This window comes from Erinaceus europaeus, chromosome 5 (genome assembly GCF_950295315.1).
Source record: "Erinaceus europaeus chromosome 5, mEriEur2.1, whole genome shotgun sequence".
Classification (NCBI taxonomy): Eukaryota; Metazoa; Chordata; class Mammalia; order Eulipotyphla; family Erinaceidae; genus Erinaceus; species Erinaceus europaeus.
Genome location: NC_080166.1, coordinates 25265671 through 25842386, shown reverse-complemented (window position 1 = coordinate 25842386; position 576716 = coordinate 25265671). Strand labels below are relative to the sequence as shown.

General features: G+C 38.7%; 2 protein-coding genes, 1 long non-coding RNA gene and 1 pseudogene across 5 annotated transcripts in view; 3 read left to right on the top strand and 1 right to left on the bottom strand.

Moving 5' to 3' along the window:
* Positions 1-60267, top strand: part of CDH10 (cadherin 10) — a 194966-nt gene extending 134699 nt beyond the window's left edge. For both annotated transcript variants that reach the window (XM_007534531.3, XM_060191186.1), the window contains exons 3-12: positions 6447-6741; positions 8201-8320; positions 8729-8896; positions 31346-31533; positions 33513-33766; positions 37969-38105; positions 45727-45848; positions 48668-48776; positions 54182-54433; positions 59206-60267. In XM_007534531.3, the coding sequence (XP_007534593.1) occupies positions 6447-6741; positions 8201-8320; positions 8729-8896; positions 31346-31533; positions 33513-33766; positions 37969-38105; positions 45727-45848; positions 48668-48776; positions 54182-54433; positions 59206-59696 (2136 nt within the window). In that variant the 3' untranslated portion in view covers positions 59697-60267. The remainder of the gene's footprint in view (positions 1-6446; positions 6742-8200; positions 8321-8728; positions 8897-31345; positions 31534-33512; positions 33767-37968; positions 38106-45726; positions 45849-48667; positions 48777-54181; positions 54434-59205) is intronic.
* An 83882-nt stretch (positions 60268-144149) lies between these two features.
* LOC132538596 (uncharacterized) lies at positions 144150-431963 on the top strand. 2 transcript variants are annotated; one of them, XR_009549937.1, is made up of 2 exons: positions 144150-144226; positions 431867-431963. It is a non-coding gene; the product is annotated as an uncharacterized LOC132538596 (long non-coding RNA). The 2 variants fall into 2 exon arrangements; XR_009549936.1 differs by lacking the exon at positions 144150-144226 and adding an exon at positions 344168-344218.
* LOC132538684 (ubiquitin-conjugating enzyme E2 C-like) lies at positions 152479-153515 on the bottom strand (annotated as a pseudogene).
* Positions 417001-417249, top strand: LOC132538740 (protein kish-A-like). Its single transcript, XM_060191906.1, has one exon. It carries the CDS (start codon positions 417001-417003, stop codon positions 417247-417249), a length of 249 nt encoding a protein of 82 aa, XP_060047889.1.
* Positions 431964-576716: the final 144753 nt, after the last annotated feature.

Here is a 576716-nt window from a genome sequence, read left to right as displayed (position 1 = left end):
GAATCCCTATAACCACGTTCAATTTTCTAATCCATAAGAAACTGCCATAGTGTAGGGTCCAATTATATGATTTAATTTTCATTATCGGTTATATATGTAGTAGTAGAAATCCTACTGTGATGTATATTCTAAACTAACTTTTTGAAACAGTAAAATCTCACCTAACTACCAAATGTTTGCATGTTTAATTGATTAGAAAAGCAGACTTGGCCTTCATGATTTTTAACTTGTCTTCTATTCTTATACATCCCAGATTTTTAGAAAATATTCATCCAGTGTTACTTATGAGATATAAATTTTATAAAACAAAAAAAAAATCAGACTTATAACCCTACTTGTAATGTTACTGGATAGTTTACATGTTCTATGTAAACTCATTCCTATGGGGACTTTAGAAGCTATCTTGTGAATTTCCATGACACATAATGCTTGAACTTTCCAAAACACTAGAGCGGAATCACTGATTTACTTTTAAAAATAGTTGTCTCTAGGGGCTGAGCGGTAGCGCAGCGAGTTAAGCACATATGGAGCAAAGCATAGGGACTGGAATAAGGTTCCTGGTTTGAGCCCCCAGTTCCCCACCTGCAGGGGGTCGCTTCACAAGTAGTGAAGTAGGTCTGTAGGTGTCTTTCTCTCCCCCTCTCTGTCTTCCACTCCTCTCTTGATTTCTCTCTATCCTATCCAACAACAATAAAAAATATGACAACAATAACAACTACTAGGGCAACAAAATGGGAGAAGAGGCATCCACGAGCAGTGGATTCGTAGTGCAGGCACCGAGCCCAGGCGAAAGCGCTGGAAGCAGAAAAAAAAAAAGTTTCTTATGCAAGTAAGCAAAAATTACTCTATTAAAAAAGGTTGGATGAATAGAAAATACATTTCATAGCCACTTATTAGAAAAAGGTGTCTGTTCAAATAACTGATATTATCACTAATGCAACAGTATGGATTATTTTAATTCCAAGATCAAGGATTATGGAATTCTTAAATCTACCATTTGGAAAATTGAAACTATGTTGTACCTTCATACAGTTGACAAGTTTTTGTTTATTATTTTTTTAAATAAATGCTTCATTTCCAGTTACTAAAAAGCACCAGTGTTATGAAGTTTTGAAATGTTACTATCTGGAACAACAATGAAGTTATTTTTGAGAGATTTTTTCATTAAAAGCAGATATTTCTTGAGTCTCTAAATCTTATTTTGCCATTTATAGTTATCTGAAAAATGGAGTAACAAGCTATTTGTTGAGGACTCTATTTCTTTCTTCCAACGTACATATTCATCTATTTTTTCTTTACCCATGATATCTATAATATTGAGTTAATTTCCAGAATTCAGAAAAAATTGTGTAGATCCAAATTTGATGACTAGATAATCATTATTAGAAATTATTAACCAACAAAAGTACAAACTACATTTTCAGAGCTAGAAATAGTCAATAATACAATATATTAGAAATATGAGTACTAGAAATATATTCAATATATTACATATCTATATATGGTCTTTATATATGTATTAGAAATATAAGTATTAAATAAGTACTTATTTAAGGCCAAAATAGCTTACATGGATAGTGCACTGCTTTGCCAAGTACATGACCCTGGTATGAGTCCAACCCCCACCATACTGTAGGAAGCTTTGGTGCTGTGATCTGTCTCTTTCTCCCTTTCTGTTCCTAGCTGAAAAAAATTAACTAAAATATTTCATTTAAATATGATTTCTTTTCATATAAAATGTATTCCAGATCATGTAACATAAGCTCCTAGAGACAAAAAAAAAAATCTACGTTATGTAGAAACTATCAGTTTACTATTAGTAGGTTTAAGTAGATGAAAATTATTTCATGGCCAAAATATTAAAAAGAATGGGCATGTGTGGGAAATTCTTCAAACTAATTTGCCTTTTTAATAGCAAGTATGCTCAATGGTAAGAAACTGAAAACATTGGCCAGGTACAAGACCAGGTTGCCAATTTTCACTATTATTCAACATTATATTTGAAGTTCTAACTATAGCATTTAAGCAAGGAAAAAAAAAGAATCAAAGGGAATAATACTAGAAAAGAAGCAGTTAAATTGTCACTACTTGCAGATAATGAATTTGTACATATGTAAAACCCTAAAGAATCCAACCCAGAAAACTCCTGGAAATTACTGAACAATATAGTAAAATGCCAGGCTATTAAATCAATATACAAAAATCATTGGCATCTATCTATGTAAGCACTAGACTAGAAGGAGAATCCAGAAATCAATCTCTTACTTTAGTAGCAAAAGCAATAAAATATTTAGGAATAAAGTTAACAAAGAAAAGTAAGTGAAAGACTTGTACACTGAAAACTATGAGTCATTCTTCAGAAGTACAAAGAAATACAAAGAAATGGAAAGATAATCTAGGCTTGTGGATAAGAAGTATTAATGTTGTCTAAATGACCATCCTACGAAGAGCCTTGTGTAGATTTAATGCCATTCCCATCAAGATACCATCACAATTTTTTAAAAGGAAAAAGTCACAAAAATTTATCTGGAAGCAAAAAGGTCCTAGGATTGCCAAAGCAATCTTGAAAAAAGAAAGAAAGAAAGAAAGAAAGGAAGGAAGGAAGGAAGAAAGAAAGAAAGAAAGAAAGAAAGAAAGAAAGAAAGAAAGAAAGAAAGAAAGAAATGACTGGAGACATCACACTTCTTAACCTCACAACTACATTGAAGAACTTCTGTAATTAAAATTACCTGATACTGGAACCAAAATAGATACACAAAGAAGTGGAATAGAGGGAGTCAGGCTGTAGTGCAGCAGGTTAAGCACACGTGTCACAAAGCGCAAGGACCCGCATAAGAATCCTGGTTCAAGCCCCTGGCTCCCCACCTTCAGGGCAGGCACTTCACAGGCGGTGAAGCAAGTCTGCAGGTATCTTTCTCTCCCCCTCTCTGCTTTCCCCTCCTCTCTCTATTTCTCTCTGTCCTAACCAACAATGACAACATCATCAACAACAACCGTAACTACAATAACAATAAAAAACAGGACAACAAAAGGGAAAATAAATTAGTAAAATGTATATATATATATAAAAGAAGTGAAATAGAATTGAAAGCCCAGAAATAAGCTCCTGTACATATGGACAACTCATTTTTGACAAGGAGGCATAAATCATTAAATGGAGAGTCCCTCCAGTAAGTGCTGTTGGAAAGGTTGGATTGAAACATGCAAACAAATGAAATTAGACTACCACATATCACTATATACAAAAGCCACCTCCAAGTGGATCAAAGACATGGCCATCAGACCAGGAACTCTCAAATCCATAGAAGAAAACATTGGCAGAACACTTCATGACCCATGCTTCAGAAATATCTTCAAAGATTCAAATCCAACAGCAAAGAAAACAAAACTAATCAATGGCACTACATTAAACTAAGAAGCTTCTGCACAACACAGGAAACTACCATCCTAACATAAATATGCCCTACAATGTGGGAGAAGATCTTTATACAACTTACTTCAGATAAAGGGCTAATAACCAAAATACATAAAGAGTTTAATAGAGTTAGCACCAAAAAAAAAAAAAAAAAAAAAACAAGCAGAACGAATGCTCATTAGAAAATGGGGTGAAGGCATGTGTTTGGAACAAGATAGAAAATACCCTAGAAATAAATATATACAGAAAATGTCTTTAAGCATACAATTATATAATTGGACAGTTATAAAGTTTATAAGCCTAAACTTTGGTTGTGTTCTGCATTTTGGATTTGCGGGCAAATTTCCTGGATGCAGTCTCTGAGGCAAGCTCCACACAGCATTATGTTTGTGAGTTTTTCTTTTTACTTCAAGTTCTTGTCTGAACCTGAAGTCCCACAGACATGAATAGAAACACCAAAGAAGAGACCAAGAGGGTTAACAGTCACTTGAGGAAGAGTTCAAAGTCACTGATCATCAGGAAATGCACATAAAGACAATAATAAGATGCCAATTTACACTAGTGTTAATATCATAAAAAGGCCAGTAACAACAAATGTTGAAGAGGATGTGGATAAAAATGGAAATCACTGCATTACTGGTAAGAGAATAAATTAGTTTAACCCTTGTGAACAAGAATCAAGCCAAGACATTTCTAAGAACATTAGAAATGGACCTACCCTATCATCCAGCAATTTCCTAGGGATTTACCCAAAGAAAGAAAAACACCTATCATAAGAGATCTTTGTATACCTATATTTATAACAACAACATTTGCAATAGACAAAATTGGAATGAAACTCAAATGTCAAATAATAGGTGAGGGTCTAACAAACTGTGATATATATATATATATATATATATATATATATATATATATATATATATATATATGATAGAATACCATCAGATGTTGAAAATGATGAAGTATGATGTGTATGATACTAGTCTGATTCACTGATATACATCAACTTGCAAAAAAAGGAAAAAACAGCTTCTAAAATTTGTGAAAGCTATAGTAGTCACCTTTGGGAAGGGGAAGGGTGAGGGAGAGGACACAGAAATATGGTGGTGGGTGTGGTGTGAAATTATAACCTGTACTCCTATAAAGTAAGAAAGAAAATGTAACTTCAAAGAAGAAAAAAAAAAAAGGATGAAGTCATCTCCTTTGCACCATCTTGGATAGAACTTGATGACATCATGTTAAGCAAGATAAGCCAGAAAAAAAAGGACAGATACCAAATGATCTCACTTATATGCTGGACTCAATAAATAAGGACAGGGAGGAAGAACACAAAGTGAAATTTGCACTAGGCATAGTGTATTGCATCAAAGTAAAGGACTTTGGGGAAGAATAAAATGGATGGGTGGAGGAGAATTTTGGGGGTCCTGCTCCATAATGAAATTATACCCATATGTCTGTGATTGCACTGTAAGCATTAACTCCGTCAATAAAAGTGATTAAAAAAAGAAAAGATTTATTTTTGCTAAGGTAAAGAGCAAAAAAGCAAACATATTTAGATAAATATGTTTTATAGATTTTGCATAACTGAAAAATATTGTACAGAAATTTTAATACTCTAGGCTACAGACTATTTTGCCTGTTCTGATTTATGATTACATGTTATATGAGTGCTAAAAGGGAAACATTTGTGATGATGTTTAGATCATTATAAACATTATAGTAATTTATATAATCCATATATTGATCTTATGCTTTATCAACTAAAAACAGTATTTAATGAGAATGTGTAATTGAATGAATAATAAAACCGTCATCCTAAAGTTACAAATGTTTGTTGGTTGGATGACATAATGAAAGAAATATGTATAATTCTAATCTTTGTGTTTTGTAAAAACAATTTTTTGCTCCCCTGAGAGTTAAGGCAATTCCTTTAGAGTTTGGACTTTCTTGAGAGTCATGGGATATTAACATCTGGAATTGACATATCCATTTATAGTCTAGGCACAAGGTCTTGGTTTGCTCTACCAAACATCCTCTACAGGCTTGTATGCTTACTTCTACAGGCTCCAGAAGTTTTCTCCTTCATGTCAGTAGCCTGAATACCAGTTTAACTAATGTCAAATGTACTTCTAAATGTGAGGATTGACTACCTGGTAAAAGCAGTATAGAGAGAATTTACTTGTGGTGCACTGGTTACATTTGCACTAAAATGGAGTTACGTGTTGGCCTGAGCCATTCATATGAATACATGAGAAACCTTTGACACATGACGTGATACTTGAATCTCCTTGCGGGGCACCTATAAGGGAATCAGAAATAGACTTGCCCTAAATTGTCCAGTTTCTTTGCAGAGTTTGCTGAGGTTTTTTAAAAAGATATATATTATCAGATAAGTAATTAAATAGAGCATTTGGGGGTATTTATATATAAGCATGTGTTATATTGATTGATATGTACTCTGAATGAGAGACCCATAATTACCTGGGGGTCAGTTGAACTCATTTATGAACCAAAGAATGGCACATCATGTGTCTAATATGAGCTGTGTCTCATACAATTTTGCATGTTATGTAGTTCTTCAATAATATTGTAACTACAATAACCAGTAAGCTTATAAGATACATGTTCTGCATATTACCTTAAGAGAATTGTACATTCACAGAAAGAGATAAGAAAAAGCAATATTTACATCACCAGCATATATGAACTGAAGACTTTTGTCTTCAAAAATAGTTACTTATGTAGATGGCTATTTAACAAGAAAAGCAAAGAAGAAAGCTGTGTTTGATTTATTTTTATAATTTTGTTTCAGGAGAATAAAATCACACTGATATATACAAGGCTAGTTGTATTGTTTCAATTCTGTGGATGAGTTGGATCATACTTATTCAACTCTCACTTTCAGAACAGAAATAACTGACCCCATTATTCAGTGATGGGACTGGTGAAGCCCTCTTTGAATATTTTCGGTACTATGTAACTTTAGACATTTTCATGGATATACACTTTTTTTTTTTGTATCCCCTAGCTTCACTCAGACCAAGATAAAGGAGATGGATCGCTGAAATACATTTTATCTGGAGATGGAGCTGGTACACTTTTCATTATTGATGAAAAAACAGGTGACATTCATGCCACGAGGAGAATTGATAGGGAAGAAAAGGCCTTTTATACTCTACGTGCACAAGCTATTAACAGAAGAACTTTGAGACCAGTAGAACCAGAGTCTGAGTTTGTGATCAAAATCCATGATATCAATGACAATGAACCAACATTCCCAGAAGAAATTTATACGGCTAGTGTTCCTGAAATGTCTGTCGTAGGTAAATTCATTTTTGACACTTGTGGTGGTATTCAAAAAGTACAAAAAGCAATTTTCAAGATTATTATTTTTTTTTACCATTTAGATCAATTAATTGGAATCACCTTTGATTCTCTGTTGAGCAGTTTAATTTTGTCATTTAGGAAAAGAGCCAAACGAAGATGAATGCAGTGTTACTATGAATTTTTATTTTTATCACATAAATACATAGGTACTTTCTTCTAAATTTAAGGAAATGCCATAGAATTTCATTACAAAATTATTTTAAAATGTAAGTTTTTTGTCGTGTAGAATTGAATAAATATTGATTTCAAATCTAAGTACATTTAGAATACCATACTTAAAATGTCTTTGAATATTTAGTCTACTCATAAGTAGCCTAAATCATTTTGGGGGTTATGTAAATAACATAAATGTTATAAATAACTAGATAATCGAAGTCTTATTAAATTTTGTGTAATGTTCTTTCATATCACCATCATATATATTATCCCATTGACATAAATCTCACTCAGATAAATCAGTGAAAATCCAACTAATCACATACTCAGAGACTTTCAAACTTAGTTTCTGAAAAAAGTTAAGAAAAAAGCTAGAAATATAATGCTAAAATAACTGAATTTCTCTTCCTCTGCAGATTAAAAACTTCTATTTACAATAAAAGATAGGGATTATTTTTATTAACTAGAATGTGACAGAAATTTAAAACACTAAGAAAGAATGATAACTTTTTTCAAATTTATTTACATTTAGCAGAATCATCTTATTTCTCAAATGTACAGAGATATTGAATGAAATGATGAAACGATTCTGATACATTTTCTTCTTAAATCAGTTCTAATGCCAAACATTTAACTGCATGTCTCAAAAGCATTGTTCTAGGATTATTTTTTAATATTTACTTCACTAAATCCCAAGGACTTCTGGCAATCGCCTTAGTATAAAGCCCTTTTAAATATCTTGAACTTTATTAAACAGCTTTTAATAGTTCATGGAACTTGGGATCATCTTGGATTGTTTCTAAAATTAGAATTTAATCTATTCATAAAATTGTATTCTAGAGCAGATGTTAATTATTTTTATAGTTAATTAGTGGAGAAGGGAAAAGAAGAGCACACTGACTCCTTTGTGATTAGATATGCCCTTTATATGAAACAAATCTATTATGTGAAAATGAATTTAAATATCAAACCTGAACATGGATAAAATGACTGCATTTAGTATAACCTGATGTCCTATGGAGATATATATATGGCATGTATAGAAATGAATGTGGTAATTAAATCAAGCTTTTACCTATAACAATTTTTCTGTATATGGTTATTACCAAGACCATGTGTAAATTTTTCTTTAAGAGGTCATTATTAAAGCCAAAATTCATTCAAGTCTTCCATGAAAACTAGTGCTTTTGCTCCTCCTTCTGGTACTGTGCAGAACTAAGCTGAATTTGGATACTTCAGGTACTTCTGTGGTGCAAGTCACAGCTACAGATGCCGATGATCCTTCCTATGGGAACAGTGCCAGAATCATTTACAGCATACTTCAAGGACAGCCATATTTCTCTGTGGAGCCAGAAACAGGTCAGGAATCATGAATTGCTGTTTATTAATTCAGTAGTCTGTTAGATCCTTATAAGTGGAAAAACTATGCAAAAGTAAGAACACTACCTTAGCATTAACACTGACAAAAGAGCAATGAAGCCACCCCAGTGGTTTCAGAACTCAGAAGAATAAGTGAACTAGTGAAAATACACCCACTTCTATGTTTTTACATAAATATATATTTCATTTTATAGCATAAATTCTTCATGAAAAAGAAAAACAGATAAGCTGCAAAGTATTTACAGTGAAATGCTGTTATGTCATAATTAATAGATGTATTGTTATCTTTTACAACATACAGTTTGAGATATTAGAATTGTTGTCAATGAATAATTGAGATACTAACAAGGATCCTTTTAATTTTTCTCTTTGTCTGCTTTCTTTAAGGCATCATCAGAACTGCTTTACCAAACATGAACAGAGAAAACAGGGAGCAATATCAGGTGGTAATCCAGGCCAAAGATATGGGTGGCCAGATGGGAGGCTTATCTGGGACCACCACCGTGAATATCACGCTGACAGATGTCAATGACAATCCACCTCGCTTCCCCCAGAGTAAGCAGCCTTTAATAGCTTTCTGTAGGACCAAAGCTTTATAATGAAAAGCAAGTGGGGGGGGGTTAGTGATCATTCTATTCAAAACATATAGGAAAAGTGTTATCAAAGTAAAAACAAAATTATATATATACATCAATTTTAAATATTTATTTATTCCCTTTTGTTACCCTTATTGTTTTATTGTTGTCGTCGTTGTTGGATAGGATAGAGAAATGTAGAGAAGTGGTGAAGAGAAAGATAGACACCTGCAGACCTGCTTCACTGCCTGTGAAGAGACTCCTTAACAGGTGGGGAGCCAGGGGGTCGGAACCGGCATCCTTATGCTGGTCCTTGCACTTTGCCGCCACGTGTGCTTAACCCGCTGTACTACAGCCCGACTCCCATATGTATCAATTTTATTGGACACTGATAAAGTTCTCTACAGGTCTGTTTTCTCTGATCATATCAACTAATCTGGCTCAATATTATGATTTTCATTATAAAAGTGAAGATGAAAGTTTAGAGACTTTCAGCTTAACTGCACAAAATGATAGAGGTAGATTGTGACCTCTGTCAAATTTCAGTTATATATATTCATGATACACTGAGAGAAATTCTAGGGTATCCTATATCTCATCTCACAATTTTTAATTATAGATGAAATCCTGATTTGTGATTTTTTTAATTTTCTCAATTATTTCTCTGCTATGAATATTTACAACCATAGTGTACTATTGAGAACACTCATTCATGGCAATTAGAATGTTACTGAGACATCTAACAATATAAAACCAAAATTTAATATCTAATGTCATTTTATTAAGTAGTTTGGAAAGAGTTCCACAGTTTGTGAATAACCTTTTATATATGTAGCATATAGAAAGCCCCTAACCAGGGACAGGCTGGTTAAGCACTGGGTTAAGCACACATAGTGCAAAGCTCTAGGACCCAGGCTAGGATCCGTGTTCAAGCCTCTGGCTCCCTACCTGCACAGAGGTCGCCTCGCAAGTAGTGAAACAGATCTGCAGATGTCCTTCTATCTCCCTCTCATCTCTCAACTTCTCTCTGTCCTATACGATTAAAAAAAAAAAAAAAGGCTTACAGGAGCTGGTACTGAGCCTCAGAGGTAACCCTGATGGCAAAAACAAACAACAACAACAAAAAGCGACTTATTATGAGCACTAGTCTCCCCATTATTAGTTTATGTTCTATATACATATACATTTTAAGTAACAGAATTTCAAGATAGAAATGAGGGGGCAGGCAGTGGTGCACCCAAAAGAGCACACTCATTCAGAGCACAAGGACCTATGTTTAAGCCCCAGGTCCCCATCTGCAAGGTGGAAGCTTCACAAACAGTGAAACTGCCGCAGGTGCCTCCCACTCTTCCTCCCTCTCTCCATCTCACCCTTTTTTCTCAATTTCTCTCTTCCATCCAATGTAATGAAAACAGAATATATATATATATAATTACTCCAAAGAGAAATGTAAAAACAATACGCCAAATATAGTTTGTTGAAACTATAATGTGAAAAAAAATGTATGTAATTTAAATATTTGTTCAGTTACTATATAAAGTAGATATATAGCGAGTCAGGCGGTAGCACAGTGGGTTAAGCACATATGGCGCCAAGCGCAAAGACCAGAGTAAGGATCTTTCGAGCTCCTGGCTCCCTGCCTGCAATGGGGTCGCTTCACGGGTGGTAAAGCAGGTCTGCAGGTGTCTGTCTTTCTCTCCCTTTCTCTGTCTTCCCCTCCTCTCTCCATTTCTCTCTGTCTTATGCAACAACAACGACATCAATAACAACAGTAACAACAACAAGGGCAACAGAAATGGGGGAAAAATGGGCTCCAGGAGCAGTGGATTTGCAGTGCAAGCACCAAGCTCCAGCAATAACCCTAGAGGCAAAAAAAGAAAGTAGATATATAGACTTTGCCATAAGCATCACTAATGTCCTCATGGCTATTCCTTTTATTTTATTTGTTTTATTTTATCGCCACCAGGGTTATGATTTAGGCTAGGTGCCCGCACTAACAATTGACCACACCAACTGGTCTTTTTTTTTTCTTTTGCTTTCAATTTTATTTAATTGGAAACAGAGAGATTGAGAAGGGAGGAGAGAAAAAAGGAGAGATAAAAATAGACACCTGCAGACCTGCTTCACAGCTTCTACAACTTCCCTCCTGCAGGTGGGGAGCAGAGGCTCAAGCCCCAGATCCTTAAACTCAACTGGGTGCTCTACCGCCCAGCCCTCCTCCCAACCCTCATGTCCATTCTTTAAAGCAGAGACAGTAGACAATATAAAAATAAAATAAAATATACACATATAAGGTGCTTTCTCAGTCCTGGATTTAAAAAAAAAAAAGAAAAAAGGAACTTGTGTTTTTAGATACACATACCTTTGATATGAGGGAAGGTCTCAAGAGATGGTCTTTCATCAGAATATGACAGGATAGAATCACACCAGTCAGACACAGAGGTGAGAAAATCTCCCAAGCAAGGGAAATGACATGTGAAAAACTCTGAGGCTAGAAACTGAATCCAAAGTGAGCTGGTGACCAATGTGGCTGAATTCTACCAAATTCGGGTGGTTAAAGAGATTAGATTAGAACAGATCAGATTAGGTTAGAGAGTTCTCAGTACAGAGGAACACTGAAAAATAAATGTCACCTGGTATGAGCACAGACAAGCGTCTGCAAGTGTGTTCTGTTTAAGTTATTATCCACATGGCATTTTGGTTTTAAATGCATATAAATGTGTGAAAAATATGAAAGAGAGGCAGTGGATTAGGAGACTACAGTGGAAGGGAAAACTTAGCTCCCAAACTATTTTCTGTTCTTTTGCTCTAGATAATAAATTGTGCTTCTTCACTTTCAAAATAATATCCCACTGAAATTGCTTTAGAATCCCAGGTTATTTCAAGTGATTTGATTTAATTAAAAACAATTAGTGGGGGGTTGGGCAGTAGCGCAGCAGGTTAAGCACACATGGCACAAGGACCGGTTTAAAGATCCCAGTTCAAGCCCCGGGTTCCCCACCTACAGGGCTTCGCTTCACAAGTGGTGAAGCAGGACTGTAGGTGTCTTTCTCTCCCCCTCTCCGTCTTCCCCTCCTCTCTCGACTTCTCTCTGTCCTATCCAACAATAAAACAATAACAACAACAATGATAAACAATAAGGGCAACAAAAGGGGAAACAAATAGCCTCCAGGAGCAGTGGATTCATGGTGCCAGCATTGAGCCCCATCGATAACCCTGGAGGCAAAAGAGAGACACCTGCAGCACTGCTTCACTGCTTAAGAATCTTTCCCCATGCAGGTGGGTAGTGGGGGCTTGAACCCAGGCTCTTGTATATTGTAGCAAGTTCTCTCTACCAGATGCACCACCAGCGGGCCTCGCTTCTCTCTCTGAAAAAAATCATTCTCAGCAATGAAACCTCAAGTGGAAAAAAAAAGAAAAACAATAAGTGAAGAAATCAAGCCTAGGCTCACCCTCCTGTGATAGGCACTGTACTTAAAACTAGACTCATAGAGATAAGTTTTCTCTTTTTTTTTAAGTTTTACTTTATTTATCTCAAGAGATACAGGTGCTAGAGGAGCACCCTGGTCTGTGTTAGAGGCTATGCTACTTAACGACCTTCTGCTTATTGCAAATTTACAGCTCTGCCACACATGAGTCATGATTCCTGATTACAAGAGTTTTATTTTCTAGTAGGAGAAATAATAATGCAATATTAAGTGATAAAGATGATGATGGAACTATGCAGTAATGTGTGTAGTGGGTTTATAGATATACAGAATACAGCCAACAGTGGGAGGTGAGAAAATGAGTACAATTTCTGTGATGAAAGTTTTTTTTGAAAAATCTGCCACTCAGTCTAAATCCTTTACTCAAACTACTTGAGGGACTGGATGGTGGGTCATTCTCTTGCATGAGGACCATTTTTTTTTGGGGGGGATGAGGTTGGGTGGGTATTTTCTGACTTTTTTTTTCTTACCATCACCAAAGGTTGTGTCCCCATCCCCATAGATAACCACTATAGTTCTCCCAGTCTCAGATATACGTTGACTTTTTTCACATTCATATGTTCAAGTCTCTATATCCAGCATATGAGTGAAACCATTCTATAGTTGTTCTTTACCTCCTTACTTGCTTCACTAAGTATAATATTCTCTAATTATATCCATTCTGTCCCAAAGGACATGACACCATCTTTTTTTTTTTTTTTTTTTTTTTTTGCTGAGTAGTACTCCATTGACTATGTGTCCCATAACTTTTTTTATCCAGTCATCTGTCAAAGAGTATTTTGGTTGTTGCCAAGTTTTTGCTATTGTGAATAAAGCCTCTATGAACATGGAGGTGTATATATCCGTTCAAATCAGTGTTATTATATCTTTTGTGCAAACGCCTAGGAATGAATTGTTGGATCATAAGGTATTTCCATCTGTTAACTGTTTTAGGATTCTCCATAGTGCCTGCACCAATTTGCACTTCTGTCTGTGGTGGAGTAGAGTTCCTCTCTCCCCACATCCTGTTCAACACTTGTCTTCTCTTGTCTTATCGCTAGAGGCCATTCTCACAGGTGTGAGGTGGATACAGACCTGGGTTTTAGCCTGTCTCTACATTCAGGAGGGAAGTGGTACAGCAGTACTTCCTGTGTCTCTCCTTCTCTCTGCCTCTTTCCCATTATAGTCTTCTGTTTTTTTTTCTCACAATAAAAAAAGAATGAATCCCCTCAAAATTAATTATTACAGAATAAAGAATTTTAATAAATAATAATGATGAATTTATAGGAGCAGTGAAGTAGTGCTGAGCCCCAGCAATAACCCTGGTGGCAATAAATAAATAAATCTTTCACTTGAAAAATAAAAACCCTGTCAGCTTTATGAATAAGAAAAAGAACAATTAATGACATGAGAAGTTGCAACCTACTAGGTGACAAACTAGATAAAAATTTGTATTTGAAAGCATGAGGTCTCAAGTTTAATCCCCGACATTCTATATGCCAAAGTGATGTTCTAGTTCTCTACCGCCACATAAGTAAGCAAATAATACAAATAATAATAAACAAATAATAATACAAGTAACTAAACAAATAATACTATGGTCACATTAAAAAACAAAGAAATGAATGGTCAACTGATATATAAAGGGGTATATCCTGTGCAGGAAAATGAAAATGGTAAAAGACATATTCCAAAGTAATAGTAGGGATTGTACTTAGTGGTGACATAATAGGTGGTTTTAAGAATTAATTTTCTGGGGGCTGGGCAGTATCACAGTGGGTTAAGGACCCGTACAATGATCTGGGTTCGACCCCCCAGCTCCCCACCTATAGGGAGGTTGCTTCGCAGGCGGTGAAGCAGGTCTGCAGGTGTCTTTCTATCCCCCTCTCTATCTCCCCTCCTCTTTCGATTTCTCTCTGTCCTATCCAGCAACAATAACAAGAACAACAAGGGCAACAAATTGAGAGAAATAGCCTCCAGAAACAATGAATTGTAGTGCTGGCACTGAGCCCCAGTGATAACCCTAGAGGCAAAAAAAAAAGAGAATTAATTTTCTGTGTCTTATATTATTTCACATATTTATGACTTGATAGTGCCCCAAATAACAAATTAACAAGGGATAGAAAGGATGCAGTGATAATTGCTTCATAGTCAAATAAAATTGATTACAGCATAACAATTACTGAGATGTATTTGATGGTAATGAAATTATGGACAGTCTTCCCCATAGAAATAGTAGGAAACATCTTGGTAGAAGTTGAGGGATTTGAACAGGTGTGAAATTAAACTTCTGTAACAGATATAGTACTCTAAACCAACATTACCTCAAAAAAGAAAAAGAAAAAGAAATTAGTAAAAGAGAGATGCTTGTCCAAAAACAGAGGACATAAAAAAAGGCAGAAAAAATTGAAAAATAATTCTTGTCCACTAAACATATTTTTAAAAATTAAATTAAAATATATAATAATTGGGAAAAATCCTAGGTTAAGGATTAAGGACAAGTCTGTACATAATTTTCTAGACTCTCCTATATCCCTTATTTTTACCAGCAATTAATTTATAGTTAAAATATAGACAACAGGGGGCCAAGTAGTGGCACACCTGGTTAAGTGCACACATTACAGTACACAAGGATTCAGGTCCAAAACCCTGGTCCCCACCTGCAGAAGGAAAGCTTTGCAAGTGGTGAAGCAGGGCTAAGGTGTCTCTCTGTCTCTCTCCCTCTTTATCTCCCTCTCCCCTCTCAATTTCTCTCCCGTCTCTATTCAATAATAAATAAATAAAAACATGTGAAAATGTAGACAACAAAGTGATCACCACATGAATATATAATAGATATTCTCATGGGATAAATGCTATGAAAATGACAGAGACTCTATTTAAGAAAGGAATAAGCAGAGGAGGCTTCTCTAAGGAGGTCTGGACATTTCAAAAATCAGTAATCTATAGATTCGGGCAGTTTCAGGAGTCGGGATGGTAACGCAGCGCAGGTGGCACAAAGCACAAGGACCAGGATAAGGATCCTGGTTCGAGCCCCCGGCTCCCCACCTGCAGGGGAGTCTCTTCATAGGCAGTGAAGCAGGTCTTCAGGTGTCTATCTTTCTCTCCCCTTCTCTGTCTTCCCCTCCTCTCTCCATTTCTCTCTGTCCTATCCAACAACAATGACATCAATAAAAACAATAATTACAACCATAAAATGAAAAAAAAGAAAAAAAAATTTTTTTAAATCAGGCAATTTCATTTCTCTAGACTCTGTTGTCTATGTTCAAATGTATATGTAATACTTACCATCTTCTGGTTAAGAAATAAGGTCACATATTTAAAACAGCTTCATTGATAAACTCAACATGTAAGGGGTACACACAGATTTCTTCCCCTTGGCTTTTTCTTAGCAAGGAGTGAGTTCTGTTGTGGCCAGCCAGACATTATGTAAAAATACCTAAATATGGAAAGATTAATAGCCTTAGCAATTGTGATGAGTGTACTTAAAAAATAGATAATAAATGAGTGTACTTAAGCACTTATAAATGAAAAAGTTCATGTATGAGAACAACATCAATTTTCCTACTCTTCCAACATTTCAGCATGCTTTAGTCTTTGAATTTTGTTGTTTTATTTTGTTAACATAGAAGAACATTTTATACTTTCTTGTCTTAAATCTGACCAGTTAATAGCCCTGCTTATATATATTTAATCTTACTGATTTAATTACTCTTTCTTCTTTCTATAACATCCATAAAAAACAAATAAACTTCATAGAAAAAAAAAGGTCTATGAAAAGGTTAAAACTACCAAAACCTGTACCCTCTAGGACCTGGCAAAACTAACAAGGGAAATAAGATTTCTGCCCAAACTTTTTTTTTTTTTTAAGATTCTCTGAGAAAAAATTATGTACTGATTTCCATCCAGATCAGATTCAGGGACTAAGCACTGACTAGTCTGCAGAGGTTAAGCTAGTCTAGGGACCTTTGTGTTAATATAGTCAAGAGTAGTATAATATGTTAAGACTTGGATAATCATTCAATAGTAGTAGTAAACATAAAGGAAGGTCAAGGATTGCTTAGAGAAAAGGTTTTACAACATGTTATATATTACTCAGGTTCTGAGCCAAACAGCTGTGTCCAGGATCTGGCTCAGTTTTTTGGATGGGTCAGTGTTTCACCAGCACTCAAGAAAGAAGAAACCAACTATTGGGGACTCAGTCAAAATATTCCAGTACACAAAGATACCAACTCCAGAAAGTAGTTTAAATCCTAGTTTATGTTCGTAAGTGTTTTCACACACACACACACACACACACACACACACACACACACACACACACACACACACAGATTGAGAGAGAGAGAGATTTTATTCTTTTTAACTCATGGTCTGGGATTCAGGAAAAAAAAACAACAGTTCTCACACAGTTTGATTTACTTAGTACTGAGTCACAAACATATTTGAACACTGTTTAGGTGGACAAGTGGCAGCCAGAGACCAAGAACAAGCACATTTATGTCAACATAATATAATGCCAAAGCTGAGAATTTATGAGAACAAAAACTTCATAGGGAGGGGCAACAAGCAGAATAGAATGATCAAATGGTCTTTTTTTTTTCTTTTATCTTTAAAGCAAGAGTTAGTATATTTTATCTATAGTAATCAATACTGATGTTATGGTAATTTCATTATACTATGTAACCTTCCTGAACTATGCCAGATATACTCCAAAAAGTGGATATATTGCTATTTATTTTGTCACAAATTATTAAAATTAGAGATGAGATCATTTTTTTCACCATTTAATTATTAGTGTCAAAATCATTCATAATTTCTCACCATAGCAAAGATTTTTTTATATTTATTTATTCATTCCCTTTTTGTTGTCCTTGTTGTTTTTTATTGTTGTAGTTATTGTTGCCGTCACTGTTGGATAGGACAGAGAGAAATGGAGAGAGGAGGGGAAGACAGAGAGGGGGAGAGAAAGGTAGACCTGTGAAGCGCCTGTGAAGCGACTCCCCTGCAGGTGGGAGCCTGGGGCTTAAACCGGGATCCTCATGCTGGTCCTTGTGTTTTGTGCCACGTGTGCTTAACCTGCTGTGCTACCGCCCGGCTCCCAACAAAGATTTTTTATGATGAATTTATGGTGATAGAACACTTTGTGTGTAAAAAATTTAATGAGGTTCTAATTTCCTGAGTATTTCAATACTATATCTTAATATTTCCCTTCAAATTATTGCTAATCATTATTCAAAGGTACAGCTAATTCACAAGTAGTATTAAGCACTTCCAGAGTCATTTCTTATGGATGGTGGTTGGTTTTATCTGAATGATCTTTGACTGAATCCAAAACTGACTGACCATTTCGCTAGGACCTTTCTATTGCCTAAGCAAATAAACTAAGAAGGTTTTGTATGAGATACTTTTTTTTTTTTTGAGGCAATATCTATATGGCATACGTAGGGATTTCAAACATGTACATTCAGTGAGCTGAGTGAGCTGTGAGACTTACCATAATCCTTGTCTGGTACAAGGGATATTTGATTTAATAAGTGCTGATTTTCTCTTTGTAAATAGAACCAACCTGTCTTCTACTGGGGACTCCAAGGTAATGTAGGCCCTAGGTTGATCTGCATATTTTAAAATTACCAAGAGCATGCAAATATAGTGATAGGTATATCCTAAGTAAGTTGCTTCAGGATGAGAAAGCAGGGAAGAAATTTAAACTATCTCACCCCCCTTTTTTTTATCTTGAGAATAGGAATACACTTATATTCAAAAGCACTGTTGTACAATTTATACTGATCAGAGATGACTGTGATTTTACTGTGACTGCTAAAATCCCTTGTGATATTTGTAGAATTCTCTCTCCCCATGTTGGCCTCAGTGTCTATAGTCTGTAAGAATTACAAAGAAATAATGTTCTTAAAGAGTTTCTTGGTTTATTAAACACTGACTGAAGCCATGTGCTGGGACAGGATCTTTACAAAGAAATTATAGTAAATGAATGGTCTTAATGTGAGAAATAAAGTACAGGTTTGTGTTTTGAAAGGTTATAGACACTCTCTTGTATTTGCCTCACAAACATCTTTTTACTTAGCCCTGTCATGGTTTCTCTCACATTCTTTTACACTTGCTTTTCTATGCAGATACAGATTGTGTGATTTTATATGTATAAAATGTTACTATACACATATCTTCACAGTGTACTATGTACATGCTTATATTTGGAAAATGACAATGCCATTCCTGCTATGCCAATTAATGTCCTAATTATAAAATTATAAACTCGTCAGGTGTAAGGGGATAAGAAAAAAAAAAAGAAAGAAAGAAAATTTTGTCTGGTACCGAAAGGAGTTTTTGAGCAAGAAAGTATAATAGTTTTCCCAGTAGGAAAGCATTTTAGTTAGGGAAGACAGAATAACACAGGTGTAACTCAAGATAATGTGTGTGATTTTGTGCAGCTGAGCTTAACTTTTTAAGCAGGAATTGAGAGCAGAGGGAATGGAAACACAGGTAGTGTTAGCATTGTGAAATGGAGTGGCTGCAAAAAGAAGTTGTCACATATATTATCTAAGGACACACTTTTTAGGCAAGCACCAGGCATAGTTTTTCATTTGGACTAATTATTCTGTCAGTAATGAAGCTCCCTGCTTGGGTGAGAAGAACAAAAGTTCATGAGCGTCTGAAGAGAGGAGGGATTTGAGATATAGTTAGTGATGCATAGGATTTAGAAGTAATTAGGTTGACGAAAGGTTTAAGGAAGGGAGAAGCATAAAAGGTACTTTCTAATTCTCGGGTAAAATTTGTTTCCAGAGACAGGGATTTTAGTTTTTTCTGAACAGTTTGAAGTGAGATGCCTGAAGAAAGATAATTGAGGGTGCCGGACAGTGGTGCATCAGGTTAAGCACACATAGTAGGAAGCACAAGGTTCGAGCCCCTAGCTTCCCACCTGCAGCAGGGTACACTTCACAAGCGAAAGAGGCTTGCAGGTAACAATCTTTATCTCTCCCTCTATCTTCCCTTCCCTTCTTAATTTCTCTCTGTCCTATCCAATAAAAATAATAATTAAAAAAAAAAAGGCCTCCAGGAGTGGTGGATTCGTAGTGCTGGCACCGAGCCCCAGCAATAACCCTGGAGACAAAAAAAAAAAAAGTAAGAAAGATAATTGATTTCAAATATGTCATAGATAGTGAAAATAGATCTGAGACGTGCTCTTGGTAGGTAGGGCGGAACTAACATATATGATCTTAACTAGGCTGTTTACAGTGACATAATTGAGGAATTTCCAGTCTCCAAGTGTGATTAACTATATAATTGAGGGAAATAATATGCAAAGAAATCATATGAAAAAAATCTACTTTGAACTTTCTGTTTCCACACTTCTACATATCCCTGTGCAGCAGAAAAGTACTTCTTCTTCTAGCGTTTGCCAGAAAAGTACTGATTTAGACTGAACAGGCGATTTATTTTATGAGATTCAAAATCCTTCTGTATTATATTACAGGACAAACTTAGCTGTTCTGGGTGGGTACACATACAGACTGATAGACACATATAATGCTTGTTGTGACAATGTTTGGACTTTGATAGGCTGTTGTTAAGGCTTTTAAAGCACACCTGCTATTTCAGGGGAATCACATTGCAATGGGATAAGGTATCTGGAACAATTCGATATGCTTGTGAATAACAAATCCAAAACTCTCTTAACCTCTCCCAAACCTATTACTACTATATACTATTTTTACGTTTCCATACTTTGCAGATGCATGTGTCTTGACAATTTGGAGACAATGACAAAGATGTGTAACAAGTTATATTTCCCTCTCTGGAGATCAGTGGTTGTTTGGCTAAAAGCTTCGTCCTGTTGCTTATTTAAATAACAGGAACAGGAAACTGAGACTTCTGGCGACATCCTGTTTTGCTCTAATTTAACTTAAATGCCTGAAGCTAAGTTGTTGATTATGTCTCCAGTGCTCACAAATTTAGGTTCCTGCCTTTCCTCTGGTGAGAGTCTTCAATTCCAAAGCCTCAATTCTCTGTCAGTCTCTGGTGTGACTTTCACTTCTCCTCTCCTTTCTCCTAAATGCCCATTTAGCATTGCATAATTTCCTTAACTACTCCGCAGTTTCCTCCAAGGAGCTCTAGCTTGTTTTTAATTTCTTCCTGTTAAGCTCATTAAAAACCATCTTTTAAACATTATACAATGGAATCATTTATAAACATGCATAATTGTGTTGTTTTTCTTAAAGCAAGTATTGTTTGAGATTAGTGTGCAGCATAGAGATGTTGCAATAAGATTACAGACAAAGCAAATACAAAAATAAACTGTGTTAAAGAATTTTATTGGTTCATATATGCCCTGCTTTTTTTTTTTAAATCTTAACTCTTGGAAAATATAGAGTTCTTCTGAGAATGTTAATAGAAGTAAGGGCAGGGAACAAAGGGAAAGAAGACCCATTATATTTCTTTGTTTTCATCAACAAAACGAAAGAGCAGTTATTTGTTGCCAGTCTCAAAAAACCTGAGCTTGCTCTTGTTGTTTTCCCAATTATTTCTTGGCACCTCTTTTGTCATTCCTAGGGAAGTCACCCTGTCACCACTCTTCTGTTACCAGTTATGTCTTTCTGCCAAAGTCTCTTAGTGGAAGCTGGCAATTATTTCTAATTCTATTACCCAGATCTTGCAGTCTATAATATTTGAATGCAAAGGTCCTGCTGGTCAAATACAGGTAGAACAAGTAACCTGAGATAGTCAGTAGTGAGTCTTAAAATGTTCAGAAATGCATACAATTTTTTTTTAATCTTTAATAATGAAAATCCAGGTTTGGGTGAAGTTGTCAATGACATTCTTGTAGGGCACTTATTTAAGGAATGTGTGTTGTGGAGACCTTAGAATGCTTTGCTTTATCACCTTTTAGATTTTTATGTTTAAATACAGTTTCCTGTATGTGATACAGAAATAGCAATTACTTCACTTCTCTCTGTCTTTTTTTTTCCTAACCTTTACATCTTTGTGCTTCAGTTGATAACCAAACTGAGAACATACTCACCAGGAAGAAATGTTTATCTGCCCTAAACATTAAAAGAGAAACAGATGATTCAACCTGACACCTGGGAAGGAATTTAAAACAACTATAAATTGGAATTGATAGGAGCTGCTACTCCATAATTAAAGTTCCATCAACTGTGAGATAAAAAAAAGAAAAGAGGAACATGCAAATGATGTCTTTAAAGAAAAAAAGAAACTAAGATAGGTGACAGGTCTGCTTTGCCTTTGTCAAAGTATGCATAACAATCTATGTGTCCTGCTGCTTCCCCAACATGGTAAACACCCTTGCAGGTTCTTAATTAATTTCAATGGTATACTTGGATATTTGTGTCAACAGACTAGCCTAGGAAAGTTTTTTTTCTTTTAAGTATGAGGAATAACTTGTGAATTTAAAATATAGAAATGCGTTTCTAAATTATGACAGAGACATGATTCGATTTGTCCTTGAAGTAGTCTCTGAGCATAAACTTGAACTCCAGAGAAAGCATAGTCAAAAGAATATATATATATATATATATATATATATATATATATATATGGCACTGAATAAATACCTCACATAAACACGAATGTGTAAAATGTGTGTGCGATGTGTATTTGTGTGTGTGTCCATACATTTTCATTTTATGTTTTCAGACAAACTAAATTAGGGTGTTCCCTAGTCATTAATTTCACATCTGCAAATTCAGCAAACTGTTTTTAGGTCCATGTAGATAGACTGTCTCTAATGAACATTTATAGATCTGTCCCTTGTCATTCTATCTGAGATAATACAGCACAACATTCATATATATTCTCTTTGCATTAGGTATTGTAAGTAATCAAATATCAATGTTCAAGACAAAATCGAAGTAGGAGGATGTGGCAAGTTCCCAGGGAGGTTGATGGTGCCTGAGTGAAAAGAATTCGGCAAAGCAAAGTCAGGAAAAAAAAATCCAAGTTTTATTAAGGACACTGTCAAGAGAGACAATTGGGAGGGGTTGAGAATAGCTGTCTCCTCCAAGACCAGGGGCTGAGGAATTTTTTATAGTCAGTTGAGTATAAAAGGATTTTTTTGGGGGGGTCTTCCATCCCTCATCTGTTGCCATAAAAGAATGATGGTTGTTTGGTTTACTGATTCCGTATCTTCTCTGAGCTGAATGTTTAGATGATTTTTCTTTTCAAAAGTAAGCTGAAAGGAATATATCCTTGAGGTGGGTTGGTTTTGCACAACAGTGTCCTTTAAAACTCACTCCAGTAGGCTGAATGTGAAAATTATGGTACACTGTGTGAAACACTTAAAACATCCATAGATTGTGGTTTCTGTAGGGGTCATGTAATCTAGCTGATTCCTCAGGTGTCCAAGAAGGGCATTCGTGTTTTGATGGATGAATTCAATCTAGTCATGGCTTTTCTAGAATGTATGGAATAATTTAAAAATTCTTTTATTAGTGTTTGCGAGAAAACAGAAGCTATAAATGGTTTGTATATCTCTCTCACACAACTCACTGTGCATGTGTGTGCATACCTGTGTGCAGGTGTGTGGATGTATGTGTGCCTTTTACTCTGGAAGAGATCTGGTAAGCAGACAGTGAACAGACTGACAGCTGCATAGTAAGTTGGCTATCTAGCTAGCTATCAAATTTAGGTTCAGTATAGTATGAACCAATGGAGCACAATCACTTTCCTGTTTATTTCTCAGAAAAGCCTAAAAATTAGCATGCATTAAAACTCCAAGCAGTAGTGCATCAAGGAGAGCACACAAGATACCATGCATAAGGAGGTGGTTCAAGCCTCTAGTTCCCCACCTGTGGAAGGAGGGATAGAACTTCATAAGCAATGAAAAAAAGCTCTCTCTCTCTCTCTCCCTCACTCCCTCCCCTCACTGTGCCTTTCTATCCCTGTTTGAAACAAGATGGGGGGCAGGAAGAAAGAGAAGGAAGGAAGGAAGGAAGGAAGGAAGGAAGGAAGGAAGGAAGGAAGGAAAGAAGGGAAAGAAAGAAAGAAAGAAAGAAAAGAAAGAAAAGAAAGAAAGAAAGAAAGAAAGAAAGAAAGAAAGAAAGGAAGGAAGGAAGGAAGGAAGGAAGGGGGCAAGCCTTGGGAGCAGTGGATTCTTCCTGCAGACAGCATGCTTCAGTTCCAGTTAGCAGGAAAAGAAAAAAAAAAAAAGACATGGATAATGGTTAATTTAATTAGCTATCTAGTAGAGATAATATTAGTATTAACCAAGAAATAAAATGAAGTGATTAAATAATTCTGGCTCTATGACCAGAATTACAATGACAAGTTAAAAGCAGACAAATTATCAGAATCAGAGTATTTGCCTAAAATACATGAAATCTCAAAGGAGGTTAATTTAAAATAAAAGTGAGAAAACAAATTCCCAAAGACAATAATCACAGTGCGACAGTGAAAGTTATGAGACAAACATGTTTGTTATTTTGCCCCCTCACGCTCTCACTCTCTTTTAAAGATCAATGATGTGGAAACTTTGTACCATACCTCTGATAATCTCTAGTATCATCAAGAGGATTTTCTATTCAATTGAAATTTAATTTTCATCAAAGTATTAAATCCACAAATATTAAAAAAAAAAAAATCCAGTCCGTCCATTCTCCCTCTACTAAAGCTTTAGTCAGAATGAAAAACAACTTTAAACTATCACTTTCCCCAAAGCCATGCCAATCAGATGCAAAAGACCCAGGGAAGTATTATTTATCTACTTAAGTATTTATTTTATATTCTGAATTTTTTGTTCTTGTTGTTACTGTTGTTAATGTGATTCTTTTATGGAAATTGTTTTTGTTTTGGGGTATTTTGGGTTGTTTTATTTTGTTTTCTTGCTTAAACTCACATGTCTTTATGTTAATAATCAAGATCATAAGACCAATCATTATTAAAATAATGATCAGGAGAAAGACCATGAAAATAGCTCAACGTGTTAGGGCATAAATTTCTGTGCCTTAAGTACTGAGACTGAAGATTGATCTAGGCACTACTTCATGCCAGAGCTGGGTACTGCAGTGGTCTCTCTTTTTTTCTCACTCCTTTCAATCTTTCATAATAAATACATATTGAGAGAGAGAGAGAGAGTGTGTGTGTGTGTGTGTGTAGTTGACTCAGCTGAGAGAACACAGCACTTATATGCTCGGGCCTCCTGGTTCAATCCCTGGTATCAGATGAACTCTGAGATTGTCTTTTTTTCTCTCTTCTCTTCATGAAATACAGAAAACAAATCTGAAATTAAAAAAAGAAAGATAATATGGCAAGTAAATATCACTATTTCTTTAAAATTTTAATGAAAATCTAAAGTTAAAAGAAATTAGTTAACAGTATGATGATATTACTGTTCTTACTGAACAAACTTATATAAAGAATTATGAGCTTAAATTTTTAATGAACTTACTAAATGTTTAAGAAGTAATAAGATTTGAATTTTAATCTATACCACACAGTCATAAACTTTGTCCTATTTTACACAGAGCTCTCCTGATAAATAGGATTATATCAATCTGATATATTGAGTTAGAAAACAAGCCATAATTATATATAATGTAATTAACAAATATATATATTGTATAATAGTTTTAGTGCCATTTTGAATTTTTTATAACTGCTTTCCTTTTCATATTTTATGTGAATCTCAAAGTCTTTTTTCTATCTAAATTATTTTTTTTTTGGCAAATACAAAGTATTTTCTAATTTCTTGTTTAATGCTCTACTTGTTAATTTTAATTTGTCTTTGTATATAAGCATACCTAGTTGAAAACTGCATTTTTTTAGAGTCATTTACTCTGTACCACATGATCAAGTTTTTTACTAACTTTTCAAAGTTTATTCCCCATGTATATACTTGGAACTTGAGTTACATAGAATTTTGTGCTTGCTTTCTTTGTCACATTTTCATGATTATAATTATTTCAGAGGTGGTGTCACTTTTGTGCTAAGTTCTTCCTTAACTATAGCATGACCAGATGGTTGTAAAGACTACTTTCTCTATTTCATTCATAGTTGGCTGACAAAATAACTCACTTGGTTTGTATGCTCCTTTGCCATATGTTTGACCCACACTTGAGCCCAGCATTAGGGCTGGCCAAAAAAAAAAAAAAAAGATACCATACATTGTGTGTCTTAAGTAACAGAAATTTAGTTTCTCATGATTCTGGAAGTTAGAAGTTCAGATTCAAGTCTTTACAAGTATTAGATTCACTTATTTATTTATTTGAAAGAGATAGAAGTTAAGATGGAAGGAAGAGTTAGAGATGTAGAGGGAAAGACACCAGGAGCACTGTTTCACCACCTAAGAAGCTTCCTCTCTGCAGGAGAGCAGGGGTCTGAACCCAGGTCCTTGCTCATGGTAATATTTGTACTCAACCAGATATTCTAATGCCTGGCCTCTGTTTAGATCCTTCCACATTATAACTCCTTGGTTTCCAGGTGGCCATCTTATCCCAGTGCTTATAGCTGTTCTTCTATTTTTGCCTGTATTTTGTTTTAAATTTTTACATAAAATTGTATTAACTGCCAGGCTAGCTTTGCAGGCGGGAGAGAGCCAACCAGGGACTCATGGCTGAGCTGGGACGCAATTCAATCTTTATTGATGAGGACTGCAGTGCAAGCTAGCTATCTCTAATCACAATCTTGTCCTATATATCTCCTGAGGTGGAAGTGTCAGGTCAGAAGAGGATATAGGGGGTGGGGAGAAGGAAAAAGCATGAGAACCAGTGGGGATTAAACCAGTGCAGGCAAAACAGTGATTATGTAAATAGACCACAGCAGCAAGCAATGCAACAGAAGGGGTCTTAGAAGCAGAATTTAGAAGCAGACCAACAATTAACTTCTCACTAGTTTAGAATAATATATAACTTTCAGGAATACCCTTTCAAAACTACGCCCATAAGTCTCACAATGTAAAGCACCAAAGATTTACTTCCAACCTCGTTATCAGATTAATCCTCTTTTCTTGACTTCGCCACCATCCTTCTTTCTTTGATAGCCACCATGTTCTTCTCTGAGTTGGAGTGATTTTACACGAAGCTTGTTCTTTTTTTTTCTTTCATAAATAAGACAAACCAATGATATTTTCACATTCTGACTCACTTTGCTTAGTATGACCACATCAAATTGCATCCATGTTGTTGCAGATAGCAAATTTTAAGTTTTACATAGCTCAGTACTATTCCTTAAGAATATACACTACAACTTTATTATCCAGTCACCTGTCAATGGTCGACGGGCATTTAGTTGGTTTCTATGTTTTGGCTATTGAACTAAAGCTGTCAAAAACAAAGGAGAGTAAATAACTTTGGGGGAGTGAGTCGGGCAGTAGCACAGTAGGATATGCACATGGACCTGAGTAAGGATCCAGGTTCGAGCCGCTGGCTCCCCACCTGCAGGGGAGTCACTTCACAGGTGGTGAAGCAAGTGTGCAGGTGTCTGTCTTTCCTCCTCTCTGTCTTCCCCTCCTCTCTCCATTTCTCTCTGTTCTATCCAACAGTGACGACATCAATAACAATAATAACTACAACAATTAAAAAAAGGGCAACAAAAGGGAAAATAAATAAATAATAATAACTTTGGGGGAAGATGTGAAACTAAGCTCACACACACACACAAAATAATTATCCTGTAAGACATTTTTTAATATTTAAAATAAAAACACTCTATGATAATGGTGATAACATTTCAAGTTGATGAATAAGGAAACGTTAATTCCAAATCACTTTTTCTTATAAGGCCATCAGTCAGATTGGATTAGGCTCTATTCCACTCTCTTCCCTTAACTACTACTACCTATTTAAGTACTTATTTCCAAATATATTTATAACTTGATGTGAGGAATTGTGAGGCTGAGGTTGAACATGGTGTGGGCCACCGATGGAAAAATGGTGCCTGAAAGTACAGCCACCTCATCAGTCTCTCCCACCTTGGGGTTGAACAAGGAGGGCCTTGGCTTACCAGGTTTAGTCCCTGTCAATCTCCCCCACCTCCAGGTTGAGCAGGGGAGGGCCTTGGCTTAACAGGTTTAGTGCCCCTGTCAATCTCCCCTCACCCACATGGACCCCACATCCTCTCTATGTTATCACAACAGTTCACTTCCTTGTTCTCAAAACAGTTGGTCCACTTACCCAACTGTTACTGGAAAGACCCTCACCATTTCCTGTTTCCTGTTCTCCTGACCATATATGGTGTAAACAAGAAACTGTCTCTGAAGACCCCCAGTCGCATCCTCCTCCCTTAATATTCCTGACCATATAAGGCTAGGCCATAGCTGCCCTGTTCTTCCCCCTACCACAACCTATAAAAACCCTTGCTTGCCATACAATAAATGCACTATTCATAGGCAAATAGTGTCCTGGAGTGATCAATGGCTTCCTCTCTTGCTGCGACCCACAGGGACAGACCCCCAGCTTGTACACACCCTTGATACCCTTGGTCTGACCCCTTCAGCCCCCTCCTCTGGTGCGCAACAGAGTGGGTCAGCTGACTTGGTCGGATTGAGAAATGGGGTCCTTATCAGGACTCCCAACAATTTGAGTTACTGGAAGCAGGATGCAGTTGAAATCTCAACATATGTATTTGAGGAAACACACTATAATAGTGCTATTTCTTCTTGTTTCCTGATTATATGAGAATTACAGTAATGATTCTTAATAAAGAGATTTCTTATAGACTATTAAGAGATAAAATGCATGAAGACATTTTATCAACCTTAAAATTACATGTTATATGCTTATTTTCTATTATGCTTATTAATAAGCATAATAAAGTAATAATAAAGAGAAAACCTAAACTTTGTGGAGTTTTGGTCTGTGAAAATATTAAATGCTAAGTACCAACCTCTAGTCATGTTAAGAAATCTGTATTTAAAACCAACCATGTTGTCATTTCTGCATTTGCCCAAATATGTAGGTAAGTGATTAATGTGCAGATAAGAACATCTGTTTTTACAATTAATTCACAGAGTGAACATAAAATGTTTGAATTTAATTACCTTTTCTTTGTTGTCTTTAGCTATTTACCACTCTTAGTTTATTTCAGTTGCAGAGCTGAACATTACAACATTCCCCAAGTCAGTGATAATAGATAGGCAGCCTTTTTCTATTTGTAACGGGGGAAAAAAAAAAAGGCACAAAACAGAAGATAGTCTGTGGAAAAAAATACAAAGATGCCCTTCAGACTGTCAGCATCACAGCACTAAATTCTGACAAACTCCCCTCCATTTCAGAGCAAAACAAGAATTTATTTAAGGCCCTGGTGCACCTGGATATGTTTGCAGCATGAACAACCTCTACTGCTAATGAGATTTATGGTTTAGCACCTGATCATAAACTACATAACACTGACAGATTAATCGACTTGAAGCTTGCTTCTAGTTATAGCACCTTCTTGCTCATAAACCTTAAGTAATTCTTTTTATTGATAATATACATGATAAAATCCAGACCTCTTAGCCAGTCATGCTCTTGTCTGAGTATATCTCCCCCAATGTCTTTTACCTTTAGTCACTACCTTGAAAGATTTTGCATTGAATAGAACTTCTGAAATATTTGTCTGGTAAAGTGTCATTTTTTATGTTTTTTTCTTCTCATGCTATTTCATTCAACTTAAGTGATTTACACACAATCTACATATAATCCAGATGAAATATACTAAATCCAAGAAAATAACATTTTTATGACCTGAATCTCCGTTCCCTCAAGTTTAGATGTTGACATCCCAACCACCTTCTGCCCCCAGCAACCGAAACTATGACTGCATTTAAAGATAAATCTGGGCAGGGATAGATAGCATAATAGTTATATGAAAAGACTCTCATGCCTGAGGCTCCAGGGTATCAAGTTCAATTCCCTGCACCACCATAAGCCAGAGTTGAGTGTGCTCTGGTTAAAAATAAAGACATAAAGAAATAAATAAACTCTAAAGATAAATCCTTAAAGAAGTAGTTGTGTCTGTTTGGGAATCTCAGGACTCCCTGAATAGGGCCCCAGCTTATGGGGTGGCCTGATAGTAACTAAAGAGTCATCATTAAAGTATGCCTTGCCCTTATTCAGTCTCATGCCCATATTCAGCTTTTGCAGTCCTTGCCTTGATAAGGTTAGCTTTGGAATGAGTGAGAAAAGTGTAATATGAAGTAGGTGAGGAGGGTATCAAAGTCAGTATGAACTTCATACTGACTCACTGTAGACTATTGAGTACCTTTGCTTTCAGGTATATATTTTGCCTTAATTTATGGATACATGTGAACCTATGCTCTATGTCAGGGGATCTGGTCTATATCTATGTTTTGCGACTTGATGTCCTGGAGCTCCTATTCCCCAGAGCCCTGCCCCACTAGGGAAAGAGAGAGACAGGCTGGGAATATGGATCGACCAGTCAACACCCATGTTCTGTGGGGAAGCAATTACAGAAGCCAGGCCTTCCACCTTCTGCATCCCACAATGACCTTGGGTCCATACTGCCAGAGGGTTAAAGAATAGGAAAGCTATCAAGGGATGGGATGGGATACGGAATTCTGGTGGTGGAAATTGTGTGGAGTTGGTTTTGTCAGAGTTTCCTTTTTATAAAAAAAAAAAAAAAAAAAAAAAGTGTTATGGTCAAGTGAGGATATTAGCTTGGGACCTAATCCAATTCATTTACATGTTTTTTGTCTTCTAATATTAATCTTATTTTGTACATTCAAATTCTTATGAGTCAACATATAACATTTAGCTTTTAAATTATTTTAATAAAAAAATTATTTATTTGTTTGTTCCATAGAGACAAAGAGAAACTGAGAAGGGAGGGGAAGCCTGTAGCCCTGTTTCACCACTTATTAAGCTTTCCCCCTACAGATGGAGACCAGGGGCTTGAACCCAGGTTCTTATGCACTGCAATGTGTGCACTTAGCCAGGTGTACCACCACCTGGCCCCTAAATTATTTTTACATATGAGAGTTAGTTTCACATGAGACATCAGATAGGGAAAAAAAAAAAAAAAACAGCATTACTAGATTCATGTGATGCTAGAGATAGAACAGGAAACCTCTCGAATATGCCAGTTCAACATTCTACCAGTTGAACCACTTCTTCAAGCATTTGTACTATCTAGTGTATTTTTTGTTTTTTTGCCACCAGGGCTATTGATGGGGTTTAATGTTTACATGACAAATCCACTACTTCCAGCATTCAGTCCCATGCTCCTTTTTTTTTTCTTCCCCTCCAGGGTTATTGCTGCAGCTTGGTGCCTGCACAATGAATCCACTGTTCCTGGAGGCTGTTTTTTTCCCTTTTTGTTGCCCTGGTTGTTTATCGTTGCTATTATTATTGTTGTTGTTATTGCTGTCACTGTTGTTGGATAAAGCAGAGAGAAATCGAGAGAGGAGGGGGAAAGAAAGATAGACACCTGCAGACCTGCCTCATGGCTTGTGAAGTGACCCCCCTGCAGGTGGGGAGCCAGGGACTCGAACTCCCTATGCCTGTCCATGTGCTTTGCGGTCACGTGCCCTTAATCCACTGCGCTATCACCCATCGCCCCCCATTTTAAATAAAGATAGAGAAATTGAGAGGGAAGGGAAAATATAGAGGGACAAAGAGAGGTGCCTGCAGCATTATTTCAGCATTCATGAAACTTCCCCCTGCAGACAGGGGGACCAGGGGACTTGAACTTTGGCCCTTACACATGGTAATGTGTACATTTCACTGGATATGCCACTCTTTTTGTTTTGTTCTGTTTTATTTTGTTTTGCCAGAGCACTGCTCAGCTCTGGCTTATGGTGGTGCATGTGCCTGACACTGGAGCCCCAGGCATGAAATTCTTTTGCTATTGCCCTAGCTGTACCATCTAGTTTTAAGAATGATAATGTTCTCTAACAAAATTTTACCATTGAATGATCTATTGAGATATCTCTTCATAAACTTCTTTATCTCTACCCCCCTCTATCTCATGCTTGTCTTTATTCTTTGCAGACACTATTCATCTTCGTGTTCTTGAATCCTCCCCTGTTGGAACATCCATTGGCAGTGTAAAAGCAACTGATGCTGACACAGGGAGAAATGCTGAAGTCGAATACCGAATCATTGATGGTGATGGAACTGATATGTTTGACATCTTAACAGAGAAGGGCACACAAGAAGGCATCATAACTGTGAAAAAGGTGCACAGCATCAATCTAACTAAGAATTTGCCTATTTAAAGAGTTTCTACTTCTTTATGCTTTACTGAATAATAGCACTAGTGTATTCAAATGTAATTTACATTTGTGTGAGGAACATGGAGTCAAAGGTCTCTGTGGTCATTTTGATCTGGTGCTACTCTTGATTGAAACATGGAATCTGAAATTTTACAAAATGTAAAGGCAAGTTAGTATATCTGTGATTATAATTCTGAGTCCTATTAGGAAAAACCTCACATAATAGCATTTTTTTTCTTTTTTCCTTTTTTAAAAAAGTTTATAGCTACTAATGGCAATATATCATGACAGTTGTAGGCATAAAATGTTGTGTGCCATGTATCCGGTTGTAGGAAGCAATAATTAGTGTTGCTAATAAAAAGAGACAGCATGGATTGGAAGATAATTGTTCACATTTTCCCTTCTGCTACATGAATTAAACTTTTCTACTAGCATATGCTCAATGATAGTTTATAGGTAACTAGAATTTTCTTTGCAGAGTGAGAACCATTAGTATAAGGGGAAAGATATATAAGCATAGTAAAATATAGGCACAATTGAAATGTCCTGATTAACTTGAGCATAATTTCCTAAAGTCCTGGTACACAGCAAGCTATTTATTATTAAATAGTGACTAACAACGAAGAGTACGTTTTCTTGTACTTTGTGACTGGAAAGTTGTACTTCTATGATATAGTGGCTGAGGGAATAAATTAGTAATGCAGTTTTAACAAAACTAGCATTTTAGAGACGTGGACAGGTGAGGGTTTTATTTGATCTTTGTGACAATGAAGACATACGTAGTTTATATTCATGTGTTTTTGTTTCATAAAATAATATAATTGCCAATTTGAATAAAATATTTACCTTTCCTCTTATTTTTCTTTCCTTCTCTCACTCTTTCTGTTTTTTGTTATTGTTTTGCCTTCAGGGTTATTGCTGGGGTTCAGTGCCTGCACTATGAATCCACTGCTCCCGGTTTCCATCACCACTCCCCCATTTAAAAATTGATAGGGCAGAGAGAAATTAAGAAAGGAAAGACAGAGAGGGAGAGAGAAAGATATACACTTGCAGGCCTGCTTTGCTGTTTGTGAAACATCCTCCTTGCAGGTGGGAAGCAGGGACTTGAACCCAGTCCTTGCATGGTTCCTTGCTCATAGTACTATGTGTACCACTGCCCTGCCCCCTATTTATCTTCAGTGTTTTATATAGACTTTAAAGTTGTATATTAGTCATCAAAATGTCAAAATTTACATAGTGTCATTAGTCCATTCAACTTAATAGAAATATAACAACAAGGGGCAGAGTGGGTAACGCATTGGGTTAAGTGCACATAGTACCAAGCGCAAAGACCCAAGTAAGGATCCCTGTCCCAGCCCCCGGATCCCCACCTTTAGGGAAGTGGCTTCACAAGCAGTAAAACATACCTGCAGGTATATTTTTCTCACCCCTCTATCTTCCTGTCCCCTCTCAATTCTCAGTTTCTCTCTACCCTGTCCAATAAAATGGAAAAAATGTGGCCCCCCAAAGAGTAATGGATTTTGAGCAGTAGATTCATAGTGCTGGCACCGAGCCCCAGTTATAAAAAAGAAAGGAGATAAAACAACACATTTTAAAATATAGTTTAATTTTATTTCTAATAAACATTAACAGAAATATATATACATATGTATTATTCACACGCAAGCAATTCGTCAGTCCATTATTATTCTAATATAGTTTTTAATATCCATATATCTTATGTTTTGAAATACTATTTATTGAGAAAGGAAAATCTGAACTAATGTGTAAAGAGTTTTTATTCCTTTTAATTATTTAAAGATAATGAACAATGTAGGCAGTCTATAAAAACGATACATGGATTAAACTTTTCTATTAACATATGCTCAATGATAGTTTAACTTGGACAGTACATATAACCAAAATTCCCTCAATTTAAGAGAACTATTTGTTTCTCTCTATAGCCAATTGACTATGAGAGCCGAAGACTTTACACTCTGAAGGTTGAAGCAGAAAATACCCATGTAGATCCACGTTTTTATTACCTGGGACCATTTAAAGATACAACAATTGTGAAAATTTCCATAGAAGATGTGGATGAACCGCCAGTTTTTAGCAGATCCTCCTACCTCTTTGAGGTTCATGAAGATATTGAAGTAGGCACAATCATTGGCACTGTAATGGCAAGGGACCCTGATTCTGCTTCAAGCCCCATTAGGTAACTATGTTATGCTTAAGATTTGGATAAGGAGAAAAAAAAAATTGAAATTGAAAAATAGACATCAGGAAATTCTGCTTGGTGCATTTAAAATTTCTAAGACTTTCTCCGTAAATTATGTATGCAATTTGTGAATAAAAATGTTTATAAACATTGTCTTTGGATGTTTTAAAGGAGGACCTGTGAATGCTTTATAGTTTGCTTCAGTTGCAGTCATGTCCTTTGGCCTGAAACCTGACATGATAAGGTAGCTAAGGTATCTGGTGTCTTAACACCTATTATCAAGGATACTACTAAAATTATGCTTTTAAGTACAGCTAAATCACTTTATGTTTGCTTTAAGATTAGTATATAATATATGAGTTGAAATGAGATTTATGAGTTAAAAACAACATTGGGACAGGGACCTTTAGAGCCTACCACTAGAGAAATCCAAGTTCGAGTCCCACGTGAAAGCATAATTCACAACAGATGCTGTGGTCTCTCCTGTTTCTCTCTATCTTATATTAAAAGGAAGAAAGGAAAGAAAGAAAGAAAGAAAGAAAGAAAGAAAGAAAGAAAGAAAGAAAGAAAGAAAGAAAGAAAAGTTAGTAAGATAGTTCCCATGGATACTGTCCTGCTTTGTTATGTATATGATTCAAGTCTAAGTACTGCCTTTACAGCTCTGGAGGAAGTTTGGGTACAATGGTTGATTTCCTCTGCTCTCCACCTCTGCTTCTCTCTTTCTATATGAGATAAGTCAGTTTGGAGTAATGAATGGAAAAAAAAAAAAAAAAAGGAATCAAAAAGTTTGACTAGAAAAGTGAAATTACTCAGGTGCAACTAAAAAAAAAAAAAAAAGTTACAAAGAATATAACAATGTTAAGTAGTTATATTAAAACATTACAAACTCTGTGCAAAGAAAGGGAAGGGGGCCAGGCAATGACGTTCACATGCTGACTGAGCTCACATGTTACCATGCTCAAGAATCTGGCCTCAAGTTTCTGGTTACCACTTTCAGGGGCAGGAAGTGGGGTGATGGGAGAACTTCATAAGCAGTGAAGTAATGCTACAACTGTTTCCCTTTCTCCCACCCTACCCCTCCCTCTCTCAATTTTTCTCTGTTCCATCAAATAAAAAAAGAAAGAAAATGTCCATGGAGCACTGGATTCATTGTGCTATGGAACCAAGTTCTAGTAATAACCCTGGTGACTGAAATAAAATAAAATATAAAATAAGAGAGGAAGGAAAGTTGGACTGTGAGTGTTGTAAAGCACTCTGGGGGAGGAGAGGAGTGGAGAGGGTTGAGACCATGTTGGAGTCCTGATGTACATTGATGGAAAAGGGCCTCTATTGGGGGTAAGAGTGGTTTGCAGACACATATCACAGGGAGATGAAATAGTGCCTATGTGTCCATTACTGCATTGTAAATTATGACTCACCAATATGATAATTTAAAAGAAAAGGAAATCCCTTGTGTACTTTTCATCAAAGAAGATATATATATATATATATATATATATATACACACACATATATATATACACACATATATATATGTATATATTTTGTGTATATCTATATATAGTTTGTTGTTGAAAATATAAGAGCATTCCAGATAGATTAATTTATCTTCTCCTATTTTTTTATGGGACATATTTGATAAACTCTATGGAAATGAAAAAAGTATTAACGTTGTCAATAAAAAACTAAAACTCTTCTCCATGTAATATCTGATGTCAGTATGACTGTGAGCTGGTTCATCATGTCATGAGTTCTGGATGTCATTTCAGGCTCACTTTGCTGGCAAGTTGTTCCTGGACCACTCAAGTAGCTGAAATGGTTGTTGAAGACAGTCCACATGCACCTTAACTGTACTTAAAGTTAAAAGTTCAGTAGATCATACTATATGTCCCAGTGAAGAATTACCTTAAATGTATGTTAAGGGGCTTGATGATAGCACACTCAGTAGAGTGAGAATATTATAGTGAACAAGGACCCCATTCACCCTCTGCTCACCACCTGCAGAAAGGAAGTTTCAGGAGTGTTGAACAGTTCTGCCAGTCTCTTTCTGTATCTCTATCCCTCTATTCCCTCTCAGTTGCTTCGTCTTTATTAAAAAAAAAAAAAAGTAATCAACAGCAGTGAATTCACTGCATAGGCACCAAACCCAAGAAATAACCCTCACAGCAATAAAAAATACAAAGCATTAAAACATAAAAAATACAAAACATTAAAACATACATATTGAAATTACTACTTGATACACATGATCTTATTACATATTTTCTTCTATCCACACACAACATTCCAGGTTACATATTGGCAGCAGAAACCCATACATGATGACCATAATATAGTCAAAAGATGATATTGCTTATTCATGGACAGAATCGGTGGACTCAAGTGGTATGTGTGTGTGTGCGTTTATTTTTGGTTTTGTCACAGCTAGGCTTTTACCACGCTGGGCCACATTTTCAGATAGAGAGGAAGGGGAGAAACTCCACAGCACCAAAACTTCCTTTAGTGCTTTAATGATTCCATGTGGTGCAACAGGGACTCAGAATGGGTAGCAAACAACAAAGCAGGCACCCTACAAGAAGAGTTATTTTGTTAGCTCCTATGTAAATGGTTTTATGTAAATTTGATTTTAAAAAATACAAATGAGTATCACTGGCTGCTATTTTTGACAAATTATGTGTGTGTGTGTGTGTGTGTGTGTGTGTGTGTGTGTGTGTGTGTGTGTGTGTGTGTGTCCAGGGATGGATAAGTCATGTAGGCAGCAAGGCCCAGTGATAACCTTAATGGCAAAAGCCAACCAACCAACCAACAAATAACAACAACAACAAAAAAACCACAGACTCTGTCTCCTCATTTCTTCCCCCATCTAGACCCATACATTGTTCTATAAGCCACATACACTGAGGGCATACACTGAGCACAAACATCACTCACCTTAGCACCCCATACCCACATACAACTTCTGCCCCCTCGTAAGTGCTTACTGAGCTGTAGGACTCTGGCCAGTTTATGGAAGACCCTATCTTCATTGCCACTCACTAGCTCCATTTTATACTATACCAACATGACTGATAGGTCTGGTGTTAGGTTTTAAAATGACACCTCTAACAGTTTTTTTTCTTTTATTTTATCAGTGTTTGCCTTAGTGACTTTTTTTTTTTGTATATACACCAATAGTTTCATTTGGTACAAATATAAAAAAGCATTTACCCAATTTTTTTTTTATTTTTAAGAATATCTTTTGTCAGAATGTACACTTTTTATGATGATATATATGGTTAAGAGATTTAATCTCATGACTATTTTATCATGAATCTACTAAACATCACCATAATATGATGGCTTACAACTCAGAGAAAATCATTATCTACAATTTTCCCAAAATGGAAGCAAATACTTTCTGGATAGGGGCTGGGAGGTGGCATAACTGATTGAGCACACATGTTGCAATCCCCGGTCCCCACCTACAGGGAGGAATCTTCACGAGCAGTGAAGCAGTGTTGCAAGTGTCTCTGTTTATCTCCCTCTCTATCTCCCCCTCCCAACTCAATTTATTTGTCCCATCAAATAAATAAATAAATAAATAAATAAATAAAATTTATAGAAATAACTACTTATAATAAATACCCTTGGGAAGTGTTCTTTTGCGTTGGATGCTTGGAGTAATTCATGACAAAAATTTTAACAACCAGGTAAAGTCAGTTGGTAATATCACAACCTGTAATGCTAACAGTTATTTTGAAGACATCAAGTTCTGCTGAATATATATATGTCAATCGATATTGAAATAGTAACAGAAGAAGGTATGTGATTGTAGAACAATGTTTCAATTTGGGAAGGGGTGTGTGTGTGTGTGTGTGTGTGTGTGTGTGTGTGTGTGTGTGTATGTGTGTGTGTGTAATCAATAAAACAGTCTGGGGCAGGGGAGATAGTATGATGGTTATACCTGAGACTGTATATGGTTTCATACCTGAGACTCTCAAATCCCAGGTTCTATCCCCTGCATCACCATAAGCCAAAGCTGAGCAATGCTCTGATAATAAATAGTCTACATGTGAGATCAATATTATATGTCTTCTTGAAGTTATTGGTGACATATATGCATTTCATTTCACTGTTACCTTTTGCACACCATCAGTAATACGTCCATGTGCTTATCTTTGTCATTTATGTTCAGATTTATCTTTGTCATTTATGTTCAGATTCTCCTTGGATCGTCATACTGACTTGGACAGGATCTTTAACATACATTCTGGAAATGGATCTCTCTATATATCAAAGCCACTTGACCGTGAACTATCTCAATGGCACAATCTTACTGTGATAGCTGCTGAAATCAGTAAGATGATCTTTGCATGTTTAGTATATACTTATAGGCTTTATTTTATTTATATTATAATAATTCTCATTGTAAGTGAACAGTAATTTTAATTAAAATTGATGTTAATTGTTACTGTATGTAGTGAGGACTAACTGTGCTAACTACTAATGTTAGTGTATAAAATCATCTAAAATTCAGAACTAGCTGAAAAGATAGTTTGCTGTACAGACATTATGAATTAGAATGTTTGTTAATTTCTGAATATATATATGTATATATAATTTAATTTTAACAACAAACATGTAAGTAGTTCTTACTACTTAATTTCTGCATATAAGGAAGCCAATATGTTGAAAGTAATAGCTAACATTAAGCACTCCATGCAAAGTATTAACCTAAGAATTTTAAAAGGATTTTATCCTACAAATATTCTTATGATCCTCATTTAACATAGAATGATGTCATATTCTCAGGGTTTTAATAAATTGCCCCAACTCGCAATGACAGCAGAAATCAATCTGGAATTTGAAAGCAGTGAGTTTATCTCCATGTCCAATATTAAATTCATTACTCAATTTACAAAATTTAATCCAACTGGAAAGAGTCAGTGTAAGTATTCAAAAACTCACCTGTCACTGAAACATTTTGCAACCCAGAGAGAGACAACTGGTTACAGAGTTTGTGGAACCCTTTGTAAAATGAAAATACCCAACTTCTTATTAAGATGCTATTAAAGAAATTTAACATGGGAAAAACATGTTACATTTACTCCTTTGCAGCTGTAAAAAAAAAAACCAAGTATGTTTTTTTTTTTAAGTGTGAACTCCTATGTGACTGCATATGCCTTTTAAAATAGCCCTGTACACACACACACACACACACACACACCTGTTGATGGTTTCATATTCCTATACTGTGGTCTATTTGGAGTAGAGCAATAGAATTAATTAGGGATTAAATTATGGGGCTAACTAAACTCATCAATCTCAGACCTGAAATACTAAACTGAACTCATATATATGTAGCAAGATCAAATAGTTGAAAGTAACAATCCTTGGATTTGGCAGGCCCACCACTAAGGCTAGTTCAGGAAAGGGTTTCTGAAGGATAGAACTAAACTAGACAGATTATCAAGTAATGAGCCCAAACCTTCAATATGAAAGAATAATATAGGTTTTCTCTTAAAAGTGACTCTGAAGCCTACCTTAAGTTCACCATTGCTTCCTGATATATTTGTGGATGTGCTTTAAAAAGCTAAATGAAGGTTTGGCATAATAGCTCGCTTAAACAGTGTGCTGCTTTGCCATGTGTGTGATCGAGTTCAAGCCCAGTCACCACCACAATGAAGGGAGTTTTGATGTTCCAGTTACTTTCACTCTGCCTTTATCTAAAAAGGAAAAAAGCTAAGCGAACATTTTGTTGTTTGTTTTATTTTGCTTTCATTTCTTCCAAGGAATATTTTATCTTCATATCACATGTTTAGATATAGGCAAGAGCATCCAGTTTTAGGACTCCAGAATCACGCTTACACTCTCTGCCGGATTCAAGTTTCTTTTCGAGTCAGATGAACTAAGAATTGCATTTTCCATTTCAGCTACTCTGAGAAATACTTGAATGTCTAAAGCTAGTTGAAGTAATTACGGTTCTGTTAAAAGCTAAGCCAATTATGTCCTTTTTAAGAACTTAACCTCTTTGTGTGTGCATTCGTGTGTGTGTGTGTGTGTGTGTGTGCGTGTGCGTGTGCGCACACGCACACGCACACGCACACACACACACACACACACACACACACACACACACACTTAAATAAAATCAATCTGTATAACTAAAGGAAATAACTACCTGCCAAACCACAAATAGTCAGGGGCCCATTATGCTGTTCTGGGTTTTCAGAGGGGTTAGAATTAAAGGCAAACAGTATATAAGGATTTGTTTTTACTAGATTTTGAACACTAAGTCTGAGGTATACATGTCATAAACCATGCCTGCAGCAAGGCAAAATGACATATAATGTACTTCTTAGCAGTGTCTCTAGGCCACATCTCTAACAATTTAGTCCAGCATTCCTCAGTAGTGAATCACATCAAATGACAGGTTCTACTCCAAGTAATTATTTAGCATTGTTGTATCAGGAAAAAAAAGTCTCGGTTTCTTCAAAATATTGTGTTATTTGGAGAATAAAGTACATAACATTAACGTCACTTAATGTTTAAAGTCACTTAAAATGAGTTGGAAAAAACAATGTGGTCCTCTAATCCTATCTGAAAACTTAACTCTAACCATTATAACAGATTATAAACAGGGTAGAAACTTTATTGTTAAAAGTTTCTATTTTCTATAACTACCTCTTCATAAATGGAAATTCTTACGATAATTAAGTACAAGAGACAGTTCTTTCTTAAGCCTGGGGTTTCTAGATAATGATTTTAATCTTTCTTCCTGTAGAAATGGAAAAACCTGTGGATACTTCGGAATGGTTTTACCTTAGCACAGGCACTTTCTGAGACGCTAGTGCTGATAGATTCTTTTCACAGGAATGTTTCCCTGGGTGATTGTGAGCAAGACTCAGGTGGTGAATACATGCTGGTTACTATTTAGTAGGATGTGTCCTATGAATGCTTTATATTTTTATTCATACACAGGCTGCAGCATCTGCCAGTAGGAAGATTAGTGTAAGCTTTGTGTTTTTGAATAAGTGTATCCAGGCCCGATGCTTTGCAAAGTGCTTTATCCCTGTGGATTTTGCTTTTGATTTGAAGAGGCCTCAGGCTATTTGTAAAGAGACTGGTGAATCTTCATATTGTGTTTAGGAAAGGACTGACAGTGCAATTTTTTTTTTTTTAAGATATGAAAGTTTTCTGTCTCTCTTGGCTTCTGTGGCATAGGTAGAAACTGAATTGCTGCTAATAAAACAACTATTTTCATGTCAACAACTAATATTGATAGAAAGTATTTTGCTTATGCCCACTAACAGTACTAGTAAGCTAAAGAACAAATTCTAGGAAATATGCCAAAATCATACTAGTCCCTCTTCTCCACAGCAAAGAAACTAGGTAGTTGAGATCTCATTTGAAACAGGACACTAGAAAATGGTTAGGGTGGTCCGGGTGGTGGCACAGTGAATAATGCACTGGACTCTTAACCATAAGGTCCCAAGTTCAACCCCTGGCAGCACATGTACCAGAGTGATGTTTGGTTCTTTCTCTCTCCTTCTGCCTTTCTCATGAATAAATATAAATTCTTATTAAAAAAAAAAGAAAGGAAGGAAGAAAATGGCTTAGGAACAAGGAAGGCGGGAAAACACAAAATAACCATTTTCTCCTTTCTCTACCTCCAGATTTACTGTTCTTCAGACACAAATGTAGGAAAACAAGTTGACACGTTTCTATCATGCTTGTAAAGACAGCATAAGCTCTTAAGTTTGAATATGAATGGTGATGAAAGTGCTAGCAGAGATCCTAATAATAATAGTCAAAACTCAGAGTGCATTCTCACAAAGTGAGAATTTGATAAGATTTTTTTTCATGCAATAACTCACCTAATTTTTCAAATAAGTTGTTGAGATCGAAAGTTCTTTTTTTATTGTCGTAATTATTATTGTTGTTTTAATTGATGTCATCATTGTTGGATAGGACAGAGAGAAATGGAGAGAGGAGGGGAAGACAAAGATGGGGAGAGAAAGATAGACATCTGCAGACCTGCTTCACCACCTGTGAAGCAACTCCCCTGCAGGTGGGGAGCCAAGGGCTCAAAGGGGATCCTTAGGCGGGTCCTTGAGCTTTGCACCATGTGTGCTTAACCTGCTGCTCTACTGCCGGACTCCCTGAGATTGAAAGTTCTATTCTAATAGTTATGCAGCAAACTGAGGCATTAGAGAAGGCAGAGAAATTAGTCAGAAAATAAATGGATGGGGACCAGGTGGTGGTGCACCTGGTTGAGCCCACATGTTACAGTGCACAAGGACTCGGGTTCGAGCCCTTGGTCCCCACTTGCAAGGGGAAAATATTGTGAGTGGTAAAGCAGGGCTGCAGGTGTCTCTCTGTCTCTCTTCATTCCTATCAGCCCCTTCCCTCTCAATTTCTGGCTGTCTTTATTCAATAAATAAATAAAGTTAAAAAAATCTTTAAAGAAAAGAAATGAATGTGATGCCAAAGAAGGACCTAGAGAGGCTTGTGTTGTTATATGGAAAACTGGGGAATATTACACATGTACAAACGATTGTATTTTACTGTCAACTATAAACCATTAATCCCTCAATAAAGAATTTAAGAAAGAAAGAAAGAAAGAAAGAAAGAAAGAAAGAAAGAAAGAAAGAAAAGAAAAGAAATGGTTGGATGAGGAGCTAAGAATCAAAACTGCTCTGTTTGACTCCAGGGTTAGAATGTTCAACCACCTGAACAATGCACAGAAGTGAACACACGTGATGTAAGAGGTGACATGCAGCAATACATTGGCATATATGTAGTCACACTTGAGAACTGAAGACATGAGTCAAGTGCAAGAGCTGCTGTAAAAGGGTTATGTTTACAATGTTGAAAATAGCAAGAAAGAATAAATGCAGGCATGCAATGCTGAATACCAGAGAAACCTGAGAGGTGTTGTCTGGTGAATTTTAGAGAATGTATTTATACACATCTGGGTAGCATTGTCTACTACTGTGGTTGTAGGTGAACATTCTCTTCATGTTGTTTGAACATGTTGTCCATCCACTAGGGTCGCAGATGCACATCACTGCTATATAAGTGGTTATCATTGACTGAAACTTTGTTATACAAAGCATAGCTGAATGTCTCCCAAAATTCAGACTTCTGTCTGCTTCCCTTCAGCCTACTTCATTCAGCCTTGTAGATGTCCCTGCTGAGTAATCAGTTACTACACAATATTTCACATACACACACACACACACACACACACACACACACACAATTCCGTTTCATTACTGTAGTAACCCTATTAATTATGGGAAGAGAAAGGAAGAGAGATAAATTATTTTCTGTAGTGATACACTCCCTGTTTATGAGAATCCTTCCCTATCTGAGAATGATTTAGAGAGAATTAGAAAGTCAAATCAAATTTATAAGGGCAAAAGATTTTACTCATAAACCTTCCAGATACAGGGCATCTGAAAAGATTGCTGCTAACAAGGTGTGTGCGCGCGCGTGAGAGAGAGAGAGAGAGAGAGAGAGAATGAGAGACAGAGAGAGAGTGGTCATGTAGAAAGTGTGTTTGCTTTGGCATGTGCCTGGCCTAGGTTCCAGCCCAGCCCCCACCACACTACTTGAAACTTCACTGCTATGTTTCTCTCTGTCTCTTTCTCTCTGGAAGGTCAACATGAAACGATGAAGCCGTGATGACAATAGTAACAAGAAACAGTTATTACTACTGCTTCCGGTTCACCCACCCCAATGTTTTATTTTATTGTTTAATTTTTTTTCTTTTTTTAAATTTTGCCAATAGGATTTTAACTGTGATTTTTTTTAAAAAAATTTATTTATTTATTTATTTATTAGAGACAGAAATCGAAAGGAAAGGGAGGGATAGTGAGGGTGAGAGACAGAGAGACACCTGCAACACTGCTTCAACACTTGCAAAGCTTTCCCCCTGCAGGTGGGGACTGGGGGCTCGAACCTAGGTCCTTATGCACTGTATGTAATATGTGCTCTCAACCAGGTGCACCACCACCCGGCCCCAACTTTGATTTTCAAGCAATTATCATCTTTCTTCTTTTTATATAAGATTTTTTCTCAACTGAATTTAAATTTTCAAAGATACACACACACATATATATATATGTGTGTGTATATATATACGCATATATATTATACTTTTTTTCCTTTAAAAATATTTTTATAGCCTCCAAGAATATCACTGGGCTTGCCTCCTACACAACAAATCCTGGCAGCTATATATTTTTTTCTCTCTCTCTATCTTTATAGTGAAAGAAAGAAATTGACAAGAGTGGTTCTCACCTTTACTGTTGGGGACCTTGAGCTTGAATCCAGGTTCCTGGGCCACAGTGACTTGTGCATTGTATTGGGTGTACCATCCTCTGATCCCTCTTTTACTTGACTTTGTCAGTTATTTCAGAATTTCAGAAAGACAACAGAAGTCGGACTATACCTTAAGGATGATATTTTGATATGTCAAAGACTGATGATATTATCTAAATATGGAGGGTTGATGAAGTGGTTAGTGGTTATGCAAAAAGACTTTCATGCCTGAGGCATCAAAGGTCTCAGGTTCAATCCCCAGCACCACTATAAGCCAGAGCTGAGCAGTGCTCTGATAATATATAAATGATTCTAAATAAATTTGAAGCCTGGGTGGTGGCACACCTGGCTGAGAGCACACATTACAGTGCTCTAGGACTTGGGTTTAACGCCCCATCCCCACCTACGGGGTTGGGGGGCTTCATTAGTCCTGAAGCAGTGCTCCTGATGTCTCTCTTCCTCTCCATACTTTCCCCTTCCCTTTCAATTTCTCCCTGTCTTATCAAAAATTAAAAAAGTAGTCTTGAACAAAATGACTTTAAAAATATTACCTAATCTCAAAATACTAGAATATTTTCAATTATCAATGCGTTTAGAAAAAAAAAAAGCGTGGATATGATACAGTGATGACTGCTACAAGGTTGCGAGCTAAAATTAATATAAATTGGCATTTGTATTTTAAATTCTGTTTACATTTGATTTTTTTTCCACATGGGTTATCACTGGGGCTCTGTGCTTACATGACTCCACTGATCTTGGTGGCCATTTTTTTTTCTTTCCTCCAGATAGAAAGTAAGAGACAGATGGGGAGAGAAATACAGAGAGAGAAACAGCACTGAATCACTCCACCTCTCATGAAATTTCCCCTCTGCACTCTCAAATAGAGGCCTGGAGGGTGGAGTGCGGGGCTCAAATTCAGGTCCTTTCACATGGTGATGTGTATTATTTAGTGGGTGAGCCACATGTCAACCCCTACATTCAATATTTAGATGCATAATTGTTGTGGAAACTTCAATGCTCTTGATTTGGCAAGTGAAGCAAAAAAAAAAAAAAAAAAGATTAATATCCACTGTTAACTATCAATATCATTTTGTTATGTAAGATGCCCTAGATTGTTGTAATGAACTCAGTAACACTGAAATCAAGAAAGTATATGAACCTATGTATTTCATTGGAAATTTCCATACAGTTTGTAAACTTGGTAGCCAGGAGGATAAGTTGTAATACAACAACTACTGCTTTGGAGCTAATGACCTTGATCAATCTACTATGTTTAAATCAATTTTTCTTCACCTCAAGAAATCAAGGAAGATTAAATGATGTATGAAACAAAAATTTTAATAAATGTTGTCCTTGTTCTCATTTTCTATATTTGTACCGTCAGGACACAGATATAGTATGGACTCAATTTCACTGTGTTTTGCTTTTAAAAATAATAATAGTTCTCTTGAGCCCAATAGTGATGGAATTGATGACAACTTAATTAGGCTCTATAATGATTTTCCTTATTGTATTTGCTCATTATGTGCAGAGAATGAACACAGTGTTTATTTGAATGTGAGCATTAATATCCACAAGATGCTTATGTAAATTAAATCTGTTACGACTTTTGTCTTCCTATACAATTTTTTTTTCTTATCCTCTTCTAGATAATCCCAAAGAGATGACTCGAGTAGCTGTTTATGTTAGAATTTTAGATGTTAATGACAATGCCCCACAATTTGCTGTGTTCTATGACACTTTTGTGTGTGAAAATGCCAGACCTGGACAGGTAAGCCTTTGTAGGATTCAAAAAAAAGTACAGTTAAAACATTAATGCCATATTAGTTTCTTCTCCTATTCTTGAAAGGAATAAATCAATAAAATCTCACATATAGTTGCAATGCTATAAATCACAACAACAACGAAAACAAATCCCAACATTATTAAGGTTGAAAATGTTTTAAATGGCAGTATAAGGAGTTTCCTATTTCCTTGCAATTATTTCATGTAAAGCTAAGATCTCCTTGTTGCTTTGTCTTTTCATTTTGTCTACACACCAAATAAATAGAATGATCTTCCATGTTGTTCTAAGTGCAACACTACAGGGGCACTACAGGGGGATTAAAATATTCTATAAATAACCAAAGCACACCCTGAAGTCCTAACAAGTTTCTACTTCCCTAAAGAGGGAGACGGTGTTAAATGATTCCAAGATAGACTCAAAGACATTACCAAAAAGTTAAGGTGATAAAAAAAAATAAGTTTAATTTTCCAGTGTTCAAAAACTAAAACAAACGATAATTTAAATAAATAAAAAAAGAGAACTCCTGCTGTTGTGTTAGATAAATATTGATGACTGCTAGAGGGGAAATGAAAGTTGGGAAAACCACATAGACAAATACTTAGCATCAGGAAACTTTCAGTCATTATTCCAATGTATGCAAATACAATTTCAATGCGGAGCCTCAAAATGTGTTCCTTAGACTTATATTTTGCATTTCATCATTATAGCAACACATAAAGTGCTTAATGACTTCATTTTTATCCTTTAAAGCATTTTCCCTACATCAACTTTGTTTATAACTCTTTAAGTCTTTTCCTCGGTGGACTCATTTCATTGTTTGAAAAGCTCTAGCGTATATGGCTGAAAGAAATGCTCTTAATTGGTTTGAGTGCTATCTTCACAGAAGGAAGCTGCATGTTATAAATAATAATTGGGAATCAAATGTGTTTTATTAGAGGAACCATCGCAGAACTGTATTGTGTTTTGACATCATTTGATGCTTTTTATAAACATCAATGTCATTGTTATATTTTTATGCAAATTGCACTGTGGTATAACTCACATTCTTCCTTCTGAAGATTCTAACAGGAATTCAATAGCCTGTCTATTATTTGAAATGGTAAAATTACTGCCATTGGATTCACTTTTTTATGTGAAAATGTTATGGAAATGTTTAATTTGGAATATTTAAATGACCTAGCTACTTCAGGCCTACTTTTTAATGAAACAATGTGTGCCCTAAAAATACCATTCCAAATAGTCTTCTGGTTGGCAGGCCCAGCATGATATAAGTTGAAGTTTTTTCTGTAAGAGGTAAATTACCCACTTTATGAGGGCTGCATACATCGCTCCCTCTATGTTTATTCTACTTGATTTTCAAGAGATATCTTTTTAGAGCATTTGAGTCATTATAAACACAGATTTTCAAATGCATTCAAATGCAGTAAGGGATTGTGTTTGTTTATTTCCCTTCTGCTTTTTGCCTTGTTTAAAACTGTAACTGTATCTGGCTCAAATTTATTTTTTTTTAAGTTTTAATAAAAAAATTGTCATCCTACATTTGTATATTGGATTAGATGATCAATACTTTTGTCTGCTTTGCAATTGTGTCCTATATTCATTTTTAATGATTTGTTTATTAGTTATTATTTGAGCTCATAGACTGAAAAAAATAGTTATATACACTAAATTGTTATATACTTTATAATGGAATTAATTCTAAGTCACTTCATACAAGCAGGCAAAACCAAGGTAGCTAGTTGGTAAAAACCCTTCTCTGAGTCTTTCTCTAAATTCATTTAATACCCTCTCTTAGGAAAGCAGGTAGGAGCTTCTTGAGACTTCTGGGTGTGCTTTGGTTATTTATAGATTATTTCACTCCACTCAACACTACTCCAAATTAAGTGTTCTGTAAAAGCAGCATCTGGAACATCAACATGGAAAGTAACTATTCATTTAATGTGTGTAGACAAAATGCGAAGACACAAATGAAGTTAGTTACCTGTCGCCCCCCCCCCCCAAGTCCTTTCTGTTCCTGGTTTGCCTATTCCCTAAATTTTTTCCCTAAAAGTAGGAAAAAATTTCCACTGTGAAAGACTGCAACTTTACAGTTGATGTAATGTTAATATTTCCCTCTTGTGCTTGAGACAGGCTGTTAAACACCCTGTCTTTTTCATATCATAGAGTTAGGGGACTTTGGAAAAGGCCCCAAATGACTGGTTTTCTTTTCTTCCATCTTGTTCATGCCCCATTTCTTCAGTCAATAAAAAATATTTAAATATTTTTGTCCCCAGGATAGAAAAGAATTTTCAATCTCAAAGAGATTTTCTACAAGGAGGTACATTGCTCAGATTTTCTCATCAGTAATGTCTCAACTTCAGGTCCTTATCAAATCAGAAATACCTATTTCATATTTTCCATAGCACAGCATGTATTTACTTCCCAACAACTGAAAAGGTCACTTTTTACAAGAGCTATCGGTTCTTTCTCCTTTCTTTATTTTTCTTTCTATCCGTGTTGTTGTTGATGGAAACTTAGTTTCCCCACTGTAAAAGCTGTTAAGAATATAACATCACAATTTTAAAGGGATGTGTTAATATCTAGGAGGAAAAATTGAGATGGACAGAGAGTAAGGAATTTTGTTCAAATGAAAGTAATATTAAAAATGATGTATGAGTAAAAGGAAGATACATAAGGAATTAAATCAATTGTCTTATAAAATGTAAACACAAATGAATACTAACATTCTATATTATAATGAAGATTACATCCATAGAATTACAATAATACATAGGTGCATATATATTTGCTTCTATTTTCTGCAGCTAATACAGACAATAAGTGCAGTAGACAAAGACGATCCTTTAGGTGGACAGAAATTTTTCTTCAGTTTAGCTGCTGTCAACCCAAACTTCACAGTACAAGATAATGAAGGTAATTGGACCATATGTACTATGGCTAAGGGTCACGTTAGTAAGAAATATCACCTAAAATAACCATTACCATATAATATAGTTCATGTCTTACTTTTATTCATCTATGTTGAAAATTTTAGTTTCCAACAAATATTTAAGGAGACACTGGGGTAAAGTATTATTTGAAAATGTATATACTTTTTTTTTAAGATTTCTAATTTACTTATTATTTTATTATTATTATTATTATGAGGAGGAGGATGACAATGAATACTGCTATTATTTCACTGCTCTGGGTCCTCATGCATGCACAAATTCACAATTCCTGGATTAGTGTTTTAATATTGTTAAATTTAAATGAGAGTAGGCAGGCAGAGAAAGGGAAAGGGTAAGAGGGAGAGAGGGAGAGGGAGAGGCAAGAGGAGGGGAAAGGGTCCACAGGAGGGAATGGGCCAAGAAGGAGGAGGAGGAGGGAGATTGCAAGGGGAGGGAGAAATATCATAGTACTGCTCCTCCATCTGTGGGATTGTTGGTGCTCAAACTCAGGGATTCATGCACAATAAAGCATTTATAAATTATTAGATGAATTATTTGCCAACCTTTATACTCTTGAATTTGAGAAGAGTAAAGATGAACCTGAGTTCATCATCATTGATGAGTGCCCATGTTACTATGTGCAAGGACTGGGATTCAAACCCCTATCCCCCACCTGCAGGGGGAAAAGCTTTGATAGTGGTTAATCAATGCTGCAGGTGTCTGTCTCCCTCTCTGTTTCCCCCTTTCCTCTTGATTTCTGTCTCTTCACATTAATTAATAATCTTTGAAAAAATAGCAAAATAATATGATAAAGTTTTCAATATGAATACTAGAGATAAGACCGAGTCTTGATATTATCAATTCTTAGAAAGGGTAAACTTTTGAGGGGTTCCAAGTGGAAGAAGATTTAGGCTGGGGGAGCAAGTATTTTGCAGATATCTATTATGAAGAGCTGAGAGGTCCCATCTATATGACAACTGAAATGTAAATAATTAACTCACAAATAAAGAAAAAAATATATATATCTATATCATGGGAGTACAGAGAAGAATTACTTTAACACTTTTGTATGAACTTCAAGGTCATCTTACAATATCAGATTGACCAAAGTAAAAAAGCTAAAGGAGAAGAATATAGAGAAGTAACTCAATTATCCTTTGGGTGGGGGTGTTAAATGCAAAAGCATAATTACAAAGGCAAAGTATACTATTGCCCTTTGTAAAATATGAATTTGATAATGTCACTGAGATTTAAAAAAAAATACTGAAATTATACTTCTGACATTCTCAACAAAATTTTTTTGTAGTGGAAAACATATAAAAGTACTATTTTAAAAAAATCGAGCAGCTTTATTCTTTGGAAAATATGGTAATTATTCAAGTCTAAACAAAGTTTGTAATTATAGCTTTCTACCTTACGCATTTATGTTCAACTAATTTTGTCAGCTGAATTTTGTTTAAAAGAAGTGCTTATTTTAGAGTGTTGCAGAGATAGTTCTTTTTAAAATAATCTACTAAATACACTGGAGAATTTACAATGCCTCAAAGATTGTGTATGTGCGTATTCTGACAATCTGGCTACTCTATAACCTCTAGGTATCTTTCAGAATATTTATGGAAGCCTTACAATAATGAGTACTTTTACATTGCATCAACTACTACTTAAGTTAGTTGATACATTGGAAATAACACATATCAACTGAAAGGAAATCATTCATTATAGAATTACATTATATCTCATTACAATTACATTTTAATTTATGGTATGTTTCTGTTAAGTTGGGTTCTGAATGCCAACAATCTAACTCTCAATTTTAATTGATAAAACAAACTTCAAATAGTATTGTTGAATCACAGTTACCTAAAAACGAACTTAAAGCTAATCTTGATTTTTGACAAGTACTGTTACTTTCCCATTATATGGCAAGCCCCTGCTCCCATATAAGTTCACAATGGAAAGAGTTCAAGCCATGGGAGCCGGCGGTAGCGCAGCGGGTTAAACACAGCAGGTTAAGCGCACGTGGCGTGAAGCACAAGGAGTAGGGATCCCGGTTCGAGCCCCCTGCCCCCCACCTGCAGGGGAGTCCCGTCACAGGCAGTGAAGCAGGTCTGCAGGTGTCTGTCTTTTTCTCCCCCTCTCTGTCTTCCCCTCCTCTCTCCATATCTCTCTGTCCTAACAACAACGATGACATCAAAAACAACTGCAACAACATTTTTTTAAAAAAGGCAACAAAAGGGAAAATAAATAAATATTAAAAAAAACAAAGTTCAAACCATGTAAATATAAACCTAGACATGTCAAAAGATACAACTAAGGCTTAACAGAATATTTGTTATAATCCTATGTAAACTCATTATGTGATATTCTTGGGTAGATTTTTAAAAGTATTCCAGTGATACAAACACGATCTTATCATTGATCACTTTGAGAAAAATGCCTTGTAGATAACTACAACATCATATAAAATATTTAGTCTTGTGGGAAAGTGGTGACATACTTGGTTGAGCACATGTGCTACATATACAAGAACCTGGGCACTGTCTCCACACAGATGGGGAAAGCTTCACAGGCAGTGAAGCAGGGCTGCAGATGTTTCTCTTTCTCTCTCTCTCTCTCTCTCTCTCTCTCTCTGTCTCTCTCCCCTATATCTGCTCTTCTTAGTTTCTCTCTGTCCCTATCAAATAAGTATATAAATGAGATATATATTTTTTAGTTGTGTGTTTTTTTTAGAGTCAGAAAGAGACTTAGAGGGTGGTCTAGGGAGAGAGAGAGAGAGAGAGATGAGATCTGTAGCACTGCTTCATCATCTGTGAAGCTTCCCCCTCAGCAGGTGAAGATGAGTAGCTTGAATCTGGGTCCTTATGCATAGCTGCGTGCTCTAAAAGGGAGTCGGGAAGTAGCTCAGCGGGTTAAGTGCAGGTGATGCAAAACGCAAGGACTGGCATAAGGATCCCGGTTTGAGCCCCTTGCTCACCACCTGCAAGGAGTCACTTCACAGGTGGTGAAGCAGGTCTGCAGGTGTCTCTTTCTCTCCCCGTCTCTGGTCTCTGTCTTCCTCTTCTCTCTCCATTTCTCTCTCCTATCCAACAATGACGACAACAAAAATAACTACAACAATAAAACAAGGGCAATAAAAGGGAATAATTTTTTTTAATTCAGCCTTTATGAAAGCACTCATGGAGGTTTTCATTAAGATTCTCTCACTTGCAACCAGGCAGTGGCATACCTGGCTAAGCTCACATGTTATCTATCATGTGAAAGAAAGAACCTGGTTGGAGATCCAGTTCCCCACCTGCAGGGAGGAAGCTTAACAATCAGCAAAACAAATATTGCAGGTGTCTTTCTCTCTCCCTCTCTATCGTCCCCTCCTCTCTCAGTTTCTCTCTGTCCTATCAAGTGGCAGTAATGGCACACTCAGTTAATTGCACATATTACCAAACTCAAGGGTCCAAGGTTTGAGCCTCAGCTCCCTAACTGCAGGGGGTCTGCTTCATGTGCGATGAAGCAGGCTATGCAGGTGTCTGTCTTTCTCTGCATCTATCTTCCCATCTTCTCTCAATTTCTCTCTATCTTATCTAATAAAAAATTAGAAGGAAATGAAAAAATTAGAAGGAAATTCACCTGAAGTGGTGAATTCATAGCGCTAGCACCAAGCCCCAGCCATAACCCTGGTGGTGAGAAAGAAAGAAAGAAAGAAAGAAAGAAAGAAAGAAAGAAAGAGAGAGAAAGAAAGGAAATACAAACATTCTTTCATTTTCCACTAATATACAAGTTAGTGAAAAGTCAAAGGCATTGTGAAGTGTGTTTTTTTTAATTAATGTAATAATCTGACTATTTAGGGGCATGACTTCATCTAATTGTTCACTATAGCAAAGCTATGGTAAACAAATGTAATTTTAAGATTTGAAAACTTACAAAAAGTTGAAAATATTTTGCAGACATATCACAGTGTGATGAGAAATTTTACCCATGTGTCAACTTTACTTGCTGTAAACCATTAATCTGCCCAATAAATAGGAACAGCATGCATCCAAAACAAAGTTAAAATAGAATGAACCAAGAAGATTCTAAAATTGCATAACTAAATATATTTATTTATATATTTTTTTTGATAAATAGATTGAAAAACAACAAACAAAATAATATATTGTCTTCCAAGTACATTGCATTCATTTATTACTAAATACTTGGTATTTAGGACTAGTAATTTTTTTTTTCAACTAAACGGATAATCTCTACTGAGGATACTGACCTAGCTATCATGTCAGAAATATTCAATAGAGAGATTGCTCACTGGGTAGCAGGTGTGTTTGCATCACCACACACGGCTAACTTCATGTCCTTGGCAGCACCTGGAAGGTATTATGACATTGCATGATACACCAAATAAGTGCTGAGATGTCTTTCCTCCTCTCATTTCTCCGTCTGAATGAAAGAGTAGCCTAGCCTGATCTCTGAGGTCCTGGAGCTGCAAAAATAAACACATAAATCAAAATAAATAGAAAAATATATTTAGGAGGACTAGGTTAGGACATAGGACACTAGCCTTCATTAATCCATGCTTGCTTATGTGTGAATATTAGCACCCACGTCAGTGTTTTCCTACCAATACTTTGAGCTATAATTTATATTTAAAGTTCACAAACATTAAGAGAATTCTTCACATGGTTGTTCATGCACTTTGGCTCTTCCAGGCTTTCATTGCTTATTGATTTTAAAAATGCAGCTGTGCCAGGTGGCTGGGTGGTGGTGCATCTTGTTGAGCTATGTGTTGTCATGCACAAGGACCAGGGGGTTCAAGGTGCCTGTCCCAGGCTGCAAGTGGGGAGCTTCATGAATGGGGCAGCAGTGTTATAGATGTCTGCCTCTCTCTCTCTGTAATCCCTCCACCTCTCAATTTATCCCAGTCCTATAAAATAAATAAGGAAATATTTTAAAAATATAAAAAACAAAAGTGCAGTTCTGCTTAAATTTTACCTAATTTTTATTTCCTATTATATGAATGACTGCTTATAGTTTTAAAGAGAAAATAAATTACAATAATAATTTTTCTTGTTGTGAACAATTTTTTATGTTTCCTTACAGCTCTGAGGAACAATACATTATCATCTATATAGTCTTAATAAATGATTCAATTACACAGTTTTATCATTTTGGAATTACTATTTGAGCACTAAAAAAAAAAAAACACTTTGTAAGCAATCATTCTATTAGATTTAAGTTACCTGATTTATTTAATTTCTATTTTGATTGAATTCCAAAAACAATTATAATACTATCCATTTTACATTTCAGTAAGTATACTTTAATTCCTATACCAAACTAGTTATGAGAATAAGGCTAATTTGCAGCCCCAATTCATACTGTAATACCTTTAATTTATTGTAGATAATACTGCACGAATTCTTACCAGAAAAAACGGCTTCAACAGACATGAAATAAGCACCTATCTCTTGCCTGTGGTGATATCAGACAACGACTACCCGATTCAGAGCAGCACAGGCACGCTGACCATCCGCGTGTGTGCTTGTGACAGCCAGGGCAACATGCAATCTTGCAGCGCAGAAGCCCTGCTTCTCCCTGCTGGCCTCAGCACCGGGGCCCTGATCGCAATACTTCTCTGCATCATTATTCTATTGGGTAAGATTCCTTTCTGAAAGAAAAACATCATCACTGGGTTTCTGGAAGTAAGAAATGCTGCTAGAGGGGGTACAACAGGTAGAGAAAAGGATTTGCATCAGTGATTTTGGACTGTGTGCATCTCAGAGAAAGAAGGAAGAATGAGAGAGAAAGAAAGAAAGGGAAGGAAGGAAGAAAGAAGGGAGAAAGGAAAGAAAAGAAGGAAGGAAAGAAAGAAAGAAAAGAAAAGAAGAAAGATGAGTGGGAGGAAAAAGGAACAAAGAGAGAAAGTTACTGTTAACATTTCCTCCTCCCACATTAATTCTAGTGATGAAGACAGACCTACAGTAACTCTGGAACATTATTAAGGTTCAAAGATTTTATCTCCTCAGGGAAAAAAAAACTACTCTGAATTAAAACAAGAAAAATAATTAACATCATATAATTTCCAACATCACATAATTTCTGAGTGGCTGAGCCAGCCACAAGGTACCTTGCTGTAAGCTTCTCACATATATCTAATTTTTTAGTAGATCTAAAGTTGATTTTCACTTTTTTCTTATCATCTGTGAAGGGAGGCTTCACTATCTCACCTTTTTCATTGAAATGTTAAAAATAGTCTATTACCTGATTCATTTATCCCCCCAAGTCGAGAACTGATTATAATCCAAAGCAAGTTGCTCAACTAATTTTTGGATGAAAAAACAATTTACCTTCTAGTTGAATTATTTTTTAAGATTATAGTGAGTATTCCTGAGACTCTAATAGCACATCTGACATTTCAAGGAACAGTGAAATGAACTTGGACTTTGGAGGCAATCCCATTACGTTTTATTGCCCTTGTTATTAGAACTCTTTTTTTTTTTCCCACTAAGCAAAATCATTTGTTAAATATTAAAGAATTTTAGTTTTAGAATACTTATATCGTAAGTACATGGGTTTAGGGAAAAGAAGATTTTATGTTACATGGTTTTTTAATTTGAAAAATTAAAAAATGTTTATTTTTTACTAGTGGCCTATATTGTAATCACTTAATTTTAAAACATTTGCAATGGATTAAAATTTTACTTTTTGTTGCATTAAAAATTGCTTGTTCTCTCAACTGTCTGGAAGACAAATTGTCTTTTTAATATTTTTTATTATTTCATTTATTTTCTGAATAGAGGAGAGAAATCAAGAAGGAAGGGGGCGATAAGGAGATACGGAGGGAAGGAGGGGGAGAGAGAGAAAGATAGAGAAAGAGAAAGAGAGAGACACCTGAAGCACAGTTCCACTGCTCATGAAACTTCCTGTCTGCAGGTTGAGACCCGGGATTGAACCCTGGTCCTTGTGTGTTCCATAGCCTGCACTCTACATGGTGTGCCACCACCCAGTTCCCTAAAGGCAAGTAGTCTTACAACACAGGAAGGAAGGAAGGAAGGAAGGAAGGAAGGAAGGAAGGAAGGAAGGAAGGAAGGAAGGAAGGAAGGAAGGAGAGAAAGAGAAAGAAAGGAAGGGAGTGAAGGAAGACACAGCTAAATACCATTTCCTATAAAAACTTAATTGTCTTCCTTCAAGCTGTTATAAAAGGAAATACTATGCATTGGGAATTCAAATCTCAGAGGTTTATTTTCAGAGTTCTTGAGGTTGAGAGTCCAAGATCAAGGTGCTGGTAGATTGTTTGTTAGTGAGGGCAGATCATGAGAATGCAGAACTCTGTCTTTTGCTACATACTCACACAGTAGAGGTCAGAGTGTGCAGTCAACCCACTTTTCCTTTTCTTATAGTCAAATATACATATATATATTACAGTATATATTAAAAGAGCCTATTTTTAATTTCTTTATTGCGGGACTAATGGTTTATAGTAAAATATAATAGTTTGTATTGATGGCAGAGGACCTATGGGGTTGTATTGTTATATGGAAAACAGAAATGTAATGCATATACAAACTACTGTATTTATTGTCAACTGTAAAACATTGATCCCTCAATAAAGGAAAAAATACAATAGTTTGTACATGCATAACATTTCCCAGTTTTCCACATAACAATACATATAAGGACCTATTAATGAAGATTCCACTCACACACTCCAACTACCTCCCTAGAGCACAACCTCCAAGTTTCATCACAATGACACACAAGTGTGACTTTTGAGTAGACACACTGAGTTCATAGCAACTTAAAAAAATTCCATGTTCTTTCAATACTTGTTCTAAGAAGCTAAATTTCACAAAGACTCCTATCATTTACATACGCACATCAAGATGTTTGCCTTCTAATTTAAACTCATATCTGTTTCTCCACATCATTCTTTGTAATGCTAATGACCATAAGGTGTGGGGGATGAGGGTGGAAAAGTAATGCAACTAGAGGCAAATTGATATTAACTGTGCCCTATTTTATACTATTAATATTGTAATGATTATTTGTTTTCTCAGCAAAGTAAAGAAAGATCCTTTCTGAATGATACAAATTTCTACTTATAGATCTATAGTTATTTAAGGTACACCTATAAAATATTTATGCATAAGTTTTGCAATTAAGTATAATAATGGCAAAATCCTCTCATTACCATGATGTGATCACTAATTAGTTTAGAAAATACGTTGACTCTCCTTTCAGCCACCAGGTTCTAGATGCTACCATGATGCCAACCTGACTTCCCTGGACAGACAACCCCACCAATGTGTCCTGGAGCCCTGCTTACCCAGAGCCCCGCCCCACAAGGGAAAGAGAGAGACAGGCTGGGAATATGGATAAACCCTTCAAAGCCCATGTTCTGCGGGGAAGCAGTTACAGAAGCCAGACCTTCCACCTTCTGCACCCCATAATGTCCCTTGGTCCATTCTCCCAGAGGGATAAAGAATAGGAAAGCTATCAAAGGGGGAGATGGGATATGGAGTTCTGGTGGTGGAAATTATGTGGAGTTGTACCCCTCTTATCCTATGGTTTTTGTTAGTGTTTCCTTTTTATAAATAACAATCATATATAAAAAGAAAATTGTGATGCTTCACATAGAAATATATACTATGCAAGATACCAATTTAAAAAAATCTGAACAAATCAGTGTTTTAAAAATATGTCCTTCTCCCAGAATGATGTCTTCCTTTAACAATCCAAGAAATGTCTTCTTAAATGAATCAGGAAAGCAACTTAACAGAAACAGATATGCCTTATTCTGTAAAGTATGCTGACTTTGTAATGTTGTGCAGGGATGAAATAATATGGGCCTATTTTTTTTACCTTCCTCAGTTGTTTTTTATTTGAGCTCAATTCAATTTGCTTATATTTTTACGTATCTTCTTATTTCACTATTTAATGCAAAAGATAACGTCTGAACATAAAGAGCCACCTTTAAAGAGTAGAGTGGGGGGGCGATAATAAAATGTAGAGTTCTTAGAAAAAAAACAGACAAGTCACTGTATTTGCGAAATAAACTGCAATGTTATTAAAAGAAGTTAGAAAGCACACATTTCAACTGAACCCACCCAGGTTAATTCTTCAACACTCTCCTTGGCCAAGTAAGGAAATTGCAAAATTAATCTTACATACAAATATTAGCCATGGAAAACCAAAATAACTTCAACTCTGTAATTCTTTTTTTTTTAATATTTATTTTATTTATTTATTCCCTTTTGTTGCCCTTGTTGTTTTATTGTTGTAGTTATTATTGTTGTTGTCGTTGTTGGATAGGACAGAGAGAAATGGAGAGAGGAGGGGAAGACAGAGAGGAGGAGAGAAAGACAGACACCTGCAGACCTGCTTCACCGCCTGTGAAGCGACTCCCCTGCAGGTGGGGAGCCGGGGTTCGAACCGGGTTCCTTATGCCGGTCCTTGTGCTTTGCGCCACCTGCGCTTAACCCGCTGCGTTACAGCCCGACTCCCAACTCTGTAATTCTTACACAAGTTTTGCGTGTAGTGTTCCAGAAGTGCTTTTTTTAAAATTTTTTTTATTCCCTTTTCTTGCCCTTGTTTTATTGTTGTGGTTATGATTGATGTCGTCGTTGTTGGATAGGACAGAGAGAAATTGAGAGAGGAGGGGAAGACAGAGAGGGGGAGAGAAAGAGAGACACTTGCAGACCTGCTTCACCACTTGTGAAGTGACTCCCCTGTAGGTGGGGAGCCGGGGGCTTGCGCCACCTGCGCTTAACCCGCTGCGCTACCGCTGGACTCCCAGAGCTTTTTTTTTTTAAGAATATGTTTTTTTTTTCAATTTTTATTTATAAAATGGAAACACTGACAAAACCAAAGGATAAGAGGGATACAACTCTACACAATTCCCACCAGCAGAACTCCATATCCCATCACCCTCCCTTTGATAGCTTTTCTATTCTTTAACCCTCTGGGAGTATGGACCCAAGGTCACTGTGGGGTACAAAAGGTGGAAAGTCTGGCTTCTGTAATTGCTTCCCAGCTGAACATGGGCACTGACAAGTCGATCCATACTCCCAGCCTTTCTCTTTTCCTAGTGAGACACAGCTCTGGGGAAGTGGGGCTGCAGGACACATTGGTTGGGTCATCTGCCCAGGGAAGTCTGGTTGACATCATGGTAGCATCTGGAACCTGGTGGCTGAAAAACAAGATTTAACATATAAAGCCAAGCAAATTGCTGACTAATTATGAATTTAAAGGGTAGAATACTACAGCTGAAGTTTTGGGGCCTCCGTTTTGAAGATAGCTAATAAGCCTATTTTAATTATATTCCAAAGGACCCATGACTATACTAGTTTTTTCCTGAGCCTGAGGTCCAGTAGGACTTTTAATGTGCCTTCTTTTCTTTCTCTCTCTCTCTCTCTTTTTCTTTCTAGTGATAGTAGTGCTATTTGCAGCTCTGAAAAGACAACGGAAAAAAGAGCCTCTGATCTTGTCTAAGGAAGATATCAGAGACAACATCGTGAGCTATAATGACGAGGGTGGCGGCGAGGAAGACACCCAGGCCTTTGACATTGGCACCCTGAGGAACCCTGCAGCCATCGAGGAGAAAAAGCTCAGGCGGGATATTATGCCGGAAACCTTATTTATCCCCCGGAGGACGCCTACAGCCCCCGATAACACTGATGTCCGGGATTTCATTAATGAAAGGCTAAAGGAGCATGACCTGGATCCCACCGCACCTCCCTATGACTCCCTGGCCACCTATGCCTACGAGGGGAATGACTCCATCGCGGAATCTCTGAGTTCCTTAGAATCAGGGACCACCGAAGGAGACCAAAATTACGATTACCTCCGAGAGTGGGGCCCTCGGTTCAATAAGTTGGCAGAGATGTACGGGGGCGGGGAGAGTGACAAAGACTCTTAACCTCGTTCTGGCCTCCAGCAAGAGGAAATATCTTTCCCCACACCACCTCCACTTCACAATATTTGAACCCAGGATGATGCTCCTGCCACTCAGCACAATTTTTTTTTCCCCACTGCCTTTTTAGTTTGTTCATTAATTACATTAATTCTTTCCTGTAGGATGTCTCATGGAATATATACGACGTTTTATTTAATCACTTCCAAGAGCCAAAGCTATGGAAATTCAGTGTTGACCATTTTAGGAAATAAAAGATAATTTCAGAAACATGAACAGGAGATTCTGCCCCTTACGCAACCTCACCAACAAGCAGCTTCTGTTAGATACATGCCCTGTCCTTGCAAATGAAGCTTTTCAAACAAACTAAAAACGGTGAAAACAACATTTAAAGTGTATCCTGTTCTGTACATTAAATTAAAATTAAAAATAATTTACATGTGGTGTTAGTAGGTGTGATATGCAACCTGGTATACAAACGTTTGTGCAATTTCATTTCAGCAAATTCTATCTGCTAATGTTTTATATTTATATTTTTGTATTTATTTTTAAAAAAATAAACCGGTTTTTACAACTACCTTTTCTCTCGCCAGCTTCTCTTTTTTGTTCTACAGAAAATAAAAGTTTCTTCATGACTGAAATATCCCAATATTTTTAAAAAATGCATTGAATGAAGTTAAGAAAGCAAAGTCCTTTTAGTTACTACTGAGAATCATTATCGAGAGCACACTAACCAAATTAATATAATTTAGGTAGGAATTACACTTCCAATGAATCTAAGTGGTGAAATGTGAAAACACTTTACCTTGAAAGAAAGTGCCCTTTACAGACAACAAGTTTAAAACATGCCATTCTTACATTTTTAATATGCCCAAATGTCATCAATGCAGTCATTTCATTATCCTCCGATTCACAGGAATCCTATCTGAAAGAATAAAGACCTAAAAAAAATTATCTGTATGGTATATATGCAGTTGGAGTTTATAGGCAATAATTGTTCAGGCAGGTTTCAGAGTAAAATAAATCTAATGGGATGTGTACTTAATTCGTATGGTGACTCTGAAAATGCGTAGTAATGACAGCAGTGATGCTGAGCAATTCACTATGACACAGCATTGAAATCATGTCAAGTTCTCAAAAAAAATGCTCTCATGCTTATTTGTTTGCAGCCTGTTTTGCTGTCAGTGGATGATTCAGTTGAAAGTAAAAATAAATAAATAAACAGTTGGCAGTTAATTATGTAGAGATCCTGAGATTCATTGAGGCCAACTGCTGCAGACTGATCCCTCTCTTCTCAAGCTCCAAACATGATTTATTTATAAAGTGAGCATTTTGTTGGGTCTAAACTAGAAAGTCATATTCCCTGCTGAGTACATCGTAAACAATAGCAAAGATGTGTGTGTTCTCCAGTTAGTGGAAATGCTATGCTTTTGGAGTGAATTACAGTGCAATATTCACATATCTTTAAATGAAGAATTAGTTCAATCTTCTTGAGTGATTTTTCTCCCAATTTGCAGCCTAAAAAGTGACATCTCCATACTCACAGATATTTAATTTTTTCATAGTAACTTGATTAGTGGCACAGTAGATGAAACATTAGACTCTCAGGCATGAGGTCCTGAGGTCAATCCCTGGCAGCACATGTACCAGAGTGATATATCTGATTCTTTCTCTCTCTCCTCCTGTCTTTCTCATTAATAAATAAATAAAATCTGGGGGGAAAAAAAGTCTAGTGAAAACAGAATACTTACACATTTCAATTTTCCATGCACTGTATTTTGACTCTCAAAATTACAAAGTCTAAGGAGACAAAATGGCTTGATTAGGGCTGCAGAAGTGAAGAGAAAAACTTCAAAGGGAGCAGGTGGTGGTGCACCTGGTCAAGCACACATGTTAGAATACACAAGCACCTGGGTTCAAGCCCCTAGTCCTCACGTGCAGGGGGAAAGCTTTGTGAGAAGTGAAGCAGTGTTGCAAGTATCTCTCTCTGTCTCTATTTCTCCCTTCCCTCTCGACTTCTGGCTGTCTCTATGCAATAAATAAATAAAGTTAATAAGAAAATTTAAAAAAAATACTTGGCTTTCTCCCAGTAGAGTGTTGCTAAGGATTAAAAAAAAAAATCATAAATCATCACCTAGAATTTAACCTGGGACATTTGAACATTACATATGACTGTCTTTTTGCATAATCATTATCCTGTCACTGTGCCCCTAAAAAGTTCTTTTTAAAATTATTTTGTTTATAAAAAGGAAACATTGACAAAACCATAGGATAAGAGGGGTACAGCTTCGCACAATTCCTACCACCAGACCTCTGTATACCAACCCCTCCCCTGATAGCTTTCCTACTCTTTAACCCTCTGGGAGTATGGACCCAAGATCATTGCAGGATGCAGAAGGTTGAAGGTCTGGCTTCTGTAATTGCTTCCCCGCTGAACATGGGCGTTGACAGGTCGATCCATACTCCCAGCCTATCTCTCTCTTTCCCTAGTGGGGAAGGGCTTTGGGGAAGCGGAGCTCCAAGGCACATTGGTGGGGTTGTCTGTCCAGGGAAGTCTGGTCGCATCCTGTTAGCATCTGGAACCTGGTGGCTGAAAAGAGAGTTAATATACAAAGCCAAACAAACTGTTGGACAATTATGTACCTAAAGGCTGGAATAGTGCAGGTGAAGCGTTGGGAGGTCCTCCACTTTGTAGATAGCTAGTAGGGATATTTTAGTTATATTTCAAAGGTTTTGTAGCTATACTAGTGTTTTTTGTTTTGTTTTGTTTTGTTTTGTTTTTGCCTGAGTCTGAAATATGATATGCAGGTGAATCCTAATTATTGTCTGGGGAGATGATATCATGGCTGGGAAAAGGACCAGAAAGCTGGATCAGGGAAGAGAGTAGCTCCCTAATAAGGGAAAGGGGCATAAATACTACTGTAAACCCCATCAATTTGATGTGATCTGGTGCCCATACTTAGCTTAGGAGCCTGTGTGAACTCTACATCCCCTAAAAAGTTCTTATTTAACTACAAGATTTTTCTGGCATTGTAAGAACTGCTGTATGAAGATAAAATTTCAGATTACTAAAATAGTACTCAGTAACAGGTATCCTAATATTCCCTGAAATGGTGGTGATATTATTATTAGCTACTTGAAGATCTGGAGTGATTTTTTTTTTTTTTTTTTTTTTACCAGAGCACTGCTCAGCGCTGGTTTATGGTGGTACAGGGAACTGAACCTGGGACTTCAGAACCTCAGGCATAAGTCTCTTTGCATACCCTTATGGTATTTACCCCCAGCCGGGAGATCTGCAAATGTTAACTGTGTGTCCATAATTTATAAGTAGTCTTCCTTGCACTGTGCTGGCCTATATACCAAATAAACAGAATATTCACTAAAAAATTATTTGAAATACTAAGTGAAAAAAGTGTCATTATCATACTTTTGCCTTCATCAGAAAAGTTTGTTTTGCCTTATTTACTAATTATCTTTGTATTTATTTATTTATTTTCTTTTCCTCCAGGGTTATTGCTGGGCTCGGTGCCTGCACCATGAATCCACCACTCCTGGAGGCCATTTTTTCCTCCTTTTGTTGCCCTTGTTGTTGTAGCCTCGTTGTGGTTATTATTATTACTATTGTAGATGTTGTTCGTTGTTGGTTAGGACAGAGAGAAATGGAGAGAGGAGGGGAAGACAGAGAGGGGGAGAGAAAGATAGACACCTGCAGACCTGCTTCACCTTGTGAAGCGACTCCCCCGCAGGTGGGGAGCCAGGAGCTCCAACCCGGATCCTTACTCTGGTCCTTGCACTTTGAGCCACGTGCGCTTAACCCAGTGCGCCACCGCCCAACCCCCTGTATTTATTTTTTAATAAAGACAGAGAAGCAGAGAGAGATTTAAAGAGGCCTCAGCACCAAAGTATTCTTCAATGCCTTAGGGGAGACATGGAGTTGCATACATGGAAAATAGCAGTGAGTTATTTCACCAGCCCTTATCAAATATCTTATACAGAATAAAATAATAGAAAAAAATATTCCTAAAAGAATAGAAAAATGGGAAAAGGACTGCACTCACTAATAATAATAATAGTTATTATTTTTATAAATTATTATCATTATTATCAGTAGTAGTAGTATATGATCCCTAGGCTTCACACTTCCTAGTCACCAACTTTTTGAGATGAGGAGAGAGAGAGAAAGAGAGAGAGAGAGAGAGAGAAACAGTGTTAAAATAGTAGGCACCAGACTCAAAGCACGTACACAATCTATGTTATTTAGCTTGCAGGCCCAATTTTTAATTTTTTTAAATTTTTAGTTGTTTTTTTAGTATTTATTTATTTTTCCCTTTTTGTTGCCCTTGTTTTTCATTGTTGTTGTAGTTATTATTGTTGTTGTCGTCGTTGTTGGATAGGACAGAGAGAAATGGAGAGAGGAGGGGAAGACAGAGGGGGGAGAGAAAGATAGACACCTGCAGACCTCCTTCACCGCCTGTGAAAAGACTCCTCTGCAGGTGGGGAGCCAGGGACTCAAACCAGGATCCTTGCTTGGGTCCTTGTGCTTTGCGCCACATGCACTTAACCTGCTGCACTACCGCCCCGACTCCCAAAAGTTTTTTGTTTTTTTTTTGATGGAACTAACAGCTATGCAACAACAAAAAAAATACCAAAATTTAGACTCTGCCTTTAAGAACTTCATGTTTAGCAAATATTATGTAAAGTTTAAAAATTATAAACTGTCATACAAATGGAAAGTTAAAAAATAAAACTAAACATTTCTTGAATTTATTTAATTTGAGGATAAAACCCAGCTCGTTCTCTCTCTCCACCATTTCTTCAGTTCGTAGTACCAGGGATATAGTGTCTAAATAATTTCATTAAATTCAACAACATTTCTTTCTTTCATTTTTTTTTTGCCTCCAGTGTTATAGCTGGGCGCCTGCTATATGAATCCACTGCTCCTAGAGGCTATTTTTCCCATCGTTATTGCTGCCATTGCTGTTGTTGTTGGATAGGACAGGAATTGATAGAGGAGGGTAAAACAGAGGGATGGGGAAAGAAAAATAGATACCTACAGACCTGCTTTACCACCTAGGAAGTGACTCCCTTACAGGCGGGGAGCTGAGTACTCAAACTGGAAATCTTATGGGGGTACTTAGGCCAAACTCCATGTGCTGTGCTTCACCCTCTTAGTGCTTAACCCAGCCTCAACAACATTTTTAAATATTACCTTTCTTCATTCCATAACTGTTTCATCACCAGTTATGATCACTCAAGGCAATATTGAAATCTTACTTAAACAAATCTATCATCTTCCTTAACTGCTATTATCAAACTTCTTTTAAGGTAACTTTTCCCAATGTAATTATGTTCTAACTTGGAATAATCTTTTCTTTGAAGTTTTTCCTACTTAACAGCATTCAGCCCCACTGTTAGTGTTCTTCTATGCAGAATAAAGAAATTATCTTTAATCATGATCATAGTTCTTCTACACATTTATGTGATTATGAGATTTGCAGAGTAGTAATTCGACTTGCTAAATACTGCTTATACGGGGTATACAATCCCTTATATATTTGTTTTGTCCTGTTTTGTTCTGTTTTCTATTGCTAGGGTGTCATAACTCTGGGTCAACTTCTGTTTGAAAGACATAACACCAATGCTTCCTCCAATGCAATTACTTAAACCTGAGTGTTGGACATAACAAAGCGGGTCGGCTATCAAGATGAGACTTTTCTGGCCCAGTCCCTTAGAACTTGAACAGCTACAGATGCAATTGTTTCCAATCATCTCTAACTTACCCACATATGCTTTATTTCCTAGCCTATCACTTCAAAACAAATGAAGTAGTGATCCTTCTGAAGCAGGACATTTCCCTTGTTCTGTTCATCATAGATTTCAATGAAGCCTCTTATCTTTAAAGTTTGATCTGGAGTCCTGTTAAGGGTTCAAACACATTCTCCCACCTTTCCCCAGCCCAGTAGACCAAAGCACACATTTTTAAAAATTTTTTTAATTTCTTGTTTTACATTTGACAGTAAATACAATAGTCTGTACATGCATAACATTTCCCAGTTTTCCATTTAACAATACAACCCCCACTAGGTCCTCTGTCATCCTTCTTGGATCTGTATTCTCCCCACCGAAGCACCCCAGAGTCTTTTACTTTGGTGCAATACGCTAATTCCAGTTCAGGTTCTACTTGTGTTTTCTTTTCTAATCTTGTTTTTCAATTTCTGCCTGAGAGTGAGATCATCCCATATTCACCCTTCTGTTTCTTACTTATTTCACTTAACATGAATTTTTCAAGGTTCATCCAAGATCAACTGAAAACGGTGAAGTCACCATTTTTTTTAGCTGAGTAGTATTCCATTGTGTATATATACCACAACTTGCTCAGCCACTCATCTGTTGTTGGACACCTGGGTTGCCTCCAGGTTTTGGCTATTAGAAATTGTGCTGCCAAGAACATATGTGTACACAGATATTTTTGGATAGGTGTGTTAGGTTCCTTAGGATATATCGCCAGGAGAGGAATTGCAGGATCATAGGGTAGGTCCATTTCTAGCCTTCTGAGAGTTCTCCAGACTGTTCTCCACAGAGGCTGGACCAATTGACATTCCCATCAGCAGTGCAGGAGGGTTCTTTGACCCCACAACCTCTCCAGCATTTGCTTCTGTTATCTTTTCTAATGTATGACATTCTCACAGGAGTGAAGTGATATCTCATTGTTGTCTTTATTTGCATTTCTCTGACAATCAGAGACTTGGAGCATTTTTTCATGTGTTTCTCGGCCTTTTGGATCTCTTCTGTGCTGAATATTCTGTCCATGTTCTCCCCCCATTTTTGGATGAGGTTATTTGTTTTCTTGTTGTTGAGATTTGCAAGTTCTTTATATATTCTATTAGCCTCTTGTCTGATGTATGGCATGTAAAGATCTTCTCCCATTCTGTGAGTGGTCTCTTGGTTTGGGTAGTAGTGTTTTGTAGCTGTGCAGAAGCTTTTTAATTTGATGTAGTCCCATAGGTTTATGCTTGCCCTAGTCTTCTTGTAATTTAATTCTTTTCATTGAAGATATCTTTAAAATGTATGTGGAAAAAAGTTCTGCCAATATTCTCCTCTAAGTATCTGATAGTTTGTGGTCTAACATCCAAGTCCTTGATCCACTTGGAATTTACTTTTGTATTTGGTGAAATATAGTGGTTCAGTTTCATTCTTCTGCATGTTTCAACCCATTTTTTTTTCCAACACCATCTGTTTAAGAGACTCTGCTCTCCCCATTTAGTAGTCTGAGCACCTTTGCCAAAGATTAGATCTCCATAGGTGTGGGGGCTTACTTCTGGGCTCTCAATTCTATTCCACTGGTCAGAGCACACATTGTGTGTGTGTGTGTGTGTGTGTGTGTGTGTGTTTCTAATTTTGTGGAGGATTTTAATGATCACTTAAAATCTCATAATAATTTCAGCTATTATGAAAGTCTGGATTATTCCCCCAATTCTAAGATGTCACTGATCAGAACATCTTATGTCTAACATACCCAGAGGAGTGTTGAAGATTTCCCTAGGAACATCACACTAAATCTACATTATTTCTTCCTTTCTTCCTCTCTATTTGACAACACTTTCTTCTGCAACAAGATGCTCAGTAACAAGATTTATTTATTCATCCATTCATTTACTGTCATGGTTTTCACTGTGTCATAATTTCACTAATTCTGGTGCAGGTCTAGTTTTTTATTTGTTTGCTTTTGTCATCACTTGATGATTCATCATTCCAAGCTGACTTTTTTCCAGACAGAAATAGAGAGAAGAGAGAAAGGCACCACAGCACCAAAACTTCTTTCAGTTCCGTGGAGGCTGGGTTTGAACATGGGTTGTGCTTATGACAAAACTAGCTTACTATCCCTGTGAGTTTTTTTGCTGGCTTTGGACTCTACATTTTGTTTTTTTTTAAGATAGAGAGTGAGAGAAAGAGAAGGGAGACAGAACGAGAAGGACAACACCATCGCACTGCTCTGCTGCTAATGAAGCTTCAATTAAAATCAAACACTAGCTGAGTAAGATATCTCTTGAATAGTGTGATTAATTTGTTATGGGTATGATCCAGGCTCAGTCAGGGATCTCACCACACAGAAGGAACTTCCCATACTGTGGTGTCTGTTTCTGTCCTTTCTTTTCTCCTTCTCTTTTTCCTTCTCCTCCTCCTTCTTCTTCTTCTTCCTCTTCTTCTCCTTCTCCTCCTTCTTCTTTTCTTCCTCTTCTCCTTCTCCTTCTCCTCCTCCTCCTCCTTCTTCTTCTTCTCTTTCTCCTCCTCCTCCTCCCCCCCTCCTCCTCCTCCTCCTCCCCCCCCCCCTCCTCCTCCTCCTCCTCCTTCTTATTCTTCTTTTTTCCAACTGGAGTTCTTCCATGACTAGAGTTGCATAACCCATCCCCTCCACTGGAAGTTTCCCTATTCTTTATCCCCCGAGGAGTATAGACCAAAGATATTAATGGGGAGCAGAAAGTGGGAGGTGTGACTTCTGTAATTGCTTTCCTGAGGGATACGGGTGTTGAAAAGTTGATTCAAATGCTCAGTCTGTTTCTATCTTTCCCTAGTGGGGCTGGGCTTTGGGAAACAGGGGTTCTAGGACACATTGGAGAGGTTATTTGCCCAAGGATATCAGGTTGGCTCATGGTAGCATCTGAAACTTGGTAGCTGAACATGTAAAGCAGAAAATTTTGTTTAATAATCAAGGACCTAAAGGTAAAAGTATAGTAGATGAAATTTGGGGTTGTCATGTTAGAAAAAGCTAGAAAGTCTATTTTATGTATTTTCCAAGGGGCCCGTGACTACTACTTTTTGATTGAGCCCAACAGCCAACATGCAGGTGGGCTAGAAGTATTGTCTGGGAAAATGGTGTCATAATTGAGACTAGGACTAGAAAGCTGGACAAGGGCAGAGAGAAGCTCCCTAATATGGGTAAAATATATGAATACTATTAATTGTAAAACCTATCGATCTGATTTAGGGCCCATGTTTATTCATATTTAGAACAGGAATCTGTATAACCTCTCTATCCATGTCAGTCTGAGCTCACGTTCTATGGCTATATCTAGGAACATTCTAGGCTGCATTCATTTCAGGACCAGTCTTCCTCAAGTAACAGAGTATGGTGACCCAAAGAGAGGGGCAATTTCTACCATTGTTGTCCTACATTGAGGGCAATGTCCTGTAGAGGCCCACAAGAGGGTTTATGATGTTGTTCCATGACCAGTGACAGTGGATAGAAGGAACTGTTAGAGGTCTAGGCCCATATTATCTATTTGGTAACCCCAAGATTCCCTGACTAGGGCTGATGGGGTAGCCTGATAGCGACTAAAAGGACCATCACTATAGTGTGCCAGCCTCTTGCCCCTCCTTATCCAGCTTTCCTAGTCCTTACTTTATCTGACATGCTTGGACTTAGAGTGAGAGAAATGAAATAGGGAGTAGGTAAAGAGGGTATCTAGTTCTAAGCAGAAAATATTTGACTAAGTACCTTATGGTGTCTTTTAGTTTTTTCTACTTGCTTGCTGATCTTATTGAGTTCCCTGCCTTTTTTTTCACTCTGAAAAAGTTGACATGGCATAGAGAAATGAAGCTCCAGTAACAACTGAAAAAACAAACTGAAGTTTATCTTTTATTTTATTTATATATTTATATTTTTACCAAAGCATTCCATGGCTCTGGCTAATGGTCATGCAAAATATTGTACCTGGGACCATAGCTTCAGACAAGAGAATATTTTTGCATAACCATTATGCTATCTTTCCCACATATTAGATGTTACTTTAAGTGACCCTATATTGTAAATGTGCATGGAACATCTCTGATGTGTCAAAGATTAGTATAGTGGAAACTGATGCTATAATAGCCCAAAAATGGAAATAACCAAAATATCCAACAACAGATGACTGGCTAAGAGAGTTGTGGCCAATATAGACGATGAAATATTATACAGCTACTAATAATGATGGATTCACTTTCTTCACCTCATCTTGGATGAAGCTTGAAGGCACATTATTAAATGAGATAAATCAGAAAGTACAGGGTCAATATGTGATGACCTCATTTATGGGCATAATTTAAGAAACAAGAACAGAAAGGGGAAGCACAAGACGAAGCTTAGACAATTTTGGTATATTGTCCCCAAGCAAAGGGGAATGAAGAAGGAGGGCAGGGGGAACCCGGGGGCTTGGGGATTATGAGGTCCTGGTGCATGTTAGTAGAAAAGGACACCCATCATAGGGAGATGGAAAATTGTACCCACGTGCTACTGTATGTGTCGTACTATAAGCGATTAGCCTCCTAATAAAAAAGACCATTTCAACAACAACTACAACAAAAAGTAATCAAATAATAAGTGCAGAGTCAAAGAGTGGCAACCTTCTAATGTTCCAGTTTAGTTACAATGGTGAGAGTGAACAAAGATATTTGGAGCTCAGGGTCATTAGTGGTTAAACAATTTTATTTATGTCTGTGTAAATGATCTAAACTTCCCTTCAAAAACCCCAGACAGGGCTTGAGGCCTTCCTACTCATGACCACAGAATGTGAGCTCAGATCTACAGGGATGCAGAGGTTACATAGATTCCTGAGCTGAATATGGGCCCCAGATCACATCAAATTGATGGGGTTTACAGTCAACAATACCTATAAAACTTTCCCATGTTTGGGAGCTCCTCTCTTCCCTGACACAGCTTTCTGTTCCTTTTTCCAGCCATGACATCATCTCCCCAGACAGTAACTTGGATCCACCTGCATATCAAATTTCAGGCTCAAAAAACAACAACAACAACAAAAAACTAGTATAGCCACAGGCCCTTTGGAATATAACTAAAATATGCCTACTAGCTATCTACAAAATGGAGACACCCCCCACCCCAACTCTTCATCTGTACTATTCCAGCCTTTAGGTTCATGATTAGTCAACAACTTGTTTGGCTTTGTATATTAACTCTCTTTTCAGCAACCAGGTTCCAGATGCTAGCAGGATGCCGACCAGACTTCTCTGGACAGACGACCCCACCATTGTGTCCTGGAGCTCAGCTTCCCCAGATGTTGTTTTCGCTGGGCTGGCTTCATGGCCGGGTAACAGACGACCAGGGACTCATGGTTGAGCTGTAGGCAGTATCTCTTTATTCATGCAGGACACAGCACAATCTATACCAAGCTAAGCTAAACTAAAAACTACAAACAATCTTGTCCTTATAAGTATACTAGCCCAGTAGGGTGGGAACAGAATGAGATGCAGAGAGGGTGGAGAGAAAGTGACTGGTGAAAATCAGGGTATGACAAGGAGAGAGGGCGGAGCAGGCAAGAATTCTACCACTGAACCACCAATGCCCTGGAGGGAGGTGGTGCTTGTTAACAGTGGTTATGTAAATAGAATGAAGTGGTTATGTAAATAGAATAGTGTTAAGCAGGGGGGATTAAACTAATGAAACAGAAGGGGTTTTTAAAAGCATACAAATAATTCCCCCTTTCTTTTTAACTAATGACCATAGTATCGGGATTGCGGGGTGAACAGAAACCTATAATGTACAGGCGTTTTCAAAAGAACTGGCATAAGACATGGAAAACAAAATAGGCGAGCAGCAATAACCAGTGTGATGCCAAGGGGAATGTTTCTTGCATCAAAGGGCAAGGCCTAGGAGGCGAAAGGGCATTTCTTGCCTCTGGGAGCGCTTCATGCCTCTGGGGGCATCTCTTGCCTCAAAGGGCATTTCCTGCCTCTGTGGGCATAACCTAATAAGGAGGGGGAGTTTTCTGTCTTTGGGGAAAGAGCCTGAAGGCGAGGGGACATGACCTATAAAGTCTCAAGGCAATTGGCTGAAGTTAGTCTTTGAGAAATACAGCAGCATGTACCAGTAAGTCTGATGGAGGTGTCAGTTCAAAGTAGCTGACCACAGAAGAAAATGCTAAGGGATGAAATGCTGCATGTCTGTCTTGATGGGGAATGTCAGCCACCAGAATTCTGCTTTTCTGTAGAGAGTGATCTTTGGAGTCTGTGAATCTGTTTCTTCAGGTCGTGCCAGGTCACATCATTAGTTACCAGGGGTGTGTTGTAGTCATTCCATCTTGTGGGTGATGTCAGAGAACAGGATCCAAATGGATTTCCAGGAATTCCATTTGAGTAGCAGATTTAGAAGTTTACTATAATTGATAACTCCATTATAATTGGAAGTCCTTTCTAGTATGATTTTAAGGTTGTTTAAACAGTTTAAACTCAATAAAATGTGGAAAGGTAAACAGGAGAACCACGGTAGAAGCCTCAGGCATGAGAATAATTAACATAATCATTGCACTATCTTCCCCATCCATAACTCATACTGTTTCAGGATTAAACGTTTCAGATTTATGCCAAAACGTAAAAAAGAAATCAAAGGAGGGAAAAAAACAACTTTTGGGATTGTTTCTGGGTGTCTCTAGAAATCATGGCTGCGTCCAGCATTTTTTTTTTTTAAGTCAATGTCATACAAACATTCAGTCATTCAAATCACTCTCTTATGAAACAGATCTCACCATGTAGGATTAAGAGTCCCCGGAGGGCGTCCTAGTCCAAAAAGCTCCTTGAAATTCCATTTAGGGTGCTTCTGACTGTTCCTGCTGTATTGCTTCAGACATCTACTTTTAAAAGTGTCTTCCCATTGAAGAAAGAATCCAATCAGGAGAGTAGAACTAACCATGTGTCTCCATTCTTGGGGACTGCCAGGGTACTGGAGAACGCTCCTCAAATTAAAGTAGTCCTTCTCATTGGGAAACATGCGAGAAGAAGTCCAGAAAGTCCCAGGGGAAATCTCCGTACATATCCCAAGGTCTACGATCACGGTCATAAAGAACCAAACTGTGGCCCAGAGCAAAATGTAGTCCTTTTCCTCAGGAAACATGGGAGAGGGAATCCAGAATGTCCAAGGAGCAATCTCCATGCATCTCCCAAACTCTATGATTAGGGTCACAAGAAACCAAAGTTCCTGTTCAGGGAAACAAAGTGTGGCCCAGAGCAAAATGTTCCAGAGACAGAGTAACTGTCTCATGATGAAACAGTAGAGGCTTTGGCAAACCTCTTCATAAGTAGAAGAGAAGACCATAGTGCATAGGTAGGCAAAGTCTTCACTTATCTGGGAGTTGTGCAGGTCCGGTACCACGTTGTAGGCGCCATATATTGTTTTCGCCAGGCTGGCTTCATGGCCGGGTAACAGACGACCAGGGACTCATGGTTGAGCTGTAGGCAGTATCTCTTTATTCATGCAGGACGCAGCACAATCTATACCAAGCTAAGCTAAACTAAAAACTACAAACAATCTTGTCCTTATAAGTATACTAGCCCAGTAGGGTGGGAACAGAATGAGATGCAGAGAGGGTGGAGAGAAAGTGACTGGTGAAAATCAGGGTATGACAAGGAGAGGGGGCAGAGCGGGCAAGAATTCTACTACTGAACCACCAATGCCCTGGAGGGAGGTGGTGCTTGTTAACAGTGGTTATGTAAATAGAATGAAGTGGTTATGTAAATAGAATAGTGTTAAGCAGGGGGGATTAAACTAATGAAACAGAAGGGGTTTTTAGAAGCATACCAACACCCAGAGGCCCACCCTGCTAGGGAAAGAGAGAGACAGGATGGGAGTATGGATCAACTTGTCAATGCCTATGTTCAGCGGGGAAGCAATTACAGAAGCCAGACCTTCCACCTTCTAGATCCCACAATGACCTTGGGTCCATACTCCCAGAGGGTTAAAGAATAGGAAATCTATCAGGGGAGGGGATGGGATACAGAGATCTGGTGGTAGGAATTGTGTGGAGTTGTACCCCTCTTATCCTATGGTTCTGTCAATGTTTCCTTTTTATAAATAATAATAAAAAAACCAAACATAATGTGTATATCCATTATGCATATCATTTTTGTACATTCAAATATATCTTAATTTAGCCTATATTCTATAATTTGCATCTATCTGATTTAGCTGATGCTCCTTTGTTATCTCTGTGAGCCTTCAAATGAGGCTTTTGCTTTTTTGTTAAACTAATAGTATTTCACTTCGAGATACAGAAACAACACAAGCAAGGAAGAGGGGGAAATACACTTTATTTATTTATTTATTTATTTATTTATTTATTTTTCTGAAAGAAACGGAAAGACCAGAGTACCATCCAGTAATGACATATGTGGTGCTTGGATGTCGAGCAATTCCTGTGCTCCAGTTCTGAGACCTCCTTTCTCTGAAAAGATACTTTTCACATTTTAATAAATACAGAGAAACAAAAAGACAAAGATAATTTTTCCAGACTATTTTTCTACTGTTATTATAAATGCGATTTTTTTGAATATGCATAAAATATCCCAAATGCATTCTATTCATTTAATTAAGTGATTTATGTACAAAATATATTAATGATTAACAAGAGCACAGTAGAAGACTGGTAGACAATTTGTGAAAAAATTTTTCCAGCTGTGGAATTTTCCTGAATTTGGAACATGACATTTACAACTCCACAGGAAAGAGAGCACAGCAGCTCTGTTCCCAAATTTATCTGGCAAACCACCTACACAGTGTGAAATATTTAGAAGCACTCCTGAGAATCTTGCCATGGTCTTTTTTTCTCTCTCTATTCAGGATAGAGAGGGTTTTAAATGAGTTATTTTACCAACGTATGAAACTAACGCCTTTGTATTAATGTTTTCTTGTATATCTATGATCCTCTTTAGTAATATTCTCTATAGTACATTTCTCCAAGGTGATGTAGCTAATGTCGATATAGTGTTGGGAAGAAAGTTAGCTAAATGTATTGACTGATCTACTTCTGCCATATTTTACGTTTCTTTTAGTAATGTTAAACTTTAGTGTTGCAAAGTTAGTTTGAAGTGATCAGTTATTTATTTTTTCTAGCTTTACTGAGATATAAATGGCATAAAACACTGATTAAGGTGTGCAGCACAATGCTTTGATATACTTATATATTTTTAACAGCATAAAGTTCATATTTCTATTTCTTCAAAGAGTTACATTTTACTCAAAGCAGAATTTTATCGGTACTTGCAATAGCTCTGAGCATAGAAATTATTCATTCAAAAGGGTCTAGGTAGGTTAGTAGTTCAAAAATGTGGAACATTCTCTTGGCAGATCCCTACATTTTAGATTAAAGCAACTTCTTAATTCTGAGGTTACATTTGGTTAAACAGTATAAGCTGAGAAAACACTAGTTGTAAGTAGTGCATTGGACACCTAAGTAGGTATTACATAAATACTTGTTGAGTGATTGATTAATCTTGGCATTCTAATAGTTTGTTTTCTAATTTTGGCGCAGTGGAAAATGTCAGGTTCCATGCCTTCCCTACTCTCCACCAAAAAGGCAACATGTTTCATTCATATTGAAAAAGCATATTCTAGAAATGTCACTGTAACCTTTTAAGATGACAGTCTCTGCCTAGGAATTCTTGACAGCAGCTATGCACAATTATGCCAACTATATATTAAAACTTTCTTACATCATCTTCTCAACAGTGATAACCTGAATAGACAGAAGTTAGATGACTGGGGGATGGAAATCCAAACTTGATGTACTTTTTTAATAAACTTTTTGAGAAAGGAATAGTAAAAATGAAATTCAGTTTCTGCTCTATTTACTGGCTAAGTGACTAATTTAAGTTATTTAAAGGTAACCTTATTATGTTTCATTTTCTCTGTGAAACTAACATTTCAGTGCATTATTGATATTAGAAGTATTGAATAAAACTATTTTTCACCTGGATACAGTTATTGATACATGCTGTTCAGTTTTGTGGAAAGTGTGATAAAATGCAAACACAAGGGTTATTCTCCAAATGACTTAAATCTCTCTCTCTCTCTCTCTCTCTCTCCCTTCCCCTTTTCCTTTCCCTCTCTCTCTCACACATATAATGGCAAAATCAAGTACATAAAACAAACAAATATTTTTAATGTACGTACTTGAAAATTACACAAAGCACTGAAAGACCGTGTGTAATTTAAAACTATAATGGTAATGATTAGGCTGATAGAGATAGTGATGATGATAATGATAATGACTGAAACTAACATAATATGCCTATTATATACCAGGGATTGCTCCAAATGCCATATATAATCTGAGACATTTAATTATCATAATAGTGTTTTTATGTAAGTACTATTATAAATTTAATTTTACATGTGAGAAAAATTGCAATAAGAATAAAATAAAATTACTTAATGTCCTACTTTTTTATTTATGATCAGTATATTTTGACAAAAGATGTCTATAATAGTCAATGAAAGACAAGAACAGTCTTCATTTCATATATTTTTTAAAATTTTTATCATGCTACTAGGGGTTAGTGATTTACAATACAGTCTTCCAACTTTGGTCTTTTTCCACTCACATGCACCAAAGCCTCCAAAACCTTTCCCCTCCTTCTTCAGAGACTTTTGCTTTGATTATTTCACTTTGTGTTTTCCCTTTCTTTCATTGTTCAACTTAAAAGTATAAGCGAGATCAGCTGGGATTTGTCCTCTTTATGGCTTATTTAACATGATTACTTCAAGTTCCATCCAAGATGAGGTAAAGAGATGACTTTATCAGTTTTAACTGCTGCATAGCAGTTCATTTTGCATCTATAGGACATCTTTCTTAGCCACTCAATTGTCATTGGACACCTGGCTTGCTTCCAAGTTTGGGATTGTTACAAATTGTGCTGCTGTGAACATAACAGTGTATAGGCCTATTCAAAGAAGTATCTATCTTTCCGTTTTATATGTCCCCAGAAGAGAAACGGCAGGGTCTATTTCTAGCATTCTGACAAGTCTCCAGAATATATTCCACAAGGCTTGGACGAATTTACATTTGCATCAGTGGTGTACAAAAGTTCACTTCCTTGTGTCCCATAGCCTCTCTGACACTTGCTCCTTCTGTCTTATGTATGATATTCTCATGGGTGTAAAGTTACTTTTATTTTGTTTTTATTTGCATTTTCCCTGATCATCAATGACTCTGAACATTTTTCATTGGCATGTCGACCCTTTAGATCTCTTCCTTGGGGAAGATTCTGTCCATGAATTCTCCCCATTTTTCAGTGGGATTGTTTGCTTTTGTTGTTGTTGCTGAGTTCCCCATATATTTTTGCCACGAGACTTTTGTCTGATGTATGTCATGTAAGCCTCTTTTACGATTCTCCAGGAAGTCTCTGTTTTAGTGATGGTTCCTTTTGCTGTGCTGAAGATTTTCAGTCTGATATAGTCCCACTATTTGTTATTATTGTTTTGCTTTGTTTGTTGCTTTTCTTGCAGATGAACTTGTGTACTCAAACATGTTTTTAAAACTTATATCAAATTGAGTTCTGTCAATGTATTCCTCTAAGTATTTGGTAGTTAATGGTCTGACACCCATACTCCCAGAGGGGTAAAAAAATAGGAAAGCTATCAGGGGAGGGGATGGGATACAGGGTGGTGAGGATTGTGCTGAGTTGTACCCTTATTATTCTATGGTTTTTGTCAGTGTTTCCTTTTTATAAATAAAAATAAAAAAAAACTTTGATGCCTCTGAAGTTTATTTTGGTATGTAGTGAAATGTGGTGTTCCATTCTCATTCTTCTGCATACTTAAACACAAATTTCCCAACACCGTATGTTGGAAGAGATTCTCCTTTCTCCATTATTTTTGGAAGAGATTCTCCTTTCTCCATTATTTTTTGGGCCCCCTTGACAACAATTAGATGTCTCTAAGTGTGGGGTGAAATTTTACTCTTAGTGCACATGAAGTGGGTGTCTCATTTCCAAGGTAAAGCTTTTAAAATCAGTTTTAGTACTGGTAAGGCTAAACTAATCATTCTTGACATCTTAGCATAGGAAAAAATTGAATATTGTTATGAAGACTATTATTGACCTGGGAGGTGGTGCAATGGATGGAGTCTTGGGATCTCAAGCATGAAGTCTCCAATTTAATCTGTGCCAATGCTTAAACCAAAGTCATGGTTTGGTTCTCTCTCTCTTCTTCTTTTTTTTTTTTAATATATGTATGTATATATATTCTTGGAGAGAGAAAAAATTTGAGAGGGAGGAGATAGAGAGGAAAGAGACAGAGACATCTGTAGCCCTGCTTCACCACTTATGAAGCTTTATCACTGAAGGTGGGGACCAGGGGCTTTAATCTGGGTCCTCGCATACTGTAATGTGTGTACTTAACCAAGTGTGTGACCACACAGCCCTTCTTCCTCTTCTTAAAAGGATGGCAGGACTTTACAAACACTGTAGCTATCTGACCTTAAAGTGGCCAACAGGGTCCACATACTTAGAATTAAGAAACACACTGAACATCAAATGGGGGACTTAATATTCTTTCCTTTGGGTGTTAGTAAGTGGAAAACACATTTGTGGAACTCATATTAAATTGAAGGAGCCATGATCTGAATTTCAGGAAGACTTTGGCTATTCATATTTAGAGTTTGTATTTATTCAGAAGAGTGAAATCAACAACAACAGCAGCAACAACAACAATGGACAACTGAATGCCAGCACATTAGAGTCCTCCTTGATAAAATCATCCTTTTGGGAGAGTCAGTCAGTAAGCCACTAGCAATCTAAAAGACATTTTAGTGTATACACTGATACAATGCAAGCTTGATTTAACCCCTCGTCTGTGAAGTCAACTATGTGAATTTGCTAAATTAATATTTGTTATGTACAGTTGTAGGTTGTGTACTGACTAACCAGTGTGTCCTACAGCAAAAGTGAGATAGAGAAATTTATTGCTCACAGCATCTGGAGGAGATCTAGACCCTCTCCAGTGCCCATGCTTGGCCAGGGCAAAATGTAGGCAGTGTGAATGGAGCAGAACTTGAGGCATACACCACGATTAGGCTTTGCAGAAGGAAGATTTAGGGTCCCAAGGGTAAGATCAGCTTGGTCAATTCAAATAACAAGGAGATGGGACTTGATGGATTTTACAGGGGTCTTGTTTAAAGAGTAAACAAGGAGATGGCCCTTGGAGATGCGGGAAGAATGTTTATCACAGTTAATCCACAACCACAATAGGATGACTCATATCAGCAACTTAAACACACTTAAGTCTGGGGTGCTGGGACATAAGCCAAATGCTTATGGGAGGTGTTAATATCACTTCAAATAGCAGTAAAAATTGCTTCTTGTGTGGGAATATGTGTGTTTTGGGTATAGAAATGTTTTGCATATACAACAATCCCACACTGAAATATATTGATTCATATTTTCGCTTGTTTATCATAACTCTCTATAGAATTTTTGACATATTTATAACTTCGCCAATTTCAGAGTTTATTCTAAATTTTTATTGCCATAGTTGTAAATCACTATATGGACACATATTCATTTATGTATTTTAATTTATATGTTTATTTATTGGGTAGAAAGTGAGAAACCCTGAGAGGGAAGGGGGAGATAGAATGGGAGAGAGAGAAAGACAATTTCACAGCTTGTGAAATTTCTCCCCTGCCAGTGGGAAACAAGATCATGAAGCCTGTCCTTGTGCATTTTAATGGGTTTGCTCTACTGGGTGTGTCACTGCCCTGCCCCCTGTCTAGAGACTTTAAGTTGCAAATTTTGATTAGCTTCCAGTTTACTAGCTCAGGTCTGAAAGAAGTTTCCCTGAGCTAAAATCATGGCACCCACCAGGCTGAGTACCTTTCTAGAAACTAAGAGCGTATTTACTTGCCTTTCAGTAATTGTAGACTAATCACTACGGATTCCTCAGTGACAGTTTCCTTTCTATATAACAATTCTCAACTGAGTTTTAAGTCTTCATATCATATCAGTATAATTTTTTCTCTGCTTATTCTATTGTTAAGTCTGATTACATTGGAGCCAATTAAATAAGTATTCAGAATAAATATGATTTTAAAGTCAGCTGACTGTCCACCCCATCTACACTTTTATTTATCTTTCTTTGCAAACTAAAACATTCAAAATATTTTCAAGGATTAGCATATTTATATTATTAGGGGATATTCTTTCTTTCTTTCTTTCTTTCTTTCTTTCTTTCTTTCTTTCTTTCTTTCTTTTTTTTTCCATAGAATTTATCAGCTCTGGTTTATGGTGGTAGAGGGAATTGAACCTGAGATTTTGGAGCCTCAGGCCTGAAAGTCTCCTTGCGTAACCATTATGTTAACTGCCCTCACCCTAAGGCTATTATTCTATTTCTACTCTTTCCAGCTTTAACAGCAACCATTCAGTTTTCTGACCACAAAGCAGATTAAAAAATAGTCCAAAACTTCAAAAACCTATCCAATGTGGTGATATTTTCCAAGCTCGACATGAAATACTTTCTTCAGTCTTTTTTTTTTTTTTGCTGGATTGGATATAAAGGAGTTTACTTTGTTGTATGATCTAGTTGTTTGATCCTTTTGATGCATTGAACATAAACAAAGTATTTGTTTCCCTTGTATAGAAAAGAAACTGGAAGCATCAAACTTAGGAAAAAAGTAAAATAAAAAGATTACTCTGTCAGTTTAGTGAGGTTTATACTACGCAAGTGGTGACCTTGAAGATGCTGAATGTGGTTGGTACAGGTGAGGCTAGAGTGAGTTTTATTTCTATTTTACTTCTGTATTATACTTACCACTAGCCCCCCACCCTCGCTGCCTTTTCTTTTTTACTCCTTCTAATTTATATTCTCCAGAGAAGTGTTTCTGTACAACTAATACTTTGTAGCCTTCTCCTTTTCAGTCTACCTTCCCATAGCTGCTGCTGTGACTTATAACATCCAGATATGTGTTCAGTATTTTATTATTTAGTTCTGAAATTTTCTAACTGAAGGTAATAAGGCAAGTTAGCTTCATGATTTCTTGTGGTTCTTTTTTTCCATCCACTGTTTCAAGGAGTGTTTTAAGTCTCTGCTCCCCTTATATGTATCTTGCAGAATGGAATATTGTATTTATCAATAAAACAAATGAGCAAAAAAAAACAACTGGTGTTTCTATCTCTTTATGAAGTGTATTTCTCTTCATGGATACCTAGAAGGTAGGCTGTGTGTGTCTATGTGTTTCAACACTTATTGACTCTTCTTTTTGGGAAAGAGAATATAGGAGCAAATCAAGTGCAGGCAAGCAGTGTTATTATTCAGAGTCAGAATTAACTTTTTCTTATCTATTATTCTTTCCAACTAAAGAGCTAATAAGCAAATACTCTTTTGGATGACTTAAAGATGCCATGGAACTCATCACTTCACAGTAATAAATACTAGTAAAGAAGGATTTTAATGTTTGGCAAGTAATAAAATTTATAAAATAGTTACCATTTAGTTATTTTTTTCTTTTCTTTTTCTCTTAACTTTTTGTACATGTGGAAATATGGCTGAAAATGAAACAAAGGGTTAAAGTATTTAGGAAAGTAAATACTTTTCTTCTTCTTTTTTTTGTAAATACTTTTCTATAGATTTTAATGAAATTTCTACCATTAGAATATATTGGAAATAGGCAAAAGAAAATGTCATATGCAAATTTACATTTCAATATAGTGGTCAAATAATCATACAGAGACACAAATTAATTATTTTCTATCTCAGTTTCCAGTCTCAGTTCTCTTTGAATAAGAGAGCTTTGAACTAGATGCTCCCTGTTTCAACACTTGCAGTTCTATACATAACGTTTTTATTTGCTTCCTATTTCAAAAATTGCTTTTTGTTCCTGTTTTATGTATCCAATATACTTTTTTCCTTTTTGACACACACACACACACACACTAGTTCCACTTCACTTTTATTGTTGCTTTATATTCCTTGTGGCCTGTAATTGCGACTATCTTTTCATAGATAATGTGCTCATTTTTAATGCTAATAATTTTTGTTTTACTCTAGCAATTAATATCTGAAGAGAACTGGGGAAAAGGTAAAATCTCATCCCTTCTGTCATGTTCTTTTAGCTAAAGTAATCCTATTTTGAAATGCTTGCTTTATTGGGAAAATATTTTTTATAATGTACTTTATAAAATTGTACAGTGTTGTTCTTAATTAAGTAATGTTGAGTGACTACCAAATACCAAGTGCTAGTACAATATGTCTAAGTAGTAGAACTCATGTCAGCAACATAGCTCAGCTGGTAGAGAACAGGATTTATGGGGGGGAGATAGCATAACAATTATGCAAAAAGACTCTCATGCCTGAGACTCTGATGTCCCAGGTTCAATCCCCTACACCACCGTAAACCAGAGCTGAGCAATGCTCTGATTTAAAACAAAAAAAAAAAAAGAAAAAGAAAAAAGAGAACAGGATTTATAAGTTTCAGAACTGAGCAAAACATCAATATCTATTTTTTTCTGCGAAGTTAACATTTTACACAAGACTACATATGCTGGGAAATTGTGCAGATGCAGTCACATCTGCCATGTTGTCCCCTAGGGCTATTGCTAGTTCCTGCGAGAGTTGGGACATTCTCGGAGCGCCTGTTCTGCCATGTTGTGCCCTCAGGGCATTGTCTGTTCCCCTCGATATTTGGAGTGCTTTGGTTACTCCTCCCCCTTCCCATTCTCGCACGAGCTACTCCCATAAAAGCCCTTCTTCTTCTGCACCTCTCTCTCTTGCCAGCTTCTTCACTTCAGTGTTTAGACACAGGAAAGGTTACTGTGTGAGGCGGCCATTTTTGCTACCTCCATGTGGGCAACCTGCTTCTCTCTCACCCAACTCTGAGTTACCAGCACAAATAAAAATTTGTGTTCCCTCTTCGCTCCAGATCTCCTCTCTCTCTTCTCCGTGGCGCAGCACGACATACATATACATACATATATATGTGCCAGGCTAGCGTGAGGGTGTTTCTTTCCTGGCAAGTGCTCTCTGGCTTGGAGAGAACTAGACCTGAGCCAGCCTGGGCTGCTGCTTACTCAGTGAAGTGGGAGAGAGACCAGGAACTCATGGAGAATGCAATGTGTCTTTATTGATCAGAAACAACGCTTTTATCTCTTAGAACCGGACGTGGCAAGTCGGAAAAGGAAATGGCTAGGAAAGGGGGTGGAGAAAAGGAAAGAGCTGGCTAATGGTGGAAAGCTTCCATAGCTATGGTTACTAGGGTTTTAACTGGAGGGATTAATGTACTCTGCAGGCAGGGCGGGTTTCTAGGTAGAAAGAAGACAGATCCAAGGTGAGGATCTTTCAGGCAAGATAACAATTATGTAAATAGACCATAGTGTCAGCAATGGAGGATGGAGCAGGGGGACTGCCCGACATATATGTGTCTTTATATGTATAAGTGTTTACGTATATTAGGAAAGTTTAACTTGCTAATGCTTTATAAGAAAAAAAAGTGTAAGCACTCATTGTCATCCATGTGACACACTTTGATGTGTCAGTTCACCTTCTTTTGATTTAGACGTGCTCATCATGGTAACCGTTTGTGTCTGCTATAGTAGACTTTTAGTGGGAGAGGAAGGAGTTGATCTCTCTTGGTTTTCTTCCACTGGCTCTCCCATACCCCAAAACAATTGCTTTTTTTTTTTTTCAGTTCAAGATACAAAACATCCTTTAGCTTAAAGGCATCTGGAGGATGGATGGGGTACAGTTGAAATGACTTAAGAGAACATAGTGACCTACCTTCTTTCCACACAGTTTAGTTATCCACTTCAACTCCAGTGCTGGTTCAGTTGTTGTTACAGAGCATTAACTGAGTTTTCATATCTTCAAGGAACCAACAAGCAGAATAAGCGAACTCTCGATCAATTTGTTAAAAAAAAAAAAAAAAGGACAAATAGCAGCACTTATCCAGTATGTGCTCTATAAGTGGTGCTCTTTTACCCTCCAGTGCAGTGGTTTTAACAATACTGGCTTCCGCTGATGGCACATGAACTCCCATGCAGTCCCACACATTTTCAGAATTCACTGATAGTGATCTAATACCACTCACTCTCTTGTGGGTTCAACTGAATCTGGGAGTTGATATGCTCCTCTGCTCCTCAGTAGGTAAAATCTGAAATGTTTTCTTGAGTCTTTCTTAATTGTAATATCTTATTTACTTAGTGGCATCAGAACCACATTTTTTTTTTCCCACTTGGGTTATCTCTGCATTTCTGTGCCTGCATGACAAATCCACTGCTCCCTGAGACATTTTACCTTCATTTATTTATTTATTTATTTATTTATTTATTAATGGAGACAGACATGTTGAGATAGAAAAGGGACAGAGAGGGAGAGAAAGAGGAAATCCTGAAGCACTGCTTACTGCCTGTGAAGGGTCAACTTTTTTTTTTCATTTAGGTAATGGATGAGAGAAAGAGAGAAAGATAGAGAGATCAAATATTCCTTCAAGTGATGTAGTTCTCTAATGGTAGAGCATGTGGAGTATCTTTTAATATGTAGTCCACTGAATTTCTTTAGAGAATTATCTCTTCAGAGCTTTATAAAGACCACCTTTTTACTGTGTTGCTTCTTTTTTTGAGTTGTATCATTTCATTACAATTTTTTTGTATCAATCCTTTGTCAGATGTGTGATGTAATAAATAATAAATAACTTCTCTTTGTTGGCTATTTGCCCCGGCCAGCGGGGCGGTGAACAGGGGCTAGGAACCTAAAGACCTGGAATGACAGGGACAAGAGACACGAAAGAACGACAGCAAGACAGGACTCTGATCAAGCTGCAAAATTTTATTGTGTTCACAGGCATTTTAAGGCTTTGGGGAAGGGGGAGCATAGGGGGAAGGGGGAGGCAGGGATCGTGGTGGAGGGTCCCTTGCAACTATTTCTGTTAAACTATAACTATATGGTATGTCACTGTAACTATATGGTATGTCACTTAGTTTGTGGCAAACATCCTTCCTACGGGAATTAGAAACTTATCTCGAGGGCTTTTGTTGTTTCAAGGCTTAGCTTCTAAGAAATGGCTTCTGGCAGCTATTTATCTTTGTAAAAATTCCTTCTGATGTATAGAAATATATTAACATGTCAATAGATTTTTCATTTTTTTGTTGATTTTATTCATGGGGGCTGAGTTTCCAAATAGTTTATCATTTTACATATTGACAAAAGTCAACTTGAAATTATAAAAAAAAAATGCCAAGGGGAATATGAATTAATGTTTGTTTTGGCAAACAAAGACTAATAAAACCAAAGGTTTACACTTATCATTCAAGGTTTATTTAAGTTAGTTACAATTAAAACTATAATTATCAAATACATTTTAAGACTGTGTAAAACAAAAAAAAGCATCACTGAATTATTTTATCACAAAAAGGAAAAATAAAACTGCTGTTAAAAATTATACTATGGTAAAATGATAAGGAAAATTTGTATCTTTAAATTTATATGCATAAACAAATTTAGGGGCTGGGTGGTGGCGCACCTGGTTGAACACACGTGACAATGTGCAAGGACTCAGGTTCAAGCCCCAGCCTCCACTGCCGTGGGAAAGCTTTGTAAGTGGTGAAGAAGTTACTACAGGTATCTCTGTCTTTCCATCTCCTTTTTCCTCTCAATTTCTGGCTGTCTCTACCCAATAAATTAAAAAAATAAAAAATAAAAACAAATTCATTAACAAATCTTTATAAATGCTTTAGATATTCAATTAGCTAAAGCTGATCTGGTTCTGTAGGAATATTCAAATATGTATTTAAATATATAGTTCAGTACTTAAGTGTGTAAAAATGTGCCAGCTGCAGTTGAATATATATTTTTCAACATATGGTTGAATAATTGAGACCATCTTGGCTTTAATATGTATTTAAGTGTGATCATTATTAGATAAATGCAAATTAAAATCACATTGAGATTCCACCTCACACCTGTGAGGATGGCCTACATCAACACAACAGGAAATGACATATTTAGTTAGAATGTGGAGAAAAAGAAACTTTGTTACACTGTTGGCAGAAAAGCAGACTGGAGCAGCCCTTATGGAAAACGGTATAGAGAATCCTTAAAAAATAAAAAATGGAAATACTTTCTGATCTAGCCATACCACTCTCAAGCATATACCCAAGGGCCATGAAAACACTAATTTGAAGGGACAACGGTTTATAGTTCTATTGTTCACTATAGTCAAGAAGTAGAAACAACAAAAATATCTATAAACAGGTTTCTGGATAAAGGACTTAAGGCATAGGGCCCGGCGGTAAAGCACCAAGTAGAGTGTGCATATTATTATGGTCTCTTTTACTTAGCAGGTATCCTGAGTTCAAGTCTCTGGCCCCCACTTGCAAGAAGGAATCTTCATAAATGGTAAAGCAGTGCTGCAAATATCCCCCTTTCACTCTCAATTTCCATCAAAAAGAGAGAGAAGAAAAAAAAAAGGAGCACCTGATTTGTCATTCAGACACCAAGCCCCAGCAATAACCCTCAGGGCAATAAAAATATGAATCAAATAACAAATTAATCAATTATGAATTTATGGATACATACTCACTGGAATACTATTGTGCAAGTAAAAAAAGATGGTTTTGTATCTTTTAGGAGAAAATGAATTGAACTAGTGGTGACAATGCTTCATGATGTAAGTGAGGAAGTTTTTCTTATACATGGAATAAAAATAATTAAAATACATGAACTTGCAAAATAAATAAACATCAAAAATATTTTTAATTAATTAATTAATTAATTAGATAGAGACTCCTAGAAATCAAGAAAGTAGAGGACATCGAGAGGGAGAGAGAGAGAAACACTTGAAATACTGCTTGACCACTGGCAAAGCTTGCCCCGCTGCTGGTGGAGACTGGGGCTAGAACCCTGGTCCTTGCACATTGTAACATGTGTGCTGAACCAGCTGCACTACCATCTGAACTATTTTACACCACCACAAAACCTATTTCTAAGACTTTGAGAATAATAGAGTTTTTTTTTTTTTTTTTTGTGAGGAGTGGAGTGAGGGTGAGCACAGAACTTTGGTGGTGAGCTGATAATTCTATAAGCCAAATCGCTAATAATTTTTTTAAAGTATTCACCTGTTGAGGATAAAGCTCAGCATGTGTATGTTATCTTACCCAGAATACTTCTTTGTAGCAGTAACATATAAAGCTAATTATTTTATTATGTGATGAACTAATTTGTTAAAGTTGCAGTTTTAACAATCATTTGAGACAATCGTCAGATTTGTGCAATGTATAACCTTGTGACAATTAATCTATAGATATTTCCATCACTGCTCTATGCTACTCCTGTCCTCTAGTTAATCTGAGACAAGTGCAAATTATTATTTCCATTATCATAGATTATGCTTACCTGTATAGATCTTCACATAAATGGAATATGATATGCTGGGAAATTGTGCAGTCACATCTGCCAAGTTGTCCCCTCGGGCTATTGCTAGTTCCCGAGAGTTGGGACATTCTCTGAGCGCCTGTTCCACCATGTTGTGCCCTCAGGGCATTGTCTATTTCCCCGCCATAGTTGAAGTGCTTTGGTTACTCCTCCCCCTTCCCATTCTCACGAGAGGTATTATCCTATCCTGGAGTGCTATGGTTACTCCTCCCCCTTCCCATTCTTGCGAAAGCTACTCCTATAAAAGCCCTTCTTCTTCTGCACCTCGTTCTCTTGCCAGCACTCCACTTCGGTGTTCAAGACACAGGAAAGGTTACTGCATGAAGCGGCCATTTTCGCTACCTCCATGTGGCCCAACCTGTTTCTCTAGCACCCAACTCTGAGGTGCCAGCGCAAATAAAGATTTGTGTTCCCTCTTCGCTCCAGACCTTCTCTCTCTCTTCTCCTCAGCCTGCACACAACAACATCAATGTACTTACTGTCTTATAGCTGGTCTCTCTCACTTAGCAGGGAGTTTCAACATTCATCCATATCAATTCACGTGTTTGTCCTGCTGGTTTCCGGCTGGGGGTTTATGAATACTCATTACTTTATCCTTTCATAAAGATGTCTAATAGACTAGAATTGATGAATCATTGTACAGTATTTTTAAAAATTTTATAAGAAACTGACAAACTATATTCTGAAGTGATTGCAGCATCTTATATTGCCAACAGAAATGTGAAATCTAATTGTTCCACATATGAGCAACATACTTGTGAACATTTTATATTACCTAATTTTAATGTTGCTCATTAAAGTGTTAAGTGACACATCCTGGTGTTTTAAATTTACTTTTTCTTATAATTAATACTGTGTGCATTTTTTCATGGTATTCAGAAGTCTTTTGTCCATTTCATAAGCTACATTATCCATTAATTAATGCATTCATTGCAGAGCTGGGTACTTGCACATGTGTGTTTCACCTCAGTGTGTTCTTTTTCTATTCAAATACTGAGACACTATAGGACTTGGGATTCCTCCAATGCTGAAGAAACTTCCCTGTGGTTCTGGGACTTCAGTCTGTGTCACACACATGGGAAGGCACATGATCTATTAAATAAGCTATTTCTCTGGTTTCTTATTCTTATTACTAAATTGTAAAACTGAACACAAACACACAGATTTTTGGACACAATTGTTTTAATATCCTTACAGCCATTATACGTTTCCTACCATCCTGTGATTTATTGAGATTTGAGTAGTAAAAATATAAAATCTTGAGAAGTACAAGTGTAAAATTCTGAGGAAGTCTGACTTACTGAATCTGATTTTCTGAATAAATCTTCCTCTTTTTACTATCTTTACTGGATAGAGACAGCTAGAATTCAAGAGGGAAGGAGGTGATAGAGAGGAAAAGAGACAGAGAGACACCTGTGACACTGCCTCACCACATGCAAAGCTTTCCTACTGCTGGTGGAGACCAAGGGCTTGAACCTGGATTCTTGTACATTGTAAAGTGTGCTCAGTGTGCCACCACCAAGCCTTGGGCCTAATTAATAAATGTGTTTTTCTACATTAAATGATTTTAACATGATATGTAAGAAAAAGTTTCCTACTCAGAGACAAGTCTAAAAATTCTTCTAAAATTTTATAGCACTGAATTTTACATCAGTTGGTTATTAGGAATCATTTGAAATCTAGTTCGGTAGTAGAGTACATACTTCACATATATAAAAACCTGGGTTTGCAATCACAGGTAGTGGCATTTCTGGTTGAGCATACATGTTACAATGCACAACATCCCCAATTCAAGCCCTTGGCCCCCATCTGTTGGTGATGGTAAAACAGTGCTTCAAATGTCTTTCTCTATCTGTCTCTATCCCCTACCCCTTTCAATTTCCCTCTGTTTCTATAAATAATATAATATCAGAAATAAATAAATTAAATAAACTGAAAGAAAAAACGGGTTTGATCAGTAGCATTACAAAAAGGAATTAAATCAAATAGTTTTTTTTTTTTGCTTGTTTGTTTTTGCCTCCAGGATTCTTGCTGGGGCTCACTGCCTGCATCATGAATCCACTGCTCCTGGAGACCATTTTTCCCACCTTTTGTTGCCTTTGTTGTTGTAGCATTGTTCTTCATGTCGCTCATTGTTGGATAGGACAGAGAGAAATCGAGAGGAGGGGAAGACATAGAGGGGGAGAGAAAGACACCTGCAGACCTGTTTGACCTCCTGTGAAGCAACTCCCCTGCAGGTGGGGAGCCAGGGTCTCAAACCCGGATCCTTATGCTGGTCCTTGCTTTGTGCCACATGCACTTAACCTGCTGCGCCACCGCCCAACCCCCAAATAGTGGGTTTTAAAAAAATATTTATTTGTTCCCTTTTGTTGTCCTTGTTGTCTTATTGTAGTTATTTGACAGGACAGAGAGAAATGAAGAGAGGAGGGGGAAGAGAGAGAAAGAGAGAGAAAGACACCTGCAAACCTGCTTCATCACTTGTGAAGCAACTCCCCTGCAGGTGGGGAGCCTGAGGATCGAAATGGGATCCTTGCACTGATCGTTAGCACTTCATGCCCTGTGCTTTTATCCCGCTGCTCTACCACCTGACCCCCACAAATAGTGGTTTTAGTAGTTTCGTATAAATACACTTTGTGTAATTTATTCTTGCTGAATAGAGTTCCGTTGTCTTTCTAAATGTATTTATCAGATTTTATAGTTTTTTTCTAGTTTAATTGGCATTTTATATAAAAGCAGTCATATTTTTGGCAGAAAAAGGACAATTTTCTAGGCAGCCTTTTTGCAGAAACATTTCTTATTCCATCTCTATTTGAAATTAAAAAAAACTGGCAAGGTATCAAGTAATGAACCCAGGATATCATTCATACATGGATGGCATGGACTGTTTTGCATTTTTTATTCTGTTTTTTAGAAGGAAAGAGAAAGAGGTGGAGGGTAGGAGGGAAGAGAAGGGAAAGAGAGAGGGAAATACACCAAGGGCCTGGAAAGTATGCATTCTACTCTCTGAGACAACTCAGACTTGCCCAAGAGATGAATATTCCTTTCCTTTTTTGCATTGGCTAAGGAATTCAGCACAACAGTCAATAAAAAAAGTATTTAGAGAAGCCACCCTTGCCTTGTCCATTTCTGGGACAAATTGATGACCAGTCACACAAAGTATTCTGTTTGTTATAGGTTTTCTACTAATTTTTTAAATGATTTATTTTATGAGAATGAGAGCAGAACACAACTCCAGTGTATGAAAAACCAGAAAACAAATCGAGAGCCTCACTCAAGCCAGTCTTTGGCTCCACCTGCTAAACAGCCTTCCCGGTTTACATATACATACATCTTACAGTGATCACTGTTGTGCATAGGTCATTGCAGCTGTTTATCATGATTGAGTTTTGACTTTCATCAAACTTATTAGGATGATATTATCAATTCTGCATTCTGTTAGTGTCGTGAATTCTACTGATTGATTTTGAATGTGAGATTATTCTAGGTCATTTAAAGATGTTATATTATTCAATTTCCATCACATCTCAGTGAGAGAAGTGCTATTAATTTGTGCAAGGTCATGCAGGAAATAATTTGTCAAAGTCAGATTTGACATTGTAAGTTTAACACCTGAATCTAAGTTTCTTCTTTTTTTTAAATTTTTACTATTTATTTATTGGATAGAGACTGTCAGAAATCAAGAGGGAAAAAGGAACAATCAAGAGGGTGACAGAAAGGGAGAGAGACAGACACCTGCAACACTGCCTTGCCACTCCTGAAGTTTTCCTCCTACAGGGGACTGGGGACTGGGGACTGGAACCCGGTCTTTGCACATTGTAACATGTGTGTTCAACCAGTTGTATCACCACCTGGTCTCTGAGTCTAAATTTCTAACCACTACTATATTTTATATATTTTTTTTCTTCTATTATGTGACACTGGGTGATTACAAATGCACAATTCCAATGTTTCCTCTTTTTCTCATTTTAAAAAAAAATTTTAGAGCTGTAGACAGAAAGAGCCTTTAGCATTTCTTTTAAAATATATTTTAATATTTATTTTTTCTTTTTTGTTACCCTTGTTGTTTTATTGTTATAGTTATTATTGTTGTTGATGATGCTGTCATTGTTGGATAGGACAGAGAGAAATGGAGAGAGGAGGGGAAGACAGAGCGGGATAGGGAAAGACGGACACCTCAGATCTGCTTCACCCCTTGTGAAGCAACTCTCCTGCAGGTGGGGAGGGGGTGGCTTGAAAGGGAGTGTATGTGCTGGAACCAGGATCCTAACTCTGGTACTTGGCTTTGAGCCACGTGCGCTTAACCCGCTGTGCCAGCTTAACCCACTGCGCTACCACCTAACTCCCAGCTGTTAGCATTTCTGTTATCATTTGTGGAGTCCCCTCTGTTGCTGTGATGCTCTTGTGTAGTATTTTGGTTCAATCCTTTAGACACTAATCCAAGTGCCCTACTAGGTGAGTTATTTCTGACCCACAACGATCTTTTGTAGTCAGTCATACGAATGCAATGATTTATTGCTCTCATTTAAAACATGCACACTAGCAATCAATGTCAAATTCTGTTATATTAACATTTGGAAGTTTCAGATCATGTATAAATTCCAAACTCCTTTGGCGTATTGCACCAAAGTAAAGGACTCTGGGGTGGGTGGGTGGGGGAGAATACAGGTCCATGAAGGATAATAAATGACATAGTGGGGGTTGTATTGTTAAATGGGAAACTGGGGAATGTTATGCATGTACAAACTATTGTATTTACTGTTGAATGTAAAATATTAATTCCCCAATAAAGAAATAAATTTAAAAAAATTCCAAACTCTTTTAGGAAACTTCTGTAAGTGTGACTATTTGGGAAACTAAAGTCTCTAGTCTCTATTACTTACTTAAGTAAGAAATAACAAATGTTTCTTCTTGGGAAGAACATTCACATCTGTCAAGTTTACATGGTTTAATAATAAGAAAAGCAATACTTAAAGACTCACTGAGGGGGGGCAGCTGGTGGCATATCTGATTAAACATGCATTTTACAGTGCACAAGGACCCGGGGTTCAAGCCTCTGTCCCCTCCTGCAGAGGAAAAGCTTCACGAGTGTTAAACAGGGTTGCAGATGTCTCTCTGTTTCTCTCCCTCTTCATCTCTTCCTCTCCTCTCAATTTCTCTGTTTCTATCCAATAATAAATAAATAGAAGTATATAAAAAAAATAGTTACCGGGGTCAGGAGGTGGCACAGCTGGTTAAGCACTCGTATCATAGTGTGCAAGGACCCAGGTTCGAGCCCTTGGTCCCCACCTGCAGGGGGAAAGCTTCACTAGTGGTGAAGCAGGGCTGCTAGTGTCTCTCCATCACTAGCTCCCCATCCCTCTCAATTTCTCTCTGTCTCTAATAATAAATAAATAAATAAATAAATAAATAAGTTACCACTAGTTTGAAAGTATTGACAGATTTGAACACATTTAACCATCAAATCTAATGACTACTTTTCCAATGTAGAAAATTAGACTTTATAATGGGCTATCCCACTTTAGGAATTTTGCTGGGTTCCTGAGGCCAGTTTTCTACAGCAATAAGCTCACATATTTTTCCTTTATAATAAATGTTAAAAATATCAGTTTATGGGGGTCGGGCAGTAGTGCAGCAGGTTAAGCGCACATGGTGCAAAGTGCAAGGATTGGCTCAAGGATCCCAGTTCGAGCACCCGGCTCCCCACTAGAAGAGGTGTTGCTTCATAGGTGGTGAAGCAGGTCTGTAGGTGTCTGTCTTTCTCCCCCCTCTCTGTCTTCCCCTCATCTCTCGATTTCTCTCTGTCATATCCAACAACAACATCAGTGGCAACAATAACAATAATGACAGCAACAAAATGAGAAAAAATGGCCTCCAGGACCAGTGGATTCCTGGAGCAGGCACTGAGCCTGCTCTGTGAGCCTGCAGGCACTGTAACCCTGGAGGCAATAAATCAAGAAATAAATAAAGGAAACAAGTTATTAGTAGTATTATAAAATTGAATTGAATGACTATATTTGTGTTTGTACACTAAATAAAATTATTTTTAGGTGTTTTGCACCTAACCTCACTCAATTAGGAAAAGTAACTAAAATAAATTCAACTATTCTACATAACATACTGTGAAGCATGGACTGGGTTTGGTACCTTGCACCAAAGCAATGGACTCTGATGTAGGGCAATTGATGAGATGATGGGTGTGTTTGATTCAGTTCCAGGACTGGAATTGCTGGGTCATAGGGTAGGTCCAATTTTAACTGTCTGAGAGTTCACCAGACTGCCCTCCACAGGGATTGGACCAATTTACATTCTCACAGCAGTACGACAACTTGGAACATTTTTTCCTATGTCTGTTGGCCTTTTGGATCTCTTCTTTTGTGAATATTCATGACTGAAGTTTTTTATAGGATTATTGGGGGTAACATCATTGGCCTTTCTTGTGATTAAAAAGAAGAATCAAAGAAAAACTATATTTTCTAATAAAAATTACATTCTTTAGTAAAGCAACACATTTTTCAAAAATAGAAAACACTGCTCAGTATTTTATATATAAACATGAATTTCTAAGATATGCAACCACAAGGTGAAAATTGTTCAAATATTGTAACACAATTATAAATGGAACTAATTTACATTTTTGTGCTTGTCCCTTGAATAGATCAACAATGTATTTCACAAATCAGCTTTTGCTGGATATATATACTTTGGGAAGCCCCAAAATTTAGAAAGTAGATATACTTAGATCTTATACCTTGAAACAAACAAACAAACAAACAAAAACACTCCCAAGAACAAAAACCCTCAGAAAGCACAGATAATTGTTGCAAAAGTAGGGATAAATTCAGGAAGTGCAAAGTTGAGTCAATGAACATAAGCTGCAACAATGAACTTGGAAACATTGTTGTCAAGGTGACTAATGGGGGAAATAGACATGGAACAGTGAGTCCACTTGAATTCTTCCCATTTCTGCTCTGAACTAGCAGTAGTGGCACTTGAGTTGGAGCAGTGTCAGCCCTGAGACTGAAGAAACAGAAATGTTCCTAGCTGTTAATTATACCCAGGAAGCAAGGAACAGCTCACATCCAGAATAAATGGCCCTGGCATGTACCTCTCAGTGGTGTTAGTACATTTTGTCTTGTTCATATAACATTTGAGAACAGATGACAGCAAATTAGAACTGGAATACTATTTCTCTTTTTAAAATTTATTTATTGGTGGATTAATGGTTTATAGTTGACAGTAAAATACAATAGTTTTTCACATGCATAACATTTCCCAGTGTTCCATATAATAATCCAACACCCAATGCCAGCATGTTCCAGGACCTGAACCATCACCCCAACCAGAGTCTTTTACTTTGGTGAAATGTACCAGCTCCAGTCTAAGTTCTACTTAATGTTTTCCCTTCTGATCTTGTTTTTCAACTTCTGCCTATGAGTAAGATCATTCCATATTCATCCATTTGTTTCTGACTTATGGAATAATATTTCATCATGATCATAATCATAACAATAGCAATAATAAAAAAAGAAGGAAGAGTGAATTAAAAGTCACCAGGTATTGAATAATTTTTTTTTTAAAAGGCTGCTTTTAAAGCAGCAGACTAAGCCAACTGAATTATACAGAGAAAGGATGAATAGTCCTCGAGGAGACTTTAGAATGAGCATGAAAAGAGGGCCAGGCGGTGGCAAACCCAGTTAAGCACACATCTTACCAAGAGCCAAGACCAGGTTCAAGCCCCTGCTCTCCACCTGCACAAGGTCTGCTGTGAAGCAGGTCTGCAGGTTATCTATCTTTCTCTCTCCCTGTCTCCCCACACTCTCTCAACTTCTCTCTGTCCTATCTAGTAAATTAGAAAGAAAAAATATAGCACCTGGGAACAATGAATTCCTAGTGCCAGCACCAAGCCCTGACAATAACTCTGGAGGCAGTAAAACAAAACAAAAAGAATGAACACAGGGGGCCACGTGGTGGTGTGCCTGGTTAAGTGCGCACATTATAATGCTAAAGGACCCAGGTTTGAATCCTTGGTCCCCTCTTGCAGGAGGAAAGTTTTATGAACAGTGAAGCAGGGCTGCAGGTGTCTCTGTCTCCCTATCTTGCTCTCCCCTCTCAATTTCTCTCTGTCTCTATCCAATAATAAATAAAAATAAAGAAAAAAAAAGTGGAAAAAAAAAAAGAATGAACATAACATGTCTTCAGAGAGATGATTTTGCATGTTCCATATGTTAAGGATAATTAAATTCAGCTAACAAAAACATTTCATTCTTCTTTCTTGACCCATTCTTTCCACATATGTGTAGATATCAGAAAAGTTTCTTTTTCTTTTCTTTTTCCCCCCTTAAATTATAGGAGATTGCCTGACACCTAGTGGGCACTCACTAATTGCTTGCTGCATGTTAGTTTGAAAACCAAATGGAAATGAGGGCGATGTCAGTGAGGTATGTAAAGCATCTTAAAATGTCTAAACCTGTATCTCTGGCTTAATGAGATGAACCAGCATCTCAGAAGCTTCCTGGAGGAACTACTGCAGAACATTCTTCCAGTAGGCTGTGAGCTTCTAAATTTTTAAAACTAAGAGGAGATTCAAAATAAACCATGTTAACCCCAACGGGTGCATATACTTAGAGAATAAGATGAAATAAACATATAGTTAGGAGGGAAAGAGTAAAATAACACTTGTAATTTGTAATTTACCTACATACTTCAATGATTTAGTATAGTAAAGGAAAGGTGAGTCACTGGTCAGATTAGAGTATGTGTGTTAGTTCATAGACTGATATTGAGCTAGCAAGGATATATGTTCATCAGGAGGTTTTTAGGTCAAGAATACTTAGGTTAGGGGCTGGGCTGTAGTGCAGCGGGTTAAGCGCACATGGCGCAAAGCACAGGGACAGGCTCAGAGATCCTGGTTCGAGCCCCCAGTTCCCCAGCTGAAGTGGAGCAGGGAGAGTCACTTTGCAAGTGGTGAAGCAGGTCTACAGGTGTCTAGTTTTTTCTCCTCCTCTCTGTCTCCCCTCCTCTCTCGATTTCTCTCTGTCCTGTCGATCAGCAACAACAGCTATAACACTGGTAGCAACCACAACAGGAGCAACAGGATAAGAGGGGATGGCCTCCAGAAGCAGTGGATTCGTGTGGCTGGCACCAAGCCCCAGTGATAATCCTGGAGGCAAAAATAAAAATAAAATAATAATAAAAAATAATACTCAGGTTACACAGGAATTGGTAGGGTGCTGGGTGGTGGCACATCATGTTAAGCACACATATTTCCATGCACAAGGATCCAGGTTGGAAACCCCTTTCCCCATCTGCAGGGAGTATGCTTCATGAGCGATAAAGCATGTCTGCAGGTATCTCTCTTTCTCTTCCCCTCCTTATCTTTCTTTACTCTTTCAATTTCTTTCTGTCTTGTCTCATGAAATAGTAAGAAAAAAGAAAAAATGGACACCAGAAGTGGTGAATTCATCACGCAGGCACTGAGTCCAAGTGATAACCTTGGTGGCAATTAAAAAATACATACAGGACCAGGCAGTGGCGCACCTGGTTAAACACACACATTACAGTGCACAAGGTCCCAGGTTAAAGTTCCTGGTTCCCACCTGCAGGGGAAAAGCTTCACGAGTGGTGAATCAGGGCTGCAGGAGTTTCTCTCTCTCTCTCCCTATCTCCCCCTTCGTCTTAAGTTCTCTCTGTCTCTATCCAATAATAAATAAAATAAAAATATTTTTAAAAATACATACATATTTCACCAGCAACAGATTTGGCTAAACTTGAGTAGCTAGGTCAATAAAATGTTTGACAATAGGATATTCTGAATACTAGTTTCTTTTGCTTTTGGAATGCTATTGTAAATACCAAGAATACTTTTATTAAATAGTTTGTATGTTTTCATTTATTATTATTAGATTATTATTATTAGTAGTAGTAGTAGTAGCAGCAAGCAGAGCATCTTATGAAGGGGATGTTGATCTCTGTCCTTAATATCCTGTAGGACTGAAGCTTACCTAATTCAGAATTCTTTATCCACCACAATTCTGTTTTCAGAATTTCTTTACTCACAAAGGGTAACACTTTATGGGTGGTAAAACAGGTCTATAGGTCTCTCTCTTTTTCTCTCTCTATCTCAAATTCCCCATTCCCTCTTAATTTCTCTCTGTCTCTATCCAAAAATAACTAAGTGAAAATTAAAAGGAGTCTCTCTATTATATACTTAATCATTCAGGGTAAACTATAGGGAAAAAAATGTCTCCTCTTCTTCTCTTTCATATGTAGAAATAATCCTTATTTGGCTACTTTTATCTCCACATTTGATTTGACTAGGAGAAGGTATAGCATATGGATGATACATTCCAAGTCAGATAGACAGGTGATCAGATGCCAAGTTCATCTTCCACTTACCTTCAAAACATGTCACATCTCAGCAATTAAGCATACAAAATCATGATTCCATTTGCACTGATGTGATAAGTAATATAATGTGTCAGTTTTTCTTGACTCCAATACTCAAATTTTCAGTCAAACATTAGTCTAGATCAACCTGTGAAATGAGTTTTTTTCAGATGTGATGTGATTAGTGTTTACAACTGATTTTAAAATACTTTATTCCCTTATGAATGAGAGAGATATCCACAGTATCACTCTGTGCAACCACATTTTGTGTAAGCTCCTTATCCTTTATAATGTGAACATAATCAATTTAAAATCATAGAAGTAAAACAAACTAAAAAAAAAAAAAAAGGAGGGGGTTTCTTAAAGGCGAAGGAACTCTGTCACAATAGAACTTCTCGTTTTTGCTGTTTTCACTGTTTGCTTGTTGTTGCACAGCCAGGGCCTTGATATATGATCACTCTGTTTATATATTTATTTTTTAAATTTTTATTTATAAAAAGGGAACACTGACAAAAACTATAGGATAAGAGGAGTACAACTCCACACGTTTCCCACAACCAGATCTTCATATCCCATGTGTGCCTTAAGATACATAGGTGGATGTGTGTTCATTATACATTTAATATTCTTTTTCCTATCTGGTATTTAGGGCAAGTTCTTTCAAACACTGTAAGTCTCTATTAAAGAATTTGAAGGGGTGTCTGGAGGTAGCTCAGTGGGTTAAGCACATGTGGTTCGAAGTGCAAGGACCAGAGTAAGGATCCCCATTGCAGGGGGCCCGCTTCACAGGTAGGGAAGCAGGTCTGCAGGTGTCTTTCTCTCCCCCTCTCTGTTTTCCCCTCCTCTCTCCATTTCCCTTTTCCTATCTAACAATGATGATATCAATAACAACAACAATAATGACTACAACAGTAAAACAAGGGAAATAAAAGGGGAAAAATAAAATTAAAAAAGTAATTAAAGAAAAAGAAATATGAGAGAGTGGAAGAAATCTCCCTATAGTTAATTCCATCTGAAGATAGAATATGTCCTACTCTTCTAAGTTATCATGGTAACACACTTGTTGGTTACAACTCTTAGATTCTCCTTTGCTTATTTTTGTGTGCTCCTTTAAAATCTGTTATATGCAAAGTCAAAACATGGACATGTCTTATTTATTCTTCTAGTCAATCATCTATAAATATAACTGACAGAAAGAATAAATATCTGACACACACATGCATGGATTAACTGATTTTGGGAAACCAATGGTGTAAACTAAACATATCTTGCTTTTTAAAAGTTCAACAATACAGCTGATTCAAATACAGTTTCAATTACTTTAATATAGTGACTAGGAATGTTGATACTAAGAACTAACATAGGCAAAGCCAACTAAAATGGCTTCATCATGTAGTTCTGGAGTTGGCTCCGTGGATAAAATGTTGGATTCTGAAGCACGAAGCCCTGAGTCACTAACTGTGCATACTGCATAGTGATGCTCTTGCTATCTGTCATCTCTCTTTTTTCATCCAGCTCTCACTCACTAATGAGTAAATAAACTAAAAGTGTCTCAGTCAAACTATCTATCAGGCCTTATATTTTTTCTGAATTTACTGACTTTTGAAAAACATCTATTTAACTACTGAAATTGATTAGACAGTCTCAGAATTTGAAATTCAGAGGATAATTATACAACTTTCTTCTTAAGTTTCTGTTTTTTCATCCAGACATAAAAAAGGTAAATTAACTTAATTTCTATCTTAAGGCAAAAATAAACAATGCACTAATTAATTACTGTGAGATAATTTTGTTATATAGACATGAAATCCCAATACTAATAAATTATGTTATGTATTCTAATCATTCCAAAGAATTAAAATGAACTTTTGCCAATACATGGACTCTATTAAAGTTGTAAAAGGAAGTGGGAAAATAAAGGTTTTTATCAGAAAGAACACCATCATGTAAAATAAGATGACTTTTTTTTTCTCATGGCATACCAATTTGCATGTGGAAAACACAGAATAGTTTTAGTCTGAATAAGCATAGTGATTTAAGATTGTACAAGACAATAAACTGGAGAGTCAGGCAGTGGGGCAGCTGGTTGGGCACACATGGCGCAAGGCGCAAGGACAGGAATAAGGATTCCGGTTGGAGCCCCGGCTCCCACCTGCAGGGGAATTCCTTCACAGGCGGTGAAGCAGGTCTGCAGGTATCTGTCTTTCTCTCCCCCTCTCTGTCTTCCCCTTCTCTCTCCATTTCTCTCTGTCATATCCAACGGCAACATCAATAACCACAGTAGTGTTAAACAAGGGCAACAAGATGGAAAAAAAAAATTTAAAAAAAGACAACAAACTGTTAATTTCCTTCTAATGTCAATTGTCAAGTGAAATTATAAATTCAAGGGACAGTTAATAATAAAGAAAAACTCCATGGGCTATTGCCAGATGTACTCTTCTTTATGTTTGAATAAGCACGTTGTAAATTCAGTCTGAATCTGTCCTGCAGCATATCTAATTTATAGACATACATGTTCTTAGTATGCTTAGGTTTTTAAAGTCTTTAATATTAAGGGTAGGAATAATTCTTTTCATACGTCATGGTTGACATGAATATCAAACATATTACTCTTTGAAAGTGTTCTGGAAATAGCAAAATACCATGTTTAGATTGATAATGCCATTAACGTTTATTTCTGTTATTTTTTTCCCTTTTGTTGCCCTTGTTGTTGTAATTATTGTTATTATTGATGTAGTTCATTGTTGGATAGGACAGAGAGAAATGGAGAGAGGAGGGGACGACAGAGAGGGGAGAGAAAGACACCTGCAGACCTGCTTCACTGCATGTGAAATGACTCTCCTGCAGGTGGGGAGCAGAAGGGCTTGAAATGGGATCCTTAACTCCAGTCCGTGAGCTTTGCGCCAAGTGTGCTTAACCTGCTGTGCTACCACCCAACCCCCCCCCATTTCTGTGATTTTTATAGAATATTCTTTCAGAGTTCCGAGTAAAAAAAAAATAGGTGAGAAAGGACTTCCAAAAATATAGTTAATGAATGTCCCCAGAAAATGCATTTTTTCACCTCTGGATAGCTAGATAGCTAGAACCTTATTGATGAAATGTATGCCTGCAACAGTGACATCTTTTTGGAAGGAGACTAAAGTTCAAATTCACTGAATTAATTCAAACACTTGTTACTATGATGATGATGATGATGATGATGATGGTGCCTCAGGGTTTTTGCTGCAGCTCGGTGCCTGAGCTACACTGCTCCTGGTGGCCATTCACTTTTCCTGTTTCATTGGATAGGGCAGAGAAATTGAGAGAGGAGGTGAAGATAGAGAGGGAGAGAAAGACAGGCATCTACAGACCTGCTTCACCGCTTGTGAAGCTACCCCTGTGCAGGTGGGGTGCCAGGGGCTTGAACCGGTATTCTTGTGGGAGTCCTTGCACTTCATATTGTATGTGCTTTACCTGGTGTGCCACCGCCTGGCCCCTTGGAAAGAATTTTGCATAAATGCTTAATGTTGTTGTTGTTGTTCGTACCTAACATGTGCGACTTTGTCAATCCTGGGCCTTTTTTTTTTTCTTTTATCACTCAGAGCTAGAGAAATAATTGGAGAGATAATACAGCAATAGACCTTCCACTAGTGCTATGTTACTTTCAGATGTCCTTGGGCTTAATCTGTGTCACAAGCATAGCAAAGCATACAGCCTACATAGTGAGACATTTCTCCTACCCTGATTGATTCTTTCAACCAACTCATTTTAAAGTTTTTACTATGACCAATCATATTCAGTTGAGGACACACATTACCATGTACAAGGGATGCATTGGATCGACCTTCCCGTGGTGCATCCTGTGAGTACCCATTCATTGGGGAAACTAACAATCCTTCCTAGCCGACTGAATCCACATGGATCCCAGTCACTTTCAAAGCCAGCAACAAGCAGCTCCTGACAGCTTTCAAGCTGTTGGTCCTGCTCTTCGAGTCCTCCAACATAATGTTGAGAGGCTGTCCTTTGCCAAACGCGTTCTTATTGGTCAGTTGGCGATACAGCATCAGGCAGATGTCATTTGCCTACAAGAAACACATCATTTCCCACATCTACGCTCGACTGGACCTGCCAATATACGCGGATATCTTCGCCCACCCTGTTCAACGCTTGACGTCTCGTCACCCAATCTGGTCCCCTATGCCTACACTGAACTTCTCTGTTCCAGACTCTTGGAAACAGAATTGGCAGTCAGCTGAGGTAAAGAACAAACACCTCATCACAGACCCCTGCAAGCGTCAACCCGGCTTTGACCTAGCACGTTATGATTGGGCTCTCCTCAATCGCTATCGAACAGGCCATGGCCGGTGCGCCGCTATGTTCCATCGCTGCCCCTGAGGCTACAGACAGACTATGACCCACATAGTCAACGACTGCCACCTCTCCAGATTCAAAGGAGGTCTCGAAACTTTACATCAGGCTCAACCTGATGCTGTTGACTGGCTACGGAAGAAGGGCAAAGAAGAAGAAGAACCATGTACAAGAACCTGCAGTCAACCCCCCTGGCTCCTACCTGCAGAGGAAAAGTTTCGGTAGTGGTGAATAGTGCTACAAGTGTTTCTCTCTATTTACTTTCCCCTCCCCTCTAATATTCTCTCTGTCTTATCAAATAGAATAAAGGAGAGAGAAAGAAAGAAAGAAAGAAAGAAAGAAAGAAAGAAAGAAAGAAAGAAAGAAAAGAGAAAGGCAGGAAGGAGGGAGAAAAGGAAGGAAGGAAGGAAGGAAGGAAGGAAGGAAGGAAGGAAGGAAGGAAGGAAGGAGAATGATGACTGGGAGAAGTGGATTTGCTATGCAGGCACCAAACCCGAGCAATAACCCAGTTGTAGATTAAAAAATTAATCAATAAGTCAATAAAAATAGAGTTATGGGGATAGAAGCAGTACCTAAATATGACATATAGCAAAAGGAAAGTCACTTTCATTTGATACTCATGGTAAAAATTTTGCTGACTCATATAAATATCAGAAGCACCATACCTTACTTGCACATAGTCACACACAATTAGGATGTACGTAATTAAATTATGGCTGTATTTTTAACAGCAACAAAACTGTGTCTAATAAAAGATGAGTGCTTAGGACAATGATAGCATATGTACAAAACGGAATATTATGCTGCAGGAAGAAACAACAAAATCTCTTGATATAACATAAATAGAACTGGAGGGAACTGAAAAAAAAAAGAAAAAAAAAGAAAGCTTAAAGTTATTTTACTATTTCAGTTTAATCACAATTTATTTTTTTGAAGCTTCATTTAGTGCATATGAAAGGAGAGATTGGATAGACTTAAATAAAAGCAATACTAAGCTCTTAATTGTGTTGTAGAGACATAGATATATACTTTATTCTAATAGTAGCAAATATTATTGCAAGGGGGTAATATGGTGAGAATAAAAGTGAATTCTTCTGTCCTCAGGAATCATTCTATATGTCCCTTCTGATTTTCTCCTCTTTTTTCAATCTTCCTTCCTTTCTTTCTTTTTTTTTTTTTTTTTTTTTTTTACAATTTTTTACATGCTAGCACTGGAGATAGATCTCAGTGGAAGAGTTAATTCCTGGTGTGGGTGAGACTCTGGGTTCATCCACAGTACTATATAAACAAAAATAAAAACAAACAGCAATACAAACAAAAACAGAAAACTTACTACATGGCCCTATAGTACCATTAACATGTGGCTCACTGTAATTTTTGGCAATTATTGTCTGCTCTCCACTGTAGTATTAGCTGGAAGAAGGAAAACTCTTATCTCAATTTCTCAGATGGTATGTGTGCTTACTAAGTAGCCTATTGTCCGACACACTGGAAAATAGGTAGTTGATATTTTTAAATTGATTGTCAATGAAGAATAAGCAATCACGCAACAATAGTATGGGAGAAAGAAGAAGAAAGTTAAGATTCAAAAAATCATTTTAAAATAGAATGACGGACTAATTTGTTGAGCAGTTTCATTTACTGTATTGTCTTTGACTTATCTAAATTAGCATTTTTGTTCTGTGTAGAGGAAAACTGCTAAGAAATCTGTTGCAAAATTTTAACTGTTATTGATGAATCATACTGAAAAAGCAGAAAGTAAAAGATAAGTTAATATACTACAAACTTATGCAGATAACAGAGTGATTTAACAATATGGAAGTCAATCCATCAAAAAAAATCAATATTTTCAGAACTTGGAATGCAAAATACTCTTGTATTCAACTCTCCTGATGAATGTCAAGAAAGCAGAAAACAAGACAAAGATCTTTAACTAACAAGAATGAGAAGCATATTGGAGTAACAGGAGTGATGAATGAATTTGTAAAAAGTTATTATTAGTTGTTTAATAATGATTAATAAGATTGTAAGATAACAGAGGTACAATTTCATACAATTCTCACCGTCAGAGTTCCATATCCCATACCCTTCATTGGAAGCTTCCTTATTCTTTATCCTTCTGGGAGTATGGAGCAAAATTCTTTATGAGGTGCAGAACATGGAAAGTCTGGCTTCTGTAGTTGCTTCTCTGCTGAACATGGATATTGATAAGTTGATACATATCCCCAGTCTGTTTCTATGTTTCTGTAGTGACGCAGAGCTCTGGAAAGATGAGATTTCAGGACACACTGGTGAGGTCATCTGCCCCGGATAGTCAGGATAGCCTCATAGTAGCATCTGCAACTTGGTGCCTGAAAGGAAATAAGATATTAAGCAGGTCAAATTGTTTCAGGAACCCCAAAGTACGAATGAGCAGATGAAATTAGGAGTCTTCTTGTGGTGAGAAGCTAGGAAGTCTATTTAGGTATGTCCCAAGGGCCCCATGAAATATGATAATTGCTATTTAAAGGCAAACACATTATTAGTGATAAATGTTTAAATGGATGTAATTCTCCATCAGAATATTTTAAAAATACAAAGAAAAAAATATTTTGGTTAAAAGGGAGAGAGTAAAGAAAGTAGAGGAGGAGAAGGGGAAGAAGAAGAAGGAGGAAGAGGAGGAGGAGGACGAGGGGGAGGGGGAGAAGTAGAAAGAAAGGAAGAAGAAGAGTAAAATCTGTTCAAAAATGGTGTTTACAAATCGGAGAAGCATGAAACCAGAGGAACTTACAAATAGTTATGAGCTGCCTGTGAAGTCCTGCTTGATTGGACCAAAGGATTTGTTTCACTTTGGGTCTGTACTATTAGGTAATGGGAAATTCTGTTTGAGATATTGTACACTGTGCCAATTCCAATACACCAAGAGCACAATGGCTGTAAATTTCAGGAAATCTATTCTGGCGCACCATGGGGGAAAGTTACAATAAGGCTGATGAAGGTTAAACAGACCATATATTTTAGTTGAGGCTACAAATCTATAGCAAACTCAAGCCAATAAACACAAGTAACATCTCAAACTGAGAAAGAGAAAGCAAAGTCTGCTTAGGATTTCTGCAGTGAAGAAATTTCCTTTGGAAAGAGATGGAAGCTGTCACTTATTAAATTGTTTTCATACCTGAATCTCTTTTATTCTGTACATATTTTAATACTTTTACAATTGTTACTGTGTTTTCATTTTAGGAAAAATAAAGAGCATTAAAAAACAGGGTTAATATTTCTATAGTTAATATTTCTATAGATTGTAGCATCCATAGAATTAGCTTAGATGTGACAGCCACAAAATATCTCACTGGAATCTATTGTAAACAGTATGATTTAAATAGAAAAGTAATACAGCATGGGCTGGTGAAATAGCTTGCTTGGATAGTGTGCTGTTTTGCCATGTGTGTGACTCAGGTTCCAGTCCAGGCTCCCCCCATTCTCTGTCTTGTTCCTTCTATGTACAGGAAGAAAAAAAAAAAAGTAAAGTAGCTTGGGGCACTAAGCATTTGTACACCACATTTCTGTGTGCAAGGACCTACTCCCCAGTGTGACTTCTGGAGGTGGAGCTCAGAGTCAGACATGTTTGCACTCACTGGTGATTTGGTGGGTTCCGGAAGTTGTTCTACTCCTGTCTCCTTGCAGTCCCAGGTGGTCTCCTTTGGTATTCCTAGTTGATCCGGGAGAGGAGAGGTGAGAAACACAGCTGCTGCTGCTCTGTAGCTCCAGATGAATATACTTGAAGATGCTGTGATACAATACCATTCTTCTTCTTCCTATCCTTCTTCTTCACCTCCTCTTCCTCTTCCTCCTCCTCCCCCCCTCCCCCTCCCCTCCCCCTCCCCGCCTCTCCTCCTCCCCTCCCCCTCCCCTTCCCCTCCCCCTCCCCTCCCCTCCCCCTCCCCTCCCCCTCCCCTCCCCTTCCCCTCCTCCTCCCCCTCCCCTCCCCCTCCCCTTCCCCTCCCCCTCCCCTTCCCCTCCTCCTCCCCCTCCCCTTCCCCTCCTCCTCCCCCTCCCTTTCCCCTCCCCCTCCCCTTCCCCTCCTCCTCCCCCTCCCCTTCCCCTCCTCCTCCCCCTCCCCTTCCCCTCCCCTCCCCTCCTCCCCCTCCCTTCCCCTCCTCCTCCCCCTCCCCTTCCCCTCCTCCTCCCCCTCCCCTTCCCCTCCTCCTCCCCCTCCCCTTCCCCTCTCCTCCTCCTCCTCCTCCTCCTCCTCCTCCTCCTCCTCCTCCTCCTCCTTTCCCTTTGGCTCTTTTGAGTACTTCAATTTATTTCACCACCTTAAATGTATTCCCTTCCTCTCTAACTCAAATGTGGTAGTTGTCAGACTTTGGGTTTGATTTACATTTACACCAACCTCTTTCATCTCAAAAGACATACATCTCACCTGTGACTGCTTATCACTGAGAAGACTGAAAGCAATCTCATTAAGCATTAAGTGCCTAACCCAATATATCTATTGATACATCCATCCATAGAAGTTCAGTGGCATATATATCTATATCTATATCTATATCTATATCTATATCTATATCTATATCTATATCTATATCTATATCTATATCTATATCTATATCTATATCTATATCTATATCTATATCTATATCTATATCTATATCTATATCTATATATATATCACCAAACTCCATGCTTCTGTGATTCTGTCTATGAAGAATATAAGTCTCATAAGACATTCTCACACTTGGCATTTGTCTTGAATAACTGTATTAACTTAACTCTGCTCACTTTCCCTCAGAAGACTGGATGAAGAAATTATACTCAAGTGTCAGAAACTGAAGACCTGGGAAAAGGGTAGTGAGATATTGAATATTTTTAATATGGAGGAAAGCCACTGTGCACTACACTTCCTAAGAAAAAATAATGTTTTAGTAGAGTTTATTCCTTTCACTTGCCCACTAAGCACCTTTCCTGTTCTTCAACTGCAGCAGATCCAATATAATTTATATGTTTAATTTTTATCTGTGAAAATAAAAGGCAGAAAAAAAATGAACAAGCGATAAAAGGACCAAGACTGTCTTAGAATAGAAATCAGTTTCAATTTGTGAAAATAGTTTTCACCTGGCAGAGGGTAGATAGCATAATGGTTATGCAAAGAGACTTTCATGCCTGAGGCTCCAAAGTCCCAGGTTCAGTCCCCCACACCACCATAAGCCAGAACTGAACAGTGCTCTGGTGAAAAAAATAGTTTTCACCTAAGCAATATTATAAATTAATATTATCACAGCAATTGGGGAACATTGTTGTCTAAGGTAGCCATATCAAGTTGAAAGTTGTCAGATTCTTCCCATTACACGTATATTTCTATCATCTGACACTCTCAGTGCTTTGTGAAATAATTATAGATTCTGACTCTAACTAAAAATGAGTTGTTTAAATAATGTATCTGTTTTCCTCAAGTAATACTAATAATCTGCTATGATCAGTTTTCTAAATAGCATTAACTAGAATCCCTGTATTTATGAAATATTCCTATCTAAGTTAGTTATCAAGCTCCAGCAAAAATACCTCAGTCATAGGTACCTAGGACATAACTAAAATAAACTTCCTAGCTTCTTTCCATCCTAAAAGTCCTATTTCCATGTGTTTGATTCCTACTTTATGTTTCCTGTTTATTAAACATTTTTTCCTGCTTTATATTTTACTGTATTTCAGCCATCAAGTTACAGATGCTACTATGATTTCATCTTGAACTCCCTAGGCTGATGACCTCACCACTGGATCCCAGAACTTCACCTCTTCAGAGCCCAACCACACTAGGGAAGGACAGAAACAGGCTGGGGGTATTGATCAGCCTACCATCACTCATGTCCAGCAGAGAAGCAATTAATAAGCCAGACCTTCCACCTTCTGCACTCCATAAGGAATTTGGTTCTTATTCCTAGACTGGTAAATGTTAGGGGGAAGATGTACAGAGAACTGGGAACTCCAATTCCATCAGGACCTGGAGAGAGAAGAGAAAAAAAATAAACAAAGACAGAAAAATAATGAAAAAGAAGTAGTAGGTGTGTTTTAGAAAAGAAGAAAAGGCAGGGCCATAGGAAAAAAAAAAAGGACAAATATATATAAATATTGATAGTTATAGAAGTAGTAGTTAACCACATCTATGATCTTGGGAGAACTCCTGCAGTTTCCAATGGAGGGAATGAGGACACAGAACTCTGGTGGTGGAAAAAGTGTGGGAGTATAACCCTGTTATTTTATCATTGCATAAATCAATATTAAATCTGTAATAAAAATTAAAAAAGAATATTCTTATCATTTCTCATTTTATTTAATAAGAAATGAATTAGATTAATATCCACTGAACAGACCCACTACCAACTAATTTCAAATTTGGAGAGTAAATTTAGTCTTTTAAAGTTATTTAGATATGGCTGAATTATGTATAAATCTACATCACTAGATCTTTTCAGAAATGGCTCTAAGTAATGTGGCATTTACCACTATGTTACATGTTCTACTACTTCCAAACATGACCAATTACTAAACTGTCATTAATCTATATCCTGACTCTGATATCCTTGAGAAATAGAAGAATACTTTATTTCTTACTTGCAAGACAGCTGGTCTGGACAAACTGGCGGTGACGCAAAGTGTAACAGGACATTGGTGGCTCTGAGGCTGGCTATTTACTTAGGAGTGTTTCTGGTATGTGCTCCAGAAAAAGATCAATAAACCTCCCTCTTCAAGAAACCCCTTCATCTTCTGTTCTAGAGCAGAGCTGCCTCCTTGGACTCCAGAAAGGCTAAAGGTCAAATCTTTTGCCCCATGTGGGGAGTTAATTTATGTGCAGTGAACTCACTGCTTTCTTCCAACCTAGCAGTGCCACAGCAGCGTTTTCATCAGAGACAATAGTCTCAGGACTCTATCCTATTACCATTCCTACTTCTTAGTCTTCAGCTAGTTTGCTTACAAACACCCTAAGAAGAATAGGGACTAGTTTCTTTGTCTCTTTATTAAGGCTTAGTCATTTACAACATATTTGGTTTGTGAGTGCCTCTGCTCATGGTATATTCCCAGATGCAAAGTCATAAAAGATGGGACAAATACACATATAAGGGGGGTGGAACAGTATCAGCAAGAGTGAAAAATGGACAATAACCATGATACAAGGCAGTGTATGGACTTAATCACTACTATGAAGGGTGATGCATTCAACACTGGAGGTGTCCTTCAGGTATGTGCTAGAGTCAATTTGTGAGCAGAGATAGGTTTGAGCTAGCATTATAGGGAGAGGGAAGAGTAAAGCAAATATTTGAGTGAGAAAATGTGTGGCACATTGTAGGGTGAACAAATAATTCGGCTTAAGTGATGTCCAGTCTACTCTAAGATACACTAGCGTCCAGAGTAGAAGTTACTGATTGTCCAACATAAATAACCAAAATGGTATCCCATGCTTAGGAGGGGAGCATTGCAGGCATTTTGAGATGAATAATAATTTTAGTCATCATGCTAGTAATTAACATTTAGAGGAAGGAAATCATTGCTGGAGTTCAGGTGAAAAAGAAGAGTCATCTGAACACAAAATTGGATATAAATGTGGGGAAAGAGTGCTTTGAGAAGACTCTGACTTTTTAAATAAATATACTGACTTTTAAAAATATTTTATTTATTTTCCTTTCTGTAGACTTTGTTGTTTTTATCATTTTTGTGGTTATTGTTGTTATAAATGTTGTTGCCAGGTAGGACAGAGAGAAATGGAGAAAGGAGGGAAAGACAGAGATGGGGAGATAAAGATAGACACCTGCCCATCCCCTTGCAGGTGGGGAGCCAGAGGCTTGAACCAGGATCTTTATCCTGGTCCTCGAGTTTCACACCATGTGCTCTTAGCCAGCTGCACTACTGCACGACCCCTAGACATTAACTTTTTTATAAAGAGGTGTTGGTATGCTTCTAGTTCTGCTTCTGGGATCCCTTCTGTTACATTGCTTGACGTTGTTGTCTATTTACATGGTCATTCTGTTACATTGGTTTGGTCTCATTCCCCCTGCCTCCAGGAGATTTTGGTTGAGTCCTTGCCTTTCCGAGGTTCTTGCTTCTCCCCACCCCCTATCCTACGTACTTCCTGGGTTCCTGATGCTGCTGCCGGAGGAGAAAGATGCAGGACAAAATGGGGTTGTGATTAGATTAGTTTTTCGAACCGTTTGCTCGTGAATAAAGAAATATTGCTTCTCCGCTCAGCCGTGTGTCCCTGGTCATCTGTCTCCCGCAGCGAAGCTAGCCTGGCATACTGGTGCCATGAACTTTGACTGACAAAGAAGAGTGATAGATCCCTAGGTTGAGCATGGGCCTTGCCTTATCTTGCATGTAATCCTGGTTTGAATGCCAGCACCAAGTGGAAGGTGCCATGTACCAGGGGAAGCCCTAGTGCTGTAGTGTCACATCTTCTGTCTATAAAAGCAGTCTGGAAGCAGTGAAATTGCACATATAAGGAATCTTGGCTCTGAATCAATAAATAAAGATACAAATCAACATTTAAATATAAACTATCCACCAGAAATATGTATATATTTTAAGTCTATGTGCATATCATAATACTTCAGAAATTTATAAATTGGTAACTGCTATATTGATAAGGAAAAATGACCGTACCCACCTGTAGAATGATAGGGAGACTAGCAAGGGAATATATTTCAGTATAGCACACAGAGAATCAAGACAACCTTTGAGGAGTCATTGTCCTTTGTGTGTGTTGGGTAATTGGTCTTACACATAGGAAAAGTAAACTTTCTTTTGTGCTTATTATAGGTGGCATTTTTTTTTTAAATTGCCACCAGTGTTATCTGCAGGGCTTGGTGCCTGCACTACAAATCTTTTTTTTTTTTTTAATTTTTTTTTCCTATTTCACAAGATAGAAATTAAGGGTGGAGGGAGAGAGAAAGACACCCCGCAGATCTGCTTCATTGGTCCTGAAGTGCTCACCTGCCTATGGAGTCTAAGAGCTAGAACCTGAGTCCTTTCTCATTGTAACATATGTGTGCTTAACCAGACTCACCACTGCCAGACCTTAGTTAGACTCCTCCTCTAACTAGAGACTGGGAGGCTGAGACAGGGTTGTCCTTTTTGACTACATTAACAGAAAGAGAGCTCCCAGATCCTTAGAAAGGCAGTCTTTACTAGCAAAACTGACAAGAGGCTATAACAATTTACATCTCAAAGGAGTAGATTACCACTTATACTGACATGTCTAATGTGAGAAATTACAGAGAGAGAGAGAGAGAGAGAAAGAGAAAGAGAGAGGGGTAGGCAGATAACTAGGCCATTTGGATTCTGTGTCTATGGTGAGAAGTAGCTAAGGGGCATAGAGGCAGGAAATCACAAATATAAAATTTTGTCCAGATAAGGGGAATGTCAAGATCATCTAGTTCACATCCCAAGACTCTACACTCCTATTCCTGTTCCTGTCCTTCCACCAAAAGAATATCTTGCAGGTCTATACCTAGAGCTTTCCTCTCAGTGGACTCAAAGTAGCATTAACCCAATATTACAAACATCCATCTTATGAAATAAACTACAGCTGTGGCTCACTGCAAAGAATGACTACCAAGCAGTGAGAGTATCAGAGAACTTGTTGGCACGTAATACTTTTGTTGGCATAAAAACTTTCTCCAGGCTTGAAAAATTCATGTTAAGTGAAGTAAGTCAGAAACAGAAGGATGAATATGGGATGATCTCACTCTCAGGCAGAAGTTGAAAAACAAGATCAGAAGAGAAAACACTAGTAGGACCTGAACTGGAATTGGGGTATTGCACCAAAATAAAAAACTCTGGGGTCGTGGGGTGGGGGAGAGAATACAGGTCCAAAAAGGATGACAGAGGACCTAGTGGGGGTTGTATTGTTATATGGAAAACTGGGAAATGTTATGCATGTACAAACTATTGTGTTTACTGTTGAATGTAAAACATTAATTCCTTGATAAATAAATTAAAAAAAAAAACTTGCTCCAGGTCTGATAGTTATTTTCCCCATGGTTGAGATTGGTGAACATAAGGCATTGGACTACAGTTCCCATGGGTCCCTGCACAAGGGTCCTTTTATCTGAGAACAAGAAAAAGTCATTAGGACCCTTATGACTATAGTCACTCCTGTTTTTTTTTATCTAGTCAACTGCAATGGGTTTTTCTTTTCCCTTTTTTTTTTTTTTTGGTCTTCTTCATTCTTATCATCCAAATGGACACACACTCCCTGAAAACAGTATCCTCTTATAGTTTTTGTGGGATTTAAATAAAATTAATTTTAAATATTATGCATGCCATAAAACATAGATATCACACACAGCTCAACTTTTTGTTTGTTTGTTTGTTTTTTGCCTCCAAGGTTATTGCTGGGGCTTGGTGCCTGCACCACAAATCCACTGCTCCTGGAGGTTATTTCTTCTTCCCTTTTGTTGCCTGGTTGTTTTATCGTTTTTGTAGTTATTATTATTGTTGTTATTTATGTCATTGCTGTTGGATAGGACAGAAAGAAATTGAGAGATGAGGGGAAGACAGAGAAGGGAGAGATAGATAGACACCTGCAGACCTGCTTCACTGCTTGTGAAGCAACCCCCCTTCAGGTGGGGAGCCGGGAGCTAGAACCGGGATCCTTACTCATTACCTTGTGCTTTGTGCCATGTGCGCTTAACCCGCTGGGCTACTGCCTGACCCCCACAGCTCAACCTTTTATTGATTACATACTACTGCGAGTAAGAGACACGAAAAATTCTAAGTTCTTAATATTCGTATTACTTCACAGATTTTATTTTTAGGTACTTCATTTAACCCCACCATGGCATTAATAAGACTTACTAGGACTCTGAAAACCTTTAGTCAATCATTGGTAGGTCTTCAATTATTTTAATATATTAGACATGAATAATTAATTTTTCAGTTCTCATTTTAATATTTTTCATTATTCACTTTATTTAGCCTGCAGACGTTTTCCACTCATACCCATCTCTCTCTCTCTCTCTCTCTCTCTCAATCTCTTTCTCTCTCTCTCTCTCTCTCACACACACACACACAGGAACATAACCATTTCCATCTTGCTTTATTTTATTTCTCACTGATTTATGCACTGTTAAGGAAATTTCGAAAAGGAACTCATTTTACTTGGGAACAATAACATGTCTGTAACTGGGCTAGGGATTTCACCGGTGTCATCTCACTTAGTCTGCCTCCCCCACAACACCCAAAACAGTGTGTGGTTGTTATCATCTGTATTTGAAAGAAAAACAAACTAAATTCAAGAGAGAAAGAAAACCTGACTTAGATTCTCAATGAGAAAACTATAGATTCAGGAATTAAATTTAGGTCTGTCTGACTACAAAGGTTATGTCTCTTCATTTGAAGACAAATCTCCTTTTCCATTGCACTATTAAAGTTGTTTTCAATGAATGTATATGAGCTTAGCAAGTATATACTGACTTCACATGTTTATATGTTTTATTAGCATTAAAATGAGCTAATGGTTCTTGCTATATTACTGAGATATATGTTGCTTGCTTGTAATGGTTATTGCAATATTAAGAAGATATGAAAGAGAATTTTGTAGTGGCAATTGCCATTTTAGGAAGATGTATGAAGAAGTTTATAGGCCACATAAGAAATAAATAAGAAGGAAGACATTGTCATAAGATGTGCCCTAGGACTAGCATTGCATGAATTATTATGGATTAAAAAATTAATTTCAGTAGAATTTTTTAACGCTCTGCTATATTTCCAGTTAAAATAATATGGAGAAGGTATATGCACTCAAATGCTCTGCCTGCCTATAGGTTTCCACTATTTCACTTCACCTACAAGAATTTCAGTCTTTCTCAGATATACTGTTGAAGGCACTAAATTAGCATTCCAGTTTCTACTAGTTTAATTTCCTTCACTAGGGACAGGAACATAAACCCTGTTTTTGTGGCCTGGTAGAAGCTGGTTTTGATTCAACTTTTATTTAAATGTCTCCTTCCTGGTCCCACTCTGTTTCCTTTTTTGAATAAATTTGATTCAATCCGTGTGCCTATCCCATAGCCCCACATTAACTCCTGTCTTAAGTTGTCAGTGTCTGCCTACACATGAAGAAACGGTTGACTCAGAGGGGGATGTGGCTTAGTGTGAGAGAGAGCATGTCTGACACCCTAGGTTCTATCCCTGGTGCCATCACCTCCTGCTCAAACTATACAACTTGTTAACACCCAGTTCCTAATTTTATCTCACTGATAAGCTTATGTTAGTAATACTTTTCCAAGCATTATTTGCAAATGTAGTATTTGCAGAGCACATTTTTAACTGCATAGGGCTGATTTGTAGCAATGCTCTGATTTTCCTATAATGGAGGCACAGGGCTTTTTTTTTTTTTCCTCCAGGGTTATTGCTGGGCTCAGTGCCTGCACCATGAATCCACCACTCCTGGAGGCCAGTTTTTCCTCCTTTTGTTGCCCTTGTTGTAGCCTCATTGTGGTTATTATTATTACCATTGTTGATGTTGTTCGTTGTTGGGTAGGACAGAGAGAAATGGAGAGAGGAGGGGAAGACAGAGAGGAGGAGAGAAAGTTAGACACCTGCAGACCTGCTTCACTGCCTGTGAAGCGAAGCCCCTGCAGGTGGGGAGCCAGGGGCTCGAACCAGGATACTTATGCCGGTCCTTGTGCTTTGTACCACGTGCGCTTAACCCACTGCACCACTGCCTGACCCCCCTTTTTTTTTTTCCAACTGTAAAAAAAAATACTGTATCAGAATATAGACTATACTGCCTGTAACAAAATAAGATCTGAGTATTTCTTTCTAATTCTTAGGTGTATTATCAAGATATGATGCAAGCTTGTATCAGAGTACTTGAGAGAGTTCCTTGGCACAGAGCAGGGAATCTCTAATTACACCACCATCAAATCCAGGACAGTATGAACAGATGTGATGAGAAAAAGCATCCGAAGAGTGTTGCTGATTATCCTAAAAAAGGAAAACTTAGACATAGTCCCCTGCTCCCCGCCTGTGGTGGGGGGTACTCTTCACAAGTGGTGAAGCAGGTCTTCCAGTGTCTTACCTTTCTCTTCCTACCGCCTCCTCCTTCAATTTCTTTCTGTCTTATTGAATAAAATAGAAAAAAGAAAGAAACAATGGCTGCCGGGAAGGGTGGATTCTAGTGACAGCACGGAGTCCTAGCAACAGTTCTGGAGGGGAAAAGAAAGGAAGGAAGGAAGAAAGAAAGAAAAAAAGAACGAAAGATTAGGCTTTGCACATGATTTTTGTTAGTTATGAACTTTCATTTTTCAGTATTTATATTGTATTTTATAGATTATTATTATTACTATTATACATCATATTTATTGTAGTGGCTCTGCACCCTCATGATTCCACTGCTCCAGGCATTTTCTCCCTCTCTCTCTCTCTGTAGGAAACAGAGAGACAGTGAGGAATAAAGAGTAAGAGAGAAAGACACCATTGTTGGGTAGTATGCCAGCTCCCCAGGCTTAAAGTTTCTGTCTCTAATCCTGCCTAACTAAGCACCAGCATGCCTGCAGCACATTTGTTTGATCCCACTCAAAGCTGTGGTCTATTTACATAAACCACTGTTAACTAAGCACCACCTTCCCTCCAGGGTATTGATTTAATCCCCACTGGTTCATGATGTCTTTTTGCTCCGCCCCCTCTCCTATTACACCCTGATTTCCACCACTGTCTTTTTTTGCTCCAACCTCTCTATGTCACACCCTGTTTCCACCCTACTTGGCTAGTATATATATAAGCTGCTTTTCTGAGTAAAAACACTTGGAATTGCTTTCCAGCTCCAAGAGTTCCAGAGTGTATCTCCTGTGACGGTAGCTCAGCAAGAGTTCCTGATCATTCTCCCACACAGCAGCCTAGATTGGCTCCAGTTGAGTTCTCTCCAACCCAGAGAGCACTTGCTCGGAAAGAAGCACCCTCAGGCTATCCGGGCACACATAACTCTGCTGCATCTCTTACAAACTTTACCCCTATGCAGGTGCTCCCATGTGGGGGCAGGTGGCTCAAATCCAGGTAAAATGTGGTCTCTGCTGGATGAGCTATCTCCCCACCCCCTTAAGATACTTTAATTGAAACTCCCTCTGCATTTTATTCATGTGTTTTCAACATTTTGAGATGGATCATTTTTCCTGGTGAGCTGATGATGTGGTTCTTTAAATTCCTTGGGTGTTGATCATGTGGCATTTCTGAAGTAAACACAATAAAATCGTTTTGAAAACTATTGCTACCCACCTGCAGGGGGTTCACTTCACAGGTGGTGAAGCAGGTCTGCAGGTGTCTCTCTTTCTCTCCCTCTGTCTTCCCCTCCTCTCTCCATTTCTCTCTGTCCTATCCAACAATGACGACATCAATAATAACTACAATAATAAAACAACATGGGCAACAAAAAGGAAATAAATTAATTAATTAAAAAAAGAAAACTATTGCTAGTGTAAGCTTTTTTTTTTAATTGTCATTCCTAAGTGAGGTTGGACATTAATTTCCTTTTTCAATTTATGCTGCTCATACAATATCCTGCTAAGTCTCATTCAAATAATCAAACAAGAAGGCCACTAACTTGTAAAGATTTTTTAAAAAAATATTTTATTTATTTATTTTCCTTTTTGTTGCCCTTTTTATCATTGTTGTGGTTATTATTATTGTTGTTAATGAGTTGTTGTTGCCGCCGGATAGGACAGAGAGAAATGGTGAAAGGAGGGGAAGACAGAGAGGGGGAGAGAAAGACACCTGCAGACCTACTTCACCACTTGTGAAGCGACCCCCACCCCGCCCGCAGGTGGGGAGCCCGAGCTCGAACCGGTATCCTTATGCTGGTCCTCGTTTCGTGCTATGTGCACTTAACCGGCTGCACTACAGCCCGACCTCTGCTTGTAAAGATTTTCATGACTTGGTGGTCCATGTTAAGCACTGAAACCTAAGCAGGGAAAAATACAATGGGATCTGAGAAAAACAGACTTAAGAATAACAAATCACTGTGACTACAGCCAACTAGACTTTCCAAATAAAGCAACTGCTTAAGCTCTAGCCAATTACATAATTGCTTTGCTTTGCCTCCCTGATAGTCTATAATAATCTTTCCCCAGCTTCTGTCTATAGGACACTCTTGATCAATATTGGTTGAGTTTCACCCAATTAGACTTGATATTTTCACAAGTTAACTCATATATATGCTAATGCATGATTTATCTTTTAATATATATGCATTATAAATAACTGTTCATAGGGGCCAGGTGGTGGCACACCTGGTTGAGTGTACAAGTTGCAGTGTACAGGGACTCAGGTTTGAGCCCCTGGTCCCCACCTGCAGGGGGAAAGCTTTGCAAGTGATGAAGCAGTGCTGCAGGTGTCTCTCTCCTTCCCCCTTTCCCCTTGATTTCTGGCTGTCTCTAGCCAATAAATAAATAAAGATAATAAAAAAATAAATATTTGAGGGAGTCTGGCAGTAGCAATGGGTTAGCACGTGGGTTAAGTGCAAGTGGCGTTAAGCTCAAGGAGCTGTAAGGATCTGGGCTCCAGGCCCCGCCTTCCCACCTGCAGGAGAGTCACTTCACAGGTAGTGAAGCAGGTCTACAGGTGTCTTTCTCTCCCCCTCTCTGTCTTCCCCTCTTTTCTTCATTTCTCTCTGTCCTATCTAACAATGATGACATCAATAACAACAACAATAATAACTACAACAATAAAAAACAAAGGCAGCAAAAGGGAAGATAAATAAATTTTAAAAAAAAAGTTCATTTAGGGGTTGGGAGGCAGTTCAGCAGTGCTCATGCCTTGCATGTGTGAAGCTTTAAGTTCCATCTCCAGTATGGCAGGCCTTGGGTGTAATGGGGAGGGGGCACTTTCATGATGTATCATGCTGGTGGAGGAGGACCTAGTGGGGAGTAACAGGTCTTGCAGAAAACTGAGAAATTTTAAACATGTTCCAACAACTGTTGAACCATTAATTCAACCCCCACCCCCCAAAAAAATTTAAAAAGAGAAAAGTGCCCTAGTGGATAATCTGTTAGACTTTCAATCCTGAAGTCCTGAGTTCATTCTCAGTATCTGAGAATGTACACTAGTTGTATCTCTCACTAATGAATAATAAAATATATATTTTAACTTTTTTGTATTATCTTTATTTATTTATTGGCTAGAGAGGGCCAGAAAGCAAGGGAGGAGGGCAACAGAGAGGGAGAGAGACAGAGAGACATCTACAACACTGCTTCACCACTTGCAAAGTTTTCCCCTTGTAGGTGAGGACTGGGGGCTTGAACTGGGTTCCTTGTACATTGTAACATGTGTGCTCAACCAGGTGTGCCACCACTCAGCACCCAAGTAAAATCTTTTTTAAAACCCAAGACAGACAAAAGCAAAATAGACTATTTCAAATGATGGTTCAATGTTATTGTCTTTTTTCTCCCTATCTCTCACACAAAATAGAAACTAAATGAAAATAAAGAAGTTATATTTTCTGGTAAAGTTATCACAATACCCAAATTCCTTTAGTTGGATTTTTTTTTCTAGTAGATAATATTTTAAAACTTTTTCTGTGGTTGTGGGGTCAAAGGAACCCTCTTGCATTGCTGGTGGGAATGTAAATTGGTCCAACCCCCTGTGGAGAGCATTATTTCTCAAATACCAACACATTTATTGATTCTGACTTTTGCAATTCATTATTAACTTTTAAATTTTTATGAATTTTTGTGCATGAAAAATTTAAGTCTAGCTGTGATTTTCCATATGGGGAAAGTATTATTATACATCAACATTTGAATAAATAATATTTATCACACAGATGTGAAATTTCAAATTTAAAATATAACAAAACCTCCACATGGGTTAAAAAAAAAAAGAAGAAAAAAAAAAGGATAACTAGAACAAACTTTTGGTTCCCTGCCCAAAATGAGGATGTTTTAGAAAGTGAGAGGAGAGGGAACTACATGGATCTGGAAAACTGACATAAAAATCTTTGTGAAAATTCTTTATAAGTAGATGACATTTAAAGGAAAAGTATAATGTCATCTCAGGACACAAATTATGCATTTTGAACCATTAACAGAGGGAATGAATAGATAGTAAAAAATCTATTTGTGTGTGCACTAGAATGGGCTGTTTAAATTCTATTCTGTTCAAGTGCCCCATATCATTTGCAATCGACCATACATTCTGTTATATTAATGACATTTTCAAATGATATCTGTGATAACATTCAGAATAATCTGCTCAATTTCATGAAATAAGTGTGATTAAAAATATACACTATGTAGAATATTTTGGCCTTTACACAACACAACTAAAAATCCATTAAGGGTCTGGGATATAGTAAAGTGTTTATGCAAAAATACTCCATGGGGGGCACAGGTGATAGCGCACCTGGTTAAGTGCATGCACTACAAATGTGCAAAGACTGGGTTGGAGCCCCTGATGCCCACCTGCAGGGGGAAAACTTTGCAGGTGGTGAAGCTGTGCTGCAGGTGTCTCTCTGACTCTCTTCCTCCCTATCACCCCCTTTTGTCACAGTTTCTGGCTGTCTCTATCCAATAATTAATGTTAAAAAAAAAAAAAAGCCTTTCATGCCTGAGGCTCCAAGGTCCCAGGTTCAATCCCCAGTACCATAGTAAAGAAAAGCTAATCATTACTCTGTTTTAAAATAAAATAATGATTCAGGCGGTAGCGCAGCGGGTTAAGCGCAGGTGGTGCAAAGTGCAAGGACCAGCATAAGGGTCCTGATTAGACCCTCCCTCTCCCCACCTGCCCTGGAGTCACTTCACAAGCAGACAAGCAAGTCTGCAGCTGTCTTTCTCTCCCCATGTCTGTCTTCCCCTCCTCTCTCCATTTCTCTCTGTCATATCCAACAACGACAACATCAATAACAACAATAATAACTACAACAATAAAACAATAAGGGCAGCAAAAGAGAATAAATAAATATTTAAAAAATAAAATAACAATCCTGGAATAATTAATTCATTTCTTTTAAAATATGAATAAGATGTGTATAACATTTTTTTTAAAAAAGCATGCCATTATTTTTCATGATGAATCCTTGAATATTTTAAAGCAAAAATGTATGCCATGGACATGGTGTATTGTATCAAAGCAAGGAACTCTAAGGGGATACACAGGCTAAGACACAAGTGTTATCTGATGAATTATTTCTGGGTTTCTAGTTACGTTTTTATGTATTTTTAAAAAATATTTACATACAGGTTTTTTTTTCTTGACTATGATTAAATTTTCTCAGATACAACTTGACTGAATTTTATTGATCTACATTACAAATAATTGACAAAGATATATCTTGATTCTTTTTAATTATATTTAGTTGTTCAGTCTTAAAGATTTTTTAATTACTTCATAAAAATGAAAGATAAAATACAATCCTTAGATTTATGCTAAAATCTTATTTTATTTCCTTTCTCACATATTCATTTGATTTAAAATTTTAAAATTATACTTTGAGATATTATGAGAATTTGTTTGGACCAATTTTTGTGCTAGTATTTGAATTGTTTAAATGGTCATACATATCAATGGTATTAGTCAATAATTTTGTATGTTTTTTCATTTTATCTTGTATATACTACTAAATATTAATTATATCTGAGTTTACATGATCCTTGTAGATTCCATAATCATGCACAAGAGTTTACCTATTGGTGTCAAGTCTTTCTAATGTCATTGTTTTAATCATTTTGAATTTTTATTTTTCAGAATTCTCTTAGATATCTAACAATATATTATTTTTATTGATACTTATAAAAATGTTCTTTTACTGATCTTGAATAATAGGTAAATTCTCCAGTTATAGCATATTCAAACTTGAGGTTTTCTGAAAAAAAATTATCTGAAGCTTTTTCCCTCTCATATTCCAATCAGTTTTGTAATTAGCTAGTATACTACCTGTATATCCTTACTTTTAAATTTTGTTATTACAATAAAAAAGGTTTTAAAGAAATTGTTGGCATTGAGTGCTAATTAAAGCACCTATTTTCCATTTAAAACACCTTTGTTCTTTTAATTTACTTTTGTGATTTATTCCAGAAATTATTCAAAGTTTGTATGTATGCCTGGATTGTAATCTAGATCCAAGTTTAATGATTTTCCTAACTGAGTGTGTTAGAGAAAGTGAAGGATGGGCCAGGCGGTGGTGGATCTAGTTGAATGCACTCATTACAATATGCAAGGACCTGGTTTTAAGCACCCCACAAGCCCCACCTGCAGGAAGGAAGATTCACATGTGGTGAAACAATGTTGCAGATATCTATCCCTTCGTTTCAGTCTCTATCCAAAATACATAAATAAATAAATAAATAAACAAAATCTATAAATATAACTTTTAAAATAGTTGAAAATTCTAATAATAAGCAGATTATAAGCATGAACACCCAAATTAAGTTTATACAGGAATGGAAGAAGACAGAAAGAAAGGTTGATTGTTAAATTTATTGGTCTAGAAAAAAAGGGAATAAGTGAACAGGAATTCCTGAGGAGAGTTTAAAGTTTATCATTCAGAGACAGTAAGTTGGCTGGGTCAAGATAAGTTGGCAGAAACCAATTGTCTAGTCTAGGATTTGAAGCCTTCAGACAGTGGTACCAAACAGAGCAACAGGACTTGGGGGACCAAGAAATGTTGTCATATGAATTTACAAATAGTTTTCCTGGAGGATTCTCAGGTCTTACAGACATTAAATTGATTTTTTTCAAAACAAAATTTGCATCTTTCTTTACATCTATGTTCTTTCTCTGGACTGAGTGTACTGAAAAAAAAAAAGAGAATAATGATTATGTAGTTTTAATTGAATTTTTTCAGTTATAATGTTCATAAGTGTCCTGATTCCATTTTGCTGTTCCTTAAATTATTTTTAGTAAGGAAGAAAGCTTAGATGGACTTGTTCATAGAGGCTTATGTTATGCTATGGTGTCAGACTTAAACATTACATAAAGATTTTTCTAAATAAAAAATTTGAATAGAAGACCTGAAACCAATAATAATAATAATAATAATAATAATAATACTCAGAAGAAACTATTCTTATTAAACTCTGTTAAATTGACCCTCTAGAGATCTATTTGTGAACTTGACACCAACAGCCAGGGAAATAAAAGCAAAAATAAACAATGGGACTATATTAAAGTAAAAATCTTCATAGTAAAGAAAACATGTAAAAATGAAAAAAAAAAAGTCTGACTGAATTGAGAAGCTATTTGGACAACAAAATATTCCTAAAGTATATAAATAACTCTTTAACATTCAGTCACAACACAATTCAAACAAACAGCTTAAATAAGAAATGGACAGAAAGGCAGGGGTAGTAGATAACATAATGGTTACGCAAAGAGACTTTCATGTCTGAGGCTCCAAAGTCCCAGGTTCAGTCCTCTGCACCATCATAAACTGGAACTGAGTAGTGCTCTGGTCTAAAATAAGAAAAAGAAAAAGAAAGAAATGGACAAAGAATCTGACTTTGGCAAAGTCTTACAGATGTCAGCTATACCACCCTTAGGCTTATATCCAGAGGACATGAGAACACTGATTCAAAGTTATGCATGCAACTCCATGATCACAGATGCACTACTCCTACTAGCCAAGGAGTGGAAACAGCATAAATGCCTATAAACAGATGATGTGATTAAAATATTATGGATCCTATGCTCAATAGGATACTACTCTGCATTTAAAAGAAATGATAGTGTATCATTCAGAACAAAATGGTCAGGTCTTAAAGTGGTTATACTTAGCAAAGTAAGGAGGTGTAAAGACAACTACCAAATGATTTTTACCTGTTTCTAAGACTTGAGATCACACTGGTGGTTATTGTAGGGAAGGGGCACAGAACTCTAGTGGAGGACATGGAGTGGAACTATTCCCCTGAAATCATATATAAATCTTATAAATCACTATTTAGAAACAAAAAAATGTTAACAGCAACAAAAAAAGACATACAGATGACCAAATAGACACATAAAAAGATATTGATCACTCGATTTTAGGGAAATGCAAATCAAAACAATACCTTTGAGAATGAATGTTAGGGGGGTCAGATGGTGGTACATCTGACTAAGCACACAAATTACAGTGCACAAGGACCCGGGTTAAAGCCCCTGATACCCATCTGTAAGGGGGAAGCTTCGTGAGTTGTGAAGCAGGGCTGCAGGTGTCTCCCTTCCCTTGTTTTTATACTTATTTTCCCTTTTGTTTTCCTTGTTGTTTTCATTGTTGTAGTTATTATTGTTGTTGTTGATGTCGTCATTGTTAGGAAAAAGAGAAATGGAGAGAGGAGGGGAAGATAGGGCAAGAGAAAGATAGACACCTTCAGACCTGCTTCACCCCCTGTGAAGGGACTCCGCTGCAGGTGGGGAACCAGTGGCTTGAACTGGGGTCCTTATGCAGGTCCTTGCATTTTGAGCCACTCTCTTCCCTTTTTTTCTCCCCTCCTATCTCAATTTCTTTCCATCTCTATCCAATAATTCAGGTGCTCTTCTATCTTGGAACAAACAGTCTACACCTCTACTACACATATAGTCAAGTCAAAAAAGTCTAGGGTAGAATGTGCAGGGAAGGGAATACTTGTGAACCAGTGATGGGAATATGAAGTAATAGTCATTATGAAAACAGGAGGAAGATTTCTTTACAAATCAAAAACAAATTTCAAGCAATCTAGTTATTTCATTTCTGAATCTTTATCCCCAAAATATTAAATCACTTGTTCAAATAAATAGATGTACCCACATTTTTATTACAGAATTATCTAAAATAATAATAAAAAACTAGAAGCAATCCATGTGTCTACTAAAAAAACTGTATGTACATGCAATGAAATCAGTTATAAAAGGTGACATTTTGTTACTTACAATAAAATGAATGAAACTAGATAGGATTATACTTTTAATCAGTCAATAGGAGAAAGGCAGACATCACAGGATTTTACTCACATATGGTACGTAAGAAGACAAACTAAATAAAAATAAACAAACAAATAAATATACATTTGAAGTGCAAGACTAATGATTACCAGAAGAGGTAATGTACAAATAGGTAAAATGGGACAATTCCAAGTGAATCTATTACTGGACTTTAGAGAAGTTGATATATAAACATATACATGTTGAATTGAATAAGATCTACTTCACATGTATAATGTTATAATGCAGTGCTATTTAATAAAGTAGTTAGCACTATGGAAAATTACCCTGATGAATGCACAGGAAATAGTATCTTATATATACCAGCTTTACAAATAAAAACTATCTATATTGGCATGTATTAAGAACTTAAGGAGCTAGAAGATCTTTTGTAAATGCTTCTTTTAAGATTATATGTGCATTATTTATAAACAAAATCCTTCTGTCCTCCAATATTGTCAATTATATGTATATGTGGGACAGCTATATAGATGCATATGGTTACAAGCACATATATAGGAACACTACTTAACTGGGAAGACTCACGTATGCATGATATCACATATATGCCAGTTCTGAATTTCTTTTTTTTTAATTTATTATATTTTATCTATTTATTAGATGGAAACACCCAGAAACTGACAGGAAAGGGGAGATAGAGGAGGAGAGAGGCAAAGAGACACCTGCAGCACTACTTCGCCACTTGTGAAGCTTTCCCCCTACAGGTGGGGACGGGGCTTGAAGCTGGGTCCTTGTGCATTGTAACATGTGCTCTCAACCAGGTGTGCCACCAACCAGTCCCCTAGATTTCTTAATCTGTTTTGCCGATGGATGTCAATCTTCAGAAAAATTAAAATAGTGTACAGGCTGTGAAACAGTCTAAAGAAATTGCAGTTCATCAGATTTGATTGCTGGTCCATTTAAAGAACCATCACTTTGAGCAGTTTATTCTGCTAATTGTCCAGTTTGTTTATTTCAGTTTTCTCATTTGAATACGTAGAGGAATGTTTTTGAAAATCCTGCAAAATTTAAACCCAAGTTCTAATTACCAATGTGACAAGATAAAGGACATTTAGTTGTTTAAATGACAAACTGTTTCCAAAAGTGAAGTTCCATGGTACAGATCCTGAATTTGATCATTGAGAAATTATTTAAAAATAGCACAAACTTTAATAAACAAAATGTAAATGTGTTAAATCCTATAACCATAAAAATATAATTACATATATAGGTGAATATTTTAGAATAAAGCTGTTGTGTTTAATTAAAATTTTTCTGGTTCTTGTGTAAATTGAATGAGATAAATATACCTAGTACTTAATTATATTGCCTATCTTTGACAATTTGCAGGAAATATTTGACATGGTTTCTTTAAAGATAACAACATAAACAAGTGATAAGACATCATTCAGAATCTAGTGTGGATAAACATTTTTTTTTTCTCTTCTACACCACATCTGTTTATCCTACATTTCTCTCAAATATGTGATTCAAGAGTCCAAGAACTATACCCTGATTTTGGCTCAGAAACACAGGCTGTCAGGATGAAAGAGGATTCAGGTTTTAGCAAAACCAGCATTGTACTTGAAGATTAGCCATTAGCTTAAAATACATGCCAAGAGCAGCAGCTGGCCTTTAAAAGTCTCCTTTCATGTCTGATCATTAATTTATCTAAAATGAGCAAGGAAAAATAAACAATAAGGAAAGAAGGACACAGACGTTTATATTGTTTTCATTGTGTTGGAGTCAAAAACTTTGATGACTTTTGTCATTGGAGGACTGGCAAACTTAAACATAATAGTGAATGCTTCGAGTTATTTCTCAAAAGCTTCTTATAAAACAGAATGCATGTATAACATACTACATCCATGTATGCATATGTGTATATGTGTGTTTATATATCTGCATATATGTGCATGTATATATCATAAGGCATCAAAATTAATTTGTAAAGTGTAGCTGTTAGATTCAATGCACAGTCCATGATAAATACCGAGATTATTTAATTTATGTAACCACATTACATAATCTGGAATAGATAATGATAGGCAACTGTGATAAGTACCTGTCAACATAATTTTAATGCCCTCTTTGCTTTTTTTTTTCAAGGCATTAAGAATTAAATATACCCACTCAGTCTGCTATCTTTCATATTTATAATACTTAACTCATCAAAACTTTCATTAGCCGCTTAGATGGCCAAAAGAAATGACTGGCAGTGAGTAAAGGTCCATTTATTTCATAAAAATGGAAATTTCTCAGCATATTAAAATAGAAATTATGAAATTAAATAGAATATGTAGGGCGGTGACACAGTGGGTTAAGTGCAAGTGGCACAAAGTGCAAGGACGGGCATAAGGATCCTAGTTCGAGCCCCTGGCTCTCCACCTGCAGGGGAGTCACTTCACAGGCAGTGAAGCAGGTCTGCAGGTGTCTATCTTTCTCTCCCCCTCTCTGTCTACCCCTCCTCTCTCCATTTCTCTATGTCCTACCCAACAAGGAAGAGCATCAACAATGCCAATAATGTTAACCACAGCGAGGCTGCAACAACAAGGGCAACAAAAGGGGGAAAAATGGCCTCCAGGAGCGGTGGATTCATGGTGCAGGCACCTAGCCCAGCAATAACCCTGGAGGAAGAAAAAAAGAAATTACTAGTCATTAGGATAAGAATTTTAGAAAAATCTGTCATTTCAAAGAGTTACAAAATAAATTGAAAATGTTTAGGCTGGAAAGTCAGTCTTATAGTTTTATCATTGATTCAAGTAATATATTTAGATGATAACCTATTGGAAATAGGTAGAATTTCATTTCCACAGAGGAGAAGACTTTGCAAGAGTTTGAGTTGACTCAAATTTTTAATAACCTCAACGATTTTCCCTATCTTCCTTTTCTTAGTGGTGTTTGACATTATACTTCCAAATTATGTAGTTTAATTTGCCACAAAAGGTACTCCAAATGGCAATGTGTTGTCTTAAGAGGCAAAAAAATATGGAAATTCAAGAAGATATCTGTGGTGTTTTTAACAAATCTGTGAGTTGAATAAATTTTGGAATAATTAAAAATAAAGTGAGAAAAGTTCCTCCTCTCACAGGATTTATCATTATGGGAACATCTGGCACTTGGATTACAGATATTAAAATAAAATTCATGAAATTTTACAATATTTTTCACAATGTATAATTGATCTCTTTTAGCAGATTTTTCCAAATAAGTCATTTTTGTTTTTCCTTCAAAACACTTATTTCCTATGACCCAAACATTTCCATATCACTTTAAATGGTATAATACTAATAAGAGAACCATACCATGTGTTTTTTTCAAATGAAATATAGCCTCATGATATAAGAGAATTATTTGAGGAAAGTAAAAATGTGTGTAGTACTTGCGGAAGGGAAATATAATAAAACATTTTCATGAGATAAAATCCTTTCTCTTCATTCTTGGAGAAACAGCTGTTCGGTTGTCATATAGACGTGCCTTTTTGAAAAACAAAATGTATAGAGGGGCATTAAGCTAGTAGGTTATTCTGTGCACAGGATATTCTTCTCCATGCCTTGTGTAAAGACTTCTTGACTAATGGTAAGAAAAGAAGTGATGTTACATTTTGAGAGCCATGAAGATCAGGCCCAGTCATAATTTAGAGTGGATTTCCTTCAAAGTTCTTAATTACAGGTCATTTAGGGGGTTCAACAGATGGTTGAATGGCAAAGTGAATAACTAGACACAGAGACAGGTGGCAGAGATGCTAAGGGGATTTTTTTTTTTTAAGCTAATGTCAGTCTTGGCACTTCAGTGACATTGGAACTCTCAGGACAAGATCATAGGTGGAATCAGAGCTGATTTCCTGAAATCACTTAAGGGTTGAAAACTGACTTAAGTTAAGCAATCTGCTCTGTTAATTATCACCTTGAGAGAAAAGGTTAAAAGTATACTGTGTTGTCATTTGTAAATAAAACTCTTCCTCCATGCGGTCTTTCAAAGTTCATGTGGGATAGGCACAATCTATTTTATATCAAGTGAGACCAAACTAGACAAATTAAAAATAGATTAGAGGGCATCAATTTGTATTATCCAGGAATTTTTTAATGCATCAACATGAATAAACACATAATTTAAAAGATGTACAGATAAGTATCTTGTGATCTTTTTTATTTTATGTTTTGATCATTTCATTGGGAGAGTTAATGGTTAGAGTACAGCTGTAGATGTATAAGTATAATTTCTCATCTCATCAAAAGAGGTGTCTGTAAAACATGTTCACCCCAATGTGGATCCTTTACCACAATACATCTCTAATACCATCACCCCTCTCAGAAGTGAATAGGGGAAGTAGAAGAAAAAAATGCCCTGCTAATCTTGAGGAAATAACAGATGACTTCTCTAGTGCATAGGCTATGAACCTTAGAAAGCTAGCACTGGATGAAATATCCTTAGAATAAAAACAGTGATTAGGAATAGCAGAAAAAAAAATACTCCTATTGGAACTATTCAGTAAACATCTATTATTTATTTATTTATTTATTTATTCCCTTTTGTTGCCCTTGTTGTTTTATTGTTGTAGTTATTACTGTTGTTGTTATTGATGTTGTCATTGTTGGATAGGACAGAGAGAAGTGGAGAGAGGAGGGGAAGACAGAATGGAAGAGAGAAAGAGAACTGCATACCTGCTTCACCTGCCTGTGAAGTGACTCCCCTGCAGGTGGGGAGCCGGGGGCTCAAACCAGGATCCTTATGCCGGCCCTTGAGCTTTGCGCCATGTGCGCTTAGCCCGCTGTGCTACCGCCCAACTCCCTATATCTCATACTTTTTAAAATCAACATTAAATCCATAAAAAAAGAAAGAAAGAAAGAAAGAAAGGAAGGAAGAAAGAAAGAAAGAGAAAGAAAGAAAGAAAAGAAGAGAAAAACATGTCTCACTTGAAGAGTATACTATTTTGCCAAGACTCAAGCCTAGCCCCTCATTGCATTGAAGACAAGTTTGGTGCTGTGGTCTCTTTCACTCCTTCACTACATCTGACTCCTTTGCCTCTATATTAAAAATGTTTTTATTTTATTTTTTAAAATTTATTTATTTAATTTATTCCCCTTTTGTTGCCCTTGTTTTTTTATTGTTATAGTTATTGTTGATGATGTCGTTGTTGTTGGATATGACAGAAATGGAGAGAGGAGGGGAAGACAGAGAGGGGGAGAGAAAGACACCTGCAGACCTGCTTCACCTGCCTTTGAAGTGACTCCCCTGCAGGTAGGGAGCTGGGGGCTCGAACCAGGATCCTTATTCCAGTCCTTGTGCTTTGGGCCATGTGTGCTTAACCCACTGCGCTACTGCCTTACTCCCTAAAAATTTTTTTTATGTAAAATGATGTGCTTGTAGAAATGGAAATTAAAATACATTTGCCTTTGTTGTCTAGTATAGACACAGGCTAAGACTGAATTGGTAAAGATTTGTTGTTTAATTGGGGAGTGGGCTATCTTGAATGGTTAGATAATTTTGAATACCTCTGATGAATTAACTGTTCTCATGAAATGGTAGGAATGTTTCAGCTTTGTTCTACTGAATTCCAGTGCACAACTAAGTGGTAATCAACTCCTAGACAGAAAGATAAGTGCCTCGATTGTGAATACCTTCATCCTGTGATCAGCTTGGAGCATGGTTGTCTTGATCCTACAAGGAAGACTTCTACTTAAGTGGGTTCATGAAGTCATTTCATGCTTTATGAAATGAAACCTCTGAGTCCACTTGGATCTCTATGAAGACAGGGATAAACAGTGTATTTTAGAGTTTAAATTAGGGAAGTAGGACTTTCTACTAGTTGGAGAGTTTTCTCTTCTCTACCCAGAGAAAAATTCCAGTGCCAACAGAATTTCTCAGGCCTGCCTAAGTAGCTTATGTATACCTTCAAACTTGGACAAGTGTTTGAAATACCATAATTATAAAGCACTGCCTGCAGCATTTACCTTAATTTGCAAATGTTTCAGTGTATGTAGCCTTCTCACCTTGATAAGAAATGAATAACATCTCTGGATGGTATAGATGTTTAGTTGATTACTTAGCAAAAAAAAAAAAAAAAGTTGGCAGTCAAATGTATTGAAGTTTCCTTGACAAGTTGTTTTATGTTGGCTTTTTAAATAATAAGGTATATTAGGCCCATGGGTGTAATTGTAATCCCTGAAGAAAAATATGTTAACAAAGTCATTTTCAGAATGTGGAGTAATTTTAAAATGGGATCATGGCAGATATAATTAGTTAAGGGGTTGTATTGCAATGAGCTGGGCTTTTAACCCAGTGGAACTGATGTCACATAGGATAATGGCCTTGTGAAGACAGAGAAACATTGGGAGAATATTACACAATGATAAAAAATAGACTGGGCGTAAGCAGCTGTAATCCCAGAAACATCCACAGTCAACTATAAAAACAAAAGAGATAACGAAGGAGTTCCTCCAGATTTCAGAGGGATCATCATCTTGCTAACATGTTCATTTCAGATGCACAGTCCACAAAACTGTGAGACTAAACACTTACGCTGTTTTGTGTTACTTACTTTGTGTTACTTTGTTATGGCGACCTTATAAAAGAATGTTTCTGGCTAAGGAAAGATTCTCTAAATTAAAACCAGTGTTAAATGATGATATTGCAGGTGAGTTACAGTCCTGGAAAAAAATGTTTTTTTTTATTGGTTCTTGCTTCAAAATAATAAAAACATCTAAGCACAATATAGAGTACATGTTTGCCTTTTCCTATGATGCTTGCATTTTATTGCTGAATTTAAAATGTCTAACTTCTTGTTTCTAACAAGAAAAGAGATCACAAAAAATGAAACTTTCTCTAAAACCTTGCAGATCGTGATCTGACTTGCCAAGAAGCAATTTCTCCTACTGTAATCCTCGGAATGGTGAAAAGAGTAAATACATAACTCTACCTGGCACAAATTACTCACTAAAAACTTCTGTCAATAATCATCAACATTAATTCAATGCAAAAGTCAGAAAATAGCTCACCAGTAGGGGGCATGCCTTAGAGTCCTAAGAACATGTGAGAGCAACATAGATAACATTGTGGGGAGCCTCGGAGACAGTGGAACAGAGCTCTGGTGTTTTCCCTTTCTCCTTCACTGCCTTTTCTCTTCTCTCTCTCTTTTTCCCCTCTCTCTCTCTCCCTCTTCCTCTACCTTTCTCTCTCTCTCTCTATATATATATATGCATACATATATATATATATATATATATATATATATATATATATATATATATAATGAAAATAACTTGAAAACAGAGCAGGAGGGTGGCTCACCTGGTAAAGCACACATATTACCATGAAAGAGGACCCAGGTTAAAGCTCCCAGTACCTATATGCAGGGGTAGGGAGAGTTTTAAGAGTGTGGAAGTAGTGCAGGTACCTCTCCTCATTTATCCCTCTTTCCCCCTTTTCTCTAAATCTCTCACTCATCCACCATTAAAAAAAAATGGCCTCCAGGGATAGCAGAGTCACATAAACTGTGGGCCTCAGTGATAATGTTTGTGTCTCTCAAAGAAATAAAGTGGAGAAAGAATTTAAGAATGTCAAGAGGCCAAAAAAAAAAAAAAAAAAAAAAAGGACACCTAGGAGGACATCTGTTTTGCTATGTGAGTGACCTATGCTCAAGTCTCATGAATATCACAGGAGTGCTGTTGTATCTCTCCCAGTCTCCTAGTCTTTCTTATTTTATTATTTTTTTTCCTCCAGGGTTATTGCTGGGCACCATGAATCCACCGCTCCTGGAGGCCATTTTTTTCCCCTTTTGTTGCCCTTGTTGTTGTAGCCTCATTGTTGTTATTATTATTGCCATTGTTGATATTGTTCGTTTTTGGATAGGACAGAGAGAAATGGAGAGAGGAGGGGAAGACAGAGAAGAGGAGAGATAGACACCTGCAGACCTGCTCCACCGCCTATGAAGTGACTCCCCTGCAGGTGGGGAGCCGGGGACTCGAACCGGGATCCGTCCTTGCGCTTTACACCACATGCGCTTAACCCACTACGCCACTTCCGACCCCCCTCTCCTAGTCTTTCTATCTGGAAAATAAATTAGCCTAGTTGTGTAAGACTGTGGCCAAAATGAATAAATTAAATAAATAAATAAATAAAATAGAAACATTTCAAAATAGAAAATCAGCCTGGGAGTTCTAGAATCAAGATTAAGCAAGGTGCTGGCACTACACACACACAATAAGTTATTTGATGTAGTTTATTCTTTGAACTACCTTAATCAAGATAGTCATATATGTATATACTAATTACAACAGTACTGATTAGCACTGGCTTATGGTGGTGCTAGGGACTGAACCTGCACCTCTGGTGCCTCAAGGATAAGGGGGTATACTCCACACAATTCCCATCATCAGAACTCCATATCCAATCCTCTCCTCTAATAGCTTTCTTATTCTTTATCCATCTGGGAGTATGGACCTAGGGCCAGTATGGGGTGCAGAAGGCCTGGCTTCTGTAGTTGCTTCCCCACTGAACATGGGCATTGGCAGGTTAATCCACACTCCCAGCCTGTCTCTTTCCTTAGTGGGCCGGGGCTCTGGGGAAGCAAGGCTCTAGCCCACAGTGGTGGGGTCGTCTGCCCAGGGAAGTCTGTTTGGCATCATGGTAACATCTGGAACCTGGTGGCTGAAAAAGAGTTATTCCTTGATTTTCTTTTCTAAAGTGACCTATTAAGTCATATTAAATGTTTGTTGAATGTATGATTGAGTTCAAATTAAACATAAATAAGACAAAAAATAATGATAAGAGGTGCCAGGTTCAATCCCTAGCACCACCATAAGCCAGTGCTAAGCAGTGCTGTTGTAATTAATATATACATATGTAACTATCTTGATCAAGGCATTTAATTTATATAGGTACTACACAGATATTATAAAATATATATGGTTCATACATTTCATTAGTAGATGTAAACATAAGTTTGCAAACCAGAGTTGTAATAATCAAAACTTATTTTCATCACACTTTTAGGTCCAGCGGGACCTAATAACATGAAATGACATAGATAGCCATTTTTAAGAAGTTTCCAACTGATGAATCTGTCACTAGTGATCAAGAGCAGGTGACAGCTTCCATATTGCCTGGCATAGATTGACAACTTGTGTTCATGCACAAAATCATACTCTTGGGGGCCAGGTTGTGGTGCACCTGGTTGAGCGCACATGTTACAGTGCTCAAGGACCCAGGTCTCATCCCCCGGGTCCCCACCTGTAGGAGGAAAGCTTCACGAGTGATGAAGTAGGGCTGCAGGTATCTGTCTCTCTCCCTATCATCCCCTTCCCTCTCAGTTTCTGGCAGTGTCTATCCAATAAATAAATAAATAAAGATCATTAAAACAAAAGCTTTCTCTTTAAAATACAAAACATACTCTTAGCTATGTTGTTGCATATTGCAATTTTGATCCCTATTCTGCCCCTCCTCATATGTAATCTTGGAAGCTCATCTCAGAGTTTCAATCAACTACATTTCATATTCATTAATTTTAATTATAGATATGCATTTTATACCTTTGATATTTTATAAATATATTGGGTTTAGTTCACAAAGAATGGATTTGTGCTCGATTCACCATGTTGAAACAACCTCCAAAATGGTTGATTTCCAACATTTGATAAAACCTTGGACAAAGATCAATACATGTTAAAATTGGTTTTAATTTGGTTTTAATGCTGACTCTACATCTTGCCTCTAGTTCTATCTCTTGGATATATATATTCAGAAAGCCAACACAGAGATGGGCTTCAAAGTACAAAGTGAGGTTTCACTTGATCTCCATAGGTATACTCTGAAACCAGAGAGAAATTACTGATAGAAAATAATTTACTCTTTCTATGGCTAGTTGGCTTAATTATTGCCATGGATATTTATTGGGGTGTCTTGACTTTTTATGCTCAATTGAAAGCAAATATATTTTGTGCTTTTTAGCCAACAAGACAGGATCATTTCTGTATGTAATGAAATAAGATCGGTTTCTTTAATAGGTATTGAAATTAGAGGATATGCAAGCAATCAGGTCTGAAGAAAGTAATTTGCTGCTTAAATCAGAAAGTAGTGGTGGATCAGCTTTGAACAATACATTTTCTTCTTGAATTTCTGGGGACTAGCACTTTTATTAGTGAAAGTTCATGACAAATTCTACACAGATTATTACCTTCTCTGTTATTAAATATTGTTGAAGCTGTTTACTACAGATGAAAGTAGTCTTCTTTATTTACAGCTTTTGATTATCCTAAACAAAGAATGTAGGGAGAAAATTATAGATTTTTTAAGAGTGATGGTATAAAAACTAATATTAACTTATATGCATTGCAAATACTTTTAAAAACATCCGAGAACGAATCATTGAAATTTGTTGTAGGGAAATGACCCCAAACATCCTGAATGTGCAATTCATTAAGTCAGAAACAGCTGCTTTCAAATATTCTCAAGTATAAGTTGATACTAAGGTTTATTCATTTATTTATTTTTTAAAAGATTTTTATTTATTTATGTATTTATTTATTTATTTATTAATGAGAAACATAGGAGGAGAGAGAAAGAACCAGGCATCACCCTGGTATATGTGCTGCTGGGGATCAAACTCAGGACCTCATGTTTGAGAGTCCAATGCTTTATCCACTGCGCCACCTCCCAGACCTGAGGTTTATTCAATGCCGTGATACCCCTTGAATGATTAGTTAAATAGTGTGGCCCTATAACTTTCCATCCAAACTAGAACACTGAAATGAAGTAAGTATTTTTTAATTATTTAGGGAAAAAAAACTACTGTGGAAATGCCCATGTCAAGGTACACTCTAAAGTTATTCAACTTCATGAAATCCATCAATAGCAAGAAGGCACTTTTAAGTTTTGTGTTTCAGCAACCAGCATTACACTGACTTGAAGAAATACACCTCAGGGGGTCCGGGTGGTTGCGCACATAGTTGAGTGCTCATATTACAATGCACAAGGACCTGGGTTCAAGCCCCCAGTGCCCACCTGCAGGGGGAAAGCTTTGCTAGTGGTGAAGCAGTATTGCAGGTGTCTCTGTCTCTCTCCCTCTCTATCACCCCCTTCCCTCTTGATTTCTGGCTATCTCTCTATCCAATAAATAAAAAAGATTTAGATAGATAGATAGATAGATAGATAGATAGATAGATAGATAGATAGATAGATATGAAATACACCTCAGGTTAAGAATTTTAAGTCAAAGTTATTTGTCACAATGTGATCTTCTTAAAAACGGATTACCTAGGGCTAATTTGGACTCTCAGATATAAACTTAGGTTTTTTTTTTCCCCTGGGTCTGTTTATTTTGATTAGAAATTATAAAGTAAAATGTGCTCACAAATATATGTTAACTGGTAGAGCCATACACAATATAGTACAACGATTTTTTGTTTTTAGGTTTGTGTGTTCTGAAGCTACTTTTTAAAAAAAATTTATTTATTTATAAAATGGAAACACTGACAAAACCATAGGGTAAGAGGGGTACAATTCCCACCACCAGAGCTCCTTATCCCATCCATTCACCTGATAGCTTTCCTATTCTTTATCCCTCTGGGAGCATGGTCCCAGGGTAATTATGGGATGCAGAAAGTGGAAGGTCTGGCTTCTGTAATTGCTTCCCTGCTGAACATGGGAATTGACAGGTCGATCCATACTCCCAACCTGTCTCTCTCTTTCCCTGGTGGGGCAGGGCTCTGAGGAAGTGGGGCTCCAGGACACACTGTTGGGGTAATTTGCCCAGGGAGGTCTGGTTGGCATAATGGTAGCATCTGGAACCTGGTGGCTGAAAAAGAGTTAGCATAAAACCATACAAATTGTTGATTAACAATGAACCTAAAGGCTGGAATATTGCAGATGAAGATTTGGGGTCTATTTTAGGTGTATTCCAAAGCGCTTATGACTTTACTAGTTTTTGTCTGACCCTGACATCTGATATGCAGGTGAACCCAAGTTATTGTCTGCTGAGATGATGTCATGGCTGGGAAAATGGCTAGAAAGCTGGATCAGGGAAGAGAGTAGTTCCCAAATATGGGAAAAGTGTATCAATATTGTTGACTGTAAACCCCACTGATTTGAAGCTATTTTGACCAATAAGAAAACAAAACCTCAGATTTGGCACCACTTGCTTGTATGACAAACATACACAAAATCATTACATACACTGTCATGGTGTTATAATATTTACCACTATTTTAGGAAAGTAAACTGTCACAAATATAGTAGTGAATAATTTAAGGATAAGAAAGACTTATCTTTTAAACTTGATTTTATTGTAGCCTTATATTTAAGTGGCAATACATGATGAATACACTGTAAATATATATGTACACATTCTAGTATATGCAGGCCAAAATTATAAATGAATACTATCCTATGACCCATTATCAAGACATTTCTTGAATTTGCCCAAGACATGAGCTAGAATTCAATGTTTTATTTTATTTACTTTTTCACCACTCCTGTCACCAAAGGTCTGTGTCCCCCTCCCCACCCTTATAGATAACCATCATTCTCTCCCAGTCTTGAAAAATAAGTTGACATTTGTTTTTTTCCACATTTGTATATACAATTCTCTATATTCTGCATACGAATGAAACCATTCTGTAGTTGTCCTTCACCTCTTTACTTGCTTCCCTGAGCATAATATTCTCCAATTCCATCTGCTTTACCCCAAAGGACACAGTATCATCCCTTTTTATTGCTGCATACTACTCTGTTGAGTATATGTCCCATAACATTTTTATCAATCAATGATATTTTATACACATTAGGTTTCTCTGAATTATAGAGTCAGGATGCTAAATTTTAGATACTACTGAGGTATTTTTCATTGCTTTTAGCCTAAAATAATACTAATTTAATAGATTGATTTATATGAATGAGCCTACCTAAGAGTACCTTTAATTCCTTGTATAGTACAAAAATAACTGTTCCTATTCAGTGTACAACAGTCATGACAGTAAAGGGAAAGGTCAGCCTAATAGTTACTGACTTTATTTTTAATTATGTGTCTCACAATGTTTTGAATCTATACAATATGTTTAGCATATTTTGTAGTCCAACTTATTTTTCTCAATTGTCTTAATTAATTATGCAACAAAAATTCTTGGCATGAAATCAGTAACAATCTAGTGCAAATTAATCAACATTTCAGAGTAAAATTTATTTACTTTATAAGTTAAATGGGTATTTTGATGTGCAAATTTAGATGTCACTTAATCAAAATTTTTATCCTTTATTATTTTACTAGGACTCTCAGCTTATACTTAATACTTTCATAAGCTTAGGTATTTTGAAATTTAATTATGCATTTTCTCTTTTTATAGCATATATTATAGCCTAATTAAATTTGTTTAGAAAAGCTATAATATTTTATAAATACCAATGGTTTTAGTTTATCCTTTGCATTGCTATGTTAATTAAAAATGTTTATTTTTCTTGTTCTTTTCAACAATGTGGAAAATGCATTGAAATCAAGTACAAAATTAGAATAAGATAGATTACAGGCTGACATGGATTGTAAATCAACTTCTGTACTGTGAATATGTTATAGCAGCCATTTGCAAACTAAAAAATCTGACATTTATATAGCAATGCATGCATAATTTCTCTCTTACATGTCATTTCCCTTAGATGAAAGTAATTTTAAAAAATGCAAGGTCAAAGAAATGATTACCCCTAACAAATAATAATAGAAGTTAAGAACAAGTATCAGGAAGCAATTTGGCATTTGCCTATTCTGTAAGGCATTTAATATCTGGTGCACACCTTCAGATAACAGGAAAGCTGAAGTAGGAAATCCTTGCTGTAATATGTAGATAACTTCAATATAGAGAAATTGTTCCATTGATTTAATGGCTGTTATTGTTCCTGGCCAAAACACAGTTGGAAATATTCTTGAGGGAGTGCAGTATCTTCTATATCTGATAAATGGTATGATCAGGACAACCTCAGTCTCAGCAGGAAAGACACTGAACAAATTGTCAGCATGATTTACATACAAGTTGTCAACAGCATCTGGGTTGCTCTGTGAAAGAATGATGGGTAACAGATGTTTTGGGAAATGCTACCATCTGCCCTTTCTCAAAATACATCCCCTGTGAAACAATGCATTTGAATGGATGCCATGGAGATACCTTTCTGTTGAAGAATGTAACCATCTTCAGTATTTCAATGTTATTATAGACTCAAAAATAAGCAGTCCTAAGAGTGCAAATATGATTTGGGTAGGAAAGCAGACAGGTCCTTGAGAAGGTCTTTATGTTTAGTCAAACAGTTTGGAAAGGGAGTGTTTGATGACCCTCTGGAGAGTCTCCTGGTAAAGTTCCATTGGGAGGTCAAAAAACTCCAGTTGGACATAATCTATTGGGTTGGTTGTGCTAGTGTGACTTCATTTGTAAATCTGGGAAGAAATTGCCGAATTGAATCCTGGCAGATTAAAAGGAGAGGATTAGGAAATATTGTCCCTTTCTTTTAACCAAGACTTCAAAAACTACATATAAAGAATCAGGGAATTAGCCATCAATTTATGTTGTCATGATTTCATCTGATTTGGACCAGAAAAAAATGTTTATTTAGGAACCAGTGAATTTCACTATATGTTAAAGAAAATGCAATATCAAGATACAATTCTTGCCTATAGCTGAGAAGGCCATGAAACAAATCTTGTCTAGAAATTCAATATGGGTACTTTAAAAAATGAACTAATGTGAAATTAACATCAGTATGTTTGTATCAAGAACAGAATAAGAAAGTTCAAGATCATTTATTTTTCTAGAAGGAAAATAAATTTAGTCATCCTATTTTCTTCCAGTCTTAAAATTCAAGAGAGAAGAACAATAATAGTAATACAGAGGATACCCTGACCCAGTAGTGTTGGCTATTTTTTTTTTCTACTGTTGACTATCTGAAAACCAGAGGAGTCCCACCTGGTCACAGCTGGCCTTGCTGAAGCCATACCAATGTTACCTGGCAGCAGGACCAACCATGTAGAACCATGACAACACCTTTGGATTATGGAAATCCCACATGCCAAACACTCAGAATAATTCATGAACACTGACTGGTCTGTATCATCCAATCAGATTTGCAGGGGAGGTAAGGGGAAACTAGTATAAAAAGCACATTAAAAAAAAAAAAACTTTTCCTATTTCCAACTCTGACACCATCTCCCCAGACAATACCTTTAGCCCACCTGTATGTTAGCTGTCAGGCTCAAGTAAAAATGAATAAAGACATGGGTCTCTTAGAATATACCTAAAATAGACCTATTACCCTTTTCCGAAATGGAGACCCCAAATCTCATCTACTATAATCTTACCTTTAGATGGCTGATTATGAAACATTTGTTTTGCTTTATATATCAATGCTCTTTTTCAGCCACCAAATTGCAGATGCTACCATGATGTCAACCTGACTTCACTAGACAGATAACCTCATCAATGTATTGTGGAACCCCACTTCTCCATAGTCCTGCCCCACTAGGGAAAGAGAGAGACAGGTTGGGAGTATGAATCAACCTGCCAATGCCCATGTCCAGTGGAGAAACAATTACAGAAGCCAGACCTTCCACCTTCTGCATCCCATTATATCCTGGGTCCATACTCCCAGAGGGATAAGAATAGGAAAGCTTCCAGTAGAAGGGTTGGAATATGGAACTCTTGTGGTGGGAATTATGTGGAATTGCACCCCTCTTATCCTATGGTCTTATCAATAATTATTAAATCAATAAAAATAAATTAAAAAAACTTTTCTGGATGGAACTGTTGCAGTTCTCTTCTGCTTGCTTTCCTCTGTGGAAACTGTGCTACCTATAATTTCACTTACTCATTTTCTCATAAAGGAAAATTTTAAAGTATATGTTCCGTTTAAAATTTCCTGCTTACCTAGTCAGCTTCCTTTGCCTATTTTTTGTTTGTTTGTTTTGTTGGAGAATAGGTCCCCCCCCCAACCCCTTTCATTCTCTTCTTAGTAAGCACTGTTACTTACTCACTAGCTCTGTGTCCCTCTGAGCTTTCTCCCTGTGTAGGGAACACAGGGACTCCCTGCCCACAAAGAAGCCCTCATGGATAAGATGATCCATAGAAATGCAATGAAGTTCTCCCAAGATCAGCAGATGCTTGAGGTAGCCCAGTTGAAGTCAACCTAATTGCCCAGATGTGTCAGTTAAATGAATGTTTAATGATACCTGTCAAGGTTTTGTGATTGCTTTCTACATAATAAAATCACCACAAGAGATAATAATCACACAAAGTTGTAGTTTTTCTTTTTCTTTTTTCTTTTCTTTTCTTCCTTTCTTTCTTTTTTTTTTTTTTAACCAGAGCACTGTTAAGCTCTGGCTTATGGTGGTGCTGGGGGTTGAACCTGGGACTTTGGAGCCTCAGGCATGAGAGTCTGTTTGCATAACCATTATGCTATCTACCCTCTACCCAGTTGTAGCTTTTCTTTTCTGCTTTTTTATTTATTATTTGACCAACTTTTTTTTAAAAAATGCTCTTTGAATGAATGTCCTTAGAAAGGCATGAATTTCTCAGTAAATGAAAGAGGCAGTTACTACTCTTGCTTTATACCTGATCCAAACCACATATTAAAGTCATAAAAAACCAAACATTTACTTTTATAGCTCTTAATTTCTAAGGATTTTTCTAAAACTTTTATCTTTTAGGTATATTAAACCACTGAACAGCATACTTTGATTTTTCAAATCTAGTTTCCTATGTGAATTAAAAAGTCACTGGGTTATATGTCAAATACATATTTTAAGAATAAATACTCAAGTCCAGCTTGTGTTGGTAAGATTTAATGTAGAATTTGCCAACTTCGTCACTAATGTTATAGAGAAAACCCAAAGAATGAACAATATAACATTTCAAACAGTAATGCAACAGAACATGGACTCACACAATCTGGTGCCATAGAAAGTCAAACACAAGTTTCTATATGAATAAAATAAAGCTCTTTTAGTACCATTTAAAACTTCTGTAGAGAAAAAGAAGAGTCATTTGTCACATCAGCATCTCTGGCCCTCTAAAGACAATAGCACTTATACAGTAGAAGTGGTGGCAGATAAGGAAAACAAAAGAGACTAGGTGATATCTTACCTGGTTGAGTGTATAGTATACATTAACATGCATGAGGACAGGTTTAAGTCCCTAACCCTCTGCTGAGAATATTCATTTTGATGATATTAATTTTCGCAATCATTAAGCATGGGATGTCTTTCCATTTCTTGGTGTCATTTTCTATTTCTTTAAATAGAGACTCATAATTTTCAGTATACAAGTCTTTCACTTTTATGGTCAGGTTTATTCCTCGATATTTTATTGATTTTGCTGTGACTGTGAATGGGAGTGATTTCTGTATGTCCTCTTCTTCTAACTTAGGGTTAAAGAAATGCCACTGTTTTTTCTACAGATTGTGTAGCTTGACACCTTGCTATATTGCCTAGTAATTTTGAGTAGCTTTCTGCTGTATTCTGTGGGTCTTTCTATGTATATCATCATATCATCTGCAAATAGTGAGAGTTTGACTTCTTTGCTTCCAATCTGCATTCTTTTGAATTCTCTCTTGCCTGATTGCTATGGCAAAAATTTCTAGTACTATGTTGAAAAGTAATGGTAATAATGGACAGCCCTGTCTAGTCCCCGATCTGAGGGGGGATGCTGAATATGGGCCCCAGATCAAATTGATGGGGTTTACAGTCAATAATATTTATACACTTTTCCCATATTTGGGAGCTACTCTCTTCCCTGATCCAACTTTCTATCCTTTTTCCCAGTCATGACATCATCTCCCCAGACAATAACTTGCATATCAGATGTCAGGGTCAGACAAAAACTAGTAAATTCATAAGCGCTTTGGAATATACCTAAAATAGACCTACTAGCTATTTCCAAAATGGAGACCACAAATCTTCATCTGCAATATTCCAGCCTTTAGGTTCATGATTAATCAACAATTTGTATGGCTTTATGTGTTAATCCTTTTTACAGCCACCAGGGGATGCATTGGATTGACCTTCTCGTGGTGCATCCCGTGAGTACCCATTCATTGGGAAAACTAACAATCCTTCCTAGCCGACTGAATCCACATGGATCCCAGTCACTTTCAAAGCCAGCAACAAGCAGCTCCTGACAGCTTTCAACCTGACGCTGTAGACTGGCTACGGAAGAAGGGCAAACGCTAGAAGAAGAAGAAGAACAGCCACCAGGTTCCAGATGCTACCATGATGCCAACCGGACCTCCCTGGGCAGATAACCCCAACAATGTGTCCTGGAGCCCCACTTCCTCAGAGCCCTGCCTCACTAGGGAAAGAGACAGACAGTTTGGGAGTATGATTCAACCTGTCAGTGACCATGTTCAGTGGGGAAACAAGTACAGAAGCCAGACCTTCCACCTTCTGCACCCCATAATGATCCTGGGTCTATACTCCCAGAGGGATAAATAATAGGAAAGCTATCAGGAGAAGAGATGGGATATGGAGTTCTAGTGGTGGGAAATGTGTGGAGTTTTACCCCTCTTATCCTATGGTCTTGTCAGTGTTTCTCATTTTGTAAAAAACAAACAAACAAACAAAAAAAACCAACCCCCGCCTGTTGCAAGGAGATTTTGTAAGTGGAGGAGCAGAGCTGTAGGCCTCTCTCTCTCTTCTTTACTCTCTTTTTTCAAAAGAAAATATACAGTTGTAGGGAAATTTGGCATTATTGTGTAAGCTCTAAATTCTTTTAATAACCTTGATAAAAAGAGAAAATAAGAAAAAAAAGAAGGAAGAAAGGAAAGAAGGAGGAAGGGAGGAAGTATGGAAGGAAGGAGAAAGAAAAATAAAACAGAAAAATGAGAAGAACACAGTATTTACAAAAATAAAAATGAATTAAGGTTAATTTGCCCTTTTTTTTTTTTACTGACATGAGTTTTAGATATTTTTCTAATTTAATTGCAAAAGTTTCATGGAGAAATTCATTGATTAATGCTTTTTTACTTTTTTACATTCTTTGAGTTAGTCTTAGAAGTAGAATTTTTTTTTCCTTTCGAGATTATGGATAAAATATTGTCCTTCAAGATAACTAACTGTGGCATTATATTTTTACCAGTAGTAAATTACTAGCTGTATTCTATCTTTTGGACAAATAAGCTATTCAAAATATTAATATGCTGTTTACCTAGTGGTTGGAAAGCTGTTTGTTTCTTGTAAATTATTATTTTATAAATTGTCATTCACATAATTATAATGAATAACAATTTTGTTATTAGACTGTGTGTCTGGCTACCTAGTATTTGGGAAAGGAAAGTGAGATTTTAATGTATGACCAGTAAGGTAGGAGAAAGTGTTCAGGACTGTCTTCTTGTTCCTTTACATTTGAGAGTTTTTATTAGGAAGCCAGAGAGGAGTGGCGGAAGACCTTAGGTAGAGAGCGGTGTGCTTAGGCTTGGTAACATTTAGTTAGTTCAAGCCATCATTATTTAATGGGTTGGCCTTAAAGCTATCTTTCATGCAAAAGTTTGGGAGGTGGTATAAGGATAATGGCCTCTAGACAAACATGAAAAGAGCATAAGCACATCTAGAAACAATCTGAGGGAATAATAAAGAAGCATAATTCCGGGAACGATCTGTTAATTCCTGATTATTAGAGAAGCTGTAATTTAACATTTTTGCATAGAACTTGTGTTTAGCAAGTGTGTGGGTGGTTTCAAGTCTTCAAGAATTGTTTTTTCTCCTATTAATATATATATATACTAATATATATTAATATGTACTATATAGTCCATATGTATATGTTAATATATATATGGACTAGGGGCTTTGCCTATGTGTGATTCAAGCTCATTCTGAAAAGAAAATTAGGCAGAGAGAGAGAGAGACCAGGAGAATGGAAAGAGAAAAAAGCAGGGTTTGAGAGACATCATAATACTTCTTGTTATCCAAGGAGCTTCCTTTAAACAGGGGTGCTCCTATGTGGTGCCAGGTGATAGAATCTAGGTTCTCAGGCATGCATGTCAAGATTCTTTTTTTTTTTTAATCTGTCACTGGTGCTTTTATTTTGATCTTTCCACAGTTTCAGAGGCTGTTGGGATCACCTAGTAGAGCACATATTTTAGAATCCAGTTAGAACTCTAGCACCATGGCATCAGGGAGAGCATCACTGATAGTAGAGTGGTGTTGTGGAGTCTCTTCATCTCTCTCTACTTTGCTCTCCTCTATCTTATAAACCAAAGTAGTTAGGTGAGTTTACTGTGAAGTTTTCTGTTTGCAAACCAGGAAGTTCAAGGTTTCAAAAGCAATTGCTTTTAAGGTACTTGCAAGCTAGAGGATTCTTTATAGGCAAATGCTGGAGTTATTTGGCTTTTTTAGCTATATCTTTGCCTTGTGATCTTTTTTCTTTATTTAGATCAGAATAACTTAGGGGAACAAGAATGTTCAGAAATGGCATGAAAGAGTTTGAAGCATGGGGACTAGTTGCAGATCCTCTCCCTGGAACTCTCAAGAAGTGTTTAAATGCGGTGACCCCAGCAGGAGTTTGTGACTATTAGCATACAAAAGAAGTCACCCTGAGGAGGTGCTTCAGAGAAGGGAATGTATAAAAGCAAGGGACTTTGAGCATGTGGCTCTTTTTGGCTGAGGCTTCTTCACCTGGTCAGAAGAGGTGCTGTGGGCATCCATCCACCATGTCTACTTCTCCTGGGAACTGAACACGTGCGACTCTGCTAGCCAGTAAACTTTTATTTTATTTTATTTTAGAAAGGATTAATTAACAAAACCATAAGGTAGGAGGGGTATAACTCCACACAATTCCCACCACCCAATCTCCATAACCCACCCCATCCCCTGATAGCTTTCCCATTCTCTATCCCTCTGGGAGCATGGACCCAGGGTCATTGAGGGTTGCAGAAGGTAGAAGGTCTGGCTTCTTTAATTGCTTCCCCACTGAATATGGGCGTTGACTGGTCGGTCCATACTCCCAGTCTGCCTCTCTCTTTCCCTAGTAAGGTGTGTCTCTGGGGAAGCTGAGTTCCAGGACACATTGGTGGGATCTTCAATCCTGAGTGAAATATCTTCTGGTCCATTTTGTGTTTAATTTATTTTTTAAAAGATTTATGTATTTATTTTTATGAGAGAGAAAGTGAGAGCAGAGTCAATGATCAGAATATTACTTAACTCTGTCATAATATGGTATTGGGGATTGAACCTGTGGCTTTTGGACCCTTCTCATCATGCAATTTCTGTGAAGTTACAAGTATTTTCTCAGTACTCCTTTCATCTGATTAATAATTAAGAAGAGTTCCTTGAAGTATATATTACTGATACATATATATGTATGTGTGTGTGTGTGTGTGTGTGTGTGTATGTGTGTGTGTGTAAATATAGGTAAAATATACTAAATATTGTAACACCATGAATATTGGCTATTTCCAACACTATATGTCAAGATTCATAGGGAGTAGTTAGAATATATTCACAGATATTTGTAGACTGCATTCTCTTTCCTGGAAAGGGCATTTGGATTATATTTATGTGAAACTAATGCAATTTAACTCATGAATTCTGACCAGAATAAATAAGAGAAGAGAGGTACAGAGTTGAGGCAGTGTTAATCTCAACAGAAGTCTGGAAATCTTGACAAATAATTAAATTTTTTTTTCTGTCACATTACAGTTTTGTAACTCAAATGTCACAGCCTGATCACTATAAGAAAGGGTTAGTAAAATAGATATTTTTTCTAATCTATGAACAAAAATTCCTCTGAGGTTGTGAATGGGAGTTATGGGTTCATCTTCGATATTGTGGGTCCTTATCCATGCTGTGGAAAAAGAATGTCAAAGTATAGGCACTGTCAGCATATTAAGTGGAAGTTTATTAGAAAAAACAATAGAAATAATACACTCTTCAGAGAGGGTAGGAAGTTGGTCTGCCTTAGAGGTCATTCTAGTTCTCCAGTCACCATTGTTCATGATTAGCCAGTTCATATTTGATGAGTTGGCCCTGTCTTTTGTGAGTCTCTGTAAAGGTTTGTGGGAATCTTTGATTACCAGATATGGGTCATGGTGCCTACATCATCTCAAAGCCAGTTCAGTCATCTTTGAATTAAGTCCTTGGCTTGACTTTCAATGTCCTTTTTTTTTTTTCTCCTTGCCTCCAGGGTAATTGCTGGGGCTTGGTGCCAGCACTATGAACCACTACTTATGGTGGCCATTTTTCCCCCATTTTATTGAATAGGACAATGAGAAATTGAGGAAGGGGAGATAGAGAGGAAGAGAGTTTGCAAACTTGCTTCACACCTTACAAAGCTTCTCCCTTGAAGTTAGGGAGCCAGGGGCTTGAACTGGATCCTTGCTTGAGTCGCTGCTCTGAGTGTTACATGTGTTTAACTCAGTATGCCACCCCTGTCCCCTCAATGTCTTTTCAGTGCCCTTCAAGACTGTTTGTGTGTGACAGATAAGGAGTTTTATCTCCAAGTAGCCCCTAGTGGTAGTATTGCTTATAGTAATCAAGACTTCAACAGGTAAATAACAGATGGAGAAGAAAGCTACAGACGTCCTATAAATAATTCATGGGAAGTTATAGCTTTTGCGCCACTGAGGGCAATGAACCTGGTAACTTGGCATTACCCTTGCTCACGTGATTGTCACAAGCTACATTGGCTTTTAGCTCTTACAGAAGATTATATAAGATAATACAGTGCTGTGGGCAAAGGTGGTAGAAGGGATATCCAAAGAAAAAAAAAAATCATGAATACTGCAGTCATCATTCAGTGCTTTTCTATATGAACACAGATAGACTGATGACACAGACATTGTTCAAAGTTACAGATTCTCTGCTATATTCACACACACACACACACACACACACACACACACACACACACACACACTAGAAGACTTCTGACTTTGGCATCCAAAATCATACTAGCTAATATCATACAAACGGATGTGCATAAATAGAAGTAAGGGTGTGTGGAAAGATCTATCTGTTTTGAGAGACACAATGAGAATGGCTAGATTGATTCTTCATATAAAGAAGAAAGCAGAGAGGTGGATAAATAGTAGCATCAATTGTAATCTAAAGCACTGTAGATTTATTGACATTTAGATCACAACTATCAAATGAATCATGACCTTCCTTTAGCTGCTTAGAGCATTTGTCCTCTGAATTTAGACTACATTGAAAAACAAATGCATATTATAAAGAATCTTTGTGAGTGTATAATCAAGGGAGGAGTCTATCTTCATTCATACCTTTGAAGAGAATTGCTAGTAGTAACCACATAAATGACTAGGCGTATCTGTTAGGCTTTGGTTTTCCTATTTTTGACTCCCAGAGGGTAACTAAAATCCCATTATGTCTATGTTGGTGGGAGTTGAGGTTTATTGTGATCCACTGTAACAATAACAATAGCTTGATGAACATGTTATTTATCAGTTAGGTCAGGAACCAGCTGCCAGAATAGAAACCATGCTGCGTTTATCAGTTTTTCATTTTAGGAACATACAGCAAAATTATTCTCATCATTTTTTTTAAGAGCTGCAATAATGACACCATGACGATGCTGAGGAGTCCATCACTTTCTCTTCTAACAATAATATATGTGATTTTGCATATCACTACTTCTTTCATATCTGTTATATTGCAAATTATAAGAATTTTGCTAGCCTTACTCTTCAATACATTTTCTCCTTGTGTAGTGCTCTGATAATTATAAACTTTAAAATGAAGTGACTTTGAAAGACTTGAGAGAGAGAGAGAGGAATCTAAGTGTGGTGCATGTAATCTAGGGATTAAACCTGGAGTCCCACTCCTGTGTTGCCTAACCTTCACCCACTGAGACACCTCCTCAGCTCTGAAAGCCATAGTCTCTCAAAGTGCTAAATTAAGCATACATACATAGCTACATTCAAGGCACAGTGTTTTCTAACTCCATTCATAAAACATTAGTGGCTTCAATAGACAATTCTCTTTAAAATGTGCATTCCTATGAAAATACATGGCATAGTAACTTGAAAACACTGATTCAGAAACAATAAAATGGCCAAGAACCAATTTTGCCTTAGTATTATATCAGCCAGTTGTCTACTGGTATAATATACTCTTATGTTCCAAAGGGCTGCCACATTTAAAAAAAAAATTTCACTATTTTTTATCATTTAGATCTTTTTTTTATTTTCTGTGTTTAAACAAAATGGGCAAAACCACTTTTAGTGAAACAAATAGAACTACATATCAATTTATTATTTGTGGCACACAGAGAACAAATGATAATGGATTAATTTAACCATTTGATATTAACCAAAAAATAAAGAACTTATACTTGATCTTTGGCGTATTCACATCAACACTGCCAAATAAATCTGCTATTAAAACTTTTGGAATGGGTTTTAGACTAAGAGAGCTGTTCTGGATATTGTTCAAGTAAATTAAAATCATAAATAAATAATTCTTGCTTGGTGGCAGTCACAGACTTGAGTCACTATAGCGTAGCTTTTAGAACTATGCCCTGGGAGGTTGCAACAGCTTACTTTATTTCTAGAAATTGGAATAACAAAATCAAAAGTGAGGCAAATGCACCTTGGTTCACTTACTTTGTAACTGAACCAAAGAGTAGCCTTTACTAGTTGTGTGGAATTGAAGTTCTGCTTTCCCTCTATACAGAAAGTCAAAACTATCACTTCAGCTATGAATTGAAACCTGCTCTACTGTCCAGTCTGAAGCTAGAACTCAACTCAGAAAGTATTCTACAAAGTCCTCTTAAGTTATTTTTTAATAAAAGTAGCCAACTTTTATGTCGGTGGAAATAGGGGCAGGTGAGAAAGCCAGGAATTCGAATTAGGAGAATCAAGGAGGAGCCAAATGCCTTCAGATCTGCTTCTATCATCTATCAACTATTTTTCTGTCTAAATCTCTTGCCTCCATTTTCTCTAATAGACCATAGTTTCCCTTAAAACAGGGCTGGGAACCTGTTTCTTTTACCTTTCCCTCTCACCCTCTTTCCTTCCTTTCTCTCTCCCATTCTTTCTTTCTCTTTTTTTTTCTTTCTTCCCTTCCTTCCTTCTTTCCTTCCAACCATCTGGTCTTTTATTTTTTTCTCTTTCAAATCATTTTATTGGGGAGAAGAGATTAGTTTACAATGCAGTCATTGATACATACAATTTCTTATCTCCAGTAATAGGTGTCTGTGAAACCCTCTAACTTCCAAATTTACATCCTTTATCCTTTTCCATCATACACCAAAAAGACAATGCTCAAAGGAATTACTCTAAGTTAGACAAGCAAAAAAAAAAAAAAAAAAAAAAAAAAAACAAATACAGGATGATCACATATACAGGGTAGAATTTATGATAAAAAGAAGTCACAAGGTGAAACTTGATGTAATATATTGCACCAAAGCAAAAGACTCTGGGAGAAGAGGGGGTGGATCATTTGTTCTGCCAAAGATCATTTGGATATTTAAAGTATCATACACGGACTATAAAAAGTATTAATTTTGAGCCACCTGGTGGCCCACAAGTCAAAATACCCAAGGTCCTGGGTTCAAGCTCCCAGTCCCCACTTGCAGTGGGGAAAGCTTCATGGGTGGTGAATCCAATTCTCTCTGTCCTCTCATATAAATAAATAAATAACATATTAAAAATTCAATTTTAAATTTACTACTTGAAGTTGCTGTGAAAAAAAAATCTCCTAGATATTTTTGAATTCTAGTCCTGCCTACAGTTGCCTAAACAGGGTCAGAACAAAAGACTTCACAGGCCTTTATCAGTCAGCTGTTCCCATTCCTGTCCTAGAACAAAGTCATTTGTGGACTAATGGGTCTCAAGAACTTTTTATTGCTCAAGGGACACAGAAGAAGGTGGAGATTTGAGTCCCTGAGGCTGTATTATTTCCAAATTTGCAGTTGCAGAAATTTAAGTCTAACTTAATTCCTCAGTTCCTGCCTCCACCCCAACTACCCTTTGTTAATTCAAATCCACCTCCCCACCATGTTTCAAGACCCAGCAAACATGAAAGAAATTACTTTCTTCTCAGAACTTTGACAGACAGGCAGGCACTGTGATTATATCCATTGTCCATCCATATTAATACTTAAAGCTAAACATAAGTTCTTTGTCTCTTCAGTCAGCCAGTGGGTGTGTGCTTACTTATCCAGCAAATGACCTACAGGAGTTTCAGATTTGAGGTCAACACTGAGATTGTTGATTTCTTTGCTTCCCTCAAGGATGTAGTTGCCCCACAAAAATAATGAAGCAAGTCAGATTTCTCACTCATTAGCCTTCCTTCTAGCTGTCAGTGAATTTCCTTTTTCTCTGAATTAATGTGTACTGTTTCTTCTATCTGCTGGATTGTCTTTAAATCCCTTTTTCAAGACAAAAAACAAAGAACCAGCTAGCTAGCCTGTAATAATAAACTACATTAGAAAGTTTCCTTATATATTTCAGGGCCAGAATACAGATTGTTTGTGAATTTAATATGTAAATAACTGACCTGCATACCTGCAAATCATGGACTGTACTTACTATTTATTTATTTGACATGAGGGTTTTCACAGCGGCTTGATGCCCTTTGAATCCTTTGTCCCTGGCAGCCATTATTTCCTTTTTTTTCTTTCTATTTTTCCAAAAATAGGAATGATTGAAATTGAGAAGGAAGGATATAGAGAAGAGGAGAGAAAAATAGACACCTGCAGACCTGCTTTACCACTCATAAAGTGGTCCCCTGCAGGTAAGGAGGGGGGCCTTGGATGCTGGTCATTGCATATAGTGATATGTGAACTTAGCTGGGTCAGCCACTGCCTGGCCCCATAAACTGTACTTCTTAATTATGGTTTTCCTGTTACTAATAGCATATAAATTGTGACACTATGTCCACTAAATAATGCACATATAGGACTAGTTATTCAGCAAAAAAAATATTTGTACACAGCCTTCCACAACAACAATAAAACTTTTGGATTTCATATGTTTTTAACTTTAGAATTGCTAATAGGATATAAAGAAATGCATTATTTAAAAAGGAGATTTAAATTTTATTAAATTCTCTCCTATCTTCTTATTAAAAGTTATGTTTGATCATTCAAACTTAAGGTAAATATTCTCTGTAATCCAAATATATAGGCAATTTGAATTCCTTTATGACTTCTCTTTATATGCTTAGAAAAGAAAAAAAAGCCTTTGGTATCCAGACAAAGGTGTCAGGTTATTATTTTTTTTCTTCCACACTGAATAGGTCAAACTACTACTTTTGTTCTCCTTGTATATTGTCTCCAGTATATATATATATATAAAATTTTTTTTTTTACTTGAATTCAAAGTAAATTCATGCAACACAAAGCACAACAAGATTATCCAAGTACGTAGTGGTACATTGGATTATATCCTTTTCTTTTTCTTTAAATATTCTAAAATAATCAACAGATAAAATATATTGCCAAAAAAGAAGGTGATATTGAACTGAAGAACCAATATTTTGGCAAAGCATCATTACCCAAAGGAATCTCATTAATGCTTTGGCACCAAAATTAGGTAAACAACATGTGGTTTAGCAAATCTATTCTGCCCCCAGGGGAGGACTTTAGCATTGGGGAAACAATATGGAACATCAGCGTTTTACTGTGTTTCCCAAATGGTCATTGCTATTTTATGGAGATGAGGACACAGGTAGCATTACAGAGTTTCCCAGGCAATATAATTTCAAGTGTGCAGGCATTTGATCTTGGAGACTTCCAGATCGCCACCACTAACATTTTTCTCACAAACAGCAGCAGAGATACATGAAGCAATATGTTATAAAAACAGTTGCACATTAAAAAAAATTATATTTTCTTTCTCTGTGAATTTACTCTTGATTATAATTTCCTAGTTAAGACAGAATGTTTTTTTCTTTGCTGGTGGCAGTGCTGTATGTTAATGAGCACAAGTACTGCTAGCAGGTATTTGTTTCTGTTACAAGTAGACAAAGGTCTCTTCTATAGATGCTGGAATTAGGGCAAAGCTCCATCTTATACCGAACGCTAATTTTTGGCCTTCACTAACCTTCCTGGATAAAAATGCTACGAAAACTGTTTAAAACTTTGGGGGGGGGGGGTGGTGGTAGATAGCAGAATAGTCCTGCAGCTTTCTTATGCCTGAGGCTCTGAAGATTAACTCCCCCTCTCTCCTGCACCACCACCACCACAAGCCAGAGCTGATCAGTGCTCTGGTAAAAAAAAAAAAAAAAATGTTAAAGAGAAAAGAAACTGTTTAAAACTCTATGTATGCTCTAATGTTGTGACTGCAAATAATTAACCAAAAAATCAATCTAGGTGAGATTTATGAATGGCTTTTGAAAAGTGCTTGAGAGAAATAGCCTTATCATGTTTCCTTAAGCTTCACCAAACCTATAGTTTTTGTCTTTTTTTCCCCTTTATAATACCTTCCTTAAACTTGAAACAAATGAAATTAACCTGTTGGTAGGGTAGGGGAGAGGCTAATTGGGGCCTTCCTTATCTCCCTCTCACTTGGGTTCCTCATGGGGCCTCTTGAAAGAATTGCAAGATAACATTCCGTGATGGGTACACAGGTTCCAATCTTTATTAAGCTGGAGGGCAGTGGCCACCAGGTTAAGTGCACATAGTACAAAACACAAAAAAGGCAAAGATGCCATTGGAGCCCCCAGCTTTATATTCTAAAAAAAGAAAAAAAACAACTTTGGTATCTAGACAAAAGTCAGGTTATTTATTTCTTCCACACTAAATAGAATGGGTCAATTTACTAGTTCTTTTCTCTTTGTATATTTTTTTCCAAAATAATTTTTTGCTTAAATTCTAAGTAAATTCATGTAACAACAAGATCATCCAGGTATCTTGTGATTCATTGGACTATGTCCTTTTATTTTTCTTTAAATATTCTAACATAATCAACAGAAAATATTTTGCTAAGAAAGAAGGTGATATTGAACTGAAGAATCAATATTTTGGCAAAGCAATATTTTTTGGGGGGATTGCAGGTCGCAGGTCACAAGTGGTGAAGTAGGTCTGCAGGTGTTTATCTTCCTCCTTTCTTTCTTTATTCCCTGCAGCTTCCCTCTGCAGGTGTGGACCAAGGGCTTGAACCCAAGTCCTTGCAAACTGCTCTGTGTGCTTAACAAGGTGCACTGCCTGGCCCTGGGTTTTTTTTTTTTTTTTTTTTTTTTTTTTTTACAAAACACCTCAAATATATTAACAAATTAATCTCAAGGGCTTAACAAGAGATCTTTACACACACACACACACACACACACACACACACACACACACCATAGTTTAAGATAAAGTCCTCATCAAAGAAAAAAAATTTAAAGTCAATACACAGTGAAAGGCTGGACAATGCAGGTCAGGGTTCTTGACTGGAGACCTGCTTTGAGTAGATTTCTTGCAGGTACTTCTTAAAGGCTGTGGGGTTTTTCCACAGGTAAGCGGCATGTGTGTTCAAAGGGCTGTTGATGTTGGTTTCTCCTAGCAGGCTCTGGATGGAGAGCAGGTTAGTCCTGACATCATACAGGGCAGACCACTTTTCTTTCAAGATGTCCACTCGGATTTTACCCTGGGTGTACACGTTGGGGTGGTAGCAGGGTGTGAGGAACTTCACAGTGGGTGCGTTGAAGAAGTGGCCACTGGGGAACTCCAGGGAGAGCTGATACCTCAGGTCTTCATATGCCGTGCCAGCTGCTCCATGGACGGTCCCCACCCATTTGAAAAGGTTGTCTTATTCAGGGAAAGCAGAAATTCCTTTGTCACCAGACATCATGAGGTTCATCAGTTCCTGCTGTAGCCTCTTGCCCATGGGGCCTCACAGCTGCCCCTGCTGGGCTTGGCTCCTTAGGGAGAGGCGATGACTCAGAAGGCGGTTGAATCTGGGTTTTGGGAAGTCATCCCACAGAGACAGGAGAAAGACATGAACAACGTGAGAGCAATTGCCCTAATTTACTTTTTTAGAGTCTATTTATTTAATTATAGACAGGTTAAAAAGAGGCAAAGAACAAGAAATTCACTCTGGCACATGTGTTTGCTAGGGATTAATCCTGGGAATTCTTGCTTTCAAGTCCAATGATTTGATTTAATTTAATTTAATTTTATATGGTTTATAGTGTAGTCTTTCACACATAGGCACAACGTCTTATCTCCTCTTGACTGGTGTACAGGAGACACAACAGGATCCCAATGTCCTTTCATTCTTTTTTTTTTTTTTAATATTTATTTATTTATATGCCCTTTTGTTGTCCTTGTTGTTTTTTATTGTTGTTGTAGTTATTATTGTTGTTATTGATGTCGTCGTTGTTAGATAGGACAGAGAGAAATGGAGAGAGGAGGGGGAAGACAGAGAGGGGGAGAGAAAGATAGACACTTGCAGACCTACTTCTCCAAACGGGATCCTTCTGTCTGTCCTTGCGCTTTGTGCCTCTGTGCTACGGCCCCACTCCCTCCCAATGTCCTTTCATGCTGTTTCTTCACTTCCTTCCCCAGAGTCCTTTGCCTTAGTGCAATATGCTACCCAAAGTCCAAGTTTTCCCTTACTGTTCTTCTTAAGTTCCACCTATAAGTGACATCATTTGGTACTGGTCTTTCTCTTTCTGGCTTGTCTCATTCATCATGATGTCTTGCGGTTCTGACCATGCTATTTCAACAGAGATGGGCCTCATCGTTTTTAACAGCTGCATAGTGCTCTATTGTGTATACATACGACGACAACTTCCTTAACCATTCAGCTGTTGTTGGCCTTCTGGGTTGCTTGGAAATTTAAGCTGTTACAAACTATGTTGCCATAAACAATAATGTGCATAGGTCTTTTTGTTTTCTCTAGGTATATCTCAGGAGAGGGATTGCTGGGTCATAATGTAGGTTCATTTCTAGAGTTCTGTGAATTTCCACATTGTTTACTTTTTTTTTCTTTATAAAAAGTAAGCATTGACAAAACCATAGGATAAGAGGGGTACAACTCCACAAAATTCCTGCCAGCATATCTCCATATCCCATCCCCTCCCCTGATAGCTTTCTATTCTATAACCTTCTGGACCCAAGGTCATTATGGGATGCCAAAGGTGGAAGGTCTGGCTTCTGTAATTGCTTCCCCGCTGAACATGGGCATTGACTGGTCGATCCATACTCCCATCCTACCTCTCTCTTTCCCTATTAGGGTAGGGCTCTGGGGAAGCTGAGCTCCAGGACACAATGGTGGGGTTGTCTGTCCAGGGAAGTCTGCTCTGGTCGGCATAATGCTAGCATCTGGAACCTGGTGGCTGAAAAGAGAGTTAACATACAAAGCCAAACAAATTGTTGAACAATCATGAACCTAAAGGCTGAAATAGTGTAGATGAAGAGTTGGGGGGGGGGTCCTCCATTTTGTAGATAGCTAGTAGGCATATTTTGGTCATATTCCAAAGGGCCTGTGGCTATACTAGTTTTTTTTTTTTTCGAGCCTGAAATCTGATATGCAGATGAATCCAAGTTATTGTCTGGGGAGACGATGTCATGGCTGGAAAAGGACCAGAAAGCTGGATCAAGGAAGAGAGTAGCTCTGTAATATGGGAAATCTAGATAGTTTTCTACAGGGGTTTGTTCAACTTACGTTCCCATCAGCAATGTAGAAAAGTTGTATTCCCCCTACAGCCTAACAGTTGGTGTTTGTCTTTTCTAATGTGTGACATTTTCACAGGTATAAAATGGTATCTCACTGTTATTTTTATTTGCATTTCTCTAATCATCAGTCATCTGTTTAATGTTTAAGTTACTGTGCCACCTCTTAGACCAACAGAACTTCTGAGAAGGAGGTAATCTACACACTTGCTGGACCTAAAAAAAAAAATTTAGGATGTCAGGGTAACTATAGTTTCTTAAGACAATGAGGTGTCATTTATTCAAAGTACTTTAAACATTCTAAAAAAAACTCAAAAGTTGGTGCTAGAAATTAATCATTATCTAAGTTTGATTGTTTGAGAATTATATTTTTAATCATTTGAGACAAATGCCAAACCATGTGGTTAATGTCTAATCATGGCTGAGCCTGCATTTCCATCTGGTAGGGAAAAGGTGTAAAATGAAAAGAAAATGGTAAGTTTTATATGATTGCCAGTTGGCAGATTTTGGTGAATTTTCATTTTTCAGTAATCATGCAATTTAGTTCCTGCTTCCTTTGCCTAAATCAACTCTATCTGCCTCAGGACTGGGAGTTTGAACCCTCTAATCACAAAGGTGGTTTTCCTGCAACCAATCTCATCCTAGGACATCTTCTAAAAATGATCTCATTAGCACAAGAATCACATCTAATACTGTAGGCACTTGGGTTATCCTAAGGTCTCTGAATGCTGTGAGCCAGGAACTGTGAATAAAGACTAAGTGTCTGTCAAGTTAATAAATACATTTCCTATAAATCATAATATCTGTCCATCCAATTGAGAATAGAAGGTATTTACTGAGAGCTTGTTAAAGCAAAAGGCAGACCATCATTACTTGATTTTGCCAGAGGTTCAAAGGCACAATAGTGAGTGAGGAAACTCTGTAGAGTAAAATGGGAAGAGATTTATTAAACTCTAAATGAAAGGCATAGGGAACCGAAGAAGGGCTAATTGGAAACATGACATTGAGTGTGTGTATGTGTGATGGGTTTAGAAGACATATTTGAAAAAGAGGGCAGAAACTGATGGTCCTTAACTATATAATAATGGTTCTAGAGGAATTTTTTTCATAAATGGTTTGACTTCTAGGGGTGACTACCATGGAGGCTGTGTGTCAGAATTCTGTGGCTATATTTGGTGTGGCCACTGCTAAAATGCACATGTGGAAGTCCATCTGGATATTTGATACACAACAGTAGCTGCCTATAATAAATATTTCCCAAGGGATTTAGGCGCACAGCCTCTATATAACTCATAACTAATTTAAAATGTATTAATTATTCTATTCTAATTAGAGAGGGAAAGGGAGATATGGAGAGATAGAAGAAAAAACAGAGTGCTGCTGCTCAGCTGATTTATGGTGGTACTGGGGATTGAACCTGGGACCTGAAAGCCTCAGGTCTGCATAATTATTATGCACAAATGTCTCCCTGGCCACTTGAATACTTTTCTTTTTTTAAAAAATACATTATTTAAAAATATATTATTTTAAAGAATTGTATTTCGTAAATGATAGAATATTAGAGACCCAGAAGGTAAAATGGACAAGTAAATCACTTCAAAATTTTGGTTCTGATTACCTGAACCACATAGGAACACCATGGACTGTACAAAAGGAACTTCTTACATGGTAGAGTAGTGATTTACTCTCCCTCTCTTGCTCTCATTATTATTTTTTGTTTGTTTTTATTTTTCAAAAACATAGCAAAAAAATCAGAACAGAAATACAGGTCAGCATTACGGGACATGAGTAAGACCCTGGGTTCATTTCCTGACACTACATTAAAGATAGAATAAAAAATAGTTTTTATAGTATTTGAATTTATGTAACTTTTTACTTTGTAGATTTGGGATTCCTTTTCTCCAGGGACTCAAAAATATTCCTCAAAAGTCAATATTTTCTGAAAAGGAAGTTACATATCTATAAGAATTTCAGCTACGTCAACTACAGGATCCTATTTTTCCCCATTGCCACTATAAAGCAGTATAAAAAATTAGTCATCTCCCCAATATGTCTTAGTGAAAGACTATATCCTGGGGCATAACTAGATGAGGTACTCAGATTGGCTGGATTTCTTCTATGTGTACAAAAGGCACATATGATATTAATAAATGTCTTTACTTTTTCATTTTTGAATCTACTTCATGTTTGTTTGTTTCTGATTATTTGTCCAGAAAGACAATCTGTAGGAGTATTTTAGTGTGTGCTTAACCTAGTATGCCACTGCCTGGCCCACCTTTTTAAAATATTTTTTTCCATGTTTTTATTTACTTGTTAGAGATAGGAGAGAAATCTTTAGTAGTATTGTATGATATCTTTCCACCCCCACACTATGATAATATTATAGACCAAAAGTTTAAGTAAAAAAAAAACATGTTTACAGTTCTTTTAAAGTTACATAATTTACAATTTAAAAATGTGTTACCTCAGATGCCTTAATAAAGCATCATTCCATTTTAATCAAAGAGGGAGAGATGTAACAAAAACACATTAAGTTTTCATGCATGCAAAAAAATATAAATTAAAACATTATCTACATAAATAGCTTAGTGTCCTGCTTACTTATAGCGTATTCAGGTGTATGAGAAGTGAATCTCTACGAAACTAGGACAGGGTTGCACTGTTTATTTCTATTCATTAATCCTTACCACACAGTATGTTTTTTTGAAGGCTTTGTTTTTCAACATTTTTAAAAAATTTTAATTAATTTATTTATATTGGATAGAAACAGTGAAATTAAGAGGGAATGGGAAGATGGGGAGGGAGAAATACACCTGCAGCACTGTTTCACTGTTCATGGCTCATGAAGCTTCTTACCTAAAGGTGGGAACCTGGAGGCTTGAACCTGGGTCCTTGAGCACTATAATTTGTGTGCTCAGCCAGGTGCACCACCATCTGGACCTCCACATAAAATTATTTTTCACCATAAATGCTCAATGAATACATAGCAAGGACATGAGTATTAAAGAAAAATGTTTTCTTTACACTCAAAAATTGACATGTTGTAGGACTGCCAATACACACACACACACACACTCACACACACACACACACTTCTTGTATATTCACAACAGCATGAAGCCTTGAGTTTGAACCCTTGTATAACATGATAGAGTGATGCTCTGACTCTTGTTATTATTCAATAATTAATATGCAAAGTTTTTAAAAAGTTGATTAAAGGGGACAATTTGATAATCTTGCCTAAAGTTTATTCCTTCTTAATTTTACTTTTCCTGCTTATCAATTATTTCTTTTCTCTAATTTTCAAGGTACTGAGTTTTCAATGTGTCTTTATTATTGTTTGTTTGGTTGTTGTAACATTACTTTCTTTTATCATTTGAAAGTTTATTATGACTCAGACCCTATGTTTATTTGGTATAGGTATACAGAGTAACTACACAGGGATTTTTTCCATTTCATAATTAAAAAACATTTTAACTTAGGTATTATTTGATTAACAAAATATTACTTTTTCATGTCTATTTTGTTGCTGTTAGTAATGATACTGAAAATTATATTTTCTAATGGTTTTGTAGTATTGTATAAGAATGTAGATTATTTTCAATTTTTATTTATTAAAACCAGTCTTGATGAACCCTTGTTAACTATTTTTCTGTAATGAACTAATTTCTAGAATAATATTTTGCAGAATTACTAGTTATTAAACTTAAATAAGCATAGTTTATGTACTTATATAAAGAATTTGATTCTACAAAGATTAAATAGCTATACAATCACATGTTTGTTGGAATTGTATCTAGGTCAGAGTTAGTAATAACCATATATGTTTTATTGTAAATGTTGGAAGGCAAGATGAAAAATATTGGTTTACCAGAGAATCCTGAAATAACCCCCTCCAAAGGTAAAGTGCCCATTATGTTTTCCTGTCTTTATATTTCAACAAAAATAAAATGATATCATGTAGAAGAGGAAAAACAGACAGACATGGTTGACTTAAATGAAAATAAACAGATGTAAAATTGATTAGTATCCAGTAAAGTTAGAGAAACCCTCCATTAACAAGCTCATCAATGTATCCTGGAACCCCAGCTCTCCAGAATCCTACCCAACTAGGAAAAGACAGTAACAAGCTGGAGATATGGATCAACCTGTCAACACCCAACACTCAGCAGAAAAAGTAATTACAAAAGCCAGACCTGCCACCTTCTGCACCCCATAAAGATCTTTGGTCTATATTCCCAGAGAAATAAAGAATAGGGAAGCTTTCAGTGGAGGGGAGGACATATAGAACTCTAGTGGTGGGAATTTTACCCTTTATTCCACAATCTTGTCAATCTTTATTAAATCACTAATAAAAATTATTTTTTAAAAAGCCCTTCATTAAATTTCAAACTTTTAGTTTGAAATAGATGTCGGTTCATGGAAGAGTTAGAAGTGGTTTCAGAGGGAGTCTGGCGGTGGCTCAGTGGGTTAAGCACAGTTGGCGCAAAGCGCAAGGACCAGCATAAGGATTCCCACCTGCAGGGGAGTCACTTCACAAGCAGTGAAGCAGGTCTGCAGGTGTCTATCTTTCTCTCCCCCTCTCTGTCTTCCCCTCCTCTCTCCATTTCTCTCTGTCCTATCCAACAATGACAACATCAATAACTACAACAATAAAACAGCAAGGGCAACAAAAGGGAATAAATAATAAATATTTTAAGAAAGTACTTTCAGAATTCCTATTCATCTCTCATCCTGACATCCCTAAATTAATATCTTATGTTGCTGTGTACATTTTTAAAACTAAGAATTTTAAAAAATATTTATTTATTAATTCCCTTTTGTTGCCCTTGTATTATTATTGTACTTATGACTGTTGTCATTGTTGTTGGATCGGGCAGAGAGAAATGGAGAGAGGAGGGGGAATACAGAGAGGGGGAGAGAAAGACACCTGCAGACCTGCTTCACTGCTTGTGAAGCAACTCCCCTGCAGGTGAAGAGCCTGGGATCCTTACATCGGTCCTTGCACTTTCTGCCACCTGTGCTTAACCCACTGCACTACATACAGCACGACTCCCAAAACTTAAGAAATTAACTTTGATATAATAACATTAAGTAACCTAGAGACTTTAGTGATAGCTAACCAGTGTTTTTCCTCTTTATTAGGATATTAATGGTCTCAAATCCAGTTGTTGGCACATAGTTTCAATCTCTCAACTCCCCATAATAGCTCTCTGCAAAACACTCACCCAAATTAGACCTCTTTCACCATCAAGCATTAGGAGACTGCTAGAGCTCTTTATCTCCTCTGTTTCCCTCTTCCCCAGAGTCCTTTGGTGTTTTGGTGCAACATATCACACTCAGTCCATGTTTCACCTTGTGCTTTCCCTTACTGTCCTTGCTTCTCAGGTTCTGTCTTGGAGTGAGATCACTCAGTATTTGTATCTTCAGACTGTCTTCCACAGGGTTTGAATCAATTTACACTCCCACCAGCAGGGTTACCTTGCTCCTTTCCCCCTATGTCCTTACCAACATTTGTTGTTTCTATTCTTTCTGATATATGATATTGTCACATGTGCTAAGTGAATCTCATTGTTATCTTTTTTGCCATTTTTCTAATAATCAGTGACTTTGGACTTTTTTTTTTCATATGTTCTTTAGCCATCCAGATATCCTCTTTGGTAAAGATACTTTTCACATCTTTGCCCCATTTTTAATATTTTCTTGTTGTTGTTGCTCTTGCAAAGTTTTGTGATCTCTTTATATATTTTGGCTATTAGTCCTTTGATAATATGGCATGTACAGATATCCCATTCTGACGCTGAGGAATTATTCTGATGCAGTCTCCGCCTCCAGATTTTACCATGCCCCGCGAAATCCTAGCAGTGCCCCCTTCAACCAATCCTGGCCCCGCACGTCACCCCTGCTTGTCACCCAGTAAAAGCCCCCTCACCCCCCCTCGCTCTCTCTGGGCTCTCAGCTCCCCCTCTCTCTCAGCTCCTTCGGCTCTCTCTCTGATCTCTCTCCCTTCTCTTGCCCCGTGGTCAGGTAGTGGGGACGGCCATTGTCGGCTGACTCCACGTGGCCTGAGCCACCCCCCCATCCTATAATAAAGATTTGTGTACCCCACTTGCTCTGGACTTCCTCTCTCTTCTCCGCGGTGCAGCCCGACACCTGACCACAACAACATCTGGTGCCCAACATGTTCCGCACCCACGCCCCGCTGGGTGGCCCAGCTTGAGGTCCTCGAAAGCCACACACACACAGGTAAGTGGCATCTGCCCACTTCTGTGGCCCCGTGTTTCCCTCCACCATGGGAATTTTTTTGTTTTATGAGGAGGTGTCCCAATCATTATCTCCTTCTCTCCTGGGACAGATTCGCGCTCTCAGAGACGATTTAATTTTTGCTACACCATGGGTTCTCATAGCTATAATCGCGACTTACAAGATATGTACAACATGGTCTGCCTTGAGGATACGCGACCTTGAGGCGGAGATACATGAGTTAAATCATATGTGCTTAATATTTAGATGCCCTAAGCGATCAGCAGTTAGACCCAAAGCTCCCGTTCCCACCGACACGCACATGTGTTTGGAGGTTCCTCCTTTGACCCCGCCCCCAGCTGATTCTGTCAGCCCAGTTCTGGTATCCGGCTCTCTAAGCCCGCCTTCTGTTGATCCTGTGGTTCCGGTATCTGGCTCTCTAAGCCCGCCTTCTGTTGACCCCGTGGTTCCGGTATCCAGCTTTCTAAGCCCACCTTCTGTTGACCCCGTGGTTCCAGTCCCTGCTTCCCTAAATCCTCCCCCTGCTGATACGTCATCATTAAGAGAACTAATGGCTAAGATACGAGAGTTAAAGGATATTTTTTCAGCATTTAAGGACCTTAAACTATATGCAGTCCGCCCTGAGAGCTCCGTCCCTGTAGATACGTGTTCAGTTTCCCTTGAGGCCACTACAGCAGTTTCCACGGCACCTTCCACTTCTGTAGCTCCCTCTCCCATGCCATCGAACTAAATCCACACCTTACCAGTAAACGTGGCCCCCTCCAAACAAAACCCTCAGCCGTGGCAGCCATACACCTCTAAAGAGCTGGGACAACTCAGACAAGCGGTTAGGGAGGACAAAATTCACGCGCCATGGACTAAGTCCATTTTAAGGAGTTTTTACCAGTATCTTAATACCCCCCAGGACTGGAAAGACCTGGCTCGTGCTGCACTCCCAGACCCCCTCTATCTTCAGTGGAAAGCGTGCTTCTGCGATGAGTGCTCTAGACAATCACAGGAAAATAGTAACAAACAGGTAGAATGGAATTTTGATGCTTTGTTTGGAGCAGGAGCTTATGAATCTGGAGCTCAGCAGGCAGAAGCCAGGTTTCCAACCAGTTATTTTGAACAGGTACGCATCTGTGCAACACAAGCATGGGAAAGGGTGACCCCACCCGATGTAGATTCGTCAGTTCCCATTAACTCTCTTCGCCAAGGCACTGATGAATCATTAACAAGCTTCATCTCAAGGGTGAAGACAAGCTTAGAGAGAAAGGTTTATAATCCTGAGGTCCGCTCACTACTCCTGCGCTCTATTGTCTGGGAAGGCATGATACCACAATTCCGTCAGGCCTTAATCTTAAAGACCTACACCCAGATAATTGGATTTTAGTGACACAGGAACTTACATCAGGCATTTATGGGGCATCCGCTACGACACAGGTTTATGCAGTTACCCCACGTAATCAAAACGGGGCCTGCTTTCAGTGCTGTCGCCAAGGACATTGGCGTAACCAATGTCCTGATAAGCTGCGACCACGCCTTCAGTCAGGGAAGCCTCCGCCTCCATTTAGAGTGACCACACCTCCAGTCAGAGCAACCCCACTTTCAGTTAGGGAGCCAGAAGCCACGTACGGTGTGTCCTAGATGCCATAAAGGGTTTCACTTGAAGAGAGATTGTTAGTCAAATTTTCACAAAGATGGCACGCTCCTGAATGGTACAAATTCGGGGCCTGAGATTTTGTGGACCACTCCTGTTTTAGAATGAGGTCACCCTTTTATGACAGTAAAGATTGGCAATATTCCTTTTAAATTTTTGATTGACACAGGGGCAGCAAAGACGATTTTAAGGCAAGAAGAGGTTCCCCAAGATTGGGAACTTATCCCTGGACCCAGTATACATGGAGTAGGAGGGGTGACCCAATCATTTCACACACAAGACTCGCTCAAGTGGGAAGACCTGGAAGGTTCTACTGGACACTTCTGCCCTTTGCCCTTTGGTAGCTGATATTACCACCAACCTACTGGGCAGGGATATTCTGGAATGTCTTGATGTTAGGATATCCACAGATGCATCTGCAGAGTGTAACACTCACTCCCAAGAGACCAGATCTAATCAGCACCCCCAATACTAAATGCCACTGTTCGTAGCCAAACACCCCGCTTAAGCTGGCTTTCTAATGAGCCTGTCTCGGTGGAACAGTGGCCTTTACCTAGGGATAAACTACAAATTTTAAAAGAGCTTGTCCGAGAGAAGTTGTCCTTGGGACACATTCGTCATTCTCGAAGCCCATGGAATACTTCTGTCTTTGTGATTAAAAAGCGCTTGGGAAAATGGCACCTCCTTCAAGATCTCCATGCGGTAAATAAAACCATGCAGGTCTGGGGCTCCCCCTAAAGGGGTTTTCCTCTTGCTTCTGCAATTCCCACAGGAATTCCAATCATAGCTATTGATATACAAGATTGTTTTTTTCTCTATTCCCTTGCATCCGCAAGATTGTAAACGTTTTGCCTTCTCTGTTCCTTCTATTAATAACGCCAGCCCTGCTGACAGATTTGAATGGGTGGTGCTGCCCCAGGGTATGGCCAACAGTCCTACAATTTGTCAGGAGGCTGTTAAATCTGCCCTTGTCCCATATATTCATAAGGGCCTTAATGTTTTTCATTATACAGATGATATTTTAATATGGGGAAAATCAGATACAGATCTCTATTCCTTACGTGATTTTCTCATTCCTGCATTAAAGAAAAGCGGCCTTAATGTAGCTCCTGAGAAGATACAGCTAATTCCTCCAATATCCTTCTTAGGTTCAGAGATTTCTTTAATGCAAATTCATCCCTTAAAACCTAATGTCACCTTTCCTTCTAACCTTACTCTTGCTTCTTTACAAAGTTTTCTAGGAAATTTAAATTGGCTTAGGCAGTATCTCTATCTGCCTACAAGCTGCCTCCAACCACTGTTTGACCTGTTGAAAGGAAACAAACAGCCCTCCTCAAAATGTAAGTTAACTCCCGAGGCCTCCTCGGCACTGGAAAAGGTTAACCAGGCCCTCCAGGACATGCACCTTGTTTGATTCTCCCCCTCCTTGCCGGTAATCTTCTAATCTTCTAATCTTCAACTCCACTCCCACAGTAGTAGGGGCATTGTGGCAAGACCATGGGGTTCTCGAGTGGCTTCACACGCCAGTAGGAGGAGCTCCAAGACTCCTCACTGAGATAGATGTGTTAGCATTCATGGTTTGCCAAGGGAGAAATAGGTCTGTGCAGGTCTTAGGGAAAGAACCGGATTTAATTATTCTGCCCTTTTCTCTCACAGATACAGAGTGGCTTATACACCATCATTCCCGCTTTGCCATAAGCTTCATGGGGTTTCCAGGACAAATAGATAACCATTTTCCTTCTAATAAATTGATAGCTTCTTTACCTCTTCTGCCTCTACTAGCACCTAAACTTTTCTCTCGGGATCCCATTCCCTCTGCTCCTACAATCTTTACTGATGGCAGAAAAAAGGGAGCTCCCTTATATATTACCCAGACAAACAATCTCCTAAACCTCTCTTTAATGAGCTTCCTGAGAATTCCCCTCAGTACAAAGAACTTTATGCTGTTTTCCTTGCATTAAAAGCTGTACCAGAATCCTTCAACCTTTTTTCTGACAGTGTGTACACTGTTAACTTACTTCCATGGCTTGCTCGTTCTTATGTGAAAACTGATGACAACCCACTTTCCCCTCTCTTGATTCACCTCTATGTTCTGTTCTCGAACCCAACCACTGTATAGTCAACACCTTTGTTCCCACAACCCTCTTCCTGGTTCCCTGTCTGAAGGGAATGCCGCAGTTGACCGCCTTGCCTCCACAGGAACTTTCCCAGTCTCTGTCTCTGATCCTGCTAATTTTCATTCTCTAACTCATGTTAATCTTAAAGGCCTTCGAGCTCGATTTCCTGATGTTCCTGTACCACAGTTAAAACATATCCTCGCTACATGCTCTTCTTGTGCAAGTCTCATAAAGAAATCTGCTATCCAGACCCTTGGGGTTAACCCCCGAGGTTTAAAAGCTAATGCTATTTGGCAAATTGATGTCACCCACATACCAAATTTTGGAAAACAAAAATATGTGTATGTCTCAATTGATACCTTTTCTAAATTTATGTAGGCTACAGCTCAGACAGGAGAAAGCTATAAAAAGCTTAAAATCCATATGCTCTCCTGTTTTGCTGTGATGGGCTTACCTCTTCAACTGAAAACTAACCGTGGACTGGCGTTTACCAGCAAACAATTTAAAGATTTTTGTTCCCTCTGGAACATTACTCATACCACAGGCATTCCCTCTAATCCACAGGGACAAGGCATTGTTGAGAGGGCCCATCAAACCCTTAAGGCTCAATTAAATAAATTAAAGGAGGAATGTACCCCCCGAATATCCAGCTAGCAAAATCTCTTTAATATTTACAATAACTTGGACCTACCTCCTATCATTCTTCACTGGCAAACACCATCTACCCTCCCATCCATTAAGGTCAAATGGAGAGACCCACTCGATAAAATTTGGAAAGGGCCTGACCCACTATTGACCATGGGAAGGGGTTTCGCATGCATTTTCCCTCAAAATTTCTCTAAACCTTGTCTGGGTTCCTGCCCGCCATGTCGACAATACCCACAGGATGGCGCTGTTATCCCTGAAGAACAAGAAATACTACAAGAGGACCAGATGTAGGATACATCCCAGGACCCATAATACGACATGGCAGTACCTACAAAATCTAGCTCACAGAGACTTCTCTCCTACCCTTTCCCTGAATGTCTTATGTTATAACTGGCCAGTTGTGTTTTGTGAGTGAGTGTGTTGAATGACAATTTTTTTTTTTTTTTTATGACCCATCTGCTCGGAGTACTCTAAAAGGTAATTGGCTTTATATAAAAATGGTGGACGCAGCCAAAGTTTCTGGAGACGTCCAGAAACATTCCAAAATTTTTGTTTTTCTCCCTCTTTTGATTTTTATATATAGTTTTTGGTATATATGTAAATGTTTAGTTTTAAACTGTGTGACTAATGATATAAATTTGTTTTTAAAATGATATGTTTTTATAACAAAAGTTCTTTTTCCTCCAGTGTGTTATAACTAAATGTTTATGGGTATGTCTCAAGTTTGGTAACACTAACTTATGGTCAAAAGTGTAACCCTACAGCTACATTATTACCAGACAAGGTAAAAATTAATTTGCTAAGGTAACTATTTAAGGTAAAAGTCTAAATGTTTAACTTGACTATACATTCCTAAAACTAAAATATATAAATTTTATATACAGGACACCCTTGGAGGGCCCCCAAAGGTGCCCTGTAAACTATCTTGTGGAAATTAATCCACAGCAGATCTGGCATCAGTCTGGCACTGTAAATGTTAAAAATCATTGTCACAAAAATGTGTTAACTCTCTAAGCAATTTGAGTCTGTTTAAAATACATATTTTAGCTAAAATTGGTCTCAAGATCCTGTGGTAGAGAGTGCTACAGGAGGTCACATTAGAAGGACTTTAAATAAAATCATAAAGAGATTTAAACCAATTATAATCATCGAGGTATCAACTATAACAAACCTATAACTTGTTACAAGTTCAAATTAACCACTAGAAACAGATTGTTTGTGTTTCTTTCACAGGAATCCCGGAAAAACCATCTGAACCCCTGCACACCCAGACGTCACCCACTAGATGGCACAACTACAGTGGCACACCTCCCGAAACCCTAGATGTCACTTAACGCCATCTGAAGAACCTGATACACAGACTCCAAGGACAGAACTTTCTTAATGCCTGCTTGCCATTCCTGCTTCTGATTTGCCTGTCACGTGTTGGCGGTTGCAGCTGGCTATCTACAGAAAAGCAGAATTCCAGTGGCTGACCTCCCTCATGCAGCGTCTTATCCCTTGCCAATTCTTCCCCTAGCCATCTACTTTGGATTGAGACTTGTATCAGACTTTCTGGCACACCCTATAGACATTTTACACAATTTCAAAGCAGCTTATTTCCTTTCACGCTGCTGGTTTTTCATAGACTGATCCTGAGTAGTTCATAGACTTTACAGACTGTTGCCTTGAGGACTATAGAATGCCAAATAGCTCCTCTGTTTGGTGGGTCATGCCCTCCTGCCTCCCCCTCATTATGTACCCTTGCCCCTTCCCCCACCCAAGCAGGGAACGTTCCTTTACACACCAATCCTTCCCTTCACTTCACACTGGCTTTTACTACTCCCCTACTTGTCCCTCCCTGTTTTGTTATATCATTTAGTTTTATACCCAAAAGGTTTCTGCTCCATGATAGTCTTTTACAGACTTTTAACCATCTAATCTATTACTAGATAGAAAGATAGAAAAGATGCAGAGATATTGTGAAGAGATGGTTGAGCAGGCTGCTCTTAAACCTATGAGATGAGTCCCTCCAGGTAACTCTCTCTCTCTAAAGAGGGGTTGAGCACAGGAGAACGCATAAATCTCACAAGGTTGGCAGCCATTTAAGCCTTCCCTCCTCCACAGAAAGTCCTACATCTTCCCACCTGGGCACGACACTCTTTAATAACATTTAAGCCTGCTCCATTCCATTTTTCTTTACTGTGTCCACTTAGATATAAAGGGAAAGGAGGAGATGACGCTGAGGAATTATTCTGATACAGTCTCCGCCCCCAGGTTTTACCATGCCCCGCGAAATCCTAGCAGTGCCCCCTTCAACCAATCCTGGCCCCACACGTCACCTCTGGTTGTTGCCCAATAAAAGCCCCCTCACCCCCCCCACCTCGTTCTCTCTGGGCTCTCGGCTCCTCCTCTCCCTCTCTCTCTCTCGGCTCCTTCGGCTCTCTCTCTGATCTCTCTCCCTTCTCTCGCCCCGTGGTCATGTAGTGGGAACGGCCATTGTCAGCTGACTCCACGTGGCCTGAGCCACCCCCCCATCCTATAATAAAGATTTGTGTACCCCACTTGCTCTGGACTTCCTCTCTCTTCTCCGCGGTGCAACCCGACACCTGACCACAACAACAACACCATTCAATAAAGTATTTTTCAGTTTTGGTGATGATACCTTTCCTGTACAGAAGTTTATCAGTTAGATATAGTTCTGTTTGTTTCTATTTGCTTTTGTTTATCCTACTATTGGACTTGATTCTCTAAAAAGACATTCCCAAAACAAACATCAGGGAGTGTTCAGTGAATATTTCTTATATATATTTGGTAGTTTTTAGCCTAATGTTCATATCTTTGATGAATTTGCAGTTGACTTTTGTGCATGCATATGTGGTGATCCTGTTTCATTATTCCATGTGTTTTAAGTCAAATTTCCCAGCATCATTTGGTGGAAAGACCATCCTTTCTTAGAACAGAAAGGGGAACACAAAGCAGAATTTGACTGGGTTTGGGAACTGTAAAACACTCTGGGGGAGGGAGGGTAGATTTTAGGCTGTGTAGAGGAAGGGAGGTGGGGACAGAGACCCTTGGTGGAGGTTCCTGATTATTAATCAGTCTGTTCTGCTTTATCTTAATGCTTTTTCAGCCATCAAGTTGCAGATGCTACCATGGCACTAACTTGACTTCTCTGGGCAGATGACCTCACCAATATGTCCTGGACCCCACTTCCCTAGAGTCCTTCTCCACTAGGGAAATATAGAAATGGGCTGTGGGTATGGATCATTCTGTCAATACCCATGTACAGTGGAGAAGCAATTACAGAAGCCAGAACACCCACCTTCTCCACCCCATAAAGCTTTGGTTTAAACAAACAAACAAAAACAAAAGGACTTTGGTTTATACTCCCAGAGGGATAAAGAATAGGGAACCTTACAATGGAAAGGATGAGAGATACAGAACTCTGGTGGTGGGAATTGTATAGAATTGGGAATTGTACCCTTCTTGCTCTACAATCTTGTTGATCATTGTTAAATCACTAATAAAATCAAATTTAAAAAAAGGAAAAAAAGAATTATACCCCCATTATAGTGTAAAATGAAAGAGAGAGAGAGAGATAGAGATAGAGATAGAGATAGATAGATAGAGAGAGAGAGAAGGAGAAAGAGAGAGAGAGAGACTCTTTTTTCTCCATTTAATGTTGTGGGAATGAAGTAAATTTTCTAAAGGCAAGTAGCACTTGTGATTATTGGGTATACTTTTGAACTTCAAATTTCTCTATACTCATAAGTAGACAAATTAATAATAATAATTAAAACTATTACAACTTTGAGTACTCTGATTAGGAATAAAAAAGTGTAAGTAAATCTGAAATCCTATACATATGAGAAATTTTTTTTATTTTAATGAGAAGTTTTTTTTTATTTCATCTACAACCCAGGATGCCATTTACAAATATTATAAGGTTCTTTATAGAAGCATTAGTCAAAATGACAAAGAATTTCTATCTTAATTAAGTAATACCTTTGAATACCATTTCCCAAAAAAGTACCTCAGAAATGCCATGTATCTCCCTCCAGCTGAAGAGTTTAGCATTCAAAATGTGTTCTTGGCTGGAGGTAGCTCATTCAACTGTATTCAAATCAAAAAAAGTCATGGCCAGTATCATAGTTGGTGGAATAGTGCTATGGTATCTCTCTTTCTTTCTATGTGACTCCCTCTGTCCTCTCCTCGTCCTTCACTCTGGAAAATTGAAAGGATTTACTAGTTGATCCTGGGAGGTCACTTGGTGTTAATAAAACACATATGTGAATCCCTGGTCCCATATTAAAAAAAAATGTGTTCTTCATTATTGCTACACCAAGAAGCAAATACACCTAGAGAGCTTAAAATATGTTCTTCAGTGTTCTCTTCCAGAAGGTATTTCTGCTCTTTCACACTTTATAATAGTTTCCACACAAGATGGTTTAATGTGGGAAATAAGGTTAGTAGAGAATTAGACCATTCATAGCATATTTTTATAAGATCATCATCAGCATAAGCAACAATACTATATTGTCTTGGAACTATTAAACATATGATCAAACTGTAAAATGTAAGGAGAGTTTTAAAAAATTAAAACAGTGACTATATTAGAAAAAAAATTGAACAATGGAAACCAGAGAGAAGACAGAGTTTCTTTAATACTCTGCTTTAAAATTCATGCTATTAGGTCAGGATATTTATTTTGTTATAAATAATTCTAATGTAACTTACATTTCAATTTCATGCTTTCTACTTTATGGATAAAAAGTTTTATAATGAAAAGAAAAGAATATCCATAATGTGGATAATTTTAATTTTTTTGAAAAATAGACTTTCCTTCATGAGAAGAAATATACAGAGATGGTAGTTATGCCACATTAGGACATGAAATGAGTCATCAGTGGAACCCAATAAATTTCTTCTGTGCCGTAAATTTTTAATATCTTTTTCCTTCACTGTCTTTCCCTTCTTCTCCTGAGTTATTAAACATAGGAAATAGCATAAAATTAAACTTTATGTTACCCCTAAGTAATGGCAAATCAGTTCAGAGATTGATTTTGATAATTCAGAATAGTTGAGATTTGAAATATTTTATTCATGCCCTAAAAATTAGCTGGACTCAAGCTACATACATAAAAATGTGCAGCAATTCAAAGTAAAAGCCGAATCTGGCCTTCAGGAGAATCCAAAGAAAATTTTACTCCCAGTGGTTTCCCCTCTCGAACCTTTATTTCAGAGCCCCAGAGCACAAAACCTGGCCTCATGACTTATCAATAACTTCCTTCTAAGTAATCCACTTCCTTTCTTCTTATCCTATAAGCTATTTATGGATAATACTTTGGTGAAGTCAATCCCTGGCGACCTTCTGCTCCTTAGGGAAAATCGGTGTGTTAGTCTTCTGTGGCATACTGAAGTTAGATTTTGCACAGGCAATATCATCTTTGAGAGTATTTTCTGAGGTTTTAGAACTTACTGAAACCTGACTTGCATAATAAGGATCCCTTAACATGGAGGCAATGATAAGAATGTGTTTCATACTAGAACTTTTGTCAGAACAAAAAGCACATGATAGGAGTTTAAAGAAGGTTGCTATGGGGTTTTGCCTGTCACAAGAGTTGTCTGTCTCTGGAACTTATCCTATGACCCCAAGTGACTGTGTGAATGTGTGAAGTGAACACATCTCATTCAGGAAAATCAAAGAGACTGCTTCAGAAAGAGTTTTATTCTCTGCCCTGTGGAAATGAAGGATCTGTTTGTTTGTTTTTTGTAATTGGATCAATGGATATGACTACTAAGCTATCATTCTTGCTGGTATTTCAGAAATCAGCATACACTAGTTTCACAATAAAACTGAATTATTTACTAAGGATTTATTATTTTAATACTTTTATTTGTTATGGATAGAGAAAAATTGAGAAGGAAAGAGGAGATGAGAGAGATAGACACAAGGGCAGAGAGAGAGAGAAGGAGAGAGAGAGGGAGAGAGAGAGACTTGTAGCACTGTTTCAACACTAGTGAAGCTTCTCCCTGTTGGGTTGCATGTCATGGGAGAGAGAAGAGACCAGGAACTCATGGCGGTGTAGTAATACAATTCTTTATTGATGCAGATGCCCCAAAGTTGGGTGCGAGCACAGCAGGTTTAGGCCACATGGAGCTAGCAAAATGGCTGCCTCCCACTGTGTATACCAGTCCTTCCCCAGGTTGGGACACAGAAGAGAAGAGAGGGAGGGAGAGAGAGAGAGAGAGAGAGAGAGAGAGAGAGAGAGAATAGGAGTGACTTTTATAGGAGAACTCTGGAAGTGACAAGTCGGGACGGGATTGGCTAGAAAAGGGGATGGAGAGAGGCAAAAGGCATGCTGGGAAGGTGGAAGCATCCTTAGAAACTATTGCAATGGTTTTAACTGAATTAGCAATACCCTGAGGGGATAATGTGGTGGGGATATGTAAATAATACTTGCATGGAAATATAGTGGTTTGTGAGTCCTGCCTAACTCAACCACATTTGTATAATATCCCAACATCTCCCCAAAGGTTCTTCACCATGAGCTTGAACCCTGGGCCTTCAACACTGTAATGTGTGCACTCAACTAGGTTGGCCACAACTCAGCCTCCTAAGAAATTATTTTTAAGAAAGGTATAATGATAAAAAAGTTAGTATCACTAGTTCTCTAAGTACTTTTGCACCAAGTATATCTATATAACATAGCTGCCATTGTTACTGAAATTAGTTCTGTCTCATATTAAAAAAGCAACAAATGACTGTCTATACTTTTGAAACATGTAAAAGTTTGAAAATTAAAAGTATATAGATACAAACGTAGATACTCTCTTTTCTTTTATATATTTATTTATTTATTTGAGAAGGATAAATTAACAAAACCATAGGGTAGGAGGGGTACAACTCCACACAATTCCCACAACCCAATCTCCATATCCCACCCCCTCCTTTGATAGCTTCCCCATTCTCTATCCCTCTGGGAGCATGGACCCAGGGCCATTGTGGGTTGTAGAAGGTGGAAGGTCTGGTTTCTGTAATTGCTTCCCCTCTGAACATGGGCGTTGACTAGTCGGTCCATACTCCCAGTCTGCCTCTCTCTTTCCCTAGTAGGGTGGGTCTCTGGGGAAGCGGAGCTCCAGGACACATTGGTGGGGTCTTCAGTCCAGGGAAGCCTGACCGGCATCCTGATGGCATCTGGAACCTGGTGGCTGAAAAGAGAGTTAACACACAAAGCCAAACAAATTGTTGAGCAATCATGGATCCAAAGCTTGGAATAGTGGAGAGGAAGTGTTGGGGGGGGGGGACTCACTGCAAACACTAGTGTACTTCTGCTTTCAGGTATATATTTTGCAGTAGTTTATGGATATGTGTGAACATATGCTCTCTCTCACAGAAACTGGTGTATACCTAGGTTTTGGGACTTTGTATACTATGAAAGGAAAGGTCTCACCCAAGTAATGAAGCTGAAGGGCTGTCATTCCACACGTGAAGTCTCTGGACACAGTCTGAAGTGAGGCATGTTGAGGTGGCAATTGTTGTGTTGATTATGTTGTGATTGGCAGATGCAATATTATTTGGTATGGATTGGGAGAGGCATACAGGAAAGTGGGCCCTATCCAATGGTTCCAGGACTGGGGGAAGTAGAGGCTCTATAGTGGAGATGTGAGGTTCCTGCTGTCTTAGGGTTCAAAAAGACAATCGGTAGTTAATGTTATCATAACATTATTTGGTAATTGGGTTAACTTTGAAAAGTCCTTTTGTTATGGTTTGCTGTACAGTATCCAGTATCTTGTATATAGCTGTGCTATTGGTTGCTTCTGATCTACTTGGTCTAGGCTTTTGAGAGAGTCCGCATATCAAATACACAGCCTATATATTAAAAATAGTCTGTGTTTTAAAAAACTTCGAGACATACAATTAATTTTCCCCCTCATATTAATTAACTAGTGATATATATATATATATCACAGCTTTCTCAGCCACTCATCTGTTGTTGGGCACCTGGGTTGCTTCCAGGTTTTAGCTATTATGAATTGTGCTGCTATGAACATAGGAGTACACACCTCTTTTTGGTTGGGTGTTATGGAGTCCTTGGGGTATAATCCCAGGAGAGGAATTACTGGATCATATGGAAGGTCCATGTCTAGCATTGTGAGAGTTTTCCAGACTACTCTCCACAGAGGCTAGACCAATTTACATTCCCACCAGCAATGCAAAAGGGTTCCTCTGTGCCCACAGCCTCTCCAGCATTTGTTGCTGCTGTCCTTTTAGATGTATGCCATTCTTACAGGAGTGAGGTGGTATATTAGTGTTGTCTTAATTTGCATTTATCTGACAATCAGTGACCTAAAGCAGTTTTTCATATGTTTGTTATCCTTTTGGATCTTCTCTGAGGTGAATGTTTTGTTCATATCCTATGCCCATTTTTGGATGGGGTCATTTGCTTTTTTGGTGCTAAGTTTGCTGAGCTCTTTATATATTTTGGTGATTAGTTTCTTGTCTGATGTACGGCATGTGAAGATCTTCTCCCATTCTTTGAGGGGTCTCTTTGTTTGTTTAATAGTTTCTTTGGATGTGCAGAAGCTTTTCAGTTTGATGTAGTCCCATTGGTTTGTTTCTGCTTTAGTCTTCCTTGCAAATGGGTTTGATTCATCAAAGATGTCCTTGAGGTGTAGGTGGCAAAGTGTTTTACCAATGTTTTCCTCTAAGTTTTTGATTGTTTCTGGTATGACATCCAGGTCTTTGATCCATTTGGAGTTGATTTTTGTTTCTGGTGAGATAAAGTAGTTCAATTTTATTCTTCTGCATGTTACAACCCAGTTTTCCCAGCACCATTTATTGAAGAGAGCCTCCTTCTTCCATTTAATCCTTTGGTCCCCCTTATCAAAGATTAGACGTCCATAGGTGTGAGGAGATACTCTCTTCTAATGAGTAGAGTCAATGCATTATTGTTTATTTTGCTAAGAAATAACTATGTCCTAAAAATTAATAGATAGGAATATGGGTTTGAGCAAGGCACACTTTGGGGGGAGTGTTATTTCAGGCTTACTCTGAGTGCATCTGAAACATTTTAAACATTACTTGTCTATTTGACTTTTAATTAGACTCTAAACCTAATGTATACAATTAATCATCAATTTGGAAAGAAAATAAAAATCAATACCAAAAGTAAGGATTAGACATGAGAAAGTCAATGATCCTTTTCAGTTATGTGTGTGTTATTATATTATTTTGCCTAGTTTTAATAGTAGGAGATATAAGGTGAGAAATTTAAATGTGAAAGCATATGATGTTTCTAGTAATAGGAGTTGTGTGAAATTCGTTATAGATTTATTTACTGAGGCAAGGGAGATAGTGTAATTGTTATGCAAGAAGGCTTTCACGCCTGAGGCTTTGAAGTCCCAGGTTCAGCTATGAGCATTACCACAAGACAGAGCTGTGCAATACTCTGGTAAAAATAAATAAAATAAAATAAATTAATTAATTAATTACGTTGTTAAAAGGTATTTACTTGTGAGGACAGAGAGGGAAGGAGAGAGAACCAGGGCACCATTCTGGCATATACAATGATAAGGATCAAACTTTCACTTCATGCATGAAAGTATATCATCTTATATACTACACTACTTCCCAGGACTCAAAATCATTTTACTTCTGTTACAAAAGGTTTTCATTTTAACAAACTAGCATGTATTATTTCTAATAAGTACCTACTGTAATTACCCACAATATTAAGAAAAACTTCTCACATTGATAGGTATGTAGGTCTGAGTTTAAGTAAAAACTAAATGTGACACTAAAAATAATTTCCAGTTTCTGAACCCACAGATGCTTTTCACTGTCTACCAAAATTGAATAAACTAGCAAATTCTCAAGAAAAAAGTTGATATTGGCAAACCAGGGGTAGTGACTTAGTTCTCTGACTTCATCATCAATCTGCATTTATTACTGGGCAAACACCCAGGTCATTCTGCAAATCTATCATCTATAGTCACTATTAAAAATGAATCTGATATGCAGGTGGAGCCAAGTTATTTTCTGGGGAGATGATGCCATGACTGGGAAAAGGGTTAGAAAGCTGGATCAGAGAAGAGAGTAGCTCCCAAATATGGGAAAGGTATATAAATATTGTTGACTTTTAAATCGCATCGATCTGATGTGATCCGGGGCCCATATTCAGCTTAGGAGCCTTTGTGAGCTCTGAATTTCTGTAGGTCTGAGCTCACATTCTCTGGTTATGAGTAGGAACGTTCCAACCTGCCCCAATATCAGGACCCATCTTTTACCAGCTATGGCATCATCTCCCCAGACAGTAACTTGGATCCACCTGCATATCAGATTTCAGGTTCAGGAGGAAAAAAGAAAAAAAAAAAAAACTAGTATAGCCACAGGACCTTTGGAATATAACTAAAATATGCCTACTATCTACAACATGGAGACCCCCCCCCCCCCCCAACTCTTCATCTGTACTACTCCAGCCTTAAGTTTCATGATCAGTCAACAACTTGTTTGGCTTTATATGTTAACCTCTCTTTTCAGCCACCAAGTTCCAGATGCTAGCAGGATGCGACCAGACTTCCATGGACAGACAACCCCACCAATGTGTCCTGGAGCTCTGCTTCCCCAGAGCCCCACCCTGCTAGGGAAAAAGAGAGGCAGTCTGGGAGTATGGGTTCAGATGTCACTGCCTATGTTCAGCGGGAAAGCAATTACAGAAGCCAGACCTTCCACCTTCGGCATCCCACAATGACCTTGGGTCCATACTCCCAGAGGGTTAAAGAATAGGAAAGCTACCAGGGGACCAGAGGGCATATGGAGTTCTGGTGGTGGGAATTGTGTGGAGTTGTATCCCTATTATCCTATGGTTTTCTCAGTGTTTCCTTTTTTTTATAATTAAAAAAAATTAAAAAATATATATATATATTTATTTTCCTTTTTGTTGCCCTTGTTGTGGTTATTGATGTTATTGTTGCTGGATAGGACAGAAAGAAATGGAGAGAAGAGGGGAAGACAGAGAGGGCTAGAGAAAGACAGACACCTGTAGACCTACTTCACTGCCTGTGAAATGACTCTCCTGCAGGTGGGGAGCTGGGGGCTTGAACTGGGATCCTTACTCCACAGTGTATCCTTTATTAAATAAATTTTAAAAAAATGAATCTGACTAATTTCTGATCTAGTGACAAATGCCTGTAGAGAGACACATTTTGATTAATTAGAGATTTAATTCCTGATTTGGGGCTGGTAGATAAAATTATTCCCCAAAAGACATTTTGGTTCTTTGATTTGTCTTTAATCCAATTTGTTATTCTTATTCATCAATACTGTGAGATTACATACAATAAATTTTAGAATTTACGTTTCCTTTAAATCACAAATAAAATTCAAATATCACATGGAATTTTACTAGTTCCAAAATACATACTATTTCAAACTTTTACTTCTGATTAAGTATAGAATACTGAATTTAACCTACAGTCTTCCCCTTAATGATACTTCAAAAGAAAAGAAGGTCTGAACACTTTTTTTTTTTTTTTTGGTAAGGAGTCAGTTTATATGTTATTCTTTGAGGTCCACATGTGGTCTCCTTATATACTATTTAACTATGCCACTGTGACTCAAAAGCTGCCATAGAAAATGTACCAATGACAAGCATAAGCATATTACATGAGCACTTATCTGGAAAAAATATATATAGCTCACTGGATTTCACACACATGCTCTAGTTTGCCAGTCTGCAATGCAATCTGAGTAAGATTTTTAAAAAAAAATTTTATTAATAAAAAGGAAACATTGACTAAACCATAGGATAAGAGGGGTACAATACTACACAATTCCCAACACCAGACATCCATATCCCATCCTCTCCCCTGATAGCTTTCCTATTCTTTAACCCTCTGGGAGTATGGACCCAAGCTTATTGCGGGATGCAGAAGGTAGAAGGTCTGGCTTCTGTAATTGCTTCCCCGCTGAACATGGGAGTTGACAGGTCGATCCATACTCCCAGCCTGTCTCTCTCTTTCCTTAGTAGGGAAGGACTCTGGGGAAGCGGAGCTCCAAGCATATTGGTAGGATTGTCTGTACAGGGAAGACTGGTCGCATCCTGTTAGCATCTGGAACCTGGTGACTGAAAAGAGAGTTAACATACAAAGCCAAAAAAATTGTTGAACAATCATGACCTAGTAAGTTTCGTTGAGATAAAGACCTTAGTGTTCCATTAAAATTTTAATAACTCATCTGAAGCAAATATCTGCATGTAATCACTCATGTATTCCTCCCACACATTTAATACACTTTATTAATTTGATACTCCAATGATCATTTTTCTCTTGTTGCACAAAAGAAGCAAGAAACTGGATGGTTTCTTTCTGTGGCTTTATGAACAAACTTTGTCCCACTTATGTATCACCTTACCATTGTTCCAAGAATATACTGTAGTAGTATTATTACATTTTAGCCATCTTGAAGTTACATAATGATAAAAAAAGCAATAAAATGTGTACTAGAATTACCTTAATCATGTAAAATCATTTATGTTCAGAAGAGGCAATCCTTTCTTCCACACTTTGTGAAAACCTTGGCAACTTGTTTTCTGTAAACAGTTTTTTATGCTAAACAGCTTAGTTTTTTTTTTACCCTAATGGAGTGAATTCTGTTCCCTCAAATTATCACTAAAAATAAAAATATCAACTCAACTTTTCTTCTGACTTTCAGATTCTATTACGCTTCTCTTTCCACTAGGAAGTTCTTGATTTCATGTGTTTTGGGGGTTAAAAATGGACATCTATTTGGTTCTACTTACATTCCACAAGAGGGAGTATCAATTGTTTTATTCTCACAGTGGGAGAATAAAAACCTTTTGTTTTCAAAATTCCTTTTTGTTCTCAAGAAGTATTGACTATTGTAAGAAACTTCATTTTGGGGTGGGAATATCTGTTGCTATACACAATTTAGGGAAATCTGAGCAATTACTAAAATATTTATATGATAATTTGTGTTGAAGAATGATGGCAAACCTTGATATGTTGACAGATATTTCCTGAAACTGTTTTCCACAAAATGCAAAGCAATTACTAAAAAAAGTAACTATTTTACATATTAGAGCCTCTTTAGTGTCTTATTTAATAGAAGGAAATTAGATTTCTGTATTTGCTTTATCACTAAGCTATTGTAATATGTAGATTGAATTGGCATATATAAAGAAAATTGAGCCTCACACAGATGTTTTTGAGTTTGAAAAGGGAAGAACTCTTTAATGGCTTTTTCAAATAACTATTGTTATTCTTCTTTACTAATACAACAGTACCTGGCAAAACTTGTTAATTTATTATTGTTATTATCATTATTGAGTGAGAGAGAATGCAGAGAACCATTCAGTCATAGGTGAAACTGGGGACACAACTATGGTCTCAAGTATGTAAGAGAGACAGGTTTTAGAGACGGAAAGACACCATAGAATTAGAAGCTTCCCTACCATGGGCTCAAACCTGAGTCTTCCACATAGCAAAGCATGAAACCCTGCCATATTTGGAATTCTATCATTCTTCTACCACAGTTCTATCATTAGCCCCATGAATAGAACTTTTAAGTGAAAGGATTCTTTTTTTTTTTTTCCAGAGCTTAACTGAGTCTTCAAGTTGCTTGATTCTACTTCTGGGGAATTAGTTTTGTTATTGTTTGTTTGCTTGTTTGTTTGAGATACAGGGTAAAAGACAGGAGAGAGAGAGAGAACTGTAGCTCTACTCCATTGCTTGTGAAGCTTCTCCTCTGTATAGTGTTCCCTATGGTGGTTATAGACTTAATACTGGGTCCTTTTGTTTGGTGAAGTGTGAACTTTCCTGGATGGTCTGTGTCTCAGGCCCAGAAAGAATTACTTTTAGGGATTTGACTCAAAGCAGAATTTGTCTGCATTTGGAGTAGGACACAAAAGTAAAAACCCTGGACTGAGGGTGAGGGTGGATGTTTGGCTTCATGGAGCGGGTGGGATGGGACACGTTCTTTTGGTGGTGGGAACGGTGCTTATGTACACTCCTATTAATTTTTAGTCATATAAATCATGATTTAATTAACATGAGATAAAAATAAAATAAATAAAAATAAATAAATAAAATAATTAACTTTGGGGGCAGTGTGGTGACACAGCTGGTAAAACACACACACTACCTTGCAAAAACTAGGTAAGGTTCAATTCTCTGATCCCCATACGCAGGGAAGCTTTACAAGCAGAGGAATCGTGCTGCAGGTATTTTTTTCTCCCTCTCTCCAACTATTTGTCTCTCTGTCTTTGTAGAAAAGAAAAAGGAAAAAAAAATGATCACTTGGGATTGGTAAAGTTGCCCTGCAGGTGAGCCCAAGTGATAACCCTGGAGACAAAAAATACAACGAATCATTAAACTTTGAATTACTACACACAATTACAAGCTTATTTTATTTCATTGTATTATTTTTAAAAAATCAAATAGTTTCTATTTAGACCTCCTCACCTACTTCCTATTTCACTTCCCTCAAAATAGTACCTTTTAAATGTAATACCAACAGGAATTACTTGTAATAATTTACTTAAACTTTAGGGTTTCAGTGTGCCCTGGACCCCCACTTCTCCAGAGCTCTGTCCCATTAGGGAAAGATAGAAACAGGCTGGGATATGGAGATGCAATTACAGAAGCCAGACCTTTCATCCCATAAAGATCTTTGGTCCCTACTCCCAGAGGGATAAAGACTAGGAAAGCTTCCAGTGGAAGGGATGGGATGTGGAACTCTGGCGGTGAGAATTGTGTAGAATCATATCCCTCTTATCCTATGGTCTTGTCGATCATAATTCAATCAATAAAAAATAATTAAAATAAAAATAATTGCTTCCCAGCTGAACATGGGCTTTGACTGGTCGATCCATACTACCAGTCTGCCTCTCTCTTTCCCTAGTGGGGTGGTGATCTGGGGAAGCAGAGTCCAGGACACATTGATGGAGTTGTCTGTCCAGTGAAGTCTGGTCTGGTCGGCATCATGCTGGCATCTGGAACCTGGTGGCTGAAAAGAGAGTTAACATATAAAGCCAAACAAATTGTTGAACAATCATTTACCTAAAGGCTGGGATAGTGCCAATGAAGTATTTGGGGGGTCCTCCATTTTGTAGATTGCTAGTAGGCATATTTTAATTATATTTCAAAGGGACTGTAGCTATACTAGTTTATTTTTCTCTGAGCCTGAAATCAGATATGCAGGTGGGATCCAAGTTATTGTCTGGGGAGGTTATTTCATGACTGGAAAAGGGACAGGAAGCTGGATCAGGGAAGAGAGTAGCTCCCTAATATGGGGAAGGGGTATAAATATTGTTGACTGTGAACCCCATCGATTTGATTTGGTCTAGGGCCCATACTCACCTTAGGAACCTATGTGACCTCTGCATCCCTACAGATCTGAGCTCTCATTCTGTGGTAATGTGTAGGAACATGGACCCATCTTCCTCAGGTGTAGCATAGAGTATGCTGTCCATCCTCCGCAGGGAGGATGGACAACATTCTCTACCATTGTTGATCTAAGTTGAGGGCAAGGACCTATGTGGGACACACAAAGGGGTCTATTTTGTTGTTCCTGATAGCGATGACCGGTAACAATGGAGAGAGGGATTTATTTGAAGTCTAGGCCCATTGTGTCTGTTTGGGAATCTGAGGACTCCCTGAATAGGGCCCCAACTGATGGAGTGGCCTGGTAGTGACTAAAGAGTCATTGCCCTTATTCGGCTTTTGCAGTCCTTACTTTTCTTAGGTCAGCTTTGGAGTGAGTGACAGAACTGTAATAAGAAGTAGGTGAGGAGGGTATCTAAGTCTAATTACAGAAGCCAGACTTTCCACCTTCTGCATCCCACAATGACCTTGGGTCCATACTCCCAGAGGGATAAAGAATAGGAAAGCTATCAGGGGAGGGGATGGGAAACGGAGATCTGGTGGTGGGAATTGTGTGGAGTTGTACCCCTCTTTTCTTATGGTTTTGTTAATGTCTCCTTTTTTAATAAATAAAAAAAATGAATCTAAAAATTAGATGCTTAAAAAGAATAAATAAGTAAAAATAAAAAGGAAAAAATATGGTTCAGTGGAGATAAACCTTTAACATTTAAAAACATAAAACAGCAAAAATATTTTCAGTTTCTTAAACTTAAAATTGATTACTTCTTTGTTTTTTATATTGCTATGTTGTTATGATATATAAACTTCCTGGACAGTACTTAAGCTGTAATCCTTTCAACTCTCTCTCTCTCAGATGGACAACTTAGACCAACAGCTGCTTCAATTTTGCCTACGGCCCACCATTCAAATGAAACACTAGTGGTGAATTTGAATTTGGACACTTATTCACATTTTTTATTTAAACAAGCACATTGGGCGCTGATGTTTGATTATGTAAAGTTTATATTTTGACTGGAAAATTACTGTTCTCTAGGAATTTAATGCTGATTTGATCTTGAGTAAGTAGAAAATTATGTTTTGGCTTTTTAGAGGAACATGTGCACATATAGCAAGTATATTTAATGTTGCCTCCTCACCTTCTCTCTGGTATACGCATTTCTCAAGTATCCTAATGTCATCCGGATAAAATATCAGTGTTTTAGAGTTTTGACTTGACTGTGGCTAGGGTCAAAGATATATTTAGAGAAATAGATAACAAAAATGTAGAGAAGTTGAATTGGCATAGCTAGTAGTCTGTGAAATCTGAAAATATGACATCAAAGCAAGAACCACTGAAGTTCATATTCAATGAATTCAACCAATTCTCCTAATTGAGTTATTTTCTTAGATTTAGGTTCCTGATTCTAAACAGTCTTTCTGATTTATATCTTAATGCTTTTCAGCCACCAAGCTGCTGCTTATCATGATGCCAACCTGACTTCCCTAGGCAGACAACTTCACCAAAGGGTCCTGGAACTCTAATTCTCCAGAGCCCTGCCCCACCAGGGAAAGACAGAAACAGGATGGGAGTATGAATCCACCTCCCAACAACCATGTCCAGTGGAGAAGCAATTACAGAAGCCAGGTCTTCCACCTTCTGCAACCCATGATGATCCCAGAGGGATAAAGAATAGGGAAGCTTCCAATGGAGGGAGTGGAATGGAAAACTCTGATGATGGGAACTGTATAGAACTGTACCCCTCTTATCCCATGGACTTGGTCATTCATATATATATGAAGAAGAAAAGAAAGGACTAAATAACAAGAAAAGGTTTTGTGAAGTTATAACAGAGAACTGGTGAATTTGCTTCTTAAAATCATTCTGATAAGTTAAGGCAAACTTTATTGTTTAAAATGAAGGAATGAGCCAGAAAAGTAGCTCTCCTAGATAGTGAGCCTGCTTTGTTGTATGCTTGGCTCAGGTTAGAATCTGGACCCCACCCACCTACCACAAACAAGAAAACTTCAGTGCTGTGGTGTTTTTGTTTTTATGTTGTTATCTCTGATTCTACATATCTATATCTGAAAAATTCAGCCCATTTATCTAAATCTGTATTTAATATTATTAATACATATTATTAATAAGTCTAAGTATCATTCAGTATTTTAATATCAGAACTTGAAAGTGTTTTTCAACAGAATGAAGAACATTCTTCAGGATCAGGAGATAGCTCATTAGTTGGGCATGAGATCCTGGATTTAACCACAAATGCAACAAAGACAACTTCGTGGGTAGCAGCTTAGAACTTTGCTATCCCTCATTCTCTCATGAAATAAGTTGAACAAAAAATGTGTCAGAAATGTGACTCAGAGGTAGAGAACATGCAAGAATCTCTGGATTCTATTTTTGTCATGACATTAAAGAAATACAACAGCAAAGAAGCATTCCTCAAGAGAAATGTGACATGAAAGTATATGCCTTGTTTTTGAAGCAATCACTCTCCTGTGAGTAACACTTATATAATGTAAAGTTATTCGCTTTATGTGAAAGCTTATATGTGAACTAAAATTTATAGATATAGATGCATCAGATAACTTATAGAGTTATGGGTTGACTGGCATTGTCTTATCATTTCAGTGCTACCATTTGGTATTGTTAAGTGCCTTATGTGTCACAAAGGAGAATTCAGGGGGCCGTGTGGTGGCAGACCTGGTTGAACGCACCACATTACAGTGTGCAAGGACCTAGGTTCAAGCTCCTGGTCCCCACTTTCAGAAGGAAAGCTTCACTAGTGGGGAAGCAGTGCTACAGATCTCTCTATCTCTACATTTTTCTCTCTCTCTCTTTCCCTCTCTGTCTCTCCATGTCTCTCAAATTATGGCTATCTCTATCCAATAAATAAGTAAAGATAGTACTAAAAAATAGAATTCAGGAAGGATTTGCCAGAATCTTGTTCTCATATATTTCTCCGATGTAGAGTATTGCTCAGATCTTGGGAGGGAAAAAAAAAGGGACCTTCTCTTCCTTGAAAATAAAGTCAACTAAGAATGAAAATAGGAGATTGTTGAGTTAAAATAAAAGGGACTTGGCTGTGGTAGTGCCTAATGGACTTGACTATAGGGTGGCTGAGCGTGGCTTTAAACAATCAAAGATTTATTAGTCAGTACAGTATTACAGGTTGTATATTTTAAGTACCACAAAATAAGAAATTATAGGCAGGGGTAAATAAACTAGTCTCATAAGCCCACAAATTAGCTAGCAAAAGTTCAGCCCCATGAGATAAACTATTGTAGGCAGAGATATAGGTTACTCATGGCTATGGATGAGAGTCTATAGAGTTTACCGGCTAGCTGAGTCACATGTGTTCAGTTTCCAGGAAAGACAGCCATAGTGGGCAACCCGAGCAGCCTCAGCCAAGATGCATCTGAGTAGAAGAAGAAAAGGGCTGAGCTTCTGGCTGGCTGGCCATTGTGTGTTTGTGCAGATCATTGTATGTACTCTGTTGCCAGGCTGATATCAGTCGAGTGATGTGTCCAACTTCCTATTGCGTCAAAATAGGAGATTGCTTACAAACATCACAATCAGCCCTTGAGAACTACCTCTTCTCTGCTTCTTATGGGAACAGTTGGTGAGAGATGTCCCAAGATGTTTGTGAAACTCACCACTTTTGAAGAGACTTCTTAGGACAAAATTCAAAAGAATAGACTTACGCTTTTCTAAGATTTAATATTCTAGTTTCAAATAACCAAAACTTAGGTCTGAGTTCTATAGCTTCTATTCGTAATTATTTTGTAACTCAGTTAATTCACGAAGGAAAATCATAAGCACTGTCAAGAATGATATATATTAAATCCATCATTTCATCTGTAAGTAAAGGCAGCTAACATAAAATATTTAAATGAACATTTGTAGGCAGATATGGAAAAATACAGACATTTGTTAGCAGACATTAGTTATAAGGGGCAGATTTGAGAGGATCAGGAAATTTGAATTTTCATACAAAAATGAGGACTTTTCCTATAGTGATTATGGCTTATTTTCTAGTGAAAATGAAATAAAATAACATAAAAAGGATGACATCACTTATGGACAGAAGTTGAGAAATAAGAACAGAAAGAGGAACCACAAAGTAGAACTTGGACTAGATTTTGTGTATTGGACCAAAGTGAAAGGGTGGGAGGTGACTTTCAGGTCCTGGTGCATGATGGTGGAGGAGGCCCTGAAGGAAGAGAAAAGGATATTTTGCAGAAAACTGAGAAATTTTACACATGTACCAACAACTGTATCTATTGTAAAATATGGATACCTCCCAAATAAAAGTAAAACAATAAATTTGGGCTGATTTCTGATTATTGTTCTGATTTTCATATTCCTAGCCCTTCATGTAGTTGTTCCTATTGACCTGTTTAAAGGCTTTCAATTGTGAAACACTCTAAGGTGGCTTCGATTTTGCTGATAGAGACAGAGAGGCACATAGAGGTTTTTGTGTTTTTTTGTTTGTTTTTTAATCTTTATTTATTTGTGGGATAGAGACAGCCAGAGATCGAGAGGGGAGGGGGAGATAGATAGATAGATAGCTAGAGAGAGAGAGAGAGAGACATATACAGCATGGCTTCACCACTCACAAAGATTTTACCCTGCAGGTGGAGACCAGGGGCTCCAACCAGGGTCCTTGTGTATTGTAACATGTGCACTTAACCAGGTATGTCACCACCTGGGCCCTCAGAGAGAGAGTTAAAGAGACCGCAGCACTTAAATCTGAGCCTGCATCTTACTACATTGAAAGTTCAGTACTTTTATATAACCATTAGGCTATCTCCCTTGCTCTACCTGTTTTTTTTTTCAAAAAATAAAATTAAAAATTAAAATGTCCAGTGTGACACTGTTATTTAGACACAACGCATTTCAATGTTTAGTTTTGGTTACTTGTATACTCAAAAGTGCATGCACAGAAAGCTAAAATGGGAAATGGCCCATAAGACAAGAATTTGGAGTACACTTTTTGAGTAAGAGAAAGACTCTGGATGATAGAGGTGCATTTGTGAATTGGTAGTGGAGTTATTTTTGATGATGGGGCTGAGGTAGATAGCATAATGGTTATGCAAAGAGGATCACTGTCCCAGGTTCACTGTCCTGCTCCAGCATAAGCCAGAGCTGATCAGTACTCTGCTAATATAAAATGAAATGAAATAAAAATAGTCTGATGTCTTCAGTGGAAACTTGGAAAGCTGGAACAATTGCATTACTCTCCTGGAGATTGTGGTCATGATAGAGGTCTCAAAACACTCACCTGTTCTCATAGAAAAGGGTAGAAAGGAAACTGATAAACCAGTGATTCATGTGATTTTTAGTAGACCCCATTAGGTGAATATGAATTAAAATTTTGGGGGGGGGAGGTGTGGTGGCTCACCTGTTTAAGCACACATAGTACTAAGTGCAAGGACCACTGTTAGGATCCAGGTTTGAGACCCTGGGGGAAGCTTCTTGACAAGAGGTAAAGCAGGTTTGCAGGTGTTTTTGTTGTTGTTGTCTTTCCTTCTCTTCTATCTCTCCCTTCTCTTTCAATTTCTCTCTGTCCTCTCCAATAAGATGGAGAAAAATGGCTGCCAGGAGCTGTGGATTTGTATGTCAGTACACATCCCAGGCAATAATCCTGGAAGCAAAAAAATAAATAAATAAAATAAAATTTCTTGATGAAATTAAAAAAGAATAAAGTCACTTTGTTTTTGGTGCCTTAGAATGTTGAGCTTAATACTGCAGCATCTGTGCTTGGTACAAGGTGCCTGATGCATGCAGTCCAAAGTGTTCTGAAAACTCTTCTATCTTGAGTCCCCTTCTGATAGTAAGAGTCCTAGAAATAGAGATTAATTGTCATGGAAACCACAGAAACATTACCTATTTAGATAGGTAAATGCATAATTTGATAGATAAATAGACTGATAAAGGTAATGAAATATGTCATTGAGGTATTTGAGGACAGCTCTAAAGGGATTGTGAATAAAACCTCCAGCCTTTTGTTCTCCAAGGTTTTAGTTGGAAAGTTGTTTTAGATTTCCTTAGACTCATTAGTTGGTTTTCCTTTGAGGGAAGGCAGAAGTGGTAATGCATTTGAGAAACTTTTGCTATGTAAATCAAAGACTCCATAATGACTTCTTCATCGAATATTGAAGTGTCCAGCACTTCAGAAGAAATGAGGTGAAATAGGGCATTAACGATTTCCAAAGGTTAATCTAACAACTTCCATGTAAGACCATATACCTGTGGAGAGAACCTATATTATTTTGGAATAAGAATGCATTTGCATTCACACACAAGAAATGAGTTCAGAAGACAGGCTCATGTCAGAAGAAATCAGAAGTCTTTCAATGGGTTCAATGAGGCCACGTCTAAAGATGATGCGAGTACTAGCAATATAATTGTACATGTCACTGAAATAGCAGGAGATAGCTCAAAGAAATCCTTATAGACTCTTTAACATACCACCAAAATGCTTTCAAAGGTCAGAATTGAATAAGAGATAAGATTACAAGCCTGGGTCTTAGTCTCCTGGAAAGAAAGGTTTTCCGTAATGCATAAAGAGTGACTTCCTGAAATGAAGATGAGTTATGCACAGCCGTTTTGCATTTTGAGTTAATCTTGATGTGGGTGGTGATAATAGGAGGTGGAAAGAGGAATGGGGCTTGTGTTTTTTCATGGAGTGGTGGAAAAGGGAGACTGCAAGGGTAATTTAAAGTACTTTTCCTGCTGTCTCCTAATACACATAAGAACATTAAAGGGGAAGACCAACTCATTTAAACTGGTTATTCTGAGAACAAAAAGGGATCGCTTGTAATTAAGGTAGACAATGGATGTAAATTGGGCTGTAAGGACACACTATCATTAGGGTGATTTTTGCATGCATCAGCTGACTTGTCCATGGCATGGGTGAGCACAGTTAATCTGTTTATTCAGGACAAATCCTGTGTTATTTGGACCTTTTTGCCTGTCAGAGCTGTGGGGGTTAAATGCTTCCTTGGCATTTACTGAATTTTCTTTCCAGTGTTATCTCCATAGGTGTTCTCTTTAACACAGTGGTGAATTTCTTAAAAAACTGTTCTTAGGAGTGCACATATAAATCCATATATTTAAATGTAAAATCAGAAGGAAAGCTAGAAAAGATAACTCAATTTGAAAATCAGAGTCAGATGCTTTCTTTTTCCTTGTCTTCCTTCCTTCCCTTCTTTACTTCCTTCCTTCCTTTTTTCCTTCCTTCCTTCCTCCCTCCCTTCCTTCCTTTCTTCCTTCTTTCCTCTCTCTCTCTTTCCCTCTCTCTTTTGTCATCACTAGGTCTTTGCTTCTCCATGGAGACTTTGCTATACAGATAAATAGATGATAGATGGATAGATAGACAGACTGGCAGACAAAAAGAAAGAAAGATACATAAATTGAAGAAAAGAAACCACAGCAATAGTCTCCTCCTTTCTGGTGGAGCTGGGCTTAAATCTAGGTCAGGCACATAATAAAACAGGATCAGTGTCCAGATAAGATATCTTGTAGGTCCTCTTTCTCTTACAGGATTGTGATATTTATACGGAAATATGATAGGAAAGTACAACTTCAAGAGTACCAACAAAAAATTACCAAATCACATTGGTTGCTAGTTTTCCCTAAAGTCTTTAAAATAGCAATTAAAATTGTTACTGTTTTTGCTACCAGTAGTATTATTTAAATTAAAATTTAAATTATTGAATTATTTTGTTTTATTTTTTCCATTTAAAGAAAAATGAGTTGGTCAACTATTAAAAGAATTAAAATAAAATATGCAGGAGTGAATTTCTCACAAATATTTCAATCACACTTTGCAAGCATTTATTTTCCCCGAACATAGCAAAGAAGTATATGCCAAAATATAGGAGCGAAATTTGCCAGATGTCCAACAGCCTCAAGCCATGCAGATATTGGTCAGAACTCAAAAATTCACAGATGTAAGACAGTCTGTTATTCTGCCTTAAGCTCTATTTCCATTCCAGTAAAGCCACTGAAGTGTATGATATTAGAAAAATATATTCATATTTTAATTTTATAATTTTGATTTAGAAAAAAAAACTTTCAATTTGTAAAGTAAAAACTTCATTTCACTAGTTCGGCTACATATCATTTTGTTCATAATTATATGGGCAGATTAGCGTGTACCATGGGCTAGGTAGCATACATGTACATATTCTGAGCCAAATGTAGCTTACTAATTTACTTTAAATTACCTTTGAAGTTATTTTTTATAACTCAAACAGTTTTTATAATGTTTTATAATTCAGAACTGTATATGTCAACACATTTTAAAGTGGTTTTTGTTAGTGCCTATAACATAGTAGGAATTGCACTGGTCACTGTACTTGATGACACAAATTTGATTCCTTCTTTTGGACACCTGCCTTTTTCTTAGTAGTATTAGAGATCACTTTTTCTTGAATAAATAAACTATGTACTTTGTTAACTGAAAGGAAGATTGTAGGAGTGAATTGAAGAATAATGAGAATGAGAGAGGCAAAGGTCTCTCTCACTTGGTTGAGTAGAAGTATGATTGTTTAAAAGGAGTCATTGACAGAGGTTGAAAAAAATATTAGAAGGGAAAACATTAAGCAGAACTTGGACTGGAGTTGGTGTATTGCACCAAAGTAAAAGACTCTGGGGTGGGGGACCTGTCCTGGAACACAATGGCAGAGGAGGACCTAGTGGGGGTTGAATTGAATTGTTCTGTGGAAAACTGGGAAATGTTAAGCATGCACAAACTATTGAATTTTTTATTAGTAATTTTATTTTTATTTCTTTATTGGGGGATAAATATTTTACGGACAACAGTAAATACAATACAAACTATTGAATTTTATTGTCCACAATAAACAATTAATGTCCCAATAAAGAAATTGAAGTAACAATAAAATAAAACTGAAAGGTAACAAATGAAAAAAAGAAAGAAAGAAAAGTAGTCACTGATACAGGGACTCAAGAAATGAGAAGTTGGTGATGTGATGGGTTAAGTAATATTGGAGACTGAGAAAGTGCCAAGTGCAGAGACCCTCTGAAATTTCTTTCTATGTGATAATCAGCTGAGGTGCCTGAAATAGAGTGGTAAGGAAAGAGATCACAGAGAAATCCATGGTTAAGAGTTCACAACTCATTCTGAAAGCAATGAGAAGTCACCAGAATACTCTTAGAAGTGAACTGCTATGGTTATATATGAATATTTAGGAGAATTATCATCATGGATTGAAGAGAATAAATAACCAAGGAGGAGACTGTCAAACTAACAGATAAAAGATTGCAGTTAAAATCAAGGTGTTGGAATTTTTTTTTCCTCCAGGGTTATCTCTGGGTCTTGGTGTCTACACTAGGAATCCACTGCTCCTGGATGCCAGTTTTTCCATTTTGTTACCCTTACTGTTATTGCTGCTATTGTTGCCAGATAGGACAGAGAGAAATCAAGAAAGGAGGGACACATGGAGAGGGAGAGAGATAGCTAGACATCTGCAGACCTGTTTCACTGCTCATGAAGTGAACTCACTGCAGATGGGGAGTCAGGAGCTGGAAGTGGTGTCCTTACTTCAGTCCTTGCACTTCACACCATGTGCACTTAACCCACTGCACTACCTCCCAGCCAAGGAAATTAAAATTTTTTTTTGTATTTTATTCAGTTTTTAAAAATTTTATTAGTGGTTTAATGTTGATTTTCAAAATTTCTTGTCAACAGGAATATGATTCCAGACAGTTCCCACCACCCAAGTTCTGAATGCCCAACCCCTCCACTGCCACCCAGTATGTTTCTCCCAACTGTCACATTCATACACAATTGCCCCCTTTGTCTTCCAAGTCCAGTCTGCTCTTCCCCTCCAAGCCACACAGAACCCTACTACTACATCTAAATGTTCCTTTCTTTTTCCTCCTCTCTGAGGGTCCTAATGAAGCTGAAGTTCAGAGCCCTCTTATCTTCTTGCTTCTATCACTTCTCCCTCACTGGGAATATAGATCAAAATGGTTTTGGGGTGCAGAAGGTAGGAGTTCTGGCTACTGTAATAGCTTCTCCACTGAACATTGGTCATGGCAGATCAATCCACACCCCCAGCCTGTTTCTATCTTTCCCTAGTGGTGTAGAACTCTGGAGAAGCGAGGTTCCAGGACATATTGGTGAGGTCTTCTGCCCAGAGAAGTCAAAATGGAATCTTGATAGCTTCTACAACTTGGTGTCTGGAAGGTGGCAGGATATAAAGTGAGGCAAAATGGTTAGTGAACAGGAACCAAAAAGTAGGAACAGAGGAGATGAGATTAAGGATCACAGGGTACAGAAAGCTAGGGAGTCCATTTTAGGTGTGTTTCTAAGGGCCCATGACTATCATAGTTTTTGCTTGAGTTTGATAGGTAATATGAAGTTGGATAAAACTATTATCTGAGAAAATGGTGTAAAAGTAAAGAAAAGGGCTAGAAAGTTGGATTTAGGTAGAGAGTAACTCACATTCTTGAAAAACCTCTATGGATAAAATTAACTATTTACTTCCATCTACCTGACCCAGGACCTGTGTATATATATATATATATATATATATTTATCACCAGAGGCTCTGTAACCTCTGAGACTCTATTAGCCTGAGATTTCAGCTCATGGTGACAGCTGGAAACATTGCAGGCTGTACTCATTTAAGGACCAGTCTTCCTCGAGTGGCAGGGCAGGAGATCTCAGTCACCCTTTGTAGACTGCAACAGTCCCTACCCTCGATATTTTATGGTGAGGGTGAAGTCCTGGGAAGGCCCTCAAGAGGGCTTATGATGTCGTTCCTGATGGAAGTGACCAGTGGTGGTGGAGAGAGGGGTCCAGGCAATGGAAATTAAGATGATGTTACTTTACTTAGGAGATTAATTGTTAAGACCATTGTTTCACAGCATGCAGGAAGTTTATGTAGGATATAGAAAAGTACAAAAGATTTCAAGATTAACTAAGTAGACTGTTCTTTATTTTAATGAGACAATGGAGATTAAATTGGCAGAGTGACAAGATACAGAGAAGATTGGAAAGGGAAAAGATATATATTTTTTTATTATATTGCTTCCAGGTGAGCCTAAATGGTAGAAATGAAAACGTATTTGTTAGGATCCTATTGCTACTGTTGAAAATATAACTACATTGTGTTTTTAATAAATGTTTATTTATATATTTTCTATTGGATAGAGATAAAGAGAAAATGAGAAGGGAGGAGGAGGTAGAGAGGGAAAGAGGCAGAGAGATACCTGCAGCCCTACTCCCCTGCAGGTGAGGACCTGGGGTTTGAACCTGGGTCCTTGCACACAGTAATTCATGCACTTAACAAAGTGCACCAGCACCTGTCCCCTATATTTAAAACCATATACATCTACTACCTTCCAGTTGGAAATGAGACCCCAAAAGACTCTTCTTACATGACCAAAATCAATATGTTGACAAGTCACTGACATCTCCATGGTTCTTCTTGAAGTGTAAGTGTGATCATTTTTTCCCCCAAAGTGTGATAGTTTTTTTGTTTGTCTATTTTTTGATAAAAATTAAGTAGAAAAAGGGCCAGAGAGAGAGAGAGAGAGAGACCTACTGCACTCCTTCACTGCTCATGAATGTTCCCCATTGTAGGTGTGGATTAGGAGCTTGAACTCAGGTCCTTGTGTGAGGTAGCATTCATACTCTATTGGGTATGCCACCAGGCAGCCTCATAGTTTAGAGCTTGTGATAATTTTTTATTATCAATGGGACTTTGCCACTCAGTTCTACTTTTTCTGGTAGACAGAGATAGACACATAAAGAAAGATACTAGACACTGTAGCCCTAGAGAATTTTTCAATCTTGTGGGGGCCAGGCTGAAACTTGGATCATACCTATGACAAAGTAAGGGTGCTATCCAAGTAGGCTATTTTGCAAGCCCATAATATGTATAGGATTTGACAATATGTCTATAATATAGCTATAAATTTCACCATGGCATAGGGAGCTAAGGTCAGTGAAGACTTCTTGGGCTTCTGGATGTCTGTTATCATCACTTGTAAATTGAATTACTTTAAACCTTAACTGCTTAAGAGTTGTCGGACTTCCTTTTCCGGACGCGGAGCTACGAGCAGCAGATTGCTTTCTCTCCTCTCCTCTCCTCTCCCAGATCAACTAGGAATACCAAAGGAGACCACCCGGACCGAAACAAGACAGGACTAGAATGACCACAGGAACCCAGTAAATCACCCGTGAGTACAAACACGCGTGGCTGGTGACAGAGAGGAGAGAGGGGCCTAAGGAGAGATTAAGTGACTGCTAACAGTTCAACAGTTTATCAGTGGAGACACCACCTCCAGTCTGCTCCACAACAAGGGGACAGCTGAAGGGAGGAGAGGACTCCCCGGAGACTCACCAAGTGCAACTCTGAGTCTCCATTGCTGCTACCCTCAGGATCTGGAGCAGCAACAGGGAGGGACACCAGGGGACAGAGATCTAACCAGGAAACTCAGAAGACCTATACCTCGGTGGCATAGCTGAGGGGCTGTGAAAGTCTCTTTGCATAACCACTGGATTATCTCTGCCACACCCTGCTTTATCTCTTGGTCAGGAGTCAGTGATAAAGCTAAGAAGCCTATTGACAGTTTAAAAGCCCTCAGGCTCCCATAGCCTACAGGGAAGAAAAAAAAAGAGGCTTTTACACTACTGAGCTCCAACTCAGGGATTGAAAAAACTGTTAACTTCCACCATGGTAAACCCTTTAATTAAATTACTTAGACACAAGTCAATCCAGGCAATAGTGATCAATAATTTGAAAAGTACTGATAAAGGGAACTCATAACATAATATATAAAATGGTTAAAACAACAAGAAAAAATATTGGAGACTCAAAGCAGGACAAGAGTCCAGCTAAAAGTCCTCCAGAGGGTGAAGCACAAAACAACGAGTTCAACATCCAAACATTAGCTAAGGAAATAATAACAGGAGTGAGTAAAGAATTTGAAAAAATTGTAATCATAAATGCAGGAACAACAAATGAGAATATGGAAGAAAATTCTAATTATCTCATGGTTATTAGAGAGCTGAAAGCTGAAATCGCTGAGCTAAGAAGGCAACTAGCTGAACAAGCTAAAACAGTATCAGAGCAGGGCAACAAAATAGATGAACTCCAGAAAGGAGTAGAGGGCAGAGAGAATAGAATCTATGAGGCTGAAAACAGAATTAGCAAGATTGAGGATGAATTAGAGACAACTAAAAAAGAAGTAAGAGATCTCAAAAAGAGATTAAGAGATGCTGAAAACAACAACAGAGTCCTATGGGATGACTTCAAAAGAAACAATATATGCATTATTGGCTTACCAGAGGAAGAAAGAGAAGGAGAGGAAGAAAGCATTCTCCAGGCCATAATAGCTGAAAATTTCTCTAGTCTAGACAACACCAAAGACATAAAGATTCAAGAAGCCCAGAGGGTCCCAAACAGAATTAACCCAGACCTAAAGACACCAAGACATGTCATACTTAGAATGGAAAGGAATAAGGATAAAGAAAGGATCCTCAAGGCTGCAAGAGAAAAACAAAGAGTCACCTACAAAGGAAAACCCATAAGATTAGCAGCAGACTTCTCCATACAAACACTACAGGCTAGAAGAGAATGGCAAGATGTCTATCGAGTGCTCAATGAGAAAGGCTTTCAGCCAAGAATACTATATCCTGCTAGACTTTAATTCAGACTAGATGGAAGCATCAAAACCTTCTCAGACAAGCAACAGTTGAAGGAAGCAACCATCACCAAGCCTGCCCTGAAAGAAGTTCTGAAAGGTCTCCTATAAACAACCAGACCACCACAAATAGGACATATATCAAAACACTCTAAAACTCTTCAAGAATGGCATTAAAATATCTTCAATCTTTGATATCAATAAATGTCAATGGCCTGAATTCACCTATTAAAAGACACAGAGTAGGAAGATGGATCAGAAAACACAACCCAACAATATGTTGTCTACAGGAAACTCACCTAACTCACCAAGACAAACACAGACTTAAAGTGAAAGGATGGAAAACTATCATACAAGCCAATGGCCCACAAAAAAGGGCAGGAACAGCTATTCTCATATCTGACATGATAGACTTTAAAATAGATAAGATTAAAAAAGATAGGAATGGACACTACTTAATGCTCAGAGGATCAGTCAATCAAGAGGACTTAACAATTATTAATATCTATGCACCCAATGAGAAGCCATCTAAATACATCAAACTTCTACTGAAAGAGTTACAGTAATATATTAACATATAATATATTAACAGTGACACAATAATATATTAACAGTAACACAATCATAGTAGGGGAATTCAACACCCCACTATCTCAACTTGACAGATCATCCAGAAAGAAAATCAGTAAAGACATAAGGGAGCTAAATGAAGAGATAGATAAACTAGAACTATTGGACATTTTCAGAGTCATTCATCCCAAGAAACTGGAATACACATTTTATTCAAATCCACATGGATCATTCTCAAGGATAGACCATATGTTAGGCCACAAAGACAGCATCAGCCAATTCAAGAGCATTGAAATCATCCCAAGCATCTTCTCAGACCACAGTGGAATTAAACTAACACTTAACAATCAACAAAAGATTAGTAACAGTCCCAAAATGTGGAAGCTCAACAGTACACTTCTTAACAACTTCTGGGTCAAAGAGGAAATCAAGGAAGAAATCAAAATGTTTCGAGAGTTCAATGAAAATGAGGACACAAGCTATCAAAATATTTGGGACACAGCTAAAGCAGTCCTAAGAGGGAAGTTCATAGCTATACAAGCACACATTAGGAAACAAGAAAAGGCACAAATAAACAGCCTGATTGCACATCTTAAATACCTAGAAGAAGAACAACAAAGGAATCCTAAAGCAACCAGAAGGACAGAAATCACTAAAGTTAGGGCAGGAATAAATAACATTGAGAATAGGAAAACCATACAAAAGATCAATTAAAGTAAATGTTGGTTCTTCGAAAGAGTAAACAAAATCGACAAACCTTTAGCCAGACTCACAAAAAAAAAAAAGGAGAAGACCCAAATAAATCGGATAGTAAATGAAAGAGGAAATATCACAACAGACATTGCAGAAATTCAACATATCATGCGAGGCTTCTATGAACAACTATATGCCACCAAGCTAGAGAACCTGGAAGAAATGAATGATTTCCTAGATACCTACCAACTTCCAAAACTAAGTAAAGAGGAAGTGGATAACATGAACAGGCCCATCACAGCTAATGAAATTGAAATAGTTATCAAAAATCTTCCCAAAAATAAAAGTCCTGGACCAGATGGTTTTACAAATGAATTCTACAAAACTTTCAAAGAAGAACTAATACCTCTACTTTTAAAAGTCTTCCAGAAGATTGAAGACACTGGAATACTCCCTGCCAGCTTCTATGAAGCCAACATCTCCCTGATACCAAAAGCAGACAGGGACACAACCAAAAAAGAAAACTACAGACCAATATCTCTGATGAACATAGATGTGAAAATATTGAACAAAATTCTAGCCAACCGGATACAGCAGTATATCAAAAAGATTGTTCATCATGACCAAGTGGGGTTTATCCCAGGCATGCAAGGTTGGTTTAATATATGTAAATCAATCAATGTGATCCACTACATCAACAAAAGACCAAAAACCACATGGTCATATCAATAGATGCAGAGAAAGCCTTTGACAAAATACAACATCCCTTTATGATCAAAACACTACAAAAAATGGGAATAGATGGAAAATTCCTGAAGATAGTGGAGTCTATATATAGCAAACCTACAGCCAACATCATACTCAATGGTGAAAAACTGGAAGCATTTCCCCTCAGATCAGGTACTAGACAGGGCTGCCCACTATCACCATTACTATTCAACATAGTGTTGGAAGTTCTTGCCATAGCAATCAGGCAGGAGCAAGTAATTAAAGGCATACAGATTGGAAGAGAAGAAGTCAAACTCTCCTTATTTGCAGATGACATGATAGTATACATGGAAAAACCTAAGGAATCCAGCAAGAAGCTTTTGGAAATCATCAGGCAATACAGTAATGTGTCAGGCTATAAAATTAACATTCAAAAGTCAGTGACATTCCTCTATGCAAACACTAAGTTAGAAGAAATTGAAATCCAGAAATCAGTTCCTTTTTCTATAGCAACAAAAACAATAAAATATCTAGGAGTAAACCTAACCAAAGAATTGAAAGACTTGTATACTGAAAATTATGAGTCACTACTCAAAGAAATTGAAAAAGACACAAAGAAGTGGAAAGATATTCCATGTTCATGGGTTGGTAGAATTAACATCATCAAAATGAATATATTACCCAGAGCCATCTACAAATTTAATGCTATCCCCATCAAGATCCCAAGCACATTTTTTAGGAGAATAGAACAAATGCTACAAATGCTTATCTGGAACCAGAAAAGACCTAAAATTGCCAAAACAATCTTGAGAAAAAAGAACAGAACCAGAGGCATCACACTCCCAGATTTCAAACTGTATTATAGGGCTATTGTCATCAAAACTGCTTGGTACTGGAACATGAACAGACACACTGACCAGTGGAATAGAATTGAGAGCCCAGAAATGAGGCCCCATACCTATGGACATCTAATCTTTGACAAAGGGGCCCAGACTATTACATGGGGAAAGCAGAGTCTCTTCAACAAATGGTGTTGGAAACAATGGGTTGAAACATGCAGAAGAATGAAACTGAATCACTGTATTTCACCAAATACAAAAGTGAATTCCAAGTGGATCAAGGACTTGGATGTTAGACCAGAAACTATCAGATACTTAGAGGAAAATATTGGCAGAAGTTTTTTCCGCATAAATTTTAAAGACATTTTCAATGAAACGAATCCAATTACAAGGAAGACTAAGGCAAGTATAAACCTATGGAACTACATCAAATTAAAAAGCTTCTTCACAGCAAAAGAAACCACTACCCAAACCAAGAGACCCCTCACAGAATGGGAGAAGATCTTTACATGCCATACATCAGATAAGAGTTTAATAACCAACATATATAAAGGGCTTGCCAGACTCAACAACAAGACAACAAATAACCCCATCCAAAAATGGGGGGAGGACTTGGACAGAATATTCACCACAGAAGAGATCCAAAAGGCCGGGAAACACATGAAAAAATGCTCCAAGTCTCTGATTGTCAGAGAAATGCAAATCAAGACAACAATGAGATATCACTTCACTCCTGTGAGAATGTCATACATCAGAAAAGGTAACAGCAGCAAATGCTGGAAAGGGTGTGGGGTCAAAGGAACCCTCCTGCACTGCTGGTGGGAATGTCAATTGGTCCAACCTCTGTGGAGAACAGTCTGGAGAACTCTCAGAAGGTTAGAAATGGACCTACCCTATGACCCTGCAATTCCTCTCCTGGGGATATATCCTAAGGAACCCAACACATCCATCCAAAAAGATCTGTGTACACATATGTTCTTGGCAGCACAATTTGTAATAGCCAAAACCTGGAAGCAACCCAGGTGTCCAACAACAGATGAGTGGCTGAGCAAGTTGTGGTATATATACACAATGGACTACTACTCAGCTGTAAAAAATGGTGACTTCACCGTTTTCAGCCGATCTTGGATGGACCTTGAAAAAATCATGTTGAGTGAATTAAGTCAGAAACAGAAGGATGAATATGGGATGATCTCACTCTCAGCCCGAAGTTGAAAAACAAGATTAGAAAAGAAAACACAAGTTGAACCTGAAATGAAATTGGAGTATTACACCAAAGTAAAAGACTCTGGGGTGGTTGGGTGGGTGGGGAGAATACAGGTCCATGAAAGATGATGAATGACATAGTGGGGGTTGTATTGTTAAATGGGAATCTGGGGCATGTTATGCATGTACAAACTATTGTATTTACTGTTGAATGTAAAACATTAATTCCCCAATAAAGAAATAAATTATTAAAAAAAAAAAGAGTTGTCATTGTCCTTTTGTGGATCTTTAGTTGAACAAGTTCATCACTCCCAATGTTTTTGCTCTGTTCTTTAACAGAATCTATCACAGTTCTCCCTTTTATGGCCCTGAATGCTATTTAGGGTTTATCATCATACATAAGTGTCAATAAACATGTCATATCTATATGAGAAAGTCATAACTTACAGTAAAAGATAAAGTCATAGTTACCCTGGTCACATAACGTCTTCCTCTTTTCTTTTTTTTTTTTTTCTTGATGTCCCATATTGACACAGGGTACATATCTTTCCTTTGCTTTATTTTTCTATGTGGTTTATAGTCATTTTAGTCATTTAAATTATCTATACAGATACTGTTAAATTGTTTTTTTTTTCCCTTTGCTAGCCCATATAGTACTCTTTGATTACTCTTCCAGTTTGAGGAAGACCTAGAGGGTTGGAGATTTTCCTTTGCACTTCAAAAACTAAGGAATAAAAGTATATGAATACCATTAATTGTAAACTCCATCAATTTGATCTGGGGCCCATATTCATCACAGGAGCCTGTGTAACCTCTGCATCCCTATAGGTCTGAGCTCACATTCTTCAGTCATAGCTAGGACTATTCTAGGATGCACCCATTCTCTGACCCATCTTCCTCGAGTAGTAGAGTATTTTTGCCCAACCTCCCTTCAGAGAATGGGGCAGTCCCTACAATTGTTGATCCATATTTAGGGAAAGATCCTGTAGAGGCCCACAAGAGGGTTCACTATGTTTGGAGTTGACCAGTGACAGTAGAGACAGGGATCTGTTACAGGTCTAGGCAAATCATGTCTTGTGTGGCAATCCCAGGATTCCGTGACTAGGGCCCCAGATGATAGGGTGGACTGGTGGTTGTCAGGGTTGCATCATGGGAGAGAGGATCCAGAGACTTGTGGCGGCGTGGTAATACAATTCTTTATTCACATGGGAACGTTCCAATGTCTGGTGTGAACACAGCGGTTTTAAGCCACGTGGAGCTAGCAAAATGGCCGCCTCCTGCTATGTATACCAACCCTTCTCCAGGTCTTCTCTAGGTCGGGACGCAGAAGAGAAAAAAGGGGTGAAACCAGGAACAGCAGCGGGTTTTATAGGGTAAAAACGGAAGTGGTAAGTCGGGAGGGAATTGGCTAGGGATGAGGCTGGAGAAAAGAAAAAGGCATTCTGGGAACTTCCTTAGTTGCCACTGCTGTAGTTTTAGCTGAGCGAATTAGCAATACCGTGAGGTGATAATGTGGTGGCTGAGGAGTCATTTTTAAAACAAGGCAGAAGATTGATATGTAAATAATAATACATGGAAATATGGTGATTTGTGGGTCCTGCCTAACTCAACCACATCTGCACAATTTCCCAACAGGTGGTGATTAAAGGAGACATCATTAAAGTATGCCAGTCTCTTGTCCTTATCCAGCTTTTGTAGTTCTTACTTTGTCTGACAAGGTTAGCTTTGGAGTGATTGAGGGAAGTGAAATAGTACATAGGAAAGGAGGTCTAGGTAGAAACTCTTTAAGTACTTTATGGTACCTAATTTAAAAGTGTCTTGTTTCGATCTTTCTTTTTTTTTTTTTTATTTATTTTCCTTTTTGTTGCCCTTGTTGTTTAACATTGTTGTGGTTATTAATGTCGTTGTTGTTGGATAGGACAGAGAGAAATGGAGAGAGGAGGGGAAGACAGAGAGGAGGAGAGAAAGACAGACACCTGCAGACCTGCTTCACCGCTTGTGAAAGGATTCCCCTGCAGGTGGGGAGCCGGGGGCTCGAACTGGGATCCTTACGCAGGTCCTGGCGATTTGCGCCACGTGCGCTTAACCCGCTGCGCCACCGCCCGACTCCCTGATCTTTCTCTTGCTTGCTGCAATTACTAAGTCACAGCAAACTATTGTGCACTTTTACTTTAAGGTATATATCTCCCCCTAAAATGGATACATGTGTACATATGCTCCATCTTATTGGCCCTGGTCCATATCTTGGTTCTGTGGCTTTGTTAAATGAATTAAGGAGTAGTATGAGCTATCCAGCTTCCAGTCCTATTTCCAACTTTGATACCGTCTCCCCAGACAATACTTGTGGCCCATTTTCATGTTAGCTGTCGAGCTCAGGTAAAAATTAGTAAAGTCATGAGTCTCTTGTAATATACCTAAAATAGACTTACAAGCTTTTTCCAAAATGGAGACCCCAAATCTCATCTATTATATTTTGCCTTTAGATTTCTGATTATTAAATGATTTGTTCTATTTAAATCTTAATGCTTTTCAGCCACCAAGTTGCATACGCTACCAAGATGTCAACATGGACAGATGATTTCACTGATGTGTCCTGGAACCCCACTTTTCCAGATCTCTGCCCCTCTAGGGAAAGTTAGAAACAGGCTGGGAATTTAGATTGGTCAAGGCCCATGTCCAATGTAGAAGCAATTACAGAAGTCAGACCTTCCACCTTCTGCACCTCATAATGATCCTGGTTCCATGTTCTCAGAGGGATAACAAATAGGAAAGCTTTCAATGGAGGGGTTGGAATATGGAACTCTGGTGGTGGAAATTTTGTGGAATTGTACCTCTTACCTATTGTCTTGTCAACTATTATTAAACAATAAAAATACATAAAAAACTAACCCTAACCCTAATCCATTCTTTTGCATTTTTAAATTTCCAGAGGTTACTCATATTCCTTGACCATTGGTGAAATTTGTCTTCAAATCCAATAATAATATTTCTGTAACTTCTCCTTCCATTGTCCCACATCCCTCTCTTAGTTGTCATTTTCTTCTTAGATAAGAAACTTTTTATTATTCTCTTTCTACATGATAATCTAGGATGTTTACTTACCTCAATACTTGTTAGCTGATTACATATATAGTCTCTTTTGACATGTACGGTAACAGACACACAAATTCCTGGGGTTGGAATATGCACACTCTTAGGAATTTACTCTTGTATCTTAGGTTACAAGGTAGAGTAGAAAACCACTATTCAAAGGAAACACTGACAAAATCATAGGATAAGAGGGGTACAGCTCCACATAATTCCCACCACCAGAACTCCATATCCCATCCCTTCCCTTGATAGCTTTCCTATTCTTTAACCCTCTGGGAGTATGGACCCAAGGTCATTGTGGGATGCAGATGGTGGAAGGTCTGGCTTCTGTAATTGCTTCCCTGCTGAACATGGGCATTGACAGGTCAATCCATACTCCCAGCCTGCCTTTCTCTTTCCCTAGTGGGGTGAGGTTCTGGGGAATCAGAGCTCCAGGATGCATTGGTGGGGTTTTCTGGTTGGCATCCTGCTAGCATCTGGAACCTGGTGGCTGAAAAAGAGTTAACATATAAAGCCAAGCAAACTGTTGACTAATCATGAACCTAAAGGAGTAGATGAAGAGTTGGGAGGGGGGTCTCCATTTTGTAGATAGCTAGTAGGCATATTTTAGTTATATTCCAAAGTTACTATTATTGTGGTTATACTAGTTTTTTTTTTCTTTCTCCTGAGCCTGAAATCTGATATGCAGGTGGATCCAAGTCTGGGGAGATGATGTCATGGCTGGAAAAAGAACCAGAAAGCTGAATCTGTGAAAAGAGTGTCTCCCAAATATGGGAAAGGTCTATAAATGCTGTTGACTGCAAACCCCATTGATTTGATGTGATCTGGGGCCCATAGTCACCTTAGAGGCCTATGTGACCTCTGCATCCCTGTAGATCCAAGCTCACATTCTGTGGTCATGAGTAGAAACGTTCCAAGCTGCCATATTTCAGGATCCATCTTCTTCAGGTGTAACATAGAGTATGTTTTCCAGCTTCCCTTTGGAGAATGGAACATTCTCTACAGTTGTTGATCCAAGTTGAGGGCAAGGTCCTATGGGGCCCACAAAGGGGTCTGTTTTGTTGTCCCTGCATACTACTATTTCTAGCTACTGGCTACAGGCACAGATAATCTCCTTAATGCATACTGGAGATGCTAAATCAAATATTAATATCATCTTCCAGAAAACATTGATATACCATGATTAAATGGTAAAACTTTTTAAAAATAAAATAATCTTAAAAATTTTAATAGCTAATATAGTAATAATGAGATAAGTAATGGTGTAATTATCATTGGACCTCTTTTTGAGGAAAAAAATAATGTTTAAATCCTCCATTGTAGTGGATATAAAGTGAAGAGTCTGAGAAATAAATGATCTTCTCAAGACAGCACAACTGATCAATGACACAACTGAGACAAAAACCAGAGCTAATTTCTATCTTTAAAGTCTGAGATGAGATCCTTAAATCTATCTAAATTCAATAGACTCCAATGAATAAATGGAAAATACGCCCGTGACATCTATTATTGACGGTTTCTTTTCTCTAGCTATTTATTTATTTATTTATTTATTTATTTTTTCCTCCAGGGTTATTGCTGGGCTCGGTGCCTGCACCATGAATCCACCGCTCCTGGAGGCCATTTTTTCCCCCTTTTTGTTGCCCTAGTTGTTGCAGCCTCGTCGCGGTTATTATTGCCATTGTTGACATTGCTTTGTTGTTGGATAGGACAGAGAGAAATGGAGAGAGGAGGGGAAGACAGAGAGAGAAAGATAGACACCTGCAGACCTGCTTCATAGCCCGTGAAGCTAATCCCCTGCAGGTGGGGAGCCGGGGGCTTGAACCGAGATCCTTACGCCGGTCCCTGCACTTTGCGCCATGTGCGCTTAACCCACTGGGCCACCACCCGACCCCCTAGCTATTTTTTTTTCTGTGAATTTGTCTCTCAGATTATTTAACAACTGAAATATTCTAAAAATTAAAGAAAAACACTTGCATGATCTTTATTTTTCAATACAATATAATAAAATAAACATTATATATAAAATGGTCATTTCTTCTTCCTTAAAAGAATTAGCTACTAGGTGTAAATTTTTTTTTTATTTAAAATACTTAATTCTCTATTTCCTTGAACAAAAAACAATTGAAGGATTTATTTTACATTTCTTTTGTGAAGCAATTATAATTTAAATAGATTGTAGCCTCTTAATCTAGAAGGAGGCAAAGCACAGTGATAATATTTTGAGAGCTACAAAATTGACTTGTGACATTTTTGATGGCAAGATACTTTTAAGTCCTATTTCTTTCATGTTTATGCTTTCCGAATGTGTTGAAATTTTTCTTTCATTTCTGATAAATCTGCTAATTTAAATTGACAAAGACAAAATAATTGTATAACTTAGGTTGTTGTGTTTATTGGGTTAGTTCCTGCTCTGTATGAAAGCATGACTCAAAGAATTCTGAGAAAGCAAAGACCTAGCAGAGGAAGACAACCAATTATTCTGTCACTTCATAATAGCAGCTTTTTCTCCTTTGACCCAAGGTCAATTGCATTGTCTTTGGTGAAAGATAGCAAACTATTGCTAAGAAGGATTTTACTGGGCAGCAATTCTGAATCTATTTCCTCTGATGAAATGTCAATAGCTTTCTAGGACAAAATGTAGTTTTTCTAGAAACAAAGGTGAAATAGGTTTGAAAATGTACTCCACAAATCAATCCCCTTCAATATAAAATATTTGAGAAAGAAAAATTAACAAGCAATCCAATATACTGTTATGTTTCCATACTTTTATTTTAATTCATCAAACATATTACATTTTCTCTAGGAAACCAATTTAGGGAAGCATTGATGTTCTCGTCTAATGGTTTTAAAGCCATAAAACTTATAGTAAAAAGTCAGCTACTGTGAACCTGGAAATCCTTGAAACTAATGAGGTAAAATCCTCTGAAAGGACAAACTCATAGAATAGTGCATATTATATGGTATTACAGAATAGAAACATGAATGCTATTAAGACTTTATATATATATGTGTGTGTGTGTGTGTTATTAAAACTATATATAAATATGTTTGTATATGTATATATATTGTTAAGACTTTTATATATACATATATATGCAATAGTACACCTTTTGAGGTTGTATTTTAACAGCAGGACTTAATCAATTATCATTTAAAATTATAGAAATGCCAAATTTCTCCAATTTTTTGATAAATTCATTAAATTTGACAAAAACTTTTTAAAAATGAGATACTAGTTGTTTTTCTCTAGCCAGTTAAAATGTGACCCATTTGAAATGGAAGACATGCCTTACTTTTTGTTATGAAAGTGTTTAGCTCCTTATAATCTTCCTATGTAGCCAGTCAAGTACCGAAAACAGTTTTCAGTGCAGATAGTCACACCTGAGGAATGCTACTTAAAACAGTAAGTTCCTACATGCACAGTTTTACTTAACACTGGAACAGGGATTTCAAATGCAAATAGGGGGCAATGGAAAGGAAACAGAAAAGTCACAAATCAACTTGAGACTGTTCCTGAGAAGGAAGGCATGTTATACACATGTTATACACATCAGATATAGGACAGATGATCTTAATTCCTTTTCAACACAGTTTTAAGGCAATTTTGGAGAAGGTCATTTGAATAATTGTTTCCTCCCCCAGAACACACAATGACACCAGCATGGCTCTCCCAGAAGACAAGAGGTTTTTTTTTTTTGGGGGGGGGGGAGTATTTTATATCCTGATACCTGGATTAATCGCCAGGACTGACACTATTTTCACAAAAATGTGAAAATAGTCAAATGATGCAAAGCTTCTTTTACACCACAAACTGCTGTGAGCTGAAGTCTTGGACACAGGAAATAAGTTCTTAACAGGAGCATGAAGAACTTGAGATTCTGATCCATTTATGGTGCTAGTTGGGTCTCTAGCAATGTCAACACAGGTATGTAGTTCATGGAGGGTAGTCTGCTTAGTACTTTGGTTAAATGAGAAAAAAAAAATCAATAAGCAAAGTATATTTTTGCCCTTTCTTCAAGGAAGACTAATCAAGTCATCATCGGAGTGACATGAGTCTACTTATTTGGGGGAGCAATGACAAATGACCCTAATGTTTCTGCAACATCTGTACTCTCTGTGGTTTACTACAACTGATTTCAGTGACTATGTAGCTGAGAAACCCTCATCTTCACCTATGTCAAGAATGTCTGAAAAACTGCTCTTCAATTATTTCTGCCAGGATCATCTGTGTTCCACTGTGTAACTAGGATTTCATTTTATCATTAATAAGCTCTGTTCCAAACATCTGTTCAGAAAAGAGTATTAAATTTGTACATTAGCCAGAAGAATATCATGAAGCTCAAGTAGCTGATGTTAGTAACTTCTTGAAAACTTCCACACCCATTCTTAGTCTTGTATGGAAGCTATAAGGCTGTAGAAACTGGACTCAATATTTCACTACCAGCCATCTGAAGACCTATGTCCTATCCCACTTGGGGACTGTTTATACATTCCTCTCATGGTATTCTGAAAGTCACCATCATGCTTATACCTCTACCACAGAAGCTAAAGAATGAAGTGCATTCTCAAAAACAGCTGGGGTACCATCTATGATGCTATCAAGAAAGTCTGACAAGACAGAGGTTAACTCTCAAGTCTGCTATTGGGATGTGCATTTCTATTATATTCTATAATGACTGGTTTCTGTCATCCAGCATTGACCTGCTGACTCACAACTGTATCCACATACTGCAGGTTGAGGAACCTGAAATTTTTGAGTTATGGCCTTTAGTGAGAAAAAAAAATGGCTAAAATAGCTCAACAACTACTTTCATTTCAATGACAAAGTGCATTGTTTTCTCTTCCCAACAATAAAAATACATGACCACATGGCTTTACAAATGAATTCTACAAAACACTCAGGAAACAGTTAAAACCTATACTTTTAAGCCCTATTTATTTTATCATTTATAGGGGGGTAATTATTTGCACTACACTTGTTGTCATATCAGTACAGTTTCTCATTTCACCATAACAGTTGTCTGCAAAACACTACACTCCTTCCCCAGAGTCCTTTGTGTTAGTGCAATATACCAAACTCAGTCCAAGTTTTACTTTGTATTTGCCCTTTCTTTTTTAAAAAATTTTTCCCCTATAAGTTCCACCTTTATAAGTAAAATCATCTCCTATTCAGCCTGCTCTTTTTAAATTTTTATTTATTTATTTTCTTTTTGTTGTCCTTTATATTGTTGTAGATATTATTGTTGTTATTTATGTCGGCGTTGTTGGCTAGGACAGAGAGAAATGGAGAGAGGAAGGGAAGACAGAGAGGGGAGAGAAAGATAGACACCTGCAGACCTGCTTCACCACTTGTGAAGTGACTCCCCTGCAGGTGGGGAGCCAGGGGCTGGAACCCGGATCCTTGAGCCAGTTCTTGTGCTTTGCACTACGTGTGCTTAACCCGCTGCGCTACTGTCCGACTCCCCAGCCTTCTCTTTTTAACTTATCTCACTTAATATGACTCCTTCAAGCAGGACCTATATGTCATGATTTATCTAATTCAAGGACATTGAAACTAATGACTGTGCCCATATAATTTGGAAAGTTCATTTATAAAAGTAGGGAAATATTGTTTCTCTATTGTCTCTAATAATCAACTAGTAATATTTTTACTGTCTGTCCAATATGTTAAGATCTACTGGATTACAGGGATTTTTTTTTTTTACAGGTAACAGAGGAATGGTATCCTTGTACTAAAAGTTGAAATTAGCATCTGACTTTTTTTAATTGCTTTGGAATTTGGCACACACACAATTTCACTACTCCTAGACCAACTACCAATTTCTTTTCTTCCTTCCTTCCTTCCTTCCTTCCTTCCTTCCTTCCTTCCTTCCTTCCTTCTTTTCTTCCTTTCTTTTTATTTCAGATAGACACACACACATACACACACACACACAAACACACACACACACACACACACACACACACACACACACACACGGAGGGAGGGAGGGAGAGAGAGAGAGAGGAAGATAGAGATATAGATAGATACATACCGTAGCATTGGAGTTTTCTCTAGTTACAAGATTCTCCCATGTGGTGTCAGGGTTCAGACTTGATCATTATATAGTAAGATATGCACTTCACCCGGTGGACTAATACTTGACCTCAAACTGAATTTAGGGAGAAGGTGCCACTGTTATATTATTCAATTTATAGGCAAAAAAAGAAAATTAATTTATCTTGACTATTAAGGTGACAGTGGTGTGCTGCTGTATAACAGAAATAAGTATTATGCGTGATAAATGGGGGATCCTCTAAGATGCCTATTCTTATAACTAAGGCAGCAGGAACTGTCCCCATTTTCTTTAATACCCATGATTTCTCCCAGTCCTCCAGGACATGGTTCATTTTCCTTCAAGATTCTTTCCATCCATACCTTTTGATACTGAATCTGCTGATCTTGACCAAATCAATGCAACCAGTACCACCTCAAAATGTTTCACTTTTGATTGTGTCCAGAGATGCCAGGCATGGGATGTCAACCTCTCAGTTCCATTACTCTGCCATCAAGTTGCAGATACTACCAACAAACCAAACATGACTTCCCTGGACAGACAACCTCACCAATGCGTCCGTGACCTCCACCTCTCCAAAGTCTTACCCTACTAGGTAAAGATAAAAACAGGCTGGAATTGTGGATCTACCTGCCAACACCTATGTCCAGTGGAGAAGCAATTACAGAAGCCAGACCTTCCACCTCCTGTACCCCATAAAGACCCTGGGTCCATGCTTCCAGAGGGATAAAAGATAGGAAAGGTTCCAATGGAAGGTATGTTAGAAATTGTGTGGAATTGTACCTTTCTTCATTATTAAACCAATAAAAAAATTCTACCCCACCCACCAACGAAAAACAAAAACTGTCTTAAAGATACAGCCTGCTCAACATTTGAATATATCCTGTCAGTAAACATAGAATTTGGTGCAATCATAAACTGATAAATTTAGAATAGCTGCTTCAAAATTTATAGCCAACTCTGCTTCCCACAAGTGAAAAGGAAATGTAAACCCCAAAGATCTCAATACTACATGTACTACCTAGAAACGGCAATACAAATTTATCCTATGAGCTATGTTGCAAGACATTTGTAATTTTAAGAGTAATTGAGATTCTATCTGTTAAAGACATAAGAGTTGTTTAAATTCGTCATTGATAATATTTTAATGGCAGTGTAACACTGATCATGATTCCAATATATCAAAATGAGGACAGTACAGCTTATATGACATCATATCAGGATAAAAACCCGAAAGTTCTGATAAAAGTCTCTACTTGAATTTCTGTACTTTAGTATATGGGTCATTAAAAACTATTCATGTGTGATTTCTAGAACAATGAGATAAAAGGTGGCTTAAAAGGCAAGAGGGTATTGGTAGCAGTTTCATATACATCTAAAAATAAAGGGAAAAAATCAGAGATAAGCTATCCTTTTTGTAGCCAAGGACAGAATCACCAAAATAGCTTTGACTTTCATTATGGTGAAATATCTATACATAGAGTGATGAATAATGATGATAAGGCTTCCATCCATTCATAAGACCCTGCTAACTCAGTTCATTAAATGTATTCAGTTAATGAAGCTAAGGTCACAAAGATCAATTCCCCTGTGGTCTTCATATTTTCCTAACTGCCATCACACAAAAACTATTTAGAGAATTCAGACTGGAAATACATAGGCATTCAGTCTAGTTAGACATCTTAATTAGGTCAGTCCCCTGCCATCTGAAAAAAGTATCTTTTTTAAAGTGTTTTGCACAAAAATCTTTTTCAAAACAGTTTGTTTCATTATATCCCACTTAAACAACTGATTCCCTCTAATTTATATTTTAATATCCTCATCTGAATACCAAATTATTCCATTAATAGAAATGATAAGGTCACATGAACTTGTAATTTAAGAAACAAATTTATTCTTTTTCCTTTTTCGCTTTTTGACTTGTTTTCCATTTGTCTTTGGCATGATGGAAAGGAAGTAGCCAAAATTATATTTAGGAACTCAATTATGCAGCTCTTTCTCAGTTATTGATATTTATACCTGCACTGATGTTTATGGTTTAGTTTAGTCATTGATGCACTTATAGATGAATAAATGATAGGTGGTAGAATAATAATGCAGCGAAAATGTACTTTACAAGTCATTATTTGTAACCATCGCTTGTAAATGGATATGGAGGTTGTTACTCATATACCAAAAGTCCAATCCAAGTTGAATTTCAAGAAAAAAAAATCCACAAAAAGATAGTATGGGTTGGGGGCTGGGCGGTGGTGCACTGGGTTAAGCACACATAGTATGAAGCAGAAGGACCAGCTCAAGGATCCCGGCTTGAGCACCCCACCTGCAGGAGGATGGCTTCACAAGTGGTGAAGTGGTTCTGCAGGTGTCTATCTTTCTCACCCTCTCCTCTCTATCTCCCTTTCCTCTCTCAATGTTTCTTTGTCCTATCCAAATAATAATAAAAAATGGCCACAGGAGCAGTGGATTCGTAGTGCCAACACCGAACCGCAGCGATAACCCTGGAGGGAAAAAAAAATTAGTATGGGCTAGAAGGATGCCTCACTGGGTAGATCACATGCATTTCAGTGCACATGGCTTAAGTTTTAGCACCAGCACTGCATGGCATCATTGGCAGTTGTGGTTCTATGATGCTTCTTTTTCTCTTCCTGTCTCTGTCTCTCTACTTGAATGAAAAATAGGACACAGGAGTAGTTTAGTCTTGAATGAGTCATACACAAGCTCTGCAAATGAATAAATCTGAGTAAATAAGTGTAGACAAGGTAGATCATCTGGGAAGGTATCTATTTTGTCATGTTCTTGATCCAGGTTTGAACACACTCCCCACCACTCCCAGAAAGTTTTGGTACTGTGGTGTCTTTCCCACACTCCCTGTGTCCCAATTTCTGTCTCTTTTCCTATCTTCGAAATATTAGCTCAACGCAGTGACTCTTCAACAGTGTCCCCCAAAATACATAAATAAATAAATGAGTAAAAGATAATATTGATTGATATGACAAGCCAAGAAGGTGATTCAGAATCTGGGAACCTGAGTTCTCAGATTACCTTTTTGGCAAGCATCACCCATGCCAGAGATTAACAGGGTTGTAACCTTCTCTGTCTCATTTAAAATAACACTTAAACAATTGAAAACCCCACACAAATAAAAATATCGACAAACGGGAGTTGGGCGGTAGCACAGCGGGTTAAGCTCACGTGGCGCCAAGCGCAAGGATCCTGGTTGGAGCCCCAGACTCCCCACCTGCAGGGGAGTAGCTTCACAGGCGGTGAAACAGATTTGCAGGTGTCTATCTTTCTCTTCCCCTCTCTCTCTGTCTTCCCCTCCTCTCTCCATTTCTCTCTGTCCTATCCAACGACAGCAGCAACAACAACAACAATAATCACAATGATAAAAACAATAAGGGCAAGAAAAGGGGAAAAAATGGCCTCCAGAAGCAGTGGATTCGTGGTGCAGGCAGGCATCAAGCCCTGGCAATAACACTGGAGGCAAAAATAATAATAATAATAAAGACAAATACAACAACTGATTTGTTGACAATTTTAAGCATATTAGACTAGTATAACACACTATGAATATGGTTTGGAGGGTGTACAAGCATTCAGAGATGAATGCTATCCTGAGAAAATTATTTTCTTAAGGAAATGTCAATTTAATGTGAATGTTAAAATAGTATTTTACAACATTTAGAATTATAATTTATAGCATAAGATATAATCATAGAATTTATAATCATTGCATTTACATTTATGGTATTTCCCACTACGGACTAAAAAAGGCAAAAATTAGAGATTATAATTTTCTTCCCCTAATCTTGGGATATTAATATAAAATTATTTATTGATTATTTTCTAGTGTTCTTATGTACATTTTCTAGTATTCTTATGTACATACATATCTATGTATTTTGTTTTACTGCAGTTTATTATTTTGTTTATTTTTTAACTTTTTAAAAGATTTTATTTATTTATATTAATGAGAAAGCTAGGAGGAGAGAGAGAAAAAGAACCAAACATCGTTCTGGTGCTGCTGTAGATTGAACCCCGGACCTCATGCTTGAGAGTCCAATGCTTCATTCACAGCCATCTCCCAGACCATTGTTTGCTAATTTTTTAATATTATCTTTCTATTGCTTTGGAGAGGTTCTTGCCTTTACAAACAACGAAGTGACTATTACAGGCAATAGACTGATTTACACTTAATAATTATGTGTACAAATAGGCTACAGGTTTTGACAAAAATATTGCATTGGGAATCGGGCTATAGCACAGTGGGTCAAGCGCAGGTGGCGCAAAGCACAAGGACCAGCATAAAGATCCGGGTTTGAGCCCCCGGCTCCCCACCTGCAAGGGAGTCACTTCACAAGCAGTGAAACAGGTCTGCAGGTGTCTATCTTTCTCTCCCCCTCTCAGTCTTCCCCTTCTCTCTCCATTTCTCTCTGTCCTATTCAATGACGACAACAACAATAATAACTACAACAATAAAACAACAAGGGCAACAAAAGGGAATAAATAAATAAAACAAATATTTAAAAAAATATTGCATTAACTCTTGCTGTGGCATAATTTTTTATTTATAAAATGGAAATATTGACAAGTCTATAGGATAAGAGGGGTATATTTCCACACAATGCCCACCCCCAGAGCTCCATATCCAAATCCCCTCATTCTTTATTCCTCTGGAAGTATGGACCCAGGGTCTTTGTGGGGTGCAGAATGGGGAAGGTCTGGCTTCTATAATTGCTTCCCTGTTGAACATGGGCATTGACAGGTCGATCCATACTCCCAGCCTGTCTCTCTCTTTCCCTAGTGGGGCAGGGATCTGGGGAGGTAGGGCTCTAAGACACATGGTGGGGTCCTCTACCCAAGGCAATTGTGTTGGTATCACGGTATCATCTGGAACCTGGTGGCTGAAAAAGAATTAAGATATAATGCAGAACAAATTGTTAACTAATCATGCACCTAAAGACAAGAATATTGCAGGTGAAGGCTGGGTTCTCCATTTTGGAAAAAGCTAGTAGGTCTGTTTTAGGTATATTCCAGAAGGCCCATGACTTTACTAGGTTTTGCCTGAGCCTGACAGCTAATATGCTGGTGGACCCAGGTTATTTTCTGGGGAAATGGTGTCATAGTTGGATTTTTTTTTTTTGCCTCCAAAGTTATTGCTGGGGATCAGTGCCTACACTATGAATCCACTGCTTCTGGAGGCCATTTTTCCCATTTTGTTGCCCTTGTTATTGCGCTTGTTGTAGTTGTTATTGTTGTCATAGCTGTTGTTGTTAGATAAGAGAGAAATCGAGAGAGGAGGGGAAGACAGAAAGGAGGAAAGATAGACACCTGTAGACCTGCTTCACCATTTGCGAGGTGACCCCCAGCAGGTGGGGACCTGGGGCCTGTAACCCGGATCCTTAAACTGGCTTGTGCGCTTTGCGCCATGTGCACCTAACCCTCTGTGCTACTACCCTGCACCCCCATAGCTGGATTTTAAGTTTGGCTTCTTACCATGCTTATGAAGTACAGCAATTCAAAAGCTAAACCAGAGGACAACCTCAGTCCTTTGACTTAAGGCATTAGCAGGTGAAAGGTCTAGGTTTCTAGCTATCAATCTCCTTGATTAAGAATGTCCACATAGAATGCTTCCGCCTACCTCAAGTCGTGGGGCACAAACAAACTTCTGTCTAAAAACCTGGTAACTGAATGAGGCAGGAAGCTACCCTTACTTCACCCCTAGGGAGATCAACTTTTGCCTCTGCTTACCCATTAGAAATGTTATATAAATTTATAAGCAGTGAACTCTTGCCTTGCAAGGGGCAGCTGGCTTTCCCTTTGTCAGCTTGCCTCCTTCTGCCTCATTTTCTGAACAGTTGGATTTCACTGTCTACCCATCATTTCCCTTGGTGACTATTAACTTCTCTATTCTAATACACTTTCTGAAATATTTGCTGTATGTTGATTTATTCTTGAGTTCCCCTGTGCATTGCAGGGCAGAATACTGCATGATATGTCTTCAGCTAGGGCATACTAGCTTCTTGTTAGTGCTAACTGAAATACAAATATGCCACCATTGAGTGGAGAGAAGAAAAGAAATTTAATTTCAAAATTGGTTTTATTTTCAATAAGCAGAAAAGGTCTAAGTCAGGATGTGTTAGGGGTCGGTAGGAGGAGACATAGCTATTTTCTTTGCCCTATATGGTTCGTTATGGTATATTCTACAAAGAACTGGAGAGGCCATGATCAGACATTACATATTTTATTCATGAAAATGGAAAAAGTTACATAGACATGCATATGCCATTTGGAAAAAATAATGCTCGTTGGCCAAGCTTGTCTCATTCATTCTGACCTGCCAACCTGGAATTTCTCACTGGTCTGTTAAATGACCTGACTCTTCAACTACATCTTTCCGTCAGGTGAGACTTTTTAGTCCCACTTGTCTTCTTCCTCTCTAAAGCCAGGCCTATACCTAGTATTACTTCCTCTCCTGTCCCTCTCAGTGACTAAGCTAAAAACAAAGAGACTTGGTGAAGAAAAAAAAAAAATCCAAATCTTAGGTTGTTCTGTAACATCCATTTCTTTCCCTAATCTTGCCCATAACAGATGTAGTGGGGCTATACTTAATCTGCTTTTCACCTATTTATAAGATAAACAGAAGAAATTTGCAAGATATTAGTTTATATCATACCTACAATTTTAAGGATCAAAATATATGTCTTTGAAAGAAAAAAAAGTAACAATAACAATGTCTTCTAGATGGTACACAGTGTTTAAGAGTGCAGAGACCCATTCTGTGTGAGAGGAAATGCAAATAAAAAACAAAGGCCCGAGCCCATGTTTAGACAAAAACAAATTTCCTGGTCTCGAAGACATCTCACTGGGGATGAAGGACTGGACTTCATCTATTACATGAGGTACCATTATATGTATTCAGATATGGTTTTCGATCATTTGTTATAATGCCCTTCAGAGAATTAGCTATCCTGAATCAGATCTACAAAGCTGTCCACTTCTGTGCTAAAATGAACCTTAATTGCATCTTCCCTCTTTACTTACCCATTCTGATGTAAAGACTCAGTGATCTGAACTTAGCAACTGGGAAGCCTTTCCAGAACAGTAAGACTAAAGTTACCTAATTCTCTTCTTAGAATGTGGTACAACATTCTCAAATCTTTCTGGCACAGATTTTGCCAAGTTCAGACAGTTACTCTCCATTCTCTTTTACATACACTGAAATGTTAAACCAACCTGCTTATTGGTTTCAATGCCCTTAGAACTTGATTCTAATTTGCAGTCACTTGATTAGATGTATAGGTAATTAAGGGATATATATATATATATATATATATATATATATATATATATATATATTAGAATTTGAACATATTATGTTTGATAATCAAATTTACTACTCATTTTAGAGCTAAAATTATATACACACTTCCTTTGAATGGATTTTAGCTCTACCACATGTGGCTATATTTCTAAGTGCTATTTACTTAATTTGCAAATGTTTTTGCTCTTTATATTGCCAGTGCATGGGGTGCAAACCCATTATCAGGGTAAATGGAAGTGCTGTCTGCACAGTGCAGTCTTTTATAGAAATTCCAGTCTACTTGTTACAGTGTTAAATCCATGGTTCCATTCACTTTTATATTTACAAAAAGGCAAGCCATTCTTACATACATACACACTCAGATATATACTTATGGATAAATATATTTTCAAAGCTCCCCACTTGTTAATCATGCTTCTTGCTAAGCTTTGGATGAAAAAAAAATATATATATTCTGTGCATCATTTTTAGTAAGTTATGGAGAAATTTCTAGCACAAACTTACAGGTTATTGCATTCTGACTGGGAGAGAAGTTGTACAACAAATAAATTTTAAAAGCCAGTATTTAGAAAAGTAAAAAAGACAATATGAGACTTAGAAAACAAGTAGCAAGATGGTAGAATATTCAGTAATTACAAAAAATATATAAAAGGTTTCAAGGAATTGACTAGAAATTTAGGACTAAAATTGGTTTTAAAACTGGTCAAATTGGTTTTTAATCAGATGATTTCACTTATAGGTGGAATAGAAGAAATAGGATGGAAAGGGTAAACAAACACAAAGTGAAAGTTGGACTGGGCAAGGTATATTTCACCAATGCAAAGGACTCTAAGGAAGGAGGGAGAATGGAAAGGACCTTAGGGTCTTGATGCTGAGTGATGGAAAAAACATCTAAATTGCAGTGAGAGTTTCCACAGACACCTATAATGGTGAAATGAGAAATTGTACCCATGTGAGAACAACTTTACTATAAGTCATTACCCTTCCAGTAAAATGCTTAAAAATTATTTTTACAGATACATTTAAAAGCTTAAATAAGTAAAAAGCTTAGCAATTATACATAAAAATACAAAGACAATTGTGAAAGTAGTGCTTTAATGTAAATACTGTTCAGTTCCGGCTTATGGTGGTGCAGGGGATTGAGCCTGGGATGTTGGAGCCTCAGGCATGAGAGTCTGTTTGCATAACCATTATGCTATCTACCCTCTGCAATTGTATATATTTTTATTGCTCCAATTTTTATTTTCAAAATGTAACCACTCTTTTTGTGTAACTGTAGTTCATTCAATTTCATGTTTTCTTGTGTTCCACTGAATTAGTTCTCTATTATAAAGTAAATATACCCCTAAACATAGAAGCTTAAAGGAGGGAGTCAGGTTGTAGCGCACCGGGTTAAGCGCAGGTGGTGCAAAGCGCAAAGACCAGAGTAAGGATCCCGGTTCGAGCCCTGGCTCCCCACATGCAGGGGAGTCGCTTCCCAGGCGGTGAAGCAGGTCTGCAGGTGTCTCTCTTTCTCTCCCTCTCTCTGTCTTCCCCTCCTTTCTGCGTTTCTCACTGTCCTATCCAACAACGACAACAATAATAATAACTACAACAATAAACAAGGGCAACAAAAGGGAATAAATAAATAAATAAATATAAAAAATTAAAAAGAAGCTTAAAGGAATAAATATATGTAACTTTACAGTTTCTTTGATATGTGCAAAGTTTAGTTATGCAATTGACTCAGAGTTTCACTGAAGTTTGCAGCCAAGGCTTGAACCAAGATGTTAGTCAACAGCATTAAGGAGCACTGGAATGCTTGCAGCTAGTCTATACTCAAATTCAAATCGAAATAAATACATGAAGTGGATATACTGTAAGTCATGAATTATTGGTGGCCATCTTGGTGGCCAACTACATCCACTGTATAAATATATCGCAATTTACTTACTCATTCTAAAATAGATGCTCAGTTTTTGAACTTTCAGCTGAATTTCTCTTTCAACAACATGCAATTCAGAATAAAGTCGTGCTCCATTAAACTCTTCCCATAGTCACCTAACAGGAGATTACATCCTATAAGTGCCTTCTAATATCCATTTAGTGAAATGAACCACAGTTGTTCATACTGTGTGTTCTCCCTTGATAGAATAAGAGATCACTCAATTTGTTCAACTACAGTTATGTTTCTGGTTGTCTTCGTCCGGGAGATATTAGCAGCAAACAATATGTAGCTCAGTTTGAGAAAACTGCTCCATGGTGGAATTTTTCACATATGTGAGATAAAAATTTTACAGGAGGGATGGAAAAATATCTCACTTGGATAGTATGCTGCATTGTCGTGTGTGCAAGCCCAGCTCTCAGTTCACTGGAAAAAGCTTCTGGGCTAAGATCTCTTTCTCTCTTTCTTTCTCTGTCTCTCTCTCTGTCTCTCTGTCTCTCTCTCTCTCCCTCCTCCTTTCCTTCTTCATATCTATTTCTCTCTGTAGCAGAAAAAGTGGATATGACCAAAACAAGAACGTTTGTTGGATAAAAAATTTGTTTATTAATGACCTATTTGCATTTTTTTCAAAATAGTTCAACTATTTGCAAAATAGTTCGACTAAGTGGGTTGTTTATATTTTACACATTAAGTTGTTTATTTAAATTTTTAAAAAATTATCTTTATTTATTGGATGCAGACAACCAGAAATTAAGAGGGAAAGAGGTGATTGGGAAGGATAGTGACACCTGCAGCACTGCTTCCGACTTGTGAAGCTTTCCCCCTACAGGTGGGGACCGAGGGATTGAACCTGAGTCCTTGTGCATTGTAACATGTGTACTTAACCAGATGCACCACCATCCAGTCCCCCTCCACACACACATTAAAAAAAAATGTATGACTCTGGCTCTTATCCATATGGTATTCTGTCACTGTAGAACCAATGTTTTTATTATATATACATAGAAAGAGATACACTACATAGATACACTACTGTAGAACCAATGTTTTTATTATATATACATAGAAAGTTATGCTGTAGAAGCACTACAGCATAACTCCACCTCTATCTTCTTTTTTTTAAATTTTTTATTTAAGGAAAGATTAAGGAACAAAACCATAAGGTAGGAGGGGCACAACTCCACACAATTCCCACCACCCAATCTCCCTAACCCACCCCCTCCCATGATAGCTTTCCCATTCTCTATCCCTCTGGGAGCATGGACCCAGGGTCACTGAGGGTTGCAAAAGGTAGAAGGTCTGGCTTCTGTAATTGCTTCCCCGCTGAACATGGGCGTTGACTGGTCGGTCCATACTATCTTCTTTATGTACCTGTCCATGGTATTTCAATGCGATGCCATGGTTAAAACCCTGGTCTGGTACCTTCTAACTTGTGTGCATTATCACATGAGCTATCTCCTAGCCTTATCATGCACAGTTTTAAAATAATAGTTAACAAATCATTTCAAAAGCTTTGAATGAGTCAATGCATATACTTAACTTCGAACAGTAGTGTTGATGAAATATCTGTGTACTAAGGAAGTAAAAGAATAAACATCTCATCAAGTTTTGTTTATATAGTAAATCTACTTGGCCCTATCATTTTCATATTTCAGATCAGTTGCAAGCATTCTTCTTCGAATATCTGCTAGTTCACATACCTAGAATAGATTACAAGCAAATAGGCCAGTGCAAACATTAAGTGGGAAATAAAATGCAATGTCTTTATAAAGCTGCCGTTATGGGCATTATCTAATATATGCACATCTTCACGTTAATACATTTTATTTTCTCAACACAGTTTTCATAGGATTTATGTGCATTATACGATTTATGAAATGTAATGTGATTCAACATAATAGGGGCATTTGCATTTCAACTGGGTCCTCTCTGGATTTTGTGCCAGAAACTTACATCGCCTAATAATTCATTAGCTTCTTAGTAGTCTCAGAGCTGAACAGGGTATTTCATGACCTGGCTTTATTACTCACTGGCACTTAGCTCTCTCAGAAATTGCAGACTTAAAAAAGAATAAACAAGTCATATTTATGATAGAGTTTATGAAATTGGTTTCACTGTTGAACTATCCTTTAAAAATTCTATACACTATTATTATTCAATGAACCTATATGTTCTCTGTCATTACCATGCTGTCAACTTATTGTGACAATTATCCCACAATTCTGTTGCATGAGCAATTTTTTTCCTATATACATATTTAGATGTATTTTTCTTATATTTGACAGAGCTGAGAGCAGTTAATAAAGGGAAGGGGAGATAGAAAAGGAGACAGAAAGAAAAACATCTACATCATTGTTTGACTGCTCAGGAGACTTATCCTTGGAGGGAGGGTACTGGTACTTGATCCTGGGTCCTTGCATGTGGTAACACGTGCACTCAACCATGTATACCACTTCCCAGCCACTATTTAGTTATTTTTATGACAAGAGATGGGGAACTTCTCAGTTCTGCCTATGGTGGTACTGGCAGTGAGACTATGGTCTCTGGGGCCTCAGAAATTCAAGTCGTATGCAACAAGCCTGAGCTACCTCCTGTCTCTAACAGCTAATCTACTTTTCTACCCGTTTCAGTCTGGCTCCATTGAGATGTATCTTTACAAGGACACTAATGATTTTTTTCATTGTATTTGATCTGTTCGCAAATGTTAATATTGAAGACAATAATACTTCAGCTCAGTTATGATATACTCCTGGGTTTTGTATTCCAGCTTTGATTATTTTTCTCAGGTGTTGTCCCTTGTTAATTCTAGTTGAACTCTATTATATCACTAATAACAAGACAATGCAGTCTCTATAGTAGCTTCATTTTCTTTTTCTTTTAAAAAATATTTATTTATTTATTCATTCCCTTTTGTTGCCCTTGTTGTTTTATTTTTGTGGTTATTGATGTTGTTGTTGTTGGATAGGAGAGAGAGAAATGAAGAGAGGAGGGGAAAACAGACAGGAGGAGAGACAGATAGACACCTGCAGACCTACTTCATCACTTGTGAAGCGACTCCCCTGCAGGTGGGGAGCTGGGGGGCTCGAACTGGGATCCTTACTACGCTACTTGCATTTTGCGCAGCATGCACTTAACCCGCTGCACTACCACCCGATTCCCGTTTTCTTTTTCATTGTCTCTACTTAACTACATTACAAGCTTCCATTCTCTCATATACCAAATGTAAGCTCTTAAGTTTCTCCAAAATGTCTCTTCTTTATGTAGACCCTGTGTATAAAGCGTCATCCCTGATACTAGCCATTTATTAAAGTCCTGCTGATGTTACTTCCAAAACATATTACAGCTGAAGTTTCCTTTCCCCATTTCTTTGGCCAAAATTTCTGCAAAGCTACCAAAGTAAGTTCAAGCTAGATTACTGCAATAGCTTCTGAAAAATTCATTCTATTTTCCTCTTCCTCTCTTCACAAACTGACCGATAATGCTGCTCTGGTTTCAGAATCAATTCATTTCCTCCTTCATTTCTAAAACAATGAAATTTCCAAATTGTGCATTTTAACAGAATCAGTTGTCCGGAGATGTGGGGGATTATTTCTAAATCTTCAATTTTATTCCACTGCTCTGTGTGTTTATTTCAATTCACATACCAGACAATTTTGATTATAGTAGCTCTGTAGTATAGCTTGAGGTCAAGTAGTGTAAAGCTTCAGGTCTTCTTCATCTTTCTTAAGATGAAACATGTATTTTTGTTTTATTTTATTTATATTCCTGAAGAATAGAGCTCAACTATGGGCTTGCCAGGATGATTTTGTTTTGGTGCGTACTCTGACATGGACACATTGATAAAGTTCTCCATGTGCCCCCATTCATTTTCCTTTTGTTTGTGGAAAAGAGGGGTACATGTTTTTTTTTTTTTTTTTTGTGGAGAGAGAATTAAGTCAGGGCATTAGAACATCTCTCTTCAAAAGTGCACCACCATTGTTGTGAGGTCTCATCATTGAGGATCTCATTGAAACTGAATTACCTGCTAAAGATTCCATCTATAATGTTATTCTTTGGACATTCAATCCACAGCATCTCTTTTTTTAAGTTTTAATTTTTTTTTATTTGAAAAAGACCAGAGCACTGCTCATTTCTGGTTTATAGTGGTGCTGGGGATTGACCTTGGGAACTCAGAGCCTCAGTGATGAGAGTCTTTTTGCATAGCCATTATGCTGTCTGCCCAGCCCTATAATACCTTTCTCCTTATTGAAATACAAAATAAGTAACAAACAAATAATACCATAGTTACATCATTGTGTATTAGGAAAAGTAATATAATAAACACATTAAAACTTTTCTAGACATTGTGAAACATTTTATTGATAAGAAATAACAGAGTTGACAGAATCAGAACTCAGTATAGGTGAATGAATGAAAATTTGACAAATTATAGTTTGAAAAAATAGTCCTCTGCCTAAAGTTCAAAAGATCTGAAATATATTACATGGAATAGTAGTAATCTGCAACCATAAAAGATGACAATGTGTCCTTGTGGCAATATGTATGCAACTGAAGGTGATTATGTCTAGCAAAATTAGAGGTGGTAAATAAATTGTCTCTTAGATTCTGAAGACCAGAGTGATTATCACTGGGAAGTTGAGACACAGAACTTTGGTGGTGGGTGTAAATTCACAAACTGATAAATGATTATCAATCAAAAGTAAAAATGACTTAAAGATAAATAAAAGATATATTGTCCTGTTTCAAAAACATTAAAAAGGACAGAAATAAGGGCCAGGGGGAAGCACACCAGTTTGAGTGTAAGTTACAATGTCTAAGGACTTGGTGCAAGCTTTGTGGGTGGTGAATCAGGGCTGTAGGTGTCTCCCTTTCTCTTTCTCTCTATCTCCCCTACCCTCATAATTTATGGTTGTCTCTATCCAATAAATAAAGACAGTAAAAAAAAAATAACAAGAGAGAGAAGAAGAAAAAGAGAAAAGAAAAGAAAAGAAAAGAAAAGAAAAGAGAAAGAAAAGGAAAATTATTTAATGAGAAATTACTGTTGGAGTCAACCACTATAGATAATGATGATATTATTTGCAGTAGAAGTATTGAATAATAATCTATTTATAAATGTCAGCTAAACTATTACATATTTTTTTCTCTAGAATAAAATTTCATAAGAAATTAAAATATCTTTATTAATGAAAAGCTATAGGGGTATGTTACTAGAGGGATACTTCACTCTGGGTATTTTTGTAAAGAGAGGAAAGCTAGAGTTGTATTGCAAATAATGTTATGGACTACTGTAATAAATAAGTTCTTCCCAACTTTTTATCATTATATTAAATCATTATATTAAATTATTTTTATATTAAATCACTAGTAAAATTTTTAAAAAGAGAAAGATGTGTAATTGCATTCCATAAGTTTTTTTTTGGGGGGGGGATGACACATTTATGGTGAAATAATAGTTGAACATATTACATAAGGACACAGGAAGCAAGCATTTTAACAGTGAAAAATAGAGTTTCTGGGGTAGGAGACAGCTCAACAGAAGCACCTATTTTGCCTTACCCAAGATTCCAGGTTCAAACATCTGCATGGATTGAGCAATGGAGCAGCCAGTGTCTTGGTGTCTCCCCTTCTCCCTCTATCTCTCTTCTGTCCTTTTCCCCTCTATCTATAAAATGAAGAGTCTGCCACAAGTGCAAGAATTATGCAAGTGTGAATCCCCAACAAGAACTGTGGTGGAAAAAAAAAAAAAAAGTAATGGCCAAAATATATACATCAAATGAAGAAGTGATGATATGAGTGTCAATTAGTTTGACAATTGTCAAAAGCAACTGATCTTTTTTTTTGCCTTAGCTTTATCTATTTTATTTTACGTATGGGAATTTTTATTTTATTTTTGCTATTCTCAAAATGGCAACACGTGTATGTTCTTACTTTATTAGGAAAAACACTTATGAAAGCATTTTTTGAGCATTCAGAATTTCACAAGAGGTTTTGTAATTCATATAGGGAAATATGTATATATTATGTCCATAAGTATATTAAATCTTGTTAGTTTTTTTTCATTTCTTATTCCGATGTCTACTAGTTCAGAGTAAATAACCCTTGGTTTGCCAGAGAATTCTTATTTTGTTTTTTTGATTTTAATTACAGAGATTGATATATAGAGAAAAGTACAGTGTGAAAGACCGAAGTACTGCTTAACCCCTGGCTTATGGTGCAATGGTGCAAGGACCATTGGAGACCTTGGAGTCTCAGATATTTAAGTCTTTTTGTATATCTCTTTATTTCAGTTTTGGACAATAATAAAGTGTAGGCTTCCGTATACCACGAATGTTCTGTCTTAACCATGGAGTCCAAATAAACAGGAGATTAGAGATAGAGTGGCAGAGGAGAGTGAAGAGACTACAGCACCAAAGCTTCCTTCAATACAGTGAGCATCAGACTAGAACCTGGGTTTAATATATGCAAATTAGCACACTACACAAGTGAGCTTTCTTGATGATCCAATTTCACCATCTCTTGATAATTCTTGTCTTTTAGTTTACAATGTATACAAAAAAAAAAAACTAATGAAATTACAAGGTAACTGGTTAGGATATTAAAATAATTTATTAAATGTACCCCAAATCAAAATAGTCTAGAAATAGAAATTTGTTATCAAGATAATTATATAAAATGAAGTAAAGTAATAAATTAAATATGTACATACTGTGTATTTAAACAATAGTAAAAAACTAAATCTGCCTTGATATATGGAAAGCTTAAAGTTTATAACAACACCTAAAACAATAATTTTCTACATATAAGAAAGTTCGCATATTTTCAAGTCACATACTATGTTAAAATATATTTTTGTTCATATTTTTATGTTTACAATGATATTCTTTATCCTTAGTTTGAGTTAGAGATACCAAGTCCATTTTGAATGTTTCTATATAAGGAAGAAAGGAACTTATCATAAGGTAGTCAAACTGAAAAATGTATATAAAATATAGAGTATTGTTAAAAGACACCTCTTTACAAACTCAAAATAAATTAATACAGAATATTTTCTAGATAACACACACATATATATTGCCACCAGAATTATCTCTGATGTATAGTGTCTACAGGAGGACTTCACCACAGCTAGCAACCACTGATTCATATGATTACTCATTTTTATTTCACATTCATTATTGTACATATAAATGAAGAGAGAGGAAGAGAAACACTGCAGCTTAACTCATGAAGCTTCAACCCTGCCAGTGGGGACAGAGGCTTGAATCAGTGATCCCTTGGTATGGGGCTACATGCTGGGTGTACTACGTACCATTGCCCAGCCCCAAGGGTTAATTTTTAAGAGTTTTTTTTTAAATATTGTGTAAAATATAGAGGCATATGCCAATAGGAAATATATGGTCAATCATACAATTATATAAATATGCATATATCATTCTGTCTGTACACATGTATATACACCAGAAAAAGTAAAATGAATCTCCATTTTAAGATTTTAACTATTTTTCTTAACTTAGTAAAATGTGAATAAGATCTAATGTATTTGGTTTATTTATGTCTTGTAAGCATATTCTTAGGTTAGCTGTAATAGATAGGAAACAATAATATATGTGTAAGTACAACTGAGTACAAGAGGAATCATTTTTCAAAAAAAAGGAGTCACTCAAGCAATATTCTTTAATAGTTATAATCAACTAAAATGCCCTAAAATTTCCACTTAATAAGTGACTTTGCTTTTCTAAAACACATCCACATACATTAGAAATAATCCTTGGCGCAAAGCACAAGGACTGGCATAAGGATCCTGGTTCGAACCCCGGCTCCCCACCTGCAGGGGAGTCGCTTCACAGGCTCAGTGAAGCAGGTCTGTAGGTGTCTATCTTTCTCTCCTCCTCTCTGTCTTCCCCTCCTCTCTCCATTTTCTCTCTGTCCTATTCAACAACGACAACAACAATAATAACTACAACAATAAAACAACAAGGGCAACAAAAGGGAATAAATAAAATAAATATTAAAAAAAAGAAATAATCCTTAATTATTTTTCTTTTTTTCTACTTACAGCTTCTTATATAATCTTTGTATACTAACTGGAAATAAATTGGTTATTTTTCAGTCTGTGATTAGATCAGGAATTGTGTTTTAAATAGATTCTTCATATGTAATTGTATATGCATATTATGTTTTTTCTAATTTTAGAAATATATTTTGATTGAAAATTTTAAAATGTATTTTGATATGATTTAAAAATCATATCTCAACCTGTATTCTCCTTTAAATCATTTACATTACTATTTTTATTTCAAATTTTAATTTCCCTCTCTTTTATTTGCTAAATGACCTTTATATGCTCTGACTCTTCTTCACTTATAACTCAAAGAATTCAGCCTTTTAATTTTATAATCTTCCACCTGATTCCACCACTTCATTATCCCATTCCCTCTAATCTCATTATCTCTAAATAAACTATGTATCTCCTCTCTCAGTTCTCAAATTACATAAAACTACACAATTTTTCTGGTAATGCCTAGGAAAAGCTTTTAATATGCACGCTTATGTTATAATTCTTACTATCATTAAAATACATAGCAGTTACCCCTGAACTGTTTTGTCATTTCAACTATAAATAGATGTAACTAAAGAATACTATGTTGTGATATTTTTTTGTTTATAGAAATATTTTTCTACTACTGTAGCTAGCTTAGCATACAAAATAATTGAAAAGTGAGTTTCTTGTAATAATAGTCATAAAGCAAGCACACATGGTATATAATTAACAACACTATTAATCTCTCATATATTAAACAGTTGCTTTTGAAACAGGCTCACAGTCATTTTTTTTTAATCTTGAGAACAGAGACATTGTACATGTGTGATTTCATTGCTCCTGTGTCACTTAGACTCAATTTTTAATGTTTCTGTAAAATAGATTTCATTGCTACTGGAAATTTTTTAGTGTTTTAGAGGGATTTAAAAAATATAACAAGGTTTTATCTGCTTAGAAAATAGGAAAATGATAGGTGTTTATATTTGGGTAGCTAGCTACTCTACAAATTAGATTAAATGTATGATAGATATTATAGTAGGAAGTTAAAATAAAATTACTGTGATAGTAGTAATGATTAAATTATGAATAAAGCACAGTTTAGTAAAATAAACTCAAAAGTGATAGAACTTTTGACTTGCATAACAAATCATTTCAGGAATTAAAAAATGGTCAAATGTATGCTATTTAGCTAAGTATATGTACTATATATATTATATTTCCACTTCTTTGTCATTTTCTATATAGGTTTTATATCTTAAAATTTACTGGTTTTTTATCTATTCCATATATATTTGAATTATAGTGAAACATGATATATTCCCCCAAACTCATATAAATTTAGCATAACTATGACACAAAAGGTAAAAAAAAGAAAAAGACAAGACTACACTCTTCCATCTCTCTTCTGAACAGAGGTGGAAAAAAAATCTATGTAAAGTGTGAGAAAAACAGACTCAGCTTGTTAACTTTATTCATTATTTCAACTCCATATATTATTCTCAGTAGATGACAAAAGTTGATTAAGCTTCTAAATCTATTATGAATAAAGACTTGGAAGCCTAAAAATAGAAGACACATTTCATAGATTTGCATTTTTGAGGAGTAGAATAAATCACAGAAATTTTACAGAGACATAACTTTCAATTATTGTCAAATGATAAATAAATCCTCACTATTACTTAGTCCTTTGTTGCAAATCTTGGACTCTATTGTGAGTGAAAAATAAATAAGCAAAATACATAAATGGTGAAGAGAGTGGAATTTACCTAATTCCTTTTCATGAATATAACATACTCTAAACATACAATGCAATAGACTTAGAAATATTGCTACATTAATCTTCTAAGCAACTGTACATATGTGACAACAACTGCAATGTAAATCATGAGCTTTCCAATAAAATAAACAAATAAGGGCCCAGTTGGTGGCACACCTGGTTGAGTGCTCTTATTATAATGCTCAAGGGCCTGGTTCCAGCCCCAGGTCCCCACCTGCAGGGGGAAAGCTTCATGAGTGGTGAAGTAGGGCTGCAGGTGTCTCTCTGTGTTTCTCCCTCTCTATCGCCCCCTTCCCTCTTGATTTCTGGCTGTCTCTATCCAATACACAAATATAATAAAAAAATAAAACTATAAAAAATCTACCATATATACTACTCAGCTATTAAAAACGGTGACTTCATGATTTTCAGCCCATCCTGGATAGAGCTTGAAGAAATCATGTTAAGTGAAATAAGTCAGAAACAGAAGGATGAATATGGGATGATCTCACTCTCAGGCAGAAGTTTAAAAACAAGATCAGAAGAGAAAACACAAGTAGAACCTGAACTGAAGTTGGTGTATTGCCCCAAAGTAAAAGATTCTGGGGTAGGGGTGGGGGAGAATACAGGTCCAAAAAGGATGACAGAGGACCTATTGGGGGTTGTATTATTATGTGAAAAACTGAGAAATGTTATGCATGTACAAACAATTGTATTTACTGTTGAATATAAAACATTAATCCCCCAATAAATAAATTTTTAAAAATCTACCACATACAAATACTTATGGTTATTATTTGCCTAAAAATGTCCCCTTCTGAATACATTGTCAGTAATCATAGGGATTTTTATAACTATTTAAAACATCCTTGTTCTGGGAAGTAGAAGACCTTCTTTTTATTTATCTAAAAGAAAACTGTCCCATGCTGATGTTTTTTTCTTTAGTGTAGTTCATAATCTTCATATTCAACTTTAAATATGTTTTGTTCTCTAAGATCTTTAAGATATGTCATGTTTCATGAATAAAATGCAATTATATTTGTTATACATTCTTATATCACTTTGCTTTTATTTGGGGGCCTGGTAGTGGCACACATGGTTGAGTGCATGTGTTACAGTGCACAATGACCCGCTTGGAGCCCTGGATCCCCACCTGCAGAAGGAAAGCTTTGTGAGTGATGAAACAGTGCTGCGGGTGTCTGTCTCTTTACTTCCCTATCAACCACTTCCCTATCGATTTCTGGCTGTCTTTATCCAGTAAATATAGTTTTAAAAAGAAAAATCCTTAAAAAAAGGAAACTCATTATTTTTATTATAATTGAACATTAGAATTACTTTGATAATATATAAAAACAGAAATGGTATGCCCCACTTACCCAGAGCTCTGCCCTACTAGGGAAAGACAGAGACAGGCTGGGATTATTGATCGACCTGGAAACACCTATGTTTGGCAGGGAAACAATTACAGAAGCCAGATTTTCCACCTTCTGCACCCCATAATGATCCTTGGACGATACTCCCAGAGGGATAAATAAGAGGAAAGCTATCAGGGGAGGGAATATGGGAAACTGTCAGGGGAGGGGATACAGAGTTCTGGTCATTGGAATTGTGTGGAGTTGTAACCCTCTTATCCCATGATTTAGTCAGTGTTTCCTGTTTATAAATAATTTTTTAAAATTTTTTATTTGAGAAAGGATTAATGAACAAAAACATAAGGTAGGAGGGGTACAACTCCACACAATTCCCACCACCCAATCACCATAACCCACCCCCTCCCATGATAGCTTTCCCATTCTCTAGCCCTCTGGGAGCATGGATCCAGGGTCGTTGAGGGTTGCAGAAGGTAGAAGGTCTGGCTTCTGTAATTGCTTCCCCTCTGAAAATGGGTGTTGACTGGTCGGTCCATACTCCCAGTCTGCCTCTCTCTTTCCCTAGTAAGGTGTGTCTCTGGGGAAGCTGAGCTCCAGGACATATTGGTGGGGTCTTCAATCCAGGGAAGCCTAAGCAGCATCCTGGTGGCATCTGGAACCTGGTGATTGAAAAGAGAGTTAACATATGAAGCCAAACAATTTGTTGAGCAATCATGGATCCCAAGCTTGGAATAGTGGAGAGGAAGTGTTAGGGAGGTACTCACTGCAAGCTCTAGTGTACTTCTGCTTTCAGGTATATATTTTGCAGTAGTTTATGGATACGTGTGCACATAAGCTCTCTCTCACAGAAACTGGTGTATATCTAGGTTATGGGACATTGTTAGAAAGTGAACTACCTGATATGAAATTAGAGTGTACTATAAAAGGAAAGGTCTCACCCGAGTAATGAAGCTGAAGGGTTGTCATTCCACACGTGAAGTCTCTGGATACAGCCTGAGGTGAAGCATGTTGAGGTGGCAATCGTTGCTTTGGTTAGGTTGTGATCGGCGGATGCAATATTATTTGGTTTGGATTGGGAGATGCATACGGGAAAGTGGGCCCTATCCAAGGGTTCCATGACTGGGGGAAATAGGGGCTCTATAGTGGAGATGTGAGGTTCCTGCTGTCTTAGGGTTCAAAAAGACAATCGATAGCTAATATTATCATCACATTATTTGTTAATTGGGTTAATTTTGAAAAGTCCCTTTGTTATGGTTTGCTGTACAGTATCCAGTATCTTGTATATAGCTGTGCTATTGGATGCTTCTATTCTACTTGGTCTAGGCTTTTGAGAGAGTCCGCATATCAAATACATAGCCTATATATTAAAAAGATTCAGTTTGTCTTTTGAGAAACTTTGAGATATACAATTGATTTTCCCCTCTCATATTAATTAACTACTGATTTATATGTCTACATTTTGCTAGGAGTGTACATAAACACCATTCCCACCACCAAAGGACTGTGACCCATCCCTCCTGCCCACTCCCACCCCCCACTGGCCCAGGAAGCTGCATGTCTACCCCTCACCACTGGGTTTTTACTTTGGTGCCCTACTTACAATTTGATCAGGTCCTGCTTTTAGTTTCCCTTTCAGATCTTCTTAGTCAGCTTCTGTTGATGAGTGGGATCATCCCATACTCATCTTTATCTTCCTGACTTAGTTCACTTAACATAATTCCTTCTAGCTCTGTCCAAGATAGGTCAGAGAAGGTGGGTTCATTGTTTTTGATAGCTGCATAGTATTCCGTTGTGTATATATACCACAGCTTTCTCAGCCACTCATCTGTTGTTGGGCACCTGGGTTGCTTCCAGGTTTTAGCTATTATGAATTGTGCTGCTATAAACATAGGAGTACACACCTCTTTTTGGTTGGGTGTTATGGAGTCCTTGGGGTATAACCCCAGGAGAGGAATTACTGGGTCATATGGAAGGTCCATGTCTAGCCTTCTGAGAGTTTTCCAGACTGCTTTCCACAGAGGCTGGACGAATTTACATTCCCACCAGCAATGTAAAAAGGTTCCTCTGTCCCCACATCCTCTCCAGCATTTGTTGCTGCTGTCCTTTTCGATGTATGCCATTCTTACAGGAGAGAGGTGGTATCTTAGTGTTGTCTTAATTTGCATTTCTCTGACGATCAGTGACCTAGAGCAGTTTTTCATATGTTTGTTAGCCTTTTGGATCTCCTCTGTGGTGAATGTTTTGTTCATTTCCTCTGCCCATTTTCGGATGGGGTCATTTGCTTTTTTGCGGCTAAGTTTGCTGAGCTCTTTATATATTTTGGTGATTAGTTTCTTGTGTGAAGATCTTCTCCCATTCTGTGAGGGGTCTCTCTGTTTGTTTAATAGTTTCTTTGGATGTGCAGAAGCTTTTCAATTTGATGTAGTCCCCTTGGCTTGTTTCTGCTTTAGTCTTCCTTGCAATTGGGTTTGATTCATCAAAGATGTCCTTGAGGTGTACGTGGGAAAGTGTTTTACCAATGTTTTCCTCTAAGTATTTGATTGTTTCTGGTCTGACATCTAGGTCTTTGATCCATTTTTAGTTGATTTTTGTTTCTGGTGAGATAAAGTGGTTCAATTTCATTCTTCTGCATGTTTCAACCCAGTTTTCCCAGCACCATTGATTGAAGAGAGCCTCCTTTTTCCATTTAATCCTTTGGGCCCCCTTATCAAAGATTAGATGCCCATAGGTGTTGGGATTTACTTCTGGGCTTTCAATTCTGTTCCACTGGTCTGTGTGCCTATTTTTGTTCCAGTACCATGCTGTTTTGATGATGATGGCTTTATAATATAGTTTAAGGTCTGGGAGTGTGATGCCTCCATTTCTGTTTCTTTTCCTTAAGATGGTTTTGGCCATTCTAGGTGTTTTCAGGTTCAGGGTAAATGATTGTAGTGTTTGTTCTATTCTCTTAAAGAAGCTTGGTGGAACTTTGATGGATATTGCATTAAATTTGTATATGGCTCTGGGGAGAATATTCATTCTGATGATATTTATTTTCCAATCCATGAGCATGGGATATCTTTCCATTTCTTGGTATCAGTTTCTATCTCCTTGAGTAGCGACTCATAGTTTTCAGTATACAAGTCTTTCACTTCTTTGGTCAACTTTATTCCTAGGTATTTGATTGATTTTACTGAAACAGTAAATGGGAGTGATTTCTGGATGTCTTCTTCTTCAGATTTAGTATTTGCATAAAGAAATGCCAATGATTTTTGTACATTGATTTTGTAGCCTGATAACTTGCTATATTGCCTAATAACTTCCAGTAATTTTCTACTGGATTCTTTAGGTCTTTCTATGTATACTATCATATCATCTGCAAATAGTGAGAGCTTGACTTCTTCCCTTCCAATCTTTATCCCTTTGATTTCTTTCTCTTGCCTGATTGCTATGGCAAGAACTTCCAATACTATGTTGAAGAGTAACGGTGACAGTGGACAGCCCTGTGTAGTCCCCGATCTGAGGGGGAATGCTTTCAGCTTCTGTCCATTGAGTATGATGTTGGCTGTAGGTTTGGTATATAGAGACTCCACTATCTTGAGGAATTTCCCATCTATTCCCATTTTTTGTAGAGTTTTGAGCATGAATGGGTGTTGGATTTTGTCAAAGGCTTTCTCTGCATCTATTGAGATAATCATGTGGTTTTTGGCTTTGCTTTTATTGATGTGGTGAATGACATTGATTGACTTACGGATGTTGAACCAGCCTTGCATTCCTGGGATGAATCCCACTTGGTCATGATGAACAATCTTTTTGATGTATTGCTGTATCCGGTTGGCCAAGATCTTGTTTAATATTTTGGCAGCTATGTTCATCAGAGATATTGGTCTGTAGTTTTCCTTTTTTGTTCTGTCCCTATCAGCTTTTGGTATCAGGGTGATGTTGGCTTCATAAAAGGTGGAAGGGAGTATTCATGTGTCTTCAATCTTATGGAATAGCTTAAGAAGTATGGGTATTAACTGTTTCCTGAAAGTTTTGTAGAATTCGTTTGTGAAGCGATCTGGTCCAGGACTTTTGTTGTTGGGGAGATTCTTAATAACGGTTTCAATTTCTTTGTCTGTGATTGGTGCATTTAGATTTTGTAGTTCTTCTTGGTTCAGTTTTGGAAGTTCATAGGTTTCTAGGAATTGTTCCATTTCTTCCAGCTTCTCTAGCTTGGTGGCATATAGTTCTTTATAGAAGTTTCGCAGGATTTTCTGGATTTCTGTGGTGTCAGTTGTGATATCTCCTGCATCGTTTACAATTCTATTAATTTGAGTCTTCTCTCTTTTTTGTTTGGTGAGTCTGGCTAGGGGTTTGTCAATTTTGTTTAATCTTTCAAAGAACCAACATTTGGCTTCATTGATCTTTTGTATGGTTCTTTTATTTTCGATGTTTTTTATTTCTGCTCTAACTTTAGTGATTTCTGTCCTTCTGGTTGCTTTAGGGTTCCTTTGTTCCTCTTCCTCTAAGTCCTTGAGGTGTGCAGTAAGGTCGTTCATTTAGGCTTCTTCTTGGTGTTTAATATGTGATTGTATGGCTGTAAGTTTCCCTCTCAGTACTGCTTTAGCTATTTCCCAAATATTTTGATAGGTTGTGTCTTCATTTTCATTAGTTTCCAGGAACATTTGAATTTCCTGTTTGAGTGAGTCTCTGACCCAGTGGTTCTTAAGGAGCATGTTGTTTAGCTTCCAAATTATATGTCTTTTAATAATTTTCCGTTTGTTGTTAAATGTTAGTTTTACTCCACTGTGGTCTGAGAAGATACTTGGGATGATTTCAATGCTCTTGAATTTATTGATGCTGTCTTTGTGGCCTAACATGTGGTCTATCCTTGAGTATGTGTTATGTGGATTTGAAAAGAAGGTGTATTCCAGTTTTTTGGGGTGCAGGTGTCTGAAAATGTCCAAGAGGTCTAGTCTGTCAATCTCTTCATTCAATTCTCTTGTATCTTTATTGGTTCTCTGCTTTGTTGATCTGTCTAAGTGTGAGAGTGGGGTATTGAAGTCTCCCACTATTATTGTATTACTATTGATGTATTTTTGAAATTCTTTCAGTAGATTCTTAATGTATTTAGATGGTCCCTCGTTGGGTGCATAGATGTTAATAATTGTTAAGTCTTCTTGGCTGATTGATCCTCTAATCATTATGTAATGTCCTTGCCTATCTTTTATTACTTTATTTAATTTAAAATCTATAGTGTCTGAGATGAGAATGGCTGTTCCTGCCCTTTTTTTGTGGACCGTTAGCCTGTATGATAGTTTTCCATCCTTTCACTTTAAGTCTGTGTTTATCTTGTTGTGACAGATGGGATTCTTGCAAGCAGCATATGTTTGGGTTATGTTTTCTGATCCATCCCCCCCACCCTGTGCCTTTTTATGGGTGAGTTTAAGCCATTGACATTTATTGATATTATGGATTTAATGTATTGTAGTGCCATTGTTCTAAAAAAAATTTGTTTACTCTGATATATTGCAAGTATTATAGTGATATTCTTGTTTATAAGAGGTCTTTTAGTACCTCTTTCAGGGCCGGCTTGGTGATGGTTGCCTCCTTTAACTGTTGTTTGTCTAAGAAGGTTTTGATCCCTCCATCTAGCTTGAATGAAAGTCTAGCAGGATATATTATCCTTGGTTGAAACCCTTTTTCATTCAGGGCTCGATAGATCTCTTGCCACTCCCTTCTGGCTTTTAGAGTTTGAGTGGAGAAATCTGCAGATAATCTTATGGGTTTTCCCTTGTATGTGACTTTTTGTTTCTCTCTTGCAGCCTTTAGGGTCCTTTCTTTATCCTTACTTCTTCTCATTGTGACTATGATGTGTCTTGGTGTCTTCAGGTCTGGGTTGATTCTGTTTGGTACTCTCTGGGCCTCTTGAACCTTGATATCTTTTCTGTTATTCAGGTCTGGGAAGTTTTCTTGTATTACTTCCTCTAGAATGTTTGCTTCCCCTTCTTCTCTTTCTTCCTCTGGCAGGCCAATTATACGAATGTTACTTCTTTTGAGATCATCCCATATGTCTCTGTTGTTGTTTTCAGTGTCTCTCAATCTCTTTTTAAGCTCTTTCACCTCTTTCTTAGTTTTCTCTAGCTCATCCTCTGTCTAATTCTGTTTTCTGCTTCTGTTAGTCTGCTTTCCCTTGCCTCAGCTTCTTTCTTCATTACAGCTATTTCAGCTTTCAGTTCTCTAATTGCCTCAAGATAATCAGTATTTTCCTTGGGGGTCTCAACTGTTGTTTCCCTAATACTGCCTTTCCTTTCCTCCAATGTTGTTTTCATTTCTGTGATTAATAAGTTTATTATTGCTTGCATACTTTTCTTATCTATGGTTACTTCTGACTGATTTGTAGTTTCTTCTGGGCTCTTGTCTTCATTCATTGGGGTAGCAGTTTTATTTGTTTTTAATCTACCCATTTTTTTATTTATGTGTTTCCCTCTATTTTTTTATGCTCTGTTGTTCCTCAGTTGTTGTGTCTTGAGTACAAGTAACACTGTACTAAATACCTTTATGACAATTGCACTCACCAACCTCTGGAATTACAGTAGCAACTGAAGTAAGTATTGAAGTAGTTTAATCGTTACCAGTTAGCCAAACAATTTCTCCAGTCCGTGAAAAAATAGTAGACAAATCCCAGTGAAGAATGAGAAAAGAAAGAGAGGATAGCAAGAATAGACAGTTATGCAAATCTACTATCCAGTGTATATTCTAGGGGTAACAAGAGGGGAAAGGGAACTAGAGCAGAGATGCACACATAGAGAGTCCACTCTGAGTCAGATTTCTTCCCCAAAGTAATTCACAAATTCAGAAAGGCAAAGAAGAAAGAAGAAGTGTATGACAAGATTAAAAAAAAAGAGAGAGAGAGATAAGAGAGAGAAAAGGGAGACGATAAGAAGAAGAGTTGTAATTAAAGAGCAGTGTAAGGAACTTCCCAAATGTGTATCAGTGAATTAAAAAAAAAAAAAAAAACACCCTGTTTGGTGGTATGGGGTATCCTGCTAGGACCTGTCCCCAGGGACTGCTTATGGGGGTGGGGGGCGGCGGGAAGGATGTATGCTTGAAAATTAAAAGGAAGAAAAAAGAATTTTTTTCCCTACTCTAATTCTTAACCCAAATTAAGTTATAGTCACCTCCTTGGTGTCTAAGGACAGCTTATTGTCTGGCCTGCTAAAGGCAGAAAATCCTATTGTCTCCAGGGGAGTGTGTTCGGAGCTCAGAGGCTAGCAGCTTCTCCGTCCGCCATCTTCTGGGAAACCCCCCCTCCAGACTTTTTTAAAGGATTTCTCGAAAATGAAAACTAGCTCCAAATCCTTTGATTCAATGAGAGCTATACTCAAGAAGTCTTTGGATCCGCCCTCATTGTCACGGTGGACCCTGGTGACTCCCAAGAAATAGCCCCCGAGCTAAAGTGCTCTCTCCGGGTCCTCTGCCCACCGCACTCTGTAACTGGCGGAGGAGCCGCCTTCCCGGGCGGAGGACAATGCCCGGTGCACTCACCTTGCCCGGCGCTGCCTGGGAAGTCTGGAGCCCAGCTAGTCCGTGTCACCTTTACTCTAATTCTTAACCCAAATTAAATTATAATCACCTCTTTGGTGTCACCCCTTATTGACAGGCCTGCTAAAGGCAGAAAATCCTACTGTTTCCAGAAGATGTGATTAGAGAACACGCTGTTAGCAGTTTCTCAGTCCGCCATCTTCCCCCCATAAATAAATTTTTTAAAAATGGACATCATTTTTGAATCATTTTTAAAATCATATGAGAATAGCTCTACATATTTACGTTCTATTCGAATGTCACTAGATAAATCAAATGTAGGCAAAAAAATAGCCTGGAATAAAATTCAAACAGGTATTTGAAATTAATATTTATTAAGTAAGATTTTTTTTAGCCACTATTGACACTCATGGAAATTTCATCATGAACTAGAAGTTTAGTGAGAATATTGCGTAGAGAAGATTTGGAATTATAGTTCCTATAAATCTCCCAGTTCTTATATAAGTATTAAAATAGAAAGCTGTCATATAAGAGAGGTGTTCATTAAAAAAGATATTAATCACTTTGCTAAAATATCATTATGGTAGATTCTTTTGTTAAGAACCTTAGGAAATCTTAGGAAAGTCTGATTATTTTTCCTTTATCTATTAGATGAAGGAAAATGAAAACTGAGTTCCACTGTAGCTGGGATGTGGTCAGACTAGCTCTGCTGCTACTGCTGCTAAAATGATGTTAGGTGCTGTCTTATCTCTGGTCAAGTATTGGGTCTCTCTTCTGTCTCTGTCAAATTTTCTTTTAATTGTTTAGCTAGAGAGTAGCTTACCCCCAGTGTGTGTATGTGTGTGCATATGTGTGTTTCCCATGATTGTTAGCAGTACTAGGTATAATTAAAACTTATGGAGTAACCTGTAATACATTTCTTCAAACTTTAATGACTATGATCCATCTGTCTTCTTTACACTGCTCAGGGCACTTTTAAGAACTGATGTTGGATTATTTCCAAACTAGTATGCTGTATTTAGAGGAAAATAGAACAGTGTGTTTATGCCATCTAATCTGAGTCCAGAAGTGTTGAAATTAGATGCTTTTTAAATAAATCAGTTCACATAATGTCAAAACTGTTTCTACTGAGAATTATTATGATGATGAATAACTATTTATAACAACAAGTTAATATTAGCAATGGGGCTCATCTAATAGCGAGTGCATCTTAATGTGTGAAACCTTGGGTTTGAGCTAATGTGCAAAGTCCGGAAGGATCCCTAGCATCCCACAGGAGAACAGTGATACCAAACTAGGCTACAAAGAGGTCAGAGTAGGACCACAGCCACTCTTTATCTCTAGTCACCCTTCCTACATGTAACTAAAATTCAAAGGATAAAAAAACAAAGTCAGGACAGCAATGTTAGAATCGTAAATATATGCACAGCAAAAAAATACAAAAAAGTAGTACGTAAGATGTTAAAATATGAATAAATCTATTATCTCATAAACTATGGAATCATATATTCTAATCTGCTACGTATTTCCTGTATTGATATAGATATTTTTAACAGCTGTTTTAGTAACTTAAGCACTTATTAAAACTAATAGTAGCAATAACCCTTAAAGATCAGACAGCATACAATTGTTCCTTAGACATTGGAACACAACATAGATTATTTGTATATATTTTTTCTTTCTGGTCTTTGTTAGGACTTCATCTATCCAGTCCGATTATTTCATATAGAAAGACAAGAAACCGGGGCCAGGTGGTGGCACACTTGGTTAAGCACACACTACAGTGTGCATGAACCTGGGTTCAAGCCCCTGGTCCACACCTGCAGGGGGAAAGCTTCACAAGTAGTGAAGCAGGGCTGCATGTGTCCCTCTGTCTCTCTCCATCTCTATCTACCCTCCCTTTCCAATTTCTCTCTGTCTCTATCTAATAAAAATAAATAAATAAAGTAAAAAAAAAGACAAGAAACGGGGATCGGGCTGTAGTGCAATGGGTTAAGCGCACATAGTGCAAAACTCGAGGACCAGTGTAAGGATCCTGTTTCGAGCCCCCCGGATCTCCATCTGCATGGGGTTGCTTCACAAGCGGTGAAGCAGGTCTGCAGGTGTCTATCTTCCCCCCCCATCTCGATCTTCCCCTCCCTTCTCCATTTCTCTCCTATGCAGCTACAACAACATAAATAACAACAATAATAATCACAACAATGATAAAAACAAAGGCAACAAAAAGGGAAATAAATAAATAAATAAAATATTAAAAAGAAAGAAAGAAAGACAAGAGACAGAGATAGAAAGTAAAGCACAGCACAGCACCTAAATTTCTTTCTATGCAGTGAAGGCTAGGCTCAACTATGGTCATGCAAATGGCATTACAGAGTACTGTACAAGCGAGCACCTATTGTCAACTTTTATTTTCAATTCTAAAAAAAAAATATGTACAATTACATATCAAAATATATTTAGGAATATCATTTGTCACATTTCTATTATTATTTTACTCTATGAAAACTGATAGATATTTTATAGTAATATTTCTAAAGATAGAGAAATTAAAGATTTCCCAAGACTTAGAAGTAGGAAACTATTACTGGATCCCTTCGTGATAAGCTAAAATTCAATATTTTGATGTCAAAAATTTTATTACTTAAACAGACACCCAACCCAACACACTCATGTCATTGCAAGGAAGAGAAAACAGTGCTGATAAAAATAAAAGAATGGAGTGCATATTAATTGTTCTATACTTGGTATTTTCAGTTTTGATGAAATTGAGTTATATTTGACACTATCAGGTTTTGCACTTCGTGAAAACAGTGACACTAGTACCAAGAATAGATAATGTACTAGAAATATTACAACTAGAAATATTACACCAAGATAAATGTCCTTTGGTTAAAAATTTATGTTTTTTAAATAGTCTATCTCATTGAAAGCTATAGGGTACATTTATTTTCTTTTAAAGTAAAATTTACTGGAGGGTTAAGTGGTGGCTCTCCTCTTGAGAACACCTCTGGCTATGCACAAGGACCCAGGTTTGAGCCACCAATCCCCACCTGCAGGGGGAAAGCTTCACAAGTGATGAAGCAGTATTTCATGTGTCTCTGTGTCTCTTTCCCTCTCTGTCTCCCCCTACCCTCTCAATTTCTGGCTGTCTCTAACCGATAAATGAATAACAAGAATAAAAAATAAAAAATAATACAGTAAAATTTACCAAATTTATTAATTTACTAATTATGAGTTTATTGTTGTTTTATGAAAATTTCATTGTATAATAGGTCTATTCATAGCCAAATGAGAAGTACTATAATAATTAAAAAAAACAAAGGAAACTATAAAGGCAATTTTTTCTTGTTGAGAAAAATAGAAAGTCAGAATATTCTAATATTCTGACAGAAATAAGTAATGTCAGAACATAGCTCAATTTTCACAAAGGAGTGTCAGGCATTCAACTTGGAACCAACCTGAGGCTTTCAATTCCTGTGCTAACCTCAGCTCTATCCAAGACAAAGCAAGCATTAGTATTACTATTGTTATTATTATTATTACTAGTAGTAGTAGTAGTAGTAGTAGGCATAGAAAAATTAAAATGAGGGAGTCTGGCGGTAGCACAGTGGGTTAAGTGCACATGATGCAAAGTGCGACGACCAGTGTAAGGATTCTGGTTCGAGGCCCCGGCTCCCCACCTACAGGGGAATCACTTCACAAGTGGTGAAGCAAGTCTGCAGGTGTCTGTCTTTCTCTCCCTCTCTCTGTCTTCCCCCTCCTCTCTCCATTTCTCTCTGTCCTACCCAACAACGACATAAATAATAATTATAACAACAAAACAAGGGCAACAAATGGGAATAAATAAATAAAATATTAAAAAAAGAAAAATTAAAATGGAAGGGTGTAGAAAGGGTGAGAGAAAGAGGGATACCTGCAGCTCTACCTCACTGTTGGTGAAATTTTCTCACTGAAGGTGGAAACCTGGAACTTGAAACCATGTTCTTGTGGTGCTAACTTGTGCATTCTATTGTTTTTTTTTTCCACTGCCTGACCCTGTAAAGAAAAATTTTAACAAGAAGAAAAAGATGAATGTAATAAATTGAAGGATAAAAATCTCTGAGAAGTGAATATAAAATGATAAAGTCTAAGACTGATAATTGACCAGAAGTTCTGGAATTATAGGACTTAAATATGAATTAATTGAAAGGTCTCAAATTGAAACATAAAAAACATGAAGATAAAGTAACTGAAAAATGGGCTGTTAGCAGTCATGTATAACAAATGTTACAGATTATTCTAATATATATAAAAATTCTCCCCAGAACCCTGCCCCACTAGGGAAAGAGAGAGGCAGGCTGGGAGTATGGATCCACCTGCCAATGCCCATGTTCAGCAGGGAAGCAATTACAGAAGCCAGACCTTCCACCTTCTGCAACCCACAATGACCCTGGGTTCATGCTCCCAGAGGGATAAAGAATAGGGAAGCTATCAGGGGAGGGGATGGGATATGGAGTTCTGGTGGTGGGAATTGTGTGGAGTTGTACCCCTCCTATCCTATGTTTCTATTAGTATTTCCTTTTTATAAATAAAATAAAATAATTAAAAAATCCAAGTCTTTGTGATAAATGAGAATGGAACAGAATAAAAACAACTAAATAAAATTATCCAGAAATGTCTCCAAATTAGTTGGATACTATTAAACTTGGAGACTGTAAAACTCAGTAATTGTCAAATAAGTAAATATAGCCAACACTAAAGCACATCTAGTTCAAATTACTTAAATTTAAAAAGTTTTCAGTCTGCCCTCTCCTTCTACTACAGTTCTGCATCTATATATAACTTTATCAATCAGGCTTCATCCTGAATGTGGCATATTGGCATTCCACGCTGCTCTTTACCTTCTTTAGTGAGCACATCATTTTGTGTCCTCACTGCTTGAATGTTGAACTCTTGTTGTGGAAGCTTGTTTGATTCCCAAGTCCTTTCTTTCTCTTTTCTTTTTTCTTTCTCTTTCCCTTTCTCTTTCCCTTCCTGTCTTTCTATCTTTCTTTCTTTCTTCCTCTCTCCCTTCCTTCCTTCCTTCCTTCCTTCCTTCCTTCCTTCCTTCCTTCCTTCCTTCCTTCCTTCCTTCCTCCCTTAATTTCTTTTGTTCTTCTTTTTCTTTTGTCTCCAGGGTCTTTGCTGGGGCTAGGTGTCTGCACTAGAAATCTACTGCTCCTGGAGGCTATTTTTTCACTTTTGTTGGCCTTGTTGTTTATTGTTGTTATTATTGTTGTTGTTGTTATTGCTGTCATTGTTGTTGGATAGGACAGAGAGAAATGGAGAGAAGAGGGGAAGACAGAGAGGGAGAGGGAAAGATAGACACCTGAAGACCTGCTTCACCTCTTGTGAAGCGACCCTCCCCTGCAGGTCTGGAGCTAGGGGCTGGAACTGGGATTCTTGCTCTGCCCCATATGCTCTTAACTTGCTGTGCTACCGCCCGCCCAGGGACCTCAAGCCCTTTCTATTCTGGGTTGGGCATGTAAATTCTGGCATTTTATTATATAAAGGAAATTGGATCCTGTAAAGTATATATCTTCATATATGCCTATAAAATGTATATATGCCTGAAAAAAATGTACATTTTTCTAGTGCAGATTTAAGATATACCAAATTACTTTTTCTAATAACTTAGCAGTAGGGGAGTCCACAACTCGTGTTTTCTAACAGAATGGCTATTAAGAGACATTATTTCTCAATGAAGATTCTATTTGACACTACTGGACATAAGGAATAAGTAAATTTTATGGAGTCAAATATGATTATATATATATATACCGTTTTGTTGCTTTTTTTGTTTTATTGTTATTGTTATTATTGTTGTTGTTGTTACTGATGTCGTCATTGTTGGATAGGACAGAGAGAAATGGAGAGAGGAGGGGAAGACAGAGGGGGAGAGACTCCTCTACAGGTGGGGAGCCAGGGGCTCGAACCGGGATCCTTATGCTGGTCCTTTGCACCATGTGTGCTTAACCCGCTGCACTACCACCTGACTCCCATGGTTATATTTTTATTTAAACTTTATTTGAAATGATTCCATCTGCAAAAGGTATATGTATAATCTTCCAAATTATTTGCAAAGTTTATGCTCTAAAATGTTTTGCATTTCAAAATTTTATCTGCTTCAATTTACAAGGTATATGCTAAAAATGAATCATGTTTTCACTTTTTGTCTATGGAGACGGAAAAAATATCTAATACAAGATCCTACATACTGGCTAACATATATATCTGAATGTTCTAGCAATTGTATTGATTTTTCTGTTGCTGAGTTAAACTCAACTCCTGTTATTGGCATTAACTTATTTTCCAATATCTAACTTGTAATAAGCCTCATTATCTTTAATATATCATTAAATTATTCTCAGGGATTTTTTTTCCATACACACAGGAAAATCATTGTATTTAATCTGCAAAAAGGTCTTATTGGAATTCTATTTAGAATTATATTGCTTAAACATATCTAATTTTGGAGAATTGATTTTTTATCACATCCTGTCTTTTCCTAGAAACAGGCTATAATTTTATCTGCTTTCAGCTCACCCTGTTTTATAAAGTGATGACTGTTGTTTCTCTGTTGGAGATGTAAAATAATTTGTATTTTAGTCTATAATTTATTACTTTGAGATATACACCCTTCATTTGAATACCCTATATATTCATTATCTGTTTCTAAAGCTTTATGTTAAAAATAACATGATTATTTTTCTCTGTTTATCATGGAATTAGAAGAGTATTAACCATAGTAGCATTTTAATGAGTTTGGCTAAATATGTAAGGATCTTCATTCTATTGTTTCTCTTTTTGTAAATAGTTATATTTTAAAATCTCTCATGGAAGAAGATAATATTAATTCTCAATTTGATTAAGTTTTCCATAAATAAGATGGACTTTACAATAAACTAAGTGAATTAAACAACATATATTGGTTTTCTCAAATTTCTATAGAATGGTTAGTCTCAAATCAGTTCTTCAGTGTTTGATTTCTGGTGGCAGCTCTCATCTTGGCTTTTAGAGGGCTAATTTCTCACTGTAATATTACACACTAAATGCAGAGAAATCTCTAGAGAAAAGGCTTTCTTTCTTCACTTCTTTAAGGTAACAATAGTATCAGAGGAGGTCCACACCTGCACAATCTCAACTGATTTTAATTACTTCTAAGAAACCTACATTTGAAAACAATTTCCTTGGGCATTTGAATATCAAAATTGTGGGTCTATCAGCTCAAGTGGGAAGACATCTACTTTAGCAGGTGGGGGACCAAAGTAAGTTTCCACAGCACTAGGAGAAGCTCCCTTGCTGTGTTATCTCTTCCTTTCTCTGTTATTCTTTCTATCTGAAAAAAGACAGGCCTTAGCAGCTGCGCTCTAGCACCTCAAAAAAAGAGAAAGTGATGAATGACAGAACAAAGGATGGAAGGAAGGAAGGAAGGAGGGAGAAGGAAGAGAGAAAGAAAAAAGAATGTCAATATATGAATGTAGGGGGAAATACAAAATCAGTTCATATCAAATAGAATAAGAGATGCTAATATAAATCACATGGGAAGACACCTTCGTTGCCATTCAAGTGCCAGATTCAAGTTCCCAGTATAGTATGTGATAATCAAATAGAAGCACCCAGGTTCCAGCTCCCATCTCCCACCTGACAGGGGGAGGCAGCACTTCAAGAGTGATAAAGCAGGTATGCAGGTATCTTCCTCTCCTTTCCCCTTTTGAATTTCTGCCCTATCTAATAAAAATTAGAAAAGAAAAAATATATACGACCTTGAAGTATTGTTGTAGAGAGTAGAGAGATTTAGAAATTGACTTGCCAAAATGGATGATTTCATTCCAATCCTACTCAAACAATTCTACAAGAAAGCCAACAGACAAAGAGAATGTGGTTTAATGCATATTTTATTTGTTCAATAAGTACATTGTGATGAATACAAACAGACCAAATTTTGATAGTTAAAATTTTATGCATTTATTAATAGCTATACATATTATTTATATTCTTCATATGTAACCTATGTAGCACATATATCACAAATCTTTATATTTTAAAAAATATATAAAATATATTCTAGCTTTTTATGAGTAAGATTTTATGATTCTAGTATGTTTCAAATTCATTCCTGGGGAGCTAGATGTATGTAGAATATAAATGAAAATAAAATAAATCATGATTTGATATTTTCAGAGAAAAGCTACATATGAACAAAGTATGGTCTTATTATTTTTTAAAGATTTCTAATATTAACTCTTATACAGACCAAAAAATCCTGTTGTTTTCTTTTGAACCAGTTCAGTATTTGCAATTTGCACAGGTAATTATTTTGATTAAATAGAAGTAATGGCTGGCTAACTGGAAAGTCATTGCTTAAAGGCAGCATTTGATGTCAGAACTAATATCATGGCATTTTGTCATTAATTCTGAGATGAGACTCTGATTGACTTTTCCTGATGTTTAAATTGCAGCAGGATAGTTTCTTAATGCAGACAGAATTCCACACAAGGAAAGAAGGCAAGTCTTTGATTAGGCCTCTCACTTTTATTTGAGGATTTATTTAATGTAGAATTTGTTTAGATTTATACCAATAAATGAGAATCTTTAATATTTACATTTATTGCTGCAACAGAAAAAGAAAACATCAGTGAGAATAAATCATTTTCAGTTTCACTCAAGTAAATGAAGACATATAATATTTCATTCTGAATATTAAGTTATCCTGTGCTTCACTTTAAAGTGAATTTGTCTCATACTAATACAAGCATTACAGCAATGTTTACAATTCTCTGTGATTTCGCATGATGTATATTGTAGAAAAGTATCATTGCACAAGTATCAGTTTCCTGGAAGGAGGGCTGGACTAAAGTGGCAAAAATTTACCAATATCAGTTGATTGTTTTTTCATCCAGGAATGGATAATATGTGCAAATTCCTATGGAGATGTCATTAGACAAGAACAATTTCAAAAGAACTTTACATAGTAAGTACAAGAAATGAAGCTGACTAGCATAATACACGGAAAAATGAGTTTAAGAATCTATAAGTAAGGAGATCATGAAGGGGAAGCAAGGTAGATAATGAAGAGAAAGATACCAGAAATCCACAAAACTAGGGTATCTTATTATGAATTTAGAAAATGTCTCCGTGTGGAAATTTAAGCAGGCTGTGCTCTGGTGCTGGATAACTTAATTTGGATGCAATTTATATTTAAGTTCATTTCTGCTCAACAATAAAATAAAAATCCAAATGTCAGACACAAGACGATTTCCTCTAACTCACCTAAATACACCTTATCTATACACGGATACTGCACTCAGAGTAAATATATTTTCAACAAAATTCTATTCATTTTCTTTAAAATTTTGATCTAGAAAAGTTTATTTTGCCTATGCTTCATTTCAGAATTGTAATATAAATATTCCCTGAAAATATTTCTGAGAACCTCTATTTTAAAGCTATATCTTTAAGTATATCCAGTACTTTCTACATGAAGTATACATCAAACATCTATGTTCGGTATTTAAACTTGCAGTTTTATGTATGTAGCTGTTCATTTATTTATTTTTATTGCTACCAGGGTTTTATTGTTTAGAGGCACTTTTATTTTCAGATAGAAAGATACAGAGAGACAGACAGACATAGAGAGAGAGAGAGAGAGAGAGAGAGAGCATGATATCACAGTGCCAAGTTTCTTCCAGTGAAGTGAAGGCTAGCCTCCAACCTGAATCTTACACGTGACATAGTAGGCTCATTATACAGGTGAACTATCTTGCCAGCACCAAATTTGACACTTCTTTTTTTTATATTGACTTATTTCCTTTTGTTTCTTTTATTGTTTCTTTTGTTTCTTTTATTGTTGTAGTTACTATTGTTATTGTTATCGTTTTTGTTGGATAGGACAGAGAGATATGACAGAGGAAGGGAAAACACAGAGGAGGAGAGAAAGACAGCTTCACCGCCTGTGAAGCGACTCCCCTGCAGGTGGGGACCTGGGGGCTCGAACAGGGATCCTTATGCTGGTCCTTGCGCTGTGCGCCACCTGTGCTTAACCCACTGCACTACTGCTGACTACCAGACACTTCTTTTTATTCAGAAATGTAACACACATTAAAATTAATCTTGTGAAAATTAAAAATAATTCATTATGAATATCCGTGTCATTGTCATTAATATTACGCAAGGATATACTCTCTCTCTATATATATATATATATACACATACATACATACATACATACATATATATACATATATATGTATATATATATATATTTTTTTTTTTTTCCCACCACCAAGTCTTCACTGTTCTGAACTGACATTTTCATATATAAAGAGTGAGACAGGTGCTGAGGAGACAGCACAATGGTTATGAGAAAGACTTTCATGCCTGAGGCTCTGAGGTCCCTGGTTCATTCCCCAGCCCAACCAGAGCTGAGCAGTGCTCTGGTCATTCTCTCTATATATCTCTTTTTCCCATTAAAATGAACTAAAATATCTTTTTTAAAAAAAGATTAGTATTTTTAAAAAGAGTGAGACAAAGGAAAAGAGAGTAAGACACAAAAATATTCAGAAGTGTCCTCCAGTGCAGTGGACATAGGCTAGAAGTTAGGTACAGCATATGGCAAAGCAGTTGCCCACCCAGATGAACTATGTTTCCATCCCTTGCTGGATTTAAAATTTTTATCTCAGCTTAAAAAAGGTCATATTGCTGGGATTTGCTTTGAAAATACTTCCCAGTATTTAATTTCTTTCTATATAACTTTTAAAATTGTATCTGATTAAATGTGATGATACATTCTTTTTAGGTAATTTGAACAAAAACAAATATTTCCCACATATGAAGCATTTTCTCATATTTTCTCTCATTGTCGGCTATTCTTATAAATACCATTTTGGATCCACTTGTAATGTATGTTAAGATGGATGAGAAATATATCCAGTTTTAGTTTTCCTTACATGACTGTATGCTTATTCCAGAACCACTTATGTAAGCGTTTTTCTTTCCGTGCTAATTGGAGATGACGGCTGCTTCATCATATATGAAATTTACATAGGGAAACTGATCTTTACACTTTTGAGAAAATAGTTCGTTGACAGAAATCAGTGGGAAAATGACTAGAAAAGATGCAAGAAAATTGTTCTGGCACAATTAGATTTCATTTTTTTCTAAAGCAATATTTGACATAACAACAAAAAAAAACAAAAGATAAAAAAAAATAAAGCTATATGTTTTCTACCAATATCCCTGGTGCATTTTCCGACATTCAAATTCGTAATTCTGTTTTTAGTACTTTAAAAATAGCCCCTTTGGGAATCAAGTGACAGAAACTTTTTTATCTATAAAACCAAATTGTGACTGTAACTGATGTCATTCTAAGCTATTGGTGCTATCTTAAAATTAATTATTTTGAGCTAAATCCTCCAGCTATTATATTTTTTTCCAGTAAATTAATTAGATCACTATGATTGGAAACATTTTTTTGGTAGCATGTGCGTAAGCCCAAGTCCAACAAGCTCTTTGTCTTGTGTTTGTCACCTAGTTTATATACACACTAAAGTCATCACAAAGTTACTAGCTGAAAGAGAACTATCTTCAAAATTAAGTATATTGAAAGATATTGGTCTAAGTTGGTCTATGACATACATTATCTTACCTTATTCTTGATTTGTTTTTAGAGGGTTGGAGAACATAAACACTTTCATAATTGAGAATCTGGGCTACTCTTTTTCCTACCAGCTACACTGAAAAATACCAACATAGCAAATCTAAAAGAGACTACCTCAATCTCTGTTTTAATAGTGTTTATTATTGTAATCTTTTTAATCTGATTTAACTAGAAATTCTCTTATTTAAAAATATTGAATTATGATCCACTTATGAGATTAAGAACAGGGGGTTGGGCAGTGAGGCACCTGGTTGCATGCACATATTACCATGCACAAAGACCTCAATTCAAACTCCAGGTTCCCCCTTGCAGGGGGAAGGCTCTGCAAGTGGTGAAGCAGTGCTGCAGTTGTCTCTCTTGTCTCTTTTCCTCAGTATCTCCCCCTTCCCTCTCAATTCCTGACTATCTCTATACAATAAGTAACTAAATAAATATAATTAAAAAGTTAAAACTGTGAGATTAGGAGAAAAAAAAAAGGGCAGAAAAATGTGTGATTTCATCATCTTCATCCTCCATAATGATCCTGATACTTATTTCTCAAAATGCATTTTCCTTTCTCGCTCTGGAATTCATTCCTTTTCTCCACAATATTTCAGACAGCATGTAATACTGACAAAAAAACTTATGCCTCTCAACTATGGAAAGAAGTTATCAGCTGAAATTAAACAAGGTATAGAAATGTTTCTAGGGTATGCATTTAAAATGGGAATTGGCTAAATGTCAAATGACTTGTGTACTCAGAAGTGATAAGGTGACTGAGTTGTTAGCATGTCAGTATGTTGATGTCACAGAAGTCTCAATAACATACACAGGGAAAGTTTCAGGTGCTGTGGAACAAGGCTGCAGTATCTCTCCTCTTTATATCTCTCACCATCTCATCTCTATCTAAAGAGCTAGAAGGAGAAGAAGAAGAAGGAGGAGGAGGAGGAGAAGGAGAAAAAGAGAGAAGAAATAGAAGGAGAAGAAGAAGAAGAAGAAGAAGAAGAAGAAGAAGAAGAAGAAGAAGAAGAAGAAGAAGAAGGAGAAGGAGAAGGAGAAGGAGAAGGAGAAGGAGAAGGAGAAGGAGAAGGAGAAGGAGAAGGAGAAGGAGAAGGAGAAGGAGAAGGAGAAGGAGAAGGAGAAGGAGAAGGAGAAGAAGAAGAAGAAGAGGAAGAAGAAGGGAGAAAAGGCATGTCAGAAGCACTGGAAGCATGGATAAACAAAGTTCAGAATAAACTGTTGTGATATATATATACCTAGACTCAATAAAAAAGTCAAAGGGGCCAGGTGATGGTGCACCTAATTAAGTGCACACATTACAGTGGGCAAGAACCCAGTACAAGCCATTTCCCATCTGCAAGGCAGAAGCTTCACAAGCAGTGTCTACTACTACAAGCAGTAGTCTCTGTGTCTCTTTCTCTTCTCCTCCTCTCTAAATTTCTCTCTGTCCCTATCTGAGGTAAGTAAAAATTTACAAAAGAAAGAGGAGGAGGAGGAGGAGGAGGAGGAAGAAGAGGAGAAGAATCCAGTGGTTCAAAAGGCTTCCCACCTGCATGGAGTCACTTTACAAGTTGTGAAGTAGGTCTGCAGGTGTTTTTCTCTCCCCCTCTATCTTCCCCTGCACTCTCCATTTCTCTCTGTCCTAACAATGATGATATCAATAATAACAACAGTAATAGATACAATAAAAATACAAGGGCAACAAAAGGGGAATAAATACTTAAGTAAATAAATAAATAAATAAATAAATTAAGGGTTCCAGTTTTTAACCATTAAGTATGATATTGACTTTAGGTGTGCTATATATGGACTCCACTATCTTCAGGAATTTTCCATCTATTCCCATTTTGTATTGTTCTGATCACAAAAGGATGTTGTATTTTGTCAAAGGCTTTCTCTCTATCTATTGATATTACTATATGCTTTTTGGTCTTGCTTTTATTAATGTGGTAGACCACATTGATTGATTTATGTATATTAAACCAACCTTGCATCCCTGAAATAAACCCCACTTGGACAAGATGAACAATCTTTTTAATATATACTGCTGTATCTGGTTGACTAGAATTTTGTTCAATATTTTAGCATCTATGTTCATCAGAGATATTGGTCTGAACTTTTCTTTTTTGGCTGTGTCCCTGTCTGCTTTTCGTATCAGAGTGATGTTGGCTTCATAGAAGCTGGAAGGGAGTATTCCTGTGTCTTCAATCTTCTGGAAGACTTTTAAAAGTAGAGGCATTAACTCTTCCTTGAAGGTTTTGTAGAATTTATTTGTAAAACCATCCGGTCCAGGCCTTTTATTCTTGGGAAGGTTTTTGATAAGAGTTTCAATTTCGTTAGCTATGATGAGCCTGTTCATATTATCTAGTTCCTCTTTATTTAATTTTGGGAGTTTTTAGGTATCTAGGAAATACTCCATTTCTTCCAGTTTCTCTACCGTGGTGGCATATAGTTGTTCATAGAAGCCATGCATGGTATGTTGAATTTTCACGGTATCTGTTGTGATATCTCCTCTTTCATTTACAATCTTATTTATTGGGGTCTTCTCTTTTTTTTGTTTTGTGAGTCCGGCTAAAGGTTTGTTGAATTTTTCACTCTTTCGAAGAACCAGCATTTACTTTCCTTGATCTTTTGATGGTTTTCTTATTTTCAATGGTATTGATTTCTGCCCTAACTTTAGTGATTTCTGTCCTTCTGGTTGCTTTAGGGTTCCTTTGTTCTTCTTCTTCTAGGTCTTTAAGATGTGCAATCAGGTTATTTGTACTTTTTCTTGTTTCCTAATGTGTGCTTATATGGCTATGAATTTCCCTCTTGGTACTGCCTTAGCTGTGTCCCAAATATTTTGATAGCTTATTTCTTCATTTTCATTCAAATCTTGAAACATTTTAATTTCTTCCTTAATTTCCTCTTTGACCCAGTAATTGTTAGGTAGTGTACTATTGAGCATCCACGTTTTGGGACTCTTACTAATCTTTTGTTGATTGTTAAGTGTTAGTTTAATTCCACTGTGGTCTGAGAAGATGCGTGGGATGATTTCAATGCTCTTGAATTCGCTGATGCTCTCTTTGTGGCCTAACATATGGTCTTTCCTTGAGAATGACCCATATGGACTTGAGTAGAATGTGTTCACTCCAGTTTCTTGTGATGAATGATTCTGAAAATGTCCAATACTTCTAGTTTATCTGTCTCCTCATTTATCTCCCTCATTTCTTTATTGATTTTTCTAACTGGATGATCTGTCAAGTTGAGAGAGTGGGGTCTTGAAGTCCTCTATTATGACTGTGCTGCTGTTAATATATTTCTGTAGCTCTTTCAGTAGATGTTTGATGTATTTATATGACTTCTCATTGGGTGCATAAATGTTAATAATTGTTAAGTCTTCTTGGTTGACTGATCTTCTGAGCATTAAGTAATGTCCATACCTATCTTTTAAAATTTTATTTATATTAAAGTCTACCATGTCAGATATGATAATAGCTGTTCCTGCCCTTTTTCTGTGGGCCATTTGTTGGTATGCTTCTAATTCTGCTTCTAAAACCCCTTCTGTCTCATTGGTTTAATCCCCCCTGCTTAACACTGTATTCTATTTACATAACCACTGTTAACTAAGCACCACCCTGCCTGCAGGGCATTGGTTTAATCCCCACTGGTTCATGATGTCTTTTTGCTCTGCCCCCTCTCCTTGTCACACCCTGATTTTTACCAATCTCTTTTCACTCCACCCTTTCTATGTCACATCCTGTTCCCACCCTATTTGATGAGTATATATATATATATATATATTTGGTGAGTATATATATATATAGACAGGATTGTGATTAGAGATAGCTTATCTTAGATTGTGCTGCATTCCGCATGAATAAAGACTGAAATGTGTACCACCCAGCCATGAGTCCCTGGTCGTCTGTCTCCCGCCCACGAATCTAGCTGGGCAGCCATTGTCTTGTATGAAAGTTTTCCATCCTTTCATTTTGAGGCTGTATTTGTCTTGTTTAGTTAGGTGGGTTTCCTGTAGACAGCATATTGTTGGATTTTTTTTTTCTGATCCATCTTCTTATTCTGTTTCTTTTAATATGTGAATTCAGGCCATTGACATTTATTTATATCATAGATTGAAGATATTTTAATGCTATTATTGTAGATTTTTAGAGTGTTTTGATATATGAGAATACCATTTTTGGTGGTCTGACTGTTTATAAGAGTCCTTTCAGAACTTCTTTCTGGGCAGGCATGATGATAGTTGATTCTTTCAACTGTTGCTTGTCTGAGATGGTTTTTATGCCTCCATCTAGTCTGAATAACAGTTTATCAGGATACACTAGTTTTGGTTGAAAGCCTTTCTCACTGAGCACTCCATAGATAACTTGCCATTCTCTCCTGGCCTGTAGTGTTTTTGTGGAGAAGTCTGCTGCTAATATTATGGGTTTTCCTCTGTAGGTGACTCTTTCTTTTTTCTTTTGCAGCCTTCAGGATCCTTTATTTATCCTTATTCCTTTCCATTCCAAATCTAATGTGTCTTGGTGTCTTTAAGTCTGGGTTAATTCTGTTTGGGATGCTCTGAGCTTCTTGAACCTTTATGTCTTTGATGTTTTCTAGGTTAGAGAAGTTCTCAAATATTATGTCCTAAAGAATGCTTTCTTCCCCTCACTCTTTCTTCCTCTGGTAAGCCAATAATGCATATATTGTTTCCTTTGAAGTTATCCTATAGGTCTCTGTTGTTGTTTTCAGTATCTCTTAATCTCTTTTTGATATCTCTTATTTCTTTTCTAGTTGTCTCTAATTCATCCTTGATCTTCCTAACTCTGTCTTTAGCCTCATTGATTCTTTCTCTCTCCCCTGTACTTTTTTATGTAATTCATCTATTTTGTTACCGTGTTCTGATACTGTTTTAGCTTGTTCAGCTAGTTCTGATATTAGCTCAGCTATTTCAGCTTTCAGCTCTCTAATAACCTTGAGATAATTAGTGTTTTCCTCCAGAATCTCATTTGTTTCTTCTGCATTTCTGTTGACAATTCTTTCAAACTCCTTGACTATTTCCTTAACAAGGCTTTGTATGTTGACCTCACTATTTTGTAGTTTAAACTATGGGAGGCTTTTAGCTGGACGTTTGTCCTGGTTCATTTCTCCAATATTTCTTCTTGTTGGTGTAACCATTCTATATAGTATGTCTTAAGGTCCCTCTCTCAGTAATTTTCAAATTACTGATCATTCTTGCCTGGATTGACTTGTATCTAAGTAAGGTACTTAGGAGTTTACAGTTGTGGAAATTACCAGTTGTTTCAATATTATTTCAATCCCTGAGTTGGAGCACAGTGGCTGTTAAATCCTCTTCTTTGTTCTTTTTTCCCCTGTAGACTAGGGGAACCTGAGGGCTTTAAAACTATAAGCATGTTTCTTAGCTTAATCACTCACTCCTGACCAAGAGATAAAGCAAGGTGGGGGAGAGATAATACAGTGGTTATGCTAAGAGACTCTCACACCCCAATGATCCAAAGCTCCAGGCTCAATTTAGCTTTTCTGCCAAGCCATGCAGCACTGCTGAGCCCTGTGAGTTTCTAAACAAGTCCTGCTTATTGTCTGTAGATTCTGAGGCAATTATTCACCATCTTCTCATCAGGAGTACAATGTGGAAAGGCTCCCACTATACAGCCCCACTGCTAGGCCACTGAAGTGTAGCTCTTCTCCTGAGTTTCCTGGTCAGTTTTCTATTCCCAGATATCAGGACAGGGCCTCCCCTCTGCTGTTCTTTCCTCTGAGGGCAGTACTAGTGGAGACTCACAATTGCATTTGGTGAGTTTTAGGGGGAATCCTCTTCTCCCTTCAGCAGTTTTTTTGTTGGTAAAATAGATTGGAGGTGGTATATCAACTGGTAAACTGCCAGACTGTCAGTAGCCTCTCAATCTCTCTTTAGACTCCTCTCTGTCCACGAGTCACACATGTTTGCACTCACCGGTGGTTTGGTGGGTTCCTGAAGTAGTTCTAGTCCTGCCTTGTTGTGTCCCAGGTGGCCTCCTTTGGTATACCTCACTTAAAGCAATTTTACATTTAACTCAATGATCATGAATGCATCAAAGTACTTAAAGATGCTTATCTTAGTTGTCTGGTTGATAGTCTGAGAAGATTCCAGGTTTTTGAAATCTCTACTCAATTCAAATGACTAGACTGAATACATCAAGATATTACCAATATAATGAATTGCTCTGTCTTTCTTTAGTCCAAAGCTAAACTATTACATTTTCTAAGTTGATATAGCATGCTACATTAAAGTATTAAATATTAATTTGCCACAATTAATCTCTATTTAAATAAATTATTTACAATTAATATGTAATAACTCTAATAAAATTTTTCCTTTTGAATCTTTGGCAAGCTATTTAATCCCTTTAAGTAATAAGAAGATTCTACATAAGAGATAATTTGCTTTGTGAAGTTAATAGTCTAATATAGGAAACACTGAGTAGAGGAAAAATTGTAATTTACTAGTAGTGTTATAGATGGAATATCATTATTTATCTGTCTGTTTAAAAGGCTCTTTCCTGTTCTAAGAATGTCATAAGTTCCCTTTATGGGAGTCTTTCTTTCTGATACAATAAATTAGAGATGTTATCTAAAAATATCAAGGTGGTCTACTGTCATTTTTTATATCAGTTGAAGATAAAAGAGTAGGACTTTTGTTTCCCCTGTGACTTGGTAATTTAAGAGAAAAATATATTGCCTATAGTTCCCTATTCAAAAGTATGGCTTAAGATGTATTATGCCAGATACTTTTCTTCTGAGTACACCTGATGCCTGAAAATCATTGGTTTATTTTTACCAACTAGTTGAAACTCTCTCGAGATTCACAACATTTCAGTTTACTCTTTACAAGAAAAAATATCCTATTTATGGAAACAAATACTAAATGATTTAAAAATCTAGGACAATAAAATATTTTGATTTTCCTTAAAAAATGTCTACACATAAAAAATGTATTGTCCAAGAAGGATAACAGAGGACCTAGTGGTGGTTGTATTGTTCTATGGAGAACTGGGAAATGCTTATCTTAGTTGTCTGGTTGATAGTCTGAGGAGATTCTCATGCATGTACAAACTATTGTATTTACTGTCAAATGTAAAGCATTAATTCCCCAATAAAGAAATTAAAAATAAGAATGTATTGTAATGACTTAATATAAATTTTGAATTTTATATTAGTCAATTCTATGTCAGTTTAAAGTCTTTAGTAGTTATCAATGAGATCTCTATACAAAATAGGTATTTTGTGTGAACTATTACCAAAGAACTATCTCACAAGAATGATGTCAGTTTCAAAGAAATTTTTTACTGTTATTTTGATGAGAAAAAAGTAAGAAGTTAAGGGGGTCGGGTGGTAGCAAAGCTGATTAAGCATGCATAAGGTGCAAAGGGCAAAGACCTGCTTAAGAATCCCGGTTGGAGCCACTGGCTCCCCACCTGCGGGGGCCGGACAGGGGGTCATTTCACAAGAGGTGAGGCAGGTTTGCAGGTGTCTAACTTTGTCTCCCTCTCTCTGTCTTCCCTACCTCTCTCCATTTCTCTCTGTCCTATCCAACAACAATGACATCAATAACAACAGTAACTGTAATAACAACAAGAGCAACAATGGTAACAAAAATGGAGAAACAAAATGGCCTCCAGAAGCAGTGGGTTCACAGAGCCAGCACCGAGCCCTAACAGTAACCCTGGAGGCAATAAAAAAAGAAGAAATTAAATTGTATATGTTAAGCTATACTACTTTACTACTTGATATTTGCTATATACATGAGTTGTGAAATAACTTCAATATTGAACCTAAGTAATGTATCCATCATCTACAGTCATTATTAGTTGCCATTTTACTTTCTTTCTTTTCAAATATCTGAACATGTATGATCTATCTTTTTAGAAGATTCAAGTATACAATACAATACTGTTAACAGCTGCCATATGGCAGCACATGTGATACACTGAGTTAATTTACCTTGCACACTTCAAACTTTGCAATCCTATGTCAGCATCTTCCTACTTTTCTCTTTCTCAGTACCAACCACCTCTTCTCTCAGCTCAATGAGTTTGACTCAGATTCTACTCATAAGTAAAATTATGCCATATTTGAGTTTCAGTGCCTCACTTACTTAATAGCCTAATGTTCTTCAAGCCCAACAATGCTGTTATAAATGACAGTTTTCTTATTTTTTATGACTAATTAATACCCAGATGAAACTGAGGCAAAATTTTGCCTTAAAATAATGTAGATTTTATTTTATTTCTAACCACTGATTTTTGGACAGGGATTGATGGTTTATAGTGCAATGTTAACTCATGGGTACAATCTCTTGTTTCCTCATGAAAGTTGTCTGTCAAAAGCTCTCACCCACAATTTAGATCCTTTTTCAATTATCATGCAACAGGATCTCAAGATTCCCTTCATGCCTCCCTGAATCCTCTTGCCCAGAGTCCTTTGCTTTGATGCAATACAACCAACCTAGTCTAAGTTTTGTTTTGTGTTTTTTTTTCTTTCCTTATTTATTTTTTTAATTTTTATTTATAAAATGAAATATTGACAAGAATATAGGATAAAGGGGGTAGAATTCCACATAGTTCCTACCACCAGAACTCTGTATCTCATGCCCTTCCTTCAAAGATTTCTTATTCTTTATCCCTTTGGGAGTATGGAACCAGGATCATTATGGGGTACAGAAGGTGGAAGGTCTGGCTTCTGCAATTGCTCCCCTACTGAACATGGATGTTGGCAGGTCAATCCATATTCCCAGGCTCACTTTCCCTAGTGTGGCAAAGGTTTGAAGATGTGGGGTTCCAGGACACATTGTTGAGGTTGTCTGTGCAGGGAAGTCAGGTTGTCATCCTGGTAACATCTGGAACCTGGTGGCTAAAAAAGAGTTAAGGTAGAAAGCAGAACAAGTTGTTGACTAATCATGAACCTGAAGGCAAGAATATTGCAGATGAAGATTTTGGGTCTCCATTTTGGAAAAAGTGAATAGGCCTATTTTAGGTATATTCCAGAGGGCTCATGACTTTACCAGTTTTTGCCTGAGCATGAAAGCTACCATGCAGGTGGACCCAAGGTATTGTCTGGGGAGAGGGTGTCATAATTGGAAAAAGGGACTAGAAAGCTGGATCAGGGAAGAGAGTAGCTCCGAATATTGGGAAAGTATATAAATATTGTTAACTATAAACTCTACTGATTTAATCTGGGGCCCTAAGTAACCTCTACATCCCTGTATGTCTGAGCTTGCATTCTGTGGCCACAGCTAGGAACATTCCAGGCTGCAGTAATTTCAGGACTCATCTTCCTCATGTGGTAGGGGGGTATGTTGCCCAACTTCCCTTTAGAGAATGGAACATTCTCTACCATTGTTGATCCACATTGAGGGAAAGATCCTATAGGGGCCCACAAAGGGGCCTATTATGCTCTTCCTGATAAAGATCTAGGCCTATTATGTCTGTGTGGGAATCCCAGGACTCCCTAGCTAGGGCCCCAGTTGATGGGGTGGCCTGGTAGTAACTAAAGAATCGTCATTAAAATATTCCAGTCTTTTGTCCTTATCTACCTTTTGTAGTCCTTACTTTGTCTGACAAGTTTAGCTTTGTAGTGATTGAGGGAAGTGAAATAGTAAGAAGATAGGTGGGTATTTATGTCTAAGCAGAAACTAGAAACTCTTTTGATTAGGTACTTTATGGTGTCTTTTTATGTCTTTCTACTTGCTTGCTGCATGTATTGACTCACTGCAAATTACTGTGCACTTTTTATTTAAGGTATATATTTTCCCCTATCTTATGGATACATGTGTACATATGCTCTGTCTCATGGGCCCTTGTCTATATCTAGGTTTTGAGGCTTTATTAGGAAATGCACCACCCAAATGGAATTAAGGAGTCCTATAAGCTAGGAAAAGTCTCAGCAGAGTATTGAAGCTAGAAGGTTGACTTTTCATGCCTGACTTCTCTGGACACGGTCTGAAGTGAAACATCCCAAAGTGGTACTGGTTGCATTGATTAGGTTAGGGTCAGAAGATACAGTATAGATTGTTATGTCCTTATTTCTTAAGGAGCAACTATAAGCAATTTCTGAAGTATTGCTTTATAAGCAATTTCTTAAGGAGCATCTATAAGTGGGTAGGACTATAAGTGAGATAATATGGTATTTGCTCTTCTCTATTGGCTTAATTCACTTAGCATATCTTCAAGTTCCATCAAAGATAAAGCAAAGGAGATGGCTTCATTATTTTTAATAGCTGAGTAGTATTCCTTTGCATATATATACCACAACTTCTTAGTTATGCATTTATTTATTTGAAATCTAGGTTTCAATCAATTTTTCCTCTCTCATACGAATTAAATGATTTATATAAAGAAAACACAAGTAGGACCTGAAATGGAATTGGCGTATTGCACCAAAGTAAAAGACTCTGGGGTGGGTGGGTGGGGAGAATACAGGTCCATGAAGGGTGATAAATGACATAGTGGGGGTTGTATTGTTAAATGGGAAACTCGGGAATGTTATGCATACACAAACTATTGTATTTACTGTTGAATGTAAAACATTAATTCCCCAATAAAGAAATAAATTTTAAAAATGATTTATATTACTACAAGTTAATAGAAGAGTGCATAAACACCATTCCCACTACCAGAAGACTGTGTCCCATTCAACCCCCCCCCCCCCAACCCCAGTGAAGCAAACATCTGCCCTCACCCTCAACCCAGAGATTATTACTTTGGTGCCCTACTCAAAACTTAGTCAAATCCTGCTTTGAGTTTCCCTTTCTGTTCTTCTTCTGTTTATGAGTGGGATCATCCCATTCTTGTCTTTGTCTTTCTGAGTTAGCTCACTTAACATAATTCCTTCTAGCTCAGATCTATAGAGATGTAGAGGTCACACAGGCTCCTAAGCTGTATATGGGTCCCATGTCACATCAAATCAATGAGGTTTACAGTCAACAATAGGTCCACCTGCATATCAGGTGCCAGGCTCAGAAAAAAAAACCAAAAACCTAGCATAGTCATGGGCCCTTTTAAATATAACTAAAATAGGACTACCAAATATCTACAAAACAGAGAACCTCAAATCTTCATCTGAACTATTCAAGCCTTTAGGTTCATTCAACAATTTGTTTGGCTTTATATGTTAACTCTTTTTTCAGCCACCAGGTTCCAGATGCCAACTGGACTTACCTGGACAGACAACCCCACCAGTGTGTCCTGGAACCCACTTCTCCAGAGCCCCACCCCACTAGGGAAAGAAAGAGACAGACTGGGAGTATGGATCGACCTATCAGTGCCCATGTTCATCGGGGAAGCAATGACAGAAGCCAGACCTTCCACCTTCTGCATCCCATAATGACCATGTTCCCACAGGGATAAAGAATAGGAAAGCTATCAGGGGAAGGTATGGGATACAGAGTTCTGGCAGTGGGAATTGTGTGGAGTTGTACCCCTCTTATCTTGTAATTTTTGTCTGTGTTTCCTTTTTATAAATAAAACTTTAAAAAAAAATCTAGTTTTCTTTTAAGTTTGGGTTGTTATGAACTGTGCTGCTATGAATATAGGTTTATATAGATCTCTCTTGTTAGGTGTTTTTGTTTCCTTTGGGTAAACCCTCAGAGGAGAAATTGCTGGATCATTAGGAAGGTTAATTTCTAGTGTTCTGAAAAAAATCTCCAGACTATGTTCCTCAAAACTTGGGCCAATTTATATTCTCATAGGCAGTTCGAAAGTATCCCCTTGCCGCTGCACCCTCTCCATAATTTGTTGTTACTGTTCTTTCTAAGGTATGACATTCTCACAGGTGTATGGTACTATCTGATTTCTGTCTTTATTTGCATTCCTCTTATAACAACTAACTTTGAGCACTTTCTCATATTCTTTTGGCCCTTTGGAATTCTTCCTCTGTGACAGTTCTGATCATTCCCTCAACTCAAGATAAGGAAAAGGTTTAAATGTTCTTTAACAAACAAGAATTTATCTGTTTTATTGAAGTATTAGAAGATAAATTCTTGGGGGTCGGGCAGTAGTGCAGTGGGTTAAGCGCAAGTGGCAAAAGCGCAAGTACTGGTGTAAGGACCCCAGTTCGAGTCCCTGGGCTCCCCACCTGCGGGGCAATGGCTTCACAGGTGGTGAAGCAGGTCTGCAGGTGTCTATCTTTCTCTCCCTTCTCTGTCTTCCCCTCCTCTCTCCATTTCTCTCTGTCCTATCCAACAATAAACAACATGAACAACAACAATAATAACCACAACAAGGCTACAACAACAAGGGCAACAAAAGGGGAAAAAATGGCCTCCAGGAGCAGTGGATTCATGGTGCAGGCACTGAGCTCCAGCAATAACCCTGGAGGCAAAAAAAAAAAAAAAGATCAATTCTTGAATTCTTGTGTAAATTATGACTGACTTGAACTCCAGGCAAAGTGTATATGTTCTAGATTTTTAGTTTTCTTATAGAAACAATAATTTATTCTTTTATTTTGGCCTCCAGGGTTATCACTGGGGCTGAGTGCCTGCACTATGAATCCACTGCTCCTGAGGATTCATACATATATATATATACAGAGAGAACTCTATAGGGAAAGGGAAGATAAGAGAGGCACAGAGATAGATAGACACCTGCAGACCTGCTTTGACACTTGTGACCTGACCACCCCTGCAGTGGGGGGAGGGAGGCTGGAATCAGAATCCTTGCACTGGTCCTTGCCCTTTGTACTGTACTCACTTTACCCAATGCACCACCACTGCCTGGCCCCCACAATAATTTATTCTAAAAAACTGTACTGAAAAGATGTCTCTAAAATTAAGAGATATTTAGTTATGATTGAAATTAATTTAATACTATGCCTTACTCTAGTAAAATTATGCATCTAACTGTAGCTGAAATAAAATAATGCTATTTCTGAAAGCTTTAATATTCATTTTATCCTTACACAGAAAAAACCTTCTAATGTATCTAAAAAGGAATGGTAAAAACTTATGTGTGGGTCACTGTATTTCAAATAAAGCTTCCCTGAAAACTTAAATTCATAGAGTTTACTCTTAAGCATCAAGATGTTCAGAAGGTGCAAATTATTCTTAAGTTACATTTATCTCTTATTCTCTGTGAATATTAATCTTTTATACATATTCTGATTTTTTAAGATCATCAGTTCACTACCTCTCTATTCAACAGATCAGATGAATTTATAGCATATTTTAAGAAAATTATCATTCTGACTTATAAGTTGGTTTTAGACTCCCTTAGCCAAGTAGAGATGAAAATTTCATCTCCTGTAGAAATGAAAATTTCTGAGCTAACAAATAAGGTTGAATTTATAAAATTACAAAGCTAACAGCTAGATATTGAGACATGACAGATGTGTTGTGATAAAAAATTAAAATGCATTTTGTCAATTAATATTAATGAGACACAACAGTAGTTAGTTTTCTATTTGTGAAAATAAAAGCACCCGGAAGAGCCTTTTTTTACATATAAAAAGGGTGTTAGGTTAAAAAAACATTAAAATTTGAGGAAACAATTTTATAAGAAATATATGTAATACTAAAATATTTATTTACCTGTTTATTGAACATTAGGAAAATTTATATTTCTCAAAACTCTAGTATAATGAAATGACTGTAAAATGTTGGGCCATTGTGAATATTCATTAATGCAATAGCAGATTTTGACTCAATTATATATGAAGTGATGTTTATATAATAGTACACATACATATTATTTTTAAAAGTCAGATATAGTGTTGAAAATTAAAATCATTCTCATCTCTAAAAATCACTCACCATGTATTGGAGGAAGAGGGACTGGCACTTGTTTCTGCAACATTTAAAAAACCATTCATGCCTTAAACTTATCTCAGCAAAGAATTGAGGAGAGAGCATGGTTTTCAGAAAATTTGTTTTATTCAGGGAAAACTGAGAACATTCACATGTTAGGCTGAGAGACAGAGAAAGAGAGAGAGAGAGAGAGAGAGAAAGAGAGAGAGAGAAAGAGAGAGAGAGAGCAAGAGAGTGAGAGCGAGAGAAAGAGAGAGCTCCCTCACTCACATGTTGATGGGATGACCTGGACAGAGAGACTGAGCTATGTCTAAAGGTCTAGCTTTTTTTTTTTTTTAAGTTTTTATTATTTTTTTGGTTATTATTTATTTTCCCTTTTGTTGCCCTTGTTTTGTTATTGTTGTAGTTATTATTGTTGTTGTTGTTGTTGGATAGGACAGAGAGAAATGGAGAGAGAAGGGGAAGACACAGAAGGCGAGAGAAAGGCACCTGCAGACCTGCTTCACCGCTTGTGAAGCGACGCCCCTGCAGATGGGGATCCTGGGGCTTGAACCGGGATCCTTAGGCCTTGCGCTTCGTGACACCTGCGCATAAACCACTGTGGTACCGCTGACTCCCAAAGGTCTGGCTTTTAACACCAAGCCCTGCCTTGACCTTTCCAAGCCTCACCTGTCACCACTCCCATTTTCTTTGTGTTACCCTCCAGGTACGTTCTGCCCCTCAACAATCACATTTTGTTAAAGTGGATTACACACAACTAAGTGTGGCTTCAAGTGGGGAGAAAAATATTTACACTTTATTTCCTAGTTTACTATTAATATGATCTCCCCAAAACTATATCTTTATTTATAACTGAAACTAAAATTGCTAATAACTAAGCAGTACATTTCCACCATGGATTCTTTTGGGATGAGACAGGTGTAATAAAGAAGAGGAAAAAGAAATGAGAATAATTTAAAGTTTCTGCCACAAAAGATTTTGACTTAATGCAAGTCATTTCTGGGTGTTTTAAATGCTTCATGGAAATAGGATGATAAACAAAAGCTAAATAAGTATGCCTGGCTATCTCAGCATACAGATACATGGAAAGCCTGACCAAGAATAGTCTGTCTAGTCAGACTTTCATTTTTATAAAACACACACACACACACACACACACAGAGAGAGAGAGAGAGAGAGAGACTGACTCTTTTCCTGCATTGTTTATAGACTTCCAGCTGTGACACTAAGTAATTTATGTATTTTTATGAGCCCCACAGTGAGAGTCTAGACAGCTTTCTCTGCTTATTTGCCTTTAGTGATTGTATTTATCCCAAAGTTGAGCCTTGTTTGCCAAATATCCCTCATATCCAACCTCTTTCTCAGGAAAAAAAAGAAAGAATAAAAATCAATTATGTTTTTCTTCAGTACATTCCCCATTTCATGAACCCATATCAATTTCTGACCATCTCTTTAGTTGTGGGCATCTCTTGTCCATAAGTATTGTGGTTCCTCCCCTTTAAATGTTTCCACTGGCCTGTAGTAACAGTTTCCATATAATCTTTAATCTTTTTCTATTTTTGTCTTTGTAGGTTCAGAAAATCACTTGTTGATCATACTTGAGCTTTGTATATTTTTAAAGAGACAGACGAGAAGTGTTCTTTTTTGTTAATTTTTTATATTTATTTATTTATTTTCCCTTTTGTTGTCCTTGTTTTTTACTGTTGTAGTTATTATTGTTGTTACTGGTGCCATTGTTGTTGGATAGGAAAGAGAGAAATGGAGAGAGGAGGGGAAGACAGAGAGGGGGAGAGAAAGATGGACACCTGCCGACCTGCTTGATCGCCTGTGAAGCGACTCCCCTGCAGGTGGGGAGCTTGGGGCTGGAACCAGGATCCTTAAGCCAGCCCTTGGGACTGGAAGGGTTCTTACTGATAAAATGACATTGAAAATGTGTTTACCTCTTCCAGCTCCTGACAAGTAAAAGTTGGGAAAGTCTTCTTATTCCTGTGTTTGTCATAAATTACAAGAAGCAACATATAAAAAATTCAAATACTACAATAAGGAAAGGAGAATGTACTTCCAGTTTTGGAAAGGTGGTGACACAATGAAATCATGTAGTTCTTCAGAACTTAGTTCTTAGAACTTAGTTCTTAGTTCTCTTAGTTCTTTAGAAACTCAAGTAATCAAAGAAGCATGAGACAAGGGGGAAAAAAAACACATCAATACTCTGTACACCTCCCATACATGAGGGAGAGACTCAGAAATTCTAAGTAATTCACTTCTTTGCCCATCATGATTTAATGAACTCGGGGGGCACTGAGAAGAAAGAGGTGGAGGCAGGAGGCGCACCTGGTTAAGCACACACAGTACTAAGCTCAAGCGCCTGGCTCCCCACCTGCAGGGGGAGACACTTCACGTACAGTGAAGCAGGTCTGCATTTCTCTCCCTTCTTCCCCCCCCCATCCCCTCTCAACTTCTCTCTGTCCCATCCAATAAAAAATGGGGGGGCAGGAGAAGAGGACATGGCCAAGGAGAACAGTGGATTCCTAATGCCAGCACTAAACCCCAACAATAACCTTGTAAGCAAAAAGAGAGTGAGAGAGAGGAAGGAAGAAGCGTGGGTCATTAACAGTATTACCAGAAAAGATTGCAGGTGAAAGCAAAGCAAATGAACTTAAAGTCTACCCCTGCCACAGGCCAAGTCCTTCTCCCTGGAAGAAGACTTTTTCTCAAAACCATTATTGCTCTATATCTAGGATCAATCTTAGTTACGAAATTAACTTTTTGCCAAATACATACGTGGGGTGCACAGAAGTAGCAGATTCACTATTTGCATTCTAACAGTTTGTTTTTAAAATAGAGACCTAGACCTATCATGTCTGTGTGGGAATCCCAGGACTTCCTAACTAAGGCCCCAGTTGATGGGGTGGCCTGGTAGTAACTAAAGAATTGTCATTAAAATATGCCAATCTTTTGTCTTTATCGACCTTTTGTAGTCCTTACTTTGTCTGACGTCTACACGAGTTTGGCTCATCTGTATTTTCTTCCCCTCCCTTACAACAGTTGGGAGCAACTGTGGTAGTTGTTAACTGGAATATAAGAACAGAATCCTTACCCATACTCTAGAAAAAATATGCATCTTCTTGGTATGATGGTGTCTGTGTGGACTTAATTAGCCTGAAGGACTACTGGTCAGTATAATGCCTTAGAAATAAGTGGATTCTATCTAACAAGAACAATCTACTGAAATGGGTAACACGATGAACTTAAATAACTTTTCCCTTTAGTTTTTATTTGTTAAGAGTGAATATTGGGCTTGAAGCAAAAGAAATAAATCCAAACTCAAACTTGTTTTAGCAAAACAGAAGTGATTTCTGGAACAAATTACTGGGTTACTAGAGGGCTCTATTTGGCTTTGATATCTGGACTGATTTAGAATTTTCATCTTAATCTTGAAAGATGGTAGAAGCTGAAATAGAGCCTACAATTTAGTTATTTGGGGGTCCACCTACCTCTGGCTCCTAAGAATCCCATATCCTTGTTTGTACTAAGAGAATAATGCTTTATTGAAAGTAGAAATTAACATTGCACAGTGTGAGTACAAAAGGGCAGTTAAGAGAAAGCACTGTGCCTCCTTCATCCTGTGAAAGCTAGGAGAAGGGGTCAGAGCATAGGAGCATATCCGGCCCTGCACTCCCTCCCTCTGACTGCAAAGGTCATAAAACGCAACAGATGGAGACAGATGTGAGCACCAGAAGAACAAAGGCAAGGCAGAAGCACACTTGCTGTGGGTCTGCCCTTACTCTGAAGGGACTATAAAGCTGGGAAGACCAGGTCTTCATATCTCTCTGTCTCAGGGATCTACATGCGTATATGGCTTGTACTTCTTTTCTGTCCTTACTTTCTCTCAATAAATGTTCATCTTCTCAATGATTCCCTGTGATTCTTCCATGTTGAAGCCAAGAGAGAACTGGGGAATGGTCCCAGAGAGGTGCTCTTGTTCATCTCTTCAGGAGGCAGAGACATTCCATTCCAAATCTACTGGCTACTGCCCCAAAGGCTTTTTTCTCCCATCTTTAAATGGTTTCAGTTCTCCATTGGATGTTTTCAAGCAAGTCTGTTGAGGGACAGGAGGTACCGGGGGAGGATACCACCCAGAAAATGGAAGAGGTGACAGGTGTGGCTTAGAAAGGTGGAAGGGGATCTAGGGTGTTAAAAGTTAGATGGGTGGGCTTCTCTCTCTCTGTCTCTGTCTCTGTCTCTCTCTCTGTTTGTCTGTCTAGGTCATCGTGTGAGTATGAACTCTGCTCTACTCTCTTCCTCTCCTTCTCTCTCTCTGACTAATCTTAATTTTCCCAAATAAAATTTAAAATTCCTGAAAATCATGCTCTCTCCTCAATTCTTTGTTGAGATAATAATACATGATGAACTTTTTAAATTTGGAGGGAGCAAGCGTCCACCCCCTTTCTTCCCCCAATACAAGTCCATTCCATGTTCTTTTGTAAATCACTTAAATGTTTTCAAGTATGGAAGTAGGTGAGCAGGGGTTCCTTTTACCACAGAGGAGTCCTTTTTATTTCATGTTTCAAGTAACCGCTTCTAAGCCCACAGGGCTTTATTTTTTTCATTAATTAAAAAAAAATTTATTTATTGGGGGTCGGGCAGTAATGCAGGGGTTAAGCGCAAGGACCTGTGTTAAGGATGCAGGTTCGAGCCCCTACCTCCCCACCTGCAGGGGGTCGCTTCACAGGCCGTGAAGCAGGTCTACATGTGTCTACCCCCCCCTCCCCTGGCCTTCCCCTCCTCTCTCAATTTCTCTCTGTACTATCCAATAACAATGACAGCAATAACAACAACAATAAACAACAAGGGCAAAAAAAAAAAAAGGAAAAAAATAGCCCCCAGGAACAGTGGATTCATAGTGCAGGCCTGGAACCCCAGTAATAACCCTAGAGGCAAAAAATAATTATTCACTATTATTATTTTTTATATTAAAGAATTACATGTAGACAGAGGTTTAAATTCATACCATTTCTACCACCAGAGTTCTGAATCTTCACTCTCCCCACTGCAATCCACCACACTTCCCCTGAGGTTGCTCATTTAGGCCAACCATCATCTCTACAATTATCTGTCCACATTCATGCATAATCCCTCCCCCTTTTTTAAGGTCTTTGTATTTATTTATTTATTATTCCTTTTGCTGCCCTTGTTGTAGTTATTATTGTTGTTGCTATTGCTGTCATTGTTGTTGGATAGGACAGAGAGAAATGGAGAGAGGAGGGGAAGGCAGAGAGGGGGAGAGAAAGATAAACACCTGTAGACCTGCTTCACTGCCTTTGAATGGACTCCCCTGCAAGTGGGGAGCTGGGGGCTCGAACCGGGATCTTTATGCCCGTCCTTGCACTTTGCACCATGTGCGCTTAACCCAGACTCCCTCCCCCCCTTTTTTTTTGATTCAATCCTCTCTTCCCTCCAAGCCACCCATAACTATTCCCATATGTCCCTCTCCTTTTCCTTCTCTCTCTCTGGATGCTGATGGAGATGGAGTTCAGAATCCTCTTATCTTCATCCTATCACTTCTCCCCAACTGGAAATATGGATCAAGGTTGTTTGGGGGAGGCAGAAGGTAGGAGTTCTGCTTTCTGTAGCTGCTTCTCCGCATGGGTGTTGACAGATCAAGTCATACCCCAAGACAGTTTCTGTCTTTCCCTAGTGGACTAGAGCTCTCGAGATGGAAGGGTCCAGGACACACTGGTGAGGTCATCTGTCCAGAGAAGTTGGGATGGAGTCATGGTAGCATCTGTAGCTTGGTGTCTGGAAGGTGGCATAACCTAAATTGAGATAAGATGGTTAATGAACAGGAACCAGAAAGTAGGATTAGAGCAGATGAGATCTGGGATTTTAGGGTAGAAGAAAGCTAGCAGCTAGATCCATTTTAGGCATGTTCCTGGAGGCACACAACTATGGTAGTTTTGGTTGAGTTTGGTGGCTATTCTGAGGTTGGATAAGAATATTGTCTGAGAGAATGGTGTCAGTAAAGAAAAGGACTAGAAAGTTGGATTAGGGCAGAAAGTAGTTCCTTTTCTGTGGCTAAAATTAACTGTTTGCCTCCATTCACCTTATTCAAGGCATATATATATAGCACCAGAGTCTGTGTAATCTCTAAGTCCCTGTTGGTCTGAGCTTACAGCTCTTATTTCAGGACCAGTCTTTTTTGAGTGGCAGGGCAGGATATCCCCAGCCTCCTTCAGAGACTGAGGCTATCCCTACTGTGTTTGCTTTGTGGTGAGGACAAGGGCCTGGGAGGGCCCACAAGATGCCATTCCTTATGGAAATGACATATGGTAGTGGAGAGAGCGATGTTTAAGAGGTCTAGGCCCAGGAGTCAGGCGGTAGCACAGCAGGTTAAGCTCAGGTGGCAAAAAGCGCAAGGACCAGCAGAAGGATCCAAGTTCGACCCCCTAGTTCCCCACCTGCAGGGGAGTCGTTTCACAGGCAGTGAAGCAGGTCTTCAGGTGTCTTTCTCTCCCCCTATCTGTCTTCCCCTCCTCTCTCCATTTCTCTCTGTCCTATCCAATAATGAATGACATCAACACACTTTACCATAGTAGAGGACCTCATTCCTCGCATTTCCATCATCCACATGGACTGGTATTGGTGTATTGCACAGAGCAAAGGACTCAGGACTGTGGAGTATGGGGGGGGGGCTGGCTTTCAGGTCCTGGTTCATGATGGTGGAGGAGTACCAAGGATGGGGTTGAGAGTTTATCAACAGCTGGGTTTACTGTAAACCATTACTTCCAACATTACCTTCCCCCCACCAAAAAAAAAAAAAAAAGCTTCATAGTGTTGAAGTTAGAAAATTACAGGAAGTAGGGGGTTGGGCAGTAGCATAACCGGCTAAGCACACATGGTGTAAAGCTCAAGAAGGGCAAAGGGATCCCGGTTGGAGCCCCCTCCCCTCCCCACCTGCAGGCGGGTCACTTCACAGGTGGTGAAGCAGGTCTGCAGGTGTCTGTTTTTCTCTTCTCCTCTGTCTTCCCCTCCTCTCAAGATTTCTCTCTGCCCTATCCAACAACAATGACAGCAGTAACAACAACAATGATAAACAACAAGGGCAACAAAAGGAGGAAAAATAGCCTCCTGGAACACAGACACATGTTCCCAAGTGAAATGGGAAAGGCGAAGGGGGTGTAACCTGAGAGTGTGGCTTAGAAAAGAGGGGAAAGAGGTTTGCATGGTTATATAAGCTAGTCCTACTGATGTGGTGAGGTTCTCTCTGCTGAGGTAGGCCTGCCAACATGTGAATAAATGGCTCTAGCTCATTGTCTCTCTCTCTCTTTACCTCTTTCACTGCACACCTGTACTCCAAAAATGTGGGTGCTCGCTGTATTCCTTAATAAAGTTTAAAATTCCAGAAAATCATGCTTTCTCCTCAATTCTTTGTTGGATTTATATATGATGAAACTTTAACCATGTGGGGAATGATCTTGGCCCAATTTCCCCCAGTACAATATGCAACAGACCACACTGCTGTGTCTTTCCTTCTCTCTCTCCCCCCACGCTCTCTCCCTATCGTTCTCTCTCTCAAAAACAAACAAAAACATTTAGATTGAGTGAAAATTACGTTGACTATCAGAAAAAAAAATGGGAAAGGAACTGAGAAACTAGACAGAGGAGCCTTTTAATGTATTGATACTGAAATTTTGCTGGCAGTTAAGGTATATATACCAAGCAAACAAATATAAAGAGACTCTCTCTCTTCCTCTCCCTCCCGCCCCCCGTGTGTGTGTGTGTGTGTGTGTGTGTGTGTGTGTATACAACTATTGGACCATCAAGATAACTCACTTGGAGAGTGTACAAACTTCATCATGGGCATGATTCAGGCTCAAGCATGGGCCTGACCACACTGATGGAAGCTTCATGCTGTGGTGAATGTTTCTCTGTCTCTGACATTTTATGTAAAATAATAATAATAATAAGTCTGTAACCATAAAATTGTATGGCATTGCAAATCACAAATAATAAAAATAGATGGAGCTAGCAAAATGTAGTATTTCTTTCTTTTTTTACTCTCAGTTAATGTTTTGAAAATAAAAAGCTAGTTGTTACCCTGAAGTTATTTTATATTTTTTTATAAAATCTTTTAAAAATTTTTTATTATCTTTATTTAGTGGACAGAAACAGTCAGAAATCAAGAGGGTAGGGGTAGATAGAGAGGGAGAAAGAATGAGAGACCCTTGCAGCCCTGCTTCACCACTTGCGAAGCTTTCCCCTTGCAGGTGGGGAGCAGGGGCTTGAACCCTGGTCCTTGTGCTTCGTAATATGTGCACTTAACCGGGTGTGCAGCAACCAGACCCTCATTTTATCTTTATTTATTTTTTGTTAGTACTTTAGAAGATTATAAGACAACAGAGCCATAGTTCCACACTACACTGACCACCAAAGCTCTGTGCCTCCATCTTTAAGGATAAACATAATTCTCCCAAGGTCTTAGAGATGAGTTAGCTTCTTTTTTCCCCCCACAAGTTCATGTGTTTCAATTCTTTATATTCCACATATGAGTAATATCATCTGGTAGTCAATTTTCACTTTTTTTTTACTTCAATAAGCATACTCACTTCCAGTTCCATCCATTTTTTTTTCCTAAGAGGACACATTGCCATCTTTTTTCTTTTCATTTTTTAAAAAATTAGGACAGAGAGAAATTGAGAGAAGGTGGGGAGATTGAGAGAGGGAGATAAAGATAGACACCCACAGACCTGTTATACCACTTGTGTAGCTGACCCCACTACATGTGGGGGTAGAGGGGTAGAACTCAGGTCCTTGATGTTGGTATCCTGTTAAACTAACTCAGTGAACCACAGCCCAGCCCCCTCATCACTTTTATTTTCACTGAGTATATGTTCCATAACTTTTTTTTAAATTCCGTCATCTGTCCATGGGCATTTAGATTGCTTTCTTAACTTGACTACTGTGAATAATGCAGCTAAGAATATAGAAGATACATATGTCTTATCCAATTAGCATTTCCATCCATGTCTTTTGGATAAATGCCCAGGAGTGATATGTCTGAATTATAAGATTCTCCCCCTTTTTCCTCATTTTATTAAGAGATTAATGGTTTATAGTACAGTTATTGGCATGTGGGTACAATTTTCCATCTCAGTGTGGTAAGTGTCTGCAAAATATCTCATCCACAACTCAGGACCCCAAGCCCAGCTCCCCCCATCCACGCCTCTCTATTCTACTCCCTCCCCAGACTCCTTTGCTTTAGTGAAGAACGCCACCCTCATTCCAAGTTTTACTTGGCATTTTCCCTTTCTTTCTCTGTCTCCCAAATTACACCTACGACTGAGTCCATCCTGTCTTCATCTCTGTCCTCCCGACTCACTCTGTACAACTCTATTCCTAGGGGTTATGTGAAGGCAGTGCCAGCTGATCAGATGGGAAGCTTCATGAACAGATATTTCTCTTCTCTTTTTTTAAAAACACTTTTGTTAATTCTCTCACTTTAAAACATCTTTATTTATTGGATAGAGACAACCAGTAATCAGGAGGGAGGAGGTGATAGAGGGGGAGAGAGACAAAGAGACACCCACCCCTGCTTCACCACTCGTGAAGCTTTCCCCCTGCAGGTGAAGAGTGGGGTCTTCAACCCCCTTCCTTGCACATTGTAATATGTGCACTCAACCAGGTGCTCCATTACCCAGCCCATTTCTCTTTCCTCTATCTCTTCTTCCCTTGACAATTTCTCTCAGTCCTAACTAATAAAAAAGAAAGAAAGAAAAATAAATAAATATTATTCCTTCTAGTTCCATCCAAGACAAGGCAAAGATTGTGATTTTAGAATTTCTATTCTAGTATCCAGGTCTTTGATCCAATTTTCTCTAATGTTATTAAGTGGTGGCCTAGTTTCACTTTTCTATATATGACTGTCCAGTTTTCCAAACACCAATGCTAAGGAAACCTCTCTCTAATGGGTGGTTTTGAGCCCTATATCGTAAATAAGGCAGTTTTATATGCGTGGGATTATATCTGCTCTCTTGATTCTGTTTTGTTGATACAAGTGTCCACTTTTATTCTAGTACCAAACTCTTTTAATTTCTACTGCTTTGTAGTATAAACTGAAGTTAGGAAGTGTGACATTTCCATTTATTTCTTTTGTTCTCAGAGGTCCTTTGACAGTTCATGGTTCTTTCATGGTTCCATACACATTTTGTTTTTCTTTCTTTTTTTTCTTTTTTCTTTTTTTTTTTAGTTTTTCAGTTTCATTAAAATCGGCTTAGCAGTCATTTGTAAATTGGCCTTGGTTCACCAACATTCATGTATTCTTCTGTCCATTTGCCCTCACTTTTCCTGTGTCTTTATTTTTTTCTGTTGTTATTGTTTGTATTCCTGGTTCTTAATTTTTAAATTTATTTACTAGTGGATAGAGACAGAGATAAATTGAGAAGGGAGGGTAAGATAGAGAGGAATAGTGACAGAGAGACACCTGCAGCTTCCCCCCTTAGGTAGGGACCAGAGGCTTGAGTATTTTTGCTTCTATTGTAGCACTGATCACCTCATTTTGAATTGGAATTCCTTTGAATCTTTTAATGTGGCACTTTTTTTGGTGGTTATTATTATTATTATTATTATTATTATTATTATTATTATTATTATCAAGGTTATTGCTGGGGCTCTGTCCTGGCAGAATGAATCCAATACTCCTGGTGACCACTTATTTCTCTTTTCCCCCTTTTATTTAGTAATATAGAAATTGTAGGGGAGTGAGGGATATGGAGAAATAAAGAAAAACTTTCAGTACTTGATTCACTACACATGAAACATCCTCCTTAAAGATGGGTACTAGGTGCTTTATGTGCTTAACCAGTTATACCACCACCTGGCCCCCTCCTTTTCAGTAATTCTGATAAGGTAGGATTAGTGGTGTTGAAATCTTTCAATTGCTTTATATTTGAGATTTTTACTTCTATCTCATACTTGAAGGATTAATTGGAAGAGTAGAGTATTTGTGGTAGGAAATTATTTTATTTAAATACTTTGAATATGTTATCCCACTCCTTTCTTGCCTCTAGGGTTTATGATGAGGATTTCAGGAAAAGAAGATAAAATTGCCACATATACTCAAGGGAGTACTATGCAGTTGTTAAAAATGATGATATATTCTCTTTTACAATATCCTCTTCAGAACTCAGAGGTATCATGTTGCATGAGACAAGCCTGGGAGAGTAAGACCAATACCGAATGTCATTTATAGCTAAAACTTAAGAACAAAGAACAATAAGGGAAACCATAAGATCAAACTTGGACTGGGTATGGTGGTATGGCATGGCATAATGCAGCAAATCAAAATATTCTGGGGAAGGAGGCTTAGGGACTAGATGAAGGGACAACGGGATGGCATTGTGTATCCTAGACCCAAATCAAGGGGACATGAGAGATTGTGCCTCTGTGTTAAAGGCTGTATTGAGGGTTAGGTGGTGGCGCACCTGGGTGAGAACCCCTGTTACAATGTGCAAGGACATGGCCTGCAGGCGGAAAGCTTTGCAGGTGGTGACCCAGTGATGAAAGTATCTCTGTCTCTTCTTCTCTCTGTATTACCCTCCCTTCTCGATTTCTGGATGTCTCCACCTAATAAATAAATAAATATAACAAAATATAAAATAAAGACTATGCTTTAAACCATTAGCCTCCCCTCCATAAAATTAAAAAAAAATGTTGGAGAGGAAATGTTTATGAAAAATGAAGCAACATTTTGTGAAAGAGCCAACACCACTGGAAAAAAAATGTATGTGAGAGTTATTGGAAAATCTAAGAAGAAAGGGAGAGAAGAGCAGATATTATATTCAAACTAATCATAGTCGAAAAAAATCTCACATTCATGCAACATTCAAGACATAGACAATTAGGACAACGAACTCAAGTTCCTGAATCCAAAATGACCGACATCAAGACACATCATAGTAAAACTATTCAAAATCAAGAACAAAAAAAAAAAAATAAAGAAAGAAAAATTGATGGCTGCTAGAGAAAGGAAGAAGCTGACATACAGAGGTAGACAAATCAGGCTTTCATCAGGTATTTCTTTTTTTACTGAAGGATTCTCCAAACTGTTCTTCATAATGGCTGAATCAGTTTGCAATCCTGCTAGCAGTGAAACAGAGTTCCTCTGTGCACACAACCTCACCAACACTTATCATCTTCTGTTTTGTTGTTGTAGGCTATTCTCGCTGGTGTTATGTGGAATCTCAGTGTAATTTTAATTTATATTTTTGTAATGATGAGTGAAATGAAATATTTTATTATATATCTGTGATCCCTATCTTTTCTCCACTTTTTTTTAAATGGGTTGCTCCATTCCTTTTGATTGTTATTTTTTAAATTTATTTTCCCTTTTGTTGCCCTTGTTGTTTTTTATTGTTATTATTGATGTCGTCATTGTTGGATAGGACAGAGAGAAATAGAGAAATGGAGAGAGGAGGGGAAGACAGAGAGGTGGAGAGAAAGACAGACACCTGCAGACCTGCTTTACCACCTTAGCCGGTCCTTTCGCTTTGCGCCACATGCGCTTAACCCGCTGCGCTACCGCCTGACCCCCCCCCTTTGTTTGTTATTAAGCCTTATAAACTCAGTGTTTGATATCAACTGCTTATCAGACATCTGATGTGTGCAGATATCATCCATCAATTCCTAGGTTGACTTTTTTGTAATATTCTAGCTTAAGGTTTATTTGTTTATTGTTTATCAGATAAAGACAGAAATTGAGAAGAAAATGGGAGAGAGATACCTGCAGCACTACTTCACCTTTGTTTGTTTGTTTCTTCTTTCTTTATTTCTCTTTTCCTACCTTCCTTTCTTTCCCCTTTTTAAAAATTTCTTTATTGGGGAATTAGTGTTTTACATTCGACAGTAAGTACAATAGTTTGTACATGCACAACATTTCTCAGTTTTCTATATAAAAATACAACCCCCACTAGGTCCTCTGTCATCCTTCTTGGATCTGTATTCTTCCCCCACCCACCCACCCACCCCAGAGTCTTCTACTTTGATGCAATATGCCAATTCCAGTTCAGCTTCTACTTGTGTTTTCTCTTCTGATCTTGTTTTTCAAGTTCTGCCTGATAGTGAGATCACCCCATATTCATCCTTCTGTTTCTGACTTACTTCACTTAACATGAATTTTTCAAGATTGAAAAAGATTGGCTGAAAATGGTCAAGTCAGCTAAGTTGAATTTTTATCCTTGTGGAGTATTCTTTCAGTGATTTGTATTTTTTTTTAAGATTTTATTTATTTATTAATGAGAAAGATAGGAGAGAGAGAAAGAACTACACATCACTCTGGTACATGTGCTGCTGGGGATTGAACTCAAGAGCTCATGCTTCAGAGGCCAATGCTTTATCCACTACACCACCTCCAGGACCACTGATTCGTAATTCTTATATTTGGTTCTCCATATATAGGAAACCCCTCCACCCACAATTCTTTAATTCTGTATGTTTCTACTGCACCAACTCTCCTGTTCTTCTGTTTCTGTATTGTCAGCAAATTTGGATTGCTTACTCACTTATTTGACTAATAGAACTTACCCTAGTTTTCCAAAACCTGGGCATCTGACACTATTTACTCTTATATTTGTGTTGGGTATTACATTTCTCCTGACAACTTTATATGGAAAAACATTTAAATATTTGAGACATATATAACTTTAAATAACTATAGTCAGCAAATTCAGGTTTATTACATAAATGTAAACAGGAGGGTTTTTACTTCATTTGTATTTACAATGGCAGTCTGTTGAAGTTCAGCTTTCATCTTTCAGCAAAAGAACTTACACATTTACTTTTATACAAAACAAGTTTGACATCTTGTTAGTTCCATTATTTGGCTGTAAGTCCTTATGTTTTATTTACTTTCAAATTTGCATATGCTATGCTTGAGAGCATAGTGAATATGTAGGTTAATGGAGAGCTATTATGTGATCAACTCTTCTTTTCATAGTCTGAAGACCTTTTGATTGAAACGATGACTACTGCAGAGCATCAGGGCACCTAAACAATAATTTTAAAGATATTATATTATACATAAGGCAGGAAGTGCTTTATGAGAGTCATCAGAGGTTAAGCACACATCATTAAAAGAAACTTATTGTCCTAATTTCACCAGATTTCCTGGCCTAAAAAATTACATGATTTGTTTTAGTGTCCTAGAGTCATGACATTTTTCAACTGTATAAACATGTCCTTTCAAGTAACTACAGACTCATTGTGTATATGGCAGAATAAATTAATGTGTTTCAGTTTTCATCTGTCAGTCTGAAACTTACAGATTCTATATTCTGACTTTTCCCTGATCAGTAGGCTCTAGAAGACAATTCAACTAAGGGTTAAATTACCATCAGTTGTGCCTTGAGGAAAATGTATATAAAATCTAGAAATTGTACTTACACTGAGTGGTTGTTTCCTGAAGTTTCCCTAAATGTCTATTTTCCACCACATAAGTTTCGATGAGATGAGCTCATTAGTTTTATTCTGCAATTGCCCAAAAGTAGTAGCACCCCCTGCCATGACTACTATGACTCCCCTGCAACCCCACCTTGGTGACATGTAGGTGACCGTGTTCCTTTCTGCATAGATGGTGGTGAATTATATATACTCTCAGAACCCTGGCAGGGAAGAAGGGATGAGGAAACATAAAAGGCACAATAGTACTGTGTCAAGACCTGGATATTTCCTTTTCATCTGCAGAGGAACCATGAGATGAAAGCAGGAAAGTAAAGGCAACTCCAAAAATAGTCTCTTGAACTGAGATAGAGGTAGCTGAAGAAATAGCTCCAAAACATAGATCTTATTGCAAAGAATAATCAGAGTAAAGCAATTGTAATTCCTTCCTATTCCCGTGTTATACAGTCTGTTTGCAGTTAATACATTAGGGGATTTCATTCCTATCCATCATTTTTGGTTACACATTTAACTGGCTATTATTTTTTCATAAGAAATGATGATTTTGATCATTGAATGCCAGTACACAACCCAGGCCATATTTATGATGAATCATGTTAATGTAATGAATACATATTTGTAAGTACAGATAAATTGATTTTATTTGTTGCTATAGCACTGTTAATTAAAAAAATGAACAAAGATCACTTATTTTATTGGGAGGGAAGAAACCAAAGGGCTGGGCTGTAGCACAACTTGTTGAGTGTACATGCCATTATACGCAAGGATCTGGGTTCAGGTCTTCTGTCCCTACTTGCAGGGGTTAAGCTTCATGAGTAGTGAAGCAGTGCTATAAGTGTCTCTTTTTTTCTCTCCCTCTCTTTCCCCCATTATCTCTTAATTTCTCTCTGTACCTATCCAATAAAATGAATAAAATATCTTTTAAAAAAGAAAGAAGGGCTGGGTGGGGGTGCACCTGTTTGAGCGGCCACATTTTATTGCACAAAACCTGGGTTCAAGCCTCCATTTCCCACCTGCAGGGGGAAAGTTTCACAGGTGATGAAGCAGGGCTGCAGGGGTCTCACTGTCTCTCTCCCTCTCTATGACCCTTTTCCTCTCTATTTCTGGCTGTCTCTACACAATAAATAAAATAATAAGGGGCCAGATGGTGGCGCACCTGGTTGAGTGCATGTTACAATGCACAAGGACACAATTTCAAGCCCCTGGTCCCCACCTGTAGGGGGAAAGCTTTTCAAGTAGTGAAGCAGGGCTACAGGTGTCTCTCTTTCTCTATCTCCCCCTACCCTCTCAATTTCTGACTGTCTCTATCTAATAAAAAAGATAATAAAAAAAAGTTGAAAAGAAGAAGGAGGAGGAGGAGGAGGAGGAGGATGAGGAGGAGGAGGAGGAGGAGGAGAAGAAGAAGAAGACGAAGACGAAGACGAAGAAGAAAGCAAGAGAGAGAGAGAAAGAGACACCAAAGCACTGCTAAGCTCTAGCATATTCGGTACTAGTGATAAAATCTGGCACCTCAGGACTACAAGTTTTGTATCTACTGCTTAGTTACCTCCCTGGTCCACCTGACTAATTTTATTTTATGTGCTGATTTAAGTGGTTTTTGTCATCATAGATACTTCACTGCTCCCAGATGAGTATTTTTTCTACACAGAGATCCAGAGACAGACAAAGTAGGAGAGAGGAAAGGGCATCTCAGCATCAACGTTTTTTTTTTTCTTTTCTTTTTTTTCTGTAGTGGGGTTCCAGCACAAGGCAAAACAGTCACCTTTCCAGATAAGCTGACTTGCCATGCCCTAGAATTGTTCTATCAAAACTATTGAGACGCGTCTGTGGAAAATTAAAGTTAACAAGAAGAGGACGCCTTCCTCTAACCCTCCAAATAACCAAAGCTATTTTCACCATCATTTCACGAAAGTATATCTACATCCTATTCAGCAAAAGATGTGATTTCTTCTGAAATTATTTAAATAGTTTTAATTTATTTTATTTTTGCATATGGTAGTAGGCATTGAATCCAGAGCCCCTTGAATGAGCTTTACTGCTAATCCACCACCCTGATGTTTCTTCTTTTTTTCTTTTTCTATTTATTTACTTATTATTTATTTATTTATTAAATTTTTATTGATTTTTTAAAATATTCTCTTCATTTATAGGATAAAGACAGCCAGAAATTGAGGATGGGGGAGACAGAGAGCGATAGAGACAGCTGTAGCACTTCATCGTGCAAACCTTTCCCCCTTCAGGTGGGAACCAGGGGCTCCAACTTGCATGGGTCCTTGCCATGCATACTCAACCAGGGATGTCACTACCCAGCCCCCTATTTTTTTTATGTGAAAAAGTGATTATATTTTAGCACCACCACCATCCATGGAATTACTGGTTTTTATTTGTTTGGGTGTTGTTTCTATGTTTCCTCATGAAACGGAAAGCACAGGACTTCAGTCACCCATATGAGGAATGTACTCTACTGGTGAACCCAATCCTTGGCCTCTACTGCATTTTAAATATGTACCATACTTGAGTAAAAATATATTTCAGAACAATTTGCTGATTCCAACTCTTAGTATTTAAAATATTTAGAAGAGAGAGGGTGGGAGAGGGAGAAGGAAGGGGAAGAGGGAGAAGGAGAAGGAGAAGGAGAAGGAGAGGGAGAGGGAGAGGGAGAGGGAGAGGGAGAGGGAGAGGGAGAGGGAGAGGGAGAGGGAGAGGGACAGTGACAGGGACAGGGACAGGGACAGGGACAGGGACGGGGAGGGGGAGGGGGAGGGGGAGAAAGGGAGAAGGAGAAGGAGAAGGAGAAGGAGAGGGAGAGGGAGAGGGAGAGGGAGAGGGAGAGGGACAGGGACAAGGAGAGGGAGGGGGAGAGAGGGAGAGGGAGAGGGAGAGGGAGGGGGAGAGAGGGAGAGGGAGAGGGAGAGGGAGAGGGAGAGGGAGAGGGAGAGGGAGAGGGAGAGGGAGAGGGAGAGGGAGAGGGAGAGGGAGAGTAGCTTGCTCAGCTCATTATTATGGAGATGTTGGGGTCTGAACCTGGGACCACAGTGCCTTAGGTGTGAAAGTTGCTTTGCATAACCATTATACTATCTCTGCAGTCCTCCAAAGTTCAATATTAAGACCAAAGAGATTGTTATTTCCCCCTAATTTAAAATCTTATATATTAAAGTTTTAGTCACATGTGTCAAATGTGCCAAGATTAATGAATGTTACCATTTTTGCTTGAGAATTTTGTGCCATCTCCTAGACCACAGTGCTATCGTTTTTGAAAGTCTGAACATGCACTATTTTACCTTGTGTTTCAAAAGTAGGGAAACTTTCCTCCACTTTAGGTTCTGACAATATTTCTCTGATAAGCAACTAATCCCAGCAAGAGGAAGGTAAATGTTAGTACCAAAACCCAAATCTTAAAGGAATGCACATATTTTAACATTTCATACATTGTTTTTCATATGCTAGCATTTTTACACCAAGGCTTTCTTCCATTTGATTTGATAGACTATTAGAAGTAAATTTGTGGAGACAATGCTTTAGCTCACATTATGGTCTGGTAAGACTTTTTTTTTTTAATATAACTACTTACTCATATAATTTGGTATTTGTATATCCTTGCTAGTACACATGATAAACTAACTTGACACATTTGCATAAGTCTAGGATTTCTTCTCCCCAGAAAACTTTTAAGCACAAAAAACTAAAAGACAAAGTTTTGAGAAAACATTACTTGTCCTTTTTAAATATCTTTAGCCCAATATCACTCATAGATAAATCATCATGAACTAATTCCTTTCCTGCAACTTAGAAAAGTTTAGTGATTTTTTCTTTTTTTAAAATTGACATTTTTCTACCCTCAGTTAGGTCACCAATTAAGTGTTTGACCTTAGAAAAGGGAGGAAATATTCAGAACTGTCTTTCCAATTTTCATACAATAGATCTGAACTAGAAGTCAGAAAAGGAATTTTTGAGCCAAATACTTGACCCAGCCTCAGAGACGCCATTTAGGGAAGTTATGGTCTCTGTCAAGTGACAAGACTGAACCCTTTTGTCCTCTTGAGAAAGGCTCATTCAATTTTTACTGTGACAAATATTGTGTGTGTGTGTGTGTGTGTGTGTGTGTGTATGTGTGTGAGAGAGTGTGCGCGCACAAACATGTATATTTATGTATTACTTCCCATCCTATCTGGTTAGTACCTTATTAACAAACAAAGTAATTTATACTATAATTGTTATCATAAAAAAACAGCAATGAGGAGTCGGGTGGTGGCTCAGCGGTGGCTCAGTGGGTTAAGTGCACTTGGCACAAAGCTCAAGGACCAGCATAAGGATCCTGGTTCGAGCCCCTTGCTCCTCCCTTGCAGGGGACTCTCTTCAAAAGCAGTGAAGCAGGTCTGCAGGTGTCTTTCTCTCCCCCTCTCTATCTTCCCCTCCTCTCTCCATTTCTCTCTGTCCTATCCAACAACAGTGACATCAATAACCACAACAATGTTAAACAACAAGGGCAATAAAAAGGGAAAATAAATAAACAAATATAAAAAAAGATTAAAAAAACAGCAATGAATTCTTAACATCTTGTACTTGCCATTAATGACAATGTGAAGGGAAAAAAAATGTTGTATTGTAATTTCCATTCAGTCAAAATTTCCTGGATATACAGTTTTCTTTCTGATCACTGGTTGTTCTTTCTTTCTCCCTTTCTCACTTTCTTTCCCTCTTTCCCCTTCTTTCCTCCCTTCCTTCCTTCCTTCCTTCCTTTCTCCCTCTTTCTTCCTTTCCTTATTTTTCTTGTTAAAGTCACTGTCCACTAGAAAGGTTAGTATTCAGGCTAGGGAATTATCTCACTTATAAGAGTGTGTTGCTTTGTCATATACACAGACCAGGTTCAAGCCCAGCCCCTACTACACTAATGAAACTTTTGGTACTGTGATCACTTACACTCTATCAAAAAAAAAAAAAAAAAAGTTTAGAGTTCTTCAAGAAGTAGGTTAATTCTCCTAGGCAATGAAGCTATTATTTCTACACTTGTGTGGTTATTTATTTATTTATTTAATTTTATTGGGAGGTTAATGATTTACAATATGGTTTTTAACACATAAGTTGACCACATAGACTCCCTTAGTTGGAGTCTAGGAGACACAGTGGGGTCCCAGCATCCTTTCATCATACCTATCCCACCTTCCCCAGAGTTTTTTGCTATGGTGCAATACTCCACACCCAGCTCAAGTTTCAAAGTCCAAAGCTTTCTACTTTCCCTTACTATTCATTATTCTTAAGTTCCAAGTTGCACAGTTATTTTTAATAATTCTTGCAAAGTCAATTTTTTTTTCCTCCAGGGTTATTGCTGGGTTCGGTGTCTGCACCATGAATCCACCGCTCCTGGAGGCCATTTCTTCTCCCTTTTGTTGCCCTTGTTGTTATAGCCTCGTTGTGGCCATCATTATTGCCATTGTTGATGTTGTTCGTTATTGGATAGGACAGAGAGAAATGGAGAGAGGAGGGGAAGACAGAGAGGGGGAGAGAATGATAGACACCTGCAAACCTGCTTCACCACCCGTGAAGTGACTCCCCTGCAGGTGGGGAGCCGGGGGCTCAAACCGCTATCCTTACGCTGGTCCCTGCGCTTTGCGCCACATGCGCTTAACCCACTGTGCCACAGCCCGACCCCCAAAGTCAAATATTTTAAAGCAACTTTTGAAAAAAAAAATTACACATGTTCAAGGTGGCTCTAGGAAACAGAAGGATCTATATCATAAGATATAGCTTTCATTTAAAGTTATTATTTGTGGAAATCAAAATGAAGCCTTAATAGTCAATTAAGTTATGATTACAGAAGTGTATACACTGCTTAGAGACCTCTAAAGTACTTAAGCTTAATGAGGAAATTTGGTGATGATGGAGAAATTCACTCATTTATCAATTTACTTCACCAGCCACCTTAATCATTTAAATGCACTAAACTATAATGAAAATAATTTATAACCTCAAATCCAGTGGCAATGTGATTTCACCCTATACCAGATAATCTGTCATCATAAAATCTGCTGTTCTTTTGCTATAGAAAGTTGTATTTCAATTTGTTCCTGCTTACATTACTATTACACTGAGCGATTAACTTAGAAATGTAGGCAAACACAGAAGATTTATCCACCCCATCAATGTGGGTGTTTAATAACTGTTGCAGTGTGTTTTATTGTGATTACATATAAATAGTTCAAGTGTTAGAATACCAACACTTAAAAAATTCAAATTATAGAAAATAAATCATTACTTGTGATATGAACTGTTGGGATAGTAGGATAAAGTAAGATAGTATTTTCTGTTCATACAAGTGATTCCTCTGAAGCCCACACCATTTACGCTTGCTTTAAACCAATTCTTGTGTTAGATGTTGATATTCTAATAAATCTGACTAGTGAAGAGTCAGGGACAATGTAATGTGGCTAAGTCATCAATTTAAAATAAACCAATGATCTAGGAAGACACTGAAAAACATTTTTGAAAAAGGCAGGGGCAATTTACAATCTGTGTGGAGAGGACCTGCCTAAGTTAAAATTAATAGACAGTCTTGGTAACACACCTTAGAAAACAGTATAAATACAGGTGCTGTGTTATGCCAATCTGAGATGACTTCTAGACTCTACCAATGATGCTGAAATTTTCTCCAGGCTTGGGTGAAAGCTAGTAGGATCTTTCCCTGGGTAATGTAGTATTCTCACTGAGAATACATTGCAAGGTATTGTAAATTCAAGAACTATTCAGGGTATGCATACTAATCTCCACGCTTCATCTTAGTGATTACTATCCAACCCTTGTGCTTCCATTGCCACTAGAAATGTATGCTAATACTATTGCAATGCAGATTTCCTCCAGTAAATCATGTTGCAAGTATATAGCCCAAGTTTGAATCCTAAGTGAAATCCATCTACCCGGGGGGGTGGGGTGGGGTAGCAATTTGAGGCTTATATTGCAATATCTGCTTGTTCTCTATGCTTCTACCTTTTCTATTTTAGACCTATCTTTCAGCACCTGTTATATATATGCCATTTAAATCTCAAAAATCCTACAATGAATGAGTTTTGACCAAGTTTCCAAATTAGATTCAAGTTCATAAAGTGATTCTCAAGGGCCTGCTTGATTGGTATATCCTCTTGCCACTTTGCCAATGTCATTGTTTCTCAACTCCTCCAGTCATATTGACTGCACTTGACTCTCAGAAACTTCCTTTAGTTTCTGGTTCGCCTGTCACTATATCTCAAAGACCTCCCCTGGTCATTTTCCATAACATAGCAACCCCCTTTTCACAATTTATACTTTGTTTTGATCATAACAAATAGTCACAGCTGCACTATTCACAGGAGCCAAACTATGTTATCAACTAGAATCAAGCAGGTGAATGGATAAAACTGCTGTGAGACATATATTCAGTGAATATTACTCTGTGATTAAAATAATGTAATTGTATTGTTCAGGATGAATTGTATGGAACTGGAGGTGATTACGCTAAGTGAAAAGAGTAAAGTGAGGCAAGACAACCACCAGATGTTTTCAATTGCATGTGGCATATAGATAACAAAAGCAAAAACACTTGCAAAGGGAAAGAGTAACCAAGCTGTTTCTCAGAATTTATCAGGATAGCTATGGAGATTATCATAGGAAAGGGTGTAGGGGGACAGAGACTTTGATGGTGGGTGCAGTGTGACCCCTGAAATCATAGAACTTTGTAAACCTATGTAAATCAGTAATAGTAATAAGGTCTGTAAGAGTGTACCATGGCCAAAGTGATGTGGATATTGAAGTGTTTCCTATTTCAAAGGGGGGGGGGAGATTTAACTAAAGTTAGCCTGGTGTGATTTACTTTAAAATTCAGATAGAAAAACCAATAAATGGTTCTTTATATTATTTAATCTAGTCCCACAGACACCAGTTTATGTTATATAAATCATGTCTGTGACGCATACAGAAGACATAGACAACCTAGATCATTTCTATTAAACTGATTCAATACTAATGTTCTTATACTTTCAAATTCCCTAGAGAGATCAGTCTTTGAACGTTAGTAGTAAACTTAGTGTTACATAGAGGACACATCACTGTCGCTATACTGTATTACAGTCAAAGCATAAGTTTAGTGAGTCCTTTTCTTGTTATCTGATGTTACACAACCTTTAGCTGCTTTATTCAATTGACAAGTATTTATTTTGAAGAAGAATCCTTTTGACCATCAGAAATATCACTAGCACTAAATATGCCTATGATTGTGAATTACCACAGTTATCATCTAGATCTTCAAGAAATAGAGCAAGAGCTTTCATTTACAAAGTGAGGGAGGTTTATAAACATAAATGTTAACATATATGGCTAGACTTATTTTTCAACATGCTGTGGTTGAGATTCAGTTACATAGAGAGGGAGAAGAATGCCATGAGAATCAGGTCAGAGATTTTTCTTTGCCTCCAGGGTTATCTCTGGTGCTCAGTGCCTGCACTATGAACCCACTGCTCCTGGGGGCTATTCTTGTCGCCCTTATTGCCCTTATTGTTGTTGTCGGATAAGACAAAGAGAAATTGAGAGAGGAGGGCAAGAATGAGAGGGGAGGGAAAGATAGACACCTGCAGACCTGCTTCACTGCTGGTGAAGAGACCCCCCCCCCAGGGAGAGGGGGCACTCAAACAGGGATCCTTATACTTGTCCTTGCCCTTCGTGCCATGTGCGCTTAGCTGGTTGGTGCATTATGGTCCGGCCCTCCCCACGCCCCACCCCCCACCCCCCTTTTTTTTTGAGTGAGATGTAAAATTCAGAAATTTTGGGAAAGATAACAATCACTGGAAATGAGTTAAGTAGCTGAATGTAGTATAAACTATCAGTGTAGAACATTTTAAAAAGCACAGAAATAATGGATTCAAGAGAGCAATTATGTTGTCTCAGACTAGAGAGGACATGTTGAACGTTTCTGAATGTTACGCATTTGCTAATGATAGATATGAAATGTGAGCAAAAGCCAAGTGTTAAACATGATACCACTTTTGCTGTAATCTAAGTAACAGAAAAAGACTTGCGCTTCGTGCATGTGGCACGAAGCGCAAGGACTGGCAGAAGGATCAGGGTTCAAGTCCCTGGCTCTCCACCTGCAGGGGAGTACTTTACAGGCGGTGAAGCAAGTCTGCAGGTGTCTTTCTCTCCCCCTTTCTGTCTTCCCCTTCTCTCTCCATTTCTCCTTGTCCTATCTAACAATTATGACATCAATAACAACAATAATAAAAACTACAACAACAACAATAAAAAAAAAGTTGGTGAGGGAACCTGTAAAATAGCTTACATGAGTAGTTCACTTACTTTACCTTGAGTACAGCCAAGATACTAAGTCCCCACAATCTTGGAGGAAGTTTTAGTGCTGTGCTGTCTTCCTCCCACTTTCCTGTCTCCTTCTATCTGAAAAAGTTGACCTGGATTAGATAAAATTCATTAGTGACAAATAAACAAACAAATAAATTAATAAGGAGTCCTGGAAGCCTAGTAGCTGGACTTGGGAGTCTAAGACCTTCAGATCTTCCTACCTCCCAGGCCATAGCTCCTCAAATTTCCACCTAGAACAAAACCCAGGATCAATCTTAACTATGTCACTTTGAAGGAATAAAGTGAGCAGGAACTGGGGAGTTCTCATTTGTCTTCCATAAATGTCCTTTTATTTTAAAATTTATCTTCAGCATATAAACAGATGCTTTGCAAAGAGTTCCTATACAGAAGCAGAGCTCCAGAGTTGCTTTTTAGCTCTGGCTAGCCATCTCTCCCTTGTCTCAGGGCCATATCAGACATCCCAGACTTTTTAATACATAATTTTTGGTTTGCTGCTTGAGTAAAATCTGACTATTAAATTGCTTTGTGTACCAGTTTCAGACCATCAATAACACATGTTGTGGTTAGACTATGTACATCTTGTGGTTCCTGTATAACTGCAGTTTACTTTCAAGAATAAATTCATTGTAAAAATCTGAATATAAAAAATCAAATTTCTTATCTAGAAGATTTGAAAGCTACACAATATACCTAGGGTCAAAACAACATCTAGGACAGAAAGAAAGCATGGGCCATGGGTTCTACTATTAATAGAATTAAGGTCAACTAAGGACAACATTGCCTTGGGCTCATTCTTAATTGGTGAGTAAAAGGTTTAAGATCAGAGCCTTAAAGTGAGAGAAAGAGAGAGAGAGAGAGAGAAGCAAATGCCAATAAATCAGCTTTATTTGACCTCTAAAACAAAGTGGCTACAGGTAGGGGAGGCATCTCACTTTGAAGTAGATGCCTCATTGAAGTTGATGCCTTAAAAATCCAATTTTAAAATAGAAAATTACACAGCAAAATGAAAGCCACCTGTTGGGGTTTATACCACATAGAACTATGTAGATTTACCCACCTCTTGAAATATCTATGAATCTTACAGATGGAGGTGTCAGAAAACTATTTGAAATCTAAATCTAAATATCACAGAAAACTTGTGGGCCCAAGATTTACACGATGGAGTTATTAGCCTATAGATCAATGAGATAGGTAAACAAGTAATCTCCCAAAATTCAATCCCTGGAAATCTTTTTAATCTTAAGATAAAAAGATCATTCTAAATTATTTAAAATGTATTCAGCATCTAATGACAAGTGCCCTAATAATGACAAAGAATAGACCTATGAAGAGTATGGTGAATGACAATGGAGACACTGGTGTCTGGGGAAAACTCCAGGGGATGGCTACCATTTCTAAAAGCTGCAACAATTGGAATGAACTGTGCTTGCATCTTAAGTTCATATGTGAGTAATTATTTAGTCTAATGTTAGAACTGTGAGTAAGTAAGTGTTGCTTTAAGCCACCTATTTTATGGTGGTTAGCTGAAAAGTAATCTGATCCTGTTTATTTATTGAATGCTTAGGCAGTGCCAGAGATCAAACTCAAAATTTCACACATTCTCAGAGTCACCTCACTTGTAAAATATATTATTATTATTATTATTTTGTGATTTTTAAAATGAGATATAGGATACAGGCAAACAAATATGAGAGAGAGAAAAAGGGAGAGAGAGGCAGAGAGCAAAGCACTGTTCCATCATTCATGGAGTTCACATTGCAATTCCCTCGTAGTACTTAGAATTGGATGCAAGATTTCACACATATGAGATAGATACGATACCATTAAGTTACATCCCATTTTTCTGCCCCACCACAAGTTGAATTTAATGTGAAGAGACTGGAAACAAATGCACATAGAAATAAGAATTATCCAAACTCACTTCTGGGACACTCTAAAATAAAGAAGTTGGGGGAAATAAAGGAAGTTAACAGATATTTGAAAGGAAAGAGTAAAAGGTATTGAGGACAGGGAAGTGATGTACTGGGTTAAGAGCACATAGTGTGAAGCTCAAGGGCTTGAGCAAAGATCCAGTTCTAGACCACCGCACCCTACTTGCAGGGGAGGGAGGTTGCTTCGCAAGCAGTGAAGCAGGTCTGCAGGTGTCTGTCTTTCCCTCTCCCTCTATGCCTTCCTCTCCTCTCTCAATTTCTCTTTGTCCTATCCAACAACAATAACAATAATGACAGGAAGAGAAAAAGGTATTTACAAACCGAAAAAGAATGCTACATTGTCAGCATACAGAAAAGTAAATATTTTTAGGAAAACATAAAGCATTCTTTCACATTCAGATAGCTTGAGAAAGACAATTAAGAATTAAGACAATAGAAGATCTTTCCCCATAAAAATGGGAAGATTTTTTTTTTCTCAATTGACTATAGGCACCTAACGTTCATCAAGATCCCATAGATTTCAAGAGAAACTATTATGCTTACCTTGGAATATATGATATATAATATCACTTGAATTTATTATCACTGCTAGAAGTAGCCTTTTAAAAATTAGAGAAGCTAGCAGCAACAAATGCTGGAGAGGCTGTGGGACAGAGGAACCCTTCTGCACTGCTGGTGGGAATGTAAACTGCTTCAGCCTCTGTGGAGAGTAGTCTGAAGAACTCTCACAAGGCTAGACATGGACCTTTCATATGACCCAGTAATCCCTCCTCTAGGGATATACCCGAAGGATTCCATAATACCCAACCAAAAAAGAAATGAATACACCCATGTTTATAGAAGCACAATTTGTAATAGCTAAAACCTGGAAGCAATCTAGGTACCCAACAACAGATGAGTGGCTGAGAAAGCTGTGGTATATACACACAATGGAATACTACACAGCTATTAAGAACAATGAACCCACCTTCTCTGACTCATCTTGGATGGAACTAGAAGGAATTATGTTTAGTGAGCTAAGTCATAAAGATAAAGATAAGTGTGGGATGATCCCACTCATAAACAGAAATTGAGAAAGAATAACAGAAAGAGAAACTCAAAGTAGGATTTGACTGAATATGGAGTAAAAGTAAAAAAAAAAAAAAAAAAAGCAGGATGCTGACCAGACTTCCCTGGACAGACAACCCTACCAATGTGTCCTGGAGCTCCACTTCCCCCAGAGCCCTTCCCCACTAGGGAAAGAGAAAGACAGCTGGGAGTATGGATCGACCTGTTAACGCCCATGTTCGGTGGGGAAACAATTACAGAAGCCAGACCTTCTGCATCCCACAATGACCTTGGGTCCATAATCCCAAGGGTTAAAGAATAGAAAAGCTATTAAGGGAGGGGATGGAATACAAAGTTCTTGTGGTGGGAACTGTGTGAAGCTGTACCCCTCCTATCCTATGGCTTAGTCAATGTTTTCTTTTTATAAAAAATAAATAAATAAATATTAGAGAAGCTTATCTTCAGCGTAAACACCTAAGATGAGTTTCTTTTTTTTTTTTTTTTAGTTTTTTTTATTTTATTTATTTAAATTTTTAATTTAAGAAAGGATTAGTGAACAAAAGCATAAGGTAGGAGGGGTACAACTCCACACAATTCCCACCACCCAATCCCCATAACCCACCCTCTCCCATGATAGCCTTCCCATTCTCTAGCCCTCTGGGAGCATGGACCCAGGGTCGTTGAGGGTTGCAGAAGGTAGAGGGTCTGGCTTCTGTAATTGCTTCCCCGCTGAACATGGGCGTTGACTGGTCGGTCCATACTCCCAGTCTGCCTCTCTCTTTCCCTAGTAAGGTGTGTCTCTGGGGAAGCTGAGCTCCAGGACACATTGGTGGGGTCTTCAATCCAGGGAAGCCTAGCCAGCATCCTGGTGGCATCTGGAACCTGGTGATTGAAAAGAGAGTTAACATACAAAGCCAAACAATTTGTTGAGCAAACATGGATCCCAAGATTGGAATAGTGGAGAGGAAGTGTTGGGGAGGTACTCACTGCAAACTCTAGTGTAATCCTGCTTTCAGGTATATATTTTGCAGTAGTTTATGGATACGTGTGCGCATACGCTCTCTCTCACAGAAACTGGTGTATGTCTAGGTTATGGGACTTTGTTAGAAAGTGAACTACCTGAGATGAAATTAGAGTGTACTATAAAAGGAAAGGTCTCACCCGAGTAATGAAGCTGAAGGGTTGTCATTCCACACGTGAAGTCTCTGGATACACTCTGAGGTGAAGCATGTTGAGATGGCAATCGTTGCTTTGGTTAGGTTGTGATCGGCGGATGCAATATTATTTGGTATGGATTGGGAGAAGCATACGGGAAAGTGAGCCCTATCCATGGGTGCCAGGACTGGGGGAAGTAGGGGCTCTATAGTGAAGATGTGAGGTTCCTGCTGTCTTAGGGTTCAAAAAGACAATCAATAGTTAATATTATCATCACATTATTTGTTAATTGGGTTAACTTTGAAAAGTCCCTTTGTTATGGTTTGCTGTACAGTACCCAGTATCTTGTATATAGCTGTGCTATTGGAAGCCTCCAATCTACTTGGTCTAGGCTTTTGAGAGAGTCCGCATATCAAATACGTAGCCTATCTATTAAAAAGATTCAGTTTGCCTCCTGAGAACCTTTGAGACATACAATTGATTTCCCCCTCTCATATTAATTAACTACTGATTTATATGTCTACATTTTGCTAGGAGTGTACATAAACACCATTCCCATCACCAAAGGACCGTGACCCATCCCTCCCGCCCATTCCCACCCCCCACTGGCCCAGAAAGCTACATGTCTACCCCTCACCACTGGGTTTTTTCTTTGGTGCCCTACTTACAATTTGATCAGGTCCTGCTTTTAGTTTCCCTTTCAGATCTTCTAAGTCAGCTTCTGTTGATGAGTGGGATCATCCCATACTCATCTTTAACTTTCTGACTCAGTTCACTTAACATAATTCCTTCTAGCTCTGTCCAAGATGGGTCAGAGAAGGTGGGTTCATTGTTCTTGATAGCTGCATAGTATTCCATTGTGTATATATACCACAGCTTTCTCAGCCATTCATCTGTTGTTGGGCACCTGGGTTGCTTCCAGGTTTTAGCTATTATGAATTGTGCTGCTATGAACATAGGAGTACACACCTCTTTTTGGTTGGGTGTTATGGAGTCCTTGGGGTATAACCCCAGGAGAGGAATTATTGGGTCATATGGAAGGTCCATGTCTAGCCTTCTGAGGGTTTTCCAGACTGCTCTCCACAGAGGCTGTACCAATTTACATTCCCACCAGCAATGTAAAAGGGTTCCTCTGTCCCCACATCCTCTCCAGCATTTGTTGCTGCTGTCCTTTTTGATGTATGCCATTCTTACAGGAGTGAGGTGGTATCTTAGTGTTGTCTTAATTTGCATTTCTCTGACAATCAGTGACCAAGAGCAGCTTTTCATATGTTTGTTAGCCTTTTGGATCTCCTCTGTGGTGAGTGTTTTGTTCATTTCCTCTGCCCATTTTTGGATGGGGTCATTTGCTTTTTTGCGGCTAAGTTTGCTGAGCTCTTTATATATTTTGGTGATTAGTTTCTTGTCTGATGTCTGGCATGTGAAGATCTTTTCCCATTCTGTGAGGGGTCTCTCTGTTTGTTTAATTGTTTCTTTGGATGTGCAGAAGCTTTTCAATTTGATGTAGTCCCATTGGTTTGTTTCTACTTTGGTCTTCCTTGCAATTGGGTTTGATTCATCAAAAATATCCTTGAGGTGTAGATGGGAAAGTGTTTTACCAATGTTTTCCTCTAAGTATTTGATTGTTTCTGGTCTGACATCTAGGTCTTTGATCCATTTGGAGTTGATTTTTGTTTCTGGTGAGATAAAGTGGTTCAATTTCATTCTTCTGCATGTTTCAACCCAGTTTTCCCAGCACCATTTATTGAAGAGAGCCTCCTTCTTCCATTTAATCCTTTGGGCCCCCTTATCAAAGATTAGATGCCCATAGGTGTTGGGATTTACTTCTGGGCTTTCAATTCTGTTCCACTGGTCTGTGTGCCTATTTTTGTTCCAGTACCATGCTGTTTTGATGATGATGGCTTTATAATATAGTTTAAGGTCTGGGAGTGTGATGCCTCCATTTCTGTTTCTTTTCCTCAAGATGGTTTTGGCAATTCTAGGTGTTTTCAGGTTCCAGATAAATGATTGTAGTGTTTGTTCTATTCTCTTAAAGAAGCTTGGTGGAACTTTGATGGGTATTGCATTAAATTTGTATATGGCTCTGGGGAGAATGTTCATTTTGATGATATTTATTCTTCCAATCCATGAGCATGGGATATCTTTCCATTTCTTGGTATCAGTTTCTATCTCCTTGAGTAGCGACTCATAGTTTTCAGCATACAAGTCTTTCACTTCTTTGGTCAACTTTATTCCTAGGTATTTGATTGATTTTGCTGAAACAGTGAATGGGAGTGATTTCTGGATGTCTTCTTCTTCAGATTTAGTGTTTGCATAAAGAAATGCCACTGATTTTTGTACATTGATTTTGTAGCCTGATACCTTGCTATATTGCCTAACAACTTCCAGTAATTTTCTACTGGATTCTTTAGGTCTTTCTATGTATACTATCATATCATCTGCAAATAGTGAGAGCTTGACTTCTTCCCTTCCAATCTGTATCCCTTTGATTTCTTTCTCTTGCCTGATTGCTATGGCAAGAACTTCCAATACTATGTTGAAGAGTAACGGTGACAGTGGGCAGCCCTGTCTAGTCCCTGATCTGAGGGGGAATGCTTTCAGCTTCTCTCCATTGAGTATGATGTTGGCTGTAGGTTTGCTATATATAGACTCCACTATCTTGAGGAATTTCCCATCTATTCCCATTTTTTGTAGAGTTTTGAGCATGAATGGGTGTTGGATTTTGTCAAAGGCTTTCTCTGCATCTATTGAGATAATCATGTGGTTTTTGGCTTTGCTTTTATTGATGTGATGAATGACATTGATTGATTTACGGATGTTGAACCAGCCTTGCATTCCTGGGATGAATCCCACTTGGTCATGATGAACAATCTTTTTGATGTGTTGCTGTATCCGGTTGGCCAAGATCTTGTTTAATATTTTGGCATCTATGTTCATCAGAGATATTGGTCTGTAGTTTTCCTTTTTTGTTCTGTCCCTATCAGCTTTTGGTATCAGGGTGATGTTGGCTTCATAAAAGGTGGAAGGGAGTATTCCTGTTTCTTCAATCTTATGGAATAGCTTAAGAAGTATGGGTATTAACTGTTTCCTGAAAGTTTTGTAGAATTCGTTTGTGAAGCCATCTGGTCCAGGACTTTTGTTGTTGGGGAGATTCTTAATAACGGTTTCAATTTCTTTGTCTGTGATTGGTGCATTTAGATTTTGTAGTTCTTCTTGGTTCAGTTTTGGAAGTGCATAGGTTTCTAGGAATTGTTCCATTTCTTCCAGATTCTCTAGCTTGGTGGCATATAGTTCTTTATAGAAGTTTCGCAGAATTCTCTGGATTTCTGTGGTGTCAGTTGTGATATCTCCTGTATCGTTGACAATTCTATTAATTTGAGTCTTCTCTCTTTTTTGTTTGGTGAGTCTGGCTAGGGGTTTGTCAATTTTGTTTAATCTTTCAAAGAACCAACATTTGGCTTCATTGATCTTTTGTATGGTTCTTTTATTTTCGATGTTGTTTATTTCTGCTCTAACTTTAGTGATTTCTGTCCTTCTGGTTGCTTTAGGGTTCCTTTGTTCCTCTTCCTCTAAGTCCTTGAGGTGTGTAGTAAGTTCGTTCATTTGGGCTTCTTCTTGGTGTTTAATATGTGATTGTATAGCTATAAGTTTCCCTCTCAGTACTGCTTTAGCTGTGTCCCAAATATTTTGATAGGTTGTGTCTTCATTTTCATTAGTTTCCAGGAACATTTGAATTTCCTGTTTGAGTGAGTGTCTGACCCAGTGGTTCTTAAGGAGCATGTTGTTTAGTTTCCAAATTCTATGTCTTTTAATAATTTTCTGTTTGTTGTTAAAAGTTAGTTTTACTCCACTGTGGTCTGAGAAGATACTTGGGATGATTTCAATGCTCTTGAATTTATTGATGCTGTCTTTGTGACCTAACATGTGGTCTATCCTTGAGTATGTGTTGTGTGGATTTGAAAAGAAGGTGTATTCCAGTTTTTTGGGGTGGAGGAGTCTGAAAATGTCCAAGAGGTCTAGTCTGTCAATCTCTTCATTCAATTCTCTTATATCTTTATTGGTTCTCTTCTTTGTTGATCTGTCTAAGTGTGAGAGTGGGGTATTGAAGTCTCCCACTATTATTGTATTACTATTGATGTATTTTTGAAATTCTTTCAATAGGTGTTTAATGTATTTAGATGGTCCCTCGTTGGGTGCATAGATGTTAATAATTGTTAAGTCTTCTTGGCTGATTGATCCTCTTATCATTATGTAATGTCCTTGCCTATCTTTTATTACTTTATTTAATTTAAAATCTATCGTGTCTGAGATGAGAATGGCTGTTCCTGCCCTTTTTTGTGGACCGTTAGCCTGTATGATAGTTTTCCATCCTTTCACTTTAAGTCTGTGTTTATCTTGTTGTGACAGATGGGATTCTTGCAAGCAGCATATGGTTGGGTTATGTTTTCTGATCCATCCCCCCACCCTGTGCCTTTTGATGGGTGAGTTTAAGCCATTGACATTTATTGATATTATGGATTTAATGTATTGTAGTGCCATTGTTCTAAAAAACAATTTGTTTGCTCTGATATATTACAAGTATTATAGTGATGTTCTTGTTTATAAGAGGTCTTTTAATACCTCTTTCAGGGCCGGCTTGGTGATAGTTGCCTCCTTTAACTGTTGTTTGTCTAAGAAGGTTTTGATCCCTCCATCTAGCTTGAATGAAAGTCTAGCAGGATATATAATCCTTGGTTGAAACCCTTTTTCATTCAGGGCTCGATAGATATCTTGCCACTCCCTTCTGGCTTTTAGAGTTTGAGTTGAAAAATCTGCAGAAAGTCTTATGGGTTTTCCCCTGTATGTGACTTTTTGTTTCTCTCTTGCAGCCTTTAGGATCCTTTCTTTATCCTTACTTCTTCTCATTGTGACTATGATGTGTCTTGGTGTTTTCAGGTCTGGGTTGATTCTGTTTGGTACTCTCTGGGCCTCTTGCACCTTGATATCCTTTCTGTTATTCAGGTCTGGGAAATTTTCTTGTATTATTTCCTCTAGGATGTTTGCTTCCCCTTCCTCTCTTTCTTCCTCTGGCAGGCCAATTATACGAATGTTACTTCTTTTGAGATCATCCCATATGTCTCTGTTGTTGTTTTCAGTGTCTCTCAATCTCTTTTTAAGCTCTTTCACCTCTTTCTTAGTTTTCTCTAACTCATCCTCTGTCTGACTAATTCTGTTTTCTGCTTCTGTTAGTCTGCTTTCCCTTGCCTCAGCTTCTTTCTTCATTACAGCTATTTCAGCTTTCAGTTCTCTAATTGTCTCAAGATAATCAGTATTTTCCTTGGGGGTCTCAACTGTTGTTTCCCTAATACTGCCATTTCTTTCCTCCAATGTTGTTTTCATTTCTGTGATTAATAAGTTTATTATTGCTTGCATACTTTTCTTATCTATGGTTACTTCTGACTGATTTGTGGTTTCTTCTGGGCTCTTGTCTTCATTCATTGGGGTAGCAGTTTTATTTGTTTTTAATCTACCCATTTTTTTTTAATTTATGTGTTTCTCTCTTTTTTTTTTTTTTTAATGTTCTGTTGTTCCTCAGTTGTTGTGTTTTGAGCACAAGTAACACTGTACTAAATACCTTTATGACAATTGCACTCACCAACCTCCGGAATAACCGTAGCAACTGAAGTAAGTATTGAAGGAGTTTAATCGTTACCAGTTAGCCAAACAATTTCTCCAGTCCGTGAAAAAATAGTAACCAAATCCCAGTGAAGAAAGAGAAAAGGAAGAGAGGATAGCAAGAATAGACAGTTATGCAAATTTACTATCCAGTGTATATTCTAAGGGTAACAAGAGTGTAAAGGGAACTAGAGCAGAGATACACACATAGAGAGTCCACTCTGGGTCAGATTTCTTCCCCAAAGTAATTCACAAATTCAGAAAGTCAAAGAAGAAAGAAGTGTATGACAAGATTAAAAAAAAAAAAAAAAAAAAAAGAGAGAGATTGAGAGAGATAAGAGAGAGAAAAGGGAGAAGATAGGAAGAAGAGTTGTAATTAAAGAGCAGTGCGAGGAACTTCCCAAATGTGTATCAGTGAATTAACAAAAAAAAAAAAAAAAAAAAAAAAAAACCCTGTTTGGTGGTATGGGGTATCCTGCTAGTAGCTGGTCCCAGGCACTGCTTATGGGGGGAGGGGGGGCGGGCGGCGGGAAGGATGTATGCTTGAAAATTAAAAGGAAGAAAAAAGAATTTTTTCCCCCTACTCTAATTCTTAACCCAAATTAAGTTATAGAAACATCCTTGGTATGACCGTTATGGCCCCTTATTGGATGGCCTGCTAAAGGCAGAAAATCCTATTGTTTACACGAGATGTGTCCGGAGCTCAAAGGCTGGCCGCTTCTGCTTCTCCGTGCGCCATTTTCCGGGAAACCCCGCCCTCCAGACTTTTTTAAAGGATTTCTCAAAAATGAAAACTAGCTCCAAGTCCTTTGATCCAATGAGAGCTATACTCAAGAAGTCTTTGGATCCACCCTCAGGGTCGCGGTGGACCCTGGCAACTCCCAAGAGGCAGCCCCCGAGCTAAAGTGCTCTCTCCGGGTCCTCTGTCCGCTGCGCTCTGCAACCGGCGGAGGAGCCGCCTTCCCGGGCGGGCGGAGGACAATGCCCGGCGCACTCGCCTTGCCTGGCGCCGCCTGGGAATTCTGGCGCCCCGCTAGTCCGTGTCACCTTTGCTCTAATTGTTAACCCAAATTAAACTGTAATAACTTCTTTGGTGCCCCCCCCCCCCTTATTGACTGGCCTGCTAAAGGCAGAAAATCCTACCTTTGCCGACGATGCTATCAGAGCACTCGCTGTTAGCGACTTCTCAGCCTAAGATGAGTTTCATTCTAATAAGGCATTCCCTTCTTACCATGTGAACTCTTTTTCATGTTTCTTTGATGCCCCCCACCAAACTATACAGTCTCAATTTGTGCCGTTCACTCTTGGATATATGACCAAAAATGTCCTCCCAGTGTATGTAACTAAAATAAATCTTTTCCTTCTACTAATGTGTTTGGTGTTAATTGGTCTCCCCACACACCTTAAAACATTTATATTTGGTGAATATAAGTCAGTAATAATCATTATAATACCTGCTTCAGTTTTGTATTGCAGCTAAGGGCAGCATAGTCACGGTAAAACTAAATGTACTGTGTCTCTTGTGGCATTTTTTGCTTCAAAGAAAAGCAGAAGACAGAAACAGAATTGTGAAGTTCAGGGTGTGTGTGTGTGTGTTTGTCTGTGTGTGTGTGTGTGTGTGCATGTGTTTCAAGGAAAGCCATATGCTATATTGGCTCTGCCAACTCACACATGAAGCTGTAGAATAAAGAGAGCTGGGGAGGTGGGGATGAGTTCTATACTGAGAGTATTATTAAGATCGTTTTTTTAAATTTCTAGAATAGGAAAAACTCATTATTTGAATAAAATTATTGGTCAAGTGGAGTAAAGCAGGTCCTCCTAGAACTTCTCTGAGTTTATTTTGAAACATTTTTTTTCCTTCTGAGAAGTTAGTAAATTTTCTGCTTCAATTTTGTAATCAGACAAGCAGAGTTATTTAGCTCCTTACCTACTTCAAAGACCCAGTAAGTCTAGAAAATGTATAGTGTTTGCGGATTAGCTGTGGATAACAGACAAATAAACAAGGTTAAGATGAAGGTGTCTAGGATTCTCTGCTAAATTCCTGTAATGGAAGACTGTCTATGTCAACATTTTTTGGTTTTGTGGGTCAGTGATAGAGCTGGGCATATCGTTTTTTTCTAATATCATTCTCCAACATTTTCAACCTGTTTTTACAAAGAGCTGATTCTATTATCTGAAATAGGCTTAATGTCTATTACTGAAAGGAAAATGAGAGGGATTTTTTTTTTTTATTTTGGATGTCTTAGAAAACAAAAACAAAAACAAAAACCTGCTAATAAATCTTTTCTTCCCTTTAGACTCCTTTTCAAATGATCATAAATATATTTCATGTTTTATTTTTTCATCATTTTATTCGGGGGTTAGTTGTTCAGATTATATAGTTATTCGCACGTGGTTAAAGTCTCTCATCTCAGCAGCACTATAGGTGTCTGCAAAACACTCTCTCCCTCTACTAAGGTCATTTTCCTCCATCCTGGACCAGGACCCCAAAGACCCCCTCCCCCTTCCAAGCCCTCCTTACCCAGAATCCTCTGCTTTGGTGCAATACACCTAACCCAGTCCTAGCTTTGTTTGTATTGCACCATTCCAATACCTGATGGAGTGGATTGAACCAGGTGTATTGTGACTATAGATCATTGGTTTTACTACTGAGCTATCCTTTGGACAACCTTCTTTCTTTCCGTGTTTTTTCCTTCATTCATTTCTCTGTCTCTTTCTCACTGTTCACTTTTTTTTTCTCTGTTGTTTTATTCCTTTATCTCAATGTGAAAAAAATATGGAAAAAAATACTTTTAAGATTTCTCAGAACCTGGGACCTGGTTGTGTTGCATTTGGCAGAACAAACACTGCCATGCACCAAGACCCAGGTGCAAGTCCCCAGTGCCCTCATGCCAGCAGGAAATTTCACAAGTGATGAAACAATGCTAGAGATGTGTTTCCTCTCTAGTTCTCTCTCTTCTTATATTTGTTTCTCACCCTCTGTCAAAAAGAAAGAAAAAAAATGGCCATCAAGCGTAGTGAAGTCGTTTTAGGCACTGAGCCTATGAAGCTACTCCCCTGCAGGTGGGGAACCTGAGACTGAAACTGGGATCCTTTCCCCAGTCCTTGCGCTTCACGCCACATGCGCTTAACCCACTGCGCAACCACCAGATTGAGGGAGGCCATTTTTAAAGAGCTGAGGGATTGAATTCCAGCCATGACTAAAATTTCAGGGTTCTTTTTTTTCTGATAACTTCTTATTAGTAATTTAATAATTGACATGAGTGTGGTATAAGAAGGGTACAATTCCCACCACCAGAGTTCCACATCCCCTCCATTCTATTGGAAGTTTCCCTATTCTTCATTTCTCTGGGAGAATGGATCTTTAAAGGGTAGAGAAGGTGGGAGGTCTGTTTTCTTTAATTGCTTCCCTTCTAGATATGGGCATTGACAGGTTGATCCATATCCCTAGTCTATTTCTAACTTTTTTTTTTTTTTTTGCCTCCAGGGTTATTGCCTGCACTACAAATCCACTGCTCCTGGAGGCTATTTTTTCTTTTGTTGCTTTTCATTGTTGTTGTTATTATTATTGTTGTTGTTGTTGTTTGATAGGTCAGAGAAAAATCAAGAGAGGAGGGGAAGACAGAGAAGGGGAGAAAGAGACACTTGCATACCTGCTTCACTGCCTGTGAAAGGACCCCCTGCAAGTGAGGAGCCAGGGGCTAGAACCAGGATCCTTACCAGTCCTTGGCTTCTAGCCATGTGTGCTTAACCCGCTGCACCACCGCCCAGCCCCTGTCTGTTTCTGTTTTTCTCTAGTGGGATAGAGCTCTGGGGAGGTGGGGTTCCAGAACACATTAGTGAGGTCCTTTTCCCAGGAAAGTCATGTTGACAGCATATGCAACTTGGTGCCTGAAGAACATTAAGATATAAAGCAGAACAAAATATTTAATAATCAGAAACCTACAGGTAAGAATAGAGCAGATGATATTTGAGGTCTTCATGTTGGAAAGAGCTAAGTTTTAGATATATTCCAAGGGCCCATGACTTTACTCATTTTTGACTGAGCCTAACAGCTAACATAAAGTCGGCTAGGAGTATTGTCTGGGAAGATGGTGTCAGAATTGAGGATAGGATTAGAAAGCTAGATAAGGGGAGTGTGAAGCTCTCAAATATGGAAAAGTACATAAATATTAATTTCAAACCCCATCAATCTGACCTTGGACCCATGTCTATTCATATTTAGCACAGGAGCTTGTGTAAGCTCTGCATGCCTGTCAATCTGAGCTCACAGTCCATGATCATAGCTAGGAACATTCTAGGCTGCACTCATTTCAGAACCAGTCTTCTTTGAGTGCAGAGTATTTGAGTGCAGGGTTGACCTAACCTCCCTCCGAAGAGTGGGACAATTTCTACAGCTATTACTTTACACTGAGGGCAATGTTCTGTAGAGGCCCACAGGAGGGTTCTTGATGTTATTCCTAATGGAGATGACCAGTGAGGATGGAGAGAGGGAACTTTTAGAAGGCTAGGCCCATCATACCTATATGGGAGTCCAAGGATACCATGTCTAGGGCACTGGATAATGGGGGTGGTCTGGTAGTGATCAAAAGGGCCATTATTAAAGTGTGCTGTTTATTGCCCTTATCCAGCTTCTGTAGTCCTTACTTTAAAATGACACAGTTGGACCTAGAGTGATTGAAGGAAGTGAAATAGGGAGTAGGTGAGGAGGGTATCTAGACTTAAGTAGAAAATATTTGATTAAGTACCTTATGGTGTCTTTTTCAGGCCTTTCTATTTGCTTGCTGCACTTATTGAGTTACTGTAAACTATTGTGCACTTTTATTTTAAGGTGCATATTTTCCCTCAACTTCTGGGTACACGTGCACATGTGCCCTGGTCTCTATCCAGATTCTGTAACTTTGTTAGGAAGTGCTCCACTGATGCTGAGGTTCTTAATAGTTATCCTCTTTCTCTTCAGGATCAGACATAGTTTACAAGAGAAATTAAAGATAGACTATATTTACATCTGTTTGTTTTTTATTTTTTTTTCCATCGAGCTTATCCCTGGGGATCAGTGCCTACATAACTTTACTACTCCCAGTGACCATTTCAGTTAATTTTGCTCTTCTTGCTTTTTTCTCTTTTGATAGAAACAAGGAGAAGTAGAGATAGATGGGGAGAGCTTCATCCCTGCAGATGATGACCATGGGCTTGAACCCAGGTCATCAAACATAATAATGTGTAGGCTCTACTGGGTGTGCTACTGTCCAACCCCATATAACTTTAAATTTTTATTTAACTGATATTCTGTTGCTTAGAGAGACTTCCAGTTTTGTCTTCTCTCTCCACCCAGTACAGTATAAAGAGACATCCTTATGGATGTTTGCACATGGCCCTCCTCTTTCAATTTGAAAACTTTGTCCTCTGAGCAAAAGAAAGTTGTCTGGGAAAATGACAACATTGACTCTACCATCATTGTGTGGTCCATTTCAAAAGGACTGCAGTGACCTACAATTTCTCTTCTGGGTTTCCTGATTTATTTATTTTTTTTTTCCATGAAATCTACAGTGCACACACACTGGATGAACACTCTCAGATTTCCTAACATTTGCATGGTTCTCCAAACTATTGTTTGAGACAAAGTTCATCACCAGCTAGCATAAAAATCTATTTAATCACTCCAACTACATTGTTAACAAAAGTTTTACTCCATGGTGTTGGGCAATGAATTTCTTAGATAGTTTCTTCCTCTATCAAAATTAGGTAATCAAGCCAATTCAACTTTAAAATTATCTAGCTCAAATTATCCACATTTTGTATTATTTAAAACTAAGGGCACAGAGATCACTCACCTAGTTAATGCATCTGCTTTGTCATTAGCTCTAACTGGCTCTGAGTCTGGTTTCTATAACATTGGAAAGAACACTGGTGGCATGTATTTTTACTTCCTTCTTTTCTTATCTCTGTCTTTCCATCTGCAAAGTTTATCCTGAAGTAGTGAAGCACTAGCTGACAAAAATTAAATGAATAAGGGGGTTGGGCAGTGTACAGCAGGTTAAGCGCACATGGCACAAAGCACAAGGACCAGCGCAAGGATCCGGGTTCCAGCCCTAGGCTCCCCACCTGCAGAGGGGTTGCATCACAGGCAGTGAAGGTCTGCAGGTGTCTTTCTCTCCCCTCTGTGTCTTCCACTCCTCTCTCCATTTCTCTCTGTCCTATCCAACAACAATGACATCAATAACAACAATAATAATAACCACAACAATGAGAAAAGAATAAGGGCAACAAGAGGAAAAAAATAGCCTCCAGGAGCAGTGGATACATTGTGCAGGCACTGAACCCCAGCAATAACACTGGAGGCAAATAAATAAATAAATAAAAATAAAAACAAATAAATGAATAAATAAATACTAGTTAAATATATAAAATTGCAAATAAATATAAACTTCCAAATGGTAGACTATAAAAGTATAAATTGTGGATGAATTTGAGTTTTAGAATAATTATGGAAATGCCTGAAAATATTCTAAAATATTTCATGGATTAGAAAGACCAAGGACAAAACACATTTTTTAAATGGATGGTTCAAAAAAAAAATAACCGTGAGCTGATACGTAGCTAAATTTACTTCTAAATATTGCTAAATGTAACAAAATGAATATGCCCATGAAAAAGACCTTTAATTCATACTGAAGTACTTAACATAAAAATAAACTGGACATAGAAAGAAATAAAAGGATAACATGCACATACACATTTCCCAGAAATCAAACCAGAATGTTAAAATAGGCCGTAAACAGGAAACCAATGGGTAGAGGTGTTATTGAGCAGGTGCATACATCTTCTTCTCGGTTGACCACACACATTTAAATTTCTAAATAGATCTTTCCCTATAGTTCTCTCAGAAATACATTTCTTGCTGTTTTTACCTCCCACAGATATTATTTTACACTGAAAGTGGTCCTTAGGAGACTATGAATAATTGAGGAGAAAAGATTAGGCATGGAATGAAAAAGAAAAGCAGGCCAGTGTTCAGAAATATTTTTTACAGGGTTGAATAAGAAACATTTGAATGCATTTGTGATGTTCCATTTGTATTAATATCTTAGAGCAAGAGTTTTCCATTTTTCATAGCCTTGAAGCTATCACTTCAAACAAAGTCTTACCCAGAAGCATAAAGAAAGAAAAAATACCAGTACAGCTCTGACTCAGATGAAATTTGTGGGATAGTGATATAGAAGATCTTATTCATTCATTTATACAATCACTTACATACAATCACACACATACAGTCTTGCACACACTTATCACAATATGGAGAGTGGACATCTAGTTTATCATTACAATTACATTTTTCAAACATTATAATTGAAATTCTTTTTTTAATTTTAATTATTTATTTTCCCTTTTGTTGCCCTTTTTATTGTTGTAGTAGTTATTATTGTTGTTGTTGATGTCATCGTTGTTGGATAGGACAGAGAGAAATGGAGAGAGGAGGGGAAGACAGAGATGGGGAGAGAAAGATAGACACCTGGAGACCTGCTTCACCGCCTGTGAAGTGACTCCCCTGCAGGTGGGGAGCCAAGGTTGGAACCCGGATCCTTATGCAGGTCCTTGAGCTTTGTGCCACATGTGCTTAACCAGCTGTGCTACTGGCCGACCCTCTATAATTGAAATTCTTATATTACCTAAAAGCTTAAACAGTGAAGAAAATGGGGGCCAGTGAGTGGCTAATCTAGTAAAATACACACATTGCCACCCTCCAGGATCTGGGTTTGAGTCTCAGGACACCACATAAGAGCATTGAAGCAGAGTTGCGCTGTCTCCCCTTAATTTACTTTATCACTCTCTATTGTTTATGTATCTTCCCCCCTCCATTTTATAGGTATTCTATCAATGGGGAGAGAAAAAAATCTCCATACCTCTAACAACAGACTTGTCAATCATCATTCTTTCAATAAGATTATATAAGAAAAGAATTCACTTAGGATCACAATCACAAACTTACTGTATAGGATTATAGCCAAAATTATACTTGGGCTCTGATATAGATTATTTGATCTCATACAAATTTGTGAGCATGGAGTCACTTCATAAATTCATCACTTATTTCAAAATTGTGCAAGGGGGGTATAAAAATAGATTCAGCTCTGATTTGCAAATTATCCAAAGTAATAATTAGACTATTATTTAGTAAAGAATTGCACTAGGGGGTGGTCTGGGAGGTGGCGCAGTAGTAAATCTTTGGACTCTCAGGCATGAGGTCCCAAGTTCCATCCCTGGCAGCACATGTGCCAGAGTGATGTCTGGTTCTTTCTCTCTCCTCCTATCTCTCTCATAAATAAATAAAATCTTTAAAAAAAAAAAAAAAGAATTTCATGAGGGGTCAGGCAGTAGTGCACCATGTTGATCACATATGTTGCAGTATTCCAGGACCTACAAAGACAGGGGAAAAGCTTTGTGAGTGGTGAAGCAGGGCAGCACGTGTCTTTCTGTCTCTCTATCTCTATTTCCCCCTTCCTCTAGATTTCTGGCTGTCTCTATCAAATAATTAAAAAAATATTTTTAGAAAGAATGGCATTACGAAATGGTTCATTAATGTAATTAACAAGACTCCTCCAACACTTCCATATTAACAGCAACTTCTAAACAAGCACATTTTTTGTTTTAAATTGAGTATTTGTATAGTGGAAAACCTAGGTGAACATGAATATAATGAAAGAAAGCACATCTTACAAAAGGGGCAGGGTAGAGAACTGAATTTCCAAATAATTTCTTCTTCAAATATTTTTAACAATTAGATATAATTATCATGCACAAAACAACAGCCTTTTTACTAAAAAAAAGTCAGTTAATAGTATTATGTAATTAACTGTAAGAATTTATAAATTTCAGAATAAACATAACTTCAAATTAGTTCAATAAAGACCTATTAAAGATCACAAGGAAACAGAATTATATTTCCTGAATCCCTCTTTATCTAAATAACAATCATCAGAAAAAACAGATGCAACCACACTCCTTAGATCAGTGCTCCAGGCAACTTGAATCTAAGAACTACTTTTGGGAAAAGGATCTAGGCAAATGTAATTAGATAACTAATTGTCACATTAAGCTTATTGTGGTACAGGAAAAAAGAAAAATCACTATCATTTGGTAAGAAGGCATCTCTCGCTAAAAGCTGTATTACCTAAGTTTTAAAGGAGATGGTATCAGTAAGACTTTAATGCATTTTCTTTATTTAATAACATTGCTTGTTTATCTCATTATATTCATCTGCTTATTGGACCTGGTACCTTTCTCTTTTTCCTGTCACTGTTCTCTTTTCCAGTTCCAGAATTTGAAGGGTTTGTATCAAAGTTACTTGAAAACTTGTTAAAGATGTTCAAAAGCCAGAGAGATAGCTCAGCAGGTAAGGTATCTGTTTTGCATGATCAGAGTTTATATTGGGACCCTGCCACCACGTGTGGACATAAGATAGCCATAGTACCATGGGAAGGAACTCCAGTCTCTCTCTCTCTCTCTCTCTCAATCTCTCAATCTCTCAATCTCTCTCTCTCTCTCATTACCTTCCCTCCCTCCCTTCCTCTCAATGAAAAAGTGTCTTGGAAACAATAAAATTACATATAAATAAGGCTCTGGACAAAATAAACCAAAAAGAACTAAAATGTACACCAAATGAAACTTTATTTCCTTCCAAAGTGTCCTGGTGGTTTTAAGACTGTGATTTATCACTAAACTTGGGATGAAACAGAAAAGTACTAATATATTATAAGCACCATTTTTCTCATGCATATATCTATATTAACTGGTTAAAAATGTCCACCCTCTGCAACCCACAATGACCCTGTATCCATACTCCCAGAGAGGTAGAGAATGGGAAGGCTATCAGGGGAGGGGATGGATATGGAGATCGGGTTATGGGAATTGTACGGAATTGTACCTCTCTTATTCTATGGTTTTGTTAATGTCTCCTGTCTTAAATAAAAAAAAAATAACAAAAAAATGTCATGCCTAGATAGTACATAATTAACATGTCACAAACTTTTACTATAAAACTGTTCAGTATTTGGAAGAATAAATTCACTTTCCATTAACTAAGAATCATTTTATATTTATCCAGACCCTTAAATACAACTCGATGAGTCTTCAGAAATGATGGAAAAACAACTGCTACAAATAAATAAATAAATAAATAATCCCAGATAACCAAATAAAAACATTCCCAATGCTTTTCACAGTGATCCAAGCAGTCTTTAAAGTCTTTGCCCTGGTTTTGCAGAGAACTTTTCCAAGTATTGTATGGATACCAGGGATAAAACTGGGAATCTAAGGATCTACCAGTTGAGTTATTAACCTGTCTGCTATTGAAATATTTTAGTATAAATTTAATATTATGAAATAGATGGTTACAATATTAATATATCTTTATGGGGAATGGGGAAGTGCTCATGGTTGAGTGATTAACTATTAGAAATCATAGGAGATAGTATAGAGATGATCTTCAAAGTAGTTAAAAAGAAAAATAAATACAGAGACATTATTTTGTAGGTAGTGGCACCAACCAGAAAATCGAAAACCAGAAAGTTCTTCTTTTTGGGAGTTCAGAATGATTAGCTATTATTTTCATAATTGTCCTCATTTTTCACCTAGTTTGACTTTTATTTATAGAGAACATAAATGAAGTCTGAAGAGAGAGTTCATCAGGTTGGATAATCTAATATGTACAAGTTCAAAGAATATTTTCATAAATACTTTTAAAATATTAAAGAAACAAAATATAAATATTTAAATTTTGGTCTGCGACACAAAGATATATGTGCTTTTACATCTTGACTTGTATTTTCCATATCAATTGTTGTGAGAAGGGCTGGAAAAGTTGCATTTAAGTCTCATCATTTCATTTGTTTCACTCACCCTGATCTGCTAGACTGAAGTCATAAGAAATACAAGTGACTGTCTTGGGGCATGCACCAGGTAGAGTTTTTATTTTTTTAAATTTTTTATTTATAAAAAGGAAACATTGACAAAACCATAGGATAAGAGCAGTACAACTCCATACAATTCTCACCACCAGAACTCTATCCCATCCCCTCCCCCGATAGCTTTCCTATTCTTTATCCCTCTGGGAGTATTGACCATACTCCCAGCCTTCTTTCTCTTTCCCTAGTGGGGCAGGGCTTTTGTTTTTTTTTAATCTCCTTCAAAAATGTCCTGGCAGCTATAGGACTGTGTGATTCATTACTAAATTTGGGAGGAAGTAGAATAGTTTAATATACTATAAACACCATGTTCCCCATTTATCCGTGTTAACTAGTTAAAGCTTTTGTACCCAGATGGTACATAATTTACATGTCACAAAAACTTACTATAAAACTGTTCAATATTTGGAAGAATAAATTCACATTCCATTAACTAAAGATCATCACCACTTTAATGGTCTTCATGTTGCATTTTAATAGCTATATAAGCAACCTGAAAATTAAATAGGTCTTTTATCTAATATATATTTTCACATTTGAGTGTATTCCTGGCAGAAAGCTAGCTGGGAGTGTTGCAACTGATCAGGTTCCATTAATGCGAGATTGCTTGTGAAGTAGTACATTTTCTAATATCTCGTGTGGAAATGTTATGCAAATTATTTGTAAATGTGAAATCCTCAAGAGCAAAGCTACATTAACTGTTCCTATTGCAAAGGTATGCTCAATAATTTACAACCCATCAATGACTGAATTGGAAGTAAATTGTTTCTCTGCAGTTCCAAAATGCAGTAGACATGTAAACAGCACCATCTTCTGGATTATATGAATTCTCAAACTGCCTTTTAAATTGCTAACCACGTCTTCTCTGAAACAGATATCTACCAGATGTTAAACATTACAGGTATATGCTGTATATTTTGAAGTTTCTACCGTTTCTTTTAAGCATAACAATTAGATACAGACATTAAGTCAATAATGTATGGATAAAATGTAAATACTCTTGCAAACATTAATTTGAGCACTGAATCATAATCCACGCATGTTTCTGAATACAATAAATGAAGGATTAAGTGCTGCTTCATGTGTTTCCATCCACAACCACTGTCAGTTTGTGCAGTGTGTGATGTGAAAAAAAAAAATCATACCTTGACTATTTCTTGTAAAATTAAAAAAGAAAGCAGACACATCATCAATACGTACAGTCAATGAAAACTTTGGTGAATGATAACTCTAGAAACCATCGATTAGAACAAAGTTATTTTAGCATTTTCTCATCTCACTGATAATTTAAGAGAAGGTTCATTCAAGACCATTTCATGCATCATAATATTATTATATTTTTAATTTATTCTGAATATATCTCTAATAATTCAACTTTACATTTATCAATACTGGCATCAAATTTGTTATATTTAAGTTTTTTAATTCGGAAAGACTGTGAAAGACACCAGTAAAATGAAAAATGAACCAAAATAAAAAGGTCTAGAAAGACTGATAGTAAAATCAATAAAATATCAATTTTGTTATTATAAAATTTTATTTGATTGGCGGTCTGTAAAACTTTGGTTTATGGTAGTCCTGGGAATTGAACCTGGGATTCCAAGCTTCAGGCATGAAAGTCTGTTGTGCAAATTACTGCACTATCCTTCCAGTCAAAATACTGTCATGTTAATCACTGTTCTATCCCATAGCTCTCTTCTTCATACTAAGCCTTTATCTTCCTTATGCCATTAATTGTGGTCAGTTGATTTCCTCCTTAAGTCAAGCTTTAGGATCTGGTCCATCTAAGGATTACCCTCAGTACCCTTACTAATAAGTGAGCTACGTATTCTATCCCAATTGTAAGAGGAAATCTTAAGTGCAAACCCTCCAAGATCATCTCTTTATCTCTGAATGTAGGTATTGAAAGACAATACTAATAAATAGAAACAAAAAAATGAACTTAATAAAACCAAGAATGCAATAACGACTAGTAGAAAGAGGTAGGGGCTGGGGAATGGGGAGATGTTAGCTTATAAGAATACATTTTTCCCAATCCAAACCAAATAATATTGCATCCGCTGATCACAACCTAACCAACGCAACGATTGCCACCTCAACATGCTTCACCTCAGACTGTGTCCATAGACTTCACGTGTGGAATGACAACCCTTCAGCTTCATTACTCGGGTGAGACCTTTCCTTTTATAGTACACTCTAATTTCATCTCAGGTGGTTCACTTTTTAACAAAGTCCCATAACCTAGATATACACCAGTTTCTGTGAGAGAGAGCTTATGTTCACACGTACCCATAAACTACTGCAAAATATATACCTGAAAGCAGAAGTACACTAGAGTTTGCAGTGAGTACCTCCCTAACACTTCCTCTCCACTATTCCAAGCTTTGGGTCCATGATTGCTCAACAATTTGTTTGGCTTCTTATGTTAACTCTCTTTTCAATCACCAGGTTCCAGATGCCACCAGGATGCTGGCCAGGCTTCCCTGGATTGAAGACCCCACCAATGTGTCCTGGAGCTCAGGTTCCCCAGAGACACACCTTACTAGGGAAAGATAGAGGCAGACTGGGAGTATGGACCGACCAGTCAACGCCCATGTTCAGCGGGGAAGCAATTACAGAAGCCAGACCTTCTACCTTCTACAACCCTCAACGACCCTGGGTCCATGCTCCCAGAGGGCTAGAGAATGGGAAAGCTATCATGGGAGGGGGTGGGTCATGGAGATTGGCTGGTGGGAATTGTGTGGAGTTGTACCCCTCCTACCTTATGTTTTTGTTCATTAATCCTTTCTTAAATAAAAAAATTTTTAAAAATAAAGAATACATTTTTATTTAAAAGATTTGTTAACTTCTGACAACCAAGTCCACAGTATTGTGATTGTTAACAATATTATTGACTTGTAAATCTGTTGTTTGCAAGTTCTGTGTCTCCTCTATCACCACCCAGACCCACATGAGAGTAAATTTCAAATGTCTTCTCTCAACACTTAGTTGTGAAAATTATGTCTTGACAAATTTGTTAGTAACAATAAACTAATAGTAATATAATATACCATGTAAAACCAGTAGTTTGATGATTTAAAGTCAAACAAAATAAAAAATGAAGTCAAATAAATCCACATATATATATATATATATATATATATCCCTAATAAAGTTGAGGAAAAAAAATGTTGGCAAAGAGTTTGACCTTAATTTTCTTTAGGATGAAGATGATGAAATTATTAAAATCAGAGTTGATGACCTAGCTCACCATTTTCCCAACTTCAGTATGAATATCTGAGCATAGTTTTTCCTTTTTTTTTTGTTACTGCTTAATTTGTCTGTATTACTTCCTCACAATGGTTACCAAATTAATATGAACTACAAGTCTGAAAAAATATAGGGGAAATTTGAAATTAGAGGCAAGCATGTGCACTGGTTCACAGGTAGGATCAATTACAGTAAACCTGAACACACATATGTAGCCTTGAATTTGCACTTAGATATATCTGCAAGCATATATATTCTCTCATTTTCTGTCTTGCTACACATTTATTTATCCATCTATCATCTATCTATGACAAAAGGAGATGAAAGTATAATTCTTGAAAAACTATTGAAAATAGACTTTAACTGGAAGCAGGGACTGATTTTGTTATGTAAGTGATGATCATATCAAGCAAAGAAACAGCATGATAAAACTTTTGTTTTGGTTCAGAAAGACTGTTCACCAGTTCGGGCATATATGTCTTGAATGCGGTGCAGGTTGAGACTTGGCTTCCTATCAGATTGCCACAGCATTAAAGAAAGCGCTGGTGCTATTCTATCTGAATGATATTCACTCTGCATGCCATTCTATCTGAATGAAAAAAAAGTCAGCCTGTGAGTTTACATATGTGAGGTCACGCCTATGCTTTGTAAAATTGTTTCATGAAAATTCTGCTTCTAATAGAGAAATTTACTTGAAGGGAAGCTGCATAGGAACAAGAGATAATGGTGAATATATTTGAGGAGTTATTAGTTTGATATCCAAAGTAGGAATAATGGAAGATTTAGATTTTTCACCAGATAAATGAATGACTCCTGAACCTGAACTAAGCTATGGAACACAGAAGAGAAATTGTTTATGGAGAAATAGAGCACTTATATTTTGAAAATATGGGGTCTGTGGTGATAGCTATACAGACAAGGAGGAAGTGCTAGAAATGGTTGTGAACTCGTTGATCCCAGATGACCCTAAGATGTAGATGTGGATAACATCTTCATTTTGTTTGCTATCTGAATCCAAGAAAGCAAAAGGATATTTCCCATGGAACATCTTAGAGATGAATATATAACTTAAGAAAGCCTCTTAGCTAATAGAATAGTTGAAAAGAGAAAGTTTTGCAAGGTTTATAAGGTGAGAGAAACACAGTAAAACCATACTATAAAATGTGAAAAATAAACCATGAGTGGAAAATTTCAGCGTGCCCACGACTGTACAAAATCAAGTAACTTTAAGCTAAAATGCATTCACTGGAGCTTTATTTATTTTTACCTAAGCATGAAAAGAGCATATTTTATGGATTTGTTTTTATATGAAGGGAAAGGCATAACTTATACAAAGATGATTTTTTAGCACTTCTTGTCTTTCACTCTTTATTCACTTTGCCACAAGGCTTTGCAGTGGCTTATTTTATTATTATATTCAAAATGAATAATTGAGCATGCTTAACTCAGCTCTATCCTTCTTCACCTTGACAATGAGTCTATTTAGCATATGACTTTGCAGTACCTTTTACTATGGCAGCCCCCTCCTCAAAGGAAGTCCTGCTTTTATCGAATGATAGCAGGACTGGGCTGATGCAGTAGTTTCCCTGCTATGAGAATGTGCCACAAACTGACTACCGACAGAAATTCATTATCTTGTAGTTTGGGAGGTTAGTAATTTAAATTGAGATATAATGAGGGGCCTTGGAAGTGACTCTGCAACTTGTCATGTGTGAAGCCTTGATATTCAGTCTCTCTGGAACCATGTGACATCACCAAGGACAATACCAAGGGAACTCCATGAATTATGAGTGACACTTTTGTGTCTTCTCTCTTTTTCTCTCCCCCTCTCTCTATCACAAAACATTAAAAATGAAATGTAATCAGAGTTGGCTTCTTTCAAAAGCTGAATTGATTTCAATCTGTTTTCTAGATTCTGGGTGTCTCTTTAGTTTAGGTGATTCTCTCCTTGTGTTTCTGAATGATCTGCTCTCCGAACGTAGTCTTCTGTTCCAATGTCCACTGCCTTAGTACTGTTTGTTGTCATCAGGGCTCTGTTACTACAAGTAGATAAATTCAGACAGAGATAGATAGAGAAAAGGAGACAAAAGTAGAAAGAATATACTATAATAATACTGAAGCTTTCTCTGTTTCTATGGGTGCTTAGATCAGGTTATATTCCTGACAAAGGTGAGCTGTCTTGTCGGCTCTAAATTTCTTCATTTTATTATTTATTTATTTATTTATTTATTTTCCCTCCAGGGTTATTGCTGGGTTCGGTGCCTGCACCATGAATCCACCGCTCCTGGAGGCCATTTTTCCCCCTTTTTGTTGCCCTAGTTGTTGCAGCCTCGTTGAGGTTATTATTGCCATTGTTGATGTTGCTTTGTTGTTGGATAGGACAGAGAAAAATGGAGAGAGGAGGGGAAGACAGAGAGAGAGGGGGAGAGAAAGATAAACACCTGCATACCTGCTTCACCGCTCGTGAAGCGACTCCACTGCAGGTTGGGAGCCGGGGGCTCGAACCGGGATCCTTACACGGTCCCTGCGCTTTGTGCTACGTGCGCTTAACCCACTGCGCCACCGCCGGACCCCCATTTCTTCATTTTATATGGACACACGTTGTATGGTATTAGAGTCCACTTTAACGCCCTCATTTTAGCTTATCTACAAGACCCTGTTTGCAGAGTAGTTCATAGTCTGTTTGGGGGGAGTTACCTGCTATAGGGATTATCCATAGGTAATAGGGGTTAGGACGTCAACATCTTTTTGGAACATAATTTAACTCCAAACTATTATTAACTCTACCTAACACTGAGGCTTACTATTAACTGAAATCTTACAGATTTAGATACTGCCATCAATATCATTAACTTTGTCCTCTAAATATATTTTCTATGCATGTATTTATTTAGAAGTCATGAGGAAATGATAGTTTTGATTCATTTTGGTTTCCTCAAAGCCTGCACGTGGCGCGGGGTGTGTGGGGAGTAATAGCTTGCAGAACCCTTGAGAGCATTTCCATGATAGTTCAGAGTCCATTTATATCAGCTCAGAAGAGCCAATTTCTAGAGATGGAATAGATAGCATAATGGTTCTCATGCCTGAGGCTACAAGGTCTCAGGTTCAAGCCCCCACACCAATACAAACCAGAGCTGAGTAGTTCTACAGTAAAACAAACAAACAAAAAACTCAGTGCTCAATGGTAGAGTGGTAGAGTGTATGGGAGTCTAGGTTTGGTCCCCAGCTCTACATTAAAAAAAAAAAAGATAAAATAACATAAATGAAACAGTGATTCCTTCTATCATCTCTTATGGAAAAGAATGTTGAAAACTAATTAATAAACATTTATGATTAGACATTAAATCACATAAAATTAACCCTGAATTATTTTTTTCAGTAAATGCAAAAAAAAAAAAAAGACAATGATCATCACTTCATACTTATTTTACTACATTCTCTTCCAGCTAGGCTCTCTTGACTTATTTGACACTATTGTGTCTATAAAGTGGGAAACTATGGAATGTTATTGCTGTGTTACTGAATATCCCTTTCTAACTTTGTATCCAGTGACAGCACAGTAGTAATTTACAAGATCAGCAAGCAAGAATTACTGTTTTGATTAAACCCTTAAGAGTGCAACTGAAAAAAAAATGTAGATAATTCCAATAAATTTAATTGTGCCTGTCATTGATACTGTTGTAAATGATGTCCAATTAAAATTACTTATCAAGGCAAAAAATAAGGAGTTGAAGCAAGGCATTTATTCTTTTGCAAAAGGGTGTGCCACCAACACTGGTTGTCAGGCAGCAGCACTCCCCCTTCACCCTTCTCCTATTTTTTTTAAATATTTATTTATTCCCTTTTGTTGCCCTTGTTGTTTTATTGTTGTAGTTATTATTGTTGTTGTTGTTGGATAGGACAGAGAGAAATGGAGAGAGGAGGGGAAGACAGAGAGGGAGAGAGAAAGATAGACACCTGCAGACCTGCTTCACCACCTGTGAAGCGACTCCCCTGCAGGTGGGGAGCCGGGGTTCGAACCGGGATCCTTATGCTGGTCCTTGTGCTTTGCGCCACCTGCGCTTAACCCGCTGCGCTACAGCCCGACTCCCTCTTCTCCCATTTTTTATACCTGACACAGAACTGTCTCCTCCACCTCTGGACTGGGCTTCAGAGCTCACAATCTGCCCATTGCCTAAATAAGGAAAGGAGGAAGAGAGTCTGAGGGTCTCTGCTGGAGGATTAGCAAGCACTACAAGGAGGTGACATAAAAAATAAAAAACTACTGGCCACAGGTGGTCATAGATAACAATTTATAAAAGAATTTTTCTACTGAACAGTTGTTCTGTTCATGGTCTTTTGAAGAGAAGACATAACCATCTCTCACAATGCAGTGCAAACAACACAAACATTAAGAAAACATTATATATGTTGACTCTCTCAAAAGCCTAGACCAGGGAGAACAGAAGCAACTGGTGGCACAGCTATATACAAGATGCTGGGTATTATACAGCAAATCCTAACAAAGGGACTTTTCAAAGTTAACCCAATTACCAAATAATGTGATAATAACAATAATTTTCTATTGTCGTCTTGAACCCTAAGACAGCAGGAACCTGACATTTTCACTATAGAGCCTATATTCCCCCAGTCCTAGAAACTAAGGGTGGGGAGCACTTTCCTGCATGATTCTCTCAATTCATATCAAATAATATTGCATCTGCCAATCCCAACCTAATCAATGCAACGAGTGCCACCTCAGCATGCTTTACTTCAGACAGTGTCCAGAGAAATCAGGTGTGGAATGACAGCCCTTCAGCTTCATCACTCGGGTGAGACCTTTCCTTTCATAGTATTCTCTAATTCCATTCTAGGTGGTTCACTTCCTAACAAAGTCCCTAAACCTAGATATAGACCAGGTCCCATGAGATAGAGCATATGTTCACACGTATCCATAAACTAGGGCAAAATATATACCTGAAAGCAAAAGTACACAATAGTCTGCAGTGAGTACCCCCCCAACACTTCATCTGCACTATTCCAGCCTTTAGGTCCATAATTGTTCAATAATTTGCTTGGCTTTGTATATTAACTCTCTTTTCAGCAACCAGATTCCAGATGCCAGCAGGATGCCAACCAGACTTCCCTGGACAGAGGACTCCACCAATATGTCCTGGAGCTCTGCTTCCCCAGAACCCCACCCTACTAGGGAAAGAGAGAGGCAGACTGGGAATATGGATTGACTGGTCAACATCCATGTTCAGTGGGGAAGCAATTATAGAAGCCAGACCTTCCACCTTCTGTACCCCACAATGACCTTGGGTCCATACTTCCAGAGGGAGAAAGAATGGGAAAGGTATCAGGGGAGGGGATGGCATATGGAGATCTGGTGGTGGGAATTGTGTGGAGTTATACCCCTCCTATCCTATGGGTTTGTTAATGTCTCCTTTTTTAAATAAATAACTAAATGGTTTTTAAAAAGAAAACATCATTATAGTGTGCTAACACAATGTCACATCAGCAAGAATCTTTGTTATCATTGACAAGGAAGTGACTTTCCAGTATACAACTGCCTCATTTTATTTGTTCATATGTGAAATGTATGTGTCCCATAACCACATTGGGACAGCACCTGGAGAAGACCTGCAAAACTACATTATATTATTGCAGTATTGTGAAGAACTACTTATAGCAAGATTTTTTGTTTTTATCCTTTGCTAAGAAATGTTAGAAAATTAGTAAGTTGAAAGAATCAACAATATTTTGTTGCTAGTGGCAAGGTTTAAAGAAGTTTAGATATTCTTTGGAAATTGATGTGTGTAAGGAGAGAGAAAGAAAGAGGAGAGGGAGAGAGAGAAAGAGAGAGAGAGAGGCTCAGTCTGAGTTTAAAGGGCAAATACTTGAACAAAAGAGAGTTTAAAGGGCAAATACTTGAACAAAAGAGATGAAAGAAAATGTGCAGCTCAACTGAGAAACTGTCATCAGTAATGGAGACAGTTCTTTTACTCTGAGAAGACAGAATGAAATAATGACCTCAAGTGTAGGTAGTTTGTAAGTGGCACTGAAATACATTAAAGAAAGTCAATTGGGTATTTTTATATGTTTCTAATAAATACATGTTTATTACTGAAAGTGGTATAATTATGACTATATACACACATATATGTATATAAACAATTATTTAATAATAAGTATTCTATATTGCAGTGATGTTTGTGGAGTTGAGTGTTATATACATTTATATTTACTGACTTTTCTTGCTAGGAAAAATGTTCAATTAATTCTGAAGTCAAGACATTTAACTTCAGGAACAGTTTATTGTGGAATATGATGAGCTTGAGGGAAACAAAAAGATTCAGTGATTTTGAAGGTATAATAGGAATAAAAATGATATTAAAATACCTTTTGGTAATCTAGCCAAGTAAGAAATGTTTGCAATGAGAAATTTAAATCTTAAGAGAAAAGGTTAATTACTGTTTAAACTTTACAGACCCAAACCATAACTATTACTCATAAAACAAATGAACAAAAATTGTAACACCTAGATGTTATAAGATGGATTAACATGTATTTGTAAGTGGTATAACTGTGATTTCAAAGTCAGAAGATTATAGATTTGCTGAAAAGGACTACCCCCCTTTTTACTAAGACATGTCATCTTAAGGTCTGCAAACGCATTTCTCTCTTAGCATCCTATTTATCCTAACGTATAAGAATGGCTGGCATGTTACAGGAGAATTAAGGTTGATATTCCCCTTGTAGTACTGGCTACGTGAATGGATTAGAAATAGAAAAAGATAGATAGGCGAGGGACATAGCATAATGATTATGCAAAGACTATCATGCCTGAGTCTTCAAAGTTCTAGGTTCAGTCCCCTACACCACCATAAGCCAGAGTTGAGCAGTGCTTTGGTTAAATAATAAATAAATAATATATATATATGTGTATATATATATATATATATAAAGAGAGAGAGAGAATATGACATGACTATGAAATTCTACAACAATGGTACCAGAGGAAAAGGAGAAGAATGGTAAATAAGCCAAATAAAAGGTGTCACAAGAGGGTGAAGGAGGGAATTAGATTTTAAATTTTTTAATTTTATTTATTTATTTATTTATTTTGCCTCCAGGGTTATTGCTAGGGCTCGGTGCCTGCACCAAGAATCCACTGCTCCTGGAGGCTACTTTTCCCTCCTCTTGTTGTCCTTGATGTTTTGTCATTGTTGTGATGATTACTATTGTTGTAATTGATGTCATTGTTGTTGGATAGGACATAGAGAAATGGAGAGAGGAGGGGAAGACAGAGAGGGGGAGAGAAAGACAGACACCTGCAGACCTGCTTCACCTTTCGTAAAGCGACCCCCTTGCAGGTGGAGAGCCGGGGGCTCAAACTGGAATCCTTACTCTGGACCTTGGGCTCTGTGCCATGTGCACTTAACCCTCTGTGCCACAGCCCGACCCCTGGAATTAGACTTTTGAAGTTGAACTAAATGTAATGCAAACATATACGCCTGAAACTTACATAATGATAGGTGCAATATTACATACTTTAAAGAAAAAAAGAGAGAGATACTCATTATAAATACACATGAATAATTCCAGAAACAAAATAGACTCATTTGAAAATTTGAAAGAAGACAAAAATACATTTATTAAATACACAACAGGTAAAAAGTAAGGGCACAGGGGTCAAAACAAAAATATAGAAAAGAAAAAGAAAGGGAAAAAAGGGAGAAAGAAAGAAAGAAAGAAAGAAAGAAAGAAAGAGAGAAAGAGAAAGAGACATCTGCAGTAATATTTCACCACTATTGGCACTTTTCTACTGCTGCTGTGTACCAGGAGTTTGAAGCTGGGTCTTGTACACTGTAACATGTGTGCTTAACCAGATGTTCATGGCCCCTTGAAGGCTCAGTTTCATATGACATTAGTTTGAGGAAACAGCAATGCAACAAGTCAATTTGCATTAATTCTGGTCTATATTCTAGATACCAGTAAGATATTTCAGTGCAGTTGTCATAATTAGTCATCATCAATTTCCTCATACTTTATTTGGAGCTTTTGCATAGTTCTCCAGAGTAAACAGTCTAGCACTGCAGAGAATGATTTTTATCCATATTATTATATCTGATGAATCAAAATAATGACTCATGATAATATGCACTTTGAATTTTGATGGCTCAAATTTGAGGATAGTCGTATCTTTATTTTCCCTTTTTCATGATATGATTAAAGATTAATAATGAACTTATTGTAAATAGAAAAGATCAAGTGAAGTAAATAAAATTTTTCTTCCATCAGGGAAACTTTTATCTTCCACAGCTCAGTGCTTGCTTATTCCAAGAAAAATCAAATGTCCTTACCTTGCAAGAGGTAATGCTTTACTGAAAGGTAAGGCATTAGTACCTGTTGTGAAAAACCTTTATTAGTGCTAATTGTTCCAGCAAGCAGTGAATAGGGAACAGCAGTCTCAGAGGTTGTCTCTGACTATCTACAATAAAAAGAAATTCTGTACTTCATGGGCCTCTAAGCATGAAGCAAGCCCCCCTGATTACAAAAGGTACAGAGTGCCATTAAAAGGCCTTGGGATTTCCTGAAGGTAATTATAAAGGCATATAACATCTGTTCTCAGTCATGGGCGACAGGGGAGAAAATGGTCACCGCATGATATGTTACATGCAACAAAGAAGTCCAGCAGTGGGAAGAAAAGCTAGTGAAATGGCAATGGCCAAGAAAGAACAGTGCAAAGTAAGCATTGCTACAATGACAGTGACCCATGGTGATCCCTTTGAGGGGCTCTGCGGTGCCAAAATCTGTTTGTCCTACCACCCAAAGGGACACCTGTGACATCCTCAATCATTCCAACTCTTCATAAAAGAGTCCTAGTTACGAGATAATTTGGATTTAACATTGCGGATAACAAACCTCTGAAAAAGCTTCGGGAAAGCAAAATAGCATTTTCTCTTTCCTTTTGTTCTAATAGTCCAGGATCAAAAATGTGTTTATCTCCTTCTAGCGATCTATGCCATTCCAAACAATTTCGTGATTCCAAGGAGAACAAATAAGGGCTTCAAAATAAATTTCATTAAGAAAAGGAAGTGTTGCAAATAATGACAGGTAAATTGTGAGACTGTTTTCATGTCTGCCTCTCTCCCTCTCTCTCTCTCTCTCTCATATATATTGTCAATATATCTAGCTACACTGCTGCCTTGTTGTTCTTTCAGCACTGCAGGACCTCCAACAGGGCCTTATTATACATAGTGTTCTGTGCAGTTTGGGTGATCCCTGACTTGGCCATAAAAGTTTCTTACTCATTACCTGCAAACATTTACTAACATTGAAAACACAAGCTGCTCTCACAAAAAAACCTAGCTGTGAATCTATTTCGCACACTTCCTGTTATTTGATTTATGTTCACATGATTATACCACCATAGAGATATATTTACTTAATTATTTAATATATTGCTTATCTATTAGTTTTCCTTGGAAAATGTAAGGTTTTCGATGTTGGGGACCTGAGTTCATTTGTTCAGTGCTGTGTTAACAACACAAATGCCAAAATTACTTTCTGTCCACGCCCCCCCCCCCCCGGGCTTTTACTGGGACTTCATGACTATATAATTCTACTATCCCAGCTGACATTTCTTTTTTTTCTATTTATTTGTTTATTTTTGACATTGGATAAGAAACAGAACAGAGACAGAGAATGACAAAGAAAGAAAGCAAAGAGACACACTGTAGCACTGTTCCATTATTCATGATTTTCCACTTTTCATGATGGTCCTATAAAGCGAGTAGGCACTTAAGACCAGGTCTTGGGATTGGTAAAGTGCACACTTCACCTGTTGAATTATTTCCCAGCCTCCAGGCAAAGCCATTACTCAAATAATGGAAACAACTTGTGATTTCACTAGTCCTAGAAATCTTAACTGTTTAGGAAAGGCTTAAGTCATCATGTTTCCGATGAAGGACTTAAACTGCAAGTTCAGGGGCTGGGTGGTGGTGCACCTGGTTGAGCTCACATGCTACAATGCACAAGGACCCGGGTTCGAGTCTCAGGTTCCCACCTGCAGGGGAAAAGCTTTGTGAGTGGTGAAGCGGTGTCTCTCTGTCTCTATTCCTCTCCATCTTCCCAGTCCCTCTCAATTTCTGTCTCTAGCCAATAAAGAAGTAAAGATAATCAAGTCTTGAAAAATAATAATACACTCTGCAAGTTCGAAAATCAAGACTGATGTTCGATCAGCTCCAGTGAGATTCTGCTCCCTGTGGAATGATTTGCCTAAGAAGAATGACTGTAGGTGAACTATTGAGCCACCTTATGGGGAGCATCTGTTTTCGTCTAATTTGTGGCTTTGGACCATTAGTATCCATGTGATGTCTGGAAGCTTGGAGTCAAAGTTTTATAAGCCAGTAACATGCATAATACATGCCTCCAGGACAGACTACCAAGAAAATCCCCAGTCTTAATACTCAAGAAAGCTATAGTTTTTTGTTTTTTTTTCTGAAAACAACTTAACAAATGCCATTACACAATACTGCTAAATGAATTAAATGTCTAGTTGAGTCCATTGGGGAAGGACAATTGGAAGTTGGCAGCTAGAATCAACCCATCTTTTGCCCATCGTTGATTTTTTAGCTATATCCTTCTGTTGTAATAAATGATAACTGTGAATATAACAGTTTTTATTGTTTGTTATTTTCAGTCTGTGAGTCTTTCTAGAAAATTATCGGGGCTAGGTGGTGGTGCACCTGATTGAGCATACATGTTACAATGTGCAAGAAGGACCCAGGTTCAAGCTCTCAGTCCCCATGTGCAGGGGTGGCATAACTGGTTAAGCATGCACACACTACAGTGCACAAGGACCTGGGTTCAAGCTCTTGGTCCCCACTCACAGGGGGAAAGCTTTGCAAGTGGTGAAGCGGTACTGCAGGTGTCTCTCTGTCTCTCTCCCTCTCTAGCCTCCCCCATTCCTCTGGATTTCTGGCTGCTTCCATGCAATAAATCAATAAAGACAATCAAAAATTAAAAAGAAAAAGGTTTAAAAAAAAGGAAAAAGAAAATTATCAAACCTGAGACTGGTCTTAAAGAATTCCTAGAGAACAAAAAATTCATAGCTGCATAAAATGAAATAATTGCCAATTGTCAAACAAAACGATTTCTTTTTTTTTTATGTGGCTGGAGAGATAGCTCACTGGATAGGGCAGGTGATTTGCAATACTCACAGCCCAGGTTCCATCTCTGGGACCACATGGGAGATAGTATAGGAACACAGGAAGTTCTGATGCTATAATTTCTCTCCTCTCTCTTCCTATCTGCCTTTCTTTGTCTTTCTATTTGAATAAATAACTATCCTGGAGCATAAATCTTGTATACCTGCAGTTATGGTTACAAACACATATAAAAGAAAACCTGGGAGTTGGGCGGTGGCCAGCAGGTTAAGCACATGTGGCGCAAAGCACAAGGAACGGCTTAAGGATACGGGTTCCAGCCTCGGGCTCCCCAGCTGCAGGGGAGTTGCTTCAAAAGCGGTGAAGCAGGTCTGCAGGTGGGGAGCTGGGGCTCGAACTGGGATCCTTATGCTGGTCCTTGTGGTTTGCACCACGTGTGCTTAACCTGCTGCACTACCACCCAATTCCCATTCCTGAAGTCTTAAGCCTAGATCCTCAGTAATGATAAAGTATATGCTCCACCAGGTGAGCCACCACCAATAGGCCAATTCCCATTTTTACTGTTAATTTATTTTGACAATACAAAAGTAATTTTAATGCATATTTTAACTTTTTCCATCTTGTTCTATTTTATATTGATTTTACCAAACCTGATATAAAATATATGTATATTGCAAATTTCAAAGTAATTTCAGTGCACACTTAAACTGCTTTGTCTGTAGTTTAACTTGTTTTATCAAACCAGATATAAAGTATATTTTTATTACAAATTACAAATACAAAATATACATGTGCAGTATAAAGGTTTTTTTAATATTTTAAAATTAGTTTTATCTATTTATTGTATAAACACAGTCAGTAATGGAGAGGTACGGGGTGATAGAGAGGGAGAGAGACAGAGAGACATCTGCAGTACTGCTTCACCACTTGCAAAGCTTTCCCCCTGCAGGTGAGGACTAGGGGCTTGAACCTGGATCCTTGTGCATTGTAACGTGTGTACTCAACCAGGTGTACCACCAAGTGGCACCAAAGGTTTTTGGAATTAGCAGACACCGTGTTCTTTTTTCAACTTACATTGATATTATGTGACTTTGATACCTATATGACTGACAATGAAATCAAGAGAGTACCTAAGTACATTCTCATAATCATGAGGATTATAAATTATTCTTTACCTATAAATTAGTATCATAATCATTTGAAGCATTAGGTGATTGCTGTCAATTGTTTGAATACACATAAACCATTCAGATACATTTTTCTTATTTATGTGATGCGTGTGTGTGTGTGTGTGTGTGTGTGTGTATACTAAGGACATTCATGTTGAAGAGATTAGCACACTTATTTTTTAAAAAATATCTAGTTTCCTTTTTGTTTTATCTGTTGTTGTGGTTATTATTGTTGTCATTGTTGTCAGACAGGACAGAGAAATGAAAAGAAGAGGGGAAGACAGAGAGGGGGAGAGAAAGATAGACACCTGCAGACCTGCTTCACCGCCTGTGAAGCTACCCCTTGCATGTGGGGAGCCTGGGGCTTGAACCGGTATCCTTGCGCTTTGCACCATGTGCGTTTAACCTGCTGCGCTACCGCCTGACCGCCCGCACACTTAAATTTTATAGCATTTTTATCTTACAAATGTAAACATTTAGTGACTCTTAGGTAGTCTGAGAAATTTGAAGTTTTCCAAAATGCAAAACAATACATTTGATAATTATTTAAATTAATAAAGAAAACATGCAGCCTGTATAAGGTGACACAGTGGTAGAGGGTAAGCATCCAAATCTGGGTTTGATCTGACACTGTGTATGCAATTTTATTGCTTTGTTTTCCATCTCCTTCCCTTTGAAATTAATAAGTAAATTTTTAAAGCTTTAAAAAAATATTTATTATTTATTCCCTTTTGTTGTCCTTGTTTTATTGTTATAGTTATTATTATTGATGTTGTTGTTGTTGGATAGGACAGAGAGAAATGGAGAGAGAAGGGGAAGACACAGAGGGGGAAAGAAAGACACCTGCAGATCTGCTTCACTGCTTGTGAAGCGACTCCCCTGCAGGTGGGGAGCTGGGGGCTGGAACCGGGATCCTTATGCCAGTCCTGCCCTTAATCCGCTGTGCCTAACTCCCCCTAATAAGTAAATCTTTAAAAAATATAAACAGAGGGCCAATTGATAGCTTACTGAGAGTGAACACATACTGCCATGCATAAAGACCTTGGTTCAAGCAAGCCCCAGTCTATACCAGCTATGGGGCAGTGCTGCAGGTGTCTTTCTCTCCTCTCAACTCCTCATCTTAGCTCTCTTTCTCTGTGAAAAAGAAGAAGGAAGAAGAGGAGGAGGAAGAGGAGGAGGAGGAGGAGGAGGAGGAGGGTGAGGGTCAGAAGTCAGGCAGTAGCGCACCAGGTGAATCACACACAATAATACAAAGTACAAGGACCCAATAAAGATCCCAATTTGAGCCCCTGACTCCCCACCTACGGGAGTGAAGCAGTGAAGCAGGTCTACAGGTGTCTATCATTCCCTTCCTCCTCACTCTTCCTTCCTCTCTCAATTTCTCTTTCCTATCCAACAACAACAAAACAGCAAAGATGGCCTCCAGGAATGGTGGATTCATAGTGCAGGCACCAAGGAGCACCAATAAACAAAATAATGGCTACCAGGAGCAAAGGATTCCCGGTACAGACACTTTGACCCAGTAATAACCCTGGTAGAAAACAATAAAAATAAAAATAGGTGTTCAATGTTTATATTTTTCCCAGGTTTTACATGATGTATGACTGCATCATTATTTTTTTTTTTACTAACTTCTTTGATAAAGTAAAAAAGGAGAACAAATGTTTGTTTTAAAGTTAATTAATACTGTAGGAATGTGTGAGTACTATTCAGTGTTTATTATACTTAGTACTTCAGTACATTTATAAATATGCATATAGATGCAAAATTATTCAGTAAAAATAAATGACAACATATTTGTGAAATACTGACTATATAAGTATATGTAGAACAATATATTTATATTATACAAGTGAGCTAATTTTTCTGTCACTTATATTAAGGAAATGATGATTTCCAAGACTGCTGTCATAGGGGTACAGTTTCATATTTCCTCCTGTTAGGGTGTATGTACATTACAGAGTTCACCAACTTGTCCTCTTCCTCTACCATTTAAACAGAATAGGAAAAAAAAGAATATTAATGCTTTTGATTTAGAATATACCTTTATATTGCTTGCTATTTGATATCATCACTTAAATATAATTTATAGTGTTTCTTTAATATATGTAATATTTTAATTCATACTATTTGCAAATCTGACATGTCTCTTCAAAGCAAGATTTAGAAAAGACCACGAAAGCTATTATTACGTTTATGAAGATTCTTGCATTTAGTATTTGCATTGGTGTTACTGTTGTCTTTTCAAAGGAACATTGTTTATGTTTTTTATTGTTTATCTGGAAACATATGGACTTTTTTTAAGATCTTTTTCTACCTTGAGGATTCTAGTTTAACGTGTTTTAGTGCCATGAGTTCCAAATTTGTAGAAATTTATGTAGATTTCCCCTCTACCCAGTGAGGTAACTGCTTGATTCTAATTTTTAGAGAGGGGAAGAAGAGAAAGATCTTCACATTTTATAACTGTAAACCCTATACCGTTGTTTGTCAGTCAGAGTTCAGAGTGCCAGTATGCCGGGCAGGCTTCGCGGTGGGAGACAGACGACCAGGGACACAAGGCTGAGTGGAGAAGCAGTATTTCTTTATTCATGAGCGAATGGTTCAAAAAACTAATCTAATCAATCACCACACAATTATGTCCTGCCTCTCTCTCCTCCAGCTGCAGCGGCAACAACCAAGGAAGTATGTAGGATAGGGGGTGGGAGAAGAGAGAAGCGCGAAAAGGCAAGGAGTAAACCAAAATCTCCCGGAGGTAGGGGGAGTGAGACCAAACCAATGTAACAGAACGATGATGTAAATACACCACAACATCAAGCAATATAACAGAAGGGATCCCAGAAGCAGAACTAGAAGCATACCAACAATTGTTTCATTTTATTCCTGGCATAGGAAATATGTTTTGTAGGTAATTTTATTATTATTGTTATTAATAGTGATGCTGTTATTATTTTCTGCTAGAGCTATCTATAAGTACCTGCATGATGACTCCATAGCTCCTGATACATATATTTTTGTTCTATTTTATATATATATATATATATATATATATATATATATATATATATATATATATCGACAGAGAAAATAGGAAGTGGGGCAGGATTGGGAGAAAGGGAAACAGAGAGAGAGACCTCCATCAGTGCTCTAGCACTTGTGATCTGTTCCCCTGAAAGTGAGGACCGGGGACTTGAACTTGGATATTTATGTATGGTGACATGTGTGCTCTACCAGGTACACCAACACCAAGCTCCTCAATAATTTATTAATGCAATACCCTTTATTTGTATGTAATTATGTTTTGGAAATTGTTTTCCTATTTCACATTTATCATCATATTCTTCTACTTCCTTTGTAATTATCTCATTTTGCTTTTTCTAGCTTTGTTTATTAGTATATTTGTCTTCTCTTGGTGATTGAAACCATCAGAGAATATAGAGAATATAATGGGACTTTTAGTGGTGAACTTAATGTGGCATATGTTGACACTGATTTATGACAATGCACATTTGACATATAATGCTATGAAATGCTACTTCAATAAAATTACTTTTAAAGTACTCATAATATGTTAAGAAATAAAATATAACAACTAAATTCATTCTCTCACAGTTCTGTGTGCCAGGAATCCAAGCTCAAGGCATTGCTTTATTACTTTCAAAGACTTATTGGGAGGTTCTAGTCTCTTAACTTTTTTCTGTTTCTAGTACTACTGGATACAGTAAAAGTTTTTTAGAGTATACTACATCAAATTGAAAAGCTTCTGCACAGCCAAAGAAACTACTAAACAAACAAAGAGACCCCTCACAGAATGGGAGAAGATCATCTTCACATGCCATACTCAGACAAGAAACTAATCACCAAAATATATAAAGAGCTCAGCAAACTTAGCACCAAAAAAGCAAATGACCCCATCCAAAAATGGGCAGAGGATATGAACAAAACATTCACCTCAGAGGAGATCCAAAAGGCTAACAAACATATGAAAAACTGCTCTAGGTCACTGATTGTCAGAGACATGCAAATTAAGACAACACTAAGATACCACCTCACTCCTGTAAGAATGGCATACATCAAAAAGGACAGCAGCAACAAATGCTGGAGAGGATGTGGGGAGAGAGGAACCCTTTTACATTGCTGGTGGGAATGTAAATTTAGATTTGTATACTCTAGTATACTCTAATTCTAGTATACTCTAATTCTATCTCAGGTGGTTCACTTTCTAACAAAGTCCCAAAACCTAGATATAAACCAGTTTCTGTGAGAGAGAGCATATGTTCACACGTATCCGTAAACCACTGCAAAATATCTACCTGAAAGCAGAAGTACACTAGAGTTTGCAGTGAGTACCCCCCTAACACTTCCTCTCCACTATTCCAAGCTTTGGGTCCATGATTGTTCAACAATTTGTTTGGCTTCGTATGTTAACTCTCTTTTCAGTCACCAGGCTCCAGATGTCATCAGGATGCCGGCCAGGCTTCCCTGGACTGAAGACCCCACCAGTCTGTCCTGGAGCTCAGCTTCCCCAGAGACCCATCCTACTAGGGAAAGAGAGAGGCAGACTGGGAGTATGGACTGACCAGTCAACGCCCATGTTCAGCGGGGAAGCAATTACAGAAGCCAGACCTTCTACCTTCTGCAACCCACAATGACCCTGGGTCCATGCTCCCAGAGGGATAGAGAATGGGAAAGCTATCAGAGGAGGGGGTGGGATATGGAGATTGGGTGGTGGGAATTGTGTGGAATTGTACCCCTCCTACCCTATGGTTTTGTTAATTAATTCTTTCTTAAATAAAAAAAAAAAGAAAAAAAAGTTTTTTTTCTCTTTTTTTAATGAGACCAGAGTACAGCTCATCTCTATTTATGATGTGGGAGACTGAATTTGAGGTTCCTAGAATCTCAGACCATGCAAGGTCTGTGCACTAATCTTAAAGCATCTTCCTGGATTTTACAAGCATTTCTTAACTCTTTATATGACTACCCAATCCCTCCCTCTGTAGTCACAATGTCTTCTGTCCATCATAAGTTCTCTGTCTCTATCACTTATAAGAAAACTTGTCCAACCAGCCAGTGGTGCACTCTCCTGAAAGCACTTATTCCCAAGGGTTTGGGTTCAGGGCAAATTCTCACTTGTAGGAGAGAAGCTTTATGAGTGGTGGAGCATGCTTCTGGTCTCTTTCTCCTTCTCTGTCTTTGCCTTCTCAATTTATCGATGTCTCTATTAAATACATAAACAAAAGATGTTTAAAAAAACACTAGTCATTTGGTTAAGGATGAGAGTGAATATTAAGATATTAACTATTTCAATATTTTTAGATTGCATCTGCAGAGAGAGAGAGAGGAGTCAAAGAAGAATGAAAGAGATCATAGCACTGAGTTCCCCTTCAGCATGATGGGAACTGGTCACACATTTGAGTCATATACGTGGCAAAAAAGCACAAGACCTTTTTGTGAAATAAGATAACATTCACTGTGAATTAGGATACTGACATTGTGTGCATGTCCCTTTATTGTTTTATAATAATTTAAGATATCTAACCTAATTCACAGTGGTGGTTAAAAGCCTGAAATATGGCTTTTCTGCCACACATTGAAAATACGAAATTTCTTATTAAAACCAGTTTGCTGGTTCCAAGTTATAACCTGTCTTGTTTGTATTTAGTTATAAATATTTTCTGAATCTACACTATATACACTTTACTTTCATTATCATTTATTAAAAATATTGTTTACCTCAAAATATTGTATAATTTATTCATTGAAACATCACATATGACATATTTAGATCTGTTCTTGCTTAATACCTTCTGTGTTATTTTGGGGGTTGTATTATAGGTTTCTTTAAGTAGGGTAAATAAATATTGTCAGTATGGTTTTGGCCTTTTAAGTATACTTATATTTGCCCAGTTGGGTCAATACTAAAATTTACTTATATTATTGATAATAATTTCATTATTAGGCAATATTGTTCAATAGGAGCAGGATAATGAATTTTAGTGTGACCATTCAAATATTAAGTCTCTTTGAATGCTTTGTGTTATGTAGTGAATACCATCGACAACTTCAGCTATGATTTCAATATTTTTTATTTATTTTTGAAATAAAAGTCATACCATACATTTTGAAGTCACATTATATTTGCAACATAAGAACCATAATTTCTGTGATTATTTTAATTGAGTATTTCAGAATAGCAAAAATTCCTTTAAATGTACCATAATATTATATAGTGTCTTAGTTCATTTTGTCTCATAATAACACAATATCATCTTAGCACTTAATAATAGCATTAATGGAAAATGGCAAGAAGAATAAAATAATCATTTCCCAGTTGTTTTCTTCAACTCTTGCAACATTAAACCAGCTCTTGATTTTCGTCTCTTCATTCTAGTGATATAGTCCAAAGTTCATTCTCCATTTTTCTCCCTACTTTCTTTTCCCTTATCTGCAAATCCACCAAACTTCTAGGTGAAATAGAAATCAGAGGTATGAGACTTGTGGTGGGGCTCTGGGGAAGCAGAGTCCAGGACACATTGATGGGGTCGTCTGTCCACGGATGTCTGGTCAGCACTATGCTAGCATCTGGAACCTGGTGGCTGAAAAGAGAGTTAACATAAAAGCCAAACAGATTGTTGACCAATCATGGACCTAAAGGCTGGAATAATGCAGATGAAGAGTTGAGGGTCCTCCATTTAGTAGGTGGCCAGTAGGCATATTTTAGCTATATTTGAAGGGCCTATAGCTATACTTTTTTTTTTTCCCTCTGAGCCTGAAATCTGATATGCAGGTGGATTCAAGTTATTGTATGGGGAGGTGATGTCATGGCTGGAAAAGGGACAGAAATCTGGATCAGGGAAGACAGTAGCTCCCTAATATGGGAAGGGGTATAAATATTGTTAACTGTAAACCCCTTCGATTGATTTGATCTGGGGCCCATATTCAGCTTAAGAGCCTTATGTGACCTCTGCATCCCTGTAGATCTGAGCTCACATTCTGTGATAATGAGTAGGAACATTCCAAGCTGCCCCAGTATTGACCCATCTTCCTCAGGTGTAGCATAGAGTATGTTGTCCATCCTCCATTCGGAGGATGCATTTGTTCATTTTTATCCAAGGCTAATCATTGATCTCTATCGGAAGCATTACATTTGACATGGTTAGCTGCCCTGATGTTTGTGATAAGGAGTCTGGGGGATAATAGGCAATGTGGAAAAGGAACAAGCTACTTAATTTCTATTCATGCAAATCCTGTGTAAGGGCAACCTACCCCCTTTGACATGAGCACAACTTGCCACAAAGTTTTGGCAGATTTTCCAATTTTTGACTTGTAGCTGCTCCACTGTATTAGTTGTGATAAGAGGAGGCACAAAAAAATCTGTGGTTTATTACAGAAATGAATTTCTCTATAAAAGTAATGTTCACACGTGGCACAAAGCACAAGGACCAACATAAGTATCCTGGTTCGAGCCCCCGGCTCCCCACCTGCAGAAGGGTCGCTTTACAGGCAGTAAAAGAGATGTAGGTGTCTATCTTTCTCTCCCCCTCTCTGTCTTCCCCTCCTCTCTCCATATCTCTCTGTCCTATCCAACAACAACAACATCAATAACAATAAAACAACAAGGGCAACAAAAGGAAATAAATAAAAATATATTTTTAAAAAAGTAATGTTCAAATAGGAAAAGCCCTAGGTCAGGATAGCAGTTCTTTCATTGAAAATATGTTGTTTTTCTATCTTTATATTCACTGTGACTGTAGTGACTTTCAGTAATATCCTGGCAATGGCTGGAATATTTAGAAGTAGTGTATCACATGCAAGTAGTAATTCCTATTTTATAGATAACATGTAAGTAATATACTGATGCAGGTATTTAGACATGTACTCACAAAAAGTTGCAAAGGATGACGTCTTTGCCATAAGTCAAGGTAAAACCTGGTAGTTTTGTAATAGATGAATGAAGTAGATATAATTATAGAGCTGCACCTAAAAGAACCTAAAATCTCTTCCATTTTCATTTTCTCAGGAATGTGAAAGGCCTGGAGAGGTAGTTTAGAGCCTCAGGATGTGGCATACTAATGTGTTGCAAAGGTGAAGTAGTGATCATTTGTAAGAAGCAGGTCTCACCGTATCCATCCATTCCTGCAAATCACTTTCTATAAGTGATGTTGATTTGAGGTCATGCTATCTCTCTTTGGATAGCCTCATGGAAAATATTCTTTCTTTCTAAACTATGTCATCTCCAGGGAAACACTTTGCTGCTTGTTATTCTATACTCAATAGTGATATAAAGTAAAATATAATTTGCATTCAGATTGTGTAGATTTTTTCCCTAATCTCTGCAACATTCTCTCTTCAGCTAATTTTGCCATATCAAACTCTGCATGTAGTTATGAAGTTTTGCAGAAGAAAACCAATAGGAAATGCCAGAAATACATGGTAGCTATCTGATTCTCAATCCATTATATACAATCCTTTGACTTCCAATGATAGAAGCGTCAATATCAAATTATCTGTGTTAGTAACACTTTTAAGTAGCAATGCTATCATTTTCATATAATCAGTAAGATATCTTAGTCAATCCCTTTAACAGCAGATTATTATTGTATCTTTATAATATTATAATAATATTTATTTAAAATTATTATAAATAATATTTATAATAATTATTGTAATTTTATTTTAAAAATAGAGAAAAGAGAAATGCACGATAATATTCTCATTGATTATTTATTTATTTATTTATTTATTTATTTATTTTCTGGGGCTTCACCACTCCTGGCAGACATTTTTCAGACAGAGAGAAAAAGGGAAGCATAAAGAGAAAGAAGTCATAGCACTGACGTCTCCTACAGTGACTGAACTAGAACCTGAGTTGTGCACCTGACACAGCACCATTTTTAATTGCTTTTTTCTTTTGTATTGGTTTCAAATGATTTTTTTAAATTTTTTATTTAAGAAAGGATTAGTGAACAAAAACATAAGGTAGGAGGGGTACAACTCCACACAATTCCCACCACCCAATCCCCATAACCCACCCCCTCCCATGGTAGCTTTCCCATTCTCTAGCCCTCTGGGAGCATGGACCCAGGGTCGTTGAGGGTTGCAGAAGATAGAAGGTCTGGCTTCTGTAATTGCTTCCCCGCTGAACATGGGCGTTGACTGGTCGGTCCATACTCCCAGTCTGCCTCTCTCTTTCCCTAGTAAGGTGTATCTCTGGGGAAGCTGAGCTCCAGGACATATTGGTGGGGTCTTCAATCCAGGGAAGCCTAGCCAGCATCCTGGTGGCATCTGGAACCTGGTGATTGAAAAGAGAGTTAACATATGAAGCCAAACAATTTGTTGAGCAATCATGGATCCCAAGCTTGGAATAGTGGAGAGGAAGTATTAGGGAGGTACTCACTGCAAACTCTAGTTTACTTCTGCTTTCAAGTATATATTTTGCAGTAGTTTATGGATACGTGTGCACATAAGCTCTCTCTCACAGAAACTGGTGTATATCTAGATTATGGGACTTTGTTAGAAAGTGAACTACCTGAGATGAAATTAGAGTGTACTATAAAAGGAAAGGTCTCACCCGAGTAATGAAGTTGAAGGGCTGTCATTCCACACGTGAAGTCTCTGGATACAGTCAAAAGACAAACTGAATCTTTTTAATATATAGGCTATGTATTTGATATGCGGACTCTCTCAAAAGCCTAGACCAAGTAGATTAGAAGCATCCAATAGCACAGCTATATACAAGATACTGGGTACTGTACAGCAAACCATAACAAAGGGACTTTTCAAAGTTAACCCAATTAACAAATAATGTGATGATCATATTAACTATCGATTGTCTTTTTGAACCCTAAGACAGCAGGAACCTCACATCTTCACTATAGAGCCCCTACTTCCCCCAGTCCTGGAACCCTTGGATAGGGCCCACTTTCCCGTATGCATCTCCCAATCCAAACCAAATAATATTGCATCCGCCGATCACAACCTAACCAAAGCAACGATTGCCACCTCAACATGCTTCACCTCAGACTATATCCAGAGGTTTCAAATGATTTTAAGAAGTGATAATCAAATTGTAATTATGTCATATGGTTAGGTGAATCTTTAACACCATTGGGTATTTCTCAAGAGTCTTTTCTGATTAGCTGACTTTCCCTGAAAATGTAATTAAATGTATGAGCATTTAATAATTCAGGCTTAAATACTACATCTTTATGAAGAGATTTATTTAATAAATAGAAACGGTACTTCTTACCAAGTCAAATGCAGGTCCTTTAGGACAATAGATTTGGACCATGTGTTCAAACTGTGTCTTTCTTTGCGATTCATACATATCATCCAAAAAATATTTTACAGAACAAAGATTTTACAAATAGTTATTAATAGGAAGTTAAATGTAATTTATTAACAGTATAAAGAAGAATAATAGATTCACATTTGTATGTGTCATGTATAAGTTGGTGTTTGGAAATTCACATGAGATCAAGTTTAAAACGTGGTAATTGATGTCCTAGCACTCAGGAAATGGGCTACAATTTTTCTTCTACATTGACTAACTTATATAAATATGTATATAAGGAAGACCTTTTTAAATAAATGTTGAAAAATCCCAGAACACTAATATTCCATTAAGAAGGTTAAATTTAATTATGTATTATAGATTTTATCTTTCTTTCTATTTCCCCGAATGACAAGGAAAATGTAATTATTTTTCAAGCTTGATAATGTGTTATAAATGTGTGACCTTTCCACAGTTTATGCAATAAAGTTCACTCTGGGATATGCTATTGAACCACAATATTAATATACCTGACTTGTGCTGATATTTGATTAAATATGTTAATATACCACCAACAACATAAATTCTGAAGCATTTTAAAAATCATCAAGTGTTCCATGTCTACATGCTTAATATTCAAGGAACTAGATTTTCTACAATCTTGCTTGCCTATTTATCTGATATTTCTGAATGGATATTCTTCTTTAAAGTATTTATTTTACTGTGTGATATGCACTGTGTAGAATAAAATGCTACCATATATTCACAAATCTAGAAATTAAAATGTCACTTTTGAACAAGTAATTAACAATGGAACTAAATAAAAAGGGAAAATCAGATCTTATAGACCTTATACTAAAACAATGAAAGGCATTAAAAGTTGTGAAGTGATATCTTCAACTTTATTCTGATGGTTTTGTGGCTTGTCAATGAAACAATAAATATTACTTGAAGAATCATCCAATACACAACTAATAAAAATATTATGTCTTATCTAATGAATATAAAACTTAAGAATCTGACAAGAATTTATTAAACATTAGATTGTGAAGACTGATTTGTAAACAATCTTGGAATTAGTTCACTTATGTGATTTCTGTTTTCTAATACTATAAAATAAGAACGAAGTTAAACTAGGTTTCTACTGTATTTAAGGAAATGATGCTTTGGTTTCTTTCTTTTCTTTTCTTTTTTCTTTTGCTTTTCTTTTTTAAATTGATTTAATAATGATCAACAAGACTGTAGGATAAGAGGAATACAATTCCACACAATTCCCACCACCAGAGTTCCATATCCCGCCCCCTCCATTGGAAGTTTTCTTACTTTTTTTCCCTCTGGGAGCACAGATCCAGAATCATTATGAGGTGCAGAAAGTGAAAGGTCTGGCTTCTGTAATTGCTTTCCCACTGGAATATATATATATATATATATCTCTCCATCTCTCTCTCTCTCTCTCTCTCTCTCTCTCTCCTGCTTTCTCTATCTCTATCTAAAAGCAGTTTTTATTACCTGAGTGCAATGTGACAGTGGACATCAACATTCAGTTGAAAGACAGAATCATACATATGCACTTCAGAAGATTCAGGTTCTGTGAACATTCCACTAACTGCAATTCTCTTACATAAGGATGCCTCAAGAACAAGGGGCCTTAGTGGACAAGGACACTTGTTTATTTTCTGTGATAGCAGTCTCTATCATAGTTTACCCTTCTATTTACCAAATAGAAATTTCATTTTTTCTTCCATATACAAAGTACGGTCATTATTAGATGAAGATTCAATGTCTTTATGTTAAGTTTCTACATTCAATTAAATGAAACTAAGTGGGCTGGGGACACCATAGTGGTTCTGCAAATGACTTTTATGCCTGAAACTCTGAAGTCCCAGATTCAGTCCCCCGCAGAACCATAAGCCAGAGCCGAGCAATGCTTTTGTATTTTCCTTCCTTCCCTCCCTCCCTCCCTCCCTCCTTCCTTCCTTCCTTCCTTCCTTCCTTCCTTCCTTCCTTCCTTCCTTCCTTCCTTCCTTCCTTCCTTCCTCTGTTTCTCTCCCTCTTCTTTCTTTCCATCTTTCAGAAGCTCTAATTAAAATGAAATAAAGTTTTAAAAACATTAAACTAAGGTTCTACAACATATGAACCAATAAAATAACCTCAGTCATTGTCCTTTCACATTATGCAATCCACTGTGGTTGAGCAAGAGCAAGATCATTGCAAATAACTTCACCATTGTGAATATAAATTATGGAGACATGCAGGACAGTGCTGTAGTCTTGACAACTAGAATCTAAAAAATATGTTTTTCCTAGAAGTAGATGTAGACTCTTGATTACAGCTCAATTCATCTCTCTGGACAAACAATTCTCTTGCCTATTGACTTTAAGAGCCCTTTGCTTTCCTTTCTGGGATTTATTTTGTCCTTTCTGCTAAGGTCATGTGAAATGAGTAGTGAGGCATTCTTGTGTTGTAAAACTTCCTTAGTATCTCACACATGCAAATATATGATCTTGAGAATTACTTGGGAATTGTTTTCTAGAAATATATATATAGAAATATTCTAAAAGATACTCCATCTATTTGCTTTTGAATCTTATTCTCTCTGTCTCTCTCTCTCTCTCTCTCTCTCTCTCTCCCTCTCTCTCTCTCTCTCCTCTCTTCTCTCTCTCTCCCAACCAAATGACAGCTAACTTGAGGTAATCAGACTTATGTGGGAAAGAAATACTCTTAATCATATTTTTGTCACAGGGATGATTCTTATTTGGCTGCTTGAGCACAATTTGCATTTCAATTTATTTTCCCTCTTTAGGTGAAAAAGAATCAATTTCTCTAACAGGTGAGGCTGCAAATTACCTAGCCACTTCCACACCAATAGGTAAAGTTATTATTCCATTTCCAGATGAGAATAATGAGACAAAAACTAAGGTCAGGCCATGTACATTGTGACTTTGAGGATAAGATTCAGACAGAATTTAAACATTAAGTTTTGAACTTAATGTATTCCATACATTTGATTATTTTTAATGATGCATATTTGAAACTTATATAATCATGATGCAATACCATTTCAAAAGAAGTGGGCCTTTTTCACAAAGATACTGTTGTCCTGTACCCTGTCACTTCCCTGCTTTATTCTTCTACCCATAGCTATCTTCTTTTAATACTCAACTGCCAGTTTATATGGCAAGGAAGTTGAACAATCTTTGCCCTATGTCTTCCCTACCTCCTTATCTGTCATTTCCACAGACGTCTTTCTATCCAATCCATCCTCTGTATTTCTGTAAAGAAATCAAAGTTCTTATGTATGTAATCTCACTGAAATGGATGGCTGGCAGTAAGTGATGATGACATTTCACGCATGCCCACAGGCAAATCCACATTTCTCTTTGATTGCCAGTATACAATGCCTGTTGCATATGCACATTTTAAAACATGTGATACATTTGAATTTTTGCAAATAGTATCGAAGTCAAAATTATATTTTAAGACATATGCACATATGCTAAGTCTAAGGATATGTATCTATATGTTTTTGTGGTCACATCCTATGCTTTTTTTTTTTTTTTTTTTTGTAGAATTTAAGTTAGAGAAACACTTCCAGTATGGTTGCCATGGAATGTTTATCATGTTTTCTCTTAAAACACTGCACTGAACTTACTATTGATACTGGGGAGACTGATTCCCCCAAATTAATAAAGAACTCTTGACTCCAATAGTATAGGAATTATTATTAATGGCTATACAAGTGATGACTATGTGACTGAAAAGGTGATTTTATTGCTGGAAATCAGAAGCAGTGGGAAGCAGTGAAGAAAGAATGCCCCAACTACATTTGTTCCTATTGCTTTTGCTGACATATCACTTCCTGGGAATTTGCCTGCAGTTCTCTATGGGTTCATATTCAGGAGCAGAGTTCCAGCACCTCTTTTGTTCAATAGCTTGCCTTGTATACTGGTTAAGCATGCTATATTTCTTTCTTTAGTGCTTGGAACTAGGGACTTTGGGAATTGAAATTTTTCTCTTCTTAGTTCTGGTTTGGTTCTTTTCCAAAGTATAATATTTGTTTGTTTATTTATTTATTTATTTAGCATAGAGACAAAAGGGAATTAAGATAGAAGGGAGGAGAGAGAGAGAGAGAGAATCTACAGCACTTGTGAAGATTCCCTATGCAAGGTGGAGACACAGCTTGAACAGGGGTCACTATGCACTACATTTACACTCAAACGTGCCCTCTATGTTTTAAAATTTTTTGACTCATGAAATAAGAGTAATAACCTAGTAATTACATTGTATCTTTTTTCTTTCTAAAATTAAAAAAATATTTATTTATTTATTCCCTTTCTTGTTCCCTTGTTGTTTTATTGTTGTAGTTATTATTGATGTCATTGTTGTTGGATAGGACAGAGAGAAATGGAGAGAGGAGGGGAAGACAGGAGGAGAGAAAGACAGATACCTGCACACCTGTTTCACCGCCTGTGAAGCAATTCCCCTGCAGGTGGGGAGCCAGGGGCTCAAACCAGAATCATTACGCTGGTCCCTGGGCTTTGCGCCACCCGCGCTTAACCCACTGCGCTACCGCCAGACTCCCTTTATCTTATTTTTATGTCTGTGCTTGTCAATTAGTATGTGGTTGGAACATTTAAAATGGAAATATGAAGGCCCAGAATCAGTGATGACCACAAATCAAGAAATTCGGGAGAGATCTCGCTACTCTCTGTGCTTGTAAAGAAAGTTGTATAGTGCATTTTAATGTTCTGAGTGGAAAGCCAGTGCTTCCTTTCACAATTTCTGTTAGGCAAATAATAGGCTTTCAGAATTTCACTGTCTTAGTTCCTGGACCATGTGAATGTGTTAAAGTTAAAAGGTCATTAGAAAGTGTGATTTTGACTGAAATCTAAAGAAAGTTAAGATGGCCAGCAAGATAATTCACCTTGGAGAGTGTCTATTTTATCATGTTCAAGCACAGCTGCTCTGTATCAGAGAGGTTTTCATGCTGTGTATCTATCCCTCTCTCTGTTTCTTTGTTTAAACTTTATTTATTTGATTTGATAGGACAGAGAGAAAATGAAAGGGGAGTAGGAGAAAAAGAAACAAGAGAGACACCTGCATACTACTTTACTGCTCGGGAAGCTTTTCCCTGTGAGGGTGGCGGGGGACCAGCTTGAATCAGGCTCCTTGGAATGGTAACAAGTACACTTAACCAAGTGAAACAGCCTCTTCTCTGTTCCTTTCTTTCTGAGAAACTAATATTAAAGCACTGAAATCCCAGAGACAACATCATAATGTCGAAATAGGTCGGAGATGGGGAAATAACCTTCTAGAAAGACAATACTGCTTAGTTATGAATTTCAGTCCTGTGTGTTCTACATTAGATAAATAATTTTAGGTGTTATATATATTATTTCAAATCACACAGTGTATAAAATTTTAGCATCAATAGAAAACTGATATAGCTTGCTATTTTATATATTACATAACCTTAACATCTGTTTTACCTGCTAGTCTTTTTATCAAGTCTCAAAGTCTGCTTTTAAAAAAAGCAAAATAGAGGGAGGGGAAGATGGCGGACTGAGAAGCTGCTGACAGCGTGTTCTCTGATCACATCTTCTGGAAACGGTAGGATTTTCTGCCTTTAGCAGGCCTATCAATAAGGGGTGACACCAAAGAGGTGATTATAATTTAATTTGGGTTAAGAATTAGAGTAAAGGTGACACGGACTAGCGGGGCTCCAGAATTCCCAGGCGGCGCCGGGCAAGGCGAGTGCACTGGGCATTGTCCTCAGCCCGGGAAAGCGGCTCCTCCACTGGTTGCAAAGTGCTTCTGGGCGGCGGGCAGAGGACCTGGAGGGAGCACTGTAGCTCGGGGGCTTTCTCTTGGGAGTCTCCAGGGACCACCGCGACCCTGAGGGCGGATCCAAAGACTTCTTGAGTATAGCTATCATTGGATCAAAGGACTTGGAGCTAGTTTTCATTTTCGAGAAATCCTTTAAAAAAGTCTGGAGGGGGGGGGTTTCCCAGAAGATGGCGGACAGAGAAGCTGCTAGCCACTGAGCTCCAAACACACTCCCTGGAAACAATAGGATTTTCTGCCTTTAATAGGCCAGCCAATAAGGTGTCATAGCGGTGACAAAGAGATGACTATAACTTAATTTGGGTTAAGAATTAGAGTAGGGGAAAAAATTCTTTTTTCTTCCTTTTAATTTTCAAGCATACATCCTTCCCGCCCCCCCCCCCCATAAGCAGTCCCTGGGGACCAGCTCCTAGCAGGATACCCATACCACCAAACAGGGTGTTTTTTTTGAATTCACTGATACACATTTGGGAAGTTCCTTGCACTGCTCTTTAATTACAACTCTTTTTCTTATCTTCTCCCTTTTCTCTCTCTTGTCTCTCTCTCTCTCTTTTTTTTTTTAATCTTGTCATACACTTCTTCTTTCTTCTTTGCCTTTCTGAATTTATGAATTACTTTGGGGAAGAAATCTGACTCAGAGTGGACTCTTTATGTGTGTATCTCTGCTCTAGTTCCCTTTCCCCTCTTGTTACCCCTAGAATATACAGTGGATAGTAGATTTGCATAAGTGTCTATTCTTGCTATCCTCTCTTTCTTTTCTCTTTCTTCACTGGGATTTGGTTACTATTTTTTCATGGACTGGAGAAATTGTTTGACTAACTGGTAACGATTAAACTCCTTCAATACTTACTTCAGTTGCTACTGTTATTCCGGAGGTTGGTGAGTGCAATTGTCATAAAGGTAGTTAGTACAGTGTTACTTGTACTCAAGACACAACAACTGAGGAACAACAGAGCATAAAAAAAGAGAAACACATAAATTTAAAAAAATGGGTAGATCAAAAACAAATAAAACCGCTACTCCAGTGAATGAAGATAAGAGCCCAGAAGAAACTACAAATCAGCCAGAAGTAACCATAGATAAGAAAAGTATGCAAGCAATAATAAACTTATTAATCACAGAAATGAAAACAACATTGGAGGAAAGGAATGGCAGTATTAGGGAAACAAGAGTTGAGACCCCCAAGGAAAATACTGATTATCTTGAGGCAATTAGAGAACTGAAAGCTGAAATAGCTGTAATGAAGAAAGAAGCTGAGGCAAGGGAAAGCAGACTAACAGAAGCAGAAAACAGAATTAGTCAGACAGAGGATGAGTTAGAGAAAACTAAGAAAGAGGTGAAAGAGCTTAAAAAGAGATTGAGAGACACTGAAAACAACAACAGAGACATATGGGATGATATCAAAAGAAGTAACATTCGTATAATTGGCCTGCCAGAGGAAGAAAGAGAGGAAGCGGAAGCAAACATTCTAGAGGAAGTAATACAAGAAAACTTCCCAGACCTGAATAACAGAAAGGATATCAAGGTTCAAGAGGCCCAGAGAGTACCAAACAGAATCAACCCAGACCTGAAGACACCAAGACACATCATAGTCACAATGAGAAGAAGTAAGGATAAAGAAAGGATCCTAAAGGCTGCAAGAGAGAAACAAAAAATCACATACAAGGGAAAACCCATAAGATTATCTGCAGACTTCTCCACTCAAACTCTAAAAGCCAGAAGGGAGTGCCAAGAGATCTATCGAGCCCTGAATGAAAAAGGGTTTCAACCAAGGATAATATATCCTGCTAGACTTTCATTCAAGCTAGATGGAGGGATCAAAAACTTCTTAGACAAACAACAGTTTAAGGAGGCAACCATCACCAAGCCAGCCCTGAAAGAGGTACTAAAAGACCTCTTATAAACAAGAACATCACTATAATACTTGCAATATATCAGAGTAAACAAATTGTTTTTTAGAACAATGGCACTACAATACATTAAATCCATAATATCAATAAATGTCAATGGCTTAAACTCACCCATCAAAAGGCACAGGGTGGGGGGATGGATCAGAAAACATAACCTAACCATATGCTGCTTGCAAGAATCCCATCTGTCACAACAAGATAAACACAGACTTAAAGTGAAAGGATGGAAAACTATCATACCTGCTTAACGGTCCACAAAAAAGGGCAGGAACAGCCATTCTCATCTCAGACACGATAGATTTTAAATTAAATAAAGTAATAAAAGATAGGCAAGGACATTACATAATGATTAGAGGATCAATCAGCCAAGAAGACTTAACAATTATTAACATCTATGCACCCAACGAGGGACCATCTAAATACATTAAGCACCTACTGAAATAATTTCAAAAATACATCAATAGTAATACAATAATAGTGGGAGATTTCAATACCCCACTCTCACACTTAGACAAATCAACAAAGCAGAGAACCAATAAAGATACAAGAGAATTGAATGAACAGATTGACAGACTAGACCTCTTGGACATTTTCAGACTCCTCCACCCCAAAAAACTGGAATACACCTTCTTTTCAAATCCACATAACACATACTCAAGGATAGACCACATTTTAGGCCACAAAGACAGCATCAATAAATTCAAGAGCATTGAAATCATCCCAAGTATCTTCTCAGACCACAGTGGAGTAAAACTAACTTTTAACAACAAACGGAAAATTATTAAAAGACATAGAATTTGGAAACTAAACAACATGCTCCTTAAGAACCACTGGGTCAGAGACTCACTCAAGCAGGAAATTCAAATGTTCCTGAAAACTAATGAAAATGAAGACACAACCTATCAAAATATTTGGGACACAGCGAAAGCAGTACTGAGAGGGAAACTTATAGCCATACAATCACATGTTAAACACCAAGAAGAAGCCCAAATGAACGACCTTACTGCACACCTCAAGGACTTAGAGGAAGAGGAACAAAGGAACCCTAAAGCAACCAGAAGGACAGAAATCACTAAAGTTAGAGCAGAAATAAACAACATAGAAAATAAAAGAACCATACAAAAGATCAATGAAGCCAAATGTTGGTTCTTTGAAAGATTAAACAAAATTGACAAACCCCTAGCCAAACTCACCAAACAAAAAAGAGAGAAGACTCAAATTAATAGAATTGTAAACGATGCAGGAGATATCACAACTGACACCACAGAAATCCAGAGAATTCTGCGGAACTTCTATAAAGAACTATATGCCACCAAGCTAGAGAAGCTGGAAGAAATGGAACAATTACTAGAAACCTATGCACTTCCAAAACTGAACCAAGAAGAACTACAAAATCTAAATGCACCAATCACAGACAAAGAAATTGAAACCGTTATTAAGAATCTCCCCAACAACAAAAGTCCTGGACCAGATGGCTTCAAAAGCGAATTCTACAAAACTTTCAGGAAACAGTTAATACCCATACTTCTTAAGCTATTCCATAAGATTGAAGAAACAGGAATACTTCCTTCCACCTTTTATGAAGCCAACATCACCCTGATACCAAAAGCTGATAGGGACAGAACAAAAAAGGAAAACTACAGACCAATATCTCTGATGAACATAGATGCCAAAATATTAAACAAGATCTTGGCCAACCGGATACAGCAACACATCAAAAAGATTGTTCATCATGACCAAGTGGGATTCATTCCAGGAATGCAAGGCTGGTTCAACATCTGTAAGTCAATCAATGTCATTCACCACATCAATAAAAGCAAAGCCAAAAACCACATGATTATCTCAATAGATGCAGAGAAAGCCTTTGACAAAATCCAACACCCATTCATGCTCAAAACTCTACAAAAAATGGGAATAGATGGGAAATTCCTCAAGATAGTGGAGTCTATATATACCAAACCTACAGCCAATGGACAGAAGCTGAAAGCATTCCCCCTCAGATCGGGGACTAGACAGGGGTGTCCACTGTCACCGTTATTCTTCAACATAGTATTGGAAGTTCTTGCCATAGCAATCAGGCAAGAATAAGAAATCAAAGGGATACAGCTTGGAAGGGAAGAAGTCAAGCTCTCACTATTTGCAGATGATATGATAGTATACATAGAAAGACCTAAAGAATCCAGTAGAAAATTACTGGAAGTTATTAGGCAATATAGCATGGTATCAGGCTACAAAATCAATGTACAAAAATCAGTGGCATTTCTTTATGCAAACACTAAATCTGAAGAAGAAGACATCCAGAAATCACTCCCATTTACTGTTTCAGCAAAATCAATCAAATACCTAGGAATAAAGTTGACCAAAGAAGTGAAAGACTTGTATACTGAAAACTATGAGTCGCTACTCAAGGAAATAGAAACTGATACCAAGAAATGGAAAGATATCCCATGCTCATGGATTGGAAGAATAAATATCATCAAAATGAATATTCTCCCCGAGCCATATACAAATTTAATGCAATACCCATCAAAGTTCCACCAAGCTTCTTTAAGAGAATAGAACAAACACTACAATCATTTATCTGAAACCTGAAAACACCTAGAATTGCCAAAACCATCTTAAGGAAAAGAAACAGAAATGGAGGCATCACACTCCCAGACCTTAAACTATATTATAAAGCCATCATCATCAAAACAGCATGGTACTAGCACAAAAATAGGCACACCGACCAGTGGAACAGAATTGAAAGCCCAGAAGTAAATCCAACACCTATGGGCATCTCATCTTTGATAAGGGTGCCCAAAGGATTAAATGGAAAAAGGAGGCTCTCTTCAATAGATGGTGCTGGGAAAACTGGGTTGAAACATGCAGAAGAATGAAATTGAACCACTTTATCTCACCAGAAACAAAAATCAACTAAAAATGGATCAAAGGCCTACATGTCAGACCAGAAACAATCAAATACTTAGAGGAAAACATTGGTAAAACACTTTCCCACATACACCTCAAGGACATCTTTGATGAATCAAACCCAATTGCAAGGAAGACTAAAGCAGAAACAAACCAATGGGACTGCATCAAATTGAAAACCTTCTGCACAGCCAAAGAAACTATTAAACAAACAGAGAGAGCCCTCACAGAATGGGAGAAGATCTTCACATGCCAGGTATCAGACAAGAAACTAATCACCATAATATATAAAGAGCTCAGCAAACTTAGCCGCAAAAAGCAAATGACCCCTTCCAAAAATGGGCAGAGGAAATGAACAAAACATTCACCTCAGAGGAGATCCAAAAGGCTAACAAACATATGAAAAACTGCTCTAGGTCACTGATTGTCAGAGAAATGCAAATTAAGACAACACTAAGATACCACCTCACTCCTGTAAGAATGGCATACATAAAAAAGGACAGCAGCAACAAATGCTGGAGAGGATGTGGGGACAGAGGAACCCTTTTACATTGCTGGTGGGAATGTAAATTGGTACAGCCTCTGTGGAGAGCAGTCTGGAAAACTCTCAGAAGGCTAGACATGGACCTTCCATATGATCCAGTAATTCCTCTCTTGGGGTTATACCCCAAGGACTCCATAACACCCAACCAAAAAGAGGTGTGTACTCCTATGTTTATAGCAGCACAATTCATAATATCTAAAACCTGGGAGCAACCCAGGTGCCCAACAATAGATGAGTGGCTGAGAAAGCTGTGGTATACATACACAATGGTATACTTTGCAGCTATCAAAAGCAATGAACACACCTTCTCTGATCCATCTTGGACAGAGCTAGAAGGAATTATGTTAAGTGAACTAAGTCAGAAAGATAAAGATGAGTATGGGATGATCCCACTCATCAACAGAAGCTGACTAAGAAGATCTGAAAGGGAAACTAAAAGCAGGAACTGATCAAATTGTAAGTAGGGCACCAAAGTAAAAACCCAGTGATGAGGGGTAGACATGCAGCTTTCTGGGCCAGTGGGGGGTGGGAGTGGGCGGGAGGGATGGGTCACAGTCCTTTGGTGGTGGGAATGGTGTTTATGTACACTCCTAGCAAAATGTAGACATATAAATCAGTAGTTAATTAATATGAGAGGGGGAAATCAATTGTATGTCTCAAAGGTTCTCAAAAGACAAACTGAATCTTTTTAATATATAGGCTATTTATTTGATATGCGGACTCTCTCAAAAGCCTAGACCAAGTAGATTAGAAGATCCAATAGCACAGCTATATACAAGATACTGGATACTGTACAGCAAACCATAACAAAGGAACTTTTCAAAGTTAACCCAATTAACAAATAATGTGATGATCATATTAACTATCGATTGTCTTTTTGAACCCTAAGACAGCAGGAACCTCACATCTCCACTATAGAGCCCCTACTTCCCCCAGTCCTAGAACCCTTGGATAGGGCCCACTTTCCCGTATGCATCTCCCAATCCAAACCCAATAATATTGCATCCACTGATCACAACCTAAGCGACGCAAAGATTACCACCTCAACATGCTTCACCTCAGACTGTATCCAGAGACTTCACGTGTGGAATGACAACCCTTCAGCTTCATTACCCGGGTGAGACCTTTCCTTTTATAATACACTCTAATTTCATCTCAGGTAGTTCACTTTCTAACAAAGTCCCATAACCTTGATATACACCAGTTTCTGTGAGAGAGAGCTTATGTGCACATGTATCCATAAACTACTGCAAAATATATACCTGAAAGCAGAAGTACACTAGAGTTTACAGTGAGTACCCCCCTAACACTTCCTCTCCACTATTCCAAGCTTGGGATCCATGATTGCTCAACAAATTGTTTGGCTTCATATGTTAACTCTCTTTTCAATCACTAGGTTCCAGATGCCACCAGGATGCTGGCCAGGCTTCCCTGGATTAAAGACCCCACCAATGTGTCCTGGAGCTCAGCTTCCCCAGAGACACACCTTACTAGGGAAAGAGAGAGGCAGACTGGGAGTATGGACTGACCAGTCAACGCCCATGTTCAGCGGTGAAGCAATTACAGAAGCCAGACCTTCTACCTTCTGTAACCCTCAACGACCCTGGGTCCATGCTCCCAGATGGCTAGAGAATGGGAAAGCTATCATGGGAGGGGGTGGGTTATGGGGATTGGGTGGTGGGAATTGTGTGGAGTTGTACCCCTCCTACCTTATGTTTTTGTTCATTAATCCTTTCTTAAATAAAAAATTAAAAAAAAATAAAAAATTAAAAAAGCAAAATAGGGAGTTGGGTGGTAGCGCAGCGGATTAAGAGCATGTGGTGCAAAGTGCAAGGACCTGCCTAAGGATTCTGGTTGGAGCTCCAGGCTTCCTATCTGTAGGGTAGTTACTTCACAGGCGGTGAAGCAAGTCTGCAGGTATCTATCTTTCTCTCCCTCTCTATGTCTTCCCCTCTTCTCTCCATTTCTCTCTGTCCTATCCAACAACAACAACATCAATAACAACAACATTAATAGCGACAATAATAAAACAACCATGGCAACAACAGGGAATAAACAAATAATAATAATAAGCAAAATTAAATCATAATATTGGGATCAGTAGTTGGCACACTTAGTCGTGTTCATGCTATCATGGTCAAGGAACTAGGTTCAAGTGCAAGGTCTCCACCTGCAGAGGGGAAATTCATGAGAGGTGAATCATTTTTCAGATGCCTCTCTCTCCCCCCCTTTCCTTCTCAACTTCTCTTTTTCTCTATCAAATAAATATTCAAAATCAAATTACAATATCAGCATCCACCCCATTATTCCAATCAATTTTGTGTGCAATTTCATAATTGATAATGAAATGGTGGTTGGGCAGTGGAGCACTGGGTTAAGCCCACATAGTACAAAGCCAAGGACCCAGTCAAAGATACTAGGTAGAGCCCCAGGCTCTCCAACCAGAGAGGGTGTCACTTCACAAGTGCTGAAGCAGGTCTTCAGTTATCTATTTATTACTCTATCTTCCCCTTCCCTGTCAATTTCTCTGTCCTATCCAAAAAAAAAAAAAAAATCGAAAAAAAAAAAGTCCTCCAGGAACAGTGGGTTCATACATAGTACAAACACAGAGACCCAGAGACCAAAAAAAAAGACAATGAAATTACGAAGTCAAATAGATAAAGTACACCTCCCATTCTGGTGCCAAAGAAAGTCAAGAATAAAGTTTTGTGGTATCTGAGGAAGGACATTAGTGTGCCTCTTTACTACTTGGGGATTGAGTTTCAGAGTGACAATTCCTTCTGTGAAAGTGATTTGAGGGGGAGTTTTACACATTTCAACATGGTCCTTTACAAATAATGGGACTTCTGTGAGCTCTGTTTCTTCTCCATTTCTGAAGGCAGTGAAATTTATATTTGACCCATATCAATGGGGCAGTGTTTGTGGATAGAAATGAGTATAGAGAGAGACGGACAGTGGTGCAGCGGGTTAAGTGCACGTGGTGCAAAGTGCAAGGACAGACTTAAGGGTCCCGGTTTGAGCCCTGGCTCCCCACATGCAGGGGAGTTGCTTCACAGGCTGTGAAACAGGTCTGCAGGTGTCTGTCTTTCTCTTCCCCCTCTCTGTCTTCCCCTCCTCTCTCCATGTCTCTCTGTCCTATCCAACAAGGACACCATCAATAAACCACAACAATGTTAAACAACAAGGGCAGCAAAAGGAAAGTAAATAAATAAATATAAAAACAAACAAAAAAAGAAATGAGTATAGAATGAAAGTTATTTGGGGCTTCCAATGAAGCGGCAGTAATAAGCTTATTGATTATACTGGAAATGTAAATAAGAACAATAAAAGAAGAAATTTTATTCTTCATCAGATGCATCCTTACTGTGTAATCTGGTGTACAGAAAGTATGAAAGAAATAGGCCACGTTGGGCACCATTTGTTCTTAAGGTTTGGGGCCTCCAACTGGCTGGGCTAGCTTTGTGGCGGTGAACAGAGACTTGAGGACACACGGCTGGGCCGGGAAGCAGTATTTCTTTATTCATGAACAACGATTCATAAACTAACCCAAACCAATCATAAACTAACCCAAACCAATCACCACACAGATCTGTCCTGCCTCCTTCTCCGGTGGCCGTGCCAAGAACGCTGGCACTCCGTAGCATTGGGGGCAGGGAGAAAGTGAGGAACGAAACTAGCAAGGGCCAAACCAATTCTCTCAGAGGTGGGGGTGGGGAGGAGACCAAACCAATGTGAAGCATACAACAATACACGCTTGTCTGAATGCAGAATATATATTGAATAAAAACTCAAATAGAACTATTCATTAGTTAAATGCAAATAGAGAAATATTCTTTACACCCTACGCACAGAATACAGACATTTTACTAAAATAATGCACATTTCAGTATAAAACTGAAGTAAAGCTAAAACAAAACCCATAGCTCATGTATATGTATGCAGAAAGGTTAATTGCCTAGAAATACAAGAAGGTCAAAATCAGAACTAATACAGATATGACGGAATTAACTGATAATAAACACTAATAAACATGGACTTTTATTACTATATATGATGGATGCCTTAAAATTGATTATGTTTTATCACAGTCACACTTTTCAAAATGTCATATTTATATTCAAAAGGCCTATTATAGAAAACAAAAAAATATCTATGGTTATCTAACTATTTTGTTGAATGATTTTATGCTTGGATACCTTTCCTTTCCTATTAAAATTCATAGCTCTGCAAACTTAAATGGCAAGCTACCTCAGAACTCCCAGTCCTCTAAAATATTGCTTCTTTTCTGAAATCAATATATAACAAAGGGTGATTAAAGTAAATTTAGAACTTAGTAGATTGGAATCAATCTATATATGTACGTTAGAATAGTAATGGATGATACTACTAATTACTAGCTTTTAAAATAATGTGTATCATTTGATATAGTAATTAGTTGGTTCTGTACATAAATGTATGATGATGATTTACTAAAATTAGTGTGCAACCCTGTTGCTGAAGAAAATAAACATGACCTGGGAAGAGAGCTCAGGCTAGAGCTCGTTCCTTGTATCAATAGATCTGAGACACCAAAAAAAATAATGGAACAAATGCCAGTGAAATGGCTCACATGGATAGCGTGCTACAGCCCAAGTTTGAGACTGCTAGCCTTACCACATTGAAGGAAATTCCAATGCTTTGGCCTCTTTCACTCTCTCTGTCTTTTCTGTCTCTATCTACAAAATAAGAAAAATGTAGCAGTGCTCCAGTTCTTTTACTGTTAGTAAAAAGGAAGCTAAAATATTTTAGAAGAAAATAAATTTGTAATGTTAAAAAAAAATCTAGAGAGATCATCTTGGTGGATTATTTCAGGTCTTGACATTATTTGACTAAAAATAATCTAGATTTGTATTGGCTATGCCTATTAGGATAACTTGAATCTGTTCTATTTGTCTATTTCCCTCCCTTCTGTGACCACTGAGCCATCTTGAGAATGTGGATCTCTTAACAACAACCGAGAGTAAGAAGTGTACAAGCAGAAATAACCAAAGCCTTTTTAAATTGTATTAACATCATATCTGGTCATAGTTGATACTCTCAAGTAAGTTACAAGACATCTCAAAGTCAAAGAAGAAACTTACTATAAATCTATAAAGCAAATTATGTGACTATGTAAATGGGCAAAAATTTAGGGTAGTTATCTGCCCATATCAGGTCTCCATGTAATATTACGTCCCTCTTCCATATTGCAAATTATTATTGCCTCACTCTAGAAATAACAGTTACCCCACCTAATTATTTATCAGCATTACAATCTAGGAATTATAATCCAGAGTCAGTTGTCTTTTATTTGAAAGTCCATGAACTAAGAGAACAATATCATTTTAAACATCCAACCTATATCAGTAAACAGTTGCAATAAAAAATCTTGTTTGAAGTATAAATCTACCTGGTAAACTAGGAAAAAATGAATATATATATGCATAAATATTGTTTTATTTTTTGTTTTATTTATTTATGTTTATATTATAGAATTACATGTTGACAGGGGTTTGAATCCACATAATTCCCACCACCAGAGTTCTGAACCTTCATTCTCCCCACTGCAATCCACCACAGTTCCCCTAAGGTTATAGACACCGGCCAACCATCTTCTCTACAACTATCAGTCCACATTTATACATAGTTGCCCCTTCTTTTTCTGATTCAATCCTCTTTTCCCTCTAAGCCACTCATGACATCATAACTACCTCCATATGTCTCTCTACTTTCCTTCTCTCTCTGTGGGTGCTGATGGAGCTGGAGTTCAGAGTCCTCTTACCTTAATCCTATCACTTATCCCCCGCTTGGGGTATGGATCAAGGTCGTTTATAGGGAGCAGAAGATAGGAGTTCTGGCTTCTGTAGCTGCGTCTCCACTGAGCATGGGCATTTACAGTTTGATTCATACCCTAGCCTGTTTCTATCTTTCATTTACCATAGAAAGTCCCTCCTTTACTTGGAAAAATCTTACTTCATATCTTTTACATATTCTCAAAAGTGTTAAAGCTCTTCAAAGTATGAGGTGTGTTCTTTTTTTTTTTCTTTTTTTTGTGAAGTGCATCACTGTTATAGGATCCCCAGGTCTCTGAGAGGACACACTACACAGTGATGCTTTACTATAGGAGACAGTGTTTAATATACAGGTAGGACAGAGCTGGATTCATGTCCATAGAAGACTGGGCTCCAAGCATAGTGGCACTTACTCTTTTCTATAGTTATCAGTTTCCCCATAGTAACGCATATCAATAAGCTTAACAGGTTACTTTTTCATTTCTGTATACAGAGAGCACAAATTGTTTTGTTTAGCAGATGACTCTAGCAGAAATAGCAGATTCTGAGGCAACCGACCAAGGCCACTTTGATTACAGCAGTAGAAAGTCCTGTTTATCCTGGAGAAGGGGTAATCTTACTTCCAACTGCATTTATTAAATATTTTTATTTATTTATTATTAGATAGAGATAAAGAGAAATTGGGAGATAGAGTAGGAGAGAGACAGAGACACAACTGCAGACCTGCTTCAACTGTCATGAAGCTTTCCCCCTGCAGGTGGGACCAGGGGCTTGAACCTGGGTCCTTGCACAGTGTAATGTTGGTACTTAACCAGGTGCACCACCACCTGACCTCCCAACTGCATTTTTCTTTAAATAAGAAGTGAATACTTAATTTTCTCTTTAAAGTTAATACTTGCTTGCCTTATCACAAATGCAATCTCCTAAGTTTATTTTATATCTTTCAGTTTGATTATGACTTTCATGTTTCATGTGATTTTTTATTGTCTTGTATACAAGTATTTTCTATTACTGCATCTGGAAAATGATGCATATCAGTTAATGGAGGGAAGTACTGGGGTTTCTGTGGGCCTGAGAGTCAAGAAGGAAAGAACCAAGTCTGAGTTTCCCCCCTTATGCTCACCTCGGTTGAGAGAGACTTACCAAGAGGTTATCTTCTCAGACCTCCATCCAAGGATGGGGGTGGTACTCCCTTAGCTCTATCAGGCTTACACATGGTCCCAACAATGAGATAAGGAAGGGAATAGCCTCTGTCCCCATTCTGAGAATTTGTGCCATGTCTTATCTTCATAATGAATTGATAAAAGAGCATGAATATTCACATAAATTAAACTTTTATTAAAACCAAAATATGTTAGTGAAAGAGAGAGACAGAGATATAAAGAGATAAAGAGTGTCAGTCCCAGTTCAGGACACCAGTATGCCGGGCTAGCTTTGTGGGCGGGAGACAGATGACGAGGGACTCATGGCTGAATGGAGAGCAGTATTTCTTTATTCATGTGGAATACAGCACAATCTAAGCTATCTCTAATCACAATCTTCTCCTTCTCTCTCTTTCCTCTCTCTCTTCTGGTGGAAGAGTAAGGAACAAAGGAAGTACATAGGATAGGGAGTGGGGAGAAAGAAGAAGCGCGAACTAGCAAGGACTAAACCAAAATCTCCCAGAGGCAGGGGGAGTGAGACCAAACCAATGTAACAGAATGACCATGGAAATAGACCACAACATCAAGCAATGTAACAGAAGGGATCCCAGAAGCAGAACTAGAATCATACCAACAATTCCCCCCTTTTCTTTTTAACTAATTGACCATAGTATCAGGAGTGTGGGGTGAACAAAAACCTATATCATACAGGCATTTCCAAAAATGCCCTCTATTGGCATTATCTAGCAAGGAGGGGGGTATGGCCTATAGAGTCCCAAGACAGCTGGCTGCAGCCAGTCTTTGAGAAACACAGCAGCATAAAGAGAAGCTGCTGTACTTTCCAAGAGGTGTACCAGTAAGCGTAATAGAAGTGACAGTTCAAAGTAGATGACCATGGAAGAAATGCCAGGGGGTGAAATGTTGCATGAGGAAGGTCAGCCACTGGAATTCTGCTTTTCTGTAGAGAACTTGACAGCTGCAATTCACTTACTTGTGAAACACAACTTGTAGCAGCTTAGAAGTTTACCACAATTGATAACTCCATTATAATTGGAAGTCCTTCCTAGTATGATTTCAAGATTGTTTAAACAGTTTAAACTCAATAAAATGTGGAAAGGTAAACAGAAGAACCATGTTTAAAAGCTGCAGGCATGAGAATCATTAGCATAACCATTGTGAAATTTATTGTTCCTAATTGAGAAGGTATTTGAGAGCTTTACATATTAATAATGTCTTTTTTTACTTTGTGTTATACCCGTATAAGATGGAGCCACACCCTAGGTGTGCACAGGTTTTTTAGACCAAATTAGTTAAAAATAAATTGATTTTTAAGTAATTTTTACCTCAGATTTTAAATGTAAATTAATTTTACCTTTATGAGAATTATGTTGAAAACTTTCTTCATTTAACTTTGCCCGGTAAGAATATAGCCTTAAAGTCACATTTCTAACCTTAAAGTTAATGTTTACCAAACTTCAAACACACACATAAACATGGTCTTCAATACACAAGGAGAAAAACTTTTGTTATGAAGACATGTCATTTTAAACACTAATTTAGATCTGTACTGTCTTAGTTGTTAGGGGCGTGTGTTGCTGGCGGTGGCCTCTTGTGCAACTTCACTTCTAGGAATTGCAGGGGTGTGATCACTGCTCTGATGTCTGCATATTGTAGTTCCTCTGCCGTCAGAGCCGAGCTGGGGATCTCAGCCAGGGGCCCCAGTCCCGGCAGGGAGCCTGCAGTCTCCAGGTGGTCCAGAATCTACCCAGACACCACAGCAAGAGAGCAGGTGGGCCAGCCGTGCAGAAGACGCTGGCTGAGGCACCCCGGGGTGGGGGCCAGTATGGGCTGCATCTCTGCCCGCCATGCCCACCGCCCTGCTCCCAGCGGACGAGCAGCGTGGAGGGAGCCCACACCCAATGCCCTGCATTATGTGGTGGTGAGCAGCCTCCTGTGGGTGGGTGGCAGGCAGAAACCAGAGTGTGAAGAGCAAAGTGTTCCAGAGACAGAGAAACTGTCTCATGAAGAAAGGGCAGAGGCCTTTGGAAACCTCTTCATAAGTAGAAAAGCAGCCCATAGTGGATAGGTAGCCAAACATCTTCGTTTATCTGGGGGATGGGCAGGTTAGGTCCCACGTTGTTGTGCCGTATGTCAGTCCCAGTTCTGGGTGCCAGTATGCTGGCCTAGCTTTGCGGGTGGGAGACAGACGACCAGGCACTCATGGCTGAGTGGAGAGCAGTATTTCTTTATTCATGTGGAACACAACACAATCTAAGCTATAAAATCACAATCTTCTCCTTCTCTCTCCTCTCTCTCCTCCATTGGAAGAGTCAGGAACAAAGGAAGTACATAGGATGGGGGTGGGGAGAAGGAAGAAGCACGAACTGGCAAGAACTAAACCAAAATCTCCCAGAGGCAAGGGGAGTGAGACCAAACCAATGTAACAGAATGACCATGTAAATAGACCGCAACGTCAAGCAATGTAACAGAAGGGATCCCAGAAGCAGAACTAGAAGCATACCAACAAAAGAGAAAAGAGGACTCAAGAGCATTATGATCACATGGTATTCCCAGGAGAGACTGGGAGTTAAGAGTAGAGAATACTTACATTATGCTGTGGGAGAGAGAGAGAGAGAGAGAGAGAGAGAGAGAGAGACTGACTACATATGCACTCTGTTCCTGGGCTATAAACTCAAAATCCCACCTACACCTCCCAACTACAGCTATAACTACTCCCATTTCTGGGTGGTCCTCCTCTCCCTCAACAGAACTATTATTCTGTCTCCCTTGCCCAAGAATACTTTTCTTTAAGTGTATTGTCTTCAGAAACTGTCCACTTCATTTCTATATTAAAACATATTTCCTTAAATATCTAAAAATGATCCTAATATAATCCCCCCTTTTTTTCTTTTCAGTTCAAAATTAACTTTTACCTTCTTGGTTCAGTACAGTTACTGACTGCATTGAAAGTTCACAATTTTATAACACAGCTACCCTTCTCTGCTTGACATTGTTATCACTGACATTCTCCCTGCTTTTTTTTTACAGAAATAGAATAACAGGATGCATCTAAAATACAAGATGCAGAAAATAATCAAAGAGATAGTAAAGGAAGTTTAACAAATGCTACAGATATCAGAGTGGAAATAAATTAATTTAAAAATCATTATAATTAATGCATGAATAGCAATACAGAGCAAGCTACACAATATGGGCACACCTGAGTGGTCAGTAAGAGAGTACTGGATTAGGCTTAATATCATTAATTTGACTTTTATTAAATGAAGATGGGTCTAGAAGAATTACTCCAAAACAATTGACTTCAGTGGATCCACTCCATTGAGATGGGACTAAAAGGCTGCCTCCACTGGTGAGCATGGGGACTACATTCCTAATAAGGAGTACAGTGAACTGACAATATGTCCTGTCAATATTCAGCTCCTCTGTGGGGGGAGGGGAGGAAGAACAGTTTCCGTATCTAAGGAAACACCTAATACTTAACAGTCAAACTCACCAAATTTACAATCTCAAAAATATAGAATCAAGAAAAATATTAAAAGAAACTCAACAGCTAATTTTTGTCCTTGTACAAAATCAACTTTAGGAGACTTGAGACCCCTAAAGAGTTACAACTATATATATAAAAAAAAGCAGAAGCTTTTTATTTTCCTTTAAAGCAGAGGCTATTTATTTTCCTTTTTGTTGCCCTTGTTGTTTTATTGTTGTAGTTATTATTGTTGTTCATGTTCTTGTTACAACTATATATACATATATATATATATATATATATTTAAAGCAGAAGCTATTTGTTTATTTTACTTTTTGTTGCCCTTATTGTTTTATTGTTGTAGTTATTATTGTTGTTCTTGATGTCATCATTGTTGGACAGGACAGAGAGAAATGGAGAGAGGAGGGGAAGACAGAGATGGGGAGAGAAGATGGACACCTGCAGATCTGCTTCACCTCTTGTGAAGCCACTCCCCTGCAGGTGGTGAGCCAGGGGCTCAAACAGGGATTCTTACACTGGTCCTTGAGCTTTGCGCCATTTAACCTTAACCTGCTGCACTACTGCCAGTCTCCTGAGTTACAACTATATTATGAGAAGATATAAAGATTGTTTAGACAAAGAGATATGTATGAAGAAATTATTAAATGTTTTGAACTCCACCACCAAATCTTCTGTAACAGCCTCTCTCATTAAATCATTCAATCACTTTTTGAAAATGTAAAGGAAAAAAACACTCTTAATATGGAGAATGAAAGAGACTAAGTGTTTATGGGCCCAGCACGCTTCCGCTGCACTGCTCTGCTATCTAGACTAAGTGTTTAAAGAAGGACATTAATAACAAGTCAGTGTCAGATGTTTCTATTTTTATTTTATAACCCAGATTTAATTAAGCAAAATGATGATAAATCTTAGTCATCTAGCCAAAACTAATTTCTGTAGCAGATAATATTTTAGATATAATTAGGAAAGGGAAAATTACAAATTTATAAAATGCATTTAGACTAAAATCTTTTAACTCTAGGATGGCTGTAAAAAAAAACTCCTTAAAAGAAAAACAAAACTCAAAGTTAAATATTATGCATTAATAATTCTTGTGTGGAGGATTATACTCAGTAAATGAGAACATAATTTGTAAACTTAAATTTGAAAGGGTAGTACTGGACAGAAGTTCAATTCAATTGGATTAAAAAAACCTATATAGCTAGCTAGCAATGGTGATTTTAATGTAGTTTATTGTTATGGTGCAAATTAAATCATCCATACTCCTGTGGATTCTTAAATTGGACAAATAGTTGAACAAACATGAATCAAATTGATAAGACAGAAAGTTATTCACATTAATTAATACATATTAATTAACAAATATGAATAATATAGGTCCCTTTTGTATAAGTGAAAAAGACCAGCAAAGCTGACTAACTCACCTCTGTGGTACCAGTGAGAGCAAGAGCTCCCCATTTTGAGAGTTCCTCCATCTTTAAGACTTGCTTTATAAGTAAAAGACAGTAAAAGTTGAGAAGAAAGCTAACCTCTCCCCCAAGAACACCTGAGTCATCTGGGCAGCCACAGATGACTCCTTTGAACTTACAAGAATGATGTTGCAAAATTAGTATTTATGTGACTGTTTGAATTTTTGCAATACCCACTCAACTTTACCAGCTCATTTTGCTTATGTGTACCTGCTCTGCTGAGATAAAAGACTGATGTCTTAGATAGAGATTAGAATGTACTGTTTAGATAAAGATGTAATGTGTAATTTGTACCCTTTGCTTTGCTCAAGGCATTGCTCAAGATGTAATATCCCCCCCCCCGTACCTGAACATTATAAATACCCTTAGTGTTTAGAGAACCTTTGTCTCTCTCACCCAAGCAACAGGGCCACTTTTGGCACTCTGGCTTGGGGGGAGAGGGGAACTCAGCTCTCCTGAGGTCCCTGTGTGTGTGTCAGTTTCTGTATCTTTACATGTATAAATTTCTAAACATGGCTATTCTATGTGCTTGTGTGAATAAATCTTTTTGAACATCATTACTCTGTCCATGTCTCTTGGTTTGTGGTCAGGCTTGGTCAGTGGCTTCCTAACACCAGAATCATAAGTAAGTAAGTGAAGCTAGGACAGACAAAACTGAAGAAGCAGGAAAGTTTCAGTGATGTTTGCTTTATTAGTTTGTCATTGTTTCTGGGGATTTGATTTTTTTTTTTTTGCCAGCACACAGCTCAGCTGTGGTTTATGTTGGTGCTGGGGATTCAGCCTGAGACCTCTGAGCCTCATGCATGAAATCCATTTGCATAACAGTGATTCAGCTCCAAAGAAGGGAGATTATCAGGGAAAGTCCAGTAAACAATGGTGTGCCAGTATAAGTTCTGCTTTATATGTAGAACAGGCAACATTAGCACTGTTACCAGAACAGTGAATGAGATGCCCTATTAGAGAAGAGTTTTCATACAAATAGCTTTTTCAAAGGCTACCTCCATCATTCTGTTAAGCTCCTCCCCTTGAAATTAACCTTTTTGTCAAAGTTGCATTTTGAGTGTGGTAGATTTTTATTCCCTAACAGTTTTTCACTTAGTTTTTGTAGCCATGTATGTAGAAAATCTATATGGCTTGTTATACAAACTATAAACGAAAACAAGCACACAAAAAATTCAGGAGTAGCTGCAATTATTTAATTCAAAAAAATCTCACTATATCATAATTGTTAGCGAGCTAAAATCAAACCACCATCCACTGCAAGGAAACAAAAGATGTTTATTCACGAATTCAAATCCAGGCTGAGTGGTGACTGACAGCAGTCCACCAGCTCGACCCCGAACAGAGCTCAAACCACACAATTTATAGGATTTCAGAGCACACTCCAAGGGGGGGTTATGCAAAACAAGGATTCTACAACTTATTCAATGGTACTTTATAGAAAATGCGGGATCCAATCATTTCAAACATTGCAACACACAAAGCAACCTATAGAATTTGTCTAATTTCAAGCCTCTATGCAAAATAGGATTACCACACTTTCAGTTATTGACTAAGACCATCTGGCCTCAGGTGGTTGAATTTCATCAGTCTTGAGCTGACTTGGGTTTGTGGCTAGGTTAGCTATTTCCTCTAAGATAAAACTGGCGACTTGCCCCTGCATAGGGGTGGTGACTTTCGCCCTGTGTAGGGGGTACAGGAATTTTCCATCTCACACTATAAGCAGAAAAGCAACTATACTCAAAACTTTAAAACTACTGCATCTAACAATAATACATTGTCACTCTATGGTAATTAATATACATTAAATAAAGTGCACAATTAGATGAGCTGAAGATATGGTGTAAGTTGTCTTAAAGTGAATATATATTGGGAGTCGGCAGTAGCACAGCGGGTTAAGCACAGGTGGCACAAAGCACAAGGACTGGTGTAAGGATCTGGGTTCCAGCTCCCAGCTCCCCACCTGCAGGGGAATCACTTCACAAGCAGTGAAGCAGGTCTGCAGGTGTCTATCTTTCTCTACCCTTCTCTGTCTTCCCCTCCAATCTCCATTTTCTCTGTCCTATCCAACAACGATAACAATAATAACTACAGCAGCAATAAAACAACAAGGGTAACAAAAGGGAATAAATAAATAAAATACTAAAAAAAATTTTTTAAAAGAATATATATTTTAACGGGATATTTTTAATATTTTGTGATCCATTTTTTCCTAGTATTACTCATAGTTACATATTCAATTTACATTTTAAAGTAAAATTAATCCATATACCTCTGAATTCCTTACACTTATATCATCACAATGTTTTGCACGAGATACTTTCTATCTGTGAATTTTCTAAGCTTCTTAAAGTCTTTTAATTTATGTTGCACAAAGCTATTTTATCTTCCCTTTAAGTTAAGGCTGAAAGGACTCATTTATTTGCAAATGAAAACCTCAACATTAAGATGAGTTAGAAACACTTCCCATTAAACTGTATTTGAATATGTCTGAAAATTGTTATACCAGAAAACAATTTGTGAATTTTAACTTGTTTTTTTAAAATTTTTTTCAGGGGTCATTTTTTTTTTTTTTAATTTCTCTATTGGGGAATTAATGTTTTACATTTGACAGTAAATACAATAGTTTGTACATGCATAACAATTCCCAGTTTTCCATATAACAATACAACCCCCACTAGGTTCTCTGTCATCCTTTTTGGACCTGTACTCCCCCCGCCACTCACCCCAGAATCTTTTACTTTGGTGCAATACACCAATTCCAGTTCAAGTTCTACTTGTGTTTTTTCTCTTTTGATGTTGTTTTTCAACTTCTGCCTGAGAGTGAGATCATATTCGTCCTTCTGTTTCTGACTTATTTCACTTAACATGAATTTTTCAAGGTCCATCTTTAACTTATTCTGACATTTTCCCTAAAATATTTAGAATAACAGAATAGTTATGTAGAAATATATGTATTTCTTTGAATGCACAGAGATTTTTTTCTCAGTCTAAATATGGATGCTTTTGATTTACAATAATTGGGATCATTTTTGACAATGCATTGGATTACTCTGAATAAAACAGAACTACTTTATAGGTTTGTTGCAACCTCATGATGCCTTTTCCATAGATTTATGAATGCAACTATCACACTATCTGCTGAAACTTACATTTGATTATCAGAAAGCCGTCCTCTGTTCAAGTTTTATACCACTTAGAGCTCTAACATCCTTTTAGTTCATACCCTGATAAATGTTAAGTTGTTACCTCTACATCCTTCACAAATTTGTTTCAAAATATATTGTAAGTTAATTTAGTATAAATATTGTTCTTTGGGGGGGGCAATTCGGAGGCATTCTGGGTTAAGCAGAGATAGTACCTAAGAACAATATTTACACTAAATTAACTTACAATACACTCAACTTGATTCATTACAGTTTCATTGCCAACCTTTCATACAGGCAGAAGAAAAGCCCCTGGGGTCTTCCTACTACCATTATGGTTCCTCCCAGAATAAAAGACCCTTAATGAGGGCTGGGGAGATAGCATAATGGTTATGCAAAAAACCTTTTATGCCTAAGGCACCAAAGGTCCCAGTTTCAATTCCCAGCACCACCACACCCAGAGTTGAGCAATGCTGGGAGGGGTGAAGGTGGGGGAGGGGAGAAAAAAGTTATCTTTGGGAACTGAGACAAGAGGCTGTGCCTATTTTAAAGACTCTGCTATAAAGCATGGCTCCCACCCACCACCAATACAATTAAAAAACAAACAAACAAACAATAACTCAGGACATGAATCAATAATTTTTCAGTAGTGGGACACTTTCCTTTCCAAAATAAAAAGAACAAACAAATTTAATAATTTTTGTCTTAGCTCAACATAGAAGCTACCAGAAAAACCTAAATATGCACCCCCAAATGAACCATATGAGTTGCTCTATTTCTATTTCTATTGAATCCTGCCTGATATTCCCCTTGCCATGGATCTGTAAGTAGGGCACAGCTAAAGCTTCCCTTATTTTCTCCACAATAGTCTCCCGAGTCTTTTGCTTGTAGCTGAGGCTCTGCCAGAGTTCTAGAGATAGGAGTTGGCTTCCTCAATATCCCAGGCTGTGAATAAACAAACTTGGCTTATAGCTAAAAAGAAAGAAGAAAAGATCTTTAATGGATCTCAACTACTTTTTTTTTGGGGGGGGGAGCATTCCCCCCCCCCTTTTAAATTCTTTATTGGATAGGAAAGAGAGAAATCAAGAGGGACTGGGGAGATAGAAAGAGAAAGAGAGACACCTGCAGCCAAGCTTCACCACTTGTGAAGCTTCCTCCCTGCAGGTGGGGTCAACTACTTATTTATTTATTTACTTGTTAACAAAAGTTCAGACCCACAAGTAGTGGATGGGGATTTGAATCTCTGAGGATCTAAAGTTAAATTCAACTCAATCTATCAATCCCTAGACCATCCCAACCCCCTAGGCCACATCAAATATTCTAAGTCTATTTTTTTAGGGCATTGTTTCACACATATGTTTTTTTTTTCCAGTTATTCGGGAAATACTTGTTTTTTGTTTGTTTGTTTCATCTGAGCAATACCTTTATTTCTTCTGAAATGTAATGCATACCTGAATGATAAGGATGGTTGACTCGAGGTGGCATAGTGTTATAAAGAGTTGTGAAAGTTTAGAATAAAAGGTTTCGTATCTGCTTGAGAAACATGGACCTGGTTTTAGTGGAAGGGATATATCTTTTTATGTCTTTGCTCCATATATGTCCTATACTGTCTGCATGAGTCTCAGTGATAGATACATAATAGGTACAATGGCCATTGCTAACACACAAACACACACACACACATATGCACACATCCTACCACCCAACAACAGCAATAGTAACAGCAACAACAATAAAATAAAAATTTCTATAATGTTCAAGGTATCATGGATTTAAAGTATTTGCAACTGTGTCAGCAACAGCTTCAATAAAAATTGGTCACAGAAACTTTGTATGTACATTGGTCCTTTGATGTTAGTCAATGTAAGGTCTGGTTAGTGGCAAAAGGGACCTGGTAGAAAGAGTAAGGCAGTGGATATTAACAACAAAGGCTTTATTCGGGTGCTCAGGGTCAACGTTCATAGGTCCCCAGAGAGTGAGGGGCCCTTGAAATTGCTCCCAGGGTCAGGGGAGGGAGATTCTTATAGGCAAGGAGAACAAAGAAGTTAAGTGAGAGTTCTGTGGAGTTCCATGATGTTAAGTCTGGTGGGTCTGTGGTTTTATGAAACTGCTAGCCTAGTTTTATTGTTGTTGTTATTGATGTCCTATAGGACAGTGAGCAATGGAGAGAAGAGGAGAAGACAGAGAGGGGGAGATAAAGATAGACACCTGTAGACCTGCTTCACCACTTGTGAAAATACTTCCCCTCAGGTGAGGAGCCTGGGGCTCAAACCAGGATCCTTAAGCCAGTCCTTGGCTTTGTGCCACCTAAGCTTAATCCGTTGTACTACCTCTCAACTCCCAGTTCCACACTCTTATGGCTAAGTGTCTTTAGCCACAAGCGCCTTCAATGGTCAGGCCTTCCCAGACCTATCAGTCAATAGTTAGTTATATGTTTAAGGGATCAAGGATATAAAGAAGCTCATATCAGACTCATTTACTTGAAAAGCAAGCATGCCAAATATTACCATTATAGAGCGATCACTTACATCCCTATTAACACACACAAAAAAAGTCACTTTGCTTTCCATATTATATCTCTAGCAATATTAATTTAACTAATACGGATCTATGTTTGGGTAGGTGTGGTGACTGAAAATACTACTAGGTAATAATGTGGATGGACAAAGGAAACTGAATCAACCCCATAAAAATACATGGAATATGATTCTCAGAAAAGAGATAACATTCTCCATTCCAGAGAGAATTGAAAGTGACTGGGAATTTGGGAGAGTGAGAATAGAACTTCAAAGCATCTAGGAAACTGAACCAACCCCATAAAATACATGGGGTACGATTCTCAGAAAAGAGATAAAATTCTCCATTCCAGAGAGAATTGAAAGTGACTGGGAATTTTGGAGAGTGAGAATAGAACTTCAAAGCGTCTGGGAGTCTTCCCAAACACTATTTTTATCTCCAATCTGCTGAGGATGGGGAAATATGTAATCAGTCTAGTTCTGCTCTGGAAGCATGAAATGGGGAATAGGGAAAACACAATTTACTAGGTTTTCTCCTGAGTGTGAGAGATATGAAGATTATGAAGCTTTATTTCCCACTTCTCTTATAAGTTGGACTTAGACATAGTGCAAAGGTGGCTATGGGTTTAAGATTCAAGGTTGAACATGTTCAGGGATCTGTTTCAGCAAATATAAAAAGTGAGTAAGGAATGAAGAACATTTCTGTAAATATTGCTGAATTTAATTTAGAAGGGTAATACAAATATAATAGACCTGGAGTACATTTCAAGAGATAGTATAACAGGAAAAGCTTTGAGTGAATTTAGGTTTATTTTGGCTTGTCTATTATTAGATATATAGTTAGATATACATGATATAGAGATAGATGATAGATAGATATATAGATGATAGATAGCTAGATAGATAGATAGATAGATGGGGGGAGAGATCAGGGCACCAAAGCTCACCTTAGTGTGGTGTAGGATTGACTCCAATCTACGGGTTGCACACAGTATCCAAATAAGTTATTTCTCCAGCCGTGAGGGAATTTAGACAGATATTTATGTTGAATATATATATGCTCATGACCACCACACAGGCTAATGTAAAAGTTTGCAAGGGGGCAGGTGGTGGCATACTTGGTTAAGCGCATACACTATAGTATGCAAGGACCCAGGTTCAAGCCCCTGTTCCCCACCAGCAGAGGCAAAGCTGAGTGGTGAAGCTGGGCTGCAAGTGTCTCTCTGTCTCTCTCCCTCCCTCTCCATCTCCTCCTTCCTTTCAATTTCTGGCTGTCTCTATCCAATAAATAAAAGAATAAAGATAATAAAAATATTAAAAGTTTGTAGCAGAGTAGGAAAGGGGTTTCATGCTATATTTTATTATCTTGATTTCAATTGAATACAGGTTTAGTGAAATTTACTAAACATGGAGAATATACAAGTCAGAATATTACAAATTGAAAGACTAATAAAAACAATCTCTCAGTGATCTAGATAACTTTGCCGATTCATCCACAGATAGGAGAAAAATTAATTACAGTTCTTTAGGGTAACATTAGAAAAGAATAAGAAATGAAATAAGTACAGAGAAAATTGGAAAAAGTAAGGAGACTGATTTAAAGGGTAAAATGATTACAATGAAATAGTGATAAATGTAAAGACTGTATTATAATGAAAGTTTAAATGGGGAGAGTTGAAGCGTGGCCTGTATAGCACAATGACAAAATGCAGCAGGCCAGGGGCCAGGTGGTGGCACACCTGTTTGAGTTCACATGTTATAATGCACAAGAATCCAAGTTCAAGCCCCTGGTCCCCAACTGCAGGGGGAAAGCTTTGCAAGTGGTGAAGCAGTACTGCAGGTCTCTCTCTCTCTCCCTCCCCCCCTCTCTTTCACCTCTTACCTCTCGATTTTTTATTGTCTTTATTCAATAAATAAATAAAAATAATTTTAAAAATCTTTAAAAAAAACTGCAACAGGCCTTTCAAATAGTTCTTGGTTATTCCTCTTTGTCAATATTTATTTGCAGTCTTAGAATTGCTTAATGCAACAACTCAGTGGAAATATGTATGGAGACTAGCATTGTTCTTTCTCCTCTTCCAGCTTAAACTGGTATTCTGTTGCTTACAGTAGAAAAAAATTGAACAGTTGCAGCCAAGTCCAAATTCTAACTTGTGTGAAGAAGATGGCTCTGAGCTGTAAGGTTTGTCAAAGACATATCTGTAAACATGATCATATTTCTGTTATGGTTTAATTTCTTGGAGTCAGTTTTTGAGTCGAATAATCATCTATATGAGGTCAAATTTTGTGTAGAATGATAATATAGCTGAGTACATAAGACAGTTGCTATTTTATTACAACTCATATCTGCTTTAACATTTTTTGAAGAAGACAAAGAGGTCAGGTTATTAGAGGATACAGGAAGAGACAGAAGGTATATATCTTGAGTCATTTTCACATGTGGACTTGCCAGGAATTTTGGAATTGAAACTTAAAAATAGTGTCAGATAACAAAGTGAACAAGATAGCAAGACATACATCATCCACAAATGACACTTATAATCTATTACAGAGGAAAAAAAATCCAGGAATATGTTCTGTGGCATTTGTTAAATAGGGACATCAAAAAAAAAAAAAAACTTAATGAGGGGGTCCGGCGGTAGAGCAGCAGGTTAAGCACAATGGCACAAATGCAAGGACCGGAGTAATAATCCTGGTTTGAGCCCCCAGTTCCCCACCTGCAAGGAGGTTGCTACACAAGTGGTGAAGGAGTTCTGTGAGTGTCTATCTTTCTCTCCCCCTCTCTGACTTCCCCTCTTCTCTCCATTTCTCTCTGTCCTATCTGACAACAATGACATCAATAATAACCACAACAATGATAAATAAATAAACTTAATGAAAACTTTAACTTTTTCAAACATAGTAAAATTACAGATATTTTATAACATATAATCTATAATTTAAATGAGTATGATGAGAATGAACTATCTTTTAGCACACGCATTATAAGTAATACAAGAATATTTGATTCTTAATTTTTTTAATATTTATTTATTCCCTTTTTGTTGTCCTTGTTTTATTGTTGTAGTTATTATTGTTGTCATTGTTGGATAGGACTGAGAGAAATGGAGAGAGGATGGGAAGACAGAGAGGGGGAGAGAAAGAGAGACACCTGCAGACCTGCTTCACCACTTGTGAAGCCACTCTCCTGCAGGTGGGGAGCCGGGGCTCGAACCTGGATCCAAACGCCGGTCCTTGTGCTTTGCGCCACCTGCGCTTACCCCGCTGCGCTACAGCCCGATTCTTAATGTTTAATAATAAATATATGTTGAAAATTTTATCTAATATTTGATGGAAAATTTATCAGAAAAAAAGGAATAAACATGAAGAACTTGATATTTACAAATAATGCTATTTTTTAAATATTTTATTCGTTTTTTTTTTTAATGGAAGAGAAATCCAAAAAGAGAGAGACCAGAGCACTGATAAACCCATGTTTATGGTGGTGCTGAGGACAGAAACTGGGACCACAGAACTTCAGACATGAAAGTCTTTTGCATGACCATTAAGCCATCTCCTTACCCCTGCTGTTTTGTTTTCAACTTACTGTAACTTGATTAAAAATAACACAATTTTTCTCTAAGTAGATTTTTACTGTTGTTTAAAAGATACATGTCTTTTAAAGGTTTTGGGGGGGGGCTAATAGTTTACAGTAAACAGTAAATATGGTTGTTTCTAGGTTTTCTACAAAACATTCTAGGACCACAACTAGGTCCTCTTCCACTATCATGCACCAGGACTTGAAACCACACCCCTAATACCACACCCCAAAACCTTTTACTTTGCTGCAATACACCAAACCCAGTCCCAGATTCTGCTTTGTTTTCCTGTCTGTTCTTAGTCTTTAACTTCTATCTATGCATGAGATCATCCCATATCCATCCTTCTCTTACTGGCTTAAATTTATATTTGATTTTAGGGAAAAGTGGTACAGCTTTTTTATAGTTTTTAACTTCTGGAGAAAGCAAGTCTTAAAAACATGATTTTTCACAGAAAAGTCTTATGACTACGTAACTTTGCAAACCATTAATTGGTTTATTTTTTCACTTAACATACCTATCACTTATATATAAGGTTTTATTTACTTGAAACCTATATCTAGATAAACTAAGAAATATTCCAGATGGTGCATCCAGTTGAATGAGCATATTATCATGTTCAAAAAGTTCATGTCTCTGTTGCCTACCTGCATGGGGCAGGAGGGTTGGGGGACGTTCCTCAGGAGTTGTGAAATAGGTCTTCTTTTTTATTTCACCCTCTCTTTCTTCCTCCATTCTCTCAATTTCTCAATTTTGGGGCTGGATGGTGGCACAACTGGTTGAGTGCACATATTACAATGCACAAGGACCTGGGTTCGAGCCCCCAGTCCCCACCTGCAGGGGTAAAGCTTTATGAGTGGTGAAGCAGTGCGAAAGGTGTCTTTCTTCCTCTCTATCACCACTTGTGTCTTGATTTATCGCTGTCTCTATCCAATAAATAAATAAAGATAATTTTAAAAAAAAGAAGGAAAAATAAATATATCTTAGGGAAGTCAAGGAAATAGTACTTTATCTAGCAAGATACATCAGAGGTTTCAGTGCTCTTGTAGGAAACAAGAGCAACAAAATGGGAAAATGGCCTCCTGGAGAAGTGGATTCCTAGCGCAGGCACTGAGCCCCTCTGATAACCCTGGAGGCAACAAAACAAAGTTATTCTTAACCACTCTTAAGTTGTGTTCCTTAGGAGTAAATCAAACTATTTTCCGTAAGAATATAGCCTCTTCATGGGGTGATGAGAAATTGAATCTATATGTCAGCAACTGTACTGTAAACCATTAGCCTCCTAATAAAAGGATAGATAAATATATATAAAGAACATAACCCTTAAGGTCTCATTACTACTGATTTCTATTCTATGTACAATGCCTTTTACCAAGACAGATTTTATAAATATTAAATATGAATGAGTGAGTTAGGATCCAGGAAAAACACGTAAGAATGGCTGTCACACCTACTATCTTGGGGAAATTGATTTATTTTTTGATTGATTTCCTAGGACAGACTAATGGCTTAGAAGCATCCCCCAAGTGTGATAAGGAAACTACTCCAGAAAGACTGCAAGTTGAGACTAACTGACTCTCTAAACTAAGTGGCTGACCTATGTGAACACCCTGATTTATATAGATGCCATTCCAGATAAAGATATACAGAGAGAAGACACATTATGGAAAGAAGTCCAGTCTGCCCAGCTCATTATCAGATCACTCAACTGCTTCATAGAGTCATGACTTACAGAACTTACTACTCTAGGTGCAGTTACTCCTCAGAAAAATGGAAGAAAAAAATAGCAAAAGGAAGAAAATAAGACGTCTCATAATAACCAATGTATAGAACTTGATCAAGTTGTACAGAGTTTAGCACTTACATGCTATCCAAATATGATCTTTGACATTCTGCCCACTTCTCCAGAACCCTCTACATCTATGTATCTGTTGTCCTTTGTTCTCCAGCATCAACCACAACATCTCAGTGGCAATCAATAAAACCTGGTTATTATTCAATTGACAGGGAAATTATCCAGGTCACCCCACTTAAATTAGCTGTGGTTAAGATGATTGTCAATCTACCTCAGCTGGGCCCTGGCTGGAACAGCTGGGATGGCTCAGCTCTTTTCCACATGCATCTGGACCTTAGCATAGCAACCTGGGTAGTCTCTCGGTAATTACCAAGGACAGGAGAGGTGGAAAACTAATAATGTAAAGGTTTTTCAAGTCTTATATTTTGCCGTACTTATTAATAGCTCATAGATAAAGTAAGTCACATGAACTAGTCCACACCCAGAGAGGATATGGCTAATAGGGATCATAATTCCCACCTCCCACACTCAAAAGAATAAGAATATGGGGCACCCTTACCTATTGAACACACTGACAGATCCGTATGTGTTGTATGCTTTACATCGGGTTGTTCTAGCTCTCCCCCTGCCAAGAAAATTGGTTTAGTCCTGCTAGTTTCACAGCCCGCTTGTCCCCGCCCCAAAAGAACCCCACAGAGTTAGAGACTGCTTGGCGCTGCCATGTGAGAAGAATGCAGGAGAGTTTTCTTTGGTGATTAGTTTGGGTTAGTTTATGAATTGTTGTTCGTGAATAAAGAAATACAGCTTCCCGGCCCAGCTGTATGTCTCTGGTGGTCTCTGTTACCTACCTGTGAAGCTAGCCCGGCCAGCTGGAGCCTCTGAATTTTAACAACAAATGGCGCCCACATGGACCTGACCTGCGCATCTCTCAGATAAGTGAAGACAATTTGGCTACCTATGCACTATGGCCTTCTCTTCTGCTTGTGAAGAGATCTCCAAAGACCTCTGTTCTTTCTTCACGAGACTGTTTTGCTGTTTCTGGAACATTTATCTCTGGACCGTTCTGTGGTTTCCACTCTCTCGGGCGCACTCAGAACAGCCAGCGGAGTCGGGAAGAGCCAGCGGGCAAGAGGCGAGGCGCGCAGCTGCCTTTTCCACCTGGTGGAGCAGCCAGCCAGCTGGCTGCGCCCAGACAACCCTGCGCACCGGGCCCGCAGCCCCACAGCCCCGCAGCCAGCAGGAGGCCGACGCCACCACACAGGAGCCCGACGCCAGTACACAAGAGCCCGACACCAGCACACAGGAGCCCAATGCCAACACGCAGGAGCCTGATGCCAACACGCTGGAGCCCGATGCCAACACGCTGGAGCCCAATGCCAACACGCTGGAGCCCAATGCCAACACGCAGGCCAGGCCACAAAAGCCGGCTCTCCACCGCGTGGCGCAGGACACTGGACGCGTGATCCCTCCACGCTGCTTGGCCAGTGCGAGCAGGACAGCAGACATGGCAGGGCCATGGGGCAGGGCTGCAGCAGCCTATCATGGCCGCCACCCCAGGGCACCTTGGCCCGCGCCTTCTACAAGGCTGGCCCGCCCGCCCTTGGGCTATGAATTCTATACAGATCCCGGACCTCCCGGAACCCCCGGGCTCCCTGCCAAAACTGGGCACCCTGGCCGAGATCCTCAGCTCCTGTCTGAAGGCAGACAAGCTGGAGTACGCAGAGATTTGTGCAGAGATTGCAACCTGCAATTCCTTGAAGTGGAGCTGCGCGGGAGGCCACCTCCATATGGTGATCCCCCCAACAACTAAGACAGTACACATCTAAATTCGTGTTTAAAATGACATGTCTTCGTAACAAAGGTTTCTCTCCTTTTGTATTAATGACCATGTTTATGTATGTGTTTAAAGTTTGGTAAACAGTAACTTTAAGGCTAAATTCTTACTAGGCAAAGTTAAATGAAAAAGGTTTTCAACGTAATTCTCATAAAGATAAAATTAACTTACATTTAAAGTCTGAGGTAAAAATTAGTTAACAATCAATATATTTTAACTAAGTTGGTCTAACAAGACCTGTGCACACCTAGGGTGTATCTCCAACTCGAACGGGTATAACAAAAGGTTAAATAGACTTGTTGATATGTAAAACTCTCGATTACCTTCTCTATTAGAAATGGTAGATTACACAATGGCTATGCTAATTATTCTCATGCCTGAGGTTTTCTTTCCTGCGCACACCTAGGGTGTGTCTCCATCTTGAATGGGTGTAACAAAAGGTTAAAAAGAAGTTGTTGATATGTAAAAGTCTCAAATTTCTTCTCTATTAGAAATATTAGATTGTGCTGTGGTTATGCTAATAACAAGTTTTGTTTCATAGTAAGTAAATTGCAGCCAGCTGCCTTTGGGACTCTAGGCCATTCCCCACCCCCATACAAATGCCTGTTGAGGCAAGTATGCCCCCCAGAGGCAAGAAATGTTTTTTTTTAAGCTGATAAAGTTTTTCCCACAGAGGCAAAAAAAAATGGCCCCCTCAGGCCTTCCCTTGACAGCACAATGGTTCTTGTTACTTGCTTACATGTTTCTCCATGTTTGTGCCAGTTTCTTTTTTAAAAATGCCTGTACAATAGAGGTTTCTGTTCAACCCACACCCCTGATACTCTGGTCATTTAGTTAAAAAGAAAAGGGGGAATTGTTGTATGCTTTACATTGGGTTGTTCTAGCTCTCCCCCTGCCAAGAGAATTGGTTTAGTCCTGCTAGTTTCACGGGCCTGCTTGTCCTCGCCCCAAAGAACCCCACAGAGTTAGAGACTGCTTGGCGCCGCCATGTGAGAAGGATGCAGGAGAGTTTTATTTGGTGATTAGTTTGGGTTAGTTTATGAATTGTTGTTCGTGAATAAAAAAATACAGCTTCCCGGCCCAGCCATATGTCTCTGTTCATCTCTGTTACCCACCTGTGAAGCTAGCCTGGCCAGCTGGAGCCTCCGAATTTTAACAACACATATGTACCATTATCACCAACAGGTTACCCACAGGAGATGTTATCCTTGATTTAAAGTTTTAAGAGCCATCAAGGGGTGGAAGATTCAGAATATTTTCTTACCTTTTGCATATGAAGGTTTCACTCCCCCCCCACAAACTGTCCTAAGATTTCAACCAAAACAGGGAGAATATAAAGTAAAGCTAATTGGTATATTTTATGTTGAATATATGCATATGCAATGTGTTACAAGTTATGTGAATATCAGGGGGCCCTCACGGGACCTGGGCTGGCTTTACCACCCTCCATTAGAATTAGAAGTAAATCTGTGCACAGAAGCCAGCTAGACTAGGGCCTGGGCCTAAGACACCCATCACTGGAATTTGAAGAAGAAAAACCTGTGGCCAGAGGCCAAAAGGAGTCATCTCCTAAGTGGTAGAGAGTTGGCCTAGCTAGCTGTCTGTCTGTCTCCTTCCCCTTTATTACTCTGTCTGTATTTCACTCTAAAGCATAGAGCTGGAGAGATAGCATAATGGCTCTGCAAAATCTCATGCCTGAGGCTCCAAAGGATCCAGGCTGAATCTCCCACACCACCAGAAGCCACAGCTGAGCAGTGCTCTGGTGAAAGGGTGAAAGGGTGAAAGGAAGGAAGGAAGGAAGGAAGGAAGGGAGGGAGGAAGGAAAGACAAACTGAGTTGTCTTCCTCTATTTGTCACAAATACCTAGGAACCAGAAACCCCCAGCACATCTGGCTGTAGACCGCTGACTGAAGATGTTCCTGATTCTTCAAGAAGGGGGAGGGGGGAGGGGGCTCTTTAATGAAGAGAGCTGCAATCTCTCATTATGGCTCGGGATGGCACAGTGGATAAGCCACTGGGCTCTCGAGCATGTGGTAAATTCGATCCCTGGCACCACATATGCCAGAGTGATACTCTGGTTCTCTATTCTTTCAATCTCTCCACCCCTGCCCTCCCCTTCGTCCTCCTCCTCCTCTCTCTCTCATACATAAATAAGAATAAATACTAAAAATAATAATGGTCCAGGAGGTAAATTCTCAAGCATGAGATTCTGAGTTCTATCCCTGGCATCACATGTACCTGAGTAATGCTCTGACCCCCCCCATATTAATAAATAAATAAAATATTTTAAAAATAAAAAGAGATATTTTTGTCTGTTTCAACTGTTATAATTGACTACACTTAACATTTTCTGCAGGAGTTTTATACTAAAATTCTGATGATAAATTTTCTATAAATTGTCCTAAAACAATATAAAATCTGGTAAAATGGATGAGACATGTTTACTAATAAGCATAAAATAAGAGTATGATCAATGTGTTTTGAGAAGGGATGTCTTCATATTATATTATATTATATTATATTATATTATATTATATTATATTATATTATTTAAATTATTTAGTCAGACCTGGTTGCTATAACAGAATACTGCATAATAAACTGAGTGACTTAAATGACAGATATTTGTTTTTTTTAATTTGTTATTAACTATTCAATATTGGTTTACAAAATTACATGTCAACAGGGGCATAATTCCACACTCTTCCCACCACCAGAATTCTAAATCCCATGTCTCTCTATTGTAAACCACCAAGATTCACCCAGGGTTGCAGACATGGGTTAACTGTCAGCTCTACAGCTATCTGTCTACATCTGTACATAATTGTCACCTTTTTCTTCCAGGCCCAATCCTCTCTTCCCTTCCAAGCAACACATAACCTGATTACTACTTGCAAGTATCGCCCCACTTTTTTGTCCTCTCTCTGGGACCTGATGAAGCTGTAGTTCAGATATCTCTTATCCTCTTCCTCCTATCACTTCTCCACCACTGAGTATGGATCAAAGTTGTTTTTGGGGTGCAGAATATAAGAGTTTTGGCTTCTGTAATTGCTTCCCCACTGGATATAGGTATTGGCAGGTAGAGTCATATCCCCAGCCTGTTTCTTTCCCTAGTAGGGTAGGGCTTTGGAGAGATGAGATTCGAAGACACATTGGTGAAGTTGTCTGCCCAGGAATATCAGGGTGGAGTCATTGTAGCAACTTACTGTCTGGAAGGTGGCAAGACACAAAGTAAGACAAAATGGTTAATAAGCAGGAGCCAAAAAGTAGGGACCAAGAAGATGAGATTAGGGATTTTAGGCTGGAATAAAGTTTGGAAGTCCATTTTAGGCATGTTTCTAGGGGCACACGACTATGGTACTTTTTGCCTGAGTTTTATAGCTAAGATGAATTTGGATATAAATATTGAGAAAATGGTGTCAGAGTAGAGAAAAGGGCTACAGACTTGGATTGGGGCAGAGAGTAGCTCTTATTCTTGAAAAAATTGAATTAACTATTTACCTCCATCCACCTTGCCCAGGACCCATATATATTTTATATTTAGCACCAGAGCCTGTGTAAACTCTAAGTCCCCACTGGTCTAGATCACAGCTGGGGACAGTGCAGGTTTCACTCATTTAAGGATCAGTATTTCTCGAGTGGCAAAGCAGAATAGCAGATATCCACAATCAAGTCTGCCCTACTGAATACTCGACTAGAATTCTTTTCATGATATATATATATATATATATATATATATATATATATATATATATAGAGAGAGAGAGAGAGAGAGAGATAGAGAGAGAAAGAGAGATCTATTTTTTTCTCTAGATGCTATAGAACTATTATGTTCCTACTGTCTCTTCCTTTAAGGTCCCAACTTCTAGCATTAGTGTTCACCCTAATGCCTGTTTAATTCCCAAAGGTTGGGCGGGAGGTGGCACATCTGTATGAAGCACAAGATCCAAAACAATCATTGTTTGAACCATGCAATCGGTGAAATAGGTCTGCAAGTGTCTATATTTCTATCTTCCCTCCCTTCTCAATTTCTCTTTATCCTCTCCAATAAAATGAAAAATTAAAAAAAAAAGTCCAACAATAGGAGCAGTGGATTAGTAGAGTCACCACTGAGCCCCAGAGATAACCCTAAAGACAAAGAAAAGAAGGAAGGAAGGAAGGAAAGAAGGAAAGAAGGAAGGAAGGAAGGAAGGAAGGAAGGAAGGAAGGAAGGAAGGAAGAATTCCCAAAGGCTCCACCACCAAATGTCACAGTGGAAATTATTGATATGATTGGTGCATCACTCTATGAGTTTCATAGGTGCATAAATAGTAACTCTTTAGCATTGTTCTTACAAGTAAATATAGATTTTTTTTTTTTTTGAAGATAAAGAAGAGGGAGTAAAATCCATGAAAATAGTACCAAGACAATATATTATTACTATCAACAGTAGATTTTGTTTTGGCCAAGCCTATTTTTCAAAATTGTAAAATGTGGATTATTTATATATTATGTTACTAAAACCATTGTTAAATACTGAATGCTAAAGAGAGTAGAAGTAGTTTGAAAATGCGAAAAGGATAAAATCCTTGATCCATTACAGAGAATAATTTTGGTCTGAATTTTTTTTCCAGATGATGTAGTATGACATATACAGTGCTTCACATAGAATTGTGTATGGATATAACACTTTTATTTTCAAAATAAGCCATCATACAATTCAACACTTGGGAAATATTCAAGTGCTCTAGAAAAAAGGACGGAATCATCTCAAATATATGACTAAACTTCTCTTCTTCACTCTAACAGATAATTGACTTTTTGAAATAATAATGCTGCTGATGATTAAATCAATAAGAACATTCTGGAGACTAATAGAATCTTCTGTCAATAGCTCTTCGAAATACCACTATTACCTACTTTCGATTTAAACAGAGCTTTTGCCAGAGACTAAACCTTACTCTCATTACTATTTACATCTGGTGAATGGGAAGTAAGAGTCAGTTTCAGACAAGGCTGTAGAGTAAGAGCTAATTAAACCACATTAGAGGTGGCAGAATATAACATCATGGCCACCCACTCATTTCTGAATATTGGTAGACTCTTATCAGATCTTATGGAAAAACATTTTACACATATTATCAGACACTGTGAGCTCTTTTAAAATTGGCATCTTTACAAAATGCAGTGCATCATTACAAAGTGTAATAATTTTATCTCCTACTAATTTGACCAAGCGGAATCATAAAATATTGCCAATACAATCCTGTCTAACATAAAATAGCACCTAAACTGAATGTAGTAAATACAGATTGAAAATGAGCATAAGAGTCAGCATATATTCACTGTACACATATAAATATATATACATAGTATAGCATATATAAAAATGTATATTACATATAATATTACATGCCTGGAATATCTATATAAATTATAATACACAAAGTAAGACATCAAAATGATAAAATACATTTTATTTTTATTAGTGATTTAAAATGACTTATAAAACTATAATTGGGGCATAATGCCACCCTAGTCCCACTGTGAGAATTCTGTGTCCCCATCCATCTCAAGTTGTCAGGAAAAGACTCTAGTACTCCAAGAGACTGGAGTCAAGATGGATGAAGCTTTATTTGTGTACACCAAGAGGCCAGATCACCCTGTGGACTGCTGGTCCTGAATGGAAGTTTAACATTATCTTTATACCATTTTGTGATGTGGCAGTAAGCTAATTTGGCCTCAGGTTACAGAAACAGTTATTGTGGTTAAGTACTCATATGGAATATTCTTTTCCAGATCTAAGAGTGAATTACTGGAATTCCCCTCCAGCTAAAATTTTCTGAATTCTCTCTAGTTCCCTCTCACATGGAAACTGCCATAGTTCTACTAAGGTCACACATATGGGTTAACTGTATGTCATCTACGTCTATATCTATCATCTACCTATCACTCTATATATGGCTTCTTTTTTGCCTGTTTTTATTCATTTCTCTAGCCTTTTCTTCATTTCCTTCCTAAGTACCTACACACCTATGGGTACTTCTGAGTGTCCTTCCTTTTTCCTTTTCCCTCACAGGTTAGACATTAAAATAATAAATTTTATTTAAAAATGCAAAGAATGATGCAACCCTACTATTGGCATCTATATGGATAGAACACATTAACATTTTGATAAGTGAGATAATTCAAGCAGAAGAAGACAAATATTTGTGTGATTTCCTTATATGAGTATAACAAATAATCTATTGGGAGTCGGGCTGTAGCACAGAGGGTGGCACGACGCACAAGGACCTGCTGCATAAGGATCTGGGTTCGAGCCCTCTGCTCCCTGCCTGCAGGGGAGTCGCTTCTTTCTCTCCCCGTCTTCCCCTCCTCTCTCTATTTCTCTCTGTCCTATCCAACAACGACGACATCAATAACAACAACAATAATAACTACAACAATAAAACAAGGGCAAAAAGGTAATAAATAAATATAAAAAAATAATCTATGAAACAAAACAATTTCATAGAAAAAGAGATGAACTGTATTGCTAACATTGGAAGGTACAGGCAGTTGGATTTGGAGGAAGGTGGTATATACATTAAATTTCCAATTACAAAATAAACAGTAAAGATTTAATAAACAGTGTGATAACAGTAGTTAATGTTATTACACAAGATGTGTGTAAATTATAAGTAAGTCCTAAGATTGTCACAAGAATATTTTTCTTTCCTTTAATTGTTTTTTTCACTTATGTGGTCTGAGAGGAGGCACAATGGATAAAACATTAGACTTTCAAGCATGAGGTTCTGAGTTTAATCTCTAGCAGCAAATATATCAGAGTGATGTCTTGATCTTTTTCTCTCTCTTCCTATTTTTCTCAGTAAATAAATAAAATCTTAATTTTTTTCATTTATATGAGAAAATGGACATTTCTTTAACTTATTATTGGCAATAATTTCACAATACATGTAAGCAGAACTATCATGCTGTTTACCTTAGCCATATACAGTGATTTTTATCTATTATGTCTTCATCCTTTTTGGGTCAGACAAAAATACCCTCAATGAATGTGAAATTAATAATAAAAAATAAAACTACCATGAGTAGCATACATCCCTAATCATTTTCTGCTGTACATTTAAAGAATTAGGCCTAAATGTTCACAAATTCTTCCCAAAATATTAGAATAAGCATGTCAACATACATTCTCACTCAAAAGATAATAAATATGTACAATGGGGTCAGATAAAGACATTCCATAAAAGGAAACTCTATATATTAGTTAATATATCATGTATTGTCTTTAGCTTTCCTAGATTGGGGTATTCTCATTTGACTGCCTTCTTGTTGTCTTAGAATATTTACAAAAGATGTATTTTGTTTAATCAAACATTAAAAATGGAAATCTATAAAAAAAAAAGAATATATGATCGTTGTCTTCAGCATGGTCAGTAAATGTTAGGTCAAAGAAAACAAAATGTTTCTTTAAACCTCAAAATGTTTAGCATCTCATTTCATCCAATAGCTTTCCTTAAGAAATAAGACTAAATATTTAAAGTTCTGAAGGCTTCTAACAAAATTATTTGATGTTCAGTTTGACATTTCTAAGAGTGAACAGCAGACAAATCTGCTTTGTAATGAAAATTACTTATTTTTTCTCCTTTAAAATATTTGAGATTATCATCACTATTATTATTATTGTTATTATTATTATCTGTTGTTGTCTCTGGGGTTTCACTGCTTCATACTGACTTTTTCAGATATAGAGATAGAAGGAGAGAGAGAGAGAGAGAGCACAAAAGACACAGCATCAAAGCTTCATACAGTGCTGTGGTGGTTGGACTTGAACTTGAGTTGCACACAAGGCAAAGCAGTGCACTATCCAAGTGAGTTCTTTGCTCATTCTTTGTCCTCTTATTATTTTCAATAATATTATTGCAATAGAATTTCATTATAAAATTCTTTAATCTTTTTATTTTTTAATTTTTTTACCAGAGCACTGATTAGTTCTAGCTTATGGTGGCGCTAGGTGGACTGAATTTGGGACCTTGGAGCATCATGCCTGAAAGTCTCTTTGCATCCCCATTATGCTATCTACCCCCCAACCTCTAGAGCCATTTAAATTGGTCCTGTCTCTTCTTTTATCTTTCTTTTTTTCACTGTATTAAAATTATATGTGTGGGCACCAGGCTGTGGCGCAGCAGGTTAAGCACACATGGCAGGTTAAGCACAAGGACCTGCCTAAGGATCCTGCTTCCAACCCCCAGCTCCTCAACTGCAGGGGAGGGGGCACTTCACAGGCAGTGAAGCAGTTCTGCAGGTGTCTTTCTCTCCCCCCTCTATCTTCTCCTCCTCTCTCCATTTCTCTCTGCCGTATCCAATCACAACAACAATAATGATAACAGCAACGATAAACAACAAGGGCAAAAAAAAGGGGGGGGGGAAATAGCAATAAAAATTATATTTGCCGTCTTTCTCATAATAAATATTCAATTAAGGTGACCCCTAATGGCACTAATGTTTAACACAGCTATTAAGGAAATCTGAAAATGAGGAACTTGTCTTTACCCTAAATGTTATGGAACAAAAGCTTAAGCTATGTACATAAAAATCTGGAAAAAAAAATGTAAAATAGCTATAAACAGTATCAACAGCAAGTCAGATATATTGACTTTGCATGTTATCATTTTCGTTTTATAATCTTCTTTTAAAAATATTTTCTATTTTCTTTTTGTTTATTATGGATGGAGGTAGAGAGAAACTGAGAGGGAAGATAGTACCTAGAAGCCATTTTGTTGTTGTTGTTTATTGAAAAAGAATTTGGCTAAAGATAATTTTGGCATTCATTTGTGGCTTGTTTTGTATCCTGTTTCTGGAACAATGAAGATATATTATTTGAGAGTTCTTGAATCCTTTTGGACAAGCAGAGATATAATCATTTGCCTAGGTTATTGTTATATACTGCATTTTCGATTTTGCTTTTAACAAGTGACACATGGGTGTAAATCTAGGTAAAAAGGAACTACTCAGTGGAATGTTTTCATTAATAATGACTAATTGATTAGTGATATTTTAAGTGGTTATTTATTATAGGATAGAGAGAAAAAATTGAGAGAGGAGAGGGATGGATATAAAGGAGAGAGAGAGAGAGAGAGCTACAGCCCTGCTTCATCACTTGTGAAGTTTTCCCACTGCAGGTGGGGACCGGGGGATTAAACCTGGATCCTTGAGCACTGTAACGTGTGCACTTTACCAGATGCACCACTTTCTGGCCCCCTGGTTAGTGATATAGTTAAAGCAGTATATCTTTGATAAGTAGAATGCACATTTATTATTGAATATTAATATGTAGGGAATAGGACTAGGGAATTTATGATTAGTTATTGATGGAGTATTTAGGATTAACATTATCAGTGTTATATATTGGGTATATTCCAAGGGGCCCATGACTTCACTAGATTTTTCCTGTACTTGACATCTAATATGCAAGAGGACTCAGGTTATTGTCTGGGGAGATGGTGTCATAGTTGGAAAAATGACTAGGAAGCTGGATCAGGAAAGAGAGTGGCTCCCAAATATGGGGAAAGTGTATAAGTATTATTAACTGTAAACCCCACTGATTTGATCTGGAGCCCATAGTCAGCACAGGAGCCTATGCAACCTCTGCATCCCTGTAGGTCTGAGCTCACATTCTTTCTAGTCACGGCTAGGAAGACTCCAGGCTGAACAAATTTCCTCAGGTAGTAGGTAGAGTATGTTGTCCAGTCTCCCTTCAGAGAATGGAACATTCCCTACCATTGTTGATATACATTGAGGGCAAGGTCCTATAGGGGCCTACGAAGGGGTCCATTATGTTGTTCCTGATGGAGATGACCAGTAACAGTGGTGAGAGGGATCTGTTAGAGGTCTAGGCCCATCATGTCTGTGTGGGAACTTCAGGGATCCCTGACTAGGGCCCCAGGTGATTGGGTGGCCTGGTTGTGATTAAAAGTCCATCATTAAGGTATGCCAGTCTCTTGTGCTTATTCAGCTTTTAAAGTCCTTACTTTGACAAGGTTAACTTTGGAGTAATTGGGGGATGTGTAATAGAAGGTAGGTGAGGAAATCATCTAGGTCTAAGTAGAAACTATTTCATTAGGTATTTTAAGGTGTCTTTTTAGTTCTTTCTACTTTCTTGCTAACCCCTTGGAATATAACTAAAATAGATCTACTAGCTTTTTCCAAAATGGAGACACCAGATTTTCATCTGCAATGTTCTTTTTTTAAAATATTTATTTTATTTATTCCCTTTTGTTGCCCTTGTTGTTTTATTGTTGTAGTTATTATTGTTGTTGTATAGGACAGAGAGAAATGGAGAGAGGAGGGGAAGACAGAGAGGAGGAGAGAAAGATAGACACCTGCAGACCTGCTTCACCGCCTGTGAAGCGACTCCCCTGCAGGTGGGGAGCCGGGGTTCGACATCTGCAATGTTCTTTTATTTAGGTTCATGATTAACAATTTGCCCTGCTTTATATAGTAACTCTTTTTTAGCCACTAGGTTCCAGATGCTATCATGATGCCAACCTGAATTCCCTGGGCTTCTACAGATCCCTGTATCACTAAGGAAAGAAAAAAACAGGCTGGGAGTATGGATTGACCTGTAAACAGCCATGTTTACAGAAGCCAGACCTCCCACCTTCTGCACCCCACAATGACCCTGGGTCCATACTTCCAAATAGATAAAGAATAGGGAAGATGTTAAGGGAGGGGATTGGATACCGAGTTCTGGTGGTTGGGATTATGTGGAATTGTACCCCTCTTATTCTATGGTCTTGTCTATACTTCCATTTTATAAATAAAAAAATAAGAAAATTAAAATAAAAGTTAAGTTAAAGTTTTAAAAAAGAATTATACCCTTGTTATCTATCTGAAAATCTTGTTAATCATTATTTAATCAATAATAAAAATTCAAAAGAAAAATATATATTGAGTAATCAAGAGGCATCTACCTGAACCTTTTTTTTTTCCACCAGGTTTATTGCTGGGGGTCGGTGCCAACATTACAATTCTCTGCTCCTGGAGGCTATTTTCTCCATTTTGTTGCCCTTGTTGTTTCCCTCATTGTGGTTGTTATTGTTGTTGGGTAGGACAGAGAGAAATCTAGAGAGGAGGAGAAGACAGAGAGGGGAGTGAAAGACACCTGCAGACCGGCTTCACAGCTTGCGAAGCGACCCCCCATGCAGGGGAGCAGGGGGCTAGAACGAAGATCCTTAAGCCGGCCTTTGCAGTTTGCGCCATGTGTGCTTAACCTGCTGTGCTACCGCCCAGCCCCTCTGAACAGGTTTTATAATGCTATGGACATTAAACTGTAACCAAAAATTTTGCCCGAGAATCTCACTTTTAGTTTCTGTTTTAGTTTATAAAAATAAAATACCTTCTTTAGTTTTCTCATAGTATTTCTGAGCTTTAGTGTCTGTTGGACATTATTAAAAATGATTAAATACAAACTTTAAAACATTCATTTCACATTAAAAAGAACAGTAGATGGGGCTGGGCGGTGGTGCACCTGGTTAAGCGCCCATAGTGCGGAGCACAAGGACTGGAGCAAAGATCCTGCTTGGAGCCCCTGGCTCCCTACCTGCCTGGATGTCACTCCACAAGTGGTGAAGTAGGTCTGCAGGTGTCTGTCTTTCTCTCCCCCTCTCTGTCTTCCCCTCCTCTCTAGGTTTCTCTGTGTCTTGTCCAACAAGGACTATAGCTGCGATGACAATAACATTTATAGTGGCAGCGACACCAATAACAATGGAGGAGGAATGGCCACCAGAAGCAGTGGATTTGTGGTGCAGGCGCCCCAGCCATAACCCTGGAGGCAAAAATCAAAAACAAAAACAAAAAACGAGTAGATGCAAAATCACAGTTATTGATTCCTGTGCATCCTCTGATAAACTATTGGTATTTTTATTTATGTGACTAGTGAATTTCACAACCCTATTAATAAAAATATTGTGTAGCTTTAGCAAAATTCTATGAGTTTATGTTATCAAGAAAATTCAGACATCTTTTTTTCCCCTCCACCTTGTCTTACTTAGGCTATACAGCATGGGATTAATGAAAATAACTGAAGGTATAGTAAGGCATGTTTCATAAGTATTATTAGTGCAGCCTCAAAAGTATAATTGGTAGACATAATAAAATATCAGCTTTTATCTAGAGTAAATATAATTTAAAGCAGAAAAGAGTGACGAGTCAGATCACTGAGAGGCTAATGGAAAGAGCCTTCGGTGCAGATGTGGATTGTTCATTTTGCAAGAGATCAGAGAAGTGACAAATGCTGGAGGTGTTTTTACATGCACTAAAACTCATCATAGACATGCTCAATCATGCCCTGGGATACAGAACAAGCTAATCATTTTTTATTAAATAATTCAAATTATATGGCCTGTGTTTGACTCACATTTTGAAAGTTATTGAGTCTTTCACTGCTTGGAAGTTAAAGCATGTTTCATAAATTGGGTTGTAAGAAACATTAACAAAAAAGAAGACTGTAACCAAACAGAAAGAAAAGGATGGGTTCAGAAAGGGACAATAAACCACAGACCAAATTACACAACTAGATTGCATCAGCAAAATAAATCGATCCAATATGCTGTTGAAAATAACTGTCTACATATCTGTTTTGAAAATGATGTCCTTTAATAACTATTAAAAGAGTTATTTGAAAAGTTTCATGTTATTTTGTGCTCTAGTTAATGAGATCCTGGAACTTAAAACATTGCCTAAGGAGGAGAGTGTGAATAAGTAAATTATGCTTCTTTAGCATCTTTTCGTAAATGTGTGTTGCTGCTTAATCAAATAAAATTGAATCACAAAGGAACTCGGAGGGAACTGACAAAACTTAGAGAAGTACAATTAAAGGAAACTAAGGACACATGAGAAAGATAACTCAATAATAACCATTATTACTTTAGTACATATTTATAAATTTAGTGAAATATGTTCTAGATAGTAAAATCAGTTGTGATAATAAAATTCCAGGGAGCCGGTCAGTGGCACAACCCATTTAAGTACACATATTACTAAGTGCAAGGATCTGCACCTTGGAGCTCAGGCTCCCCACCTGTAGGTGGGACACTTCATGAGCGGGTGAAGCAGATATGCGTGTGTATATCTGTTGGGGCTCTGTGTAAGCTTGATAGAGCTTAGGGAGAACTTCTTCCATCCTTGGATGGAGGTCTGAGAAGATATCCTCTTGTTAGTCTCTCTCAACCGAGTTGAGCAAAGGGAAGAAACCATCTCTCAGACTAACTTCTTCCCTTCTTGACTCTGAAGACCACGGAGACCTCATTGCCTCTCTCTATTAACTGCAGGACACATGGCTGCCTGCCTTATAGTTCATTCAAAGTTCACATAGTCATCCAGAGTTCACACAACCACCCTACTTCTGATCACTAGAGAAAGCATACTCCATCACACACCTCTCTGACAACAGTCAGTGAATCACCAAACTTTATTTCCTTATAGCTTTGATACCTACCATACTCTGTTTATCTTTACCCTATCTCACCCTGCTGACTTAACCCCTATGTTTCTCTCAAATACCTCTGGATAATTAAGGTGCTTGCATCATGGAGAATAATTGTCTTGACCTTTATGTATCTCATCAATTCCTGTCGTGCCAGCCCCCTACCTGTTGGGAACATGTGTAAGCCTGATAGAGCTTAGGGAGAACCACCCCCATCTTTGGATGGAGATCTGAGAAGATAACCTCTTGGTAAGTCTCTCTCAACCGAGGTGAGCATAAGGGGCGAAACTCAGACTTGGTTCTTTCCTTCTTGACCCTCAGGCCCACAGAAACCCCAGTACTTCCCTCCATTAACTGCAGGCCACATGGCCGCAGATTCACTTATTCAAAGTCACCTTCTGAACACACCTTATCACACACTTCATCACACACCTCAGACAAGAGAAATTCCAGACTATATGGCTTTTTGATATTCATCTTCTCTCTGTCTCACCCTACGGGATTAACCCCTATGCTTCTCTCAAATACCTTTGGATAATTAAGTTACTTGGGTCATGGAGAATAACTGTCTTGTATCTTATCAATTCCTGTCATACCAGCCCCCTACCTTAGGTGCATGCTGACTGTTAAGAAACCTGTAATTTCTGACATATTTCAACAATAATTACCTCCATTGTTTTTCTATTTAACTCATGTCCACTTTGCTAATAAATGGACTCTAGGATTCTGGGACTCTAGGACTCAGATTCTAGGCACGCTAAGACTCCCCTGGTGTCTTTTACTTCGTGTCACCCCTGTCATGAGCGAGAAAGAACCAGCCCGTTACCTTTCCCCTGGAGACCACCCCGCCGGAGAGAGAGAGAGATACCCCGAAACCTACCATAGGGGTAAGCTGACCTTTAAGAAACCTGTAATTCCTGATATGTTTGAAATATGTTCTTTGTTTGGTTTTCTATTTAAACTCATGTCCACCTGCCAATAAATAAGATCTGAGCATGCTTCAGTCTCCCAGTGTCTTTGTTTCGATTCGTCCCTTGAGCAAGCGAGACAAAACTTGTCATTTGCCTTCCTGCTGGAAATCACCCTGCCAGAAAGCCGACATATATCTTTTTCTATACCTCCCTCCCCTCTCTCAATTTCTCTCTGTCCTATCCAGTCAAAAAATTGCCAACAGGAGCAGTGGATTCCTAGTGTAGGCACCAAGCCACCATAATAAACCTGGAAGCAAAAACAAATAAAAGAATGAAAGTAAAGAAGACTTCAATTTACATACTTAGATCAGAATTAATGAGTCCATCTATTTATATTGGAAGACTGACAGATATAATACTACTCATTGTGAGGCACCTGGAAGTATCTAGGGTTAAAATACAGCTGGCAAAGAGGAAATAATAGCTGTGAAAATTTATGTGAGATAAAAGTTAAGTTGTCTAAAAATGGCATTACTCCTTTTAAATATGGACACTTCATTTAATGAACCTGGATGCAAATAGTCACACCAAATGAAGACACTAATCAGAAATGACACATGCACACTGATCTTCATTGCAGCACAATTTACAATAGCTAAGAGTTGAAAATAGCCCAAGAGTCAACAACAGATGTGTTAATAACAAAGATGTGCCATATTGCTCTATGGAATAATACTCTGCTTTAAGATGGATGGGGCTGGAAAGGATCCTGCTAACTGAAATAAGTGAGAAGGGAAAAGGCAAAAGGGAAAAGGCAGGTAAGTTTACTCACATATGGAACTGAAGAAACAAAGCAAGGAAACAGACAAGGCAAGCAAATATAAAACCTTGACCTATGTCTATATGTGTGAAGTCACAAGGTCACATAGAAAGGAGGACAAAGGATGACAGAGAAAGTGGGAACCTAGCATGCTGCAGTGGAGATTGATGACACTAGAGTGGTGTAGTGAAAGATGTTGACATATATTTTTTAATATATATATTTAAAATCCCCACACAAACAAGGAGACCCCTCACAGAATGGGAGAAGATCTTCACATGCCATACATCACACAAGAGACTAAGCACCAAAATATACAAAGAGCTCAGCAAACACAGCAACAAAAAAAAAGCAAATGACTCCATCCAAAAATGGGCAGAGGGTATCAACAAAATATTCACTACAGAAGATATCCAAAAGGCTAACAAACACATGAGAAAAGTACTCCAGGTCACTGGTTGTCAGAGAAATCCCAATAAAGACAACATTGAGATGCCACCTCACCCTGCCAGAATGGCATACATCAAAAAGGACAGCAGCAACAAATGCTGGAGAGGCTGTGGGGACAGAGGAACCCTGCACTAGTAGTGGGAATGTAAATTGGTCCAATCTCTGTGGAGAGCAGTCTGGATAACACTCACAGGCTAGACACGGACCTTCCATATAACCCAGTAGTTCTTCTCCTGGGGATATACCCCAAGGACTCCATAACACTGAACCAAAAAGAAATGTGAACACCTATGTTAATAGCAGCACAATTTGTAAGAGCTAAAACTTGGAAGCAACCAGGGTGCCAACAACAGATAAGTGGCTGAGAAAGCTGTGGTATATATATACAATGGAATACTATGTAGCTATTAAGAAAAATGAACCCACCTTTACTGACCCATCTTATACATAGCTAGAAGGAATTATGTTAAGTGTGCTAAGTCAGAAAGATAAAGATAAGTATAGGATGATACCACTCATAAACAGAAGTTGAGAAAGAATAACAGAAAGGGAAACTAAAAGCAGGATTTGACTAATCCAGAGTAGGGCACCAAAATAAAAATCCTAGGGTGAGGTTGAAGGTGGATATTCAGCTTCCTGGATTGGTGGGAGGAGTGGTGGTTGGGATAGAACACACTCTTTTGGTGGTGGGAATGGTGTTTATATACACTCCTATTAATTTGTAGTCATATAAATGACTATTTAATATTAGAGGTGAAAAATTGATTGTATGTCTCAAACTTTTAAAGCACAGACTGAGTCATTTTAATTTATAGGCTGAGTCTTTGATATGTTGACTCTTTCAAAAGCTTAGACCAATGAGAACAGAAGTAACCGGTGGCACAGCTATATACAAATAATGTCAAAGGATGTTGTGATGTTGTGTATGATACAGGTGATGTTGTGTATGATACAGAAAATTCTAACAAAGGGATTTTTCAAAGTTAACCCAATTACCAAATAATGTGATTACAACAATAACTATCTATTGTCTTTTTGAACCCTAAGAATGAAGGAACCTCACATTTCCTTTGTAGAGCCTATATTTCTCCCAGTCCTGGAACCTCTAGGGTGGGGCTCACTTTCCTGCAAGCTTCTCTCATTTCATACCAAGTAATATTGCATCTGCCAACCCCAACCTAATCAATGTAATGAGTACCACCTCAGCATGCTTCACTTCAAACTGTGTCCAGAGACTTCAGGTGTGGAATGTCAACCCTTCACCATCATTACTTGGGTGAGCCCTTTCCTTGAGATTTAAAAAAGCAAATGATACAAGCATTCAAAGAAATATTTATAAACCTGCTTATGGGTATCTTGATTAATAACCATAAAAATATAGAAATAGCATAGTCATCATTCAGTACATAGTTTCAAACAAAGGTTGACTGTGGCTGATCCATACAATTCAACAATAAAATTTGTAAAATATTGATGCAAATACCATTATGATATTCTCTCAATGCATTCTGCCCACATTTACAATAGAGAGAGAGAGAGAGCAAGAGAGATAGAGTTGAGGTTGGGTAATGTATAGCCTACTGTGCATGCTTTATATCTCTCCAGGACCTGACTTCAAGTCCCAGACTGTGAGTCAAGAAAGCTTCTCTGGGAAGTTGGGCAGTAGTGCAGCGGGTTAAGCACAGGTGGCACCAAGCACAAGGACTGGTGTAAGGATCCCATTTGGAGCCCCTGGCTCCCCGCCTACAAGGGAGTCGTTTCACAGGTGGTGAAGCAGATCTACAAGTGTCTGTCTTTCTCTCCCCCTCTCTGTTTCTTTGGCTGTGCAGAAGCTTTTCAAGTTGATGTAGTCCCATTAGTTTGTTTCTGCTTTAGTTTCCCTTGCAATTGGGTTTATATAATCAAAAATGTCCTTGAAAATTAGGTGGGAAAGTGTTACACCAATGTTTTCCTGTAAGTATTTGATAGTTTCCAGTCTAATATATAGGTCTTTGGTCCACTTGGAGCTGATTTTTGTTTCTGGTGAGATAAAGTTATTTAGTTTCATTCTTCTCATGCTTCAACTCAGTTATCTTAGCACCATTTATTGAAGAGGTATTCCTTTCTCCATTTAATACTTTGGAACCCTTATCAAATATTAGATGCCCATAGGTGTGGGGAGTTAGTTCTGGTCTTTCAGTTCTGTTCCCCTGGTCTGTGTATCCATTTTTGTTCCAGTACCAGGCTGTTTTGATGATGATGGCCTTATAATATAGTTTGAGATCTGGAGTATGATGATGCCTCCATTTCTGCTTCTTTTCCTAAAGATTGTTTTGGCAATTCTGGGTGTTTTCTGGTTCCAGATAAATGACTGCAGTTTATGTTCTATTCTTTAAAGAAACTTGGTGGAATTTTGATGTGTATTGTGTTAAATTTGTATATGGCCCTGGGGAGAATATTTATTTTGATGATATTAATTCATCCAATTCATGAGCATGATATGTCTTTCCATTTCTTGGTATCATTTTCTATTTCCTTAAATAGTTACTCATAGTTTGTAGTATACAAGTCTTTTACTTCTTTGTCAGGTTTGTTCCTAGGTATTTTATTGTTTTTACTGCAATGGTGAATGGGAATGATTCCTGGATATGTTCTTCTTCAGATTTAGTGCTTGCATAAAGAAATGCCACTGATTTTTTGCTCTGATTTTGTAGCCTAACACCTGGATATATTGCCCAATAATTTCCAGTAGTTTTCTGCAGGATTCTTTAGGTTATTCTATGTATACTATCATATCACTTGCAAATAGTGAGAACATGATTTCTTCCCTTCCAATCTCTATTCCTTTGATTTTTTTCTCTTGCCTGATTGCTATGGCAAGAACATTCATTACTATGTTGAAGAGTGATGGTGATAATGGACAGACCTGTCTAGTCCCCGATCTGAAGGGGAATGCTTTCAGCTTCTGTCCATTGAGTACTATGTTTGCTGTAGGTTTGCTATATATGGACTCCACAATCTTGAGGAATTTCCCATCTATTCCCATTTTTTTAGTGTTTTGAGCATGAATGGGTGTTGGATTTTGTCAAAGGCTTTCTCTGCATCTGTTGAAATAATCATGTGGTTTTTGGCTTTGCTTTTATTGATGTGGTGAATGACATTGATTGACTTATGTATTTTGAACCAGCCTTGCATTCCTGAGATAAATCCCACTTGGTCTTTTTGATATACGGTTGGTATGTGGTTGGCCAGGATCTTGTTTAATATTTTGGCATCTGTGTTCATCAGAGATATTGGTCTGTAGTTTTCCTTCTTTGTTGTGTCCCTATCTGCTTTTGGTATCAGGGTGATATTGGCTTCATAGATGTTGGAAGGGACTGTGCCTGTTTCTTCGATCTTGTGGAAGAGCTTTAGATGAGGAGGTACTAGCTGTGTCCTAAAGGTTTTGTAGAATTCATTTGTGAAGCCATCTGGTCCAGGACTTTTGTTATTGGGAAGATTCATAATAACTGTTTTGATTTATGTGTCTTTGATTGGTGCATTTAGATTTTGTAGTTCTTCTTGGTTCAGTTTTGGAAGGGTATATGTTTCTAGGAATTGTTCCATTTCTTCCAGATTCTCTAGCTTGGTGGCATGTTGTTCTTCATAGAAGTCTTGCATTATTTTATGGATTTCTGTAGTTTCAGTTGTGATAGTTCTTCTATAATTTAAAATTCTATTTATTTGGATCTTCTCCCTTTTTTTTTTTTTTTTTTTTTTTTTTTTAGTGAGTCTGGCTAGGGGTTTGTCAATCTTGTTTAATTTCAAAGAACCAACATTTGGCTTCATTGATCTTTGGTATGGTCCTCTTATTTTGGATGTTGTTTATTTCTGCTCTAATTTTAGTGATTTCTGTCCTTCTGGTTGCTTTGGGGTCCCTTTGTTCCTCTCCCTCTAAGTCCTTGAGGAGTGCAGTAAAGTAGGTTATTTGAGCTTTTTCTTGTTCTCTAACATGTGATACTGTTTTAGCTGTGTCCCAAATATTTTGATAGGTTGTGTCTTCATTTTCATTTGTTTCCAGGAACATTTGAATTTCTTCCTTGAGTGACTCTCTGACCCAGTGGTTCCTAATCAGTATGTTGTTGCATTTCAAAATTCTGTGACTTTTAGTAATTTTCTGTTTGTTGTTGAATTTTAGCTTTACTCTACTGTAGACTGAGAAGATACTTAGGATGATTTCAATGCTCTTGAATTTGTTGATACTGTTTTTGTCTAACATGTGGTTTATCCTTGAGGATGTGGTGTGTGAATAAGAAAAGAATGTGTATTACAGTTTTTTTGGGTGAAGGACTCTGAAAATGTCCAGGAGGTCTAGTCTGTCCATCTCTTCATTTAACTCTCTTTTTTCTTTCTTGATTCCCTGCGTTTTTGATCTGTCTAAATGTGAGAGTGGAGTGTTGTAGTCTCCCACTATTATTGTATTACTCTTGATGAATTTTTGTAGTTCTTTCAGTAGGTGTTTGATGTATTTAGATGGTCCATCATTGGATGCATAGATGTTAATAATGCTAAATCTTCTGGTTGATTGATTCTCTAATCATTATGTATTGCCTTGCCTATCATAATTACTTAATTTAAGTTAAAGTCTATGGTGTCAGAGATGAGAATGGCTGTTCTTGCCTTTTTTTGTGGCCCATTAGCCTGTATGATAGTTTTCTATCTTTTCACTTTAAGTCTGTGTTTGTCTTATTGGGTCAGGTAGGATTATTGCAAGCAGTATATGGTTGGGTTGTGTTTTATGATCCATCCTCCCATTCTGTGCCTTTTAATGGGTGCATTTAATCCATTGACATTTATTGATATTATAGATTGAATTTATTTTAGTGCCATTTTTCAACAATTCTTTATTTGCTCTGATATATGGCAAGTATTATAGTGATGTTCTTGTTTATAAGAGGTCTTTTAGTACCTCTTTCAGGGCAGGCTTGGTGATGGTTGCTTCCTTTGTTTTCTGTATGAGAAGGTTTTGATCCCTCCATCTAGTTTGAATAAAAGTCTAGCAGGATGTATTATCCTTAGTTCATTCAGGGATCGATAAATACCTTACCATTCTCTTCTGACTTTTAGAGTTTGAGTGTAGATGTCTGCTGATAGTCTTATGGGTTTTCCCCTCTATGTGACTTTTTGTTTTTCTCAGATTTCTTTCCCAAAATAATTCACAAGTGAGTCTCAGTGAATTCAGAAAACAAAAGGAGGAGGAAAGAAGAAAATAATAAGGAAATAAAAAAGAAAGAAAGAAGAAAAGAAAGAGCATTGAAAGGAAAAAGTTTTTTTTTTTTAAATTAGTTGTTGGGGGGAGGGAAGAAGAGTGGAGAGAAGTGGTAGAGAGAAACAAGTTCCTTTCACAATGGATAGGACACCCAGTCACCTAGCAATGGAAAAAACAACAACGGTTGATTTTGGTCAACCTGAAGTACGTGGATGGAAAAGGGACATGTGTATATAATACTATATTATTACTATAGTGGTAATAAAATAAATAGAGTAGAAAACCCCTGTCAGTCTGCAGCTTGGACTGCTCCAGATTGGCTGCAAACAGCCTGAGCAAAGACTGCCACTTGTATGAAATTACAGAAGCCAGACCTTCTACCTTCTGCAACCCACAATGACCCTGGGTCCATGCTCCCAGAGGGCTAGAGAATGGGAAAGCTATCGGGGGAGAGGGTGGGATATGGAGATTGGGTGGTGGGAATTGTGTGGAGTTGTACCCCTCCTACCCTATGGTTTTGTTAATTAATCCTTTCTTAAATAAAAAAAAAAAATTAAAAAAAAAAAACCTCCAGGTAGTCTTTCCCAGGTTCTGATTGCTCAAGTATTTGTCACTCAAATAGAGCTCCAGCCACTTAAAGTTAAAGGAAGAGGCTTGGAACGAGAGCCCCGGTGAGCCAGGAATCTTGGTAAAGAAAATAGCTCAGCGGGGAACCTCCAAGGAGTGGCTGTCCAGCTCCTGGGGGCTGGTTCTGGAGTAGGGGGTGTGAGCTCAGAAATAATCAAAAGATTTTCCTTTATCCCCCTAGCCTCCATCTGTCAGTCCAAGAGAGAGTTATGGGACTGTATTTTGGTGTCACTCTGATCTGCCCGAGTTCACCCTCCTACAGACAGCCCAGTATCCTACCATACCCAGAGAATCATATGTTGTAAGCTGCTGCCTCTTGGAAATCACAGCAGCTGCAGCTCCAAAGTTGCCATCTTGGTTCCGCCTCCCCTCATTATCAATTTCTATTTAACACAATAAATTTGGAAAATAGTGTACTGAGAGCCATTCAAAGCTATGAATTGTAATATAAGTATCTGTAAGGATGAAAGCCAAATTAAAGCAATATTTACAGGTATTAGTGCTTAAGAATCATAAGAAAAGAAGATAGCTCATCTGGTCAGTGTGTCTGCTTTGCCATGCTTGTGAAACAGATTTATGCCAGTCCCCACTACACTAGAGAAAGATTTGGTGACATGGTACCTTTCTCTTCCCTCCTATCCCTCCTATTTCTGCCTCTTTACTATCTGGAAAAAAAAAATGGTTCACACCAGAGAAGTACCAGCTATGGCAGAGAGAGAGAAGAAAGAATAATATGAATTATCTAAAAAAAAAAAAAATCTGGTTGTTTTGAAATTATGCTGGTCAACCTCTGCTTTTTCGTATTTAAACCTTGCTAAGAAACTGGATTATGTAGCTTTCTATGTTGATGACATTAATCATCTTAGTTATGGAGAATGAAATTTTTTTAAATATTCATTTTATTTATTTATTCCCTTTTGTTGCCCTTGTTGTGGAGAATGAATTTTATATACTTTAAAGGGGATTTATCATTCTTGCCATGGTTGGAATTTTGAGTCAGATGATTTTCCCTTATCAATGACAGTCCTGTCATTTCAACAGCATCCAAGGTCTACTGTCAGATTCCGGTATAAACCATTTACATCTGTAACAACAAAAATCTTGTGATGATCCCAATTACCTCCAAAAAGAGCCAATTATCCCTAGGCAGTTTTTCCTGTTGAGAAATAGTGATGTGAAGTAGTATGATCTATGGGTGAAATTAGAAGGAAATATTGAAACCATATGACTTAAATTGTCCAATGCATGAAAAAAAATCTTTTTTTAATGTCAAAAGTTTTTAAAAAAATTACAAGTGATGATATTGACTTACAAAATTATAAGATAACAGGGGTATAATTCCATACTGTTTCTACCACCAGAGTTTTGTATCCCCATTCTCTCCACTGGAAATATTGCAGTAGTTTTCTCAAAGTCACATATATGAATTTAATATAATTTCTATATCTATATCTATATCTATATCTATATCTATATCTATATCTATATCTATATCTATATATCTATATCTATATCTATCTATATCTGCCCATTTAGAATCCACTGCTCCTGGAGGCTATTTGCCCCCTTTTGCTGCCCTTGTTGTTAATTGTTGTTATTATTTCCATTGATATTGTTGTTGTTGGATAGGACAGAGAAAAATCGAGAGAGGAGGGGAAGACAGAGGGGGGAGAGAAAAATAGACAATAACTACAGACCTTTTCACCTCTTATGAAGCAACCCCCAGCAGGTGGCGAGCCAGAGTCTTGAATCTGGATCCTTACACAGGTCCTCGTGCTTAGCACTATGTGTGCTTAGCCCGCTGCACTATCAATGGACCTGCTATTTGTCCATTTTTCTATGGTTATGCATTCCCTTCCTTTCTAAGTCACACCTACACCCATTGCTATGTCCAAATCTATTTCATTTTTGTCTCTTCTCTCTCTGGTCCCTAATGGAGTTGAAGTTCATAGCTCTCTGATCATTTTCTTGCCCTTTGAAAGTATAGACCAAAATTATGTGAGGTGCAAATTTATGAGGTGCAGGAGTTGGAAGCCCAGTCTTCTGTAGTTGTTTCTTCACTAGACATGGGTGTTGGCAGGTTGATCCATACTTCCAGCCTGTTTTCCATCTCTCTTTAATGAGGTAAGGATTCAGTACATCTGTTTTCTCTGCATTGATCACACAGGGACAGAAAACTGAAAAGACTCATATTCCTCAGAGCAAGTTCTTGAACGTTTTTGGAAAGGGACACTCTAAAGGCAAGTACTGGAAACAGAAGAATTTCAGGTTCAGCTTCAAAGTTTTCTTTCTCAGTTGCAGAGAATGTGTTTTGTCTCTAATGAATTTCCAGAGACTGAAATTGAGAACTTGGTTTGAGATGAACTCACATGAAAGCTTTATAGAGACTTTTTAGTTCTATTTATTTTCTGCCACTAGAGTTCTTGTTGAAGCTCTGTGCTTGCATGACTCCATCACTCCTAGAGCCCATTTTTGATAGAAGGCAGGTGACAGAAAGTCAGAGACGGAGAGCTACCTGGACCACTGTTGCACTGTTTGTGAAGCTTCTGTCTTGTAGGTGGAGTCTGGCGTATTGAATGCTGGTCCTATGGCATCTTAAAGAGAGCACTCTATCTAGTGAACCACCACTTTGCTCCTTCAGGAAGATAATTCAGTACTCTATTGGTGTTGTAGCTAAGGAATCAGTGTTACAGTTAATGTAGATTTAAAACACCAAATTACACAACTAATAACTCACTCAAATCAGCTGTTCCAGAGAAGTTTTGAGCTTTAAGGAATGTGTTACAGGAGCTTGTTGGTGGAGCACCTAGCTGAATGCACATGTTACAATGCACAAGGACCTGGGTTCTAGCTCTTGGCCCCCACCTGCAGGGAAAAAAAACTTTGTGAGTGGTGAAGCAGTGCTGCAGGTGTCTTTGTCTCTCTCCCATTCTGTCTCCCTTTCCTTCTTGATTTCTGACGGTCTCTATCCAATAAGTAAATAAATATATTAAAAACAGATTAAAAAGAACCTGTTAACATGTCCTTACTGAACCAGACTGACTTACATAGCCTTTTAGACATGTTTTATTATTATTTTTTTAATTCTGGCTGATGGTAGTTCTGGGGATAAAACCCGGGATCATTACTTCTGTTTATATTTTATTTATTTATTTACTTATCACTATTATTATTATTGTTGTTGCCTCCAGGGTTATCACTGGGGCTCAGTGCCTGCACTACGAATCCACTGCTCCTGGAGGCCATTTCCCCCCTTTTGTTGTCCTTGTTGTTGCACTTGTTGTAACTGTTATTGTTGTCATAGCTGTTGTTGTTGTTGTTGGGACAGAGAGACATTGAGAGAAGAGGGGAAGACAGAGGAGAGAAAGACAGACACCCACTTATTTTACATTTTTATTTGATATATTTCAGTATTTGACTTAAGTGAAATTTAAAAAGAAATGTTGCTTAACTGTTGTATTATTTATTATTTATTTACCACAGCTATTCAGTTATATTTACCTTGATGCTAGAGACTGAGCCTGGACCTACAACTCTCAGGCATGAAAGTCTTTTGAGTATCCACTATTCTAGAGCTCTGTCCCTCAATAAACATTTTAAATAGAGACTTTCAGAGGCTGTGTGACTGTTGTGTAAAAGCAGTTGTAAACTTGTGCCCAATAAAAATATCAAATTCAATAGAAGCACACACAAAATCTCATCAAAGTATGGCTGAGACTTCTGGAAGAAAAGCCACAGGTGAATGTCTATTACAAAGAGGGAAATATTTTCATTGGCATTTATGCATTGGGAGGTCTTGAAACTTTACATCAGGCTCAACCTGACGCTGTTGACTGGCTACGGAAGAATGGCAAGCGCTAGAAGAAGAAGAATTGGTATTTATATTAAAATTAATAGGAAAATCGATGTGTCACTGAGCTTATTTGCTAAATCCATCTTAAAATTTCTTACCTGATACAATTACTTAAACTATTTTATGATTTTCTTAGCATCTAATTTAGTTTCAGTTAATTATAGCTCTATACAAAGTAAACACAAAAACAACCAAAGTTTACTTAGGTTACATTCTGTTTTTTAAAATTAATTTATGTACAGACTCTCCTCAACTGTTCATTGAAATGTTAACTCATGGCATGCTTTACCGATGAATGATCCAAAGTAAACTTCTTTCTCCCAATAATACTCCATTGAGAATAAGGATGATGTTACTGTCTTGACACTAGATGGCATTCCTGCGTAATCAGAGGAACAAAAACCTAACATAGTTACTGCTCTGTCCTCCTGAGACCTCGGATAAGTTCGGAGATGAGCAAACCGCAACTGGAAAAAGTTAGATGTAAGATTCTACCCAGAAGGTAATATGAATATATAATATGTATATATGTAATTCATATGATAATATGAATATGAAAATAAAATGTATCAAGCTACTGACTGATTAATATATTAATAAAGTTAAAAGGCATTTGCCTTTACTTGATTAAAATTATAGATGATAGCCTTTAAAAGTCACTTTTACTTTTTCTCTGAGATAGCTATCTCCATGAAAACTTTTTTGTTTATAATAATAATGCAGGAGTATTTAATCCAACATTCTGTAATATACTATCATTGTTGCAGTAAGCTAACAGGAAAATTATGTATTATTTCTGTGGAAGTTAGGCAAGTTTCCAATGACATTTTACAAAGAGCATAATGCTGCTATTGTATGCAGACCAGTTAGTGTCAAACCACCCCAGGAGGACATAAGAACAAAACAGAAGGAGGCAGAATTTGCGGTTGGTTTGTACTGCCAAGGACAAGTAGTTTGACTCATACTTGTTAACTGGTTAAATATCACCTGGATTACTAACAGTTAAGGAAGCTCACCTGTCAAAACTACAAGTAGAGCAGATGCAAAGAAGAGAAATAGGTGGCCAAAGACGACCTCTGCTTCATTATAACATTGCTGGGATGCATTGGATCGACCTTCTCATGGTGCATCCCGTGAGTACCCATTCCTTGGGGAAACTGAGGATCCTTCCTAGCTGACTGAATCCACATGGATCGCAGTCACTTTCAAAGCCAGCAACAAGCAGCTCCTGACAGCTTTCAACCTGACGCTGTTGACTGGCTACGGAAGAAGGGCAAATGCTAGAAGAATAACATTGCTGTAATAAAATTTTCATTGCTGTCCTCCCCTTGATTTTCTATATGCATTATGGGTAAGTACATGCACAGACTATTACTGATTATATAAAACCCAATTTGTCAGTCAATCGTATCATTTCAAACTCCTCCCAAATTTTTGCTTTGAAACACACTCATTTTTGGGAATGGGTTGTGGCATATCCAGTTAAGGTTAAGGATCCGAGTTCAAGCCCCTTCTCTCACCTGCAGGAGGGACACTTCACAAGTCTGTAGGTGTGTATTTTTTTTTCTCTCCCTCTCTGTCTCCTTCTCATCTCTCAATTTTTCTCTGTCCTATCCAATAAAATGCAGGAAAAATGGTTGCCTGGAACAGTGGATTCATAGTGCTGGTGCCAGCCCCAGTGACAGACCTGGATGAAAAATAAATAAATAAATAAAACAAATAAACAACAAAATAAATAAAACCACTCAGCTCTGCTCTTGGGGCTCGTTTACTTTCTGGGTGATAGCCCTCTCAGTATTTGAGAAGATCTTTACTTACTACATTGCAATACAATTCTTTGCTTTGAACTTCAGTGTGTCAGTCTTAAATTCCTGGCTGACAGACACAAGGATCAAAAGAGCTGTGATTCCCCTGAGATGATTATCCTGTAACACCACTAATTTATTTCATTGAAAAAATAGCATAAAATAGCAAATTGTAAACATTTTTATTTACCACAGCTGTTCAGTTCTTTGTATATTGATGTCAGAGATAGAGCCTAGGATCTACAATTCTCAGATTTATTATTCTTATAAAAAGATTAAAGAAAGTATGAGAGGCAAAAGGAACACTGATTTTTGAAAAAGATCACATGTATTGTCATATCTTTGTATGTATCACAACACAGACATTACACTTTTCAGCAAAATCTGGTCATGCTTAGCTTTATCTCATTATTATTATTATTTCTTTACTGGGTGTTAATAGTTTATAGTTGACCATAAAATATAGTAGCTTGTACATGTGTCACATTTCTCAGTTTTCCACATAATAATTCAACCCCCACTAGGTCCTCTGCCACCATGTTCTAGGACATGAACCCTCCCCTTTTACACCCCAGAGTCTTTTACTTTGGGGCAATACATGAACTCCAGTCCAAGTTCTTCTTTATGTTTCCCCTTTCTATTCTAATTTTTTGACTTCTATGAATGAGATCATCCCTAACCTTCTCTTTCTGAATTACCTCAGCATAATTTCTTTAAGCTCCATCCAAGTTGAGGTGAAGGTGAATTGACCATTTTTAATAGTTGAGTAATATTCCATTGTGTATGTATACCACAACTTATCCAGCTACTCATCTATTACTAGACACCTGGATTGGTTTTTGGCTATTACAAATAGTGCTGCTAAGAACATAGGTATACACAGATCTTTTTGGATGGGTGTTTTGGGTCCTTAGGATATATCCCTAAGAGAGAATTTGCAGGGTCTTAGGGTAGGTCCATTTCTAGTCTTCTGAGAGTTTTCCAGAATGTTCTCCACAGGGGCTGGAATAATTTGCATTCCCACCAGCAGTGCAGGAAAGTTCCTTGGTCCTCAGAACTTCTCCAGCATTTGTTGCTGCTATTTTTTCTGCTGTATGGCATTCTCACAGAATGAAGTGTTATCTCATTGTTGTCTTTATTTGCATTTCTCTGACAATCAATGATTTGGAACAATTTTTCATACATCTGTGGGCCCTGTGAATCTCTTCTACTGTGAATATTCTGTTCATATCTGCTCCTCAGTTTTGATAAGGTCATGTCTTTTTCTGTCTGCTTAGTTTGGTAAGCTCTATATATTTTGTTTATTACCCTCTTATCTGATATATGGCATGTAAAGATCTTATATAAAGCTTCTAAGCATACACCTATGGAATAAAACACATATTCTATAAATTTTATTTCTAGTACATCAAAATAGTAATGCTGCTTTCATTTAGTATTGAGCTTATAAAATACATCTAGGATCTTCCTGTATATGTCACACAGAATTGTTGAGAATTACATGCTTAAATTTTATTAAAATGAAGTAAAATGTTTTATTTCTGACACATGTAGTCAGCTCTAGAAATAATAGTTAAGAGTTTTTTCTTTTTTTTCTGAATGATTTTAAGTGCCAGATTATCAATCATTTAAAGACTTTGGAAACACAAGAACATTCATATTTGTATTTAGATGACAGCAAACTAATGTAATGATTTAGAGCTTTGTTCTCTGTCATGTCAGGAGTGTACTGCTCAGAGTTCATCAGCAACCCTTCAGGATCTGACATAAAAGCCAATATAATATATGTTCCACAATATTTGGTTTCAAGGAATAAGAAGGTCTTTGGTGATGTCAAAGCAGGATGGGATGACAGGTGGTTATTTTTGGAGACCTCTTACTTTTTCCTATTACTTTTTCTGTGATTGCAAACCAACAGCAGACTAACCCTGCAAAAACAAGAATTGGTTATGATAATTCTAATAGTAACAACAATAAACAATAATACTAGAATGCTGTTATATAAAACATTTAAACTATTTACTATGGTTTACAACACTGATTACATCTCTCTCTCTCTCTGTGTGTGTGTATTTACTTTTTCCCCCCATCAGGGTTATCACTGGAGGTTTGTACCAGCACTACAAATATATCTTGGCTATTTTTCTTTTTATTTGAAAAAGACAGAGAAATTGAGAGGGGTAATGAATATATAGAGAAAGAGAAAGATAGACAACTGTAGGCCTGTATTACCTATTTCCATGTGTTTTTTTTTATACAAAGAAGTGTCATGACTTTTCTGACAACTGAATAGATGACAAATGATTAGATAGATAGATAGATAGATAGATAGATAGATAGATAGATAGATAGATAGATCTGAAGTGAGAGAGCCATGCAGATGTGGGGGAGAAACTCAGGACCTCATGCTTATAAGCCCAGCTCTACCTGCTGTATTATAAGTCAACTAGGTCACACCATGTTGGAATCTCACTAGGTCATGTCAAAAGAAGAAGAAGAAGAAGAAGAAGAAGAAGAAGAAGAAGAAGAAGAAGAAGAAGAAGAAGAAGAAGAAGAAGAAGAAGAAGAATGAGAAAAAGTGTGTGTGTGTGTGTGTGTGAGTTTGTGTATGTGACAGAGAAAGATACATATGTTTGCTTACTTACTTTATAATGCTGGAGCCTTTAACATGTATGGTTTCACCACTCCCAGACTGAATTTTTCAATCTACTTCAGATAGAGAGAGACATTACAGTGCCTGAGGTTCCCCAGAGTGATGGCACTACCCTGTGATGGTGAAGTTTCCACGTGAGCATCTCAAAATAAAATTGTTATTCCACTTAAAGGAAAAAAATTGTCATTAATAAAACATATGATAGTAAAGATGAGCCAGTAGACATAAGTTTGAGGTGGGAGAGATATATTGTTTATACAAACAGACTTTCATGTCTTAGCCTTCAAAGTCCCAGGGTTCAATCCCCACACTACCATAAGCCAGAGCTGAGCAATGCTCTGGAAAAAAAGAAAAGAAACAAGCTTGATGTTCATCTATCAATATTCATGTATAAACAAAGCTTTTAAAAAAATAAACTTAATTGTAATCTGTGTATAGCAGTTAATGCCTTTGGAAGTCTAATTCATCTTTTATAATTGTGAATTAGCCCTTACTAAAAAGATAGCTTCTTTTATATGTCTGAAACCTTTATTATTTGAACTCTAAGAAACTTACTTTACTCCAATCCATCATATATTCATGTGAAAGCAGCTATTTTTAGTATTAATCTTGAACTGAATTGCTAGAAGAATCCCCCTGAATTTCACTAAGTTCTCAAAAAAAGTATGTACAGTTTCTAAAACATTAAACAGCATTTTATATTGAAATTACTCAAAGGAACTTCTGTTTCAATAAATGATATCTTTATTATTTTTTAATTTGTTGGAAGCACCTTCTCTTGAGGTCTAAAAACAAATTTACAATATATTTATTAGTAATTACACAAGTCCCTGTAGATCATTCAGGCCCAACGGTATTAATCCAACCAAACTATTGCAAGAGAATCATGCCTTTTGACATATTTAGAATATTAGAATAGACACAGAGATTAAATAAAGTTTTCAATGATGCAATAATGTGTCAGAGGTAAAGAGGGAGACAAATAAGAGAGAAAACGTAGTATTGTTCCATAACTCCTGAATCTTTCCTTTTTATGCTATTTATATGTGGTGGCCAGGACTTCCATATGACAATGTGAGATTTCTTGGTTGAATCATCTCCTGAGCCCTCAGAGTTTAAAAAAAATAAATAAAAGGAACCAGGCAGTGTTGCACCCAGTCAAGTACACGTCACAATGTGCAAGGATCAGAGTTCAAGCCTTTTCTCCCCACCTGCAAGGGGTCAGGATTCACTAGTGGTAAAATATGGCTGCAGGTATCTGTCTCTCTTTCCCTCTCTTTCTTCATTCCCTCTTAATCTCTCTCTGCTCTATCAACAATAAAAAAAAATAGAAAGAAAAAAAAAATCAAGGAATAAATGGTCTGGTAAAGTGGATTTAGTACAGACATGGAACCTCATTGAGAAACCCGGTGGAGGAGAAAAATAAAACTGTCACCCATTTGCACATACACCATCTATTGGGATCACAAAAATGTCTGTGTCTGCATTGAGTCTAATTGATGTTCAAGTTAATTGTGGGTGCTAATGCTGGTCTCACTAACTGTGTCTGTGTGAAAACTTGCAAGTAAAATACTGTTTTCTCCTTTCAAGCACACTCTTACCTTAAATATGTAATACTCTCCAAGGCTAAGTGTAAACAAATTCTATTAATTTTCCACAAGTTACTGTTTAGTGAAATGAAATTACCATTTGATCGTAACAAGGAAAACTCCAAACAGGACATATAAATCAGAATCACTGGCAGTTGGAAAACGACATATTGCTTCGAGTAGAGTTAGTGATTCCGGAAATAAATTACCATTTTAGAGGTTTTAGAAGCAATAGGAAGAGTAAATGAAGATAGCTTCTGAAAATTGCTGAAGGGAATTCATCAGAATGGAGGCCGGAGTTATATAAACAGCATTTATTTATCTGATTTGATCACTCTAAAAGGGAATAAAGTTTGGGAGAGATCTTTACATGAGAAAAATGCTGACATAGTGTATGAGAGCCTGCAAAGAGTTTGCAATGATACTAACAGGCAACAGAAAAAAGCGTGGTATATAGCATAACACACTTGAAAGTCTGGGATTTATCTAGATGCTCTAGAGGAAATTTGCTGTTGTTTACTTTTTAGGAGACAGTGCCTGAGTTTAGAAAGGTGATACATTAAGAACATCCACTTAGATTGCCCTAAGTAGAACTGCATTAAAATACAGGTTCATTCATCATTGGCTCTTTCAGGTAAGCAGGACAAAAAGTGACTAGGTTTGCTGCACTGATGCAGTAAGTTAGTGTTTTGGGATACTGCAACAGAAAACTCATTTTACAAGTGTTCCAAGAGCATTTTTTTCACAGGATGAAAGTTTTTTTTTTTTCACATTTCTAAGAGAAGTTTCAAAACTTTTTAATTTTAAAAACTTTATAATTCTAGAGGGCTAGGTAGTTAACTCATCTGGTTAAGTGCACACATTACAATCCTTAAGGACCTAGATTCAAGCCCTAGTCCCCACCTGCAGGGGGAAACCTTTACAAGTGGTGAAGCAGGGCTGCAGGCTGGTCTGGCTCTGTCTCTTTCCTGCCCTATTTCCCCTCCCCTCTGAATTTCTCTCTGTCTCTATTTAATAAAATAAAATCTTTATGATTTATTAAATATGAAAATGATATTCACACACACATACATGTTTCTAGAAGATCTAATTTGATATACAAGGACTAGATGTTTTAATAATAATCAACTAGATATCATTAACCTGAAGACAATTTATGATTAAGAAGAGATATCTCAGCTCTGTCAATATTATTTTTATTTTATTTATAGGGTTACTCATTTAGAAAAAGAATCAGCATGAGAAAATATTTAGTTCTCAACTGTATTCATTTTTATTAAAAGCTTGATTTATAATAAATAATAATCCAAATACCCAATACTTGTGGACTATAAACTTAAAATCTGCTCTTTATGTAAATTATATCTAGTTAATTTAATTAAGAAATTGAGTGACAATATAAATTCATCATAAATTTGATTGAAACACATCAATATCATCTTGTCAGAGAAGTCAGAGAATCTATTTTCACTGAACAGAATAAATAAGGTGTTAAGGAGGAAGCAATTTAACTAGAAATGTGATTTATTTCTTTTTAATATATATATTTTTATATTTATTTATTTTCCCTTGTGTTGTCCTTTTTTTATTATTGTTGTAGTTATTCTTGTTGTTATAGTTGAAGTCATCATTGTTAGATAGGACAGAGAGAAATGGAGAGAGGAGGGGAGGACAGAGAGGGGGAGAGAAAGAACCTGAAGACCTGCTTTACCATCTGTGAAGCGACTTCCCTGCTGGTGGGGAGCCGGGGGGCTCAAACCGGTATCCTTATGCTAGTCATTGTGCTTCTCACCATGGGGGCTTAACTAGTTGCACTACCACCCAACTTCCCATAGAAATTTGATTTTTATACCAGCTTAGTAAATAAAATACAATTGACCTATGTTGTTAAAATTCGGAGGCTCCAGCTGGCCGGGATAGCTTCACGGGTGGGTAACAGGGACGACCAGACACACGGCTGGGCAGGGAAGCTGTATTTCTTTATTCAAGAACAACAATTCATAAACTAACCCAAACTAATCACCAAACAAAACTCTGTTGCCTCTTTCCCCCGCAGTGGCACCAAGCACTCTCTAACTCTGGAAATCTGGAACCCTCTCGGGGTTCCTTGGGGCAGGGCCAAGCGGGCCCGCGAAACTAGCAGGACTGATCCAATTTTCTTGGCAGGGGGAGAGCTAGAACAATCTAATGTAAAGCATACAACAATTTCCCCTTTTCTTTTTAACTAAATGACTACAGTATCAAGGGTGTGGGGTGAACAGAAACCTATATCGTACAGGCATTTTTAAAAAAAGAAACTGGCACAAACATGGAGAAACATGTAAGCAAGTAACAAGAACCAGTGTGCTGCCAAGGGAAGGCCTGAGGGGGCCATTTCTTGCCTCTGTGGGCAAAACTTTTTTTTTTTAAATAATTTATTTCTTTATTGGGGAATTAATGTTTTACATTCAACAGTAAATACAATAGTTTGTACATGCATAACATTCCCCAGATTCCCATTTAACAATACAACCCCCACTATGTCATTCATCACCTTTCATGGACCTGTATTTTCCCCACCCACCCACCCACCCCAGAGTCTTTTACTTTGGTGTAATACTCCAATTCCATTTCAGGTTCGACTTGTGTTTTCTTTTCTAATCTTGTTTTTCAACTTAGGCCTGAGAGTGAGATCATCCCATATTCATCCTTCTGTTTCTGACTTATTTCACTCAACATGATTTTCTCAAGGTCCATCCAAGATTGGCTGAAAATGGTGAAGTCACCATTTTTTACAGCTGAGTAGTATTCCATTGTGTATATATACCACAACATGCTCAACCACGCATCTGTTGTTGGACACAGACAAACCTGGGTTGCTTCCAGGTTTTGGCTATTACAAATTGTGCTGCCAAGAACATACGTGTACACAGATCTTTTTGGATGGATGTGTTGTATCAGCTTAAAGAAAAACATTTCTTGCCTCTGGGGGGCTACTTGCCTCGATGGGCATTTGTATGGGGGCGGGGAACGGTCTAGAGTCCCAAAGGCAGCTGGCTGCAATTTACTTACTATGAAACAAAACTTGTTATTAGCATAACCACAGCACAATCTAAAATTTCTAATAGAGAAGGAATTTGAGACTTTTACATATCAACAATGTCTTTTTAACCTTTTGTTACACCCATTCAAGATGGAGACACACCCTAGGTGTGCACAGGAAAGAAAACCTCAGGCATGAGAATAATTAGCATAGCCATTGTGTAATCTACCATTTCTAATAGAGAAGGTAATCGAGAGTTTTACATATCAACAAGTCTATTTAACCTTTTGTTTAGACCAACTTAGTTAAAATATATTGATTGTTAACTAATTTTTACCTCAGACTTTAAATGTAATTTAATTTTATCTTTATGAGAATTACGTTGAAAACCTTTTTCATTTAACTTTCACTAGTAAGAATTTAGCCTTAAAGTTACTGTTTACCAAACTTTAAACATACACATAAACATAGTCATTAATGCACAAGGAGAGAAACCTTTGTTACGAAGACATGTCATTTCAAACACGAATTTAGATATGTACTGTCTTAGTTGTTGGGGGGGGTGCATTATCCAGTGGTGGTCTCTTGAGCAGCTTCACTTCTAGGAATTGCAGGTTGCGATCTCTGTACAAATCTCTGCGTACTCCAGCTTGTCTGCCTTCAGACCAGACCGGCAGCTGGAGATCTCGTGTGCCCAGTTTCGGCAGGGAGCCCGGGGGTCCGGGAGGTCCGGGATAGTTCCAGAATTCATAGCATGAGGGCAGGCAGGCCAGCCTTGTAGAAGGCGCGGGCCGAGGTGCCTAGGGGTGGTGACCATGATAGGCCGCCGCTGCCCTGCCCCATGGCCCTGCCATGTCTGCTGCCCTGTTCCATGGCCCTGTCATATCTGCTGCCCTGCTTGCAGTGGACGAGCAGCATGAAGGGATCCCGCGTCCAGTGCCCTGCACCACGTGGTGGAGAGCTGGCTCCTGTGGGCTGGCCTGCGTGCTGGCATTGGGCTCCTGCATGCTGGCATCAGGCTCCTGCGTGTTGGCGTCAGGCTCCTGCATGCTGGCGTCAGGCTCCTGTGTGCTGGCGTCAGCCTCCTGCGGGCTGTGGGGCTGCGGGGCTGTGGGCACGGTGCGCGGGGTTGTCTGGGCGCAGCTGGCTGGCTGGCTGTTCCACCAGGTGGAAAAGGCAGCTCTGCACCTCACCTCTTGCCCGCTGGCTCTTTCCGACTCCTCTGGCTATTTTGAGTGCGCCCGAGTGCGAGGAAACCACAGACTGGTCCAGAGATAAATGTTCTAGAAACAGCAAAACAGTCTCGTGAAGAAAGGGCAAAGGCCTTTGGAGATCTCTTCACAAGCAGAAGAGAAGGCCATAGTACATAGGTAGCCAAATTGTCTTCACTTATCTGAGAGATGCACAGATCAGGTCCATGTGGGTGCCATTTGTTGTTAAAATTTGGAGGCTCCAGCTGGCAGGGCTAGCTTCACGGGTGGGTAACAGAGACTACCAGACACATGGCTGGGCAGGGAAACTGTATTTCTTTATTCAAGAACAACAATTCATAAACTAACCCAAACTAATCACCAAACAAAACTCTGTTGCCTCTTTCCCCCGCGGCGGCACCAAGCACTCTCTAACTCTGGAACTCTGGAACCCTCTCGGGGTTCCTTGGGGCAGGGCCAAGCGGGCCCGCGAAACTAGCAGGACTGATCCAATTTTCTTGGCAGGGGGAGAGCTAGAACAACCTACTGTAAAGCATACAACAGACCTACAAGTAAAATTTCCCTGTTTTAGTCAAATAATGTCCTCTATGCACTGAATTCTAGAAAGAGGAGGGCAGATGACCTAGTACCAAAATATAATATCTGATAAAGTGTTATTTCTTGCTCTTAAATAACATAAATTCAAATTTTCATAGGATATAACTTATTCATAAGAATTGTGACATGGATGTGAAAATATTTGTCATATTGCAAATTTTTGTAACAGTTTGAAGATTACAACTAATATAGATCATGTTACATAAAACATTGTCTCATACTTCTACTTTCTCAGTTACTTAATGAAGTTCTTAATGGATATATTATAACATTTTACTTATATTTATTCATTTGACAATTAATTTATTTATAAAAATTGTAATGATCTTTATTTATTTGTTGGATAGCAACAGCAGAAATTAAGAGGAAGGGGAAGATAGGGACGAGACAGAGAAACACCTGCAGCCCTGCTTCATCACTCACAGAACTTTCTTCTTGCAAGTGGGGACCGGGGGAATTTAACCTGAGTTCTTGCATATTTTAACGTGCAGTTAACCAAGTGTGTCACCACCTGGCCCCTGAAAGTGAATTTCTAAAGTAATAAGCTTTGATTCTTTATAAATGCCCTGATCATAAACATATAATAAGTATATATTTTGTCTACTTAAAGGAGACACATATTGCTCACTTTGGCAGCCCATACACAATAATAGAATGATACTGGAAATATTAGCTTGTAATCTACAGGATACATTTATGTAAATTCACAAGGATCCCAGTTCCAGCTCCCAGCTCCCAATGTACAAGGTGCTTGCTTTACAAGCGGTGAAGCAGTTCTGCAGACATCTTTCTCTCCCCATCTGATTATCCCTCTTCTCTCGATTTCTCTTGGTTCTATCCAACAACAACAACAGCAGTAACAACAACAATAACAACAAAAGCAACAAAATGGGGAAAAAATGGCCTCCAAGAGCAGTGGATTCATAGTGCTGGCACTTAGCCTTAATGATAACCCTGGAGGAAGGCAGGACCATTAAAAAAAGGGGGGGGGAGATACAGATAGTTATAGAAATAACCGTTAGCCCATATCTGCAAACTTGGGACAACTATGGTAGCTCCCAGTGGAAGAAGTGGGTATGCAGAACTCATGGTGGGAATGGTGCAGAATTATATCCCTGTTATATTATAATTTTGTAAATCAATATTAAGTCACTAATAAAATTTTTAAAAAATAATAAAGAAAAATGTATGTATATACAATATTAAGTGTGTATTGAAAAAATTATATTGAATGGGAAGTAAAAGCATTATCATACTATGTCATATGAATAATATAATAGAAAATTAAATATAGTTGGGATATTCTAATTCCCATGTAGAGAGATAAGAGTAAAATGGAGCTTTCATAAAGTGTGTGATGAGATTATACTTAGGGGAAATAGAAAGTAAAGAATTTCATGAGTAATTAGTAACAAAAACAAATTGCAGTATTTTTTTTTTCCAATGACTATTCAAACTACACAAGTGTTTTAATATAACTATATAGTAATTTATTCAAAGCATTTTACACTGTAGCTAAGGTATCTCTGTTGTTAAATATTGCACTTTTGGTCATTTGAGAGGATGCCATTCACATTATATTCATTATGGGTAGATAGAGGTATTAGAATATCTTCCCTATAATAAAATGCAATTACTTGGCTTTTGGGCCAAGGTATTTGTTCATAATTAGCATAAATTCACCATTTTGACTGATGGTGTGATAAGAAGCAACAGATTGCAAACTTCAGGAAGTTATGAAAGAATTGGCTGATATCAAAAACAACGTGGAAAGACAATAGCTTTCCAGGGCCAAAAAAGTTATATTAGTCAAGGAATATGATTAACTACACAATGATGAGATATAACTTAAATCGAATAGTTTCTAATTCAATGGCATAAAATGAAAATATTTGACAGACATTGAAGATAATATGTAATTTGCATGAAGATACTTGATTTTGATCTGAAAAACATGGGGGATTTCAAGTCAGGTATTCAAAAAGGGTGAAAAGAAAATTATAAGTGTTCACATTATAAGGATTAAGTGATATACCTGAATGATAATGTAACTTTCCTATATTGACTGACAAATAATTACTGCTATTCAGTCTGATGAAGCTTAATATTTAAAAATTTGTTGTGTTCTGGTCTTCTGATTAATGCCTTAGTATCAAATATATTTTCAATGACTTAATGAGAAATAAATATAGTTATAAAATGTTGAATTAATTCTGATTGTAAAATGATTTTAACATTGTTATATTTAAAATATTATATGCTCTATCACATAGTTGACTTTTACTACCTTTAATTTTAATTTACTAAGAGTAGTGGTTTTAGGAGGCTTTTCTAATTTTATTAGCTGATTAATTTTATTATCTGACTAATTTCATTGACTGATTAATTTTCACAGCACAGAACAAAGTCTCTCTTTTGTCAAATTACCCAGTTATATAGATGAAATTAACATGAATGAAGGGTAAAATAAACCAATAACTGTCATGATGAAATTACTGGTTCTGGTACTTATCTTAAGAAAGCATAATTAACATTGTGTAGTGTTTAAAATTGTTAAAAGTCAGAATATCATAATTAAAGTCATAGGTCTAAAAATTCCAGACCAGAGAGGCAACTCATGAATGAGGCCATGAATTCAAAAGTGGCACTCCATGACAGCGTAGAGAGAAGAGGAACCCCATGGAAGTTCCTCTTCCTTTCACTCTCCTCTCAGTAATGTATAAATAAAAGGATTAGGCAATGGTGCAGCTGGTAGATGTCACCTTGCATGAGGACAAGGATTCTTTTTTATTATTATTATTTTTATTTAAGGAGACATTAACAAAAACATAGGATAGGAGGGGTACAACTCCACACAATTCCCACCACCCAATCTCCATATGCCATCCCCTCCCCTGATAGCTTTCCCATTCTCTAGCCCTCTGGGAGCATGGACCCAGGGTCATTGTGGGTTGTAGAAGGTGGAAGGTCTGGCTTCTGTAATTGTTTCCCCACTGAACATGGGTGTTGACTGGACAAGGATTCTAACCCCCTCTCCACACCTGCAATAGAGAAGCTTTATTGGTGGTGGAATAGGGCTTACAGGTGTTTCTACTTCTCTCTTCCTCTTTCTCCCCCCCTTCTTCTTTCTGTCTAAATATGGAAAGATAGAAAGGTTAAAAGAAAGAGAAAGTGAAGAAGAGAAAGAGATTATCAGCAGGAGTATTAGAATTATTGTGCAGGCACTGATAAATAAATAAAGTAATAAATAAAATTGGGCATAGTAATTAACTCAATAGAATGTATCAAGAGGCCCTGGCTGTTGTTCTCCACACCAAATTAAATAGCTTTTTCTTTTCTTCTGTACTATCCAGGTATATATGTCAAATGTCTTTATTTTACTGATAATATTGTTAAATAATGGATGAAAATTTAAATTGATTCTAGGTATAAGATGCATAGTTATCTAGAGAGAACAGAACACACCCTAATAAATGTAGAAAATTGTTACATGCCATATTATCTGTCAAACAATTAATAACCAACACATAGGAAGAACTCAGAAAATTCAACAATAAAACATAGGTAGAGAACTAAAGAAGACATCCACATAGTCAACAAATATATGAAAAAAATACTGAGTCACTGATTATTAGAGAAATTCAAATAAAGAAAACAATGAGATGTCATTTTATACCTGTAAGAATGTCATACGTTAGAAAGAAGAGAAACAAGGGGCCAGGCTATATCACAGCTGGTTAAGCACACATGGAGCAAAGCACAAGGACTGTGTAAGGATCTGGGTTAGAGCCACGGCTCCCCACCTGCAGGGAGGTCGCTTCACTGGCTGTGAAGTGTCTATTAATAACTCTAGAGGTAAAAAAGGGAATGAGGAACATTTCCAAATTGTTAGTGGGAATACAAATAGGTTCAAACTTTATGGATTTGTTTAGCCAAAACTTTATTAAAGATCTTTGCATCAGTGTTTCTCAGGGATATTGATCGATAGCTTCCTTTTTTTGGTGGAGTCCTTTCCTGCTTTGATGATCAGAGTTCTACTAGCCTCATAGACTGTGTTTAGTAGTTACCTCTTCTATTTGTTGAAATAGTTTGAGGAGAATGGTTGTTAGTTCTTCTTTGAATGTTTTATAGAATTCATTAGCATAGCCATCTGTACCTGGGCTTAGGGAGGCTTTTGATTACTGTCTCAATTTCTGCACTAGTGATTGGTCAGTTAAGTTTATCTACTTCTGATTGTGTCAAGGTTGGCAGTTGATATGACTAAGAATGTGTCTGCTTCTTCTAAGTTGTCAAATTTATTTCTATATCAATGCTTCAACCTGTTACATTAAAATTCCCTTTTTCTTTTCTTTGGTTGTGTGCTTAGATTCTTGTAGAGACCTCACAATGAACTTTCTGTAGTCTTTCCCTGGTAGTTCCTTGATCTATAGTTTCCTGGAGTTCTTCTGTTTGATTTCTATTTATCTATGTTAGTCATATTTTAAATTTTGCTTTTGCAATTTTACTTTTTACTATGCTAGTTATTGCTGGCCACATTGACTTATAACATTGACATTATTTGATTCTTGCTTTTTCTATCATGATACCTGATTTATAAATATTATACTGCCTCTTATAACTAAAACTTTCATATCTGCTGGGAAATTGTGCAGATGCAGTCACATCTGCCATGTTGTCCCCTCAGGCTACTGCTAGTTCCCGTGAGAGTTGGGACATTCTTGGAGTGCCTGTTTCGCCATGTTGTGCCCTCAGGGCATTGTCTATTTCCCTGCAATATTTGGAATGCTTTGGTCACTCCTCCCCCTTCCCATTCTCATGATAGTTATTAACCTATCCTGGAGTGCTATGGTTACTCCTCCCCCTTCCCATTCTCGCAAAGGCTGCTCCTATGAAAGGCATTCTTCTTTCGCACCTCTCCTTGCCAGCGCTTCACTTCGGTGTTTGCAGGAAAGGTTATTGCGTGAGGCGGCCATTTTCGCTACCTCCACATGGCCCAACCTGCTTCTCTAGCACCCAACTCTGAGGTGCCAGTGCAAATAAAGATTTGTGTTCCCTCTTTGCTCCGGACCTCCTCTCTCTCTTCTCCGCGGCACACAACAACACATATCTACTTTTTTCTGAGTTAGTATAAGATACAAGTCTTCTTGTTATTAGTGATTTAATATTGATATACAAAAATATAAGCTAACACAGGTATAATTCTACATCCTTTCCTCCACCAGAGTGTACCTATCCCCTTTATTGGGGACTGTAGTAGCACTCCCAAGTTTACAGATATGGGTTAACGTATATGTATATCTATATGTATATGTATATGTATATGTATATGTATATGTATATGTATATGTATATGTATATGTATATGTATATGTATATGTATATGTATATGTATATGTATATGTATTTCTATCTAGTAACAAACAATATAAATAATCTCTGAAAGTACAGACATTCTATTTCTCTTTATCATCTATATTGTTTCTATGATAATGCCTTCGCTTCCTTTTTTTAAAAAATATATTTTAAAAATTTTTAAATATCTTTAGTAGAGAAAGAAATTGGGAGGAAGAAGGAGATAGATAGGGAGAGAGAAAGAGAGACACCTGTAACATTGCTTTACCACTCCCAAAGCTTCCCCCCCTGCAGGTGGGTACTAGGGTTGGAACCATGGTCAATTCGCATTGTAACGTGAGCCACCAACTGGCCCCCTTTCTAAGTCATTCCTATTCCTATTGGTACTTCTAAGTGTCTGCTTTTCTTCTTTTTATCTCTGAGATAAGAGAAACAAGGCTTAACTTCCTCTTGTGTTTTCTAGGTTCACTTTCCTTACACTGATGTTATAAAAATAAGATTCCTAGTGATAGATGCTTTGGGTCTTGATAGAATCAGGGTTCAGAGACCTCTGGTCATCTTCACCCACATTTATCCCTTTGGGAGTGTGGACCAAAAATACTTTTTGTGGTGGAGATGGTGAGAGTTTGACTTTTGTAATGCTTCTTTGTTGGGCATGGACATTGGCAGACTGTCAGACTGAGCTCACATTCCATGGTCACAGCTGGGAATACTTTAGGCTGCATTTATTTTAGTACAAATCTTCCTTGAATGGTAGAGTAGGATGACCCTGCCTCCCTTTGGAAAGTGGAGAAATCCTTACCATTGTGAGTTTATAGTGATGGCAAGGTTCTGGCCAAATCGCCTTTTACATGAGAATAATATAGAGATGGATAAAAAATCTGGAGGATCATATTTAATTTCCGTACACTGTTTTGCATGATCTGGAGCAAATTACCTAACTTCTATTTTAAAAATATTATTTTTACTTTCCTTCTTATCAGTGAAAGGGGATTCAAATGCAAAAGCATGTTCATAATTTAATTGGAATTTACAGCTAAAAATACTTAAGAGGATAGTCTGACTGATAGTATGTATATATGTCAACTATTTTATTATTCTATAAATAGAACACTGTTTTCCCATCCAAGAGCTTTGCAGTGACATTTATACATGTCAAATCTGTAGTCTGTGATTCAGATAATTCTTTTTTCCATCCTTTCCAGCTTTTATCTCATGCTCATTAGAGAGACTGATTTTGGATATTTGGTTTACCACAGCTAATTAAATGATGGTCACAACATTGTGCCTCTTTTCATCAGACTCACTATGTATTTTCCAATACCATTTCCCCTGCATTTTCATTTCTCAGCTGTGTCTCTCTGTCTCTCAAAGAGAGGCCATGAGGATAACTTCCTGCCAAGTAGGTAGGGATGAGTGTTAGTGAAGTAAATAGGAATGGTGGAGAGTAAGCCATTTTCAGGCACATTCACTTATGACTTTCAGATTTCCACTTCCTCAGTCTGACAGAAAAATGAGTTTAGACCAATGAATAACTGGGACCATGAACTAAGGATTAAGGATTGCTTTGGAAGATGAGAAAGTTTAGGTTGTGTGTGTCAAGCCGCTGAGATTTCACAACTGCAACTGTGTGTTTCTACTGAGAGCTATTTGATATACTTAGGGACAATGTATATCTTCAGATCTCCAGTACCCTTCTTTGTTTCATGAACTTAAGCAATATTTTCCATATAAATCATATTAAAAATATCTCATTATATATATGATTCAAATTATTTTTTTTTAATCTCACTTTACTTCTAAAAGAATATATTAATTCTCATTAGGAAACATACTTTTGCCTCATAGTGGAGGGAGGTTGAATGAATTATGTTAACTGAGATATGTCAGGAGGATAAATACCGATTATTTCACTTGTAGGAGGGATTTAAGAAACAATGAGGGAAAGACAAAACACTAGGCAAAGTTTGTACCAAACATGTTTTTTTGTAGTAATGTCAAGAATATGGGAGACAAGGGGCAGGACCCAGAGACCATGGGGAGTCAGTGCACAATAATGCTGAATAGTAAGGATTAGTGTGAAAGCACATGTCATATAATGATGAAAAGTTATATCCATATTATAACAACTATATTATAAGTCAATATTTCCCTAATAAAATATAACTAATAAAAATCACCTTCCTAAAATTTGTGATTATATATATTTACATCAGATCAGTGTGACAAGCAGGACAATACAGTATTATTTTTAGCAAACAAACACATTTATATTTTAAGTCCTTTTTGTTTGATTTTTTTTTTTTTTTTGGTATTGTTGTTTGCCGGTGCACTGCTCAGATCTATTTTTTGGTGATACTGATTAAAGGTAGGGCTTCAGAGCCTCAGGAATGAAACCCTTTTGCATAACTATCATGCTGCCTCCCCAACCTATATACTTCCATCTTGATGGATATAAGGTTGAATGACCCCTATTTGTACTTTGTATTATTGAAAATGACTCAAAGTTACAAAGAATTTTTGAATATCCTTCCATTTTATTCTGTTTTCTTATAATGAGTAAATGCAATCAATACATCTCAAAATATGCATTCTGTGCAAAATTCTGCAATGTTTACATTTGCTGATTACTTCTTTCTTATATGACATTTAGCAGAGTCTAAGCTTTGTGAAACTACATAATGGTAACCTAAAAGTAAAAAGATAAAATGAATAAATGGAGAAAGCATTAAAAATTATGACTGGTTCTCTCTCTGAGGGTGATAGGAGAAAATAGGAAGAGGAATTTCAGCATGAAGGATTTGGAATGACTTCCTGTCAACAAGGGCTCTAAAATATATGTTGTTTTCATTGAAGAATAAACTTAGGTAATAAAGCAGTGAAAAATCCCATAACATCTGATTACACTAATATTTTATGAACCGTAAGGATGTCAATATACAATTTAAAGCAAAAACAAACCCACCAATTTTTACTGTACTTCAGGTTAAATATTTTGAACATTACACATTGCCATGCATTGCACATTAATAATGATTAACCTCTTTTTAATTTAGTCTTTGAGAAAAGTTTTAAATCACACACACACACACACACACACACACACACACACACACACACACATATATATGATATATATATATATGTATAAAGAGAGAGAGAGAGCAATTTGGACCCATGGTATTTAATGGAAGTTAATTCATCTTTGAAAGCACTCCATAAACTTTTCATTGAAAATGATACAAAGCCTACAACAGAGAGACAATTTTTAAAATATATTTCAGTTTAGGTCAAGGTAATTTATCTTCCTATTATAAAACTGAAAAATGTGCTTTGAAATCACCCATTTATATGATATGTAAGTTGATATTATTGACATTGTGTCCATCTAAAAGAACATGAACTTATTTGCTTTCTTATTTATTTATTTATTTATTTATTTTTATATAAAAAGGAAACATTGACAAAACCATAGGATAAGAGAGGTAAAACTACACACAATTCCCACCACCAGATCTCCATATCCCATCCCCTTCCCTGATAGCTTTCCTTTTCTTTAACCCTCTGGGAATATGGACGCAAGGTCAATGTAGGATGCAGAAGGTGGAAGGTCTGGCTTCTGTAATTGCTTCCCTGCTGAGCATGGGCATTGGCAGGTTGATCCATACTCCCAGCCTGCTCCTCTCTTTCCCTAGTAGGGTGGGGCTCTGGGGAAGCAGAGCTCAAGGACACATTGGTGGGGTCTTCTGTCCAGGGAAGTCTGGTAAGCATCAGGCTAGCATCTGGAACCTGGTGACTGAAAAGAGAGTTAACATACAAAGCCAAACAAATTGTTGAACAATCATGGACCTAAGGCTGGATTAGTACAGATGAGGGTACTCCATTTTTTAGATAGCTAGTAGTCATATTTTAATTATATTCCAAAGGGGCTATGGTGAGCCTGAAATCTGATATTCAGGTAGATCCAAGTTATTGTCTGGGGAGATGATGTCATGGCTAGAAAGGAATAGAAAACTGGATCAGGGAAGAGAGTAGCTCCTAAATATGGGGAAGCTTAATAGGTATTGTTGATTGTAAACCCCATTGATTTGATGTCATCTGGGGCCCATATTCAGTTTAGGAGTCTATGTGACCTCTGCATCCCTGTAGATCTGAGCTCACATTCTGTGGTCAAGTGGAGGAACATTCCAAGGTGCACCTATATCGACCCATCTTCCCCAAGTATAACATAGAGTATGTTGTCCAGCCTCCCTTTAGAGTATGGAACATTCTCTACCGTTGTTGATCCATCTCGAGGGCAAGGTCCTATGGGGGTCCACAAAGGGGTCTATTTTGTTGCTCCTAATAGAGGTGACAAGTAACAATGGAGAGAGGGATTTATTTGAGATCTAGGCTCATCATGTCTGTTTGGGAATCTCAGGACTCCCCAAATAGGGTCCCAGCTGATGGGGTGGCCTGATAGTGACTAAAGAGTCATCATTAAAGTATTCCAGTCTCTTCCCCTTATTTAGCTTTTGCAGTCCTTGCTTTGCTAAGGTTAGCTTTGGAGTGAGTGAGAGAACTGTAACAGGAAGTAGGTGAGGAGGGTATCTAAGTCTAATTAGATACTATTTTATTTAAAACTTCATACTGATTCACTGCAGACTATTGCGTACGTTTGCTTTCAGGTATATATTTTGCCCTAGTTTGTGGATATGTGTGAACATATGCTCTATCTCACGGGACCTGGTCTGTATCTAGGCTTTGATACTTTGTTAGGAAGTGAAGCACCTGGAATGGAATTAGAGAATACTATGAAAGGAAAGAGCTCACCCGAGTAATGAGGCTAAAGGGTTGACATTCCACGCCTGGTGTCTCTGGACACAGTATGAAGTAAAACATGCTGAGTTGGTACATTTTGCATTGATTAGGCTGGGATCAGCAGATGCAATATCATTTGGTATGAATTGAGAGAAGCATGCATGAAAGTGGGCCCCACCCTAGAGGTTCCAGGACTGGGGGAAATATAGGCTCTATAAAGGAAGTGGAAGGTTCCTGCTATCTTAGGGTTAAGAAGACAATAGATAGTTATTGCTATATTCACATTATTTGGCACTTGGGTTAAATTTGAAAAATCCCTTTGTTAAGATTTGCTGAATCATACACAACAACAACATAATTTATGTCCTTTGACATTATTTGTGTATAGCTGTGCCACTGATTTCTTCTGTTCTCCCTGGTTGAAGCTTTTAAGAGAGTCAACATATCAAAGACATAGCCTATGCATGAAAAAGACTCACTCTGTGCTTTAAAAAGTTTGAGACATACAATCAATTTTCCCCTCATATTAATTAAATAGTAATTTATATAACTAGAAATTAATAGGAGTGTACATAAACATCATTTCTACCACCAAAAGACTGTGTCCCATCCCCCCCCCCCCCAATCATCCTGGGAAGCCGAACATCCACACTCATCCACACCGCAGTGTTTCTGCTTTGGTGCCCTACTCCAGTTTTAGTCAAATCCTGCTTTTAGTTTCCCTTTCTGTTCTTATTCCTCAACTTCTGTTTATGAGTGGGATTATCCTACCCTAACCTTTATTGTTCTGACTTAGCTCACTTAACAGAATTCCTTCTAGCTCCATCCAAGTTGGGTCAGAGAAGGTGGGTTCATTGCTCTTAATAACTGCATAGTATTCCATTATGTACATATACCACAGCTTTCTCAGCCACTCCTCTGCTGTTGGCAATTGGGTTGCTTCCAAGTTTTAGCTATTATGAATTGCGCTGCTATGAACATAGGTGTTCACATGTCTTTTTGGTTCAATGTTATGGAGTCCTTGGGGTATATCCCCAGGAGAAGAACTATTGGGTCATATGGAAGGTCCATGTCTAGCCTTGTGAGTGTTCTCCACCAGACTGCTGTCTACAGAAAATGGACCAATTTATATCCCCACCAGCAGTGCAGATGGGTTCCTCTGTTCCCACAACCTCTCCAGCATTTGTTGCTGCTGTACTTTTTGATGTATGCCATTCACACTGTGGTGAGGTGGTATCTCAATGTTGTCTTTATTGGCATTTCTCTGACAATCAACGACCTAGAGCAATTTTTCATACATTTGTTAGCCTTTTGGATATCTTCTGTAGTGAATGTTCTGTTGATACCCTCTGCCCATTTTTGGATGGGGTCATTTCTTTTTTGTTGCTAAGTTTGCTGAGCTCTGTGTATTTTGGTGATTAGTCTCTTGTGTGATGTATGGCATGTGAAGATCTTCTCCCATTCTGTGAGGGGTCTCCTTGTTTGTGTGATAGCTTCTTTGTGCAGAAGCCTTTCAATTTGATGTAGTCCTATTGGTTTGTTTCTGCTTTAGTCTCCCTTGCAATTGGGTTTATATAATCAAAGATGTCCTTGAGGATTAGGTGAGAAAGTATTCCACCAATGTTTTCCTCTAAGTACTTGATAGTTTCTGGTCTAACATCCAGGTCTTTGTTCCATTTGAAGTTGATTTTTGTTTCTGGTGAGATAAAGTGGTTCAGTTTCATTATTCTGCATGTTTCAACCCAGTTATCTTAGCACCATTTATCGAAGAGACATTCCTTTCTCCATTTAATACTTTGGGTCCCCTCATCAAAGATTAGATGTCATAGGTGTGGAGGTTCAGTGCTGGGCTTTCAATTCTGTATCACTGGTCTGTGTGTCTATTTTTGTTACAGTTCCAGGCTATTTTGACGATGATGGCCTTAAAAAATATTTTGAGATTGGGGAGTGTGATGCCTTCATTACTGTTTTTCCTCAAGATTTTTTTTTCGCAATTCTGGGTGTTTTCTGGTTCCAGATAAATGATTCTAGTTTTCATTCTATTCTTTTACAGAAGCTTGGTGGAACTTTGATTTTTTTTTTAATTTGTATATGACTCTGGTGAGAATATTCATTTTGATGATATTAATTCTTCCAATCCATGAGCATGGGATGTCTTTTCATTTCTTGGTATCTTTTTCTATTTCTGTGAATAGCCAATTATAAAAAGTATGGAAAGAAAATAAACCCTCCTGGTAGTCTTTCCCAGGCAGTGATGAAGCTATGATTAGTCAGGTATTTTGTCACTCAAATAGAGCTCCAGCCACTTAAAAAAAGAGAGAGAGAAAGAAGTTAACCAAAAGGAAAAGGCTTGGAATGACTGCTCTGGTGAGCCAGGAATCTTGGTAAAGAAAATAGCTAAGCAGGAAGCCTGTAGGAAGCCTCCTAGAAGCAGTTGTCCAGGCCCTGGTGTCTGGTTATGGGGTGGAGGTCGGACAGGTGAGCTTAGAAATAATCAAAAGATTTTTCCTTTCTTTGTCCCCCTGGCCTCCGTTTGTCAGACAAGAGTGGGTTATGGGACTGTATTTTGATGTCATTCTGACCAGCCCATGTTCACCCACCTACAGATAGCCCAGTAGCGTACCCTATCCAGAGAATCCCAGGTCACAAGCTGCTGTTTTTGGAGCTCACTGCAGCTGCTGCTCCAATGTTACCATCTTGGCTCCGCCTGTCCCTATTTGCTTTTAATGGCTTCTGAAATACTAACTTAATGAAATGGCAATAAGGGCCAAATAATCATCAATGTAGATTTCACCTTAAATTAGAATATTTAAACTGCCAAAAATCTCCAAAAGAACCAATTAAGTGCAAGGCATTAAGAAATATCTAAGTATTTGGCCCAGAACCCAAAATGCGATGTGACTGGGCTTTTCCTGGTCTGACTGTATCAGTCATTTTTAATTTTCAGAGCTTGTTGACTATAATATTACTTCTTATATGTACCTCTGCTTATATCCAGTCCTTGGCACCCAGCCACCTGGAAGAAATAAAGCTAGATTTCTATGTACATTTTGAGAGTGTGCCAGAATTGATAAACAAGAGTCCTTATGAAGCAGTATTCTGTGTAGTGATGGCAGTCAGTATCCACTTCATGCAGTAGTTCGGTAAAATGTCAGAAGTTAGTCGTTATCAGATTTCAACATGGGAAAAGATCTGCTGAAAATAATCTGAAGAATGATGTACCTTTTTTAAATCTCTAAATATTGAATGAGATAAATTTTCTAGCTTCTGTTCTCTGTATGTTATTGAACCAATATCCTATACAACTAAGATGTATCCATTCAATACTCAAAGATGTAATGGGTCTGTAGCAATCAACCTTATAACAGTCACTGCAATGTTTTATTATCCAAATATCATTCAGAGTGATTTTTTTATTAGATTTTTACTTGCAGAAAAAAAATCTATCTTCTGTATTGGGAAAACATAGTGAATGGAATTGTTACGTCTCTCTTATTTTATTTCCTTAAATTTTCCTAATTTGTCTTAACAATTTAAACACCCTTAATAAACTACAGGGTTTGCTAAAAGTAGAAGTACTACGGCTAATGTTCAAAATGATGTAACCAAAGAGAAAACAAGTACTATATAATTGTTAGTGCAATCTTTGCCAATACAAACTGAACTTTTTTTTTCTGCTAGTGACAATCTAATCCAGAAAAAGAAAAAAAAAAGATCATTCTCTGAAATCTTATTATTTAGAAACTACAGTGAATGGAGTTTGAGTAACATGGCAATTTTGATTCCTATTATGTGCCTTGGAGATACCTTACTAAAAACAGGTATCTGATAAAACAAAATGACATATGCAGGATATAACATGTGTTTCATTTTTTAAAAAATTTTAAAAAAATATTTTATTTATTTATTCCCTTTTGTTGCCCTTGTTGTTTTATTGTTGTAGTTATTATTGTTGTTGTCGTCGTTGTTGGATAGGACAGAGAGAAATGGAGAGAGGAGGGGAAGACAGAGAGGGGGAGAGAAAGATAGACGCCTGCAGACCTGCTTCACCGCCTGTGAAGCAACTCCCCTGCAGGTGGGGAGCCGGGGTTCGAACCGGGATCCTTATGCCGGTCCTTGTGCTTTGTGCCACCTGCGCTTAACCCGCTGCGCTACAGCCTGACTCCCCATGTTTCATTTTTATATCTGGTCTGTAACAACTTATTTCAATTGTCCTTTTTAAAAAAACAGACTATATCTTGGTGTTTTCTTTTCAATATAGAACTTTAAATCTGAAAAAGAAAAAAAGAAACATTTAAATTGCTCAGTATTCTTTTATTATAATATTGTTGATAGTGATTGCATATTGAACAGCTGAATGCAAACACAAAATTGTAAGATAAGAAAGAATATAGGGGTTATTACACCATTAATTGGAGCTTATATTTAGTTTGAATAAATTCATTAACATTTCGTGTGCTTCTCAAAAATTTTCTGCATGGTTCAATGATATGTAATTGCTGAGATCATTTTTGTTTTTATTAATTATTACTATTAGCTTACAAAATTATAAGATAACAGGGGCATTATTCCACAACACTAGAGTTTTGTGCCCCCATTTTCTTTACTGGAATTCTCCCAATGTAACAGATATGGGTTCACTATCATATATAAATGATTTTTTCTATGGGCTTGACTTCCATTCTAAATCACACCTACCCCCATCACTACTTCCAAATATATTCTCTCTCTCCCTCTCTCTCTTTGTCTTTCTTTTTCTTTTTTTATTTTTTAAGAAAGGAGACATTAACAAAACCATAGGATAGGAGGGGTACAACTCCACACAATTCCCACCACCCAATCTCCATATCTTATCCCCTCCCCTGATAGCTTTCCCATTCTCTATTCCTCTGGGAGTATGGACCCAGAGTCATTGTGGGTTGCAGAAGGTGGAAGGTCTGACTTCTGTAATTGCTTCCCCGCTGAACATGGGTGTTGACTGGTCAATCTATACTCCTAGTCTGCCTCTCTCTTTCCTAGTAGGGTGGGTCTCTGGGGAAGCGGGGCATATGGAAACTAAATGGATCTCATAATATTGGCTTATTGTTTATAAATCCTAGAACATTGAAGAGTTAATGTAGCCTTAGTACTTTGTCAAATTATATTAGTTTGTGACAAACTGTCTTGATTATATATAGAATTATTTAATGTGTTATCCCCCCCACTTCTGCAGTGTTTTCTGAAAATAGTCCTTGAACAAACTGTGATTTCAGCACATAAGCCTTTAAAGGAAAAGCCATTTTCATGGCTCATTAGTTTAGCAGTGATTCCATAAAAAATGAAATATCACAGATTAAATATTTCATTCATTTATTTTATTACTTTGTTGTTGCTATTGTTAGTGGGACTTCAAAACTATAGGCTGTCTTTTTCATCTAGAAATTCAGAGATAGAATGTCAGAGAGAAAGCCACCACAGCTTTCTTCAGTGTGGTGGGACCTGGATTAGAACCTGGGTCATATACATAGCAAGGTAAGTGCATTATGCAAGTGAGCTAGTAGTTTAAAGTGTGCTGTTAAACACCCAACCAAAAAGATATGTGTACACCTATGTTCATAGCAGCACAATTTGTAATAGCTAAAACCTGGGAACAGCCCAGATGCCCAACAACAGATGAGTGACTGAGAAAGCTGTAGTATATATACACAATGGAATATTACTCAACTATTGAGAACAATGAACCCACCTTCTCTGACCCATCTTGGATGGAACTAGAAGGAATTATGTTAAGTGAGATAAGTCATAAAGACAAAGACAAGTATGAAATGAACCATTCACAAATAGAAGTTGAGAAAGAAGAACAGAAAGGGAAACTCAAAACAGAATCTGACTGAGTTTGGAGTATGGCACCAAAGTGAAAATCTCAAGGGGAGAGATGGGGGATAGATGCTCAGCTTCACCGAGGTAGGGGAGACACACAAAGACCTTTGGTGGTGGAAATGGTGTTAATATACACTCCTATTACCTCAAACTCTCACAAATAACTATTTAATTAATATGAAATGGGAAAACTGACTGAATGTCTCAAAAAATTAATGCATAGATCATAGTTCTGTGTATATATTCCTTCAATCTAAGCACTCAAGACTTCAAATTGGTAGTAAGGCTGAATTTTAACAATGGGCTCAAATTGTTAATACATTTATAATTCTTCTTCTTCTTGCATTTGCCCTTCTTCCGTAGCCAGTCAACAGCGTCAGGTTGAGCCTGATGTAAAGTTTCGAGACCTCCTTTGAATCTGGAGAGGTGGCAGTTGTTGACTATGTGGGTCATAGTGTGTCTGTAGCCGCAGGGGCAGTTTGGGTCGTCTCTGGCTCCCCAGCGATGGAACATAGCAGCGCACCGGCCATGGCCTGTTTGATAGCGATTGAGGAGGGCCCAATCATAACGTGCTAGGTCAAAGCTGGGTTGACGCTTGCAGGGGTCTGTGATGAGGTGTTTGTTCTTTACCTCAGCTGACTGCCAACTCTGTTTCCAAGAGACTGGAACAGAGAAGTTCAGTGTAGGCATAGGGGACCAGATTGGGTGACGAGATGTCAAGCGTTGGACAGAGTGGGCGAAGATATCCGCGTATATTGGCAGGTCCAGTCGAGCGTAGACGTGGGAAATGAACTTAGATGATGCCGCATCCCAATGAATATCTGGCGGGGCGATGTTGCTAAGAACTGGCAGCCATGGAACTGGGGTGGAACGGATGATTCCAGAAATTATCCTCATGGAGGAATATAATTTGGAATCGACCAAGTAGACATGGGGGCTACAGAACCATACTGGGGCACAGTATTCTGCAGTGGAATAGCATAATGCCAGAGATGATGATTGTAGTGTGGTGATGAATGATTGTAGCTCGCGCCCCATGAGGAGCTGGCCAGTCTTGCAATGATGTTATTCCTCGTGCCCACCTTTGCTGCAGTTTTTATGAGATGTTTGTGAAATGACAGAGTGCAATCGAGAGTAACGCCAAGATAGACTGGCTGGGCTTCATGCCGGATTCTTGTATCGCCAAGCTGCACATTAAGCTCACGCGAGGCCGAGGCATGGTGTAGATGGAAAACAGATGATACCGTTTTTGCAATGCTAGGGATTAGTTGCCATTTTTTACAGTAATTAGATATCAGAGACATGTCTTTCGTGAGTGTTTCCTTGAGGATGTCGAACTTGTTTGCCTGAGTTGCACAGCAGATGTCATCGGCGTAGATGAACTTCCTTGAAGAAGTTTCTGGGAGGTCATTGATGTAAATATTAAATAGCGTAGGAGCCAGAACAGAGCCCTGGGGGAGGCCACTTGAGACAGGTCTCCATCTGCTAGACTTGTCACCCAGATGCACCCAGAATCTTCTGTTTTGGAGAAGAAATGATATAGTGTTGGCCACCCATGGAGGCAGGCATCTTGAGATTTTGACTTGGGTTGCATTGGATCGACCTTCCTGTGGTGCATCCCGTGAGTACCCATTCATTGGGGAAACTGAAGATCCTTCCTAGCTGACTGAATCCACATGGATCCCAGTCACTTTCAAAGCCAGCAACAAGCAGCTCCTGACAGCTTTCAAGCTGTTGGTCCTGCTCTTCGAGTCCTCCAACTTAATGTTGAGGGGCTGTCCTTTGCCAAACGCGTTCTTATTGGTCAACTGGTGATACAGCATCAGGCAGATGTTATCTGCCTACAAGAAACACATATAGCAGTAGATGAAGCTGCTTGATTCACATTTATAATAATGACTTGTTAACCCAATTTCCAAATAATTTTATTATAGCAAAACTAGCTTTTGCCTTCTTAACCCCTAAGACAGCAGGAACCTCCCACTTCCTCTATAAAGCCCAAATTTCCCCCAGCCCTGGAACCTGTGGGATAAGACTCACTTTCCTGCATGCATCTCTCAATTCATACCAACTGATACTGCATCTGCTGATCCCAAACTATTCAATGCAATGAGTACCACCTTGGCATGTTTCACTTCGGACAGTGTAAAGAGAAGTCAGGCATGGAATGTCAACCCTTCAGCTTCATTACTCTGGTGAGAACTTTCCTAGCTCATAGGACTTCTTAATTCCATTTTGGGTGGTACACTTATTAACAAACCCTTAAAACTTAGAAATAGACCAGGTCCGATGAGATAGGGCATATGTATACATGTATCCATAAGTTAGGGTAAAATATATACCTTAAAGCAAAAGCTAGAATAAGAATAGATATCAGTAAATAGAAGTCAAGCATTAAAATAATAATCCAAAAGGAGTAAACAAATAAAAATTGGTGAGAAAAAAGCCAAGCTAAAGAGTTAATATGATAATTGAATTAGCACTTGAACTGGGCTGGACATTATGAGGCTTATTCACATATATTTACATATACTACTATAATCTAATGGTAGATTAAAATATAAAAATAAATAATAAGCCATGAAGTCATTACCTTAGCTCTTATTCCTTATAATTGTGTCATGTTGTCTACATCAGGGTTTCTGTGATAATCTCTCTTTCTCTCTTTCTTTCTTCCTTTCTTTCTTTCTTTTCCATGAGATATTGCATACTTTTTACATTTGGCCCAAGGACTAAAAATTAAATTCATGAATTCAATATTTACCTCCACCATTTCTCATTCTAGACATTAAAAAAATACCTCTACTATTTATCTAGAAATTAGGAAAGCAGGAAAATTTTCTGTTCATAAATGTTTCTTTTTTTCTTGTCCTTTAATATATTTAAAATCACCTGAGATGGTCAATAAACATTTGACAGATATTCCCACCAGTTTTTTTCATTAACACTGATTTAATTGTTCAGATATAATAAGACAGGAAATGTGGTCTTGCATTTAATTCAAGACATTCATCAAACATTCAGCTAATACGTTGTGTAATGAGCCTGATAAGATTGTCTATATATTTTAATGTTTAAAATATATATATAAGATTAGTTTTAAGTTGCATTCATCCTAATGGAAATTTTTCACACAAAGCCAAAATAATTAAAACAGATGTTGGAAAAATTACCTAAGTTGGAGGTGAGAATATTTTGCTGACACCTATTCTGGTGAGATGAGGAAATGTATCCTTGTGTCAATAACTGTGCTGCAAGCCATTAGCCTTCCAAGAAAATGATAAAAAATAGAATCACTACACTTACAATTCATGTTAATGTTGCAGAGCTCTTACAAAGACAAATACTTTCAGAGAGATCCCAATAGTTCCCATCTCCTGATAACCAACCAGAAACTTGTATAATTCGCCCCCTTTAGTAAGGGTACATTTTACAATATTTTTCTGATCTTAGATATCCTTGCAGATGTGATGCAATGTCCATCTTGAGGTTATGTTAACATGTATGAGACTACATGTAACTTCTGACTCATTTCAGAAACATTTATTGCAGAATTAAAGTTCTTGTTGGTGAGAATTATTTGACAAGAAACTACAAGAAATTATTATGAATATTCCTCTAGTATCTGATAGATTCCCTGCCAAGAGTCAGCAAGAAATTGGGTCTGTAGTCATGGTTTCTTGATTTATTGGAGTAATAAGATAACAAATCTGTAATGAGTAAGTCGTTGACTAGATGGTGAATTAATCATTGAAGTAGATGATAGTGTTGTTCGCCTTTTGATGATAGTGTTGTTCGCCTTTTGAGTCAACCTAAAATGTCATGTGATTAACAAATTGTGGCTTCTTTTACAATACTAAGTGCTGGCAACAAAACAATTATCAAAATGTAGAGATGGTAATGGATGTCAACAATTATACCAATGTTTTGATTATAATTTTAATAATTTTTTGAAATCAGTCTGTCAATTAGAAATTTATGCTTTACATTTTTGAGGATCTAGGACCTCATCTGTATGCAAATTCACTGCTTTGAATCAATTATTTCTCATTCAAATAGACAGAGAGAAGCATAGACAACACAGCACCGAAAACACATTCACACTCTAATGGGTAAGAAATTTTCTTTTTTTTAATTTTTTATTTAAGAAAGGATTAATTAACAAAACCATAGGGTAGGAGGGGTACAATTCCACACAATTCCCACCACCCAATCTCCATTTCCCACCCCCTCCCCTGATAGCTTTCCCATTCTCTATCCCTCTGGGAGCATGGACCCAGGGTCGTTGAGGGTTGCAGAAGGTAGAAGGTCTGGCTTCTGTAATTGCTTCCCCGCTGAACATGGGCGTTGACTGGTCGGTCCATACTCCCAGTCTGCCTCTCTCTTTCCTTAGTAGGGTGGGTCTCTGGGGAAGCTAAGCTCCAGAACACATTGGTGGGGTCTTCAGTCTAGGGAAGCCTGGCCGGCATCCTGATGACATATGGAACCTGGTGACTGAAAAGAGAGTTAACATACGAAGCCAAGCAAATTGTTGAGCAATCATGGACCCAAAGCTTGGAATAGTGGAGAGGAAGTGTTAGGGGGGTACTCACTGCAAACTCTAGTGTACTTCTGCTTTCAGGTATATATTTTGCAGTAGATCATGGATACATGTGAACATATGCTCTGTCTCACAGAAACTGGTGTATATCTAGGTTTTGGGACTTTGTTAGAAAGTGAACCACCTGAGATGAAATTAGAGTATACTATGAAAGGAAAGGTCTCACCCGAGTAATGAAGTTGAAACGTTGTCATTCCACACGTGAAGTCTCTGGACACAGTCTGAAGTGAAGCATGTTGAGGTGGCAATCGTTGTGTTGGTTAGGTTGTGATCAGGAGATGCAATATTATTTGATATGGATTGGGAGAGGCATACGGGAAAGTGGGCCCTATCCAAGGGTTCCAGGACTGGGGGAAGTAGAGGCTCTATAGTGGAGATGTGAGGTTCCTGCTGTCTTAGGGTTCAAAAAGACTATCGATAGTTAATGTTATCATCACATTATTTGGTAATTGGGTTAACTTTGAAAAGTCCTTTTGTTATGGTTTGCTGTACAGTATCCAGTATCTTGTATACAGCTGTTCTATTGGTTGCTTCTGATCTACTTGGTCTAGGCTTTTGAGAGAGTCTGCATATCAATTACACAGCCTATATATTGAAAAGATTCAGTTGTGTTTTGAAAAACTTCGAGACATACAATTAATTTTCCCCCTCTCATATTAATTAACTAGTGATTTATATGACTACATTTTACTAGGAGTGTACATAAACACCATAACCATAGGTTTTTCCTTTTCCTTTTTTTTTCTAGATTTGCCCAATTTTCTAAGTAATAAAAGAAAGAAATCTCTTCATTTGCAGTGAGGCCTGACTTTTACACAATCCATGCACATTATGGGAGTAATTGCTACTAATGATAGCTAGAAGAAATTAAATCATAAATATTGTTTAGAAAATTTGCATATACTATAAAATGGAGTAAAATGAAATTAATATGTCAATTTACACTAGCAACTAAAAGTTCCAAGTTTTTGTAAAATCGGGAGCTTTAAGCTATTTTTGTAAAAAGGCTTTTGTAATCAGGAGCTTTAAGCAATTTTATGGTACTATGTATCTAATACACAGTAAATAAAGTGTTAATTAAATAGTATCTACTTTCCCATACAAAATAGAGCTTTTAAAAGTATAGTGAAGCACACAATCCAAGTTCAAGTTCAGACCCCTCCAAAGTAAAGGAACCTTCAGTTTTGTGGTATAGTTCTCTGTGTCTCTGTCTATGTGAAACAATAATGAAATTGGCCTGAAACAATGAAACTCTAGTGAAAAATGGATTGTAGTTTATTAGTATACTTTCAAGCCATAAATTATATAACTTGACTCTAGATGTGGTGAAGAAGTACATTTAAGTGAAAATCAAGTCAGTTCTTAATTCTAGTAAGATAATAAGTCAGAGGGCAGGAAGGAGAAATAGGACAATGTTAGAACAAAGGACTTACAGGACAGAAAAAAAAAGTGACTAAGAAGGAGAGAAACCATTGTACTGGACCTTCTACTAGTGCCTCTGTGGTGCTGGGCTTTGAATCTGGGTCATGAGCATGGGTCAAGGCAGACATCCTATTAGGTCATCTTATATAGCCATCTAATATATACATCATATTTCAAATAAATATACAAGCATATATTATGTTGATTAGTGATATTTTAATTCTTAGTACTGTATACACCAGAGCTGAGTCATGTTCTGACCTGTCTCACAAACATGCCTACATTAAACATTCATTAAGCAATTTATCCAGGCCTGGATCTAGAATTATAAATATTTTAATTGTGACCAGAATATTAACTTAAAGGGTATTTCTAACATTTTAATATAGATATTAATATAAATTTTTGGTTGTTATATGGAATTAAACAATCATAGAACAGCATATTCTTTTTTTCCCTTACTCTTAGTGAAGTTTATTCTTCAAAACAGTAGATGCAAAACCAAATAAAGCAAGTTAACAATGCTCTTTTTAAAAGTTGTTACAACCTAACCTCTCCCAAGCCCTACCACACCAGGGAAAGACAGAAACAGGATGGAGGTATGGATCTAACTGCCAGTGTCCATGTCCAGTGGAGAAGCAATTACAGAAGCCAGACCTTCTTCATTCTGCACCCCTTAAGGAATTTTGGTTCATACTCCCAGAGGAGTAGACAATAGGGCAGAAAACCAGAGGGGTCTTCCTCATCAGGAATCTTGCCTTTTTTTTTAAAAAAAATTATTTATAAAAAGGAAACACTGAGTCAGAAAGATAAAGACAAGTATGGGATGATCCCACTCATAAACAGAAGTTGAGAAAGAAGAACAGAGAGGCAAACTCAAAGCAGGATTTGACTGATATTGAGTAGCCACCAAAGTAAAAAGCCTGGGCTGAGGGTGAGGGGGGATGTTTGGTTTCATGGGGTGTGGGGGTGGGGGTGGAGGATGGGATGGGACACAGTCTTCTGGTGGTGGGAATGGTGTTTATGTACACTCCTATTAATTTGTAGTCATATAAATTACTATTATGAGAACTAATATGAGAAGGGAAAATTGATTGAATGTCTCAAACTTTTTAATGCACAGACCAGAGGCAGATTCTTTGATATGTTGACTCTCTTAAAAGCTTAGACCAGAGATAACAAATGCAATAATTGGCACAGCTATATACAAATAATGTCAAAGGACATAAATTATGGCGATGTTATGTATGATATAGCAAATCCTAACAAAGGGACTTGTCAAAGTTAACTCAATTGCCAAATAATGTGATTATAGCAATAACTATCTATTGCCTTCTTAAACCCTCAGACAGCAGGAACCTCCCACTTCCTCTATAGAGCCTATATTTCCCCCAGTCATGGAACATCTAAGGTGGGGGCTCACTTTCCTGCATGCTTCTCTCAATTCATACCAAATGATATTGTATCTGCTGTCCCAACCTAATCAACACAATGAGTACCACCTAGGTATGCTTCACCTCAGACTGTGTCCAGAGACGTCAGGCAAGGAATGTCAGTCCTTAAGCCTCATTACTTGGATGAGACCTTTCCTTTCATAGGATTCTCTAATTCCATTCCAGGTGGTTCACTTCCTAACAAAGTCCCAAAACCTAGATATAGACAAGGTCCCATGAGATAGGGCATATGTTCACAAGTATCCATAAATTAGGGGAAAAATATATACCTGAAAGTAAAAGTACACAATAGTCTAAGGTGAGTCAGTATGAAGTTCATAATGAAATAGTTTCTACTTAGACTTAGATACCCTCTTCACCTATTTCCTTTTATACTTCCCTCACTCATCCCCTAGCTATCCTTATCAAAGCAAGGGCTGCAAAAGCTGAATAAGAGCAAGAGACTAGGAGAAAGTTTGGGAGTATGGATCAACCTGCCAGAACCCATATTCAGTGGGGAAGCAATTACAGAAGCCAGACCTTCCACCTTCTGCACCCCATAATGACTCGGGGTCCATACTCAATAAGGAAGAGGAAAGCTGTCAGGGGAGGGGATGGGATATGGAGTTCTGGTGGTGGGAATCATATGGAGTTGTACCCCTTTTATTCTATGGTTTTTGTCAGTGTTTCCTTTTTTTAGATTTTTTAAAAAAATTTATTTTACTTATAAAAGGAAACACTGACAAAACCATAGGATAAGAGGGGTACAACTCCACACAGTTCCCACCACCAGAACTCTGTATGCCATCCCCCCCCCCATACCTTTCCTATTCTTTAACCCTCTAGGGACCCTTGTGGGGCGGGTTCTAGGGAAGCAGGGCTCCAGGACACATTAGTAGGGTCATTTGTCCAAGGAAGTCTAGTTGGCATCATGTTAGCATCTGGAACCTGGTGGCTAGAAAAAAGCATTGATATATAGAGCCAAAAACAATTGTTGACTAATCATGAACCTGAAGGCTGGAAAAGATCATATGAAGAGTTGGGGGCGGGGGGTTGTCTCCGTTCTGTTGATAGTTAGTAGGCATATTTTAGTTATATTCCGAAGGGCCCAACTATACTAGTTTTTTTTTTTTTTCCTGAGCCTGAAATCCAATAAGCAGATGAATCCAAGCTGTCTGGGGAGAAGATGTCATGGAACGTTCCAAGCTGTCCCAATTTCAGGACCCATCTTCCTCAGGTGGAACATAGATTATGTTGTCCATCCTCCCTTCAGAGGATGGAACATTCTCTACCATTGTTGATCCTATGTTGAAGTCAAGGTCTTATGGGGGCCAACAAAGGGGTCTATTGTGCTGTTTCTGATAGAGATGTCCAGTAACAATGTTGAGAGGGAACTATTTGAGATCTAGGCCCATCATGTCTTTTTGGGAATCTCAGGATGCCCCAACTAGGGCCCCAGCTGATGGGGTGGCCTGATAGTGACTAAAGATTCATCCTTAAAGTATACCAGTCTCTTGCCCTTATTCAGCTTGTACAGCCCTTACTTTGATAAGGCTAGCTTTGGAATGAGTGTGGGAAATACCTTGTTTTTATACTACCATTGAAAGTGAAGCAAATCTGGAAAACATCATAGGAAGCCAGACACAGTTTTGCTTATCTGAGAGAGAAGAGGGGGAAAAAAAATTGGTATTAGTAATAGGTGTTAGGTGACCTAGAAAGGAAGTGAAGGCAGGACTGTTTGTAAAGATTGAGGAAAATACATATAATATTTATCAGTCCATATCAGTGACCTTGGGGGAAATACTGCAGTTTCCACTAGAGGTGATGAAGCACAGAACTCCTATAGTGGATGCTGTATGGGATTATACCTCCATTATCTTATAGGTTTAAAGCTAATAAATTTTAATGTTATAATAAATATTAAATCACTAATAAAATAATTAAAAATATGTTGACACATGCATTGTTAAAATATCAACTGCTAATCATAGAACTTGAACATTTTTCTTTTTTAAACTTTTTTATTGAGGGGGTTATTGCATTATAGTTTATTCATTGTCCCATTCATATGATTTCATAAACATTTCATATAAATGAATTTGAACTGGTTTGTTTTTTAAAGAAGCTCATAGATATATAGGAGACATTGGAAATATAGTTTCTTGGCATTACCTTTAATTCATTTTTTTTTTATCAGAGCGTTGCTCAACTCGGCTTATGAAGGTGTGTTCTAGAACACTTTTTAATCCTGGTGGACTCATAGGAAAAAGAAAAAGAGGAGAGACATCATAGCATGGAGCTTCATAACACCTCCCCTTGTGCTTCTGGGATTTGTTTCTGGGTTGATACATGGAAGAGCACACAGTCTATCCAGTGAATATATATGGGCAAAGCTATTAATGGAAAATCGATTAATGCTTTTAATATGGAAAGCTATTAATGCTGTGAAGGAAAATTTGTTTTTAAAAAATTTTATTTTCTTTAATTATTGGATAGAGATAGCCAGAATTTGAGAGGGAATGGGGTGGTAGAAAGAGAAAGAGAGACACCTGAAACACTGCTTCACCACCTGCCAAGTTTTCTTTCTTAAACCTGAGTCTTAGTGCACTGTAACATGTACATTTCAACCAGGTGTGCCACCAGCCAGCCCTGGAAATATGTATTTCTATAGGTGTGTGTGTGTGTGTGTGTGTGTTTATAAGAGTGTGTCTATGTACATATTTTGAGTGAAGAGTGTGAAAATTGAAAAAAAAGTAGAAATAAAGAAAAAAAAAACAAAAGTATTAGCCCAATAACTTGTTACTTTTTATTTTGAATTCTAATTGTTAGAGTGATTAAGCAGAAAGTCCAGATCATCTTTCTTTTTTTATTTTTTTATATTATCTTTATTTGTTTATTGGCTAGAGACAGCCAGAAATCGAGAGAGAAGGGGAAGATAGAGAGGGAAAGAGAAAGAGAGAGAGAGAGAGAGAGAGAGACCTGCAACCCTGCTTCACCACTCATGAAGCTTTCCCAATGCAGATGGGGACCATGGGCTTCAAACCTGGACTCTTTCGCACTGTAACATGTGAGTTCAACCAGATGTGCCACCACCTGGCCCTCAGATAATCTTTCTTAAAGGTGAAACTGAAGAAATAAGGAGAATGATACAAAGTGATCCATAGAATAGCTCTGGTTTATTGCAGCCCAATCAAAGATTTTAATGGAGGTAGGAGGTTGAAAAGGCATTGGTCCATACAATTGTTTTTCCCCCTCTCATATTAATCAACTACTGATTTATATGTCTACATTTTGCTAGGAGTGTACATAAACACCATTCCCACCACCAAAGGACTGTGACCCATCCCTTCCACCTACTCCCACCCCCCACTGGCCCAGGAAGCTGCATGTCTACCCCTCACCACAGGGTTTTTACTTTGGTGCCCTACTTACAATTTGATCAGGTCCTGCTTTTAGTTTCCCTTTCAGATCTTCTTCCTCAACTTCTGTTGATGAGTGGGATCATCCCATACTCATCTTTATCTTTCTGACTTAGTTCACTTAACATAATTCCTTCCAGCTCTGTCCAAGATGGGTCAGAGAAGGTGGGTTCATTGTTCTTGATAGCTGTATAGTATTCCATTGTGTATATATACCACAGCTTTCTCAGCCATTCATCTGTTGTTGGGCACCTGGGTTGCTTCCAGATTTAGCTATTATGAATTGTGCTGCTATGAACATAGGAGTTCATCTTTTTAATATATAGGCTGTGTATTTGATATGCGGGCTCTCTCAAAAGCCTAGACCAAGTAGATTAGAAGCATCCAATAGCACAGCTATATACAAGATACTGGATACTGTACAGCAAACCATAACAAAAGGATTTTTCAAAGTTAACCCAATTACCAAATAATGTGATGATAACATTAACTATCGATTGTCTTTTTGAACCCTAAGATAGCAGGAACCTCACATCTCCACTATAGAGCCCCTACTTCCCCCAGTCCTGGAACCCTTGGATAGGGCCCACTTTCCCGTATGCCTCTCCCAATCCATACCAAATAATAATGCATCTGCCGATCACAACCTAACCAACACAACGATTGCCACCTCAACATGCTTCACCTCAGACTGTGTCTGAGACTTCACGAGTGGAATGACAACCCTTCAGCTTCATTACTCTGGTGAGACCTTTCATTTTATAGTACATTCTATTTTCATCTCAGGTGGTTCACTTTCTAACAAAGTCCCATAACCTAGATATACACCAGTTTCTGTGAGAGAGAGCTTATGTTCACACGTATCCATAAACTACTGCAAAATATATACCTGAAAGCAGAAGTACACTAGAGTTTGCAGTGAGTACCCCCCTAACACTTCCTCTCCACTATTCCAAGCTTTGGGTCCATGATTGCTCAACAATTTGTTTGGCTTCATATGTTAACTCTCTTTTCAATCACCAGGTTCCAGATGCCACCAGGATGCTGGCCAGGCTTCCCTGGATTGAAGACCCCACCAATGTGTCCTGAAGCTCAGCTTCCCCAGAGACACACCCTACTAGGGAAAGAGAGAGGCAGACTGGGAGTATGGATCGACCAGTCAACGCCCATGTTCAGCGGGTGGGGAAGCAATTACAGAAGCCAGACCTTCTACCTTCTGCAACCCTCAATGCCCCTGGGTCCATGCTCCCAGAGGGATAGAGAATGGGAAAGCTATCAGGGGAGGGGGTGGATTATGGAGATTGGGTGGTGGGAATTGTGTGGAGTTGTACCCCTCCTGCCTTATGGTCTTGTTAATTAATCCTTTCTTAAATAAAAAAAAAAAAAAAGAAAAGGCATTGGTATCCCACTGCACAATGGTGGTAGAAGAGGTAATTAGTGATTGTTGGGGTGTGCACATCTTATAGGGAGATTAAATATATATATATATATATACATGTGACAACTGTCCTGTAAATAATTATTTCCTCCTCTAAAATGATGTTTTAAAAATTTGTGTTTTAAAAATTTGAACCAAGAATCCATGCTTCTGGTGATCATTGTCTCCTTCTTTCCTCCCTTCCTCCCTTCCTTCCTCCCTCCCTTCCTTCCTTCCTTCCTTCCTTCCTTCCTTCCTTCTTCCCTCCTTCCCATCTTCCTTCCTTCCCCTCTCTCTCTCTCTCTCTGTCTCTCTCTGTTTTATTTGATAAGAGATAATCTAGAGGGAAGGAGAAGACAGAGAGGAAGAAAAACGCCTGCAGAAATGCTTCATGGCTTACGAAGTGTCCCCCCTATAGGTGGGGAGCAGTGGGGTTCAATCTTGGTCCTTACTCATGTGCTTTCAACCAGGTGCACCACTGCCTGGATCTCTGCCAGAGTAGTGATGGAAAAAAAAAAATTAGCGTGGTCAGGGAGGTGGTGCAGTGATAAGGCTTTGGACGCATGAGGTCCTGAGATCGATCCCTGGCAGCATATGTGCCAGAGTGATGTCTGGTTCTCTCTCTCCTCCTATCTTTCTCATAAATAAATAAAATCTTTAAAAAAAAAAAAGCAAGTTAGCTTTAAAAAAATGAGCTACGTAAAGAGGATTACAAAAGTCAGTGTCATTATCCCTCAGGATGGAGTAAGTGACATGGAAGTTATGATTGCATTATTCCACTGGTGGCACATGTTACCATGCACAAGGACCCAGGTTCAAGGACTTGCTCCCCACTAGCAGAAAACAAGCTTTAAGAGCAGCGAAGCAAGTACTATAGGGGACTCTATCTCTCTCTCTCTTCCTCTCTCTTCCTCTCCCCTCTCTAGTTCTTTCTATCCTATGAAATAAAAAAATGTTAGTTTCCAGGAGCAGTAGATTTATGGTGCAGGCACCTAGCCTCAGAGATAATCCTGGTGGCAAAATATATCATTTAAATATAATTATACATTATGTTTAATTATTATTATAAATGATTACATATAAGTTAAGATGAGTCAGAAAAACAACCTTCTGCTGAAAAGGTAAATTTTTAATAATTAACATAATGAGCATAGAGTATGATTTATAAAAAATAAATTTCCTAAGAAATAAAATAATTTATAACCTCCTTTTTAAAAGAATGCTGTAATAGCTGTGCTGCCAATCACGTTTGATGTCCTGCTGAAAAAAATTGTGAAAAGTAGCAGACCCTCTTTTCCCAAGAACTATTAGATTGGAAAGCTTTTAAAATCCAAACCCACAACTTACACTTTGAACTGCATTCCTTCTTTCGTTTTCATCAAGTGTTGTAACAGCATTTCATTGTTTATAATTTATTGAGACTTTAAGTCGAAGAATTTTCCCCATGTTATATTTCTGGCTCCTTGGGAGAAATTGCAAAAAACATTTACTCTTCTGTGTACTTCAACCATAGGATTTGTTGGGAGGAAGGATATTTTTCTGTCTCTTCCAAGCACTTGGTTTAATTTATATTAGTAGAAAAGTTTCCACTTTGTATAATATTTCAGTCAAAAGTATCAAACTTGTATTTCATTGCCATGCACTTCCTGTCAACTATTTTCCATTTTATTTCATACTAATATTTTATACAGTATCACTGTGTTTTCTAAATCCATAGAAACCATATATACATATCAGTAGATGTGTATAATCTTTTTATTTTACTTTTGAACTCAGAAAATATGAATTGAGTATGTATTTCAGGAATCACATTCATTGAAACAGTTTAGATATCTCTAATGTGAAAAGAAGTGAGTCAGTTAAATACATAGGTGAATATGTGTGTGTGTTGATTAGTTTTAAATAACTAGAATATAATTTATGCTACAGGTTAATATAGTACCATTTTTCTGTTTTTAATAAGATAGTGTGATAGTGGTTATTATTAACTCAAAATATAATCTATATTTCATATTTATATATTTTTCTTGCTTTCATCTAATTCAAGACTTTCCAGTGAAATACTTAAAATTCTAAACTGAGGTAGTATGCACACATTAAGCACATATTCTTTACATTAATGATGAAATACTACTTTCTCTTGATCGTCAACATTTTTAAACAATGGCTTTTAAAAGTAAAGAAGAATAGTATGATGAAACACAAAATCTTAAAACTTATGATCTATTCCTCAGGATGTATGTATGTGTGTGTTTCATAGATCAGGAGCAGGCCTTTTGGTTGGCTTTAAGTCCTAGATCTTATATATGGAACTGCTCATTAATCATAGGTGTGGAGGAGAAGACAGATGATGATGTATCAAATAAGTGTCCCTTGGGGCTGACCAATTTGTTCTAACAGTTTAATTGATTCTTAGACCTGCTATAGCCTAATTTCATACATGTGGTTTCCAGATGATTGTGGAGTACAGTAGCACAACCCAATTTTATGAATCACTGGATCAGATAATTTTCAATTCATTAAGAAGAGCTGACAAAATACCTGCCTTCTTAGTTCCTCAACGTCTCATGTTCATACTGAGAACACGATGTGAAGTCATACTTCTTCCAGATGAGGCTAGACTATGACATAACTAGAACTCTTATACTGGACCTAAGACTATCATAAACTCAGAACAAGTGACTATGAAATGTTGGAGGATCTAACTGGTGTTGTGACTTTCATGGTTATGATTATCTTTCAAAACTGTTAGCCTTTTGCTCTGTAAGTGGTTCAAAGCAATACACACATGATAAAAATTTACCTTTATAAATCTAGAAACTTGGTAATTACTGAGGTTCCTTCTGAGCTGTTGATTCTCTAAGTTTTCTCTGGGATTTTCCCACCTTTTGGGTTACATATTGTGTTAATTTTACAGAAACATTTCCTTTTCCTTGTTTGTAAGCACAAATCACCATGATATTACCAACTGAATAAAGCAACATGCTATTCTGTGCAGTAAAAGCTGATTTTGTTTATGACCAAGAACTGTAAAATTGTAATGGCCCAGAGCTGAGATTTTAAAGCTATAGTGATAACTTTATAATAATAAAAATTCATGTCTTGCTATTTTTTCAATTTGATTAAGGGGATAAATTCAAATATATATATATATATATATATATATATATATATATATATATCAGACTCAAAGGTGCATTTGATTGGGTTTAGTGAAGAAATAAAGCATAGCAAGTAGAACTGATGCCAACATAGGATAAAAATAACAATACACATATTTATCAAATTATGTTTTCCTTTAGTCATCAAATAGGAACATTTAGATAAAATATATAAAAACACTTCTATATCTTTCATGTCTTTAAATTGGGAATGCTATTTACAGTCTGCCAGCTATGGTATACTGCATTTGGTTTATTATTTTGTTAGGGAATGAAATTCCTAAGAAATTTTACTTTTCCCTTTTTATTGTAATAACCCACCCATCTATGGTACAGAACCCTAATATAAGCTCTTCTAGCTATTTCCAAAATATGTGTTTAGGAACAGGAAAATAATATAATGCATATTTGTTGACAAATGGATAGATTCAGGCAAGCCTCCTCATTTTCAATTTGATCACTTGTCTGAAATTTTCCTCTCAGTCTCAGATTCACTCATCAACACATGTGCTCATAACTGATGAAGTTTCTACAATTGTCTGTCTTTTACAAGGATCACAGTGCTAAATTTTCTCTGTAGAGGGTAGTTGAGGGATAATTCCTGTGGACAAAACTGTAAAAAGCTTTGAGATATAATAAATTCTCTCTTTCCAAGTGGCAATCTCTTTATATTGCAAAAATAAATTCTGCAACTATCTCTATTATAAATTAGATTTGAATCTAGTTTCCTATTATCTAATATGGCTAACTGCTAAACCATGTCCATGGCAGGAATCAATTCAGTCAGTCCAAGAGTTCTTTCTTTTTTGCCTCCAGGGTTATCACTGGGGCTTGCTGCCTGCACTACAAATCCACCACTCATGGAGGCTGTTTTTTTCCATTTTGCTGCTCTCCTTTATGGTTAAGAAGTGGCTCGCTTCATTCCTGTCCCACATCTTGGAATCTGAGTCTATGCCCAAAATTTGGCATCATGCGAAGATAATAGCGGTTTTGAAACCAAAGAAAGACCCAACACTGGCCGCCAGCTATAGACCAATTTCTCTCCTCTCCATGTGTTACAAACTCCTTGAGAGGCTGCTTCTGTCACGTGTTTCTCATCTTACAGAGAAATTCCTATCACCCGCCCAAGCTGGTTTCCGCCCAGGAAGATCTACCTGCGAACAAGCCCTGGCCCTCTCAACTTACATTGAAAATGGATTCCAGAAGAATTTAAAGACGGGTGCTGTCTTTGATGATCTCACAGCAGCCTATGACAAGGTCTGGCACCGTGGTCTCCTAGTCAAGATCTCAAGATGCCTGCCTCCATGGGTGGCCAACACTATATCATTTCTTCTCCAAAACAGAAGATTCTGGGTGCATCTGGGTGACAAGTCTAGCAGATGGAGACCTGTCTCAAGTGGCCTCCCCCAGGGCTCTGTTCTGGCTCCTACGCTATTTAATATTTACATCAATGACCTCCCAGAAACTTCTTCAAGGAAGTTCATCTATGCTGATGACATCTGCTGTGCAACTCAGGCATCCAAGTTCGACATCCTCGAGGAAACACTCACGAAAGACATGTCTCTGATATCTAATTACTGTAAAAAATGGCAACTAATCCCTAGCACTGCAAAAATGGTATCATCTGTTTTCCATCTACACCATGCCTCGGCCTTGCGTGAGCTTAATGTGCAGCTTGGCGATACGAGAATCCGGCACGAAGCCCAGCCAGTCTATCTTGGCGTTACTCTCGATCGCACTCTGTCATTTCACGAACATCTCATAAAAACTGCAGCAAAGGTGGGCGCGAGGAATAACATCATTGCAAGACTGGCCAGCTCCTCATGGGGCGCGAGCGCTTCCACACTACAATCATCATCTCTGGCATTATGCTATTCCACTGCAGAATACTGTGCCCCAGTATGGTTCCGTAGCCCCCATGTCCACTTGGTCGATTCCAAATTATATTCCTCCATGAGGATAATTTCTGGAACCATCCGTTCCACCCCGGTGGTTCCATGGCTGCCAGTTCTTAGCAACATCGCCCCGCCAGATATTCGTCGGGATGCGGCATCATCTAAGTTCATTTCCCATGTCTACGCTCCACCGGACCTGCCAATATACGCGGATATCTTCGCCCACCCTGTCCAACGCTTGACGTCTCGTCACCCAATCTGGTCCCCTATGCCTACACTGAACTTCTCTGTTCCAGTCTCTTGGAAACAGAGTTGGCAGTCAGCTGAGGTAAAGAACAAACACCTCATCACAGACCCCTGCAAGCATCAACCCGGCTTTGACCTAGCACGTTATGATTGGGCCCTCCTCAATCGCTATCGAACAGGCCATGGCCGGTGCGCCGCTATGTTCCATTGCTGGGGAGCCAGAGATGACCCAAACTGCCCCTGTGGCTACAGACAGACTATGACCCACATAGTCAACAACTGCCACCTCTCCAGATTCAAAGGAGGTCTCAAAACTTTACATCAGGCTCAACCTGACACTGTTGACTGGCACTGTTGAAGGGCAAACGCTAGAAGAAGATGGTTGCTGTTGTTATTATTGTTGTTGGATAGGACAGAGAGAAATTGAGAGAGATGGGGAAGACAGATGAGGGGAGAGAAAGACACCTGCAGACCTACTTTACCACCTTTGAAGCAACATTTCTACAGGTCGGGATCCAGGGCTCGAACTGGAATCCCTGTGCCAGTCCTTGAGCTTAGCGCCATGTGCACTTAACCTGCTGTGCCACTACCCTGCTCCCAGTCCAAGAGTTCTTGTAAACTAAACTAAGACACAAAATATTACCTTTCTCCATCAGATGACTATTTTGAATTTGTACTCACAGTTATTCCTTAGGTTTTTCAAACATAATAAGTAAAAAAAAAAGTATAGTTCTTTTAATAGTTGTTTTATCTCCCCCACCAATGTTTATTTCCTCTCCTTGAATAAATTAACTGTTTCCCTCTAGCTATCCAGATCCAAATGGATCTAGATGCTATAAAAGATAAAGATATAAAGAAATAAATTGTTGCAACAATATTAAGGATATGGAGGGAGGGATGTGAGGCTGGGGAGAGGCGTTAGTGGGCACTAAGGACACAATACGCAATGGGAGAGGAAAATCAGAGTTGCCTGGTGGTGGGAGCAGTGTCCAGACAGTTATCATGGAGGTATTAGAATAATTAGGAAACCAATTATTATTTCCCTAATAAGAATTTGTATATAAAAATAAATTAGGAATAAATCATTTTCCTAGTAAAAAAAGTAAATATCAAATAGGCATCTGTATGCTCTACTTGAAACTTCACAGATTTTAGATATAAGTCTCAGGAAATAAGAGGTTGATGTTAACTGTGTTGATATAGCAGGAAGGATAACTTAACATGATATTGGTGGAGTCATTAAAATTCCAACAGTTGCCCACAATTCAGTTCTCAATTATATAAGCTTATTTAAATGAACTTTAAGATTATGAATCCTTGGGGCCAGGTGGTGGCACACCTGGTTAAAGGCATATATTACAATACTGATGGACCCAGGTTCGAGCCCCCAGTCTCCACCTGCAGGGGGAAAGCTTTGTGAGTAGTGAAGCACTGTTGCAGGTGTCTCTCTGTCTCTCCCCTTCTGTCATTCCCTCCTTCTTGATATCTGGCTGTCTCTACCCACTAAATGAAGATAATACAAAAATTTTTTAAAAGATTGTGAATTCTACTTATTTCATAATTCTTTGTACTGTAGTCATACATTTTCAATGAAATGGGATATATTAATGTTGGAAAAAGACGATTATGGCAAAACAGTCATAACTATTTTTTGTCTTCCTTGAACTGAGACTTAATATTATCTTTTGTTCATTTATTTCTGTGAGCTTTTAAATGGAATTGGTAGTTGTCAGCACCCCACAGTCATTTTATCAATATTTGCAACATTTCATTCTGTGATTGGTACAACCTTGCCTGCCTCCTAGGCCCTTGCCTTTCGTAAGAACTTAATTCCAGGACCTGTGGTGACCCACACAGCAGAGTACAGAAGTTTGCATATGTGGGGACTTAGATTTGATACTTTGCACCAACACAGGGAAATGCCTGCAGTGGAGTGATGCTGTAGAATCTTTCCTTTGTCCTGTGACTCTCTCCCTCTTTATCTCTGTTTGTATTTTACCCTCTAACCAAAACATGTATGACCCCCAGCAGCACTGGAGTGGGTAGGTATCAAGCCCCAGTGACAACTCTGGTGGCAAAGATAAATACATTAAGTAAATAAATAAGTAACTTAATTAAAACCAAAGATTAGTTGTGGTTGAAATGAATTTTTTTTTGAAATTTTATTCTTTTTTACTATACAGACCAATCTGCCACTGATGGTATCTGCTGGTTTATTTATGGGTAGAAGAAGCTTAGCCAGATGCCAGGACCCTGAGATCTGATGCTCTAAGAGTTGAGAACCCCGAGAAAAAATAACTTCAGTCACTTAATAGTTTATCTCAAGAGTCTGGAGGGACAGTAGCTAGACACCTTGAGATGGAAGAAAGTCAGGTGTGCCAGTGATCAGAACTCTAGGAAACGTATTTATTGGTCAAGACATTAAAAAGAACAGGAAGATCAAAGATGTTTTTAGGTAAACACAGAAAGGGTAATTGTCAAAGCACAAATTACTTTCAAGGTAGGGGAGATATCAGGAGTATGTTAAACCTTGGTTACAACAGTCTTTATCTGAATATCATTAGTCATGTGCAATTATCTGATACCTCAAAAAATATTCAGGTCATTCTACTGTGTATAACCCCCAAACCTTCCAGGGAAGTAGCCAGAGGCTGGAGTAATGAATATGCATTTTGCATAATCTCAAGACCTGTGGGCTGCCATTATATCTCTCTGACACTGTTCATGCTTCAGCTTTAAGGAGTAAACTGGGACAAAAAAGAGCCCAAAACTTTACTTACTGGGAACCTGTTAATACTTAACCAGGCATATACTATAAACATGGAGGCTTTAGGTAAAAATCAATAAAATTTCTACTAACAAAAAATATCAAGAAATATAAGATCAGAAAGCTGCTTCAACAATAGGTTATTACTAACTCAAAATCAAACTAAGTCACACATGATGCTGCAAGTTTTTATATATGATATTCTGCTCTGTAAAAAATCTTTCAAACACCTAATATTCTGTCAAACAAGATTCAGATGAGAGAACAAGCAATGCATCTCATATATTTCAATAAAAATTGGGGAGACAATTGTACCTATATGTCAACAACTGTACTATAAACATTAACAGTCCAATAGAGTGGATAACAAATAATATTTTCAGGAGAGACCAGCAGTTCCCTTCCATTTATAATGTCCTATTTGTTTTCTTATCTAGATATTTATTTTATTTATTACCTTTGGAGGACAGATAGTACCTCATGAGACAGACAATAGGAGAGACAGACAATTGAAAGTAATCCTGTGGTCCAAGCAGTTAAAGAGATAGAACCAAGTCTTACCCATGAGTCCTGTACTCCACTGTTGAGAAATTTCCTCAGCCTTTCTATTTGAGTTTTGTATTATTGTATAATGCTGAGAATTGAACTCAAAACCTCATACAAGTAAGAGATGCATTCTGCTACTGAGGAATATCATTATACCTGTACTATGCACTTCAAATGAGACAGAATTAATAGAGGGCTTTGATGGGCAAAAGATATTAGGAATATTTATTATATAACTTCTAGATTTTAGATATTATTTATTATTATTATTATTATTATTATTTTCCTCTAAGGTTATTTCTGGGGCTTGTTGCCTGCACCATGAATTCATAGCTCCTGGAGGCTATTTTTTCCCCTTTTGTTGCTCTTGTTGTTTTATCATTGTTGTGGTTATTATTACTGTTGCTATTGATATCATAGTTGGATAGGACAGAGAGAAATATAGAGAGGAGGGGAAGATAGAGAGGGGAAGAGAAAGATAAGACACCTGAAGACCACCCCCTGCAGGTGGAGAGCCTGGCTCAAGCCGGAATCCTTACACAGGTCTTTGCACTTTTCCCCATATGCGCGTAACCTGCTGCTCTACCACCCAACCCTCCCACCTTTTTTTCTTTTTCTTTTTCTTTTTTACTTAAATTCACATTAACACAATTTTATTGAGTATCTCAGAGCTATAGCACGCATGGAAGATCATTTACTAATTGTATATGATACATTAAAAGAGAAGACCTGAAGTATGTCATAACCAATGCAGGCCATAAACAGTCATCCTTTGTGGATGTTGTCACACAGCGAAAGGGTCTGTCATGAAACTCTCCAGACCTAACAGGTTAAGTTTCTAATAAGACTCACAACTTATTTCATGTCAAGAGATATCAATGAACACAAACTGAATCTTGAAATAATGCATTATAAATATGGCACAGGGCAGAGATGGTTCATTTTTGAATAGTTTTGATTCTTAAACCTGAGAAACTGTAAATGTGTAGCCACCGGCTCTCGTAAAGTTAAAGGATAAAAAATACGGAGACTTTCTGTGACAAGGAACAATATTTGAAAGTAACAAAAGAACTATTTAATATATGACCTTTAAGTTACCCTTATAGAATAGGAATATACAAAGGAGACCCACCATGCCCCACCCAGCTCTGCCCTGACCTTCAGAGTTTAGGAAACTGACTTTGTTCTTGAACTAAGAGATATATCCCAGGTGTCACTCACTCCAGGAAGGAGAAACGTGAGGATGAGGCAGGGGGACTTGCACTGGCCATGGCAGCAGTATCAGTACCAGCAGCATTTCTTTTTTTTTATTTAATTAATTTATTTAAGAAAGGAGACATTAACAAAACCGTTGGATAGGAGGCTTACAACTCCACACAATTCCCACCACCCGATCTCCATATCCTATCCCCACCCCTGATAGCTCTCCCTATCTCTATCCCTCTGGGAGCATGGACCCAGGGTTGTTGTGGGTTGCTGAGGTGGGAAGTCTGGCTTCTGAAATTGCTTCCCTGCTGAACATGGGTGTTGATGGGTCTATCCATACTCCCAGTCTGCCTCTCTCTTTCCCTAGTAGGGTGAGTCTCTGGGGGAAATTGTAGTCATATAAATCACTATTTAATTAATATGAGAGGGGGAAAAATTGATTATATGTCTAACAAAGGGACTTTTCAAAGTTAACCCAATTACCAAATAATGTGATGATAACAGTAACTATCCATTGTCTTCTTGAACCCGAAGACAGCAGGAACCTCACATTTCCACTATAGAGCTTAAACTTCCCCCAGTCCTGGGACCCCAATGTAGGGCCCACTTTCCCATATGCTTCTCCCAATTCTTATCAAATAATATTGCATCTGCTGATTGCAACCTAATCAATGCAACGAGTGCCACCCCAGCATGCTTCACCAGAGACTTCAGGTGTGGAATGACAACCCTTCAGCTTCATCACTCAGGTGAGACCTTTCCTTTCATAGTATTCTCTAATTACATCCCAGGTGGTTCACTTCCTAACAAAGTCCCAAAACCTAGATATAGACCAGGTTTCAGGAGACAGAGCATATGATCACATGTATCCATAAACTAGGGCAAATATATACCTGAAAGCAGAAGTACACTAGAGTTTGCAGTGAGTACCCCCCTAACACTTCCTCTACACTATTCCAAGCTTTGGGTCCATGATTGCTCAACAATTTGTTTGGCTTTGTATGTTAACTCTCTTTTCAGCCACCATGTTCCAGATGCCATCAGGATGCCGGCCAGGCTTCCCTGGACTGAAGTCCCCACGGGCAGCATTTCTGACCTGGGCTCTATCCTGATCATCTCTCAAAGCTTCCTCATCTTAGATTTTGACATTGAAGGAATCACAGGAAAATGATGAACTAATGTCTGTTGCTTTCAGTAAAGAAGGTCATTATTATCAAGATCCATAAAAACACTGGCAAACCCCCAATGATTGCTTTATTGTAAAGCAAGTACAACTGCCCCTTCCACTCACTTTAAAATTGTTACGACTATATCACATTTACAAAAAAAAATATTTTGAAGAAGCTTTTAAGGAAATCTAAGGGATTTAAAACTTTGCTTTATAGGTATAAAGACAGAACAACTATTGGTTGTTATAAGCAGATGATGTTTCACTGGGATACTACAACCAAATATCATTGTCAGGAGCTTTATAAACAGTATAAATATATTTATCACAGTCCTGGAGACTGAGAAATGCAAGATCAGGAGAATAGCACATTCAATATTTAGTGAGTGACTATTCCAATGTCTCTTTTATAAGGGCACTAACTCCACTCATGAGGATGCTTTCCTTAGTACTTAGACGTTTTCCCAAAACCCCACCTTTGTATCATATTGGGGATTAGGACTCTCTTTCTCTTTCTCTATTTCTCTCTCATTTTCTTTTATTTTTTTATATTTAATAAAGGATAAATTAACAAAACCATTAGGTAGGAGGGGTACAACTCCACACAATTCCCACCACCCAATCTCCATATCCCACCGCCTCCCCTGAGAGCTTTCCCACTCTCTATCCCTCTGGGAGCATGGACCCAGGGTCATTGTGGGTTGCAGAAGGTGGAAGGTCTGGCTTCTGTAATTGCTTCCCTACTGAACATGGGCGTTGACTGGTTGGTCCATACTCCCAGTCTGCCTCTCTCTTTCCCTAGTAGGGTGGGTCTCTGGGGAAGCTAAGCTCCAGAACACATTGGTGGGGTCTTCAGTCCAGGGAAGCCTGGCCGGCATCCTGATGACATGTGGAACCTGGTGACTGAAAAGAGAGTTAACATACGAAGCCAAACAAATTGTTGAACAATCATGGACCCAAAGCTTGAAATAGTGGAGAGGAAGTGTTAGGGGGATACTCACTGCAAACTCTAGTGTACTTCTGCTTTCAGGTATATATTTTGCAGTAGTTTATGGATACATGTGAACATAGGCTCTCTCTCACAGAAACTGGTGTATATCTAGGTTTTGAGCTTTGTTAGAAAGTGAACCACCTGAGATGGAATTAGAGTATATTATGAAAGGAAAGGTCTCACCCAAGTAATGAAACTAAAGGGTTGTCATTCCACACGTGAAGTCTCTAGACACAGTCTGAAGTGAAGCATGTTGAGGTGGAAATCGTTGTGTTGATTATGTTGTGATCGGCAGATGCATTATTATTTGATATGGATTGGGAGAGGCATACGGGAAAGTGGGCCCTATCCAAGGGTTCCAGGACTGGGGGAAGTAGAGGCTCTATAGTGGAGATGTGAGGCTGCTGTCTTAGGGTTCAAAAAGACAATCGATAGTTAATGTTATCATCACATTATTTGGTAATTGGGTTAACTTTGAAAAGTCCTTTTGTTAGGGTTTGCTGTACAGTACCCACTATCTTGTATATAGCTGTGCTATTGGTTGCTTCTGATCTACTTGGTCTAGGCTTTTGAGAGAGTCCACATATCAAATACACAGCCTATATATTAAAAAGACTAAGTCTGTGTTTTAAAAAACTTTGAGACATACAATTAATTTTCCCCTTCTCATATTAATTAACTGGTCATTTATATGACTACATTTTACTAGGAGTGTACATAAACACCATTCCCACCACCAAAAGACTGTGACACATCCCTCTCACCCACTCCCACCCCCCGGACAGGAAGCTGCATCTCTACCCCTCACCACAGGGTTTTTTTTTGTTGCCCTACTTACAATATGGTCAGATCTTGCTTTTAGTTTCCCTTTCAGATCTTCTTACTCAACTTCTGTTGATGAGTGTGATCATCCCATACTCATCTTTATCTTTCTGACTTAGCTCACTTGACATAATTCCTTCTTGCTCTGTCCAAGATGGGTCAGAGAAGGTGGGTTCATTGTTCTTGACAGCTGCATAGTATTCCATTGTGTATATATACCACAGCTTTCTCATCCACTCATCTGTTGTTGGGCATCTCGGTTGCTTCCAGGTTTTAGCTATTATGAATTGTGCTGCTATGAACATAGGAGTACATACCTCTTTTTGGTTGTGTGTTATGGAGTCCTTGGGGTATATAACCCCAGGAGAGGAATTTCTGGATCATATGGAAGGTCTAGCTGTCTTAGAGTTTTCCAGACTGCTCTCCACAGAGGCTGTACCAATTTACATTCCCACCAGCAATGTAAAAGGGTGCCTCTGTCCCCACATCCTCTCCAGCATTTGTTTCTGCTGTCCTTTTTGATGTATGCCATTCTTACAGGAGTGAGGTAGTATCTTAGTGTGGTCTTATTTGCATTTCTCTAACAATCAGTGACCTAGAGCAGTTTTCCATATGTTTGTCAGCCTTTTGGATCTCCTCTGACATGAATGCTTTGTTCATATCCTCTGCCCATTTTTGGATGGGGTCATTTGCTTTTTTGGTGCTAAGTTTGCTGAGCTTTTTATATATTTTGGTGATTAGTTTCTTGTCTGATGTATGGCATGTGAAGATGATCTTCTCCCATTCTGTGAGGGGTCTCTTTGTTTGTTTAATAGTTTCTTTGGATGTGCAGAAGCTTTTCAAATTGATGTAATCCCATTGGTTTGTTTGTGCTTTAGTCTTCCTTGCAATTGGGTTTGATTCATCAAAGATGTCCTTGAGGTATATGTGGGAAACTGTCTTACCAATGTTTTCCTCTAAGTATTTGATTTTTTCTGGTCTGACATCCAGGTCTTTGATCCATTTTGAGTTGATTTTTTTTCTGGTGAGATAAAGTGGTTCAATTTCATTCTTCTGCCTGTTACAACCCAGTATTCCCAGCACCATTTATTGAAGAGAGTCTCCTTCTTCCATTTAATCCTTTGGGCCCCCTTATCAAAGATTAGATGTCCATAGGTGTGGGGATTTACTCCTGGGTTTTCAATTTTGTTCCACTGGTCTGTGTGCCTATTTTTGTTCCAGTACCATGCTGTTTTAATGATGATGGCTTTATAATATAGTTTAAGGTCTGGGAGTGTGATGTCTCCATTTCTGTTTCTTTTCCTCAAGATGGTATTTGCAATTCTAGGTGTTTTCATGTTACAGATAAATGATTGTAGTGTTTGTTCTATTCTCTTAAAGAGGCTTGGTGGAATTTTGATGGGTATTGCATTAAATTTGTATATGGCTCTGGGGAGAATATTCATTCTGATGATATTTATTTTCCAATCCATGAGCATGGGATATCTTTCCATTTCTTGGTATCAGTTTCTATTTCCTTGAGTAGCAAATCATAGTTTTCAGTATACAAGTCTTTTACTTATTTGGTCAACTTTATTCCTAGGTATCTGATGGATTTTGTTGAAACAGTAAATGGGAGTGATTTCTGGATGTCATCTTCTTCAGATTTAGTGTTTGCATAAAGAAATGACACTGATTTTTGTACATTGATTTTGTAGCCTGATACCTTGCTATATTGCCTAATAACTTCCAGTAGTTTTTTGCTGGATTCTTTAGGTCTTTCTATGTATACTATCATATCATCTGCAAATAGTGAGAGCTTGACTTCTTCCCTTCCAATATGTATTCCTTTGATTTCTTTCTATTGCCTGATTGCTATGGCAAGAACTTCCAATACTATGTTGAAGAGTAATGGTGACAGTGGACAGCCCTGTCTAGTACCCGATCTGAGGGGGAATGCTTTCAGCTTCTGTCCATTAAGTATAATGTTGGCTGTAAGTTTACTATATATAGAATCCACTATCTTGAGGAATTTTCCATCTATTCCCATTCTTTGTAGAGCTTTGACCATGAATGGGTGTTGGATTTTGTCAAAGGCTTTCTCTGCATCTATTGAGATAATCATGTGGTTTTTGGCTTTGCTTTTATTGATGTGGTGAATGACATTGATTGACTTACAGATGCTGAACCAGCCTTGCATTCCTGGGATGAATCCCACTTGGTTGTGATGAACAATCTTTTTGAGATGCTGCTTTATCTGGTTGGCCAAGATCTTGTTTAATATTTTGGCATCTATGTTCATCAGAGATATTGGTCTGTAGTTTTCCTTTTTTGTTGTGTCCCTATCAGCTTTTGGTATCAGGGTGATGTTGGCTTCATAGAAGGTGGAAGGGAGTATTCCTGTTTCTTCAATCTTATGGAAAAGCTTAAGAAGTATGGGCACTAACTGTTTCCTGAAAGTTTTGTAGAATTCATTTGTGAAGCCATCTGGTCCAGGACTTTTGTTGTTGGGGAGATTCTTAATAAAGGTTTCAATTTCTTTGTCTGTGATTGGTGCATTTAGATTTTGTAGTTCTTCTTGGTTCAGTTTTGGAAGGGCATATGTTTCTAGGAATTGTTCCATTTCTTCCAGATTTTCTAGTTTGGTGGTGTATATTTCTTCATAGATATTTCGAAGGATTCTCTAGATTTCTGTGGTGTCAGTTGTGATATCTCCTGCATCGTTTACAATTCTATTAATTTGAGTCTTCTCTCTTTTTTGTTTGGTGAGTCTGGCTAGGGGGTTGTCAATTTTGTTTAATCTTTCAAAGAACCAACATTTGGCTTCATTGATCTTTTGTATGGTTCTTTTATTTTCGATGTTATTTATTTCTGCTCTAATTTTAGTGATTTATGTCCTTCTGGTTGCTTTGGGTTCCTTTTTTCCTCTTCCTCTAAGTCCTTGAGGTGTGCAGTAAGGTCGTACATTTCAGCTTTTTCTTGGTGTTTAATATGTGATTGGATGGCTATAAGTTTCCCTCTCAGTAATGCATTAGCTGTGTCCCAAATATTTTGATAGGTTGTGTCTTCATTTTCAATTTTTTCCAGGAACATTTGAATTTCCTGCTTGAGTGAGTCTCTGATCCAGTGGTTCTTAAGGAGTATGTTGTTTAGTTCCCAAATTCTGTGACCTTTAATAATTTTCTGTTTGTTGTTAAATGTTAGTTTTACTCCACTGTGGTCTAAGAAGATACTAGGGATGATTTCGATGTTCTTGAATTTACTGATGCTGTCTTTGTGGCCTAACATGTGGTCTATCTTGAGTATGTGTTATGTGGATTTGAAAAGAAGGTGTATTCCAGTTTTTTGGGGTGAAGGACTCTGAAAATGTCCAAGAAGTCTAGTCTGTCAATGCCTTCATTCAATTCTCTTGTATCTTTGTTGGATCTCTGCATTGTTGATATGTCTAAGTTTGGGAGTGAGGTATTGAAGTCTCCCACTATTATTGTATTACTATTGATGTATTTTTGAAATTCTTTCAGTAAGTGCTTGACATATTTAGGTAGTCCCTCATTTGGTGCATAAATATTAATAATTGTTAAGTCATCCTGGCTGATTGATACTCGAATCATTATGTAATGTCCTTGACTACCTTTTATTGCATTATTTAATTTAAAATCTATTGTGTCTAAGATGAGAATGGCTGTTCCTTCCCTTTTTTGTGGTCTGTTAGCCTTTATGATAGTTTTCCATCCCTTCACTTTAAGTCTGTCTTTATCTTGTTATGACAGATGGGATTCTTGCAAGCAGCATATGCTTGGGTTATGTGTTCTGATCCATCCCCCAACTCCGTGCCTTTTGATGGGTGAGTTTAAGCCATTAACATTCATTGGTATTATGGATTTAATGTATTGTAGTGCCATTGTTCAAAATTTTTTTTTTGTTTGCTCTGATATATTGCCAGTATTATAGTGATGTTCTTGTTTATAAGAGGTCTTTTAGAACCTCTTTCAGAGCCAGTGTGGTAATGGTTGCTTCCTTTAACTGTTGTTTGTCTAAGAAAGTTTTGATCCCTCCATCTAGTTTGAATGAAAGCCTAGCAGGATATATTATCCTTGGTTGAAACCCTTTTTCATTCAGGGCTCGATAGATATCTTGCCATTCTCTTCTGGCTTTTAGAGTTTGAGTGGAGAAGTCTGCAGATAATCTTATGGGTTTTCCCCTGTATGTGACTTTTTGTTTCTCTCTTGCAACCTTTAGGATCGTTTCTTTATCCTTACTTCTTCTCATTGTGACTATGATGAGTCTTGGTGTCTTCAGGTCTGGGTTGATTCTGTTTGGAACTCTCTGGGCCTCTTGAATCTCGATGTCCTTTCTGTTTTTCAGGTCTGGGAAGTTTTCTTCTATTATTTCCTCTAGAATGTTTGCTTCCCCTTCCTCTCTTTCTTCCTATGGCAGGATAATTATATGAATATTACTTCTTTTGAGATCATCCCATATGTCTCTGTTGTTGTTTTCAGTGTCTCTCAATCTCTTTTTAAGCTCTTTCACCTCTTTCTTCATTTTCTTTAACTTATCCTCTGTCTGACTAATTCTGTTTTCTGCTTCTTTTAGTCTGCTTTCCCTTGCCTCAGCTTCTTTCTTCATTACAGCTATTTCAGCTTTCAGTTCTCTAATTGCCTCAAGATAATCAGTATTTTCCTTGAGGGTCTCAACTGTGGTTTCCCTAATACTGCCATTCCTTTCCTCCAAATGTTGTTTTCATTTCTGTGATTAATAAGTTTATTATTGCTTGCATACTTTTCTTATCTATGGTTACTTCTGGCTGATTTGTAGTTTCTTCTGGGCTCTTGTCTTCATTCATTGGAGTAGCAGTTTTATTTGTTTTTGATCTACCCATTTTTTGATTTATGTGTTTCTTTTTTTATGCTCTGTTGTTCCTCAGTTGTGGTGTCTTAAGTACAAACAACACTGTACTAAACACCTTTATGACAATTGCACTCACCAACCTCAGGAATTACAATAGCAACTGAAGCAAGTATTGAAGCAGTTTAATCACTACCAGTTAGCCAAACATTGTCTCCAGTCTGTGAAACAATAGCAACCAAGTCCAAGTCAAGAAGAAAGAGAAAAGAAAGAAGGGATAGCAAGAATAGACAGTTATGAAAATCTACTATCCACTGTATATTCTAGGGGTAACAAGAGGAGAAAGGGAAATAGAGCAGAGATACACACATAGAGAGTCCCCTCTGAGTCAGATTTCTTCCCCCAAATAATTCACAAATTCACAAAGGCAAAGAAGAAGGAAGAAGTGTATGACAAGATAAAAAAAAAAAACAGAGAGAAACAAGAGAGAGAAAAGATAAGAAAAAGAGCTGTAATTAAAGAGCAGTGAAAGGAAAGTTTTTTTAATTGATTATTTTTATTTTATTTTATTTTACCTTTTTTAAATTAGCTAGTAGAAGGAAGAAGGGGAGAGTCTGTAGAGGAATTAGGAGTAACGAGACAAGTTCCTCTCACAATAGGTAAGATGCCCACTACCCTAGCAATGAAAGATACCCTAAGAGTTAATTCTGATCAACCTAAAAGGCGTGGGGAAGATATATGCCTTTATATAATATTAGTAATAAAATAGAGCAGGGTAAAACACCCTGTCCCAGATTGCCTCAAGTCTCCTGATCAGAGGCAGATGATTGTTAAGAAAGAAAAAAAAAAACCCTTAGGACTAGACAAGGATAGCAGGAATAGACAGGTATGCAAATATACTATCCACTGTATATTCTAGGGGTAGCTAACGGAGGAAGGGAAGTTGAGCAGAGATACTCACAGAGAGAGTCCATTCTGAGTCAGATTTCTTCCCCTAAATAATTCCCAAATGTGTATCAGTGAATTCAGAAAGTTGTAGGATTAAGGAAGAAAGGATGATAAGAATGAGAAAAAAGAGAGAGAGAGAGCGAATAAAAAGATAAGAAAAAGAACAGTAATAAGCGGTGAAAGGGAAGAGTTTTTTTTAATTTATTTTTTATTATTTAATTAGCTATGGGGGGGGGGGGCAGGAGGGGAGCTGCTTATGCATAGGCAGCTTGTTGGCTACTTAGAAAGAAAAAAGGCGGGGGTTCCCGGAAGATGGCGGACTGAGAAGCTGCTAGTGGCTTGAGCTCTGATCACATCTCCTGGAAAGGGTAGGATTTTCTGCCTTTAGCAGGCCAGCCAATAAGGGGTCCTAGCGGCGACACTAAGGAGGTGACTATAACTTAATTTGGGTTAAGAATTAGAGTAGGGAAAAAAGGGGGGGGGAAGGAAACAAATTTTTCTTCCTTTTAATTTTCAAGCATACCTCCTTCCCACCCCCCCAACCAGTCCTTTTCTTTACCAAATTCCTGTCCCACCAGGGAGTATCATTAATTCTAAGTCTATACCCTTCTGAAACCTCTGGCCTTTTTTCTTTCTAGGTAGCCACCCTCCCCTCACCCCACATAGCTAATTAAATAATTAAAAATAAATACATTAAAAAAAAACCTTTCCTTTCACTGCCCTTTTATGACTGTTCTTTTTCTTATCTTTTTCTTTTTTTCTCTCTCTCTCTTTCTTTTTTCTTTTTCTTTTTCTCATTCTTGTCATCCCTTCTTCCTTAATCCTACAGCTTCCAAAGTCACAGCCCCCAACCCCCACAGCAACAAACAGTGTGCCTTTTTGAATTCACTGATACACATTTGGGAATTTCCTTTCACTGCTCTTTAATTACAGCTCTTTTTCTTATCTTTTCCTTTTTCTCTCTCTTGTCACTCTCTCTCTCTCTCTCTCTCTCTCTCTCTCTCTCTTTTTTAATCTTGTCATACACTTCTTCCTTCTTCTTTGCCTTTCTGAATTTGTGAATTATTTTGGGGAAGAAATCTGACTCAGAGGGGACTCTCTATATGTGTATCTCTGCTATAGTTCCCTTTCCCCTCTTGTTACCCCTAGAATATACAGTGGATAGTAGATTTGCATAACTGTCTATTCTTGCTGTCCTTTCTTTTCTTTCTTCACTGGGATTTCGTTACTATTTTTTCACGGACTGGAAAAATTGTTTGGCTAACTGGTAACGATTAAACTACTTCAATACTTGCTTCAGTTGCTACTGTAATTCCTGAGGTTGGTGAGTGCAATTGTCATAAAGGTACTTAGTACAGTGTTACTTGTACTCAAGACACAACAACTGAGGAACAACAGAGCATAAAAAAAAGAGAGAAACACATAAATCAAAAAAATGGGTAGATCAAAAACAAATAAAACTGCTACTCCAATGAATGAAGACAAGAGCCCAGAAGAAACTACAAATCAGCCAGAAGTAACCATAGATAAGAAAAGTATGCAAGCAATAATAAACTTATTAATCACAGAAATGAAAACAACATTTGGAGGAAAAGAATGGCAGTATTAGGGAAACCACAGTTGAGACCCTCAAGGAAAATACTGATTATCTTGAGGCAATTAGAGAACTGAAAGCTGAAATAGCTGTAATGAAGAAAGAAGCTGAGGCAAGGGAAAGCAGACTAAGAGAAGCAGAAAACAGAATTAGTCAGACAGAGGATGAGTTAGAGAAAACGAAGAAAGAGGTGAAAGAGCTTAAAAAGAGATTGAGAGACACTGAAAACAACAACAGAGACATATGGGATGATCTCAAAAGAAGTAACATTCGTATAATTGGCCTGCCAGAGGAAGAAAGAGAGGAAGGGGAAGCAAACATTCTAGAGGAAATAATAGAAGAAAACTTCCCAGACCTGAAAAACAGAAAGGACATCGAGATTCAAGAGGCCCAGAGAGTACCAAACAGAATCAACCCAGACCTGAAGACACCAAGACACATCATAGTCACAATGAGAAGAAGTAAGGATAAAGAAACGATCCTAAAGGCTGCAAGAGAGAAACAAAAAGTCACATACAAGGGAAAACACGTAAGATTATCTGCAGACTTCTCCACTCAAACTCTAAAAGCCAGAAGGGAATGGCAAGATATCTATTGAGCCCTGAATGAAAAAGGGTTTCAACCAAAGATAATATATCCTGCTAGACTTTCATTCAAACTAGATGGAGGGATCAAAACCTTCTTAGATAAACAACAGTTAAAGGAGGCAACCATCACCAAGCCAGCCCTGAAAGAGGTTCTAAAAGACCTCTTATAAACAAGAACATCACTATAATACTGGCAATATATCAGAGCAAACAAAAAAAAATTTTTGAACAATGGCACTACAATACATTAAATCCATAATACCAATGAATGTTAATGGCTTAAACTCACCCATCAAAAGGCGCAGGGTGGGGGGATGGATCAGAAAACATAACCCAACCATATGCTGCTTGCAAGAATCCCATCTGTCACAAGATAAACCTAGACTTAAAGTGAAAGGATGGAAAACTATCATACAGGCTAACGGACCACAAAAAAGAGCAGGAACAGCCATTCTCATCTCAGACATGATAGATTTTAAATTAAATAAATAAAAGATAGAAAGAAAAAAGGCCAGAGGTTTCAGAAGGTAATAGACTTAGAATGAATGATATTCCTGGTGGGACAGGAATCTTAGTAAAGAAGGAAGCTCAGCAGGGGAGCCTGCTTGGAACTGGTCTCCAGGGACTGGTTATGGGGGGGGAGGAAGTGCGCTTTGGGAATAATAATTTAAAAGAAAAAAATTTTTTCCCTTTCTTTCTACTTTATTTTTTAACCCAATTTAAGTTATAGTCATCTCCTTGGTGTCACCGCTAGGACCCCTTATTGACTAGCCTACTAAAGACAGAAAATCCTACCGTATCCAGGAGATGTAGTCAGAGCTCAAGCCACTAGCAGCTTCTCAGTCCTCCCTCTTCCGGGAACCCCCAATGCCACTGCTTTTACTATTAATCTGATTAGAAGAGCAAAAATGCTCAAGTGTTTTCTAAATCCTCTCATAAAAAAAATTTCCCACTGATGTGGATTTCCAAAACTTATCAAGCCAGTATTCTAGGGAGAGCACTAAAGGAGACAAGAGTAAGAGTGGCAAGAAGAAGAGAAGAGATGGTGTAGCTCTCTGGACTCTCTCTCATTTTCTAACTCTCTCTCCATATACATATTAATTGCTACAGTTGTAACTCTTTGGGTTAAGTTGCTTTTTAATGTCTCTTTTTAAATTTTATTTATTCATTTTTATATATTTACTTGTTTTCACTTTTGTTGCCCTTGCTGTTTTTTATTGTTGTAGTTATTATTGTTGTTATTGATGTTGTTATTGGATAGGACAGGGAAAAATGATGAAAGGAGGGGAAGACAGAGAGAGAAAGAGAAAGACAGACACCTGCAGACCTGCTTCTCTGCCTTTGAAGCAACTCCCCTGCAGGTGGGGATCTGGGGGCTTGAACTGGGATCCTTATCCCAGTCCATACACTTTTGCCACGTGTGCTTAACCAACAGTGCCACCACTGGACTCCCTTGGGCTAAGTTGTATAAATGGAAAGAGAAACATGGAAATAAACATAAGGAGTAAAAGAAAAACTCTATAGTATTAAAATGTCCCCCAATCTGGTGGGGGCCAGGCTCTGATGTGTCTTGTATGTGACAATGCAGGAACCTGCTGATGTAAATTGTCATGGCAAACCAAGGAAGTTAGGTTTTAACATATGAGTGAGTATCCCATCTGAGTGGAATAGAAACATTCAAATGACATATATGTTCTAAATAATAGATTCTAAAATAATCAGTGTACTCTGTACTAAAAGTAGAGTGTAAGAGCATGGAAGAATCACTGAAACCAGTTAAGAGTGCTTATTAATCAAGAAAAGAGTGAAGGACAGTGCATTTTAAAGAAGCAGCAGTGGAGTACACGAGAAGTAGCCAAATCTTGGAAATACTTTGAAGGTGAATCCAATAGTATATATGGGTGTACTGAATATGGAATGCACACTTTCAAGGATTATGTTCCCATCAGTGTAGATGGGAAAGACTGTGAGAATAGCAGAATTTAGAACAAGGAAACTTTACTCTCTATACTCTAAGCTTGTATAGCTCATTTGGTATGCACAGAGGCATACTGAAAATATACTTTTATAGTTCAGTGTAGAGTTCTGAGTATGCAATTTAGTAGCATTGGTATATAGATTGGTTTAAAATGATGAGGAAAGTCAAAGAACACAAAGAGTGGATGTATTTAGGAAGGAAAAAAGAACAATGGCAGACTTAGGATCTTTCAGCATTCAGGGTTAGGAAGAAGTCAGAACTCTGGGCCCCCGATCACATTAAATTGATGGGGTTTACAGTCAACAATATTTATACACCTTTCCCATACCTGGGAGCTTACTCTCTACTCTGATCCGGCTTTCTGTTCCTTTTTCTACCCATGACATCATCTCCCCAGCCAATTACTTGGATCTGCCTGTGTATCAGATTTCAGGATCAGGGAAAAAAAAAAAACCTAGTATAGTCACAGGCCCTTCAGAATATACCTAATATAACATAAATAAAATATGCCTACTAGCTGTCTACAAAATGGAGACAACCTCAACTCATCATCTGCAATATTCCAGCCGTTAGGTTCATGATTAGTCAATAACTTGTTTGACTTTATATGTTAACTCTCTTTTCAGCCACCAGGTTCCAGATGCTAGCATGATACCAACCAGACTTCCCTGGACAGACTACCCCACCAATATATCCTGGAACTCAGATTCCCCAGAACTACACCCCACTAGGGAAAGAGAGAGGCAGGCTGGGAGTATGGATCAATCTGCCAACACCCATGTCCAGTGGGATGCAATTACAGAAGCCAGACCTTTCACCTTCTGTACTCCATAATGACCCTGGGTCCATACTCCCAGAGGGTTAAAAAAAATAGGAAAGCTATCAAGGGAGGGATTTGGGGTTCTGGTAGTGGAAATTGTGTGGAGTTGTACCCCTCTTGTCCTATGGTATTTGTCCGTGTTTCCCTTTAAAAAAAACATCAAGACTCAGCAAATGAAACTGAGAACCAAATGTTGAAGTAAAAGCAGAATCATAAATGCAAGTGAAGAAAACATGAATTATGACAACATATAGACAAAATGTGTCACATCAGTAGAAAAGTAGAAAAGGATTGAAATTTGACTTCTTCATGAGGTCTGGGTGAATACTGAATTTGACTAAAAAATATATGGAAACCATGCAGGCAAAATCTTTAATAAACTGGACTTTGTTAAGAAAACACTAGATGGAACTAAATATTTGGGAGTCTTTCCAGATTTCCTTACATGACACATACATGCAAGCGCACACACACAACACAGATATCACCTTCATAGACGCTTTGTCATGAATCACACAGTATCATTTTACAGAATCAAATTATAGACATTTGTTGGATTGAAGCAGTCTGACAGGGCCTGGGTAAATGGTGAAGATCACACATGCTACTACATGAGAGGTCTCAAGTTGGAGCCTTTGTTGCCCATCTATAGAATAAAGCTTCAGAAGAAGTAGAACAATGATGCCGGCGTTTCTCCTTTATCTTTCTGTCCCTCCCAATCTCTCATCTCTAACAAAGAAGGAAGAAAATAATGCGGCCACAGAGAGTAGTGGAGTAGATATGCAGGCACCAGTGATCATTCTGCTGGCAAAAGAACAACAACAATCAGTGTGACTCCTATGTGAAAGAAAGCAAGAGGATAATATGAAGTTTTTGGTGGTCTTAATAGCTTAAAACCCAGATACTGCTATCTAACAGTAACTATCTTAAAAGGATAGTTACACAATAAGCATGGCAAACAGGAAGATCTAATAACATCAAAATTAGGATCAATCTCACTATTAATTTCTTTTCTCTAATAAATGCAAAAAAACTAAAGAAACACTAGTACTTACTGCACTGCATCAGTCTTCAGAAATGTTAGTATGAAGTGCCCAATGGATAAAATAGGGAAACAATTTGAGATGGAATAACCTTAAATAAATATGAATACTAAGTTAAATTTAAGAAAATTTTGAACCTCAATTGAAGGTCCTGACTGAGAACAAAAACAGCTTTATAAAGGAGTTCATGAAGAAAACAAAGATTATAAGAATAGATAAAAATTTGGTTGGGTACTATATATTAAGTAGAACATTTTATTTGGTAATAAACTTTTATTACCTGTCTTATAAAGAGTAATCTGGAGTCCAGTGTTTTAGATTCCTGTATTCTAATTTATAACCTCTTGCACTCTGCATGCTTAGCTTTAAACTATTGCATGTTAGAAATCATACTAAGTGAATTTTTAGCATTTTTTTCCTTTTTAATAGTTACTGAGTATATTTTGCACCACTTTGAAGCCATATGGGTATTCAACCACATACACTGTCAAATATGTGAAAAACATAGAGGCTATTCTGACAGTGGTCATATGTTTAAGAAGCTAAACATAAAGCAGACAAATGTATTTTGAAATCATGAAAAGATAATGGTAAGAGTTGAATATAAATGTTGACAAAGGTAGGCCATTAACTCGATTTATTTGTAATAAATATTTAACCTTTTGTAATGTTTCTACAGTTTGGAGGGGGCTATTTATATTTTCCAGTTTGTAAGTTATGAACTTATAAATACATGAGAAAATTTGAACAGTGGTTCTACCATTGATTACTATCAAGAGAACATTTTCTAATTTATAAGTCCTAGTAAAGACTATTTTGCAGCTTGTAAATCAACACTTTTCTCTGCAAAATATAAGGATATGCTGAAAATACAAAACATTGAATCATATTCTACCTTATACAAATTTAAAATAAATTGTACTTTTCAATTTGAAGAAGATAAAAGGAGCATTTTATCAGAAATGCAGTTTCATTTTAGATGCAGTATGCTCAAGAGTACTTTCAAAACAGGAATATCATTGATCTAGAAAGATCAAGTGAAAATAAATCATGACTAAGTACAATTATCTAGTCTTTGGCATGATTAAATACTTTGGGGCCATGATTTATTGAGTTTTCATGTTGAGATATTTCACTTTGTAAACAGATGTTAGTTATCTCAACCTAACTGAAATAATTTACAAACTGTCTCACATTGCCAAGCAAAAATGAAGACAAATTAGTTTGATTTCCTACTACATGGGGATAGTTTCATTGGTAAGTGGTTATAAAATATGATACATAGTATTTATAATGGTTCTCAGCTCAAGATGATGGGAGAAACTAAGTGCTCCTTTATACTATAATGTGATCATTGAATTTTTAGGGGGAATTTTTTATATATTTCTGATATACCACTGATATTTCACTGACTCTCTAGTCGGACATCATGCTTCAAATAGATATGCATCTGATGAACAAAATGTAATATTGAAAAAATATAACTTTCATTTTGTAATAATTTTGTTCGCTATAAAGGAAATCGGATTGTGTTCAGACTTGCTCATACTTTCTGGGGTGGAATTTGATAAACAACACTGATCCTAATATTGAATCCCAGAGCTATTACAGAAAATAACACATTGAATAGTCATGGTGATGGCCGTGAGTCCGAAGATAAAGGCAGATCTAGAAATTGAAATGCTATCCTGTGACTAAAAGAAAAGTGGAGATGATTTCATAAGGACACAGGAAAATACTTAAAACCAGTTAAAGAGTATTTATAAGAGGGATTTACGACAACTTGTTTCAAGTTTTCTTTTGTGAACTTAGAGGAAGTATTAATTTATTAAGAATTTTCAAAATCCCCACTCAAAATTATAGTTTACTTAAAAACTCTGTAGCTTCCTTCTATAAGTGGGGACCAGGGGCTTGAATCTGGGTCCTTGTGCACTGTAACATGTGCACTTAACCAGGTATGCCACCACCTGGCCCTCAAATGTGTTCTTTGCACACTTGTATTTGTCATCTGGGAGACATCTACCCCTAATGATGGCTTCCTAATCCCCAACTGTAGTTTGGTACTAACACCAGAAATAAGTGCAGTAAAAAATATTTTCCAACAATCTTTTATGAATTACCTATGTAGTAATAGTATTTTAATTTATCCATGTTTAAAACATTTCACCCTGAATACTAATATGAATAAATCGCTTAAATCTAGTTCATATTTTAAGTTATTGGAAAAAATAGGAGTATATTCATCAATCTGTCCCTTCAAGAATGTAGCACATAATTATTAGAGAACACTGGTTAATAAGTTAATAACAATTACTTTTCCTTTCTTTCCTTTTTTCCTCCAGGGTTATTGCTGGGGTCCAGTGCCTGCACTATGAAATCTATTGTTCCTGGTGGCTATTTTTTTCCATTTTATTGGATAGGATAGAGAGAAATTGAGAGAGGAGGGGAAGACAAAAAGGGAGAGAGAAAGATAAACACTGGCAGGCATGCTTCTCTGCTTGTGAAGTGGTTCCCTTCTAGGTGGGGAGCTGGAGTTTGAACAGGGATCCTTGTGAGGGTCATTGTGCTTCATACTATGTGCGTTTAACCTGATATGCCAACTCCTGGCCCTGTAATATCTACTTTGTAGAACTATTGATATTTTAAAGCCATAAAATTTATTCATCTTGTAATAAATGTTTTTTCATAAATATCATAATTTAATATATTGATTTAATATGAAGAAACTAGAGAAATGCTGATTATCTGTATGTATCTTCTATTGTTTTATCTTGGTAAAAAAATTACATGATTTTGAAACTTCACCTCTGGAATGTTTTACATTAGTTGGAAAAATAATTTCTAGAAGACATTACACAATTCACTGCCTTATATCTAACATGACATTTATAAAGCATTTCAGATGAAGTATTACTATTGTAGAGATTTCATTTGAGTATCTAACCATGTGAAAAACCATTTTAATCACTGGGTCTGTATCACACATATAAAGTAGTCACATTACATTTATTATATTAACAATGTTAGATGTTTGGTGCTTGACTCATGCCAAAGCAGACAAATAATTGCTAGGACCACAGAATGTGAGCTCAGATCTATAAGGATGCAGAGGTCACATAGGCTCCTAAGCTGAATGTGGGCCCCATGTCAGATCAAATCGATGAAGTTTACAGTCAACAATATTTATACACCTTTCCCATATTTGGGAGCTACTCTCTTCCCTCATCCAGCTTTCTGGTCCTTCTTCTAGCCATGACATCATCTCCCAGACAATAACTTGCATTCACCTGCATATCAGATGTCAGGCTTAGGAAAAAAACTAGTATAGTCATGGGCCTCTTGGAATATAACTAAAATAGGCCTATTAGCTATCTTCAAAACAGAGACCCCCAAATCTTCATCTGCACTATTCCACCATTTAGGTTCTTTATTAGTAAATAATTAATTTGGCTCTATATGTTAACTCTTTCTTCAGCCACCAGGTTCCAGATACGAACATGATGCCAACTGGACTTCCCTGGGTAGACAATCCCACCAATGTGTCCTGGAGCCCTGCGCCCAAGAGCCCTGTCCCACTAGGAAAACAGAGAGACAGCCTGGAGTATGGATAGACCTGTCAATGTCCATGTTCAGTAGGGAAGCAATTATAGAAGCCAGACCTTCCACCTTCTGCAACCCATAATGACCATGGGTCCATGCTCCCAGAGGGTTAAAGAATAGGAAATCTATCAGGGGAGGGGATGGGATATGGAGTTCTGGTGGTGAGAATTGTGTAGAGTTGTACCCCTCTTATCCTATGGCTTTTGTTAGTGTTGCCTTTTTGTAAATAAAAATAAAAAAAAGTTTAAAAAAGCATGTGTGCTGAATGACCAAAATATAGTTTTAGATAAGAAATGTAAAGCAATTCATGAAAATTGGAATCTCTTTCAGTCACTGAGTCCATACCACTACTCAGTATAGAAATGTTAGTGATTTGTACTGTTCCCTTAGACAGAGTGCTTTCGAAAAAAAAAATGTGGGAATGATTTTTATTGCAAAACTTAGATTATGTTTCATCATTCTATATTCTAATAAGATGATCCTATCATTTCTCCTTAAACTTAAACAGCAATTAAAAATAAATAATAAATCCCTGAACAAATTACAGCTATCTAAAAGAAGAAAGACAGAGCAACAAGATGCTAAATTTAATTTAAAGAATACATTTAGACAACAAGAAATACTAACCAAGCCATGCACTTGTTAAGATGTCAAAAATAATCTTTATCATGTTGTGTTAGTAGCTACTAAACTACACTTAAATTATTCATTTCCCAGTGTAGTTCTTATGCAGCTTATATTACAAAATCACATTAAATTATTGGTAAAAATATTTTTGTGTGTTGTATTCAGTCTTCCAATACTCAGATTTGACTCCCTGAATCGATCATAAGCATTTTTAATTAGTTTTTTTAACCTATAAGTGATGTGCCCTTATAAAGTTTATGTATAAGACTTGATGTCTGATACCAAATTGTTTGTAATACAAATATTAGAATATCATCCTCTTAGACACTATAGGAATATTATAAATTTTATTTTAGAAAAGTAGTTTTCAGGTGACATATTACTGTTGTCGCACATTCATAATGAATATAACCATATTAGACTTTAAAAGTCTGGTTAAGAAACTTGAAAAAGGGGAGTCTGGTAGCACCGCGGTTTAAGTGCACACAGTGTGTTATGTGCACGTGGAGCAAAGTGCAAGGACTGGTGTGATGAACCCGGTTCCAGCCCCCAGCTCCCCACCTGCAAAGAAGTCACTTCACAGGTTGTGAAGCAGGTCTGCAGGTGTATATATATATATATCTTTCTCTGTCTTTCCCTCCCCTCTCCATTTCTCTCTGTCCTATCCAACAGTGATGACATCAATGATAAGTATAAGAAGGGTGACAAAAGGGAATTAAAAAAATAAAAATTAAGAAAGTTGAAAAGGAATTGAAGGCCAAGATACTGTAAACTATGTTAAACTGGAGGCAGCAATGAAAATTAAACAAAAACAACTGAATAGCACCATTTAGAAGTTTGTTGTCAAATAAAAAGGATGCAATTTATAAAATTGCCCTTCTTATTCATATTGATCTTATAATGAAAAGTTTATTTCTATTTTTAAAAATATTTCACTTTTTTAAATGATTTTTTAAATTATCTTTATTTATATATTGGAAGACACGGCCAGGGATCAAAAGAGAAGAGGAAATAGAAAGACATCCTCAACACTGCTTCACCACTTGCGAAGTTTTCCCCTGCAGATGGGAACTATGGGCTTGAACCTGGGTCCTTGTGCATTGTAACATGTAAAAGGTTTCAATCATATGCACAGTAAACATAATTGAGATATATGAACTTGCAAGTACAACAAAAGAAAGGTACCACACTGTATCTTAGACATTCTTAGAACTATAAGGATGCATATAAACTTAGGTGTATGTGTGAGGCAAACCTATGACCACGTGATTATAATTATGCAAACTACCACTAAGTCACTAATAAAATAATATTGATGGTTATAGTCAGTAATATTATAAACATGGCAAAAACAAACTATGAATAAAATCTGCTTTTTGACACTCGCATAGATAAGATAGAAAATTACATTGATCTGCCAAGAGAAAGATCTAGCAGGAGACAATGCCAGATTAAATTTATCCATTTTATACTTGAGACTTGAGCAGGGCAATTCAAGTGACAATATATTAAAATAAAAATGAATTAAAGTTGAAGCTGAGAGAATGGATATGACCATGTTTAGCACTGAGGCAATATTGAAGATTTGTATACTAAGGTGAAAAAGGGGGAAAGGAAGTGAAAGGATGAATAGAGAAATAATCAGGAATAGAGAAATAATCACACCACATTTACTAGTTAAAGGATATGAGAGTTTTCCTTTTAATCCTATTTGTGCCAATTTATCTTAAAATCTTTTTAAAATTTATTTTCTTTTTTTGTTGCCCTTGTTGTTTATCATTGTTGTTGTTATTGTTGTTATTGCTGTCAGATAGGACAGAGAGAAATGGAGAGAAGAGGGGAATACAGAGGGGGAGAGAAAGATGGAATCTCCACACAGTGCTGGCTTAGGTGAGCCAATGTGGAATGACCCAGGCACTGTCACCCTGGGAATATTGATCACCCCTCCAAATCAATGGCCATGAACCTGGCCACTCACATTTTGCTGCCTGCTGAGTCCCCAGACACTCAGTCCACTGCTCAGGAGTCCAGATTATAAGACCACAAATCACCCAAGCAGAGCTGTGTTTTCTATATTTATGAAAATTCTGGTGAAATAATGGACGATTAACCCATCCCCATACACCTAGCCTTTGGGATCTGTTAAGAAAATTTCACCTGTAGGATCTCACAGTCAATAGATGGAGTCCATTGGTCCACACATCACCCTTAGGAGAGATTCCCAGAAGAGGTCATAGTTAGCGAGCAAAAATCAAACCACAAGAAAGCAAAGATGTTTATTCAAGAATTCGAATCTGGATCAAGAGGTGACTGACAGCAGTCCACCAGGCTTGACCCTGAACAAAGCTCAAACCACACAATTTATAGGATTTCAGAACACACTAAGGGAGGGGGGAACACATCACCTTATCAACCTATATCCAATAATATGCTATAGAAAACGCGGAATCCAATCCATTCAAACCAGGCAGAAAGCGGGGTCTATTTAAAGCAAAGCGAGGGATAATTTTAAACATTGCAAAATCACACAACCAATAAAACTTAGCCAGAGTATGGTCACCACATCCCCCTGTCACCCCCTGTCATCGGCTGTAACCTTCTGGTAAAGTTTCCTTGTGCAAAGGTGCTGATAAGCCTCGCCTGCATGCAGGGTCTTGGTAAACAGCTTGTGGTTTACTGATTAAGTCCTGTGGTCAGGGGGAAAGGGCAAGGAATTTTCCATCTCACACTATAAGAAACTAAACTAAAAAAGAGCTTCTAAAACTATTGCATAAAATGAACTTTAAAAACTACTACCTCTAACATTACCCACTAGCCTTACCTAAGAATCAAATCTTTGATTCATCTTCTTCTTCTTCTGAATAAGTCTCAATATATCCTGTCTCAAGGTAAGTCTCGAGGAGCATTACCTTTTCACCTCGTCTCCGTATTAGGGAGATCAAAGATTTCCACAGACAAGGACCCAGGGTAAAAATGAGGAGCAGGGTGAGCAAAGGCCCTGCCAGAGAACTAATCAGCGTTGTCAACCAAGGGGACCAAGAGAATGGGTTGGTAAACCAGCTGTCCTCGCTCAGGTTACTCAGGCGGTTGCCCCTGTCTTCTATTCTTGTCTTAACTTCACTTAAAGTCTTCTTTACCATTCCAGAGTGGTTGGCATAAAAACAGCAGGCTTCATTTAGGGCCACACATAATCTTCCCTGTTTCATCACAAAGTCACCAGGCTCAAACAAGGGGTTGCAGCCTTGGCTCTCCTCTCTACGGGTTCTAGATTTCACATCTTGGACAGCAGCTCTGGCCTTCCCACACACCACCTTCAAGGCCTGTAGAGACTTAAGGAGACTGCCATGTGACACCTTAGCCAATTTTTCAGCCTCAACCCGGGGTACCAGGGTTGGCTGCTTACCATACACGATTTCAAAAGGGGTGAATCCAGACACATAGGGGGTATTCCTAATTCTAAGCAAGGAAAAAGGTAAGAGAGAAACCCAGTCTCCACCAGTCTCTATTTTTAACTTGGTTAAACTTTCTTTAATAGTCCTATTCATTCTTTTTACTTGCCCCGAGCTCTGGGGGTGATAAATGTAATGTAACTTTCACTTGATTTTTAGAGTTTCAGCCAATTGTTGGGTGACCTTGGCAATGAATGTAAGGATGTTATCAGACCCCAGTGAATAAGGGAGCCCAAACCTGGGGATAATTTCAAAGACCAATTGTTTCACCACTACCTGGGAAGTCTCTTTTTTAGTTGGGAAAGCTTCAGCCCATCTTGAAAAAGTATCTATCATAACTAAGAGGTATTTATATCTTCCTCAAGGCCCAGGCATCTCGGTGAAGTCTAGTTCCCAGTGTTCTCTAGGTTCTTCTCTCCCCCACTGGTTTCAAGGCTCCTTCACCTGCACAGGATTGGCATTGATTCTAGCACACGTGGCACATCAGCTTGCCACACTCTGGGAAACCCTATGCAGACCAACTATCAAATAGAATTTACTGATTAACTCGGCCAATTTGTTTCCCCCCAAGTGGGTACCTTCATGTGTCCGAGTGACCACCTGTCTTCTCAGTGACTGGGGTAGCAGAATTTTCTCATCTGCCAAGATGATCTATCTTTTCTTGTTGGGTTTTCCCCCCAAGCTTCCGGCTCAGCTTCTCTTCTTGCTCAGAGTACTCAGGCTTTTCTTCCTTGATAATTTCTTCAGGTGTAGCCACTACCGCCTGGGCCTGGGTCCCCACTAGTCTTTGGGCCACCTCCCGGGCTGTCTGGTCTGGCAGCCAGTTCCCCGCGAGACTTCTGAGTTATCTTTCTGGTGCCCTTTACTATGGATGACACCAACCTTTTCTGGCCCCCAAACAGCCGCCAGCAGGGTCAATATTTCTTGGGCATGCTTGATAGCTCTTTCCCCGGCTGTCAGCAATCTTCTCTCTTGGTACAGAGCCCCATGGACATGGACGGTAGCAAAAGGGTACCTACTGTCGGTGTAAATGTTCACCTTCTTTCCTGCTCCCCACTTGAGTGCTTGAGTGAGTGCGATCAGCTCCGCCTTCTGGGCTGATGTTCCTTGAGGCAAGGCCTCAGCCCACAGGACCTCCCGGCTCCTGACCACTGTGGCGCCCACATACCATACACCGTCCTCCACAAAGCTGTTTCTATCTGTGCAGAGGGTCTCCTGTGCATCTGGCAGCGGAATATCTGTCAGGTCAGCTCGCAGTGAGGTCAGGGCTTTCAGAGCCTCTCCGCAATCATGGATGACATCCTCCTCTGGGTTGGGGAGCAGGGTGGCTGGATTCAAAGCTGCAGTCTGTTTAAAAGTAATGCGAAGTGGGTCCAGCAACAGTACCTGATAATGGGTGACCCGAGAGTTGGTCATCCATCGGTCCGGAGGGGAGTGAAGTAGGCTGGCCAGGTTGTGGGCCGTGGCGATTTCTAGGGTCTGTCCCAAAGTTAGCTTGGTAGTCTCTTTCACCAGCAGGGCGGTTGCTGCCACTCTCCGTAGGCACCCTGGCCAACCTGCGGCTACTGGGTCCAATCGTTTAGACAGGTAAGCGACAGCCTTCTTCCTGGGTCCCAGGGTTTGAGTAAGCACCCCCTTAGCTACACTGGCATTTTCTGCTACAAACAGCTGGAATGGTTTGTTAAGATCAGGGAGACTCAGGGTGGGGGCACTCACCAGGGACGTCTTCAGTGCCTGGAAAGCCCTTTCTTCTGTCTCAGTCCATTTTAGGGGTGTATCGCTTCCGCCGGTGGCAGTGTAGAGGGGTTTTGCTAGCTCAGCTAACCCTGGGATCCATAGCCTACAGTATCCCACTGCCCCCAAGAACTCTCGGACCTGTCTCTTGGAAGTGGGGGTCGGGATCTTCAGGATGGCCTGTATCCTGCCCTCAGACAGGGCCAGTTGTCTTTCTTTGATATGATAGCCCAGGTAGGTTACTGTCTGGGTACACAGTTGAGCCATTTTAGCAGATACCCTGTACCACAATTTCCCCAATACCTCGAACAGGTCCTTGCTTACTGTTTCACAGTCTTACCTGGAGGGGGCAGCAACCAGTAGATCATCCATGTACTGCATAAGGCTGCACTCGGGGTGTTCCCCTCAGAATGTCAGCAAATCTTTATTAAGAGCTTCATCAAACAAAGTAGGAGAATTCTTAAAACCTTGGGGCAGTTGGGTCTAAGTCGGTTGTCCTGACTTTCTTTGGGGTCTGTCTATTTAAAGGCAAAGATGGGCTGGCTCTGCAGGGCTAGGGGGAGACTGAAAAAAGCATCCTTCAAATCTAAGACACTGTACCATCTTTGGTCAGGAGGCAGGAGGCTGAGGAGAGTGTAGGGGTTGGGGACTATAGGATGGATAGTCTCTACCCTTTTGTTTACCTCATGCAGGTTCTGCACTGGATGGTAGTCATCTGTTCCAGGCTTTTGAACTGGCAGGATGGGCTTGTTCCATGCCGATTTGCAGGGTACCAGGATGTCAGCCTCCCTCAGGCATTGGATATGGCCCCTGATACCATTCTGGGCTTCCCGACTCATGGGATATTGTCAGACGCGAACCGGAGTAGCTGAGCTAATTAATTGAACTACTATAGGTGTCACCTGCTTGGCTAGCCCTGGGGGGATGGTCTCAGTCCATACTCTTGGGACTTCCTGTTTCCACAGAGTTAACAAATCTTGGTTACCTGCATCCTTTGGGGTTTCATAAAGGCGGTATTCTTCCCTTGCTTGCATGGTAAGCAAGATCCGTCCTCCTGCCTGAATTATGGGCCCCTCATTGGCCTCAAAGGAAATAGTGGCTTGTAGTTTCTGCAGGAGGTCTCGTCCCAGCAAGGGTTCAGGGCACTCAGGAATGACCAGGAAGGAGTGAGTAATAGTTTCTAGGCCTGGTCTTGCAACTCCTTTACAGACTTTGGGTAACTCTTAGCTTCCCCTGTTGCTCCTATAATTCTAAACTTTTCCTTCTCAATAGGTCCAACTGGTTGCTGAAGTACTGAATGAGTGGCCCCGGTATCCACTAGAAAGTCAAATCTCTCCCTACCGAGAGTTTTACCCTAGGCTCCCGGGGGTTGGAGGAGCCTTGACGTCCTCAGTCCAGTTTCACTAGTAAGGGAGTTTCTTCTTTCTTCTTTTTTTTTTTTCTTGAGTTTTGGGCAATATTTTTTTTTAATGTCTCTCTTTTTTGCAGAAACGCTATTTACTCCTTCCTGGAGGGCAGCTTCGACCATTAGCCAGTTCTCTGTTCCTCCTGGGTCCCCTTCCCTCGTCTCTCTGGCCTCTTTCTTGGGCCAGGAGTACCTTGGTCATCTTCTTATTTAGCTCTAAGATGGCTGTAGTCAGGTCTTCCCTATTCTCAAAAACTTTCTGGGCTACTGCCAACAATTCAGAAAGAGTCTTCCCCTGAAAACCCTCTAGATTCGGCAACTTCTTTCTGATATCTGGGGTTAACTGGGCCACGAACTGGAGGGCGACTACTGGCCCATTTTCAGGGGCCTTGGGGTCTATAGGCATCTAGGTTATATACACCTGGCATAACCTCTCTAAAAAGGCAGTCGGACTCTCGTTCGTGCCCTGCTTACAATCGATCACCTTAGACAAATTGGTGGGCTTCCGGGCCGCAGCTTGGATATCCCTTAATAGAGTCTGGTGGTACCTGGTGAGGGTATCATGTCCAGCGCTTGTGTTGGGGTCCCACCTCGGCCAGGACTGAGGGAACACCTCTTCAATCAGACCCTAGTCCATGGCCGGTTCCCCTTGCTGATCCTGAACCTGCTGCTTTTCCTCTGCCTTCTCTCCCTCTCCTCCAGAGTGAACAATGTATTCAGCAACTGCTGACAATCATCCCAAGTGGGTTGATGAGTATAAAAAACTGACTCGAGTAGGGTAGCCACCCCCTCTGGGTTAACAGAAAAAGGGGGTTCTGATTTTTCCAATTATACAAATCAGATGTGCTAAAGGGGATGTACATCCTCAAAGGCCGCCCCCCTGTATCCACTTCCCCCAACTCTCGCAGGGGGAAGGTTCCAGCGGATATGGGCTCTGGTCTGAATGTTGTCCCTGCTCTAATGTGGGGTGGACTCAAAACCTCTGGGCAGGGCCCGATGGTGGAGGTGGAGTCTGGCACCTGGGGAATTCTCTCTGGGGTTGGGACTCTTGGAACCCCTGAGTAAACCTGATAGGGAGGGGAGTATCCACTCCTAGACCTCCTCACCTTCAGGGGAGACTCAGGGGCCTTGGGCAAAACCAGAGTGGTGGGCTTCACAGGAAGCCGACCTCTGGGTTTCCCCTCAGTCACAAACATTCCAGACGCACCCCTTTCCTTCCCCTTCTGCTTCCGGCTTCCCTTGCACTCTTGCAAGTACTTGGGCCGGTCGTGGGCAATACCTAACCAGATCTCGATGTAGGACATCTGGTCTGGGTGCCCATGGTTCCCAAATATAACATTGTGCACCACCGTGCATGTTCCCAGGTCGAGGCTCCCTGCCCTAGGCCAGCCAACCCTGAAGGTTGGCCACTCCCTCTCACACAGCTTCTTCAGTGTGAAAGCATCCACCTGGGCTCCGAACCCAGTGGCTCTCCTCGAGAAATCTGAAAAATTATTGGTTACACATTCAAGAGGGGTGAGCAGATAGTCTTTGGAATGAAACAAAAGAAAAGCAAACAGTATAACAATAATTCCAGCAATCACCCCTAGGGTCCCTTTTACCCGTGTGCTGACATGCTGTCCAGTGCACCACACACTCTTCTCTTCCTCCCGTACCCCTCGTATCAGTCCAAAAGGTGTCCACTTGGGGTTTCCCCCTGGCTGGGGAGGGGAGCACAGAGCCTCAGTTGAAGAGAATTCCAGGTTGCTATGCTTGAGTACACAGACACAAATTAAGACAAAGACAACACTGGAAAAAAGGAACTGCTCCCCGGGGTGGGGGGGCAGGCAATCAACTGTACTCGCCTGGCCTGGCCCCTCACGGAGCCATAAGGAGTCTTAGCTTAGGAGTAGCCGTATGAACCCTGGCCTTGGTCTCAATGAATTGAGAATATCCACTGAGCTGAGACAACTCCACGGACAAGCAGGTTAGAGCCCAATCAAGCCCCGTAGTCAATTGACCGTGAGGCACACAACATGCACACGAGCATTCGCAACAGACCATTCATTCAGTCAAGAGTGGGTGATTACCTGACCGGCCACTGCTACTAGGACATCACAAGCCAGGTCTTCGGGAATTACCGGAGAGTAGCTCCGGCCAGACTCCGTCAGTTGCACTGGCAAGGTCAATCTCTTCACGAATCACCAAAGTGTAGAGAAGAGCAGAGGCCACAAACAAACAGTAGAGGGAGAGAGAGACAGCCACAGAGAAGAGGAGCCAGTCCTGCCATGACAGCTCCCCCCATGGAGCCACTTCCAGCAGCGGGGCCAAACAGTAGGAGCCAACCCTACCATGAAAAGCTCCTGAGCCCCCTGGGCGGTGTGGTTCCTGTTGCAGCCTTTGTTGGCGGCTGCAGTACCATCTAACAAGTGCCAAACCCCTGTCCTCTGACTGTGCAGGCCTCAGCCCCCACGTTTGGACTGGCTATATTGGCACCTGACCTCTGACTTCTGTCCTCATCCCTACAGTCCGTCAGACTTCAGTCTCAGGAATTACCCAGCCTTAGTGTGGCATGGCACACCCCACACTAGTTCGGGAGCAAGACCCTGGCCAGCTGGTCTCTTCCTGCTCCCCTTCCTGCAACCAAGAGGACCTCCCCTCCGGTGCTGATGCTGGGATTACCGTGGTGTCCCACAATCCACAAGCCTCTACCCAATCTGCGGAGACAAACACAAGATGGTATTGTGCACTAAAATCAGGCCTGACTTACCAGCACTGGGCAGAGCCTCCAAGGCCTCCTAGGGTCCAGAACCAGAATGGGGTGTCCTCAGGAATCCCCGTCTGAGGAGATCTCGCTGGGGCCTCCAAATGTTAGCGAGCAAAAATCAAACCAGCATCCACTGCAAGAAAACAAAGATATTTATTCACGAATTCGAATCTGGGTCAAGAGGTGACTGACAGCAGTCCACCAGGCTTGACCCTGAACAAAGCTCAAACCACACAATATATAGGATTTCAGAACACACTAAGGGAGGGGGGAACACATCACCTTATCAACCTATATCCAATAATATGCTATAGAAAATGCGGAATCCAATCATTTCAAACCAGGCAGAAAGCGGGGTCTATTCAAAGCAAAGCGTGGGCTAATTTTAAACATTGCAAAATCACACAACCAATAAAACTTAGCCAGAGTATGGTCACCACATCCCCCTGTCACCCCCTGTCATCGGCTGTAACCTTCTGGTAAAGATTTTCCTTGTGCAAAGGTGCTGATAAGCCTCGCCTGCATGCAGGGTCTTGGTAAACAGCTTGTGGTTTACTGATTAAGTCCTGTGGTCAGGGGGAAAGGGCAAGGAATTTTCCATCTCACACTATAAGAAACTAAACTAAAAAAGAGCTTCTAAAACTATTGCATAAAAAGAACTTTAAAAACTACTACCTCTAATAGTCATGTATGAATCTTCCATTCAAAGTCACTGCATGCAGGAATAAGAAGCTTTCCAGGCCCTGACCACTGAAAGACACAAGAAAGATGTGGGCTTCTACTGACTGAGTCAGGAGCTTCCAGTAGATATCACAGCCCCAACCCTGACCTAACTGCCTGGCTCCTGATAACAAAGGCAATTTGAAAAATCTGTTACAGCTTTGGCCCTGAGGACACACTCAGAAAACCCTCCAGGAGCCTGTGGGCTGGATGACCTCCTGACCCCTAGTTTGTGGCCCACAGGTGTGATCCTAATTTCATGGGCCTTCTGTCTGTAGACTCCAATATTGCCTGGAAAGAAGGAATTTTAAATTTCAACACCTCTTTGACTTCATGATGCACTTGGATAGATGTTTCACATTAGAAGTCATGAAAATCAAAGCACTCTATTTCGTAAACATAGAAATTTCACCTTTTGCATGGAAATGTTGACACTGGTGTGGTCATCACTGCTATAAAACCTTCAAACACGGCAGACATAAGGAAAGCACAATGCTTAAGTGAGAAATAGTTTCACTGCTGTATACCTGTTCTGAGATTACTTGCTGCTCTAATGGGATATGTACACTGGGCAGGAAAGACAGGATGGCTGGCTCTAAGTTAATGTCAGCTCCAGGGCCTTAGAGAAGGGGTGGTCAGCACAAGGGACCTAAAATACAGTGCCTGGGGACACATCCCTGGAACAGAAGCAGAAAACAGAAATAGTCAGACAGAGGATGAGTTAGAGAAATCTAAGAAAGAGGTGAAAGAGCTTAAAAAGAGATTGAGAGACACTGAAAACAACAACAGAGACATATGGGATGATATCAAAAGAAGTAACATTCATATAATTGGCCTGCCAGAGGAAGAAAGAGAGGAAGGGGAAGCAAACATTCTAGAGGAAATAATACAAGAAAACTTCCCAGACCTGAATAACACAAAGGATATCAAGGTTCAAGAGGCCCAGAGAGTACCAAACAGAATCAACCCAGACCTGAAGACACCAAGACTCATCATAGTCACAATGAGAAGAAGTAAGGATAAAGAAAGGATCCTAAAGGCTGCAAGAGAGAAACAAAAAGTCACATACAAGGGAAAACCCATAAGATTATCTGCAGATTTCTCCACTCAAACTCTAAGAGCCAGAAGGGAGTGGCAAGAAATCTATCGAGCCCTGAATGAAAAAGGGTTTCAACCAAGGATAATATATCCTGCTAGACTTTCAATCAAGCTAGATGGAGGGATCAAAACCTTCTTAGACAAACAACAGTTAAAGGAGGCAACCATCACCAAGCCGGCCCTGAAAGAGGTACTAAAAGACCTCTTATAAACAAGAACATCACTATAATACTTGCAATATATCAGAGTAAACAAATTGTTTTTTAGAACAATGGCACTACAATACATTAAATCCATAATATCAATAAATGTCAATGGCTTAAACTCACCCATCAAAAGGCACAGGGTGGGGGATGGATCAGAAAACATAACCCAACCATATGCTGCTTGCAAGAATCCCATCTGTCACAACAAGATAAACACAGACTTAAAGTGAAAGGATGGAAAACTATCATACAGGCTAACGGTCCACAAAAAAGGGCAGGAACAGCCATTCTCATCTCAGACACAATAGATTTTAAATTAAATAAAGTAATAAAAGATAGGCAAGGACATTACATAATGATTAGAGGATCAATCAGCCAAGGAGACTTAACAATTATTAACATCTATGCACCCAACGAGGGACCATCTAAATACATTAAGCATCTACTGAAAGAATTTCAAAAATACATCAATAGTAATACAATAATAGTGGGAGACTTCAATACCCCACTCTCACACTTAGACAGATCAAAAAAGCAGAGAACCAATAAAGATACAAGAGAATTGAATGAAGAGATTGACAGACTACACCTCTTGGACATTTTCAGACTCCTCCACCCCCCAAAACTGGAATACACCTTCTTTTCAAATCCACATAACACATACTCAAGGATAGACCACATGTTAGGCCACAAAGACAGCATAAATAAATTCAAGAGCATTGAAATCATCCCAAGTATCTTCTCAGACCAGAGTGGAGTAAAACTAACATTTAACAACAAACAGAAAATTATTAAAAGACATAGAATTTTGAAACTAAACAACATGCTCCTTAAGAACCACTGGGTCAGAGACTCACTCAAACAGGAAATTCAAATGTTCCTGGAAACTAATGAAAATGAAGACACAACCTATCAAAATATTTGGGACACAGCGAAAGCAGTACTGAGAGGGAAACTTATGGCCATACAATCACATATTAAACACCAAGAAGAAGCCCAAATGAACGACCTTACTGCACACCTCAAGGACTTAGAGGAAGAGGAACAAAGGAACCCTAAAGCAACCAGAAGGACATAAATCACTAAAGTTAGAGCAGAAATAAACAACATCGAAAATAAAAGAACCATACAAAAGATCAATGAAGCCAAATGTTGGTTCTTTGAAAGATTAAACAAAATTGACAAACCCCTAGCCAGACTCACCAAACAAAAAAGAGAGAAGACTCAAATTAATAGAATTGTAAACGATGCAGGAGATAGCACAAATGACACCACAGAAATCCAGAGAATCCTGCGAAACTTCTATAAAGAACTATATGCCACCAAGCTAGAGAATCTGGAAGAAATGGAACAATTCCTAGAAACCTATGCACTTCCAAAGCTGAACCAAGAAGAACTACAAAATCTAAATGCACCAATCACAGACAAAGAAATTGAAACTGTTATTAAGAATCTCCCCAACAACAAAAGTCCTGAACCAGATGGCTTCACAAACGAATTCTACAAAACTTTCAGGAAACAGTTAATACCCATAAATAAGCTATTCCATAAGATTTAAGAAACAGGAATACTCCCTTCCACCTTTTATGAAGCCAACATCACCCTGATACCAAAAGCTGATAGGGACAGAACAAAAAAGGAAAACTACAGACCAATATCTCTGATGAGCATAGATGCCAAAATATTAAACAAGATCTTGGCCAACCGGATACAGCAACACATCTAAAAGATTGTTCATCATGACCAAGTGGGATTCATCCCAGGAATGCAAGGCTGGTTCAACATCCGTAAGTCAATCAATGCCATTCACCACATCAATAAAAGCAAAGCCAAAAACTACATGATTATCTCAATACAAAGAAAGCCTTTGACAAAATCCAACACCCATTCATGCTCAAAACTCTACAAAAAATGGGAATAGATGGGAAATTCCTCAAGATAGTGGAGTCTATATATAGCAAACCTACAGCCAACATCATACTCAATGGACAGAAGCTGAAAGCATTCCCCCTCAGATCGGGGACTAGACAGGGCTGTCCACTGTCATCATTACTCTTCAACATAGTATTGGAAGTTCTTGCCATAGCAATCAGGCAAGAGAAAGAAATCAAAGGGATACAGATTGGAAGGGAAGAAGTCAAGCTCTAACTATTTGCAGATGATATGATAGTATACATAGAAAGACCTAAAGAATCCAGTAGAAAATTACTGGAAGTTATTAGGCAATATAGCAAGGTATCAGGCTACAAAATCAATGTACAAAAATCAGTGGCATTTCTTTATGCAAACACAAAATCCGAAGAAGAAGACATCCAGAAATCACTCCCATTTACTGTTTCAAAAAATCAATCAAATACCTAGGAATAAAGTTGACCAATGAAGTGGAAGACTTGTATACTGAAAACTATGAGTCGCTACTCAAGGAGATAGAAACTGATACCAAGAAATGGAAAGATATCCCATGCTCATGGATTGGAAGAATAAATATCATCAAAATGAATATTCTCGCCAGAGCCATATACAAATTTAATGCAATACCCATCAATGTTCCACCAAGCTTCTTTAAGAGAATAGAACAAACACTACAATCATTTATCTGGAACCTGAAAACACCTAGAATTGCCAAAACCATCTTAAGGAAAAGAAACAGAAATGGAGGCATCACACTCCCAGACCTTAAACTATATTATAAAGCCATCATCATCAAAACAGCATGGTACTGGAACAAAAATAGGCACACAGACCAGTGGAACAGAATTGAAAGCCCAGAAGTAAATCCCAACACCTATGGGCATCTAATCTTTGATAAGGGGGTCCAAAGGATTAAATGGAAAAAGGAGGCTCTCTTCAATAAATGGTGCTGGGAAAACTGGGTTGAAACATGCAGAAGAATGAAATTGAACCACTTTATCTCCCAGAAACAAAAATCAACTCCAAATGGATCAAAGACCTAGATGTCAGACCAGAAACAATCAAATACTTAGAGGAAAACATTGGTAAAACACTTTCCCACATACACCTCAAGGACATCTTTGATGAATCAAACCCAATTGCAAGGAAGACTAAAGCACAAACAAACCAATGGGATTACATCAAATTGAAAAGCTTCTGCACATCCAAAGAAACTATTAAAGAAACAGAGAGACCCCTCACAGAATGGGAGAAGATCTTCACATGCCAGACATCAGACAAGAAACTAATCACCAAAATATATAAAGAGCTCAGCAAACTTAGCCGCAAAAAAGCAAATGACCTCATCCAAAAATGGGCAGAGGAAATGAACAAAACATTCACCACAGAGGAGATCCAAAAGGCTAACAAACATATGAAAAACTGCTCTAGGTCACTGATTGTCAGAGAAATGCAAATTAAGACAACACTAAGATACTACCTCATTCCTGTAAGAATGGCATACATCAAAAAGGACAGCAGCAACAAATGCTGGAGAGGATGTGGGGACAGAGGAACCCTTTTACATTGCTGGTGGGAATGTAAATTGGTACAGCCTCTGTGGAGAGCAGTCTGGAAAACTCTCAGAAGGCTAGACATGGACCTTCCATATGACCCAGTAATTCCTCTCCTGGGGTTATACCCCAAGGACTCCATAACACCCAACCAAAAAGAGGTGTGTACTCCTATGTTCATAGCAGCACAATTCATAATAGCTAAAACCTGGAAGCAACCCAGGTGCCCAACAACAGATGAATGGCTGAGAAAGCTGTGGTATATATACACAATGGAATACTATGCAGCTATCAAAAACAATGAACACACCTTCTCTGACCCATCTTGGACAGAGCTAGAAGGAATTATGTTAAGTGAACTAAGTCAGAAAGATAAAGATGAGTATGGGATGATCCCACTCATCAACAGAAGCTGACTAAGAAGATCTGAAAGGGAAACTAAAAGCAGGACCTGATCAAATTGTAAGTAGGGCACCAAAGTAAAAACCCAGTGGTGAGGGGTAGACATGCAGCTTCCTGGGCCAGTGGGGGGTGGGAGTGGGCGGGAGGGATGGGTCACAGTCCTTTGGTGGTGGGAATGGTGTTTATGTACACTCCTAGCAAAATGTAGACATATAAATCAGTAGTTAATTAATATGAGAGGGGGAAAATCAATTGCATGTCTCAAAGTTTCTCAAAAGACAAACTGAATCTTTTTAATATATAGGCTATGTATTTGATATGCGGACTCTCTCAAAAGCCTAGACCAAGTAGATTAGAAGCATCCAATAGCACAGCTATTTGTTGTTAAAATTTCGGAAGGCTCTGGTCGGGCTGGCTTGCTTCACGGCGGGTAACAGAGACGCGGAGACAACGGCTGGGCAGGGAAGCTGTATTTCTTTATTCAGGAACAACGATTCATAAACTAAGACAAACTAATCATGGCGGGGGGAGGGCTAGGACAAACCAATGTAAAGCATACGACAGCTATATACAAGATACTGGGTACTGTACAGCAAACCATAACAAAGGGACTTTTCAAAGTTAACCCAATTAACAAATAATGTGATGATAATATTAACTATGGATTGTCTTTTTGAACCCTAATTCAGCAGGAACCTCACATCTTCACTATAGAGCCCCTACTTCCCCCAGTCCTGGAACCCTTGGATAGGGCCCACTTTCCCGTATGCATCTCCCAATCCAAACCAAATAATATTGCATCCGCCGATCACAACCTAACCAAAGCAACGATTGCCACCTCAACATGCTTCACCTCAGACTGTATCCAGAGACTTCACGTGTGGAATGAAGACCCTTCAGCTTCATTACTCGGGTGAGACCTTTCCTTTTATAGTACACTCTAATTTCATCTCAGGTAGTTCACTTTCTAACAATGTCCCATAACCTAGATATACACCAGTTTCTGTGAGAGAGAGCTTATGTTCACACGTATCCATAAACTACTGCAAAATATATACCTGAAAGCAGAAGTACACTAGAGTTTGCAGTGAGTACCTCCCTAACACTTCCTCTCCACTATTCCAAGCTTGGGATCCATGATTGCTCAACAAATTGTTTGGCTTCATATGTTAACTCTCTTTTCAATCACCAGGTTCCAGATGCCACCAGGATGCTGGCTAGGCTTCCCTGGATTGAAGACCCCACCAATGTGTCCTGGAGCTCAGCTTCCCCAGAGACACACTTTACTAGGGAAAGAGAGAGGCAGACTGGGAGTATGGACCGACCAGTCAACACCCATGTTCAGCGGGCAGGGAAGCAATTACAGAAGCCAGACCTTCTACCTTCTGTAACCCTCAATGACCCTGGGTCCATGCTCCCAGAGGGCTAGAGAATGGGAAAGCTACCATGGGAGGGGTGGGTTATTGGGATTGGGTGGTGGGAATTGTGTGGAGTTGTACCCCTCCTACCTTATGTTTTTGTTCATTAATCCTTTCTTAAATAAAAAATTTAAAAAAACATTAATTCCCCAATAAAGAAATAAATTTTTTTAAAGGCAAAAAAAAGTGTCTCTATTCTCTCTGAATATGCATTAAGCATATTAGTGAATAATAAAAAAAAGCAAAGAATTGAAAATTTAAACACCTTGGAAAGTGAGTTCATCATGCAGGTAATGACTTACAGTAATAGCCCTGCTAGCAATAAAGAAAAACAATTAGGGCTACCAGGAGGCATGGTTTGTGGAGTAGCTGTAATCAGACTTTTTCTTCCCTGATACAACTATTGTACAGAACAATACATTGAATTAGACACATACGTACAGCTAAAAAAAAAAATCCACAGCCTCATGTGGGTATCAGCGAGCGCTGCTGGGGAAAAGATAGTGGGGTGAGAGACACAATCAGTTGAAATGAGAGCTCTGGGCAGACAGTGCTTGGCATTGACACATACCATCTTGGACAGTAACGCAGTTATCAGACTCAACAGAAGAAAAGATATTGGTACTTAATACCTCTCAATCTTTGACTTAGTGTTTTTATTTATATTACTATTTTTTGTGAGTGTTTACTTTTGTTTTTTTCTCAGTCTGAGTTTAAGACAAAGACAAAACTCAGCCCACAAGGTAGCCCGAAACACCCCTCCCCCCACCCACCACAGATTCAAATAAGTGGAAAGCAAGGACCACAACAGCACCACTAGCTGGCCAACAATAACCAACACCATGCATGCAAAAACAAAGAGGTGGACAGTTAAACAGCATGCCTCATCACACAGAGAGAAGTCAATCAGACAAAATGCAGAAAATTCCAGATGCAGAGAGTCTATCAAAGAAAAGCTGTAGAAAGCTTATGAGAAATCTACAAGAAAATAAGAAAGAGCTGAAAGAGGATTTTTTACCTTGGAATTTGATAAGAAGCTACAAAGTGTGAATGAAGAACTTAAAGCAGAGTTCACTAAGCAGTTAAGCAGCATGGAGGAAAATTTTTAGACAGAACTGCAAGGACTTAAAGACATCTTTAGTGCAGTTCAATTTCAGGTAGAAAACTTAAGAAATAGACTCACACAGGCAGAAGAAATAATTCCCCGTCTATAAGACACAATTAGACCACTCTCATTTCACATATTAGGGAGGGGAAAGGTTTAGAAAGAATGATGCAACTCTCTGTGAAATTGCAGACTCTATGAAAAGGTAGAATATATGAGTTATAGGGTTACCTGAAGAAGTAGACTGGGTCAAATGTCCAGAGGTAATTTTTCAGAGAAATGTTAGATGAAAAATTCCCTCACCTAGGTATTCCTCAGAACATACTGATTTTTGAGGCAGTTGTATCACCCAGGTTCACAAATCCAAAACGACCAACACATTAATATAAAATTATCAAAGCTCAATGACAAGGAGAACATTTTTCAGGCTTCTAGTGAAAGGAAAAAAGTTATATACAAATGGAGAAATATCAGACTTTCATCAGATTTTTCTTCACAAATCCTAAAAGCAAGGAGAGAGTTGAATGACATACTCAAGCACTAAAGAAAAGGGAATTTGAGCCACAATTTTTTTTTCCTTCCGCTCACAGAGAGTGAGCAAGAGATGCTGCAGTGGTTACGGGACATTCCTGGGAGCAAAGTCTTCAGTGTATATGTAGTCAGTGAGGACACAGTGGTGAAGCCTGTAGGTATCCAAGTTCAAATCCTGTGTCACATGCTTATAAACATGTTACCACAGTAAAGTCCTCTGTTCCCCCCACACCCTCAAGACTCTGTTTCATCCTCTGTAGAGGCTCATGACGAATGCTTCCTCTCTGTCATGCAAGAGCAGAAAACACAAGGGCTGGCACTGGGAAAGCACTCATTTCTGTTGGCATTTTGTGTACTTAGATTTGTATTCATAGTTGTGTACACCTTGTAGTCACTCGATGATTGGGACACAGAGATGCACTGCCAACTGAAATCACCAAGTTCTAGGGTAGCACCCATAGAGCTCTAGGTCTGAGCCTGTGCTCCAGGGTAATATTAAGAACAAGCCAATACTCTGTGCAGGAGGCAGCAGGTTCTACAGAGACAGGGAGTCTACTTGCCTTTTGATTGAAGACTTCCCTGGCTCCAGAGCCTGAGGAATACAAGTTAGGTTTTCAAGGTAAAAGAAGTCGTACTGGGTCATTGCAAAACAGTGCCCATTGCTGATTCAGTCACAGCATTATTCCTAACAAGTGAATTTTTCAGGTTTAGTCTTTGCAGCCCGGTGCCAGGCTGTCCCTGGGAGCAGAACAGTGTCCACAGACCAACACCCTGCTCTCTCCTCTTCTTGGCTTCCTGCTCAGGACTCTGGAACTAGAGGCCCTACCTAGCAAGTCAGCTATGCCCTTCCTCCTCTCTTTTATATTTCTGGGTGGTCTACACTTTCACACTTTGCATGCATTTACTCTTGTCAAAAGATGTTCCCACATTAGGAGAAGTGTTAGAGAGAGTCTACCACAGAAGTCAGGCAAATGAATGGCAGGGATCGAACCTGGGACCTCAGACAGGTCCAACTCCCTTTCCACCACCAAACTACCTGCCCAACTACTCCAGTTCTTTGCAATGAATTTACAAGTCTATTTAATAATATCTAGAAATACCTTTCAAATTGATACCATCTCTTTTGTTGAGTATTCTATGCCATGTCCACACGGGGGAGACATAATAACACAACAAGCATCCTAAGCCTTTGTGCATGATGGAATTCCCCTGCCTCTTGGTCAAATGGTCATGTGCTTACTCTGCAGTGAAGCCAATTGACCAGTTCTTTCTTTTTCTCTTTCTTTCTTTCTTTTCCTTTTTTTTTTTTTTGCCACCAGAGTTATCAGTGGGGCTCAGTGCCTGCACAACAAATTCACATCTCCCAGCAGCCATTTTTCTGTTTTTTTTAATTTAAAATTTGTGTTTTATTATGATTTTTTAATTGATAGGACAAATAGAAATTGAGAAGGGGAGGGAAAGATGGATGTGGAGATAGATAAAGAGACACCTGCAGACCTGCTTCACCACTTATGCAGCTTCCCCCCATGCAGGTTGGGAGGGGTGTCGAACCTGGGTCCTCACACATGATGATGTGTGCTCTTAACACAGGGTGCCACTTCCTGGCCTCTTAGAGCTTCTCTCTTTTTAAAATCATTATTTTATTTTATTTTATTTTATTTTATTTTATTTTATTTTATTTTATTTTATTTTATTGTCTTCAGGGCTACTGCTGGGGCACCTGCTGGCACTACAACTCCACTGCTCCTGGAGGCCATTTTTCTCCATTTTAATGGATGAGACAGAGAGAAATTGAGAGAAGAGGGGAAGAAAGAGAGGGAGAGAGAGAGAGAGACACTTTAATAACTGCTTCACTGTTTGTGAAGCAACCCGTCTGCCAGAGGCTTGAACCAGGATCCTTTTGTGGGTCATTGTGCATAGTATGATGTGCGTTAAACTTGGTGCATCATTGTCCAGCCCCCTTTACTTTTTTTTTTTTTTGGTCTCCAAGGTTATCACTAGTGTTCAGTGTCAGCAATGTGAATCCACTGCTTCTGGAGGCTATTTTCCCATTTTTCTTGCCCTTGTAGTTTCCCTTGTTGTGGTTGTTTTTGTTGTTATAGCTATTGTTGGATAGGACAGAGAAAAATTAAAAAGAGGAGAGGAAGACAGAGAAGAAGAGAAAGATAGACACCTGCAGACCTGCTTCACTGCTTGTGAAGAGACCCCCCCCCCCCCCCGCAGGTGGGGAGCTGGGAGCTCAAACTGGGATCCTTGCGCAGGTCTTTGCGCTTTGCACTGCCTGCACTTAACCCGCTGTGCTACCGCCCGGCCCCCATGTCCAGCCCCCTTTAAAATGTTTCTTTCTTTTTTTTTCTTTTTTATATTGTTTTTGTGTTTTTCACAGAGTGGTGAATCTCTAGTTTCTGGTGAGACTGGGGTAGGAACTTAAAGCTCTGATGCTTCAGGCATGAAGGGCTTTGTGCAGAGCCACCCAGAGTTAAGCCGCCTGCCCTGGAACTTCTTTCAAATCCATCCTTTATTTTGGGACTTGGAGAGTGATGAGCGAAACAGCTCCATGAGGCCGAGGACAGAGCTTGTCTGCCTGAGGCTCCAGCTTCCAAACCTCTGTTACCCCAGTTACTGCAAGGGTTCTCTGCCATCTCTTTGGGTCTCATGTAAGTCTCTTTCCTCTCCTCCGGATTAAGTAAACCTGTCTTCAGTGTAAATGAACCAGAAAACATGGGAAGGATCCTGATTAGGAGTTGCTTGGGTTTTAATAAATTTAATAAAGTGTTTTTCTGTTGTTGTAGTTATTATTGTTATTGATGTCATCATTCTTAGATAGTACAGAGAGAAATGGAGAGAGGAAAGGAAGACAGAGAGGGGGAGAGAAAGATGTGGCCCTGGTGTGTTTGAGCACGGATGGCTGGCCCCCCTGGAAGCTCGTCAATCAGCCTCCCCTTGGCACACCAGTCTTGTGGTCCAGCGAGATGTGGCAAGAGTATGCGGGAGAATTCCAACATTCCTACCAGCCTTTCTCCCCTTTTCTGGTGGGCTTCGCCTTCTTTATATTTCTGTTTCCCTGTTCTTCCGTCACCATCCATACCCTTTAATTGCCTTGCTCTCTTGCAAGATATTGACCTCATTGGCAGCTGGCTACTTCCCCTGCAACCGCTACCCCTTTATAAATTTGAAACTGCGTCAATAAAGTTGTTTCGTTGTTCCCCGCAGTGGGACCCTAAAGAGGTTTGTGTATCATCTGCTGCCATGATATGATGGAAGACCCCTTTAGTGAACTCGCTCCTGCCTCGTTCCCCCCAAGGAACCCCGACAAACATGTGTCTGTCCAGTTGTTCAGCACCATTTGTTGAAGAGGCCTTCTTTTTCCAGGCTGTTAATTGCCTTGAAAAATGCCATTGGAATCTTGATAGGTACTGCATTGAAATGTTTTATTGTTTTTGGTAAATAAAGTGGCCATTTTAATAATGTGTATTCTTCCAATCTGGGAAGAAGGAATATTCTTACATTTCTGTGTGACCTTCTCTATTTCTTTTATCAATTTTCTGCAGTCTTCCTTATAAAGGTCCTTACCTCCTTTGTGAGATTCACTCTGAGGTATTTTAGTGCTTTTTAGCTTTACGTGCAAATGAGATAAAATTCTTTGATCCTCTTTTCTCCAATTTGTCATTTCTGTATAAAAATGCTACAAATTTATGGGTGTTAATATTGTGTCTTGATACTTTACTGAATTTATTGTTTCCAGTAGGCTTTTGATTGGAGTTTTTGGGATTCTCTAGGTGTACTATCTGATCATCGTTAAATAGTGATGGCTCAATTTCTTCCTTTCCAATCTGTCTAACTTTGATGACCCTTTCTTGCCTGGTTGCAGTGGTGAGGGCCTCCAGGGCTACATAGAATAAAGGTGGTGATAGTGGACATCCTTGTCTGGTTCATCCTTGTCAGATTTTAGAGGGAAAGCTTTCAGGTTTTCCCCATTGTGGGATTTATAATATATGGACTTCATTATGCTGAGAACTTATCCTTCTATTCCCATTTATTTTCTGGAGGGACTTTATTATAAACAGATTTGGGATATTGGTGGATGCATTTTCTGCCTCAATCCATATGACCATTTTATTTTTCTTTTTCTTGTTGTTGATGTGTGAATTATATTGATTGATATGCAAATGTTCAACTATCCCTGCTTCTCAGGGATGAGCCCCACTTTGTCTAGGTGAATTATTCTCTTAATATGTTGTTGAGGGAGTTGGGCTGTAGCACAGCGGGTTAAGCGCAGGTGGCGCAAAGCACAAGGACCGGCATAAGGATCCCGGTTCGAACCCCGGCTCCCCACCTGCAGGGGAGTCGCTTCACAGGCGGTGAAGCAGGTCTGCAGGTGTCTATCTTTCTCTCCCCCTCTCTGTCTTCCCCTCCTCTCTCCATTTCTCTCTGTCCTATCCAACAATGACAACAACAATAATAACTACAACAATAAAACAACAAGGGCAACAAAAGGGAATAAATAAATAAATATTAAAAAAAATATATGTTGTTGAATTTGATTTGCCAAGATTTTATTGAGGGTCTTTGCATCAATGTTTCTTGTAACTAAAAGAAAAGGACTTGCTGCTGTGTGGCATGTAAGGAACTGACTGCGGGGCAGCTGAGGATGGGTTTAAACAATTTTAGGTTTTATTAGGGTGATACAGGGGTAAAGGACACATAGCTAGGGACTGCAAAATAAGCAAGCATCAGCTGGGGTTGAGAATACACTAATCCCAGAAAGTACGTGAGTCAGTTACCACAAATTCAGCCCCAATTTTCACTGCTGCTGTCAGCAGTGATCTTGCAGGTCCTGCTAAGCCTAGCTGGGGTCACCTTGTCCCAGAGAAGGTGTCAGGAAAACAGGGGTAAGAGTTGGCCAGATCATGAGAAAGGTAACTAGCAAGGTTACAATTTATGTGTGTCCATGTCCTCAGGAAAGAGCCATCTTCCATGCCATGTCTCCATCCAGAAACTGAAATCCCCCACCAGTTGCTCCTATTCACTGCTCACACTCAGGCAAAGAAGGCCATGCTTCCGGCCACTTGAGAGATCCATCAAGCTGACACCATCTCTAGCCAAACGCATGACACAACAAATGTTCATCAAGGATATAGGTCTATATTTTTCTTTTTGTTTTGTTTTTTATACTTTTGGTAGGGTCTTTTTCTACTTTAGAGATTTATGTGATGTTAGTCTCCTAGAATGTGTTTGGAAGTGCTTCCCCCTCACTGATTTTGCTGGAACGTCTTGAGGTAAATTGGTACTAGTTTTTGTTGTCGCTATTGTTTATTTGACCTTCAGAGCTGTTAGCGAGCAAAAATCAAACCACCATCTACTGCAAGAAAACAAAGATGTTTATTCACGAATTCAAATCCCGGTCGAGAGGTGACTGACAGCAGTCCACCAGGCTCGACCCTGAACAAGGCTCAAACCACACAATTTATAGGATTTCAGAATACACTCAGGGAGGGGGGAACACATCACCTTATCAACCTATATCCAATAATATGCTATAGAAAACGCGGTATCCAATCATTACAAACCAGGCAGAAAGGGGGGGTCCATTCAAAGTAAAGCGCGGGCTAATTTTAAACATTGCAAAATCACACAACCAATAAAACTTAGCCAGAGTATGGTCACCACATCCTCCTGTCACCCCCTGTCATCGGCTGTAACCTTCTGGTAAACAGTTTCCTTGTGCAAAGGTGCTGATAAGCCTCGCCTGCATGCAGGGTCTTGGTAAATAGCTTGTGGTTTACTGATTAAGTCCTGTGGTCAGGGGGAAAGGGCAAGGAATTTTCCATCTCACACTATAAGAAACTAAACTAAAAAAGAGCTTCTAAAGCTATTGCATAAAAAGAACTTTAAAAACTACTACTTCTAACAAGAGCTATTACTAGGGCTTACTACTGACACTATGAATCCACTGCTCCAGGTGGCCATTTTTTTCCATTTTATTGATAGGACAGAGAGAGGAGGGTGAGACAGAGAGGGAGAAATATCCTTGAATGATTCTTTGTATCTCCTCATTTTTAGTTGTGATTTCAACTCTCATTCCTAAAATTAGAGGTGGAATTAGGGCATCCCTGGGGCCCCAAGCTGCCCTCCCGGTCGGTAGGCCATGGGCTGGTACTTGTGAGGAGGAGCCCTAAGGTGGAGCATGACAGCTTCAGGGACCTGGTGGCCTGGAAGGGGTGTGGCAGCACCATGCCACCTACATCTGCCTGGAGAGTTATGGGGAGGCACACCCTGAACACCTGGCTGCTTCTCTCAGTCAGGCCAGCCATGCTCCAGACTGCCCTCTGCTTCCTGGGGAGTGAGCCCCATGGGCCACATCAGGGTTCCCAGTGGACTCCCTGCCAAGAAGAACAGCTGTGAATTCAGGGCATGGTGCTGTAACTGGGAACCTTGAGCAAAAGCATAGACATCTGGGTCCAGGGAAACAGTGTATTGGGGTTGACCCAGATTACCTCATGTTACCAGATTTGGGCCCCAAATTTAGTAATTTTTAACATAGCAAAAAAGGCCACAAAGAAAGATTGGCTAATGATTCAAGGTGAGTATCCAAGGACCATGAGGTGTGCAGAGGTGGTAAAAGGCCTTAAGCTCTCAAGCTGGAAGTTGGGCAGTAGCATAGCAAGTTAAGCACATGTGGCATGAAGCACACAGACTGGCATAAGGATCCCGGTTTGAGCCCCCGGTTCCTCACCTGAAGAGGAGACGCTTCACAGGCAGTGAAGCATGTCTTTCTCTCCCCCTCTCTGTCTTCCCCTCCTCTCTCCATTTTTCTCTGTCCTACCCAACAATGAACGACATCAATAACAAAAACAATGAAAAAACAAGGGCAACAAAAGAGAATGAATACATAAATAAATAAGTAAATATTAAAAAAAAAAAAAAAAAGGCCTCAAGCTTCCAGGGTAAACACCAGAAGGTAGAGAGGGGGTCAGTTTAGACTGTATAGATGTCCTGGAAACCTGGTACAAATATTTGAAATGAATATACATTACTTCATTGTGGGGGGCAGTGAAGGCTTCATAACCCTGTGTGCCAGGCACCCATATGTCCTGTTCACCCTTCCCTGGGTCCTCTGTAACTGCAGGCTCCTCTCTTACTGGCAGGCCCAGCAGTGACTCTGGTGCATTTCCAGGAGGTGTCTTGGACCTGGCTTGGAGCTGGGAGGCTCACTTAGAGTAGGAGCTGCACGTGGAAGGGCCTCATATCCTCTGACAGCCCCTCATAGCTCTGCATTTGGACTGTGGCCTGGGGAGGTACCATCAGAGGGGCCTTGGTGGAGAAGGGGGTGGGCATCCACCCCACCATGGCACCCAGGGGTCCCACTGACAAGGGGCTTGAGCCTAAGCAGGGCAAGGAGAAGTGGAGGTCTTGCATGCACCGCTGTGCCCACCCTGCATCCCTGCACATGCTCACTGACACCAGCTGAGCATGGATGCTCAGGGGTACTGGCTGGAGACTCCACACACCCTCAAATCTGCTGCAGGGAAGCTTGCTCAGTGGCTTGACTCACCCATCTCCAGGGCCTCTTGGATATCAGTGCAGCCATTCCACCAGGAAAGCAGCCTCCTTGGGGCTGCCTGACCACTGCACCTGCACCTGGGCCTGGATCTTGAGGGGCACTGCAGTGCTCCCAGGCAACTGGTGGCAGGGCACCAGCAGCAGCCTGCTCCCTAGGTCCAGCTTCCAGCACTGGAGCCTGGCCATTATCTAGGAACTCTGTGCTGTCACAGTCTCCCAAATGCTCACTGACCAACAGCACTGACCAACTGGATTCTATCTGCCAGTGTGCTCCACTTGGACTACAGCCTCCTGCAGTTCCCTACCCCCACCCTCCTACCCAGCAACACCCACCACCGTCCAGGTTGTTCCAGCCACTTGGTGTCACCCAGCGAGGCTAGGGCCCAGGGACCAGAATATGCCAATTTGGCCACCTGTCTGCACATCAGGAGGATTTCCTGGATTTGAACCAAACACTGGCTTTTCCTGATGTCAACAGCTGTCATGTCCATGACAACTGACCTTCAGGACTGGCGCCTTCTGGGAGTTATAGTTCGCTTTTGTGCATGCTGGATATGGGTGGCCAGGAACCAGGGGTGAAGCAGGTCTGCTGGTGTCCCTTTGTCTCTATCTCCCTCCCTTTCTCAATTTCTCTCTGTCCTAATACAAATTAGAAAAGTAAATAAAAAAGAAATAAATGGTCGGTGGGAGGGATGGATTTGTAGTGCAGGCACTGAGCCTCTGTGATAACCTAGGTGATGATAAAAATAAAGAGTGAGCACCATGATAGGGGATGATACCCAACAATGCATACTTCACAGTGTGTGCAGAATCAAATTTAAGTCCTCAGTTACACTTGGCAGCACCATGTCAGAGAGAAGCCATGCTGTGTCATCTTTTCTGTTTTCCTATCTCTCTCTCTTTCTCTCTCTCTCTCTCTCTCTGCCCCCATCCCACCTCCCTCCCTACCACTATTTAGAGAAGAGAGGGGGAAAGTCTACTGTGAGTGGTGGGATTAGGCAGGCACAGGGACAGAAAAACACAGCAGATAGACTTGTACTTGGAGACTAGAGTTTATAGTTAGTTTTTTTCCCCAGATTCCTGTAGGGTGGAAATATTGATTCATCAGACTGTTGTCACGACAGTGACAGTTTCACATCACCCCAGATAAGTATCAAGACACAAAGATATAGACAGATATAAAGTCAGCCCATTTTGGTCATCATGACAAAACTACTGCAGTTTCCAGTGGAGGGGCTAGAGACACAGAACTCTGGTGGTTGGAACTGTATGGAATTATACCCCTATTTTCTTATACTTTTGTAACAATATTGAATAACTAATAAATAATGCATTAAAAAGAGGGGAAAAAGAATATAAAATCTACCACAATCAGTGGAATAAGGGCAGTGAAAAATCTGAATGAAACTCAGGCAGTATATACAAATGTCACTATTTACATTTATGATTACATCTTAAAGTAACTTAAGAGAAGCCAGACCTTCCACTTTCTGTATCACATAATGACTTTGGGTCCATACTCACAGAAGGTTAAAGAATATGAAAACTGTCAGGGGAGGGGATGGGATATGGAGTTCTAGTGGTGGGAATTGTGTGAAGTTGTACCCCTCTTATACTATGTCTTTTGTCAGTGTTTCCTTTTTATAAATAAAAATTTAAAAAAAGGAGAGTCAGGCGGTAGCACAGCAGGTTAAGTGCATGTGGAACAAAGTGCAAGGACAGGCATAAAGATCCCCCTTTGAGCTCCTGGTTCCCCACCTGCAGGGGAGTCACTTCACAGGTGTTGAAGCAGGTCTGCAGGTATCTGTTTTTCTCTCCCCCTCTCTGTCTTCCCCTCCTCTCTCCATTTTTCTCTGTCCTATCTAGAACAATGACATCAATAATAGCTACAATAAAAAAGGGCAACAAAAGGGAACAAATAAATAAATACTTAAAAAATAATCATTAAAAAAAAAGAAAGGAACAGACTTCCGGAGGCAGAGCTAGGAGCAGCAGCAGATCACTTTCTCTCCTCTCCTCTCCTCTCTTCTCCTCTCCTCTCCTCTCCTCTCATCTCCTCTCCTCTCCTCTCCTCTCCTCTCCTGGATCAACTAGGAATACTAAAGGAGACCACCCAGGACTGAAACAAGACAGGACTTGAATGACCACAGGAACCCACTAAATCACCGGTGAGTACAAACACGTGTGGCTGGTGACAGAGAGGAGAGAGGAGCGTAAGGAGAGATTAAGTGACTGCTAACAGTCCAGCAGTTTATCAGTTGAGACACCACCACCAGTCTGCTCCACCAACAAGGGGACAGCTGAAGGGAGGAGAGGACTCCCCAGGGACTCACCAAGTACAACTCTGACTCTCCATTGCTACTGCCCTCAGAATCTGGAGCAGCAACAGGGAGCAACACCAGGGGACAGAGATTTAACCAGGAAACTCAGGAGAAGACCTATACCTCGGTGGCATAGCTGAGGGGCTGTGAAAGTCTCTTTGCATAACCACTGGATTATCTCTGCCACACCCTGCTTTATCTCTTGGTCAGGAGTCAGTGATTAAGAAGAAGTCTATTGATAGTTTAAAAGCCCTCAGGCTCCCATAGCCTACAGGGAAGAAAAAAAAAAAAGAGGCTTTTAAACCACTGAGCTCCAACTCAGAGATTTAAATACTATTGAAACAACTGTTAACTTCCACCACTGTGAACCCTTTAATTAACTTACTTAGACACAACTCAATCCAGGCAATCATGATCAGTAATTTTAAAAGTACTGATAAAGGGAACTCATAGCATAATATATAAAATGGTTAAAACAACAAGAAGAAATATTGGAGAATCGAACCAGGACAAGAGTCCAGCTAAAAGTCCTCCAAAGGGTGAAGCACAAAATAATGAGCTCAACATTCAAACATTAGCTAAGGAAATAATAACATGAGTGAGTAAAGAATTAGAAAAAATTGTAATCAGAAATATAGGAACAACAAATGAGACTATGGAAGAAAATACTAATTATCTCATGGTTATTAGAGAGCTGAAAGCTGAAATCGCTGAGCTAAGAATGCAACTAGATGAACAAGCTAAAACAGTATCAGCACAGGGCAACAAAATAAATGAACTCCAGAAAACAGTAGAGGGCAGAGAGAATAGAATCAATGAGGCTGAAGACAGAATTAGCAAGATTGAGGATGAATTAGAGACAACTAAAAAAGAAGTAAGAGATCTCAAAAAGAGATTAATAGATGTTGAAAACAACAACAGAGTCCTATGGGATGACTTCAAAAGAAACAATATACACATTATTGGCATACCAGAGGAAGAAAGAGAAGGAGAGGAAGAAAGCATTTTCCAGGCCATAATAGCTGAAAATTTCTCTAGTCTAGACAACATCAAAGACATAAAGATTCAAGAAGCCCAGAGGGTCCCAAACAGAATTAACCCAGACCTAAAGACACCACGACATATCATATTTAGAATGGAAAGGAATAAGGATAAAGAAAGTATCCTGAAGGCTGCAAGAGAAAAACAAAGAGTCACCTACAAAGGAAAACCCATAAGATTAGCAGCAGACTTCTCCATATAGATACTACAGGCCAGAAGAGAATGGCGATATATCTATTGAGTGCTCAATGAGAAAGGATTTCAACCAAGAATACTATATCCTGCTAGACTGTCATTCAGACTAGATGGAGGCATCAAAACCTTCTCAGACAAGCAACAGTTGAAGGAATCAACTATCACCAAGCCGGCCCTGAAAGAAGTTCTGAAAGGTCTCCTATAAACAGACCACCACAAATAGGACATATATCTGTTGGTATGCTTCTAAAAACCCCTTCTGTTTCATTAGTTTAATCCCCCCTGCTTAACACTATTCTATTTACATAACCACTTCATTCTATTTACATAACCGCTGTTAACAAGCACCACCCTCCCTCCAGGGCATTGGTGGTTCAGTGGTAGAATTCTTGCCTGCTCTTCCCCCTCTCCTTGTCACACCCTGATTTTCACCAGTCACTTTTCTCTCCACCCTCTCTGCGTTGCATCCTGTTCCCACACTACTGGGCTAGTATATTTATAAGGACAAGATTGTAGTTTTTAGTTTATCTTAGCTTGTTATAGATTGCACTGTGTTCTGCATGAATAAAGAGATACTGCATACAACCCAGCCATGAGTCCTGGGTCATCTGTTACCCGCCCGTGAAGCCAGCCCAGAGAAAACAACATATATCAAAACACTATAAAACTCTACAAGAATGGCATTAAAATATCTTCAATCTTTGATATCAATAAATATCAATGGCCTGAATTCACCTTTTAAAAGACACAGAGTAGGAAGATGGATTAGAAAACACAAACCAACAATATGCTGTCTACAGGAAACCCACCTAACTCAACAAGACAAATACAGACAGACTTAAAGTGAAAGGATGGAAAAATATCATACAAGCCAAAGGCAAACAAAAAAGGGCAGGAACAGCTATTCTCATATCTGACATGATAGACTTTAAAATAGGTAAGATTAAAAAAGATAGGAATGGACACTACTTAATGCTCAGAGGATCAGTCAATCAAGAGGACTTAACAATTATTAACATCAATGCACCCAATGCACCCAATGAGAAGCCATCTAAATGCATCAAACTTCTACTGAAAGAGCTACAGCAATACATTAACAGCAACACAGTCATAGCAGGGGACTTCAACACCCCACTTTCTCAACTTGACAGATTATCCAGGCAGAAAGTCAATAGAGACATAAGGGAGCTAAATAAAGAGATAGATAAACTAGAACTATTGGACATTTTCAGAGTCATTCACCCCAAGAAACTGGAATACACATTTTACTCAAGTCCACATGGGTCATTCTCAAGGATAGACCATATATTAGGTCACAAAGACATTATCAGCCAATTCAAGAGCATTGAAATCATCCCAAGCATCTTCTCAAACCACAGTGGAATTAAACTAACACTTAACAATCAACAAAAGATTAGTAACAGTCCCAAAATGTGGAAGCTCAACAGTACACTTCTTAACAACTTCGGGCTCAAATCGGAAATAAAGAAAAAAATCAAAATGTTTCAAGACTTCAATGAAAATGAAGACACAAGCTATCAAAATATTTGGGACCCAGCTAAAGCAGTCCTAAGAAGGAAGTTCATAGCTGTTGTATGCTTTACATTGGGTTGTACTAGCTCTCCCCCTGCCAAGAAAATTTGGATCAGTCCTGATAGTTTCGCGGGCCCGCTTGGCCCCGCCCCAAGGAACCCCGAGAGGGTTCCAGAGTTCCAGAGTTCGAGAGTTAGAGAGTGCTCGGCGCAGTCGCAGGGGAAAGAGGCAGCAGAGTTCTGTTTGGTGATTAGTTTGTCTTAGTTTATAAATCGTTGTTCCTGAATAAAGAAATACAGCTTCCCTGCCCAGACATTCCCTTCCATATGTCTCTGGTCGTCTCTGTTACCCGCCCGTGAAGTTAGCCCGGCCAGCTAGAGCATCCGAAATTTTAACAACAAATGGCGCCCACGTGGACCTGACCTGCGCATCTCTCAGATAAGTGAAGACAATTTGGCTATCTATGTACTATGGCCTTCTCTTCTGCTTGTGAAGAGATCTCCAAAGGCCTCTGCACTTTCTTCATGAGACTGTTTTGCTGTTTCTGGAACATTTATCTCTGGACCACTCTGTGGTTTCCACTCGCTCGGGCGAACTCAGAACAGCCAGCGGAAATAGTCAACGGGCGGGAGGCGAGTGCGGAGCTGCTGTTTCCACCTGATTAAACAGCCAGCCAGCCGGCTGCGCCCAGACAACCCCACGCACTGTGCCCGCAGCCCAGCAGCCCTACAGCCCACAGGAGGCCGACGCCACCACACAGGAGCCCGACGCCACCACACAGGATCCCGATGCCAACACGCAGGAGCCCAATGCCAACACGCAGGAGCCTGATGCCACCACGCAGGAGCCCAATGCTAGCACGCAGGCCAGCCCACAGGAGCTGGCTCTCCAATGCGTGGCGCAGGGCACAGGATGCGTGATCCCTCCACACTGCTCGGCCACTGCGAGCAGGGCAGCAGACATGGCAGGGCCATGGGGCAGGGACACGGCGGCCTATCATGGCCGCCACCCCTGGGCACCTCGGCCCGCGCCTTCTACAAGGCTGGCCTGCCCGCCCTCATGCTATGAATTCTGGAACGATCCCAGACCTCCCAGACCCCCGGGCTCCCTGCCGAAACTGGGCACACTAGATCTCCAGCTGCCGGTCTGGTCTGAAGGCAGACAAGCTGGAGTACGCAGAGATTTGTGCAGAGATCGCAACCTGCAATTCCTAGAAGTGAAGCTGCCCAAGAGACCACCACTGGACAACGCACCCCCCAACAACTAAGACAGTACATATCTAAATTCGTGTTTAAAATGACATGTCTTCGTAACAAAGGTTTATCTCCTTATGCATTAATGACCATGTTTATGTGTATGTTTAAAGTTTGGTAAACAGTAACTTTAAGGCTAAATTCTTACTAGTGAAAGTTAAATGAAAAAGGTTTTCAACATAATTCTCATAAAGATAAAATTAACTTACATTCAAAGTCTGAGGTAAAAATTAGTTAACAATCAATATATTTCAATTAAGTTGGTCTAAACAAAAGGTTAAATAGACTTGTTGATATGTAAAACTCTCCATTACCTTCTCTATTAAAAATGGTAAATCGCACAATGGCTATGCTAATTATTCTCATGCCTGAGGTTTCCTTTCCTGCGCACACCTAGGGTGTGTCTACATCTTGAATGGGTGTAACAAAAGGTTAAAAAGATGTTGTTGATATGTAAAAGTCTCAAATTCCTTCTCTATTATAAATTTCAGATTGTGCTGTGGTTATGCTAATAAGAAGTTTTGTTTCATAGTAAGTAGTTGCAGCCAGCTGCCTTTGGGACTCTAGGCCATTCCCCGCCCCCATGCAAATGCCTGTCAAGGCAAGTATGCCCCCCAGAGGCAAGAAATTTTTTTTAAGCTGATCAAGTTTTGCCCACAGAGGCAAAACATGGCCCCCTCAGGCCTTCCCTTGGCAGCACACTGGTTCTTGTAAATTGCTTACATCTTTCTCCATGTTTGTGCCAGTTTCTTTTTTAAAAAATGCCTGTACAATATAGGTTTCTGTTCACCCTACACCCTACACCTGATTGCACATCTTAAAGACCTAGAAGAAGAAGAACAAAGGAACCCAAAAGCAACCAGAAGGACAGAAATCACCAAAGTTAGGGCAGAAATCAATAACATTGAGAATAAGAAAACCATACAAAAGATCAACGAAAGTAAATGTTGGTTCTTTGAAAGAGTGAACAAAATCGACAAAACTTTAGCCAGACTCACAAAACAAAAAAGGGAGAAGACCCAAATAAATCGGATAGTAAATGAAAGAGGAAATATCACAACAGACACTGCAGAAATTCAACATATCATGTGAGGCTTCTATGAACAACTCTATGCCACCAAGCTAGAGAACCTAGAAGAAATGGACGATTTCCTACATATCTACCAACTTTCAAAACTAAGTAAAGAGGAAGTGGATAACATGAACAGGCCCATCACAGCTAATGAAATTGAATCAGTTATCAAAAATCTCCCCAAAAATAAAAGTCCTGGACCAGATGGTTTTACAAATGAATTCTACAAAACTTTCAAAGAAGAACTAATACCTCTACTTTTAAAAGTCTTCCAGAAGATTGAAGACACTGGAATACTCCCTGCCAGCTTCTATGAAGCCAACATCACTCTGATACCAAAAGCAGAAAGGGACAAAACCAAAAAAGAAAACTACAGACCAATATCTCTGATGAACATAGATGCAAAAATATTGAACAAAATTCTAGCCAACCGGATACAACAGTATATGAAAAAGATCGTTCATCATGACCAAGTGGGATTTATCCCAGGCATGCAAGGGATATATATATCCCTTTAATATACGTAAATCAATCAATGTGATCCACCACATCAACAAAAGCAAGACCAAAAACCACATGGTCATATCAATAGATGCAGAGAAAGCCTTTGACAAAATATGACATCCCTTTATGATCAAAACACTACAAAAAATGTGAATAGATGGAAAATTCCTGAAGATAGTGGAGTCTATATATAGCAAACCTACAGCCAAAATCATACTCAATGGTGAAAAACTGGAAGCATTTCCCCTCAGATAAGGTAGTAGACAGGGATGCCCACTATCATCATTACTATTCAATATAGTGTTGGAAGTTCTTGCCATAGCAGTCAGGCAGGAACAAGGAATTAAAGGGATACAGATTGGAAGAGAAGAAGTCAAACTCTCCTTATTTGCAGATGACATGATAGTATACATGGAAAAACCTAAGGAATCCAGCAAGAAGCTTTTGGAAATCATCAGTCAATACAGTAAGGTATTAGGCTATAAAATTAACATTCAAAAGTCAGTGGCATTCCTCTATGCAAACACTAAGTTAGAAGAAATTGAGATCCAGAAATCAATTCCTTTTACTATTGCAACAAAACAATAAAATATCTAGGAGTAAATCTAACCAAAGAAGTGAAAGACTTGTATACTGAAAATTATGAGTCACTACACAAAGAAATTGAAAAAGACACAAAGAAGTGGAAAGATATTCCAGGTTCATGGGTTGGAAGAATTAACATCATCAAAATGAATATATTACCCAGAGCCATCTACAAATTTAATGCTATCCCCATCAAGATCCCAAGCACATTTTTAGGAGAATAGAACAAATGCTACAAATGTTTATCTGGAACCAGAAAAGACCTAAAATTGCCAAAACAATCTTGAGAAAAAAGAACAGAACCGGAGGCATCATAATCTCAGATTTCAAACTGTATTATAGGGCCATTGTCATCAAAACTGCTTGGTACTGGAACATGAACAGACACACTGGCCAGTGGAATATAATTGAGAGCCCAGAAATGAGGCCTCACACCTATGGATATCTAATCTTTGACAAAGGGGCCCAGACTATTCAATGGGAAAAGCAGAGTGTCTTCAACAAATGGTGTTGGAAACAATGGGTTGAAACATGCAGAAGAATGAAACTGAATCACTGTATTTCACCAAATAAAAAAGTGAATTCCAAGTGGATCAAGGACTTGGATGTTAGACCACAAACTATCAGATACTTAGAGGAAAATATTGGCAGAACTCTTTTCCACATAAATTTTCAAGACACTTTCAATGAAACGAATCCATTTACAAAGAAAATTAAGGCAAGTATAAACCTTATATAAACCTTTAATTTGATGGGACTACATCAAATTGAAAAGCTTCCTCACAGCAAAAGAAACCACTACCCAAACCAAGAGACCCCTCACAGAATGGGAGAAGATCTTTACATGCTATACGTCAGATAAGAGTTTAATAACCAACATATATAAAGAGCTTGCCACACTCAACAAAAAGACAACAAATAACCCCATCCAAAAATGGGGGGAGGACTTGGACAGAATATTCATCACAGAAGAGATCCAAAAGGCCAAGAAACACATGAAAAAATGCTCCAAGTCTCTGACTGTCAGAGAAATGCAAATCAAGACAACAATGAGATATCACTTCACTCCTGTGAGAATGTCATACATCAGAAAAGGTAACAGCAGCAAATGCTGGAGAGGGTGTGGGGTCAAAGGAACCCTCCTGCACTGCTGGTGGGAATGTCAATTGGTCCAACCTCTGTGGAGAACAGTCTGGAGAACTCTCAGAAGGCTAGAAATGGACCTTCCCTATGACCCTGCAATTCCTCTCCTGGGGATATATCCTAAGGAACCCAACACATCCATCCAAAAAGATCTGTGTACACATATGTTCTTGGCAGCACAATTTGTAGTAGCCAAAATCTGGAAGCAACTCAGGTGTCCAACAACAGATGAGTGGCTGAGCAAGTTGTGGTATATATACACACAATGGAATACTACTCAGCTGTAAAAAATGGTGAATTCACTGTTTTCAGCCAATCTTGGATGGACCTTGAAAAATTCATGTTATGTGAAATAAGTCAGAAACAGAAGGATGAATATGGGATTATCTCACTCTCAGGCAGAAGTTGAAAAACAAGATCAGAAATGAAAACACAAGTAGAACCTGAAATGTCATTGGCATATTGCACCAAAGTAAAAGACTCTGGGGTGGGTGGGTGGGGAGAATACAAGTCCATGAAGGATGATAAATGACATAGTGGCGCTTGTATTGTTAAATGGGAAACTGGGGAATGTTATGCATGAACAAACTATTGTATTTACTGTTGAATGTAAAACATTAATTCCCCAATAAAGAAATAAATTAAAAAAAACCAAAAAGCACATTGCTATTTTCAAGAACAGAAAATAACTTTATTATTCAATGACTCTTGGACTAAGACCAATCACTTTATTTCTTGTAATTTTTTATTATATTTCTTTATAGGATAGAGACAGCCAGAAATCAAGAGGGAAGGATGAGATAGAAATGGAGAGAAAGAGAGACACTTGCATCTTGCAGCCCTGCTTCACCACTCATGAAGCTTCCTCCTGCTGCAGGTGAGGACCAGAGGCTCGAACCTGGGACCTTGCACATGGTATTGTGTGTGCTTAATTACCAGGCATGCCACCATATAGCCCTGTCTAATCATTTTCTGTAAGAAAAAGGACCTAAGTTAGGGAGCAAGCCTCAGACACACTTGCCATGGGGACATGAGGAATTGTACCCACGTGTCAACAGCTATCCTGTGGACCCCCAGTGAAGTTAAAAAGAACCAGTTTCATAGAACACACATAAGTGCACAGATCAGATTTTTGTGTCTCTAGCTCTAATCCCCCCCAATTTGGCAAGTGTTTTATGTTAATGAATGTTCACAACTAGATTATTTTTTTATTTAGTGAGGAGATCTAGGAGTGGATACCCCCCTCCCTATCAGGTTTACTCAGGGGTTCCAAGAGTCCCAACCCCAGAGAGAATTCCCCAGGTGCCAGACTCCAACTCCACCATCAGGCTCTGTCCAGAGGTTTTGAGTCCACCCCACACTAGAGCAGGGACAACATTCGGACCAGAGCCCATATCCGCTGGAACCTTCCCCCTGTGAGAGTTTGGGGATGTGGATACATGGGGGAGGCTTTTGAGGACATACATCCCCTTTAGCACATCTGATTTGTATAATTGGAAAAATCAGAACCCCCCTTTTTCTGTTTACCCAGAGGGTGTGGCTACCCTAATCGAGTCAGTTTTTTATACTCATCAACCCACTTGGGATGATTGTCAGCAGTTGCTGAATACATTCACTCTGGAGGAGAGGGAGAGAATTAAGGCAGAGGGAAAGAAGCAGGTTCTGCATCAGTGAAGGGAGCCGGCTGTGGACCAGGGTCTGATTGAAGAGGTGTTCCCTCAGTCCTGGCCGAGGTGGGACCCCAACACAAGCACTGGACATGATGCCCTCACAAGATACCGCCAGACTCTATTAAGGGGTATCTGTGCTGTGGCCTGGAAGCACACCAATTTTTCTAAGGTGACCGAGTGTAAGGAGGGCGTGAACGAGAGACTGACTGCCTTTTTAGAGAGGTTATGCCAGGTGTATAGAACCTGGATGCCTATAGACCTGAAGGCCCCTGAAAATGGGCTGGCAGTTGCCCTCCAGTTTGTGGCCCAGTCAGCTCCAGATATCAGAAAGAAGTTGCCAAATCTAGAGGGTTTTCAGGGGAAGTCTCTCTCTGAATTGTTAGCAGTAGCCCAGAAAGTTTTTGAGAATAGAGAAGACCTGACTACAGCCACCTTAGAGCTAAATAAGAAGATGACCAAGGTACTCCTGGCCCGATAAGGAGGCTGGAGGGATGAGGGATGGGGACCCAAGAGAAACAGGGAACTGCTAAGGGTCGAAGCTGCCCTCCAAGAAGGAGTAAATGCCATTTCTGCAAGAAAGAGGGACATTAAAAAAAGATTGAACAAAACTCAAGACAAGAAAGAAGAGTGAAGAAAAAACTCCCTTGCTAGTGGAACTGGACTGAGGATGTCAAGGCTCCTCCAACCCCCGGGAGCCTAGGGTAAAACTCTCGGTAGGGAGAAATTTAATTGACTTTCTAGTGGATACTGGGGCTACTCATTCAGTACTTCAGCAACCAATTGGACCTATTGAGAAGGAAAAGGTTAAAATTATAAGAGCAACAGGGGAAACTAAGAGTTACCCAAAATCTGTAAGAAGAGTTGCAAGACCAGGCCTAGAGACTATTACTCACTCCTTCCTGGTCATTCCTGAGTGCCCTGAACCCTTGCTGGGATGAGACCTCCTGCAGAAACTACAAGCCACTATTTCCTTTGAGGCCGATGAGGGGCCCGTATTTCAGGCAGGGGGACGGATCTTGCTTACCATGCCAGCAAGGGAAGAATACCACCTTTATGAAACCCCAAAGGATGCAGGTAACCAAGACTTGTTAACTCTGTGGAAACAGGAAGTCCCAGGAGTATGGGCTGAGACCAACCCCCCAGGGCTAACCAAACAGGTGACACCTATAGTAGTTCAATTAATTAGCTCAGCTACTCTGGTTCGCATCCAACAATATCCCATGAGTCGGGAAGCCCAGAATGGTATCAGAGGCCATATCCAATGCCTGAGGGAGGCTGGCATCCTGGTATCCTGCAAATCAGCATGGGACATTCCCCTCCTGCCGGTTCGAAAGCCTGGAACAGATGCCTACCGTCCAGTGCAAGACCTGCATGAGGTAAACAAAAGGGTAGAGAGTATCCATCCTACAGTCCCCAACCCCTACACTCTCCTTAGCCTCCTGCCCCCCAACCGAACATGGTACAGTGTCTTAGATTTGAAAGATGCTTTCTTCAGTCTCCCCCTAGCCCTGCAGAGCCAGCCCATCTTTGCCTTTGAATGGACAGACCCCAAAGAAGGAGAGTCGGGACAACCGACTTGGACCCAACTACCCCAAGGTTTTAAGAATTCTCCTACTTTTTTTGATGAAGCTTTTAGTAAAGATTTGCTGACATTCCGAGGGAATCACCCCGAGTGCAGCCTTCTGCAGTACGTGGATGACCTGCTGGTTGCTGCCCCCTCCAGGAAAGACTGTGAAACAGTAACCAAGGACCTGCTTGAGGTATTGGGGAAATTGAGGTACAGGGTATCCCCTAAAAAGGCTCAGCTGTGTACCCAGACAGTAACCTACCTGGGCTATCAGATCAAAGAAAGACAACTGGCCCTGTCTGAGGGCAGGATACAGGCCGTCCTGAAGATCCCAACCCCCACTTCCAAGAGATAGGTCCGAGAGTTCTTGGGGGCAGTGGGCTACTGTAGGCTATGGATCCTAGGGTTCTCTGAGCTAGCAAAACCCCATCTACACTGCCACCAGTGGAGGCGATACACCCCTAAAATGGACTGAGACAGAAGAAAGAGCTTTCCAGGCACTGAAGACATGCCTGGTGAGTACCCCCGCCCTGAGTCTCCCTGATCTTAAAAAACCATTCCAGCTGTTTGTAGCAGAAAATGCCAGTGTAGCTAAGGGGGTGCTTACTCAAACCCTGGGACCCAGGAAGAAGGCTGTCACCTACCTGTCTAAACGATTGGACCCAGTAGCCGCAGGTTGGCCAGGGTGCCTATGGACAGTGGCAGCAGCCACCATGCTGGTGAAAGAGACTACCAGGCTGACTTTTGGGCAGACCCTAGAAATCACCACGGCCCACAACCTGGCCAGCCTACTTCACTCCCCTCCGGACTGGTGGATGACCAACTCTCAGGTCACCCATTATCAGGTACTGTTGCTGGACCCACTTCGCATTACTTTTAAACAGACTGCAGCTTTGAATCCAGCCACCCTGCTCCCCAACCCAGAGGAGGATATCATCCATGACTGCGGAGAGGCTCTGAAAGCCCTGACCTCACTGCGAGCTGACCTGATGGATATTCCGCTGCCAGATGCACAGGAGACCCTCTACACAGATAGAAGCAGCTTTGTGGAGGACAGTGTATGGTATGTGGGTGCTGCAGTGGTCAGGAGCTGGGAGGTCCTGTGGGCTGAGGCCTTGCCTCAAGGAACATCAGCCCAGAAGGCGGAGCTGATCACACTCACTCAAGCACTCAAGTGGGGAGCAGGAAAGAAGGTGAACATTTATACTGACAGTAGGTACCCTTTTGCTACCGTCCATGTCCATGGGGCTCTGTACCAACAGAGAAGATTGCTGACAGCCGGGGGAAGAGCTATCAAGCATGCCCAAGAAATATTGACTCTGCTGTCAGCTGTTTGGGGTCAGAAAAGGTTGCTGTCATCCATTGTAAAGGGCACCAGAAAGATGACTCAGAAGTCTCGCAGGGGAACTGGCTGGTGGATCAGACAGCCCAGGAGGCAGCCCAAAGACTAGTAGAGACCCAGGCCTAGTTGGTAGTGGCTACACCTGAAAAAAATATCAAAGAAGAGAAGCCTGAGTACTCTGAGTAAAAAGAAAAGTTGAGCAAGAACCTTGGGGGAAAACCCAACAAGAAAAGATAGATCATCTTGACAGATGTGAAAATTCTTCTACCCCAGTCACTGGGAAGACAGGTGACCACTCAGACACATGAAGGTACCCACTTGGGGGGAAACAAATTGGCTGAGTTAATCAGTAAATTCTATTTGATAGTTGGTCTGCACAGGATTTCCCAGAGTGTGGCAAGCCAATGCACCACGTGTGCTAGAGTCAACACCAATCCTGTGCAGGTGAAAGAGCCTAAAATCCGGTGGTGGGGAGAAGAACCTGGAGAACATTGAGAACTAGACTTCACCGAGATGCCTGAGACTTGAAGAAGATATAAGTACCTCTTAGTTATGATAGATACTTTTTCAAGATGGGCTGAAGCTTTCCCAACTAAAAAAGAGACTTCCCAGGTAGTGGTGAAACAATTGGTCTTTGAAATTATCCCCGGGTTTGGGCTCCCTTATTCACTGGGGTCTGATAATGGCCTTACATTCATTGCCAAGGTCACCCAACAATTGGCTGAAACTCTAAAAATCAAGTGAAAGTTACATTACATTTACCGCCTCCAGAGTTCGGGGCAAGTAGAAAAAATAAATAAGACTATTAAAGAAAGTTTAACCAAGTTAAAAATAGAGACTGGCAGGGACTGGGTTTCTTTCTTACCTTTTTCCTTGCTTAGAATTAGGAATACCCCCTATGTGTCTGGATTCACCCCTTTTGAAATCGTGTATGGCAAGCAGCAACCCTGGTACCCCGGGTTGAGGCTGGAAAATTGGCTAAGGTGTCCCATGGCAGTCTCCTTAAGTCTCTACAGGCCTTTCAGGTGGTGCGTGAGAAGGCCAGAGCTGCTGTCCGTGACGTGAAGCCTGAAACCCAGACGGAGGAGAGCCAAGGCCGCACCCCCTTGTTTGAGCCTGGTGACTCTGTACTGGTAAAGAAGCTATGCCCCGACCACCTCGAGGCCCAGTGAGAAGGACCATACACCGTGGTCCTGAGTATGCCGACTGCTGCAAAGGTCACCAGGAACCGCCACTGGATTCATCACACCCATCTGAAGAGGTCCGCCACTGACACACCCGGAGCAGAGGACCAGATAAGATGGCATGCCGTGCCCACCAGAGATCCAATGAAGGTCCAGCTGGTCTCCTGTTGACCCTTGTGCTTTTGCTTTTTTCTGGCTTGGTTCTTCATGCCACCCATCCCAGAGTGTCCTCACTGTTCATGTGAGAACTAAAAAATAAAAAAGAAAAGGTGATCGCCAGCCTGCCAACCACTGGGCAGCCTAAATTCGCCTTTGATTTGTGTGATTTGTTTGGCACAAATTGGACCAATGCAGTCAAACAGTTTGTGTTTGAATAAAGAGATAGAAAAGAGAAGACAGTCTCTAGAACTGTAGACACTACAGACAGAGGGTGTGGCTCCATTGCTCTAGAGAGTCACCTTTGGGACAGACCCTATTATGTCTGCCCCAAAGAACGCGGCCCCACCAAGTGTAAAAGATCTCTGGTGACAAATATTGATAAGCACTTGAAGTTCTCAAAGGTGACCCATCCTGGCACCCCGACTGAGCCAGGTACTTACAACTTAAGGGACTGTAACCCCATAAAAGCGAAAGTTGAGACTTGGCACGAGACTGATTCATGGACGAGAGGGAGAATATGGAGCATCAAGATACCCTTCCTTAAGAGTGTCTCTGGGACTTTATTCACTATCCAATTGCAGGTGCTACCATGGACTCAGAATCCTATTGGGCCCTTGAGGACTATTATCTTAGGTTAAGACCCCCCTCCCAGTTCCCCACCATCTTCGGGGACAAGGGAAAAGAATAAAACTGATAGAAACCAGAATGACATTGTACCAAGTGTCACTAAGCCTCCTGACATAGAATCTTTGCATCCCAGGGTGAAGCCACTAGTGAGAACCGTGGAGCTAATATATCACCTCTTAAATGAGTCTGATCCTGAAATAACTAGAGACTGCTGGCTGTGTCTGCACTCTGAGCCTCCCTATTATATAGGTGTGACCGCCTCTGAAGATATTGGTAGCCAGAAAGAGGACATTAGGAGACTAACTTTATCCTCCAGCAATTCTCAGAGTTCTGAGTGCAAGTGGGAATTGCAGCCCCACATGACCTTGAGAGATATTCAGAGAAAAAGAACTTGTGTTGTTACGGCCAGTTTTAAATTGCACTCCTCCTCCTACAGGGGCAATTGCAACCAGAGTATCAGAGTTAGTAAAACCCAAGAGTGGACCACTCTCCTCAAGGCCCCCGAGGGAACCTGGTGGGCCTGTACTTCAGGCATGACTCCCTATATCACTCCTTATGGGATGACTCAGAAGGACCTCTGTGTTTTGGCCCACATTCTGCCACATGTATACTATTCCCAGGGTAAGGCAGGGTGGGTGCACTTTGAACGGCAAAGGATGGACCTCCTTGGGCCAGTAAGACAGAAGCGCAGTGTCCCTGTAATAATTCCCCTGCTCGCAGGGGCAGCCATAGTGAGATCAATGGCAGTAGGAGCTACGGCCCTGGCCAAAGAGACCACTTTAGTAAAATTAGATCAGCAAATCAATCAACATATGGCAACACTAGAGGGCACTATCAAGTCCCTGGAAGGGTCACTATCCTCCTTGGCTGAGGTGGTCCTGAAAAATTGTAGGGGGCTTGATTTGCTATTTATGAAACAGAGAAGATTATGTTTGGCCCTAAATAAAACCTGCTGTTTTTATGCCAACCACTCTAGAATGGTGAAAAAGACTTTAAGTAAAGTTAAAGCAAAAACAGAAGACAGGAGCAACCACCTGAGGAACCTGAGCTAGGACAGCTGGTTTACCAACCCATTCTCTTGGTCCCCTTGGTTGACAATGCTGATTAGTTCTCTGGCAGGGCCTTTGCTCACCCTGCTCCTCATTTTTACCCTGGGTCCTTGTCTATGAAAATATTTGATCTCCCTAATCCAGAGATGAGGTAAAAAGGTAGTGCTCCTCGAGACTTACCTTGAGACAAGATATATTGAGACTTATTCAAAAAAAGAAGATGAATCAAAGATTTGATTCTTAGGTAAGGCTAGTGGGGAATGTTAGAGGTAGTAGTTTTTAAAGTTCTTTTTATGCAATAGTTTTAGAAGCTCTTTTTTAGTTTAGTTTCTTATAGTGTGAGATGGAAAATTCCTTGCCCTTTCCCCTTGACCACAGGACTTAATCAGTAAACCACAAGCTGTTTACCAAGACCATGCATGCAGGTGAGGCTTATCAGCACCTTTGCACAAGGAAACTTTACCAGAAGGTTACAGCCGATGACAGGGGTGACAGGGGGATGTGGTGACCATACTCTGGCTAAGTTTTATTGGTTGTGTGATTTTGCAATGTTTAAATTTAGCCCGCGCTTTGCTTTGAATAGACCCCGCTTTCTGCCTGGTTTGAAATGATTGGATTCCACATTTTCTATAGCATATTATTGGATATAGGTTGATAAGGTGATGTGTTCCCCCCTCCCTGAGTGTATTCTGAAATCCTATAAATTGTGTGGTTTGAGCCTTGTTCAGGGTCGAGCCTGGTGGACTGCTGTCAGTCACCTCTCAACCCGGATTCGAATTTGTGAATAAACGTCTTTGTTTTCTTGCAGTAGATGGTGGTTTCTTTTTTGCTCGCTAACAATTTCCTTTTGTTGCCCTTGGGTTTTTTTTATAGTTGTAATTATTATTGTTGTTGTTGCTATTGTTGGATAGGACACAGAGAAATGGAGAGAGAAGAGGAATATGGGGGGGATAGATACCTGCAGAACTGATTCACTGACTGTGAAGTGACTCCCCTGCAGGTGGGGGACAAGAACCCAAGTCAGGATCCTTAAGCTGGCCCTTTGCTTCTTGCCATATGTGCTTTACCTGCTGCACCACTTCCCAACTCCCCACATCTAGATCCTTAAAGATGGCTTGCATTTAAATTGCTTTCCTTTCTGAAACTAGTAACATAATTTTATTGCAAAAATCCAATTAGGTTCTCAACATTTATTTCATTTGTTTATTTATTTACAGGAGCACTACTCAGCTCTGACTGATGGTGCTGCAGGGTATAAACCTGAGATTTTGAAGATCAGATGTGAAAATCTCTTTGCATAAGCATTATGCTATCTACCCCCATCCTCAACATTTTTGTATTTATTTTTACATTTTTCATTATCTTTTTAATTTTTTAGTTATTGATAGAGACAGCCAGAAATTGAGAGGGGAGTGGTTGATAGAGAGGGAGAGAGAAACAGAGAGACACATGAAACACTACTTCACCACTCTTTTACCCTGCAGGTGGGGATGGGGGCTTGAATCTGGTCCTTGTGGACTGTAACATGTGCACTCAACCAGGTGTGCCCCACTTGGCCCATTGGTGACTGTTTTTTTTTTTTTTTAATTTTTAAAATTATCTTTGTTATTTATTGGATAGAGAGCTAGAAATCAAGAGAATAGGGGAGCTAGAGAGGGAGAGTGAGAGAACAATGCCCAAAGCCCTGATTCACCACTCAAAAAGCTTTCCCCCTGCAGGTGGGGTTGGGGGCTCAAACATGGTTCCTTGCACATTGTAATATGTGCGCTCAACCAGGTGCACCACCACCTGGTCCCTGGTGACTACTCCTTAACATTTTTATTGCAATATACTTTTTCCAGTACACCAGTCTCAGCTCTGCTTACCATGGTGCAGAGGATTGAACCTGGGACTTTGGAGCCCCAGGTATGAGTCTCTTATTATGTTATGGACCCTGGCATCCAATACACTAAGAATCCTTTGCAGCTGCCTTATTCTCTCCCAGATCCCCTGTGCATCACATGTAAAATATGTCTTCATAGGTTGCTACAAGCAACATGTCAATTAGATGCCTACATTTCTACTCCAAAATTCAGTGTTTTAGGAGCCTAGGATGCACATGTATGTTAATGTGTGTGGGAGGTAGGGAGAAGGCATGTTCTTACTCTCTTGTGTAATTGAGTTAGTCCCACTGAATGTCTGGTTCAGCCAAGTTTCTATCCTTGACTCTCTTGTTTTCTAACTGGTTGAAGGGGAGAGAAGAGAGCTCAGTGGTAGAGTGTGTGGCTTTCTGCAAGAAATCTCAGGCCTGGCAACCAGAGATATAGCATAATGACAACTAACTGCCACAAAAATAAGATGTAACCAGTCAAGACAGCCATTGTGACTCTTGGACCTAGAAACCAAACAGGATGTATCAGGGGCAATGTGCTTTTTATTTTTTTTAACCTGTTCAACTCTGGTTTATGGTGGGAGGGGGATAAGGGGAACTAAAGCTATGATTTGGGAGCCTCAGGCAGGAGAGTCTCTTTGCATAACCATTATGCTAACTACCCCACCTCCAGACTTTTCTAAATGGACCCCATCCAGGCAATCCTTCCTTCCAGGTAACTCACAATTCCTGCCCACCTAGCCTTCCTGCATAAAACAAACAAACAAACAAAAAACCCTCCCCTTGTCACCCAGGGGCAAAGCCTCATGTCCTGTAAGGCAGGGTTATTTAGGTCAGATTCTTTTGTCTGCATGACCCTCTCAGGCTTTATCTTAATAAGCCTTCCTGGGCTCTGGAGACAGCTGTCATGTTAGACCACTGTTTCTTGCAGTGTTTCCTAAAATATTTGAGGGTTTCTGCTTAAGAGAAAATTGGACAAACAAAACTCAGAGAAGAGGTCTCAGCCCAGGTTCAGAGTTAAGAACACAGGTGGAGTTTGCAGAGGGCTCATCCTAGGTCCCTCCCCCAGACTCTGCCTAAAGGTCTGGGTGGGCCACACAGCCCTGGCTGATTCATGCCTGGAGGTGAGTCTATGCAGAGGAGGCTGGGTAGGAGTAATGACTGAGGGTGCCTGAGGGCTGGCAACCAAGGGGAGGTTCCAGCAGCTTCTCCTCCTGTGTTTGGAGGGATGGGTCTCTGCAACCCCTGTTTCCCATCTTAACCAGCATTTGGGGGTGCCCTGAAGATCAGAAAGGGAAAAACACATGTGGGTCACTCATAGAGCACTTTGTTCTGTTCTCTCTTTCATAATAGAGGACAAGAAAAATGATGTTTTCCCTGCAGGTCTAATTCGTTAGACCCTGGATGAGCTGGGGTAGGGGGAGTGAAGAATGTCCACCAACATCATGAAGTCAGACTCAGGAGGTCAGTGTGACACCTGTATGGCACCCCCCAGAAAGAAACCAGTGCTGATGAGAAGAGGCTTAAACCACAGATTATCAGGTCAGTGTCCTTTCCCCATCTGGAACTTTCACTTTTATTTGCTGAGATGGTGTTTAGTTAACACCTGTATATCCCCCCCCCCACTCTCTCTCCTTTTCCTGGTATATACATTTTTTTTCCTGTCACAGTACTTTCACCCCCTCTTGCAAGTAACCTTCCCAGATAACAAATATTTTAAAAGTTTTTTTTTTATTTATTTAAGAAAGGAGACATTAACAAAACTTTAGGATAGGAGGCTTACAACTACACACAATTCCCACCACCTAATCTCCATATACCATCCCCTCCCCTGATAGCTTTCCCATTCTCTAGCCCTCTGGGAGTATGGACCAGGGTCATTGTGGGTTGCAGAAGGTGGAAGGTCTGGCTTCTGTAATTGCTTCCCTGCTGAACATGGGCATTGACTGGTTGGTCCATACTCCCAGTCTGCCTCTCTCTTTCCCTAGTAGGGTGGGTCTCTGGGGAAGCAGGGCTCCAGACACATTGGTGGGGTCTTCAGTCCAGGGAAGTCTGGTCGGCATCATGCTGGCATCCAGAACCTGGTGGCTGAAAAGAGATTTAACATACAAAGCCAAACTAGTTGTTGAATAATCATGGACCTAAAGGCTGGAGTAGTGCAAATGAAGTGTTGGGGTTTTTTATGGGGCCAGGCAGTGGCACACCTGGTTAAGTGCATACATTACATTGCACATGGACTCAACTTCAAGGCCCTGGTCCCCATCTGCTGGAGGGAAGCTTCACAAGGGGTGAAGCAGGGCTGTATTTCTCTGTTTCTCTCCCTCTTTATCTCCCCAATTCCTCTCATTCTCTAATAATAAATCAAATATTTTTAAATTATCTTTATTGTGTAGACAGTCAGAATCTGAAAGGGAATGCAGAGATTGAGAGGGAAAAAGACAGACAAATGCAACACTGCTTCCTACTTGTGAGGATTACTTCCAGCAGATGTGTGGGGGTGGTGGCTGGGGGCTTAACCCCAGGTCTTGTACATTGTAACATGTGGTCAACCAGGTGTGCTACCACCCAGATACTAAACATTTCTTTCTTTTCCTCTTTTTCTTACTGTATTTTATATTTTTACCATCGCACTGCTCAACTCTGGCTTATGGTGGTACAGGGGATTGATCCTGAGAACTTGATTTTCTCTACTTCTCATGTTCACATGTTTGTTATCAAGTCCTTTGCCTTCATTTCCTCCATTATTTCTATTTTTTTCCAACTAGTATTATTGCTGGGACTTGGTATTTGCACTATGAATCCACTGCTCCCAGTTGATTTTTTTTTCCAGTTTTTTCCTTCTATTTTATTTGACAGGCCAGAGAGAAATTGAGAAGGGAGGAGGGGTAGAAAGGTAGAGAGACAAGAGAGACACCTGTAGTTCTGTTTCACCACTCCTGAACCCCTCCACCTCCCATGGGTGGGGAGCAGGGGCAAATCCAGATCCTTGTGCATGGTGATATGTATACTACCACAGCCCCTACCCCCAATTTTCTCCTTTAAAATCTTTCTGTAAGGTTTTAAAAATATTTGTGGGAGGGAGACCAGAGCACTGTTGATCTCTAGCATTTGAGGCACTAGGACTCACACCTGGACCCTCAGGCATGTAAGTCCTGTGCTCTGCTATGCTGTGCTGGGCTATCATCTTGGCCCTGCCGCCTTCCTCTGGTCACAGTAAAAGATGATGCTTGCGGTGGTGTGACTAAGTGACTGTGCATTTGCATGTGTGTGCATGTGTGTTTGTGTAGAATGAGTCACCCACCCTGACAGCTCTAGTCCCTGACCTGTAGCAGGTGATGTCATTGGTTTTTGAATAGGGAGCCAGTGTGGACATATGGACATTGATTTGTGAAAGTTATGGTAACCTCAGTCTTAATCTCTCTAGTTACAGATAGTGGGGTGCTGGTATCATTAAGACTCTACATTATCCCTTGTACCCAAGGATTAGTCCTAAACCTTGTAAAAGGCAGTAGCCTTGAAATTCCCTTTTTTATGCAGTTGTTTGTTAAGTGCTTTTAGTATGAGTTGCTTGTAGTATGAGGTGGAAAATTCCTTGCCCCTTCCCCCTTGAATAAACAGGACCTAATCAGTGAAGGCCACCCATTGTTTGAAGGACCCTGCCTGGGGACAAGCCTTATCAGGACCTTTGCACAGACTTTGTGGTGTGCTGTCTACCGGATGGGTGGTCATAGCCGAGGGCAGGAGGATGTGGTTGTGTGACCTTACTATATTTGGTTGTGTGACCTTACTATTGGTTGTGTGACCTTACTATATTTGAAACTAGCCCGCGCTTTACTTTGAATGGATCATGTTTTTGCTAAGTTTGAAATGATTGGATTTTATGTTTGCTATAGCCTGTTATTGGATGTAGGTTGATAAGGTGATGTGTTCCCCCTACCTGAATGTAGTCTGAATTCCTATAAATTGTGTGGTTTGAGCCTTGTTCAGGGTCGAGCTTGGTAGACTAACAGCAGTCACCATCTCGGCCCGGATTGCAATTCGTCAATAAACATCTTTGCTTCCTTGCAGTGGATGGTGTTTTGATTTATGCTCGCTAAAAAACCTCATTGAGATGGCTCTCACTAAAGAATGTCCCTGGACAACCAGACTACAACTTTGTTGATCATACAAGATTTGGATCATAAGAGTCAACATATCTTAATTCAGTTTGAAGAGAAGAGTGAGTAAAAAAAAAAAAAGGTAAATTGAAAGAGATGGTTAGGTGGTCTCTTCAAAGGAGCATTAATAGAACAATTGTTCAGTACAGAAAGTGATTTTTTAAATTTTTTATTTATAAAAAGGAAACATTGACAAAACCATAGGATAAGAAGAGTACAACTCCACACAGTTCCCACCACCAGAACTCCATATCCCATTCTCTCCCTTGATAGCTTTCCTATTCTTTTTTTTTTTTTTCCTCCAGGGTTATTGCTGGGGCTCAGTGACTGCACCATGAATCCACTGCTCCTAGAGGCCATTTTTCCCCCTATTGTTGCCCTTGTGGTTATTATTGTTGTTGTTGATATTGTTCACTGTTGGATAGGACAGAGAGAAATTGAGAGAGGGGGAGAGAAAGACCTGCTGACCTGCTTCACTGCCTGTGAAGCGACTCCCCAGAGGTGGGGAGCCAGGGGCTGGAACCGGGATCTTTATGCCAGTCCTCCTGCTTTGTGCCACTTCATGTGTGCTTAATCCGCTGCTAACACCCCCCCCCCCCCCCCAGCTTTCCTATTCTTTAACTCTCTGGGAGTATGGACCCAAGGTCATTGTGGGGTGCAGAAGGTGGAAGGTCTGGCTTGTGTAATTTCTTCCCCGCTCAACATGGGTGTTGACAGGTCAATCCATACTCCCAGTCTGCCTCTCTCTTTCCCTAGTGGGGACGGATTCTGGAGAATAAGAGCTCCAGCATACATTGGTGGGGTCATCTGTCCAGGGAAGTCTGGTAGGCATCATGCTAGCATCTGGAACCTGGTGGCTAAAAAGAGAGTTAAGATACAAAGCCAGACAAGTTGTTGAGTAATCATGAACCTAAAGGCAGGAGTAACGCAGACGAAGAGTTGTGTGTGTGGGGGGTGCTTCATTCTGTAGATAGCTAGTAGGTATATGTTAGTTATAGTTCAAAGTGCCTTTGGCTATAGTAGTTTATTTTTTTCCCCTGGAGCCTGAAACCTGATATGCAGGTGGGTCCTAGTTATTGTCTGGGGAGAAGATGTCATGGCTGGAAAAAGCACCACAAAGCTGGATCAGGGAAGAGAGTAGCTCTCTAATATGGGGAAGGTGTATAAATATTGTTGACTATAAACCCTATAGATTTGATTTGCTCTGGGGACCATATTCAGCTTAGGAGCCTATGTGACTTCTGCATCCCTGTAGATCCTACCTCACATTCTGTAGCATCAGTAAGAACATTCCAAGCTGCCACAATATCAGGACCCACAGAATATGTTGCCTAGCCTCCCTTCAGAGAATGGAACATTCTCTACTTTTGTTGATCCAAGTTGAGGGCAAGGTGCTATGGAGGTCCACAAAGTGGTCTGTTTCATTGTGTCTGATATAGATGACCAGTATCAATGGAGAGAGGGGTTTATTCGAGGTCTAGGCCCATCATGTGTGTTTGGGAATCTCAGGACTCACCGAATAGGGCCCCAGCTGATGGGATGGCCTGATAGTGACTAAAGAGTCATCGTTAAAGTATGCCAGTCTCTTGCCCTTATTCAGCTTTTGCAGTCCTTCCTTTGATGTGGATAGCTTGGGAGTGAGTGAGGGAAGTATAAATGGAAATAGGTGAGGAGAGCATCTAAGTAGAAACTGTTTCATTATGAACTTCATACTGACTCTATATACTGCAGACTATTGTGTACTTTTGCTTTCAGGTATATATTTTGCCCTTATTTATGGATAGATGTGAATATATGCCCTATTTCATGGGACCTGGTCTATATCTAGGTTTTGAAACTTTGTTTGGAAGTGAAATACCTGGAATGGAATTAGCAAATCCTATGAAAGGAAAGGTCTCACCTGAATAATGAGGCTAAAGGGTTGATATCTCATGCTTGATGTCTCTGGACACAGTCAGAGATTCAGCCTATGATCTGTGCATTAAAAATTTTGAGAAAGTAGGATTAGAGCAGATGAGATTAGGGATTTTAGGGTAGAAGAAAGCTAGGAGAACCATTTTAGGCTGTTCCCAGGGGCATACAACTACAGTAGTCTTGCTCGAGTTTTTTAGTTAGCCTGAGGTGAGATGAGAATATTGTATGAAAGAAAGGTGTTAGAGTGGAGAAAAGGGTTAGAAAGTTGGATTAGGGGAGGGAGAAGCTCCCATTATTACTTAAGAAAATGTGGCTAAAATTAGCTATTTACCTCCATCCACCTGCTCCAGGGCCCATATGTAAATACATATTTATTATGTTTAGTGTAAGAGCCTGTGTAACCTCTAAGTCCCTATTGGTCTGAGCTTATAGCTAATGGTTACATCTGAGGAACATTGCAGGCTGCACTCATTTCAGGACCAGTTTTTTTTTTCAAATGGCAGGGTAGGATATCCCCAGCCTCCCTTCAGAGACTAGTGTTATCCCTACTGTCATTGCTTTATGGTAGAGCAAAGGTCCTGAGAGTGCTCACAAGACACTGTTCCTTATGGAAGTGACCAGTGGTAGTGGAGAGAGGGACCCTTTAGAGGTCAAGGCTCATCATATGTGTATGTGAATCCAAGGATTCCCTATCTAGGGAATGTGTATCCATTACTTTTGGGATGAAAAGTTATGTATATATCTCTTAGGTCCATTTCATTTATGGTTTCATTTAAGTTTGTTGTTTCTCCGTTGATTTTTTGTCCAGATTTTCTGTCTCTTTCTGTGACTGCTGTGTTGAAATCTCCTACTACTATTGTGTTGCTATCAATGTCTCCCTTGAATTTAATAAGTGATTGTTTTATATATTTGGGTGCTTCTGTGTTGGGGGCATATATAATAATGATGGCTATATCTTCATGTAGGATCGATCCTTTAACCATTATGTAATGTCCTTCTCTATATTTGATTATTCTTTGCCTGAAAGTCTTTTTTATCAGAGAAGAGGATAACTGTCCCTGGCCTTTTTTGTGAGTTATTAGCTTGGAACATCTTGCTCCAACCTCTTAGATTCAGTTTCTGTTTGTCTTTTCTTTGGATGTGTGTTTCCTGAAGACATATGATGGATGGATTCTGTTCTTTAATGCATTTAGCTACTCTGAGTCTTTTAACAGTTGAATTTAGGCCATTCACATTTAAGGTGATTCTTGATATATGTGGTTTACTTTTGTCCATTTTGATTTTTGTTTTGAGTTTATTTTAAATTGTTGAGTCTTTTCCCATTTGTTTCTATCTAACCTATTGTGTGGATGAATTTCTGTAGTGAATTCCTCACTGATTTTTCTTGTGTTTTCTATAAATTTTGGTTCCCTATTTTGTGGTCACCATGTATGTAATAACTACCATTGTGTATCTAGAAACATCTTTTTAACGTTGATCTTGATTAACAAACATTTGATAGGGCTTCTTTGTCTTTTAATTCCCTCCCATATTTGCTTGTTGTTCTTTCCTATTTTATTGTGTTTTTGTCTACTAGTCTACTAGTCTAATGCTGTTCCCCTCACTGAGAATGGTGTCCCTTTGCTTCCTCCTTTCTTGTAAGACTCCATTCAGTATTTCTTGTAAGGTGGGGTTGACTGTGGCAAATTCCTTTATTTTTTGAATATTTGGGAATACCTTTATTTCTCCCTCATACTTGAAGAGCAATTTTGCAGGATACAATACTTGTGGCTGAAATTCCCTCTTCTTTAGTGCTTTAGTATGCTATTCTACTCTCTCCTTGCCTCCTAGGATTTGTGAAGAAAAATCTGATGAAAGTCTGATGTATCTCCCTTTGTATATAACTTCTTTCCTTTCCCTAGCAGCGTGCAAAATGTTCTCCTTGTCATTGAGTTTTGATAATTTTACAATAATGTGCCTTGGTGTTGATTGTTTTGGATTTGTTAACCTGAGTGATTCCAACATAGGTATGTTCTGAGAATTACCTAGGTTAGGGGATTTTTCATCTAACATTTCTCTGAAAAATTACCTCTGGATGTTTGACCCAGTCTACTTCCTCAGATAACCCTATACCTTGTATATTTTACCTTTTTTATAGAGTCTGTAATTTAACAGAGAATTGCATCATTTTTTCTAAACCTTTCCTCTCCCTCATCCTTGAATTGAGAGTGGTCTAACTGTGTCCTCTACATTGGGAATTCTTTCTTCTGCATGTGTGAGTATATTTCTTTTTTAATATATTATTATTTTCCTTTTTTTGTTGCCCTTGTTGTTTTTATCATTATTGTGGTTATTATTATTGTTGCTATTGATGTTGTTGCTGGATAGGACAGAGGAAATGGAGAGAGGGGGAGAGAAAGATAGACATCTGCAGACCTGATTAATAGCCTATGAATCAACTCCCCTGCAGGTGGGTGTGAATCTATTTCTTAAGCTTTCTACCTAAGATTGAACTGCACTAAAAGTGTCTTTCAGTCCATGCAGTTCTGTTTAAAAATTTTCCTCCATGCTGCTTAACTGCTTGGTGAACTCTGCTTTGAGTTCTTCTTTCACGCTTTGTAGCATCTTATCAAATTCCAAAGTAAAATGCTATTTCAGCTCTTGCTTATATTCTTGTAGAGTTCTCATAAGCTTTCTATACTCTGTCTCTGATAGACTCTCTGCACCTGGAATTTCCTGGATTTTGTCTGATTGTCTTCTCTTTGTGTGATATGGCATCCTTTTTAACTGTCTACCTCTTTGCTTTTGCATGTATGGTGTTGGTTGGTTATTGTTAGCCAGCTGGTGGTGCTGTTGTGGCCTTTGTTTTCCACATACTTGAATCTGTGGAGGCGGATGAGGGGAGGGGTTTTTTGGGCTATTTGTGGGCTTAGTTTTGTCTTTGTCTTTAACTCAGACTGAGAAAAAACAAACGCTCACAAATAATAATAATAATAACCCTGAGTCAAAGATGGAGAGGTATTAAGCTCCAATTTCTTTTCTTCTGGGGAGTCCGATAACTGCTTTGCTGTCCAAAATGGTATGTGTCATCAGAGCTAAACACCATTTGCCCCAAGCTCTCATTTCAACCTACTGTGTCTTTTGTCGGGAGCCATAATGACACTGCACATCATGCCCCTAAGATGGTGCCGACCACGTGGTGGCTAAACCAGTAAAGTGGTAAACAACTTTGCGGAAGTTGGACAATCCAACTGAACAGACTGCGTGCTATACACGTGAACTGTTTTATGATTGGTAGAAGGCTGCATGATCTATGAATGCTGTATGCTTGCTTAATGCCCACTGGCTGACTATGTAACAGTGAAAGGTACTTAAGGTGGCCATAAGAAGGAAATAAAGGGAATTGAGGAAGAAGACTCTGGTGTCCATGTCGTTGTTGCAGGCCGACAGTGACAAGTGGTGCCGAAACCCGGGATTCTCAAAACGGTCCATAAGTAAACCGAAAGCTAGTCAAAGAGACTAGGGAGCTGCAAGAAGTGCAGGATTGTGATCACAGGTTAAGCTGCTTTGAGGCTTTCAGTCAAGCCAGCGCATGGAGGGAACTATTAAGAAATTACTGAAGAGTAATGGGACCCCCGTTAAGACGGGGACCATTAGGACTTTCATGTCCACAGTAGAAGAGGTCGCTCCATGGTTCCTGGAAGAGGGACTTCTTACCGTCCCGCAATGGGAGCACCTTGGAGAAGTTTTCAGAAAGATAGAGGACAAGGAGGGGCCCTTGAGGCCGGGAACTTTGGGATTGTGGACCCTGATCAAATCCTGTCTAGTAAAGAGGGGAGAATCAGCAGATGCCTGTGTGGATCCCGGAAAGGCTGACCCATGCTGTGATGCATAAAGATGACTCCCCTGCGTGCCATGCTGATCATGATGATGGTGATGATGACGGCCAGGGCACAAACGCGAACCCTGTGGAGTCTGTCCTGCATGTGGCCATTCCACCCTGCCAGTGACCAATGAGTCCAAAATCCTGCCAGCCTTCCTGTCCACAAATGCCTCCATGGGACTTCCTACATTCCCTTTCGACCCGACCACAGGATACTTCAATACCACAGACTTTCTACTCCAAGGGACTGTCTGCTTTCAAGCCCCCAGGGTCTCGGCAGACTCTGTTGGACCCTGCGTGATGCTTTTGAATCAGACCCTGGGACATTTCTCCAATAGCTCCGGGCGCCCCTGGGCAGTCACAATGACTTCTGCCACTGTCTCGTGGGTCTGCCATCATCAGGTGTGCAACTCCACCTTGCAGGTTCCCGACCTTTAGCAACAGCTCTTTTGGAGGATATAACTACTCTTTTGCAACCCCACGCAGGGTGCCCCAGTCAACCCTTGGCAAGTGTGGCTGTTCTGCAGCTAGGGCGGGGGTTGCTCAGACATTTCCCCTTTCTTCTTTGTGCGGGGGGCTACGTGGAAAAACTGCACCTATTCTTATACTTCCAGAGAGACGTTTGAAACTAATGTTTCTCCTTCTGAATGCAATGCTACATTGAACTTCCCCCCTACACCTGTATGTGTACAGCCCCTGTTCATGTTCATTGTTCATGCTTCGGTTAATACCACTCGGCTGCCTTATAAGTCAGGGAGATGTAACCTGACACAATGTTGGAACGGTATGGGCACAGCTGTAGTGGCCAGGGTACCCACTTATCTCCCTGTACCCACTAAGATAGAGGAATGAGAGTTAGAGATTTTGCTCTGCCCCAGGCGAGATTTTGGTATCACAGCGGCAATTGTTGTTGCCATTGCCGTATCTGCCACCGCCGAGGCGGTGGCAGGCATTTCCCTAGCTACCAGCATACCTACTGCAGAAGCTCTAAATAATCTCACCGCATCCACAGCCGAGGCCTTACAAACCAATCTAGCTGTTGTTCAACACCTTAGAGCAGGTATCATGATTGTGAACCAAAGGGTAGATCTTCTCCAAGAGTCAGTTGAGCAAATAGAGGGTATGCTGGCTGCTCATTGCGTGCGGAGCATGCCTGGAGTGTGTGTCACCAGTACGGCATGGGTCAATAACAGTCTGGCAGCTAATCACTCCAGGCGATTATCCCTGATGCTCAATGGCACCTGGTCCACTGAGTTTGACATGCTAACCAAGACCATGAGACACCAAATTTTCTCCATTAATACCACCAAAGTGCAGATTTCCACAGCAAAAGAGTTTGCTGCTTATGTGCTCTCGGAAGTCTCCCACCTAAAAGAATGGGCTGGAGTAGGGGTCCTCAGGACAGCGCTTGTGGGTGCCATCATCCTGGGCCTTTATTGTCTGTGTCGTCTCAGAGCACAGGCTTGAGTTGAATGACAAATTATGGTCCAGGCCATGTTGGCTATCCAAGGTGGAGAGACCCCTCAAATCTGGCTAAGCATGCTGGACCAGTAGCCAAAGACAGGTAAGTTCCCTGGGGTTCCTATACCAACCTAAGACAGGCAGCGTGCCAAGCTGCCTGGCCGCTGAAGACGGGTAAGTGTACAAACAGTCTGGGACAACCTAAGACAGGCATGGTCCCCTGCTCATTTTATTATATATAAATGGGGGAGCTGTCGGGAACCATAATGACACTGCACATCACACCCCTAAGATGGCGCTGGCCATCTTAGTACACATGAACTGTTTTATGATTGGTAGAAGGCTGCATGATCTATGAATGCTGTATGCTTGCTTAATGCCCACTGGCTGACTATGTAACAGTGAAAGGTACATAAGGTGGCCATAAGAAGGAAATAAAGGGAATTGAGGAAGAAGACTCTGGTGTGCATGTCGTTGTTGTGGGCCGACAGCAACATCTTTCAACCCACTCCCATTTTCTCAGCCACCCACACCAGCCCCCAGCTGAGGCTGTTGATTTTTTTCAGCTGTAAATTATGTGTCCAATTCTATCTCTGTTGTGTATAATAGTTGTACTAGGGAAAGCAAAAGTTTGATTGTAGCTACTCCATAAATTACACCTCCTGGAAGTCCTTCTAATTGTTTTCCTTTATTGCTAGCAGGGCTATTATTGGAGGTCATTACCTGCATGAGGAGCTCACAGTTCAAGCTGTTTAAATTTTTATTTGTTTTTTTATTATTCACTATTATGCTTATTGCGTAGTTCGGAGAGAATAAAGACACTTTTAACCCTGCAGGTTCCAGGGATGAGTCCCTAGGTGCTGCAGTGAAGGCCCCTTGTACTGACAAGCCCTTCTCCAAGGCCCTGGAGCTGACATTAACTTAGAGCCAGCCATCCTGTCTTTCCTGCCCAGTGTACATATCCCATTAGAGCAGCAAGTAATCTCAGAACAGGTATACAGCAGTGAAACTATTTCTCACTTAAGCATTGTGCTTTCCTTATGTCTGCCGTGTTTGAAGGTTTTATAGCAGTGATGACCACACCAGTGTCAACATTTCCATGCAAAAGGTGAAATTTCCAGGGTTCAGAAATAGAGTGCTTTGATTTTCATGACTTCTAATGTGAAACATTTATCCAAGTGCATCATGAAGTCAAAGAGGTGTTGAAATGTAAAATTCCTTCTTTCCAGGCAATATTGGAGTCTACAGACAGAAGGCCCATGAAATTAGGATCACACCTGTGGGCCACAAACTAGGGGTCAGGAGGTCATCCAGCCCACAGGCTCCTGGAGGGTTTCCTGAGTGTGTTCTCAGGGCCAAAGCTGTAACAGATTTTTCAAATTGCTTTTGTTAGCAGGAGCCAGGCAGTCAGGTGAGGGGTGGGGCTGTGATTTTTACTGGAAGCTCCTGACTCAGTCAGTGGAAGCCCACATCTTTCTTGTGTCTTTCAGTGGTCAGGGCCTGAAGAGATTCTGGTTCTTGCGTGCAAAGCGACTTTCATTGGAAGACTCATTCATGACTTCTTCTGGGAATCTCTCCTGAGGGTGCAGTGTGGATCAATGGACACCAAAAGTTGGCTGTGAGAGGCCACAGGAGCAATTTTCTTAGCAGACCCCAAAAGGTAGGTGTATGGGGATAGGTTAATCCTCCATTATTTCACCAGAATTTTCATAAATATAGAAAACACAGCTCTGCTTGGGTGATTGGTGGTCTAATGCACCCCCCAATATTCAGTTGGCTGAAGTGTCAATGTAGTAACTATACTAAACCTTCTTAATATTTACAAAAATTCGAATTGTCCATTTATTATATCTCATTGGCAAAGCCACCTACTCTTCCAGTCATAGAGACATATTTTTCTTTTTTTTTAAACTTTGATAAGAATGCATCTTTAAAGTTACTTACACTTTTAATCTTAAGATTAACGTTTCTCAGGCCATAAAAACAAACCTAAAACATGCATATAAACATGTAGTCTATAACACACAAGAGAAGAAAACTTTTATTATCAAGACATATCATAGTCACCTTTTTATCATTTAGATATCTGGGGCTGATTCTTTAGGGGAGAAGAACAGCTTTTAAATTAGAGAATGTCTTGTTTGATTGATTGATTGATTGATTTCTTTAAAGAATAGCTTGCTAGCCAGATAAGATCTCACTCAGAATTGGTTTAACGCTTTTTGAGAGCTCTGGCTGCCACCTGAGCAGAGGAAAAAAGCTGGATCTTTTTGGCTGGCTAGTTTTAAGATTATTGAGCTGAGTGACTGATTCTTGGTGTTCATTCTCTAATTTTATGTGTATGGCTTTCCCCCAGACTATAAGCTAGAGAGGAGGTACTTTTTCTGTGTTCTTTTTTTTAAGGAATTTTTCTCCTTCTTCTAAAATGTTTTTAATTTCTCTATGTAAGGGTTTCACAGCCAAAATATCATTGATTAAATTCCAACAAGAGAAAGCAGTAACAGGGAGCTTATCTGGCCCAAAAGTCCTATAATAATCATTTAAGGCTTCGCCTGCTCTTTGTCATGTTTTCTCATCTATAATTCCCTCTTGGGGGAGCCAAGGGCAAACATCTCTAAGGAAAAGGAAAAAATGAGCAAGATCTTTTTTTCTTAACCCTTACTCTTAGTGCCTTGAGTGAGTCTTTAAGACCCTCGATAAACTTTTCTTGTACACTAATTTCTTGTCCCATGATATCACTGTCCGCTTACCTTCCAGATCTTTCCTTTGAACCAGGTGTGTTCATGGCAACCTCTTGATTAGGGGAATAACTGCAGTCCTCTTCTTTTATGAATGGCATTCCTCACGGAATCCCCCGTGCCTTGGGCCCCACGTCTGGGTGCCACACTGCCCCAGCCTGCCGTGTCGTCAAACGGAGACCCTAGGAGGGGAAGTGGGAATGGGGTAGCACAAGAGACGTGAGAAATGGAGACAAGACAGGGGTCTGATCAAGTCTCATTTATTGAAAATTTTCCACATGTATTTAAGGCTGACTCTAAGGTTAGGGAGGGACTCCTGTAAGCGGGGTTGCTATGGTTACCTAACCTTGGAATGTTCTTTCCTTGCCATCTATGGTCATACCTGTCCTGCTAATTGTGGAGATGTCCCAGGAAGAAGTGCAAGTGCAGAGGTTAAGTAAACATATCCAGGAAGTGGGTGAGGGGTGGCCTTGACTGTGTACGTGTCAGGCAGGCTTATGGAAAATGGAGTTTTTACACAAGATGGAGTAGCCTGTTCCTCAAAACCGAGGTCCCTGAGGGAGTGGCTTCCCGCAGTGGTCTTATAATCTGGACTCCTGAGCAGTTGACTGAATGTCTGGGGACTCAGCAGGCAGCAAATTGTGAGTGGCCAGGCTCATGGCCCTTGATTTGGAGGGGTTCCCATTATTCCCAGGGTGACAGTGCCTGGGTCATTCCACATGGGCTCACCTAAGCCAACACTATGTGGAGATTCCATCTGGGTGGGAACTCTGAATTCTGGACCCCCACAGCCAGGGTGAAAGATGAGGATGTGAGCAGTCCTCAGGCACTTTCTTGTTCTCCTTTTGCCATGTTGAGCTCTGAAAACACAGTCTCCAGGCACCTTCACTGAGAATCAGAGACTAGGCATGTCCTACAGCAGAGTCCCCAGCCCTCAGCCATGGGAAGAGTTATCCCAGATGGGATGAGAATCTCTTCCTCTGTTAAAATTTTTTTCTGTCTTGATTACTTTATTTTTTTTTTCTTTTTTTTACACCACTACTCAGTGCTGGATGAGATAGTGTGGCAGGGGACTGAACCTGGGTCTATGGTTTCTCACACATGAGTGTCTCTTTGCATATCCATTCAGGATTTTCCAGAGTCTGGGCTTCCTGGCTAGCTCCTGACCACCTGGGGGAGTCTGTAGGTTCATTGTAGGTGAGGGTGTATACCTAGCAGCTGTCCTGTGAGATTAAAGGTGAGCTCTGAGCATCCACACACGTGTCATGGCCTGCTAACCCATCAGAGGGCAAATGCTGGGGTAGATATGGGGGACTGGGATGCTGTTGCTTTACCGTCTCTACAGCCCTGATGTGAATCTGTTACTAATTACAACTTTGCAGGAGATTTTAGTGCTGTGTTCTCTTCCAGCATCTGTTTCCGCTAATCTCACTCCTCTGTCTTTCTCTCTCAATCTCTCTCACCTCTCATTAAGATTTTACATATATACTGATTTTCTTGTCAGGTTCAGGTACACACAGGGGCTTACCAAGCACTGCTGAGTGCTAGATTGTTTTGCTGGCTATTTCAACACAGGTTCTGGCACCTCCACCTTGTAAAACATTGGCAAAAGGATTCTGCTGTCTCCCAAGATGCATGCCTTAATCTCCCTCAGAAATAATAATAAAGGTTACATATACATATATATGTATACATAAACATGCACAGACATATATATTCATATAAATATATATACACACAAATACAGACACAGAAATGTATATATACACAGGCAAAGATACTTTTTTATTACAATGAATAAAAGAGCACACAGAGCAGCATTCTGTTCCCAGAGCAACTGGCAATCAAACCTTTAACTTCATAAACAAGATTTTTGCTGATCATTACCAAGCTTTTAAATGAATATTTACTGAAAATTAAGATTTACTGAGCAATGTATTTGATCATAATTCAGAATGATCACATATTCACTGGACTCACTTTTCCTAAGAATGTGGCCATACACCTGGACAAGGATTCACTACATTTGAAACCAAGGGAACATTTTTCCTGTATTCAGGAAGTCCATTATCACCCTGATGTATATACATCACTGTACAGAATTTGCTTTTTTATTTGCTAGTCTAATGTTCTATAGACATGCCTTTGCTTTAATTCTCCAGAAATCCTAATATCCATGAACACTCTAGGGACAGGGATTTGTTGATGGAGTCTTCACTTTATGGGCAGTCAGCCTAGATGATTCTTACATAATATGGACTCCCTGTACATTCATTTTTCTTGTACAAAATCTTTCTAGATCCTGATCACATTTTTTTTTTGTCAGAAATCCTATGTGAAGCATTTTTTCTTTCTTCTGGGATGTTTTTGATTTCTAATTGACCTTGTCTTTGGGTGCACAACACATTTCCTATTGGGAATAATAAACACTGTCTTAGATTGTGAATAATATTGACATCCACTGCACAATGGATTGAATTTCAAGGTCCTAAAGCATCATATCAAATCCTAGATTCTTTAAAGTGTTTTTCACCTCAATAATTTTTTTTTCTTTATTGGGGTAAAGAGTGGTTTACAGTCAACACTTAAATCCAATAGTACCAACTGGATAACATTTCTAAGGTTTCCTTTATATTTAAGATTATTTTTTAATTTTCTTTTTTTATAATTACTTTTTATTTATTTATTTATTCCCTTTTGTTGCCCTTGTTTTTTATTGTTGTTGTAGTTATTATTGTTTTTGTTGTTACTGGATAGGACAGAGAGAAATGCAGAGAGGAGGGGAAGCCAGAGCAGGTGATAGAAAGACACCTGCAAACCTGCTTCACCGCCTGTGAAGCGACTCCCCTGCAGGTGGGGATCTGGAGGCTTGAACTGGGATCCTTATGCAGGTCCTTGAGCTTCATGCCACCTGCGCTTAACCTGTTGTGCTACCTCCTGGCTCCCTATTTTTTAATTTTCTTTATTTACAGGGTAGAGATAGGCCTTGAGAGAAAAGGGGGAATATATATAGAGAAAAAAGTGAGGCACCTGCAATCCTGCTTGCCCCCAACCAAGCTTTTCTCAGGAAAGTGTTGAGAAGAGGCTCTAATTGGAGTCCTGGATCATTGTCGTCTGGGTGCTGAAATAGGTGCACCTCCACCCAGTCCCTCAGGTTTCCATGTAACTATCTAACCCCACTATGCCCTCCTCTGCCATCATGTTCTAAGATGTGAATTCTTGATACAATCCAGTGTTTTAGACCTATCATTTTGGTACAATACACCAATTTCAATTGAATTTTCTTCTGGAACCTGTGTGTGTGTGTGTGTATTATCACTAATGTTTCTTTTTTGAGGGCAGAATTTTTCTGGTTGATTCCACATATAATTTGCCAGTGGGTAGTACACCTGTTTAAGTTACACACTGAAGTGCCCAAGGTTTCCTGTTGAAGTCCCTGAATGCCACATAGATGTAGCTGTTTTCACGAGTGCTGGAACAGAGCTGTTGATGGTTCTCTGTTGCTCAGTTCCTGTCTGCCTCTATGCAATAATTAATAAAAGAAGACTGTTTACACCCATACACACCCACTCACTTACCAAGGAAGGGATGTGAAAAGAAGGGAAAGATAGAGAATGAGAGCAAGTGAGAGAGAGGGGTGACTTGTCTTAAGGACTGGGTTTGAACATGGGTTGTTGTTTTCGCTGAGCTGGCTTCGCGGGTGGGGGACAGAGACGACCAGAGACTCATGGCTGAGTGGAGAGCAGTATTTCTTTATTGATGTGGAACATAGTGCAATCTAAGCTATCTCTAATCACAATCTTGTCCTTCTCTATCTTTCCTCTCTCTCCTCCGGCCAAAGAGTTAGGAACAATGGAAATACATAGGATAGGGGGTGGGGAGAAGGAAGAAGTGTGAACTAGCAAGAACTAAACCAAAATATCCCGGAGGGGGAGTGAGACCAAACCAATGTAACAGAATGACCATGGAAATAGACCACAACATCAAGCAATGTAACAGAAGGAATTCCAGAAGCAGAACTAGAAGCATACCAACAATTCCCCCTTTTCTTTTTAACTAATTGACCATAGTATCAGGAGTGTGGGGTGAACAGAAACCTATATCGTATAGGCATTTCCAAAAAAAAAAAAAAAATTGGCACAAGACATGGAAGAACAAATAAAAGAGCAGAAAGAACCAGTGTGATGCCAAGGGAAGGCCTGAGGGGAGTGTTTCTTGCCTCTGTGGGCATCTCTTGCCTCTGAGGGTGCTTTATGCCTCAACGGGCATATCCTGACTCTGTAGGCATTACCTAGCAAGGAGGGGGGGTGGCCTATAGAGTCCCAAAGCAGCTGACTGCAGTCAGTCTTTGAAAAACCCAGCAGCATAAAGGGACGTTGCTGTAGAGTTGTGTAAAATGTCCAAGAGGTATACCAGTGAGTACGATAGAAGTGCCAGTCCAAAGTGGATGACCATGGAAGAAATGCTAGGGGGTGAAATGTTGCATGAGGAAGGTCAGCCACTGGAATTCCGCTTTTCTGTAGAGAACTTGACAGCTGCAATTCACTTACGTTTGAAACAAAACTTGTAGCAGGTTAGAAGTTTACCACAATTGATAACTCTATTATAATAGTTTTTTCTAGTATAATTTTAAGGTTGTTTAAACAGTTTAAACTCAATAAAATCTGGAAAGGTAAACAGAAGAACCATGGTTAAAAGTCTCAGGCATGAGAATCATTAACATAACCATTGTGCAATCTGTTGTTCACCTGGGCTGGTTATATCTCTAATTAAGAAGGTATTTGAGAGCTTTACATATCAATAACATCCTTTTTTACCTTTTGTTACACCCGTATAAGATGGAGACACACCCTAGGTGTGCGCAGGTTTTTTAGACCAAATTAGTTTAAATATGTTGATTTTTAACTAATTTTTACCTCAGACTTTAAATGTAAGTTAATTTTACCTTTATGAGAATTATGTTGAAAACCTTTTTCATTTAACTTTGCCTGGTAAGAATGTAGCCTTAAAGTTACATTTCTAACCTTAAAGTTAATGTTTACTAAACTTCAAACACACACATAAACATGGTCTTCAATACACAAGGAGAAAAACTTTTGTTACGAAGACATGTCATTTTAAACACGAAATTAGATCTGTACTGTCTTAGTTGTTCGGGGTGTGTTGTCCGGCGGTGGCCTCTTGTGCAGTTTCACTTCTAGGAATTGCAGGGGTGCAATCACTGCATGCATGTCTGTGTATTCTAGCTCCTCTGCCATCATAGCTGAGCTGGGGAACTCGGCCAGGGGGCCCAGTCCTGGCAGGGAGCCCACGGTCTCTGGGTGGTCCGGAATCCGCCCAGATATCATAGCAGGAGGGCGGGCAGGCTAGCCATGCAGAAGGTGCCGGTGAGGTGTCCCGGGGTGGGGGCCAGGATGGAATGCAGCCCTGCCCACCTTGTCTGCCTTGTCCGCCTTCCTGACCCCAGTGGCCGAGCAGCGTGGAGGGAGCCCACGCCCAACACCCTGCACCCTGCGGCAGCGAGCAGTCTCCTGCAGGCAGGTGGCAGGCGGCAGGCAGAAACCAAAGTGTGGCCCAGAGCAAAATGTTCCAGAGACAGAGAAACTGTCTCATGAAGAAAGGGCAGATGTCTTTGGAAACCTCTTCATTAGTAGAAAGGCAGGCCACAGAGGCTTTACATGTCTGATCTCCTTTGGTCTGCTGCATGTGTGTGGAGCCGAGATTCTCATTCCATTTTGTTTTTTTTTGCTGAGCTGGCTTCGTGGGTGGGGGACAGAGATGGCCAGAGACTCATGGCTGAGTGGAGAGCAGTATTTCTTTACTGACATGGAACACAGCACAATCTAAGCTATCTCTAATCATAATTTTGTCCTTCTCTATCTTTCCTTTCTCTCCTCTGGCCGAAGAGTCAGGAACAAAGGAAGTACGTAGGATAGGGGGTGGGGAGAAGGAAGAAGCACGAACTAGCAAGGACTAAACCAAAATCTCCCAGAGGCGGGGGGGGGGGGGGGGGAGGGGGGGGGGGTGCGACCAAACCAATGTAACAGAATGACCATGTAAATAGACCACAATGTCAAGCAATGTAACAGAAGGGTTCCCAGAAGCAGAACTAGAAGCATACCAACAATGGGTTGTGCCTTGCCTAAGCTAGTTCACTCTGCACTATTGGTTTTTACTCTATGAATGGCCCATTAAGCTTAGGAAACTGCTGTTCTTTCCCCAAGGCCTCCCGCAACTTGTCTCTTGCCATGTCAATGCTTTCAGTCAATATCTGGGAAGAGATTCCATTGGGAGTTGATCAACTTGTCTCTTGCCATGTCAATGCTTTCAGTCAATATCTGGGAAGAGATTCCATTGGGAGTTGATGTACGGGAGCTGAACTGCATTGTGCTGTGTGTCCACAAGGTGGCAGAAAATCCCAGACTTGTGTGTAGAGATTTGGTGGAAGGAGCAGAGCTCAGGCTTTGAGGCCCCTGGATATCATGGATAGAATTGCCCATAGGATTCTCAAAGCATCTGCTCTTTCCTCTCGTGTGTGGTGACCCCGAATTTGGCTTTCCAAGTGCAAAGGTTTTCTGCAGTGGTCTGGGAAGACTCCATTGGGAGCTACTGAGTTCCTGCGCTCAGCTGCATTGTGCATTCTGCTAGAGGGCAGTACAAGGGCAGGTCTGAGGCTCTTGGGTGGTGCCCTAAAGGCACTGTCCAATGAGATTGCTGGCAGGGTTTCTGGGGCATGCCCAAAGAGCCTGGCCTATCAGAGCACAAACATTGTCTTGAGGCTGGACCTCAGACACCTGGGGGTCAGGTGGAGACCAGGCCTGCAGGCTGCTGGAGGGTTTCCTGAGTATGTGCTCAGAAGCAAAACTGTAACAGATTTTTCAAGTTGCCTTGGTGTGTGGGAGGCAGGCAATTAGGTGAACAGTGGGGCTGTGATTTCTACTTCAATCTCCTGACTCAGCCAAGGGAGCTTCCCCACTTCCTTCCTTGTGTTTTTCAGTGGAAGGGGCTTGGAGAGCTTCTGAGACCAGCAGACAGAGCTGCTTCTCTTTTAAGACTCTTCCATGACCTCTTCTAAGAATCTCTCAGAATTTGATGCCTGGACACCTGCACCACAACTGTTAGCTGTGAAAGACCATAGGAGCAGTTTCCTTAGCAGAGCCTAAAAGGGAGATTTACATGGGTTCAGGTTAATCCTCTACTTTTTTGTCAAATTTACAATCACTACAGCAAAGGCAGCTCTGCTTGGGTGCTTGGTGTAGCAGTTGTTCAATTGGGCTTATTATTTCTTGCTCTGTACTCCTCCTTTTCTTCTGTCTTGCTTCTTTATCATTTCCTTGAACCTGGGTGTATTGTGTCTCTGCCATGAGTGTCTCTTTGCATATTGATTCTTGCTTTGCCAGAGTCTTCGCTTCCTAGCTTGTTATGGACAACCTGGGGTTGTCTTTAGGGGAATCACAAGTGTTGCTCCTTAGAAGGGCTCAGTATTAGATATTGTCAATTTCATTGTAAATTTTACCCTTTCTCAAAGGAAAAAAATGACGATGAAATTCTTAAAAAATATGCAGGAGCACAGAGTGTCCATATTTTTTGCCCTAGCACTCATCAAAACAGGGCCAACATATCTCTCTATCTCACCACCTCTGTTTTTCTTAGTGGCTAGCAGAGATATTACTGAAGGTCAGTAATTGCATGGTGAACTCAGTCTTCCAGGTGTTGCCATTTTTGTGTTCATTGCTTGATTGCACTTCATGATTAAGCTTATTGGGTAGTTTACAGGGTAATTGAGACCCTTTCCTCCCCGCACAGGATCTAGAGATGAGTCTGTCCCCAGGTGTTTCTGCTTGGGCCCTTTGTGCTGCCCAACTCATCTCCATGGCCCTGAGACAGGCATTGGGTTTCAAGCCATCCATCCTGCCTTCCCTACACAGCATCCTTGCCCCTTAGAGCACACATAATGAGGACTGAATCTATATGTCAGCAAAACATTGTGCCTTCCTTATGTGTGTGGAGTTTGAAGTTTTGTAGCAGTGATATTCACACCTGTGTCAAGATTTCCACATAGGAGGTGATGCTTCCAGGGTTCAGAAATAGTCCTTTGGTTTTTGTGACTTTTGAGAGGAAACATTTTATTCAGGTGCACCCTGCCTTCCAATAGTCTTCAGAAGGGGAAGTTCCTTCTTTCTAGGCAACATTCCAGTGGGCAGGAGAAAGTAGGGGCCCACCTCTGGGCCACATACAGAGGGTCAGAAGGTCACCTGGCCTGCAGGCTCCTGGTCAGTCTCATGAGTATGTCCTCAGAGCCAAAGTTGTGACAGATTTTTCAAATGAATGGGAAGGCAGAAAGCAGGCCATCGGGTGAGGGGTGTGGGCTGTGATTTCCACTAGAAGCTCCTGAGTCAGAACTGGAAGGGGAGGCCCACATCCTCCCTGTGTTTTTCAGTGGCAAGAGCCAGGAGAACTTCTGGGTTCTGCAGACAGAAGTACCTGGCATCTAAGACTCTCCCATGACATCTGCTGAGAATCTCTCAGAGTGTGAGGTGTTAACAGCAGGACACTGTTGTCTGCTGTTAGAGACCACAGGAGCAATTTCCTTTGCAGAGCCCACAAGATAGGTAGGTGTGTGTAAGGGGCAGGCTAATTGTTCTTTGGCCAGGGTTGCCATCAATATAGCAAACAGAGCTCTTCTCAGGTGCTTGGTGGTCTTGGAAGCTGGAGTCCTGCCTGAGCAGTGGACTGAATGTCTGGAGTCTCAGTAGGAAGCAAAGTTGAGTGGCCAGGCTCTTGGCCCTGAATTTGGAGGGAGGGAAGCACAAGATTCCCAGGGCTCAGTGTCTGGATAGCTGCACCTGGGCTCCCCTAAGCCGCCACTGTTGGAGATGTCATCTGCTTGTGTGAGGCAGGACACTGAACCTGTGTGTCTGGAGACTCAGACAGGAGTGTCTCTGCATATCCATTTGAGCTTTGCCAGATTCTGGGCTACGTGACTATCTCCTGACCACCTGGGGGTGTCTGTAGGTAGGTGAGCATGTCTACCAAGCAGATTTCCTGTGCAATTAGGAGGAGCTGAGGTCTGCACATCTGCACACACACATCTGTTGTGTCCTGCTAGTCATTCAGGGAGCACATGCTGGCGTAGATCTCAGGGGCTGTGGGGACCAGAGCTACCATCTAAATCCCAGGTGTGAAGCTGTTACTAATCTCATCTTTGCAGCAGGCTTTGTGTTGTGGTCTCTTTGAGCCACTGTTTGTTTCTTTCTCTGTATGTGTATGTCTCTCCTTGCCTTTCTAACCTCTCATTAAGATTTACATAAAGACTGATTTTCTTGACAGCCTCAGTAGCATCTTGTGCTGTCAATTGCACCTGGGTTTCTGGACATTGGACCTTGGAAGGCACTGACACAAGGATTATGCTGTCTCCCCACATAGATGCCTTAATCTCTTTCAGAATTTATAATAAAGATTACAAATACATGTGTATATATATATATATACACACACAGAGATGTATATTTACAAATAGACATATATACACACAGAGAGATATACACAAATGCACACACACACACACACACATATATGTATATATATATATATATATATATATATAGGCACAGACACACACATTTATACTACAATGAGGAAAAGAGCACCCAGAGCAGCATTCTGTTTCTAGAGTGACTGGCAATCAAACCTGTAACTTCACAGAAAAGATTTTTACTGATCATCACCCAGATTTTAAATGACTATATACTGCAACTTGGTATTTGTAGGGCAATGTATTTGATCTCAATTCAGAACAATCCTATATTCCCTGGACTCCCTTTACCTAAGCACTTGGCCATGCACCTGGATAAGGGTTCACTACATTTGAAGCAAAAGGAACTTTTTTTTTTTCTGGGATTCAGGGTTAAATTATCACCCTGATTGTATCCATCACTGTACATAACTTTCCTTTTTTTTTTTTTTTGCAGTCCCAATATTCTACAGATATGCATTTGCTTTCATCCTCCAGAAATTCTAATCTACAAACACTCTAGTGATTTGGAATTTTTGAAGGAGTCTTCACTTTATGGGCAGTCAGTCTAGATGATTCTGCCATAATTTGGAATTCCTGTACTTTCATTTTTTTTTTTTGTACAAATCCTTCCTAGATCCTGACCACTTATTTTGTCAGACATCCCATGTGAAGCATTTTTTTCATTCTGCTGGAATATTTGATTTCTAATTGACCTTGTGTTTGGGTGCACAACACATTTCCTATTAGGAATACTGAACATTGTCTTAGATTGTGCATGATACTGACGTTCACTGCACAATGGATTGAACTCCAAGGTTCTAAAGTATAGTCTCTAATTCTAGGTTCTTTAACATGTTTTTCACCTCAGTAATTTATTTGTCCTTATTGGGCTGATGAATGGTTTACAGTCAACACTTATATCCAGTAAATGTTACCTGGATAACATTTCTAAGTTTTCGTTTTTACTTCACCTTATTTTTAATTTTCTTTATTTACAGGGTAGAGACAGACAGGCCTTGAGAGGGAAGGGGTCATATAGAGGGAGAGAGACAGGGAGGCAACTGCAGCACTGTTTGAACACTAGCCCGACTTTCCTCAGGTAAGTGTTGACAATGGGCTTCAATCTAAGTCCTTGCCCATTGTTGCGTGGGTGCTGAAATAGGGGCACCTCCACCCAGTCCCCTCAAGTCTCCATGTAACTATCTAAATCCACTAGGCCCTCCTTTGCCTTCATGTTCTAGGACCTGAATTATCCCTGTTACAGCCCAGTGTTTTAGAACTATCACTTTGGTATAATACACGAACTCTAATTCAGTTTGCTTCTGGAACCTGTGTGTGTGGGTGTGTGGAGGTGTAATCAGTAGTGTTTATTGGAAACTGATTTTTTTCTGGTTGATTCCACCTATAATTTGCCAAGGGTAGTACATTTGTGTAAGTGTCCACACTGAAGTGCACAAGCTTTTGGGTTGAAGTCCCTGATCGCCACATGGATGGAGCTGTTTTCATGAGTGCTAGAGCAGAGATGAGAATGGTTTTCTTTCTCTCTCACTTTGTTCTCAGTGCCAATCTACCTCTGTCTCATAATTAATAAATGAAGATTGTACACACACTCATGTGCCACAGAAGAGATGTGAAAGTAAGGGGAAGTATAGAATGAGACACACAGAGAGAGAGGAAGCCCCCAGTTGATAAGACTGCTTTGGTGACTTAAGGACAGGGCCTGAACCTGGGATGTGCCTTCCCTAAATAAGTTCAGTCTGCACTACTGTTTTGACTGTAGAATGGTCATTGTTCTTAGGGAACTGCTGTTCTTTCCCCAAGGCCTCCCCAAATTCACATTTGAAATCCCAATGCTGTCTGTCATTTTCTGGGAAGACTCCATTGGGCATTGCTGTATGGGAGCTGAGCTGCATTGGGCTGTGTGCCCACAAGGTGGCAGAAAACCCCAGATTTGTGTGTAGAGATTTGTTGGAAGGAGGAGACCTCAGGCTTTTTAGTCCCTGTATGCCAAGGTTAGAATTGTCCATAGTATTCCCAAAGCATCTGCTCTTTCCTCTCGTGTGTATTGACCACAGATTTGGCTTTCCAAGTGCAAAGGTTTTCTGCAGTGGTCTGTGAAGACTCCATTGGGAGGTTCTGAATTTCTGTGCTCAGCTGCATTGTGCATTCTTCTGTGAGTCCACCAGATGGCAGCACAGGTGCAGGTATGAGGCTCATGGGCAGTGCCCTAAAGGCACAAGCCAATGAGATTGCTGGCAGGGTTTCTGGGGCGTCCCCAAAAGAGCCTGGCTTATCAGAACACATGCATTGTCTTGAGGCTGGACCTCAGAAGCATGGGGGTCAGGTAGAGACCAGGCCTAGAGGATGCTGGAGGGTTTCTTGAGTATGTGCTCAGGAGCAAAGCTGTAACAGATTTTCAAGTTGCCTTGGTGTGCAGTGGGGCTCTGATTTCCACTTGAATCTCCTGACTCAGTCAAGGGAGCTTCCCCACTTCCTTCCTTCCTTCCTTCCTTCCTTCCTTCCTTCCTTCCTTCCTTCCTTCCTTGTGTTTTTCAGTGGAAGGGACTTGGAGAGCTTCTGGGACCAGCAGACAGAGCTCTTTCTCCTCTAAGAGTCTTCATGACCTCTTCTGGGAATCTCTCAGAATTTGATGCCTGGACAGCTGGAGCACAGCTGTTAGCTGTGAAAGATCATAGGAGCAATTTCCTTAGCAGAGCCTAAAAGGTATGTTTGCATGGGGAATGGTTCACCCTCTATTCTTTCGTTGGAGTTTCCATCACTACAGGAAAAAAAAAAAAACCAGCTCTGCTTGGGTGCTTGGTGTAGGAACTGTTCAAATGGGCTAAGTATCTCCTGCTCTGTTTTCCTCTTTTTCTTCTGTCTTGCTTCCTTATTCTTTTCTTTTGTTTTATGACAGCTCTGTTCAGTGCTGGATGAATGAGGCAGGCGATTGAACCTGGGTGTGTTGTGACTCAGACATGAGTGCTTCTTTGCATATCCCTGCTTTGCCAGAATCTCAGATTCCTGGATAGCTTTTGACCACCTGGGGTTGTCTTTAGGGGAGCGGAGGTGTTGCTCCTTAGAAGGGCTCAGTCTTAGGTATTGCCTGTTTTATTGTACATTTCACCCTTTCTGAAAGGAAAATATAACAAATAATGATGAAATTCTTAATAAATATGCAGGAACACAGAGTGTCCATTATTTTTGCCCAGACACTCATCACTACAGGACCAACATCTGTCTCTCTCTCTCTCTTTGGTTTTCTGTCTCTCTCAGCAACTGTTTTTCTTAATAGGTAGCAGGGATATTACTGAAGGTCAATAATTGGGTGGTAATATCAGTTGCCATTTTGTTTTCTTTGCTTGATTGCTCTTCACGATTAAGCTTATTGGGTAGTTTAGATGGTAATTGAGACCCTTCCCCACACACACTGGTTCCGGAGATCAGTCTGTCCCCAGGTGCTTCTGCTCGGGCCCCTGTGTAGGTCAACCCTTCTCCAAGGCCTTGAGCCAGGCATTCAGTTTCAAGCCATCCCTCCAGCCTTCCCTACTCAGCATCCTTATACCCCAGTAGAGTGCACATAAAGAGGATTGAATCTATATCATAAGGAAAGCATTGTGCTTTCCTTATGTGTGTAGAGTTTGAAGTTTTTGAGCAATGATACTCACACCCGTGTCAAGATTTCCACATAAGGAGGTGATACTTCCAGGGTTCAAAAATAGTCCTTTGGTTTTTGTGACTTTTGAGAGGAAACATTTTATTCAGATACATCCTGCCTTCTAATACCTTTGGAAGGGGAAGTTCCTTCTTTCCAGGCAACATTCCAGTGTATTGACAGAGGGCAGGAGAAAGTAGGGGCCCACCTCTGAGCCACATACAGAGGGTCAGAAGGTCACCTGACCTGCAGGCTCCTGGTCAGTCTCATGAGTATGTCCTCAGAGCCAAAGCTGTAACAGATTTTTTTTCAAATGACTGGGAAGGCAGAAAGCAGGCCATCAGGTGAGGGGTGTGGGCTGTGATTTCCACTAGAAGCTCCTGAGTCAGAACTGGAAGTGGAGGCCCACATCCTCCCTGTGTCTTTCAGTGGCGACAGCCAGGAGAGCTTCTGGGTTCTGCAGACAGAAGTACCTGGCATCTAAGACTTCCCATGACATCTGCTGAGAATCTCTCAGAGTGTGAGGTGTTAACAGCAGGACACGGTTGTCTGCTGTTAGAGGCCACAGGAGCAATTTCCTTTGCAGAGCCCACAAGATAGGTAGGTGTGTGTAAGGGGCAGGCTAATTGTTCTTTGGCCAGGGTTGCCATCAATATAGCAAACAGAGCTCTTCTCAGGTGCTTGGTGGTCTTGGAAGCTGGAGTCCTGCCTGAGCAGTGGACTGAATGTCTGGAGTCTCAGCAGGAAGCAAAGTTGAGTGGCCAGGCTCTTGGCCCTGAATTTGGAGGGAGGGAAGCACAAGATTCCCAGGGCTCAGTGTCTGGATAGCTGCACCTGGGCTCCCCTAAGCCGCCACTGTGTGGAGATGCCATCTGCTTGTGTGAGGCAGGACACTGAACCTGTGTGTCTGGAGACTCAGACAGGAGTGTCTCTGCATATCCATTCAAGCTTTGCCAGATTCTGGTCTACATGACTATCTCCTGACCACCTGGGGTGTCTGCAGGTAGGTGAACATGTCTACCTAGCATCTGTCCTGTGCAACCAGAGGAAGTAATCTCTGCACATGTGCACACACATCTGTTGTGTCCTGCTAGTCATTCAGGGAGCAAATGCTGGGGTAGATCTCAGGGGCCATGGGGACCAGAGCTAGTTTGGCAAAGGACAGCCCCTCAACATTAAGTTGGAGGACTCGAAGAGCAGGACCAACAGCTTGAAAGCTGTCAGGAGCTGCTTGTTGCTGGCTTTGAAAGTGACTGGGATCCATGTGGATTCAGTCAGCTAGGAAGGATCGTCAGTTTCCCCAATGAATGGGTACTCACGGGATGCACCACGGGAAGGTCGATCCAATGCAATCCCACCAGAGCTAGTGATTTACCATCTCTAAAGCCCACGTGTGAACCTGTTACTAATTCCATCTTTGCAGCAGGTTTTGGTGCTGTGGTCTCTTCCAGCCTGTTTCTGTTTCTCCTTCTCTGTGTGTGTCTCTCCCTGTCTCTCTCATGACTCATTAATATCTCCTCCTGCCCCTTCTTCTCTCTCTCCATCTCTGATTTTAGTTACTAGCTGAGATAATACTGAAGGTCAGTAATTTCATGGTGAAATCAGTCATTCAGGTTTTACCATTTGTTTTCTTTGCTTGATTGCTCTTCATGATTAAGCTTAGATTAAGCATATTGGGCAGTTTAGTGAGTAATTAACACCCTTTCCCACGCGCAGATTCCGGATATGAGTCAGTCCACAGTTGCTACTGCATGGGACCCTTGTGCTTGCCTACCCTTCTCCAAGGCCCTGAGCCATTGCATTCAGATCCAAGCCAACCGCCTGCCTTTCCTAGCCGGCATCCTTACCCTTTAGAGCATAGGTAATAAATAGGATCGGAACTATATCTCACCAAAGCATTGTGCTTTCCATATGTGTCTGGTATTTGAATGTTTTGATAATGTGATATCCACATCAGTGTCAATATTTCCGCATCGGAGGTGATACTTCCAGGGTTCAGAAATAGTTTTTTGGTTTTTGTAACTTTTGATAGGATATATTTTATTCAGGTTCATCATGCCTTCAAATAGCCTTCAAAAGGGGAAATTCCTTCTTTACGGGCAACATTCCAGTCTACTAAAGGAGAGAAGGCCCAAGAAAGTATAAGCCCATCTCTGGGCCAAATACAGAGGGTCAGGAGGTCACCTGACCAGCAGGCTCATGGTCGGAATCCTCAGTATGTCCTCAGAGCCAAAGATGTAACAGATGATTCCTAAAAATGACTTGATATGCAGAAACCAGGCAAGCACTTGAGGGCTGGGGATGTGATTTCCACTGGAAGCTCCTGACTCAGCACCAGAGGTCCACATCTTCCCTGTATATTTTGGTGGCAAGAACCTGGTGAGCTTCTGGATATTGCAGACAGAACTACTTGGTATCTAAGAAAGACTCCTCTACCACGACATCTTCTGAGTGTGAGGTATTAACAGCGGTACACTGTTGTTAGAGGCCACAGGAGCAATTTTCTTAGCAGAATCCAAGAGGTAGTTGTGTATGGGGACAGGTTAATTCTGTTGTTTGGTGAGGGTTGCCATCACTATAGCAAACAGAGCTCTGCTTCAGTGCTTGGTAGTCTTGCAATCTGAGGTCCTGCTGGAGCAGTGGGCTGAAATGTCTTGAGTCTCAGTGGCAGCAAAATGGCAGTGGCCAGGTGCATGGCCCTGAAATGGAAGGGAGGGGTGCACAAGATTCCCAGGGGTCAGTGTCTGGATACCTACATGTGGGCTTCTGTGTAAACCATCACTGTGTAGAGATACCATCTGGGTGGGTCTCCCACAGCCAGGGTGAATGGATGGGATATGAGGATTCCTCAGGAATTTTCTGTTCTCCTTTGGCCTCTTGGAGCTCTGAAAACACACTCTTTGCACCTTCACTGAGAATCAGCCTGGGCAGTCCTAAAGCACAGCACCCAGACCTCTACCAAGGGAGGAGTTGGCCCAGATGGGCTTAAGTCTCTCCTGCTCTGTTTGACTTTGACTTCCTCTTTTTTTTTTTTTAATTTCCCTGGCTTGCTTTGGCATACTTTTCTTTCACTTTATCAGAATATGGCTCTGTGCTGCATGAGTGAGGCAGGGGATTTAATCATGGTCAGTGTCTGGATAGCTGTACCTGGGCTCCCCAAAGCCAACACTGTGTGCAATTAACATCTGGGTGGGACTCCAACAGCCTAGGTGAGAGGCTGGGATGTCACTTGCAGCAGCGGTGGGACAAAGAAAAAGGAGGTTTGGAGCAGAAAGGGAGCACAATCCTTTATTTGCGCTGGCACCTCAGAGTTGGGTGAGTGAGCAGCAGTTTGGGCAACATGGAGGTAGCAAAAATGGCTGCCTCACGCAGCAACCTTCCCTGCGTCTAATCACTGAAGTGAAAGGTGGGCAAGAGAGTAAGGGGTGGAAAAAGAAGGGCTTTTATGGGAATAGCTCTCGCGAGAATGGGAAGGGAGAGGAGTAACCATAGCACTCCAGAGTAGGATAATAACTCTGAGAATAGGAAGGGGGAGGAGTAACCATAGCACTCCAGGGTAGGATAACTCTGAGAATGGGAAGGGGGAGGAATAACCAAAGCACTCCAACTATCATGGGAAATTGACAATGCCCTGAGGGTACAACATGGCAGAACAGGCGCTCTGAGAATGTCCCAATTCTCAAGGGAACTAGCAATAGCCTGAGGGGACAACATGGCAGATGTGACTGCATCTGCACAATTTCCCAGCACTGGGATGTGAGCACTTGGAGCTCTGAGACCACACTCATGGCACCTTCACTGGGAGGCAGATCCTGGGCAGTCCTGCAGCATGGCACCCAGACCTGCCATGGGAGGAGTTGTCACAAATGGGCTAAGTATCTCCTGCTCTGTTTCCTCATTTTCTTTTTGTCTTGCTTTTTGTATTCATTTCTTTCATTTTTCAGAGTACGGTTCAGTGCTGCATGAATGAGGCAGAGCACTGAACATGGGTGTCTGGACAATCAGACAGGTGTGTATCTTTGCATATCCATTCAGGCTTTGTTGGAGTCTGGGCTTTCTGACTAGCACATGGGTTGTCTACCTAGCAGCTGTCCTGTGCAGTTAGAGGAGGTGAGCTCAGCCCACACACACACACACATCTGGTGCGTCCTGCTAGTCCATCAGGTGGCAAATGCTGGAGTAGATCTCGGGGGCTGTGGTGACCAGAGCTATTGATTTACCATCTCTAAATCCCAGGTGTGAAGCAGTTACTAATTTTATTTTTGAAGCAGGTTTCGGTGCTGTGGTCTCTTCCAGCATGTATTTCTGATATTATCTCTCTCTGTCTTTCTCACTCTTTCAATTCTCATTATGATTTCCTATATAGAGTGATTTTTCTGACAGACTCAGTAGGATCTTATACTGTCAATTGCACTGGGTTTCTTGAGCCTCAACCTTGTAAGACATTGGCAGAAGGATTATGCTGCCTCACAATATAGATGTCTTAATCTCTTACAGAATTCATAATAAAGATTTTTTATACACTTATATCTGTATATTCTCACATATATACATATATGTATACATATACAAACATACACACACACACAGACACACACAGGCAGAGGCACACACATTTATACTACACTGAGGAAAAGAGCACCCAGAGCAGCATTCTGTTTCTAGAGCGACTGCTAATTAAACCTGTAACTTCAAAACACGATTTTTGTCAATCATCACTGAGTGTTTAAACGAATATATACTGCAACTTATCATTTCTTTTGCATTGTATTTGATTGTAACTCAGAATGATCACATATTCCTGGACTCCCTTTTCCTAAGCACTTGGCCATGCACTGGGACAAGGATTCACTACATCTGAAACAAAAAACACTTGTTGTGGATTCAGGCTTTATCACCCTGATTGTATCCATCACAGTACAGAGCTTGCCTTTCTCTTTGCTAGTCTAATGATCTATAGACAGGCATTTGCTTGCTTTCTCTGGAAATCCTAATTTAAACAGTCTAGTAAAAGGGAATTTTTAAAGCAGTCTTCACTTTATGGGCAGTCAGTCTAGATGATTCTGCATGAATAGGGATCCCTGTACTCTTTTTTTTTTTTTTTAACACAAATCCTAGATCCTGTCCCCGTTTTTGTCATACATCCCATGTGAAGCATTTTTTATTTCTGCTGGGATGATTTTGATTTCTAATTGACCTTGTCTTTGGGGGTCACAACACATGTCCTACTAGGTATACTGAACATTATCTTAGATTGTGCATGATATTGACATCCACTGAACAATGGACTTGGATTCTATGGTCCTAAAGCTTCATCTCTAATTTTAGGTTTTAAAGTGTTTTTGACCTCAATTTATTTTTCTTCATTGGAGTGATTAATGGTTTACAGTCAACAGTTAAATCCATTAAATGTGACCGAGGTAACTTATCTCAGTTTTCCTTTTTACTTGACATATTTAATTTTATTTTCTTTACAGGGTAGAAACAGTCCAGCTTGAGAAGGGGGGATTTAGAGGGAGAGAGACAGAGAGGCACCTGCAGCACTGATTGGCCCCTAGCCAAGCTTTTCTCAGAAAAGTGTTGACTAGAAGCTCCATTCAGAGTCCTTGGCCATTGTTGCCTGGGTGCTAAAATAGGTGCATCTCCACCCAGCCCCCTCAGGTTTCCATGTAACTCTCACCGCACTAGGCCCTCCTCTGCCTTTATTTTCTAGGACGTGAATTCTCCCTGTTACAGCCCAGTACTTTAGACCTATCACTTGGTGCAATATACAAACTCCAAATAAAGTTGATTCTGGAAACTGTGACTGTGTGTGTGTGTGTGTGTATAATCACTAGTGTTTCTTTATTGGATACTGATTTTTTCTGGTTGATTCCACCTATAATTTTCCAGGTGTCATACACCTGTTTAAGTGTCCACACTGAAGTGCACAAGCTTTTGGGTTGAAGTCCCTAATAGATGGAGCTGTTTTCATGAGTGTTGGAGCAGAGCTGTGAATGGTTTTCTTTCTGTTACTTTTCTCTCAGTTCCTATCTGCCTCTATCTCATAATAAATACATGAAAATAGATTACACCCATGCACACACACTCATGGGTGAAGGAAGAGATGTGAAAGCAATGGGAAGATAGAGAGAAAGGAAGCCCCGGTAGATTAACCTGTGTTGGTGTCTTAAGGACTGGGCTTGAACCTGGGATGTGCCTTCCTTAAGCAATGCCAGTCAGTCTTCACTGGTTAGTCTTCACTACTGGTTTTGACTGTATGAATGGCTAATTGTTCTTACAGAACTGCTGTTCTTTACCTAAACCTCCCCCAAATTGGCATTTGCCATCCCGAAGCAGTCTGTCATTTTCTGGGAAGACTCCATTGGGTCTTGCTGTATGAGAGCTGAGCTGCATTGTGCTGTGTGTCCACAAGTTGGCAGAAAACCCCAGAATTGTGTGTGGAGATTTGTTGGAAGGAGGAGCACTCAGGCTTTGTAGCCCTTGGATATCAAGGTGAGAATCGCCCCAAGTATTCCAAAAGCATCGGATCTTTCCTCTCATGTGTGGTGACCACACATTTGGCTGTTCAAGTGCAAAGGGTTTCTGCAATGGTCTAGGAAAGGCTCTATTGGGAACTTCTGAATTCTTGTGCTCAGCTGCACTGTGCATTCTGCTGTATGTCCACGAGAGGGCAGCATGGGAAGGTTTGCCCTAAAGGTACTGTGGCCAATGAGATTGCTGGTAGGGTTTCTGCATACCCAAAGAGCCTGCTTATCAGAGCATAGGCATTGTGTTGAGGCTGGACCTCAGAAACCTGGGAGTCAGGTGGAGACCCGGCTGCTGGAGGGTTTCCTGAGTATGTGCTCAGGAGCAAAGCTGTTAACAGATTTTTCAAGTTACCCTGGTGAGCAGTGGGGCTGTGATTTCCACTTGAATCTGACTCAGCCAAGAGAGCTTCCCCACTTATGTTTTTCAGTGGAAGGGGCTTGGAGAGCTTCTGGGACCAGCAGACAGAGGTACTTCTCCTCTTAAGACTCTTCATGACCTCTTCTGGAAATCCCTCAGAGTTTGATGCCTGGACAACTAGACCACAACTATTAGTTGTGAAAGACCATAGGAAACAATTCCCTTAGCCTAAAAGGTAGTTTTGCATGGGGACAGGTTAATCCTCTATTCTTTCCTTGTAGTTTCCATCACTACAGAAAAAACCCCAGCTCTGCTGGGGTGCTCGGTATAGGAGTTTTTCAAATGGGCTAAGTATCTCTTGATCTGTTTTCCTCCTTTTCTTCTGTCTTCTTTATTTTCTTTCATTTTATGACAGCTCTTCTCAATGCTGGATGAGTGAGGGAGGTAACTGAACCTGGGTGTGTTGTGACTCAGATATGAGTGTCTCTTTGCCTATCTATCCCTGCTTTGCCAGAGTCTTGGCTTCTTAGCTAGCTTCTGACCACCTGGGGTTGTATTTAGGAGAATCACAGGAGTTTCTCCTTGAAGGACTCAGTCTTAGGTATTGTCAATTTTATTGTAAATTCACCCTTTCTCAAAGGAAAACATAATGATGAAATTAACAAATATGCAGGAACACAGTATCCATTATTTTTGCCCTAGCACTCATCACTACAGACCAACATCTCTCTCTCTACAACTGTTTTTCTTAATTGCTAGCAGGGATATAACTGAAGGTCAGAAATTTCATGGTGAACTCAGTCTTCCAGGTGTTGCCATTTTTGTTTTCTTTGCTTGATTGTGCTTCACAATTAAGCTTATTGGGTAGTTTACAGGGTAATTGAGACCCTTTCCTCCCGCACAGCTTCCGGAGATGAGTCAGTCCCCAGGTGCTTCTGCTCGGCCCCTTGTGCTGGCCAACCCTTCTCCAAGGCCCTGAGTCAGGCATTTAGTTTCAAGCCATCCATCCTGCCTTGCCTACTCAGCATCCTTATCCCATTAGAGCACACATAAAGAGGATTGAAACTGTATCTCAGCAAAGCATTGTGCTTTCCTTATGTGTATGGAGTTTGAAGTTTTTGTAGCAGTGAAATCCACACCAGTGTCAAGATTTCCACATAGGAGGTGATGCTTCCAGGGTTCAGAAATAGTCATTTGGCTTTTGACTTTTGATAGAAAACATTTTATTCAGGTGAACAATGCCTTCCAATAGCCTTCGGAAGGGGAAATTTTCTTTCTAGGCAACATTCCAGTGTATGGACAGAGGGCAGGAGAAAGTAGGGGCCCACCTCTGGGCCACATACAGAGGGTTAGGAGGTCACCTGGCCCTCAGGCTCCTGGTCAGTCTCATGAGTATGTCCCCAGAGCCAAAGCTGTAACAGATTTTTTCAAATGACTGGGAATGCAGAAAGGCCATCAGGTGAGGGGTGTGGGCTGTGATTTCCACTAGAAGCTCCCGAGTCAGCACTGGAAGGTCTACATCTTCCCTGTGTCTTTCTGTGACAAGCCAGGAGAGCTTCTGGGTTCTGCAGACAGAAGTACTTGTCATCAAAGACTCTCCAATGACATCTGCTGAGAATTTCTCAATGTAAGGTGTTAACAGCGGGGTGCTGTCTGTCTGCTGTTAGAGGCCACGGGAATAATTTCCTTAGCAGAGCCCTCAAGCAAGGTAGGTGTGTGTAAGGGGTCCAGATAATTCTCTGTTCTTTGGCCAGGGTTGCCATCAATATAGCAAACAGAGCTCTTCTCAGGTGCTTGGTGGTCTTGGAAGCTGGAGTCCTGCCTGAGCAGTGGACTGAATGTCTGGAGTCTCAGCAGGAAGCAAAGTTGAGTGGCCAGGCTCTTGGCCCTGAATTTGGAGGGAGGGGAGCATAAGATTCTAAGGGCTCAGTGTCTGGATAGCTGTACCTGGGCTCCCCTAAGCCAGTACTGCCTGGAGATATGTTTATGTGAGGCAGGACACTGAACCTGTTTGTCTGGAGACTCAGACATGAGTGTCTCTTTGCATATCCATTTGGACTTTGCCAGAGTCAGTTTGCTGACAAGCTCATGACCACTTGGGGGTGTCTGTAGGTAGGTGAACGTGTCTACCTAGCAGCTGTCCTGTGTGACTAGAGGTGAGCTCTGCACTTCTGCACACATATCTGGTGTGTCCTGCCAGTCACTCAGGGAGAAAAAGCTGGGGTAGATCTCAGGGTTGTGGGGACCAGAGCTACTGATTTACCATCTCTAAAGCCCCCGTGTGACCCTGTTACTAATTCCATCTTTGCAGCAGGTTTTTGTTGTTTTCTCCAGGCTGGCTTCACGATAGGGTAACAGATGACCAGAAACTCGTGGCTGAGCTGAGAATGCAGTTTAATCTTTACTCACGAGCAGCCAAACAGTCCAACACCTAATCACCACACAATGTGCTCCTCCATCTTTCTCCTCCGGTTGCAGAGTCAGGAACTCAGGAAGTACATAGGGTAGGGGGTGGGGAGAAGGAAGAAGCATGAAACTAGCAAGGGCTAAACCAAATCTTCCAGAGGCGGGGGGAGTGAGACCAAACCAATGTGAAGCATACCAACAGGTTTTGGTGCTGTGGTCTCTTCCAGCCTCTGTTTCTCTCTCTGTATAGTGTGTGTCTCTCCCTGTCCTTCTCACTTCTCAGTAAGATTTACATAGAGACTGATTTTCCTGACCATTTGCACCTAGGTTTCTGGACGGTCGACCTTGTAAGGCATTGACAAGGATTATGCTGTCTCCCCAAATATATGCCTCAATCTCTTTCAGAATTTATAATAAATATTGCAAATACATTTGTGCATATATCTATATCTCTCTCTATATATATGAATATATAAATTTATACAGATACACAGAAATATTTATATGTATATATAAATACCTACACTCACATTTATACTGCAATGAGGAAAAGAGCACCCAGAGCAGCATTCTGTTTCTAGAGTGACTGGCAATCAAACCTGTAACTTCACAGACAGATTTTTGCTGATCATCACTGAACTTTTAAATGAATATATACTGCAACTTGGGATTTGTTGAGCAATGTATTTGATCTCAATTCAGAACGATCCCATATTCCCTGGACTCCCTTTATCTAAGCACTTGGCCATGCACCTGGATGAGGGTTCACTACATTTCAAGCAAAAGGAAATTTTTTCAGTATTCAGTTTTTAAATTATCACCCTGATTGTATCCATCACTGTACAAAACTTGCCTTTTTCTTTTCTAGGGTAGTTTTCTGTACAAATGCATTTGCTTTCATCTAGAACTCCTAATATCTATGAAAACTAGTGACTGGGAATTTTTGAAGGAGTCCACTTTATAGGCTGTCAGTCTAGATGATTCTGCTGTAATTTGGGATCCCTGCACTTTCATTTTTTGTACAAATCCTTCCTAGATCTTGACCACATTTTTTTTTTGTCATACATCCCATGTGAAACATTTTTTCATTCTTCTGGAATGTTTTTGATTTCTAATTGACCTTGTCTTTGGGTGCACAACACATTTCCTATTAGGAATACTGAACATTGTCTTAGATTGTGCACGATATTGAAATCTACTGCACAATGGATTGAACTCCAATGTCCTAAACCATCATCTAATTCTAGGTTCTTTAACATGTATTTCACCTCAATTTATTTGTCCTTATTGGGGTGATGAATTGTTTACTGTCAACACTTCATTCCAGTAAATGTCACCTTGGTAAAATTTCTGTTTTTGTTTTTTCTGTCCTTTAATTTTATTTATTTACAGGGTAGAGACAAGCAAAACAGAAGAGAGTGAGGAAACAGAGATACTTATCTAATTTGAAAAACTCCTACAAGCACCCAAGCAGAGCTTTGTTTAATGTGGTGATGAAAACTCAAACGAAAGAATAGAGGGTTAATTTGTCACCGAACAAACCTATGTTTTAGGCTCTGCTAAGGAAATTGCTCCTATGGTCTTTCACAGTTGTGGTCCAGGTGTCCAGTCATCAAACTCTGAAGGATGCCCAGAAGAGGTCATGGAAGAGTCTTACAGGAGAAGCAGCTCTGTCTGCTGGTCTCAGAATCTCTCCAAGCTCCTTCCACTGAAAACCACAAGGAAAGAAGTGGGCCTCCCTTGGCTGAGCCAGGAGATTCAAGTGGAAATCATAGCCCCACTTCTCCCTGATTGCCTGCCACCAGCACAGCAAGGCAACATAGAAAATCTGTTATAGCTTTGGGCCTGAGCATATGCTCAGGAAACCCTCCAGCAGGTTGGGTCTCCACCTGACGCCAGGTTTCTGAAGCATCCCACTAAGACAATGCCAGTGCACTGATAGGCCAGGCTTTTTGGGCACGTACCAGAAGCCCTGCCAGAAATCTCATTGGCCAGTGCCTTTAGGGCACCAACCAAGAGCCTCAGACCTGCACCCTATGATGCCCTCCTGTGGACACACAGCAGAATGCACAACGCAGCTGAGCACTGGAATTCAGAACCTCCCTATGGAGTTTTCCAGAGCATCACAGAAACCCTTTGCACTTGGAAAGCCAAATGCGTGGTCACCACACACACTAGTAGAAAGAGCAGGTGTTTTGGGAATACTACAGAAAATTCTCACCTTGACATCCAGGGGCTTTCTTATAGCGGTTGCCCTTCTTCCGTAGCCAGTCAACAGCGTCAGGTTGAGCCTGATGTAAAGTTTTGAGACCTCCTTTGAATCTGGAGAGGTGGCAGTCGTTGACTATGTGGGTCATAGTCTGTCTGTAGCCGCAGGGGCAGTTCGGGTCATCTCTGGCTCCCCAGCAATGGAACATAGCAGCGCACCGGCCATGGCCTGTTCGATAGCGATTGAGGAGGGCCCAATCATAACGTGCTAGGTCAAAGCCGGGTTGACGCTTGCAGGGGTCTGTGATGAGGTGTTTGTTCTTTACCTCAGCTGACTGCCAGCTCTGTTTCCAAGAGACTGGAACAGAGAAGTTCAGTGTAGGCATAGGGGACCAGATTGGGTGACGAGACGTCAAGCGTTGGACAGGGTGGGCGAAGATATCCACGTATATTGGCAGGTCCGGTCAGGAGTAGACGTGGGAAATGAACTTAGATAATACCGCATCCCGACGAATATCTGGCGGAGCAATGTTGCTAAGAACTGGCAGCCATGGAACCGGGGTGGAATGGATGGTTCTAGAAATTATCCTCATGGAGGAATATAATTTGGAATCGACCAAGTGGGGGATACGGAACCATACTGGGGCACAGTATTCTGCAGTGGAAATAGCATAATGCCAGAGATGATGATCGTAGTGTGGAAGCGCTAGCGCCCCATGAGGAGCTGGCCAGTCTTGCAATGATGTTATTCCTCGCGCCCACCTTTGCTGCAGTTTTTATGAGATGTTCGTGAAATGACAGTGCAATCGAGAGTAATGCCAAGATAGACTGGCTGGGCTTCATGCCGGATTCTCATATCGCCAAGCAGCACATTAAGCTCACGCGAGGCCGAGGCATGCTGTAGATGGAAAACAGATGATACCATTTTTGCAGTGCTAGGGATTAGTTGCCATTTTTTACAGTAATCAGATATCAGAGACATGTCTTTCGTGAGTATTTCCTCAAGGATGTTGAACTTTGATGCCTGAGTTGTACAGCAGATGTCATTGGCATAGATGAACTTCCTTGAAGAAGTTTCTGGGAGGTCATTGATGTAAATATTAAATAGCATAGGAGCCAGAACAGAGCCCTGGGGGAGGCCACTTGAGACAAGTCTCCATCTGCTAGACTTGTCACCCAGATGCACCCGGAATCTTCTGTTTTGGAGAAGAAACAATATAGTGTTGGCCACCGATGGAGGCAGGCATCTTGAGATCTTGACTAGGAGACCATGGTGCCAGACCGTGTCATAGGCTGCTGTGAGATCAACAAAGACAGCACCTGTCTTTAAATTCTTCTGGAATCCATTTTCAATGTACGTTGAGAGGGCCAGGGCTTGTTTGCAGGTAGATCTTCCTGGGCGGAAACCAGCTTGGGCAGGTGATAGGAATTTCTCTGTAAGATGAGAAATACGTGACAGAAGCAGCCTCTCAAGGAGTTTGTAACACACGGAGAGGAGAGAAATTGGTCTATAGCTGGCGGCCAGTGTTGGGTCTTTCTTTGGTTTCAAAACCGCTTTCTTTATTGTGCAAATAATCTTTGCACAACGCCAAACTTTGGGCATAGACTCAGATTCCAAGATGTGGGACAGGAATGAAGCGAGCCACTTCTTTGCCACTGGACCCAGGTTAAGACCCAGGGGCTACAAAGCCTGAGCTCTCCTCCTTCCACCAAATCTCTACACACAACTCTGGGCTTTGCTGCCAACTTGTGGACACACAGCTCAATGCAGCTCAGCTCCAATACAAAAAAGCCCAATGGAGTCTTCCCAGAAAATTACAGCATCTGGATTGCAAATGCCAACTTGGGGGAGGCCTTAGGGAAAGAATAGCAGTTCCCTAACAATTGGCCATTCATACAGTCAAAACCAATAGTGCAGACTGAACTTACTCAGGGAAGGCACATCCCAGGTTCAAGCCCTGTCCTTTGGACACCAACACAGGCTTAACTACTAGGGGTACCCCTCTCTTTATATCTTCCCCTTGCTTTCACATCTCTTCCTTGGCACATGAGTGTGTGTGCATGGGTGTAATCTATATTCATTTATTACGAGATAGAGGCAGAGAGGAACAGAGCAAGTGAGACAGTAAGACCACCGTTCACATCTCTGCTCCAGCAATCATGAAAACAGCTCCATCTATGTGGTGATCAGGGACTTCAACCCAAAAGCATGTGCACTTCAGTGTGGACACTTGACAGAAGCACTGCCCTTGACAAATTGAGAGATTCTCAGCAGATGTCATGGTGGAATCATAGATGCCAAGTACTTTTGTCTACAGAATCCACAAGCTCTCCAGGCTCTTGTCACAAAGACACAGGGAAGATGTGGGCCTCTAAGTGCTGACTCAGGAGCTTCTAGTGTAAATCACAGCCCCCACTCCTCACCTGATGGCCTGCTTTCTGCATTCCAAGTCAATTGAAAAAATCTGTCACAGCTTTGGCTCTGAGGACATACTCAGGAAACTGACAAGGAACCTCCAGGCCATGTGACCTCCTGGCCCTCTGTATTTGGCCCAGAGGTGGGTTCCTTCTTCCTCATGCGTTGCCTTCTGTCCATACACTGGAATGTTGCCTGGAGAAGGAATGTCCAGTCCCGAAGACTATTTGAAGGCATAATGCACCTGAATAAAATGTTTCCTATCACAAGTCACAAAAAACAAAGCATTATGTTTCTGAACCCTGATAACATCACCTTCTGTGTGCAAATCTTAACACTGGTGTGGATATCACTGCTATACAACTTTCAAACCACACACACAAAGAAAGCACAATGCATTGCTGAGAGAGCTTCAATCCTGTCTATCTGTGCTCTAATGGGATAAGGATGCTGTGTAGGAAAGGCAGGATGGCTGACTTGAAGCTGATTGCCCAGCTCAGGGCCTTGGAGAAGTGTTGGCCAGGACAAACAGCCTGAGCAGAAGTACCTGGGGACTGACTCTTCTCTGGAACATGTGCGGGGGGTGGGGTGGGAAAAGTGTCAGTTAGCCTCTAAACTACCCAATAAGCTTAATGGTGAAGAGCAATCAAGCAAAGAAAACAAAAATGGCAACACATGAATTACTGAAATTATCAAGCAAGTACAGACCTTCACTAATGTCCCTGGTAACAATTAAGGAACACAAACCAAGAAGATGGGAGAAAGAGAGGGAGAGAGACAGAGAAATATGTTGGCCCTGTAGTGATAGCGCAAACACATGAACACTGTGTTCCTGCATATTTGTTAAGAATTCCATAGTTATATTTACTTTGAGAAAGGGTAAAATTTACAATAACATTGACAATATCGCAAACTGAGCCCTCCTAAGGAGCAACACCTGTGATTGACCTACAGACACCCTCAGAATGTCAGAAGCTAGCCAAGAAGCCTAGAACCTGGCAAAGCAGGAATAATATACAAAGAGACAGGACAGTCATGTCTGAGTCACAATACACCCAAGTTCAGTCGCCTGCCTCACTCGTCCAGCACAGAGCATGGCTGTCATAAAATGAAAGAAAAGAATACAGAAGCAAGACAGAAGAGGAAACAGAGCAAGAGATACTTAGCCCATTTAAACAACTCCTGCACCAAGCACCCAGGCAAAGCTTTGTTTTCTGTAGTAATGGAAACTGACGAAAGAATAGAGGATGAACCTGTCCTTGAACAAACATACGTTTTAGGCTCTGCTAAGGAAATTGCTTCTATGGTCTTTCACAGCTAACAGTTGTGGTCCAGATGTCCAGGCATCAAACTGATTCCCAGAAGAGGTCATGGAAGAGTCTTAGAGGAAAAGAAGCTCTGTCTGCTGGTCCCAGAATCTCTCCAAGCTCCTTCCACTGAAAACCACAAGGAAAGAAGTGGGCCTCCCTTGGCTGAGTCAGGAGCTTCAAGTGGAAATCACAACCCCGCTGCTCACCTGATTGCCTGCCACCTGCACAACAAAACAACCTAGACAATCTGTTACAGCTTTGCTCCTGAACACATACTCAGGAAACCCTCCAGTAGCCCAAGGCCGGGTCTCAACCTGGCTCCCAGGTTTCTGAAGCCCAGCCTCAAGACAATGCCTGTGCTCTGATAGACCAGGCTCTTTGGGCATGCCCCAGAAACCCTGCCAGCACTCTCATTGGCCACTGCCATAGGGCATCACACAAGAGCCTCAGACCTGCCCGCTGTGCTGCCCTCTCATGAACAAGCAGCAGAATGCACAATGCAGCTTAGCACAGGAATTCATAAGCTTTCAATGGAGTCTTCCTAGACCATTGAAGAAATTTTTTGCACTTGGAAAGCCAAATTTGTGGTCACCACACATGAGAGGAAAGAGCAGATGCTTTGGGAATACTATAGACAATTCTCACCTTGACATCCAGGGGCTACAAAGCCTGAGCTCTTCTCCTTCCACCAAATCCCTACACACAACTCTGGGGTTGAGTGCTGTTGTCCAACTTGTGGACACAGCTCAATGCAGCTCAGCTCCCATACAGCAACGCCACAATGGAGTTTTCCCAGAAAATGACAGACAGCATCAGGATGGAAAACGCCAATTTGCAGGAGGCCTTGGGGAAAGAACAGCAGTTCCCTAAGAATAATCGGCCATTCAACATTCAAAGCCAATAGTGTAGAATGAACTTACTTAGGGAAGACACATCCCAGATTCAAGCCCAGTCCTTTGGACCCCAACAGAGGCTTATCTACTTGGGGCTTCTCTATCTTCCCACTGCTTTCACATATCTTCCTTGGCACTTGAGTGTGTGTGCATGAGTGTAATCTATCTTCATTTATTTATTATGAGATAGAGGCAGATAGAAACAGAGCAAAATGAGAGACAACCATTCACATCTCTGCTCCAACACACATGAACACAGTTCCATCTATGTGGTGATCAGGGACTTCAACCCAAAAGATTGTGCACTTCAGTGTGGACATTGTAACAGATGTACTGCCCATGACAAATTGAGAGATTCTCAGCAGATGTCATGGGAAAGTCTCAGATGCCAAGTACTTCTGTCTGCATAATCCAGGAGCTGTCCAGGCTCTTGTCACTGAAAGACACAGGGAAGATGTGGGCCTCCCAGTGCTGACTCAGGAGCTTCTAGTGTAAATCACAGCCCCCACTCCTCACTTGATGGCCTGCTTTCTGCATTCCAAGTCACTTGAAAAAAATCTGTCGGGAGTCGGGAGATAGCACAGCGGGTTAAGTGCAGGTGGCACAAAGCACAAGGACCAGCCTAAGGATCCCGGTTTGAGCCCCTGGCTCCCCACCTGTAGGGGGAATCTCTTCACAGGTGGTGAAGCATGTCTTCCGGTGTCTATCATTCTCTCCCCTTCTCTGTCTTCCCCTCCTCTCTCCATTTCTCTGTCCTTTCCAACAACGACGACATCAATAATAACTATAACAAAACAACAAGGGCAACAAAAGGGTATAAATAAATATAAAAAGATTAAAAAATAAGAAAAAAATCTGTCACAGCTTTGGCTCTGAGGACACACTCAGGAAACTGACAAGGAGCCCGCAGGCCAGGTGACCTCCTGGTCCTCTGTATTTGGCCCAGAGGTGGGCTCCTGCTTTCTCTCGCCTTCTGTCCATACACTGGGATGTTGCCTGGAAAGAAGGAAATTCGCCTTCCCAATGCTATTTGAAGACATGCTGCACCTGAATAAAATGTTTCCTATAAAAAGTCACAAAAAACAAAGCACTCTATTTCTGAACCCTGATAGCATCACCACCTGGGTGCCAATATTGACACTGGTGTGGATATCACTGCTATACAACCTTCAATCTCCACATACATAAGGAAAGCACACTGGTTTGCTGATAGTTTCAATCCTCTCTGTGTGGGCTCTAATGGGATAAGGATGCTGTGTAGGAAAGGCAGGATGCCTGACTTGAAGCTGATTGTCAGGCTCAGGGCCTTGGAGAAGGGTTTCCCTGCCTAATTGGCTTGAGCAGAAGCACCTGGGAACTGAAGCGTCTCCAGAACATGTGTGGGAACAGGGGAGTGTCAAATAACCTCTAAACTACCCTATAAGCTTAATCGTGAAGAGCAATCAAGCAAAGAAAAAAAAATGGCAACACCTGAATTACTGAGATCATCATGCAACTACAGACCTTCACTGATATCTGTTAGCAACTAAGAAAACAAACTGAGGTTGTGGGAGAAAGTGAGGGAGAGAGAGATGTTGGCCCTGTAGTGATAGCGTACACACATGGACACTCTGTGCTCCTGCATATTTATTAAGAATTCCAGTTATTTTTACTTTGAGAAAGGGGGAAATTTACAATAACATTGACAATATCTAAGACTGAGCCCTTCTAAGGAGGAACATCTCTGATTCTTCTATAGACACCCTCAGGATGTCAGAAGCTAGCCAAGAAGCCTAGACCCTGGCAAATCAGGAATAATATGCAAGGAGGCACTCATGTCTGAGTCACAATACACCCAAGTTCCATCACCTGCCTTACTCATCCAGCACAGAGCACGGCTGTCATAAAATGAAAGAAAAGAATAAAGAAGCAAGAGAGAAGAAAGTGAGGAAACAGATCTGGAGATAGCCCATTTGAACAACTCCTACACCAAGCACCTAAGCAGAGCTTTTTTTTCTGTAGTGATGGAAACTCCGACAAAAGAATAGAGGATTAACATGTCCTGGTACAAACCTACAGTTTAAGCACTAAGGAAATTGCTCCTATGGTCTTTCACAGCTAACAGTAGAGATCCAGGTGTCCAGGCATCAAACTCTGTGAGATTCCCAGAAGAGGTCATGGAAGAGTCTTGGAGAAGAAGCTCTGTCTGCTGGTCCCAGAAGCTCTCCCATGCCCCTTCCACTGAAAACCACAAAGAAGGAAGTGGGCCTCCCTAGGCTGAGTCAGGAGCTTCAAGTGGAAATCACAGCCCCACTGCTCACCTGATTGCCATCCACCTGCACGCCAAGGCAACTTGAAAAATCTGTTACAGCTTTGCTCCTGAGCACATACTCAGAAAACTCTCCAGCAGCCCGCATGCTGGGTCTCCACCTGACCCCCAGGTGTCTGAGGTCCAGCCTCAAGACAATGCCTGTGCTCTGATAAGCCAGGATCTTTGGGCATGCCCCAGAAACCCTGCCAGCAATCTCATTGGTCACTGCCTTAGGGCACCGCCCAAGAGCCTTAGACCTGCCCCCTGTGCTGCCCTTTCGTGGACATGCAGCAGAATGCACAATGCAGCTGGACAAAGGAATTAGAAGTTTCCAATGGAGCCTTTTAGACCATTGCAGAAAACCTCTACACTTGGAAAGCCAAATGCTTGGTCAACACACACTAGAGGAAAAAGCAGATGCATTGGCAATACTATGGATAATTCTCACCTTGACATCCAAGGGCTACAAAGCCTGTGCTCTCTTCCTTCCACCAAATCTCTACACACAATTCTGGGGTTGGCTGCCACCTTGTGGACACTCAGCTGAATGCAGCTCAGCTCCCATACAGCAATGCCCAATGGAGTCTTCCCAGAAAATGACAACATGGGGATGGGCAAATGCCAATTTGCAGGAGGCCTTGGGGAAAGAACAGCAGTTCCCTAAGAATAATCGGCCAGTCAACAGTCAAAACCAATAATGCAGACTGAACTTACTTAGGGAAGGCACATCCCAATTCAAGCCCTGTCATTTGGACACCAACACAGGTTTATCTACTGGGGGTTCCCACTTTCACTTGCTTTCTGTTTTCCCCTTGCTTTCACATCTCTTCCTTGGCACATGAGTGTGCGTGGGTGTAATATATCTTCATTTATTTATTATGATATAGAGGCAGACAGGAACTGAGAGCAAAGTGAGAGAGACACAAAACCATTCTCATCTCTGCTTCAGCACTCATGAAAACAGCTCCATCTATGTGGCGATCAGGGACTTCAACCCAAAAGCTTGTACAGTTCAGTGTGCACACTTAAACAGATGTACTGCCCTTAACAAATTGAGATATTCTCAGCAGATGTCATGGGAGAGTCTTAGATGCCAAGTACTTCTGTCTGCAGAATCCAGAAGCTCTCCAGTTTCTTATCACTGAAAGACACAGGGGAGATGTGGGCCTCTCAGTGCTGACTCAGGAGCTTCTAGTGTAAATCACAGCCCCCACTCCTCACCTGATGGCTTGCTTTTTGCATTCCAAGTCATTTGAGAAATTTGTCACAGCTTTGGCTCTGAGGACATACTCAGGAAACTGACAAGGAGCCTCCAGGCCATGTAACCTCCTGGCCCTCTGTATTTGGCCCAGAGGTGGGTTCCTTCTTCCTCATGCCTTGCCTTCTGTCCATACACTGGAATGTTGCCTGGAGAGAAGGAATGCCCACTTCCGAAGGCTATTTGAAGGCATGATGCACCTGAATAAGATGTTTCCTATCAAAAGTCCAAAAAACAAAGCACTTTATTTCTGAACCTGAAACCATCATGTCCTGTGTGCAAATCTTGACACTTTTGTGGATTTCACTGCTACAAAATCTTCAAACAGCACACACATAAGGAATTCACAATGCCTTTCTGAGATAGAGTTTCAATCCTCTTTATGTGTGCTCTAATGGGATAAGGACGCTGTGTAGGAAAGGCAGGATGACTGACTTGAAGCTGATTCCCAGACCCAGGGTTTTTGAAAAGGGTTGGCCAGCACAAAAGGCCCAAACAATCACCTGTGGACTGACTTCTCTGGAACATGTGCTGGGGGGAGTGTCAATTAGACTCTAAGCTACCCAATAAGCTTAATCGTGAAGAGCAATCAAGCACAGAAAACAAAAATGACAACACCTGAATTACTGAGATCATCATGCAAGTACAGACCTTCACTAATATCCCTAGTAGCAATTAAGAAACACAAACCAGTGGGAATTGTGTGGAGTTGTACCTCTCCTACCATATGGATTTGTTAATTTATCCTTTCTTAAATAAAAATTAAATTAAAAATAAATAAATAAATAATAATTTTGTTCTTCTGCCTTAAAAAAAAGAAACACAAACCAAGGTGGTGGGAGAAAGAGCGAGAAAGAGATAGAGATGTTGGCTCTGTAGTGATAGGGCAAACAAATGGACACTGTGCTCCTGCATCTTTATTAAAAATTCCATAGTTATTTTTACTTTGAGAAAGGGTAAAATTTACAATAAAATTGACAATATCTCAAACTGAGCCCTCCTAAGGAGCAAAACCAGTGATTCTCATAGAAACACCCTCAGGATGTTAGAAGCTATCCAGGAAGCCTTGACCCTGGCAAAGCAGGAATAAATATGCAAAGAGACACTCATGTCTGAGTCACAATACACCCAAGTTCAGTCGCCTGCATCACTCATCCAGCACAGAGCAGGGCTGTCATAAAATGAAAGAACAGACTAAAGAACACAGAAGAAAGTGAGGAAAAAGATCTGGAGATACTTAGCCCATTTGAACAACGCCTACACCAAGCTCCCAAGCAGAGCTTTGTTTTCTGTAGTGACAGAAATTCCAACTAAAGAAAAGAGTATTAACCTGCCCCTGTACAAACCTACGTTTTAGGCTGTGCTGAAGAAATTGCTCCTATGGTCTTTCATAGCTAAAGTTGTGGTCCAGATGTCCAGGCATCAAACTCTGAGGGATTCCCAGAAGAGGTCATGGAAGAGTCTTAAAGGAGAAGCAGCTCTGTCTGCTGGTCCTAGAAGCTCTCCAAACTCCTCCCACTGAAAAACACAAGGAGGAAAGTGGGGAAGCTCCCTTGGCTGAGTCAGGAGCTTCAAGTGGAAATCACAGCCCCACTGCTCACCTGATTACCTGACACACGCACACAAAGGCAACTTCAAAAATCTGCTACAGATTTGTTCCTGAGCACATACTCAGGAAACCCTCCAGCAGCCCGCAGGCTGGGTCTTCACCTGACTCCCAGGTTTCTGAAGCCTGGCCTCAAGACAATGCCTGTGCTCTGATAAGCCAGGCTCTTTGGGCATGCCCCAGAAACCCTGCCAGCAATCTCATTGGCCAGTGCCTATAGGGCACTGCCCAAGAGCCTCAGACATGCCCCCTGTGCTGCCCTCTTGTGGACACACAGCAGAATGCACAATGCAGCTGAGCACAGGAATTCAGAAGCTCCCTATGGAGCCTTCCTAGACCATTGCAGAAACCCTTTGCACTTGGAAAGCCAAATGCGTGGTCACCACACACACGAGTGGAAAGACCAGATGCTTTGGGAATACTATGGACAATTCTAACCTTGACATCCAGAGGCCCACAAATCCTGAGCTCTCCTCCTTCCACCAAATCTCTACATACAACTCTGGGGTTTGCTGCCACCTTGTGGACACACAGCACCATGTAGCTCAGCTCCCATATAGCAACTCTCATTGGAGTCTCTTCCCAGAAAATGGCAGACAGCATTTGGGTGACAAAAGTCATGTTGGGGGAGGCTTTTCGAAAGTACAATAGTTTCCTAAGCCCAATGGGCCATTCACACAGTCAAAAATAATTGTGGAGATTGAACTTGCTTAGGCATGGCACAAGCTAGGTTCATTCACATTCCTTAAGACACCAAGACAGGTTTATCTACTAGGGACTTCCTTTCCCTCTCCCTCTCCCTCTCCCTCTCCCTCTCCCTCTCCCTCTCCCTCTCCCTCTCCCTCTCCCTCTCCCTCTCCCTCTCCCTCTCCCTCTCCCTCTCCCTCTCCCTCTCCCTCTCCCCTCTCCCTCTCCCTCTCCCTCTCCCTCTCCCTCTCCCTCTCCCTCTCCCTCTCCCTCTCCCTCTCTCTCTATTTCATTTTCTCTTTGTCTATCTTCCCCTTGCTTTCACATCTCTTCCTTGACACAAGAGTGTGTGTTTATGGGTGTGTAATCTGTCTTCTTTTATTTATTATTGAATAGAGGCAGATGGGAACTGAGAGTACGAGTGAGAGGCAGTGAACCATGTACAGTTCTGCTCCAGCACTCGTGAAAACACCTCCATCTTTTTGGCAATCAGGGACTTCAACCCGAAACCTTGTGCACTTCCGTGTGTACACTTAAACAGATGTACTACCCACTGGCAAATTAGATGTGGAATAACCAGAACAAATTATTGTCCAATAAAGAAACATTAGTGATAATTTTGAAGTGCGCACACACACACACACACACACACACACACACACAAATTCCAGAAGTAACTTGAGTTAGTGTATTTCAACCAACTGGGCTGGAACAGGGAGAATTTGTCCTAGAACATGAAGGAAGAAGAAGGCCTACTGGGTTTAAATAGTTACACGGAATCCTGAGGAAACTGGCTAGAAGGGCACCTATTTCGGCACCCAGACAACAATGGACAAGAACTCTGATTAGAGCCCCTTGTCAGCACTTTCCTGAGAAAAGCTTGGCTGGGGCCAAGCAGTGCTGCAGGTGCCTCCATGTCTCTCTCCCTCTATACCTGGGTGCGCTTTCCCTATTGTAATAAAAATGTCTGTGTCTGCGTATATATACATTTGTGTGTCTATATGTGTGTGTGTGTGTGCGTGTATATATATATATATATATATATATATATATACGCACACACACACAATTTTTATTATAAATTCTAAGAGAGATTAAGACATACATCTGTGGAGACAGCAGAATCCTTGTGCTAATGTCTTACAAGGTGGAGGTTCTAGAACCCCTGATGAAATAGTCAACACAACAAGCAAGCACTCAGCAGTGCTTGGAAACTCTGTGTGTATCTGAGCCTGTCAGGAAAATCAGTATGAGAGGCAAGAGAGGGAGAGAGAGATTAAGAGAGAAAGAGGAGAAAGATCAGCAGAAATAGATGCTGGAAGAGAACACAGCACCAAAATAGTAACAGATTCACACCGGGGCTATAGAGACGGTAAAGCAACAGCATTCCAGTTCCCCAGATCTACCCCAACATTTGCCCTTTGATGGACTAGCAGGCCATGACACGTGTGTGGATGCTCAGAGCTCACCTCTAATCTCACAGGACAGATGCTAGGTGGACACCCTCACCTACAATGAACCTACAGACACACCCAGGTGGTCAGGAGCTAGCCAGGAAGCCCAGACTCTGGAAAATCCTGAATGGATATGCAAAGAGACACTCATGTGTGAGAAACCATAGACCCAGGTTCATTCCCCTGCCACACTATCTCATCCAGCTCTGAGTAGTGGTCTAGTAAAATAAAAGATAAGAATAAAATAATCAAAACAGAAAACAGTCTTAACAGAGGGAGAGATTATTAGCCCATCTGGGATAACTCCTCACATGGCTGAGGACTGGGGGCTCTGCTGTAGAAGTTCCCTACCAGAGGAAACCTACACACAGTGCTGGTTTAGGTGAGCCCACATAGAGCTACCCAGACACTGTCACCATGGGAATACTGTGAACCCCTCCAATCAAGGGCAATGAACCTGGCCACTCACATTTTCCTGCCTGCTGAGTCCCCAGACACTCAGTCCACTGTTCAGGAGTCCAGATTGCAAGACCACCAATCACCCAAGTAGAGCTGTGTTTTCTATATTTATGAAAATTCTGGTGAAATAATGAAGGATTAACCTATGCCCATACACGTACTTTGTGGGATCTGCTTAGAAAATTGCTCCTGTGGCCTCTCACAGCCAACAGATGGAGTCCATGGGTCCACACATCACCCTCAGGAGAGATTCCCAGAGAGGTCATGTATGAGTCTTCCATGCAAAGTCACTGTATGCAGGAATAAGAAGCTCTCCACGCCCTGACCACTGAAAGACACAAGAAAGATGTGGGCTTCCATTGGCTGAATCAGGAGCTTCCAGTAGAAACCACAGCCCCACCCCTCACGTGACTGCCTGGCTCCTGCTAACAAAGGCAATTTGAAAAACCTGTTACAGCTTTGGCCCTGAGGACACACTCAAGAAACTCTCCAGGAGCCTGTGGGCTGGATGACCTCCTGACCCCTAGTTTGTGACCCACAGGTATGATCCTAATTTCATGGGCCTTTTGTCTGTAGACTTCAATATTGCCTGGAAAGAAGGAATTTTAAATTTCAACACCTCTTTGACTTCATGATGCACTTGGATAGATAGAAGTCATGGAAATCAAAGCACTGAATTTCTGAACCCTGGAAACTTTATCTTTTGCATGTAAATATTGATACTGGTGTGGTCATCACTGCTATAAAAACGCTTAGGTGAGAAATAGTTTCACTGCTGTTTACCTGTTCTGAGATTACTTGCTGCTCTAATGGGATAAGTACCATGGGCAGGAAAGACAGGATGGCTGGTTGTAAGCTTAATGTCAGCTCCAGGGCCTTGGAGAAGGGGTGGTCAGCACATGGGGCCTGCACTGCAGCACCCGGGCACTCATCCTTGGAAACTGCAGGGGTAAAAGGGTCTCTATTCTCTCTGAACTACACAATAAGTATAATAGTGAAAAATAAAAAAGCAAAGAAATGAAAATTTTAACACCTTGAAAAGTGAGTTCATCATGCAGGTAATGACCTCCAGTAATAGCCTTGCTAGCAATAAAGAAAAACAATGAGAAGGACTTCCAGGAGGTGTGGTTTATGGAGTAGCTGCAGTCAGACCTTTTCTCTCCCTGATACAACTATTGTACACAGCAAGAGACCAAATTGGACACATAATATATAACTTAAAAAAAAAAATCCAGAGCCTCAAGTGGGTGCAGGTGCATTCAGCTGGGAAAATGGGAGTGGGTTGAAAGACACAGTCAATCAAAATGACAGTCCGGGCAGACAGTGCTCAGCACAGCCACGCCACCTTGGACAGAAACACAGTTATCAGACACCCTGGAAGAAAAGAAATTGGAGCTTAATACCTCTCAAACTTTGACACTGGGTTTTTATTATTATTATTATTATTTGTGAGTGTTTGCTTTTGTTTTTTCTCAGTCTGAGTTTAAGACAAAGACAAAACTCTGCCCACAAGATAGCCCAAGACACCCCTCTCCCCACCCACCACAGCAGATTCAAATAAGTGGAAAACAAAGGCCACAACAGCACCACCAGCTGGCCAACAGTAACCAACCAACACCATACATGCAAAAGCAAAGGGGTAGACAGTTAAACAGTACGGCAAATCACACAGAGAGAAGTCAATCAGACAAAATCCAGGAAATTCCAGGTGCAGAGAGTCTATCAGAGACAGAGTATAGAAAGCTTATGAGAACTCTACAAGAATATAAGCAAGAGCTGAAATAGCACTTTACTTTGGAATTTGATAAGAAGCTACAAAGCATGAAAGAAGAACTCAATGCAGAGTTCATCAAGCAGTTAAGCAGCATGGAGGAAAATTTTCAAACAGAACTGCATGGACTGAAAGACACTTTTAGTGTAGTTCAATCTTAGGTAGAAAGCTTAAGTAAGAGATAGACTCACACATGCACAAGAAAGAATTTACAATTTAGAAGACACAATTAGATGAGGGAAAAGAAAGGTTTAGATAGAATGATGCTACTCTCTGTGAAATTTCAGACTCTATAAAAAGATAGACTATGAGTTCTAGGGTTACCTGAGGAAGTAGACTGGTCAAATGTCTAAAGGTATTTTTTCAGAGAAATTTAGATGAAAAATTCCCTCACCTAGGTAATCCTCAGAACATACCTATTTTGGAGGCAGATCAATCACCCAGTTTCATAAATTCAAAATGACCAACACAAAGGCACAGTATTGTAAAATGACCAGAACTCAATGACAAGGAGAACATTTTTCAGGCTGCTGGGAAAGGAAAGAAGTTATATACAAAGGGAGAAATATCAGACTTTTCTTCACAAATCCTAGAGGCAAGGAGAGAGTAGAATAGCATACTCAAGCACTAAAGATGAGGGAATTTCAGCCACAAATCTTGTATCCTGCAAAATTATCCTTCAAGTATGAGGGAGAAATAAAGGTATTCCCCAATATTCAAAAACTAAAGGAATTTGCCATAGTCAACCCCACCTTACAAAAAATACTGAATGGAGTCTTACAGGAAAGGAGGAAGCAAAGGAACACATGTTCTCAGTGAGGGGAAAAGCAGCAGACTAGAAACAAAAACACAATAAAATAGGAAAGAACAACAAGCAAATAGGGGAGGGAATTAAAAGACAAAGAAGCCCTATCAAATGTTTGTTAATCAAGATCAACTTAAAAAAGACTTTTCTAGATACTCAGTGTTAGTTATTACACACATGGTCACCACAAAACAAAACAGGGAACCAAGATTTACAGAAAACACAAGAAAAATCAGTGAGGAATTCACTACAGAAACTCATTCACACAATAGGTTAGATAGAAACAAATGTGCAAAGACTCAACAATTTAAAATAAACTCAAAACAAAAATCAGAATGGACAAAAGTAAACCAAGAAGCATCAAGAAGCATCTTAAATGTGAATGGCCTAAATTCAACTGTTAAAAGTAGCTAAATGGATTAAAGAACAGAATCCATTCATCATTTGTCTTCAGGAAACACTCATCCAAAGAAAAGACAAACAGAAACTGAATCTAAGAGGTTGGAGCAAGATGTTCCAAGTTATTAACTCACAAAAAAGGCCAGGGACAGTTATTCTCTTCTCTGATAAAAGAGACTTTCAGGCAAAGAAAGTAATCAAAGATAGAGAAGGACATTAGATAATGGTTAAATGGTTGAGAATTGTAAATAGTGGAAACTTCTTTAAAAGACAAAAATCAGGGGGTCAGGTGGTAGTGCACTTGGTTAAGTGCATACAACATAGTGTACACAGACCTGGGTTCAAGCCCTGGTTCTCCACCTGCAGGGGGAAAACTTCACAAGTGGTGAAGTATAGCTACAAGTGTCTCCATCTCTTTCCCTCTCTATATGCCTCTCCCTTTTCAGTTTAATTAAATAGATAGATACTTAAAAAAAAAAAAAAAAAAAAACAGGCACCATATGCAGAGAAACTCCCTTCTCCCTCTGAGGTGAGGGAGGACATTTGCAGAGCTTCTTCTGGCCTAAACAAAATGTTGGGTAAAGAGTTTTGCCTCTTATTTTGCATTTCCTCTCACCTATAAAGGAATGCAAATGAGAGGGTGGGGTAGGTGCGGTGCACTGGGTTTAGTGCTCATAGAATGAAAGCACAAAGACCTATCAAAGAATCCTGACTTGAGACCCTAGCTCCTCACCTACAGAGGGACACTTCACAAGCTGAGAATCAGGTCTCTATCCATCTCTATATACCCCTCCACTCTCAGTTTCTCTCTGTCCTAGCCAAAAAAAAAATCAAAATGGATGGCAGGACCAGAAAATTCATTATCACCTCTAGCCCTGGTGATAAGCCCAAAAGCAAAAAAAAAAAGAAAGGAAAAAGAAAGGAAGGAAGAAAGAAAGAGAGGAAGGAAGAAAGAAAGGAAGGCCAAGAGAAATAAAGGTGTGGGGATCAGGCAGTGGTGCACATGGTTAAACATACAATGCACAGGGGATCCGGGTTCAAGTCCTTGGTCCCCACCTGCAGGAGGAAAGCTTCACAAGTGGTAAAGCAGGGCTACAGGTGTTTTTATGTCTCTCCCTCACTCTCTCTCACCCTTCCATCTCAATTTCTGGATGTCTCTATCCAATAAATAAATAAAATGATTAAACAAGAAAAGAAAATTAAATAAGGAAAAGAAAGGAAATAGTTAAGCTACTGTAACATGGCCTTCTGGAAGCAGTTTGTTTCCATTCATGGGCCCCATAACAGGGGACCTCACAAAAGAGCTTCCTGATTTCAAATGCCAAGTTTATGTAAACTTGTATCATATAAATTAATTTTTACTCTTATCTTTATTTATTTAATAGAAACATCCAGAAATTGAGAGAGAAAGTGGATGATAGGGAGAGAGACAGAGACACCTGCAACATGGCATCACCACTCATAAAGATTCCCCCTTGCAGATGGGGGTCAGGGGTTTGAACTTGGATCCTTGTGCACTGTACACACACACATTCCAGAAACAATTTAAATTGGATTCAGTGTATTGAACCAAAGTGATAGATCTAAAACACTGGGCTGGAACAGGGAGTATTTACATCCTAGAACATGAAGGTAGTGGAAGGCCTAGTTAGGGTTAGATAGTTACATGGAAACCTGAAGGGAGTAGGTGGAGATGCAACTACTTCAGAACCCAAGCAACATTGGGCAATGACTCTGATTGGAGCCTCTTGCCAACACTTTCCTTAGAAAGCTTGGCTAGGAGTACAGACCAAAGATCATTGTGAGATGCAGAAGGTTGAAGGTGGCTTCTGTAATTGCTTCCCCACTGAACATGGGCGTTGACAGGATTCATACTCCCAGCCTGTCTCTCTCTTTCCCTAGTGGGGAAGGGCTCTAGGGAAGCGGAACTCCCAGGTCACATTGGTGGGGTTGTCTGTTCAGGGAAGCCTGGTCGCATCCTGCTAGCATCCGGAACCTAGTGGCTGAAAAGAGAATTAACATACAAAGCCAAACAAATTGTTGAACAATCATGGACCTAAAGGCTGGAATAGCCAAGCTTTTCTTTTTTTTTCTTTTTTTATGATCTTGAGTCCATACTCTCAGAGGGTTAAAGAGTAGGAAAGCTATCAGGGGAGAGGATGGAATACGGAGGTCTGGTGGTAGGAATTGTGAGGAATTGTACTCCTTTTATCCTATGGTTTTGTCACTGTTTTATTTTTATAAATAAAAATTAAAAAAAAAAGAAGAGCTTGGCTAGGAAGCAAGCAGTGCTGCAGGTACTTCCCCATCTTTCTCCCTTTATCTCCTCACCTTCACTCTCAAGGCCTGTCTCTACCCTGTAAATAAAAAAAAATTAAAAATAATGTCAAGTAAAAAGGAAAATTGAGAAATGTTACCCATGTACCAACTACTAGATCTAACTATTGACAGTAAAACATTAATGACCCCAATAAAGAAAAATAAATTATTGAGGTGAAGATATTTTAAAGAACCTAGAATTAGGGTTGATGCTTTAGGACCTTGGAATTCAAGTCCAGTGTGCAGTAGATGTCAATATCATGAACAATCTTAGACAATGCTCAGTATTCCTGATAGGAAATGTGTTGAGCACCCAAAGACAAGATCAGTTAGAAATCAAAGCATCACAGAAGAAAGAAAATATGCTTCATATAGGATGTCTGACCAAAAAAAAAAAATATGGTCAGGATCTAGGAAGGATTTGCATACACACACACACACACACACACACACACACACACACACACACATGAAAGTACAGGGAGACCAGATTAGGGAAGAATCATCTAGACTGACTGCCCATAAGGTGAAGACTGCTTCAACAATTCCATGTCACTAGAGTTTTTATGAAAAGTAGAATTTCATGAGAATGATACAACTGCATGTCTATACATGTATGTGTGTGTGTGTATATATATGTATGTATATATACATATATATACATATATATATATAAATGTATACATTTTTTTCTTTTTTGTTTTATTTATTTATTTTTATATTAAAGAATTACATATTGAGGTTTGAATCCACACCATTCCCACCACTAGAGTTCTGAATCTTCACTCTCACCACTGCAATCCACCACAGTTCCCCTAAAGTTACAGACATGGGCCAACTATCTTCTCTACAACTATCAGTCCACATTTATACATAGTTTCCCCTTCTCTCCCTCTAAGCCACTCATGACATCGTAACTACCTCCATATGTCTCTCTCCTGTTCCTTCTCTCTCTCTGGGTGCTGATGGAGCTGGAGTGCAGAGTCCTCTTATCTTCATCCTATCACTTATCCCCTGCTGGGGGTATGGATCAAGGTCGTTTATGGGGAGCAGAAGGTAGGATTTCTGGCTTCTGTAGCTGATTCTCTACTGAGCATGGGCATTGACAGTTTGATTCATACCCTGGCCTGTTTCTATCTTTCATTTACCTTAGAAAGTCCCTCCTTTACTTGGAAAAATCTTACTTCATATCTTTTACATATTCTCAAAAGTGTTAAAGCTCTTCAAAGTATGAGGTGTGTTCGTTTTTTTTTTCTTTTCTTTTTTGTGAAATGCATCACTGTTATAGGATCCCCAGGTCTCTGAGAGGACACACTACACAGTGAAGCTTTACTGTAGGAGACAGTGTTTAATATATAGGTAGGACTTAGCTGGACTCATGTCCATAGAAGACTGGGCTCCAAGCACAAAGGCACTTACTCTTTTCTATAGTTATCAATTTCCCCATAGTAATGCATATCAATAAGCTGAACAGGTTACTTTTTCATTTCCGTATGTAGAGAGCACAAATTGTTTGGTTTAGTAGATGACTCTGGCACAAATAGCAGATTCTGAGGCAACTGACCAAGGCCACTTTGATTACATCAGTATAAAGCCCTGTTTATCCTGGGAGGAGGGGTAAGCTTGCTGCCAAATGCATTTATTAAATATTTGTATTTATTTATTATTGGATAGGGATAAAGAGAAATTGGGGGATAGAGAAGAAGAAAGACAGATACAACCGCAGACCTGCTTCACCAGTCATGAAGCTTTCCCCCTACAGGTGGGGCCCAGGGACTTGAACCTGGGTCCTTGCACAGTGTAATGTTAGTACTTAACAAGGTGTACCACCACCTGACCCCACCAACTGCATTTTCCTTTAACTAAAAAGTGAATACTTGATTTTCTCTATAAAATTAACACTTGCTTGCCTTATCACAAATGTGATATCCTGAGTTTATTTTATATCTTTCAGTTTGATTATGACTTTCATGTTTCATGTGAATTTTTTATTGTCTTGTATACAAGTATTTTCTATTACTGCATCTGGAAAATGATGCATATTTAAGCATTTTTCCCTCACATGTAATATAGTAATACTTTGAGGGAGATCATTAATTAACAGCTTCTTCCATTCTATTAAGACTACTTTTTTAAAAAGTTTTTATGCTGAATGAAGACATTTTTCTTTTCTTTTATTTTAATGAGAGATACAAAAAGAATGATACATACGAAAGAGAGAGATCAGAGGCCAGAGCCCTGTTCAACCCTGGTTTATGGTGGTCCTGGGAATTGAAATTGGGACCTTAAAGTGTCAGGCACAAAAATATTTTGCAGAACTGCTAAAGAGATAAGGAGGGGAATAGCATCTGTCCCCATTCTGAGAATTCATGCTATGTCTTATCTTAATAATGAATTGATAAGAGAGTGTGAATGTGCAGATAAATCAAATTTTTATTGAAACCAAAATATGTTAGGGAAAGAGAGAGACAGAGAGAGAGAAAGAGAGAGAAAGAGAAAAGAGGACTCACAGATTTATGGACACATGGTGGTCCTAGGAGAGAGTGGGAGTAAGGGTAGAGAATGACTTACATTATGTGCTCTGAGAGAGAGAGAGAGAGAGGAGGGAAGAGAAGAGGAGAAAGAGAAGGGAAGGGAAGAGGAGGGGGGAAGGTAAGGGAAGAGAAGAGAGAGAGAGGGAGAGGGAGAGTTAGAGGGAGAGGGAGAGGGAGGGGGAGGGGTAGAGGGAGAGGGAGAAAGAGAGAGACCAAATGCACGCTGATCTTGGGCTATAAACTCAAAATCCCACCTACACCACCCAACCACAGCTGTAACTACTCCCATTTCTGGGTGGTCCTTCTCTCCCTCAACAGAACTATTATTCTGTCTCCCTTGCCCAAGAATACTTTTCTTTAAGTGTACTGTCTTCAGAAACTGCCCACTACATTTTTATATTAAAATGCATCTCCTTAAATATCTAAAATGATCCTCATATAATACCCCCAATTTTTCTTTTCAGTTCAAAATTAACTTCTACCTTCTTGGTTCAGTACAGTTACTGACTGCATTGAAAGCTCACTTCTACAATTTTATAGCACAGCTACCCTTCTCTGCTTGACATTGATATCATTGACGTTCTCCTGGCTTCTTTTATCCAGAAATAGAATAACAGGATGCATCTAAAATACAAGATGCAGAAAATAATCAAAGAAACAGTAAAGGAAGTTTAACAAATGTTGCAGATATCAGAGTGGAAATAAATGAATTTATAAATAATTATAATTAATGCATGAATAGCAATACAGAGCAAGCTACAAAATATGGTCACATGACCATAAGCCAAGGCCTTAGCTAAGTCTCTCATATAGCCAGTAAGAGGACATTCTGACCATTGGAACTGAGATTACCATCTAGCTGTTTGGAAAGTTGCTCACACACCTCCCTCCCCCACTACCTTAGCAGAACTTCCTCCTTGTTTGTGTTTATATTGAGGCTGTAAAATAAAAATTTCAGAGCTTGATCAGACCTCCTGTCTTGCTCTCGTTCTTCGTGTCTCTTGTCCTTTCCATTCTCTCGCCCCCTACCCTAGGTTTCCGTCGATAACCCCGCAGGCCGAGGCACCTGGCACCCAATGTGGGACCTTTTTGGGTCTGGGGTCTGAGAGAATGTCGCTTCCCAGTGGTTGATCACGAAACATAGGACCGCCACTTCAAAGAAGGAGTGAGTGAAGGTTCACATAGAATTGCCGCTCTAGCCCAGAGTGAGTGAAGATCCCGATGGTGATCACCGCAGATTCGCCCGTCTGTGAGATTGATCTGTTTTGAGGTAAGAAAGAGCGACGCAATTATGGGACAAGCATTGAGTAAACATGATTTGTTGCTTAAAGGCCTCAAAGAGTCCCTCAAGACACGAGGAGTAAGGGTTAAGAAAAAGGATCTCAAGAAGTTTTTTTTTTGTGTGTGTGTGTGAGTGATGTTTGTCTGTGGTTTCCCTTAGAAGGAACTATTGATGGAATTGGAGTATTACACCAAAGTAAAAGACTCTGGGGTGGGTGAGTGGGGAGAATACAGGTCCATGAAAAATGATGAATGAAATAGTGGGGGTTGTAACGTTAAATGGGAATCTGGGGAATGTTATGCATGTAAAAAAAAAAGAAGTAGAAACGCAAAGGAGAAATTGACTGAGTTTGGAGTATGGCACCAAAGTAAGAAAGCAGAAGTACACTAGAGTTTGCAGTGAGTACCTCCTTAATACTTCCTCTCCACTTTTCCAAGCTTTGGGTCCATGATTGCTCAACAATTTGTTTGGCTTTGTATGTTAACTCTCTTTTCAGTCACCAGGTTCCAGGTGTCATCAGGATGCCAGCCAGACTTCCCTGGATTTAAGACCCCACCAATATGTCCTGGAGCTCAGCTTCCCCAGAGACACACCCTACTAGGGAAAGAGAGAGACAGACTGGGAGTATGGACCAACCAGTCAATGCCCATGTTCAGCGGGGAAGCAATTACAGAAGCCAGACCTTCTACCTTCTGCAACCCACAATGACCCTGGGTCCATGCTCCCAGAGGGATAGAGAATGGGAAAGCTATCAGGGGAGTGGGTGGGTTCTAGAGATTGGGTGGTGGGAATTGTGTGGAGTTGTACCCCTCCTACCCTATGGTTTTGTTAATTAATCCTTTCTTAAATAAAAAAAAAATTAAAAAAAAACAACAAGGGCAACAATAAATAAATAAATATATAAAATAATAATAAAAAAGAATGAAAAAAAAAAAAAGAGAAGGGACTATTGATGAAAAGAGATGGGCCAGAGTAGGAAACTGTTTAAGAGATAGCCTTCTGTTTGTGAGTCTGTCTCTGTTCCCATGCCTGATTGAGGAGACCCCACCCCTGAGGCCGCCATGATCAAAACGGCTCCTGCTAAGTTCCCTCCTGTTAAGATTTACCTCTCTTTGACAACCTTAAGAACCCCCACCAAAGATGGGCCTGATGATTGTCTTTCTCCTGAAAAGGCCTTATCCTTTGATGAAGATATAGCCAAATATCATAATCCTGACTGGCCACCCCTATGCTCTTCCTTGTCCAGACCGCCTCCCTATGCCACTTCCCCTCTGTTTTGTGCTCCGGTCCTCGACTTGGCCAATATTACTGACTATACCACCAAGGTTAAAACTTAACTGGCACAAAAAACAGCTTCCCTTAGAAAATTAATAGAAGAAAAATGAGAGCATTTACAATTAGTTAAAGAACTGTGGGCTCTTGATTTGGCATTATCTTAAAACTAGCCAGCCAAAAAAGATCCAGCTTTTTCCCTCAGGGTTCCCCCAGAGCTGTCAGAAAATGTTAAACCAATTCTGAGTGAGATCTTATCTGTCTAGCAAGCTATTCTTTAAAGAAAAAAAAAAAAAGAAATCAATCAAACAAGACGTTCTCTTTAACTTAAAAGCTATTAATCAGAGAACCAGCAGACACTTTTGATAGAAATTTAATGATTTGTTTCTTTAAAACTGTAAAATGTACCTTAGCCCAGAAAAAGAACTTTCAAAGATTTTTCTCCACGCATGGTGGTAAACTAAGCCTGCCTGTTCTGTCCGCACAGCCAATCACGGTACAGAGCTCCTTCTCCACATATTGGCAAAAACTTCAGTCAATCATCCCCTAAACCACAAATGCCCCTAAGGGGGGTGGAGAGGCTGTGAGTTAGAAATCCAAAAGCTGCTTTTCAAAGGGAAAATTTTTCTTTTCACCAAGACTGTCTGTTTTAAGTCTATGTGCTAACCTTGTTTTCATTAATGTGTGTTGACCCCTAAGTAACTAAAGTTTGCTTTAAGTTTTAAATAAGATTTAATTAAGCTAAATGTGGTTTTAAAGATCCCAACTCATAGAGTTGGCACACCTTTACCGGACTAAAATATAAGACAGTTTTGTCCTTCTGATAGCTAATATCAGCATCAGTTCATTAGTTAAAAGATTGTCTGAGATCTATAGGCATGGTAAGATGCTTCTACAGTCTCTCTAACTCTTGTGAGAATTTTAATTCTCTTGTGAGAAATCTTACCAGCACCCCAATACCAACTGCCACTGTTTGTAACAAATTCCACATTTGGACTGACTTTCTAATAACCCAGTCAGTGTAGAGCAGTGACTTTTCCAGGAAAAATGGGTTAAACATGGTATTCCTGGCCTGATAAAAAATTTTTCATTTGGCAGATGTGATTCAACAAAATTATTTAGTGCAAAATGGTCATCTAAAAGAAATGTTAACAGTAAAAATTTATTTTGAACATTTTAGCTATGAGGTTTATCTTAGCTTTTTAAGTTACCTATCCAAATCAAAGTGAAATATCAATTAAGTTGTGTACCTACCCTTGTTCATAGCTGCCCTCAGGTGTGATAGCTTTGTGATAAGCAAAGATCCTAACAAAGTTTAACATTTTACTTAGAATTGTTTAAGTGATTCAAAAAAAAAAAAAGGTTTCCAACACAGTTCTTATATGGTAACACAAAGGTAAAAATTCATTTGCTAAGACAGCTAAAGATTTAAAGTAAAAGTCTTAAGTATTTAACATAACAATTATTCTTCTCCAAATTGATATACAAATTATCTATGTATTTAACTGAAAAGGTTCCAGTACATTCTGGAGGGCCCCCAAAATGTCCTGTGAACTGTTATTGGTCCACAGCAAATTTGGCATTTGTCTGACACTAGAAATGTTTTTGAGAAGCATTGTCACTAATGTGTGTTAACTCTCTAAGTAATTAGAGTTTGTTTAAAATTTAAAGCAAACTGAATTTGGTTTAGAGATCCTGGTTATGGGAATTGCTACAGGAGGTTAAAAAGATAACTTTTAAATTTCTGTTCTTTAAAATTCAAACAGAGCATCTTAAAATTAGGTATCACACACTGAGGATGTGTCTAGATCTTGACTGTGATAGGTAAAAAAATAAAAGGGTTTTTAAAATACTTTCTCAACTAAATAGGCAAAACTGGCTTGGGTTAATAAAAGATAACACAGTGGTTATATTAATTATTCACATGACAGAGGCTTTTGCTCTGATAAATGAGGTTTAATTTAAATAAGATATATAATTTTTTTTCCAAATAAACTTATCAAATAAATATGGGGCAGCCTAATGTAGAGCTGTATAGATGCTTTCGCAAATCTTTTTACATTTTATTCAAGAAGTATGCCCCTGGTTTCCCTGAGAAAAAACTCTAGATATTAAAACATAAGAGAGACTAGGTAAAAAGTTAGAGAATTTTATGTCTGATATAGACAAAAATGCTCTGGTTAAAACTTTTATTTTAAAACTTGGTAAGAGATTTCTTTATCTTACTCATGAGTTAGTTACTTGTGCTTTTACAGTGACTCCTGATAAAGTTGTTACTGAGATAACTCCCCTATTTAGAAAGACTACAAAAATTATTATCAAATAATTGGCTTTGAGAGTACAGATTCTACATGTCAAACTTTAATTAGTTCTTTTAGAGAGTAAAAAAATTATCTGGCTTGTTTTAAGACAATGTCAGAGGTTTATTCTTGATAAATTAAGGTAATACATGTTGCTTCTGGTCAGATTTGTTTTGGCAAATCCTGATTTAACAAAATTATTATTTTAAACATTTAAGCTATGAGGTTTTAGTTTAGCCTTTTAAGTTGCCATATTAGTGTTCTAAGGAGCAAAATATATTAAGAGTTTTATATCTACGCTTACTCATGATAGCCTCGTGATGAGTAAAGATCTTAGTAAACTAAGTTATCGTAGTGTGCTTAAACTGTCTAATCAGTTTAAAATAATGCTGAAAATGGTAAACATTTTATCATGTCAACACATTAGGTATTGACTTTCTATAACATATTGGTATATTTTAATACAGAGCCTTCTAAAATCATATAAAAAAACTCAAGCCAATTCTAACCATTAGATCATCAATTAACTTGGTACAAGTTCTCTCCCTAAATAAATAATTATAGGTACATCTGCACATGAAGAACTGACTTCTCATATGGTAAGATTTAAAACTAAAAATTTTTCATTTTTTTATTTATGAGTGTAAATAGTCACTCATATCCTAATTTTTTTCTCATTTCTTTACAAACCTCTTAAAATTTTTAATGCTTGACCTGCCATAATGAGATCACTTTACTGGCTCCTGCATTGTTTAATTAAGATCCTGCTATTCAGACTTTTAAGATTAATCTCTGTTGATAAAAGCCAAAGCTCTCTGGCAGATTGATGTAATTTACCTGCCCATGTTTAGTAAACAAAAACATTTTTTTTTCTCAGTTTGTATTTTTTCCAAATTTATGTGGGCTACAGCTCAAACAAGAAAAAGCTCAAAAACCTTAAGAGCCATATGCTCTGTTTTGCTTCAATAGACAATCCATGTATTTTTGTTTCCTTTAGAACATTAAAAGCTCAATAAATAAATAAAAAAGAAGAGGAATGCACCCCCCAGTATTAAGTTGGCTAAAGTGTCAATGAAGTAACTATACTAAACCTTTTTAATATTTACAAAAATTCGAATTGTCCATTTATTGTATCTCATTGACAAAGCCACCCACTCTCCCAGCCATAGAGACATATTTCTTATTTTTCTTTTTTCAACACTGGATGTCCATGTTTCTTTTCCTTTTATTATGGTGGATGACATTATTGCTCTTGTGAAATCCACAGTCCCTGTTGGCAAGTCCTTTCCACAAAGGACGCCATGGCAGTATATACTCCAGCTAACTGCACCAGCCTATCCAAGTCTTCTCTTTCTGTTGATCTACCACTGCTGATTTCATCCTTACATGTTTATTGACTGCTCACTTTTCTCCCAATATTCCTCATGTTCAAGGAACCTCACCTTGACTTCTAATGTGTATGCACCTCCTCCGTTTGTGTTTTGGTACAACACCACCCTATATTTTCATGTCAGTTCTTCTTTACCTGATCCTTGCCTCCTAGCTTTGCTTGATCCACAGCTGACCCTCTATGAAGAAGAAAAATTTCATCAGTTGGCACTGACGAACACCAGAGGACCAGACATGCTGTGTTTCTTCCCCTGGACATCATATCCACTGACTGCTTCCCTTAGACTTGCTGGTGGCATGGTAGGACACTCTATATATTCCTCCCATGAATTTTCTGACAAATTACAACAGGTTATAGACTCCACCACAAATAGTCTTGAGTCACTACAGAGCCTCTTATGGGACCCATGATTAGTTTTTTGTTAATGATTACCTTGGGACCCTTTATTTTTAATAAGATTATTGGCTTTATAAAACAACAAATTGACTCCTTGGCATTGAAACCCTTACAAATATATTACCACATACTTGATTTGGCTGACAGAGGCTTGGCTGAACCTGAGGGTGACAGACCTCTTTTAGGAGCTGCATAAAACTAAGATTTATGCATGCCAGCGTTGGCATGGCATGGGCACTGGTAAGGGGTGCAAGGCTAAGCACTACAGGGGGAAGACTCTATAGTCTGCCTCTGAGTCCCCTGTGAAGCAAACCTGATTTGCATGGAGGTTGGTGTCAGTCATCAGAACTCTTCGCCATGAGTTTTCCTCACCTTGGAAATAGTGGCTCTGCCTCCCCTCCCCAAAAGACGCCAAAAGCTGTATGAGATGAGGGAAGATCAGTTCTATATTTACCCCGCAGGAGGAATCAGGTCAATACTTTCCCCTCTGGTTAATGCCCGCTTATCTCTTGATAAGATTCCTAGCTTTTACCCTCATTTGACTGCCTCACTTAAATTGTAAAAGGGGAGGAGATGCCGGGAGCCTAGGCCTTAGCTAAGTCTCTCATATAGCCAGTAAGAGGACATTCCGACCATTGGAACTGAGATTACCATCTAGCTGTTTGGAAAGTTGCTCACCCACCTCCCTCCCCCACTACCTCAGCAGAACTTCCTCCTTGTTTGTGTTTATATTGAGGCTGTAAAATAAAAATTTCAGAGCTTGATCAGACCTCCTGTCTTGCTCTCGTTCTTCGTGTCTCTTGTCCTTTCCATTCTCTTGCCCCCTACCCTAGGTTTCCTTCGATAACCCCACCAGGGCAGGCACACATGTATGCTCAGTAAGAGAGTGCTGGATTAGGTTTAATATAATTAATTTGACTTTTATTAAATGAAGATGGAATTAGAAAAATTACTCCAAAACAAACAAACAAAACAGGCAAGAGTAGCTGCAATTATTTAATTAAAAAAATCCCATTATATCATAATACATTATCATTTTATGGTAATTAATATACATTAAAGAAAGTGCACAATTAGATTAGCTAAAGATATCATGTAAGTTGTTTTAAAATGAATATATATTATACCTGGGGATATTAATATTTTGTGATCCATTTTTTTCTAGTATTACTCATAGTTACATATTCAATTTACATTTTAAAGTAAAATTAATCCATATACCTCTGAATTCCTTACACTTATATCATCACAATGTTTTGCATGAGATACTTTCTATCTATGAATTTTCTAAACTCCTTAAAGTCTTTTATTCTATGTTGCACAAAGCTATTTTATCTTCCCTTTAAGTCAAGGCTGAAAGGACTCAAATTTATTTGTAAATGAAACACTCAACGTTAAGATGAGTTGGAAACACTTCTTATTAAAGTGTATTTGAATGTCTGAAAATTGTTATATCAGAAAACAATTTGTGAAATTTAACTTATTCTGACATTTTCCCTAAAATATTTAGAATAACAGAATAGTTAAGTAGAAATATATGTATTTCTTTCCTCAGTCTAAATATGGATGTTTCTGATTTACAGTAATTGGGATCGTTTTTGACAATACATTGGATTACTCTGAATAAAACAGAACTACTCTATGGGTTTGCTGCAACCTCATGATGCCTTTTCCGTAGATTTATGAATGCAACTGTCACACTAACTGATGAAACTTACATTTGATTGTCAGAAAGCGTCCTCTGTTCAAGTTCTAGAGCTCTAACATCCTTTTAGTTCATACCCTGATAAATGTTAAGTTGTTACCTCTACATCCTTCACAAACTTGTTTCAAAATATATTATAAGTTAATTTAGTATAAATGTTCTTTCTCAGGGGCAGGTTGGTGGCATACTGAGTTAAGCAGAGATAGTACCTAAGAACAATATTTACACTAAATTAACTTACAATACACTCAACTTGATTCATTTCCAGCCTTTCATACAGGTAGAGGAAAGGCCCCAGGTCTTGCTACTACTACCATTATGGTTCCTGCCAGAATAAAAGAACCTTAATGAGGGCTGTCAAGATAACATAATGGTTATGCAAAAAACCTTTTACGCCTGAGGCACCAAAGGTCTCTGTTTCAATCCCCAGCACCACCACACTATGGCAAACGCTAGAAGAAGAAGAAACCACACCCAGAGCTGAGCAATGCTGGGAGGGGTGGAGGTGGGGGAGAAAAAAGTTATCTTTGCGAATTGAGACAAGAGGCTGTGCCTATGTTAAAGACTCTGCCCCCACCCACCACTAATACAATTAAAACAAAAAAACAATGACTCAGTAATTCTTCAATAGTGGAACCCACCTTCCAAAATGAAAAGAACAAATAAATAGTAATTTAATAATTTTTTTCTTAGCTTTCAATATAGAAGCTACCAGAAAAAGCTATATATGCACCCCCAAATGAACCACATGAGTTGCTCTATTTCTATTTCTTTTTTTTTTATTTAAGAAGGAAATAATTAACAAAACCATAGGGTAGGAGGGGTACAACTCCACACAATTCCCACCGCCCAATCTCCATATCCCACCCCTCCCCCGATAGCTTTCCCATTCTCTATCCCTCTGGGAGCATGGACCCAGGGTCATTGTGGGTTGCAGAAGGTAGAAGGTCTGGCTTCTGTAATTGCTTCCCCGCTGAACATGGGCGTTGACTGGTCGGTCCATACTCCCAGTCTGCCTCTCTCTTTCCCTAGTAGGGTGTGTCTCTGGGGAAGCTGAGCTTCAGGACATATTGGTAGGGTCTTCAATCTAGGGAAGTCTGGCCGGCATCCTGATGACACCTGGAACCTGGTGACTGAAAAGAGAGTTAACATACAAAGCCAAACAAATTGTTGAGCAATCATGGACCCAAAGCTTGGAAAAGTAGAGAGGAAGTATTAGGGAGGTACTCACTGCAAACTCTAGTGTACTTCTGCTTTCTTACTTTGGTGCCATACTCCAAACTCAGTCAATTTCTCCTTTGCGTTTCTACTTCTTTTTTTTTTTTTTTTTTCTCCTCCAGGGTTATTGCTGGGCTCGGTGCCTGCACCATGAATCCACCGCTCCTGGAGGCCATTTTCCCCCCCTTTTTGTTGCCCTAGTTGTTATTGCCATTGTTGACGTTGCTTTGTTGTTGGATAGAACAGAGAGAAATAGAGAGAGGAGGGGAAGACAGAGAGAGGGGGAGAGAAAGATAGACACCTGCAGACCTGCTTCACTGCCTGTGAAGTGACTCCCCTGCAGGTGGGGAGCCGGGGGCTTGAACCGGGATCCTCACGCCGGTCCCTGCGCTTTGCGCCACGTGCGCTTAACCCACTGCACCACCGCCCGACCCCCTCTTTTTTTTTTACATGCATAACATTCCCCAGATTCCCATTTAACAATACAACCCCCAGTATTTCATTCATCATTTTTCATGGACCTGTATTCTCCCCACCCACCCACCCACCCCAGAGTCTTTTACTTTGGTGTAATACTCCAATTCCATTTCAGGTTCGACTTGTGTTTTCTTTTCTAATCTTGTTTTTAACTTTGGCCTGAGAGTGAGATCATGCCGTATTCATCCTTCTGTTTCTGACTTATTTCACTCAACATGATTTTTTCAAGGTCCATCCAAGATCAGCTGAAAATGGTGAAGTCACCATTTTTTACAGCTGAGTAGTATTCCATTGTGTATATATACCACAACTTGCTCAGCCACTCATCTGTTGTTGGACACCTGGGTGGCTTCCAGGTTTTGGCTATTACAAATTGTGCTGCTATGAACATATATGTACACAGATCTTTTTAGATGGATGTGTTGGGTTCCTTAGGATATATCCCCAGGAGGGGAATTGGAGGGTCATAGGGTAGGTCCATTTCTAGCCTTCTGAGAGTTCTCCAGACTGTTCTCCACAGAGGTTGGACCAACTGACATTCCCACCAGCAGTGCAGGAGGGTTCCTTCGACCCCACACCCTCTCCAGCATTTGCTGCTGTTACCTTTTCTGATGTGTGACATTCTCACAGGAGTGAAGTGATATCTCATTGTTGTCTTGATTTGCATTTCTCTGACAATCAGAGACTTGGAGCATTTTTTCATGTGTTTCTCAGCCTTTTGGATCTCTTCTGTGGTGAATATTCTGTCCAAGTCCTCCCCCCATTTTTGGATGGGGTTATTTGTTGTCTTGTTGTTGAGTCTGGCAAGCTCTTTATATATGTTGGTTATTAAACTCTTATCTGATGTATGGCATGTAAAGATCTTCTCCCATTCTGTGAGGGGTCTCTTGATTTGGGTAGTGGTTTCTTTTGCTGTGAAGAAGCTTTTTAATTTGATGTAGTCCCGTAGGTTTATACTTGCCTTAGTCTTCCTTGTAACTGGATTCGTTTCATTGAAAATGTCTTTAAAATTTATGCGGAAAAAAGTTCTTCCAATATTTTCCTCTAAGTATCTGATAGTTTCTGGTCTAACATCCAAGTCCTTGATCCACTTGGAATTTACTTTTGTATTTGGTGAAATACAGTGATTCAGTTTCATTCTTCTGCATGTTTCAACCCATTGTTTCCAACACCATTTGTTGAAGAGACTCTGCTTCCCCCATATAATAGTCTGGGCCTCTTTGTCAAAGATTAGATGTCCATACGTGTGGGGCCTCATTTCTGGGCTCTCAATTCTATTCCACTGGTCAGTGTGTCTGTTCATGTTCGAGTACCAAGTAGTTTTGATGACAATGGCCCTATAATACAGTTTGAGATCTGGCAGTGTGATGCCTCCGGTTCTGTTCTTTTTTCTCAAGATTGTTTTGGCAATTCTAGGTCTTTTCTTGTTCCAGATAAACATTTGTAGCATTTTTTCTATTCTCCTAAAAAATGTGCTTGGGATCTTGATGGGGATAGCATTAAATTTGTAAATGGCTCTGGGTAATATATTCATTTTGATGATGTTAATTCTTCCAACCCATGAACATGGAATATCTTTCCACTTCTTTGTGTCTTTTTCAATTTCTTTGAGTAGTGACTCATAATTTTC

Coding starts and splice junctions, on each gene's coding strand:
- LOC132538740 (XM_060191906.1), top strand. CDS start 417,001: ATGCGATGTGACTGGGCTTTTCCTGGTCTGACTGTATCAGTCATTTTT.